The sequence below is a fragment of the Mustelus asterias genome, chromosome 7 (genome assembly GCF_964213995.1).
Source record: "Mustelus asterias chromosome 7, sMusAst1.hap1.1, whole genome shotgun sequence".
In the NCBI taxonomy this organism is placed as follows: Eukaryota; Metazoa; Chordata; class Chondrichthyes; order Carcharhiniformes; family Triakidae; genus Mustelus; species Mustelus asterias.
This window is the reverse complement of record NC_135807.1, coordinates 3,023,135-3,599,850: the sequence shown is the minus strand read 5'-3', so window position 1 is coordinate 3,599,850 and position 576,716 is coordinate 3,023,135. Positions and strand designations below refer to the sequence as shown.

At 44.3% G+C, this 576,716-nt stretch overlaps 2 protein-coding genes and 1 non-coding gene across 3 annotated transcripts in view; 1 reads left to right on the top strand and 2 right to left on the bottom strand.

The window, feature by feature from the left end:
- ttc39c (tetratricopeptide repeat domain 39C) overlaps positions 1–90,044 on the bottom strand; it is a 94,727-nt gene extending 4,683 nt beyond the window's left edge. The window contains exons 1-12 of the mRNA XM_078215619.1: positions 89,773–90,044; positions 52,096–52,144; positions 45,674–45,802; positions 22,301–22,415; positions 21,297–21,648; positions 18,353–18,521; positions 11,477–11,570; positions 9,852–9,959; positions 6,976–7,085; positions 4,606–4,729; positions 1,418–1,515; positions 782–886 (exon numbers count right to left, since the gene is read on the bottom strand). Of these exons, the coding sequence (XP_078071745.1) occupies positions 782–886; positions 1,418–1,515; positions 4,606–4,729; positions 6,976–7,085; positions 9,852–9,959; positions 11,477–11,570; positions 18,353–18,521; positions 21,297–21,648; positions 22,301–22,415; positions 45,674–45,802; positions 52,096–52,144; positions 89,773–89,942 (1,623 nt within the window). The 5' untranslated portion in view covers positions 89,943–90,044. The remainder of the gene's footprint in view (positions 1–781; positions 887–1,417; positions 1,516–4,605; positions 4,730–6,975; positions 7,086–9,851; positions 9,960–11,476; positions 11,571–18,352; positions 18,522–21,296; positions 21,649–22,300; positions 22,416–45,673; positions 45,803–52,095; positions 52,145–89,772) is intronic.
- A 15,358-nt stretch (positions 90,045–105,402) lies between these two features.
- lama3 (laminin, alpha 3) lies at positions 105,403–563,513 on the bottom strand. The gene is made up of 77 exons (XM_078215598.1): positions 562,761–563,513; positions 536,211–536,363; positions 449,348–449,465; positions 434,558–434,676; positions 422,757–422,927; positions 420,648–420,745; positions 415,401–415,516; positions 406,983–407,101; positions 404,700–404,790; positions 398,012–398,143; positions 389,565–389,627; positions 385,927–386,067; positions 378,341–378,478; positions 376,833–376,967; positions 369,101–369,238; positions 366,368–366,420; positions 350,291–350,390; positions 345,856–345,908; positions 345,643–345,748; positions 343,648–343,747; positions 336,184–336,340; positions 331,995–332,133; positions 327,266–327,408; positions 326,999–327,105; positions 318,380–318,524; positions 297,414–297,577; positions 295,169–295,277; positions 292,449–292,546; positions 286,710–286,887; positions 275,623–275,749; positions 272,941–273,080; positions 271,140–271,255; positions 264,267–264,478; positions 261,952–262,156; positions 260,572–260,716; positions 250,694–250,834; positions 247,449–247,610; positions 243,283–243,384; positions 241,446–241,529; positions 239,294–239,524; positions 199,576–199,686; positions 193,601–193,719; positions 193,406–193,486; positions 191,706–191,827; positions 189,730–189,780; positions 185,686–185,837; positions 183,593–183,703; positions 183,012–183,123; positions 179,536–179,685; positions 177,920–178,113; positions 173,995–174,111; positions 173,755–173,909; positions 170,962–171,103; positions 168,641–168,743; positions 167,207–167,323; positions 166,421–166,603; positions 162,334–162,473; positions 161,635–161,832; positions 161,400–161,536; positions 156,996–157,161; positions 154,529–154,662; positions 153,688–153,844; positions 150,318–150,437; positions 148,257–148,399; positions 146,309–146,435; positions 144,005–144,142; positions 141,089–141,216; positions 136,973–137,128; positions 135,532–135,685; positions 135,285–135,448; positions 134,848–135,037; positions 131,929–132,081; positions 126,521–126,677; positions 123,259–123,389; positions 115,844–115,934; positions 111,684–111,803; positions 105,403–109,106 (listed from the first exon to the last, which is right to left on the bottom strand). The coding sequence occupies exons 1-77, from the start codon at positions 563,013–563,015 to the stop codon at positions 108,961–108,963; spliced, it is 10,374 nt and encodes a 3,457-aa protein (XP_078071724.1). The 5' UTR covers positions 563,016–563,513; the 3' UTR covers positions 105,403–108,960.
- Positions 390,852–391,041, top strand: LOC144496251 (U2 spliceosomal RNA). The gene has a single exon (XR_013498410.1). It is a non-coding gene; the product is annotated as a U2 spliceosomal RNA (small nuclear RNA).
- Positions 563,514–576,716: the final 13,203 nt, after the last annotated feature.

Here is a 576,716-nt window from a genome sequence, read left to right as displayed (position 1 = left end):
ATACTGTTGGATATTTCTCTCAGTTCCAGAGTGCAACAAAATTACAGTTCATAGAATCCCTACAGTGCAGGAGGCCATTCGCCCCATCTAATCTGCACCAATTCTCTATACAGAGTATTGACAGAGTATCTTACCCAGGCCCATCCCCCACTCTATCCCCATAGCCCCACATTTACCATGGCTAATCCCCTTAACCAACACATCTTTGGACATTAAGGGGCAATTCAGCATGGCCAATCCACCTAACCTGTGCATCTTTGGACTGTGGGAGGAAACTGGAGCATCCAGAGGAAACCTGCGCAGGCACGGGGAGAACGTGCAAACCCCACACAATCACCCGAGGTCGGAATTGAACCTGGGAAGAGGCCATTCAGCCCTTCAAGTGTGTTGCTCATTCAATCAGATCATGTTTGATTTGTATCCTAATTCTGCCTCTCGAGCACAATTTTCAGTTTTCAAAACGTATTATTTAGTTTGCATCACAGAGTTTTCTCAAAATTTTGACCATGAATAGGAACTACTAAATCAGTGGGATGGATAAATAAAAATAAATCTGGAATAAAATTCAGAAAATTAACGTGGCTTTCAAACATTGCATAACAGAATAAGCAGTTCTTTCAGATCCAGAAACATACAACCGATTGCGAAAAAATGGTTCTTACTTTGTGGTACAATTCTTTAAAGTAATAATTCAACAAAATGTAAAAGATGTTACATTTAGCTCGGTTAGTAACTTGCAGTTTTGAATAATGTTGGATATATCAAAAGCAGCTCTTCATACCTCTGGATTTTCTAACAACAGACATCCAAGCTCGTAACAAGCATATGGCTGTATGTATGCATTGTTCTGACGACTCAATTCATCTTTTATAGCTAGCTGGAAGAACTGCAGAAAGAAAAAACAAGTTACAATGTGAAAACCGTGTCACACATACTGGTGTGTATTATATATAAACACGCACACACACATTTACGTATGTAAGACCGTGTACCCATAAGGGAAGGGATTAGCCTTTAAATACGGAGCCATCCAATACTATGATGAGCAATAACAGCATTATTATTGTAAATTGAAGTTCCTGATTTTCAAATGCATTTTCCTGACAAGTGAATTACAAAACATACTGAAGACAGGCAAAATGAATGAAAGTAAACTGTACAGCAGTAATTGGGCTAATCATAGATTCGTCTGTGCAATTGCAGGTTTCTGCAAAAATATTTTTGCACTTTAATTCTGGTTTCACAATACATTATTACAAACAGAATTGTAGACATATTTTAGCCTAAAGCCTCATATTGCACTTAATTTTGTTTGCTTTGATGCTCATTGTAGAGTCAATTCTTATATACAGAAAGTGTTACAGTTTCTCTAAACAACACAAGTAGAATTATTAAAATCAAACCATTCTGTACACACCTGAATAGCACCATCTGAATTTCCCAGACATTTGTGTATTGCACCAAGGAGTAGATGTTTTAACCCAATTGTTAATGGCTCATGCATTTCCTGACAAGCTGGATAAAAGAGCACAAGTTAGTTTGTCTACTGCTAGCACCATCTATGCTGCATTCAGACTTACAATCACCAATCGTTCAGAAAATTAAATAGGGAGAGGCAAATATTGTGAAAAAGTACCATAAAATACTACAACAGCTTTATTCTGAAAGTATTCGCTGCACTAAAATTTCAGATTATGTTAGTGTAAAATTACAAACACAATATACAGCATCAGGCTAATATTGTTAACAATTAAATAATCTCTCCCTGATCGTCTAATTGCTTCATTAATTCTGCAAGGGTGAACATCGGGAACTTAGAATTGTCAATGTGCTAATTTTCCCACAAGAAAGGATTAGGTAGACAAATGCACTTAAATGCAAAAGGTATTCTATCTACATAAAGCAATATAAATCAGAGAAGTGGTTAAATGTTAATGTTCTAGTCACTGAAGCTGTCTCCACAAGGAAATACAGTGGCCAATCAATAAGCAGTCACTCAATAATTAACCACACCTTATACCCAGTGTGTTGGAGCATTGTTAGTGCTGAACTCTCAACAGGTGGGTGAATAGAGAGAAAAGGAGGTTGCATGTCCTGGTCAGAATAGAGTGTATAATTCCCCTGACAATCAAGGCCACAGACCACAGCGCTGTTAAGTGGCTGGGGATTCTGCTACTCGCCTCCACTCAGTACATTTTGCTGCAGAAATAATCCAGGAAACTGCTGCAATTTCAATCATGAGTGGAGTTTGCTGTAACTGGTCGAGACGGTTTTTAAATAGAGACTGTTGAGACGTTTGCTGTGAGCCTTGCCTCACCGCCAACCGGCATAGTGGTGCCAATACCCATTTAAGATAAGGATATGAATAGAAATATTTGCTGGTTTCTAAAGAAGAGGTGCAGGAATGGAGGAAATTAGAGGCATAGAGGTTTACAGCATGGAAACAGGCCCTTCAGCCCAACTTGTCCATGCCACCCTTAAATTATGTTCATTATTGCGCCTCATTACACAGAGGAAGCTGCTAATTGAACAAAGTGGATCCAATAATGACTGATGCATTGAGTGGTCACACTGCAGTTCACAATTTGTATCCATCTCATCTTATCAAACGTCTCAGTTCACTCTCAAAAACATTGGAGTGGCACATGTGGGAGTTAATTGTAAGGAAGTACCAGTTTAGATGTTAGGGATTATCTACTGTTTAGTTACGTATCGGGTAGATCAAAGAACAAAGAACAGTACAGCACAGGAAACAGGCCCTTCGGCCCTCCAAGCCTGTGCCGCTCATTGGTCCAACTAGACCATTCGTTTATATCCCTCCATTCCCAGACTGCTCATGTGACTATCCAGGTAAGTCTTAAACGATGCCAGCGTGTCTGCCTCCACCACCCTACTTGGCAGCGCATTCCAGGCCCCCACCACCCTCTGTGTAAAAAACATCCCTCTAATATCTGACTTATACCTCGCCCCTCTCACCTTGAGCCCGTGATCGTCAGCTCCGACCTGGCAAAAAACTCCCCACTGTTCAACCTATCTATACCCTTCATAATCTTGTACACCTCTATTAGGTCTCCCCTCATTCTCCGTCTTTCCAGGGAGAACAAGCCCAGTTTACCCAATCTCTCCCCATAGCTAAGACCCTCCATACCAGGCAACATCCTGGTAAACCTTCTCTGCACTCTCTCCAAAGCCTCCACGTCCTTCTGGTAGTGCAGCGACCAGAACTGGACGTAGTACTCCAAATGTGGCCTAACCAGCGTTCTATACAGCTGCAACATCAGACTCCAGCTTTTATACTCTTATACCTCGTCCTATAAAGGCAAGCATACCATATGCCTTCTTCACCACCTTCTCCACCTGTGCTGCCACCTTCAAGGATTTGTGGACTTGCACACCTAGGTCCCTCTGTGTTTCTATACTCTTGATGGCTCTGCCATTTATTGTATAACTCCCCTCTACATTAGTTCTTCCAAAATGCATCACTTTGCATTTATCTGGATTAAATTCCATCTGCCATTTCTCCTCCCAATTTTCCAGCCTATCTATATCCTGCTGTATTGTCCAACAATGTTCATCGCTATCCGCAAGTTCAGCCATCTTCGTGTCATCCGCAAACTTGCTGATAACACCAGTTACACCTTCTTCCAAATCATTTATATATATCACAAATAGCAGAGGTCCCAGTACAGAGCCCTGTGGAACATCACTGGTCACAGACCTCCAGCCGGAAAAAGACCCTTCGACTGTTACCCTCTGTCTCCTGTGGCCAAGCCAGTTCTGTGCTGTACTGTCCTATGTTCTATTATTCTGTGAAAATTACATTCGTAATTACTGCTGAACTAGTAACTTTGAACAACTGAGCTAATTATAGCATGAAACAAATCTCAATTCCTTTGCAAAAATGGGAGGAACAAGCCACAAGTCATGTCAGCCCAAGATACTCTTGTATGAAAGATTTTGGATAATGGAAAAACCTGGTTTTTATTCAGGAAAATTGGTATGTAGGAGACTAACTAGAATAGTGCCAGGAATAAGGGTTAATTATGTACGGAGCAGAGAGAATGTGGAACTTGCTAACACATGGAATGTTTGCAGTGAAGAACAAAGATGCTTTTAAGGGGAAGCAAGATAACTCAAAAGGGAAAAAGATCAGAAAGTAATGGGGGTCAATCGCGAGGGGGCATAGTTTTAGCGTGAGGGGTAAGAGATTCAGAGGGGATTTGAGGAAAAACACTTTCACTCAGAGGGGAGTGAGAATCTGGAACGCACTGCCTGGAAAGGTAGTGGAGGCCAAAAACCTTGCAACCTTTAAAAAAAATATTTGGATATGCACTTGAAACATCATAACATTCAAGGATATGGGACAAGTGTAGGAAAATGGGATTAGTGTGACTTTAATGGTAGTTGTTAGTGCCGACTCGATGGACCAAAGGGCCTTTTCTGCACTGTATGACTTGATGACTCTTATTGGGTGCGATGAGGTAGGGTGTGAAAAGGTCCGTGTGGACTATAACTGCTGGAATAGACCATGAGACCCAAATGAACTGTTTTTGTGCTGCAACTCTCAACGTAAAATGAATAAAACTATGGCAAGTATTGAGTTACCTTGATTCATTCGTTGTAGGTTTGAAGGGGAACAATTGGCGAGTGCTTTCCACAAATACAACACTTCAATGGCAGCGAGTATACATAATTCTTTGGTGGGCTTCTCCTTCTGGAATCTTTCAGCCTGCACACAAATGAATAAACGTGACACCAAAAATGTTCATCTAATTTCACCAAATTTACAACAGACCATTCCAGCAAGAATGGAAAATGCTGGAAATCCTTAGCAGGGTCGAGCAGCTTCTGTGAAGAGAGAAAAACAGTGTTAACATTGCAGGTTGATGTTCTTTCATCATCATCCTGAACGTTAACTCTGTCTCTCTCCGTAGATGCTGCCTGATGCTGAGTATTTTAATCATTTTCTGTTTTCAGCATTTCCCATGCATGGGACATGGAAGGAGTGGGAAAAAGGGTGGATGACGATGCAGTGCGATGTTGAGGGGGAGTGGAGGGTTTGCTCAATTCAAACTGTGCTTCTATTGTGCTTAGAAAGGGTTACGGCATGAAACATAAATAAACTGGCAGAAGCATGTGACTATTGCTTGGCAACTAGGAACCTTTTAAGGTAGGAAGGCTCAAAAGTTTAATTTTTCACTGCATTTGTTGGCAGTTGGAAACAAGGCACAGAGGAGTGAACATCTCTCAACTCTGCCAGGAGAAACTGCCCAGGAAAAGGGAGCTGCAAAGAGGCAGACTTTCCAAAGAACTAGATACAGTCCAGGTAACCAGGAAAGTGGGACATAATGAATGTCTTAAGACTGAAGTTAAGAGACCAGAGACCCAGGAGTTGAACAAGGTACTGTTCAGGAGAATTCAAAGGAAAAGCAAACAAAGTGCGGTGTGTGAAAAAGACAACTGCAGTAACCAAAGCTTTCTATCCAAGTGGGAAAGCAGGTTTCACAGATAAATGAAAAGTTTGATGCCATTTCAATAGTCTGGGAATCACAGGTTAAAATAATTGTGAACAGTTTGTACAACAGTCAAGACAAAGAAATCCAGGAGGGGGAGGTGTAAAACCTGGATGTTGGATTCTTTGTTAAAAGACAAGCGGAAACTTTGTTTTATAGAAATCTTACAGTGCAGAAAGACGCCATTCAGCCCATCGAGTCTGCACCTATCCCCATAACCCCACCCATTTACCCTAGGTAGTCCCCCTGACAACTTAGTTCCCCCCCACCAAACTTAGCATCGCCAATCAACCCACACATCTTTGGACCGTGGGAAGAAACAGGAGCACCCAGAGGAAACCCATGCAGACACGGGGAGAATGTGCAAACACCACACAAACAGTGACCCGAGGCCGGAATTGAATCCGGGTCCCTGGTGCTGTGAGGCAACAGTGCTAACCACTGTTAAACAGGCAGCACAGTGGCAAAGAGTAACTTGGAAAAGCTGGACTGAATTTCAGAATGCAAACTGATGTAAAGCATTATTGTGAAAGGAGATTTTAAAGCGTGTTTTTTGGGAGTGGAATTTGGAAACTCTCGTATGACAATCATCTGGGGGGATTTTGAGGAGAAATCCACAGAACCTAAATTGGGTTCAGAGTGGATAGTGTATTTGACCACAGCCAATTTGTGTGTTTAAAGGACTTTGTGATACTGAGACCATTATAGCTTAAGATATTGTTTATAACTCGTGTTAACCTTAAAATCTGTGAATAACTGTCAAGCTATGGAGGAGTAAAGGAGTATCATATCCAAGTTTTCATATTTAATTTAAAAAAATTCTTATTGTTAAAATTAATTAGCGCTCCCGTGACACTGTTCCTCCATCTTTTCTAAAAAAAAGTTATGGTCATTTGAGCTAGGGTTCCATTCTGGAATGTGCCCATCCACCAACTGGGATTGTAACACGTTACAAACAGTCCCTTTTCTTGTCAACTTTGATCAGCTAGAAGCACTCTCAGCTAAGTCAGAAGATTGTAGATTAAAGCCACCATGGCAGATCTCAGCTCATCATTTATGTTCAGAGTAGTACCAAGGAAGCACTGTGTTGTTAGAGATGCTGTTTTTTTTTAAACAAGGCTTAATCCGTGGCTTCAGTTTACCTTCTAAACCAATTTTTTTTAATGCTTAAATTACATTAGTGCTACTCAATTCCTTCGCCAATTTTGATTTCAATTTTCTGAGGCATTTTAGCAGAACAATTGGCTGGTTTTGTCCAAGCATTTCATTGACATTTTTTCCTTCGTTGCATTGTCAAGATTGAAATACGGGAACAGAATCTGTGCAGTATCTGTCCATGTGGCAGAATTACGTCTGCTGAAAAGATTCCTTGATAGCATCGCTGGTGTCACACTCTCGAATGCCCCATCTATTGTCCAACATGCAATTTGTCAAATTTAAAAACTGAACTCTGTCAGCTTACCTTCCGGAAGGAAAATTGCTCAATTTGATTATTCTTTCTTCTGAACAGCTTCTGGACTTCTATGAATACGTCTTGTGCCTTGTCAGTCTCACCTGTTGCGCCCTGGCATGCTTGATTAAAAATAAAACAGGATTTTTGTAATTCCCTCAGCTCAAAATATCAATATACAACAATACTGCAAGTAAAACAAAGTAAACAGAAGTGAAAAAGCACTCATAAATCATGTACCATATCCTAACTAACCACTTCTAAAAAAAATCATTCATGGGATGTGGGCATCGCTGATTCCCAGCATTTATTATCCATCCTTATTGCCCTTACAAAGGTGCTGATGAGCTGCCTTCTTGAATCTCGGTAAGAAGTCTCAAACCACAGACTTCTTACTGTGTTTACCCCAGTCCAACGTCAGTGTCTGCACTTCTTGAATCTCTACAGTCATGTGGTATAGGTACACCCAGACAGGCAGCCAGGATTTTGACCCTGTGACAGTGGAGAAATGGCAATATATTCCCAAAACAAGATTGCAGGGAAGCCTATGCTTGGCTGAAGCCAAAGTGTGCACCAGTGAGCAGGTGATTGCTAAGCAGGTGCTGCTTGCCAGCATTGTGATAACCCCTTCCGTCACTTCGCTGATGATTGAGAGTAGACTGATAATGGGATGGTAATTGACTGGGTTGGATTTGTCCTGTTGTTTTCACGTACAGACAGATGGCAGTGTTGTAGCTGGAATGGAACAGCTTGGCCAGGGACGCAGCAAGTTCTAGAGCAGAAGTCAAAAGAGAAAATGCTAGAAAATCTCAGCAGGTCTGGCAGCATCTGTAAGGAGAGAGACGAGCTGACGTTTTGAGTCCAGGTGACCCTTTGTCAAAGCTCTGCAAAGCAAAGCTCCAGCTTTGACAAAGAGTCATCAGGACTTGAAACGTCAGCTCTTTTCTCTCCTTACAGACGCTGCCAGACCTGCTGAGATTTTCCAGCATTTTCTCTTTTGCTTTCAGATTCCAGCATCCGCAGTAATTTGCTTTTATCTAGAGCAAAATTCTTCAATACTATACAGTACCCACAGGACGAAGGGTCATCCAGACTCAAAATGTTGGCTCTGTTCTCGCTCCACAGATGCTGTCAGACCTGCTGAGATTTTCCAGTATTTTCTATTTTCGTCTTCAGTACTATTGCTGGAACGTTGTCAATGCCCATAGCCTTTGCAGTATTCCAGTATCTTCAACTTTGTCTTGATATCACATGGAGTGAACCGAATTGGCTAAAGGTTGGCATCTGTGATGCTGAGGACCTCCGGAGGAGGCTGAGATGGTTTAATCACTTGGCACTTCTGGCTGAAGATTACTGCGAATGCTTCAGCCTTATCTTTTGCACTGATGTGCTGGGCTCCTCCACCATTGAGGATGGGGATATTTGTGGAGCCTCCTCCAGTGAGTTGTTTAATTGTCCACCATCATTCACGACTGGATGTGGCAGGACTGTAGAGCTTGGATCTGATTCACTTGCTGTGGAATGGCTTAGCTCTATATATTACTTGCTGTTTTTGCCAATTGGCTTACAAGTAGTCCTGTTTTGTAATTTGATATCAATTTTTATGTCTGGTGCTGCTCCTGCCATGCCCTCCTGCACTCTTCATTGAACCTGGATTAATCCCCTGGTTTGATAGTAATGGTTGAGTGGGGGATATGCCGGGTCATGGGGTTGCAGATTGTGCTGGAATACAGTTCTGCTGCTGTTGATGGCCCACAGCACCTCATAGATGCCAGTCTTGAGTTGCTGGATCGGTTCGAAGTCTGTCCCATTTAGCAAAGTGACAGTGCCACAGAACACGATAGAGGTTATTCTCAATGTGAAGGCGGGACTTTGTCTCCACAAAGACTGTGCGGTGGTCACTCTTACCGATACTGTCATGGACAGATGCAGTTGCGACAGGCAGGTTGGTGAGGATGAAATCAAGTATGGTCAGGGATAGATGGAAGCGAAGGAGAGATTGACAAAGATGTCATGGATACAAGACAAAGGGAGTGTTAATGGCAGCATGAAAGACTAAAGGTGCTGAGAGCGGCAGAAAGGTAAGGTATAGGAGAATAAAGGTCAGTGCTCAGTAAGAAAAAATAAAGAACAAGTGACAGATGGCCCTGTGGGGGAGGGGAGGGTTTGAATTAGAACAAAGAAAACAACAAAGGGGTCAAGATAGAGGAGGATGTTCACAGTTGTTGAACTCACTACAGTCCAGAAGGCTGTAATGTACCTAAATTGGAAAATGAGTTGTTCCTCCAGTTTATGTTGGTTCCTGGCAGCACTGAGAATTCATACAGACTTGAAATTTTATTTCTCTCTCCACAGATAGATGCTGCCAGTCTTGCTGAGTTTATCCAACATCTTCTGTTTTTATTTCACATTTCCAGCATCTGCAGTATTTTACTTTTCTTTTATGCGTATAATTATTTTGCTGCAATAGAAACAATGGTAGAATTCTGGATCTTGTACTTCCACCTGAAGACCTGACGGAATATTTCAGTAACCAGAAACAACACAAGAACAAGAAACAGGAGCCTGACAACAAATAGTTTCATTCTTTTTTTAAAAAAATCCAAGAATGGAATTTATTGTACATACAAGGATTGTTCTCCGATAACTGCACGGTTTCACTGATAATTTACAGGTATTTTTTCAATCATTTAAAGACTCTGGGGTTGTGGGGAGGGGGAGCACAAATTCACTTGTTTAAAAGCCATAACCCTCATGTTGCTTCACACCAAATAGACCTGACCTGATCTTCAAATCTGGACCAAGCAACACAGCCTATATTTAGCACTATATAACACAGGATATTATTACAGACAGTTACAACAAAAAAGTACAAAGTTGGAACAAACCTGCAGTCAAATACGCATAATAGCATTGTGACCACCTGGACTCATTTTTAAGCCGTGCAAAAGACTTGTGTGCATCCTTAAAATTCATTTCTATCATGCTGCACCAACCTGAAAACAGGAACAAAGCTCTAGTTAAATATAAACATAAACCAACTGGCTCAATAACACGTATCTTAATATAACCTGATGTTTTACCCTTTAAGCTATTTAATGTATTCCATAGATGCATCTATTGGATGTACTTCCATGCAACATAAAGAGTCATACCTCACTTGCCAAATTCCAATCCCCTTTCCACCACTCTGCACCATTCTCCCTAAAATGGTTATTTCATGCAATATTACAAAGCTGCAAGTCACCAGATTTCAATCAATGTATTCTTTTCAAGTCTTACTCTGTTCCTCCAGTGCTGATATTTGAAATGAACACTCTCCCTTTTCATGTCAGTCCACATCGCAACTATTTTAACTGCCCTTTCCATTCAGTAGGCTGACTTGTTTTTTTTCATACAAATCTGCATCAGAAGCCTGAACCCAAGAAGCACAGGGAACTTCTCTTTCCCAAAAACAAAAATCTCAGCAAGGCAGGAGTTCAGTGATGAGCTGATAAGAATTTACTGGTACATCTTTGGCCTGATGGCACACACTAGAAGACAAATCATAGAGAACGCACAAACCTTTGACAGGCTGACTTGTCCCATTCTTTCAGCACAACTGATTTTGTCCTCCAGCTCTTCCTGTGAGCCCAGCGCTGCTCGCACTCTCTCCAAATGCTACTGCAGAGATGATCCAGATCAGCGTAAACTTCCTCCAATCAAATCCCCCCCCTCCTTTAATGTCTACAAACATCTAGTTGCCTCTGGACTAGAATCCCACCAAACTCCATGGTGGCCACCCTCAGGCTAATCTCAGTTAGTCCAAAATGAAAATGTAGTCTCTTCCACTTTGCCAACAGTCACCTATGCACCCAGAGCTTGGATGAGTCTAGGTTTTGGCACCAGCAAAAGGATACTGAAACCACACAGAGCTTACCAATACCCGCTAGGGGGACTAGAATAGCAAACTAATGCATTCAAAACAAAAAGGGCCTAGACAAGGTCCAGTCAGCAAAAATTAAAGTGTTAATACAGTAAATGTCCAAGATAGGAAACAGGGTGGGAAAATTACTGCCCCTAGTGACAGATCTACTCTCTGGGTTCCATTAATGACCAGGCTGGCTGATAAAAAACAGACCACTAGAGACTGTAGACCTACCCGGTTTATGTACAAGATTACTGATTGAGCCATAGCTGGTTGACTTAATTCCAAACTTCCATCACCAGGCATGTCACTTTTGAGCCACCTAAAATCAAAAAAGACCTCACTCACTTACCTTTATTATTCCTCCTCTTTTCCTTCCCCTCCCACCAAACCCAAGGAGAATTGCCATTACTTGAATCTCTCTGGGCATAAGCAGAGAGAAATGCAAGTACATACCCTGAGTGAATTTTAAAATAGTCTTGCACACAATATGGCCTTACTTCATCTTATGCAGAGAACCATTATGCAGGCAATAATTCATCCAGATTAAAGTCACTACTTATAAACTTCATTATAAACCTCAACCCATGGAAATAAAGCACTTACCTATCTCATACAGGCATACATGTTGGATTTCACGCTGATCCATAGCTAGTTCCAATGCAGTTTGGAATGACGTCAAGGCACTGTTAATTTTACACTAGAGAAAAACAAAGTGATGTTAAATCCATGCTAAATCCATATAAAAGAGATACTTTGCTACTTTCCTTCCATACCGTAGCTGCATTTATATTGTTTTCAGCCATCAGCATCCAGGTGCGTGAATTAATCAACCAGTGCCACCAAGATGACATTTACATCTGTCCTAATGTGGCTTGGGGGGGGGTGTCCAATTTCATTTGATTATACGTTTGTGAAGCCTTGGGATAGCTGACTACATTAAAATGCTATATAGGTACATAGGAAATGAGTAGGAGTCAGCCATTTGGCCCGTGAGCCAGCTCAACTATTCAACTAGATCATGGCTCAATGTCTATGTCAACTCATTTTTCCACACTATCCCCATATCTCTGGATATCTTTACTATCTAGAATTCTAACAATTTCTGTCTTGAATATAGTCAATGACCGAGCCCCCACAGCTCTCTGGGTAGAGAATTTCAAAGATTCACCACCCTCGGAGTGAAGAAACCTCACCTCACCCCAGTCCTAAATGGCCAATCTCTTATTCTGAGACTGTCCCCTGGTTCTAGACACTAGTCTGGGGAAACATCCTTTCTACTTTGTTGAATCATGTAAGAATTTTGTATGTTTCAATGAAATTCTTCTAAACTCTAGAGAATGCAGGTCCAAGTCTCCTCATTCTCTTCTCATAGTCTTTTTTCAAAATTATTCTTTCAAGGGTTGTGGGGTCTCTGGTTATTCCAGCATTTATTGGCCATCACCAAACGCCACATAAAAAGGTGATGAGGAGCCGCCTTCTTGAACCACTGCAGTCCAATTGGTGCAGGTATACCTGCTGAGAGGGCATCCTAGCATAGTGACCCAGCGACAGTGAAGGAATGCAATATAATTCCATGTCAGGATTAAGTGTGGCTTGGAGAGGAACTTGCAAGTGAAAGAATTCCCATGTATTTGCTGCCCTTGTTCTTCTATGTGGTGGAGTCTGTGGGTTTGGAAGATGCTGTCGAAAGAGCCTTCGTGAGCTGCTGTGGTGCATCTGCAGATGGCACACACTGTTACCAAGTGTCAGTGGTGGAGGGAGTGAACACTGAAAATGGCTGGTCAGGTGCTAATCAAGCAGCCTGCTTTGTCCTGGATGGCATCAAGCTTCTGGAGTGTTGTTGGAGTTGCATCCACCCAGGCAAGTGGAGAGTATTCCATCACACTCCTGATTTGTTCCTTGTAGATGATTTGATTTATTGTCACAGGAATTAACATACAGTGAAAAGTATTGTTTCTTGTGCGCTATACAGACAAAGCATACTGTTCATAGAGAAGGAAACGAGAGTGCAGAATGTAGTGTTACAGTCATAGATGGTAGACAGGCTTTGGGGATTCATGAGGTGAGTTAGTCACTGCAAAATTCCCAGCCTTTACTTCTCTTATAGCCATAGTATTTATATGGATAGGTCCAGTTCAGTTTCTGGTCAATGGTAACCTCCAGATGTTGATGGTGGGGGATTTAGCAATGGTTATGCAATTGAACACCATGGCGAGACAATTGCATTCTCTCTTTTTGAAAATGGACATTATCTGGCACCTGTTGGCACGAATGCTACTTGCAATACGTCATCCCAAGCCTGAATGCTGTCCAGTCTTGCTGCATATGGACACAGACTGCTTCAGTACCTGAGGAGTTGCTGACCCCATGATGTAGGGGAGGTCATTGATGAAGCAGCTCAAGATGATTAGGTCGAGGACATTTACCCTGAGAAACTCCTGCAGTGATGTCCTGGAATTGAGATGATAGACCTCCAACCACCAAAACCAGCTTTCTTTTTCAAGACAAAAACAGGAAATGCTGGAAAACCTCAGTAGGTCTAACAACAAATGTGGAGAGAGAATAGAGCCAACATTCAGAGTCTGGATGACCCTTTCTCTCTCTCCACGGATGTGGTCAGACCTACTGAGATTTTCCAGCATTTTCTGTTTTTAATTCAGATTCCAGGATCCACAGTAATTTACTTTTTGTTTCCATCTTCCTATTTGTTAGGTATGACTTCAACCAGTGGAGAGTTTCCCCATGATTCCCAATGACTCCAGTGTGCAAGTGAATCCTGATGCCACACTCGGTCAAATGCTGCCTTGATGTAAAAGGCAATCACTCTCATCTTACCTCTGACGTTCAGCTCTTTTGCCCTTGTTTGGACCAAGGTTCTAATGAGGTGAAGCCTGGCAGAATCTAACTGAGCATCAATGAGCAGGTTATTTCCCACTGTCAATGACACCTTCCATCACTTTGCTGATGAGCCAGAGTAGATTGACGGGCAGTTATTGGTCGGGTTGAATTTGTTTTATGTTTTGTGGTAAGATATACCTGGGCAATTTTTCACATTGTTGGGGCGATGTCAGTTTAGTAGCTGGACTGGAACAATTTGGTTAGGGCGCGGTAAGTTCTGGAGTAGAAGTCCTCAGTACTATTGCCAGAATATTGTCAAGTCCCATTGCCTTTGCACTATCCAGTGCTTTCAGCCATTTCTTGATATCTCGTGAAGAGAACTGGATTGGCTAAAGACTGGCATCTGTGATGCTGAGGACTTCAGGAGGAGACCAAGATCGATCATCCACTCAGCACTTCTGGTTGAAGATGATTGCAAGTGCCTTCTGTTTTCCACAGTTGTGCTGGGCTCCCCCATTATTGAGGGTGGCAATATTTGTGGAGTTTCCTTCTTCAGTTAATTATTTAATTGTTCACCACCATTCAAGAGTGGATTTGAGAGGACTGCAAAGCTTAAATCTGATCTGCTGGTTTGGCACACAAGTAGTACTGTATTGTAGCTTCATCAGGTTGACACCTCAGTTTTTAAGTATGCTTGTTGTTGCTCCTGGAGTGCCCTCCTGTACTCTTTGTTAAACCAGGGTGGATCATAGAATCCCAACAATGCAGGAGGCCACCACTCAGCCCATCCAAACTGCACCGACTCTCCGAGAGACTCTCCTAATTTATACATCTTCGAACACTAGGGGGCAATTAGCATGGCCAATCCACCTAACCTGCACACCTTTTGGACTGTGGGAGCAAACCTACGCAGACACGGGGAAAACATGCAAATCCCCCAGCTTGATGGTAACAACTGAGTGGAGGATATTCTGGGCAATTCTGCTGTTGCTGATGGCTCACAGTGCCTCACGAGGGCAAATTTTTTGAGTTGCTACATCTGTACAAAATCTATCCCATTTAGCATGGGTTGTAGTGCCACACAGCACTATGGATGGTATCGCCAATGTGAAGACAGCACTTCGTCTCAACAAGGACTCTGAAGTGGTCACTCCTAACGATACCATCAGTAACAGATGCATCCATGATGTGGAGTTGCCGGCGTGCTACCAAATAAACCTGTTGGACTTTAACCTGGTGTTGTGAGACTACTAGATGCATCCATGACAAATAGATTGGTACGGATGAGATCATGATGGTTTTTTCTCTTGTTGCTTCCCTTATCACCTGCTACAGATCCTGTCGAGCAACTATGCAGGGAAGAACTCAGTCCGTCGTGGTGCTACTGAACCACTCTTAGTGAGGGACATTGAAGTCCCCCACCCAAAGTACATTCTGCACTCTTGCCACCCTCAGTGCCTCGTCTAAGTGGTGTTCAGCATGGAAGAGTCATCAGCTGTGAGGGGACATTCGGTGGGAAACAGCAGGAGCTTTAACCTGATGCCATGAGATTTCATGGGGTGCAGAGCAGATGTTGAGGACTCCCAGGGTAACTCCCTCCTGACTGAATACCAATGTGCTGGTGGTGGTGTCTGGGACATATCTGTCCACTATGATTCTGAGAGTATGCCACTGCTTGACTAGTCTGTGAGACAGCTCTCCCAATTTTGGCACACGCTCCCAGATGTTAGTAAGGAGGACTTTCCAGGGTAGATAGGGCTGAGGTCAATACCGGGTGGTTTGTCTAGTTACATTCTTTTTTTTAAAGACTTCATAATGATTTCATACAATTGAGTGGCTTGCTTGGCCATTTCAGAGGGCAGTTAGGAATTAAGCACATTGCTGTGGATCTGGAGTCACATGTCGGCCAGATTAGGTAAGGACGGCAGATTTCCTTCCCTGAAGGACATTGGTGAACCAGATGGGGTTATGTGACAACCATTTCATGATCACCTTTACCGAGACTAGCTTTTGTTTTTTAATTTCAGATTTATTAATTTAAAAATTTAAATCTCACCACGCAGCTAGTGGGATTTGAACCAACAAACCCACAGCATATGCCTGGGCCTCTGGATTACTTGTCCAGTGATACAACCACTATGCCACCACCTCTCCCTAATGGTGAACCTTGAATGTCTGCATAACACAAAGCATTTGTGTTCACACGAAGACATCAGCATCAAAGTAGCAGCTGTCAAGGCCAGCTTGTACATACAAAGAACAATGAGCTCAACAGCAAAGGCGACAGGAGGGAAATCTTTTCACACAGTGAATGGAAAGGATTTGGAACGCACTGCCTGAAAGCATGGTGTAGCAAGATTAATTGAGGAAATGAAGAGGGGATTGGATTATTATCTGAAAAGGAAGAATGTGCAGATTCACCAAAGATCCTTAGACAGCATCTTCCAAATCCATGACCACTTCCATCTGGAAGGACAAGGGCAGCAGATACATTGGAACACCACCAGCTGCAAGTTACCTTCCAAGCCACTCACCATCCTGACTTGGAAATATATCGCCACTCCACAGACCAAATGGCTTTCTGAGTTGTTGAATTCTATGTACAGTAACCTTTAATTTTGCCAGTTTACAATTGTACCTTTCGCCACGTCCAATTGTTTAATAATCAAATAACTGGATCTTTTTTATACTTGGGTTGAAGTGAACAGTCGGGTTAAACCCACAAGTTGTCAAAGTGGGGCATCCCTGATGATTGATGAAAGAACAAGGTTGCATCACCAAGACAAGCTTGATGGGTGAAGGCATGTGCACAGAGGGAGGAGGATGAGAAGGGGAAGGTTTCAAATCATTACACACAAATCAAGCTTCCACATGAATCCAGAATATGCTACATGAGGTACTAGTTTCATACAATCCAACATGTTGCTAATAGACCTGGCAACCCAACCACTAAAAGTGCTAACCCTAACCATTGCCCTGGAAGACATTACGTAGTGGCACAGTCTTTTTTCATCTATCAGGAATTCAGAATCATGAGAAAGAAGTTAAACTTTTCTACTTTACGAGGCTTAAAAGGAACCGGAACTTCTAAAATCATATGAAGAGGAGAAACTACTTCTCTCAGAGGGTTGTAAATCTGTGCAACTCACTGTCCCAGAGTGCAGTGGAGAAAGAATTCAAGAAAGAGATAGATATGTTTCTGACGATTAGCATGAGGGCTATGGAGAGCAGGCAGGAAAGTGAAGTTGAGACCAGGATAAGATCGGCCATGATCCTGTTAAATGGTGGAGCGGGCTCAAAGGGCTGAATTGCCTACTCCCGCTCCTAATTCCTATGTTCCTAAGTAGCTCATGAATTCTTGGACAGAATGGCTTGCTGGGCCAATTCAGAGGAAAATCAAGAGTCAAGCATATTTCTGTGGATCTGGAGTCACATGTAGGCCAGACTGGATAAGGATGGCACAGTTCCTTCCGTATGCTTTGTCTGTATAGCGCGCAAGAAACAATACTTTTTACTGTATACTAATACATGTGACAATAATAAATCAAATCAAAAACATACAAACATATGAAATTGCAGCAGAAATAGACCATTCGACTCATCGCGCCCGCTCCACCATTCAATAAGATCATGGCCGATCTGCTTGTGTTTCAAGTCCCACATTTCCGCTCCCCCCCCCCCCCCCACCGCCCGCCACCCCCCCACTCCCATGCACACTGATTACCTTGCCTAACAAGAATCTATTTATGTCAAAAATATTCAGTGACCCCACTTGCCCTGCCTTCTGAGGCAGAGTGTTCCAAAGTCGCACCACACTGAGAAAAACATTCCCCTCATCTCTGTCCTAGAAGAGTCATCTCCAATTTTAAAGCAGTGCCCCCTGGCTCTGGACTCATCCACAAGTGGAAGCATCCTTTCCCCATCCACCTTGTCGAGACCTTTCAGGATCTTATATACATCAATCAAGTCACCCCTCACTCTTCTAAATGCCAGTGGAAGCAAGCTCAGCCTTTCCAACCATCCTCATAAGACAACCTGCTCATTCCAGGTACCAATCTGAACCATCTCCAATGCATTTACATCCTTCCTCAAATAAAGAGACCAAAACTGCACACAGTATTCAAGATGCATTCTCATCAAAGCCCCAAAGGATATTCGTGAACCAGATAGGTTTTTAGTTTCATGAGAAAAGCCTTCAATTCTAGATATTTTTTATTAATTGATTTGGGATTTGAATCCTTTTCCCCAGGGCATTAGCCTGAGCCTCTGGATTACTGATCCAGTGACATTATCACGATGCCACCAAATGGCCAATCCAAGCAAAATGCTCACAATGGTGAAGGGTTTCAATTCTAATTAAAATTAGGAAGTTAAGCAGAATTTTGTTTATTTTTATAAAAATCGTAAAATACTTGTGAAACCATTTACCATCCAGGCATTTGAAATAAGACAGGGATAAATAGATTCAAAAATGGTATTGGTTAAATTTCTGTGGACAGAAAAGAAAATGGCAAAAAGGCAGGTCAAGTAGGATAAAGTCTGTCAACAGGTGTAACAACTATCTTCCATCTCTTATCAAAGCTCTTTTCCATTTCTGCTCATCATAGACATTTTAAGTCTATTAATACAACAGATCTGTACCTCCAATCGTTGAATTCTCCCCTTGAAAAACAGAAACAACGAGGAGTCTGGATAAATGGCTTCCTTTGTCTGTAGGATGTCTTTTGCCTCCCTCAGCCCAGCTTGCGCATCCATGCCGTCCAAAGCGAAGAAAGGACGTACCACTGTGTGGTACCATAGCAAGGCTAATCTAAAAGAGAAAGCAGCAGAGGTTTATCATTTATGCACGACTTAAATACTACGACTCGTTTTGAGTGAGAGGACTGCTTTCTGCAGACACGTGCACAACCAGAGGGCCAAACAAAACTGGACAATAAACCACAAGCACAATCTAGCAAGCTGGAGTGACTAATCAAGTGTTTCACGCTATTGATATGCTGATTGTAAATTAGTATGGGGTGTTTCCTGGATGCTCCATGTGATGAGGCAGGTACCCTCCTGATAGATGGTATCATAGAAACATAGAAAGCTAGAAACAGGAATAGGCCATTCGGCCCTTCGAGCCTGCTCCGCTATTCATTTTGACCATGGCTGATCATCAAATTCAATATCCTGATTCCTCCCTTCCTCCCATATCCCTTGAGCCCCAAGAGCTATATCTAATTTCTTCCTGAAATCATCTTGGGTTTTCAGCTATGAATCATGTTTATGAAACTCTAGAAATCTGTGTACAATTCTCTGCCACATCACCCAGCAGTCTTTGTTCAACACTCCTAATAACTCATGTGTATCAATGTCAATTTTTGTCTCATAACGCTCCACTTTCCAAGATTTTACTCCAAGATATTGCAGTGGACCTTCAGAGATACTTCTGGTGCAACAGTCATAGGCAATGGAAAAAACTTTGGGTATGGCACAGAAAGCCAGTCACAGGGCCAAAGGAGAAGTCTACAGTTCAGCAAAGCCACGGAGAGATTTAGGATCAGAAATAGGAACCTGCTCTGCCATTCAATAAGATCATGGTTCATCTTGTTCCTCAATTCCATTTCTTACCTGCTCCCTATTACACTCGATTCCCAAAGATCAAAAATCTGACTCTCAGTTTTAAATATACTCAACTGTGGAGCAAGCAAAACCCTCGGCGAGATAATACTAAAAATTCATTCAAATTCAACTTTATCATCCTTCTTTCTCACTTCCATTTTTCCACTTCTCCATTCCCGCTCTTCTTTTTGCCCCGCCCCCTGGATTGTAAATAGCCGAGGCACCCCAGCACTAATTCTTGGAGCACTCATTATTACAGCGTGTCAAACAAGAACAATGGTTTCAAACTGATTTAGTTGAGAAACATAGAAAATCCAGATCTGTGAAAATAGAGGTGATGGAAAAACAGTGTTAGGTTTGGGAGTGGATACAAGTGTCAATATATTAGGCAAATTAGCACTTATGTCAGTAGCTAGGAAGTGAACCGGTGAAATAGAATCTAGGGTTGACAAGTGTGACAGTGGCCATATGGTAGGAACAGTGGCAACAAAAGACTGCAGAGGAAGAACTATTTGATCTTAAAAATTGATGGTCTATGGGGTTTGCAAATTAATTTTAAACATGCCGTCTGGTTCAACACCAATTATTCAATAAAGAGATGGAATTCAGGGAAAGCCACCAGAAGAGCAGCAAGCGGAGAGCAGTGCTCTTTGACAGAGAAAAGTATTCCAAGGCACTTGGGCAGAAACATATCATAAACCAGTGGACTCCGAGCCAAAGGTGGTGATACTAAGGGTGGGGGTGGTAACTAAAAGGAGTAACTGAGAGAAGGAGAAGGACGTGGATAAGCAGTGAGGTTTCTAGGTTACAAAGCTACAGGGAAAGACTGAGATACTCAACTACAGTAAATGTAACATTGGGCAAACGCCACATGATCAAAACCATGATCAAATCTCACCGACAACCAGAGCTGGAATAGCAACCCCACTACGGGGGTATTGGTTCCATTTTCCTTCACAAGGTGTAGTTTCTTTAACAAATTCTGAAATAAAACCAGTTTTGGCAGGATATTTAAGGAAAGTTAGTACAGATTTGTTAAAGGCAAATCATGTTTAGCTAATCTGATTTGAGCTTTTAGATGATTAACAGAGAGGAGGATAATAATGCAGCTGTTTTGGTATATTGAAATACAAAGCACAGTAGCAACATGGATATGACATTATAAAACATTTGTTCAGCCTTTACTGGAATAGTGTGTTCAATTCTGTACTCTATTATAGGAAGGATGTGAGGGCTTCAGAGAAGGTGAAGAAAATTTATAACAATAGTTCTGTGGATGAGGGATTTTAGTTATGTGCATAAACTGGAGAAGCTGGGGTCATTTTCCTTAGAGGAGGTTGATGGAGCTGTTTAAAATCGTGAAGGATCTGGACAGTGTAGATAGAGGGAACATGTTTCCATTGGCAGAACGGCTGAGAACTAGAAGACACTGATTTAAGGTGATTGGCAAAAGAACAAAAAGAAAGCTTGCTGTTTAAAGCAGCAAGTGGAAAGATCCAGAACGTACTGCCAGAGAATGTGGTGGAGGCAGATTCAGTCACAGATTTCAAAAGGGAACTGGAAAAGCACCTACAAAGAAAATAATTTGCAGCGCCACTGGGAAAGGACGGGGGAGTGGGACTAGCTCATGTGTTCTTGCAGAGAGCTGGCAAAGGTGTAGCAACTATACCGTTCTGTGACTCCATAAGAACAGGTTTTCAGATGTGATCTGTGAAATAATAAAAAAGCTCATTTTTCAAAACAAGATTGGCGTTCCCAAGCACTAATTACTTGTGCCAACACAAAGTCAGACCATATCAAAGACGATTAATAAGCTGAACTGCCTCAATTTAATTCAGCATGTTCCTCCCCTGAAACACTGCACTTTCATAAGGTGAACAGGAAAGATGATCCAAGTGATATGACACCGAGAGGTATATTTACTCAAATAGATTGCAGTTATAAAAAAATTTAAAATCAGATACTCAATACACCTACTCACGTAGCTAATGGAGCCTTCATGTCCTTACTTTCACTTGCATACATTAGGGAAGATAATCCTTGCAGGCGGTCTCCAGGAAACCCCAGCAGGTTGATGATTTTCAGCAAGTTAGGAGGTACCATTGATATACAAAGATGGAAAAGCCCGTAGCCAAAGCTGACAGCACCTTTCAGTCTACTTAGTGACTCTTCTTGTAGCGATAGAGCAGGAATATGGTTATCATTTGCCCGATCAGACCTCAGCGATTCCTGAGACCTCTTCCTATGCATCATCTGCAGAGCATCAATTTCAGCATAACACTTATTGTAAATTTTCCATGCTTTTCGGAGGATCCACCCACCTTTAATGTATGCTTTAATTTGGGAGGAGAGAAAGAAAACTTTTGTCAATCATTTAGAAGCAACACTTTATTTTAATACCCTTTTTACTGCGGCAAAGCTAAATTGACCAAATACACCAAAAAGCAAAAACAAAACCCAAAAGTCATGTTAAAGAGTAACTGGTGTGCTCTAAACTGTTTCTTTTTTACCAATGAGAAGTGGGCCAACCAAGCTATATGTGCATATAAATATAATCTATATGCAGATATACCTCAGACAGACTGGCAACCGTGCACTAAGGGGCTGAGTGCAAGGCAGCAATATAAAAAATATTAAAGGGAGTATTGAATATAGACAAAAATGACCACAAGACAGAGGCAGAAGTAGGCCATTCAGCCCACTGAGTCAGCTCGGCCACTCAATGAGATCATCACTAATCTGGTATGATAATCCTCAACTTCACTTCCCCTCCCCTTCTCCCCATAACCCTTAAATACCTTGCTGATTAAAAATCTGTCTGTGAACATATTTAATAACCCAGCCTCCACAGCCCTCTGTGGTAAAGAACTCCACAGATTCAATATTATTCCTTTTATTACAAATAGAAATTTTCCAAAGGATATCCAAGTAACTTTCAAAACAGAAACATTAAAATAAAAGCGTTCACCTGAACTGACAACATACCCGAGAGCTCCTGCTTCACAAAGGAAAGTACAGCAAGATAGACTTGACAGTCTGCAATGATGATTTGTCTTTGGAGTCGATCAACATCCATTGCACTGGGCCTCTGCATATCAACCTGTTAAATAGAAGGAAAAGAAAAACTTCAATACAGAACAAGCAGCTCAAAGATCAATTATTATTAACTTTACCTTTCTCCAATGTAAGAAGTCTCACAACACTAGGTTAAAGTCATTTGGAATCATGAGCTTTCGGAGCACTGCTCCTTCCTGTGGAGAGTTGGGTTCACAAGCACGGCATGCTATGAACCCAACTCTCCACTCACCTGAAGGGGCTGCACTCCGAAAGCTCGTGATTCCAAATAAACCTGTTAGGCCTTAACCTGGTGTTGTGAACTTCTTACTGTGCCCATCCCAGTCCAACACCAGCATCTACAACTTCTCCAATGGTCAGATAACTTTGGTATCAAGTGAAGCACAAACTGAACCCTGTGAAATGAAATAATAGAGAGAGCTCCAGGGTAAACCAAGCTTAGTGTCACTCAGCTCCAAATATTAGTTATTTTGCCATGCAATCATCGTGTGCCTGGGAACTCATGGCAGGCTTACTTTCTAATCAAATCCTGTCCTTAATAAGTAGGAGAATCAGGATTAATCTTACTGTCTGATACAGAAGAAACAAAATGAATTTGTTAAAAGGTCTTGGGTACTCAGGATACAGTACAATTTGGCAAACTCGAAAAACACAAAACATGCCAAGAAACAGCTCAGCTTGCCCTCTTCCTGCAATCAAACATAAAAGGCTTTGCAATCAAAGTGCCAAACTTTTAAATGCTCTGCTGGACTTGAAAGCATTGACTAGACCTTGTTCCAAGTTGCATAAAATACTGTACTCCTTGAATTGCTGATACATCAGAACCTGCACATTAAATGATTGTTCTCCTAAAGTTTTCTATAAATATGGACTTTAAAGTTTTGTATCAAAGTGGTCAGTAGTGATCCAAAGGGATTTTAAATTACTTCAAATGATACAAATATCTTTTCCCAAAGGTAGGGGAGTCGAAAACTAGAGGGCATAGGTTTAAGGTGAGAGGAGAGAGATACAAAAGGGTCCAGAGGGGCAATTTTTTCACACAAAGGGTGGTGAGTGTCTGGAACAAGCTGCCAGAGGTAGTAGTAGAGGCGGGTACAATTTTGTCTTTTAAAAAGCATTTAGATAGTTACATGGGTACGATGGGTATAGAGGGATATGGGCCAAATGCGGACAATTAGGATTAGCTTAGGGGTTTTTTAAAAAAAAAGGGCGGCATGGACAAGTTGGGCCGAAGAGCCTGTTTCCATGCTGTAAACCTCTGACTCTCTGACTCTAAATGAGTTATCTGAATTCCCCAGTAATTTGCATGTGTATAATGCCTAGTAAACCACCTCAAGACACTGAATGTTAACAAATGACAGCATCACAGCCAAGATTTAAGCTTCGTTCCTAAACACTTAGACAAAGAACGGAATTTCAAGGAGAATGTCATAAGTGAGTAGAGAGAAGTAGAGACAGAAGTTTAAGGAGGAAATTCCAGAGTTAAGAAGCTAAGTCACGATGTTGTGTGGCTTGGAGGGAGCCGACAGGAGGTTGTGTTCCCAAAGTGCTGTCGAAAGAGCCTTGATGAATCGCTGCAGAGCATCTTGTAGATGGTACACACGGCTGCCACTGTGTAATAGTTGTGAAGGGGTTGAATGTTGAAAGTGGTTGATAGGATGCTAATCAGTGGGCTGGTTTAACCTGCATTGTGTTGAACTTAAGAGTGTTGTTGGAGCTGCATCGTTCAGCTAAGTGAAGAGAATTCCATCACACTTTGGTCTTAAGCTTTGTAGATGATGGACAGGCTTTGAGGAGTCAGGTGAGATGCTCGCTACAGAATTCCAATCCTCTGATCTGCTCTTGCAGCCACAGTATTTGCATGGCTAGTCCAGTTCTATTTCTGGTCAATGGTAACCACCATAATGTTGGGGTGGTATGGTGGCACAGTGGTTAGCACTGCTGCCTCAATGCCAGGGACCCGGGTTCGATTCCCGGCTTGGGTCACTGTCTGTGTGGAGTTTGCACGTTCTCCCTGTGTCTGCGTGGGTTTCCTCCGGGTGCTCCGGTTTCCTCCCACAATCCAAAGATGTGCAGGATAAATGCGTGGAGTTATGGGGATAGGACCCGAGTGGGATTGTGGTCGGTGCAGTCTTGATGGGCCGAATGGCCTCCTTCTGCACTGTAGGATTCTATGATTGAGAGGGGGTTTCGAAGATGGTAATGCCATTGAACATCAAGGAGAGGATTAGATTCCCTCCTGCTAGTGATGATAATTGCCTGACACTTGTGTGATGCAAATGTTATTTCCCCTCGTCAGCCCAAGCCTGACCGTTGTCCAGGTCTTGCAGCATTTGGACAAAGACTGCAGATGACATTAGCATAGTGGAACATAGTGGAGAACATGCCCCTGCCTACATCAATGGGGACAAAGTAGAAATGGTCGAGGACTTCAAGTTTTTAGGTATCCAGATCACCAACAACCTGTCCTGGTCCCCCCCATGCCAACCCTAGTTAAGAAAACCCACCAACGTCTCTACTTTCTCAGAAGGCTAAGGAAATTTGGTATGTCCACTACAACTGTCACCAACATTTACAGATGCACCATAGAAAGCATTCTTTCTGGTTGTATCACAGCTTGGTATGGCTCCTGCTCTGCCCAAGACCACAAGAAACTACAAAGGGTCGTGAATGAAGCCCAGTCCATCACTCCATTGACTCTGTCTACACTTCCCGCTGCTTCGGAAATGCAGCCAGCATAATTACGGACCCCACGCACCCCGACATTAACTCTTCCACCTTCTTCCGTCGGGAAAAAAATACAGAAGTCTGAGGTCACGTACCGACTGACTCAAGAACAGCTTCTTCCCTGCTGCTGTCAGACTTTTGAATGGACTTACCTTGCATTAAGCTGATCTTTCTCTACACCCTAGCTATGACTGTAACACTACATTCTGCACTCTCTCCTTTCCTTCTCTATGAACGGTATGCTTTGTCTGTATAGCACGCAAGAAACAATACTTTTCACTGTATACTAATACAGGTGACAATAATAAATCAAATCAAATGAGTCAAAGCAAGAAGTGTTTAATTTTAAAAATCAGATCTAGCATTTTATAAATCTGTATGAAAGCGATGGTAATCATAGTTCACACATAGTCCGGTGTTCTCCCAAAACAAAACCAACTGCCCAACGGGTGGGAAAACCTTTCCCACCCGATTTCTGGCTCATGCTGCCCGAGAAGCCGGCAGCATAGTGCAGAGTGGGCCACTGCGCATGCACCGATCTGTCAGTGGGGAGATTAGCGCATGCACACTGTCCCCCCCACCCAATGATCAGGACCAATTGCCCCTTCACCCCTTCCATGTATCAGAGGGTACAGAAACCCCTGCTTTTTGAAACTATCAGAACAACGTAGATTAGTTTAAAATAGGGACCACAGAGTGCCTTACATCAAAGGTATCACAACGTGCCTCACATGTATATTGTACACTCAGCCCATCGAGTCTGCTCCGCCATTCAATCATGGCTGATATTTCTCTCATCCCCATTCTCCTGCCTTTTCCCCATAACCCCTGAACCCCTTATTACTCAAGGACCTATCTATCTCTGTCTTAAAGACACTCAATGACCTGGTCTCCACAGCCTTTTGTGGCAAAGAGTTCCACAGGTTCACCACTCTCTGGCTGAAGAAATTCTTCCTCATCTCTGTTTTAAAGGATCGTCCCTTCAGCCTGAGGTTGTGCCCTCTGGTTCTAGTTTTTCCTACTAATGGAAACATCCTCTCTACGTCCACTCTATCCAGGCCTCGCAGTATTCTGTAAATTTCAATAAGATCCGCCCTCATAGAAGGATTCAGCTCCTAGCTGTAATGAATAAGACGTATTCAGCCTCCAGTGATAAGGGGACAGAAAACAGACAAGAAAGATGACTCCCTTCCCGGGACAGCAGGTGTCAGGGGTGACCCCTGACCCTACCGGATTTGCATAGGAGAGGTCTCTAGGCGACGGGGGGATACCTCGCGATTCAGTTGGCCAATGAATTCCCAATTCTGCTAGAAGGTGCAATGCTATAGGCCAAAGTAAATGAGGTGTATGAATATAATTGGACCGTCCAGCTTGGATGACAAGTGGGGGCGGGTGGATCGAATCTTCAGAAATATATATCTGTTGTGCTCATGTGATGGTAACGTCAGAGACAAGTTGGAATCCTCTGACCATCTCGCTCCCAATAGATGTTGGTCAAATAAAGTACATCTTTAACTGCATACTGTCTTTCGCAACTCTTTCTGTTAGTTGAGATCAGCTGAATACAAGAATCCCAGTGGGATGCCCCGAAATAATCAACTTACACTCCCCCACAAATGCCACTTGCAGGGTGGCAGTGGGTCTCCCTCCATCAGCGATCGCACCCCCCTCCCTAATCTCCCAATCGGCTCCGGCTTCCCAGTATGGCCACCAGCTGCCCGCCACCCCCCCCTCCCCAATCCCCTTGGCACTGCTTGGTGCTCAGTGCCAGGATGCCAGGCTGGCACTGCCAAAGGGCACCCCCCCACCCTCCCGAGGGGGGGGGGGGCAATGGCCTCTGTCCCCACCAGCGGGATGAGGACGCCTGTTCCCCGTTAGTGAGAAGCAGTTGCAAACCCCGCTGGTGGGAACCACTTCTGGCTGGGGTGGGGGGGGGGGGGGGGGGGGGGGGGCGGGGGGGGGGGGGGGGGGCGACAATAGCAGCCCAAAAAACTACCTTCCTGGGATCGCTAATCATACGGAGATTCAAATTTCTATATGATACTCAGCTCCGATTTCCAGCACAGAGCTGATGGCGCTTGTAGCGCCTCAAAGGCTTGTGATTGGCTGGATGCTGGTCGCGAATCTCGCGAAAGGCCCCAGCGCAGTGGGCTGGGAGAATCCGAGCTCATAGTCCCTTAAATTCAAAGTTTGATCTGATAATGCAGTTCTTTAAAACCACTAAATTCCTGTTTAATTTGCATTGCTTAGTTCAAAGCACAGGAAATACAGAAAACTCAATCACTGTATAAATCATTAGATCGCAGCTTGAAAGGCATATTCGGTTGTAGGTGCCCTTCTTTAGGAAGGAAGCAGCAGTTCTGCAGTGTGTAAAGGGATTTGGTAAAATGAGACTAGGGATAAGAACGTACATTCATAAATACTTATAAGAGGTTTAGGACACACTTGAGATTATGAGCTCTTTTCGCCAGGCTATTGAAGGTTAAGGTTAAGGCTTTGATGAACTAATTAGGAAAAACGTGAGCATAGACTAGAGGCTTCAGAAATAATTAAAGCTACTGTAAAAAGTAATGCTATTGAGACAATGAATTCCCTATCACAAAGCAGAGTTTATCATAACTTTTCAATGGAGTAAGCAAATGAAAAGTTCAGAGATGGGCAATATTAAAAGTTCTGCGATTCTGTATTTATAGGTGTCTGATATATAGACAAGAAATCTAATGCTCCCCTGGAGTCGAGGCTTAGTGTTAGCATTTCCGTCTCAAGAGTCCAAACATGATCGGTTGGAACTGCACTGCAGACAGTACCAGCAAGCACGAGAAAACTTCACTCTCCAAGGATTTCGGTCAACAGTCAGTGAGATATTTGCATCTAATCAAAGAGGAGTCATACCTTCCCCAACAATCAGAATATGAAATACCATTGAATTAGTTGGTACAGGGATTCTGTCATTCTGTGACTTCAGTAGCACTGAAAGGAGTCATAAAATTTAATAAATTTCCATTTTACTTAAATGCAAGTTTGTTTTCTTCTACCAACAGATCATAGGATTAAGAGTCATGGAATCATGCACAATTTGATTTTTTGTCACATGTACTGGGATATAGTGAAGAGTACGGTTTCTTGCGTGCTATACAGACAAACCATACCATTCACAGAGTACTTTTTGGAGAAGGAAAGGAGAGGGTGCAGAATGTAGTGTTACAGTCATAGTTAGGGTGTAGAGAAAGATCAACTTGGTGCGAGGTAGGTCCATTCAAAAGTCTGACAGCAGCAGGGAAGAAGCTGTTCTTGAGTCAGTTGGTACGTGATCTCAGATTTTTGCATCTTTTTCCCGATGGAAGGTGGTGGAAGAGTATGTCCGAGGATGCGAGGGGTCCATGATTACGTTGGGTGCTTTTCCGAGCAGCAGTAAGTGTAGACGGAAGTCAACAGACGGAATGCTGGTTTGCATAATGTACTGGGCTACTTTCACAACCCTTTTGTAGTTTTTTTGCAGTCTTGGTCAGAGCAGGAGCCAGACCAGGCTGTGATATATCCAGGAAGGATGTTTTCTATGTAAAAATTGCTGAGATTCGTAGCTGACATGCCAAATTTCCTTAGCCTCCTGGGAAAGTAGAAGCATTGGTGAGCTTTCTTAACTATAGCTTCGGCATGGACAGATTGTTAGTGATCTGGACACCTAGAAACTTGAAGCTCTCGATCATTTCCACTTCATCCTCGTTGATGTAGACAGGGGCATACCCTCTACTATGCTTCCTGAAGTCAATGACAATCTCCTTCATTTTATTGACATCGAGGGAGAGATTATTGTCTTCGCACCAGTTCACCAGATTCTCGATCTCACTCCTGTACTCTGTTTCGTCATTGTTTGAGATCCGACCCACCACAGTAATGTCATCAGCAAACTTGAAAATCGAGTTGGAGGGGAATTTGGTCTCACAGTCATTGGTGTACCAGGAGTATAGTAGGGGGCCGAGGACACAGCCTCGTGGGGCACCGGTGTTGAGGATGGTCATGGCTTTGATAAAAGGTCATCTGGACTCAAAGCGTCAGCTCTTTTCTCTCCTTACAGATGCTGCCAGACCTGCTGAGATTTTCCAGCATTTTCTCTTCTGGTTTCAGATTCCAGCATCCGCAGTAATTTGCTTTTATCCATGGTCATGGAGGAGGTATTGTTGCCTATCTTTACTGATTTCAGTCTGTGGGTTTGTAATTCTAGGATCCAGTCGCAGAGGGAGGAGCCGAACCCGAGGCCACGGAGTTTGGAGAGGAGTTTGGTCAGTTGTGGAATATTTGTTTTAAGAACAAAGAACAATACAGCACAGGAACAGGCCCTTCGGCCCTCCAAGCCCACGCCGCTCCCTGGTCCAAACTAGACCATTATTTTGTATCCCTCCATTCCCACTCCGTTCATGTGGCTATCTAGATAAGTCTTAAACGTTCCCAGTGTGTCCGCCTCCACCACCTTGCCCAGCAGTGCATTCCAGGCCCCCACCACCCCCTGTATAAAATACGTCCTTCTAATATCCGTGTTAAACGTCCCCCCCCCCCCCCCCCCTTCACCGTGAACCTATGACCCCTCGTGAACGTCACCACCGACCTGGGAAAAAGCTTCCCTCCGTTCACCCTATCTATGCCTTTCATAATTTTATACACCTCTATTAGGTCACCCCTCATCCTCCGTCTTTCCAGTGAGAACAACCCCAGTTTACCCAATCTCTCCTCATAACTAAGCCCTTCCATACCAGGCAACATCCTGGTAAACCCCCTCTGGACTCTCTCTAAAGCCTCCACATCCTTCTGGTAGTGTGGTGACCAGAACTGGGCGCAGTATTCCAAATGCGGCCAAACCAACGTTCTATACAACTGCAACATCAGACCCCAACTTTTATACTCTATGCCCCGTCCTATAAAGGCAAGCATGCCATATGCCTTATTCACTACCTTCTCCACCTGTGACGTCACTTTCAAGGATCTGTGGATTCGCACACCCAGGTCCCTCTGCGTCTCTACACCCTTTATGGTTCTGCCATTTATCGTATAGCTCCCCCCTACGTTAGTTCTACCAAAATGCATCACTTCACATTTATCTGGATTGAACTCCATCTGCCATTTCTTTGCCCAAATTTCCAGCCTATCTATATCCTTCTGTAGCCTCTGACAATGTTCCGCACTATCTGCAAGTCCAGCCATTTTCGTGTCGTCCGCAAACTTACTGATCACCCCAGTTACACCTTCTTCCAGATCGTTTATATAAATCACAAACAGCAGTTTTGTTGGCTTGTCATAGAAACATAAAAAGTAGGAGCAGGAGGCGGCCATTCAGCTCTTCAAGCCTGCTCCACCATTCATCACAATCATGGCTGATCATCCAACTCAATAGCCTGATCCCGCCTTCCCCCCATGTAAGAACATAAGAACTAGGAGCAGGAGTAGGCCATCTGGCCCCTCAAGCCTGCTCCGCCATTCAATAAGATCATGGCTGATCTTTTTGTGGACTCAGCTCCACTTACCCGCCCGCTCACCATAACCCTTAATTCCTTTACTGTTCAAAAATTTATCTATCCTTGCCTTAAAAACATTCAATGAGGTAGCCTCAACTGCTTCACTGGGCAGGGAATTCCACAGATTCACAACCCTTTGTGTGAAGAAGTTCCTCCTCAACTCAGTCCTAAATCTGCTCCCCCGTATTTTGAGGCCATGTCCCCTAATTCACATTTCACCTACCAGTGGAAACAACTTCCCTGCTTCTATCTTATCTATTCCCTTCATAGTCTTATATGTTTCTATAAGATCTCCCCTCATTCCTTTGAATTCCAATGAGTAAAGCCCCATTCTACTCAGTCTCTCCTCATAAGCCAACCCTCTCAACTCCGGAATCAACCCAGTGAATCTCCTCTGTACCCCCTCCAGTGCCAGTATATCCTTTCTCAAGAAAGGAGACCAAAACTGTACAGAGTACTCCAGGTGTGGCCTCACCAACATCTTATACAGCTGCAACATAACCTCACTGTTTTTAAACTCCATCCCTCTAGCAATGAAGGACAAAATTCCATTTGCCTTTTTAATTGGGGGAGTCTATGGGAAGGTAAAGTGACGTCTGGTAAGTAGGAGGCTTTCAAAAGTGAGTTAACCAGGGTTCAGGGTAAGCACATTCCTCATGAAGGGCAAGGCTGGTAGAAATAGGGAACTTTGGATGACTCGGGATATTGAGGCCCTGGTCAAGAAGAAGGAGGCACATGACATGCATAGGCAGCTGGGATCAAGTGAATCCCTTGAAGAGTATAGAGGGTGTAGGAGTAGAGTTAAGAGAGAAATCAGGAGGACAAAAAAAGGGACACGAGATTGTTCTGGCAGATAAGGCAAAGAGAATCAAAAGAGCTTCTACAAATACATAAAGGGCAAAAGAGTAACAAGGGAGAGAGTCGGGCCTCTTAAAGATCAACAAGGTCGTCTATGTGCGGATCCACAAGAGATGGGTGAGATCATAAATGAATATTTCTCATCAGTATTTACTGTTGAGAAAAGCATGGATGTTAGGAAACTTGGGGAAATAAACAGTGAAGGCTTGAGGAGTGCACATGTAACAGAGGTGGTGGTGCTGGAAGTCTTAAAGCGCATCAAGGTAGATAAATCCCTGGGACCTGATGAAGTGTAGCCCAGGACATTGTGGGAGGCTAGGGAGGAAATTGCGGGTCCCCTAGCCGAGATATTTGAATCATCAATAGTCACGGGTGAGGTGCCTGAAGATTGGAGGGTGGCAAATGTTGCGCCTTTGTTTAAAAAGGGCAAGGAAAAGCCTCGGAACCACAGGCCAGTGAGCCTCACATCTGTGGTGGGTAAGTTGTTGGAAGGTATTTTGAGAGACAGGATCTACAGGCATTTAGAGACACAAGGACTGATCAGGGACAGTCAGCATGCCTTGGTGAGTGGAAAATCATGTCTCACAAATTTGATTGAGTTTTTTGAAGGGGTAACCAAGAAGGTAGATGAGGGCAGTGTAGTTGATGTTGTCTACATGGACTTTAGCAAGGCTTTTGACAAGGTACCGCACAGTAGGTTGTTGCATAAGGTTAAATCTCACAGGATCCAGGGTGAGGTACCTAAATGGATACAAAATTGACTTGATGACAGAATAAGACCCTTCGTCGTCCAGTACTTCCCCGGAGCGGAGAAGCTACGACATCTTCTCCGGCGCCTTCAACATGTCATTGATGAAGACGAACATCTCGCCAAGGCCATCCCCACACCCCGACTTCCTGCCTTCAAACAACCGCACAACCTCAAACAGACCATTGTCCGCAGCAAACTACCCAGCCTTCAGGAGAACAGTGACCACGGCACCACACAACCCTGCCACAGCAACCTCTGCAAGACGTGCCAGATCATCAACACGGATGCCATCATCTCACGTGAGAACACCATCCATCAGGTACACGGTACATACTCTTGCAACTCGACCAACGTTGTCTACCTGATACGCTGCAGGAAAGGATGTCCCGAGGCATGGTACAGTGGGGAGACCATGCAGACGCTACGACAACGGATGAATGAACATCGCTCGACAATCACCAGGCAAGAGTGTTCTCTTCCTGTTGCGGAACACTTCAGCGGTCACGGGCATTCGGCCTCTGATCTTTGGGTAAGCGCTCTCCAAGGCGGCCTGCACGACACACAACAACGCAGAGTCGCTGAGCAGAGACTGATAGCCAAGTTCCACACACGTGAGGACGGCCTCAACCGGAATCTTGTGTTCATGTCACACTATCTGTAACCCCCATGACTTGCCTGGGCTTGCAAATCTCACTAACTGTCCTGTCTGGAGACAATACACATCTCTTTAACCTGTGCTTAACGCTCTCTCCACTCACATTGTCTGTACCTTTAAAACTTGATTACCTGTAAAGACTCGCGTTCCAACCAATATTTTGTAAATTGAGTTTGTGTCTTTATATGCCCTGTTTGTGAATAGAACTCTCACTCCCTGATGAAGGAGCAGCACTCCGAAAGCTAGTGGCATTTGCTACCAAATAAACCTGTTGGACTTTAACCTGGTGTTGTGAGACTTCTTACTGTGTTTACCCCAGTCCAACGCCGGCATCTCCACATCTTGATGACAGAAGCCAGAGGATGGTTGTAGAGAGTTGTTTTTCAAACTGGAGGCCTGTGACCAGCAGTGTAGCTCAAGGATCGGTGCTGTGTCCACTGTTATTTGTCATTTATATTAATGATTTGGATGAGAATATAGGAGGCATGGTTAGTAAGTTTGCAGATGGCACTAGGATTGGTGGCATAGAGGACAGTGAAGAAAGTTATCTCCGATTGCAACGGGATCTTGATCAATTGGGCCAGTGGGCTGACGAATGGCAGATGGAGTTTAATTTAGATAAATGCGAGGTGATGCATTTTGGTAGATTGAACCAAGGCAGGACTTACTCAGTTAATGGTAGGGCATTGGGGAGAGTTACAGAACAAAGAGATCTAAGGGTACAGGTTCACAGCTCCTTGAAAGTGGAGTTATAGGTAGACAGAGTGGTGAAGAAATCATTCAGCATGCTTGGTTTCATTGGTCAGAACATTGAATACAGGAGTTGGGACATCTTGTACAAGACATTGGTAAGGCCACACTTGGAAGGATATTATTAAACTAGAAAGAATGCAGAAAAGATTTACTAGGATGCTACTGGGAACTTGATGGATTGAGTTATAAGGAGAGGCTGGATAGACTAGGACTTTTTTCTCTGGAGCGTAGGAGGCTGAGGGATGATCTTATAGAGGTCTATAAAATAATGAGGGGCACAGATCAGCTAGATAGTCAATATCTTTTCCCAAAGGTAGGAGAATCTAAAACTAGAGGGCATAGGTTTCAGGTGAGAGGGGAGAGATACAAAAGTGTCCAGAGGGACAATCTTTTCACACACAGGGTGGTGGGAGTCTGGAACAAGCTGCCAGAGGTAGTAGTAGAGGCGGGTACAATTTTGTCTTTTAAAAAGCATTTGGAGAATTACATGGGTAAGATGGGTATAGAGGGATATGAGCAAAATGCAAGCAATTGGGATTAGTTTAGGGGTTTAAAATAAAAAGGGCGGCATGGACAAGTTGGGCCAAAGGGCCTGTTTCCCTGCTGTAAATCTCTATGACTCTAATTACCTGCTGCACCTGCAAACCAACTTTTTGTGATTCATGCACAAGGACACCCAGGTCCCTCTGCACAGCAGCATGCTGTAATTTTTTACCATTTAAATAATAGTCCATTTTGTTGTTATTCCTACCAAAATGGATGACTTCACATTTACCAACATTGTTCTCCATCTGCCAGACCCTCGCCCACTCAGACTATCTATATCCCTTTGCAGACTTTCAGCGTCCTCTGCATACTTTGCTCTGCCACTCATCTTAGTGTCATTTGCAAATTTTGATACACTACACTTGGTCCCCAACTCCAAATCATGTGTAAATCATAAACAATTGCGGTCCCAACACTGATCCCTGAGGCACACCATTAGTCACTGATCGCCAACCTGAAAAACACCCATTTACCCCCACCCTTTGCTTACTGTTAGTTAACCAATCCTCTATCCATGCTAATACATTACCCCTAACACCGTGCACCTTTATCTTATGCAGCAGCCTTTGGTGCGGAACCTTGTCAAATGCCTTCTAGAAATCCAGTTACACCACATCCACAGGTTCCCCATTGTCCACTGCGCACATAATGTTCTCAAAGAATTCCACCAAATTAGTCAAATATGATCTGCCCTTCGTGAATCTTTGATTCCCTTCGCTCCAAGTGGTATATCTAACTCCTTCCTGTTGCTCTATTTATGTATTCACAATCTGAAGAGTATCAGTTGAGACTATTAACAGATAGACATTCCACTTGAACAGATTACCTGCATCCACTTTATTTTCAGTCAGATGCTTTGACCTCAACTGCTTACTGTGGTAGCAAATTCTACAGGCTGACCACTCTCTGGGTGAAGAAATTTCTCCTAATCTTGATCCCAAAAGGTTTATCCCCTTAGACTATGACGGTTCTGGACATCCCTACCATCAGGCACATCCTTCCTGCATCTACCTTGTCCAGTCCTGTTAGAATTCCCACACCCCCACCCCCATTCTTCTGAACTCCAGCGAATATAATCCGAAGCGTCTCAATCTCTCTTCATACGTCATCGCCGAATCCCAGGAAACAGTCTGGTAAACCTTTGCTGCACTCTCTCTATAGAAAGTCACCTTCTGCCTGAAAATAAAGTGGATGCAGGTAATCTGTTCAGGTGGAATGTCTATCTGTTAATAGTCTCAACTGATACTTTTCAGATTATTAATACATAAATAGAGCAACAAAGCTTCTCACTAACGGGGTGGAGGGTGATGTAAATGAAGAGGAAGGAAGAGAAAGTCAGAATGAAACATTCACCTGCACTTAAAAATTCACGGCAATACAATTAAAGAAAGGAGAGGGAATGAAAATTTGTTTTCATTCCCTCCCCTTCATTGATCAGTAATCATCTCAAACTAGCCATTATACACATCATGGTGAAGAGTGTCATTATACCATAAAATCCTCCAAGTTGCTGATAAGTAGCAAATAACATTCACACCACAAAAGTTTCTGTGCAACACAGATGTAACACCTGCCTCTTAACCTCCTTGCTTCCCATTGCTCAAGTCCCAAACAGTTTTTTCCAAATGGAACAGCAATTTGAATACATCTTTCAATTTAGGATACTTTATTTGCTTCACATAACATCTTCTTCTACACTGGGGCGACCAAGTGCAAATCGGGTGATTGTTTTAACGAAAACTCAGTCTGCAAATGGGATGGGTCTCCCAGTCACTTGTCATTTTAATTCCCTGCCCATTCCCACTCTGTCTACTCTGCCCTTGGCCTCCTACACTGCCCAAATGAAGCTTGAAGCAGTTAACAGCCTTCCAGACTTAATTTCAGATCATAACCACTGCTCCCACAGCTTGGTATGCCTCCTGCTCTGACCAAGACTGCAAAAAACTACAAAGGGTTGTGAATGTAGCCCAGTCCATCATGCAAACCAGCCTCCCATTCGTTGACTCTGTCTACACTTTCTGCTGCCTTGGAAAAGCAGCCAGCATAATAAAGGATCCCACGCACCCCTGGACATATTCTCTTCCACCTTCTTCCATCGGGAAAGAGATACAAAAGTCTGAGATCACATACCAACCGACTCAAGAACAGTTTCTTCCCTGCTGCTGTCAGACTTTTGAATGGACCTACCTCGCACTAAGTTGATCTTTCTCTACACCCTTGCTATGGCTGTAACACTACATTTTGCACTCTCTCCTTTCCTTCTCTGTGAATGGTATGCTTTATCTGTGTAGCGCGCAAGAAACAATACTTTTCATTGTATACCAAGACATGTGGCAATGATAAATCAAATCAATCTCTCCCATTTTCCACCCAATTACAAGCTTTACCTTTGCTTCTTTTCTCTCCTTCCCTTGCTCTGTAACTTGCTTAAAACCTGTTACATCTCTAACACTTTCCAGTTCTGATAAAGGGCCATCGACTGTTTACTATATTAACTATTTCACTCTTCACAAATGCTGCCTAGCCTAACCAGCATTTTCTGCCCCAACATTCAGTATCATCCTGGCTTATCCTCTATCCTAACACCTTACTCCCACTCTCCCCATACCCCTTGCTGCCACAAACCTGGTTTTGACTGCACTCCCATGGAGTGCCATCGCCATCAGCTTCCAAATTGGAAAACAGGTTTCCGAGCGTGAGCCAGGGAACTCCTGCACCACCTGCCCAGTTCCCTTGGACTGCCTGGTGATCACCCATTCCTTCTCTGCCTCCAGGCCCTTTCAGCTCCACCCCACGTACATATTAACCATCCTGGTGGATGTACCAGTGACCCCCACCACTGCTTGAGCTCTGAAACCCTGAGCTGAAGTTTCTGCAGCTGAGAGCACTTCCTGCACGTATGATCGACTAGGACACCGGTAGCGGCCATGACTTTGCACACATTACAGGACACAGCAAGAATTTCCCCACCCTTCAAGTATTGCCCTGCCATCAATTATGGCCTTAATTTAGCATTTCACCCAAAATATAGCACCTCCACATGAAAGCAAGTCCTCAGCACTGTAGATTAGATCAATTGCCAACTTAGGTCATGTGCTCAAATCCTTGTATTGGTGCTTGAGCCAGCAGCCTTTCTACATAAGAACACGAGAACTAGGAGCAGGAGTGGGCCATCTGGCCCTCGAGCCTTCTCCACCATTCAATAAGATCATGGCTGAAGTTTGTGTAGCTGACAGCAATTCCTGCACACATGATCGTCTAGATTCAGAGGTATTGGAAACAGAGCATGTGTGCTGCAATAGAGGGCTTTGCTCAAATTCATCCTGAAATGTTGCAACAACAGCTCAATACAAAGCAAATTAAATGGTACTTTCATCCTAGAATCACAAATTGATACAAGATCAAAGGAAGGAATGAACATGATGAGACTCATTGTTGCCTACAACAACCTGTATTTATGTTGTGCCTTTAAGTAGTAAAACAGTCCAAGGTAGAATCCATAGAATCCCTACAGTGCAGGAGGAAGCCATTTGGCCCATCAAACCTGCACTGACAACAATCCCACCCACGCCCTATTCCTGTAACTCCACATATTTACCCTGTTAGTCCCCCTGACACCAAGGGGCAATTTAGCACGGCCAGCCCACCTAACCTGCACATTTTAGGATTGTGGGAGGAAACTGGAGCACCTGGGGGAAACCCATACAGATACGGGGAGAACACAGACAAACTCCACACAGACAAACATCCAAGGCCGCAAATGAAACCAGGTCCCTGGCGCTGTGAGGCAGCAGTGCTAACCACTGTGCCATCCTAGAGTGGTTATAGTTTAGGGATTGAATTCCAGAACTTAATTCAAGACAACTGAAAGTACGACTGCCAATGACAGTAATTAAAAATCGAGATGTTCATGAGGCTGGAACTGGAGGAGCAGAGATTTCTGAAGGTTATAGGGCTGGAAGAGGTTCCAACTATGTGGAGGAGTGAGAACTGACTGCACTCGTTAGCCACACTGCAAACAATCTTTCTCCACAGATTCCTATTCTCTATTGCTCTCACTGTCTGCCCCATTGAGAGGCCAGTCCACATTCTGATATTACCCACCCATGCCATCTTGGGTCTTGTATACATTTTCTAGGTGTTTTGTCTTGCATCACCTCTTTTCCCAAACACTTTCCTCTTAATTGTATCACATGTGCAAAATATGAGAGTTGCCTTGATGTCACTGCCTCAAACATGTTCCGCTCCATGCCAGCTTTCTCGAGTACCCATGTGCTTGTCCAGTTGACTGTCCATGATACCTGTAATATATATCTAATCCCTTTCATCTCTCGTGTTCGCATTCCAGTCATGTTACTATTCTTGAGGCCAGATTTCTCAGCCATACATTGTCACCGGCTACACAGGGGTTTTGAGAAGACAAAATTTGTTGCAGTCGGGATGTTGTGGCTACCCCATACTCAACAATGTCACGACCCTTGTTAAGTCTAGCCCAAAGTTCTTTGGTAGACTCTGCATCTGCTGTGATACCTGACCCAAATATAGTGGACGAGATCAACCTGTTCAAGCTAAACTCTGTTAATCAGAATCTTGCAGGTATTTCCAACCCTCCCAGTCACCTTTATCTTGTTAAGATGCATTTCTGATTAACTTGATCATGACAATCCACCAACTCATTGTGAGCAGAAAACTGCAATTAGCATATTGAAGATTTGAAATTCATTGCCCGCCAATCGGTATTCCACCTTTCTGTTCACCAAATGTCTCGTACTTTGTACCTCTACTAATAAAGCCAAGTATCCCATATTTCTTAACAGCCTTCTCAACTTGTCCTGCAATCTTCAAAGATTTGGACATGTACATCCATGGGTCCCTGTTCCTGCGCTCTCTTTTAACATTGTACCATTTAGTTTTTGTTGCCTCTGCTGATACTTCCTGGCATAATGGGCCACTTCACACTTTTCTGTACTAAATGTCATCTCAGGAATCTGACCATTTCACCCGTTTTGCCGATGTCCTCCTGAAGTGTTGTTACTACCTACCCTATTATTTACTACATTGCTGATTTTAGGGTTATCAGCAAATTTTGGAATTATGCTAATGTATACCTAATTCCAGATCTTCAATACAGCAGAATAAAAGTATTGGCCCTGGAAGACATGCTGTGCACTTCCCTCCAGCCTAAAAAAACTGTTCACACTACTCTCTACTGTGTTTCATTGCCAATTTTGTATGCACACAACCCCTTTAATTCCTGGGCTTCAGTTTTGCTAACAAGTCTATTATATGTTGCTTTTGTTTATTCATTCACGAGATGTGAGCATTGCTGACAAGGTCAGCCTTTACTGCCAACCTCTAGCTGCCCTCGAGAACGTCCTCTCCACCACCCTATCCCCGTAACCCCACACATTTACCATCGCTAATCCATCTAACCAACACATCTTGGGACACGAAGGGGCAATTATTTTTTATTTGATTTATTGTTGTCACATGTATTGATATGCAATGAAAAGTATTGTTTCTTGTGCACTATACAGACAAGGCACACTGTTCATAGAGAAGGAAAGGAGAAGGTGCAGAATGTAGTGTTACAGTTATAGCTAGAGTGTAAAGAAAGATCAACTTAAAATGAAGTAAATCCATTCAAAAGTCTGATGGCAGCAAGGAAGAAACTGCGTTGAGTCAGACCTCGGACTTCTGTATCTTTTTGCCGATGGAAGAAGATGGAAGACAGGATGTCTGAGGTGCTGGGGTCCTGGATTATGCTGGCTGCTTTTCTGTGGCAGTGCAAAGTGTAGATAGAGTCAGTGGATGGGAGGCTGGTTTGTGTGATGGATTGGGCTTCATTCACAATCTTTTGTAGTTCTTTCGGTCTTGGGCAGAGCAGGAACCATACCAAGCTGTGATACAACCAGAAAGAATGCTTTCTATGGTGCATCTGTAAAAGTTGGTGAGCGTCGTAACTGACATGGCAAATTTCCTTCGTCTTCTGAGAAAGTAGAGGCGTTGGTGGGCTTTCTTAACTATAGTGTTGGCATGGGGGAGGTGGGAAGAGACAAAAATCAGGACAGGTTGTTGTTGACCTAGACACCTAAAAACTTGAAGCTCGCAACCATTTCTACTTCGTCCCCATTGATGCTGAAATGTTCTCCACAACGCTTCCTGAAGTCGATGACAATCTCCTTCGTTTTGTTGACATTGAGGGAGAGATTACCGTTGTCGCACCGGTTCACCAGATTCTCTATCTCATTCCTGTACTCCATCTCATCATTGTTTGAGATCCAACCCACTACAGCAGTGTCATCAGCAAACTTGAAAATCGAGTTAGGGGGGAATTTGGCTACACAGTCATAGGTATATAAGGAGTATAGTCAGGGGCTGAGGACACAGCCTTGTGGGGCACCGGTGTTGAGAATGATCATGGAGGTGGCGTTGTTGCCTATCCTTACTGATTGCAGCGTGTGTGTTGGAAGTGCCCAATCCACCAGTATAGGTCCACAGATCCTTAAAAGTGGCAGCACAGGTGGAAAAGGTGGTGAAGAAAGCATGTGGCAGGCTTGCCTTCATCAGACAGGACATCGAGTATAAAAGTTGGCAAATTATGTTAGAGTTGTATAAAATGTTGGTTCGGCCACATTTGGAATACTGTGTCCAATTCTGGTCACCACACTACCAGAAGGATGTGGAGGCTTTGGAGAGAGTGCAGAAAAGAACTTCTACAATTTTCACCCTTACCTTCCTCAGTAACCCAAGTTGCACCCCATCTGGACTGGGTGCCTCTTCTACCTTAACCATTGCCAACTTTTTAAAATCATGTCCCCCCTTAGGTGTTTTTATTGCATTCCAGTTCTCTACCACCTCTTCTTTAGAAACATTGTCACAGTAAAGCAGGAGGATGTCATTTAGCACCTCAGCCTTTTAGTACCAGGGCCCCATTTTTAGTCCCAAATTGGCCCTCTCCCCTTTTTGACCACCTACCACAAAGAACAGTGCAGCACAGGAACAGGCCCTTTGGCCCTCCAAGCCTGCGCCGATCACATTTACCTGTCTAAAACAACCACTTATATCCCTCTATTCCCTGTTTGTTCATATGCCTACCAAGATAAGTCTTAAATCTGGCTAACGTAACTGCCTCAACCACCTCACTTGCAGTGCATTCGAGGCCCCCATCACCCTGTGTAAAAGAAAACTTCCCCCGCACATCTCCACTGAACCTTTCCCCCCTTACCTTGAACTTGTGCCCCCTTGTAATTGTCATTTCTTCCCTGGGAAAAAGCTTCCAACTGTTCACCCTATCCATACCTCTCATAATTTTATAAACTTCTATCAGGTCGTCCCCTCAGCCTCTGTCTTTCCAGGGAGAATAATCCCAGTTTATTCACTCTCTCCTCATAGCTAATACCCTCCATACCAGGCAATATCCTGGCAAACCTTTTCTGCACTCTCTCCAAAGCCTCCACATCCTTCTGGTAGTGTGGTGACCAGAATTGGACACAGTATTCCAAATGTGGCCGAACCAACATTTTATACAACTCTAACATAATTTGCCAACTTTTATACTCGATGTCCTGTCTGATGAAGGCAAGCCTGCCACATGCTTTCTTCACCACCTTTTCCACCTGTGCTGCCACTTTTAAGGATTTGTGGACCTGTACTCCCAAATCGCTCTGTGTGTCTGTGCTTCTGATGGTTCTGCCATTTATTTTATAGCTCCCATCTGAATTGGATCTACCAAAGTGCTTCACGTCGCATTTGTGCAGATTAAATTCCATCTGCCATTTCTCCGCCCAATTTTCCAGTCTATATCCTGCTGTATTCTCTGACAATCTTCATCACTCTGCAACTCTGCCGATCTTCGTATCATCCACAAACTTGCTAATCAGACCAGCTACGTTTTCTTCCAAGTCATTTACATACATTACAAACAGCAGAGGTCCCAGGACTGATCCCTGCAGAACACCACTAGTTACAGACCTCCATTCAGAAAAACACCCTTCCATCACTACCCTCTGTCTTCTATGGCCAAGCCAGTTCTGAATCCATCTAGCTAGTTTACCCCTGATCCCGTGAGATTTAATCTTTTGTATCAGCCTGCCAATGGGATCTTGTCAAATGCCTTACTAAAGTTCATGTAGACAACATCCACAGCCCTTCCCTCGTCAATCATTTTTGTCACCTCCTCAAAAAACTCAACTAAATTAGTGAGACATGACCTCCTTTGTACAAAACCATGCTGTCTGTCACTAACAAGACCATTCAGTTCCAAATTTGTATAGATCCTATTCCTAAGAATCTTCTCCAACATTTCACTATCACTGACTGGTCTATAATTATGATGTGGAGATGCTGGCGTTGGACTGGGGTAAACACAGTAAGAAGTTTAACAACACCAGGTTAAAGTCCAACAGGTTTATTTGGTAGCAAATGCCACTAGCTTTTGGAGCAGGCTGTCCCTTCATCAGGTGGAGTGGAGAAATGGTCTATAATTATCCAAGTTATCCTTGCTACCCTTCTTAAATAACGGGACAACATTGTCTATCCTCCAATTCTCTGGGAGCTCACCTGTGACCAATGAGGAAACAAAGATTAGAGGCCCAGCAATCTCATCTCTCGTCTCCCTCAGGAATCTGGGACAGATGCCATCTGGCCCTGGGGATTTGTCTACCTTAATGCATTTTAATTCACCTCACACTTCCTCCCTCAATGATGACTTGTTCTAAAGAGTTTATACACCTTTTCAACATACCCTGTTGAAATTGAGGCCCAAAAGTAGACACGAGGTACTTTCACAATTATAATACATTTCAATGGTGCAATGATAGCAGATGGTTAATTTCAATATGCATGAATAAGGAGGAACATTGACAATGTGTCACTTGTTCTTTCACACAAAATAAACTCAATTTTTATCGCACAGGGTGGTCACCAGGCTGTGAAATACACAGTGACTGAAGCAGACAACAACTTTAAAAATTCAGAAAAGGTTAAAGATGTGGTTAAAGGAGATAAAAAGGGATTGAGGGACAGAGCAGATAAACTGAACTAGATACTACTTGTGTTGAGGATAAACACCAGCAAAGGCTGACTGGGACAAACCAGAAGACATAGGAGCAGAATTAGGCCACTCGACCCATCGCGTCTGCTCCGCCTTTCAATCATGGCTAATATTTTTCCCATCCCCATTCTCCTGCCTTTTCCCCATAACCCCTGATCCCCTTATTAATCAAGAACCTATCTATCTCTGTCTTAAAGACACTCAATGACCCGGCCTCCACAGCCTTCTGCAGCAAAGAGTTCCACAGATTCATCACTCTCTGGCTGATGAAATTCTTCACCTCTGTTTTAAAGGTTCGTCCCTTCAGCCTGAGGTTGTGCCCTCTGGTTCTAGTTTTTCCTACAGGTGGAAACATCCTCTCCACGTCCACTCTAGCCAAGCCTCGCAGTATCCTGTAAGTTTCAATAAGATTCCCCCTCATCCTTCTAAACTCCAATGAGTACAGACCCAGAGTCCTCAACCGTTCCTCATACAACAAGCTCTTCATTCCAGGGATCATTCTTGTGTACCTCCTCTGGACCCTTTCTAAGGCCAGCACATTCTTCCTTAGATATGGGGCCCAAAACTGCTCACAATACTCCAAATGGGGTCTGACCAAAGCCTTATAAAGCCTCAGAAGTACATCCCTGCTCTTGTATTCTAGCCCTCTCAACATGAATGCTAACACTGCATTTGCCTTCCTAACTGCCGACTGAACCTGCACGTTAACCTTAAGAGAATCTTGAACAATGACTCCCAAGTCCCCTTGTGTTTCTGATTTCCTAAGCATTTTCCCATTTAGAAAACAGTCTATGCCTCCATTCCTCCTTCCAAAGTGTATAACCTCACACTTTTCCACATTGTATTCCATCTGCCACTTCTTTGCCCACTCTCCTAACCTGTCCACATCCTTCTGCAGCCCCCCTGTTTCTTTGTATCATCTGCAAACAACCTGTTTCGAAGTTGTGAAGTCTACGTAATTCGATGCATATGGTTGGAATGAAGGCCCATCTGCCTGATCTGGTAATAAGAATCAGAAATGTCAAGTTTGTTTTGTATGAAAAGGCAGGTGACACATTGTCAGCATTAGTCCTTCCAGTAACAATGATGTCTCTACTCAAACATAGAAAAAATCCATCTGCTGCCATTGTGTCTGAAAATCCGTTTTATTTGTATAAATATCCTTACATTTATAATTAGGGTAGGATTCATATAACACAAGCTAGTAAGGCCTATTTAACATAAATTGGTGTATTTTCTTCATATTTTGCCGGTGCATACCACTGTATAATTGGGAACAGTTATCAGAGATTCTTGACACACAAGACACGGCCTTGTTCAGAGAAAGCATATGCTCATTTACAAAACAGAACTCTGCAGATTCTAGAAACCAGCAGCTCAAAAAGCATCTGTAGGAAGAGAGCGTTTTGGTTGATGATAGATTATAAATGAAAGGGATGAGGATGGCTTAAAGAAAGGGGAATGGCTGTGATGGGGTAGAAGGCAGGAGAGGTTGAATGACTAAAGAGTCAGCGATGCAAGGCCAATAGGCGTGGTAATGGGACAACAGGATAGGGCTTTGGCTAGTGGAGTGCCGCAAGAACCGATACTAAGGCGTCAGCTATTTACAAATCTATATTAATGACTTGGATGAAGAGACGAGTAATTTATCTATTTGCTGACAACACAAAGTTAGGTGGGAATGCCAGCTTCGTGGAGGACACAAAAAGGCAAATGGACCAGGGCAAAGATGGGAAATTATTATGGAAGTACAAGTAGGCGGTTTTGTTAATGGAGAGGATGTGGGATTGAAACTTCAGCTCAGGGTCAAACGGGTCTTCTCAATAATTAACTGGAAGAAATTTCTGCTTGTCTGGGCCCTGATATTGGAGAATTTGTCTTGTTATAAGGCAGAGAGGTGATCAAGAAAGGTTATCAGCATATATGTCAAACCTGCTGTTGTGTTTTGGATGATGTCGCCACAAAGTGAATCAATGCAACATAGGAGGGGGACAAGTAATAAATGCTTGGAGACATCAGAGGCAAGTGGTGAGCTGAGAAGCCAATGCAGGAGATTCTCTTGTTATGACTGGACAAGAGTGAAACAAAGGTTAGTTTAATGGGAATAGTGTTGAGAAAGCAGAGTCGTGTGGACAAGATGAGCTCAAAGAGGGCATAAAAAAAGGAATATTATGGAATGTGTTGAAGAGTGAACTCAGGAAATTAGTATCTCTACTTGCAGCCTAGGTAAAGAGCTAAGTTGCACAGTATGCTCTGTGGTACTTTTTCAGAAGTTTATTCTGAATAGAGTCAAATGTTTTCTTTCTAACTGTATAATTTAAGTATACATGCTTGCACATTGTAAGAAGATATTCACCCTATTATTTATTGTTAATCGGTATATATTGAATACTACATTGAATATTACTCCCAATGTGGACAGTGTACTCACATTCTTTTTAATTTTATTTCTGATTGTTTCAATAACACCTGCTTCACTACTTTCACACAGCTTCTCGGTGTTTTTTAAATCGTCACAAGCCAACTGCATTTTTTCATCTTCAAAGGTCATCATGGCATTCTGGAAAATGAAGTCTGAATTAACAATATCCATTTTGTCATGGTTAGTGATAAGTACAGCGGAAATAATCACGATCAACCATCAAATAAACTCACATTTGTAACTAGCATGTTCAATAAAAATACTTTTAATTAACATTACATTACCCACCATCTGGAAGTATCACTTAAGTAATTCAATGCTGTAAAAATCTAAACTAATGACTTACACAAGTTGCAAAAGATATCCAAACCCCATTCATCCTCATTCTGTACTAGTACAACAATACTTTCAGAGAAAGTGCCTTTACTTTCTATATATTGAAATCTCAAACCAAAAGGATCAGACCAATAAATGTGCAAAGGCATGGCAGAATTACTCTCCCCTTCAATTTGGAGAACTTTGGCGGTGAAGTGAGTGACTGTCCCTGACGTCAAGGCCACATCGTGTGGCATCAAAGAGCCTGAACAAAACCGGAATCAAGGGAATTGGGAGGAAATATCTCACTGGTTGGAGTCATACCTGGTACAAAGGAAGATGGTTGTGATTGTTGGAAGTCAATCATCTCAGCTCCAGGACATCATTGCAGGAGTTCCTCAGAGTAGTGTCCTAGGCCCAACCATCTTCAGCTCCTTCATCAATCACCTTCCTTCCATCACAAGGTTAGAAGTGGAGATGTTTACTGATGGTTGCACAATATTCAACACCATTTGTGAAGACTCAGATGAAAGCAGTCCATGTCATAGAGGTCTACAGCACAGAAAAGGGCCCTTTGGCCCATCGCATCTGCACTGGTCAAAGACAAATCACCCAGCTATTCGAATCCCATTTTCCATGTCCAAATGCAATAAGACCTGGACAATATCCAGACTTGGATTGACAAGCAGCAAGTAACATTCACATCACAAAAGTGCCAGGCAATGACCATCTTCAACAGAAGAGTCTAACCATCTCCCTATGACATTCAGTGGCATTACTATCAATATCCTGGGGGCTACCATTAGCCAGAATCTCAACTGGACCAATCACATAAATACTGTGGCTATAAGTGCAGGTCAGAGGTTAGGAATCCTGTGACGAGTAACTTACCTCCCAACTCCTCAAAGCCTGTCCACCATCTACAAAGCACAAGTCAGGAGTGTGATGAAATATGCTCCTCTTTCCTGGATAAGTGCATCTCCAACAACACTCAAGAAGCTTGACACCATCCAAGATAAAGCAGCCCCGTTTGAGTGACACTCCATCCACAAACATTCCCATCCCCCAACGCCAACGTACAATGGCAGCAGTGTGTACCACCTACAAGATGCACTGCAACAACTCACCAAGACTCCTTAGACAGCACTTTCCAAACCCACAACCATTACCAGCCAGAGGACAAGGGCAGCAGATGCATGGGAACACTACCACCTGGACACACCCATCCAAGCCATTCGCTCTCCTGACTTGGAAATATATCACCATTCCTTCAGTGTCTGCGGTAAAAGTCATGAAACTCCCTTTCTAACAGCACAATGGGTGTACCTACATCACATAGATGGCAGTGGTTCAAACATGATGAGGCAGAGTACAGGAATGAGATAGCGAATCTGGTGAACTGATGCGATAACAATAATCCTTCCCTCAATACTAGTAAAATGAAGGCGATACTCATCGACTTCAGGAAGCATAATGGAGAACATGCCCCTGTCTACATCAATGAGGATGAAGTGGAAATGGTCGAGAGCTTCAGCTTTCTAGGTATCTAGATCATCAACAACAACCTGTCCTGGTCCCTCCATGCCGATGCTGTAGTTAAGAAAGACATCAACGCCTCTACTTTCTTGGGAGACTAAGGAAATTTGGCACGTCAGCTACGACTCTCACCAACTTTTACAGATGCACCATAGAAAGCATTCTTTCTGGTCGCATCACAGCTTGGTATGGCTCCTGCTCTGCCCAAGACCACAAGAAACTACAAAGGGTCATGAACGAAGCCCAGTCCCATCATGCAAACCAACCTCCCATCCATTGACTCTGTCTACACTTTCCGCTGCCTCCGAAAAGCAGCCAGCATAATTAAGGTCCCCATGCACCCCGGATATTCTCTCTTCCACCTTCTTCCGTCAGGAAAAAGATACAAAAGTCTGAGGACACATACCAACCGACTCAAGAACAGCTTCTTCCCTGCTGCTGTCAGACTTTTGAATGGACCTACTTTGCATTAAGTTGATCTTTCTCTACACCCCAGCTATGACTGTAACACTACATTCTGCACTCTCTCGTTTCCTTCTCTATGAACGGTATGCTTTGTCTATATAGTGCGCAAGAAACAATACTTTTCACTGTATGTTAATACATGTGACAATAATAAATCAAATCAAAGAAAGCAGTGTATCAACAGCTTCAAGGGCAATAAATGTTGATCTCGCCAGTGAAGCCCACATCCTTTGAATGAATAGAAAAGCAGGTTTACTTATTTAAAAGGATGCCTTATTTTCAAGGTATAAAATGAAGAAAGTCCCAAGACAATATAAATATTCAAATCTGGTGACTCGGCAAGGAATAGACTGATGAGAATTAATGGGATGGCTTGCATGGTAATCTTTTTAGAAAACTTTTACAATTAGGCAATCTGGCCGATTTCAGAGTTGAACCTGGAGAGTTTCCTTGTCATTGTCACATTTATGCCAGAATCCTTTTATGGAAAGCAGCCAACTTCCAATCCAAAACTAAAAATTCTGAGCTTTTAGTTGGAACAGCAACAGAATGCCAGATTGACAGTTTTGCAGGGAGTCAGAGAGAATAAGTCTTGAAGGTGAGAGCCAATTATTACTGGCCTCCCAAATGCCAAAATCAAATGTAGCAATCCAGCTGACCCAAGCAAGGAAGACAAAATGTAACCTTCCAATCTGCAGGTTTTACAGAGTCACAGAATGGTTACAGCACAGAAGGTAGCCATTCGGCCCATTGTCGTTGTGCTGCCTATCCAAAGGAGCCACTTGTTAAGAAACCCAAGGATAGATTTAAGGGATTTATGGTTGAATGGGTAAAACGTTAGAAGGTATAGTTTTAGGTAGGTTTAATTTTATACTTCTTTGCCTGGAGGGGAGCTGTGGATAAAATACATGTTGAAAAAATGTTTGCGTATTTAGGGGTTAACTTCAGTTCCTGGTGAAATCAAAAACGATTTGCCACAGCAGCAAGTTTCGAAATCAGACAGAAAGCGTGCGGCCGGAGCACTTTGTGTTCATAAGTGCAGCAGGTGTGTTTTGAGGGCTGAGGGAGAGCTGGGGGAAAGGTTTCTCTCTCTCCCTTATTTCTGCTCTAGGTTGTAAAAGGCTGTAGCAATAGAATAAACACAAGTCAACTCAACAAACCCAGATAAAGATGAGAGAAAATAGACTTCAGAATGCTGAAGCTAAATGACTCGAAACATTGGCTCTGTTCTCTCTCCACAGATGCTGTCAGACCTGCTGAGATATTCCAGCATTTTCTGTTTGTCATCAAATCTCAATCCATTTATACCATTTTTCTTTTAGATCATTTTTTATGCCATTAATCCCACAGAGTTTGATTCCCGGCTCGAGTCACTGTCTGTGTGGAATTTGTACATTCTCCCCATGTCTGTGTGGGTTTCCTCCGGGTGCTCCGGTTTCCTCCCACATTCCAAGGATGTGTGGGTTAGGTGCATTGGCTAAATTGCCCCCGGATGCGTATATTAGATGGCTTAGCAGGGTAAATATGTGGGGTTAGGGGGATAGGGTCTAGATGGGATTGTTGTCGGTGCAGACTCGATGGGCTGAATGGCCTCCTTCTGCACTGTAGGTTTAAAGTTCATAAAGTGTATTTGTCACAAGTAGGCTTATATTAACACTGCAATGAAGTTACTGTGAAAATCCCCTAGTCACCACACTCTGGCGCTCATTCGGGTACACAGAGGGAGAATTTAGCATGGCCAATGCACCTAACCAGCACGTCTTTCGGACTGTGGGAGGAAACCGGAGCACCCAGAGGAAACCCACGCAGACTCCGCACAGTGACCCAAGCTGGGAATCAAACCCGGGTCCCTGGCGCTGTGAGGCAGCAGTACTAACCACCGTGCCACCCTATGGCAGGTGTTCTATGACGTATTTCTACAAAAAGTGACTATTTAAATTGGGTGGGCAATGGGGAAAGAGCAGAGGAATGGGATTAATTTGATAGCTCTTTCAAAGAGCTAGCACAGGTCGGATTGTCTGAATGAAAATTAAGCTGGCCAAGTCTACAACACAAGACAGTGCTTTCCCACTATTCCTTCACCTCAGGGGCGAGTATTATTCCAAGCAAGATGATTTTAAATTTTAGTGGCTGGTGATAGGTAGCTAGGCTCCCATCTCACAGGTTCTGCAATACGGAAATGTTTCTATATTCATTACATTTAAAGTAAATCTCAATGGCTGTTGAAGCAATTGCACAAGATAAAATATAACCTTTCTCCCCATCATAAAATGGGTGGGGTTTAAAAAAAAATCACTCAAATTTCTTGTCTTAGTTCAATAGCCTTTCCTTTACTCACCCCACCTCCCTCCCTCCCACACCAGATCATCGGTCTCTTGTCCCAAAGGTTGCTACATCTTGTTGTAATCTCTCACAGCTACACTTTAATATCTAACACACTTCTCCCTCTCTTTAGATCTGGTGACGAGCCAAACAAACTTGAAACGTTAACTCGGTTTCACTCTCCCTGCAGATGCTGCCAGACCTGTTGAGTTTTTCCGATGTTCTCCGCTCGTTTCAGATTCCAGCATCCGCAGTATTTTGCTTATTTTATGAAATATTGAGGCCTTGCTGTCTCAATTTCCTTTAATGTACGATCAAGTGTTTTGGCCAAATAATACCATAAAATAATCACTCCCTACAGACATAAGAACAATGTGCAATGACAGCTAAATCTGGGCATTCCTTCAAAGAGAAAATGCATCATTAAAAAATACACAGTCCTTGTGGGAAATGATGGTTTCATTGAGTCAGCAAGGTTATAAGATCAATGCGTTTAATCTTTTTACATAAACTAAACTTACAAATGGGATTGCAAAGCCCAGTGTACAAAGATGATCAACTTATCAAAGTTTATTGGATGAAACAGCTACATGGTGGCATTTTGACAAGTGTCTCTCTCTCTCTCTACCCAACTTCTGGTCAAACTCATTTGCATATCATCAAATGTAAAATCTGCCATGGACCCGCACAACCCAGCAGAGTTTAAAAACACCTTTTTTTAGTTTAAAAAATTGTTTAAAAAATCCCCAATATATTTAAGTTGCTATAGCTAAAAATACAGCTAAATAGATTTATCACAGCAATAGTCCTTTAAAATCAGTTGTAATCCACCACCGTGAGTGACTCAATTTTCAAGTTCTGGAAAGTACTTCAATTCAGGTTGGAGACGGGGCTTGTGTTTAAAGTTCCACAATCTTTTTCTTATTTGTTTGTGGGACATGGGCGTCGCTGGCTGGCCAGCATTTATTGCCCATCCCTAGTTTTCCAAGGGTAATTGAGAGTCGACCACATTGCTGTGGTTCTGGAGTCACATGGAGACCAGACCGGGTAAGGACGGCAGATTTCCTTCCCTAAAGGATATTAGTGAACCAGATGGGTTTTTCCGACAATTGACAATGGTTTCATCGTCATCAGTAGATTCTTAATTCCAGATATTTTTTATTGAATTCAAATTCCACCATCTGCCGTGGTGTGATTCCAACCCGGGTCCCCAGAACATGAGCTGGGTTTCCGGATTAATAGTCTAGTGATAATACCACTAGGCCATCACCTCCCCATGTTACACTGAGATCAGGGGAAGTTGTGGCCTCATTACTGGGAGCTTTGTCCAGAACGACTTTTATCACACCATAATGAATCAAAGGCAGTACGTGACTTGAGAATCATAGAGTCCCTAGTTGGGCCTGCACCGACAACAATCCCACCCTGACCCTATCCAGTTTATAAAATCCTCATCTTTCCCTAACAAAATCTAAAGGATTACGGTACGACTCTACCCCAGTGAAAAAGCAGGGTAATATTGTTCACTTTTCTGTGTAACTCCTGCTTAGACCGAGTTGGTCAAGATTTAGTCAAACACAAATCAACGTGTTGGCTACAACCATATCTGGTGTCATATTCAAATTCTCAGTGATCCCTATGCTATGCAATACTTGATGCAGAAAAATGTGCATTTGCAACTATGTAATTAATGAGTTCTCAGCAAAAGATGGTCTATTAATTAACTATCAATTCTTATTTGTGATCATAATTGACAAAATACATACATACACATTACTTGTATAGTTACTCACCAAGAAACTAACAAAACTTGCTCCGAAGCTCATCAGAGGACTGTTGTTCCTACAAAGGATACATGAAAATTATATACAATTAAAAACTACCATCACACTTCTATATTCCACCCATACTTTATACTACATCAAATGGAACACAAAACATATCTAGTTGTCCTTTTACCAAATTTGAATGATTAGTATTAGAACAATGCCACTTATTAACACTACTATGAAAGCCTAAAATCATTGCTATATATTTAACCAACTAATTTCCACAATCAAAGGTTGAACAATGTATGGACCGCCATGGAATTACTCATTTAATTCTAAGTGTCAGTTTTGCATAACACATGTAATAACCTCAGTTTCCAATTAACAATTGCATCCTAATGAGGTCATTTAGTTCACATTTCTGCCATTACTGGGGGAGGGGGTGGTAACAGTCACTTGACTAGCAATCCAGAGGCAAAACCCAAGACACTAGGGGCACAGATTCAAATCTCACCATGGCAGCTGGTGGAATTTAAAATCAATTAATAAATCTGGTCTCATTAATGGTGACCATGATGCCATGGTTGATTGTCATTAACACCCATCTGGTTCAATAACGTCCTTTGAGGACGAAATCTGCTGTCCTGATTTTGTCTGGCCTACATGTGACTCTAAACCCACAGCAATGTGGTTGATTCTTAACTGCCTTCTGAAATGGGCCTAGCAAGCCCCTCAACTGTATCAAACCGCTACAAGTTCTCAACTTAATGAAACTGACTACTCAGCATCAAATTAGACGCCGGAAACAATGGCAAACCCAGTCCTGTCAACTTAGTAAAGTCCTCCTTACTAACAGCTGAGGGCTTATGCCAAAATTGGGAGAACTGTCCCACAGACTGATCAAGGAACATAAGAACATAAGAACATAAGAAATAGGAGCAGGAGTAGGCCATCTAGCCCCTCGAGCCTGCCCCGCCATTCAATAAGATCATGGCTGATCTGACGTGGATCAGTACCACTTACCCGCCTGATCCCCATAACCCTTAATTCCCTTACCGATCAGGAATCTATCCATCCGCGCTTTAAACATATTCAGTGAGGTAGCCTCCACCACCTCAGTGGGCAGGGAATTCCAGAGATTCACCACCCTCTGGGAGAAGAAGTTCCTCCTCAACTCTGTCTTAAACCGACCCCCCTTTATTTTGAGGCTGTGTCCTCTAGTTTTAACTTCCTTACTAAGTGGAAAGAATCTCTCCGCCTCCACCCTATCCAGCCCCCGCATTATCTTATAATCTGACATGGTCATGCTCTCATCATATCTTGCAGACAATGTCTCAGACACTACTATCACTAACCCTGAGGTGGTGGCAAAGTGGTACACAATACAGTGGAAGTTGCCCAGATAGTCCTCAGCATCAGCTCCAGACCCCACAAAGTCGCATGGCATCAGGTCAAACATGGGCAAGGAAACATCTTGATGGATACCACCTACTACCCACCCCGCAGCAAATGAATCAGAACTCTTCCATGTTGAGCACCACTTGGAAGAAGCAAGGTAGAAAGGGCACAGAATGTAATCTGAGTGGGGGACTTCAACGTCCATCACTAAGGGATGCACAGTGGTTAGCACTGCTGCCTCACAGCACCATGGACTTGAGTTCAATTCCTGCCTTGGGTGGCTGTGTGAAGTTTTCACGTTCCCCCGTGTCTGCGTGTGTTTCCTTTGGGTGCTCCGGTTTCCTCCCACAGTCCAAAGATGTGCAGGTTAGGTTGATTGGCCATACTAAATTGACCCTTAGTGTCAGGGGAATTGGCAGGGTAAATACGTGGGATTATGGGCGGCATGGCAGCACAGTGGTTAGCACTGCTGCTTCACAGCTCCAGGGACCTGGGTTCGATTCCCAGCTCGGGTCACTGGCTGTGTGGAGTTTGCACATTCTCCTCATGTCTGCGTGGGTTTCCTCCGGGTGCTCCGGTTTCCTCCCACAGTCCGAAGATGTGCAGGTTAGGTTGATTGGCCATGATAAAATTGCCCCTTAGTTTGCTGAGATGCGTAGGTTAGAGGGATTAGTGGATAAAATGGGGTAGGGCCTGGGTGGGATTGTGGTTGGTGCAGACTCGATGGGCCAAATGGCCTCTTTCTGTACTGTAGGGTTCTATGATTTCTATGATTACAGGAATAGGTGGGATTATTGTCGGTGCAGACTCAATGGGCCAAATGGTCTCTTTCTGCACTGTAGGGATTCTATGATTCTACGAAGAATGACTCGTTAGCACTACTATCGAATGTGCTGGCTGAGTCTCCAAGGACATAGCTGCCAGACTGGGTCTGTGACAAGTGGTGAGCTAGAAGACCATCACCTGCAAGTTCCCCTCTAAGTCATTTTATAGATACGTTAGGAACAAGAGGGTTGTTAGGGAAAGAATCGGACCTCTCAGGGACAGAGGAGGGGAATTATGCTTAGAACCAAAGGAAGTAGGTGAGATCCTAAACGAATACTTTGCATCAGTATTCACAAAGGAGAGGGATATGTTGACTGGTAGTGTCTCAGACAGATGTGTTGACCCGTTAGAAAAAATCTCAATTACAAGGGAGGAAGCGTGAGGTTTTTTAGGAAACATTAAGACAGACAAATCCCCAGGGCCTGATGGCATCTATCCTAGACTCCTCAGGGAGGCGAGAGATGCAATTGCTGGGCCTCAAACAGAAATCTTTGTCTCTTCACTGGACACAGGTGAGGTCCCAGAGGATTGGAAGATAGCAAATGTGGTCCTGTTATTTAAGAAGGGTAGCAAGGATAACCCGGGTAATTATAGGCCGGTGAGCTTGACGTCCGTGGTAGGGAAGTTGTTGGAGAAGGTTCTTAGAGATAGGATATGTGCGCATTTAGAACTGAATAATCTCATTAGCGATAGACAACATGGTTTTGTACGAGGGAGGTCATGCCTCACAAATTTGGTTGAGTTTTTTGAGGAGGTGACAAAAACGATTGACGAGGGAAGGGCCATGGATGTCGTCTATATGGATTTTAGTAAAGCGTTTGACAAGGTCCCTCATGGCAGGCTGGTGCAAAAGGTTAAATATCACGGGATAAAAGGTGAGCTAGCTAGATGGGTGGAGAACTGGCTTAGCCATAGAAGACAGAGGGTAACAGTGGAGGGGTCTTTTTCCGGTTGGAGGTCTGTGACTAGTGGTGTTCCGCAGGGCTCTGTATTGGGACCTCTGCTGTTTGTGATATATATAAATGATTTGGAGGAAGATGTAACTGGTGTGATCAGTAAGTTTGCGGACAACACTAAGATTGCAGGAGTTGCGGAGAGTGATGAATGAATACTTTTCTTCAGTGTTCACCAAGGAGAGGGGCCATGTTTTTGAGGAAGAGAAGGTGTTACAGGCTAATAGGCTGGAGGAAATAGATGTTTGGAGGGAGGATGTCCTGGCAGTTTTGAATAAACTGAAGGTCGATAAGTCCCCTGGGCCTGATGAAATATATCCTAGGATTCTTTGGGAGGCAAGGGATGAGATTGCAGAGCCTTTGGCTTTGATCTTTGGGTCCTCGCTGTCCACGGGGATGGTGCCAGAGGACTGGAGAGTGGCGAATGTTGTTCCTCTGTTTAAGAAAGGGAATAGAAATGACCCTGGTAATTATAGACTGGTTAGTCTTACTTCGGTGGTTGGTAAATTGATGGAAAAGGTCCTTAGGGATGGGATTTACGACCATTTAGAAAGATGCGGATTAATCCGGGATAGTCAGCACGGATTCGTGAAGGGCAAGTCGTGCCTCACAAATTTGATAGAATTTTTTGAGGAGGTAACTAAGTGTGTTGATGAAGGTAGGGCAGTTGATGTCATATACATGGATTTTAGTAAGTCGTTTGATAAGTTCCCCCATGGTCGGCTTATGATGAAAGTGAGGAGGTGAGGGATAGAGGGAAAGTTGGCCGATTGGATAGGTAACTGGCTGTCTGATCGAAGACAGAGGGTGGTGGTGGATGGAAAATGTTCGGATTGGAGGCAGGTTGCTAGCGGAGTGCCACAGGGATCAGTGCTTGGTCCTCTGCTCTTTGTGATTTTTATCAATGACTTAGAGGAGGGGGCTGAAGGGTGGATCAGTAAATTTGCTGATGACACCAAGATTGGTGGAGTAGTGGATGAGGTGGAGGGCTGTTGTAGGCTGCAAAGAGACATAGATAGGATGCAAAGCTGGGCTGAAAAATGGCAAATGGAGTTTAACCCTGATAAATGTGAGGTGATTCATTTTGGTAGGACTAATTTAAATGTGGATTACAGGGTCAAAGGTAGGGTTCTGAAGACTGTGGAGGAACAGAGAGATCTTGGGGTCCATATCCACAGATCTCTAAAGGTTGCCACTCAAGTGGATAGAGCTGTGAAAAAGGCCTATAGTGTGTTAGCTTTTATTAACAGGGGGTTGGAGTTTAAGAGCCGTGGGGTTATGCTGCAACTGTACAGGACCTTGGTGAGACCACATTTGGAATATTGTGTGCAGTCCTGGTCACCTCACTATAAGAAGGATGTGGAAGCACTGGAAAGAGTGCAGAGGAGATTTACCAGGATGCTGCCTGGTTTGGAGGGTAGGTCTTATGAGGAAAGGTTGAGGGAGCTAGGGCTGTTCTCTCTGGAGCGGAGGAGGCTGAGGGGAGACTTAATAGAGGTGTATAAAATGATGAAGGGGATAGATAGAGTGAACGTTCAAAGACTATTTCCTCGGGTGGATGGAGCTATTACAAGGGGGCATAACTATAGGGTTCATGGTGGGAGATACAGGAAGGATATCAGAGGTAGGTTCTTTACGCAGAGAGTGGTTGGGGTGTGGAATGGACTGCCTGCAGTGATAGTGGAGTCAGACACTTTAGAAACATTTAAGCGGTTATTGGATAGGCACATGGAGCACACCAGGATGATAGGGAGTGGGATAGCTTGATCTTGGTTTCAGATAAAGCTCGGCACAACATCGTGGGCCGAAGGGCCTGTTCTGTGCTGTACTGTTCTATGTTCTATGACACATGGAATTTAATCTAGATAAATGCGAAGTGATGCATTTCAGTAGATATAATGGAAGGGGGAGCTATACAATAAATGGCAGAACCATCAGGAGTATAGACACACAGAGGGACCTGGGTGTACAAGTCCACAGATCCTTAAAGGTGGCAGCACAGGTGGAGAGGGTGGTGAAGAAGGCATATGGCATGCTTGCCTTTATTGGATGGGGCACAGAATATAAAAGTTGGCATATGATGTTGCAGCTGTATAGAACGTTGGTTAGGCCACATTTGGAAGACTGCGTCCAGTTCTGGTCGCCACACTACCAGAAGGACGTGGAGGCTTTGGAGAGAGTACAGAGAAGGTTTACCAGGATGTTGCCTGGTATGGAGGGTCTTAGCTGTGAGGAGAGATTGGGTAAACTGAGGTTGTTCTCCCTGGAAAGATGGAGGATGAGGGGCGACCTAATAGAGGTGTATAAAATTATGAAGGGCATAGATAGGGTGAACAGTGGGAAGCTTTTTCCCAGGTTGGAGGTGACGAACACAAGGGGTCACAGGTTCAAGGTGAGGGGGGCAAGGTTCAACACAGATGTCAGGGGGAGGTATTTTACACAGAAGGTGGTGGGGGCCTGGAATGCACTGCCAAGCAAGGTAGTTGGGGCGGACACGCTGGGATCGTTTAAGACTTATCTAGATAGCCACATGAACAGACTGGGAATAGAAGGATACAAAAGAATGGTCTTGTGGGCACATGAACGGCGCAGGCTTGGAGGGCCGAAGGGCCTGTTCCTGTGCTGTATTGTTCTTTGTTCTAAGCCACAAACCATCCTCACACGGAACTATATCGCCATTCCTTCACTGTTGCTGGGTCAAAATCCTGGAACTCCCTCCCTAACAACACCATGGTACTTACAGCACTGTAGCACTGCAGGGCCAGCAGCGGTTCAAAGCAGCAGCTCAACACCACCTTCTCAAGGACAATTAAGGATGGGCTATGAATGCTGGCCTAGACAGCAACACCAAACATCCCGTGAAAATATTTATTAAAATCACTGCCTGATATCGTGTTGGATAGAAATTCAACAGTGTACATCAGTGAACGAAAGTGAACTGGATGAATATTTGAAGGAGAATATGCTGGGGAAAAAGCAGAGCAGTGAGACTAACTAAGCTTCTCTTTAAAAAACTATTCTAAGGTTTGATCTGTGATCCAACTCCAGATACAATGAGATATAAGACATCAAGTTGAATTACCATTTTCTGCACTATTATCATTGTCCACCTAGCAAATTACCCAACAATATATTCCTACAGCAAAATTTTGGCAAGGCATCACTTCAACCTGATAATTTGCATTAAGTTTCATTTTCTGGGTAAAATCGAGCTATATCCGTGTTGTACCTTGGTATCCAGAGAATTATCTCTGGAAGCAAAGTGACTTGTCTCATGCGAGAGGTACTGAGATCAATGTTTGCAGTGTACACTACAGTTTTATTCAGACTATATCTGGAACCCTGTCTTATATTGTGGGCACCAAAATAAATAAGAGTCAAAGATATCCTGTGAGATAATTGCCACCCTGATCAATCATTATTTGTTGTATATCTCACAGAATGAGGAGTAGTCCAAAGGCTGCCATTTCAATCCTGAAAATTACTCAGTCTACCTCAGATTGCTCTTGAAGGATAACACATCTCAAAACTTTGAGCAACTGGTGAAGGTAGCCGTTCCACACTGCTGTGCAGTAGCAACACGAACAAGTGTTGGCATTAAGCCAAACAAATGTTCTGCCTATCACACAAATAAGCAACGCAATATATGAAGTTCAGTGCCGGTGTGATGCTGGTTATATAAGCCTTGTATCCCAATGACTGGCAGATCGCATGAAACAGCAAGCTATTTACAACATAAGAACATAAGAAATAGGAGCAGGAGTAGGCCATCTAGCCCCTCGAGCCTGCCCCGCCATTCAATAAGGTCATGGCTGATCTGAAGTGGATCAGTTCCACTTACCCCGCCTGATCCCTATAACCCCTAATTCCCTTACCGATCAGGAATCCATCTATCCGTGATTTAAACATATTCAACGAGGTAGCCTCCACCACTTCAGTGGGCAGAGAATTCCAGAGATTCACCGCCCTCTGAGAGAAGAAGTTCCTCCTCAACTCTGTTCTAAACTGACCCCCCTTTATTTTGAGGCTGTGCCCTCTAGTTCTAGTTTCCTTTCTAAGTGGAAAGAATCTCTCCATCTCTACCCTATCCAGCCCCTTCATTATCTTATAGGTCTCTATAAGATATATAACAGATATATAAAGATATATAACAGACGAAGTCCAGACTGTGCCCAACTAGCCGTGCTTACAAAACAGTGTCCAATATTAGATTTGCTTTCACGATTGGACAACATTTGCTGAACAATCCTGATTGTGCTAAGAATGACACAGACAAGCAAATTATCAGACGGACTCTCAAGGTGACTCATTAATGCATGCTAGAAGCCACATATACTCAAACACAGGACCCTGCCCTTTGCAGACATGGGGAACATGTCCATCCATTGCACCTTTCTCAACTAAACAAAAGCTTGGGTGACAGCAATTCCCTGGTTCATTCGCCATGGCAATGCCTTGACCAGAGTCCACTCAGCAACCAATCAGCACTCTCTTCTCATGCAGTACAAATTGTTGTTCGCTTTACTATTGGTATTGTGAACTTTTTTAAAGTTTTATTTTATTAGTCACAAGTAAGGCTTACATTAACACTGTAATGAAGTTACTGTGAAATTCCCCTAGTCGCCAGCGCCTGTTTGGGTCAATGCACCTAACCAGCACGTCTTTCATACTGTGGGAGGAAACTGGAGCACCCGGAGGAAACCCACGCAGACACGGGGAGAATGTACAGACTCCACACAGACAGTGACCCGAGGCTGGAATTGAACTCAGGTCCCTGGCGCTGTGAGGCAGCAGTGCTAACCACTGTGCCACCGTGCCGCCCCTGATAAGTGCAAGACAACAAAGCTTTGACAACAGGTCTCTTTTTTCAGCATTACTCAAATAAGAGTTACTTGGAATTTAGTGGCCCGATACCCTGGCATGAATCAGTGAACAAGAGGAGGGAAAAGGAAACTAGACAAGCAACTACAATAATAAAAGCAGCATGTACTACCCTCCTTCCTGCTTATCTACTTTTGAAAATCAATGTAATATCACCCATTTCCCTTCCAAGTCTCTCACCATCCTGAATTGGAACTAAATCGCCATTCCTTCACTGTCACTGTGCTGTTAGGGAGTTTCATCATTTTGACCTAATGAGTGCACACACACCACATGGACTGCAGTGGTTCAAGAAGGCGACTTACCAGAATCTTCTCAAAGGAAATTAGGAATGGGCAATTTTAAAGAATGCTAGCCTCGGAAGCAATACTCATCCCATAAAAGAAATCTGCCTCCAAGATTCAACGTGCTGCAACTTATCTAACATGTAATATGCTACAAGAAGAGGTTGATGACAAACTTGGTATTTTTAGTCCTGGATGGGAAAATAAAGCAGAAAGATTTACAAACCACTTGGCTCCTCTTTTTGTACTGTGCTACCTAAACTTTTAAAAAGGGTTCAAGATAGAAGTTTCTCTCAATGCAGCATTTGGAACTGAACTGGGGAAAATCCAGTCAGGAATTCAGAAGAAACTTCTTTACCCAGAGTGTGATGAGAATGTGGAACTCACTACCACAGTGTGTAGTTGAGGGAACCTGCAGAGATGAATTTAAGGGAAGTTACGTAAGTTTACAGGACAGAAGCAAATGGAATAAAATGTTGATTGTCCAGATCAACAGAAAATACAGATGAGAGGACACGTGTGTGTGACATGGGTCTGTTGGTCTCTCCTGGAGGGGAAAGGATGGTCTGAAGGTAATGTCACTGACCCTGTACCCTGGAAGTACAGGCTATGCTCTAGGGACACAGGTTCAAATCCCACCACGGCAGCTGGAATTTAAATCCAATTAATAAATAAGAAATACAAAGCTAGTCTCAAGAATGGTGACCATAAAACCATTGTCAACTGTCATAAAAACCCATCTGGTTCACCAATGCCAGTTAGGGAAGGAAATCTGCCATCCTTACTGGTCTGGCCTACATGTGATTCCATAGTAATGTGGTTTATTCTCAACTGCTTTGTGAAATGGCTGAGCACAACACTCAGTTGATGAACAACAGATTCTGGACTGGCCAGCAACATTCCAATAATAAAAGTCTGTTTCCATGCTACAGACTTGTAATTTTATCTAAGTTAGCTCCTGTACATTTGACAATACTTGAAGCCCATCAGAAAGCAGCTAAAACCAAAACTCTTGCTTATTAATCAACAATATGTTGGAAATTAAATAAAAATGGAAAATACAACACAGATCAGTCAGGGTCTGTTAAAGGAAAAGCTGGTTTTAACTCAGGATGTAACCTTTCATTAGAACAGAAACAAATAAGCATTAGGAAAAATAACAGAGCAAAAAAGCGAGCATCACCAACGGGGGGGGGGGGGGGGGGGGTCTGTTTCTTTGAATGAATGAGAGCAGACCAAATATTGGATTTGATTTATTATTGTCACATGTATTGAGATACAGTGAAAAGTATTGTTTCTTATGCTATACAAAGCATGAAAGGAGAGAGTGCAGAATGTAATGTTACAGTCATAGCTAGGGTGTAGAGAAAGATCAATTTAATGTGTGGCAGGTCCATTCAAAAATCTGATGGCAGCAAGGAAGAAGCTGTTCTTGAGTCAGTTGGTACATGACCTCAGATTTTATATCTTTTTCCCGACAGGAGGAGGTGGAAGAGAACATCTCTGGGGAGTGTGGAGTCCTTAATAATGCTGGCTGCTTTTCTGAGGCAGCGGGAAGCCTAGATAGAGTCAGTGGATGCGAGACGGGTTTGCGTGATGGGCTGGGCTACGTTCACAACCCTTTGTAGTTTCTTGCAGGTTCTTGGGCAGGGCAGGAGCCATACCAAGCTGTGGTACAAATCAGAAAGGATGCTTTCTATGGTGTATCTGTAAAAATTGCTGAGAGTTGTAGCTGATATGCCAAATTTCCTCAGCCTCCTGAGAAAGTAGAGGTATTGGTGGGCTTTCTTTACTGTAGCGTCAGCGTGGAGGGACCAGGACAGGTTGTTAGTGATCTGGACAACTAGAAACTTGAATATCGAGATCCACTTATTTTATTTGTTCTTTGGTGAGATGTCACTTCCAAGGCCAGCGTTTGTTACCCATTCCTAATTGCCTTTGAACTGAATGTTTTGCTAAGCTATTTCTGAGTGTGGTTAAGAGTTAACCACATTGCTGTGGGTCTGGAGTCACATGTAGGCCAGACCAGGTAAGGACAGCAGATTTCCTTCCCTAAAAGACATTAGTGAACCAGATGGCCATTATTGAGACTAGCTTTATTAATTACATGAATTCCTCAACAATATCTTACAAATAACGTGCAAATTTGATTACACATATCAAAAAAGCAGCAAACTGAAGTGATTACACAGAAATGACACTTGAAAAAAATTGTAGTAAGCCCCAAAAAGAATTAGAGGCTCTAAGAAGAAGAGAGAGATTTGAGGCGACTTATTTCTAAAGTTCAATGCATTTACTGTAAGTGTTTATGCTTGCATTGTGTTTCCACTGTACTTCACACATTATCTTAAGATGTACTGGGACAGCACTGTGGACATCCAGCAACTTGTTGGGTATTGCTCCAAGTTGAAAACAGCTAGCGGGCATAACCACTGAAGTACTTTTGATGTGTAGTCAATGTAATCTAGGAAACCAATCAACCCATTTAAAGTTTATTTATTAGTGTCACAAGTAGTCTTACATTAACACTGCAATGAAGTTACTGTGAAAATCCCTTAGTCGCCACACTCCGACACCTGTTCGGGTACACTGAGGGAGGATTTAATATGGCCAGTGCACCTAACTAGCACGTCTTTCAGATTGTGAGGGGAAACCAGAGCACCTGGAGGAAACCCACAGAGACATGGGGAAATTGTGCAGACTCCGCACAGCCAGTCAGGAATTGAACCCAGGTCCCTGACGCTGTGAGGCAGCAATGCTGACCATTGTGCCACCATGCTGTGCCACACAGTGAGAGCTCCCAGAAACAGCAGTGAAATAAATCACAACCATCTTGTAGGCTCTTTTAAATCCACCCGAGAGGGCAGGCATAAACTTAGAAAGCTTTTTAGTTCTGCAGCTGAAGTGCCAGCCTAAATTAAGTGCTCAAGTCTCCAGAGTGGGAATTGCAAACCACAGCCTACTGACTCAGAGGCAAGAGTACTACCATGAAGCAAGGACTTCAGGACTTAAGTGGAGGAAACTGCAAGTCTGCAAAACACAATGACCCGTTCCCTTTTCCTGCCATCCCCAGGACTATGGAAAACTTCTCTTCTTGCCCTATTACAAGATACCTAAAGAAATGATCTACCTACAGTATCCAAAAGTTGAGGATGAACCATTCAAAAGCTAATTGTTTGGAAACAAGATCTTATTTTTTAAGGTAGCAATGGCAGACGAGCTATCGAGTTATAACTGGAATATACAATTATGCTTGAATTATTGGCAGAGATCACATGGCCAGCCAAATCTTTTGTGTGGTTTTAAGCAGATGGGTTCCTCAACAGAATGGAACTAGCAGTTGAGGCAAGTGGAACTCCTACCTCTTCTCTCTAACATGTTTGGGGTCCTGTCTATTAATTTGGCTGCGTCTCATTCTGCAGTTGACAGAGATTTTTAAAAAAGGACACAACTCAATAGCAAGAACAATCAATTGATATCTACATCTTAATCTGAAGTCAGCAGACTCCAAGGTAAACTTATTTCTTATTCTAATTTGAGAGTGTGTAAACAGTTAGATACTCACGGAACTGGCAAGTATATCCATTATTTTAAACAAAAATTCTGATGCATTTAAACAAGGAGGAGGAAGAGAGGGGAGCCATTTGATCCCTTCTCACATGGTTGTGACACTATATATTAAAATGTTATCACCGCAGTTCCATTATATACTGGAACAGACTGAAGGAGAAGTTAACCTTGAGGAAAGAACACTGCTTCTACAGCAGACTAATATTTGAAAAAGATTAAGGCATCATGGAAAAGCGTGGCAATGTCCTCTGGGTGGATAGCACACCATTCCAAACTGATATCTAGAATCTTTTTCCACTCTAATTAGAGATCTGGGACAGGATATTCATGATCTGATGGAGGCAGGTGGCCAGGGAATTTCACACTGCCTGCTGCTGATTTATCAGAACCATCCCATCCAAGAGCCATTGGGGGGGGGGGGGGGGGGCAGAAGAGGCCATGTGGAGAGTTGAGTGGCTACCTGCCATTTGCTGATTAAGGTCATTAACAGGCCAATCAAGGCCTTGGATCAGAGTCCAATTGGAATTCAGATTGGCATCACAGCAACAGCCTTGAGACAACCTCCCAGCGGCAGTTTGGAAATAGAAGGGGTCAGGCCTCAGGAAGATTCCTAGACACCCCTGCCATCAACTTGGCTAGAGAGAGCTGCAGCCAAAAGCTATGTGGAGGGGGAATCTGAGGAAGAACCTTTTATACAGCGGGTGGTAATGACCGGAACTCGCTGCCCATGAGGGTGGTTTATGAGGAAACAATCAATGAGTTCAAAAGGAAATTGGATGGACCCTTGTGCCATTAAAGACTCTATGACCTGAGGAAGCAAATGGGGCTTTACTTAACATTTCCAACAATGCAGCACTCTTTAGGCACTAGACTGGAGTACTGTGTTTTTTTGTGCTCATGTCTCTGGACTGGGATTTGGAACCACAACTTTCTGATTCGTATGTGGACGAAGTGAGCCAGTGAGAAAAGAAATGTGTAGTCATATCCCATGAATGTATCCATAACAAACCAAAATTGCTTATTAATCTATGAAAGCAAAACAAGAAAGATTGAGTGGAGTGGTTACATACTGGAGTTTCATCTCCTGAATTTAAATTCAGACAAAACGGTTGGGAAAATCTTCTCTATGCTATCTATAAAGTCCTCAGTGAAATCAGCTCCTACAATCTTAATTTGATTTCTGCCATAAGTACTGAACAGTGACAGAACATCTGGTATGACGAAATGTGACTGCCTGGCCTCAACAGCATACAACCAGGTAGGTCACCAAGCAGGTGTAATAAAACTGACATTAATAGGAAATTAAAGGACTTAAATTAAAGAAATTAAATTAAGTTTAAATTTAAATTAAAGAAATTAAAGACTAAAGGAAAACTGCTCCAGTGGCTGGAGTCCAAAAGATGCAGTAGTTATCATTAGCCCATCACTAAAATTCTAGGTGGCGACTTGGTTAATTTATTGTATGTCATCAACACAGAACTCAGAATATGATTTGATTTCATTTATTGTCACATTAATATACAGTGAAAAGCATCGTTTCTTGCTTGCTATACAGATAAAGCATACCATTCATAACGTACGTAGGGGAGAAAGGAGGAGTGCAGAATGCAGTGTTACAGTCATAGCTAGGGTGTAGAGAAAGATCAGGTTAATATATGGTAGGTCTGTTCAAAAGTCTGATGGCAGCAGAGAAGAAGCTGTTCTTTAGTCAACTGAGACGTGGTCTCAGACTTTTGTATTTTTTCCCGACAGAAGGTGGAAGAGAGAATGTCCGGGGTGCGTGGAGTCCTTGATTATGCTGGCTGCTTTTCTGAGGCAGCGGGAAGTCAATGGATGGGAGGCTGGTTAGTCCATAAAAACATAAGAACTAGGAGCAGGAGTAGGCCATCTGATCCCTCGAGCCTGCTCCGCCATTCAATAAGATCATGGCTGATCTTTTCGTGGACTCAGCTCCACTTACCCGCCCACTCACCATAACCATTCATTCCTTTACTGTTCAAAAATCCATCTATCCTTGCTTTAAAAACATTCAACGAGGTAGCCTCAACTGCTTCACTGGGCAGGAAATTCCACAGACTCACAACCCTTTGTGTGAAGAAGTTCCTCCTCAACTCAGTCCTAAATCTACTCCCCCATGTGTAATGGACTGAGCTTTGTTCACAACCCTTTGTCTTTTCTTGCGGTCTTGGTCACAGCAGGAGCCATACCAAGCTGCGATACATCCAGAAAGGATACTTTCTATAGTGCATCTATAAAAATTGGTGAGGGTCATAGCAGACATGCTGAATTTCCTTAGCCCGTCAAGAAAGTAGAGGTGTTGGTGGGCTTTCTTAACTATAGCATCAGCGTGGAGGGACCAGGACAGATTGTTGGTGATCTGGACACCTAGAAACTTGAACCATTTCCACTTCATCATCGTTGATGTAGACAGGGGCATGTCCTCCACTGTGCTTCCTGAAGTCGATAGCTATCCCCTTCGTTTTCTGACATTGAGAAATTATTGTTGTCATACCATTTTACCAGATTCTCTCTTTCCTGTACTCTGCCTCGTCATTGTTTGAAATCTGACCCACTACGGTGGTGTCATCAGCAAACTTGAAAATGGAGTTGGAGGGGAGTTTGGCCACATAGTCATAAGTGTAAGGAGTATAGTAAGGGGCTGAGGACACAGCATTACAGGGCACTGATGTTGAGGATAATTGTGGAGGTGGTGTTGTTGCCTCTCCTTACTGATTGGGGACTGTGGGTCAGGAAGTCTAGGATCCAAATGCAGAGGCCACAGAGTTGGAGATGAGTTTTTTTGGGATAACGTGCTGAAAGCTGAGCTGTCGTCAGTAAATAAGAGTCTGACATAAGTGTCCTTGTTATCCAGTTGTTCCAGGGTTGAGTGTAGAGCCAGGGAGATGGCGTCTGCTGTAGACCTGTTGCAGTGATAGGCAAACTGTGGTAGATCCAGGCAGTCTGGGAGACCAGAGTTGATGTGTGCCATGGTTAACCTTCCAAATGATGGATGGCAGAGCCACCGGGCAGCGGTCATTAAGGCACGCTGCCTGGCTTTTCTTTGGCACAGAGATGAATGGTATGGGTGGAGTAAGAATATTTCAATAAACAGTACATCTCTCTGTGCAGACCACACATTTCAAAATTTCCTTTTCCAATGATGCTAGCTAGTGAAACATTAACAAGCAGTTGACCACAGGAAATAACGCAATGGCACCACATACAGTAAAGCAGTTAATATTGTATTGTCACTGAATTCAGGCCATAGCTAATTGAAAACGTAATTAAAATGTATTTTGGAGATAGCCTCAACTTGAAAATTCCTTCACATACCATTCAAATGCAGAACAGAAAAGGTGAGGCTGCCTATGAATATAGCATGTAGAGGGACGGGGACAGACAATGGAAGAAGTGGCCTCTTCTGTGCCTTAAACTTTGTATGATCCTAATGGTTCACTCTCCTCATAAGCCTTCGCTCATGAAGAAATACTTTTCTGTATGAATTTTAATAGAAACATGTCCACAAATCTGTGTTATGCATCAAAGCACTTATCACTTGACTGCCTCAGCTTTTAACAAGATAGACTCGGTCACCCTACATAACCCTGTGTTTTGCAACCAAACTTCTGCTACTTCCAATATGAAGTAGAAATCAATTTAATCTGCAAAATTAAAGAAAGGAAGCAAATCCAAATATTTTAATTTCATACTTTAGGAAAAAACTTAGAATATAATCTTAATTTTGTTGCAGAATTGCTTATGCAATCTTAAGACTGCACTTCTGTGGTACATAAAGTAATGAAATAAATTCCAGGCACACTTCTTTCGATCACTGCAGGATAACAGAGCAGAGAATTGCTTTTCAATCTTGTGCCTCACAGTGCCAGGGACCCCGGTTCAATTCCCGGCTTGGGTGACCGACAGTGTGGAGTCTGCACGTTCTACACGTGTCTGCGTGGGTTTCCTCCGGGTGCTCCGGTTTCCACCCACAGTCCAAAGGCGTGCTGGTTAGGTGCATTGGCCGTGCTAAATTCTCCCTCAGTGTACCCGAACAAGCGCCGGAGTGTAGCGACTAGGTGATTTTCACAGTAACTTCACTGCAGTGTTAATGTAAGCCGACTTGTGACAATAATAAATAAATTCAAACCAGAAATAGAAACAGGATTATATTGACTTACAAAAGAATGAAGGCCTTAATCTTTGTTTTCTCTCACTAGCTATACTTAAACAAGAAATACATATCTCTGCTCTTTGTGATCTGATATACAGTTTCTTTTCCTTTTATTTCACACTAATTTCATTACAGTGTTAATGTAAGCCTTACTTGTGACTAATAAATAAACTTTACTTTATTTTCATGGGATGTGGAGGTTGCTGGCTGGGCCAGCATTTATTGCCCATTTCTAATTGCCCTTGAATTGAATGGTTAGCTAAGCCATGAATGAAATAATCGAAGTGAAGATTAATAGGCTTTGCACATAACTGAATTCAAGTCACATTAAAGCCCAGTCACTTTTACAATAAATAGGGAGAAAGGCAAATTGTTTTTAATACGTCTAAGTAGGGAGGATACATTTCTGGAAGATAAAGTGTTGCTAACAGTTCCATGCACTTCTGTAAATTTTGCCATAGTACCATTTGTGAAATGAAAAGAGCTACAAAGACTTGGGGGCAGGGCCTTTTTATTCTGGAAAAACAACATTTGTGGAGATTTGACTATTTAATTCAATGGTAGGACTATACTGTGTACATGGGGACAGATTAATTGAATTAAATACATTAGAGAGAAGTCATAAATTACATAAGCATGTAACAAGGTTAGAAGTCAGGAGGTTCTGCTTTGTACAAACATTTAGAATAAGTTATTTGTGCAGTGGTTGCAAATCAGCTGCGAGCATTCAAAAAGGGAACAGGATGAGCTTGAGGAGGAAGTTAATGCTGCTGGGTGGGATGTTGATTGATGTACCTCATGGATACTTATTTTCTAGAAAACATCTTTGATGACCTTTGGGGCACTAGTGACAAAATCAATAGCAATTAACAGCAGAGTCAAATATACATAAAATGTCTGCCCCAACAATGGGATTTTAGACTATCCTCTATACCCGTTGTGTGAATTGTTCCCCACATGCTACACCAGTCATTGCAGTGAGGTTGCAAAATTGTGAATTGTCCTGCAGAGATTGTACCCACAAGGAACTAGGTTAAAGGTGTTTGCACTTTGTAAAAGTACATCAGAATGGTTCTCCCATTTTGACTAAACCCAAGTCTAAATACTGAGAACTGCAGAGGATCCATGTGCCTCTCCCTTACCACAAACATTAAAAACTTCTGCTGTTGGCTTCAGTATCACTCAAGTTAGCTCTCATATCTTTTTACATCCGATTGCTTTCCTTTCCCAGCCCTCTGCTACTCTCAACCGCTGGATTTCGACTTCTCTTTCACGTGACAAGACATTTTTGTTTGGAGTGGAGTCTTGGTTTTGTATTATAACAATTACTTATTAAAACACACCCCATTATTGCTTGGTAGGTTTACTCATGAACAGTTAAACCCAGATTGTGGTCAATTCATTTCTCATACCATTAAATTTTTCTTTATTAAAATATAAAAACTCGGTTTGTCACTGTCATAATACAGGAATCGTGGCAACCAAAATACTCACAGCAAACTCCTACAAACTGGAATGTGTTATGACCCAGGCCAGAAACTTCAAGGTGTTTTATGGAGATAGCTTAGACCCCAAGTTTTACATTTGATTTTGGCATTGGTGAGCATAAGGCGTTTCACTCCAGGTATGATTCAAGTGACCCACTAGGAAGCTTTTATCAAACAAAGTTTATTTAAAAACAGTTAGAATATAACAAAAATAATTGGCATAACTTTTATTGATTACAAGACTTAGCGAGCTATCTCAATTGTTCCAATTCAAAGTGATACCCCATAGATATACAATATTCTTTAGAATTAGTACAAAATCAAGAATGCTCACATGATGCTGGACTTTCAGTTTTTTTAAACACTTCTGGACAAAAGTCAGACAGCAATTTTCAGAAATCCTCAAAATAGCAAAATCTCAGAAGCAAACCCAGCCCCTGGCAGTTCCCAGTCTCCAGACCCCAGACACAGAAAAGGATACCTCTCTCTCTGCAACTTCCAAAACAGCAACTCTCATACAGCAGAATCTTCAAAAAAGAGACTTGCCTCCTGGCAGAATTCAGTCTCCAACTTCAGAGAGGGGTAAAGAGAGAGACCTTCCTCTCAACTCAAAGCAGCATCTGAGCTTGAATACTCTGTGAAAAAGCCCAGCTTCCCTGTCACATGACCATACCTGCCAATCATCCCAATGAAACCCCACTCTGCAAAATCCCAGGGGAAAACAGCAGAACAGCATTAGTTCAGACTAATACCAACATCCTAGCCATTAGAAACAATTAGGTTGCTGCAGCAACAATACAGGATACTGGTAGACACTATGGCTCTGAGTACATAAAAAAACTGCTACAACAATCCTGCACGAGAACACGGCTCAAATACATTTCTTAAAGGCACAGTATCATCATGAATGTGATGACAATCAGATAATCTGCTTTAAGTGATGTCGCTTGAGGAATAAATATTGACCAGCACTGGGGATAATGGTCCTGACATTCTTTGATTGGCACCGGAGGGTTGAATTTTGGGGGTGCCTTGTAAACATCAGGTGCACCATCTCAAAAATTTGACTGCCCTTAGTTTCCTCCCGCCTGGTCTCCAAAACCAGCCCCCCACCCCCTGGCTGTACCTCCTCTCCCGTCACAACCTCGCAAGTTGCCCAACTCCACCTCACACAAAAAGGCCCTACTCACTTGGCTCTGACACTTGTTTTCACTTCTTCACAGGCCTGCTTACAGTCCCAGCAGTTTCCACTACTGAACTCTGATACTAGTGGCTACAAGTCTTTGCCTGGTTTGCATTTAACTTTGACCCAGTATTTCTGCAGATGGATTAGATTCTTGGTGGTGCACAGTTTTAAATATAGCTTCCAAAAGTTTATGAACAGACTTTCCCTTCATGACTTTATCATGGACAAACTGGTGGAAGTATTCTCAGCTAAACACAACTGCTAGCATTTGGGCAAAGCGCGGCTGCATTTCAGTCATTGTCTTTGAAGTGTACACCACCGGTGCTTCAATTTGCAAGAAGACAGCACCCAGGCCAGTTTTTGAAGCATCCACTGATATCTTGACTGGCTAACATCATAACAGATAAATTTCAGATAAAGCTCGGCACAACATCGTGGGCTGAAGGGCCTGTTCTGTGCTGTACTGTTCTATGTTCTAACACTTTAACACTGCTGTCTCCGGAGGCTGGTCAAAGCTTCTTGATGAAAATAAAAGTTAATTACTGCGGATGCTGGAATCTGAAACCAAAAGAGAAAATGCTGGGAAATCTAAGCAGGTCTGGCAGCATCTGTAAGGGGAAAACAAAGAGCTGACATTTTGAGTCCAGATGACCCTAAAGGCTGCTGAGATTTTCCAGCGTTTTCTCTTTTGGTTAAAGCTTCTTGGTGACTTTGTTCCCAGTACCATTCCACATCATTTTGTAGAAGTAGTTCACTAAATGTGCACTGGCATCCTACAGCAATTTCTTTTCACCCAAGTAGTCAGCTTCACTTTTGTTTTAGTTAGCTGTTTTCCTTTACTTATCTTACATTGCAGGTTTATGGGAATGACATTTGCTTGCGCACCCGTGTCAAGCTTGAAATTCACCCATGTTGACAATTTTTAAACCTTCCATTCTCCTTCCTTCGAATTGCTGTTATTGCAGCAATGAAAACATCAGATCCTGTGACTGTGTCATCATCTGCAATGTGCACTTTATTTGATTTACACATCTTAGCAAAGTGATTTATGCGTTTCCATAAGCAGGACAATGGTAAATGTTCTGCAGTGACTGTATTTGAATGTTTCTGTCACAGTTTTGCTCTTCTTACCTTCAGGCTGTTGATTTGTTTTTTCCCCATTCCCCTGCATCTAGCAGCTTGACTGTATGAGGCATCTCCATCATCGGTTTAATCTGCCATTCTGCAGATATTTACTGCTTTCTCCAATCTGAGATCCACTTCTCTCCAAAGCCATTCTCTCAGAATCATTTGTAGTCCCACAAATTATTCTATCCAGACGAGTGATTCTTCAAGTTCTCCAAATTCACATGGTTTAGCTTATTTCCTTACAGTTATGCACTGACACATCACTGCCTTGTCTGCACATAGAAATTTTATATCATTCATACATGATGTTTTTCTTAAGGCTGCAATAAGCATTTTCCTTTTTTTTCAAATCATTTCATTTCTAATCATTTTCAAATGTGAATGTATTATAAAATTCCAGGGCTCCTTCCTCTGCTACACAAAGAAAGATGTCAGACTGTATCTGTGGGTCTCTCGCATCACTGCCCGTTGCTATGAGGTCGAGGTCAAAGCGCTGCTGGAACCTCCTCTAGTTTTCTGAGAGATTACCGTCCCAACTGCCCTGTTGGTGTTTTCAGAATCTCCATTGTTGCATTTAGTTCACTCCTGACACCATGACTTGCAGGATGACCAATATAATTATTGTAAATGAACAGAGGTCTGGTGACCCTATGAACCAGAGTGTACCGTATTATCTCCAATACGACAATCTCTCTAATATCATGACAGGAATTGGGCTACGGGACATAATCTAGAAATGCTGAATTAAGGTACTTATAAAACTTTACAGCATCCAGCCACATGAAAACACCCCAATGTGCTTTACACTGAATTATTTTTGCAGTGACATGATACAAAGGTTTCATCCAATGTTCATCCTCCTTGTCAGTGAGAGAGAGGTGGCAGTTGAGGTAGGGGAAGTGTTCAGCGTCTTTCAGAATCTCTCCTTTAACATATATGAGATAGAATATTTAGTTGGCCAGGGGTGACTCCATCCCTGCCTCAGCTTACCTTTACCCTAGACTTGAACACACACCTGGGTGGTCATGGATAATCTACCCTCCGTAAACTTGAAGTCATCCAAAATTTGCACCTTAACCCACACCAAGTCCCGATCCCCTATCACCCCCATTTGCTTCTACTGTAACAATACCTTGATTTAAAAATTCTTGCTACTGTTTTCAAATCCCTCCACAGCCTCACCTTTCCCTGATCTTCAGCCCTCTCATACTCCAAGATGTTTATACTTCTCCAATACTGGCATCTTGAGCTTCTCCAATTTGAATTACTCAGCTATTGGTGGTCATACCTTCTGTTGCCAAGCCACCCTCCCCCCCACTCCCAAAAGCTCTAAAGTTCCCTCTTTAAATGTTACCACCTCTCCAATGCACTCTCTCTGCCTTTATGACACTCTTTAAAACCTATCTCCTTCACCAAGCTTTCCTCTAATACCTTCTTACATGGCTCAGTCTCAAACCTGGTCTGTTAACACTCCTTGGGCATTTTACAACGTCAAGGGTACTATATAAATGCAAGTGTTTGTTGCTGCATTCCGTTCAGTATTGATTAACTGATGAACAAGTAGAGTTCAGGATGTGGAGCCATAACCTTAAGGTCAAAGATAGGCTGTCAAGGGTGATGTCAAGAAGCGCGTGTTCACACAAAGGATAGTGTAAATTTGAGATAAGAGTTTTTTTAATCATGGTAAGGGTATTAGAGGGCCAAGGAAACAGCAGTGAGGATAAATGGATTGGAGATGCAGATGTTCTTAATGAATGACAGAACAGGAGCCTTTGACTCTCCTCCTTTCTGTGATTAATAGAATGCCTACAGTGCAGAAGGAGGCCATTCGGCCCACCAAGTCTGCACTAACTTTCCAACAGAGCATTTTACACAGCCCTATCCCTGTCACCCTACACATTTACCCGCTAATTCCCTCAACCTACACATCTTGGATGGCCAATCCACTTAATCTGTACATCCTTGGATGTTGGGGATTGAGTTTAAGCAATATAATAGTCTAATTCTTCACACAGAGAATATGAGTATGTGGAACATGGTACCACTTGTGTTCAAGACAAATAACAAATAATGGACATATTTAAGGGGATGCTAAATAACTGCATGAGGAAGAAAGCTATTGAAGGATATGTTGGGTGGCATGAAGTGGGAGGAGGGTTGTGTGGTGCATAAAGGAGTTAAGTTGACTGCAGCAGACACATGCCAGACACTGGAACCCAGGTGATGTTACTACTGGATGGGAAATCCCAGAATGGAACCCTGGCTCAAAAGACTTAGTATTTTTTAAATCAAATGTGGAGGAACAGAGTCACAAGAGTACCAATTACCTTTTCACAACAAGAAAACATTAAACATGAAAAGTTTGACAACAACACAATATTCCTTCACTCCCATGTATCTTCATGAAGGTATGCAGATTTAAATGATAACACTCCACGCCAGAACATAAGAACTAGGAGCAGGAGTAGGCCATCTGGCCCCTTGAGCCTGCTCCGCCATTCAATAAGATCACGGCTGATCTTTTCATGGACTCAGCTCCACTTACCCACCCGCTCACTTATTATTTAAAAATTTATCATTGCCTTAAAAACATTCAATGAGGTAGTCTGAACTGCTTCACTGGGCAGGGAGTTCCACAGATTCACAACCCTTTGGGTGAAGTTCCTCCTCAACTCAGTCCTAAATCTGCTCCCACTTATTTTGAGGCTATGCCCCCTAGTTCTAGTTTCACCCTGCTTCTATCTTATCTATTCCCATCATAATTTTATATGTTTCTATAAGATCTCCCCTCATTATTCTGAATTCCAATGAGTACAAGAACAAAGAACAAAGAACAAAGAAAATTACAGCCCAGGAACAGGCCCTTCGGCCCTCCAAGCCTGCACTGACCATGCTGTCCGACTCAACTAAAAACCTCCTACCCTTCTAGGCACCATATTCCTCTATTCCCATCCTACTCATGTATTTGTCCAGAAGCCTAAGTCACTACCGTATCTGCTTCCACTACCTCCCCTGGCAGTGAGTTCCAGGCACTCACCACCCTCTGTGTAAAAAAGCTTGCCTCATACATCTAAAAATGATAGGATGATACTAAAATGATAGTCCCAGTCTACTCAGTCTCTCTTCATAAGCCAACACCCTCAACTCTGGAATCAACCTAGCGAATCTCCTCTGCACTCCCTCCAGTGCCAGTACATCCTGTCTCAAATAAGGACACCAAAACTGTACACAGTACTCCAGGTGTGGCCTCATCAGCACCTTATACAGCTGCAACATAAATATGAAACCCAGTGGCAGATACCATTCAATCGATCTCCCGATTTCTACTCAAATGCCCCACAGACGATTGTCATCAGTGTTTCCAAACTTCACTCTCAAAAAGACACGATATCTACAGCAGAAATAACATGGGGCTAAGTCAAGGACAGAAGTTACCCAAATTGACGATGTAAATTGAGATTTCTCTGCATCTTCCAAAGCCCTTACGGGTAAAAGCCAATTTATAAACATTTCATTTGGATAGACTTGGGATAAAAGTAAGTGAAATAAGATATCTCGTAAAACATTCAACCCAAAAACAATAAATCTAATAACTGTGCCAGGCACAATTAGATGTCAAGACCTCTGACAAACAAGGAACTTAGATGGCAATCTGACTGTTCTCGGTTTGACGCAAGTGGAGAGATTTTAGAAGCATGTGACATTGTTTCCATCTTGTGACTGGCTGGTGATTGCATCATGGAAACTATTCTATAGGCCCCTCCTATATTGTAACTCCCTTCTAAACGTAAATGCAATCCTACTCAAGAGCATACTTCAGCATTTTCATATTGCTGCAGTGCATATTTCACCCGGTGTCAATGTCTGGCCATTCAGGAAGAAGAGAAACACAACCAGAAGGCCACCAGTCAATAAATGGATGCTTCCTTACTAATATTACAAACACCAAATGCAATGGTTATAACTAATGTACTCATTCATTTGCGGGGAATTTACACTTCTGAATGAGGTCGAAATTGGCTATTTCAAGGCATGCTCTGTATAATTTACTTACTTAATATTCTGCAACATTCAGTTAAATCAAGATCACCTTAAAAGTCAAAGGCTTGTCAAACAACTGCAGCAGAAGCAGTGCAGTGAACCGAATGATTTGAAGAGAGCAATTCACACAATTAAACATTCTGCAAGAACCTCTAACATGCGCCTCAAATACTGCCCCTGACTCAAACCCCCAAAACGCAATAAACAGATACAAATTTTGATATAAATTCACTTTGCTCTTTCAGGACAAATCACGTGACAGAATGACACTCAAGATGACTTTTCTCTACACCCTAGCTATGACTGTAACATTACATTCTGCGCTCTCTCGTTTCCTTCTCTACGAACGGTATGCTTTGTCTGTATAGCGCACAAGAAACAATACTTTTCACTGTATGTTAATACATGTGACAATAATAAATCAAATCAACATTACAGCAACTTTTTTTTTAAATCACTCGAAGAACTGAAAATGAAATGCCCACCTAGGAATAGGATGCAAAGCAACAGAATTCATCTAATCCCACAGTAAATGAATAAAGAACTGTAACACCAGATTCAATTTACTTTAATGCATGGGCATTCTCTAAACTTTTCAGTGAATCATGCAAGATGATTTGAAATCACAATAGCAAGGTACATCATCCTTGGGCACGCTTTAAAAAAAACTTTCCACATCACACAAGAAGCTCTCAATGGTTGTAACCTCAGGTATTTCATCGCAACTTTTTTTTTCAAATCTACTTGATACAAAATACAACTTTAAACATTTAGCCCAATTTTTAGAATAAGCACCTGTCCTTCCTTCATTATGTAGGGTGCCTATTTAATACCACAACTCAGACTCATAGGAACTAATTTTCTTCATATTAACTTCTATGAACTGAAATGGACAGTTATAATTCTACAAGTTGGAAAGCTTACATCATCAGGTTACATTTTAAAATACGAGACTAAACTAAATACGTTAACCAAAATTAACTTTCATAGAACATAGAAAAGCTACAGCACAAACAGGCCCTTCGGCCCACAAGTTGCACCGAACATGTCCCTACCTACTAGGCTTACCTCTAACCCTCTATCTTACTAACTTCCATGAACTTATCCAAAAGTCTCTGAAAAGAATCCGCCTCCACCACCACTACCGGCAGCCGATTCCACGCACCCACCACCCTCAGTGAAAAACTTACCCCTAACATCTCCTCTGTACCTACTCCCCAGCACCCTAAACCTGTGACCTCTTGTGGCAACCATTTCAGCCCTGGGTAAAAGCCTCTGAGAATCCACTCTATCAATACCTCTCAACATCTTATACACCTCCATCAGGTCACCTCTCATCCTTCGCCTCTCCAAGGAGAAAAGACCCAGCTCTCTCAACCTATCCTCATAAGGCATGCCACCTAATCCAGGCAACATCCTTCTAAATCGCCGCTGCACCCTTTCTATGGCTTCCACCTCCTTTCTGTAATGAGGCAACCAGAACTGGGCACAGTACTCCAGGTGGGGTCTGACTAAGGTCCTATACAGCTGCAGCATTATCTCCTGATTTCTAAACTCAATTCCTCTATTGATGAAGGCCAGTATTCCATACGCCTTCTTAACCACAGCCTCTACCTGCGACGCTGCTTTGAGCGTCCTATGAACCCAGACCCCAAGATCCTTCTGATCTTCCATTCTTTCATCCTATTCGACCTGCCAAAATGGACCACCACACACTTATCTGGGTTGAAGTCCATCTGCCACTTCTCCGCCCAGTCTTGCATCTTATCTATGTCTCGTTGCAACTGCTGACATCCCTCTACACTATCCACAACACCACCAACCTTTGTGTCATCAGCAAACTTGCCAACCCATCCTTCCACTTCCTCACCCAGGTCATTTATAAAAATCACAAAGAGCAAGGGTCCCAGAACAGATCCCTGGGGCACTCCACTGGTGACCGGCCTCCATGCTGAAAAAGACCCATCTACAACCACTCTTTGCCTTCTGTGGGCAAGCCAGTTCTGAATCCACAAAGCAATGTCCCCTTGTATCCCATGCCCCTTCACTTTCATTTAAACAAATAAGAGAGGTCACCCGTTAGGTTGAATTCTGGAGTCAAAATGATGCAAAAGCAAAAGATATTCACTTTTGGTATAAGGCATGAGGGACTTTTCATTAACAAGGGAGAGACTGGAGAAGCTGGGATTCTTCTCCTTAGAGCAGAGAAGGTTCAGAAAGATTTGGCAAGAGATGTTCAAAATCATGGATTTTGAAAAGTGGCAAAGACCAGAGGATACAGAATACTACTGAATTCCACACTGAAAATTACATATTCCAATCACAATTAAAAATTTTATCTCTAAATAAAGCCAATCACACAAGTATGAAACAAAAAATCATGGTTAGCACTGCCGCCTCACAGCGCCAGGGACCCGGGTTCTATTCCCGGCTTGGGTCACTGTCTGTGCAGAGTCTGCATGTTCTCCCCGTGTCTGCATGGGTTTCCTCCGGGTGCTCCGGTTTCCTCCCACAGTCCGAAAGACGTGCTGGTTAGGTGCATTGGCCATGCTAAATTCTCCCTCAGTGTACCCGAACAGGCACCGGAGTGTGGCGACTAGGGGATTTTCACAGTAACTTCATTGCGGTGTTAATGTAAGCCGATTGTGACACTAATAAATCAACTTAATAAACCCCCTCTGGCTTACAAAGGAAGTTAAGAATAGCATTAGAACAAAAGGAGAGGCTTATGATATTGCAAGAAATAGTAGAACGTCTGAGGATTCGGAGTGTTGTAGAAACTAACGGGTACCACAAAGTTGATATAAAGAGAAAAATGGAATGAAAAATAAAATGTAAACAAGATGAGAATATAAAAACAGATAGTCAGACCTTCTAGAAGTATATAAAAAGAGAGTTGCTAAAGTGTACATCAATCCCTTAGAAACAGAGACAGGAGAAATTATGCATCATGGGAAATGGAAAAGACAAATATTTTGTGTCTGTCTACTTAGTAGAAGACGCAAGTTACATACCAAAACTACAAGGCAAGCCAGGGACTAAAAAGAATTAGGAAATTAATATAACTACCAGAGATAGAGTATTGGAGAAACTCAAGGGTTAAAATCCAACATATCACCCAGTGGCCTACATCATAAGGTTCTAAAAGAGATAACTGCAGAATTATTGATGTTCTGTTATGATTGGAATACTGCGTCCAATTCTGGTCACCACACTACCAGAAAGATGTGGAGGCTTTGGAGAGAGTGCAGAAAAGGTTTACCCCTCCCCCCATACCAGGCAACATCCTGGTATAGAGGGTATTAGGTATGAGGAGAGATTGAATAAACTGGGATTGTTCTCCCTGGAAAGACGGAGGCTATGGGGCGACCTGATATAATTTTATAAAATTATGAGGGGCGTGGATAGGGTGAACAGTTGGAAGCTTTTTCCCAGGGTAGAAATGACAATTACAAGGGGACACAAGTTCAAGATAAGGGGGGAAAGGTTCAGTGGAAATGGAGATGTGCGGGGGAAGTTTTTTTACACAGAGGGTGATGGGGGCCTGGAATGCACTGACAAGTGAGGTGGTTGAGGCAGATACGATAGTCACATTTAAGACTTATCTTGATAGGCTTATGAACAAACGGAGAATAGAAGGATATAAGTGGTTGGTCTAGATAGGACAACGTGATCGGCGTAGGGTTGGAGGGTCGAAGGGCCTGTTCCTGTGCCGTTCTTAGTTCTTTGATTTTCCAAATTTCCCTGGTTTCTGGATTTCCCCATCAGATTGGAAGTTAGCAAATCTAACAATACCGTTCAAGAAAGGAGAAAGAGAGAAAACATTGAACTACAGATAAGTTAGACTCATTAGTCATTGGGAAAGTGCTAGAATCTATTATTAAGGAAGTCAGAACAATGTACTTTAAAAACAAATCAGTGTGATTAGAACAAGTCTACATAGTTTTACTACGGAAAAGGGTTCATGGAGTTGAGGTGATATATTAGCATGGACAGAAGATTCAGAGCTGACAGACAGCAAAGAGTAGGCAAAATGGGATATTCTCAGGCTGTGACCAGTGGGATGCCGCAAGGATCAATGCTGAGGTCTCAGCGATTTACAACCTATTTTACTGACTTAAAGAGAGAGAGTAATGCACACAAATTTGCTGATGATATAAAACTAGCTGCAAATGTAGGTTCTGAGAAGGACACAACAAGGTTACAAAAAGATAGACAGATTAATCGACTGGGCAACTGGGTGGCAGACGGAGAATAACGCAGGAAAGTGAGAATCTATTCCGTTTGGTTGTAAGAATAGAATAACACTCCATCCCAAAACATAAGATTATAAGAACTAGGATCAGGAGTAGGCAATCTGGCCCTCAGGCCTGCTCCGCCATTCAATAAAATCACGGCTGATCTTTTCATGGACTCAGTTCCACTTACCCGCCCTTTACCATAATCCTTAATTCCTTTACTGTTCAAAAATGTATCTCTCTTTGCCTTAAAAACATTCAACGAGGTAGCCTCAACTGCTTCACTGGGCAGGGAATTCCACAGATTCACAACCCTTTGTGTGAAGAAGTTCCTCCTCAACTCAGTCCTAAATCTGCTCCCACTTATTTTGACGCCATGCCCCCTAGTTCTGGTTTCACCTGGCAGTGGAAACAACCTCCCTGCTTCTATCTTATCTATTCCCTTCATAATTTTATATGTTTCTATAAGATCCCCCCTCATTCTTCTGAATTCCAATGAGTATTTGATTTGATTTATTATTGTCACATGTATTAACAGTGAAAAGTATTGTTTCTTGCGCGGTATACAGAGCATACCGTTCATAGAGAAGGAAACGAGAGAGTGCAGAATATAGTGTTACAGTCATAGCTAGAATGTAGAGAAAGATCAACTTAATGCAAGATAAGTCCATTCAAAAGTCTGACAGCAGTAGAGAAGAAGCTGTTCTTGAGTCGGTTGGTACATGACCTCAGACTTTTGTATCTTTTTCCCAAAGGAAGAAGGTGGAAGAGAGAATGTCCGGGGTGCGTGGGGTCCTTAATTATGCTGGCTGCTTTGCCAAGGCAGCGGGAAGCGTAGTCAGAGTCAATGGATGGGAGACGGGAGTCTCGGATGGTGGTCTGCCTCCCTGGGGCCGGGATCCAGGATGTCGCTGGGCGAGTCCCAGAAATCCTGAGGTGGGAGGGAGAAGAGCCAGAGGTAGTGGTACATTATGGTACCGCTGATGTAGGTAGGAAGGGGGAAGGGGTCATGAAAAGAGAGTATAGGGAATTAGGAAGACAGCTGAGAAGAAGGAAAGCAAGGGTAGTAATCTCAGGATTGCTGCCTGTACCACGGGAAGGTGAGGACAGAAATGGAGTGAGGTGGAGGATGAATGTGTGGCTGAGGGACTAGTGCAGGGGGCAGGGATTCAGGTTCCTGGACCATTGGGACCTCTTCAGGGGCAAGTGTGACCTGTACACAAAAAACGGGTGGCACTTGAATCCCAGGGGGACCAATGTCCTGGCGGGAAGGTTGGCTAAGGCTACTGGGGAGAATTTAAACTAGATAGGTTGGGAGGAGGGGATCGAGACGAGGTGACTGGGAGCGAGGAAGTTAGCTCGCAAACAGAGAAGGGTTATAGACAGTGCAAGAGGGAGGAGGTTAATAACATTTCAACAATTCAGGTCCAGATAAAAGCTGGAATAAGGACACTTTGCCTGAATGCACGAAGCATTCGGAACAAAGTAAATGAGTTGATGGCACAAATCAGCACAAATGGGTATGATCTCGTGGCCATTACAGAAACGTGATTACAGGGTGACCAGGACTGGGAGATGAATATCCAGGGGTATCAGGCATTTAGGAAGGATAGACAGGATGGAAAAGGTGGTGGGGTAGCTCTGTTAATAAAGGATATCAGGGTAGTAGTGAGGGATGACATAGGCTCTAAGGAGCAAAACGTGGAATCATTATGGGTGGAGGTAAGGAATAGTAGGGGGAGAAAGACACTAGTAGGCATGGTCTATAGGCCCCCAAATAATAATGTTGAGGTGGGGAGGGCTATAAACAAACAAATAATGGATGCGTGCAAAAACGGAATGGCAATAATCATGGGGGATTTTAACCTGCATATTGATTGGCTGACTCAAGTTGGATGTGGTGGGATGGAGGAAGAGTTCTTAGAATGCTGTCGGGATAGTTACCTTGAACAGTATGTTACAGAACCGACGAGGGAACGAGTTATCTTAGATCTGGTAATGTGTAACGAAACAGGTAGAATTAAGGATCTTCTTGTGAAGGACCCTCTTGGGTCGAGTGATCACAATATGGTCGAATTTCTGGTGCAGATGGAGGGGGAGAAAATAGGGTCCCAAACCAATGTTCTCTGCTTGAACAGAGGGGAGTACGATAGGATGAGGGCTGAATTGGCTAGGGTGGACTGGGAGAGCAGACTGGTAGGTAAGACAGCTGAGGAACAATGGAGGATTTTTAAGGAGATCTTTTTCAGTACTCAGCAAAAATATATTCCGGTGATAAAGAAGGACTGTAAGAAAAGGGATAGCCAGCCATGGATAACGAAGGAAATAAAGGAGAGTATTAAATTAAAAACCGATGCGTACAGAGTGGCCAAAAATAGTGGAGACTTAGAAGATTGGGAAAGCTTTAAAAAACAACAAAGAATGACTAAGAAAGCGATAAAGAAAGGAAAGTTAGATTATGAAACTAAACTAGCTCTAAACATAAAAAATAATAGTAAAAGTTTTTACAAATATATAAAAAGGAATAGAGTGGCTAGAGTGAATGTCGGACCCTTGGAGGACGAGAGGGGGGATTTAATAGTGGAAAACGAGGAAATGGCTGAGACTTTAAATAGGTTTTTTGTGTCGGTCTTCACAGTGGAAGACACAAATAGTTTACCGAATGTTAACGATCGAGTATTGGTAGGAGGAGAGGTACTCAATACAATTATTGTTACTAGAGAGGCAGTGCTTGGTAGACTAACGGGACTGAAGGTGGACAAGTCCCCGGGCCCGGATGGAATGCATCCCAGGGTACTGAAAGAAATGTCAGAGGTAATAGCGGATGTGTTAGTGGTTATTTATCAAAATTCACTGGACTCTGGGGTAGTGCCAGCTGATTGGAAAACGGCTACTGTTACGCCGCTGTTTAAAAAAGGAAGTAGACAAAAGGTGGGTAACTACAGGCCGGTTAGCTTAACGTCTGTAGTTGGGAAAATGCTGGAATCCATCATTAAAGAAGAAATAGCAGGCCATCCGGATAAGAATGGTTCGATTAAGCAGACGCAGCATGGATTCATGAGAGGAAAGTCGTGTTTGACGAACTTACTGGATTTTTATGAAGATGTGACTAGTGCGGTTGACGGAGGGGAACCGGTAGATGTGGTGCTTTTGGATTTCCAAAAGGCATTCGATAAGGTGCCTCACAAAAGGTTGCTGCAGAAGATTGGGGGTAGGGTGTTAGCGTGGATTGGGGATTGGCTATCCAACAGGAAGCAGAGAGTTGGAATAAATGGGTGCTTTTCTGGTTGGCAGATGGTGACTAGTAGCGTGCCGCAGGGATCGGTACTGGGGCCTCAACTGTTTACTATTTACATAGATGATCTGGAGGAGGGGACTGAGTGTAGGGTAACAAAGTTTGCTGACGACACGAAGATAAGTGGGAAAGTGAATTGCGTGAAGGAAGCGGAAGGTCTGCAGAGAGATTTGGACAGGCTGAGTGAGTGGGCGAGGATCTGGCAGATGGAGTATAACGTTGGCAAATGCGAGGTTATTCACTTTGGAAGAAATAATAGCAAATTGGATTATTATTTAAATGGAAAAAAATTACAACATGCTACTGTGCAAAGGGACCTGGGGGTCCTTGTGCATGAGTCGCAAAAACTCAGTCTGCAGGTACAACAGGTGATCAAGAAGGCAAATGTAATGTTGGTATTTATCGCGAGGGGGATAGAATATAAAAGCAGAGAAGTCTTGCTGCATCTGTACAAGGCATTGGTGAGGCCGCAGCTGGAATACTGTGTGCAGTTTTGGTCCCCTTACTTGCAAAAGGATATATTGGCCTTGGAGGGAGTGCAGAGAAGGTTCACCAGGTTGATACCAGAGATGAGGGGTGTAGATTATGAGGAGAGATTGACCAGATTAGGTTTGTACTCGTTGGAGTTTAGAAGGCTGAGGGGTGATCTTATAGAGACATATAAGATAATGAAGGGGCTGGATAGGGTAGAAGTGGAGAGATTCTTTCCACTTAGAAAGGAAACTAGAACTAGAGGGCACAGCCTCAAAATAAAGGGGGGTCAGTTTAGGACAGAGTTGAGGAGGAACTTCTTCTCTCAGAGGGTGGTGAATCTCTGGAATTCTCTGCCCACTGAAGTGGTGGAGGCTACCTCGCTGAATATGTTTAAATCACGGATAGATGGATTTCTGATCCGTAGGGGAATTAAGAGTTATGGGGAGCAGGCGGGTAAGTGGAACTGATTCACTTCAGATCAGCCATGATCTTAGTGAACGGCGGGACAGGCTTGAGGGGCTAGATGGCCTATTCCTGCTCCTATTTCTTATGTTCTTATAGGCTGGCTTACATGATGGATTGGGCTACATTCACAACCTTTTGTAGTTCTTTGCGGACTTGGGCAGAGTAGGAGCCATACCAAGCTGTGACACAACCAGAAAGAATGTATAGAACATAAGAACATAAGAAATAGGAGCAGGAGTAGGCCATCTAGCCCCTCGAGCCTGCCCCGCCATTCAATAAGATCATGGCTGATCTGACGTGGATCAGTACCACTTACCCGCCTGATCCCCATAACCCTTAATTCCCTTACCGCTCAGGAATCCATCCATCCGCGCTTTAAACATATTCAGCGAGGTAGCCTCCACCACCTCAGTGGGCAGAGAATTCCAGAGATTCACCACCCTCTGGGAGAAGAAGTTCCTCCTCAACTCTGTCTTAAACCGACCCCCCTTTATTTTGAGGCTGTGTCCTCGAGTTTTAACTTCCTTACTAAGTGGAAAGAATCTCTCCGCCTCCACCCTATCCAGCCCCCGCATTATCTTATAAGTCTCCATAAGATCCCCCCTCATCCTTCTAAACTCCAACGAGTACAAACCCAATCTCCTCAGCCTCTCCTCATAATCCAAACCCCTCATCTCCGGTATCAACCTGGTGAACCTTCTCTGCACTCCCTCCAATGCCAATATATCCTTCCTCATATAAGGAGACCAATACTGCACACAGTATTCCAGCTGCGGCCTCACCAATGCCCTGTACAGGTGCATCAAGACATCCCTGCTTTTATATTCTATCCCCCTCGCAATATAGGCCAACATCCCATTTGCCTTCTTGATCACCTGTTGTACCTGCAGACTGGGCTTTTGCGTCTCATGCACAAGGACCCCCAGGTCCCTTTGCACGGTAGCATGTTTTAATTTGTTTCCATTGAGATAGTAATCCCATTTGTTATTATTTCCTCCAAAGTGTATAACCTCGCATTTATCAACGTTATACTCCATTTGCCATATCCTCGCCCACTCACTCAGCCTGTCCAAATCTCTCTGCAGATCTTCTCCGTCCTCCACACGATTCACTTTCCCACTTATCTTTGTGTCGTCTGCAAACTTCGTTACCCTACACTCCGTCCCCTCCTCCAGATCATCTATATAAATGGTAAATAGTTGCGGCCCGAGTACCGATCCCTGCGGCACGCCACTAGTTACCTTCCTCCAACCGGAAAAACACCCATTTATTCCGACTCTTTGCTTCCTGTCGGATAGCCAGTCCCCAATCCACTTTAACACACTACCCCCAACTCCGTGTGCCCTAATCTTCTTCAGCAGCCTTTTATGGGGCACCTTATCAAACGCCTTTTGGAAATCCAAAAACACCGCATCCACCGGTTCTCCTCCATCAACCGCCCTCGTCACATCTTCATAAAAATCCAACATGTTCGTCAAGCACGACTTTCCCCTCATGAATCCATGCTGCGTCTGATTGATCGAACCATTTCTATCCAGATGCCCTGCTATCTCCTCTTTAATAATGGATTCCAGCATTTTCCCTACTACAGACGTTAAGCTGACCGGCCTATAGTTACCCGCCTTTTGTCTCCTTCCTTTTTTAAACAGCGGCGTAACATTAGCCGTTTTCCAATCAACCGGCACTACCCCAGAATGCAACGAGTTTTGATAAATAATCACTAACGCATCCACTATTACCTCTGACATTTCTTTCAATACCCTGGGATGCATTCCATCCGGACCCGGGGACTTGTCCACCTTCAGTCCCATTAGTCTACCCAGCACTGCCTCTCTGGTAACATTAATCGTATTAAGTATTTCTCCTGCTGCCAACCCTCTATCGTTAATATTTGGCAAACTATTTGTGTCCTCCACCGTGAAGACCGACACAAAAAACGTATTTAAACACTCAGCCATATCCTCATTTCCCACTATTAACTCCCCCCTCTCGTCCTCCAAGGGTCCAACATTCACTCTAGCCACTCTATTCCTTTTTATATATTTATAAAAACTTTTACTATCATTTTTTATATTAATTGCTAGCCTAGCTTCATAGTCTATCCTTCCTTTCTTTATCGCTTTCTTAGTCTCTCTTTGTTGTTTCTTAAATTTTTCCCAATCACTTGTTTCTCCACTATTTTTGGCCACTCTGTACGCAGCTGTTTTTATTTTAATACTCTCCTTTATTTCCTTCGTTATCCACGGCTGGTTCTCCCTTTTCTTACAATCCTTGTTTTTTGCTGGAATATATTTTTGCTGAGAACTGAAAAGGATCTCCTTAAAAATCCTCCACTGTTCTTCAGCTATCCTACCTGCCAGCCTGCTCTCCCAGTCTACCTTAGCCAATTCATCCCTCATCCTATCATATTTCCCTCTGTTCAAACAGAGGACACTGGTTTGAGACCAAACTTTCTCCTCTTCCATCTGAATCAGAAATTCGACCATATTGTGGTCACTAGACCCAAGAGGGTCCTTCACAATAAGATCCTTAATTCTACCTACCTCGTTACACAATACCAGATCCAAAATAGCTCGTTCCCTCGTCGGTTCCGTAACATGCTGTTCAAGGAAACTATCCCGACAGCATTCTAAGAACTCTTCCTCCATTCCACCCTTACCGACTTGAGTCTGCCAGTCAATGTGCATGTTGAAGTCCCCCATGATTATTGCCGTATAGTCTCAGTCTACTCAGTCTCTCCTCATAAGCCAACCCTCTCAACTCCGGAATCAACCTGATGAATCTCCTCTGCACCCCTTCCAGTGCCAGTATATCCTTTCTGAAGGAGACCAAAACTGTACATAGTACTCCAAGTGTGGCCTCACCAGCACCTTATACAGCTGCAACATAACCTTCCTGTTGTTAAACTCCATCCCTCTAACAATGAAGGATAAAATTGCATTTGCCTTCTTAATTACCTGCTGCCCCTGCAAACCAATGTTTTGTGATTAATGCACAAAAGATACCCAGGTCCCTCTGCACAGCAGCATGTTGCATTTTTTTTACCTTTTAAATAATAGTCCACTTTGATGTCATTCCTACCAAAATGGGTGACCTCACATTTATCAACATGATACTCCATCTGCCAGACCCTTGCCCACTCACTTAGACTATCTAAATCCCTTTGCAGACTGTGTCCTCTGCATACTTTGCTCTACCACTCATCTTAGTGTCATCTGCGAATTTTGACACACTACACTTGGTCCCCAACTCCAAATCATCTATATAAATTGTAAACAATTGCGGTCCCAACACTCATCCCTGAAGCACACCATTCGGCACTGATCGCCAACCAGAAAAACACCCATTTACCCTCACTCTTTGCTTTCATTTAGTTAACCAATCCTCTATCCATGCTAATACATTACCCATAACACCATGCACCTTTATCTTGTGCAGCAGCCTTTGGTGCGGCACCTTGTCAAATGCCTTCTGAAAATCCAAATACACCCACAGGTTCTCCATTGTCCACCTCGCTCATAATGCCCTCAAAAGAATTCCAGTAAATTAGTTAAACGCGATCTGCCTTTCATGAACCCATGCTGCATCTTCCCAATGGAACAATTTCTATCCCGTTGAGATAGAGATATTCAAAACCATGTGGAGGCTTGAGAGTAGATAGGAAGGAACTGTTCTTGCTCATAAAAAGATCAAATATTAGAGGGGACAGATTTAAAGTGGTTTGCACAGAACATAGAACAGTGCAGCACAGAACAGGCCCTTCGGCCCACGACGTTGTGCTGAGCTTTATCTGAAACCAAGATCAAGCTATCCCACTCCCTATCATCCTGGTGTGCTCCATGTGCCTATCCAATAACCGCTTAAATGTTCCTAAAGTGTCTGACTCCACTATCACTGCAGGCAGTCCATTCCACACCCCAACCACTCTGAGTAAAGAACCTACCTCGGACATCCGAGGTAGATACTTGCATAAGAAACAAATGTGACGTGAGAAAGAAAGCGTAGCGGAGGCAGGTTCAATCGAGCACGAGAGGATTATTTGAATGCGCAAGGTTACAAGGAACAGTAATCAGTCATGACACTCATTTGTACAGCTCGCACTATGATGGGCCGAATGGCCTCCTTCTGCGTCATAACAATTCTTTGACTGCGGTAATGGATCACTAAAAATAGATGGGCATTTACTTTAACTATGAGTGGTGTTCTGGAATGCACTGCCTGAAAGGATGGTGTTAATGGTAACTTTCAGGACAAAGGGGACAGCAGGGGAGGTGGGACTAACTGGATGGATCCTTCAAAGAGTTGGCACTCATACAATAAGCCAAATGGCCTCTTTCTGTAATAAAAAAGAAAATGCTGGAAAAGCCCAGCAGGTCTGACAGCATCTGTGAGGAGAGAAACAGAATTAATGTTTCGAGTTTGTAAGACTTCTTCAGAGCTAAAGAGGGAGAAATGTGATGGATTCTTTACTAGGTTAAGAGGGGGTGCAGCAAAGTAGCAGGTCGGGGATAGGTTTGATTTGATTTATTGTCACACATATTGGGATACAGTGAAAAGCATTATTTCTTGCGCACTATACAGACAAAGCATGCCGTTCATAGAGAAGGAAAGGAGAGAGTACAGAATGTAGTGTTAGTCATAACTAGGGTGTAGAGAAAGATCAATTTAACGCAAGGTAAGTCCATTCAAAAGTCTGACAGCAGCAGGGAAGAAGCTGTTCTTCAGGCGGTGGATACGTGACCTCAGATTTTTGTATCTTTTTCCCCAACGGAAGAAGGTGGAAGAGAGAATGTCCGGGGTGCGTGGGGTCCTTAATTATGCTGGCTGCTTTGCCAAGGCAGCGGGAAGGGTAGACAGAGTCAATGGATGGGAGCTCTGACAAAAGGGTCATCTAGACTCAAAACGTTGGCTCTGTTCTCACTCCACAAATGCTGTCAGACCTGCTGAGATTTTCCAGCACTTTTCTGTTTTTGTGTCAATAGACGGGAAGCTGGTTTGCGTGATGGGAGCTCAAGGGAGATTCAATCTCTTTGTGTGTCTGATGAAGGGTGGGATGGTGGAGAATCAGATTAATAAGGAGCAGAGAGAGAGAGAGAGCAGTGAAGGGGCAGCAAGCTGGGGTGATGAAGTTGGTGCAGGAGGAGCCGAGCCCCGGAGCCGAGTCTCCCCGAGTGATTCCGAATCCAGCCGAGTGATCCCGAATGGAGCCCGATTGGCTCCGAGCGCCGACTCCGAACCCCGAGTGATCCCGAATGGAGCCCGATTGGCTCCGAGCGCCGGCCGGCGGATCCCCAGCCTGACTCACCTGTATTTTTTGAAGAGCTGGTCCGATTCCCTGAAGCCGTTGTTGAGCAGCATGTTAATCCCGGCCAGCGCCAGCTCCGCATCGTCCGCCGGCTGCTGGGGGCTGCTGGCCGCCGAGCCCGACTCCGAGCCGGTGGCTGAGCCCGAAGCCTCCCCGCGCCGGCGATCCATCACCAGCCCGCCCGCTGGGCTCGGCTCCGGCTGAGTGTGCAGAAGGCGGCCCCCTTTCCCGCCGCCGGGCTCCGCGCTGCGCTGCCTGGATCTCCGGCCCCGCCGCCTCACTCCATCCCCTCCCCCCCCCGGCGCTGCTCCCGCTCGCTCGCTGTTGCCCCTTTCGCGTCCGCCTGCTCGGCCGGTCCGTCTACTGCGCACCTCGCAACGCGCAGGCGGTGACATGGCAACGGTGACCTTTCACCCCGCCCGCCCCAGGCAAACAGCCCCGCCCCTCCAACATGCCTCCCGGGTTCCCAACTCTCCCGGATTCCCCGGGATGTATCTCCCACTGGTTACCAATTCTCCTGGAATCTCACATAAGGGACCCTTTCAGCACCCACCTTGTCAGCTCCTCTCAGGATCTTGCTGTTTCAATAAGATCACCTCTTATTCTTCTCCAATACACACCCAACCTTTCCTCATAAGATCCCCCATTACAGGAGCCAATGGAGTGATTCTCTGAACTGTTTCTGAGTAATTATATCCTTTATTAAACAAGGAGATGAGCTGCACACAGGGGATGTGGATCTGGTCTCACCAATGTCCCGTCCAGCTGCAGTAAAACCTCCCTCAATTCCATTCTCCTTGCAGCAAATAACAATATCCCATTGACCGTGCGAAGCACTTTAGACTAAACTCGGTCTGAGTGACCGCTTTGTGGAACATAGAAAGCAGTTCAGGCCAAAGCATTATGTTTTCAAGAAGACATTGGCTATTGCTCTTGGGACTAAAGGGGTCAAAGGATAGGGGGGGAAAGTGGGAACCTGTTCCTGAGGTGGATGATCAGCCATGATCATAATGAATGGTGGAGTAGGCTCGAAGAGCTGAATGGCTTCCTCCTGCTTCTAGCTTCTATGTTTCTATAATCCATCACGTTTCTCCCTCTCTTTAGTTCTGAAGAAGAGTCATACAGACTGTAAATGTTAACTCTGTTTGTCTCTGCACACATGCTGCCAGACCTGCTGAGTTTTTCCAGCATTTTCTGTTTTACATCTCTTTGTAAACTCCTGATGTCCTTTTCACAGCTTCCTGTCCTGCCCATAGTTGTGCCTTTTGGAAGTACAGCCCATCTATAGGTTCCTCTTTATCCACCTCGTGCTTTACTTCCTCAAGTAACTTTAATGCACTAGTCAAGCACAATTTCTCTTTCACAAAACCTTGTTGCTAATGTCTTCAACACACACTCTTTCCCCCACCAGACAATTCCGCAGAACACACCCTCTCTATTTCACACCTTCTTCCTTCTGTGTTACCAACTCTCCCGGACTTTCCAGGACACCCTCTGCTTTCACGTCCTCTCCTCGAGATTACTAACTCTGCAGGGTACCCTCTGAAGCACTTAAGGTGCTTAAAGATGTGATGAAGGCAATTTCTAAATGCATACTGAGCCCTGCCAGTCACATATAAGCAAACAGGGAGTAAGTGGATTACTTTGGCAACCATTTTACACAGCCAATAGCAATTAAGTTTTATGAGTTACGATTTTCAGACTGTACCAGTTATTTCCTTCTTCATATCAGAAGGTTACGGCTAGAAATCAGCCCTTCACTGAAGCCATTTATGGAAACAATGCTGTTTTTGTTGCTTTTCCTGATTTTACTGAATATTAATCCCCATCTACACCCAAAGTAGAATCATAGAATCCCTACAGTGCCGAAGGAGGCCATTCAGCCCATCGAGGCTTTATCCCCACAACCCCATACATTTACCCTAGCAAGTCCCCCTGGCACTACGGGGCAACTTAGCATGGGCAATCCACCTAACCCGCACATCTATGGACTGTGGGAGGAAACCGGAGCACCCGGAGGAAACCCACGCAGACACGAGGAGAACGTGCAGACTCTGCACAGACAGTGACCCAAGCCAGGAATCGAACCCGGGTCCCTGAAGCTGTGAGGCAGCAGTGCTAACCATTGGGCCACCGTGCCACCCCTAATATTTGACAACTTTGGCAGGCTTCAAAAAACTGAGATTTTCTTTCTAAAACTTCGATCACAACATCAAAACATCCGGAGTCAAATTCTGATAAACTTAACTTTGCTCTTTACAGTTCGAGCTTCTTGGGAAGCCGCAACATGGATTTGTTTGGTACGATTTACCTGTAGAATATTGAGCGCTTTACAATAACGTTAGTCACTGCCTCATCATATTTATTTAATCATGTAACATTATATTTGTGCTGGCATGGCTATTGGAGAACATGCCCCTGTCTACATCAATGGGGACGAAGTAGAAAGAGTCACGAGATTCAAGTTTTTAGGCGTCAAGGGGAGTGACAAAGAGGACTAGAGCAATAGTTATAGGGGACTCTATAGTTAAGGGTGCACATAGGTGCTTCTGTGGATGTGAAAGAGACTCCCTGGTGGCAGGGTCCAGGATGTCTCTGAACGGACAGAAAGCATTCTGAAGGGAGAGGGTGAACAGCCAGAGGTCGTGGTACATATTGGTATTGACGACATAGGCAGGAAGAGTGATGAGGTCCTGCAGCAGCAGTTTAGGGAGTTAGGTAGAAAGTTAAAAAGCAGGACCTCTACGGTTGCAATCTCAGGATTACTCCCTGTGCCACGTGCTAGTGAGGTTAGGAATAGGAAGATAGTGCAGCTCAACACGTGGCTAAACAGCAGTAGGAGGGAGGGCTTCAGATATCTGGACCATTGTGGTCTCTTCCGGGGCAGGTGGGACCTGTACAAGAAGGACGGGTTGCATCTAAACTGGAAGGGCATAAATATTCTGGAGGGCCGAAGGGCCTGTTTCCTGTGCTGTACTGGAACGTTTGCTAGTGTCACACAGGAGGATTTAAACTAGTTTGGTAGGGAAGGAACCAAAGCAAAGGTGATTTAACTGAACAAAGAACAGTACAGCACAGGAAACAGGCCCTTCGGCCCTCCAAGCCTGTGCCGCTCATTGGTCCAACTAAACCATTCATTTGTATCCCTCCATTCCCAGACTGCTCATGTGACTATCCAGGTAAGTCTTAAATGATGCCAGCGTGTCTGCCTCCACCACCCTACTTGGCAGCGCATTCCAGGCCCCCACCCCTCGTGATCGTCACCTCCGACCTGGGAAAAAGCTTCCCACTGTTCACCCTATCTATACCCTTCATAATTTTGTACACCTCTATTAGGTCTCCCCTCATTCTCCGTCTTTCCAGGGAGAACAAGCCCAGTTTACCCAATCTCTCCTCATAGCTAAGACCCTCCATACCAGGCAACATCCTGGTAAACCTTCTCTGCACTCTCTCTAATGCCTCCACGTCCTTCTGGTAGTGCGGCGACCAGAACTGGACGCAGTATTCCAAATGTGGCCTAACTAGCGTTCTATACAGCTGCAACATCAGACTCCAGTTTTTATACTCTATACCCCGTCCTATAAAGGCAAGCATACCATATGCCTTCTTCACCACCTTCTCCACCTGTACTGCCACCTTCAAGGATTTGTGGACTTGCACATCTAGGTCCCTCTGTGTTTCTATACTCTTGATGGCTCTGCCATTTATTGTATAACTCCCCCCTACATTAGTTCTTCCAAAATGCATCATTTCGCATTTATCCGAATTAAATTCCATCTGCCATTTCTCCGCCCAATTTTCCAGCCTATCTATATCCTGCTGTATTGTCCGACAATGTTCATCGCTATCCGCAAGTCCAGCCATCTTCATGTCATCCACAAACTTGCTGATAACACCAGTTACACCTTCTTCCAAATTTTTTATATATATCACAAATAGCAGAGGTCCCAGTACAGAGCCCTGCGGAACACCTCCAGCCGGAAAAAGACCCTTCGACTGTTACCCCCTGTCTCCTGTGGCCAAGCCAATTTTCTACCCATCTAGCCACCTCTCCTTGTATCCCATGAGCCTTAACCTTCTTAACCAACCTGCCATGAGGGACTTTGTCAAATGCCTTACTGAAATCCATATAGACGACATCCACGGCCCTTCCTTCGTCAACCGTTTTTGTCACTTCCTCAAAAAACTCCACCAAATTTGTAAGGCATGACCTCCCTCTTTCAAAACCATGCTGTCTGTCACTAATGAGATTGTTCCGTTCTAAATACACATACATCCTGTCTCTAAGAATCCTCTCCAACAACTTCCCTACCACGGACGTCAACCTCACTGGCTTATAATTACCCGGGTTATCCCTGCTACCCTTCTTAAATAACGGTACCACATTCGCTATCCTCCAATCCTCAGGGACCTCACCTGTGTTCAACGAAGAGACAAAGATTTCCGTCAGAGGCCCAGCAATTACATCTCTTGTCTCCCTGAGCAGTCTAGGATAGATGCCATCTGGCCCTGGGGATTTGTCAGTTTTAATGTTACCTAAAAAACCTAACACTTCCTCCCTTGTAATGGAGATTCTCTCTAACGGGTCAATACCTCCCTCTGAGACACTCCCAGTCAACAAGTCCCTCTCCTTTGTGAATACCGATGCAAAGTATTCATTTAGGATCTCCCCTATTCCCTTGGGTTCTAAGCATAATTCCCCTCCTTTGTCCCTGAGAGGTCCGACTTTTTCCCTGACAACTCTTTTGTTCCGAACCTATGAATAAAATGCCTTAGGATTCTCCTTAATCCTGTCTGCCAAGAACATTTCGAGACCTCTTTTTGCCCTTCTAACTCCCCATTTGAGGGGATGTTTGAGGGGTTAAAGAGATGTTTATCTCTTTAACCTGTGCTTAATGCTCCCTCCACTCACATTGTCTGTACCGTTAAGACTTGATTAGCTGTAAAGACTCACATTCCAATCATTATTCATGTCAATTGAGTTTGTGTCTTTGTGCCCTGTTTGTGATCAGAACTCTCACCCACCTGACGAAGGAATAGCCTGTTCCAAAAGCTAGTGGGTTTTGCTACCAAATAAACCTGTTGGACTTTAACCTGGTGTTGTTAGACTTCTTACTGTGTTTACCCCAGTCCAACGCTGGCATCTCCACATCATGACAGGGGAGGTCCCAGAGGATTGGCGAATAGCCAATGTTTTTCCTTTGTTTAAGAAGAGTAGCAAGAATAATCCAGGTAATTACAGGCCGGTGAGCCTTACATCAGTGGTAGGGAAATTATTGGAGAGGATTCTTCGAGACAGGATTTATTCCCACTTGAAAATAAGTGGACGTATTCGTGAGAGGCAACATAGTTTTGTGAAGAGGAGATCGTGTCTCACTAACTTGATCGGGTTTTTCGAGGAAGTGACGAAGATGGTTGATGAGGGTAGGGCAGTGGATGTTGTCTACATGGACTTCAGTAAGGCCGTTGACAAGGTCCCTCATGACAGACTGGTGCAGAAGATGAAGTCGCATGGGATCAGAGGTAAGCTGGCAAGATGGATACAAAACTGGCTCGGTCAAAGAAGACAGAGGGTGAGCTTCTGAATGGAGGGCTGTGACAAGTGGCGTTCCTCAGGGATCAGTGCTGGGACCTTTGCTGCTTAGAAACATAGAAACAGAGAAAAACTACAGCACAAAACAGGCCCTTCGGCCCCACAAGTTGTGCCGAACATATCCCTACCTTTTAGACCTACCTATAACCCTCCATCCTATTACGTCCCATGAACTCATCCAGGAGTCTCTTAAAAGACCCTATTGAGTTTGCCTCCACCACCACTGACGGCAGCCGATTCCATTCGCCCACCACCCTCTGTGTGAAAAACTTCCCCCTAACATTTCCCCTGTACCTACACCCCAGCACCTTAAACCTGTGTCCTCTCGTAGCAGCCATTTCCACCCTGGGAAAAAGCCTCTGAGAGTCCACCCGATCTATGCCTCTCAACATCTTATATACCTCTATTAGGTATCCTCTCATCCTACGTCTCTCCAAGGAGAAAAGACCGAGCTCCCTCAGCCTATCCTCATAAGGCATGCCACTCAATCCAGGCAACATCCTTGTAAATCGCCTCTGCACCCTTTCAATCTTTTCCACATCCTTCCTGTAATGAGGCGACCAGAACTGAGCACAGTACTCCAAGTGGGGTCTGACGAGGGTCTTATATAGCTGCATCATTATCCCCGGACTCCTAAACTCAATCCCTCGATTGATAAAGGCCAGCACACCATATGCCTTCTTAACCACCTCCTCCACCTGCAGGGCCGATTTTAGAGTCCTATGGACCCAGACCCCAAGGTCCTTCTGATCCTCTACAGTACTAAGAGTCTTTCCCTTTATATTGTACTCCTTCATCCCATTTGACCAGCCAAAATGGACCACTACGCATTTATCTGGGTTGAAGTCCATCTGCCACTTGTCCGCCCAGTCTTGCATCCTATCTATGTCCCTCTGTAACTTCTGACATCCCTCCAGACTATCCACAACCCCACCAACCTTTGTGTCGTCGGCAAACCTACCAACCCATCCCTCCACTTCCTCATCCAGGTCATTTATGAAAATGACATACAGCAAGGGTCCCAGAACAGATCCCTGGGGCACACCACTGGTGACCGACCTCCATTTAGAAAAAGACCCATCTATACCCACTCTCTGCCTCCTTTGGGCAAGCCAGTTCTGGATCCACAGGGCAGCAGCCCCTTGGATCCCATGCCCTCTCACTTTTTCTAGAAGCCTTGCATGGGGGACCTTATCGAACGCCTTGCTAAAATCCATATAAACCACATCTATCGCTTTCCCTTCGTCAATGTGTTTAGTCACATTTTCGAAGAACTCCACCAGGCTCGTAAGGCAAGATCTGCCTTGTAATATATATAAGTGATTTGAAGGAAAATGTAACTGGATTGATTAGTAAGTTTGCGGACGACACAAAGCTTGGTGGATTTGCAGAGAGCGATGAAGACCATCAGAGAATACAGCAGGATATAGATCAGTTGGAGACTTGGGTGGAGAGGTGGCAGATGGGGGCGGCATGGTAGCACAGTGGTTAGCACTGCTGCTTCACAGCTCCAGGGACCTGGGTTCGATTCCCGGCTTGGGTCACTGTCTGTGTGGAGTTTGCACATTCTCCTCATGTCTGCGTGGGTTTCCTCCGGGTGCTCCGGTTTCCTCCCACAGTCCAAAGATGTGCGGGTTAGGTTGATTGGCCATGCTAAATTGCCCCTTAGTGTCCCGGGATGTGTAGGTTAGAGGGATTAGCGGGTAAATATGTGGGGATATGGGGAGAGGACCTGGGTGGGATTGTGGTCGGTGCAGACTCGATGGGCCGAATGGCCTCTTTCTGCACTGTAGGGTTTCTATAATTCTATAATGGAGTTTAATCCGGACAAATGTGAGGTAATGCATTTTGGAAGGTCTAATACAGATAGGAAATATACAGTAAATGGCAGAACCCTTAAGAGTATTGATAGGCAAAGGGATCTGGGTGTACAGGTGCACAGGTCACTGAAAGTGGCAACGCAGGTGGAGAAGGTAGTCAAGAAGGCATACGGCATGCTTGCCTTCATCGGCCGGGGCATTGAGTTTAAAAATTGGCAAGTCATGTTGCAGCTTTATAGAACCTTAGTTAGGCCGCACTTGGAATATAGTGTTCAATTCTGGTCGCCACACTACCGGAAGGATGTGGAGGCTTGGAGAGGGTACAGAAAAGATTTACCAGGATGTTGCCTGATATGGAGGGCATCAGTTCTGAGGAGAGGTTGGAGAAACTTGGTTTGTTCTCACTGGAATGATGGAGGTTAAGGGGTGACCTGATAGAAGTCTACAAGATTATGAGAGGCATGGATAGAGTGGATAGTCAGAAGCTTTTTCCCAGGGTGAAAGCATCAATTACTAGGGGGTACAGGTTTAAGGTGTGAGGGGCAAGGTTTAAAGGAGATGTAAGAGGCAGATTTTTTACACAGGGTGCCTGGAACTTGTTGCTGGGGGAGGTAGTGGAAGCAGATACGATAGTGACTTTTAAAGGGCGTCTTGACAAATAAATGAATAGGATGGGAATAGAGGGATATGATCCCCGGAAGGGTAGGGGGTTTTAGTTCAGTCGGGCAGCATGGTCGGTGCAGGCTTGGAGGGCCGAAGGGCCTGTTCCTGCATTGTAATTTTCTTTGTTCTTTATTCTTTGTCCAGATCACTAACAACCTGTCCTGGTCCCCCCATGCCGAAACTATAGTTAAGAAAGCCCACCAACCCCTCTACTTTCTCAGAAGATTAAGGAAATTTGGCATTGCAGCTACAACTCTCACCAACATTTACAGATGCACCATAGAAAGCATTCTTTCTGGTTGTATCACAGCTTGGTATGACTCCTGCTCTGCCAACTGACTCAGAAACAACTTCTTCCCTGCTGCCATCAGACTTCTGAATGGACGTACCTCGCATTAAGTTGCTCTTTCTCTGCACGCTAGCAATGACTGTAACACTGGCACAGTGGACAGCGAAGAAGATTATCTCCGACTGCAATGGGATCTTGATCAATTGGGCCAGTGGGCTGACGACTGGCAGATGCAGTTCAATTCAGATAAATGCGAGGTGATGCATTTTGGTAGATAGAACCAGGGCAGGACTTACTCAGTTAATGGTAGGGCGTTGGGGAGAGTTACAGAATAAAGAGATCTAGGGGTACATGTTCATAGCTCCTTGAAAGTGGAGTCACAGGTGGACAGAGTGGTGAAGAAGACATGCTTGGTTTCAGTGGTCAGAACATTGAATATGGGCGTTGGGACGTCTTGTTGAAGTTGTACAAGACATTGGTAAGGCCACACTTGGAATACTGTGTACAGTTCTGGTCAATCTATTATAGAAAGGATATTATTAAACTAGAAAGAGTGCAGAAAAGATTTACTCGGATGCTGCCGGGACTTGATAGTTTCAGTTTGAAAGAGAGGCTGGATAGACTGGGACTTTTTTCTCTGGAGCGTAGAAGGCTGAGGAGTGATCTTATAGAGGTCTATAAAATAATGAGGGGCATAGATCAGCTAGATAGTCAATATCTTTTCCCAAAGGTAGGGGAGTCTAAAACTAGAGGGCCATAGGTTAAGGTGAGAGGGGAGAGATACAAAAGGGTCCAGAGGGACAATTTTTTCACACAGAGGGTGGTGAGTGTCTGGAACGAGCTGCCAGAGGTAGTAGTAGAGGCGAATACAATGTTGTCTTTTAAAAAGCATTTAGACAGTTATGGGTATAGAGGGATATGGGCCAAATGCAGGCAATTGGGACCAGCTTCGGGGTTTTAAAAAAGAAAGGGCGGCATGGACAAGTTGGGCCGAAGGGCCTGTTTCCATGCTGTAAACCTCTATGACTCTATGACTACATTCAGCACTCTTTCGTTTCCTTCTCTATGAACGGTATGCTTTGTATAGCGCGCAAGAAACAATACTTTTCACTGTTTACTAATACATGTGACAATAATAAATCAAATCAAATCAAAGATTGTGTATCCTAGGATTCTTTGGGAGGCAAGGGATGAGATTGCAGAGCCTTTGGCTTTGATCTTTGGGTCCTCGCTGTCCACGGGGATGGTGCCAGAGGACTGGAGAATGGCAAATGTTGTTCCTCTGTTTAAGAAAGGGAATAGAAATGACCCTGGTAATTATAGACCGGTTAGTCTTACTTCGGTGGTTGGTAAATTGATGGAAAAGGTCCTTAGAGATGGGATTTACGACCATTTAGAAAGATGCGGATTAATCCGGGATAGTCAGCATGGATTCGTGAAGGGCAAGTCGTGCCTCACAAATTTGATAGAATTTTTTGAGGAGGTAACTAAGTGTGTTGATGAAGGTAGGGCAGTTGATGTCATATACATGGATTTTAGTAAGGCGTTTGATAAGGTCCCCCATGGTCGGCTTATGATGAAAGTGAGGAGGTGTGGGATAGAGGGAAAGTTGGCCGATTGGATAGGTAACTGGCTGTCTGATTGAAGACAGAGGGTGGTGGTGGATGGAAAATTTTCGGATTGGAGGCAGGTTGCTAGCGGAGTGCCACAGGGATCAGTGCTTGGTCCTCTGCTCTTTGTGATTTTTATTAATGACTTAGAGGAGGGGGCTGAAGGGTGGATCAGTAAATTTGCTGATGACACCAAGATTGGTGGAGTAGTGGATGAGGTGGAGGGCTGTTGTAGGCTGCAAAGAGACATAGATAGGATGCAAAGCTGGGCTGAAAAATGGCAAATGGAGTTTAACCCTGATAAATGTGAGGTGATTCATTTTGATAGGACAAATTTAAATGTGGATTACAGGGTCAAAGTTAGGGTTCTGAAGACTGCGAAGGAACAGAGAGATCTTGGGGTTCATATCCACAGATCTCTAAAGGTTGACACTCAAGTGGATAGAGCTGTGAAGAAGGCCTATAGTGTGTTAGCTTTTATTAACAGGGGGTTGGAGTTTAAGAGCCGTGGGGTTATGCTGCAACTGTACAGGACCTTGGTGAGACCACATTTGGAATATTGTGTGCAGTTCTGGTCACCTCACTATAAGAAGGGTGTGGAAGCGCTGGAAAGAGTGCAGAGGAGATTTACCAGGATGCTGCCTGGTTTGAAGGGTAGGTCTTATGAGGAAAGGTTGAGGGAGCTAGGGCTGTTCTCTCTGGAGCAGAGGAGGCTGAGGGGAGACTTAATAGAGGTTTATAAAATGATGAAGGGGATAGATAGAGTGAACGTTCAAAGACTATTTCCTCGGGTGGATGGAGCTATTACAAGGGGGCATAACTATAGGATTCGTGGTGGGAGATACAGGAAGGATATCAGAGGTAGGTTCTTTACGCAGAGAGTGGTTGGGGTGTGGAATGGACTGCCTGCAGTGATAGTGGAGTCAGACACTTTAGGAACATTTAAGCGGTTATTGGATAGGCACATGGAGCACACCAGGATGATAGGGAGTGGGATAGCTTGATCTTGGTTTCAGATAAAGCTCGGCACAACATCGTGGGCCGAAGGGCCTGTTCTGTGCTGTACTGTTCTATGTTCTATGTTCTAACCTCAAAATAGACGAGAAACACGAGGCTTCAAATCCCTCGTGAGTAAAAGGCTTGTATTTGTAAACCTGCCCAACTACCAGATGTTTCAACACACTCCCCGACTACCACCACTCTCCTCCACCTGGCTGAACCTGTTCTCTCACTAAATAATTTCTCCTTCAGCTTATCTCATTTCCGACAAATAAAAGGTGTGGCTATGGGTATCCTCATGGGCCCCAATTATGCCTGTCTCTTTGTGGGTTATGTGGAACACGTCTTGTTCCAGTTCTACTCAGGCCTGATCCCACAACTCTTTCTCCGTTACATCAATGACTGTATCAGTGCCACTTCTGGTTCTTGTCAGGAGCTATAAAAATTTATTGATTTTGTTTCCAATTTCCACCCCTTTCGCCTTCACATGGTCCATCTCCAACACTTCCCTTCCCTTCCTTGACCTGTCTGTCTCCATTTCCTGTGATTACAAGCCCGACTCCCACAGCTACCTCAACTCCAGCTCCTCACATCCCGCTCCCTGTTTGGACTCCATCCCATTCTTCCAGTTTCTCCACCTCCCTCGCATCTGTTCTGATGATGTCACGCTCGAAAATGGAGCTTCTGGCATGTCTGTTTTTACCTCTGATGCGCGATTAAATCACTCGGGAGGCTAGATCGTACCCGGGAAATAAAGGCTTTTATTACTAACAAGAATAGAGCACATTATATACAATACAATCCCAGACTAAAGGGTCACCAGGCAGTGCAGTGACCTTTATACTCCTCCAGGTAGGTGGAGCCAACTGGAGTGTACCACAGAACAATATCAACAGGTAGAACACCCCAACCCTAACCCCAAGAGTAACATATCTACAAGTACCCATAGTGCTGACCATCTATGGTTCAGTACTCATAGTGGTAACCAACTATGGTTCACCACAACCTCAACCCAGATTCCACCACCTGTGGTTGACAGGACACTCAGGCAGGTTCAACCCATTTCCCGCACCTCTGCCGTCAGGCCTTCCCCTCTCTCCCAGAACAAGGATAGGGTCCCCCTTGTCATCACTTTCCACTCCACCAGCCTCAGCATCGAAAGGATCGTCCTCTGCCATTTCCACCAACTCCAGCAGGATGCTCATCATCACCTCCCATCATCATTCCACAGACACAGCTCCCCCTGTGACATCCCGGTCCACTCACCCATCACATCCAACTTCCCATCCACTTTGCATGGCACCTTCCCTTGCAATCGCAGAAGGTGCAACTCCTGCCCCGTTACCTCCTCTATCCCCGCTGTTCATGGCCTTAAACACTCCTTTCAGGTTAAGCAGCATTTTCTTCCTTCAATTTGGCTTATTGTATTTGCTGTTCCCAGTACCGTCTCACCTCCATTAAGGGCAGACTAAGTGATTGTTTTGTGGAACTCCTTTTGATCAATCCGCAAGCATGACACCAACCTTCCTGTTGCGATCCATTTTAGTTCCACACCTTGCTCCCATGCCCACATGTCTGCCCTTGGCCTGCTGCAACGTTCCACTGGAGAAACAGCATCTCATCTTCCAATTGGGCACATTTCAGCACTCAGTACTCAACACTGAGTTAAACCACTTCAGAGAACATAAGAACTAGGAGCAGGAGTAGGCCATCTGGCCCCTCAAGCCTGCTCCACCATTCAATAAAATCATGGCTGATCTTTTCGTGAACTCAGTTCCACTTACCCGCCCACTCACCATAACCCTTAATTCCTTTACTGTTCAAAAATGTATCTATCCTTGCCTTAAAAATGTCCAATGAGGGTGACCTTTCTTCTCCATCTTGACCCTTGCTTTTTTTAATCTAAAATATTTTTGTCCCCCTCCTCCACTGGGCCATCTGTCACTTGTTCTTTAGCTTTTTCATTGAGCAGTGATCTTTGTTTTCTGATTAACACATTCTGCTATCTTATTATACCATTATTAGCACCTTCTTTAGCCCTTCACACTGCCATTAACTGTGGACTTTATGTGGAGTTTTCACATTCTCCCCGTGCTTGCGTGGGTTTCCTCCGGGTGCTCCGGTTTCCTCCTATACTCCAAAGATGTGCAGGTCAGGTTGATTGGCTGTGGTAAATTACCTGTTAGTGTTGGGGAATTAGCTAAGGTAAATACATGGGATTACAGGTTAGGTTGATTGGTCATGCTAATTTGACCCTAGTGTCAGGGGGATTAGCAGAGTAAATATGTGGGGTTACGGGAATAGGGCCAGGGTGGGATTGTGGTCAGTGGAGCCTCGATGGGCCGTAGGGATTCTATGGATTCAATAGCTTCCTCTGTCTCAGGCCCTACACATCTTTGTCAAATCTCTCCGAGCTCCCACTGACCTACTCTGCTCCAGCTGCTACACCCCCTCTTATATAGTTTATAATCCATCACATCCATCCCACACTGCTGTTTGAGCTGCATTCCATCACTGAGGCACCAGCTGACATACATCAGTGTCAATGTCAAAGTGGGGGAGGGGGGACAGAGCTTCTCAAACTGACTCCAGCTGCCCCTCCCTCTCAAAGTGGCACCTGTAGGGAGGAGGGGGAATTGGTGCACATCCTGGGGCCATCCAACCAGGTGACACCAGGAGGTGTGCAGCCCATCTGAATTCCCCCTTCCTGTGATCCCCTTCAGTTCCAGCTCCACAGGCCAAGGAGGGTGACGCTGCCACACAGCAGGACCCCAAAACCAGGGGATCCTTGGATCTCAGCCCTCCAGGGGATGTCCAACAAGGTCAACACAAACAACAGGATGTGGCAGTCAGCAGACTGCCTCCACGTCCAGTGTGATTGTTGGGGGAGCACCAAGATGTAGCTGCAGGTTAGAAAAGTCAAACGTGTTAATTACTTGTACATAATGTGTAAATAAACTCACACCAATGATTTTGTTATTTGTTCATGGGATCACTGGCAAGGCCAGCATTTATTGCCCATCCCTAATTGCCCTTGAACTGACTGTCTTGTTAGGCCATTTCAGAGAGGCTTGGTTGAGGGGTCAATCTTGAGGGGGCATAGTTTTAGGGTGAGGGGCAGGAGATTCAGAGGGGATTTGAGAAAATTATTTTGACTCAGAGAGTGGTGGAATGCGCTGCCTGGGATGGTAGTGGAGGCTGGAAACCTTACAACCTTTAAAAAATATTTGGATGAACGCTTGAAATATCTTAACATTCAAGGATATGGGACAAGTGCAGGAAAATGCGCCTTTAGTGATAGCTTTTGTCAGTGCAGACTCGATGGGCCAAAGGGTCTTTTCTGCGCTGTACGACTCTATCAGTCTATGATTCTATGAGAGGCAGTTAAGAGTCAACCACATTGCTGTTGGTCTGGAGTCACATTTAGGCCAGACCAGGTAAGGACAATAGATTTCCTTCCCTAAAGGGACATTAGTGAATCAGATGGGTTTTTATAATAATTGATAATGGTTTCATGGTCATCAGTAGACTTTTTAATTCCAGTTTCTTATTGAATTCAAATTTCACCATCAGCTGTGGTGGGATTTGAACCCCGGTCCCCAGAACATTACCCTGGATCTCTGGATTGCGAGGCCAGTGACAGTACCACTACGTCATTTAAAGTAAAGTTAAAGTTTATTTATTAGTCACATGTAGGCTTACATTAACACTGCAATGAAGTTACTGTGAAATTCCCCTCGGTCACTGCTTCCCAGGTCACTCTGTCAATGGCTCCTTGTTATCATAGGATTCCTACACTGCAGAAGTAGGTCATTCAGTCCATCGAGTCTGCACCGACTCTCCGACAGAACATTTTACCCAAGCCCCACCCCTGCCCTATCTCCATAACCCCACCCATTTACCATGGCTAACCACCTAACCTGCGCATGTTTGGACTGTGGGAGGAAACCGGAGAACCCAGAGGAAACCTGCGGGGACATCGGGAGAATGTGTAAACTCTCACAGTTACCCACGGCCGGAGTCGAACCCAGGTTCCTGATGCTGTGATGCAGCAGTGCTAACCACTGTGCCACCCTATGGTTCAATGGTCAAGCCAAGCAGCATTCATGTCAGTCTAATGGATGCACAGTTTCAAGGTGAGAGGGGGAAAGTTTAAGGGAAATGTGCGGGGGAAGTTTTTCACACAGAGAGTGATGGGTATCTGGAACATGCTGCCAGAGAAGGTGGTGGAAACAGGCACTTTAGCAACAGTTAAGAAATATCTGGATGGGTACATGAATAGGGAGGGAATAGAGGGATACGGACCGAGTAAGGGCAGAAGGTTTTTAAAGTTTAGTTAGGGCATCATGATCGGCACAGGCTTGGAGGGCCGAAGGGCCTGTTCCTGTGCTGTACTTTGCTCTGTGAAAGCTTGCTTCCTGCACAAGATAAAGGCAGCTGTCTCAGTCCAGGCCTCCTCTGTGTGCAGCCTTCCCAGCTTGCTGGTAGAATGGGTTAAAATTACCCCAATAGAACAGGTTCCAAAATCAGAATTCCACTAATCCCAGCCAGTGAGTTAGGTTAAGGTCCTAACTCAGTGCTGAGAGTGCCACCCACTTGTTATCTGTCTACCTTTAATTAAAAAAAAGGATGTAGACACATCACAAAAAAACAATAAGCTGAGATAAAGTACTTTTTATTACATTAATGAGAGAAATTATACAAGTTACCAGAATCACCAAAACATGAGTAAATGAAGATGCACACCTTACATTTCACATTCGTGTAATTTTGAGGTTCAAAACCAAAATCTAATCCAACCGTCCACCTAAAAGTTAGTTTGTAAATTTAATGAGTTAATAAAATATTATAAAATTAATAAAAGGGTCTCTGACACTCTTTGTCTGATATTTCAATGAAGGATATATCACACTGGAAACAAAAGGAGTAACAATTGCATTGCAACTGCAGCCAACAGGTTAAAGCTTCTATGTTTCCACAAATCACTAAGTGGTTTGAGATCAAAATTTGGGTTAATTTTAATCATCTGGAGATTAGTGAATAATGTGGGTCTTACATATCATCCCAGTTAAAAACATAATCTGAACCACTATTGATATATATTCCTTAAAAAAAATGAATTCTAAATAAAAAGCTAACTGGAATATTTTTTAAATTTACTGCCCTGCTAAAGTGTGATATTTTGTTGATAACATTTTTATGGCTGTCTAATTGAGCAATAATATTGGAGCAGTTTTATGTCTAGTAGACAGTAATTTGAGTTACGATGCACCTTGGGACATGAAGGGCTTGATATAAATGCAAATTCTATCTTCAAGCATTTGACTATAACAGAGATATAACTGGAAATGATTATAGTCCAGGTTCGGTTTGCTGTCAGTAGATTTCAGTTCTCTGCAGAAGCAGAAGGAAATAGGGTAGCCACAGTAATTTTAACCACTAAGCTTTGCCTAGTTGTTGTCAGCTGATTTCTCACCTGGCACATGCTTGGAAGCAAGTGCAGAGCTACTGTCAAAGACTAGGAGGCCAAACTGGGGTTGAGGAGACAAGGTGAGCCTTGCAAAAATAAACAGTGAGGGTTCAGAGAAGGCTGAGACTTTCACAGTGGAGTCTGGGGGTTTGCTATAGCTTTCATCTGAGGGGACTGAGAGGGTTGATGCTTTTATCTGAGGGGGGTTGGTACTGATAGAATGCTTTCCCTTGCAGGAGAGACTAGAACAAGGGAACACTGTTAAAGAAGGGATCTCCCATTTAAGAAGATGAGAAGTTTTTGTCAGAGGGTGGTGAATCGTTTGGAACTCACTTCCCGAGGGGGTGCTAGAGGAAGGGCCAATGAATATTTTTAAGGCAGAGGTAGATGGATTCTTGACTAGCAAGAGATTCAAAGGTTAAATGGGTTGTAGGCGGAACGCAAAGTTGAAGCCCCAATTAGATCAGCCGTGACCTTACAGAGCAGGCCCACGGGATTAATGACCTAAACCTTCCCCTAATTCTTATGTTGCTAAGTTCACACGCAGGCCCTGGATAAATTTGTGTAGAAGTCCCAGTTTGCACTGATTTAAGTGGCTTTAGTTCTGTGCCTTGTTAATATCTCAGTCAGGGTCTAACCTGGTGAAATATCCTGCTCATTTTAACTGTCGGATGGCTGGGATTACAATCGATTCAGTGTGTAAACCCTCTCCTTTCCAGTATGTTGGGTTCATTATTGCCATTAGAACATGGGTTTGTCAATGTTTTTGTTTATATTTTTTAATAGTTTATTTACCATCGCTGATCCTATTGGCACCAATGCAGCAACATGAGCAATGAACATTTTGGAACATTCACATTGGAGCATTTCATGGTTTTGAAACGAGTCTGATTTTAATTCTGCAAATGGATGGTTTATGAGTTAAAATTTCACCCAATGATTTTTACAAGTTGTCATGTAAGAAACACAGCAACCGATTTGTATCCAGCAAGATCCCACAAAAAGCTGTGTGAGAAAACAGTCAGATTATATGGTAATTGAAATGACTTTTCTGTGGCTATAGTTTGGTGTGATCATGTGAATCGATGACACTTTCTGTCAGAGATGTGATATTGCTTTGTGAGATCTGCTATTCTAAGGATGTCAATATCAGACAAGAACTCAGTGATGGATTGTGCAATAAAATAAAAATATAGCGACAGAAAAATATTAGAGGAGATGATGGAAATGAATTGAAACTAAACTGTTCTCCAATAGTAACAATTTACACATTTATGTTGTTCTATACCCTTAGTTGGAATCATGTTCACACAGCGGGGAGCCATTTTACTCTAACTTGGCAGGTAGAATGATGAGCCTACCTGCTCATCCCACCAAATATTGACAGCAATGGAGAGTGAAACCTGATGGATGGGTCAGGTTAAAATTTCCCCCAGTATCTCGACCTGAGCTGCTGTTCTGTCATTTTGTTTGAGATCCCTACAGCCCGCTATCCATTTCAGGCTTCTTGTTTTCTTTTTAAAAACAGCAAGTTCCATTTACATACAATTACAAAGTGTATACAGCATTTAAACAGGCCATTCAGCCCAACTAGTCTCTGCTGGTGTTCATCCTGCATCTCATTTCATCTCAACATTCTATTCCTTTCTCCCTCATATGCTTCTCTAGTTTTATTTCTAATCTACACTATTCACTTCAGCTCGCCAATGCGGTACCAAGTTCCACATTGCTCATTGCTCTCAGCAAAGCAGTTTCTCCTGAATTCCAAAATTTGTACAGGGCTTGACAGCGTTATGTTGAAAGGCTGTTTTCCTTGGCTGAAGAGGTAAGGGCCATAACCTCAGGATAAGGGAGCAGCCATTTAGAGGAGGAGAAATTATTCTTTTGCTCAGAGTATTGTGAATCTTTGGAATTCTCTACCACAGAGGGTTGTGGATGCTCCATCTTAAATATATTCAAGGCTAAAGCTGATAAATGTTTTGGCAGTCAAGGCAACAAGGAAAATGTGGATAGGGCAGGATAGTGGAGTTGAGGGTGAAGATCAGTTATGACCTTACTGACTGGTGGAGCAGGCTCGAGGAGCAATATGGCCTCCTCCTGCTCCTATTCTTTCTTATCTTATTTTGTTGGCCCCTCGTTTTGGCAGAGATTTCATTGGAGCACCCATGTATAGTGCCAGAGTTACAAGTGCCAGGCTCCACTCCAGTCTCTGGCTTGCTCCATGAACCATGTTGGTGTTCACAGGAAGAAGCATAATCCACACTGTTTCTGCATGTTCCCAATCAGGCAGCACAAGACGGGGAGTGGGGGGGCGGGGGGACAACATTCCCCTATTAGAATATCGTAAACTCTCACCAAAAAAATAATTTAAAAAGTTTTGAGTAATGATGATTGATCTTGTTTATTTTAGAAATATGATTAGCATATTAATTATTCAAGTATAAAAATATAAAATTAGCAGCAAGATTTAGTAATGTATTTGGCCCACAGAATATAGCACCAGTTGGGAAGTAAAGTATCTGCATCACATTTCAGAAAATTAGTTGGTCATTTTTTATTTAATATGATTGTCACAATATTCAACCAAACATAAATGTCAAACTCAACTGACTGAAATGAAAAGAATGCAAAGTTCAAGTTACAATAAATTAATAGTTTTGCGCTTTGACAGAGGTTCAGTTGTCCATTACAATCGTATGCAGGAAGGTTAAATTATTTTTGCAGTTACAGACAGTAGCTGGAGTTCACATGATGGGGCATCGAGTCACACTGACAGCACCATGGACAGCCACTGCTTTCTTTAACAATACTGGCTTCGCATTGATCAATACATTCCCCATGCAGCCAGTGAGTGGATTAAGAGTTGGGAAATGAGGTAACTGTACAGTATCTGCAAATTCAAAAAGATCGACAGGTTTTAGAATGAAATGTAACTATAACATGAAAAACACCCAATTCAAAACCCTGTGCTAAAGGTTTGAGCCAACAACAGTTCTCTTACTGTTATAATCCTTCTGTTATTAAGGTTGTGCTTTCTCCTTTTCTCCATTTTATGTTTTGTAGAATAAAGCATAATTCAAAGAAGAAAAGAGCAATTTCCCTGGTAGGCTGAACAATATTTCTCCCCTATCATCGTCGGATTATCTAGTCATTATCACTTTGCTGTTTATGACAATGTGCAAATTAGCTGTCAAGTTCCCCATTTTACAACAAAGACTACACTTCAAAAGTACTTCAATGGCTATTAAGCTCTTTGAGATGTCCTTTGGTCAAGAAAGGAACAAAGAACAATACAGCACAGGAACAGGCCCTTCGGCCCTCCAAGCCTGCGCTGCTCATGTGCCCACTAGACCATTCATTTGTATCCCTCTATTCCCAGTCTGTTCATGTAGCTATCTAGATAAGTCTTAAACGATCCCAGCATGTCCGCCTCAATCACCTTGCTTGGCAATGCATTCCAGGCCCCCACCACCCTCTGTGTAAAATACGTCCCCCTGACATCTGTGTTGAACCTTGCCCCCCTCACCTTGAACCCGTGACCCCTGTGTTCGTCACCTCCGACCTGGGAAAAAGCTTCCCACTGTTCACCCTATCTATGCCCTTCATAATTTTATACACCTCTATTAGGTCGCCCCTCATCCTCCGTCTTTCCAGGGAGAACAACCCCAGTTTACCCAATCTCTCCTCATAGCTAAGACCCTCCATGCCAGGCAACATCCTGGTAAACCTTCTCTGTACTCTCTCCAAAGCCTCTACGTCCTTCTGGTAGTGTGGCAACCAGAACTGGACGCAGTATTCCAAATGTGGCCTAACCAACGTTCTGTACAGCTGAAACATCATATGCCAACTTTTATATTCTATGCCCGTCCAATAAAGGCAACCATGCCATATGCCTTCTTGACCACCCTCTCCACCTGTGCTGCCACCTTTACGGATCTGTGGACTTGTACACCCAGGTCCCTCTGTGTGTCTATACTCCTGATGGTTCTGCCATTTATTGTATAGCTCCCCCTTACATTAGATCTACCGAAATGCATCACTTCGCATTTATCTGGATTAAATTCCATCTGCCATTTCTCCGCCCAATGTTCCAGCCTATCTATATCCTGCTGTATTCTCTGACAATGTTCATCACTATCTGCAACTCCAGCAATCTTTGTGTCGTCCGCAAACTTACTGATCACACCAGCTACATCTTCCTCCAAATCATTTACATATATCACAAACAGCAGAGGTCCCAGTACAGAGCCCTGCGGAACACCACTAGTCACAGACCTCCAACCGGAAAAAGACCCCTCCACTGTTACTCTCTGTCTTCTATGGCTAAGCCAGTTCTCCACCCATCTAGCTAGCTCACCTTTATATATATTATATATATATAATATATATATATGCAGCCATTTCTTTGAGATCAGTGAGATGCCTTACAACACTTCTGTCCTCGTTTTGTCCTTCAAACCACATCCCATTTCCAGCCTGAGAAAGGTCAGTCATAGAATCCTTCCAGTGCAGAAGGAGGCCATTCGGCCCATTGAGTCTGCACTGACACTCTGACAGTGTATTTTACCCAGGCCCTCTCCTCTGCCGTATCCCTGCACATTTACCATGGCCAATCCACCTAACCCTGCACACCTTTGGACTGTGGGAGGAAACCGGAGCACCCGGAGGAAACCCACGCAGAATCAGGGAGTTACCCGAGGTTGGAATTGAACCCGGGTCCCTGGAGCTGTGAAGCAGCAGTGCTAACCACTGTGCCACTCTAAGGTCAGTTGCTCATTGAGGCACTAATTTCCATGTCTCAACCTGGTTACTTCACATGTGACTCCATGAATTTGATGATCGAGCAGTATTGACAGTGGGTTGTGGGAAAGTTGCCTCAGAAATCAGAGGATGTTATAGTGAGGTGGGGGAATCTAATAAATGGGGGCTTTGTAAATATCCTACACTCTTGGTTAACCATAAGACATCATGGGCGTCGATAAGTAAGTTGTTGCATTGGGCACCAGCTCAAAGCTTTGCTGTGTTTATTATCGCTGAGAATCGTTAGTTTTCTTCAACAGCTCATGCCACATCCAGTAGGCCCCATGATCTAAAGCACTCTGGAGCCCTGTGAAACTCTGACTACATTAACATAAATGACTACAGACGTGCTCATAAATAACACACAAATGTTAATCACAGATAAGATTCTTTACATTTATTTGTAATTTAAACAGCTTAGGTATTTGATGGAACTAAAAGTGACATAAAATTTGATGGAACTAAAAGTGACATAAAATTTTGTTTCAATGACACTTCAGTGAAGGGCCTTTAGATGGTTTACTACACCAAAGGTGTCATACAAATGCACAATGTTGTTGTAATAGAAATATTTGCCCTTATTTGAGAGAAACTGGTGAAAATTAAAATGACCAGGGGGCAAATCGCAAAAGGATCTTTTTTTTTCCCCTTAAAGCAAGCTTCATACCTGGGATGCCACCAATATAGAGAGGGTCGGCAGTGTTGGTGGAGAGCGAGGCAGCAGGTCCTACAACATGGTCGCGTTCTGCATCCACATCAAGCTGCACCACGTTATTTCTTTTAATTACTGTTTTAGGTAAAATAAAACACACAACGATGATTACACTTCAATCATGTACTTCATTGGCTGTAAAACCTTTGTCAATTGAATCTGAGGCTGGGATTTTCCATATCCGTTGGTGGCAAGAATTGGCATGGCCAGGACTGGAAAATTTGCAGCCAAAAATCTGTTGACTTTGGGCGAGATTTTTCTGGGGGGAGTGGAAAATCCCACCCTGAGTTTGAAAGCTTTTTGTTTGGTAAGGGTATTAAGAGTTATGGAAACGAGGTGGCTAAGTGAATTTTGGATACAGATAAGCCGTGGTCTAATTGGCAGGAGAAGGTATGTGGCCTCCTTCTGTACTGATTTTTCTAAAGTGCTTTGACTCATCCAGAAGTTGCGAAACATGCTGTATAAACGCATGTTTTTCTTTTATATATTTGGTAAAGCTATTACTGTTTTGATATATGTTTATTTGTTTCAGAATTATAAATAACGACTTAACATTTCATTTGTCCAGTGTCCCCAGCCGATTTTTATCATTGAACCAACATTACAAAAACAGAAAACGAGTCATTGCGGAAATCTGGATATTTATGGCACCTTGCTGTGCACAGATTGGCTTCTTGGTTTCACCAGAACACAAGTGGGAGGAGCAGGAATAAGCCACATGTCCCCTTCTAACCTGCTGCACATTCAATAAGATCATGGCTGATCTGATTGCGGCCTTAACACCGGTCTTCTCCCTGCCCCTCATAACTCCTGAGTCCTTTGTTGATCAAAAATCTAACTCAGTCTTGAGTGTATTCAATAATCCAGCCTCCACTGATATCTGGGAAAGAGAATTCTCTCAGGAAAATTTCTTTATCTCAGCCTTAAATGGCAAACCCCTCATTTTCTAAACTGTATCCATTAGTTCTAAATTCCCCAACAAAGGGAAACATCAGTTTCCTCCATTACAACAGTGAGTATGCTGCTGTAAAGTGCTTTGGAATGTCCTGTGGCTGTGTAGGATGTAAAATAAATGCAAGCGTGTCTTTCTTTCTGTTCCTTCTGATTTTTGAGACAAAAACAGCCAATAATTTCTACAACAACCAAAAAAATCCCAACAGTGATCTTGGAGCTTTTGTTCTCTGGGTAATGATGAAAATTGATTTTGAACACTAGGGTCAGGATTCCACCCCCCCCCCCCCTTCCACCACTGCAATTGTAGCGGACGGGTTGCCGACAATGTGAAGGTCCATTGACAGTTGGGCGGGAATTTCTGGCTTTTAGACAAGGGCAGCCAGAGAATTCTGCCCGAGATCTTTGTGTGGGGTAAGTGCAGAAATTTTACTCACACTAGAATGTTACTGGATATTTACTTTTGTAAGTTAGAACTTGGTACGGGCATCAATCCAGTCTTTCTATAAATCTGATTCTTTACATTTATTTGCAATTTAAACAGCTTAGGTATTTGATGGAACTAAAAGATTTTTTTAAAAAGAAAAGGTGGTTCAGAGAATGATATGTCACGTAAGGAAACCATTTGACCCATCATGCTGGCTTCATGAAGGAGCAATCCAATTTGTCCCATTGCTCCTCATATCAGAGCTCCCTGTGATTTCAGAGGGATTTAATTCTGGAAAAATCTTAGTGATTCTAGGTTGGGAACTCAGAATCATAGAGGTTTACAGCATGGAAACAGGCCCTTCGGCCCAACTTGTCCATGCCGCCCTTTTTTTTAAACCCCAAAGCTAATCCCAATTGCCTGCATTTGGCCCATATCCCTCTATACCCATCGTACCCATATAACTGCTTTTTAGAACATAGAACATAGAAAAAAATACAGCACAAACAGGCCCTTCGGCCCACAAGTTGCGCCGGTCATGTCCCTACCTACCTCGGCTTATATATAGGCTTACCTATAACCCTCAATCCTATTAAGTCCCATGTACTCATCCAGAAGTCTCTTAAAAGACCCTATCGAGTTTGCCTCCACCACCAATGATGGCAGCCGATTCCACTCACCCACCACCCTCTGAGTGAAAAACTTACCCCTGACATCTCCTCTGTAACTACTCCCCAGCACCTTAAACCTGTGTCCTCTCATAGCAGCCATTTCAGCCCTGGGAAAAAGCCTCAGAGAATCCACCTGATCTATACCTCTCAACATCTTGTACAGCTCTATCAGGTCACCTCTCATCCTTCGTCTCTCCAACGAGAAAAGACTGAGCTCCCTCAGCCTATCCTCATAAGGCATGCCACCCAATCCAGGCAACATCCTTGTAAATCTTCTCTGCACCCTTTCAATCATTTCCACATCCCTCCTGTAATGAGGCGACCAGAACTGAGCACAGTACTCCAAGTGGGGTCTGACGAGGGTCTTATAAACCTGTATCATTATCTCCCGACTCCTAAACTCAATCCCTCGATTGATGAAGGCCAGCACACCACATGCCTTCTTAACCACCTCCTCTACCTGCGAGGCCGATTTAAGAGTCCTATAGACCCGGACCCCAAAGTCCTTCTGATCCTCTACACTGCTAAGAGTCTTACCCTTGATATTATACTCCTTCATCCCATTTGACCAACCAAAATGGACCACTACACATTTATCCGGGTTGAAGTCCATCTGCCACTTCTCCGCCCAGTCTTGCATCCTATCTACGTCACGCTGCAGCTTCTGACATCCCTACAACCAATCCACAACACCACCAACCTTCGTGTCGTCGGCAAATGTACCAACCCATCCCTCCACTTCCTCATCCAGGTCATTTATGAAAATGACAAACAGCAAGGGTCCCAGAACAGATCCCTGGGGCACTCCACTGGTGACCGACCTCCATTCAGAAAAAAACCCATCTACAACTACTCTCTGCCTTCTGCAGGCAAGCCAGTTCTGAATCCACAAGGCAACAGCCCCTTGGATCCCATGCCCTCTCACTTTCTCGAGAAGTTTTGTATGGGGGACCTTATCAAACGCCTTGCTGAAGTCCATGTAAACCACATCTACCGCTTTTCCTTCGTCAATGTGCTTAGTCACATTTTCAAAGAACTCCACCAGGCTCGTAAGGCATGATTTGCCTTTTAAAAGATAAAATTGTACCCGCCTCTACTACTACCTCTGGCAGCTTGTTCCAGACATTCACCACCCTCTGTGTGAAAAAATTGCCCCTCTGGACACTTTATCTCTCACCTCTCACCTTAAACCTATGCCCTCTAGTTTTAGACTCCCCTACCTTTGGGAAAAGATATTGACTATCTACCTTGTCTCTGCCCCTCATTATTTTATAGACCTCTATAAGGTCACCCCTCAGCCTCCTATGCTCCAGAGAAAAAAGTCCCAGTCTATTCAGCCTCTCCTTATAACTCGATCCATCAAGTCCCGGTGGTATCCTAGTAAATCTTTTCTGCACTCTTTCAAGTTTAATAATATCCTTTCTATAATAGGGTATTCCAAGTGTTGCCTTACCAATGTCTTGTACAACTTCAACAAGACGTCCAATTCCTGTATTCAATGTTCTGATCAATGAAACCAAGCATGCCGAATGCCTTCTTCACCACTCTATCCACCTGTGACTCCACTTTCAAGGAGCTATGAACATGTAACCCTAGATCTCTTTGTTCTGTAACTCTCCCCAACGCCCTACCATTAACTGAGTAAGTCCTGCCCTGGTTCAATCTACCAAAATGCATCACCTCGCATTTGTCTAAATTAAACTCCATCTAAGGGTGTGGGGAACTCTATTCCCCACACCCTTAGCTGACTACAGCTTCAGGGCACAGGCCTCATCTCACTTCTTCCCAAACTTTGGGTATTCTATCTCCCAATATACAACACTTATTTGAGTTCTGCCTGAACTAATCCTCCAAAATCAGCCATTGTCAAACCCATCAGGCTTCGACAGCTTGATAAAGGATCTATTTTCATTCTTGTATAAATAGTGATTTTAAAATATGCTTTCTAATAAACGTTGTGGTAGATCTCGGCTTAATCCCTAAAATGCCTACATTAAAGATATTCCTTGGTTGTCTATGACTATAGTTAAGGAAAACTTAGAACTAAAGTAAAAGATATATCTCACCTGATATTTTGTGCAGCTGTCCATCGCACAGTGACTGAGGTGTGACTGATGTGTTGAAATCACCAGCTCCATTGTTTACATGAACAGTGACCTGAGAATAACAATGAGAACACATTTAAAGAAAACTGGCATTTGTTTTTCTCATATTGAAATAAATGCAATTCTAAAAAGTAACTCTGCTCAACACTATATTGCTAAATCCTACTGGAGCTAAACCTGGGGCAGTTGTGAGACTGGAGTCAGATATCGGCTCAGACTGGATAAGAATGGCTGGTTTCCTTCCCTAATCCTTCACATTAGACATTAAACCAAGATCCCGTTTACTCTCTCAAATGGATGTAGACGATCCCATGGCACAATTTCAAAGTAAGAGTTTTAACAACACCAGGTTAAAGTCCAACAGGTTTATTTGGTAGCAAATACCATTAGCTTTTGGAGCACTGCTCCTTCGTCAGATGGAGTGGAAATGTGTTGTTAAAACTCTTACTGTATTCACCCCAGTCCAACGCCGGCATCTCCACATCACAATTTCAAAGAACAGCAGAGGAGTTCTCTCCCGCGTCCTGGCCAATATTTATCCCCCAAATCAACGTTGCAAAAACGGATCATCTGGTCATTACTTCAGTGCAGTTTGTGGGAGTTTGCTATACACTAATAGGCTGTCGTGCTTGCTATATGACAAGTGACTGCACTTCAAAAAGTACTTCATTGGCTGTACAATGACTTGGGAAGGCCATGGCTTGGGAAAGCACTGTATAAATACAAGCCTTTGTTTCTTTCAGGTAACAGTTGTTATTTACAACAGTTTCATGATCACTAATTGGTTCCAATTTTTTTTATTCTGAATTTCAAATTATCAACTTAATATGGTGCAATTTGAATTCAGTTCTATCTGGGCTACCAGTTCTATCTAGTCTGGAAGCAAAGCAAGACAATTGCTCAAGGAGAGAAATGAGAGGATTGTGCCTGTGTACTGCATGGAACTAAATAATAATAATAATAAAGTGGCATTGCAAATTGTCCACTCGTCATGAACCTGGTTCATATTCATTGCCACTGTCATACTGCATGGTGAGTGCTGTGTGACTGAGAGGAGTGCTTTTGGAGTTGGGTGAACACAGGGAGTTCGGTGAAACAGGCAGCAGAGGCTACAAGCGAGAGTGCTGCTTGGTCAGTAAGTGTTATTTTTTCTTTTTGCTCTTGGCATTGTAGTTGTTGTACACTACTATAGTCTTTCTGTGTAATTTCTGTGGTTTGAAGTTTGAAAAGGTTATACTCGGTAGTAACAATGAGCAGGAAAGAAAGGCCCTAGAACATGGGGGCGGCACGGTAGCACAGTGGTTAGCACTGCTGCTTCACAGCTTCAGGGTCCCGGGTTCGATTCCCGGCTCGGGTCACTGTCTGTGTGGAGTTTGCACATTCTCCTCGTGTCTGCGTGGGTTTCCTCCAGGTGCTCCGGTTTCCTCCCACAGTCCAAAGATGTGCGGGTTAGGTTGATTGGCCAGGTTAAAAATTGCCCCTTAGAGTCCTGGGATGTGTAGGTTAGAGAGATTAGCGAGTAAAATATGTGGGGGTAGGGCCTGGGTGGGATTGTGGTCGGTGCAGACTCGATGGGCCGAATGGCCTCCTTCTGCACTGTAGGGTTTCTATGATTTCTATTGGGTATAATCTGAAAGAAAACATCTTTCAAAAGTTTAAGACATGACAGGAGAGCTCCAAGCCGTGGTTTGCTCCTCTTGCTCCATGTGGCAGGCTGGGGACAGTTCCAGTCCCCTGGGTCAGCATGTGTGCAGGAAGTGTCTCCAGCTACAGCTCCTGGAAGCTCAAGTTTCAGAGCTGGAGCGGCGGCTGGAGACACCGCAGAGCATCCGTGAGTCAGAGAGTATCGTGGATAGCACGGATAGAGAGGTGGTCACACCGCAGGCTCAGACTCCGCAGGCAGGAAGAGAATGGGTGACCAGCAGACAGAGCAAGAGAGATAGGCAGGCAGTGCAGGAATCTCCTGTGACCATTCCCCTGCAGAACAGATATACCGCTTTGGATACTGTTGAGGGGAATGACCTCTCTGGGGAAAGCAGCAGCAGCCAAACCCGTTGCACCACGGTTAGTTCTGCTGCAAAGGGGAGGGGTAAAAAGTGTGCCAGTGCAGTAGATATAGGGGATTCAATTGTAAGGGGAATAGATAGGCATTTCTGTGGCCGCAAATGAGACTCCAGGATGGTATGTTGCCTCCCTGGTGCTAGGGTCAAGGATGTCTCGAAGCGGCTGTAGGACATTCTGAAGGAGGAGGGTGAACAGCCAGGGGTCGTAGTACACATTGGTACAAACGACATAGGTTAAAAAAGGGATGAGGTCCTAAAAGCAGAATACAGGGAGCGAGGAAGAAAGTTAAGAAATTGGACCTCAAAGGTAGTGATCTCAGGATTACTACCGGTGCCACGTGCTAGTCAAAGTAGAAATGAGAGGATATATCAGATAAATATGTAGCTGAAGAGATGGTGTCAGGGGGAGGATTTTAGATTCCTGGGGCATTGGGACCAGTTCTGGGGGAGGTGGGACCTGTACAAATTGGATGGGTTACACCTGGACAGGACTGGGACTGATGTCCGAGGGGGAGAGTTTGCTCGAGTGGTTAGGGAGGGTTTAAACTAATATGCCAGGGGGATGGGAACCTATGGCAGGTGAGAACCTAGAAACTATTATTATCACAAAAGAGGTAGTTGGGCAAGTTAATGGGGCTAAAGGTAGACAAGTCTCCTGGTCCTGATGGAATGCATCCCAGGGTACTAAAAGAGATGGCGGGAGAAATAGCAAATGCACTAGTTGTAATTTACCAAAATTCGCTGGACTCTGGGCTGGTTCCCGCAGATTGGAAAACAGCAAGTGTGACGCCACTTTTAAAAAAGGAGGTAGACAAAAGGCGGGTAACTATAGGCCGGTTAGCTTAACTTCTGTAGCAGGGAAAATGCTTGAATCTATCATCAAGGAAGAAATAGCGAGACATCTGGATATAAATTGTTCCATTGGTAAGACGCAGCATGGGTTCATAAAGGGCAGGTCATGTTTGAGTAATATGGTGGAATTCTTTGAGAACATTACATGTGCAGTGGACAATGGGGAACCTGTGGATGTGTGTATCTGGATTTCCAGAAGGCATTTGACAAGGTGCCGCACCAAAGACTGCGACATAAGATAAAAGTGTATGGTGTTACGGGTAATGTAGTAGCATGGATAGAGGATTGGTTAACTAACAGAAAGCAAAGAGTGGGGGTGAATGGGTGTTTTTCTGTTTGGCGATCAGTGACTAGTGGTGTGCCTCAGGGATCAGTGTTGGGACCGCAATTGTTTACGATTTACATAGATGATTTGGAGTTGGGGACCAAGTGAAGTGTGTTAAAATTCGCAGATGACGCTAAGATGGGTGGCAGTGCAAAGTGTGCAGAAGACGCTGAAAGTCTGCAAAAGGATATAGATAGTCTAAGTGAGTGGGCAAGGGTCTGGCAGATGGAGTACAATGTTGGTAAATGTGAGGTCATCCATTTGGTAGGAATAACAGCAAAATGGACTATTATTTAAATGGTAAAAAATTGCAGCATGCTCTTGTGCAGAGGGACCTGGGTGCCCTTGTGCAGGAATCTCAAGGAGTTGGTTTGCAGCTGCAGCAGGTAATTAAGGCGGCAAATGGAATTTTGTCCTTTATTGCGAGAGAGATGGAGTTTAAAAACAGCGAGGTTATGTTGCAGCTGTATAAGGTGCTGGTGAGACCACACCTGGAGTACTGTGTATAGCTTTGGTCTCCTTACTTGAGAAAGGATGTACTGGCACTGGAGGGGGTGCAGAGGAGATTCACTAGGTTGATTCCGGAGTTGAGAGGGTTGGCTTATGAGGAGAGACTGAGTAGACTGGGGCTATACTCAGAAGAATTCAGAAGAATGAGGGGAGATCTTATAGAGACATATAAGATTATGAAGGGAATAGATAAGATAGAAGCAGGGAAGTTGTTTCCACTGGCAGGTGAAACTAGAACTGGGGGCATAGCCTCAAAATAAGGGGAAGCAGGTTTAAGACTGAGTTGAGGAGGAACTTCTTCACACAAAGGGTTGTGAATCTATGGAATTCCCTGCCCAGTGAAGCAGTTGAGGATACATCACTGAATGTTTTTAAGGCAAGGATAGATAAATTTTTGAACAGTAAAGGAATTAAGGGTTATGGTGAGCGGGCAGGTAAGTGGAGCTGAGTCCACAAAAAGATCAGCCATTACTTTATTGAATGGCGGGGCAGGCTCGAGGGGCCAGATGGCCAACTCATGATCCTAGTTCTTATATTCTTATGTTCTTATACCTATTAATGTGTTTGCCCAATTCACCACAGCCAACTTACCCCTCATACCTTTACTTTTCCCATTGTTTGGATTTATGACCCTCGTTTTGGATTGAGCTCCATCATTTTCAAATTTAAAGGAGAATTCTATCATATTGTGGTCACTCTTCCCTAAGGGTTCTTTTACAACAAGATTATTAGTTAGCTCTCTCTCATTGCATAATACTAGATCTAAAATAGTCTGTTCCCTGGTTGGTGCCTCAAATATTGCTATAGAAACAGAGTACTGGCTGTTGAATTCTGAGCCTATGATTTTGCTCAAGTCTCTGGTGTAGGACTTAAAACCGTGGTATGGCCCTTTGAGCCACGGCTGACACCATGGCAGAGATTATAATCTCACATATATAGAGAGACTATAAAAATGATTATGTACCTGCTCGCACTTTCAATCACATTGGATTTAATCAGCAACAAACAAGTGCTTCACACTGCCGATAGTTTGAAAGGCAGAGCACGCTCAGCTCTTTGTTGACTTTTATTTTTAGACAATACTGCTTGAGGTCCAGTTTTCTCGCTGTAGATGTAAGGTTTCTGGCCTGACTGCTCTTGGCAAAATTGGTGATAAATAATTGATGCAGCTATTGGAAAGATTCTTAAATGACGCTAAATTTGGAGCAATAAATGGGGCTGCTGCCCTTCACCAAAGGCCCGGCAGGTCACAAACATTTAGTTTGAGTGCCAGCTGTGATAAAAATGGCTTTAGTTTGGAAATTGGTGATTGGTGTTGATCTTAATGGGGGTGGGGTAAGTGAAGAGTTGGTTGCTGTAGTGATACCATCACTCCCAGCTGCAATGGAGATGATTGGGCAATTCACCTGTCAATCACACTTGGAAACCACACAGATGTAAGCGAATAGGATTGATTTCACTCAGATTTTGTATTCTGCATACTCACTGCGTTTTGCAAGGGAAATAATCTTGCTACATTAGGGAAACTTAGCTGTAGTTTATATGTAAATAGTTTTAATTTATACATAATCTGGAGCAAACTATGACCTGGATTTTCAGCGGGTCAGGAGCCCTTCAAGAATAGCAGGTGGGTGCAGATGCTGGATTCCTCACACCCCAGGCCGTCTGCTTTTTCAGAATGCCTTTAAAGGTGAGGGATACTTCCTGTCATCCAGCACTCTCGACCTGGTTGGCTTCACTGTAGAGATAGGTATTCACATTGCTCGGCAAGTTTTATGGAGTCAGGCAAGGTTTTTAAAGAGTCAAGGTTCCCTCGGAGGGAACAGCACTCAGAGGTGTTGTGAGCCCGAGCCTGCATAAGGAAACCTTTTAAAGGTTTCAAAAGGTCCTCCTCATGCCCCTTATGGTCAGGCTGTGCCTTTACACCCACCCTCAATGGGCCCTCGTGCTCCCAATACCAAGCTATGGAACCTCCATGCCCACTGGCCCCCTGTACGGTGTATAGAACCAAGGAACCGTATAGTGATATAGCATGTGTATTACAAAAAAGCTCATTCATAACAAAAACCACAAACACTGGAAACAACTTAACTAGGTTAATCCCAGGTATGGAGGGATTTTCTTATGAGGAGAGGCTGAGTAGATTGAGCCTCTGCTGACTGGAGTTTAGAAGAATGAGAGGTGACCTTCTCGGAAAATTGGAAGAAAAACCAATACATTTTTCCAGTTCCAGGTAAGGGCATGAAGAGTCACCGATAGTCATCAATGTAACAGAGAAAGAGATGTGGGAGCAGGCCTGAGTAGGACTGCAACAAGGAGTGTTCCACATAACCCACAAAAAAACAGGCATCCCATGTGGATACCCATAGTCGCACCTTTTATTTGGGGATGTGAAACAAGTTAAAGGTGAAATTATTGAGTGAAAGAACAAGTGCCCCATCTCTCCCCTGCCTGGTGCGAAGGCTGGAGGACTATTCTGTTTTTATTATAATGGAGATAAAGTCCCAATGCACCAAGGTATTTTTTTTAACAGCTGCCTCTGCACCTGGCAGCCCCGACTCTATAACTCTCACCATTTGGGACAGCCTATTGACCCAACAGCGCAAAATTCCCAGGAAACTAGTGTGGTACAAACCATCTAGTTCTATCTAAAAAGCTCTTCCAATGTAGATGAGTTGGCAATAGTGCAAGTACCCGTAGACCAAAGAATGTTTACAACACAGAAGGAGGCCATGCGGCTCTTCTTATAGAATCCACAGAATTCCTACAATGCAGGAGGTCATTTGGCCCATTAAGTCTGCACTGACTCTCTGGAAGAGCACCTTACCCCACCTGCCCTATCCCTGTAACTCTGCGCATTTAGCATGGCCAATCCATCTAATCTGCACATCTTTGGACTGTGGGAGGAAACCGGAGCACCCGGAGGAAACCCACACAGACACGGGGAGAATTTGCAAACCACTTACAGACAGTCACCCAAGGAATTGAACCCAGGTCTCTGGTGTTATGAGGCAGCAGTGCTAATCACTGTGCCATCATGTTGCCCAGTTGAGACTCAACCAGTGTTTTATACAGGTTTATCACAACTTCCTTCCTTTTGTGCTGTGTGCCCCTATTTATAAAGCCCAGGATCCTCTGTGGTTTCTAAAGCTGCCCTACCATCGTCAAAAGATTTATACACATGTACCCCGAGGTCCCTCTGCTCCTGCACCTGCTTCAGAATTGCATCATTATTTATTTTATATTGTCTCTCCTCTTTCTTCCTACCAAATGAATCACTTTACACTTCTCTGCATTAAACCTGCTCACCTGCTCACACCAACAGCCTGGTCTATCATTATTCTACTAACACTTACAATACATCCAAATGTTGTGTCATCTGGAAACTGTGCTTTAAGGTCAGTAATATAGATCAAGAAAAGCTGGTTCCTGGGGAAGGCCACACCTGCAGTTTGGAAACCGTTCAGCATTATTCTCTGTGCCCATTTGTATCCATGCTGCTATTCTCATTTTGCTCAAAAGCCTGTTCTATGACAGCAGGAATGATGAGCACTGCTCAGCCCGAGATGATACTTGCAAAAAGACTATAAAGACATGTGTCAATGGTGTTTAACTGGCGTTCCTACCTTTCCCTTGTACATATACAGACTGAGATAATTTCCCTGTGGGCTGTTGACGTGGAAAAGGACACCACTCTGGCTTCGAGGACGCAGTTCAAACAGGAGCTCAAAATCCTTGCCCACCACAAACGAGTTATCTGAAAATAAGCATTCAGGTATCAGTAATGAGGTATATTGGGTTACGACATTGATTATGATATTTATGGCAATGTGCTGAGCTAGTGGATAACGGGGTGCTTGCAACTTGTGATTCGTTACCAGATTAATCTGCACTTTCAACCAGTCTTACAAAGAAAGGTGCTGAACAGAGTAACATGGAAAACAAGAAAGAACGGAAAAAGTACATTTTTGAATCTGACTCAGTGCTGCAATAAACATAGAAATACAGAAAGTAAGAGCAGGAGGAGGCCATTCAGCCCTTCAAGCCTGCTCCACCATTCATTATGATCATGGCTGATCATTCAAAGCAATAGCCTGAACCCACCTTCCCCCCATATCCTCTGATCTCTTTCACCCCAAGGGCTATTTCTAACTCTAATGTAAGAAATGTAACAATTAATTTGCGTACAGCAAACTCCCACAAACAGCAATCTGATAATGCTCTGTTTTAATAAAGTTAGTTGAAGGATAAATACTACCAACATCCCTCAGTACTATCTCTCAAACAGTGCAGAGCTTCCTTCGACATGGCCTGCAGACAGTGCGGCATTATCTAACTTTTAAAAAATTCATTCACGGGATGCAGGTGCTAGGCCAACATTTATTGTCCCTATTATCCCTAATTTCCCCTTGAGAAGGTGGCAATAGCGATATATTTCCAAGTCAGGATGGTGAGTAGCTTGGAGGGGAACTTGCACGTGGTGATGTTCCCATGTGCCTCCTGCCCTTGTCCTTCTAGATGGTGACATTTGTAGGTTTGGAAGGTGCTGTCTAAGAGCTTTGGTGAGTTCCTGCAGTGTAGATGGTACAAACAACTGCCACTGTGTATTGGTGGTGGAGGGAGTGATTGTTTGTGGATGGGGTGCAAATAAAGCAGGCTGCTTTGTCCTGGATGGTGTCAAGCTGCTTGAGTGTTGTTGGACCTGCACCCATCCAGGTAAGTGGAGAGTATTCCATCACTTGTGCCTTGTAGATGGTGGACAGGCTTTGGGGAAACAGGAGGTGACTTCCTTGCTGCAGGATTCCCAGCCTCTCATCTGCTCTGTCGACAGTGTTTATATGGTTAATCCAGTTGAGTTTCTGGTCAATGGTAGAGGGAGATTGAGTGATGGCAATGCCATTGAATGTCGAGGGGTGATGGCTAGAATCTCTCGTTGCTTGGCACTAACGTTACTTGCTACTTGTCAGCCCAAACCAGGTCTTGATGCATATAGACATGGGCAGCTTCAGTATCTCAGCTGTCACAAATGGTGCAATCATCAGCAAACTTCTCTACTTGAGGCCTTATGATGGAAAGTCATTAATGAAGCAGCTGAAGGTGGTTGGGCTGAGGACACTACCCTGAGGAACCCCTGCAGTGATACCCTGGAGCTGAGATGATTGACCTCCAAAAACAGCAAGAACAATCACAAAGGCTCCTTGATGCCACATTCGGTCAAATGCAACTTTGAAGCCAAGGCCAGTCACTCTCACCTCACCTCTGGAGTTCAGCTTTCTTGTCCATTCTTAAATTAAGGCTGCAATGAGGTCAGGTTCTGAGTGACCCTGGCGGAATCCAAACTGAATGCCAATGAGCAAGTTACTGTTAAGCAAGTGACACTTGATAGCACTGTTTATGACCTCTTCCATCATATTAATGATGATCAAGAGTAAGCTGATAGGGCAGTAATTGGCCGCATTGAATTTGTCTGCTTCTTGTGGAGGAGACATATTGGGTAATTGACCACATTGCTGGGTAGATGCCAGTGTTGTAACTGTATTGGAACAGCTTGGCTAGGGGCATAGCAAGTTCTGGAGCACAAATCTTTGGTACTATTATTGGGATGTTGTCAGGGCCCATTGCCTTTGCAGCATCCAGTGCCTTCAGCCGTTTCTTGATATCATGTGTGGTGAATTGAATCGGCTGAAGACTGACATCTGTGATGCCAGGACCTCTGGAGAAGGCTGGGGGGACGGGAGAATCCTGCTGGCGTGAACGGTCGGAGAATCCTGCCCCGCATTTTTAGGTATGCATGGTGCTGCTCCTGGCACACCTTCCTGCACTCTTCATTGCATCAGGGTTGATCTCCTGCTTGGTGGTAATTGTAAAGGGGCGATATGCCAGGCCTGGAGTTTGTGGACTGTGCTTAAATACAATTCTGCTGCTGCTGATGGTCTGCAGCATCTTATTCTTGCCCAGAATTGCCAGATTTGATCAAAATCTATCCATCTAGGATATTGTGAGTGCTAAACCACACGATGAAGGGTTCCTCAATGTGAAGATAGGAATTAGACTGCCTGCGTGAAGCTTGCTCAACATTGACCTTCTGAAGTGCGGCACTCCCTCAGTACTGACCCTCTGACAGTGAAGCACTCCCTCAGTACTGACCCTCTGACAGTGCAGCACTCCCTCAGTACTGACCCTCTGACAGTGCGGCACTCCCTTAGTACTGACCCTCTGACTGTGCAGCACTCCCTCAGTACTGACCCTCTGACAGTGCAGCACTCCCTCAGTACTGACCCTCTGACAGTGCGGCACTCCCTTAGTACTGACCCTCTGACTGTGCAGCACTCCCTCAGTACTGACCCTCTGACAGTGCAGCACTCCCTCAGCACTGACCCTCTGACAGTGCGGCACCCACTCAATACTGACCCTCTGACAGTGCGGCACTCCCTCAGTACTGACCCTCTGACAGTGCAGCACTCCCTCAGCACTGACCCTCTGACAGTACAGCACCCACTCAGTACTGACCCTCTGACAGTGCAGCACTCCCTCAGCACTGACCCTCTGACAGTGCGGCACTCCCTCAGTACTGACCCTCTGACAGTGCAGCAATCCCTCAGTACTGACCCTCTGACAGTGCAGCAATCCCTCAGTACTGACCCTCTGACAGTGCGGCACTCCCTCAGTACTGACCCTCTGACAGTGCGGCACTCCCTCAGCACTGCATTGGGAGTGTTAGTCCAAATTTGTGCTCAAGTTCCTGGATGGGGTCTTGAATCCATAAATTTTGACTCACAGGTGAGATGGAATCTATTAATTGGTTCACTTTCTTAATGTGTATGCATTTCAGAAGGTTTGAAGAGATTTTTTGAAGAGAAGGTACAATAAGTTAAGGATTTAACTAACCTAAAACAATGTATCCTCCTTCGGCTGAGAAATACGTTCCTTGCTCAAAGTTGCTCTCGAAGCACGGTGTGACTCCAAATGTGCGCAAAGGGGAATCCAGTAGATTACCATCCAGTTTAAAGTTTCTGAAACAACCCTGGAAACTGTGTCGTGGCAGCTGCTTGGCAAATAAAAGATAATCAATGGAATAAAATTATAACAACAACAGTAGTTTTTGAGTTATTTGTCAACTAATCCTACATTATGTCCCTATTTCAGTGACAAGGCCCTCACTATTTGCAGCAGTTTATACTTATTTTCCTTTGGACCAGAAGCTGCAGTCAATTAAAGTCAGGCTTCATTCAATGGGACCAATATGCTTTACATTACTACATAATTGAGAACTGAAGATTCTGACAATGAATTATTGACCTGAACTATATAGGACAGAGGTGACCGGCCTATTATGCTTGTGATGACTCTATCTAATTAAGAGTTATGTAATTAGACCCATTCCACTGCTGTTTTCCTCTTGTTTTTTAATAAGAACAGAGAAACATAAGAAATAGCAGCAAGAATAGGCCAACAGCCACGAGAACCTGCTCCCCAATTCAATAAGATCATAGCTTGGCCTTCACTCTTTGTGCGGGATTTAACGCCCAACATGTTTCCCGGTGGCAGGAGGTAGCCCACCATTGGCCGGCAGTGGGATCTTCTGGTCCTGCTGTTGTCAATGGGGTTTCCCGTTGAACACACTCCTTACCGCTGTGGAAGCCACAGTGGGGGAGCACTGTCGGCGAGACTGGAAGATCCTGCTGGCGTGAACAGCCAAAAATCTCTGGGCCATGTTCCCCTTGTCTTCCCCACGGTTGACAATTTGTTACTTAGCCTTGAATATAAAGTCATAGAGATTACAGCACAGAAAAGGCCATTTGGCCCATCGTGTCTGTGCTGGTCAAAAACAAACACCTAACTATTCTAATCCCATTTTCCAGCACTTGTTCCAAAGTCTTGTCTGCCTTAGCATTGCAAGTGCACATCTAAATACTTCTTAAATGTTATGAGGGTTTCTGCCTCCACCACCCTTTCAGGCAGTGAGTTCCAGACTCCCCCCACCCTCTGGGAGAAAAAAGATTTTCCTCACATCCTCTGTAAACCTCCTGCCCCTAACCTTAAATCTATACTCCTTGGTCATTGATCCCTCCACCAAGGGGAAAAGTTTCTTCCTGTCTATCTATGCCTCTCCATTTTATACATCTCAATCATGTCCCCTCCTCAGTCTCCTCAGCTCCGAGGAAAACAACCCCAGTCTATCCAATCTCTCTTCATTCTCCAGGCCAGGCAACGTCCTGGTGAATCTCCTCTGCATCCTCTCCAGTGCAATCACATCCCTCCTATAATGCGGGTTCCAGAACTGCACACTATACTCTAGCTCTGACCTAATCAATGTTTTTGTACAGTTCCAGTATAACTTCCCTGCTCTTAAACTCTATGCCTCGGCTAATAAAGGAAAGTATACCGTGTGCCTTCTTAACCACTTTGTATAGTTAATAAGTTTCTCCCTTTCAAGTTTATCCAATTCCTTCTGCCAGTTACTGCTGAATCAGCTTCCATCACTGTTTAGGCAGCACATTCCAGATCATACCTCACTGGATCGTTTACTGTGGCGTTATTTATTAACCCTGCTTCATTGCACAATACTAGATCTAAAATAGCTATCTCCCTAGTTGATTCCATAAGGCATTGCTCCAATAAACTGTCACAAAAGTATTCTAAAAACACATCTTCTGGATCACCTTTTCCTCTTTGATTGGTCCAGTCTATATGAAGATTAAAGCCCCTCACAACTATTACATTGTCTTTCTTACAAGTTCCAATAACTTCTTGTTTAATGCCCTGTGCAGCAGTATAATTACAATTATAAACGATTCCCACAAGTGTTTTTTGACCCGTGCTCTTCCTAATCTTCATTCATACAGATTCTACTCTCTGAGCTTGACTTTGTGTTTTCCTTTATTACCAGGGATACCCCCTCCTCCTTCACCCTTCTGCCTGTCTTTTCAAAATGTTGTGGACCCTGAAACTTTTAATTCCCAGCCTTGGTCACCTTGTAACCATGTCCCTCTCATGGCAATTAGATCAAAACCACTTATCGCTATTGTGCTGCCAGTTTGTCCATCTTATTGTGGATGCACTCTGCATTCAGATAAAGTGACTTTGTTTTTTTAAACTATTATTGGCTGCATGCACCTTATTCTGAAGCACTATTACCATTAAACTCTCTGTCCCTCCCTGTACCACTCAGCTTGCCTTATTTTAAAACATTGATGTACTTTCCTATTCGTCAACTTGCATCTGTGAATTTCTAAATCTTCCTTCACCTGGCTCTTCCTTCTTTGCTACTTTTAAAGCCATTTTTCTCCAATCCTGAACAACATGAGCTGGTGTAAACTTAAGTTTGCACGCTCAGGCCCTTCTTCTTAATTTCCCCTTAGTATCCCGTGATGGTGGGATTAGCAGGGTAAATATATGGGGTTACGGGGATAGGACCGAGGTGGAATTGTTGTTGGTGCAGATTTGATGGGCCGAATAGCTTCCTTCTGCACTGTAGGGATTCTATGATTCTCACACACTGGCTATTACCCTGATCGCTATCCTGCCGTGTTGCCTTGTCCTCTCTCTTTAACATTCCAAATCTTTCCTCACATGAAGACTCTTCCTTCCATCCCACTCTCATCCACATGATTTAGTTTCAAGCTTTATTTACACCCTAGTCGTACAGGTATACAGCAAGTAGAAACTGGCTCTTAATACCCGATTTATGTCTATTGGGGATACTTTTATTTGATGGTTGCGGGTGTCCCATTGTGGTGGGTAGATGGAACTCCTTAGATAATCATGAGGAATGACAGAACCCTGAAGAATATTGTTAGGCAAAGGGATCTGGGTGGACAGGTACACAGGTCACTGAAAGTGGCAATGCAGGTGGAGAAGATAGTTAAGAAGGCATATGGCATGCTTGCCTTCATCGGCTGGGGATTGAGTTTAAAAATTGGCAAGTCATGTTGCAGCTTTATAGAACCTTAGTTAGGCCGCACTTGGAATATAGTGTTCAATTCTGGTCGCCACACTACCAGAAGGATGTGGAGGCTTTGGAGAGGGTACAGAAAAGACTTACCAGGATGTTGCCTGGTATGGAGGGCATTAGCTATGAGGAGAGGTTGGAGAAACGTGGTTTGTTCTCACTGGAACGACGGCAGTTGAGAGATAACCTGATAGAAGTCTACAAGATTATGAGGGGCATGGACAGAGTGGATAGTCAGAAGCTTTTTCCCATGGTGGAAGAGTCCATTACTAGGGGGCATAGGTTTAAGGTGTGAGGGACAAGATTTAAAGGAGATGTACGAGGCAAGTTTTTTACACAGAGGGTGGTGGGTGCCTGGAACTCGCTGCCGGGGGCGGTAATGGAAGCAGATACAATAGTGAGTTTTAAGGGGCGTCTGGACAAATACATGAATAGGATGGGAATGGAGGATATGGTCCCCGGAAGGGTAGGGGGTTTTAGTTCAGTCGGGCAGCATGGTCGGTGCAGGCTTGGAGGGCCGAAAGGCCTCTTCCTGTGGTGTAATTTTCTTTGTTCTTTGTTAATGTACTGCTAGGTTCAGCTCGTCCTCCCTAGCAATTGACTCAAGAATCGCAAGTGAAACCAACCCTACCACAATTTACACTTATATAGCTCTTTTAATGTAAGGCATTTCACAGGAGCATAATCAGACAAAACCTGACACAGGGCCACATGAGGAGGTACTAGAATAAGTGACCAAAATGCATGTTGATCAAAATATCATAATCAAGTACAGAAAATAATCAAAGAGGCAAATGAATGCTGACCTCTATAAAAATATGCTTCAGTTATACAAAGCCCTGGTTAGCCCATACCTGCGAACAGCTATGTGTACTATTGTAGGAAGGATATATTGACTTTGGAGAGTAAATTTATCAGAATGATAACTGGACCCCAAGAGTTGAATTACAAGGGGTGATAGTTAAGAGGTAACTTCATAGAATCCCTACAGTGCAGAAGGAGTCTGCACCGACCACAATCCCACCCAAACCCAATTCCTGCAACCCCACATATTTACCCTGCTAATCCTCCCTGACACTAGGGTCAATTTAGTATGGCCAATCTTTGGACTATAGGAGGAAACCGGAGCACCCGGAGAAAACCCATGCAGACATGGGGAGAATGTGCAAACTCCACACAGACAGTGACCTGAGGCCAGAATTGAACCCGGGTCCCTGGTATTGTGAGGCAGCAGTGCTAACCACTGTGCCATCATGGCATCATGATCAACCCGTAACTTGATCAAAGTTTCAAGGTACTGAGGAGAACAGATAAACAGAGTAGAAAAACTCTGTGCTCATCATTGAATCATCATAGAATCTCTACAGTGCAGAAGGAGGCCATTCGGCCCATCGGGTCTGCACCGATCACAATCCCACCCATGCCCTATTCCCATAACCCCACATATTTGCCTGCTAATCCCTCTGACACTAGGGTCAATTTAGCATGGCCAATCAACCTAACCTGCATATCTTTGGACTGTGGGAGGAAATCGGAGCACCCGGAGGAAACCCACGCAGACATGAGGAGAATGTGCAAACTCCACACAGACAGTGACCTGAGGCCAGAATTGAACCCAGGTCTCTGGCGCTGTGAGGCAGCAGTGCTAACCACTGTGCCACCGTGCCGCCCGATTTTTGCTGATTGGTGAGTCTAGCATTAAGGGGCACAGTCTAAAGATTAGAGCCCGATCTTTCAGGAGTGAAATTAGGAAACACTTCTACACACAAGGGCCAGGATTTCCCAGTCATGCCTGCCACCGAGATCTTCCGTTCTTGCTAAATATCACAACAAGGCAAGAAAATCCCATCCAAAGGATCATAGAAATTTGGAACTCTTTTCCACAAATAGCAATTAATGCTGGATCATTTGCTAATTTTAACTCTTAAACTGATAGATTGTTGATCGAATTTGATATCAAGGCACATGGGGCAAAGGCCGGTATATGGAGTTAGGTCACAGATCAGCCGTGGTCCCATTGAATAGCAGAACAGTCTGGAGGGGCTGAATGGTCTCTTCCTGTTCTTATTTTTACATGGTCAAAGAAGTAGGATTTGGAGAGCATCTTAAAAGAAGAAAGAGGGACAGAGAGGTATAGGGAGAATATTTCAGAGCGATGGGCCTTGACAGTTGAAAGCAAGCACAGTTACAAATGGCGGTGCAGTCACACTCTGGGGATGCGCTAAAGGCCAGAAGTGGAGAAATGCAGAGATCCTGGTGAGTATGACTGGGCGAGGTTGCAGGAATAGGAAGGGGGCAAGGCCATGGAGGGATCTGTGAACAAAAATGCAAATTGCCAATTTACCTTCTTATTGCGTCGCCTTTTGCCTGGAGGTAATCCACCCAGATAAAATGGAGATTCAACTTTCAGGAGGGGACTACTGGCCATACTGTCCTGTCGTGTCCGGAGTCCATCGATAATCAGCTTTCCTCTGTTATTTTCTCTGCTAAACACCACCTTTTAAAAAATTGTCATAAAAATGGTAAATTATGCAGCTAGTCATACAGGAATTGAGAGCAAACAATACTTAGCTACTCAATGCTTTTTAAAATTAGATTAAAGTATGAATTTTCTTGAACCCAAGTCAAATTTTCCATAAGTTATTTTTAACTTCTTACATTCAGGATTGTGAAATTTTAACAAAAGCTGGATGGATTAGATCATTTCCATGCAAGGTATATGGAATGCTTTACCACAAAGAGCTGTTGTAGCTGAAACAGTCATGATGTTAGAGTGGAATTAAACACACAGAGAAACATTAAAGAGTGTTGGTATAGGAAAATGGAATTAGTTTAAGATTCTACAGTTGGGTGGATTATTGGATGTGTCGAATGGCCTTCTTCAGCCCTGTGTTTTGATAATTCAAATTTCAATGTAAAGGTCCTATTTGTTTATTGTAGAATCCAATGTATGAGTACAGATTAGTTCCATTCACCTTTTGGGTTTGGCAGCTTGGTGTAAACATTGCAGCAGCCAAAGTATCAACAAAAACCTCACTATGTAACATCTTTAATGTGGTCTCAAGGCCCTTCACAGGAACATTCGCTTTTGACAGCGAACCACATAAGGAGATAAGGTGACCAAAATGTCGCAATAGATAGCGTGTTTAAACAGGCTATCTGAAAAAGTGGACAGAGATGGTGACACAAAAAGTTTCGGGAGGGTATTCTAAGGTTCAGGGGCAAAGCAGCTGAAAGCATGGCCATTGGTGGAGAGAAGGAACTGCAGATTTGCAAGAGGCCACAACTGGAGGAGTGTAGGGATGTTGGAGGGGGTTGTAGGGCTGGGAAAGATTACAAAGGTAGTGAGAGATGAGGCAATGATTTTCGACAAGTGTTAAATTTGCAGCACAACTTGGTAAAGGTACCTCTTTCATGTGCAATAATATATTTGCTGCTCTTCATTTGTGAGAATGGATGTTTTTGAAATATATTTTTTGGGAATATTGGGTGGGATTTTCCGCCCGCACTCGCCCCAAAACCAGAAAATCCCACCTGGAGTCAATGGACAACCCCTGCCTGCTACGATTCTTGTGGCGGGCGGGATGGGAAAATCTGCCCTTTGTGTTATTTTATAAAGAAGGTTGTATTTGTGTATGTGTGCATGTAAATTATTTAATTACATTGAGAGAAAAAGAGTTAAAGATTCTAGATGCATGCATTTGTAATGAGACTTTCCTGGTCAAGTGGTTTATAAATAAATTTGAGGATTTGATTTTGAACCTTATGTTTCAGGTGTGAGGGGCAAGGTTTAAAGGAGATGTACGAGGCAAGTTTTTTACACAGGGGTTGTCTGGAACTCGCTGCCGGGGAAGGTAGTGGAAGCAGATACGATAGTGAGTTTTTAAGGGGCGTCTTGACAAATACAGGAATAGGATGGGAATAGAGGGATATGGTTCCCGGAAGGATAGGGGGTTTTAGTTCAGTCGGGCAGCACGGTTGGTGCAGGCTTGGAGGGCCGAAGGGCCAGTTCCTGTGTTGTAATTTTCTTTGTTCTTTGTTCTAAATAGGCTAGCTATAGGAATTTGCATTCAAAGATACTTAGGGACCTGTTTCTTTTTGGCTGTTAAATTCCAAAGAGAAGTAATTGGCTTTTACAGCTTGCAAAGGTTTCATAAGTTATCAAGGGAAGGTTAAAGAATTTTATTTGACCCAAAAGTGGAGGTTTGGAAAAGTTGAATTCCAAGAAGAGCTGAGGACAATGAAATCGTAGATGAAATGGAGAAATGATATTGAAGAAGAGGTGTCGAAGGGATGGGGTTGAGTGGTTGGCTGTGTGAGGAAGACCTGTTGGAAGCAGCTCTGGGCTGGGAGAAGATGTGCAGTTTGAATCAGTCATCCAGTCAAGCCAGAAAAGTCTTGGGCTGCAAAAAGCAGTCTTGGATAGTCACATGAGCAGCCTGGGAATGGAGGGATACAAACGATTGGTCTGGTTGGATCAAGGAGCGGCACAGGCTTGGAGGGCCGAAGGGCCTGTTTCCTGTGCTGTACTGTTCTTTGTTCTTTGTTTCTGAAGTTTTCTTGGATTTCCACAGCAAAGTGGAAGTGAGTTTGAGGGGTCCTTGTTAAAGGCACAGTAGCTTAGCCTTGGGTAATGTTACTGGATTTTTGTAGTTAAACATCTTTATTTATTCATTTGTGGACATGGGCTGGTTGGCCAACATTTATTGCTCATCCATAGGTGCCCAATGGCAGTTGAGAGTCAACCATATTACTGTGGCTTTAGAGTCATATGTGGCCAAGGACATTAATGAACCAGATAGGTTTTTCCGACAATCGACAATGGTTTCATGGTCTTCACTAGATTCTTAATTCCAGATATTTTTTATTGAATTCAGGTCCCCAGAACATTTGCTGAGTTTCTGGCTTAATAGTCTAGAGATAATACCACTAGGCCATCACTTCCCCCTCTATGAGGTAGTCTTGCCTAGGAAATGCTTACTTGTGAGTCTGACCAAGGAGGGTCTTTCTGGGCAAATGTTTTGGAAGACTACATTCAACCGTGTGACTGTAATCTTGTGTGCTTAAGTTTCCTTTTCTTCCAGTTAATAAACCTTTTACTTTTGATTACTTTTTAAATTTTCCAGAAGTATTTCTGGATTTCTGCATTTCCTTCTCGTTTTCAGAATACAAAGAAAAGGGTATGGCCTGTAAACCAATGTTCCCTCTGGGATTTAGTTCATTCAGCGATTAAGATCTGTTGTGGTCAGATCACTTTACTTACTGTATGCCACTGTCCATCATTATGCTTAGCTTTGCTCTTAATTTTCAGTTGCTTTCCGTCAACAGCAAAGGAAAAGAAGAAACGGCCTCTTGAAACATAAAGGGTCATGTAAGATTTCCCCGACTTATCTGCTACATAAAAGATGGTTCCTTCTGATGCAACTGTTCGTATGTCAATGGAGAACTTTGACCTGAAAAATGAAAATGTCTCATTTAAAGTATATTGGTGTGCCTTTTGTTGTATTGCTCAGTGAGAGTCAGCTGGGGCTCTGTTTTCTAACACAACTACCAAGCCACACAATACATGACGTACTTCCTTTTAAATACTTGAGGCACTCAGGTAGTATGTAACATTGGAAATGTGACAACTGTTATTTAAACATTAATATCAATAGATTTCTAATTAAATACAAGTGCTAAAATAATAATTCATTTTACCTCTCTTTAAATGATTCAGGAATAAAGTCATACTCCAATCTGCTATCCGGTGAATCTCCAAATTGATAGGCACCAGTGATTGCTTTTGGTTGCCATGGTAACTGACACCCTTTTGATTCTTGACCTGCATTTTGCTTTATTGAATGATCAGGATTCTTTCCATTCTGCAACAAAGACAACATTTCGTCAACATACATTTATTATTATTTTACTCAGGCTGCTGTAAATACCAAGTAAGTTTTCATACCTTATTCATCTTTATTGTCTCTTGGCCGTTCCATTTTCTGCCTTCTTTTAGCATGAGCATTTCTGGGGCTCTCTGTTGGGGACAAATGTCCAGAAATACTCCAGCATCCTGAGTAGAAATTGCCAAATTTTCAACTGCGGGAAAGTGGTGATCCCTAAAGGGAGAGAGTGGTGATCAGTTCTTTCCAGCCCTAAATCATTTGTTTAGCGCAGCAATCTTATCAGTGTATTCTAGAAAATCACCATTACTAATGTCCCATCTTTCAATGGATTCTTTGGGTAAACCAGTACGATACATTAGTATGTAAGTAAGCTGAAATATACATACTTCCTAATACAAACAAACCTTATTCATCCCTGTGTCAGGGTCATTTTTATCACTACTCCCCAAGATTGTCTTATCTGAGCATAAACATAATAGAAGTATAATATGGTCCTGTTCTGTGGTAAGAGTAATCTCCATTGATAGCACTGTTGCCTTTGAGTTAAGAGGTTATAGGCTGATCTACCCAGTCTGGTCTACATATAACTCCAGACCCACAGCAATGTGGTTGCTCTGAAATGACTTAGCTGACTGGAGTTGTATTAGGGGCAACAAATGTTGGCCCTGAAAGCATGCCCACTTCCAGGAATAAATAACAGGTCATGAAAACACTATGCTACAATAAATGTGAGCTTGCCAGTGTCACACAGACCCCAAGAACACATTAAAAGAAAGATCAGCTGGGACTACTCCTCCAGTCACTTTTCCAAACAAAAGACAGCCAGCGAATTTGGTGGGCAGTTCAGTAAGCGTACAAAATACCGGGTTCTCCGATGGCTATTATGCATTTTAATGTTTAATTTTAAAATGGTTTTCAAGCTTAACGGGTTGAGAGCTTGTGCTGGAACAAAGCCCTGCAAAGGAAACAAGGTGCAAACCAGAGTTAAGACAAACATTTATGTTCAGATGCTTGGGAAGAGGAATCACAAAATGGTTACAGAGCAAAAAGGTCATTTGACCCATCATATTCATGCTAGTTCGTGACAATAGGTGGGAGAGTGAGACTAGATGAAGTGACAATAATTTTGTTAAGAACATTTGATTATTAATGCAGTACTCTGTCCAAATATTCCAGCATTGCTATCCTCAATGTCAACCAGATTTGAAGAGTATTATCATAGACTCTTTGTACCGATCAACACTCAATTACATAGAATTAACTGCACAGAAACTGGTCTATGTTTATGGTCTACAAAAATCACCCTACTCTAGTTCATCTAACTATTTCAACATATCCTTTCCCTGTCATGTATTTATCTAGTTACCCATTAATGCTATTCACCTCAACAACTTCCTAGTGAACTAACATTTCTCAGTGTTAGTTGAAATGAGTTACATTTGTCCTTTGTCAAATAGTTGATTGAGAGAGAGGGAGAGATGGAGAGAGAGAATAATTTACCTTTGTAATAAGACATTACTGATGCAGCCATCAAAGTTTCTTCTATCTTTGTCTCCACCCAGGTATACCGAGGTTTTTGGGGCAGGCTGGGCCGATCGTAATTCTGTTATTTGTTTATCTGAATCATCTATATTCAGATAGACTCTGGAATTTGATCTAAAATAAAACAAAGTTGTGAATACAGAACAGCAGAAGTAAATAACATAAAAGTGATGATCAATATTTATTTCTACAAGGACATTACATAGAATGTACAGGTCAGGCCTACAGCCAAACATGTTTGAGTTTCTTCCTTCCCCCTACATGTCATTATCAGCATATCCTTTATCCCTTTCTCCCTCTCGTAGCTTCCACTCACATGCATCTATGATATTCACCTCAACTATTAAACACGGTAACAATAACTCAAATTAGAGAACATCAGAAAAATAATTATACATCGTTACAATTAGGAATGTACCTACAAATCATGAATTTATAAATAACAATTTATATTTTAAAATCTATTTTAACCGATTTTAACTGCTCCACCATTGGTGCATTCAGTTGCCTAAACCTTAAGCTCTGGAATTCTCCTGCTACATCTCTTCACCTCTAACTTATTTTTCTCCTCCAAGCACTCCTTCAAATCTACTTCTGTGACCAAGGTTTGGTCATCTGACCCAATATCTTATCCGATAATTCTGCATAACCCTGCAAATATTTTATCTGACCCGCTCCCCTTTTGAAAGTTACCACTCAATCTGCTTCTATCATCCTTTCAGACAGCCCATTCCAGATCATTACAATTCATTGTGTAAAAACTTTCCTCTTATCTCTCTTCAGGCTCCATTGGAATTATCTTCAATCTGTATCCTCTGGTTACTCACCCTTCTGCCATTGGAAACAGTGGGCCCGATTTTAACTCTATGCAATTGGATGGGTTTTGAGTTAAAATCTTGCTCAGTTTCTCAATATTCACCCTGGGCCCGATTTTACCAAAGCTTCGCGCCCGTTTTCGGGCGCAAAATCGCGGTAAAGTTGGGCGTTGGGCCTTTAACGTGGTGCGCACGCAATTCCTAGCAGAGCACGGCTTTACCAACCTGATTTGGGCGCAGGCCCGGCCCGCCAATTTAAATGCATTTGCATGCATTTAAATCGACTTAATGAAGTGCGCGCCCAACTCTACCGCCAAATCCCACTTTACCACCGTGCGGCCCAATCCGTGTCCGCGTTTTTAACGACCTGGTAAATAAAAGTCGGAAGCTGGCACTTCCTCAGTGAGGGTTGGCGAGGAGGTAGGCGCATTGCGTTCGGAGGCTCCCTGGTACTTACGTGTGTCTTGAGTCGCGGCCATTCCACTGTCCCGGGTCCATGGTGTCTCTGCGAGTGTGTGGAGGGGAGGGGGGGGCTGTTGCTGTGCACGAACTCCGATGTCCGTGTGGCAGCACGGACCTCGGGTCCTGCTGTGCAGCTGGATCCTAGCACTGCAGTTCACTTCAGGCTGAAGGTGTGCACACAGTGCAGATAGCACTGCTGCAGCCTTCCAATGTTACCAGGGGCTGTGACGGTGTGCAGCATGTGGCTGGGGGGGCTGGGGGGCATGGGGGGGGGGGCTGTGACTGTGTGCTGCATGTGGCTGGGGAGGCTGGGGGGCATGGGGGGGCTGTGACTGTCGATGGATCTCTGGTTGGGGGGGTGAGGATGGGGGGGACGGATGGACTTGGGAGAATCTTGCAAACTGCAAATAGTCATAGAAATCATAGAAACCCTACAGTGCAGAAGGAGGCCATTCGGCCCATCGAGTCTTCACCGACCACAATCCCACCCAGGCCCTATCCCCACATATTTACCCACTAATCCCTCTAACCTACGCATCCCAGGACTCTATGGGGCAATTTTTAACCTGGCCAATCAACCTCACCCGCACATCTTTGGACTGTGGGAGGAAACCAGAGCACCCGGAGGAAACCCACGCAGACACGAGGAGAATGTGCAAACTCCACACAGACAGTGACCCGAGCCGGGAATCGAACCCGGGACCCTGGAGCTGTGAAGCAGCAATGCTAACCACTGTGCTACCGTGTTCTCCCACGTGTAGCATCCTCTTTGTGCTGCCTAATTATATATGGGAAAGGTAATTAAACTACAGTGTCCTAGTGAGCAAGTAGTGCCCTGTATAATACATTTGTGATCTGTAACTGGATTGTTGATGCTCAAATGTTCAGAGTCCTGCGGTGAACTTGGGAGAATTGTCCCCGTGGTGGAACTTGGTTGGAAATAAGATTCAAGGAGATTACTACATCTGGGAAACCAACCATAGTGAAAAGAAGTTTGTATTGGCAACTCTTCTCTCACATTCCATGGCAGATGTGCCCCTACTTATGACTGTGACTTGCATGGGCAACGTTGGGTGCAGCTACTCTGCCTCTGGAGCAGCCTTGGATCCTTTGTTTTCATCTGAACATTGCACAGAATTAGAGGAATTCCCTTTGGAAGATAATGTCAAAGTTATAATCACAGGGACTAAAAACCTGACAGTCAAAAATCTGGGATAATATTTCAAAATGTATATCCCCCCACCCATGTTCTGGAATATTATCCCAGATTTTTGACTGTCAGGTTTTTAGTCCCTGCGATTATAATTTTGACATTATCTTCCAAAGGGGATTCCTCTAATTCTGTGCAATGTTCAGATGAAAACAAGATGACAAAGGATCCAAGGCTGCTCCAGAGGCAGAGTAGCTGCACCCAACGTTGCCCATGCAAGTCACAGTCATAAGTAGGGGCACATCTGCCATGGAATGTGAGAGAAGAGTTGCCAATACAAACTTCTTTTCACTATGGTTGGTTTCCCAGATGTAGTAATCTCCTTGAATCTTATTTCCAACCAAGTTCCACCACGGGGACAATTCTCCCAAGTTCACCGCAGGACTCTGAACATTTGAACATCAACAATCCAGTTACAGATCACAAATGTATTATACAGGTCTCTACTTGCTCACTAGGACACTGTAGTTTAATTACCTTTCTCATAGATAATTAGGCAGCACAATTATTTGCAGTTTGCAAGATTCTCCCAAGTCCATCCGTCTCCCCCTCTCTGCTCTCTCTGCTGTTTTGTATTTCGCGCCCGGGCGCGCTGCTTCGGATTTTTTTCGAACTGCGCATGCGCAGTTCACAACTCAGATCGGTCCGCCAGTGCTAAGCACCGCCGACAGCGCGCATCGGGCCGGAGCCGGCAAAACGCGTATGGGCGCGCTGCAAAGAGGATTCCGGCTCGGATCCGTATTACGCCCGGATCCCGCCCTTAGGCTCCAATTGGTAAAATCGGGCCCCCTATCAAAATCCTTCATGACTTTGAAAACCTCCTTCAAACTTCCCCTTCAGCTTCTCTGCTCTAAGGAGAACAATTCTGGCTTCTTCAATCTCTCCACATAAGCGAATTCCTTCATACCTGGTATCATTCCAGTTAATCTCCTCTCCACATCTCCAGGGCCTTAACATCTATGACGATGACTATTCTTCCTACAGTATGGTGCCCAGAATAGGGTCCAATACGCCAACTCAATCCTAACCAGATGATTCCTAATTCTCAGCTGTTATGCAATCTAAAATTGAATAATATGTTTTGAAAACAACCTATGGGGAGTATTTCTCCTGCAGGAAATGTATCTTCGGTGTGCTGTGTGGGTGTAGTTTATGGTCTAAGAGTCTACTCTTACTTATTCTTTTGTTTCTTGCCCATTCCTAATTGCCTAAGATCTGAATGGCCTGTGAGATCATTTCAGAGGTGGGTCCAGAGTCTGGATGTGATCTGGAGTCACATGTAGGCCAGATCAGGTAAGGATGACAAATTGCCTTTCCCTAAAAGACATTAGTGAACCAGATGCGTTTTTCTAATAACTGATGATAGCTTCATGGTCACCATTACTGAGACGAGCTTTCAATTCCAGATTTTATTAATTGAATTTAAATTCCACCAGCTGCCACATCCCATGAGCAATAGCCTGAGCCTCTGAATTACTGTTCCAGTGTCATTATGACTGAGCCACCATCTCCCGCTATCCTGTGCTCTACAAAAGGAGACAGACTCGCAATTGATAAAACATGAAAAAGCAATTGTAAGAAACATACCCATCTCCTCTCCTCTGGATTGATACATAGTGGCTGGCACCATCATTGAAAGAGCTTTTAGACGTTAGGACTTGTCCCAGAATATTAACCTTCACTTTGCCATTTTCCAGTAAAACTTCAAAGTTATCCTACAAAATGGAATCAAATATTTTAGTTTGGTTGATAACCTATGGTACACATAAACTTTAAAATCTCATCAAAGAGCTTCTTAAAATCTCTTATACAAAGCCTGAAACCTTGACTTCCACAATCACCCCATCGGACAGGAAAATGTTGGGTGGGAATTAAAATCCTGAAATTAAAGCAGCCCTCCACAACCCACTGTTCCTCAGACCAGCATAATATTAATGATGGATGAGGCTCCCATTTGTAGCAGACAGAGACCTACTTAAGATGCAGAGATCACAAGGCAATGACACCATTAGGCTGAAAATTAATAGCAATGAGTTAAAACCTCTGAGTACAATTTACTATGTGTGTTGAGAAGATTCTGCACTCTTTTTCACTAATTAGGTGTAAGCTGTGGTTCAGTGAGTAACATTCTCATCCCAGACTAGGAAGGTGTTGTGTTCAAAGTCTTACTTTAGTGGCTTGAACAGGAAAGCCAGGTCCATGCTCCAGTGCAGTACTGAGGGAGTGCTGTGTTACTAGAGGTGCCAACTTTCAGATACAATGTTAAACTGAGGCTCCGTCTGCCCTCTCAGATGGTTAGAAAATACCTCAATGGTGTGTCTAAATAATTTGGCCCATTGTGTCAGAGCCAACTCTTTGGAAGAGTTATCCTATTAGTTGAATTCCCTTTCACTTTCCCCATGGTCCCATAATTATTTCCTTTTCAAGTATTTATCCAATACCCTATTGAAAATTACTACTGAATCTGCTCCCACATGGGTCAAAATTTATCCCTCAATCAATCTCACTAAAAAAGATTAATCTGGTCATTACCTGGTTTGTGGGAGCTTGCTATGGATCAATTGGCAGCTGCATTTCTGACATTCCCACAGTGTTATATATTTAAGTGGCTGCATGATAGCTTTAAGAGTCAATCACATGATTTGATGGTGATGTCACAAGCTCCTGCTTAGTTTCACTGTCTACTCTATACAGGCAATAGCTCCCCACCCACCAGCCTATCCCCGATGCCGCATTCACCCCCCACCCCTTCAGATCTCCCAGGGCACCCAAGACCCTCAAGACCTATATTGAGCACAGTCCCGGGACTTAGTTCCAGGCAGATCACTTCAGTACTTCTTCTGGCCACTGCAGTGCTGTGCCTGGATGAGTTAGAGAGCTGTCAGACAATCAGATTGGTTGACAGCTCTCATGGATGGCACTTCCTTCCAAGGGCAGAGGTCCTGCACACTGCCAATCCATGCTCAAGTGAGCATTAAATTGCAGTCAGCTTCTGAGAGTTGGAGGTACCTCATCATCCTTAAAATTCTATTCTCGGAGTATTTCTAGGTTGGAATCACTAAGTCAGAGTGCAGTAAAGTCCATGGTGTCCACAAACAATAGGCGCTTAAGGAGAGTTAGAGGATTGCTTGATCAGATGCCAATGGAAGGAAATGCCAGGCTGTTAGTAGTACTTGCTCTGTTTAACTGCTTTAAGGTTTAACTGGGCGGCACGGTAGCACAGTGGTTAGCACTGCTGCTTCACAGCTCCAGGGTCCTGGGTTCGATTCCCGGCTCGGGTCACTGTCTGTGTGGAGTTTGCACATTCTCCTCGTGTCTGCGTGGGTTTCCTCCGGGTGCTCCGGTTTCCTCCCACAGTCCAAAGATGTGCAGGTTAGGTTGATTGGCCAGGTTAAAAATTGCCCCTTAGAGTCCTGAGATGCGTAGGTTAGAGGGATTAGCGGGTAAAATATGTGAGGGTAGGGCCTGGGTGGGATTGTGGTCGGTGCAGACTCGATGGGCCGAATGGCCTCCTTCTGCACTGTAGGGTTTCTATGATTTCTATGATTTAACTTTAGTACAGTGAAAGTTTTTAGTTAAAATATGGAACCTTGTGGTATAACTCGCAGTTAATAACTAGGAGTTCAACTTTATTTTTCAAAGTTAACAGTCTCCTTTGAGATCATAATGTCTCTATTATTCATGTGTATAAACTACTCAATTTTGAGAAAAAAATATTTTTAAAGAAAATCTGAGCTACTTTGCTGCAGGATAACAATAGGCTGACGTGTTTGTCCATAGATCTCTGAAGGCGGAAGGGCATGCTAGTTGGGTGGTGAAAAAGGCATGTGGGACACTTGCTTTTATCAATCAAGGCATAATTACAAAAACAGGGAAGTCATGATGGAGTTGTATGCAACTTTGGTGAGGCCACAGCTGGAGCACTGTGTACAGTTCTGGTCGCAACATTATAGAAAGGACGCGAATGCATTGGAGGTTGTGCAGAGTAGATTCACCAGGATGCTGCCTGGGATGGAACATTTAAGTTTATGAAGAAAGGTTGGATAGGCTTGGGTTGTTTTCATTGGAGCAGAGAAGACTGAAGGGCGACCTGAGCGAGGTGTACAAGATTATGAGGAACCTGGACATAGTGGATAAGGACCAGCTGTTCCCCTTAGTTGAAGGATCAGTCATGAGGGGACATAGGTTCAAGGTGAGGGGCAGGAGGTTTAATGAGGGATGTGAGAAAACCTTTTTACCCAGAGGGTGGTGATGGTCTGGAATTTGCTATCTGGGAGGGTAGTGGAGGCAGGTTGCCTCACATTCTTTAAAAAGTATCTGGATGAGCTCTTGGCACATCATAACATTTAGGGCTATGGACCAAGTGCTGGTAAATGGGATTAGGTCAGGTGTTTCTCCAGTATTGGTGCAAACTCAATGGGCCGAAGGGCCTCTTCTGCACTGTGTGATTTTGTGACTTGTTAAATAAGTTGGGCAGAGCAAACCACTCACTAGATTTCTTACCTTTTCATAAGAAAACAGTAGACTGTTCAACTGATTTGTCGCAAAACCAAATCCAACATGGAACTTTTCAGGGAAGGAGAAGTTAGTTGCAGAAAGGCCCAATAATCCACTTCCATTAAAGTAGGCAGTACGGACCAGCTGACAAAAAGAACATTAGGAAACATTATGTTAGATAGCATACAACATCGGAGGCTATTTGGCCTATCGTGCCTGATCTAGCTCTTCAAAGAGCTATTCAAATTAGTTCCACTCACCTTCTCTTTCCCCACAGTCCTGTAATTTTTCCTTTCCAAGTATTTATCCAATAGCCTTTTGAAAGTTACTAATGAATCTGCTTCCACCACATATTAAGACAGTGCACTCTAGACAGTGATGTTCTTGAATTCCTTAACAAATTGTATTTGATGTAACTTTGTACAATTATTTATAGTAAAAACACAAGAGATAGGAGCAGGAGTAGATGATATTGTCCCTCAAACATGGTCTTTCATTCAATATGATCTTGGTTGATTTTGGGGTTTCAACTCCACTTTCCTACCAACTCCTCACAACTCTTGGTAAACCATAAATTTGTCTATCCAGCCTTAAATGGAGTATCCACAACCCTCTGTGATTCACATCTCTTTGAAGAAGAAATTTCTCCTCATTTCAGTCCAAAATGATTGTGTTCTTATTTGAAACTGTGCCCTTGTGGGTTAGATTTCTCAGCCAGTGGAAACAACCTCTGTGTCTACCATACGCCAAGACCCTTTAGAATTTTGTATGTTTCAATGAGATCCTCTCTCGTTCTTCTGAACTTCAAAGAATATCAGCTCAATTTACTCAGCTGCTCATCATTGGGCAACCTCATCCCAGGGACCAATCTATTAAACCTTAACCAAGTCTGAACTAAGTGATGGATAGGCTAGAGGCTGACATATTGCAATCTATGTGTTTCCTCTAATTTTTTCAAGATTTCAGAAACATTTTAGTCTCATGTGACTACCAAGCTTTTACCCATATTAATTGCTCAGAGTAGAACAATGTGAATGTACCAATGAATCATTAAGACTATTTCTGAAAAGACTTGGATAAAACATGCAGTGATTAATTAATCAAATAAATAGGAAACTTAAGAAATTAATATTCATACGTATTTATAAGATCACAAGGATTTGGAGCAAGGTTAGGCCATTCAGCCCAAGCCTGCTCGGTCATTCAGTAAAATCACAGCTGATCTGGCTGTGTTTCAACTTCACTATCCTATCTGTGCCCCTATAACCCTCAGTTCCCTTGTCTATCAAAAATCTATCTATAGCCTTGAATAAATTCAATGACCCAGTGAGGGAAGAGAATTTCACAGACTAACAGCCCTCAAAGAAAAAAAAATCCTCACCTCTATCTTAAAAAGGAGATCTCTTCTTATTAAACTGTGTCCCCTAGTTCTAGTCTCCCCTACAAAGGGAAACATTCTTCCTTCATCCATCCTATCAAGTCCCTTCAGGGTCTTATGTTTCTATAAGATCATCTGTCATTATTTTAAACTCCAATGACTATAGACCCAACCTCATCAACCTTTTTTCAGGAGATATACAATTAATCTAAACCTTTTCCCATTAATAAGATGAGCAGAGTTTGTGGCTTCATATCTATTCCTCAATCAACATCACTAAAACAGATTAAGGGTGGCATGGTAGCACAATGTTTAGCACTACTGCCTCACAGCGCCAGGGGGCCAAGTTCAATTCCCGGCTTGGGTCACTGTCTGTGTGGAGTCTGCACGTTCTCCTCGTGTCTGCATGAGTTTCCTCCAGGTGCTCCGGTTTCCTCCCACAGTCTGAAAGACGTGCTGGTTAGGTGAATTGGCCATGCTAAAGTCTCCTTCAGTGTACCCAAACAGGCACCAGAGTGTGGTGACTAGGGGATTTTCACAGTAACTTCATTGCAGTGTTAATGTAAGCCTACTGGTGACATCAATAAATAAACTTTTAAGATTATGTAGTTACAATCCAATTGTTGTCTGCTGGAGCTTGCTCTGCACAGTTTGGCTTCCATATTTTCCAGTGTTACAATAGTGACTACACTTCGAGAGAACTAAATTGGTTGAGATATCATGATGCTGCAAAATATTTCTGATGAAATGAGGTCACTGGGTGGGATTTTCCAATGCCAATGGTGGGCATTGTCCTGGGCAGGATCAGAAAATCCTGGTCAGTCTTCCAGACGACAGATTTTTAGATAATTTGTTAGCCAGAGGTACTTGGTATTTTATTTTGAGATATTCATTATTATTGATCATCAGCAGGAAATTAATATGAAACTCACCAAGAGTGAAGGCGAGCAGCTTTTACTAACACCAAAAGTGACTTCGCTGGATAGATCTAAGTTTCTACCATTAGCTTTAGGACTTTTCACACAGGCTCGCATTGATGTTTTTATAGGCATGTTTAATCTAGAATGAAAAATTCAAATAGAATTAGACATAATTTACATAACAGCAAAAGAGCACTTGGCCCAACTAGTCCATGCTATGATTATGCTCCATATGAGTCTCCTCTTACTCAATCTCACTCATCAGCTTCTGCTTTTAACTCACATTAACATGTTAGCGAATGCTGATGATTTTCAAATGCAACAGGCTTTTGTAATTTTGGAAAGTGAGATGCTTCAGCTTTTAAATATCTCAATGAAGTGTAATAAACTATTGCTTCCCGGCTAATCAGTATGACTGGGTGAAATAAGGAGAGCTCATTACACCTCAGCTAACATGGTCATTTCACCTTTGAATCTTCTCTTCCTAACTCCATTTCTTGTTCTTCCATTCATGAAGGTAATCACACACTAGGGTATGATTATACAGCCAGTGCCATTCGCTGCCGATGGCACTTCTGAGTATATGAATCTAGACAATGAATGTCAATAAGCTCAAAAACAGATAAACCTCATAAAAAACTGGGAGGGAAAACGTTTCCTGTCAGCATTATTGGGGGGGGGGGGGGCGTTGTGGGAGTTGGGAGAGATTGCAACAAAGACGTAGCAAAACTTAAGAACATGTGACAGATGGCCCAGTGGAGGAGGGGGTTTGCATAGAAGCAAGAAATGTATGGGATATAAAAGATGGATGAAAAAGGTCACCATCCAGCTTAACACTGAACTCAATGTTAAGTTCAGAGGGCTTTAACATGTCTAATTGGTCTTTTTTTTGGTTTCAGATTCCAGCATCTGCAGTAATTTGCATTTGGGCTTCACTGGAACACTGCAGCAGGCCAAGGAGGGACATGCGAGATGAGAGCAAGATGTTGAGCTGAAATAGCAAGCGACAGGAAGGTCGGAGTCATGCTTGTGAACTGAGTGAAGGTGTTATGCAAAGTGGTCACCCAGTCTGCGTTTAGTGTCCTCAGTGTTAGAGGAAATTCAGTTTAAAGTTGTGCTGAACTTTAGCTTTCCAAAATTTGCTCATCAGCCCCCGTGGGGGAAAGTAATGGAAATATGGCCCTAGTGAAAAAGTTGGACAAGCTGGTTTTGAATAATGTTCTCATTATCCACATTGAGCAGCCAGAGCTTAGGACCTGACAGACCGGCTTGAAAATAAAAATTCTGATTTTTCTGAAGCCACCGTGTTAAGTCAATTTGATTAATTGCTGTACTGCTGCTGGAGAGGTTTGAGAGTTTTCAGGAATGAGCGGTGGGGGAGGTGGAGGATGGGGGTGGTTGGAGAGTGCAGTGGGAGTGTTGGGGAGGGATGTGGGGCTGGGGTGTTGGGCAGGAGATTAGAGGAGGAGGTTGGGGCGGGAGGTGTGCAGTCAGAGTGGAGGATATTGTTGCAGTAAGGGGTCAAAAAGAGGTTAGTGGCAGTGGGAGCACTAACATTTTTCACTTAAAAAGCATAATTTTACTAACTTTTGGGGACCAAAAATTAAGATATAAGAAAACAACCTAACAGTAGATTTAGAAATGATATGACCAACACATTTTCCAGGAGTTCCGGCACCTCTAAATCTGGTACTACACCCTGGTGAATGGTAAGAAACAGTGGGTGGAGAATTTGTTCGCGTCAGTTCCCTTGGGGTAATTTGTTTCCACTGCCCTCCTGCCAAAGTTACAGCTACAGAGACTGATTTCCTCATTGAAATTGAGGGGCCTGATTTTTATTTTCATACTGCACAGTTATCTCATTATAAGCTGAAACTATTCCTACTGTCAAAAAACTTGTACAGGCTAAAATATTTTTACCTTTCATTCAGCTTCCTTTAAAAAAAGCACATCAACATACCCTTCCTTACGGTCTGGTGGTATTCCTCCAAGGTGATAATGAGTGAAATTCAACTCATTAAAAGCATCAGGCAGATCTAGATAATGTTTATAGTTGAAACCAACGACAATACGCTTCTTTAGTTTGTGCATTTTCATTCGAATCTTAAATTAAATGGAAATTGAAAAAATTGTAAGTTTGAATACAAATACCATAGAACTTATTAACTAATAGATAATGGTTGAAAACTAAAATAATGCTAGTTTCCCTTCAGCTAAAAGTATACTTGGAAAATTTTGACTACTCAGAAAATCCTTTTGCCTCTGAAAAGTATTTTTAGACTCAGGTATTTCATAAGAAGTTTTGGAATATTGTCAGGAAGAAGAGTATCATGAACATGCCTTTTAGCATCTCAAAAACTGTGGACATGGTACGAAAGCAAACTTCATTTTCAGGGAACATAATGCATTAAATACTACACAAAAGCAGAGAAGTTATATTAAAATGATATAGAAACCTGATGAGACCAGAAAGGATACTGTGCACATTTCTGGGTCTTCATACTACAAAAAAGGTCAGAGACGCACTGAAGAAAGAGCAAACATTAACAGGGTTCATACCAGAGCTGAGAGGTACAGCTATCATAAAATATTCAGCAGGATGAGGTTCTTCAGTAAAGAGAAGTGATTTGACAGAGATTTTTAAAACTATGAAGGAGTTTTATATGGTAGCTGTGGAAAACATGGCTGAGTGAGACCAGAACGAGGGGCCATAAATATAACATAGTCATAAAGAATTCAGGTGGAACCTCTTTACTGGGAGAGTTGTTGGAATGTGGAAACCATTACCGATGGGGTGGAATGAGGTGAATCGCATAGATGCATTAACTGGAAGTTAGATAAGTACATGAAGGAGAAAGGAATAGGAAGTTATGTTGTAATTGACTCAGCTGGTAACAATCTTTCTTCCCAAGTTACACAATTCTGGATTCAGGTTCTACACCGGATTTAGCATAAAGGTTCTGAGGGAGTGCTGCACTGTTGGAGGTACAGTCTTTAGGATGCAATGGCCTAAGATTTTGTGCTCCCATTTTCTTTGGATAGGTTCAGTGACAGAAGAAGAAAATTTTGCAAGATGTTCAAATCATGTTTCACACTGACATAAAAGTGTGATGCAATTGTCCTCTCCCCATGTCAGCGACGTAAAGTGTTTCCCGATTTTGATTTCCATTTATTAGCATATAATTATCAGGCCTCTGAGTCTCAATCATGCTCCCCTGTACGAAAATCCATTCTCGTCTGCATGAGGGCAGACTGGCATGAAACCCAACTGATCTCCCAAGGCGTGCACCTGGTGAACAGATCTCCCAGAGGAGCTCAGATGAGTGCCTTGCTTCGGGAGAAGAGTGTCATGTTCAGGTTATACCAGTGGGCTGTGCCAGGGAACAAGGGCCTTGTGCTTGCAGGAAACTGAAGGCAACTGGAAAATCTCTGTCAACCTCCTTTAAGTGACCATTAACTATCTGGATCAGCTATCTGTTTAGGCAGATACTCTGCTGACTTCCCATCTAGCATCTAAAAACTGAATTGGATTCCAGATGGATCAGGGAAGCCAGCACATTAGCTGTTTTTAGCATCCATTTGCCATTCTGCCTTCACCCCTGGACCCAAAGAGCTTAAAAGTTAAGATCCAAAGTATATTAGTAGATATATTTTACAAGGAATATCATGGATATTTTGACATTGTGAGGAGAATTTTACCAAAAATTGGCAAGGTCAGTTTTCTCTCCAGATCTTACGACACTGCCTAAAATGATCAAGGGGGTGTGTTTCACACCATCATGCAAGTGGGCGTGGTCTCAACATGGCGGCAAAACCCAGCTGCACTGAATTCAGGGCACCATCTTTAAAGGGTGCCTATATTTATTTGCAGCCATCAATTATTCACTTTTACTTAATTACATCGAAAGGTGCTAAATAACTCAGTAATACAATCACAAAATAGACAGATTTTATTTAATCTGTTATTTATAAGGTAGCAGAAATTTGTTCTTCATGTAAACAACAATAAAAGCATAATTACCACAATCTCTTCGCTGATATCTAGTGGTGAGTCTGATTCATTCTTCTTGGGTGCATTGGATCTGAGGTCACATCTAAGTACCAATTTTCCATCCTCAATGGTTAAAGCACAGCTATCATTCTAAAACAAACAGCAAGTCTGGTTATAAACAACATTTAAATTTGACTCTGAACCATGTAAGGTGACATTAGGACAAGTGACCAAAATCTTGGTCAAAGAGGTAGGTTTTGAGGAGGGCCAAAAAGGAGGAGAGCAAGGCCAAGAGATTTAGGGAGGTCATTCCAGAGCTTAGTGTTCCAGCAGCTGAGGCATGGCCACCAAAATAGATTCCCAACGTGCAGGAAGAGGCCATCTGGTCCATCGAGTCTGCACCAACTCTCTGAAAGAGCATCCACCCAGGCCCTCTCTTCTGCCCTATCCCGATAACCCCACACATTTACCATGGCTAATCCACTTAACCCACACCTCTTTGGAGACTTCCTCAGATAAGGGTCAATAGTGGATGCATAAAGGCATTTGAGCAGAGGGATCCTGAAGGATTGAAGGAGGTTCCAGAAATTGGGAGTGGCGAGGCCATGAAGGATTTTGGAAGGATGAGAATTTTAAAATTGAGGCTTTGCTAGACCGGGAGCCAAAGTAATTGGAGAATAGGCTACAAATTTGGGATGGGTTCACCTTTCTTTTAATTCTCCCACAGGATGAGGGCAATGTTGGCAGGTTCAGCATTTATTGCCCCTCAGAGACACCAGAACAAAACCCATTAGGAGGAATCTGAAACAAAAACAGAAAATGCTGGAATATCTCAGCAGGTTCGACAGCATCTGTGGGAGAGAGAATAGAGCCAACGTTTCGAGTCCTGACGAAGGGTCATCTGGACTTGAAACATTGGCTCTATTCTCTCTCCACAGATGCTGCCAGACCTGCTGAGATTTTCCAGCATTTTCTGTTTTTGTTTCAGATTCCAGCATCCGCAGTATTTTGCTTTTTTTATAGATTGGAATCTGATCTGTTCCCTTTCCACGGGTAGTATATCTAAGTCTAAGTTGTGAGTTTGGATAGTTTGTGAAGTTCTGATACCTTTTGGATACTTTATGTATAACAAAGTAGTTCAGAGGTTTGTTACTTTGTGTGTAATGGAGTTGATGCTTAGCGCGCTTATGTTTTGTAGTACAGTTTGATACTTTGTGGTAACGCAGAGTACAATAAAGGAGATCTGTTGTACAATAATTTGAGAGTATGAGTGTCTTTGTCCACGGCGCCAATTGACCTGTGTTCAAATGCAACAAAGAGAGTAAACTAACCAAAAATATAAAAACAGATTTTAAGAGTTTTTGTAAGTATATAAAAAGGATGAGAGTAGGTCCCTTAGAAACAGAGACAGATGAAATTCTAGTGGGGAACAATGAAATGACAGAGATGCTAAAAGGATTGAGGAAATTAATATCAGAGATAAAGTATTGGAAAACATTGAGGGATTAAAACCGAACAAACCTCATGGACTTGGTGGCCTATACCCTAGGGGCTAAAAAGAGATAGCTACAGAGTTAATGGATGCACTTGCTATAATTTTCCAAAATTCCTTAGTTTTGGGAATGGTTCCATCAGATTGGAAGTTAGCTAATGTTATTCTGCTTTTTTAAGAAAGGAAGGAGAAAACAGAGAACCACAGGCCACTTAGCCTAACATCAGTTGTTGGGAAAATGCTGGAATCTATTATTAAAGAAGCCTTAACAATACATTTAGAAAAGCATAGCATGGTTAGAACAAGTCGAGATGGGTTTAATAAAAGGAGATCTTGTTCGACAAAGTTATTAGAATTTTTGAGGATGCAACAAGTAGGGTAGATAAAGGGGACCCTTAGATATAGTTTGCTTGGATTTCCAAAAGGGAAAAGGTAAATAGGCAAGAAAATGGCTCTTGGATTTGGGGGTAATATATCAGTGGACAGAGGATTGATTAACAAGTAGAAAACAGAGACCGGGACTAAACGGGGCTTTTTCATGCTGGCAGGCAGTGAATAGTGGAATGCCATTAGGATCAGTACTTGTGCTTCAGCTATTTACAATCTATATTAATGACTGGGATGAAGAAACAGAGAATAATGTATCTCCCTTTGCTGATGATACTGAGATGGGTGGAAAGGTAAGCTGTGGAGAGGACCCAGAGAGGCTATAGAGGGATATAGACAGGTTAAGTGAGTGGGCAACAAGATGGCAAATGGAATGCATTGTAGAGAAATATGATGTTATTTACTTTGGTCGCAAGAATAGAAAAGCAGAACGTTTTTTAAAGGTGTGAAACTTTTACGCGCTGGTTTTCAAAGAGAACTGGGTGTGTTCATACAAGGAACACAGAAAGACAGCATGCAGGTGCAGCGAGGAATTGGGAATGAATCATAGAATCATAGAATCCCTAAAGTTATGAAGGAGGTCATTCGGCCCATCGAGTTTGTACTGACCGCAATCCCACCCAGGCCCTATCCCCGTAACCCCCGAAAATGAAAATGACATGTTGGCCTTTATTGCAAGGGGGTTGAAGCATAAGAATGAGGAAGTCTTTCTGCAGTTGTACAGAGTTTTGGCGAGACCACTTTTGGAATACTGCGTGCAGTTTTGGTCTCCACATTTAAGACAGGATATACTTCCATTACAGGTGGTGCAGCAAAGCTTCACTAGATTGGTACCTGGGATGAGGGGGCGTCCAATGATAAGAAGCTGAGTTAATTGGGCTGATAGTCTCGGGAGTGAGAGGTCATATAATTGAAACCTACAGAATTCTGAGGGAGCTTGATAGGGTAGACACTGAGAGTCTGTTCCCATTGGTTGGGGAATCTAAAACACAGGGACACAGATAGGACAAGAGGTCGATCATTTAAGACCGAGATGAGGAGAAATTAGTTCGTTAAAAGGGATCTGAATCTTTGGAATTCTCTGCTCTAGAAGGTTGTGGATGCTCCATTAGTGAATGTATGCAAGGCTGGAATAGGTAGATTTTTGGACTCTCAGAGAATTAAGGGATATGGTGATATGATTGGGTGGGAAAATGGAATTGAAGCCTAAAATCAGCCAAGATGGTATTGAATGGCAGAGCAGAGAAGGCTCAGTGGGCCAATTTAGGTTCTTCTGTGACAGATTATCTCGCAGCCTTTATCCAGACACTGGGATGTAGTTGCGCAATGTTCTAAATGTGAACAAGGGAGTTGGCACATATTCACAATGCTACATGGGGTGACATGGGGAGAAATGGGGCATGAGAGATCTATGCGCTTCTCAGTTTGAGTACACAAATGGCCAAATAATAGTTGGCAATGGGGGACTTTAGTACAACACTGACGTTGTAGGAAAGACAAAATAAAAGCAGAATATTTTACCTTTCCCTCCATATATAAAATTACAGCATTTTTGCTTGAAATTTTAATGGTTTGACTAATTGTTGCTTCACGTGGAGAACCATCCAACTTAATTAATGCATATCCAGTTCCATCAAAATAAAAACTATCCTTTCCTGGTTCCTTATTTGGCTTATATCTGTAAAAGAAAGAAATATAGGTGGTTCAAGATCAGGTTAGACTGTAATCATTACAGATTCAAAATGACCACTGTTGTATCAAAACCCTGAAGACCAGTTCTGAATTCCCTACATCAATGGGGCCCGCAGAGAATAGAACTGAAGCTATAACCTGCCCCTCTGGATTGGAGTCACATTCATATCCACTGCTAATTTAATGTGTGAGAAAGCCTCTCCAAATGCCGGCAAGAATCTTGTGTAGTTCAGTACTCTTTCCTCTGAATCAGAAAGCTATGGACGCAGGTCCCAGTACAGAGACCTGAGCACATAATCTAGACCAACACCTCGCCACCAGGATTGATGCAGTGCTTTTGGATGAGCTATTAAACAAAGTCTGAGTTCTCAATGGAATGGAAGAAAACCTGTGGAACTGTACTGAAGAAGAGCATGGTATGCTGGTGCAAGATTTACACCTGAACCGACATGGTTAAAAGCAGGTGATCTGGCCATTTATCTCATTGCTGATTGTGGGGACCTGTGCGCAAATTGGCAGCTGTGCTTTTGACATTTCAAAGTGCTCTGGGATGTCCTGAGGCTGTGAAAGGTGCTATATAAATGTAATATTGTTTAAAAGTTGAACATTTCATATGAAATAATTTTTAAAAATATTTTCTTTAAACCATACAGTGTTAAATGCTCCATACCTTTCACACGGTCTGTCTTTTGTAGTATTGATGTTGAATATTCTTTCAAAGTTGTATAAACTAATCAGTTTCTCATTCAAGACACCAAGCTCAATGCAACCCTTGTATTTTGGGTAGTTTAAGGTACCTGGAGGCTGGATATAAAAGGCTTACAATTAAAACCATCTTGTAAGTCAAGTTAAATGTTCATATAAAATTCTCAGAAGTTCAAGGATCATACGAGTCCAGCTACTTTATATGATTTTGCACCAGTGATTGCCTGTTAATGGTGCTGCTGCTGCTGTTGGCTTCATTACATTGAATTTGCAGGCCAGACAGCCAAATCGGCCAATGTTTATGCTCCACATGAACCTCCACCCATCCTACAACACCAACATTGGGTCCAAGCTCACTGTGCAAGCTTGATGCTGAAATAAGGCACATAAAAGCCAGCCTGCAGAATAATGGCTATGCTGTTCAGATCATTGCTCACTGGATATCACACAAACTCATGACTGGGTCTAAGGCCACCACTTTTGGTCCTGAAAAGTGCCCGATCTACTTCACATTATGCTGGGAGGGCAAGGAATCTCAAACCTTTGAACAAGTGATGTTAGCTATTTCACGTTGTTACTATACAACACCAGTGGTAAAGTTTAAAGTTTATTTATTATTGTCACAAGTAGGCTGACATTAACATTGCAATGAAGTTACTGTGAAAATCCCCCTAGTCGCCACAGTCCGGCGCCTGTTCAGGTACACTGAAGGAGAATTTAGCATGGCCAATGCACCCAACCAGCACATCTTTCAGACTGTGGGAGGAAACCGGAGCACCCAGAGGAAACCCACACAGACACGGGGAGAAAGTGCAAACTCCACACAGATGGTGACCCAAGCCGGGAATCAAATCCGGGTCCCTGGCGCTGTGAGGCAGCAGTGCTAACCACTGTGCCGCCCATATTCTCCACTAACAGAATTAATGTGGTATATGAAAGTGCTGGTGTGATGTCAGGTACATAGGCTGTACATCCCAATGGCTGGTGCATTGTATCAAATAGCACATCCCTTCAGCTCTTCAGAACAAGCATTCAATCCCTCCACCAGTGACGCACAATGGCAGCACTGTGGACCACCTACAAGATGCACTGCAGTAATTCACCAGCGGCACTTTCCAAACCCATGGCCGCTACTATCTAGAAAAACTAGGGCAGCAGATACCTGGGAACACCGCCATCTGGGAGTTCCCCTCCAAGTCACTCGCCATCCTGATTTGAAAATATTTTGTTATTTCATTAATGTTGCAGGGACAAAATCCTGGAGCTCCCTCCCTGACAGCACTGTGGATGTACCTACACCCCAGGGACTGCAGCGGTTCAAGAAGGCAGTTCACCACTGCCTTCTCAAGAACAACATGGATTGGGCAATAAATGTTGACCTAGCCAGCAACGACCACATCCCATAAATGAATAAAAAAGAGTACTGACTGTATTTAACCAGCCCATGCTTGTGAAACACAGGAAATTGTGCCCAACATTAGATGTGATTCCACAATTGGACAGGACTTACTGAACAATCCCAAGCGTGCTAAGAATTACAATAGCAACCAATTTAAGATTATCAGATGGGCTCACAATGTGGCTCAATTATGCTTGATAAAAGCGAGATATATTCATATGCAAGGCCCTGTCTTCTGCAAGCAGAAGGAACAGGCAATGTGCATTTTTCAATTAAATAAAAAATTGAGGGATAACTGTTCCCAGCTGCATTCTGCGTTGTAACACCTTGACCAATCAAAGTCTATTGCTAATCAATTAGTACCCTTTTCACATGCAGTATAAATTGTTGTTTCTTTTGAAGTTTGGCATTTTTGCAAATGTCCTGATGAGTGCAATGAAGAAAAGCTTCAAAAGCATGTCTCTTTTTTCAGCAATCCTCATGTTCTGTTCTACCAAGTGACTAACTGCAAATTTCAAAACCAAAATTGATGGGTAAGACATTGAGAGGAATGGAATTAAGACCTGCAGGTGAAATTATGATACAGATTAGCCACGATCTAAATGAATGGTGACACAGGCTCAAGGGGTTGGCATAGCGATGTTTCTACTTGTGGGTCAGTCTACAATTAGCAGAATTAAACATAAGATAGCTACAAATAAATCCAATAAAGAATTCAGGAAAACTTTCTTTCCTCAGAGGTGAGAACCTTCCATGACTTGGAGAAGTTGAGGTGAATAATCTAGTGGCATTTAAGGGGTGGCTAGGTATGTACCTGAGAGAGAGGGAACAAACAATATGTTGATGGCATCTGATGAAGTAGCATGAACAAAGCTTCTCTGGAGCATCAACAGTGGCAAAGGGTAAGTTGACTGAATGGCCTATTTCTATATTGTGAATTCCATGCAGTTTTATGTAATTCTATGCAATGTTCTGGAGTTGTTCCGATATTCCTAATCCTTAAATAGAAATAGCATAAATTGTTGATATTTACCACAAATGCGGAGGGAAATCCTCCAACATAGAAGACTGTATTCTTTGGATCAAGGTTAAGTAGCAGGTCATCCCCAGTTCCAATTTCTCTTTTCGAGGTGCTGTCGACATATTTTCCATTTGCTATATCAACTTGACTGCAGTTTAAGGTGCTGTACTGCAGGATCCTGGAACACAGAAGTTTCCATAAAAAACGGGACCTCAATGAGGAGTTTATGAATTATCTGTAGACTCGACTGCACAAGTGATCTACATAGAAACTAGAAGCAGGAGTAGGCCATTCAGCCCTTCGAGCCTACTCCGCCATTCATTTTGATCATGGCTGATCATCAAATTCAATATCCTCATCCCACCTTAACGCCATAGCCCTTGATCCCTTTAGCCCCAAGAGCTATATCTTGTTTCTTCCTGAAATCACACAATGTTTTAGCCTCAACTACATTCTGTGGTAGTGAATTCCACACATTCACCACCCTCTGGGTGAAGAAATTCCTCCTCACCTCAGTTCTAAAAGGTTTATCCCTTATCCTCAAACTATGACCCCCCCTAGTTCTGGACTCCCCCACCATCGGGAACATTCTTTCTGAATCTACCTTGTCTAACCCTGTAGGAATTTTATAAGTTTCTATGAGATTCCCTCTCACTCTTCTAAACTCCAGTGAATATAATCCTAACCGACTTAGTCTCTCCTCATATGACAGACCTGCTATCCCAGGAATCAGCCTGGTAAAGCTTCGCTGGACTCCCTCTATAGTAAGGACATCCTTCCTCAGATAAGGACACCAAAACTGCACACAACACTCCAGGTGTGGCCTCACTAATGCCCTGTACAATTGCAGTAAAACATCCCTATCCCAATAATCAAATCTTCTCACTATGAAGGCCAACATACCATTTTCCTTCTTTACTGCCTGCTGTACCTGCGCGCTTACTTTCTGTGACTGATGCAGGTGGACACCAAGGTCTCGCTGAGTATCCATCTCTCTCAATTTACACTCATTCAAATAATAATCTTCCTTTCTATTTTTGCTACTGAAGTGGATATACTGCATCTGCCATGCAGACATTCAGCTTGAGCAAATCACGCTGAAGCATCTCTGCATCCTCCTCACAGCTCACACTCCCACCCAACTTTGTATCATCTGCAAATCTGGAGATAATACATTCAGTTCCCTCTTCCAAATCATTAATATATAATGTGAACAGTTGGGGTCCTAGCACAGATTCCTGCAGTACCCCACTTGTCACTGCCTGCCAATTGGAGAACACCCATTTATGCCAACTCTTTGCGCCCTGTCTGCTAACCAGCTTTCTATCCACCTCAAGACCTACAATCCCATGCAGTTTAACTTTCCATAATAATCTGTTATGTGGGACCTTGTTGAAAGCCTTCTGAAAGTCTAAATAAACTGCATCCACTGATTCTCCCTGGTCAACTTTACTAGTTACATCTTCAAAGAATTCCAGTAGATTTGTCAAGTAGGATTTCCCTTTCATAAATCCATGCTGACTCTGTCTGATTATACCACTGCCTTCCAAATGCTAAGCTATGAAACCCTTGATAATGGTCTGGATCTTTGCACTGGACATTAGGAGGGGTGTGTAACTGGACATTAGGAGGGGTGTGTAACTGGACATTAGGAGGGGTGTGTAACTGGACATTAGGAGGGGTGTGTAACTGGACATTAGGAGGGGTGTGTAACTGGACATTAGGAGGGGTGTGTAACTGGACATTAGGAGGGGTGTGTAACTGGACATTAGGAGGGGTGTGTAACTGGACATTAGGAGGGGTGTGTAACTGGATGTTGTGAGGGGTGTGACTGGATGTTGTGAGGGGTGTGTAACTGGACATTAGGAGGGGTGTGTAGCTGGACGTTAGACCATAAGACCATAAGACATAGGAGCAGAATTAGGCCACTCGGCCCATCGAGTCTTCTCCGCCATTCAATCATGGCTGATATTTTTCTCATCCCCATTCTCCTGCCTTTTCCCCATAACCCCTGATCCCCTTATTAATGAAGAACCTATCTATCTCTTCTTAAAGACACTCAATGACCTGGCCTCCACAGCCTTCTGCGGCAAAGAGTCCCACACATTCACCACTATGTGACTAAAGAAATTCCTCCTCATCTTTGTTTTAAAGGATCGTCTCTTTAGCCTGAAGTTGTGCCCTCTGGTTCTATTAGAAAATAGTCTATGCCTCCATTCCTCCTTCCAAAGTGTATAACCTCACACTTTTCCACATTGTATTCCATCTGCCACTTCTTTGCCCACTCTCCTAACCTGTCCAAGTCCTTCTGCAGCCCCTCTGCTTCCTCAATACTACCTGTCCCTCTACATATCTTTGTATCATCTGCAAACTTAGCAACAGTGCCTTCAGTTCCTTCCTCCAAATTATTCATGTATATTGTGAAAAGTTGTGGTTCCAGCACCGACCCCTGAGGCACACCACTAGTCACCGGCTGTCATCCTGAAAAAGACCCCTTTATCAGCCAATCCTCTATCCATGCCATGATCTTACCACCATGGGCACTTAACTTATTTAACAGTCTCCTATGCGGCACCTTGTCAAAGGCCTTCTGGAAATCTAAATAAATCACGTCCATTCGTTCTCCTTTATCTAACTTCCTTGTTACCTCCTCAAAGAACTCTAACAGATTTCTCAGACATGACCTTCCCTTGACAAAGCCGTGCTGACTCAGTCCTACTTTATCATGCACTTCCAAGTACTCTGCGATCTCATCTTTAATAATGGACTCTAAATCTTGCCAATGATCGAAGTCAGGCTAATTGGTTTATAATTTCCCATCTGTTGCCTCCTTCCCTTCTTAAACAGCGGTGTTACATTAGCTACTTTCCAGTCCTCTGGGACCCTCCTTGCCTCCAGTGATTCCTGGCTCCCACTACATTCACCACATCCAATGCCTCCACAATTTCCTCAGCTATCTCTTTTAGAACCCTGGGGTGTAGTCCACCTGATCCAGGTGATTTATCCACCTTCAGACCTTTCAGTTTCCCCAGAACCTTCTCCTTAGTGATGGCCACTAGGAGGAGTTGGGAGGGGTGTGCAATTGGACGTTAGGAGGGGTGTGTAACTGGACGTTAGGAGGGGTGTGTAAACCAGAACTATTCCACCATTTGTCAGTGTGACCCATAACATATGTATCACAGAGCTTTAAGAACCAAATATAAAGTTTAAATCTATGGGGTGCATTTACATTTCACCCCCACACATTTGAAGGCAGGAGAGGACATATAAAACAAAGCAGGTGGCTAGCCTGCTGACTTCCTGCCCACTGTACCCTGGCCCCGATATCCTGGGGATGTGTAAAGCATCTGGAAGCCTGCCTGTCCTTAGGCCTATTTGAGGCCACTAAGTGGACAATTAACTGCCTGTTAAAGGCCTTAATCTACCTCCGCCTCAATTTTACATCCACTGGGGATGACTAGCAGCTTTGACAGCACAGGTGAGCAAGGCTGGGAATTAAATATTCAAGAGAATTTTACATTTTGAAAGATAGGAATAAAGGAAATGGAGGAGGTGTAGGGGGTGATTGTCAATTTTTTTTATTCTTTCACAGGATGTGGGCATCACTAACAAAGCCAACATTTGTTGCCATCCCTAATTGTCCTTCAAACAAGGCATTCAAGAGGGAATTAGATGATTATTTGAAAACAATAATTTGCAGGGTTATGGGGAGAAGGCAGGAGAATTGCACTAGAGGAAATGCTTATTTTAAAGTTTTGGTCTCTGCACTTAAGGAGAGATACTTGCATTGAAGGCAGTTCAGAGCATGTTCACTAGGTTGATACCCGGGAAGAAGGAATTGACATATGAGGAACGTTTAAGCAGCTTGGGCCTATGCTCACTGATGTTCAGATTGATTTTATTGAAACATGTAAGATTCCGAGGGTAGAGGCTAATAGTAAATGCTACCCCTCTTGGGGAAGTCTAGAAACGAGAGGCACAGTTTCAAAATAAAGGAGTCTCTCATTTAATTCAGAGCTGAGGGTAAATTTCTTCTCTCAGGATGTTGTTAACCTTTGGAATTCTCTACCACAGAGAACACTGGAGGTTGAGTCATTGAATATATTCAAGGTTGTGTTAGGAAATCTTTCATCTGCAAGAAAATCAAAAATTCTGGAATCGGGCAAGCAGGAAAATGGAGTTAAAGTCACAATTGGATCAGCCATGATTTTTTTGAATGACAGAACAGGTTAAAGGGGCCAAATGGCCTAATCCTGCTCCTATTTATTATGATCTTACATCATTTGGACAAGGGGAATGGGATATAACTAAATGCCTCTTTACTGGTATCTTCACTAAGTGTGTATAATAAAAGAACAGATTTACAACAAATGGCAACTTTACAAAAAATTGAAATAAGTTAATTCCATGAATTACCTCTCGAATTTGAATCGGTCAAAGTTTTTGTCAAGGACTACTTTCTCAGAGTCTATTTTCACTTCTTTATTTCCTAGTTTATAGACAGTAACCAGTTTCTCATCCTCCAACGCCATGCCGAGGTAATCCTTGGAAGCCTGGTACAAAGGAAAAGTAATTTGTACAAAATGTTATATGATGTACTTAATATTTATCTCTTTGTAACCTTGTCAATGTCCAAGAGAAGAACACTTACATCCTTGCTGCCCAAGTACAAAACAAACATGTTTTTGGAATCTTGTCTCTTACGCCTCCCAGTATCTCCTCGGGGTGGGTCATCTTTTGGCCGTTTGAGGTGTAACAGGAGGGATGTATAAGCTTTCAAATGATCCAGATTGTCAGGAAGACGTACTTCAACACCAGAATTACCGTTGAATTTCATTGCCACATTTATCTACAACCACAGAGTGGAAAGGGCAAAGTCTTAGAGTATAAAAGTAAGAACATTACATTTCTATCACGCCTGGATGTCCAAAGTGCTTCATTGCCAAAGGAGTATTGTCAGAAATGTGGCTGCCAATTTTCACACAGCAAAATAGCCACTTGAGAATGACAAGATCATGTTTTCTTTGTGATTTTGATTGAAAGAGAAATATTGACCGAGGACTCAGGGGAGGTTTCTCCAGCTCTTCTTCAATATGGTCTTGGGTTTTTTCTTAATGCCATCTGAGAGGGCAGGGTTATAGAACCAATGAGTGCAAATGCAATTAAGATGCAAATCAGCATTGATCCAACTGAATGGTAGGATAGACTTGTAGCCTGAATGGCCTCCTCCTTTTCCAATGTAGCTTTAATGCTGTTAACTTCACATATTATAATACAGAAACCACCAGTTTATAGATAATGCAAATAAATATCCAAAAACCCAGACTTTAATCCATTTAATATCACAAACCTTATTAGCAGCTTCCCTGGCCAGATTGATGAGCTCCCTGATGCGGCCTATATTTTTGGAGATGTTATTTACCGGTTGTATTTGGCTCAAATCATTTAGCTTTTGCACAAGGCCTGGTAGGGTTTTAGACAAATTTTGTACTGTAAAAGAAATAAGTACCAAATTTCAATGGTTACTTCAAACGTTTGTTAGCTTAGCAACCAAAAATATCATATCAGTGTTCAGGATCATACAGCATAAATTATCATACTGCACTTTCCCCATAGCCATGCAAATCTTCAAGGATTTATTCAATTCCCTTTTGAAAGTTAGAATCCGCTTCCATTGCCCTTTCAGGCAGTGCAAGCCAGATCAAAATAACTCACTGCCCTAAGAACTTTCCCACCACCTCTGGTTCTTTCACTAAATGTCTGAAATCTACTGGATTTCTGTTAGATTGATTCCTGGGATCAGAGGATTGTCCTATGATGAGAGACTGAGTAAAGTGGGCCTATACTTTCTGAAGTTTAGAAGAATAAGAGATGATCTGATTGAAACAAAAGATTCTAAAAGAACCCGATAGGTTATTTCTCTTGTCTGGGGAAACAACAAGACGGGAGTTAATCTCAGTACAGGGGGCTGATCCTTCAGGATTGAGATGAGGAGAAATGTAAATCTTTGGAATTCTCTACCCAGGAGGGCTATGGATGCTGAATCCTTGAATATATTTAGTCTTAAGACTGAGATCACTAGATTTTGGTCTCTCGGAATCAAGGGTTAAGTTGAGAGGGCAGGAACATTGAGTTGAGACAGATGATCAACCATGATCATGTTAAATGTTGGAAAAGTTCTTATCTATGTCATTTGTTAATTGATCTTTCTGTAAATGTAAGTGCTTTCTTTCTTTGATGTAGTCTACTTGGACTTCAGCAAGGCTTTTGTTAAAGTCCCTCATGGGAGACTGGCAACGAGGGTTAAGAGCCCATGGGATCCAAGGAAATTTGTCAAATTGGATCCAGAATTGGCTGAGTGGTGGGAAACAGAGGGTGGTAGTCGGGGGGGTGTTTTTCTGACTGGAAGGCTGTGTCCAGTGGGGTCCCACAGGGATCAGTGTTGGGGCCCTTACTGTTTGTGATTTATAGAAATGATATAGATTTGAATGTAGGAGGGTTGATCAGTAAGATCGCAGATGATACAAAAATTGGTGGGGTGGTAAATAGTGAAGAGGATAGTCTTAGATTATAGGAGGATATAGATGGGCTGATCAGTGGCAAATGGAATTCAATCCGGATAAGTGTGAGGTGATGCACTTGGGCAGGACAAACAAAGCAAGGGAATACATGATGAACATGGGCGGCACGGTAGCACAGTGGTTAGCACTGCTGCTTCACAGCTCCAGGGTCCCGGGTTCGATTCCCGGCTCGGGTCACTGTCTGTGTGGAGTTTGCACATTCTCCTCGTGTCTGCGTGGGTTTCCTCCGGGTGCTCCGGTTTCCTCCCACAGTCCAAAGATGTGCAGGTTAGGTTGATTGGCCAGGTTAAAAATTGCCCCTGAGAGTCCTGAGATGCGTAGGTTAGAGGGATTAGCAGGTAAAATATGTGGGGGTAGGGCCTGGGTGGGATTGTGGTCGGTGCAGACTCGATGGGCCGAATGGCCTCCTTCTGCACTGTAGGGATTCTATGATTCTATGAACATGGTGAGTGTACACTGATCCCTTAAGGTACAAGGACAGGGGGATAAGGTGGTTAGGCATATGGTATTTTTAGCTGAGGCATAGACTTTAAGAGCAGGGAGGTTATGCGGAACTATATATAAAATGTTGGTTAGGCCATGGCTAGAGTATAGTGTGTGTTCTGGAATCCACATTATAGGATGGATGTGAAGGCACTGGAAAGGGTGCAGAGGAGATTCACCAGGGTGTTGCCTGGACCGGAGAGTTTTAGTTATGAAGAGAGATTGGATAGACTGGGGTTGTTATCCTTGGAGCAGAGGGACTGAAGGGGGACATGATTGAGATGTATAGAATTATGAGGGGCATAGATAGAGTAGACAGGAAGAAACTTTTCCCCTTGGTGGAGGGATCAATGACCAGAGGGCACGGATTTAATGTAAGGATCAGAAGATTTAGAGGGGATGTGAGGAAAAACATTTTCACCCAGAGGGTGGTGGGAGTCTGGAAATCTCTGCCTGAAAGGGTAGTGAACGCAGAGACCCTCATAATATTTTAAGAAGTATTTAGATGAAAGTTTTGTGAAGGGGAGGTCGTGTCTCACGAACTTGATCGAGTTTTTCGAGGAAGTGACGAAGATGATTGATGAGGGTAGGGCAGTGGATGTTGTCTACATGGACTTCAGTAAGGCCTTTGACAAGGTCCCTCATGGCAGACTAGTGCAGAAGATGAAGTCGCATGGGATCAGAGGTGAGCTGGCAAGGTGGATACAAAACTGGCTCGGTCAAAGAAGACAGAGGGTAGCAGTGGAAGGGTGCGTTTCTGAATGGAGGGCTGTGACAAGTGGCGTTCCTCAGGGATCAGTGCTGGGACCTTTGCTGTTTGTAATATATATAAATGATTTGGAGGAAAATGTAACTGGTTTGATTAGTAAGTTTGCGGATGACACAAAGGTTGGTGGATTTGCGGATAGCAATGAGGACCACCAGAGGATACAGCAGGATATAGATCGGTTGGAGACTTGGGCGGAAAGATGGCAGATGGAGTTTAATCCGGACAAATGTGAGGTAATGCATTTTGGAAGGTCTAATACAGATAGGAAATATACAGTAAATGGCAGAACCCTCAAGAGTATTGATAGGCATAGGTGTACAGGTACACAGGTCACTGAAAGTGGCAATGCAGGTGGAGAAGGTAGTCAAGAAGGCATACAGCATGCTTGCCTTCATCGGCCGGGGTATTGAGTTTAAAAATTGGCAAGTTATGTTGCAGCTTTATAGACCCTTAGTTAGGCCGCACTTGGAATATAGTGTTCAATTCTGGTCGCCACACTACCAAAAGGATGTGGAGGCTTTGGAGAGGGTACAGAAAAGATTTACCAGGATGTTACCTGGTATGGAGGGCATCAGCTATGAGGAGAGGTTGGAGAAACTTGGTTTGTTCTCACTGGAACAACGGAGGTTCAGGGGCGACCTGATAGAAGTCTACAAGATTATGAGAGGCATGGACAGAGTGGATAGTCAGAAGCTTTTTCCCAGGGTGGAAGAGTCAATTACTAGGGGGCACAGGTTTAAGGTGCGAGGGGCAAGGTTTAAAGGAGATGTACGAGGCAGATTTTTTACACAGAGAGTAGTGGGTGCCTGGAACTTGTTGCCGGGGGAGGTAGTGGAAGCGGATACAGTAATGACTTTTAAGGGGTGTCTTGACAAATACATGAATAGGATGGGAATAGAGGGATATGGTCCCCGGAAAGGTAGGGGGTTTTAGTTCAGTCGGGCAGCATGGTCGGTGCAGGCTTGGAGGGCTGAAGGGCCTGTTCCTGTGCTGTAATTTTCTCTGTTCTTTGTTCTTAGATGTGCACTGGCAATGCCAAGGCATACAAGGCTATGGACCAAGTGCTAAAAAATGGGATTAGAATAATTAGATGGCTTGTCTTTGACCGGCACAGAGGCAATGAGCTGAAGGGCCTTTTCCTGTGCTGTGTACCTCTATGAATATGATTCTATTTACTCTTACCAGAATTTTTATTAATTTTGAATGGCTCTATAAAATATCTGTTCAGTTGTTCTAAGAAGAACAATCCCAGCTTCTCTAGTACCTCCACATTATCCTTCGTACCATACTAGAAACTTCCTCTGCACTCCAAGAAAGACATAATATATTAATGCAGTCTATGTTTGAATGAATAGATATTTGCTGGCTTGGCTGACATTCATTGGCCATCTCTAACCCTTTTCTTGAACAGTTGCAGTCCATGTAGTAGTTTTTAAAAATTGTTTAATACAACTGAGGGCCTTTTTGGGTCACTTTAGAGAGTTTACTGCATTGGTTTGGGATTGGAGTCACGTACAGGCCTGGATTGGATAAAACATCAAGTCATTTCAATTTTATCACTGTCAGGAGGAGCGGGGTAGGGGCTTTACATAACTCATACTTACCCGAATTCTCTGCTTCCCTCAGCGCTATGTTAATAGCAGTAGTGTTTGCAACATTTTCTGATGTCTTACTGATGCTTCCGACGTCATTTTTGATTGGTTGCAATTTACTCATCACTCTTGCAGCAATCTCAGTTGCTTCACGAGCTGCATCTTTTGCTCGTTTTAAAGTCTCACCAACATCACCTGAAAGAAAGAGGATATTGAAAATATTAATTTAAGTAACGACAACATATAATGTCGAGATTTCTTTAGAATGTTGAAGATTAAGCATAATCTAATACCAACATAGGAACATACAAATTAAGAGTATATGTAGGCCTTTTGGCTCCTCAAGCCTGCTCCACCATTTAATAAAATCATGGCTGACCTGTTTGTGTTTCAAATTCCACACTGAAGTGTTTAAAATGATTGTAGGATTTGACAGGGAAATATCGAGAAACTATTTCCTCTGCAGGTTAAGAGTGCAGAACAAGGGGGAATAACATTAAAATTAGAGATGGCCTTTTTAGGGATGCCGTCAGAAAGCAGTTTTTCGCACGGAGGGTGACAGAAATCTGCAACTCGTTCCTCCAAAAGCCTGTTGAGGCTGCAGATCAAATTAAACTGAAAAATCCTGCAACTGGTGAATTTTTATTGCATAAGGTCACAGAACCAAGGCAGGTAAATGGAGCTAAGATACAGATCTGCCTTGCTCCAATTGAATGGCAGAACTGGCTTGAGGGGTTGAATGACCTCCTCCTGTTCCTATGAGATGAACCAGCTAACATATGACATGTGAATCCATACCTTGATTTATTCGGTTCACTTTGCTCTGAAGTGACGGAAGATCCTGCAGCAATTGATTTTTCTTCAGTGTTGCATCACTGAGGCGATTTTCTGTATCTCTGAGTTTTGGCAAAACATCTGAAAAATTGCAGAGTTCAATTTTTGGACACATATAAGTATGGCTGTAGGCTGAATAAGTTTCAAAAATTACTCGTCATAGGGACATTGTTAACATGCAGGTGGCAGAAATATTGTCTGGTGGGTTTTTTTCATCTAGGTCTTGCCTGCTGACTGGAGAACCAGCAAGAACGCCACCTTGCTTCCTTTAGGGGTGGCACGGTGGCACAGTGGTTAGCACTGCTTCCTCACAACTCCAGGGACCCGGGTTCAATTCTAGCCTCGGGTGACTGTGTGGAGTCTGCACGTAGTCCCCATGTCTGCATGGGTTTCCTCTGGTTGCTCCAGTTTCCTCCCACAGTCCGAAAGACGTGCTGGTTAGGTGGATTGGCCATGCTAAATTCTCCCTCAGTGTACCCGAACAGGTGCCGGAGTGTGGCGACTAGGGGATTTTCACAGTAACTTCATTGCAGTGTTAATGTAAGCCTTACTTGTGACACTAATAAATAAACTTTAAACTTTAGGGTCTAATTGTTAGTCAGGCACTTCAATGGCAGCCCTTCCCTGGGATCAAGAATCCAAGGGATGGAAATCCCCACCAACTTCCTGCCAAGAGCTGTCAGCCAATCACAACCCAGTTGTCCGTTCCAGGCAGCACCATCAGAAGCAGTGGCAGCTGCTGACAATGTACCCATCAGAACCCCAGGATCAGGGAGGGATCCCAGGCCACAGGTGAGTGAGAGCAGGATGAGGACATGAAGTGACGGTCATGGGAGATGGAGCTCAGCAGCAAGGCCAGGGGAAGTAGCTTTCAGTGGGGTCTCCTCTTCCTGATGCTCATTCCTGAATCAAGAACAAAGTGCATTTCATTGAGGGACACCTCCTCCCTCCCTACCACACCCACCCCCAACCACCACCACAATCAACACCACTCTCCGTCCTCCACACCGCAGGAACCTGGAAGAAAACACAGCAGAGTCTGCCTTTCGGACTCCGCAAGTGGCAACCCCACCACCACCAAACTCTCCCTGCGGAGGGCAGTAAATTGTACCCTGTGTGTGTAATGGGTCAATCTCCGACAGGTTAACTCGTGCTGCAACTGGTGTAGTGTTTACGATGCCAGAAAAAACATTCCTTTCAGTTATTTTATATATTATACATTCTATATATTATTTTATGTATATTATATATTCAGTTACTTTATTTCAGATTTCCAACAGTCTTTTGTACATTGTTCATTACATTGTTTTAATTGTTTGATATTTTGTGATTGCTAGTTTGTCAGATCATCACTGGGATGCCCAGGGACTTGTATTAAATTCAAGTGAAATACTCTACCTGTATTTAATTGCCTGTCAGCTTCCTTTGTCATGAGAAGAACTTGACCACTTTTGCTGTTTAAATCGGACGCTTTTCCTGGCAAATCGTCCTTCACCACTGCCTAAAAAAACAAAATAAAAAGCAGCTAGTAAATCTGCATCTGCCGATGAAACCCCCATCCATGATGTCTTTTGTCACCTCCAGATTCAACTTTTCTAAGCTTTCCTGGCTGCTCTTCCATCTTCCAGAATCCTGAACTCATTCATAATTCTGTTGCTCTTATCCTAAACTTCACCAAGACTTGTTCACCCTTGACCCTCGTGGGCCGGCATGGTGGTTAGCACTGCTGCCTCACAGTGCCAGGGACCCGAGTTCGATTCCCGGCTTGGGTCACTGTCTGTATGGAGTCCGCGCATTCTCCCCATGTCTGCGTGGGTTTCCTCCGGGTGCTCCGGTTTCCTCCCACAATCTGAAAGACGTGCTGGCTAGGTGCATTGGCCATGCTAAATTCTCCTTCAGTGTACCCGAACAGGCACCAGAGTGTGGCAACTAGGGGATTTTCACAGTAACTTCATTGCAGTGTTAATGTAAGCCTTATTTGTGACACTAATAAATAAACTTAAACTTGTCCTCATTGACCACCACTGGTTCCCACTCCAGCGATGCCCTGCTTTAAAAATCTCAGCCTTGTTTTCCAATCCCACCATGATCTTAACCCTCCCTATCTGTGTAATCTTCTCCAGCCATACAGCCCTCTGGATGTGGTTTCTTACTCATCCCCAGTTTCCATCATTCCACTGCTAATGACTCAGCTGCCTACCTTAAGCTTTGAAATTTCTCCCAGTATGACCTCAATCTCTCCAGCTCCCTCTTCTCCCTTAAGAATTCCTTCAAACTTTGACTAATCATTTATTCATCAATCCTAATGAGCTGAACTTTGCTACTTTAGTGCTTTTCTGGATGTCATGGCCATCCAAACCCAATTGCCACAGTAGGACGTCTGCCAGCCAATCTTCTGGAAGGATTCCTATTGCAGAAAATTCCGATTGCAGAAAATACGGAGGCATGGGATTGAGGGTGATTTAGTGGTTTGGATCAGGAATTGGCTAGCTGTAAGAAGACAGAGGGTGGTGGTTGATGGGAAATGTTCATCCTGGAGTTCAGTTACTGGTGGTGTACCGCAAGGATCTGTTTTGGGGCCACTGCTGTTTGTCATTTTTATAAATGACCTGGATGAGGGCGTAGAAGGATGGGTTAGCAAATTTGCGGATGACACTAAAGTCGGTGGAGTTGTGGACAGTGCAGAAGGATGTTGCAGATTACAGAGGGACATAGATAAGCTGCAGAGCTGGGCTGAGAGGTGGCAAATGGAGTTCAATGCGGAAAAGTGTGAGGTGATTCACTTTGGAAGGAGTAACAGGATTACAGAGTACTGGGCTAATGGTAAGATACTTGGTCGTGTGGATGAACAGAGAGATCTCGGTGTCCATGTGCGTAGATCCCTGAAAGTTGGCACCCAGGTTGATAGGGTTGTTAAGAAGGCGTACGGTGTGTTAGCTTTTATGGTAGAGGGATTGAGTTTCAGAGCCAGGAGGTCATGTTGCAGCTGTACAAAACTCTGGTGAGGCCGCACTTGGAGTATTGCGTACAGTTCTGGTCGCCGCATTATAGGAAGGATGTGGAAGCATTGGAAAGGGTGCAGAGGAGATTTACCAGGATGTTGCCTGGTATGGTGGGAAGGTCTTATGAGGAAAGGCTGAGGGACTTGAGGTTGTTTTCGTTAGAGAGAAGAAGGTTAAGAGGTGACTTAATAGAGGCATACAAGATGATCAGAGGATTAGATAGGGTGGATAGTGAGAGCCTTTTTCCTCGGATGGTGTTGGCTAGCACGAGGGGACATAGCTTTAAATTGAGGAGTGATAGATATAGGACAGATGTCAGAGGTAGGTTCTTCACTCAGAGGGTAGTAAGGGCGTGGAATGCCCTGCCTGCAGCAGTAGTGGACTCGCCAACATCAAGGGCATTTAAACGGTCATTGGATAAACATATGGATGATATTGGAATAGTGTAGATTAGAGGGGCTTTAGATTGGTACCACTGGTCGGCGCAACATCGAGGGCCGAAGGGCCTGTACTGCACTGTAATGTTCTCCGCACCCGCTCCAGTGCTACAACTTTGTGTATGTGTTCCTCCAGCTCTCCAATTTCTCCAAAGGCTTGACAGTGCAGCAGTTCTGCAGCTGAGGCCAGGCTATATCTTTATACAATTTATTACATATTTCGATTCACCCACAACTAGCATTTAGCCAGCTGCACTTTCTCCATTGGTCTGATAGTTACCTGCAAAGCATCAGCTGCTGCATCTGCTGCCTTATTGGCTGCTGCCTCTGCTGCATTCACTGCATTGATGATGTTTTCATAGGCATCGGAAGCGTTGAGAACACGCTGGATCAAGGCATCTTGGTTTATTTGTCCAATTGTTCTGTAACAATGTAGACAGTTTAAAATCAAAGCCAAAATAAATGTAAAAATTGTACCATAAGACTATAAGACATAGGAGCAGGATTAGGCCACTCGGCCCATCGAGCCTGCTCCGCCATTCAATCATGGCTGATATTTTTCTCATCCCATTCTCCTACCTTTTCCCCATAACCTCTGATCCCCTTATTAATCAAGAACCTATCTATCTCTGTCTTAAAGACACTCGATGACCTGGCCTCCACAGCCTCCTGCGGCAAAGAGTTCCACAGATTCATCACTTTCTGGCTGAAGAAATTCCTCCTCATCTCTGTTTTAAAGGATCATCCCTTTAGCCTGAGGTTGTACATCAATGTATTTACAACAATATTGCCTCAAGACTCTTGAAAAGCAACTAGTACACTTAAAAATTAATAAGTTACACAATGTTTTTATTTGTAGCTCTCTTTGGGCAGAATTTTACACTCCCGTGCCACACCGTAGGCGGGTTCTGAGGCGATGGGGTGGGGTCATGAAATTGCATAGGCAGGATTCCCTCTGTGTTCTCCCCACCCTGACCTCGTAGTGTCAGGGACCCCCTGACACTCATTTTTTTCTCCAGTTTCTAGGACATAGTCCATGCTGTACCTCGTCTGGCCACTCAAATCTCCTGGCCACAATTGTTGAAATAAGGGGAGTGCTACTGACCAATCTGTTGGCTTTCCTCCTGAGTGAGGGGCAAAAGTCCCACCGTATGCCAATCAATGCTCATTAGAGTGTAAAATAGCAGTGGGCTGTCAGAGTCAGTGGGGATGAGTTCCCATTCAACTCTTCAAATGGCATGGGCCCCCCTGAAACCCCCTCTATCCTAAAAGTTGAGAGCTATTTTACAGATTATCTAGTTTTCAAAAAAGTTTCTTTTTGATGAAATCATGCATTAAAAACTCCTAGTTAAACTAAGCACCACGAGAATTGGTTAAAATTCAAGATAATGTCAAAATGAGGGGAGATGTTGGCAGGGGAGGGAGGAGTCTTAAAGTTGTCAACCCTCCAGGGTTGCTCTGGAGTCCCCAACAATTATAAATTAATCTCCTGGACACTGTTTCTAGGAATCTGCTGCCAGAGGCAGTAGTAGAAGCGGGTACAATTTTGTCTCTTAAAAAGCATTTAGACAGTTACATGGGTAAGATGGGTATAGAGGGATATGGGCCAAATGCAGGCAATTGGGAATAGCTTAGTGGTAAAAACTGGGCAGCGTGGACAAGTTGGGCCAAAGGGCCTGTTTCCATGCTGTAAACCTCAATGACTATGAATCCTGGAGATGGAATATTGCGGCATTGAAATGATGTTTTCATTAATTTTGAACAATATCATTATTTGGTTATAATATTAAAGGAAATGGAGTGAAAAAGGCTGTTTGACTGACAGTCGAGATGCATCTACTCAGATATAGGGCAATCTGTTGGCTTTCTGATTGGCTGAGGGAAGATGATGTGTTGCGAGGACTGGCCAACAGCAGGAAGGGAATGGGAAAAGGTCACGTGATGCTATCTCCAGGAGTATGTCCAATCAGATTCAGCAATTCCACTGGGCCTGTCCACTGGTCATGAGGCTGCTGTTGTAAAAAGCCTCAAAGTCATTTTGGTGACATTGAAGAAGTGAGGTGCCCTTTGGTTTTGTTGTCAGGGCTCTGCCAAGACCTTCTAATCTTCCTGCATCTCAATGTCTGGGCACAAGAAAATAAGCTAAGAGAGCCCACTCCTTCTTCATTTAATGAGCATTAGTATACTGTGCATATGCGTTCTGCATCAAATAACAGAACAAGAATATAAAAAGAGATACATTTACATTGTACCTTTCATGACCTCAGGATATTCCAAAGCACTTTGCAGCTAACAAAGCAGTTTTTGTGGTGTAGTCAGTGTATTGTCAGAAACATAGCAGATGATTTATACACAGCAAGCTCCCACAGACAACAGTGAGATACTGGCCAGAATATCTGTTTTTGTGATGCTGATTGAGAGATAAATGTTGACCAGGACATCAAGGAAAACTCCCCTGTACTCAAATAGTGTCATGGGATCTTTCATATCCACTCGAGAGGAAAGACATGGCTTTAGATTAATACCTCACCCAAAGGATAGCACCTCCAGCAGTGCATATTCCTTCAGAGCTGCACCAGAGTGTCAGCTTAGATTTTGTGCTCAAGTCTCCAGGGTGGGGCTTGAACCATAACCTAAGGTGAGAATGTGAAGCACTGAGCCATGGCTGGCAACCAGATCAGAGGACTAGCATCATACATTGCTAGTCTCCCTTTTCCGAAGCTTTGCCCCTGGGAAGCAGCTAGAAAAATATTGGCTCTGTGTTATTTTCTCCTTATTATCATCCTATGCCATGCATCTTCTCATGTTGGGAGGAGAAGCATGATTGAGAATGGTAACATGTGAGGTTGCCTAGTCCCTCACCTCCAACATGCAGCAGGAAGCAAAGCCAACTCACTAACATGTTGTGCCAAAAACATGTTTTTGTTACAGGTTTTTTCTTAAGTAGGAACATAAGAAATACCAGCAGAAGAAGGCTGTTCGGCCTCTAAAACTTATTTTCCTATTCAATAAGATTATGGCTGATCCTCTATCTCAACTGCAGTTTCCTGTACTATCCACACATTCCTCTCACCTCTGGAGTTGTTTTGACAATTGATCCAGGTTTTCAGCGTGTTTCTCAGCACGAACCACGATAGGCTCCTTGCTGTTTACATTTGCGAGCTTTTTAACTTTGTCTTCAAGTGATGACACAGCTCCATCCAACTGAGCTCCGTGTTTTTCATATTCCTGGTTGATACAAAAAGGATACATATGAGAACGAATGTGAAGTTTTATTTGGTATCATGTCAACTGTTGGTGATAAAGGCCTTACCTCCTGACTCGCATCCAACTCTTGAAGCATGTTTTTCAGATCAGTAAAGATGTCATCAACCATTTGAAGCAAACTTGAGATTTCTGCCTGCTTATCAATTAATTCATCGTGTTTTTTCTGTGAGAAGAAATTGGATCTTGACTTTGTGTATCATGTTACATATCTTCGTATTAAAGACTCCTAATTCACATGATAAAACAACATACTTTGTAATGTTTCCAGGAATGTTCTTTGGCCACTATTAAGTGTTCCATGTGGAGTTACGGTTGATTTATTCCCTTTCCTTTCTTTGCTGTGGACAATATTCTTGGAACCTCATCCAGCTCTATAGCCCTCAGAGATGTCTGCATTGTGCCTCACAGCATTGGCGTTTGTGCCAACAGCTTTTTGGACCCTTAGTTCTGGAGTTCCATCTTTAAACTCCTACCTCTCTCGCCTTCTTTAAGACACTCCTCAAAACCTACTTCTTTGACCAAGCCTTTGGTCATCTATCCCAATATCTCATGTGCTTTGGTGTTGAATTTTGTTTTCTAATGTTCCTCCGATGTACCTTGATTATTATGTTAAAGGCACTTTATAAATGCAATTGTTGTGGTATGAACCACGGCAGTTCAAGAACTCAGCAGCGCCTTCTCCTGGGCAATTAAGCTTCAGTTTATCTATTAGTGTCACAAGTAGGCTTACATTAACACTGCAATGAGGTTACTAGAAATGCTGGCTTAGCCAGTAACACCCACATCCCTTAAATGAATAAAAACTAACAATTTTACTTTACAAAGATGCATATTTACTAGAACACTTTCAGCCAAATCAGTGTTACTGCATTTGTAAATAAGAAATAGGTTAATTAAGACTATTTTCAATTTAAACCATACCGTCAGCATCAAATGCTGACCTTGCCAGTGACATCCACATTCCATGAAAGAAAATCCATTAAAAAATTCTAACCAATTAATTCATCATCACAAAGGCTTCAAAATAGTTAGAAATATTTGCTTTACAGGCCAATGACTTTGGACATATAAAACCATTATCAAACAACACATGTCTACATGTGGTGCCTTTAATGTAAGATATTTCACAGAGGCAATGTAAAAAAAATAATTGAAGGAATAATAATAGCCCATGGGGTGCGTGTGAGATGGGTTTTAAAGAAGGTCTTAAAGAAAGAACAGGTGGGAAGGGGGAGGGGCTTTGGGATGAAATTCCAGAGCAGAGGGTCAAGGCAGCTGAAACAAAAGTACAATTGCCAATCTCCATCATCTCTTCCAGCCCTACAACCCGTAAAGATATCTGTGCTCCCTCTACTCCCAAATTTTAATCATTCCACCACTGATGGCCAACCCACAGTTGCCCAAGGCCTAAGCTCTGGAATTCCTTCCTAAAACATCTCCGTCTCACTTTCCTCCTTTAAGATGCTCCTTAAAACCTACCTCTTTGATTAAGCTTTTAGTTATCTAACCTAATACCTCCTTATGTGGCCCAGTGTCACACTTTGTTTTACAATATACTTGTAAACAGTCTTGGGATGTTTACTATATTGAAGGCATTATTTAAATATAAGTTGTTGTTGAGATGTGAAGGTAAGAAACGGAAGTTAGTGGGATTTAGAAAGGGTTAAGATATCGATTCACTGAGTTTTACATGAGCTGAAGTCTTGAAAGAGCAGAGAATGGAGGATTAAGAAATAACATCTTGCATTTATATAACATCTCTAATATGGTAAAACCGCCCAGAGTGCATTCATAGAGTCACATAGTGCACAAAAGGCCCTTCGGCCCATCAGGTTTGCACCAACAATAACAAAAGAACAAAGAGCAAAGAGCAAAGAACAATACAGCACAGGAACAGGCCCTTCAGCCCTCCAAGCCTGCACCGATCATGTGTTCCTAACTAGACCATCCGTTTGTATCCCTCTATTCCCAGTCTGTTCATGTGGCTATCTAGATAAGTCTTAAATGATCCTAGCGTGTCTGCCTCAACCACCTTGCTTGGGAGTGCATTCCAGGCTCCCACCACCCTCTGTGTAAAACATATCCCCCGTATATCTGTATTGAACCTTGCCCCCCTTACCTTGAACTTGTGACCCCTTGTGTTTGTCATTTCTGACCTGGGAAAAAGCTTCCAACTGTTCACCCTACCCATGCCCTTCATAATTTTATAAACTTCTATTAGGTCGCCCCTCAACCTCCGTCTTTCCAGGGAGAACAACCCTAGTTTACTCAATCTCTCCTCATAGCTAATACCGTCCAATACCAGGCAACATCCTGGTAAACCTCCTCTGCACTCTCTCCAAAGCCTCCATGTCCCTCTGGTAGTGTGGCGACCAGAACTGGACGCAGTATTCCAAATGTGGCCGAACCAACGTTCTATATGTGGTCATAACTACCACTAAAGGCACGCTAATCCCATTTTCCTGCACTTGTCCCATATCCTTGAATGTTATGATATTTAAAGTGCTCATCCAAATATTTTTTAACGGTTGTAAGGTTTCAGGCCTCCACTACCTTCCCAGGCAGCGCATTCCAGATTCCCATCACCCTCAGAGTGAAAAAATGTTTTCTCAAATCCCATCTAAATCTCCTTCCCCTCACTGTAAAACTATGCCCCCTTAAATTGACCCCTCAACCAAGGGGAACAGCTGCTTCCTATTTACCCTGTTCAAACCCCATATAATCTTATACGCCTCAATCATGTCCCCCCAAGCCTTCTCTGCTCTAAAGAAAACAATCCAAGCCTATCCAGTCTATCATAGAAATCAGCTAATTTTGGTATTTAACAATGGTACTTATACAAGCGACTTCAAATATTCGACTGTATAAAAAGAAATAAGGATATAGTTGATGCTCAGTACCATTTCTCTGCCAAGAGATGTCACTGGTGTGTATTGAATAAAGCTGCTTTAAATTATTTGCCTCAGATGAAACAAAATCTTTTCACTAACAATTTACACTTCCAATTTGAACAATAAACAGAAAAACAGGAGGGGGTCACTTAACCCTTCAAATCCCTTAAAGAGACCATGGCTGATCTGTGACCTAACTCCATATGCCCATCTCAGCCACATTTCACTTAATACATTAGGTTAACAAAAATCTATCAATTTCAGCTTTCAAATCATTCTGCCAGATCTTCTGTGCTAATACATAGTTACATGACAATCAAACAGCTCTCAGTGAGGCCATTCAGCCTATCGTGCTTTCTTGGAAGACCTACCCAATTTGTTGTTCTCCCTTTTCCCTTTCCCTATAGTCCTGCAACATTTTTTCTTTCCCATTTCTCTTTGAGAGTTAATAGTGAACCTGCTTCCACCACCCTTTCAGGCAGCACCTTCCAGATCACAACTCACTGTAAAAAAATTGCCTTTTGGCTTCTTCCTTCTGGTTCTTTTGCCAATTATCTAAAGTTTGTGTCTTTTGGCTACTGCCTCCTACTATTGAAAACAGTGTCTTCTTATTTTCTGAATCAAAATCCATCACAATTCCTTCAAACCTTGGGTGGCACAGTGGTTAACACTGCTGCCTCACAATGCCAGGGTCCTGGGGTCGATTCCCGGCTTGGGTCACTGTCCGTGCGGAGTTTGCACGTTCTCCCCGTGTCTGTGTGGGTTTCCTCCAGGTGCTCCGGTTTCCTCCCACAGTCTGAAAGACGCGCAGGTTAGGTGTATTGGCCGTGCTAAATTCTCCCTCAGTGTACCCGAATAGGCACCGGAGTGTGGCGACTAGGAGATTTTCACAGTAACTTCATTGCAGTGTTAATGTAAGTCTACTTGTAACACTAATAAATAAACTTTAAAAAAACTTTTAAAACCTTCATAATTGAACAATGTTCACCAAATCTAACCCATGGAGTGATAAGAACATTGGCCTTATAAGAAAGAAAACTCAACAGTTATATTATGGAATTGATATTCAACAACAATCACCTTAATAGCTTCCAGTGAAATGGAGTTGATTCTGTTGAGGTCCTCAGCCTTTCCAGTTAGATTAGCTGCTTCAGTCATTGCTTCTTGAAGATCCACTAACTTAGCCTGATACAAATTTAGTGCATCCTTTATATTACTTGCGAGTTCCTTGTTTTCGTCAATATTTTTCACTAGCCTATTAACACGGTCAAACACTGAAATATAATGAATAAGAAACAAGAGAATTACAGTATAGCATATAATCTGTTTGTTAAAAAAACACACAGATTGTACCTATGAATATAGAACAAGAGTTCAATGTCAGCAAAACGAAGGAGATAGTCATCAACTTCAAGAAGCATGATGGAGGACATAGAATCATAGAAATCATAGAAACCCTACAGTACAGAAAGAGGCCATTCGGCCCATCGAGTCTGCACCAACCACAATCCCACCCAGGCCCTATCCCCATATATTTTACCCGCTAATCCCTCTAAAGCCAGAAATGAACTGGACTGGACATAACTGTAGCTAAAAGAGCAGGTCAGAGGCTAGGAATTCTGCAGAGGGAAATTTACCCCCTGGCTCCTCAAAGCCTGATGTGGAAGCCTGTCCACAGTCTACGAGGCACAATCAGGAGTATAATGGGATACTCTCCACTTGCCTGGATGATTGCAGCCCCAACAACACTTAAGGAGCGCAACAGGAAGATGGAGAAACCCACTTGATTTTCACATCATCCACCAGCTTCAACATCCACTCCCTCCACCACTGAAGCACAACGGCAGCATGTGTACCATCAGGATGCACTGCAGCAACTCATCAAGGCTCCTCTGACCTTTCAACCTGCAACCATTACCCCCCACCTCACCACCCCCCCCGAAGGACAAGGGCAGCAGATGAATGGGAACACCACCTCCTGAAAGTTCACCTCCAAGCCACACATCATCCTGACTTGGAAATATATCGCTGTTCCTTCATTGTCACTAAGTCAAAATCCTGGGACTCCTTTCCAGACAGTGAGTTTACCTACACCACATGGACTGCAACTGTTCTATATTTATGCTCCTCATGAGCTTCCTCCTATCCTGTAAACATTTCCTTCTGTTCCTTTCTCCCTCATGTGTTTGTCTAGTTTCCCTTTAGATGCATCAATGCTATTAACCTCAGCCACTCCCTATTCCTGCACATTCTCACCACTCTCTGGATAAAGAAATTTGACCTCAATTCTTTATTGCATTTATTAGTGACTTATTACTTTTGTAAGTTACATTCTAAGCCAGGAACTCAAACTGAATTTCAATTGCATTTATCATCCTGTCGCACTAACTATAATGTGCACAAAAATAGAAAGAAAAGTACTGATGATAAGACTATGATTAGTTGCTGTTCTGAAAATTGAAGTGAAGATCTGACCAATGCCTGCACAGATTGAAAGTCCTGTCACGCAGTTTCCCCATAAAGACATGTATGTTATTCACCTTTACCATTCCCTGTGGCAGCAAGTTTCACATTCCATCTTTATTGAGCTTCAGCAATTCTGAATCAAACTGCTGGATTTGCAGCTCTGAACAAATGTACCAAAAACATTTTTAAAAAAATTTCTGTAAAGGAAAAGAGAAAGCTGCAACACTTACAGATCTTTGACTCTTGCTTCTCCCTGTCAGCCACTCTTCTCTCCTCATCAAAGTTGCGTTTTCTCATTTCATTGAGCATCCGTTCCACCTCATCTAACTTGGGTGCAGTGCCAGATGATGAATCAAGTGTATTCAGTGTTTTTAATATATCTGGAAGGTAAGATGCAATTGGAGGAACAAAGCCTTTTCTAGTTGGATATTTTGTTATTCTAACGTAGGACACAGTAACCTCGGAGGGCGAGAATACAAGAGCAGGGATGTACTGCTGAGGCTGTATAAGGCTCTGGTCAAACACATTTGGAGTACTGAGAGCAGTTTTGGGCCCCATACCTAAGGAAGGATGGCCTTGGAAGGGGTCCAGAGGAGGTTCACAAGAATGATCCCAGGAATGAAGGATTTGTCATATCATAGAAAATCATAGAAACCCTACAGTACTGAAAGAGGCCATTCTGCCCATCGAGTCTGCACCGACCACAATCCCACCCAGGCCCTACTCCCATATCCCTACATATTTACCCAACTAATCCCTCTAACCTATGCATCTCAGGACACTAAGTGCAATTTTTAGCATGGCCAATCAACCTAACCCGCACATCTTTGGATTGTGTGAGGAAACCGGAGCACCCAGAGGAAACCCACGCAGACATGAGGAGAATGTGCAAACTCAACACAGACAGTGACCCAAGCCGGGAATCGAACTCAGGTCCCTGGAGCTGTGAAGCAGCAGTGCTAACCACTGTGCTACCGTACCGTGAAGAGTCTGGATCTAAACTCAGCAATTCTGAATCCCCTGGTTGAGGAGTCTGGGTCTGTACTCGATGAAGTTTAAAAGGATGCGGGGGAATCTTATTGAAACTTACAGAATACTGAGCGGCCTGGATAGAGTGGACGTGGAGAGGATGTTTCCACTGGTGGGAGAGACTAGAACTCAAGGGCACAACCTCAGATTGAAGGGACGCGCCTTTAAAACTAAGATGAGGAGGAATTTCTTCAGCCAGAGGGTGGTGAATCTGTGGAACTCATCGCTACAGAGGTCTGTGGAGGCCGGGTCATTGAGTGTCTTTAAGACAGAGATAGATAGGTTCTTGATCTATAAGGGAATCAAGGATTACGGGGAGAAGGCATAAGAATGGGGATGAGAATCATATCAGCCATGCTTGAGTGGCGGAGCAGGCTTGATGAGCCGAATGGCCTAATTCTGCTCCTACCCCTTCTGGTCTTCTGGTCTAGCTGTAATGCTGAAAATGATCGGTTCCTCAAAATCTGTCCTCTTCTCCATCCCTGATTTCAGTCTTTGGTGGCCACACTTTCAGCTGCCTCAGCTCTAATCTCTGGACTTCTTTCACTAATCTGCTCTGCCTCTCAAACCCCTTTTCCTCTTTAAAATGTCTCCTTCTTTGAGCAAGTCTTTGGACATCTGTTCTAATATTTCCTTAAGAAGCTCAGTGTCAAGTTGCTGTGTATTAGCACTCGTGTGAAGGACCTCTGGATATTTTACTATTTGAAGTAGTGTATAAATATAAAGATTGCTATTGGTGCATTCTGCAATAATAGGGTGGATTTCCAACTGAAATTTTTGATCTATAAAAGTGACTTGGATATTGAAATATAGACTGTCTAGGTTGCTCCACAGACAGCCAGCACAAACTCGATGGGTGAATGGCCTCCTTCTGTGCCATAAATAATTCTAAAATACCTGAATATTTGTATTTATTAATTTTGTCAATTAGCATATTTGAAACATATTTCTTAGTTCTTGTGCACTTACAGGGCAGGATTTTCATTTCAAACTTGCTGCAACACCAGACTATTTTCCCATTAACCAGGCAATTCCTGGGGGAATTCTGCTGCCAAGGACGAGTCTACTAGAGTCACAGGGAGATCTGGAAGCACTGCAAGGGACTTTAAAAGATAGAAGAATCCAGAAGCTTGGTAGTTTGGTAGGTTTTGGCAGAAACAGAAGACATGCTAACAGAGTGGGAATGAGAGGAAGCCTTCGTTTGTGGATGTTGGGGTTGTTAGCCCTGTTGCTGAGAACGACCTTCCATCAGGAAGTTTCTGGAAGTGGAAGCCATTGTCCAGCAGGATGGGTGAATGGAAATTAAAGTTAATGTGGATTATGATGCAAGGCATGACTCAGCAGTTCATTTTTTCACCATTTCCACTCTTATCCAGCTCAATTTTATACAGGATACCAGGAGGAAAACTAGTCAATGATATTTTAACATGAAATCTGATATTTCCTATTTGAAATGCCTTGTGTTATCTGTGACACAGTGGGCAGAATCAACCCTCTGCTCTATGTGCAAAGGTTCAAGCCCACCTGCAGAAACCCGAACACAAGATTTGGGCTCACACTCCCAGGCAGTACTGAGGGCTGAGGGATAGTCCTGCAGTGTCAAAGGTATAATCTTTCTTAAGCTGAGCCCACATTTGCACATGGACCCACATCTGCACATGGACCCACATCTGCACATGGACCCACATCTGCACATGGACCCACATCTGCACATGGACCCACATCTGCACATGGACCCACATCTGCACATGGACCCACATCTGCACATGGACCCACATCTGCACATGGACCCACATCTGCACAAGGCTATTTTGAGAAAAAGCTGGCAGCTCTCTCTAGTATCCTAAGGCATCAGTTATCTACATCACAAAAACAAAATCAGAAAATGCTGGAAAATCTCAGCAGGTCTGACAGCAACTGTGGAGAGAGAATAGAGCCAATGTTTCGAATCTAGTCCGAAGGGTCACCTAGACTCAAAACGTTGGCTCTATCCACTCCCCATAGGTGCTGTCAGATTTGCTGAGATTTTTCAGCATTTTCTGCTTTTTGTTTCAGATTCCAGCAGTATTTTGCTTTTATTTTACATCACAAAAAAATGTTTATATCACACTGCTGGATTTTTACGTGTGTAAATTGGTTTGCTGCATGCAGTGGTTAGCACTGCTGCCTCACAGTGCCAGGGACACAACTTCAATTCTGGTCATGGCTGTCTCTCTGTGTGGACTCTGCACGTTCTCCCCGTGTCAGTGTGGGTTTCCTCCGGTTGCTCCGGTTTTCTCCCATAGTCCAAAGATGTGCGGCTTAGATGGATTGGCCATGCTAAATTGCCCCTTAGTGCCCTAAAATTTGTAGATTAGATGGATTACCCATGGTAAATATGTGAGATTACGAGGATAGTGTGGGGGAATGGGCCTGGGTAAGACACTCTGTCAGAGAGTCAGTGTAAACTCGATGGGCCAAATGGCCTCCTTCTGCACTGTGAGGAATCTATGAAATTGGCTGCTGTGCTTCCAACATTACAACAGTGACTATACTTTAATTGGCTGTAAAGTGCTTATGGCTGTCCTTAGATTGTGAAAGGTGCTTTAGTATTTCTCTCTAAAGGCCATTTTCATTCAGCATTACAAAAACACATATCCGCACTGAGCTATCCATTTGTTGTAAAACATCACCTCACCTAAGATCTTCAGCATCATATCTTCTACATTTGTCAGCATGTTTTGTGCACGTTGATGCGTGTCATTGATTGAAGTGAGCAATAGCTGAGTACTCCGGGAATTCTTTTCCGCCTTAAAATAAACATTTTCAGATTTTAGTACATCTTAAATTTACACAGACAGTTAAAGGGATAATTTCTAATAGAATGGTACAAAACATCAAGCCTGGGCCTGCTTTGTGAAAGTGCATATTGCGGTTTATGCCTTTTCCCCACATATTATCCTTTTCAAGTATTAATCCAATTCCCTTTTGACAGTTACTGTTGAATTTGATTCCCTTTCGGATAGTGCTTTCCAGCTCATGACAACATTCTGTATAAAAAGATTCTCCTCATCTCCCTCTGGTTTTTACTTCCTCCATCAAACTTCTTAATTTCCAACACCTCCATTTAATCTCTCCTTAAGCCTCTTTGCTTGAAGAAGAACAACCCTAGCTTCTGAATTTTTCCAGGTAACTCCCTCATCCGCAACATCCTTTCTGTAGCCACTCAGAGGTTTTGATCTATGCTAAATGTTTCAAACTGGTACAAATAATACTTGCCTTTTCCTCGAGTGCATTAATATCTTGAATGAGGTTCATGTTATCATCTTCCAAATTATCAGTCGTTCTGACCTGATGGTCCACTGTGGCTCGATACTTCTTCAACTGATTCTAAAATCGAGAGCCATTTATACCATTTAATATTTAACTGAAATGTACTTTCTTTACTTTGTTTGCATAAGCAAAGCGCAAATTATTTTAAAACTACCAAGCAATCCTACGCTAAAAAGAAATTGATTCATTTATAATAAATGATCCGTATTTTCTAACTTAAATCTTGACATTTGAGTGTAACCGATTTCCAATTTACTTTCATACCTTGTACTTACATGCACACACACATCTCCAAGCATGCAGACATATTCACATTATGGGCCCGATTTTACCATTTTCATTCTAAGTGCTGAATCTGGGCCCAATTCAGATCCGACTTGGAAATCTGCTTTCAGGCGCCCCCATTGGCACTTAGCCTGAAAACAAAATCACGAGTCTGAATCACGCTGTGGGCGGGGCTTATTGCGCCCAAAATGATCGGAGCTCTGAACTGCGCATGCGCAGTTAGAAAAAAAATTGAAAAACGTGCTGCTGTCACATCACTCCCGGGCCGCAAAAAGCGGATAAAGTGGCCCAGGAGCGAAAAGCAGGAGCGATGGCCCACACAGACATCACCCCAACCCCACAACATAACTGTCCCCCTTATCCATCCACCTCCCCCGCTACCCAGACCGATCGCGACCCTCTGCCCCCTTCGCCCCCACCGATTGCCCGCAGAGTGAAAGCTGTCCCCACTGCCTCCCCCCCATCCCCACCTGAGAGCGATCTGGCCTCCCTCCCCATACCCGCCCCCCCCCCTTCCACCAGAGATACATCTGACCCGCCTCTCCCACCCCACCCGCCCAGAGAATGATCAGATCTCCCTCCTCCCCCTCCCCCCACCAGACAACGATCAGGCCTCCCTCCTCCCCCACCCCCCACCTACCAGACAACAATCTGGTCTCCCCCTCCCCCACCCACCAGAGAGTGACCTGGCGTCCCGCCTCCCTCCCCACCCCCCACCAAAAGAGTGACCTGGCCTCCCTCCTCCGCCCCCCCCCTCCCCTCCCCACCAGAGATACATCTGACCCGCCTCCTCCTCCCTCCCCCCCACCAGAGAATGATCTGCCCCGCCTCCCTCCACCCCCACTGCCCTCCACCCCCCACCACCGATCTGCATCAGAGAGCTGTTGGAAGCTCTGAACTTACCTCTTCAGAAGCTGGAGCGTGTCTGTTTCGCGCCAAATCTGGACGGGCGAACGCGATGGTAAAGGGGGAAATGCTGGTAAAGTTGGGCGGGCAGCCCATTAATTCAATCTAAATGCATGCAAATGCACCTAAATCACCGTTGCGCCTGTTTTGGGCACGAATCGGATCGCGGCCATTTTCAGGCCTTGGTAAAGTGGGCATCTGCGCGGACGCAGGCACGGATTGCGTTAATTGCCTCACGCCCAACTTTACCACGTTTCCGCGCCCGAAAACGGGCGCGACGCAATGGTAAAATTAGGCCCTATATGTCCAAACACACATACATGTCCAAACACACATATACCCACACCCATACAAACATTACATGCCCAAACATACACCATACATACACACATTTCATGTCCAAACACACACACAAACCTACACCCACATACATATTCACACCGGAATTTTACCGGCAGAGGCTCGGAGAACGGCATTCTCCGTCGGCCTCGGATGGAATCTTACGAGCATCGGGCAGTTGAAGCAGTAAAATTCCAGCATACATGTCCATACACACACCCACACATATATACACACTACATCCATAAACACACATAGCCACATATATATACAAACACACTACATGCCAAAACACACACACACAGCCACATACATATGCCAAAATCACACCCACCTTCAGTGTCTTATTTCATTCATTAAAAATTTCAATCTTATATTAACATCTTGTTTAAATTTTTAGAACATTGGTTCCAGCAAGAAAACTGTATCAAGCTTTGCTTGGGGGCCAATCTAGATTTTGAGATGGTCATCGAACTGATGAGACTTTGTCAAGGTTTGAATGGATTTACCTCAGTGTGTTTGATGGCCTTGTCCAGGTTGTCCATTCGATGTTGTGCAGCTACGCTCGTGTTCGCGTTCTGAAGCTGGAGTTTGATCTTTTGAAGATCGGAATCCATTTTGTTCAGGTCAAGTAACAGAGTTTCAACACAACTGTCGCATGCTGGAAAATTAAAGAATGATTGGATTTGACATCGCTGGTCACAGATTTAACAATAAGGAAGCTGTTCACATAGACCTGGAATTTTGCAATGACACAGAGCCTCTCTGTTGTTCTGAAAATGGCAAAAGAGGCTCGGATCCAGATGTGCCACCCCTGAACACGTCACCTACGATTTTTACAGAAACGTATTGGGGTTCACGCGTGCACATTTTGCAGAGGCAGCTGCCCATAGAAACCAACAGCTGTCTCATGTGTGATTTTGGTGTGAGAGGTGCCTCATGGACCTGGGTGTCCTTGTGCAAGAATCACAAGGAGTTGGTTTGCAGGTGCAGCAGGTAATTAAGGCGGCAAATGGAATTTTGTCCTTCATTGCTAGAGGGATGAAGTTTAAAAACAGTAAGGTTATGTTGCAGCTGTAAAAGGTGCTGGTGAGGCCACACCTGGAGTACTGTGTACAGTTTTGATCTCCTTACTTGAGAAAGAATATACTGGCACTGGAGGGGGTGCAGAGGAGATTCACTAGGTTGATTCCGGAGTTGAGAGGGTTGGCTTATGAGGAGAGACTGAGTAGACTGGGGCTATACTCATTGGAATTCAGAAAACTGAGGGGAGATCTTATAGAAGCATATAAGATTATGAAGGGAATAGATAAGATAGAAGCAGGGAAGTTGTTTCCACTGGCAGGTGAAACTAGAAATAGGGGGCATGGCCTCAAAATAAGGGGGAGCAGATTTAGGACTGAGTTGAGGAGGAACTTCTTCACACAAAGGGTTGTGAATCTGTGGAATTCCCTGCCCAGTGAAGCAGTTGCGGCTACCTCATTGACTGTTTTTAAGGCAAGGATAGATAAATTTTTGAACAGTAAAGGAATTAAGGGCGATGGTGAGCGGGCGGGTAAGTGGAGCTGAGTCCACAAAAAGATCAGCCATGATCTTATTGAATGGCAGAGCAGACTCGAGGGGCCAGATGGCCTACTCCTGCTCCTAGTTCTTATGTTCTTTATTTATGGACAGAGCAGAGAGTCAGTGGGATTGGGAGGCTGTTTTATGTTTTTTTTCAAAGCTCTACCACAGTGCCAGCACACTGAAGCAGGCCTACCACAGCGCCTCTAACCCAGTGCCAGCACACTGAAGCAGGCCTACCACAGCGCCTCTAACCCAGTGCCAGCACACTGAAGCAGGCCTACTACAGCACCCACCTCCATCATCCTGTGCACTTGTTCCAGGTTGCACAGCCTGACTTCCTAGAAACCCTGGCATGCTGGAATGAAAATCCAAACTTTTTCCCAGGTGGGGCTTGCGGAACTGGGAAATGTCTCAACTTTGCGCTCCTGAAGAGTGAGTGAAAATCAGGGCATAATGAGAAACTTTAAAATATCAGAGAAGATGAAAGTGTGCTTGCGATACAAATACTCCCACATTTAGGTATGGCCACCTATTGAAGCTATCATAACCTAGAAATTAATGCTGGCAATATTGGCAGACCTGTGTTTAAGTAATGCATGTGAATGGTACATTCTGCCTTTTATTTAAAGCTGATAATGACTTGTTTATTTTAAAAGGTGTTGATCACTAATGGATATATGTATGGCAGGGGTAGGAAATAGATTTTAATTGCATATGATCCTTGACAAATCATGTAGCCTTTTGCAGAAGAGGATTCAAACATTTTGCAGGAGACGGGGAGGCCATTTTTTCTATTGTGCCAATGCTGGCCTTTAGAAAGAATTATATAATTCACTCCATTCCTTTTCTATGCAAGGTTAAACTTAGGTTTTCAAATAGCAAAAAGTCTACGCAAACACTCCCAGCGTGGTACTGAGAGCGTACTGCATTCTTAAAGGGGCACTACGCTGAGAAGGCACGACTTGGGCAGTGCTGCACTGTCAGAGGGGCAGTATTTGGAGAGTGCTGCACTATCAGAGGGGCAGTATTTGGAGAGTGCTGCACTGTCAGAGGGGCAGTATTTGGAGAGTGCTGCACTATCAGAGGGGCAGTATTTGGAGAGTGCTGCACTATCAGAGGGGCAGTATTTGGAGAGTGCTGCACTATCAGAGGGGCAGTATTTGGAGAGTGCTGCACTGTCAGAGGGTTAGTACTTGGGCAGCTGCACTGTCGGAGGGGTAATATTTGGGGAATGCTGCACTATCAGAGGGGCAGTATTTGGAGAGTGCTGCACTATCGGAGGGGCAGTATTTGGAGAGTGCTGCACTGTCAGAGGGTTAGTACTTGGGCAGCTGCACTGTCGGAGGGGTAATATTTGGGGAATGCTGCACTATCAGAGGGGCAGTATTTGGAGAGTGTTGCACTATCGGAGGGCAGTACTTGGGCAGTGCTGCCCTGTCAGAGAGGTAGTATTTGGGGAGTGCTGGATTATGAGAGAGATAGTACTTGGGCAGTGCTGCACTGTCAGAGGGGAAGTATTTGGAGAGTGCTGCACTATCAGAGGAACAGTACTTGGGCAGTGCTGCACTGTTGGAGAGGCAGTATTTGGAGAGTTCATGCATTATCAGAGGGGTAGTATTTGGGGAGTGCTGCATTATGAGAGGGATAGCACTTGGAGAGTGCTGCACACTTGGAGGGGTTAATCATAGAAACCCTACAGTGCAGAAGGAGGCCATTCGGCCCATCGAGTCTGCACCGACCACAATCCCACCCAGGCCCTACCCCCACATATTTACCCGCTAATCCCTCTAACCTACACATCCCAGGACTCTAAGGGGCAATTTTTAACCTGGCCAATCAACCTAACCCGCACATCTTTGGACTGTGGGAGGAAACCGGAGCACCCGGAGGAAACCCACGCAGACACGAGGAGAATGTGCAAACTCCACACAGACAGTGACCCGAGCCGGGAATCGAACCCGGGACCCTGGAGCTGTGAAGCAGCAGTGCTAACCACTGTGCTACCGTGCCGCCATATTTGTGCTTGGGGAGTGCAGCACAATCAGATAGGCAGTACTTGGGAGGTGCTGCACTATCAGAGGGGCAGTACTTGGGCAGTGCTGTGCTATCAGAGGGTCAGTACTTGGGGAGTGCTGCATCATTGGAAGTGCTGTCTTTCAGATGAGACATTAAATTACAGCCCCCACTCTCCTGACCTATATTTCTCCCACAACCAATATCATTAAAAGAGATTACTGGACGTTATTATGTTGTATCTGTATCTTGCTGGCAAATTGATTGTCACATTGCCTATTTTATAATACAGGCTACAATTCACATATTCCTTTTTTGCCTGTAGAGGAGCGCTGGGAGAGAGAGCATGCAACGTGGACAGAAATATGAGTCTTCCTTTGTCTTTTGTTTATCCAATTCACTCTGCTCCAACTAGTTTCTGAGCATTCCATATATAAAATGTAACAGGTTTATTTGGTAGCACAAGCTTTCGGAGCGCTGCCCCTTCATCAGCTGAATGGATATATATAAAATATAACCTTCTCCCTTTGTTGATGATTGGACTCACTACCTCTTAACCTCAACGAATCCCTGTGTAATTTTGAATAACTAAATGAGATTTTCTCTTAACCTCCTTTGATTTAATGAGGTAAGTGTTCATGTCTCTCCTCGTAACGATAGCCCCTCATCCCTTTTGCACCCTGTGATATAATGTACACAGAATCATGGAATCATACAGCACAGGGAGAGATCATTCAGCCCATCATGTCTGTGTCAGCTCTTTGAAAGAACAATTGAATCAATCCCACTCCCCTGGGTTTAAATTCCCCTTTGAGTTACTATTGAATCTGCATCCCCCGCCTTTTCAGGCACAGTAAACTCCAGATTTGCTGTTATTCGTGCAGTTGGCAACTCCAACCTCAATTGAGGAAGTCTCTTTTTCTTTCTCAAAGACAAAAGTACCACAGAACAGGTGTGTGGAATTTTTCACTTACTGTCGCACTTTTCATCAGAACTGGTGTCCTTGGGCTCTTCATTTGTACAGTCTGATTGAAAAAAAACAAACAAATTCCTTAACCGACAAATAAAGTTCAAAACTTAAAAAGATGTTGTTTTTTGAATTGAAACATTGCGAGGACCAGATGTTTGATGGAGTGGGCATTACACCATGCACACCGTTAGTTAGACCTTTTCCCACAGCCTTCACTTTGTGATGTAATTTATTTGAAGTGCAAGTTGTTATTGCATAATGAAGATCCAGGGCCTCTGGAACCTTTAGTGAATGACCGTCTCCTCAAGAAGTGAGATTTATAGATTGAGAAAGAAACGGAGATAAAATGGAGAAGGAAATCGGGTGAATTAAGAGTCAAATGAAATAATGGGAAGGCAAAGTGGGAGATGCTGTTTGTGCAAAACAACAGCAGTCATATAAATTGCTAGAGTTTCATAACTCACATTGTGTTCCATGAATTTGCTGGTGATTTACATGTTAATAATACTGTGAATTGTTAACAAGCCATTAATTTCCCAGCAAAATCCAGCACCAGCTAAATATATTTTTAAATCATAAATGATTTTTGAATCCGTTTCTATAACAAGCTGTATTGCAAATAAAAACAAAACCAATTTAACCAGCATCCTCACATAATCACTGCCAAAAAAAATCATCACCAAATGTATCCTTGTGGTTTGTTTCAGCACTAAGAAAGTATAATAAAACCCAGCAAAAGAGAAAACTCCCAATAGTCATTCTGCCAACAACCATGCAGTGTTTAGTGCACATAAATGAGAAGTTCACAAGCACTGTTAGGCTCAATATTTTCTGTGCTCTTTGACCTACACTGACCGCTAATGCCTCAAGTTTCAAATAGTCATAGAATCATAGAATCCTACAGTGCAGGAGGAGGCCATATGGCCCATCTAGCCTGCACCGACCACAATCTCACCCAAGCCCTATCCCTGTAAGCCCACATGTTTACCCTGCTAGTCCCCTGACATTAAGTGGCAATTTAGCATGGCCAATCCATCTAACCTGCACATCTTTCGACTGTGGGAGGAAAGCAGAGCACCCGAAGGAAACCCACGCAGACAGGGAGAGAATGTGCAAACTCCGCACAGACAGTGACCTGAGGCTGGAATTGAACCCGGGTCCCTGGCGCTGTGGGGCAGCAGTGCTAACCACTGTGCCACCGTGTTCACCCATGTCATTCTCGTGTTCAAACTCCTTTTTTTAAAACTACAACTCTTTATCATCTCTGTTCTCCTCCAATTCTGGCCTCTTGCATATACACAATTTTAATTGCTCCACTGTTGGTGGACATGCCTTAGTTGCCTCAGCCTTATGCTCTAGAATTCCATTCCTAAACCTCTCTGTTCCACTATTCTCTGTCTTCCTATAAGCTGCCCTTTGAAACCATCTCCTTAGCCAAGCTTCTGATCACCTGGTCCTATTAACTCATGTGGCTAGGTGTCACATTTGGACTGATAATCGCACCTGTGAAGTGCCTTAGAACATTTCATTATCTTAAAGTTGCTATACAAATACATGTTGTTTTTGTACACTGATGAATTCTTTGTACTGAGAAAGAAACATAGTTCTCAGGATACAAGTGGCGTGGTTTGTCAGTGAAAATATCTTTGTGGAGCATTCTGCTGAATATACAACACATCTAATGAGTAAAAAAGCAAAATACTGCGGATGCTGGAATCTGAAACAAAAACAGAAAATGCTAAAAAATCTCATCTCTTATGAAGGGTCATCCAGGCTCGAAACGTTGGCTCTATTCTCTCTCCACAGATGTTGTTGGATCTGCTGAGACTTTCCAGCATTTTCCGTTTTTGTGTTTTTACATCTAATGAGTACTTGTTTATCAGGATTGAGTTTTGTTTTTAAAATATTCTGTTCAGCGATTGCAACATCACAGAATAATGGGATTGAGATTTTCGCTGCCACGTGGTCTGACACTGTTACCTTGGCAGTTGTTGCATCGACCAGTCAGTGGGTCACAACTTGTAGAATCTGAATGACCACACTGACAAGGCCGACATTCGCTTCCTATCTTCAGAGGGTTTCCGAAATAACCTGGCGCACACCTGCAGAATTAATTAATAAAAACTTTAATAATAACTCCCGTAATCAGAAGAAGCCAAAAAGAAAACCACTCAGCAGATCAGGCAGCATCTGTGGAGGAAGATGCTCCACATTCCCTCCACAACGGCTGGAATTTCAGGCCCCTGACATGATGGGGGCGAGGCTGGAAAATGCCTGACTGTTCTTGGCTTTTCCAAAGCCCGTTAACTTTGGTGGGACTGCCAGCAGGAGAGATTGTAAAATTCTGCCTAGCATTTTAATTTGATAACTTTGATGAATGCTTATTAATCTGAGACATTGCAGTTAATTTAATCAAATTCACCTTGCAGGAGACCTTGGGATTGGGTGGTGTATTGATTTTACTCTCTACCCAATACTGATTTCCGTTTGGAGTGACATTGAACTGGATGTAAAACCAGTGTTGTACCAGAATGCATCAATCTCCAGTGGGTAAGTTATGTTAAATTTGCCTCACTCTGAGAGGGTGGCCTTACCTTCCCATACTTGGGAGTCCTAGTCCAGGATTCTCTAAAGGTAAACTTGCAGGTTGAGTCCGTAATTAAGAAAGCAAATGTAATGTTGTCATTTATCTCAAGAGGCTTGGAATACAAAAGCAGGGATGTACTTCTGAGGCTTTATAAAGCACTGGTTAGGCCCCATTTGGAGTACTGTGAGCAATTTTGGGCCCCACACCTCAGGAAGGACATACTGGCACTGGAGCGGGTCCAGCGGAGATTCACACGGATGATCCCAGGAATGGTAGGCCTGACATACGATGAACGTCTGAGGATCGTGGGATTATATTCATTGGAGTTTAGGAGGTTGAGGGGAGATCTGATAGAAACTTACAAGATAATGAACGGCTTAGATAGGATGGACGTAGGGAAGTTGTTTCCATTAACAGGGGAGACTAGGACGCGGGGGCACAGCCTTAGAATAAAAGGGAGTCACTTTAGAACAGAGATGAGGAGAAATTTCTTCAGCCAGAGAGTGGTGGGTCTGTGGAATTCATTGCCACAGAGGGCTGTGGAGGCCGAGACGTTGAGCGTCTTCAAGACAGAAATTGATAAATTCTTGATTTCTCGAGGAATTAAGGGCTATGGGGAGAGAGCGGGTAAATGGAGTTGAAATCAACCATGATTGAATGGTGGAGTGGACTCGATGGGCCGAATGGCCTTACTTCCGCTCCTATGTCTTATGGTCTTATACCACCGGTCGATGGGCAGGGCGAGCTGGTAAGATAGCGAGAGAGACGCAAAATTGGGCTTGTGCCTGGTTTACCGGCCCCGGGTATCCGGTGAGATCAGCCTTGCAGTCGGGAAAGGTGCAAGGCTGATTATAACATTCAAATCCATTTAAATGTGGATTTAAATACTACAAGTGAGTGCAGGATGCAATCGCCCGGGCTCACTTGCCTCAGCAGCCGTGCCTGTGAAAGTCCTCACTGGTGAGGATCACGTATGATCCCCATCAATGGAGACCTGTCGTGATGCCCTTTCCGGTAGGACCAGAGGCCCACCCAGGAGGTCAATTCCATCACTAACATAACTTGTCATTGTGTTCAAAATATAAACACTAACCTCTCACATCTTGATCCAGTATAGCCCTGTTTACACAAACACTGAAAAGCACCATTAATCTCACCACATCGCGTGGCAAAGCTGTAAAGAAAAACAACTACAGGTTATCAATAAATCAAGCTTGGGTAGGCAAAATTGAACTGATCAGTTAATGACATCTGTTCTATTTCAATGTTTTAATCATGTGAATCTTACTTGTTGGAGGGTTGTGAATATGGACAAGGACAGGGGCTGCAGGTACCTCGGGCAGCATTTCCAAAGAAACCTGACTTGCATCGTTCACAGTGATCCCCTTCTGTGTTATGTTTACAATCCTTTTGGAGGAAAGAGCAGCAGATTATTTAAAATAGTATCCATTCACTCACTTAAAAAAAGCTATGTAATTTTGAGACTAAAAACTTGGAAGTGAGGAGGAAAGTGAGGAGATATTAAGAAGCCTTAGACATATTGGTGAAATGGACATACACATGATAGATGCATCTTAATGTAGAGAAGGGTGAAGTGACACATTTTAGGAGGAAAAATGAGGAGAGGCAAAATAAACGAAATGATACAATTTGAACGGGAGTGCAGGGACCAAGAGACCCGGAGATTTGTGTCCACAAACCTTTGAATATAACTGGACAAATCAAAGAGGCATTTAAAAGCATATGGATCCTTGGATTTATAAGTAGAATTACAGAATGATTGCAGCACAGAAGGAGGCCATTTAACTCGCCATATCCTTGCTTGCAGTCTGTAAGAGCCACTCAGCTGGTCCCATGCTCCTGCCTTCTCCCCCTAGTCCTACAATTTATTTGTCTTCAGACAACTATCCAATTCTCTTTTCAAAGCCACGAGTGAATCTGCCTCCACTATACCCTTAGGTAGTACATTCCAATTGCTGAGTAAAATTGTTTTTCTTCATGTCCCACCTGGTTCTATTACCAATCATCTCAAATCGATGTCTGCTGTTTCTCAACTCTTTCACCAACAGGAAGTTACTCTCTCTTTGCTCTGTTTAGACTTCTCATGATTTTGAAACAGAGGCACAGATTCAAAAGCAATGAAATTATACCAAACCTTTATAAATTACAGGCCAGGAATCAGTTGACAGGGGAAATGGGACTAATTAGGTAACTCTTTGAAAGAGCCAGGATTGGCACATTGGGCTGAATGGCCATCTCTGTGCTGTAAGATTCTATGGAATTACAATTTGTCAAATAAAATAACATATAAAAACAAACAGAAAAAGTGTGTTTCTTTAATTGCATTTCTATGAACATACTGCCAAAAAAAACCACATAATTGGAACAAAATCTCAGTACTCCAGCTACAACACAAAGACTCCACCTTGTACGATTACAGTTGCTACACGTTCCCACCCATCTCTGACCTGGTTGCTATCCTCGGGCAGAACAGACATGCTTCAGTTGACGGGTAGAAGTGTGGCAGTGACAGCAGGATTAAAAATTCAAATAAATTTTTATGATTGCGCCTTATGAAAACACTAGTTATTTTTACTTAAAGTCTTGACTTCGTTGGAGTTGAGAAGAATGAGAGGTGATCTTATTCGAACAGACAGGATCTTGGGGGACTTGATAGGGTGGATACCTAGGGGATGTTTTCTCTTGTGGAGGTGACTAAAACTAGGGAACATGGTTTAAGAATGAGGTCTTCCTTTTAGATAGCAATGAGAAGTTTTTTTCTCTCTCACAGTTTCTTCCCCAGAAAGTATTGGAGGCTGAATCTTTAAATTTATTCAAGGTTGAGTTAGATAAATTCATTCAAAGCTGAGTTAGATAGATATTTGATGGGTAAGTGAATCAAAGGATATGGGGGTGTGGGGGGGCGGGGGGGTGGGGGGGTGGGGAGGTGGAGGAGAAGACAGGAAAATAGAGTTAAAACTACATCCATGACTTTATTGAATGGCAGAGCAGGCTTGAAGGACCAAATGGCCTCCTGCTCCTAAGTCCTATGTTCCTATTTATTTTGTTCCGGAGTGTTGTCACTCTCAAGCGTGTGACTTTTAGACAAAACATCTCATCATATTCGCCATCTCTAATTATTTATAGCTCTTGTCTAAATTCACAGTTCAGTCAAAGAGCCTTGAGACATTACACTGCAAGGAGTTAAGACTGGAAATTCACAATAAAGTCTTCTTTAGTTTTCATTTTCTTCTCATTGAAATGCAACTTAATAGTGATCCTACACAAACTGAGCAATATTCTGAGGAAACCTCCGTCTAACATTTAGTTGAACGTGTTAAGTGCCACAGTCTCACTTAATAGCCTTCAGGGCATTGCAAGAGACTCTGGTGTTTGTTGTATTTTCTATGCATTTCTTGCTTTAACCTCAACCAGTCCTAACCCAACCTTGTATAATAAATCTTAATCCACCAGTGAATCATACTGTGAGTCACTGTTCCAGATGAGTTTACTCTCCTATTGCCACAAACCAGTTTAAACTGGTCTGCAAAAATCATAGAATGATACAGCACAAAAAGAATCCATTCAGCCCATCATGGCTCTTCCAGCTGGTTAGGCTGTCCAATTATTCTCAATCCTTCACCATAGAAGAGTTGTCAGGCTCTATAAACAGAGTTTGTTGTTTGTTCTTACTCTGTGTGTTAGGTGGTGCATTTAGTCATAATTCCTCTTCCTCCTGCTCTCCTATTTCTGAACTCCCAATTCTCACTTGCCTGAGGACACTACATTCATGAGCAGATGCCCAATCCTGGTTTATTCCAGCTGTCTGTTCATGGAAGGCAAGCTTCTTCAAAGTCTTTTTTTTCATTCTTTCATGGGATGTGGGTGTTCACTGGCAAGATCAGCATTCGTTGCCCATATCTAATGGAGTCAACCACATTGCTGTGGTACATGTAGGCCAGACCAGATAGTGATAGCCCTACTGTTGGGACTCATGCTGTCTCTGTGATTTCCTGTTGACAGTAAAAAGTCTCACAACACCCGGTTAAAGTCCAAAGGGTTTATTTGGTAGCACGAGCTTTCGGAGCACTGCCCCTTCATCAGGAGCAATGCTTTGAAAGCTCATGCTACCAAATAAACCCATTGGACTTTAACCTGGTGTTGTGAGACTTCTTACTGTGCCCACCCCAGTCCAATGCCGGCATCTCCACATCATGACTTCCTGTTGAGAGCGTGTGGTTGTGGAATTCTCCCAATAAAACTCAGTTTCCAGCCTAATGCTAGAGCTTAGTAGTTGGACTCGAGGGTCATAAATGATAAGGATAATTCACAACAATTTATCATTCAACAAGGGATCTCTATGGATAGGTTCAACCTATATTTTGGTTTGACTATTTCATGGTATCAATTAATTAAATTTGATTTGATTTATTATTGTCACATGTATTGGGATAGTGAAAAGTATTGCTGCAAATACAAATACAAATACAATAGGTATTTTTCTACGAAAAGTGTCAGTTTTAGATTGAATTTCTATTGCAAAAATCCTACAATTTCTAAGCAGAGTATTTTTTGCTATCTGTTATTGAAAGTGATTTATTAATCCGAGGTCTTTAAAATTATAAGAGTTTTAATCAGGTGAATGTATTTTCAAGTTGGCAAACTGTAACTAGTGGAACACCGTAGGTATCAGTACTGGGACCTCAACTACTTACAATGAAGGGACTGACTGCATTGTAATCAAATTTACTGATGATACAAAGGTAGTTAGAAAAGCAACTTGGGAAGAGAACACAGAGGCTGGAATTTTCCAGCCCCCAACCCCGTGGTGGGTTCTCCCACGGCGTGGCCGATGAGCCATTGAAATCACCACTCCTGCCGGCAGGACCAGAAGATGGAAAATTCCAGCCAAACAGCCTGCAAAAGGATATATTCACAAAATTGGCTGATGGGAGTATAATGTGGGAAAATGCACTTCATTGAAGAGAACAGAAAAACTGAATATTATGTGGTTGGAAACTGCAGAATGCTGCGGTACAGAATTGGGCCGCCTCATACATGAATCACAAAGGATAGCATGCAGGTAATTAGGAAGCAAATGGAATGTTAGCCTTTATTGTAAGGGAAATGGAGTATAAAAGTCGGGAAGTCTACAGCTGTAAACGGAAACTCACCTACAATTCTACAGTTTTGGTATCCTTATTTAAGGAGGAGAAGGTTGACAAGGTTGATATTTTTATTCATTCACGGGATGAGAGTTCGCTGGCTGGACCATTTATTGTCCTGAAGGCATTTAAGAGTCAACCACATTGCTGTGGATCTGGAATAGTCACATTGGCTAGACCCCTAGAGGACATCAGTGGGTTTTTCTGACAATTGACAATGGTTTCCTGATCATTATTAGACTTTCAAATTTCATCATTCGCCGTGGTGGGATTTGAACCTGGGTCCCCAGAGGATTACTCTGGGTCTCTAGATTACCAGTCCAGCAACAATACCATGATGCCACTGTCTCCCCCTCCTAGAATAAAGAGGTTGTCCAATGAAAAAGGTTGAGCAGGTTGGAATTATACTCTTTGACGTTTAAGACCATAAGACCATAAGACATAGGAGCGGAAGTAAGGCCATTCGGCCCATCGAGTCCACTCCACCATTCAATCATGGTTGATTTCAACTCCATTTACCCGCTCTCTCCCCATAGCCCTTAATTCCTCGAGAAATCAAGAATTTATCAATTTCTGTCTTGAAGACGCTCAACGTCTCGGCCTCCACAGCCCTCTGTGGCAATGAATTCCACAGACCCACCACTCTCTGGCTGAAGAAATTTCTCCTCATCTCTGTTCTAAAGTGACTCCCTTTTATTCTAAGGCTGTGCCCCCGCGTCCTAGTCTCCCCTGTTAATGGAAACAACTTCCCTACGTCCATCCTATCTAAGCCGTTCATTATCTTGTAAGTTTCTATCAGATCTCCCCTCAACCTCCTAAACTCCAATGAATATAATCCCACGATCCTCAGACGTTCATCGTATGTCAGGCCTACCATTCCTGGGATCATCCGTGTGAATCTCCGCTGGACCCGCTCCAGTGCCAGTATGTCCTTCCTGAGGTGTGGGGCCCAAAATTGCTCACAGTACTCCAAATGGGGCCTAACCAGTGCTTTATAAAGCCTCAGAAGTACATCCCTGCTTTTGTATTCCAAGCCTCTTGAGATAAATGACAACATTACATTTGCTTTCTTAATTACGGACTCAACCTGCAAGTTTACCTTTAGAGAATCCTGGACTAGGACTCCCAAGTCCCTTTGCACTTTAGCATTATGAATTTTGTCACCGTTTAGAAAATAGTCCATGCCTCTATTCTTTTTTCCAAAGTGTACGACCTCGCACTTGCCCACGTTGAATTTCATCAGCCACTTCTTGGACCACTCTCCTAAACTGTCTAAATCTTTCTGCAGCCTCCCCACCTCCTCAATACTACCTGCCCCTCCACCTATCTTTGTATCATTGTTTAGATGAACGAAAGGTGATCTGATTTAAATATAAGATTCTAAGGGGGATTAGCAGGGTATGTGGCAAGATGATGTTTTTTCTCATAGGGGATTTGACACTAGGGGGCACAGTTTCAAAATAAGTGGCCTCCTAATTAAGACAAAGATGAGAAGGAATATCTGCTCTCAAAAAGTTGTTAATCTCTGGAATTCACTTCCCAGTGAGAAGTGGAGCCTGGGCCATTGAATATATTCAGATATTCAGGGTTCAGTTAGACAGATTTTTGATGTTTGGGGGATCCCGGGTTATGGGGGGGGCGCAGGAGGTAAACGGAATTAAGGCCATAATCAGATCAACCATGATCTTACTGACTAGCAGAGCAGGCTTGAAGAGCCAAATGAACTCCTTGTGTTTCTACATCTTATGTTGTTTTGTTTCTATTTGTGAGTGAGGCCAGAATTAATGATCATCAATATAAGATAATCACTAATAACTTCAATAAGGAATTCAGGAGAAACCTCTTGACTCAGAGTAGAATTTGGAGCTGCCTACCACAAGGTGTTTGTGGTGAACAGCATAAATGTATTTCAGGGGAGGTGATGAACAGATGAGGAAGAAAAGAATAGAACAGTATGGTATTGTGTTGGATGGCAAAGGATGAGTGGAGGTTTATGTGGAACAAAAATGGTTTTGTTGGGTGAATATCCTGTTTATGGGCTGTGAATACTTGGTAATATTTTCTACAGTGCAATCAAAATCTATATCTGGATACTTACAATACATCTTCCAGATAGATCTTCACATTTGCTTGAGTGTCCATGGCAACGACAAGGAACACAGCGCCCCAGGGAGAAGTTCCGTTCTCTGTAGTATCCAATGCCACATTTCTAATAAAGATCAACATTGAAGAAAATGTAAGCTAACATTTACTCTGGGGTAGAGGGACTGAGGGATGTAGGGGCACAGATACCCAAATCACCAAAAGTAGTCCTGGTGGTTAATAAGGCAATAAAACAGAGCACAAGTTTCCATTTCCAGAGAGATAGAATTGAAATGCACAATCAATTATGTTTAACTTGTATAGAACTTTGGTTAAACCACACTTGGATTACTATGCACAGTTTTGGTCTCCATATTATAAAAAAGATATAGAGGCAGTGGAAAAGATTTACAAGTATTAAAGTAAAGTTTATTTATTAGTCACAAGTAGGCTTACATTAAAACTGCAATGAAGTTACTCTAAAAATCCCCTAGTCGCCACTCTCCGGCACCTGTTCGGGTACACGGAGGGAGAATTTAACATGGCCAATGCACCTAACCAGCACATCTTTTGGACTGTGGGAGGAAACTGAAGCACCCGGAGGAAACTCATGCACACACAGGATCTCATAGAAACCTATAAAATTCCAACAGGACTAGACAGGGTTATGCAAGAAGGATGCTCCCGATGGTGGGGGTGTCCAGAACCAGGGATCACAGTCTGAGGGTAAGCCATTTAGGACTGAGATTAGGAGAAACTTCTTCACCCAGAGAGTGGTGAGCCTGTGGAATTCTCTACTACAGAAAGATGTTGACGTCAAAACATTTCAAGTTTTCAAGAATTAAATATAGCTCTTGGGGCTAAAGGGATCAAAGGATATGGGAAGAAACAGGAACTGAGTTTGATGATCAGCCATGATCATAATGAATGGCAGAACTGACTGGAAGGGTCGAATGGCCTACCCTTGCTCCTATTTTCTATGTTTCTATGGAATGCAAGGCCACAGATGCCAGCTGTAGCTCATTGGGTAGCACTTTCACTTATAAGTCAGAAGGTGTGGGTTCAAACCCCACTTCTGAGACTCAACCATGTTATTTGGGTGTAATACTCCAGTGCATTACTGAGGGAGTGCTCCTCTGTCAGAGGTGCTATTTTTCAGCTGCAGTATTAAACTGAGGTCCCTCTCAGGTTGATGTAAAATATCCTACAATTTCAAAGAAGAGTAGGAGTGCTCTTCAGTGACCTGGTCAATATGTTTTCCTCATAAAGATAACTAAAACAGATAACGAGACCTTTCAACTCATTGCTGATTGTGGCATTTTGCTTATAGTGTCATAGAAGTCTAAGCATAGAAAAGGCCTTTTGGCCCATTGCACCTGCAATAGTCAAAAACAGACCACCCAATTTTTTTTGGGAATGTGTGAATTGCTGGCTGGGCCAACATTTATTGCCCTTGGAGGGCATTTACGAGTCAACCACATTGCTGTAGCCCTGTCACATGTAGGCCAGAGTGGGCAAGGGTGGCAGATATTCTTCCCTAAAGAACATTAATGAACCAGATGGGTTTTTACGACAATCAACAATGGTTTCATGATCATCATTAGACTTTAAAGTCGATATTTATATTGAATTCAAATTTCACCATCTGTTGTGGTGGGATTCATGCTGGGTCCCCAGAGCAAGACCCTGGATCTCTGGATGACTGGTCTAGTGACAATACCACTATGCCACAGCCTCCTCTCTGATACTCTAATCCTATTTTCCAACCCTTAGTCTATAGTCTTCCTTGTATGCCTTGGCATCACAAGTGGACATCTTAAATGCTGTGAGGGTCTCTGTCTCCACCACCCTTTCAGGCAGTGAGTTCCAGACTCGCACCACCCTATGTAAACCTCCTGCCCCTTACCTTAAATCTATGCCCCCTGGTTATTGATCCCTCCACCAAGGGGAAAAGTTTCTTTCTGTCTGCTCTATCTATGCCCCGTGTGCATATTGGCAGCCATCTTTCTCTATTTCGCAACTGTGACTACAATTCTTCAGCAATGGAAAGTTTTGGGACATTCTGAGGTTGTGAAAGGTCCTTCATAAGCAAATGTTCTTTTTTCACTGCTTCAAAATACAAGAGATTTATCAGAGAGACTGTTTTGTAGAGAATCATGAGGCTGTGGAATTCACCTTCAGGGTTATAGTGGTTGAGGCAGGAACTAAATCAACATTCAAGATTAGATTGTACAGAAAGATGAAGGAAAAGGGGATTAATGGATATGGGAACAGGGTGGGTAAACATAATTAAAAATATGTGCTCATATGGAGAAAAACATCACTGTGTGCTATTTTTGTGTTTATGTTTTAAATGTGAATCTAAATAATACAGGTTGTACAGCATTTCATGTGGTTATTTGATTCAACATGCCTGTCAAAGAATTATCCAATTAGTCCCTCTCCCCCTTTCTGTCCCTCTATAGCCCAGATTGTTTTCCCTTTAAGTATTTATGCAATTCCCTCTTGAAAGTTACTACTGAATCTGCTCCCAAGGCTTTTTCAGGTAGCACCTTCCACAACCCAACGATTTGCTGTGTAAATATAATTCTCCTCAGTTAAAATAGCGTTTTTATATTTTACTCCCATTTTATTCCTGACATTTATGGAGCCACAACACTATTTACAAAGTACCAGCATTTTTCACATTCACGGCTTTTAAAAAAATATATCAAACAACGATTAAAGGGAACATGTACCTATATCTGAGAAGACAACTATAAAAGTCCCATTATACTAAACAATCCTAGAGCACCTTTTCATATTGTAAACATATCTTATATAATTGGAAATAGAACGGAGCTCATGACAAAACTGAATGGTTCTTAAATCATAAAACTATCTTTCTTCACATTTGAGTTTAGTCACGTTGCTTCACAGTATCTCATCGCAGAATATTACCTGTCTGCAGTTGATTCTTTTACTGCTGCCATTCAAGGAAACACTTTGCGGAGTCTGTGGTATGTCCTTTGGTTTATCCAATGGTCTGAACCCTGCTAAACATGGTCCAATAATCGATAACAGGACAGCCAGGACATGGAGGCCCTTCATTCGTACCGTATACTTGTGCATCCTTTCGTCTCCAAGTCTCGCAGGGCAACACCTCAAGTTGTGAACTTTGCCACTGAATGCCTCTCTTATATCCACACTGCCTATACTTGGGTTGAATCAGAGCTGCATGGGTGTCTGATACTCCACCTTTAAACCCTGCCTCTCTCTGACTCAGGATTTATAACAGCTATAATCACTAATACAACACTGACAAATCAGACAACGCATTCACAGGTCTAGTTGGTACTAGTTGGAAGGTGTGGCAGCCACACACACCTTTTTTTACGTCTGGACTGAGACAGGTCTAGACAATCACTCAGTCATTTCATATTAATGCAATTTATTTGTAAAACTGAAATGATGATACATTGCTTTCCATTTGGAGCATTTATTTTCTGTACTAAGATCATTATCAGGGAGACACAAACAATGAAAGTATGTTTACCTCCCCGGTTTATATATTTATAAGAACTCAGGTAACTTCATTTGTGCTTTTGTTAAATACGTGGAAACAAATTAGAAAAATAATCAAAATTCTTCTTTTCGACCTCCTACTTTTAACTCGAGGCTTATTGTGCAAAAAATGTTTGTAATTTATCATTGATGTTTTTATTCTCCTGTCAATTCCTAGCTTGGCTTAGATAGGAACATCGGGACAGGAGGAGGATATTTAGTCCTTCAAGCCTGTCCCACTATTCTATTAGATTATGGCTGATCTGTACCTACGTCTTATGAGAGGCATAAACAGGGTAGATCATAAAAATCTTTTCCTCATGGCAGAGGTGTCTAAGGTCAGAGGGCATAGGTTTAAAGTGAGGAGGAAATGGTTTTGAGGGGATGTGAGGAAAAAAAACTTTTACCCAGAGGGTGGTGGAAATATGGAACATGCTGCCTGAGAGGGTGGTGGTTGTAAGTACTCTTACAACATTAAAGAAACATCTGAATAGGCATTTAAATCACCAAGGCAGAGAAGGCTATAGACCAAGTACTGGTAAATGGGAGTAATATAGATTGGTATTTGATGGTTGGCATAGACATGGTGGGCTGAAGGGTCTGTTTCTGTGCTGAATGACTCTATTAAGAAGGATTTCAATAAGGAATGAGATATAGCTCTTGGGGCTAAAGGGATCAAGGGATATGGGAGGGAAGGTGGGATCAGGATATTGAATTTAATGATCAGCCATGATCATAATGAATGGTGGAGCAGGCCCAAAGGGCTGAATGGCCAACTCTTGCTCCTATTTTCTATGTATGTTTCTATGTATGACTGTAGTAACTCCATTTACCTGCCCTTGCTTCATATCCCTTGACTCTTAACTATTAATTATATTGCTGAAAGATTGTAAAATCGGGCTCTTTTCTGTAGAATAAAGAATATTGAGGTGTTACCTGATAGAAGTCTTAAAAATTAGGATCTGATAGGGTAGACGAAGACAAGACATTTCTACTCAAGGAAAATCCACTTGGGAATTCAGCAGAAACTTCTTTACGCAGAGAGTGGTGAGAATGTGGAACTCTCCACCATAGGAGCGTTTGAGGTGACCAGCAGAGATGGATTTGAGAGGAAGCTGGATAAACACATTAGGGATATACTAATTGAGTGGGATGATGAAAGATGTGAGGAGATTCATTTGAAGCATATACTAGAATGCACTGCCTGAGAGGTGGTGGAGGTAGATTCAATCACGGTTTTCAAAAGGGTTAAACACCAGAAGCACTGGTAAATGGTACTAGCTGAATTGTTCTTGCAGAGAGCCAGCATGAACATATTGGATCAAATAACATCCTTCTGTGCCATAATCATTCTATGATCTTATATTATTAGTCACTTGGTAATAAAGAACTTGAATATTTGTTGAAAAGAGAGACGTGTTGCTGAAGCTTTTTGTCTTGCATTCATCAGGACAAACACAAGAATGTCAAATTTCAAACCATCAAAACAATTAATACTACAAGAAAAAGAGTGCTGATTCATTGGCAAATTGACTTTGATTGGCTGCGGTGCATCCTTGTGTTTGTTCTGATGAATGCAAGGTGAAAAAGTTTGGCAATGTGTCTCTCGAGGGGATTTTCACAGGAAATCACTTCACATTTCATTGCAGTGTTAACGTAAGCCTACTTGTGGCACTAATAAATAAACTTTAAACTTGAACTGTTTATAGCAATATTCTATATAGTCCTTTTTCCTGTCTAGAATATTTCCAATAGTTTTAAAAAATGCAAAAGTTAGAACATTAAAATAGCATAGAAAGAAAGAAATTGCAAAGATTGTTGCAGCTCAATACCAGTGTGTATTCTGACTGTTAACCAGGTGATTAATCCAAACATTCCTGATGTCAAACACACCTATGATGACGATTGTGGATTTGGACATTTCTAATCCCAGCCAACAGCAAAGAGCTTGTAACCAGATAATATTTGAGAGCTATCCCAGAAGAACTTGTGGTTCATGTACAAATTTCTATTTGTTTTGCAAGGCCAAACGTCAAACTAAAGAACAGTGCAACAGTATGTTATTGTATGTCTTGGAACCACATCAAACCAGTTAGGAACATAACTAGATAGTTCTATGCCAACAACACAAGACTATTGAGCCTTGGATCATAGAACATAGAACAGTACAGCACAGTACAGGCCCTTCGGCCCACGATGTTGTGCCGAACCTTTTCCGAAATCAAGATCAAGCTATCCCACTCCCTATCATTCCAGTGTGCTCCATGTGCCTATCCAATAACCGCTTGAAAGTTCCTGAAGTGTCCAACTCCACTATCACAGCAGGCAGTCCATTCCACACCCCAACCACTCTCTGAGTAAAGAACCTACCTCGTACATCCCTCCTATATCTTCCACCACGAACCTTATAGTTATGCCCCCTAGTAACAGTTACATCCACCTGAGGAAATAGTCTCTGAACGTCCACTCTATCTATCCCCCTCAGCATCTTATAAACCTCTATTAATTCACTTCTCAACCTCCTCCGCTCTGAAGAGAAAAGCCCTAGCTCCCTCAACCTTTCCTCATAAGACCTACCCTCCAAACCAGGCAGCATCCTGGTAAATCTCCTCTGCACTCTTTCCAGCGCTTCCACATCCTTCTTATAGTGAGGTGACCAGAACTGCACACAATATTCCAGATGTGGTCTCACCAAGGTCCTGTACAGTTGCAGCATAACCCCACAGCTCTTAAACTCAAATCCCCTGTTAATAAACGCTAACACACTATAGGTCTTCTTCATGGCTCTATCCACTTGAGTGGCAACCTTCAGAGATCTGTGGATATGAACCCCAAGATCTCTCTGTTCCTCCACATTCCTCAGAACCCTACCTTTGACCCTGTAATCCGCATTCAAATTTGTCCTACCAAAATGAATCACCTCGCACTTATCAGAGTTAAACTCCATCTGCCATTTTTCGGCCCAGCTCTGCCTTCTATCAATGTCTCTTTGCAGCCTACAACAGCCCTCCACCTCATCCACTACTCCACCAATCTTGGTGTCATCCGCAAATTTACTGATCCACCCTTCAGCCCCCTCCTCCAAGTCATTGATAAAAATCACAAATAGCAGAGGACCCAGCACTGACCCTTGTGGTACACCGCTTGGACTGGGGTAAACACAAGTTTACACTACTGTCCTTGACCGGCCCTAACCTTACTCTGGTCATTCTTTTATTCTTCACATAAGAGTAAAAAGCCTTGGGGTTTTCCTTAATCCGACCCGCCAAGGACTTCTCATGCCCCCTCCTAGCTCTCCTAAGCCCTTTTTTCAGCTCATTCCTTGCTAACTTGTAACCCTCAATGGACCCAACTGAACCTTGTTTTCTCATCCTTACATACGCTTCCTTTTTCCTCTTGACTAGACATTCAACCTCTTTTGTGAACCATGGTTCCCTCACTCGGCCATTTCCTCCCTGCCTGACAGGGACATACCTATCAAGGACACCCAGTATTTGTTCCTTGAACAAGCTCCACGTTTCATTTGTGCCTTTCCTTGACAGTTTCTGTTCCCATCTTATGCTCTCTAATTCTTGCCTAATCGCATCATAATTACCCCTCCCCCAATTATAAAACTTGCCCTGCCGTACGGCCCATTGCAATAACGAAAGACACCGAATTGTGGTCACTATCTCCAAAGTGCTCTCCCACAACCAAATCTAACACTTGGCCCGGTTCATTTCCCAGTACCAAATCCAATGTGGCCCCACCTCTTGTCAGCCTATCCACATATTGTGTCAGGAAACCCTCCTGCACACACTATACAAAAACTGCCCCATCCGAACTATTCGACCTATAAAGGTTCCAATCAATATTTGGAACGTTAAAGTCACCCATGACAACTACCCTGTGACCTCCACAACTACCCTCCACAACTATCCATAATCTGCTTTGCAATTTCTTCCTCCACATCTCTATTACTATTTGGGGGCCTGTAGAAAACTCCTAACAACGTGACTGCTCCTTTCCTATTTCTAACTTCAGCCCATATTACCTCAATAGGCAGATCCCCCTCGAACTGTCTTTCTGCAGCCGTTAAACTATCCTTGATTAACAATGCTACTCCTCCACCTCTTTTACCACCTTCCCTACTCTTACTGAAACATCTATACCCCGGAACTTCCAACGACCATTCCTGTCCCTGTTCTAACCATATCTCCGTAATGGCCACAACATCGTAGTCCCAAGTACCAATCCACGCTCCAATAACTTTCAGGGGAGTGCAACGGTCCAAGGGATGAGACATCCAATGCGAGCAGTTATTAAGCTGGTTCGGAGCATTCTTAAAGCAATACTGGCTTCATATTCCAAAAACAGTCCAAGGGCGGAAGGGCCCAACTTTAACAAGCTCTCATTAGCTCCTTCCAAAACAGCTGAACAGGAACAGCTGTAAGCATGGCAGTGACTAAAAAAAAATCTCTTTACAAACAGCAACAACTTGCATCAATGTTGCACCTTTGACACAGGAGAGCATCTAAAGGTGCTTCACAGGAGTGTTATTATAATAACTTCAACAGGCCTGAGGATGGCCTCTTGGAGTATGAACTCCCTGGTTAGGGATCTAATTGATGGGCCAATCAGGAAGTCTTTTCCTTGTGTTTAACCGGGAGTGTCAGTTCCTCTGACACCCGCAGAGATAGGCTGCTGACTGATCGCACTCTGTGTACAGCTGTTAAGAGTTGTAAATAAAGGGATTTTGGTGAAGGGACTTCTGCCTCTGAAGACTTAGTACAGTTATCAGACAAAATCAAATACAGAGCCAAATATACAGATATTCAGATAGTTGACCAAAAACTTGGTCAAAAAATTGGGCTTTTAGAAGCAACTTAAAAAGAGAGAGAGCTGGAGAGGTGGACAGAGCAGGGAGGAAATTCCAGAGCTCAGAGCCTAGGCAACTCAGCTCACAGATGCAAATGAAAGGATGAAGGAAATGAACTGGTCAGAACGGGAGAAATGCAGAGTTCTCTAAGGGTAATAGAGCTGGAAGAGGGAACAGGGATGGGGGGGGTGGGGGGGTGGGAGGAGGAGAGGAGCCATGGAAGGATTTTAACCCAAGGGTGAGGATTAAAGCATAAGAACTTCAGAAATAGGAGCAGAAGTAGATCATATAACACTTCCAATTTGCTCCACCAGTCAATATGACCAGGGCTGAGTTTCTGCCTCAACTCCACTTTACCACCCACTCCTCATATCCCACAATTCCTTGAAACTAAAATGTGCCTACCTCAGCCATAAATATACTCAAATGATGGAGAATCCAAATGTAGACAATTCCAAACATTCACAACCCTCTGAATGAATAAAATTCTCATCTGAGTGATAAATGGCCAACCCCATTTCCTGAGATTCTACCCCTATGTTCAAGATTCCCCTGCCAGCTGCTTCCGCTGAAATTACCTCTCATTCTTCTATACTACAGAAGTAGAGCTGCAATTTATTTAGCCATTCATTATAGGACAATAACCCTCCCATCTCAGGCACCAATCTAATGCATCTTCACTGTACCACCTCCAAGGTACGTACATCTTTCCTTTAAAATGGAGACTGTTATGAAAACTATAGCTACCTTAACATTGAGTATGGAAGTTTGGAACTTCAAATCCTGATGGACCTTAGAGCTTTTGGACATACACATATGCAATTGTGCAATTTCATGCTCTTTGGGCCCAGAGTGCATGTACAAGAAGTAAAACGGCACAAAACCCCAGGTTATGTGACCAGTTTCGGACCACCATGGTAGACTAGTGTCCCAGGCAGGAACAAGGAGAGAGGACAGGTCCCAAAGGGAGAGGTGACATGGAGAGGCCTAAAAAACAAAGGTCCTAAATAGGTGACAGACACAGGTCTCCATTAATTCAAGATAAAAAAGATGAAACGGGAAAAGAGCTGCAAGTAACAGACAAGTGAAGAAGACAACCAAAGGTTGGTGACTGTGCTGTGGGCTGTTGGGGCAAAAGCACCCATTTGAAGCAGTAGTTCAATGGTTCAATGATGAGTGCAGGAGGGCATGTCAGGAGGTGTCAACCTGGTGAAGCTACAAAACAGGACGACTTGCATAAACAGCAAGTGATAGACAGAGCTAAGCGATCCCACAACCAACGGATCAGATCTAAGCTCTGCAGTCCATCCACATCCAGTCGAAAATGGTGGTGGACAATTAAACAACTCACTGGAGGAGGAGGCTCTACAAATATCCCCATCCTCAATGATGGAGGAGCCAAGCATATCACTGCAAAAGATAAGGCTGAAGAATTTGCAGCAATCTTCAGCCAGAAATGCCAAGTGGATGATCCATCTTGGCCTCCTCCAGAGGTCCCCAGCATCTCAGATGCCAGTCTCCAGCCAATTCGATTCACTCCCCATGATATCAAGAAAGGATTGGAGGCACTGGATACTGCAAAGACAATGGGCCCTAATAACATTCCGGTAATAGTACTGAAGACTTGTGCTCCAGAACTTGCCGCTCCCCTAACCAAACTCTTCCAGTACAGTTACAACACTGGCATCTACCCAACAATGTGGAAAATTGCCCAGGTATGTCCTGTACACAAAAAGCAGGACAAATCCAACTCAGCCAATTACCGCCCAGTCTACTCTCGAGCATCAGTAAAATGATGGAAGGGGTCATCAACAGCGCTGTCAAGCAGCACCTGCTCAGCAATAACCTGCTCAGTGACGCCCAATTTGGGTTTCGCCAGGGTCACTCAGCTCCTGACCTCACTACAGCCTTGGTTCAAACATGGACAAAAGAGCTGAATTCCAGAGGTGAGGTGAGAGTGACAGCCCTTGATATCAAGGCTGCACTCGATCGAATGTGGCATCAAGGAGCCCCAGTGAAACTGGAATCAATGGGTATCAGGGGGCCAACTCTCCATTGGTTGGAGTCATACCTGGCACATAGGAAGATGGTTGTGGTTGTGGAGGGTCAGTCATCTCAGCTCCAGGACATCTCTGCAAGAGTCCCTCAGGATAGTGTCCAAGGCCCAACAATCTTCAGCTGCTTCATCAATGACCTTTCCTCCATCATAAGGTCAGAAGTGATTTGATTTTGATTTGATTTATTGTCACATGTATTAACATACAGTGAAAAGTATTGTTTCTTGCACGCTATACAGACAAAACATACCATTCATAGAGAAGGAAATGAGAGAGTGCAGAATGTAGTGTTACAGTCATAGCAAGGGTGCAGAGAAAGATCAACTTAATGCAAGGTAAGTCCATTCAAAAGTCTGACAGCAGCAGGGAAGAAGCTGTTCTTGAGGCGGTTGGTACGTGACCTCAGACTTTTGTATCTTTTTCCTGAAGGAACAAGGTGGAAGAGAGAATGTCCGGGGTGCGAGGGATCCTTAATTATGCCGGCTGCTTTGTCGAGGCAGCTGGAAGTGTAGACAGAGTCAATGGATGGTTTGTGTGATGGATTGGGCTACATTCATGACCTTTTGTAGTTCCTTGCGGTCTTGGGCAGAGCAGGAGCCATACCAAGCTGTGATACAACCAGAAAGAATGCTTTCTTTGGCGCATCTGTAAAAGTTGGTGAGAGTCGTAGCTGAGATGCCAAATTTCCTTAGTCTTCTGAGAAAGTAGAGGCGTTGGTGGGGCTTTCTTAACTTTAGTGTTGGCATGGGGGACCAGGACAGGTTGTTGGTGATCTGGACACCTAAAGACCTGAAGCTCTCGACCCTTTCTACTTCATCCCCATTGATGTAGACAGGAGCATGTTCTCCTTTACGCTTCCTGAAGTCGATGATAATCTCCTTTGTTTTGTTGACATTGAGGGAGAGATTATTGTTGCTGCACTAGTTCACCATTCCAGTACTCTGTCTCATCATTGTTTGACATCCGACCCACTATGATGGTGTCTTCAGCAAACTTGAAAATCGAATTGGAGGGGAATTTGGCCACACAGTCATAGGTGTACAAGGAGTATAGTAGGAGGCTGAGAACACAGCCTTGTGGGGCACTGGTGTTGTGGATGATCATGGAGGAGGTGTTGTTGCCTATCCTTACTGATTGTGGTCTGTGAGTTAGGAAGTTCAGGGTCCAGTCGCAGAGTGGGGATGTTCGCTGATGACTGCACAATATTCAGCACCATTCGTGACTCTTCAGATACTGAAACAGTCCATGTTCAAATGCAACAATACAACAATATCCAGGCTTGGGTTGACAAGTGGCAAGTAACATTCGCGCCACGCAAATGCCAGGCAATGACCATCACCAATAAGATACACTCTAACCACCACCCCTTGACATTCAGTGGTGTTACCATCAACATCCTTGGGGTTACCATTGACCTGAAACTCAACTGGACTCACCACATAAACACAGTGGCTACAAGAGCAGGTCAGAGGCTAGGAATACTGCGGCGAGTAACTCACCTCCTGACTCCCCAAAGCCTGTCCACCATCTACAAGGCACAAGTCAGGAGTGTGATGGAATACTCCCCCCTTAACTGGGTGCAGCTCCAACAACACTCAAGCAGCTTGATAACATCCAGGACAAAGCAGCCCGCTTGATTGACACCACATCTACAAATAGTCAATCCCTCTACCACCGACGCTCAGTAGCAGCAGTGTGTACTATCTACAAGATGCACTGCAGCAATTTACCAAAGGTCCTTAGACAGCACCTTCCAAACCCACGACCACTTCCATCTAGAAGGACAACGGCAGCAGATAAATGGGAACACCACCACCTGCAAGTTCCCCTCCAAGCCACTCACCATCCTGACTTGGAAATATATCGCCGTTCCTTCGCAGTCACTGGGTCAAAATCCTGGAATTCCCTCCCTAACAGCATTGTGGGTCAACCCACAGCACATGGGCTGCAGCGATTCAAGAAGACAGCTCACCACCACCTTCTCAAGGGCAACTGGGGATGGGCAATAAATGCTGGCCAGCCAGCGACGCCCATGTCCCATGAATGAATAAATAAAATGTAGTATTCTGCTTGGTATGGCCAAAGATCTAAATTTGTGCTTGTGAATTGCTGCTCGAGTGCATACTTGGGAATCCAGGGGAAAAGGATCGAGGAGATGAGCCTGAAACCCTGTGAGGTAGGTCATCATGGATGCCATCGGAGTGACATTGGAGAGAATTCCAACATTAGATCTTTGAAGCTGAAACCTCTAATCTCCCATGAGAGAGATAGAGTTTCAGTGAGATTGTTGTTACGGACATCCAGGTGAGCTATTGAGAAATCAATGAACTCTGCAATTGTTGCACATTATTACTAAGAGTGGTGTATTTGACCACAGTTTGCCTGCTAATTCACATATACCCCATACTAACCTTGAATGTTAGAGTATAAGGTAGATATTGTAAATTGCTTTAGCTTTTTGACCATGTATAGTAAATTAATTTTTGTTTATTCAAAACCCCTGGAATCGTGTGGCTCTATTCACTGAGCTTGAATCTCTAACTTTGTCTTCTTTAATCCCTCACCAGATATTACAGAAAACTTGGGGGTCTAGCCAAGGATCAAAATGAGATGAAAACTGTGCATAATAATAGGAGCGTCTGAGGTTCTGTGTCTACTTGATGAAGTTTAGAAGGATGAGGGCGAATCTCATTGAAACTTACAGAATACTGAAAAGCCTGGATAGAGTGGACGTGGGGAAGATGTTTCCATTAGTGGGAGAGACTGGGTTCCGAGGGCACAGCCTCAGAGTAAAGGGATGGACCCTTTAGAACCGAGATGAGGAGGAATTTCTCCAGGCAGAGGGCGGTGAATCTATAGAATTCATTGCCACAAAAGACTGTGGAGGACAGGTCATTGAATGTACTTAAGACAGAGATAGATAGGTTCTTGATTGGTAATGGGATCAAAGATTACAGGGAAAAGGTGGGAGAATGGGATTGAGAAACTTATCAGCCATGATTGCGTGGTGGAGTAGACTTGATAGGCCGAATGGCCTAATTCTGCTCCTGTACTTTATGGTCTTATGTCGTTTCACCAAAGCCATATTGTTTCTGCAAGACTTCTTTGTTCTTGTTCTCCGATTACCTTTCAATAAAGGCCAACATTCAATTTGCCTTCCTAATTGTTTGCTGTATTTGCTTGTTATTTTCCTGTGCTCTTTGTACGAGCACACCCAAGTCTCTCTGATCGTCAATATTTATAAGTTTCATGCATTTAATTTTTTTTTCTCACTGCGTGAATGACCTCACCCTTCCCCACATTACACTCCATCTGCTCATTCACTTTAAACAAACTATATCTCTGTGGCCTCACAGCTTATATTCCCTCCTAACTTTGTATTGTAAGCCAAGTTATTTATTACTCCTTGTCCGAATCGTCAATACAGATAGTAAGCACATTCGCCATAATCTTCCAAAATCACTGAGAATCTGGAAGGATCCCAGCAGATTAGAAAAAAAGTAAATGTAACATCTATGTTTAAGGAAGGTGGGAGGCAGGAATCAGTGAACTGGCCGATGGTTTCCCAACATTTGTCATCAGGAAATTGCTAGAATCGTCAGCAACATAATTAGAAAATCACAATGGGATTAGGCAGAGTCAAGATGATTTTATGAAAAGGGCATTGTGTGTAAGTATAATAAATTACAGAAAATGCTGGAAAAATTAATGTTTCTGGCAGCATCTGTGTAAACAGAGGCTGCCTTTGGCAAGAATCATAGAATCAAACAGTGCAGACAAGGCCCTTCGGACCATCAGGACTGCACTGACACATTAGAAACACCTGAACTCTCACCTAATTCCATCAGCAAACACTTAAAGTTTCTAAAGATTTTTTTATTAGTGTCATAAGTAGGCTTACATTAACACTGCAATGAAGTTACTGTGAAAATCCCTTAGTTACCTCACTCCAGTGCCTGTTTGGGTACACTGAGGGAGAATTTAGCATGGCCGATGCATCTAACCAGCGCGTCTTTCAGACTGTGGGAGGAAACCGGAGCACCAGGAGGAAACCCACGCAGACACGGATAGAACGTGCGGACTCCACAGACAGTGACCCCAGCCAGGATGCACTTGGCCCATAGCCCTGAATGTTATGATGTGCCAAGTGCTCATCCAGATACTTTTTAAAGGATGTGAGGCAACCCGCCTCTATCACCTGCCCAGGCAGCGCATTCCAGACCATCACCACCTTCTAGGTAAAAAGGTTTTTCCTCACATTCCCCCCTAAACCTCCTGCCCCTCACCTTGAACACATGTCTCCTCGTGACTAACCCTTCAAGTAAGGGGAACAGCTGCTCCTTATCCACTCTGTCCATGTCTCTCATAATCTTGTACATCTCAATCAGGTCTCCCCTCAGTCTTCTCTGTTCCAATGAAAACAACCCAAGCCTCTCCAACTTCTCTTCATAACTTAAATGCTCGATCCCAGGCAGCATCCTGGTGAATCTCCTCTGCACCCCCTCCAGTACAATTATACCCTTCCTATAATATGGCGACCAGAACTGAACACAGTGCTCCAGCTGTGGCCTCACCAAAGTTCTATACAACTCCAACATGACTTCCCTGCTTTTGTAATTTATACCTTGATCAGTCCACCATTCACTGAGTATTTCCTCGTCAAATGACTCCTTTAAAAGTGTATCACCTCACACTTTTCAGGTTTAAATTCCATCTGCCAGTTTTACGTTCATTTGACCATTCCGTTGATATCTTCTTGTAGCCCAAGACACTCCGCCTCACTGTTAACCACTTACTTACTAATTCTACTCCCACATCGTCATAGTGCAGAAAAGATTTACTAGGATGCTACCGGGACTTGATGGTTTGAGTTACATGGAGAAGCTGGATAGACTGGGACTTTTTTCCCTGGAGCATAGGAAGCTGAGGGGTGATCTTATAAAGGTCTATAAAATAATGAGGGGCATAGATAAGGTAGATAGTCAACATCTTTTCCCAAAGGTAGGGGAGTCTAAAACTAGAGAGCATACATTTAAGATGAGAGGGGAGAGATACAAAAGTGTCCAGAGGGGCAATGTTTTCACTCAGAGGGTGGTGAGTGTCTGGAACGGGCTGCTGGAAGCAATAGTAGAGATGGGTACAATTTTGCCTTTTAAAAAGTATTTAGACAGTTACATGGGTAAGATGATGTGGAGATGCCGGCGTTGGACTGGGGTAGGCACAGTAAGAAGTCTCACAACACCAGGTTAAAGTCCAATAGGTTTATTTGGTATCACAAGCTTTTGGAGCACTGCTCCTTCATCAGGTGAGTGAAGAGTTGGGTTCACAAACAGGGCACATACAGATACAGACTCATTTGCAAGATAATGGTTGGAATGCAAGTCCTTGCATGTAATCAAGTCTTTACAGGTACAGACAATGCGAGTGGAGTGTGCTTATCCCTCTTTCTGCTAATCTCTCTGAAACTAAGGGGCATGGCCAATCAACCTAACCCACATATCTTTGGATTGTGGGAGGAAACCCATGCAGACACGGGGAGAATGTGTAAACTCCACATAAAGAAATAGTCACTCACAGCCAGAATTGAACCTGGGTCCCTAGCACTTTGAGGCAGCATGCTAACCATGGTGTCACCGTGCAGCCCTTTTTCCAGCATCTGATGTAAGCAATACAAGTTACACGCAAGGTCTATTTTGGTCCTCATACCCTGTATTTCATTTGAAGATGAGGGAGAAGGGCCGCTCAGTTACAACAGCCTATCAAAGAGACTTCGGACTAATTAGCAGACAGCAATCACATTAGCTAAAAATCAAAGGTCACACCTGAAGATTCAATTTTTCACTATAAATTATACTTTCATTGCAAATATTTAAACAGCTGTCCTAATATTTTAAGATTGCAGCTGTGAATGTGGGAATTCCTGTTGCAATCTTTACACAATTAACATATTGTCAGAAGTCTAAAGCACGGTAACTTTAACTGAAGTTGAACTGAATGGAATGCAGTAAAATATCTAAAGCTTGATTAGATTGTTTGTCTCTCTGGAGAAAGGTGACTACATTTCCTTACACAAAAAAAATTAACACCTTGAATGCTGCTCCAATTCATATATCATCAGTGGCTACATTTCACATCATCAATCCTTGTATATTACAAAACCACTGAAATATTAAAAGGCAAGATCATACATTATACTAAGAGGCATTTTCTGGCTGCACTGGTACTTCACATAGTCTTTGACTCAGAATGTTCTGCGTTCAAATTCCATTTCAGGACTTAAGCATTGAATTGAAGGCTCACACTTTAGTACAGCACAGTGGAACGTTTACAACCTTTGAGGAATATCCCTAATGATTGGATGTTAAACTCAGGTAAAGTTAGTGGATATAACAGATCCAACAAACCTGCCACGCTGATCAAAATTCCTCCCCAAACCAGCAACAAAACAAGTTAATTACTTATTGATTTCATAGAATTTTACAGCAGAGAAAGAGACCATTCAGCCCACCATGATTCTCCTGGCTCCTCAAAAGAAGTATCCAATTAGTCCCACTCACAAATCCTTTCCCTGTACTCCTTTAAATAATCAATTTTAAGCAAGCCTCCAATACTCTTTAATTGTTGCCCTAAAGGATTAGAGAAAGTGAAGGGGTGCTTGAAAAAGGAATTAGCAGAGTGAAGAGGGGGCATGAAAAAGCAGTGGTGGGCAAAATAAAGGAAAATCCAAAGGTGTTTTGTAAGTATATTAAGGGTAACCAGGAAAAGCATAGGAACCATTAGGAACCGAAGTGGCAGTCTGTGTGTGGAGCCGGAAGACATTGGTGAGGTATTGAATCAGTATTTTGCATCTGCGTTCACTATGGACAAGGACGACGTAGGTTCAGAAAGCAGCAAGAGGGACGGTATATAACTGAACAGATTAGCATTGAGACAGAGGAGGTGTTAGTGGTTTCAGCAGGCTTGAAAGTGGATAAATCAGCAAGCCCAGGTGAAATGTTTCCTAGGCTATGGAAGGCAAGGGGAGGAGATTGCACGGGCTCTGACATTAATTTTCAAATCTGGCCACTGGAGAGGCATCAGAGAACTCGAGGACAGCTAATGTGGTACTATTATTCAAGAAGGGAAGTCGGGGTAAACCACAAAATTACAGAACAGTGAGTTCAGTATCATTGGTAGGGAAATTATTGGAAAAAATTCTGAGAGACAGAATTAAACTCCACATGGAAAGGCAAGGATTAATCGAGGAAGTCAGTATGGTTTTGTCACAGGGAGATCATGTCAGACAGGTTGGTCAGATGGGCAGAATAGTGAGAAATGAGACCTAATCTTGAAAAGTGTGAAGTGATGTATTTTGGAAGGACTAACAAAACAAGGGAATAAACAATGAATGGTAGATGTTAAGAAATACAGAGGACCAGAGGGACCAAGAGGTACATGTCTAAAGATGCCCGAGGGCAGCAGGACAGGTAGATATAAGGTGGTTGAGAAGGCACATGGGATAATTGCCTTAATCAGCTGAAGCATAGAATATAAGAGTAGATTATGATGTAGGTGTGTAAAACACTTGTTAGACCACAGCTAGAGTACTGTGTGCGGTTAGAGTACTGTGTGCAGTGACTACTGTTAGAATGTAACCGGTGACAACTTTGTATTGGATGTAATGTGACCAATGGGAACAAGATGTAAGGGTCAGCTGACCCAGCAAACCATGGAACCAATTACAGAGTGATGTAACTCACTATAAATCAGAACCTGTTTAGAATTGTGGGGAGCTTGGAGTGGCCCAGGGTGAGGCCCCAAGTTTGGAGTAATGATAGGCCCTATTTTACCATTGCGTGTGGTAAAGTCGGGTGTGAGGCCATTAACGCGATCTGCGCCCGCGTCCGCGCAGATGACCACATTACTGAGACCCGGGAATGGCTGCGAACTGATTCGCGCCCGAAACGGGCGCAACAGCGATTTAAATGTATTTGCATGCATTTAAATTGAATTAATGAACTGCCCGCCCAACTTTATCAGTATTTCCCCCTTTATCACCGTGTTTGCCGATCCGGAATCGTGCTGAAATGGACCTGCTGAATAAAAGTCTGAATCGGGCGCTCCAGCTTCTGAAGAGGCGAGTTCAGCGCTTCCAATGGCTCTCTGACTCAGATCAGTGGTGGTGGGGGAGGAGGGAGGCGGGTCAGATCATTCTCTGGCGCGGTGCGGGGGGGGGGGTTAGTGAGGCCAGATCATTCTCTGGGGGATGGGGGGGAGTGAGGCCAGATCATTGTCTGGTTGGGGTGGGGGGGGGGAGGAGAGGGCCGATCATTGTCTGGTTGGGGGAGGGAGGCAGGCCAGATCATTCTCTGGTGAGAGGGTGGGGAGGGAGTGAGGAGGAGGCAGGTCAGATGTTCCTCTGCGGGTCGGGGAGGGGTGGGGAGTGAGGCCAGATCGTTCTGGGGGGAGGGAGAGGAGGAGGGAGGTGGGTAAGATGTATCTCGGGGAGGCGGGGGGATGGGGGGAGGCCCAATCGCTCACTGGTGGGGAGGGGGGGGGGGAACAGGACAGATGGATCTCTGGTGGGGGAGGGTTCCGCTGCCACACTGCGGGCGATCGGTAGTGGGGGAAGGGGGCAGGGGGTCGTGATGTCTGCGGGGACCATCGCTCCCGCCTTTCAGTCCTGGGCTGCTTTATCTGCTTTCTGCGGCCCGGGAGCGATCTGACATGGGCGCGCTTTTTCAAATTTTTTTCTAACTGCACATGCGCAGTTCAGAGCTCCGATCGTTTCAGGCACGATAAGTCCCACCCACAGCGCGATTCAGACTCGCGATTCTTTTAAAAAATGCTAATGGGGGCGCCTGAGAGCAGATCTCCAAGTCGGATCCGAATTGCACCCAGATTCAGCACTTAGAATGAAAATGGTAAAATCAGGCCCGATGTTTCTTTATTAAACCCTTTCTTTGACTTAGAAGTTGGAGTAAGTTTTGTTGTATTTTCATTATCTGCATTTTGAAGGGTTCCTTCTGAGGAAACACTGGTAGCAGAGGAAAACCCATCGTGACTTGGTGTTTGTTTTTGAAGAAGTGCTGCAACCATGGCAGAAGGTGGGATTGGACTGTCCCCCTGTCTTTTCAGATGCCGAACCATATCGACAATGGAAGGCAGAGGTGGAAATGTGGACCCTGGTCACCACAATACCGAAAAAGAAGCAAGTTATGGCATTAGTTTTGTTGCTTCCAATTAGGAGCATGATAAAAAGCAAAGTATTTTCTGATTGGACAGCAGATGCCCTGGAAAGAGAAGAAGGGCTCCAGCTCCTGATACAATACTTAGATAGGTTTTACCAGAAAGATGAGTTCTTGGAGAATTATGAAAGATGGATAATGTTTGACAGGATTAGGAGCCAAGATACCCAATACATGGAAGAGTATATCATGGATTTTGATAGGGCTGTAAAGGCTAATGAAATTTAATTTGGAGATTCCAGATGCAGTATTAGCCTTTAGGTTGTTGGACTCTGCATGTCTGTCGCAAATGGATACTCTTTAGTAATGACTGGAATACAATTAAGGGGAACAGAGCGCCTCTTTGATCAAATGGCAGGATCATTAAAAACGTTTTTCGGGAAACAATCCTTCCCTGCCACCTTGTTCAATACAGATGGAATGCCATTGCCCAGAACGGAGGAGTCAATGGTGACTCAACTGTGTGTCAGACCAAATGGTAGACGAAGGCCTTTAAACAGAGACAGTTACGTTAATAACAGACCGAGTGTCGAAAACGGTTATAACTGATTTGAAAATGGGGAAAGAAGACACACATGGGATACTGATAAAAGACGTTTAAATCAAAGGAATGCCAGAGGGATTGTGGATCAGTTTCCAATGCGATTCCCCATACCACTACATAGTAAACTGTCCGAAAAGAAGAAATCATGTCTTTGAAACCACATGTGACACAGAATACGTGGAAACCGACAGTGATGAGGATAAGGACCAAGAAGGCATTGTTTTGGTGACAGAAAAGTTGAGTCCCATAACGAACGTTCTAATGATAGACTCTTCCAACTGTGCTGTTTTAGACAGTGAATGTACGTCCACTGTCTGCGGCCAAGATTGGCTAGATTGTTATTTAGGGTTTCTTGATCATAAAGACCAAAAGAAAGTAAAAGAACAAGATAGTTCCACCTGTTTTGGATTTGGAGATGACAACACTTTAACGTCCTCCATAAGGGTGATACTTTCCTGTAAGATTGCAGGAATCAGTTTATTTATAAGTACAAATGTAGTTTCGAGTGATATTAAGCAGGTCTGCGATGAAGAAAACTCAGATGACCATCGATTTGAAACAGGATAAAGCTGTGGTATTTGGGAAAACTGTGGACCTACATTTTACAAGATCTGGCCATTATTGTCTTCATTTAAGCGAACCTAAATGATCAGATCAAAGGATTCATGAGGCATTAGTGTCGCTAATAGACAACAGCATGATGGACAAAAAGAAGATTATTCTGAAACTCCATAAGCAGTTTGGTCATCCAGCACCACAGAAACTGAGAGCACTGCTGCAGGATGTAGGTGTGCTGGACAAAGGATATAATGATCTCATAGAACAAATATCAGCCCAGTGTGAAATTTGCATAAAATATAAAAGGACACCCCCGTGTCCAGTCGTGAGTCTACCGCTAGCACGAGATCTCAGTGATGTAGTGGCGCTGGATCTAAAGATATGGGTTAAGGACAAAGGCGTCTATCTATTGCTCTTTGTGGACATGGCCATCCGGGTTAGCACATCCACAGTCATTTACAGCAAAGATAAAAAGATCATTATAGATAAAATTATGACCCACTGGCATCGGGGGCATCATCAAAATCTTTGACAATGGGGGCGAATTTGCAAATGATGAGTTTCAAGATATGTGCGAAAATTTAAATATTGTAATAATGCACACTGCAGCAGAGAGCCCATTCAGCAATGGCCTCTGTGAAAGGAATCACGCAGTTATAGGTGACATGTTGCATAAAATTTTGGTGGATCAACCAGGCTGTAAATTGCAGGTTGCATTAGCATGGACAGTGCACGCGAAAAATTCATTACAAATGGCGGGGGGCTGTAGTCCACACCAATTCGTGTACAGGAGGAATCCAAAGTTGCCGTCCATCGGGGTTATACTTTGAGAAAGGGGATAGGGCCTACTATAAAAGAGTGGAAAGGGCCGGGAAAGTGATAGGAACAGACGGCAAGATAGTTATAGTACAACACGGTAACCAGACATTGCGAGCCCACTCTTCGAGGTGGGACTTGGGTATGAATTTGGAGCATCTGAGCAAGATGCAGAAGTGCAGGAGGCACCTTGTACCTTACATGCACATACCCTGAGTTATTATGAGGATCAGTCAACAATAGATGAGAGAGAATCTGATGATCAGCTAAGTACCAGTGAAGCAGGGGATAAAGCTGCTACTTCAAAAATTCAGCTCCCCAAAGTGGGATCATACATACCCGAAGGGTTAAGCGAGTGGAGGGAGGCCACTATAATTGGGAAAGCAGGAAAGGCCTCAGGAAAGTACAAACACTGGCTCAACATCCAAGAGTGACAGCAAGAAGCCAAAGCTATAGATTGGAAAAATGGGGTGGACAGATGGAAACAAAAAAGCGAGACCTAAGTCCTGAGGATGAGACAGTAAGCATTCGTAAACCCAGGAAAAAGTCACGAATCTGTGACCAAAGGTGTGTCAACAGAGAACAGCGGTCTGGGAGTAGCAGCCCTGACAGAAACAGACAGTAGAGGCTGGAGTTTAACGAGGAAGGCTAGGAATCAAACCAATAATAGGAATAGGAGTAGAAGCCCCCATGATAAGGAAGTATTGATAGCTGCAAACAAAATGGAACTCGCGGAAGTAAGAAAGGTCAAACAAAGGGAGCTGGACAGTTGGAAGGAGTTTGGGGTGTACACCAAGGTACCAGATGAAGGGCAGCCTGCTTTGTCCCATAGGTAGGTTTGCACAGAGAAAGTTTTGCAAGATGGAACGTATAAAGCTAAAGCCAGATTAGTAGCCTGTGGGAATGAGGAACATTTGGATGGGAGAGACATTAGGGTTGATTCACCCATAGCAGGGAAAGTGACACTGAAATTTTTTTTTGCTGTTCTAGCATCAAATCATTGGATGTGTAAATCAATAGATATCAAAGCAGCATTTCTGCAGGGTGAAACATTTCAGAAAAGTTTATTTGAGGCCACCCAAAGAAGCAGGCAATACACAGCGACATTGGTGGAAATTAAACAAATGTGCATATGGGTTAAGTGATGGATCAAGACTTTGGTATTTCTCTGTACGATCTGTATTGCTGAAGACTGGCTGTGTCCAGTTACAAGCAGACCCAGCGATGTTTTACTGGAAGGCTGAAGGAAAATTACCTGGAATTTTTATAATGCCTGTGGATGATTCCCTATGGGGTGGCTCAGAAGAATTTGAAAAAAGGATAATTGAGAAGCTGAAAACAGAATTTAAAGTGGGGAGTCAAACAGCTGGTGTTTTTCGATATCTTGGTCTTGATATCCGACAAAGTCCATCTGGTTTTACGGTGAGTCAACAGGGAGATCGAAACAGTATTAATCCCATCACCAGAGAGAGGTCAATGGAAAAAGAGGAACGGGCCAACGAAAAAGAAACAGAGTTGTTGAGGGGTATGACAGGACAGCTAAACTGGCACACAGACAAGACCAGATGGGAGCTATAATGTCCGAGAACTCAGTAATATGTTGAACTGCGTCACAGTCAGAGAGATCCTGCAGGCTAATAAAACATTTAAAAAGTTAAAATTAGAGGAATGTGTGATTAAATTCCCAGCACTAGGAGAACAGGAACATATGAAATTGGTTGTGTTTAGTGATGCTTCACGTGCCAATCTACCAGATGGACATTCAAGCGGTTCGGGATTCATAAAATTCCTGGTAGGGAAGGAAGGAAAATGTTGTCCCTTGCCCTGAGAAGCAAAGAAAATTAAAAGGGTAGTCAAAAATACATTGGCGGCTGAAACCCTAGCGTTAGTGGAGGCGTTAGATATGGGGATATATTTGTCTGACACATTAACATTATTTTTTATGGGCACATCAGGTAATAATGTCCACATAATACTCAATTGGTACTATGTTCACCCAACAAAAAGTTTAACAGAAAAACAACTAAGAATTGATTTGGCCAGCATTAAACAAATGCTGGAAAACAAGGAAGTTTCCAAACTTAACTGGGTCGGTGCTAATCTACAGGTATCCAACTGTTTTACAAAGAGGGGTGCAGGTGCTGGAAAGTTATTGAGAATGTTGGAGGATGGTTGTCTTAAATTATTTTGGAAAAAAATAAAGGGAATCTGTTAAAATGTAACCGGTGACAACTTTGTATTGGATGGAATGTGACCAATGGGAACAAGATGTAAGGTCAGCTGACCCAGTAAACCATGGAACCAATTACAGAGTGATGTAATAGTCATCTGACTCTATAAATAAACGCCTGCTTAGAATTGTGGGAAGCTTGGAGTGGCCCAGTGTGAGGCCCAAGTTTGGAGTAATGATGTTTCTTTATTAAACCCTTTCTTTGATTTAGAAGTTGGAGTAAGTTCTGTTGTATTTTCATAATCTGCATTTTGAAGAGTTCCTTCTGAGGAGACAGCTACAAGAGCAGGTCAGAGGCTAGGAAAAGAGGCGAGTAACTCACCTCCTAACTCCCCAGAACCTATCCACCATCTACAAGGCACAAGTCAGGAGTGTGATGGAATATTCCCCACTTGCCTGGATGGCTGCAGCTCCAACAACACTCAAGAAGCTCGACACCATCCAGGACAAAGCAGCCCCGCTTGATTGGCACCACATCTACAAACATTCACTCCCTCCACCACTGACGCTCAGTAGCAGCAGTGTGCACTGTCTACAAGATGCACTGCAGCAATTCACCAAAGATCCTTAGATAGCACCTTCCAAGTCCACGACCACTTCCATCTAGAGGGACAAGGGCAGCAGATACATGGGAACACCACCACCTGCAAGTTCCCCTCCAAGCCACTCACCATCCTGACTTGGAAATATATCACCGTTCCTTCACAGTCGCTGGGTCAAAATCCTGGAATTCCCTCCCTAACAGCATTGTGGGTCAACCCACAGAACATGGACTGCAGCGATTCAAAAAGGCAGCTCACCACCACCTTCTCAAGGGCAACTAGGGATGGGCAATAAAGCTGGCCAGCCAGTGACACCCACATCCCATGAATGAATAAAAAGTTCTGGTCACCAACACTATCGAAAGAATGTGATTGCACTGGAGACGGTGCAGAGGAGATTCACCAGCATGTTGTCTGGGTTGAAGCATTTCAGCTATGAAGAGAGGTTACCACCTCTCCTGTCACTATTTTGGTGATGTTCTTTGAGGGATAACTTGTAATATCATGGAAAGAGTGGTGGCCACCAAGTGGAGTAACTAAAGAATTGTTTATTAATGAGATATAATTATTTACAGAGAGTGAGAAAGGTTACCGATTGCTTCGAATCCATTCTTCAGACTGCCTGGGAGAGGCCACACTCAGCCCCAGGATTTGCATGCTTTGGCCCGATTGGCCAAATGGGTCACATGACCATCCGAAAACTCACCCTTAAAGGGTTCGCTACTACATAAATATTGGCCAAGACAGCAACAGGAACTCCTCTGCTCCTGACATCTGTGGCCATGAGATCTTTTATATTCACCTAAGAAAATAAATGGGGCCTTTTTAAAAAGAACAAATGAAATATTACCTCTCTCTGTTAGTGCTGCATTGAAGTGTCAGCCTAGATTTTGTGCTTAATTCTCTCAAAGGACTTAAATTCACAAGTTTCTGATGTATAAGGTGGAGTGCTATCCATTGAGCCACAGCTAATGGCTGAATCCCAAATAAGAACACAAAGGGCAGAATTTTATGTTCCCCCGAAGATGGGCAATAGGGAGTGTAAAATTGAATGGATGGGATTCGCCATAGGAACATGCCAGCCCTGACCCAGACACAATTGGGCAGGCAGGGCCTTGGGTAGAAAACCCACCCATTCACCTCTTAAGACACTTAAGTGGTCACTTAAGGGTCTTTCCTCACCTCGCTCTGAAGGCCCTGAGAGTTGGGCACCTTCCTTCGTAGGATGTTGGAGCTCTGGGACTCCCTCTCTCCTTGGCCTAGCCCCCCCCCCCCCCCCCCCCCCCGCCATGCCACAATCATTCTCCCCCACCAGGTGTTCCCTATCTTCCTGCCCCCAGGACCCCTGGGAATTACCTTAGTTCCAGGCAGAGCATTTCAGTGTCACTGCACCACTGCAGCGCTGTGCCTGGCCGGGTTGTAGAGCTGTTAGCCAAGCTGATTGACCGACATCTCTCATGGGCTGGACTTCCTTCCAAAGGCAGACGGAAGTTCCGCTCACTGCCAATCAACACTCAAATGAACGTTAAATAGCAGTGGGAGTTTGGAGGTTGGCAATTGCACATTTGGCATCGACTTACAGGATTGTGAGCGCCGATCGCTCTGCATCCTTAAAATCTTGTCCCAAAATCTGTTTGTGTCAATGGTTTAAGCTATGAGAAAATTGTGATTTGATTTATTATTGTCACATGTGTTAGTATACAGTGAAAAAGTATTGTATACTAATACTTTTCTCTTCTATACAAAGCATACCATTCATAGAGAAGGAAAGGAGAGAGAAAAGAGAGAATGTAGTGTGACAATGTAGTCATAACTAGGGTGCAAAGAAAGATCAACTTAATACGAGGTAGATCCATGCAAAAGTCTGATGGCAGGAGGGAAGAAGCTGTTCTTGAGTTGGTTGGTATGTACCCTCAGACTTGTATCTTTTTCCCGACGGAAGAAGGTAGAAGAGAATACACCGGGGGTCCTTGATTATGCTGGCCGCTTTTCCAAGGCTGCAGGAAGTTAGACAGAGTCAATGGATGGGAGGCTGGTTTGCGTGATGGACTGGGCTCCATTCACGACCCTTTGTAGTTTTTGTGATCTTGGGCAGAGCAGGAGCTGTACCAAGCTGTGATACAATCAGAAAGAATGCTTCCTATGGTGCATCTGTAAAAGCTGGTGAGAGTTGTAGTGGACATGCCAAATTTCCTTAATCTCCTGAGAAAGTAGAGGCATTGGGGGGGTTTTCTTAACTATAATATTGGCATGGGGGGACCAGGACAAGTTGTTGGTGATCTGGATACCTAAACCTGAAGCTCTTGGCCATTTCCCCTTTGTCCCTGTTGATGTAGACAGGGGCACATCCTCCACTATGCTTCCTGATGTCGATGACTATCTCGTTTGTTTTGTTGACATTGACGGAGAGATTATTGTCATTTCACCAGATTCTCTACCTCATTCCTGTACTCTGTCTCATCATTGTTTGAGATCCGACCCACTCGGTGGTGTCGTCAGCAAACTTGAAAATCGAATTGGAGGGGAATTTGGTCACAACAGTCATAGGTGTATAAGGAGTATAGTAGGGGGCTGAGAACACAGCTTTGAGGGGCACCGGTGTTGAGGATGATTGTGGAGGAAGTGTTGTTGCCTATTCTAAGTGATTGTGGTCTGTGAGTTAAGAAGTTCAGGATCCAGTCGCAGAGGGAAGTGCCAAGGCCCAGGCCACGGAGTTTGGAGATGTGTTTTGTAGGAATAATGATGTTGAAGGCTGAGCTGTAATCGATAATTAATGGTAACATGACTTTAAACATTATATTTCATCCTGGAGATTCTGACATATGCGCTCAATCAAGAAGGGAAAAGCTGAAAAACCTCTCAAAACAACAACTTCCACTAAATAGTGCCTTTAGCATAGTCAAACATCTCAAGGTGCTTCACAGGAACGATACTGAACAAAATTTGACAATGGCCCACATGGTTCAAGTCACCAAAAGCTCCCCAAGAGGGGCAGGTTTGAAGAACATTTTAAATGAAAGGAGAAAGAGAGAAAGGAAAGAGTGGAGAGGTTTAGAGCAGGAATAATAGCTTAGGACTCAGGCCGCTGAAGGCCCAGCTGTTAAAAGCGGAGCGACTAAAATTGACAATGCAAGTAGCCAGAGTTGAAGGAGCACCGAGTTCTTGGAGGGTTGTAGGGCTAGAGGAGATTACAGGGACGTGCAAGGCCATGTAAGGATTTTATTAGAACATTAAGAACTTTAAAACTGAGGTAATCAAGAGCCAGTGTCGGTCAGTGAGCACAAGGGTGGTGAACTGGACTTGGTGTAAATGTGGGCAGCAGTTTTGTATGATCCTTCATTTACAGAGAACAGAAAATTGGAGGCTGGCCAGGACAGCATTGGAATAGTTAATCCTGAGAGGACAAAAGCATGATTGTGGGTTTCAGTGGCACTTGGGCTGAATCAGAACAAAGTCGCACAATGTTACAGAAGTGAAAGCAAAAGTCAATATCATTAAATCAGAATATGAGCTATGTATTAATGTAAACGAATACAATTCACACAAGTCTCCTTGAATGGACCGACAACATTTACAGCTCTGAATCTACTGCTGTAGGTAGGGCTTTAAACTAATAGTGGCAGGGAGGGGGTTCAGTTGCATGGCAAATTAGAAAATCAAAGTTAAAAGAGAAAGTGGGAATGTAGGTTAGTGATGAGGCTGATTGTTACCAGAAAATAAATGGAAGAGACAGAAAGTATGAACGTCATATTGCACCAAAGAATCTCACAAAAGAGGGACATTTGATAATAGAACAAACTTAATGGCTTTGTATCTGAATGCACAAAGCATTTGGAATAAAATTAGTGAGCTAACAGTGCAAACTGCGACAAATGGGTATGATTTGGTGGCAATTACTGAGACATGGTTACAAAGAGACCAGGTTTGGGAGTTAAATATCCAAGGGTACTCAGTGTTTCCGAAGGATAGACAGAAAGAGAAAAAAAGGTGGTGTAGGTTTGTTAGTCAATGAATAGATCAGTGCTGCAATAAGAAATGATATAAGCACTGGAGATCAAGACATGGAATCAGTCTGGGTAGAAATAAAAAATAGCAAAGGAAAGTGCCTGGTGGGAGTAATCTCTTGGTCCTCAAACACTAGTTCCACATTGGGGCACAGTATAAAACAGGAAATACTGGAGGCTTATAAGAAAGGTACAGCAATAATTATGGGTGACTTTGATATGCATATCGACTGGATTACTCAAATTAGCAACGGTAGCCTCGAGGGAGAGTTCATTGAATGTATTAGCGATTATTTCTTGGAGCAATATGTTGTGGAACCAATCAGGGAACAGGCTCTTCTGGATTTGGCATTGTGCAATGAGGAGTAACTGACTTCATTAGTAAGTGTGTAGAAGACTCTGTGCCAAAGAAGCAAATCCGTGTGTTCCCCAACCGGAAACCATGGATGAACAGGGATATCCGCTGCTTGCTGAAGTCCAGGTTTGAGGCGTTCACGTCAGGCGACACTGACCTATACAAGAAAGCCAGATACGATCTAAGGAGATCCATCAAAGATGCGAAAAGACAGTACCGGACCAAGCTAGCCAAACCACCCTCACCGACTATGGCAAGGTCTGCAAGACATAACAGGCTACAAGATTAAGGCATGTAAAATCGCCAGCTCCAACGCACCCCACCCTGATGAGCTCAATGCATTCTACACCCGCTTTGAGCAAGAGGTCAGCAAGAGCATGCCCTCCACCCTAGAAGCCCTGGGTGAACCTGTACCTGGGGGTCACCATTGCAGATGCCAGAGCAGCTTTCTCGAAGGTCAACCCACGGAAAGCGACTGGCCCGGATGAGGTACCCAGACAAGCACTCAGATCCTGTGCGGATCAGCTGGTGGGGGTATTCACAGACATCTCCAACCTCTCTTTACAACAATCTGAGGTCCCTATCTGCTTCAAGAAGACGACCCAGTACCTAAGAAAAACCAAGCAGCGTGCCTTATTGACTATCGGCCGGTGGTTCTGACATCCATCATTATGAAGTGCTTCGAAAGGTCAGTCATGGCACAAATCAATTCCAGCCTCCCAGACTACCTGGATCCACTACAGTTTGTCTATCGCCGCAACAGGTCCACAACAGACGCCATCTCCCTGGCCCTGCACTCAACCCTGGAACACCTAGATAACAAGGACACCTATGTCAGACTCCTATTTATTGACTACAGCTCAGCTTTCAACACTATTATTCCCACGAAACTCATCTCCAAACTCCGTGGCCTGGGCCTTGGCACCTCCCTCTGCGATTGGATCCTGAACTTCTTAACTCAGAGACCACAATTAGTAAGGATAGGCAACAACACCTCCTCCACGATCATCCTCAACACCGGTGCCCCACAAGGCTGTGTTCTCAGCTCCCTACTATACTCCTTTATACACCTAAATCTGTGTGGCCAAATTCCCCTCTAATTCAATTTTCAAGTTTGCTGACGACGCCACTGTAATGGGTCGGATCTCAAACAACGATGAGAGTACAGGAATGAGAGAATCTGGTGAACTGGTGCGGCAACAATAATCTCTCCCTCGATGTCAACAAAATGAAGGAGATTGTCATTGACTTCAGGAAGTGTAAAGGAGAACATGCCCCTGTCTACATCAATGGGGACAAAGTAGAAAGGGTCGAGAACTTCAAGCTTTTAGGTGTCCAGATACAACCTGTCCTGGTCCCCCTATGCCGACACTATAGTTAAGAAAGCCCACCAATGTCTCTACTTTCTCAGGAGACTAAGGAAATTTGGTATGTCAGTTACGGCTCTCTCCAACTTTTACAGATGCACCATAGGAAGCATTCTTTCTGGTTGTATCACAGTTTGGTATGGCTGCTGCTCTGCCCAAGACCGCAAGGAACTACAAAAGGTCATGAATGTAGCCCAATCCATCACGCAAACCAGCTTCCCATCCATTGACTCTGTCTAAACTTCCCGCTGCCTCGGCAAAGCAGCCAGTATAATTAAGGAACCCACGCACCCCGGACATTCTCTCTTCCACCTTCTTCCATAGGGAAAAAGATATAAAAGTCTGAGATCATCTACCAACCAACTCAAGAACAGCTTCTTCCCTGCTGCTGTCAGACTTTTGAATGGACTTACCTCGCATTAAGTTGATCTTTCTCTACACCTTAGCTATGACTGTAACACTACATTCTGCACTCTCTCCTTTCCTTCTCTATGAACACTATGCTTTGTTTGCATAGCGCGCAAGAAACAGTACTTTTCACTGTATGTTAATACATGTAACAATAATAAATCAAAGAACAAAGAACAAAGAACAAAGAACAGTACAGCACAGGAAACAGGCCCTTCGGCCCTCCAAGCCTGTGCCGCTCCTTGGTCCAACTAGACCAATCGTTTGTAACCCTCCATTCCCAGGCTGCTCATGTGACTATCCAGGTAAGTCTTAAACGATGTCAGCGTGCCTGCCTCCACCACCCTACTTGGCAGCGCATTCCAGGCCCCCACCACCCTCTGTGTAAAAAACGTCCCTCTGATGTCTGAGTTATACCTCGCCCCTCTCAGCTTGAGCCCGTGACCCCTCGTGATCGTCACCTCTGACCTGGGAAAAAGCTTCCCACTGTTCACCCTATCTATACCCTTCATAATCTTGTATACTTCTATTAGATCTCCCCTCATTCTCCGTCTTTCCAAGGAGAACAACCCCAGTCTACCCAATCTCTCCTCATAGCTAAGACCCTCCATACCAGGCAACATCCTGGTAAACCTTCTCTACACTCATAAGAACATAAGAACATAAGAAATAGGAGCAGGAGTAGGCCATCTAGCCCCTCGAGCCTGCCCCGCCATTCAATAAGATCATGGCTGATCTGACGTGGATCAGTACCACTTACCCGCCTGATCCCCATAACCCTTAATTCCCTTACCGCTCAGGAATCCATCCATCCGCGCTTTAAACATATTCAGCGAGGTAGCCTCCACCACCTCAGTGGGCAGAGAATTCCAGAGATTCACCACCCTCTGGGAGAAGAAGTTCCTCCTCAACTCTGTCTTAAACCGACCCCCCTTTATTTTGAGGCTGTGTCCTCTAGTTTTAACTTCCTTACTAAGTGGAAAGAATCTCTCCGCCTCCACCCTATCCAGCCCCCGCATTATCTTATAAGTCTCCATAAGATCCCCCCTCATCCTTCTAAACTCCAACGAGTACAAACCCAGTCTCCTCAGCCTCTCCTCATAATCCAAACCCCTCATCTCCGGTATCAACCTGGTGAACCTTCTCTGCACTCCCTCCAATGCCAATATATCCTTCCTCATATAAGGGGACCAATACTGCACACAGTATTCCAGCTGCGGCCTCACCAATGCCCTGTACAGGTGCATCAAGACATCCCTGCTTTTATATTCTATCCCCCTCGCAATATAGGCCAACATCCCATTTGCCTTCTTGATCACCTGTTGTACCTGCAGACTGGGCTTTTGCGTCTCATGCACAAGGACCCCCAGGTCCCTTTGCACGGTAGCATGTTTTAATTTGTTTCCATTGAGATAGTAATCCCATTTGTTATTATTTCCTCCAAAGTGTATAACCTCGCATTTATCAACGTTATACTCCATTTGCCATATCCTCGCCCACTCACTCAGCCTGTCCAAATCTCTCTGCAGATCTTCTCCGTCCTCCACACGATTCACTTTCCCACTTATCTTTGTGTCGTCTGCAAACTTCGTTACCCTACACTCCGTCCCCTCCTCCAGATCATCTATATAAATGGTAAATAGTTGCGGCCCGAGTACCGATCCCTGCGGCACGCCACTAGTTACCTTCCTCCAACCAGAAAAACACCCATTTATTCCGACTCTTTGCTTCCTGTCGGATAGCCAGTCCCCAATCCACTTTAACACACTACCCCCAACTCCGTGTGCCCTAATCTTCTTCAGCAGCCTTTTATGGGGCACCTTATCAAACGCCTTTTGGAAATCCAAAAACACCGCATCCACCGGTTCTCCTCCATCAACCGCCCTCGTCACATCTTCATAAAAATCCAACATGTTCGTCAAGCACGACTTTCCCCTCATGAATCCATGCTGCGTCTGATTGATCGAACCATTTCTATCCAGATGCCCTGCTATCTCCTCTTTAATAATGGATTCCAGCATTTTCCCTACTACAGACGTTAAGCTGACCGGCCTATAGTTACCCGCCTTTTGTCTCCTTCCTTTTTTAAACAGCGGCGTAACATTAGCCGTTTTCCAATCAACCGGCACTACCCCAGAATGCAACGAGTTTTGATAAATAATCACTAACGCATCCACTATTACCTCTGACATTTCTTTCAATACCCTGGGATGCATTCCATCCGGACCCAGGGACTTGTCCACCTTCAGTCCCATTAGTCTACCCAGCACTGCCTCTCTGGTAACATTAATTGTATTAAGTATTTCTCCTGCTGCCAACCCTCTATTGTTAATATTTGGCAAACTATTTGTGTCCTCCACCGTGAAGACCGACACAAAAAACTTATTTAAAGACTCAGCCATATCCTCATTTCCCACTATTATCTCCCCCCTCTCGTCCTCCAAGGGTCCAACATTCACTCTAGCCACTCTATTCCTTTTTATATATTTATAAAAACTTTTACTATCATTTTTTATATTAATTGCTAGCCTAGCTTCATAGTCTATCCTTCCTTTCTTTATCGCTTTCTTAGTCTCTCTTTGTTGTTTCTTAAATTTTTCCCAATCACTTGTTTCTCCACTATTTTTGGCCACTCTGTACGCAGCTGTTTTTATTTTAATACTCTCCTTTATTTCCTTCGTTATCCACGGCTGGTTCTCCCTTTTCTTACAATCCTTGTTTTTTGCTGGAATATATTTTTGCTGAGAACTGAAAAGGATCTCCTTAAAAATCCTCCACTGTTCCTCAGCTATCCTACCTGCCAGCCTGCTCTCCCAGTCTACCTTAGCCAATTCATCCCTCATCCTATCATATTTCCCTCTGTTCAAACAGAGGACACTGGTTTGAGACCAAACTTTCTCCTCTTCCATCTGAATCAGAAATTCGACCATATTGTGGTCACTAGACCCAAGAGGGTCCTTCACAATAAGATCCTTAATTCTACCTACCTCGTTACACAATACCAGATCCAAAATAGCTCGTTCCCTCGTCGGTTCCGTAACATGCTGTTCAAGGAAACTATCCCGACAGCATTCTAAGAACTCTTCCTCCATTCCACCCTTACCGACTTGAGTCTGCCAGTCAATGTGCATGTTGAAGTCCCCCATGATTATTGCCGTTCCGTTTTTACACGCATCCCTTATCTGCTTGTTTATAGCCCTCCCTACCTCAACATTATTATTTGGGGGCCTATATACCACACCTACTAGTGTCTTTCTCCCTCTACTATTCCTCATCTCTACCCATAATGATTCCACGTTTTGTTCCTCAGAGCCTATGTCATCCCTCAGTACTACCCTGATATTATCTCTTATTAATAGCGCAACCCCACCACCTTTTCCTTCCTGTCTATTCTTCCTAAACGCCTGATACCCCTGGATATTCATCTCCCAGTCCTGGTCACCTTTCAGCCACGTTTCTGTAATGGCCACTAGATCGTACCCACTTGTGCTGATTTGCACCATCAACTCATTCACCTTGTTCCGAATGCTTCGTGCATTCAGGCAAAGTGTCCTTATTCCAGCTTTTATCTGAACCCGCTTTGATGAGTCGCGAACACCCTCTCCCTCTACTCCCTTATCTAAATTACCGCCTTCATTCACTTGCACCCTCTCCTCTACCATTAATTTTGTAATTCCCCTTACCCCTGCATCCTCCCCCCCATCAATTAGTTCCTTGATCCTAGTCAACTCTTCTAGCTCCCCTCCCCCCAACCTATCTAGTTTAAATTCTCCCCAGTAGCCTTAGCCAACCTACCGGCCAGGATATTGGTCCCCGTGTGATTCAAGTTCCACCCGTTTTTTGTATACAGATCACCCCTGCCCCTAAAGAGGTCCCAATGGTCCAGGAACCTGAATCCCTGCCCCATGCACCAGTCCCTCAGCCACACATTCATCCTCCACCTCACTCCATTCCTGCCCTCACCTTCCCGTGGCACAGGCAGTAATCCTGAGATTACTACCTTTGCTTTCCTCTTTCTCAGCTGTCTCCCTAATTCCCTGTACTCCCTTTTCATGACCCCTTCTCCCTTCCTACCCACATCAGCGGTACCAATATGTACCGCTACCTCAGGCTCCTCTCCCTCCCACCTCAGGATTTCCGGGACGCGACTAGCGACATCCTGGATCCCGGCCCCAGGGAGGCAGACCACCATGCGAGAATCCCGCCTACCTCCGCAGAAACGCCTGTCTGTCCCCTTCACCATCGAGTCCCCGATTAATACCGCCTTCCTCCTCTTTTCCTTAGCCCTCTGAGTTACAGGGCTGGACTCCACTGCGGAGACACGGCCACTGCTGCTTCCCCCAGGCGGGCTGTCCCCCCCAGCAGTACTCAAGCAGGAGTACTTGTTGTGCAGGGGCAAATCCAACGGGGTGCTCTCAACCACCCTAGCCTTACCCTTCCTGGCCGTCACCCACTTGGCCTCTTCCCGTGGCCCTGGTGTGACCACCTGATGATAGCTCTTGTCTATCACCTCCTCATTCTCCCTCATCAGCCTAAGATCCTCGAGCTGTAGTTCCAGCTCCCTAACACGGTCTCTCAGGAACCGCAGCTCGACACACCCCTCACAGATGTGGATGTCCGGGAGGCCAGATGCCTCCAGGACCTCCCACATCCTACACTGGGAACAACACATTGGTTTCACACTCATACTGGACACTTTATGTCAAGTAAGACAGTGAAAAGTTAATAAGAGTGTAAGGAAACAAAAACTCACCCCTGCTCGTCCAAGCCCTGTGAGCCAAAGCCCTGACAGCTCACTCAACTTCTCACTCACTCTGCTGCCCGCTACGATGCTGCCCGCTGTATACTTTGGTGTGCTTTTAAACCCTCCAAAATCTTCCCCTGGCCACTCCTGGCCTGACTTCCGGTTTTGAAAAAAACCTCCGATTTTAAACCCAAAATTAACTGAAAAAATAAATAATTAATTACAGTCAGAAGACCCACTCTCTTACCCTCAGCCTGCTCCTGGGAACAACACTCTCTCCAATGCCTCCACGTCCTTCTGGTAGTGCGGCGACCAGAACTGGATGCAGTACTCCAAATGTGGCCTAACCAGCGTTCTATACAGCTGCATCATCAGACTCCAGCTTTTATACTCTATACCCCGTCCTATAAAGGCAAGCATACCATATGCCTTCTTCACCACCTTCTCCACCTGTGTTGCCACCTTCAAGGATTTGTGGACTTGCACACCTAGGTCCCTCTGTGTTTCTATACTCCTGATGACTCTGCCATTTATTGTATAACTCCTCCCTACATTATTTCTTCCAAAATGCATCACTTCGCATTTATCCGGATTAAACTCCATCTGCCACCTCTCCGCCCAATTTTCCAGCCTATCTATATCCTGCTGTATTGCCCGACAATGCTCTTCGCTATCCGCAATTCCAGCCATCTTCGTGTCATCCGCAAACTTGCTGATTACACCAGTTACACCTTCTTCCAAATCATTTATATATATCACAAATAGCAGAGGTCCCAGTACAGCCCTGCGGAACACCACTGGTCACAGACCTCCAGCCGGAAAAAGACCCTTCGACCACTACCCTCTGTCTCCTATGGCCAAGCCAGTTCTCCACCCATCTAGCCACTTCTCCTTGTATCCCATGAGCCTTAACCTTCTTAACCAACCTGCCATGTGGGACTTTGTCAAATGCCTTACTGAACTCCATATAGACGACATCCATGGCCCTTCCTTCATCAACCGTTTTTGTCAGATTGTAAGAGGGGGAAAACAATGGGTAAGCAAGGAAGTTAAAGATAACATAAAGACAAAAACTAAGGCAAACTATTGCAAAGACCAGTGGTAGGCTGGAAGATTGGAAAACATTTGAAGATCAACAAAGAGTTAGTAAAAAAAGTAATAAAAAGTCCAAAGGTAAATTATGAATGAAAGCTAATGCAAAAAATAAAAAAGATAGCAAATGTTTCAATAAATATATAAAAAGGAAGAGAGTAGCTAAAATGAATGTTTGTCCCTTGAAGGATGAGACTGGGGGGGCTAATAGTGCGAACCATAAAAGTGGTGGAGACACTAAATCAGTATTTTGCCTCAGTTTTCACGGTGGAGAACACTAGTACCGTCCCAGTAGTAACAGGGAATGCAGAGGTAATAGAAAGGGAAGAACTTAGAACTATCATCGTCACTAGGGAGAAAGTACTGAGCAAACTATTGGGATTGAAGGCAGACAAGTCTCAGGGCCTGATGATCTATATCCTAGGGTCTTAAAGGAAGTGGCAATGGAGATAGTGGATCCATTGGTTATAATATTCCAAAATTCCCTGGATGTGGGAAAGGTCGTAAGGAGTCTAACAACACCAGGTTAAAGTCCAACAGGTTTATTTGGTAGCAAACGCCATTGCTACCAAATAAACCTGTTGGACTTTAACCTGGTGTTGTTAGACTCCTTACTGTGTTTACCCCAGTCCAACACTGGCATTTCCACATCATGTGGGAAAGGTTCCAATGGATTGGAAAAATGCTAATATAGAAAGGGAGGCTGAAAATAGGAAATTGTAGTTCAGCTAGTATAAGATCTGTCATTGGGAAATTATTATCAAGGAAGTAATAACAAGACATTTGAAATATCAAAACCCACCCATCAGGGTCAGCATGATTTATGAAGGGAAAATCATGTTTGACTAATTTGCTAGAGTTCTTTGAAGATGTAACAAGCAATGTTGATAATGGGGATCCCATAAATGTAGCATATCTTGGCTTCCAGAAGGCAATTGGCAAGGTGCCACACAAAAGGTTAATAATAAGGTAAGATCACACGAGGTTAAGGGTAATTTATTAGCTTGGATACAGCACTGACTGACTAACTAACAGAAAGCAGAGAATCGGGATAAATAGGTATTTTTCTGGCAAAATGTAACCAGTGGGATGCCACAGGGTTCAGTCCTTGAGCCTCAATTATTTACAATCTATATTAATGACTTGGATAGAAGGTACTATAACCACTTTTAAAGATGATACTAAAATAAGTGAGGTAGTAAATTGCAATAAGAAAATAGTTCACAAATGGATATAGATAGGTTAGGTAAATGGATCAAAATTTGGCAGATGGAGTTTCACATGGATAAATGTGAGCTTATCATTTTGGTCAGGAAGATAAAAATAAACTTACTATCGAAATGGAAGGAAACGTCAGAGTGCTTCGGTGTGATAAAGGAGATGAGGGATTTGTCTTATGAAGACAGCTTGAGCAGTTTAGGCCGAAATTCTCTAGAGTTTAGAGGACTGAGAAGAGAACAAGATGATAAGGGAGATTAACAAAGTAGACGTGGAGAGCATGTTTCCTCTTGTGGGGCAATCAAGAGGTCATAGTATTTGGATATGGGGTGGCAGATTTAAAACAAGAGATGAGGAGAAATTACTTCTCTCAAAGGGTTGTAGGTCTGTGAAATTCATTACCCCAGAGTGTGCTGGATGCCGGGGCTTGGAATAAATTTAAGAAAGAGGGGGGCAGATTTTTAATGTGTTTGAAGGGCGATGGTGAACTGGCAAAGTGGAGTTGAGGCAGAGATGAGATCAGCTATGATCATATTGATCATAGAACAGGCTCGAGGGGCTGAATTGCCTATACCTGCTCATAGTTCTTGGGCACGATTCTGCCGGCCCGCTGCGCTGCTTGAGTAGCGCAGCAGGCCGGGGAAATATCAGTGGGGAGGATGTAGCAGGATTTGTGACCAGCGTCCTGCCAGTCGCAACTTTCCCGATCCATTTTTATGGAGTAATCAGCCTCATGCTGGAAAACAGCGCAAGGCTGATTACAATATTTCAATTTCAATTTCCATGTCATTAGCGAGCTTGGGACAGTATCGTACGGACTCACTAATGTTTCTGCCCCGACCGGGAGAGGGTCCCTCCAGCGGGGATTAAAGCTGGTCCCCATCAAAGGGGACCAGGCGAGGTGGCCTTGCTGGGGGGTTGGGGGGGGAGGGGGGTGCAGAGGCCATTGAGGACCCCCTCGGGAGGTCAGGAGCAAGGGGGCGCCTTGGACACTGCCAGCCTGGCACCACCCACTGGGCAGTGCCAAGGAGGCGGGGGACTGCTGCGCATTCTGCATTAGGGATTGGTAGGGGTGGGAGGTGGGGCTAGTCGGGGAAGCCATCAGGTGGCTGGCGATGGGGGGGGCCAGTGTGCCAAACTCCCTATTTGGAGATCAGTGCATGTGCAGTGGTCTGTTCAATGTGCTGATGCCTGCCTTGTGGGTGACCTACTTACCGGCATGAATCCCCTGGTGGAATCTGTGAAGTACACAGTGCCAGAAATTCAACAAACTACATGCGCCCAAAAAACGAATGGGAAATATTTTGTTTTCCTGCCCGTTCAAGACTTAACACCCCCCCCCCCCCCGTTATGTTCTAATGAATATAAATAAACCTGTATTTCTCTGATAATGATATGGAAATATTAACTTACTGAAGAAATAAAGCTTCAACACAAATTGTTACCTTGTTCAAACCTGAATTTTCTAACCAATCGGCAAGTCAATACTCTGAATATTTTGTTACTTGGAGAGAATGGATACTAAATAAAAATGATCCCACAATAAAAACTGTAAACATTAGCTGCAGAAATAAATTAGCAAGAAATTTAAAAGCTACTTTACATAATTAGGTGCAAAGATTAAAACCACCACAAAGGGGAAAACAAATGATGCTACAAATGTCAGACATATCAATGTAGTATTTATTAAACCCATACATTGCTACATTTCAGAGTAGAATGGACCACCAGATATACAATCAACTTAAAAAAATAACAAACCAATAATCTATAAAAAGTAATAAGTGATTTACATATTTTAAGAATTGTCAACAACAGATTATTTTACAAATGCACAACTTGTGATGTAAAATCATACAGAAATAAGGACTGATGCACATTAGTAGACAGCTCCAAGACTAACTAATGGAGAAACTTCTATCCCAGCAGAATCAACCCTTGTGATATAGTTATTAGGTGAACAGGTCCCTTTCAGAAAAATGCCTGTTCCAAATATTAAAATTCAAGGAAAGTGCGATTTTAAACAACAGTTTATGCCACAGACATAACAGTAAAATATCCAATTTTAAACATCAATTTTTTTAAAAAAGCACCAGAATGAAAACATTAAAAAATAACTGACATGTTGTGAATCACAGAAAATATGTATTTCAGTGAATGACAGGTCCTACCTGGCAGGAATCTCCCAAGTAGTTTGGGGGACACGAACACACTTCCACGTTAGTAGCAGGACTTCCAGTTCCAGAAACTGAGGCCTCCTCAAGTTGAACTTGGCCGAGGGAAAGGCGTTGTGTTTGCGAGTAATAAAGGGCTCTAATTTGTAGTTCTTCCAATTTACTCAATAATAACATGAAGTCTTCCCTAGTTACTGGAGTATTGATGACAGCATGCCGAAAATTATCCTGTTAACAGAACAGATAATGAGCACCTCATTTTAATGGACTTTTAAGAATTTTTATATTACCCCACTTAATATCATATTGAGGGGATCTCTATTTTAAAATTGGGCTCCAGCACAAGTGCAGTGTAGCAGGGAAATAAATGAGAGCATACTCGGATTCTGGTTTTCTTTTGAAAGCTGCAGAGATTAGGTAGTGTGCTTGCCAGGACCTGTGTGTGGTGAGAAAGTCAACCCACAGGGCAAATTTAGTTTGTCCCAACACCAGGACATCCACTCTTCTGAAAATTTCACCCATCTGCTCTTCATCTACCCGATTAAATCCCTTTCATAATTTTAAGGAACTTTTTCAATGTTCAACCTTTTTTTTAACATAAAGGAGCCCTTAGTCTGTTCAGTCTCTCTTCTGATATTTATAAACTCTCAGTTCTGGTATCATCCTTGTAAAATATTCCTCCTATTGTAATGACCCAGTTAGGAATCAGTGACTTGTTGTAATGTAGAAGAAATTTGAATTCCCTGCTATTTACTAAAGGAATAAAGGCACAGGATTCTGCCGTTTTGAACAAAAATAACTTTTGTTTTTACTGTACAAGAATCAGAAAAGCAAACAATAAACACAACCTACCTTCTACTCTAATGTCCAGAATTAACATGAAGTAAACATTAACAGGTCAATTATGGTTAAATACACCCCAAACTGCACATTAAATGGCAAACACAACCAAGTCAGATCTCATTAATTTCTCAGTAACCCACCCAGACATCAGTAATCACTCAGTCCCAAAACTTCTTTAACACTCTCTTCTTCATGAGGAAACTCAGCTCCTCTCTTTCAAGAGCTAGTCCTGTTCCCAGCATTTATCACCATTCGTCCTCAGAAAGTGGTGGTGAGTTGTCTTCCTGAACTGCTGCAGTCCGTATGGTGTGAGTACACCCACAATGCTGTTACAGAGACAGTTCCAGGAATTTTACTCAGTAATAGTGAAGGAATTGTGATATAGTTCCATGCCAGAATGGTGTGTGATTTGGAGAGGAACTTGCAGCTGGTTGGTTTTCCATGAATCTGCTGCCCTTATCCTTCTAAATGGTAGATATTACTGGTTTCCAAGATGCTGTTGAAGGAGCCTTGGTAAATTACTGCTGTGCGCCTGTGCTGGAGGGAATAAATGTTTAAGATGGTGGGTGGAGTACCAATCATATGGCTGCTTTGAGCTTCTTGAATATTGTTGTGGCTGCAAACATCCAGGCAAGTGTAGAGTATTCCATCACACTCCTCACTTGCGCCTTGTTGGTGTTAGACAGGTTTTGTGGAGTTAGGAAGTAAGTTACCACAGAATTCTCAATCTCTGAGTTGCTCTTGTAGCCACATTATTTATATGGCTGGTCCAGTTCAGATTCTGGTTAATGGTAACCCAAATGATGTTGATGGTGGAGGATTCAGCCATGGCAACACAATGACTGTCAAGGGGAGATGGTTAAATTCTCTCTTATTGGAGACGGTCATTGCCTGGAACTTGAGTGACATGAATGTTACTTGTCACTTATCAGCTCAAGCCCGAATGCTGTCTAGGTCTTCATGAAAGTGGGAATGGACTGTTTCAGTATCTGAGGGTCACACAAATGGTGCTGACCAGTGCATCAGCGAACATTCCCACTTTTGACCTTATGAAAGAAGGATAGCCATTGATCAAACAGCTGAAGCTGGTTAGGCCTAGGATTGTGTGAGGAATTCCTGCAGCAATCGTCAGCACAAAGAATATGATGATTGGGTGAGATGAAGTAGGGTTGGAGGCGGCATGTGGAACATGATCAATGGAATAGAGCTGTTGGGCCAAACAGCTTCTCTCTGAGCTGTGAAATTCCATCCAGTTTTGATCAAGTATAATAATAAATTGTCAAACTATCAATAATGTTATGTTTACCTCTAGAAGCTGGACTCGTCCGTGATAAACTCGATCAGGAAGCGGATTCCGTGGATCAAAATATACAACAGTCATTTGTTCACCCTTCAAATAAAAAAGTCTATTTTATCTGATGAAATGTCTCCATTTAGAATTTCTTGTACAATTTGTATGTTCATTACTGTGTAATATTTTAAATGAAAAGTATTAACTACTCTAACTTCAATGTGACACTTTACTTGAATGGCAATTGTGGAAGTTGACAGGATATTGGAGAATGGGTTAGATCTTGCTCTGTTCAATAACAGGTTCCCTGATTCCCTGATCAGGCTTCATATGGGGCCCTTCTGAAACCAGGTCTCACTGGACATTCCAAGCTTCATGGGTGCACAAGGATAAGAAATGAACAATTGCTCGCTTTTGTAGTTACTGTTAACATTCAGCAAATAATGAGTAACTTTTAACTATTTATAAGTGGCTCATCAATCTGGAGTTTGCAAGATATGCCAAGGAAGTTTGGCAATCATTGTGTGGCACAATGCACTTTGCTTCCAATTTAAAAGTAACTTTGCAAGGTTATTTTTGAGCAAAATATGTTGGCTGGAATGGAGCACGTGCATATTACAATTATCTTATTGACTTCATTTACATGGGTGCATTTTGGAATGCAGGAAGAGGCCATTCAGCCCCTGCAGCCTATTCCACCATTCAATTCGATCACAGCTGGTCCTTAACTCCATCTACCTGTCTTGGTTCCATGACTCTTAATATCCTTATCCAATAAAAATATAGCAATCTCGGTTTTCAGAATTTCACCCAACCTGAACAGCTTTTTGAGAGAGTGTGTTCTAGATTTTCACTCCTCATTACATGAAGAAGTGCTTCCTGAACAGCCTGGCTCTATATTTAAGGCTCTACACCTTTAGAGTCAGAGAGTCATTGAGGTTTACAGCAAGGAAACAGGCCCTTCGGCCCAACTTGTCCATGCCGCCCTTTTTTTTAAAAACCCCTAAACTAATCTCAATTGCCTGCATTTGGCCCATATCCCTCTGTACCCATCGTACCCATGTAACGATCTAAATGCTTTTTAAAAGATAAAATTGTACCTGCCTCTACTACTACCTCTGGCAGCTTGTTCCAGACACTCACCACCCTCTGTGTGAAAAAATTGCCCCTCTGGACACTTTTGTATCTCTCCCCTCTCACCTTAAACCTATGTCCTCTAGTTTTAGACTCCCCTATCTTTGGGAAAAGATATTGACTATCTACCTTGTCTATGCTCCTCATTATTTTTTGGACCTCTATAAGGTCACCCCTCATCCTCCTACTCTCCAGAGAAAAAAGTCCCAGTCTATCCAGCCTCTCCTTATAACTCAATCCATCAAGTCCCGGTAGCATCCTAGTAAATCTTTTCTGCACTCTTTCTAGTTTAATAATATCCTTTCTATAATAGGGTGACCAGAATTGCACACAGTATTCCAAGTGTGGCCTTACCAATGTCTTGTACAACTTTACCAATGTCTTGTACATCTTCCATAAGAGGAAATAATTCCTCTCCATCTATCCTATCAAACCATGTAATTGTTTAATTACCTAAATTAAATCACTCTTCATTTCTCCATACGAAGGAAATACAAGCTTGGTCAATACAACTCGTCTTCACAGTTTAACTCTTTCTTTTAGCCTGGATTTCATTCTGGTGAATTCTGCATCCTTTCCGAGGTTAATATATTTTTCCTGATGTGCCACTGAACTGGGAAAACTACATATAAATGTGGTTGTGATCAGCTCATATATCAGTGCTATCTACGAGCTATCAATACCCTCTGTTTTGTCATATAGGAAGAGTGGTACTCACTCTCAATTCGACATCAGATCTTTTCTCAAGTAAAGCCATCCCTTCACTTGGTAAACCAAAGGATTTGACTTGATATGTCAGGAAGCCACCATAAGATGAAACCTGTTGGAAAATAGATGTAAATTTACTGTTAAAGCCTTGCTTAAGCAATTAGAATTGAGGGCTTTTAACCTTAGAGGTTCCAAAGATGTGCCGATTAGGTTGGTTGGCTATGGTATATTGCCCTTACTGTCCCAAGGTATATAGGTTAGGGGGATTAACTGAGTAAGTATGTGGGGTTATGGGGTAAGCCTGGGTAAGAGTTTATGCAGACCCGATGGGCTGAATGACCTCTTTCTGCATTGTAGGGATTCTATGATTCTAAGGTAAAAGAATGATTTGGGAGAAATCAAGATTTTGAAGGGTTCTGGGTAATTCTAGTGATATTGCTTGCAATGGTCACCCTGATGCTAAGGAAGGAGCACAAATTAAAGATGATCACAGATGACCCTCATCAATTGCCCTTCTCAAAGGTAAGTCAGGGTGGTCCACAAAGGTTGCTCCTGTCACCTGCACTCAGAATCTATGTAAGAATTAAAAAAGCATTTCAGGGGAAACATTTTAAAAACCTTGATAATGATTGTAGGCAGATGTAATTGTGTCATAATTAAAACGAAATGAAATAGTTGCTTAAAGCAGATGTTAAAGGTGTCACGATCCTGTGAAAGGTATTTCTTTAAAGTGGTCCGTGAACGAAGAATTTGTGGTGTGTGTGTACATAGCTCCCTTTAATTTGCAAATGATCCAATTTAAAATTAATCAGCAGCAAAGCTTCAGTCTTAAACAGTCTTAAAAGTTATTTTTTTACAAAAACTGCTGAAAATAAAAGTGAAAACGTACAATGCACATACAAAGATTAAAATATAGATAAAGAAAGAAAAGTACTTAAAGGTGAGATTTCAAGTCAGTTTCTGTGAGATATTGCAGGCCAATTGCTTGAATCCTTGTTTCTGAAGTGAAGGGGTTGAAACTTGAGGTTTTGTTTAGCAGTTGCGATGGCTTCTGCAGTTGAATATTCAGATGTTTGCCTTTTCAGATGCAGCAGGTTTTTGCGAGTGAGAAATAAGGTTTCTTATTCCTCACTAATTAATTCTGGAGTCCCTGCACTTGCAAATTCATAGAATCATACACCACAGAAGAGGCCCTTTAGCCCATCGAGTCTGCATCGACTCATTGGAAACACCTGAACTCCCACCAAATTCCATCTGCCAGCACTGGGCCCATAGCCCTGAATGTTATGATGTGCCATGTGCTCATCCAGATACTTTTTAAAGGATGTGAGGCAACCCGCCTCTACCACCCTCCCAGGCAGCGTATTCCAGACCATCACCACCTTTGGGTAAAGAAGTTTTTCCTCACATTCCCCATAAACCTCCTGCCCCTCACCTTGAACCTATGTCCCCTCGTGACTGACCCTTCAACGTAGGGGAACAGCTGCTCCTTATCCACTCTGTCCATGTCCCTCATAATCTTGTACACCTCCATCAGGTCGCCCCTCAGTCTTCTCTGCTCCAACGAAAACAACCCAAGCCTATCCAACCTCTCTTTATAACTTAAATGTTCCATCCCAGGCAGCATCCTGGTGAATCTCCTCTGCACCCACTCCAGCGCAATCACATCCTTCCTATAATGTGGCGAACGGCACACAGTACTCCAGCTGTGGCCTCACCAAAGTTCTGTACAATTCCAACATGACTCCCCTGCTTTTGTAATCTATGTCTCGTTTGATAAAGGTAAGTGGCCTTGATTGCCTGAACTCTTTCAGCAGAACGGTATTTGATTTCTTAATGTCATCCTTGTTATTCTCCCTTGGCCAAGAACGCTCTCTGATGTTGTCTCTCAAGGAGTTATTCCTGGGTTTTCTGCACCCTGCCAGATGAGATTTTGATTTATTTGATTTATTATTGTCACATGTATTAACATACAGTGAAAAGTATTGTTGTGTGCGCGCTCTACAGACAAAACATACTGTTCATAGAGAAGGAAATGAGAGAGTGTAGAATGTAGTGTTGTAGTCATAGCTAGGGTGTAGAGAAAGATCAACTTAATGCAAGGTAAGTCCATTCAAAAGTCTGACAGCAGCAGGGAAGAAGCTGTTCTTGAGTCGGTTGGTACGTAACCTCAGACTTTCGTATCTTTTCCCCAAAGGAACAAGGTCGAAGAGAGAATGTCCGGGGTGCGTGGGGTCCTTAATTATGCTGGCTGCTTTGCCGAGGCAACGGGAAGTGTAGACAGAGTCAATAGATGGGAGGCTGCTTTGCGTGATGGATTGGGCTTCATTCACGACCTCTTGTAGTTCCTTGCGGTCTTGGGCAGAGCAGGAGCCCATACCAAGCTGTGATACAACCAGAAAGAATGCTTTCTTTGGTGCATCTGTAAATGTTGGTGAGAGTCATAGCTGACATGCCAAATTTCCCTAGTCTTCTGAGAAATAGAGGTGTTGGTGGGCTTTCTTAACTATAGTGTTGGCATGGGGCGACCAGGATAGGTTGTTGGTGATCTGGACACCTAAAAACTTGAAGCTCTCGACCCTTTTATATATAATATAAAAAATATACAGTGTATATTTTTAAAATAGGGCGGCACGGTAGCACAGTGGTTAGCACTGCTGCTTCACAGCTCCAGGGTCCCGGGTTCGATTCCCGGCTCAGATCACTGTCTGTGTGGAGTTTGCACATTCTCCTCGTGTCTGCGTGGGTTTCCTCCGGGTGCTCCGGTTTCCTCCCACAGTCCAAAGATGTGCGGGTTAGGTTGATTGGCCAGGTTAAAAAAAAATTGCCCCTTAGAGTCCTGGGATGTGTAGGTTAGAGGGATTAGCGGGTAAATATGTGGGGGTAGGGCCTGGGTGGGATTGTGGTCGGTGCAGACTCGATGGGCCGAATGGCCTCCTTCTGCACTGTAGGGTTTCTATGATTTCTATGATTTCTTTCTACTTCGTCCCCATTGATGTAGACAGGGGCATGTTCTTCTTTACGCTTCCTGAAGTCGATGACAATCCCCTTTGTTTTGTTGACATTGAGGGAGAGATTATTGTTGCTGCACCAGTTCACCAGGTTCTCTATCTCATTCCCGTACTCTGTGTCGTCATTGTTTGAGATCCAACCCACTACGGTGGGGTCATCAGCAAACTTGAAAATCGAATTGGAGGGGAATTTGGCCGCACAGTTATAGGTGTATAAGGAGTATAGTAGGGGGCTGAGAACACAGCTTTGTGGGGCACCGGTGTTGAGGATGATCGTGGAGGAGGTGTTGTTGCCTATCCTTACTGATTGTGGTCTGTGAGTTAAGAAGTTCAGGATCCAGTCGCAGAGGGAGGTGCCGAGGCCCAGACCACGGAGTTTGGAGATGAGTTTCGTGGGAATAATAGTGTTGAAGGCTGAGCTGTCATCAATAAATAGGAGTCTGACATAGGTGTCCTTGTTATCTACGTGTTCCCGGGTTGAGTGTAGGGCCAGGGAAATGGCGTCTGCTGTGGACCTGTTGGGCGGTAGGCAAACTGTAGTGGATCCAGGTAGTCTGGGAGGCTGGAATTGATTCGTGCCATGATTAACCTTTCGAAGCACTTCATAATAATGGATGTCAGAGCCACCGGCCGATAGTCATTAACTGCTTGGTTTTTCTTAGGTACCGGGATGATGGTCGTCTTCTTGAAGCAATAGCTTTTTACATCCTTCTTTATACAGTTCAAAAACATAGAAGTGGCTGCTTTGTTAATTTTCAGTAAATAATTGTTCTAAATAAGCAAGGAAGTTAATTATGCTGATGTCCTTTGAAGTCCTTTCCTGTCTCCTGTTCCTTTAGAAGCCAAAGGGTTCTCACACCTTTTAGAAGATTCAGACTTAATAACATTTCAAAGTCAACTCTTGAGATAAGAGTCTGACAAAGTTCGAACAAACAGGTTGTCTGTCCATGCTTCCATTTTGAAAATAAAGGCTTTTAAACCTAGGTTTAAAAATGGAAATGTTTCTTTAAACAGTCATTAAAATCCATACTATCATTATACACATTTGTGACAAAGGATATGATGAATGAGTCGGAGAGTGAGATTAATGAGACAGCAGAGACTGGATTAGCCAAATGGCCTGTAACAGCTTTGATGAAATTCCACAATCTTAGGCTTCACTTACCTTGTCTCCCAGGTAGGACTCTGGAGCTAGCCAATATAAATCACGAATAACATCAGGTAGTTCTTGTACATCAGCTACGACAGTATTACTCCGCTGGTTATAAACAACTGGAATGCTTTGCTTATTCCCAGTGAATAAATTCCATTTCTTCATTTGCATATGCTAAAAGGAAGTACAAAACCAAACTGAAACATCAAACTAAATCAATTAAAAATTGTTCTAGTGTGAAATTGGTGCTTTTTTATATATTAGCTGATTATCCAATAAATTTGTTGTGAACTGGCCAAATACTGGTCCACACTTTTATATTAACAAATGATAGAAGCATTGGTGGTGGAAAGAAGATTTACTAGGATGATACACAGACTGACAGGAAAGATTGAACAGGCTGGGGCTCTTTCCTTGAGAAAGGAAGAGACAAAATAGCTTAAGATTATGACAGTGTTTGACAGTTTCGGTGTAGAGAAGTTTCCATTTGTGGGAGGCGAGATCTAGGGGTCAGGAATATAAAATAGTTATAAGAACAAACAAAGAAAATTACAGCACCGGAACAGGCCCTTCGGCCCTCCAAGCCTGCACCGACATGCGGTCCGACTGAACTAAAACCCCTACCCTTCCCAGGACCATATCCCTTTATTCCCATGCTCTTGCTCTTTATATATGTATAAAAAGCCTTGGGATTTTCCTTAATCCTGCTGGCCAATGACTTTTCGTGACATCTCTTAGCCCTCCTTCCTCCGTGCTTAAGTTTCTGTTCATGAATCAATCCAAAATGGATTTCTGGGCCTGAATTTTCAGGATGGCAATCGTTCGGCACCAGTCGTCCTGGGAGTCAGGGGGGAATGCATCCCCACTGACACTAATAGTCCTACTGACATTTTACACTCAATTGAGTGTTGATTGGCAGTAGATGGGACTTTAGTCTGCACTTGAATGAAAGTCATGATGTGGAGATGCCGGCGTTGGACTGGGGTAAGCACAGTAAGAAGTCTCACAACACCAGGTTAAAGTCCAACAGGTTTATTTGGTAGCAAATTTGCTACCAAATAAACCTGTTGGACTTTAACCTGGTGTTGTAGAACATAGAACATAGAACATAGAACATTACAGCGCAGAACAGGCCCTTCGGCCCACGATGTTGCACCGACCAGTTAAAAAAAAACTGTGACCCTCCAACCTAAACCAATTTCTTTTCGTCCATGAACCTATCTACGGATCTCTTAAACGCCCCCAAACTAGGCGCATTTACTACTGATGCTGGCAGGGCATTCCAATCCCTCACCACCCTCTGGGTAAAGAACCTACCCCTGACATCGGTTCTATAACTACCCCCCCTCAATTTAAAGCCATGCCCCCTCGTGCTGGATTTCTCCATCAGAGGAAAAAGGCTATCACTATCCACCCTATCTAAACCTCTAATCATCTTATATGTTTCAATAAGATCCCCTCTTAGCCGCCGCCTTTCCAGCGAAAACAATCCCAAATCCCTCAGCCTCTCCTCATAGGATCTCCCCTCCATACCAGGCAACATCCTGGTAAACCTCCTCTGCACCCTCTCCAAAGCCTCCACATCCTTCCTGTAATGTGGGGACCAGAACTGCACACAGTACTCCAAGTGCGGCCGCACCAGAGTTGTGTACAGTTGCAACATAACGCTACGACTCCTAAATTCAATCCCCCTACCAATAAACGCCAAGACACCATATGCCTTCTTAACAACCTTATCTACTTGATTCCCAACTTTCAGGGATCTATGCACACATACACCTAGATCCCTCTGCTCCTCCACACTATTCAAAGTCCTCCCGTTAGCCCTATACTCAACACATCTGTTATTCCTACCAAAGTGAATTACCTCACACTTCTCCGCATTAAACTCCATCCGCCACCTCTCGGCCCAACTTTGCAACCTGTCTAAGTCTTCCTGCAAACTACGACACCCTTCCTCACTGTCTACCACACCACCGACTTTGGTGTCATCAGCAAATTTGCTAATCCACCCAACTATACCCTCATCCAGATCATTAATAAATATTACAAACAGCAGTGGCAGTGAGACTTCTTGAATGAAAGTCCAGCCTTGGACAGTTTGGCCGACAGTGCTGCAGTGGCTGGAAGAGTTACTGCAGTGCTGTGCTTGAGACTAAGTCCTGGGATCGCAATTCTGGTAAGTACCCATTGAGAGGAGAATAAGGGATGCTCTCGACAGTTGGATGGGAGTGGAGGGAGGGCCAGAGCTCTCCGCTCCTGGAGGGGAGGGTGGCCCCAGGCTGAAGAGGCCTTCGATTGAGGTGCACTACCCCACCGCCCCCTCCACCCCCCACTAGATCGAGGGTGAAAATATTTTCCAGTTTCCCACCCTCAGTTATTAGGTAGCCGCTAGCCTAAAAATTGAGGCTAGGCCCTTAAGTAGCCAGTGAGCGGGTGAGTGTACACTTCTGACCTGAGAAACTTTTCACCCCGAGAGTGGTTAAAATGTGGAACTCAATACCACATGGAATAGTTAAATTGAATGGTATAGATGCATTTAAGGGGGAGCGAGATAAACAACAAGGGGAAAAAAGAAATAGAAAGATATATTGGAAGGGTGTGATGAAGAGGGGTTGGAGGACATGTCTGTATTGCATCAACATCAACACAAGCCAGGTCATGGAAATATGTGGGAAATCCAAAAATTTGGAATATATTCTGTGCATTATGTTCTGGTCATATATTTTAAACTAAGAAAGCAAGAAACAACTGGCCAGTAGGCCTAACTTCTGTCAGAAGGAAATTGCTAGAAAGAAGGAGGTGATAGCAGGATACTTAGAAAATCATAATGTGATGAGGCAGAGTCAGCGTGGTTTTGTGAAAAGGAAATAATGTTTAATTTTTTTTGAGGAAGGAAGGTGGAAAAGGGAGATCTGTAGATGCTGTGTTCCTGGATTTCCAGAGGATATTTTATCAGGTGCCACATAAAAGGTTGCTATATGAGATAAGAATACATAGTACAGGAGGTAACATATTGGTATGAATAGAGGAGTCGTTATCTAATGGTAAGCAGCCAGTAGGGATAATTGGGTCATTTTTGGGTCAAGAATATGTTCAACCAGAATTGGCAACCTAAATACATTTATAAACCTGAAAACTTTCCAATGCAAATTCTTAAATAAAAACGTGCATGCTTCCCTAATTACATCGCTTACTGCAGAGATAAACTACATTTGGAGAAAATTCAAAATTGTGGATATGGTTTTGTCACTCACTTTAGTTCTGGATTTATTGGAACTTTGACATTCATTTGTTACTCCGAAGCAAAAACAGCTTGTACAGCCTTTGGGATTGGCTGGATCCAGGTGAAATGAGCCAGGTCGACAGGTATCACATCGGGCACCTACAACGTTCTCCTAAAATTATAAGAGCAGAAAAATTTTAAGTTTATGTAAATATTATTTTATATGTTGGAAGTAGTGTTTGGATCATTCTGAGATTAAAGGTGGGATTTTCCACCTCCCCAGTGGTGGGCTTCGTCATGGCTGAGGTAGGAAAATTTGGACAGCGGTTTGGCCAGGTCACTGTGTTTCAATGCTTAGCAGGTGTGGCAGCATCTGTGCAGAGAAAGCTTCATATGGAGACAGTGGCGCAGTGGTAATATCACTGGACTAATACTCCAGAGGGCAGGCTAATATACTGGAGATGTATGTTCAAATCCCACCCCACCAACTGGTTGAATTTAAATTTAATTAATAAAATCTGAAATTGAAAACTTGTCCCAGTTATGGTGGCCATGAAATTATCATTAATTCACTAATGTCCTTTAAGGATGGAAATCTGCAGTCCTTATCTGGGCTGGCCTCCAGATGCATAGTAATGTCACTGCACTCTGAAATGGTCTAGCAAGCCACTTAATCTAAACCTTTTAGAACTGAAGTGAGGAGAAATGTCTTCACCCAGTGGGTGGTGAATGTGCGGAATTCATTACCACAGAATGTAGTTGAGGCCAAAACGTTGTCTGACTTCAAGAAGAAATTAAATATAGCCCTTGGGGCTGAAGGGATCAAGGGATATGGGGGGGTAGGGGGGATATTGAATCTAATGATCAGCCATGATCAAAATGAATGGTGGAGCGGGCTTGAAGGGCCGAATGGCCTACTCCTGCTTCAAGTTTCTATGTTTCTATGTCCAAGGGCAATTAAGAATGGGCAACAAATTCTGGCCTTGCCACTGACACACACATCCCATGAAAGAAGTGTGAGAATGGATGTTATTTTTTAAAAATATTTTTGGCGCATATTGTGTTATTCTATAAAGAAGGTTGTGTGTCTGTATGTAAATAATATAATTAAGCTGGTAAAAGGTTAATGTAGACAGCAAGTCTGGGAGAATCGAGAGATGAGTGTTAGCGACTTTATAAGTAAATAAGTAGAGTTTAGAATATACATTAGGAAATGGATAGAGAATTGAGTTTCAGTCTTTAAATCTCAAAAGCAGTAAGGTTTTTACAGCTTGCTAAGGTTTCATAAGTAAACAAGGGAAGATTATGGAACTTCATTTGACCCAAAAGTGGGGTTGTAAAGTTTTTCATGTTTTGGAAAAGCCAAGTTCTAAAAGGTGCTGAGAACAAAGGAATTACAGAGGAAAGGGTTTTTATGTAACTTAAAATTAAAGTTAGGCTGTTTTGGGGTGATAATGGGAAACACTTCTTCATACAAAAGGTAGTGGAAATCTGGAAACCTCAATGAACTCTTGAGGCTGGAGGTCAATTGAAAATTTCAAAATTGAGAATTTTACAAAAGCAAAATGCTGCAGATGCTGACGGGTGGCACGGTAGCACAGTGGTTAGCACTGCTGCCTCACAGCGCCAGGGACCCAGGTTCAATTCCCAGCTTGGGTCACTGTCTGTGGGGAGTTTGCACATTCTCCCTTTGTCTGTGTGGGTTTTCTCTGGGTGCTCCGGTTTCCTCCCACAGTCCAAAGATGTGCAGGTTAGGTGGATTGGCCAACCTAAATTGCCCCTTAGTGTGTGGGGGACTAACAGGGGTTATGTGGGATTGCGGGGATAGGACCTGGGTGGGATTGTTGTCAGTGCAGGCTCGAAGGGCCACTGGCCTCCTTCTGCACAGTAGGGATTTTATGATTCTATGAAGTCTCAAATAAATTGGATATATTCAGTGGACCAGGCAGTATCTGTGGGGGGAAAGAAAGAGCTAATACGTCAGGTCAACAATCCTTCATCAAAACTGAAAAAAGATAAAACTGTAATAGGATTTGAGCAAGTGGAAAATGTTGGGTAGGGGGAGGAGAGGAAAGGAAGAACAAAAGGGAAGGTGTGTGATGGGCTGAAGGATAGATTTGATAGTTTTTTGTTGGTTAGGAGCATTAAGGGTTACAGAAACAAGGTGGATGTACAAAAAGATATGATGCTGATCAGCTGTGATCTAATGAAATGATGCAACAAATTCAAGGAGCTAAATAGCTTTCTCCTGTTCCTAGGTGCTTTGACACATGTTTGTATGTTAAAGCAACTGTGTACATGAAAGTTATTCTGAAATCATAATAAGCTTTCAAAGACCACTCCAACATCATAATTCAATTTGCCATAATTTCAAGATAATCATTAAAATTTTCTTCTGCGTATGAATGTAATGCTTTGCAATTAGAATATGTGAATCATAGGGGACGATCTTACCAGAACGAGTGTGAAAACGGGAGAGATTCAGATCTGTTTTTCAACAAGGCCACTAGTCGAATCACATGGCACTCTGTGCAATAAAAAAACCCTCGATCTGTTTTCCACCAGTAGGAGGAGTGGGCATGGCCTAAATTGCCCGAAAGTCGGCTGATAGCAGCAGAGTGCGCCATTGCGCATGTGAAGGTTTCTGTGCTCTGAGAGCACAAAGAACTGTCAGTGCCCCTGCTGCTATAGCCAACCTTCATGGTCAAGCACTCCCACCAACCCCCGCTACTGCAGGTCCCTTCGGCAGATCGTGACTCCCCTGCCCGGAACAATCACGATCCCCCCCATCCCTGCCCCCACCAATCACTACTGCAGAGCAGCAGCGGTCCCATAGAACCATAGAACCATAGAAAATTACAGCTCAGAAACAGGCCTTTTGGCCCTTCCTGTCTGTGCCGAACCATTTTATGCCTAGTCCCACTGACCTGCACTTGGACCAATTTTCTATGGCTTTGTCAAGGGCAGGTCGTGCCTTACGAGCCTGGTTGAGTTCTTTGAAAATGTGACCAAACACATTGACGAAGGAAGAGCGGTGGATGTGGTCTATATGGACTTCAGCAAGCCGTTCGATAAGGTCCCCCATGCAAGACTTCTTGAGAAAGTGAGAGGGCATGGGATCCAAGGGGCTGTTGCCTTGTGGATCCAGAACTGGCTTGCCTGCAGAAGGCAGAGAGTGGCTGTGGAGGGGTCTTTCTCTGCATGGAGGTCAGTGACCAGTGGAGTGCCCCAGGGATCTGTTCTGGGACCCTTGCTGTTTGTCATTTTCATAAATGACCTGGATGAGGAAGTGGAGGGATGGGTTGGTAAGTTTGCTGATGACACCAAGGTAGGTGGTGTTGTGGATAGTTTGGAGGGATGTCAGAAGTTGCAGCGAGACATAGATAGAATGCAAGACTGGGCGGAGAAGTGGCAGATGGACTTCAACCCGGATAAGTGTGTGGTGATCCATTTTGGCAGATCCAATGGGATGAAGCAGCAGTATAATATGAAGGGTACCATTCTTAGCAGTGTAGAGGATCAGAAGGACCTTGGGGTCCGGGTCCATAGGACTCTTAAATCGGCCTCGCAGGTGGAGGGTGCGGTCAAGAAGGCGTACGGCGTACTGGCCTTCATTAATCGAGGGATTGAGTTTAGGAGTCGGGAGATAATGCTGCAGCTTTATAGGACCCTGGTTAGACCCCACTTGGAGTACTGCGCGCAGTTCTGGTCACCTCATTACAGGAAAGATGTTGAAGCCATTGAAAGGGTGCAGAGGAGATTTACAAGGATGTTGCCTGGATTGGGGGGCATGCCTTATGAGGATAGGTTGAGGGAGCTTGGTCTCTTCTCCCTGGAGAGACGAAGGATGAGAGGTGACCTGATAGAGGTTTACAAGATGTTGAGAGGTCTGGATAGGGTAGACTCTCAGAGGCTATTTCCAAGGGCTGAAATGGTTGCTACGAGAGGACACAGGTTTAAGGTGCTGGGGGGTAGGTGCAGAGGAGATGTCAGGGGTAAGTTTTTCACTCAGAGGGTGGTGGGTGAGTGGAATCGGCTGACGTCGGTGGTGGTGGAGGCAAACTCGTTGGGGTCTTTTAAGAGACTTCTGGATGAGTACATGGGATTTAATGGGATTGAGGGCTATAGATAGGCCTAGAGGTGGGGATGTGATCGGCGCAACTTGTGGGCCGAAGGGCCTGTTTGTGCTGTGGCTTAAAAAAAAAAAAAAAAAAATCCCTCCACACCCCTCTCATCCATGAACGCGTCCAAGTTTTTCTTAAATGTTAAAAGTGATCCCGCATTTACCACTTTATCCGGCAGCTCATTCCACACTCCCACCACTCTCTGCGTGAAGAAGCCCCCCCTAATATTCCCTTTAAACTTCTCTCCTTTCACCCTTAACCCATGCCCTCTGGTTTTTTTCTCCCCTAGCCTCAGCGGAAAAAGCCTGCTTGCATTCACTCTATCTATACCCATCAAAATCTTATACACCTCTATCAAATCTCCCCTCAATCTTCTACGCTCCAGGGAATAAAGTCCCAACCTATTCAATCTCTCTCTGTAACTCAGCTTCTCAAGTCCCGGCAACATCCTTGTGAACCTCCTCTGCACTCTTTCAATCTTATTTACATCCTTCCTGTAACTAGGTGACCAAAACTGTACACAATACTCCAAATTCGGCCTCACCAATGCCTTATATAACCTTACCATAACACTCCAATTTTTATACTCGATACTCCGATTTATAAAGGCCAACGTACCAAAGGCACTCTTTATGACCCTATCCACCTGTCACTTTTAGGGAATTCTGTACCTGTATTCCCAGATCCCTCTGTTCAACTGCACTCTTCAGAGTCCTACCATTTACCCTGTACGTTCTACTTTGATTTGTCCTTCCAAAGTGCAATATCTCACACTTGTCTGCGTTAAATTCGATTTGCCATTTTTCAGCCCATTTTTCTAGTTGGTCCAAATCCCTCTGCAAGCTTTGAAAACCTTCCTCACTGTCCACTACACCTCCAATCTTTGTATCATCAGCAAACTTGCTGATCCAATTTACCACATTATCATCCAGATCATTGATATAGATGACAAACAACAATGGACCCAACACCGATCCCTACGGCACACCACTAGTCACAGGCCTCCACTCAGAGAAGCAATCCTCCACAACCACTTTCTGGCTTCTCCCATTGAGCCAGTGTCTTATCCAATTTACTACCTCCCCATGTATACCTAGCGACTGAACCTTCCTAACTAACCTCCCATGAGGGACCTTGTCAAAGGCCTTGCTGAAATCCAGGTAGACAACATCCACCGCCTTCCCTTCATCCACTTTCCTGGTAACCTCCTCGAAAAACTCTAATAGATTGGTCAAACATGACCTACCACGCACAAAGCCATGTTGACTCTCCCTAATAAGTCCCTGTCTATCCAAATATTTGTAGATCCTATCCCGTATCACACCTTCCAATAACTTGCCCACCATCGACGTCAAACGTACTGGCCGATAATTTCCCGGATTTCTTTTGGAACTTTTTTTAAACAACGGAACAACATGAGCCACCCTCCAATCATCCGGCACCTCCCCCATGAATACTAACATTTTAAATATGTCTGCCAGGGCCCCTGCAAGTTCAACACTAGCTTCCCTCAAGGTCCGTGGGAATACCCTGTCCGGTCCGGTCCCCTCTCCCTCCCCCCACTGATCACTGCCACAGAGTACACAGCAGTGCCCCACCCCCCCCACTGAACGGCCTGCCCCCAGTATGGCCCCCCGGCCCCATCCCTTGGCACTGCCAAGGCACAGAAGGAGGGCATTCAGCCCATCGAATCCATAACACTTCCCCCAGAGAAATCCAGTCAGACACACTACCCAACTTAGTTTATTTCCTTCATGTGCCCACCCCAATTTCCTCTCGAAATCACTGATTGATTCCGCTTCTACCACCCTAGTTTCATGGCCACCATTACTGGGATTAAATTTATAATTAAGACTGTTGGGAGGAGTCCCAAAGCTCTCAGGTGGACCAACTATTGCCTACTTTGCCTGGTTCCCAGGCCAACACTGCAGGGGGGCTTCCGCAATGAAAAGCCTGGGGCAGGAGACCCTCACTGAGTCACAGCAGGCCACAGCTGAGGGCCTCAACAGGCTTCTCGAGATTCTGCGGCCCATTGCTGAGAGACTGCAGAACTTGCAGGAGACCGAGCGGGACAGCGCTGAGACACAGCAGGTTATGGCTGCAGCCTTTGAGAACATGGCTGTATAAAATGATGAAGGGGATAGATAGAGTGAACGTTCAAAGACTATTTCCTCGGGTGGATGGAGCTATTACAAGGGGGCATAACTATAGGGTTCGTGGTGGGAGATACAGGACGGATATCAGAGGTAGGTTCTTTACGCAGAGAGTGGTTGGGGTGTGGAATGGACTGCCTGCAGTGATAGTGGAGTCAGACACTTTAGAAACATTTAAGCGGTTATTGGATAGGCACATGGAGCACACCAGGATGATAGGGAGTGGGATAGCTTGATCTTGGTTTCAGATAAAGCTCGGCACAACATCGTGGGCCGAAGGGCCTGTTCTGTGCTGTACTGTTCTATGTTCTATGGCTGAGGGGCTGCAGAGCGTGGCCCAGTCTCAGGGGGCACTTGCTGCTGCCATTGACAAGTGGCCCCCGACTCAGGGGACCATCACAGAGGGCTTGACCACCATGGCAAGAACACAGGTGCTCCTCCAGGACTGGCGGGGCCAGGCGATGCCGGAGCTTCTGGAGCTCACTGCAGAAACACGGCATCCCATGGAGTGACCCAGGGGGCCACAGGAATCCCAAGGGAGGAGCGAGGGCTCGAGCTTGTGCCGGGGCCTTTCTCCCAGGAGACTGTGGCTGTGGCTACACCTTCTATCTCCCCCTTTCCTGATGCCAGGGCATCTCGGGAGCACTGGGATGAAGGGTGTTATGGATATGTCCCTTACACCTGTGCTGGCCAGGGCCCTCAAGGTCCAGGCCCTCCAGAGGATGCTTGCCAAGGGCATGGCAGGCCACGGGGCGCCGTAGGCAACTGGCCACCTCCACTCTCCGATGGGGAGACATTGTGACGTAGTGGTAGGCCACGTAAGGTTAAGAAGTTGTAGCGGCACTGAGATGGCACGGGTGAAGGGCAACAGTAGGTAGATGGAATAGTTATTCACTTAAAAGTCTCATGTTCACATGTTTTTATATTCTCACTTATTTTGAAAGCACTGTTATTGGCAACAATAAATGTTATTTCACCCCAAACCTGTGACTAACTTGTCTCTCTAATTAGCCTCTAACAGGAATGCACTTACCCTGACAGTCGCCGGAGAGACCCTGCATGGTGATGTCAGTGGGGGAGGCCCCTCAACGCACTGCTACTGAGAAAATCAAGGTTCTCAGTAATTCACTGGCTACAGCGGGTGGCATGTATTAGCAGCTATAGCATCCCCAGAGCTCAGGAGAGATTCCTTCCCACATCCCACCTGCCCCAGGGCCCTGCATGGAGGTTTAGTGCTCCCTCACCCACCACCCAGACGTGGGCCCAAGTGCCAGCGTGCATGCGGAGCTCAGGCAGGAGTCAGAATAGTTTGCACCAGGACATCATCACAATGGCGCATAGTGAGTCATCATCGCCCTCCTGCTTGCCACAGAAACTCGCTAACACAGCGTACCCAGCCCACCACTTTGATGTTACAGTGTTGCAGGAGATTGTAGTGGGGGTGGGGGGTGGGGGGTGGGGGGGTGGGAGAGAATGGAACCCATGCGCAGCAACACAGGCCCCTGGTTACCAAAGTGCGTGGTTATCAGGGTCTCCCTCACATGCCTGATCCTTGCTGCCGCCAGCCCTCCAATCCCTGGGTGGTGTTGCTCATCATTGTCCTCCTCTTCTTCTTCCCCTCCTGCTGGCCGGCCTCCTCCCCAGCAATTGCCCGGCTAGTCGGTCTCCTCGCTGCTGCGCCAGGTTGTGTAGGGCACAGCACACTACCACAATGCGGGATGATATCGGGGACTGTACTGGAGGGTCCCATCAGAGCAGTCCAGGCACCCGAACCACATTTTGAGCAGCCCTATGCACCTCTCCACTATTGAACGGATGGCAATGTGGGCCTCATTATACCAGGTTTCCGCATCAGTCACAGGCGTCATCAGTCCCCCTGGGCTCCTCCTCAAAGACCTCTGGGATATTCTCGATATAAAGCAGCCATGCATGATTCCAGGGTGTCTGGTGCAGACGTGCATGATATTTAGCTGATGGTTACACACCAATTGCACATTTATTGAATGGAAGCCCTTTCTGTTCATGAATCTTCCTGGATTCTTCACCGGGGCCTTGAGGGCAATGTGGGTGCTGCCTGTAGCCCCCTGCACATTTGGCATCCCCGTGATGACCACGAATCCTGCAGCCCGGGCTTCCTGCTGGGCTTGGTTCAGGTCAAATTTAATATACTGGCCAGCCCGGGCACACAAGGCATCCGTGACCTTCTTGATACAGTTGTGGGGGGATGGTTGGGAAATGCCACAAAGGTTTTCACTGGTGGTCTGGAAGGACCCGGCTGCGTAAAGGTTTAAGGTGACCGTCACTTTCACAGCCACCGAGAGTGGATGGCCTGCCATGCCCCGAGGTGCCAGGTCCTGCAACAAATGGCACAGGGACGCACTCTCTCCTTTCGGAGCCGGAACATTTGGTGGTATGCAATGTCCAACAGCTTCTCAAAGGACACCTGCGTGCGGAACTGCCGGGGTCTCCGCTCCCTCCTTCTCCTGCCACACCGCCACCCCCCCCCCCCCCCCCCCCACCAATTCCGCCCCCCGCCCCCCGAGACGAACGGCAGCCACATCCTGCCTCCTGCGGGCATCTCCCTCTACTCCTGCAAGTGGTGTGGCCTGGGCCTCCTGTGCCCGCAAATCATCCTCCTGCTCTTCCTCCTCAGCTCCAGCAGCAACCAACAGAACAGCAAAATCAATGGGTTGCATTGCAAAAGCCATCTCATCACTCTGAAGGGGGTGGAATATGGGGAAGGGGAGAGACAGATGGAGGGGTTATAAAACTCTGCTCGCCCCCAGGCTGGCAACGCAGCCCCCCAAATGGATGGCATTCCCACTATTTGCATCACGCCTGATTTTACGACATTTTCTTGCTGCAAACGGGCATGTTGAGGTCGTAAAATTCCACCCACTCTCTCCATCAAAATGGCAGAGATAGGAAAGAAATAAAAAGGAATTCATTCGGCCTTGATATACTAACATCTGTATAAACTCAAAGCTGCAGAATCATCTGATTTGCTTCCTCTAACTAATTACATCTTTGCTGTTTTAATTTGTTTTTCAAACTGACCTTGGAATGTTGCCTTTTTCTCTTTCCTCAGCCTGGCATCTCTCCCAATACTCAGCCAAGCTAAGATCAGAATCTCTGCTGTTATGAATAGCAGACACAATCTGTGACTACAAATACATTTATAATGCTGAAAAGTTCCAATCCTTGTGAAGAGTGGCTATTATAAAGTAAAAGTTATTTACTGTATGGCTCTTTATCGATTTACAGACAATTTTTGCGAGGATGCAGAGGAGATTGACTGGGATGCTACTGGGATGAAGGACTTTAGTTATGTGCAGAGACTGTAGAGACTAATATTATTCTCCTGAGGGTAGAGAAGTTTAAAAGGAGAATTAACAGTAACATTCTAAAGGGAATTGGAGAAATACTTAGAAAGAACAAATTGGGCTACAGGCAAAGTAAGATTAAGCAGTTGGTACTTTCAAAGAGTCGGCACAGACACAATGATCAAATATCCTCCTTCAAAGTCGGATGTTCCTCTTAACATGAGAATATTATGATGTAGAATAATATTTCTTTATTAGCAATTTACTGCCATGTTCCCTGGGAAAATGGTTAAACATCCGAAGGCTGACCTTGCAAAGACATTGTCCGATTATGGGATCACACACACCCGGCTGTGTTGCTTCACGGTTACAGTTACAGGAAACGCAGTCTGGGTAACGAGAGTAACCAACGGAACAGCGATCACACTGACGACCTGTTACTTTTGATTTGCAGCTAAATGGAAAAAGTACATGAAATTAAATTGCTCAAAGCAGGTCTGTGGAATACATTTCTTTCTAAAATAATCTGACGCTCAGTATTTTCAAATATATTTGTTTTTGGATGAATATTATAATTTTTAAAGAAGCAAATTTTAAGATCCCGAATCTTTTATTGAATGGCAGTTCCATTGCCCGTTTCCAGCCCCTCGACAGATCATCAATTCCTGAAGCTGAAGTCATCCATATCTCCACTGTTTCAACACTCTCCTGACTGCCCTTCCATCTGCACCCTGCATTAAATTGCGCTCACCCAAAATGATGCTGCCCTAACCCACACCCGTTCCATTCACATGTCCTTCATGCTCATTGACATACATTGGCTCCGGGTCCAGCAACACTTCCATTTTAACAATCTGATCCTTGTTTTTAAAGCCCTCCATGGACTCACCCCTCTCAATCTCTGTTACCTCCTACAACCCTCCAAAGTACCTATGCTCTTTCATTGCTGGCCTGCTCCACAATTGGCAGCCGCATCTTCAGCTGCTTAAACCCTAAATTCTGGAATATTTCCCCCTAGGCCTTACCTTCCTTTAAAATGTTCCTTAAAACCTACCTTTTTGACAAAGCGGTCATAATATTTCTTTCCACAGCTTGATGTGAAACTTTGTTTGATAACACTCCTGAGAAATGCCTTGGGACATTGTATTAATATTAAAGATGCTATGTCGTTAGTTTGTCGCCAGCTACTTCAGTGAAGGGAGTGAGGAATTAGAACATTGTCCATAAGACCATAAGACATAGGAGCAGAATTAGGCCACTCGGCCCATTGAGTCTGCTCCGCCATTCAATCATGGCTGATTTTTTTCTCATCCCCATTCTCCTGCCTTTTCCCCATAACCCTTGATCACCTTATTATTCAAGAATCTATCTATCTCTGTCTTAAAGACACTCAATGACCTGATCTCCATTGCCTTCTGCGGCAAAGAGTTCCACAGATTCACCACTCTCTGACTGAAGAAATTCCTCCTCATCTCTGTTTTAAAGGATCGTCCCTTTAGCCTGAGGTTGTGCCCTCTGGTTCTAGTTTTTCCTACAAGTGGAAACATCCTCTCCACGTCCACTCTATCCAGGCCTCGCAGTATTCTGTAAGTTTCAATAAGATCCCCCCTCATCCTTCTAAACTCCAACGAGTACAGACCCAGAGTCCTCAACCCTTCCTCATACGACAAGCAGTATTGTCCTACCTACCGACACTGCCCAGTCTGTCGGTTGCAGTCTGGGTTTGCAGGTTTGATGATTCCTTCCCGTGAACAGTTACATTTTTCACAGCCAACCAAAGGATGGAAACTGAAGGTCTGTTTCTCACATGTCTCACACGAAGGTTTAACCGTGTGCAGAGGGCAGATGCATTGGCCTGTGACCTCATCACACAAGCGACTTCCACAGTTGCAAGCTGAAGACGAAACAAAAAATGCAAGAGGTTTGCTTAATTTTCCCAAATGCAATATTTTTATAGCAAATAAAATTTTGAATTGATAGAGAGAAGTAGATACATTGATACATAATTTTCCCAAATAGGTGGAAGTGATTTGGCAACTTATTCTTTCAACAAAATCTAGAAATTCATTATATAGACCTACATAGAAGTTATTACATGAAAACAGCCTATTCTGCACAACAGTCCATGTTTGTCCTTCATTACTATCTGTATGGTATAGAGGTCGTGCTCAATTCTATTACTGTTGGTCTTGGGTAGATTGGTTCTGACAGGAAAAGGGTCTGTCTTCTCTGCTTGTTCTCAACAAGAACTGGCCAGATCCCTCAAAATACTGGCAATTGGCAGACGGGACTTTGGAGGTGGTGGATGTTTGGAAGTTGCAATGGAATCATGCCGGGCTGGCTCTGCGACACATTCTGTGCTTTTCGTGGATGCAGGCTCCTAGAGGTCTGCCTGAAAGCAGTGTACACCTTATTAGGATACTTAATAAGGCAATCAACCACTATTCCAGTGGCAGAGTGAAATTTTTCTGACCATGCATGAGCCCCCTGCTGTATCAGAAGCCAGGCAATGTAATAGAGACAGCTTCACACTGGGAAGTCTGAGGTGTGAAATATTTGAGTCCATTTATTAACTTGCCTGCAGTAATTTATAATACTCAGGTCTCCCCAACAGAAGGCATGGCATTATAGCCACTTCATGAAGACTGACTTTCCCATTAATGCACTTGTTGCAATGGCAGCCATTCCCCTCTGACAGAAGGTGCTGCCGTGGCACTATCACTGCTCCTGGGTTCTGTAAAAGAGGCTGAAGGCCCTTTCCACAAGCCATGCCGAATCGACTTCCCAATGCTGGAGCATGGTCTCCATTCCCACTTGGCAGGACACAAGAGGCAGCTTCTTAACTGGCTTCCTCTGGGAAGTTCACAAACAAAATTCCACCACAGCTACTTCCAGATTCCTGATCAGGAACTGAGCCCAATGTTGGGATTGCCATCCACCCGGGAACATTTGGTCCATAATGTAATATGATCAGTTGAAAATTGGTATTGGACAATTATTTGAAAAGGGAAAAAGAAAAGGAACTTCAGTTATCAAGTAAGTCTGGAGAAGTTGGGACACTTTTCCCTGGAGAAAAGAAGGTTGAGAAGAGATTTGTTGGAGGTATTCAAAATCTTGAGAGGTCCGGACAGAGTAGATAGGGAGAAATTGTTCCCATTCATGAAAGGATTAAGGGCACAGCTTTAAAGTAATTGGTAAAACAAACAAAAGCAATACAAGAAAAAACTTTTCACACAGTGAGTGATTAGAGTGTGGAATGCACTGCCTGAGATTGTGGTGGAGGCAGTGCATTCCACACCCTAATCATTAAAACTTCAAAGAGAAGAGACAGCTACAATGGGCTGAAAAGCCTCCTTCTTTAGTGTATCAATCTACAATTCTATAATCATGTCATCAGAGGAGGGGAGGCAGGGCTGACAGCAATAGACAATAGATTCCACTTGTCTGATGATGATGCTATGCCTCTTTTGATACAATGGCCACATTAAAAGGGAAGCTCAATTCAGGATATCATAGAATCCCTACATTGCAGAAGAAGGCCATTTGGCCCATCGAGTCTGCACTGACAAAAATTGCACCCAGGCCCTTTCCCCATAACCCCACATATTTATCCCGCTAATCCCTCTAACCTAGGCATCTTGGGGCACTAAGGGGCAATTTAGCACGGCCAACCAACCTAACCCACACATCTTTGGAGTGTGGGAGGAAACCGGAGCACCCGGAGGAAACCCCACGTAGACACGGGGAGAATGTGTAAACTCCTCACAGACAGTGACCCAAGCCGGAAATCAAACCCAGGTCCCTGGAGTTGTGAGGCAGCAGTGCTAACCATTGTGCCACGTACCACTATGATTTGTGTTTTATAACAGTTTTGTCCAAAACAAAACATACATTTATAACTAGATAGAATTCATTGAGCCTTGTTATGTTGTCAAAATGTATCAAAGTGTCTAACATAATCCTTCAGCCTGATTACTTTTCGATTGTACAGAGGCTTTACTTACGTCGACAATTGGGAAACATAAAATAGCCAGTGGCGCATCTGTCACATCGACGTCCAATGATATTTGGCCAGCAGCTACACTGGCCTCCAAATGGATTACATGCAGGGCTAATGGCGCCTTCTCCATTACACTGACAGGATAGAGCTCCATTATTGTAGAATGCCACCAGTGACTTAGCAGAGTCCACACAAAATCTGGATGATGTAGCTGGACTAAAACACAGAATTAGCACAGATCTAAACTGGTATTTATGCTTCACATGAACATCCTACCATTTTGAGGTGAGTTTCATTCCATCGAAGACAAGTTTATCATGAAACCCAACAGAAATGTTTGTGAGAGCTGGGTCTAGAGGCGATCCCATGGCAACATTGTCTATTTGGGCACACATGGTGCCATTAAAACTGAAGACAACCGAACAAGTTGCCGAGTTGATAAGCTCAATGAGTACTGAGTCACACAATGGCAGTGGGGCTACATTGTCATGATATAGTGCTACAATGGAAAAATCTATGGCTTCCTTAATTGGAACATTGATGAATAGGCAATTAGGGATGGGCAATAAATGCTGGCCTTGCCAACAATGCCCACATCCTGTGAATTAATTAAAAATATATAGACCAGCAATATAGAGTGAGCACATGGATACAGCATTGTCATCTATATGCAAGTCCTGTATTGTCTTCGCAAATGTGAAGGAATCCTTTTAATGTGCATGTGGAAACATGTTCAAAACTGGTTGTGACAATCCACCCAATCATGTGGCCAATTCATGCTGTGCAGAACTGGTCCTAGAAATGATACCTAGTAAAGGTACATTAATGTCCTGATCAGTGCCAGTCGGAAAGCACAAAATGTCTCTTTTTTCAGCACTGCATCTGTAGTATTCACTTTAACCACTTCCTGTGGTAGCAAAGTAAATATCCAATTCTCTCTGGATAGTTCTACATTCTTCCACCTAGAAAGACAAGGGCCGAAATTTTCCGGCTGTTCACTGCAATGGGGTGGCACAGTGGCACAGTGGTTAGCACTGCTGCCTCACGGTGCCAGGGACCCAAGTTCAATTCTCAGCTTGGGTCACTCTGTGTGGAGTTTGCACATTCTCCCTGTGTCTACCTGGGTTTCCTCCGGGTGCTCCGGTTTCCTCCCACGGTCCAAATCTGTGCAGGTTACGTGAATTGGCCATGCTAGATTCTCTCTCAGTGTACCCGAACAGGCGCCGGAGTGTGGTGACTGGGGGATTTTCACAGTAACTTCATTGCAGTGTTAATGTAAGCCTACTTATGACTAATAAATAAAATAAATAAAAGGGAGGATGGAGAATTTGGCGTTCAGTCTCTGTTTACTGCAGTGGGACCTGAGGATCTCACTGTGTGAACAGCCAGTAATTTCCATCCCAGGGGAATCAAGAAACAATACTTTTCACTGTATGTTAACACATGTGACAATAATAAATCAAATCAAATCAAATCAAACCACCTGTGACCTCCCCTCCAAGCCACTCACCATCTTGACTTGGAAATATATATTTTTTATTCTTTCATGGGATGTGGATGTTGCTGGCTGGGTCAACATTTGTTGCCCATCCTATTTGTCCTTGAACTGAGTGGTTTGCTCGGCCATTTCAGAGGATGTTAAGAATCAACTACATTGCTGTGGATCTGGAGTCACATATAGGCCAGACCAAGTAAAAATGGCAGATTTCCTTCCCTAAAGAACATGAATGAACCAAATGGGTTTTTAATGACCATTGATGACAATCCCATGGTCACCATTACTCAGACTAGCTTTATATTCCAGATTTACTAATCAAGTTTGAATTCTATCAGCTGCCATAGTGCGGTGTGAACCCATCTCCCCAGGATATTAGCCTGTGCTCTGCATTACTAGTTCAGTGACATTATCACTATACACCACCATCTCCCCCTAAATCACTGCTCCATAACTGTCGCTGGATCAACATTCTTGAACTCTCTCCCTAACAGCACTGTGAGTGTGCCTACACCACTGCAGCGGTTCAAGAAATTGGCTTCCTGACACCTTTTCAAGGGCAATTACAGATGGGCAATAAATTCTGGCCCAGCCTAAATTAAAAAATTGTCACCACAATCTGGGTAAAAAGGTTTTTCCTCAATTGCTTATTAGATTTATTTGCCACTATCTTATATTTATGATTCCCCCCATAAGTAGAAATATTTTCTTAAGTTTCTTTATTAGTGTCACAAGTGGGCTTACATTAACACTGCAATGAAGTTACTGTGAAAATCCCCTAGTCGCCACACTCCAGCACCTGTTCGGGTACACTGAGGGAGAATTTAGCACGGCCAATGCACCTGACCCGCAAATATTTGGACTGTGGGAGGAAACCGGAGCACTCGGAGGAAACCCATGCAGACACAGGAAGAACATGCAGACTTCGCATAGTGACCCAAGCTGGGAATTGAACCTGGGTCCCTCCTGGCACTGTGAGGCAGCAGTGCTAACCACTGAGACACCTTGCCACCCAGTATGACAAAGTCCAATTTTTGGATGCGATAAAATCAAGTCCTTCAAGAGATCTTAAAATACTTGAAATAGAGCAGGGGATTTCTTCCCAGCTGGGAAGAAATTACCCTGGGAAGGGGTAAATAGGGCTAACATTTACCCCTCAATCAATGTTTGTGGGAATTTTCTGTGTGCAACTTGGCTGCTTTGCTCTCTACAACATTGACTATACTTCAGAATTACATCTGTAAAGCATTTCCTAAATTGTGAAAGATGCAATATAGATATGAGTATTTCATTATTTCAGTATACTACCAAAATAATAGTGCTGGTGGATGTTGAGTATTTGTTTTCGTATTAGATTCTCCTATTTTATTCTGGAAATTATGGCAATCCCATCTTAATCTATGCCCAAGAAGGCAAAAAGCTCCTGGTTTTCGAGATACTATTTCCAATTCAATCATGAACAGGTGAATTAGAGAGGCACATGTACCTCACTACACAACTGCTTTCCTCACTCTGGAAGGGTCTGTAACTTGAGCATGAGACCTGCTGTAACTAATATGCAGTGTATTACCTGGTCAACAGACATTAGCTGTCTTTTCATGAGTAAAAAAATCTGTAAATGGATTATTGATGGCACGGTGGCACAGTGATTAACACTGCTGCCTCACAGTACCAGGGACCCGGGTTTGATTCCAGCCTTGGGTGTCTGTGTGGAGTTTGCATGTTTTCTCCGTGTCTGTGTGGGTTTGTTCCGGGTGCTCCAGTTTGTCCCACACTCCAAAGATGTGTCATGGATTGGTCATGGTAAATTGCCCCTTAGTGTCCCAAGATATGTAGATTAGGAGGATTAGTGGGATAAATGCATGGGATTCTTAAGAGGGCGTCTTAAGGATCAACAAGGTCATCTATGTGCGGATCCACAAGAGATGGGTGAGATCCTAAATGAATATTTCTCATCAGTGTTTACTGTTGAGAAAAGCATGGATGTTAGGGAACTTGGGGACATAAATAGTGATGTCTTGAGGAGTCTACATATTACAAAGAAGGAGGTGCTGGAAGTCTTAAAGCGCATCAAGGTAGATAAATCCCCGGGACCTGATGAAGTATAGCCCAGGACATTGTGGGAGGCTAGGGAGGAAATTGTGGGTCCCCTAGCCGAGATATTTGAATCATCGATAGTCACGGGTGAGGTGCATGAAGATTGGCGAGTGGCAAATGTTGTGCCTTTGTTTGAAAAAGGCTGCAAGGAAAAGCCTGGGAACCACAGGCCAGTGAGCCTCACATCTGTGGTGGGTAAATTGTTGGAAGGTATTTTGAGAGACAGGATCTACAGGCATTTAGAGAGGCAAGGACTGATTAGGGACAGTCAGCATGGCTTTGTGAGTGGAAAATCATGTCTCACAAATTTGACTGAGTTTTTTGAAGGGGTAACCAAGAAGGTAGATGAGGGCAGTGCAGTTGATGTTGTCTACATGGACTTTAGCAAGGCCTTTGACAAGGTACCGTCTGGTAGGTTGTTGCATAAGGTTAAATCTTACGGGATCTAGGGTGAGGTATCTGAATGGATACAAAATTGCCTTCTTGACAGAAGCCAGAGGGTGGTTGTAGAGAATTGTTTTTCAAACTGGAGGCCTGTGACCAGCGGTGTGCCTCAGGGATCAGTGCTGGGTCCACTGTTATTTGTCATTTATATTAATGATTTGGATGAGAATATAGGAGGCATAGTTAGTAAGTTTGCAGATGACACTAAGATTGGTGGCATAGTGGACAGTGAAGAAAATTATCTCCAATTGCAACGGGAGCTTGATCAATTGGGCCAGTGGGCTGACGAATGGCAGATGGAGTTTAATTTAGACAAATGAGAGGTGATGCATTTTGGTAGATTGAATCAGGGCAGGACTTACTCAGTTAATGGTAGGGCATTGGGGAGAGTTACAGAACAAAGAGATCTAGGGGTACATGTTTATAGCTCCTTGAAAGTGGAGTCACAGGTGGACAGAGTGGTGAAGAAGGCATTCGGCATGCTTGGTTTCATCGGTCAGAACATTGAATACAGGAGTTGGAATGTCTTGTTGAAGTTGTACAAGACATTGGTAAGGCCACACTTGGAATACTGTGTGCAATTCTGGTCATCCTATTATAGAAAGGATATTATTAAACTAGAAAGAGTGCAGAAATGATTTACTAGGATGCTACCGGGCCTTGATGGTTTGAGTTATGAGGAGAGGCTGAATAGACTGGGACTTTTTTCTCTGGAGAGTAGGAGGCGGAAGGGTGACCTTATAGAGGTCTATAAAATAATGAGGGGCATAGACAAGGTAGATAGTCAATATCTTTTCCCAATGGTAGGGGAGTCTAAAACTAGAGGACATAGGTTTAAGGTGAGAGGGGAGAGATACAAAAGTGTCCAGAGGGGCAATTTTTTCACACAGAGGATGGTGAGTATCTGGAACGAGCTGCCAGAGGTATAGTAGAGGTGGGTACAATTTTGTCTTTTAAAAAGCATTTAGATAGTTACATGAGTAAGATGGGTGTAGAGGGATATGGGCCAAATGCAGACAATTGGGATTAGCTTAGGGGTTTTAAAAAAGAAAGGGCGGCATGGACAAGCTTACATGCTGTAAACCTCTATGACTCTATGATTAAGGAATTGGGATGGGGATGGGCCTGGGTAAAATGCTTTATCAGAAAGAGAGTCGCTGCAGCCTCGATGGGCCAAATGGCCTCCTTCTACACTGTAGGGATTCTATGATTGAATCATATCACAGGGAACAAGGCCATTTAGCTCATCATGCCTGTGCTGGCTCTTTCAAAGAGCTATTGAATTAGTCCCATTTCCTTCTGTTCCTTACCTACTGCCCTGTAAATTTCAAAGCCATGCTACTTACTTCAAACATTTTCTGTTTTTATTTCAGATTTCCAGTATCTGTAGAGTTTTGATTTTTACATTAAAATATTTACTGGCAGGTTTACGAAAGCTCGTTCCAAATGATTGCTTTCTAACAATCCTGTGCTTCATAAAATACTTCAGTGCGATTGAACACCCCGATTCCAACAAGATTGCACAAGCCTCTGCAGTTTAACATTCCTGTATTGCTAAGCCAGTTTAGTTATGTCCTGGCCTATATTCCAGTTTTCATATTGGAGACCAACTGTTTTTAGGTGGGAGTCTGAACAGCCAAAAATGTTTGGCCCCTAATTAGCAGGACTTTATCCAGTTCTCTTTTGAAAGCTACTTCCATTTATCAATCTGCTTCCACCATTACTGAGGCCAGCTTTCAATTCCAGATTTAAATTTCACTGATTGCCATGGTAGAATTTGAATCCATGTCCCCATGGCATTAGCCTGGGCCTCTGGATTACTAATCCAGTGACATCAAGACTATGCCATCACCATCACTTCCCTCCTCCTTCCCTAACCTCTGCCGCTCACCACCTGACTTTCTGACAAAAGAACCTGAAGCAGGATGGAAAAAGTTTTTGTTGAAGCAAAGGAAAGGGTGGTGGAAGCAGATTGAGCAATCAACAGTCTGACATGGTCATGCTCACGGAATCATACCTTATAGACAATGTCGCAGATACCACAATCACCATCCCTGGATATGTCCTGTCCCACTGACAGGACAGACCCACTAGAGGTGGTGACACAGTGGTGTACAGTCAGGAGAGAGTTGCTCTGGGTGTCCTCAACTTTAACTTCTGACCCATGAAGTACCATGGCAAACATGGACAAGGAAACTTCCTACCTTAACACCCCCCCATCCTGACTTGGAATATTATCATTCCTTCATTATCGCTGGGCCAAAATTCTGGAATTCCCTTCCCAACAGCACTGTGGATGTACCTATACCAGGCGGACTGCAGCAGTTCAAGTAGGCAGCTCACTAGCACTAAGGCAATTAAGGATCAACAATAAATGCTACCCAGCCAGCGACACCCACATCCTGTGAAGGAACAAAATAAATTCTCTTAAATCTGTGTCCTGCCAGTGGAAACTATTTCCCCTTATAAACTTCATCAAAACCATTCATGATTTGCAACATTTCATTTCAAATCTCCTCTGAGGAGTTCACTCCCAGCTTCTCATGTTTCTCTGTGTGACTCTATGTACCATTCTGATAAATCCCTTCCACATCCTCCCTATGGCCTTGACATTCTTCCTACAGAGTGGTGCCTGGAAGTGGACACAATACTCTAGAGGAAATCTAACCAGAGTATAAAAAATTCTATTCTATACTCATATTGACAGCTTCAGAATTATTGCCAAGACAAACCTCACCGAAAAAACATCAGTTTAGTTGCAGGTGATTCCAGCCAATTATTTTCTACTCAGCTTTTCGGGAATATAAATGCAAAGGTCTCCAAAGAGTTAATTATACTCACTCAATGTAAAAGCTATTTCCACCACAGGCAGTAATGAAATCAAATGACTTATCCAGAGGTTTTTCATTTCCTAAGTCAGGATCATAACTCTCGGAAGGAACAATTAAGATGTAGTCCTAAAAAAAGAAAATAGTTTCAGACAGTTATGCTTTTGGAAATACATTAGCACCACAAAGAGATTTCTACAGAGAAATTTCAATTCAGAAGGAGGCCAATTGGCCCATAGTGCACGTGCCAGTGTTAAATCGATATACTAAAGTCAATACGGTGGACAGGAAGCATATACACAATTCCAGTCTGCAGTGTACTGCCTGCCATATTGAATAAGGTTGATATGTTGGCAGCAGGAGCACACAATGAAACATTTACAGAGTAATATATTCAAATTAGAGTTCATTGCCCTTTGAAGATGAAGGGGATAGATAGAGTGAATGTTCAAAGACTATTTCCTCGGGTGGATGGAGCTATTACAAGGGGGCATAACTATAGGGTTCGTGGTGGGAGATACAGGAAGGATATCAGAGGTAGGTTCTTTACGCAGAGAGTGGTTGGGGTGTGGAATGGACTGCCTGCAGTGATAGTGGAGTCAGACACTTTAGGAACATTTAAGCGGTTATTGGATAGGCACATGGAGCACACCAGGATGATAGGGAGTGGGATAGCTTGATCTTGGTTTCAGATAAAGCTCGGCACAACATCGTGGGCCGAAGGCCCTGTTCTGTGCTGTACTGTTCTATGTTCTATGTTCTATGAAAGGCCACTTTCAATTAGCACTCGCCCCAAGATTTCAATCTCTGTGGCCTGAACTTGCACAGTACAATGTGGCATGAACCAGCAAAAGGTCCCTTTCATATTTTCCTGGATACAACAATGCAAAGCACTTCCTTTATCCCATCCTTAAGAACACCTTGGATATCATCATTCTGATTCAGGGATTGTACCTGGCATTCCCAATGCTGGAAAATTTGTTTCCAGGTCATCTGCTTTTATTCTCTAATTCTGCTTTACTCTTAAACACTTTATTGGTTTCTTCTTTGCCTGTTTATTGAAGTTGCCCTTGTATGTTAAGATTGACTGTACAGGACATTCTCTTCCTGAATAACTCTTTGATGTAATAACAATCTTTGAACAAAGCCCTTCATGTTTTCCAACATACTTTGCTGCTTAAGGCAGAATGAAAGTGGTAATTTTAAGAAACATGTTTTCTGCTGTAGCACAGAAGAAAAGGAAAGAAAGACTTGCATTTATTTTATACCTTTCACAACCACAGAACATCCCAAATAACTTCCACAACCAATTAGGTATCTTTTTCAATTCCCTCCCTACACTTCTTCCTTTCTTTCCTCTTTTAAACTGGGTTAAAATCCTAGAACTCCCTCCCTAACAGTGTGGGTGTACCTACACCACATGGACTGCAGCGGTTCCAGAAGGCAGCTCACCACGATCTTCTCAAGGGCAATTAGGAATGGCCTGGCTCCTGCAAATGCTGGCCTAGATAATAATGCTGACATCCTGAGAAAGCAGAAGTAAAATGCTCCTTAAAAAAGCCTTTGCTCACCTGTCCATTATGTGGTTCAATGTCAAAAATCTGAGTGTGACGACTTGGGGAGTTTCACAGTAACTTCATTGCAGTGTTAATGTAAGCCTTACTTATGACTAATAAATAAACTTTAAAAATCATTTTATAATTGTTCCTGTGAAATGCCTTGGAACATTTTACTACATTGAAGGCACTATATGGATGTAAGTTATGCAAGAAATACAGCAGCAATAATTCCGTGAGTATTTATTCAAAACTTACCACCCAAAGTGCATTCTCTTTCGGAACAGTAAGAATGACAGACAACTCTGGATTGGTTACATCCAGTTCTATTCTATTTCCTGAAATGATCTGGTTGCGACATCCAAACCCATGTGGACAGAAGAATGCACTGAAGAATCCTAAAAAACAGATGAAAGTATAATTTTAGTTCATAACCAAAATTAGACCTTGCCCATAGGAACAGGAGTAGACCATTCAGCCTCTCAAGCTTGTTCTGCTATCCAACTTAATCATAGATGATCTGTACCTTAACTTAACTGTACCTCCTTGCTTCTATCAACCTCAGTTGTGAAGCTTTCAACTGATTCCCAGGGCTGAATCTTCCATTGAGTTTGGGAAAACATTTTCGGGCCTCACAAATTGCACACTCGACCCACATGTGACTTCATAAAATCATATAATCCCTACACTGCAAAAGAGCACATTCAGCCCATTGACTTTGGCCACGACTTTATGTGGCATTTTTGTCTTTTGACACCAGGGTTGGGTTTGCTGCAGTTTGCACACTGGAGTGTGTCAGGAGTCTGAATATGGAGACAGGCCAGTTAGAAGACCTCTCCTCTGATTTAGCACCCAACTCTCAATAAGTCCCCAAAACTTCACTCTTCAACCCCATCACCCCCTCATCTATGCCACCTCTTATGCCCCCATGTACTCTTCAATGCCAAACACTCAGCACGGACTATGCTAAATTCTCAGATTCCATGCAATATGCAAAATATTTTAAATTCCTTGGGAAATAATCTTTTAGCATCCAATAAAAATCTCCATAATCATTGATTCTGTGAAAAATCTTTTACAAGTTCTGATCCTATTAGCTTGTATGAACAAACCAGAAACCAAAGGAACAACCTTGTTACCATAACTTCAAAACTGTCATTCATTTTCAATGAACTAAAAATCTATTGTGCTGAAACCCAGCAGCGCTTGAAACTCAGCCAAACATTGATAATAGCCACAGCAACAAAAGACTATTCACTGGGAAAGAAAGAACAAGTGCTCATTTCAAATTCAAAGTCTGTCAATCAATGTAAGGTGGTTGGTGGTTAGATTTATTTTAAACATAGATTTTTTAACAAGTGTCAAAAGCATTTTTTAAAACGGTCAGTCAGACCGGTATAAATCACAGTAGAAAAGATGACAGCACATGCTAACCGGATGTTTTCCAATATTTTTCATTGCATCATGATGCTTTCTCCATTGGAAAAACACTAATTCAACTGAACAAATACACAAGGTTGGTCAAGATAAGGGTCACCTTACCTTTAAAGGACCAACCCCCATGATGAATCGGCGGCACGGTAGCACAGTGGTTAGAACTGCTGCTTCACAGCTCCAGGGACCTGGGTTCAATTCCCGGCTTGGGTCACTGTCTGTGTGGAGTTTGCACATTCTCCTCGTGTCTGCGTGGGTTTCCTCCGGATGCTCCGTGGTTTCCTCCCACAGTCCAAAGATGTGCGGGTTAGGTTGATTGGCCATGCTAAAATTGCCCCTTAGTGTCCTGGGATGCGTAGATTAGAGGGATTAGTGGGTAAAATATGTAGGGATATGGGGGTAGGGCCTGGGTGGGACTGTGGTCGGTGCAGACTCGATAGGCCGAATGGCCTCTTTCTGCACTGTAGGGTTTCTATGATTTCTATGAATCACTGCATTAGGAACACCTACATATAATACTGCACCGAACAGTGACATTTGAAGGTATGGAACACTTTCAACCTAACTTTCAGAAAGTTTCAGATTCCTCAGCCGATTCCTTGCTGCTTCTTTGTGAATAAAATGCTTCCTGACTTCACCGTTACATGCCCAGCTCAAACTATTACGGTTATAACCCGCTTCTTCGGATTCTCTCACCAAATGAAATAGTTTTTCTCCATCTAGCCTATCAAATCCTTTAATTATCTTAAACACCTCAATTAGATCACACCTTCATTTTGTATACTGGAGGGAATACAAACCTGGTCTATGCAGTCTGTTGTCATAATTGAAGCAATTTATTCTGGTTCTTCTTCTTTGGGATGGCTGAGCAACAACTGAAATTTTACATCAAGGTGGCCAAGCCAGAATATTACGTCAGGAATGACAGTGTGACAGTGTGCATCACTGTATTCATCGTTCAGGTATTGAGCTGTTACATGTTCCATGGACTTTCCTAGATGATGAAAGTTGCATGCAGGAGACATTTAAATTTTCCATTTGTGCATCAGGTATCCACAACTACCATGGTTTAGGGATGCCCATGAGCTTCGTGGGACGTCAAGACCAGGACTCTTCTGTGTCAGGTCTTTCACAAGGTATTTGTGACATGTTGTGAGGACCATTCATTTAGCCAAGCTTCCTCAGTTCCTCAGGGTTGAGATTGCATTGCCTCAGATTCTGTGCATGGTTCCAAAAGGGCTCACCTGACTTAAGGTGGAGGGGAGGGGAGATGGTGGGGTCCTGGTGAATGGGGAGTTGTTTGCTTTTCTCAATTTGCTGAGCTTCACGGAGGGCCACTGTGTCACAGGGGATCAGGGGGAGGATTGATTTGTGCCAGCATGGGTATAATTATTATCCTAGTAAATCGGTCCTACACCAGTCTAAGGCCTATATTACCACTCTGAAGTGCAGTGGCTGAAGAATGTTCAAGAACAGCACAGTCCATTCAATGACTAATATACTCACCATTATAGGGATGACCTCCATCCACCATCACTTCTACTGGGAATGAGGGATACAATGGTTGATAAAAATGCACCAAAACCACATGTTTGCCCATATCTGGCACTCTTGTTTTGAAGATGATCTGATTCTATAAAAGAAATCAGCCTCATGTTGGTTAAAAAAAAAATCCTCATTTATAAACTTATTTTCAAAACTTTCAACAGGCACCCACAACATACACTTTTTATTTATAAATTGCTATAATTTTCCGATTTGAGCACTGATATTACAATGACCATTTCTCCAATTCACATTCAACTGAATTATTTTCTGTATTAAAACTGTTTTAACTCACAAGGATGGAAAATTTCCACTGCACGTAAAGTCATAACCTGTCATCTATAAACAGGTTTATAAATGTGTCAACACAGGTTCTGACAAAGAAATTAGGATGAATATATACGGAGAGACTGATTAAGCTAGGATTCTTCTCCTTAGAGCAAAGAAGGTTAAGGAGAGATTTAATAGATGTGTTCAAATAATCAACAGTTTTGCTATAGTAAATAAGGAGAAACGGAGTGAGATTTTCCCGGAAATCGGCAAAGGCCAATGGTGGGTGGGAAAAGCAGCATTGAGGCTGCTGATGGCAACAGCAACTTTTCTCTTCGTGTAGTGCCTTTCCTGTGCATGATCCATTTCGTGCCGGGTGTGGAACTGAATTTTAGGCCCGCATGCAATTTTCTGGGATTGGCACGATCTGCGCCAGGCGTGATGAGGTCAGAAAATCGACTCCATGAGCTGGCTATGGGCCCGATATGGACTCAGAATAGTGTGTTTTGAAGCAGAGAAGTGATGGTGTCAATAACCCAGGGTGATAGGACCTTAGAAAGCTTGACCAATAAGCCTTTGTGCCATAACAGTGTCATCGGCTCCAGTGAGATCGAGGTATAAGAGCCCAGTTTTCAGGTGCTTCTGAAAACCACTTTCAATATGGGTGGTGAGGGCAAGTACCTAGTCTTCTGTGCTGCGTTCCTTTCAGAATGCAGCTTGGTGTATGGATAGTGTATCCTCCATGGTTGAAGAAAGAACAAAGAACAAAGAACAGTACAGCACAGGAAACAGACCCTTCGGCCCTCCAAGCCTGTGCCGCTCCTTGGTCCAACTAGACCAATCGTTTGTATCCCTCCATTCCCAGGCTGCTCATGTGACTATCCAGGTAAGTCTTAAACGATGTCAGCGTGCCTGCCTCCACCACCCTACTTGGCAGCGCATTCCAGGCCCCCACCACCCTCTGTGTAAAAAACGTCCCTCTGATATCTGAGTTATACTTCGCCCCTCTCAGCTTGAGCCCGTGACCCCTCGTGATCGTCACCTCCGACCTGGGAAAAAGCTTCCCACTGTTCACCCTATCTATACCCTTCATAATCTTGTACACCTCTATTAGATCTCCCCTCATTCTCCGTCTTTCCAAGGAGAACAACCCCAGTCTACCCAATCTCTCCTCATAGCTAAGACCCTCCATACCAGGCAACATCCTGGTAAACCTTCTCTGCACTCTCTCTAACGCCTCCACGTCCTTCTGGTAGTGCGGCGACCAGAACTGGACGCAGTACTCCAAATGTGGCCTAACCAGCGTTCTATACAGCTGCATCATAAGAACATAAGAAATAGGAGCAGGAGTAGGCCATCTAGCCCCTCGAGCCTGCCCCACCATTCAATAAGATCATGGCTGATCTGACGTGGATCAGTACCACTTACCCGCCTGATCCCCATAACCCTTAATTTCCTTTCCGATCAGGAATCCATCCATCCGCGCTTTAAACATATTCAGCGAGGTAGCCTCCACCACCTCAGTGGGCAGAGAATTCCAGAGATTCACCACCCTCTGGGAGAAGAAGTTCCTCCTCAACTCTGTCTTAAACCGACCCCCCTTTATTTTGAGGCTGTGTCCTCTAGTTTTAACTTCCTTACTAAGTGGAAAGAATCTCTCCGCCTCCACCCTATCCAGCCCCCGCATTATCTTATAAGTCTCCATAAGATCCCCCCTCATCCTTCTAAACTCCAACGAGTACAAACCCAATCTCCTCAGCCTCTCCTCATAATCCAAACCCCTCATCTCCGGTATCAACCTGGTGAACCTTCTCTGCACTCCCTCCAATGCCAATATATCCTTCCTCATATAAGGGGACCAATACTGCACACAGTATTCCAGCTGCGGCCTCACCAATGCCCTGTACAGGTGCATCAAGACATCCCTGCTTTTATATTCTATCCCCCTCGCAATATAGGCCAACATCCCATTTGCCTTCTTGATCACCTGTTGTACCTGCAGACTGGGCTTTTGCGTCTCATGCACAAGGACCCCCAGGTCCCTTTGCACGGTAGCATGTTTTAATTTGTTTCCATTGAGATAGTAATCCCATTTGTTATTATTTCCTCCAAAGTGTATAACCTCGCATTTATCAACGTTATACTCCATTTGCCATATCCTCGCCCACTCACTCAGCCTGTCCAAATCTCTCTGCAGATCTTCTCCGTCCTCCACACGATTCACTTTTCCACTTACCTTTGTGTCGTCTGCAAACTTCGTTACCCTACACTCCGTCCCCTCCTCCAGATCATCTATATAAATGGTAAATAGTTGCGGCCCGAGTACCGATCCCTGCGGCACGCCACTAGTTACCTTCCTCCAACTGGAAAAACACCCATTTATTCCGACTCTTTGCTTCCTGTCGGATAGCCAGTCCCCAATCCACTTTAACACACTACCCCCAACTCCGTGTGCCCTAATCTTCTTCAGCAGCCTTTTATGGGGCACCTTATCAAACGCCTTTTGGAAATCCAAAAACACCGCATCCACCGGTTCTCCTCCATCAACCGCCCTAGTCACATCTTCATAAAAATCCAACATGTTCGTCAAGCACGACTTTCCCCTCATGAATCCATGCTGCGTCTGATTGATCGAACCATTTCTATCCAGATGCCCTGCTATCTCCTCTTTAATAATGGATTCCAGCATTTTCCCTACTACAGACGTTAAGCTGACCGGCCTATAGTTACCCGCCTTTTGTCTCCTTCCTTTTTTAAACAGCGGCGTAACATTAGCCGTTTTCCAATCAACCGGCACTACCCCAGAATGCAACGAGTTTTGATAAATAATCACTAACGCATCCACTATTACCTCTGACATTTCTTTCAATACCCTGGGATGCATTCCATCCGGACCCGGGGACTTGTCCACCTTCAGTCCCATTAGTCTACCCAGCACTGCCTCTCTGGTAACATTAATTGTATTAAGTATTTCTCCTGCTGCCAACCCTCTATTGTTAATATTTGGCAAACTATTTGTGTCCTCCACCGTGAAGACCGACACAAAAAACTTATTTAAAGACTCAGCCATATCCTCATTTCCCACTATTAACTCCCCCCTCTCGTCCTCCAAGGGTCCAACATTCACTCTAGCCACTCTATTCCTTTTTATATATTTATAAAATCATCAGACTCCAGCTTTTATACTCTATACCCCGTCCTATAAAGGCAAGCATACCATATGCCTTCTTCACCACCTTCTCCACCTGTGTTGCCACCTTCAAGGATTTGTGGACTTGCACACCTAGCTCCCTCTGTGTTTCTATACTCCTGATGACTCTGCCATTTATTGTATAACTCCTCCCTACATTATTTCTTCCAAAATGCATCACTTCGCATTTATCCGGATTAAACTCCATCTGCCACCTCTCTGCCCAATTTTCCAGCCTATCTATATCCTGCTGTATTGCCCGACAATGCTCTTCGCTATCCGCAAGTCCAGCCATCTTCGTGTCATCCGCAAACTTGCTGATTACACCAGTTACACCTTCTTCCAAATCATTTATATATATCACAAATAGCAGAGGTCCCAGTACAGAGCCCTGCAGAACACCACTGGTCACAGACCTCCAGCCGGAAAAAGACCCTTCGACCACTACCCTCTGTCTCCTATGGCCAAGCCAGTTCTCCACCTATCTAGCCACTTCTCCTTGTATCCCATGAGCCTTAACCTTCTTAACCAACCTGCCATGTGGGACTTTGTCAAATGCCTTACTGAAATCCACATAGACGACATCCACGGCCCTTCCTTCATCAACCGTTTTTGTCACTTCCTCAAAAAACTCCACCAAATTTGTAAGGCACGACCTCCCTCTTACAAAACCATGCTGTCTGTCACTAATGAGATTGTTCCGTTCTAAATGCACATACATCCTGTCTCTAAGAATCCTCTCCAACAACTTCCCTACCACGGACGTCAAGCTCACCAACCTATCATTTCCTGGGTTATCCCTGCTACCCTTCTTAAACAACGGGACCACATTCGCTATCCTCCAATCCTCAGGGACCTCACCCGTGTCCAAAGAAGCGACAAAGATTTCCGTCAGAGGCCCAGCAATTTCATCTCTCGTCTCCCTGAGCAGTCGAGGATAGATGCCATCAGGCCCTGGGGCTTTGTCAGTTTTAATGTTCCCTAAAAAACCTAACACTTCCTCTCTTGTAATGGAGATTTTCTCTAACGGGTCAACACCTCCCTCCGAGACACTCCCGGTTAACATGCCCCTCTCCTTCGTGAATACCAATGCAAAGTATTCATTTAGGATCTCCCCTATTCCCTTGGGTTCTAAGCATAATTCCCCTCCTTTGTCCCTGAGAGGCCCGATTTTCTCCCTGACAACTCTTTTGTCCCTAACGTATGAATGGTGGAAGATGATTCTCTCAAGCAACTTGTAACATATGGATAGAAGAGAAATGGGTTTATATCTAGAAGCTTCTTTAGGATCCTTGCCAGGCTTGGGATCGCAATGATCTCAGCTTTCCGCCAGATTTTTGGCAGTTGCTTGTCATGGGTGATTTTGGTCAGGAATACAGAGGACCATTTTGGTGACATGCTGCCAAGGTGCTTAAGAAATGCAGTGTATATTTGGTCATAACCCACAGCTTTGACAGGTTTCAGTCTGTCAATTGCGAATTGGACCTCATTTGTGTTTATGGCTTCAACTGTTTGGCCTGTTCTTAAGTTCTTTTCTCTTTTGAAAGAACTTCATTTCAGAGTCATACTGCATCTATGACTCACTCGAGCTGTTTGACAAGGTGGCTGGCCACTGCACTCGCTGGGACACAGCTCCAGTTAGAAATTGCAGATTGCTGCCCGGCAGCTGGATCAGTCTTCAACCGTTCCAGCTGGAATGCAGTCCAGGTTACGAGTGAGATCTTCCCAGCGAGTGTGGCAGGCATTGTCTAGTGTTTCAATCAGTTGATCGCAATATCTGGATCACCAGATTCTTCAAATTCTTTGAGGAGTTCTTGGCATTCACAGTCGAGGCAAGGAATGTATGTTGGATGAAACCCATGTGGAATGCTTGCTTTGGCAACTTTAGAGATGGCCTTGTTGAAGTCTGTATATGCCTTATTAATTGGGATCTGTTTGATCGGGATACAGGTAACAGACTTCTCCAGCTGATCAGTGAACTTTTGCCAGCGAGCTCTGAGCAAATTCCATCTTAAGAACCTGGAACACAGAACAGTACAGCACAGTACAGGCCCTTTGGCCCACGATGTTGTGCCGAACCTTTTCCGAAACCAAGATCAAGCTATCCCACTTCCTATCATTCGAGTGTGCCTATCCAATAACCGCTTGAAAGTTCCTATAGTGTCCGACTCCACTATCACAGCAGGCAGTCCATTCCACACCCCCACCAGTTTCTGAGTAAAGAACCTACCTCGGACATCCCTCCTATATCTTCCACCACGAACCTTATAGTTATGCCCCCTAGTAACAGCTACATCCACCCGAGGAAATAGTCTCTGAACGTCCACTCTATCAATCCCCCTCATCATCTTATAAGTTGCCTCTCAACCTCCTCCGCTCTAAAGAGAAAAGCCCTAGCTCCCTCAACCTTTCCTCATAAGACCTACCCTCCAAACCAGGCAGCATCCTGGTAAATCTCCTTTGCACTCTTTCCAGTGCTTCCACATCCTTCTTATAGTGAGGTGACCAGAACTGCACACAATATTCCAGATGTGGTCTCACCAAGGTCCTGTACAGTTGCAGCATAACTCCACAGCTCTTAAACTCAAACCCCCTGTTAATAAACGCGAACACACTATAGGCCTTCTTCACAGCTCTATCCACTTGAGTGGCAACCTCCAGAGATCTGTGGATATGAACCCCAAGATCTCTCTGTTCCTCCACATTCCTCAGAACCCTACCTTTGACCCTGTAATCCGCATTCAAATTTGTCTTACCAAAATGAATCACCTCGCACTTATCAGAGTTAAACTCCATCTGCCATTTTTCGGCCCAGCTCTGCATCCTATCAATGTCTCTTTGCAGCCTACAACAGCCCTCCACCTCATCCACTACTCCACCAATCTTGGTGTCATCCGCAAATTTCCTGATCCACCCTTCAGCCCCCTCATCCAAGTCATTTATAAAAATCACAAATAGCAGAGGACCCAGCACTGATCCTTGTGGTACACCACTTGGACTGGGGTAAACACAGTAAGAGTTTTAACAACACCAGGTTAAAGTCCAACAGGTTTCCAACATGTTTGCTTATTCTATGAGATAGCCAGTTACTTATCCAATTGGCCAAATTTCCCTCTATCCCACACCTCCTTACTTTCTTCATGAGCCGACCATGGGGAACCTTATCAAACACCTTACTAAAATCCATGTATATGACATCAACTGCTCTACCTTCATCAACACACTTAGTTACCTCCTCAAAAAATTCAACCAAATTTGTGAGGCATGACTTACCCTTCACAAATCCGTGTTGACTATCCCGGATTAAGCTGCATCTTTCTAAATGGTCATAAATCCTATCCGTCAGGACCTTTTCCATTAACTTACCGACCACCGAAGTAAGGCTAACCAGCCTATAATTACCAGGGTCATTCCTATTTCCTTTCTTCAACAGAGGAACAACATTCGCCACTCTCCAGTCCTCTGGCACCATCCCCGTGGACAGTGAGGACCCAAAGGTCAAAGCCAAAGGCTCTGCAATCTCATCCCTTGCCTCCCAAAGAATCCTAGGTTATATCTCATCTGGCCCAGGGGACTTATCGACCTTCAAGTTTTTCAAAATTGCTAATACATCTTCCCTCAGAACATCTGCCTCCTCCAGCCTATCAGCCTGTATCACACTCTCATCCTCAAAAACATGGCCCCTCTCCTTGGTGAACACTGAAGAAAAGTATTCATTCATCACCTCTCCTATCTCTTCTGACTCCATGCATAAGTCCCCATTACTATCCTTGATCGGCCCTAACCTCACCCTGGTCATTCTTTTATTCTTCACATAAGAGTAAAAAGCCTTGGGGTTTTCCTTGATCCGACCCGCCAAGGACTTCTCATGCCCCCTCCTAGCTCTCCTAAGCCCTTTTTCAGCTCATTCCTTGCTAACTTGTAACCCTCAATGGACCCAACTAAACCTTGTTTTCTCATCCTTACATACGCTTCCTTCTTCCTCTTGACAAGACATTCAACCTCTTTTGTGAACCATGGTTCCCTCGCTCGGCCATTTCCTCCCTGCCTGACAGGGACATACCTATCAAGGACATGCAGTATTTGTTCCTTGAACAAGCTCCACTTTTCATTTGCGCCTTTCCCTGACAGTTTCTGTTCTCATCGTATGCTCCCTAATTCTTGCCTAATCGCATCATAATTACCCCTCCCCCAATTATAAACCTTGCCCTGCCATACGGCCCTATCCCTCTCCATTGCAATAACGAAAGACACCGAATTGTGGTCGCTATCTCCAAAGTGCTCTCCCACAACCAAATCTAACACTTGGCCCGGTTCATTTCCCAGTACCAAATCCAATGTGGCCCCACCTCTTGTCGGCCCATCCACATATTGTGTCAGGAAACCCTCCTGCACACACTGCACAAAAACTGCCCCATCCGAACTATTCGACCTATAAAGGTTCCAATCAATATTTGGAAAGTTAAAGTCACCCATGACAACTACCCTTTGACCTCCACACCTATCCATAATCTGCTTAGCAATTTCTTCCTCCACATCTCTATTACTATCTTGGCTTTGACGAGATGAAAGTTACGTGGAGCTCAGCGTGGATGATTATAGGCTGATGCTGACTTTTTGGAAAATTATTAAAGACTTGGTATGTGGTTTGAGGGGATGTCCATTGATGGATGTGACCCAACAGAGATCTGGTGAATACTCATGCCCCATCTAGAGTGGCATGGTGGCACAGTGATTAGCACTGCTGCCTCACAGCGTCAGGGAGCCTTGGCTTGGGTCACTGTCTGTGTGCAGCCTGCACGTTCTTCCTGTGTCTGGGTGGGTTTCCTCCGGGTGCTCCAGTTTCCTCCCACAGTCTGAAAGACGTGCTGGTTCGGTGCATTGGCCATGCGAAATTCTCTCTCAGTGTACCCGAACAGGCGCCAAAGTGTGGCGACTAGGGGATTTTCATAGTAGCTTCTTTGCAGTGTTAATGTAAACCTACTTGTGATGAATGAATAAACTGTAACATTAGCAAATGGAAGGAGCGCTGTAGATGGTGGTGATTGTGAGTTTGGAAGATGCTCCCTAAGGAACCTTGATGAATTCCTGCAGTGCAGGAATGGTGATACAGTGGTTAGCACTGCTGCCTCACAGCGCCAGGGACCTGGGTTCAATTCCCACTTGGGTCACTGTCTGTGCGGTGTCTGCACGTTCTCCCCGTGTCTGCGTGGGTTTTCTCTGGATGCTCTGGTTTCCTCTCACATTCTGAAAGACGTTCTGGTTAGGGTGCATTGACCCGAACAGGCGCCAGAGTGTGGCGACTAGGGCAATTTCACAGTAACTTCATTGTAGTGTTAATGCAAGCCTTACTTGCGACTAATAAATAAACTATTTTTTCATCTTGTAGATGATACAGACTGCTGCCAATGTTCGTTGTTGTTAAGAACATAAGAAATAGGAGCAGGAGTAGGCCATCTAGCCCCTCGAGCCTGCCCCGCCATTCAATAAGATCATGGCTGATCTGACGTGGATCAGTACCACTTACCCGCCTGATCCCCATAACCCTTAATTCCCTTACCGCTCAGGAATCCATCCATCCGCGCTTTAAACATATTCAGCGAGGTAGCCTCCACCACCTCAGTGGGCAGAGAATTCCAGAGATTCACCACCCTCTGGGAGAAGAAGTTCCTCCTCAACTCTGTCTTAAACCGACCCCCCTTTATTGTGGAGGGATCGAATGTTTGTGGATGGGATAGCAATCATGCGGGCTGCATTGTCCTGGATGGTGTCCAGCTTCTTGAGTGTTGTTGGAGATGCACTCATCCAGGCAAATAGGGGTATTCCAATATACTCCTGACTTGTGCCTTTTAGATTGTGGACAGGCTTTGAGGAATCAGGAGGTGAGTTACTCGCCAGAGGATTCCTAATCTTTCACTTGCTCTGGTAGCCACAGTATTTATATGGCTTGTTCAGTTCAGTTTCTGGTCAATGGTAACTCCCCCAGGATACTGATAGTGGGAGATTCAGCAATGGTAATGCTACTGAATGTCAAGGGGTGATGGTTAGATCCTCTCTTGATGGAGATGGTCATTGCTTGGCACTTGTATGGCATGAATATTATTTGGCACTTGTCAGCTCAAGTCTGGATATTGTCCAGGTCTTGCTGCACTTGGACAGGGACTGATTCAGTATCTGAGGAATCGTGAATGATACTAAACATTGTACAGTCATCTGTGGACGGCCGCTCTTCCGACCTTATGATGGAGGGAAGGTCATTGATGAAGCAGCTGAAGATGGTTGGGCCTAGGACACAACCCTGAGAAACTCCTGCAGAGATGTCCTAGGACTGAGATGATTGACCTCCAATCGCCAAAACCATCTTCCTTTGTGCCAGGTATGACTCCAACCAGAATCCCATTGACTCCAGCTGTGCTCCTTGATGCTAAACTCGGTCAAATGTTGTCTTCATGTCAAGGGCAGTCACTCTCATGTCACCTGTAATGTCCTAATTTTGTTAGGGATTATGGGTTTTAAATGGCATATAAGCCTGACAATGAGGTGCAAATGTATTTTAATTATGCTCTTTAATAATCCAGCCTGCCACTAACGTGGGAAGGGGATGATCATGGCAAGCTGTCGTGCCAACATAAAACAAGACTATACTCGTTGCCGGGGGAGGTAGTGGAAGTGGATACGGTAGTGAATTTTAAGAGGCATCTTGACAAATACATGAATAGGATGGGAATAGAGGGATATGGTCCCCGGAAGGGTAGGGGGTTTTAGTTCAGTCGGGTAGCACGGTCGGTGCAGGCTTGGAGGGCCGAAGGGCCTGTTCCTGTGCTGTAATTTTCTTTGTTCTTTGTTCTATAGACTTGAGAGATATTTTCTGCTCCCATCATTGAATCTGTCCAATGCAAATGGGAACGGAAAACCCCAGCTACTGTTTCCATTCACAGGAAGGTCAATAATCAGGGGACACAGGTTTAAGATAATTGGCAAATTAACAGAAGGGAGAGTAGGTGATATTTTTAACACAGCCAGTATTGTGACTGTAAAAAATGATGGAAGCAAATTCAATAATAACTTTGAAATGGACATTGGATATAAACTTGAAAAGGGAAAATTTACAGTGCTATGGGGAAAGAACTGGCAGAGGGAGAGGGAATAATTGAAGAGCTGTCTCCAATCACTGGCATTGGTACAATGGACCAGTGTCCTCCTGTGCAGGAAGACTGTATGATTCTGTGTGACTGGTGTGGCTTTTGCTACCAAATAAACCTGTTGGACTTTAACCTGGTGTTGTTAAACTTCTTACTGAAGTAAGGGTGAACAGAGAGAGTATGGAAGAGATTTAGGAGGCATAGCAATCATTATGAGAGAGTCAGTGCATACTAATTGGATACTCAAAGGTTGGAAACAGGATAGTGTGATGCCATATTCAAAACATATGACTAAACAGATTGATACATGGGGAGCCATCCCGATGTGGCTCCCTATTATCTTCCTGGCCCCGCCTCCACTCCCACTATCCTGGAGCCAGTAAAATTCTACTCTGAGTCTGCCTTTCTATTCTTTTGCATTATCACATTTGAAAGCAGTTGGTTACCTGTGGTGATTTTAGTAGAATAATGTCTCCTGGTTCCACCATGGTTGGAGGGCGATGGGATAGGAGTTGTGGATCATTAGACAAGCTAGGTTGTGAAGGAATGCTTGCAGTTGAAAGCTGTCCATCCTTTACCTTCACTGAAGACACAGGTATTTCATACTTGGATGCAACACAGGAACTGTTCAAACATTCAAAATAAAGACAGTGCCATTTAGATGGTTAATATTCTGGACAATCAAAATGATGTGTAAATGTGTGTTCAAAATTGAGTTACCTTGATGCAGTGAGTAGTGAGATAGAGGGTCAGTTACCAGAGGACACAGATTTAAGATAATTGACAAGAGAACCAGGAGTTGGATGAAGAGATTTTCTTCTTACACAGCAAGTTGTTATGATATGAAATGCTGTCTAAAATTGGTGGTGGACACAGATTCAACAGTAATTCCCAAAGGAAATTGGATATATGTTTGAAAAGGGGAATATTGTAGATTGTTGGGAAAAGAACAGGAGGGAGTAGGACTAATTGGATTAAATCACCAGGCACAAAATTGATGTATTTTTCAAGCAAGAACAAAATAAAGAGGGTGAATTTCTCTTGCCAATAACATAGGTATAGAAATGGATTTTTTATTTTCTTTTTTATTAGGAGTCAGCTAGAGTATTGTGTCCAATTCTGGGCACCAACTTTAGGAAGAAGGGAGTGAAAAGGAAGTTTACTAGAATGGTAACAGGGTGAGGGACTTCAGTTCCATGGAGAGACTGGAGAAATTGTCCTTCGAGAAGAGAAGGTTAAATATAATAGAAGTGTTTATAATCCTGAAGGGGGTTGATAGAGTAAAGAAGGATAAATTGCTTCCACTGGTAACCCAACAGAGGGATACAGGTTTAAAACAATTGGAAAAAGAGCCAGAGGCAAGGCAAGAGATATTTTCCACAGCAAATGATCTGGAATGTGCTGTCTGAAAGGATGGTGGAAGCAGATTCAGGAGTAAGTTTCAAAAGAAATAGGATAAATGGTTTAGGGGGAGAAGATTAGCAAGGCTATGGGGAAAGAACAAGCAGAGAGGATTAATTAAAGTCATAGAGTCATAGACATTTACAGCATAGAAACAGGCCCTTCAGCCCAACTTGTCCATGCTGCCCTTTTTTTTAAAAACCCGTAAACTAATCCCAATTGCCCGCATTTGGCCCATATCCCTCTATACCCATCATACCCATGTAACTATCTAAATGCTTTTTAAAAGACAAAATTGTACCCGCCTCCACTACTGCCTCTGGCAACTTGTTCCAGACACTCTCTGTGTGAAAGAATTGCCCGTCTGGACACTTTTGCATCTCTCCCCTCTCACCTTAAACCTATGCCCTCTAGTTTTAGACTCCCCTACCTTTGGGAAAAGATATTGACTATCTAGCTGATCTGTGCCCCTCATTATTTTATAGACCTCTATAAGATCACCCCTCAGCCTCCTACGCTCCAGAGAAAAAAGCCCCAGTCTACCCAGCCTCTCCTTATAACTCAATCCATCAAGTCCCAGTAGCATCCTAGTAAATCTTTTCTGCACTCTCTCTAGTTTAGTAATATCCTTTCTATAATAGGGTGACCAGAATTGCACACAGTATTCCAAGTATGGCCTTACCAATGTCTTGTACAACTTCAACAAGACGTCCCAACTCCTGTATTCAATGTTCTGACCGATGAAACCAAGCATGCCGAATGCTTTCTTCACCACTCTGTCCACCTGTGACTCCACTTTCAAGTAGCTATGAACATGTACCCCTAGATCTCTTTTTTCTGTAACTCTCCCCAACGCCCTACCATTAACTGAGTAAGTCCTGCCCTGATTCAATCTACCAAAATGTATCACCTTGCATTTGTTCAAATTAAACTCCATCTGCCATTCGTCAGCCCACTGGCCCAATTGATCAAAATCCCGTTGCAATTGGAGATAACTTTCTTCAGTGTCCACTATGCCACCAATCTTAGTATCATGTGCAAACTTACTAACCATGCCTCCTTTAGTCTCATCCAAATCATTAATATAAATGACAAATAACAGTGGACCCAGCACTGATCCCTGAGGCACACCGCTGGTCACAGGCCTCCAGTTGGATTCATGAAACTGCCGCAATATTTTCAATTGGATAATTTTTTCAAAGAGTTGGTACAGGAATGAAGGTTGAATGGCCTTCTTCAGTGCTGTCTCATTCAATGTTAAATTCATGGTATAAGGCATTCCTTCCTAACTACTGGAGAAAAGCACTGCTATTGTAGACATAAATATTGCAGCAGTTTCATGAATCTAAATGAAGTGAGTATTTTCATGCAGTTCAGGAGCTGAGCCTGTGCTCTGGAATTTTGCCAATGTTTAGTATTATGCGTTTGATCTCCGGTGGCCCAATCGCTCTTGATCTAATCAAACTTGCTGTGTTTATTACTTTCAATAGCTGTCCTTAAAAGCTGAAATAATTTATGTTTGAGTAACTTGTATAAACAAATGTTATTCAACCAAGCCTGCCTGAAATTGATGAACAATGCTGTTTTCAATTGTCCTTTTATCTCCAAAATCACTGTGTGAAATCCTGCAGCACAATTCTCTTTGCAGATATATAAACTGAAACCATTTTACCTGCTCTTTACCAGAGCCTTCCTTTAAAACTGTGACCAAGAGAAACCTTGCAGATTACTTGATGACTTCACATGATTCATTGTAGAATGATACACCACAGGGAGCAGGCCATTCAGCCCATCATGTCTGTATCAGCTCACTGAAAGAACTATCCAATTTGCCGCAGTTCCCTGCTCTTTCCCCTTTGCTCTGTAAATTCCCTTTTGAAAGTTACAACTGAACCTGTACCAAACATTCCAGATCAAAACAATCCATTACTTGGGGGACACGGTAGCACAATGGTTAACACTGCTGCTTCACAGCGCCAGAGACCCGGGTTCGATTCCCAGCTTGGAGCACTGTCTCTGTGGAGTTTGCATGTTTTCCCCGTGTCTGCGGGTGCTCTGCGGGTACTCCCACATTCTGAAAGACGTGCTGGTTAGGTGGATTGACCTGAACAGGCGCCGGAGTACGGCAACTAGGGGATTTTTACAGTAACTTCATTGAAGTGTTAATGTCAGCCTTACTTGTGACTAATAAATAAACTTTACTTTTTTAAAACAATTTCTCCTCATCTCCCCACTGATTCTTTTTGGCAATCGCCTTCAATCTTTGCCTCCTGATTACTGACCTGCATAATTTACTTCATCAAAACCTTTCTTAATTTTGAACACCTATACATTTATTTCTGCTCTGAAGAGAACAATCCCAGCTTATCCAGTGTCTCCACATAACTAAAATCACTCAGCCTCAGATAACTCTTGTAAATCTCCTCAACACTCTCTCTAAGGCCTTCACATCCTTCCCAAAGTGTGGCTCTCAGTTTGAAGCCTAACCAGTGATTCAGAACTCAGTGAAATATTGGCTGTATTTTAACTTTTGGACTCATTCACAGCATTGGTCAGCAGCAGGTAGGAATCTGCAAGTTTATCAAGTGGGCTTTTCCAAGCCTCTTTAACTGAGGCACGGCATTTGCATCCTGCTTCCGGGTTTTCGGAATAGATGGGCATGATCACAACCCATGACTTACTGTTGAAGCCTCAATATTTAAAAGGAACTAACAGCAGCTTCTGACAGTTGGGAGTCCCAAGTTAAGGAATTATTTTACTAGTAGCAAAAGTAAAAATGACAACTGAGAAAGGAGAAAAAGAGCTGACAAGGCAAATGTGAAATAGGAGGATACTCCCCCTCCTATGCTGCATGATTCTATGAACTGGAAAGTTCTTTCCAAGAGCTGGTACATGCATGATATGCTAGGAGAACTATAGTGGAGGGACAGGATGATCTCAACTGAGAACTGAGAACAAAGAGCAAAGAAAATTACAGCACAGGAACAGGCCCTTCGGCCCGCCAGGCCTGCACCAACCATGCTGCCCGGCTTAATAAAACCCCTTACCCTTCCAGGGACCATTTCCCTCTATTCCCATCCTATTCATGATCTCCTGAATTTGCTATATCACACAAATAGGAACAGGAGCAGACTACATGACCCATCGGGCCTGCTCCGCCATTTAATACAATCATGGCTGATCTTGGGCTTCAACTCCATTTTCCCACTCGCTCCCCATATCCTTTAATTCCCCGAGAGAACAAAGATCTATCTATCACAGATTTCCTATAAGAAACACTATTTGGTCCAACAACTTCACACTGGTATTTATGTTTCACATGAGCCTCATTCCACATTACTGCAGATCACTATTACTACAGCATATCCTTCTACTCCATACGCCCTCATGTGTTTATCTGGCTTGCCCTTAATCACATCCATATTGTTCACTTCAACCATTCCATGTGGTGGCAAGTTCCACATTTTTACCATTCTCTTGGGAACAAAGCTTCTCATGAATTCCCCATTGGATTTATTAGTGATTCTCTTATACTGATGGTCTCCTAGTTTTGAATCCCCAGAAATGGAAACATCTTCTCTACGTCTATCCTTTAAAAGCGCTTGACAGAATAGGAAAGAGATGGAGAACTATATTGGAGGGACAGGATGATCTCAACTGAGAACTGAGAACAAAGAGCAAAGAAAATTACAGCACAGGAACAGGCCCTTCGGCCCGCCAGGTCTGCACCAACCATGCTGCCCGACTTAATAAAACCCCTTACCCTTCCAGGGACCATTTCCCTCTATTCCCATCCTATTCATGTATTTGCCAAGACGCCCCTTAAAAGTCACCATTGTATCTGCTTCCACTACCACCCCCGGCAGCGAGTTCCAGGCACCCACCACTCTCTGTGTAAAAATCTTGCCTCTTATATCTCCTTTAAATCTTGCCCCTCGCACCTTAAACCTATGCCCCTGGTAATTGACTCTTCCACCCTGGGAAAAGCTTCTAACTATCCACTCTATCCACCCCTCATAATCTTGTAGACTTCTATCAGAGAAATGCCAACAAAACAAGCAGCAGGAAAGATTTGAGCCTCGAAATGGGATGGCAAGAGATTTTGTGTTGCTGGGACAGAAAGAAAATGATGGCCGAATTTATTATAAATTATAAAAACTGCTATTTCTTGTGCTTGTACATGACTTACATGTCTGTGCAAGTTATAAGCTGTGCCCATAAGTGGAATTTACTCTAGGTTGTAAATGACATGTTAAATTTGTCCAAGGTTGGGAATTTAATTGGAAAATTGACAGCTAAAGACCAATTTACTTTTTAATAGTGCAATACATTAATTATCTAAAATCTCCAAAGCTCTATCCATTCCTCTTCTTACGCAATTCCTCAGGATCAAGAATCACTTTCTGCCACTTCAGTTCGATGGGTTCTGAGATGTTTATCAGTCCAGTGCACAAAATGCAGACTGTGCACCATTGGGACAGGTGGTGCTTGGAAGATTGGCTAGATGCATTAATATAGGATTTGCACACTCTGTCCAAATTCTCTGCATGTTCCCAACATAGTTGATCATTGTGTTTGGTGCCTTCCCAACTGAATGATGTACTTGCCTGGTTCATTTACATGAATCAATGAAGTTACCTTGTCCTAACCTCACAACCTTTGGCAAAGTCACAGTGGGTTCATCCTAGGATGGTGAGGAGACAAAGTCCCTGGATTTTCACAGCCATTAGATAATAATTTTCCCCTTTTGAAATATGGAACAGGAAAATTCATATAAGTTTTACCTCCTGTTTGTGATAGGTCCATGAGTAGCGATGCAGTGAACTTTGGGTTCCACGTGTTCAATGCAGAATTCTTTAAATGGTATTAAATAAACTTTGTGCTGTCCATGGAAAGGAATAAAAAATGCACAATATTAACAAATATCATGTCATCTTAATAACCTGTTCAGCAAATCCAAATCATCTCAGAAGTATAAATATGCTGTCTTGTCAGGATATTTAAGGCATTCGATAACAGTGACTCATATCACTTATTCTGTCACTCATGACAGGGACATGTAAATTAGAAGGTAGAAGGATCAATTTCTGATATTTGTACAGTTGGCAGATCGGAATTACAGCAGCAGTAGGAGTATTAATATTAACTTTTTATTAACTGTTCATCAAATATCAAAAAGACTGGTGAAACATTAACCAATATTTCAAATGGACTTGTATACAAAAGGGGTGGAAGTTAAGTGAAGTTTAAAGTTTATTTATTATTGTCACAAGTAGGCTTACATTAACACTGCAATGAAGTTACTGTGAAAATCCCCTAGTCACCACACTCTGGCGCCTGTTCAAGTACACTGAGGGAGAATTTAGGATGGTCAATCCACCTAGCCCACGCATCTTTTGGACTGTGGGAGGAAACTGGAGCACCCAGAGGAAACCCACGCAGACACGGGAAGAACATGCTTTCTCTGCATAGACAGTGACCCAAGCTGGGAATTGAACCCAGGTCCTTGGCACTGTGAGGCAGGAGTGCTAACCACTGTGCCACCATGACCCCATCTGGAGTAAGTGCATTCAGTTCTGTGCATCACACATCTGGAAGGATATACAGACCTTGAATGAATGCAGTGTAATTTTACTAGAACGACACTATGGCTAAACTGATTAAATTATGAGGATGGATTTTACAGATTAGGATTGTATTCCCTGCGTACAAAAGATCTATCAAAATACATTCTGCTAATGCACAAAATCCTTCCATCTGTGGCAAACAAAATATTAGAGCAAAGGAACAGGCATGTGAAGTTGCCAAAAAAAAGGTAAGCCTGGCAACTGGGAGCATTTTAGAATTCTGCAAAGGAGGACCAAGAAAATGATTGAGAGTAGAATTCTTCCAAGCAGCCTGGGGGAGGTTTGGTGGTGGTTTGGTGGTGAGTGGATGTGGTAAGTGTAGTGGGAGCCAAAAATCATCGGAAACCTGCTGGTGTAAAATCCCATTGCAGTTCTCCCAATGGCGGGGTCATGGCGGGTCGCTCTTCCCACTGGCAGGTGGCGCAAAAGCCATTTGCATTTATTTGCATCTCGTGAATGCTTATTAAAACAGCCGGCTGCCCCATTAGGCCTATCAATCTTACGTCACGTCAAACTCGATCGCTAATGAATGGAGTGCACAAGGTGGTCCTCAGCTCGTCAGAGACTTTGGGGTGAGTGTAAAAACTCTGCCATAGAACTGCGCTGCTCCTGGTGCACTGTACATCACTCTACCAGGACAGACAGATTCTTGCCTCCATCTCCACACCAAGCTGGTCTTCATGGACAGCATCAAGCTGCTGGACTCATGAACCCTTTTGTGTCACTGAGTCAGATCAGTACTGCACCTGAGGTTGGAGAGTACAGATACTCCTTGTGTCTGGTGACACACACCAGTGTCTATCTGGACAGGACTGTGCTGTGAGACTCATGCAGCCACCACAGCAAGGCTCTGAAGTTCAACTAGGGATGGAGCACGAGGTGAGCGGCAGTGGGCGATGTGGCCTGACAAAGACAAGGGGGGGGCAACATGGAAGGAGGGCTGTGCAAGGAGTGGGGGGAGGGGGAGCGTGAGGGGGGCAGAGGGGCAAGGAGGTGGATGAGGGGATGATGAACAAGGGGAGACTGAGAGCAGGGAACCTGGACCTTGACAAGGTAGTATGAAAAGCTCACAAAGGGGTCAGAGGGATGCCATATTGTTTACTGGAAGGAAATGAAGGAAGAATCCAGATGTGGTGGGTAGAGGTCCAAGTGGGACATGGTCACCTCATAGGTGATGATTTCAGGGGGGGGGGGGAATGGTTGAATCAAGGAACAGTCTTCTAGAGGTTGCTAGCCTTTCCCCTCTGAGTTGCTGACATCCTGCACAGCCTGGTGAAGACAGGTGTGCTGGGGAGAGTGATATGTGTGTGTGCTGAACTGGTATGTAAATATGTCATCAGGACCTTTGAACCCGCCAGCTCATGGCTGGTGGATGAATCAGTTGCTGCCCACTAGTTAGAGAGGATGTTGAATGAGTCGACAAAATAAGATAAACCAAAGAGACAAACACCTTCACTAAAATAACGAACAAAGAGAAGTCTATGAATGCACTGAATGTTTATTACTATTGTTTCCTGTCATTTCAAACTATTATGATTTTAGTGCTGGTCTCTAATTAATCAGCAAATATTTTAATGATGTTATTTTACAAACATTGAGCTGAATAATTATTACCTAGGGTTTTTTTGTAAAATGATTAATTGTTTGTAAGAGTGAATTTTCTGTGAGTACCTCACCAATCACCAACATGTGACATGTGCTAATAGCTGATGTGTTCTAACCACAGTTGTAGCAACTTCTTATGACCATAGACTTGGAAAATATATCTTACCTCAAGAAAAACAATAAACTTGACAAATGCAACTTTCTTTAAATGTACTGAAGAAATACATGGTTTACATGTCTGGTACACACATCACAATGAATGATGCACTTACCAGTAAAACACTGACTGATGTTCCCTGTAGAAGTAGGTCAACATGAGAAGGCAGATCAAAAACTGCAATGCGATTCTGTGGATCAATCGCAACACTCCGACAAAGAAAACTGCAGCAAATGCACAAGAGCACAATTACATCCTTTATGCATGAAACAATTCAAGTTATTTGTCATCCTGCAGTCCATTTATTTTATATTAGTAAATTACAGTAAATTATTACAATATTCCACTGAAATTCGCAATCTTATTTTGCATTGCTGGTGATGTACCAACTAGATTCATCACAAGTGCTTTTCTCTCCACAGATTCTGCCTGATCTGCTGAGTATTTCCAGAATTGTCTGTTATTTATTTCAGATTTCCAGCATTTATCACCATGGGCAGGATTTTCCATCTGCCATTTCTGTGCCCAAGTCTCCAATCTATCTCTATCCTGTTGTATCCTCTGACAATCCCCGGCATTTTCAGCAACTCCACCAATCTTCATGTCATCCGCAAACTTACTAATCAGACCTCCCACATTTTCCTCCAGATCATTTATATTTACTACAAACAACAGAGGTCCCAGCACTGATCCCTGCGGAACACCACTAGCTACAGATCTCCATTCTGAAAAACGCCATTCCACCACTCCTCTCTGTCTCCTATAACCAAGCCAGTTCTGTATCTATCTAGCCAGCCCACCTGAATCCCACGTGATTTTAATTTTTGTACCAGTCTGCCATGTGGGTCCTTGTTAAACGCCTTACTAAAGTCCATATAAACTACATCCACAGCCCTTCCCTCATCAATTTTCTTTGTTACCTCTTCAAAAAACTCGTCACTAACTGCTGCGCGTCACTAACTAGTCCATTTTCTTCCAAATGTGCATATATCCTGTCCCTCAGTATCTTCTCCAAAAGCTTCCCCACCACAGACGTCAGGCTCACTGGCCTATAATTTCCTGGATTATCCCTCTTCCTTTCTTAAACAAGAAAACCACATTGGTTATTCTCCAGTCCTCTGGAACCTCACCTGTGGTCAAAGAGGATGTGAAGATATCTGTTAAGGTCCCAGCTATTTCTTTCCTTGCCTCCCGCAGTAACCTGGGATAAATTCCATCCAGCCCTGCGGACTTGTCTACCTGAATGCAATTTAGGATACTCAACACTTCCTCCTTCGATACATTGACATTTTCTAGAGCGTGCACACACCTATCCCTGACCTCAACATCTGTCATGTCCTTCTCCTTGGTGAATACTGATACAAAGTACTCATTATGGATCTCACCCACTTCCTGTGCCTCCACACATAGGGCCCTATTTTATCATTTTGATTCTAGGTGCTGGACGGACTTGAAACTGGGAGTGTTTCAGATCCGACATTTAGACCCGTTCTGAGGCGCCCCCATACGCACTCTGCCTGAAAAAATATCAGCGATTCCGAATTGTGCTGCACAAGCCTGTGGGTGGGGCTTAACGCACCCGAAATTCTGCAGCTCCGATTGGCACTTCCAACTTCGCATGTGCAGAAAAAAAAGGTAGAATGCGGCTCCCCTGCCACATCCTTCCCAAGCCAGATAATCCCTCCCCCTGGCCCACACAGACATTGCTCCACCCCCACAACATTACTGATCCCCTTATTCCCCCCACCCTCTCCACCACCCAGACCAATTGTGGGCCCCTACCTCCCTTCCCACCCACCCTCACTGATGGAGCGGCTAAATCGGATTTATTTGGAGCATGTCTGTTTCGCGCCGATTCTGGATGGGTGAACACGGTGGTAAAGGGGGAAGTGCCGGTAAAGTTGGGCGGGCAGCCCATTAAGTCAATTTAAATGCATGGAAATGCATTTAAATGGCCGTCGTGCCCATTTTGGGCACGGTCCTGATCGCAGCCATTTTCAAGCCTTGGTAAAGGGGGAACTGGCACGGAGGCGGGCACGGATCGCATTACTCGCCTCATGTCCGACTTTGCCAAATTTTCACGCCCAAAAACAGGCGCAACGCGATGATAAAATCGGGCCCATAATTTTCCTCCATTATCCTTGAGTGGGCCTATTCTTTCCCTTGTTACCTTCTTGCCCCTAATATATGCATAAAAAGCTTTGGCATTCTCCTTGACCCTGTTTGCTAAAGACATTTCATGGCCCCTTTTAGCCCTTTTAATTCCACATTTAAGTTCCTTCCTACTTTCACCATACTCCTCAAGGGCTTTGTCAGTTTTTAGATGCTTTAGATGAGCATTCCGTTATGTTTAACCATACCTGTATTTGCAGCTGTACAGATTAAACTTCCCTTGCATAGCTGCTCCAAGAGGATTGTGTAGAGCCACATTGAGCGTGTGCAGTCTCTCAGCTTCATTGGCATATTCAACAACAAGGACATATTGGCCTGGTTCAGGAATCTTAATTCTAAACTGCAGCTGAACCTGAGAGGATGAGGAACTGGTGTTAGTGGAAAAGGGTCTAAACATTCTTTGTGTGCTTCTTTTGTACATTGATGCCCTACCTTTGAACACACAGTCTGCAATGGCTTTTCTGGAACATCACCGTAGATATTTAGCAGTATGGAGTTCCAAACAGGCTGATGGTACACCATAACAATTAAGTAATGTCTTCACTTTCTATTAGACCTTACAAGATTCTTAATAAGAATGAATGCCTCTGGCAAGAAAAACCGATGGATACTGAGGAATTCTTGGAGTGGGAATGGAAGGCATGATTGAAGAAAGAAATTAGAGCAGCATTTTAGATCTTCAGATCTAAAGAAGGTAAAAACAAGGTCCCTTAGTAGACTTGCCAGAGGATTACATTAGGGCAGTTAGTAAGCCAGTTCAGACTGTTTTTTTGAAACAGGGGAGGCAGAGACTATAAAAACAAATTTGCCTGTGCCTTAGCACGGAGTGTCATTTCGGTCTGACTGCCAGGGAGTTAACATAAATGTGGGAGATTAGGAAAATGGAGCAGGGGGTATTACAGTGTCCTGTTTTTCTTTATTGTGTCCACAGCTCAGTGGGAGCAGTTGCAGGCCAAGGCAGGAGGAGTGAACATGTCTGTGTGATATCAAAGGTAAGTGACTGGTAGATAAGTCCATTTCTCTTCTACCTTTCTGACTTTGGAAGTGAAGGCTCGGTAGGGAAACAAATTGTGGAAAGTAATGATTAGCGGTATAAATAAAATAATTGAAATTCTAAATTAAATAAATTCTAATGAAATAAAATAGGGATGAAGGGCCAGGCAATGTGGCACAATGGCACTGGGGTGGCACGGTGGCAGTGGTTAACACCGCTGCCTCACAGCGCCAGGGACCTGGCTTCGATTCCCAGCTTGGGCCACTGTCTGTGTGGAGCCTGCACGTTCTCCCCGTGTCTGCGTGGGTTTCCTCCGGGTGCTCCGGTTTCCTCCCACAGTCCGAAAGACGTGCTGGTTCGGTGCATTGACTTGAACAAGTGCCAGAATGTGGCAACTAGGGGAATTTCACAGTAACTTCATTGCAGTGTTAATGTAAGCCTTACTTGTGACTAATAAATAAACTTTAACTTTAACGTGTTGTAGCTGCAATATGTGGACCCCATTGTGGTTCAACCACATCTGCAGCAAGTGTTGGTTGCTCGGGGAACTTTGGCCCAGAGTTTGTGATCAGGAGTCTGAGCTTCAAACATTGCGACACATCGTGGAGGGGGTGAGTTACCTGGATGTTGAGTTTCAGGAGGCAGTCACACCTCTTAGCTTAATTGCCGGAGGTTCACAGTGGTCAGGGACAGGAGGGTGCAACTGTGAGTGAGGCATGTGGACGGATCCAAGAGATAGGACTGTAGGAACCTCAGCCCCTGCCCTTATCCAACAGGTTTTAGATTTTTGTTCTCTGTGTGGATGAGAGCAGGGACTGTAAGGAGGATGAGAAAACTGACCATGACAGTGCCATTCAAGTTGGGAGAGAAAAGACAAATGTAGTTGTAGTTAGAACATAGAACATAGAAACGCTACAGCACAAACAGGCCCTTCGGCCCACAAGTTGCGCCGGTCATGTCCCTACCCACCTAGGCTTATATATAGACTTACCTATAACCCTCAATCCTATTAAGTCCCATGTACTCATCCAGAAGTCTCTTAAAAGACCCTATCGAGTTTGCCTCCACCACCACTGACGGCAGCCGATTCCACTCACCCACCACCCTCTGAGTGAAAAACTTACCCCTGACATCTCCTCTGTACCTACTCCCCAGCACCTTAAACCTGTGTCCTCTCGTAGCAGCCATTTCAGCCCTGGGAAAAAGCCTCCGAGAATCCACCCGATCTATACCTCTCAACATCTTGTACACCTCTATCAGGTCACCTCTCATCCTTAGTCTCTCCAAGGAGAAAAGACCGAGCTCCCTCAGCCTATCCTCATAAGGCATGCCAACCAATCCAGGCAAACATCCTTGTAAATCTTCTCTGCACCCTTTCAATCATTTCCACATCCCTCCTGTAATGAGGCGACCAGAACTGAGCACAGTACTCCGAGTGGGGTCTGACGAGGGTCTTATAAAGCTGCATCATTCTCTCCCGACTCCTAAACTCAATCCCTCGATTGATGAAGGCCAGCACACCATATGCCTTCTTAACCACCTCCTCTACCTCCGAGGCCGATTTAAGAGTCCTGTGGACCCGGACCCCAAGGTCCTTCTGATCCTCTACACTGCTAAGAGTCTTACCCTTGATATTATACTCCTTCATCCCATTTGATCTGCCAAAATGGACCAGTACACATTTATCCGGGTTGAAGTCCATCTGCCACTTCTCCGCCCAGTCTTGCAACCTATCTATGTCACGCTACAGCTTCTGACATCCCTCCAACCTATCCACAACACCACCAACCTTCGTGTCGTCGGCAAACTTACCAACCCATCCCTCCGCTTCCTCATCCAGGTCATTTATGAAAATGACAAACAGCAAGGGTCCCAGAACAGATCCCTGTTGCACTCCACTGGTGACCGACCTCCATTTAGAAAAAGACCCATCTACAACCACTCTCTGCCTTCTGCAGGCAAGCCAGTTCTGAATCCACAAGGCAACAGCCCCTTGGATCCCATGCCCTCTCACTTTCTCGAGAAGTCTTGCATGGGGGACCTTATCAAATGCCTTGCTGAAGTCCATGTAAACCACATCTACCGCTTTTCCTTCGTCAATGTGTTTAGTCACATTTTCAAAGAATGGGGATAGTGAAGGGAATAGACAGTGTTCTCTGTAGCCAAGATCTAGAGTCTCGAAGGCTGTGTTGTCTGCCCAGTTCCAGGGTTCAGTACATCTGCTCTGGACTGGAGAGGAACCTGCAGTGGGAGGGGGAGGGTTGTGGCATGTAATTACCTATGACATAGGTAGAACAAGGAAGGAGATTCTGTGTAGGTTGTTTGAGGAATTAAGCACTAAATTAAAGAACAGAACCTCCAAGGTTATAATCTCTGGATTATTATCTGAGCACAGTAAGAGTTTTAACAACACCAGGTTAAAGTCCAACAGGTTTATTTGGTAGCAAACACCGTTAGCTTTCGGAGCGCTGCTCCTTCGTCAGATGGAGTGGAAATGAGCACATTTCCACTCCATCTGACGAAGGAGCAGCGCTCCGAAAGCTAACGGTGTTTGCTACCAAATAAACCTGTTGGACTTTAACCTGGTGTTGTTAAAACTCTTACTGTGTTCACCCCAGTCCAACGCCAGCATCTCCACATCATTATTATCTGAGCTGCATGCAAATTGGCAAAGGGTACATAAAATTCGAGAGATGAATACATGACTCACAGACTGGTATGGGAGAAGTGGGTTTTGGTTTGTGGGGCACAGGCATCAATATTGGGAAAAGTGGGGAGAGTACCATTGGGACAGCTTACATCTGAACCATGCTGGGACCAGTGTTCTTGCAAATCACATCACAAGGGTAGGAGAGAGGGCTTTGAACTAAATAGTGGAGATGACTGTTCAGTTGCATGGAAAATTAGGAATGCAAAGTTAAAATAGGTAGGAGTGCAGCTTAGTAATGAGTCTGAATGTCAACAGAAAGCAAAAGGTAATGGCAGATCATATGAAAGTCATATTGCACCAAGGACTGATTTAAGAGGAAGGTAATTGGATAATAAAATGAACGTAAAGACTTTATATCTGAATGCAAGAAGCATTTGGAATAAAATTAATGAGTTACCAGCACAAATTGAGACAAATGGGTATGACTTAGTGGCAGTTACTGAGACGTGGTTGCAGGGATACAAGGTTTAGGAATTGAATGTTCAAGGGTACTCAGTACTTCAGAAGGATAAGCAGGAAGGAGAAGGAGGTGGGTGTAGCTTTACGTTAAGGAAGAGATCACCCTGTAATGAGAAATGACATAGGCACGGGAATCCAAGATATAGAATCAGTGTGGGTAGAAATGAGAAGGGAAAAAAGCCCCTGGTGGGACTAATCTTTAGGTCTCCAGACAGTAGTTCCGCAGTGGGTCACAGTATAAAGCAAGAAATATCAAGGGCTTGTAAGAAAGATATGTCAATAATCATGGGTGATTTTAACATGCATATTGACTGGAAGAATCAAAATGGCAAGTGTCGCCTCAAGGGAGAGTTCATTGAATGAATTAGAGATTGTTTTTTTGGAGCAATATGTTGTGGAACTAACCAGGGAGCAGGCTTTTCCAGATTTGGTATTATATAATGAGGAAGGGCAAATAAATGATGTCATAGTTAAGGTTCCTCCAGGGAAGAGTGATCATAGTATGCTATTGGGCAGGAAGACTACATGGTTGGACACTGTACCTGTGACCATGGTAGACAATCCCTTCTTTTCGACTTGTTTGCAATCGCCGACAGAATAAATCAATACCTCTCCATTGTCATCCAGTTACAGGACTTATTTTTGTTCTTATGTCCAAACAATTACAGGTTTGATGCACTGGCCATGCTAAATTCTCCCTCAGTGTACCCAAACAGGCGCCGGAGTGTGGCAGCGGCAGATATTTAAGGAGATATTCAAGTCCTCCAACTAAAATATATTCCAGAGCGGAGGAAAGTTGGTAAGAGGCTGGAAAGACTTCCATGGCTGAGCAAGGAAGTTAAGGATAACCTAAAGACAAAAAATAAGACATACCATATTGCAAAGGACAGTGGCACACTTGAAGATTGGGAAGCTGAGATCACTTCTTGCCAGCTGTCCCCAGCATAACCTCTAATTCTAACTCTCATTCTATGCTTTTAAAGCCATACTCTTACTCTTTTAAACTGTCTAATAATATTACTATGTTCTGCACCCTCTTCTTTTCTTCTCCCCTGTGTACTCTATGAACGGAATGTTTTGTCTGTCTAGCGCGCAAGAAACAATACTTTTTGCTGTATACATGTGACAATAATAAATCAAATCAAAGCTTTTAAAGATCATCAAAGGGTCAGTAAAAAGTAACAAAAAAAAGCAAACGTAAATTATGAAAGAAAACTAGCGCAAAATATAAAAATGGACAGCAAAAAGTTCAATGAGTACATAAAGATGAAGGCAGTAGCTGAAGTGAATGTTGGTCCCTTGGAAGATGAGGCTAAGGAGTTAATAATAGAGAATGCAGAAATGGCTGAGACACTAAATCAATATTTTGCCTCAGTTTCCACAGTGGGGGAAGCAAGTACCATCCCAATAATAACAGAAATGCAGAGGTTATAGAAAGCGAGGAACTTAGAACTATGATCATTACTGGAGAAAAAGTACTCGAGGGAATTGAGTACGTAGCAGAGACTAAAAAGAGAGTATTAAAATAAAAACAGCTGCGTACAGAGTGGCCAAAAATAGTGGAGAAAGAAGTGATTGGGAAAAATTTAAGAAACAACAAAGAGAGACTAAGAAAGCGATAAAGAAAGGAAGGATAGACTATGAAGCTAGGCTAGCAATTAATATAAAAAATGATAGTAAAAGTTTTTATAAATATATAAAAAGGAATAGAGTGGCTAGAGTGAATGTTGGACCCTTGGAGGACGAGAGGGGGGAGTTAATAGTGGGAAATGAGGATATGGCTGAGTCTTTAAATAAGTTTTTTGTGTCGGTCTTCACGGTGGAGGACACAAATAGTTTGCCAAATATTAACAATAGAGGGTTGGCAGCAGGAGAAATACTTAATACAATTAATGTTACCAGAGAGGCAGTGCTGGGTAGACTAATGGGACTGAAGGTGGACAAGTCCCCGGGTCCGGATGGAATGCATCCCAGGGTATTGAAAGAAATGTCAGAGGTAATAGTGGATGCGTTAGTGATTATTTATCAAAACTCGTTGCATTCTGGGGTAGTGCCGGTTGATTGGAAAACGGCTAATGTTACGCCGCTGTTTAAAAAAGGAAGGAGACAAAAGGCGGGTAACTATAGGCCGGTCAGCTTAACGTCTGTAGTAGGGAAAATGCTGGAATCCATTATTAAAGAGGAGATAGCAGGGCATCTGGATAGAAATGGTTCGATCAATCAGACGCAGCATGGATTCATGAGGGGAAAGTCGTGCTTGACGAACATGTTGGATTTTTATGAAGATGTGACTAGGGCGGTTGATGGAGGAGAACCGGTGGATGCGGTGTTTTTGGATTTCCAAAAGGCGTTTGATAAGGTGCCCCATAAAAGGCTGCTGAAGAAGATTAGGGCACACGGAGTTGGGGGTAGTGTGTTAAAGTGGATTGGGGACTGGCTATCCGACAGGAAGCAAAGAGTCGGAATAAATGGGTGTTTTTCCAGTTGGAGGAAGGTAACTAGTGGCGTGCCGCAGGGATCGGTACTCGGGCCGCAACTATTTACCATTTATATAGATGATCTGGAGGAGGGGACGGAGTGTAGGGTAACGAAGTTTGCAGACGACACAAAGGTAAGTGGAAAAGTGAATCGTGTGGAGGACGGAGAAGATCTGCAGAGAGATTTGGACAGGCTGAGTGAGTGGGCGAGGATATGGCAAATGGAGTATAACGTTGATAAATGCGAGGTTATACACTTTGGAGGAAATAATAACAAATGGGATTACTATCTCAATGGAAACAAATTAAAACATGCTACCGTGCAAAGGGACCTGGGGGTCCTTGTGCATGAGACGCAAAAGCCCAGTCTGCAGGTACAACAGGTGATCAAGAAGGCAAATGGGATGTTGGCCTATATCGCGAGGGGGATAGAATATAAAAGCAGGGATGTCTTGATGCACCTGTACAGGGCATTGGTGAGGCCGCAGCTGGAATACTGTGTGCAGTATTGGTCCCCTTATATGAGGAAGGATATATTGGCATTGGAGGGAGTGCAGAGAAGGTTCACCAGGTTGATACCGGAGATGAGGGGTTTGGATTAGGAGGAGAGGCTGAGGAGATTGGGTTTGTACTCGTTGGAGTTTAGAAGGATGAGGGGGGATCTTATGGAGACTTATAAGATAATGAGGGGGCTGGATAGGGTGGAGGCGGAGAGATTCTTTCCACTTAGTAAGGAAGTTAAAACTAGAGGACACAGCCTCAAAATAAAGGGGGGTCGGTTTAGGACAGAGTTGAGGAGGAACTTCTTCTCCCAGAGGGTGGTGAATCTCTGGAATTCTCTGCCCACTGAGGTGGTGGAGGCTACCTCGCTGAATATGTTTAAAGCGCGGATGGATGGATTCCTGATCGGTAAGGGAATTAAGGGTTATGGGGATCAGGTGGGTAAGTGGTACTGATCCACGTCAGATCAGCCATGATCTTATTGAATGGCGGGGCAGGCTCGAGGGGCTAGATGGCCTACTCCTGCTCCTATTTCTTATGTTCTTATGTTCTTAAAAACAAATGTTTCAATCTTTGCAATATTTAACTGGAGAAAATTTCTGCTCATCCAAGACTGAATGTTGGACAGGCAATGTAATGATTCAGACACAAAATAAGAGTTGATGATATAGGGCCCGATTTTACAAACAGGTTGCGCCCGTTTTCAGGTGTGAAAACTTGGTAAAGTTGGGCGTGAGGTGAGTAGCATGATCCGCGCCTGCCTCCGCGCCGGTTCCCCCTTTACCAAGGCCCAAAAATGGTCATGATCGGGACCGTGCCTGAAACGGGCGTGACGGCCATTTAAATGCATTTGCATGCATTTAAATTGACTTAATGGGCTGCAGGCCCAACCTTACCGGCACTTGCCCCTTTACCACCGCGTTCGCCCATCCAGAATCGGCACGAAACAGACATGTTCCATAAAAGTCCGATTCGGGCACTCCAGTTAGTGAGGAGGTAAGTGCCGAGCGTCAGACGGCTCTCTGCTTGAGATCGGTGGGGGAGTAGTGGGGGGAGGGTGAGGGGATGTCTGACGACTCTCTGCTTGAGACTAGTGGGGGGGAAAGGGGTGTCCGCTGCCACTCTGCCTGAGATCAGTGAGGGGGAAGGGGGGGTCCACTGCCACTCTGCCTGAGCTCAATGGGGAAGAGGGGAGATCGGTCTGGGTGGCGGGGGTGTGGGGGGATAAGGGAGTCAGTAATGTTGTGGGGATGGGGCAATGTCTGTGGAGCCAGAGGGAGGCATTATCCGGCCCGGGAGGGATGTGGCAGGGGAGCCGCATTCTATCATTTTTTTCTGCGTGTGCGCAGTTGGAGGCGCCGATCGGAGCTGCAGGGTTTCGGGTGCATTAAGCCCCGCCCACAGGCTTGTGCAGCGTGATTAGGAATCGCTGATATTTTTTCAGGGAGAGTGTGTATGGGGGCGCCTCAGAACGGGTCTAAAAGCCGGATCTGAAATACTCCCAGTTTCAAGTCCGCCCAGCACTTAAAATCAAAATGGTAAAATAGGACCCATAGAGCTCAGTGTTGTCAGCGTACTTATGGAATCTAATCTGCTTTTGCCAAGGGGAAGCAAGTAGATAAGAGGCAGGAAGGAGGGATGGGGCGCAAGGATATATTCTTGAGGGAAATCTGAGGTTAAAGTTGATTTATTAGTGTCACAAGTAGGCTTACATTAACACTGCAATGAAGTTACTGTGAGAATCCCCTAGTTGCCACACTCCGGCGCCTGTTCAGGTACACTGAGGGAGAATTTAGCATGGCCGATGTACCTAACCTGTAATTGTTTGGACATGAGAACAGAAATAAGTCACTGTAACTGGATGAGAGTGGAGAGGTATTGGAGGAGGTTGGTGTGGTTTATTCTGTCAGTGATTGCAAACAAGTCAAAAGAAGGGATTGTCTACCATGGTCACAGCTACACAGTATGTGACTTTGATAAGGGCTACTTTTGTGCTGTGGCAGGGGCAGAAACCTTAGCAAGGTTCAAGTGAGAAGTTGCAGATGTTGCAAATATAAATTTTATAAGATCATTGTGTCTCTTTAATTTAGGGTAAAAAGGGGAATAATGGAATAATTTGGCCTTTTCTGAATTTTGCCCAGCAACAAGCTTGGGTGGCTTGGTTGTTAAAGGTTCAAGGCTGTCTGACTGAAGAATGCTCAGGGTAATTCACACCTATAGACAACAGCAAGAGTATCGATGCTGATTTTGGACAGGCTGTCAGTCTCAAAGTCTCACAAGGTGCTGTGAATGTCAGGTTTTATAAATAGTTAAACTAACTATTAAATTTTAAGACAGAATAGAGTTGCACATCTCAAGGCTAGCTAATTAGCATTTCCACCTGGATACAAAATCCATATGATTAATGTTGCCATGTGGATGGGCTTTAGCAAGGAATAGTCCATATGAAGCCATTGCAAGATTGACTTAGAGTTCACTAAGATAATACTGTATCTGACAGAAACAAGTCTGTCAGAAGAATCTGAGAGAGGAGAGAGGGTAGATAGATAGATAGATAGATAGATAGATAGATAGATAGATAGATAGATAGATAGATAGATAGATAGATAGATAGATAGACAGACATACAGACAGACAGAAGCAGTCAGTCTCCATTTTATGCAGAATGCAGGTGAGAGCCCATGCTCAGATTGAAGAGACCAAATTTGTGAAGATTTAAACAAGGCTGGAAGATTTGCCTAGCTTTGGCTGGAAAGAGGGATCACCAGGGTAATCCACACCCTGAAAGCCAGTTTCTGGATCAGAAGTCACCCAGTTGAAAAAGGAAGAAAGCTATTAGGAGCTGAGAATAGCTTTGGACTGATTCCTAGAGAATGAAGTGTCCATTAAAGGGATAGAGTAAAGTATAACCACGGAGAGGAATTTTTGATCATTTTAGAAGTTAAATGGGGTAACTGTTCTGAGGTTTAGAGTATAAGGTGCCCACTGAAGTAGTATTTTGTCAATGTTACTTTTAGTGTGTTATTACAGTCAGTCTTAAAACTTGAAATCTTGTCTTAGAAACATAGAAACATAGAAAAACTACAGCACAAACAGGCCCTTCGGCCCACAAGTTGTGCCGAACACATCCCTACCTTCCAGACCTACCTATAACCCTCCATCCTATTAAGCTCCTAAGCTCCATGTACTCATCCAGGAGTCTCTTAAAAGACCCTATTGAGTTCGCCTCCACCACCCCTGACGGCAGCCGATTCCACTCGCCCACCACCCTCTGTGTGAAAGACTTCCCCCTAACATCTCCCCTGTACCTACCCCCCCCAGCACCTTAAACCTGTGTCCTCTCGTAGCAGACATTTCCATCCTGGGAAAAAGCCTCTGAGAGTCCACCCGATCTATGCCTCTCAACATCTTATACACCTCTATTAGGTCTCCTCTCATCCTTCGTCTCTCCAAGGAGAAAAGACCGAGCTCCCTCAGCCTATCCTCATAAGGCATGTCACTCAATCCAGGCAACATCCTTGTAAATCTCCTCTGCACCCTTTCAATCTTTTCCACATCCTTCCTATAGTGAGGCAACCAGAACTGAGCACAGTACTCCAAGTGGAGTCTGACGAGGGTCTTATATAGCTGCATCATTATCCCCGGACTCCTAAACTCAATCCCTCGATTGATAAAGGCCAGCACACCATATGCCTTCTTAACCACCTCCTCCACCTGCGGGGCCGATTTCAGAGTCCTATGGACCCGGACCCCAAGGTCCTTCTGATCCTTTACCGTACCAAGAGTCTTTCCCTTTATATTGTACTCCTTCATCCCATTTGACCTACCAAAATGGACCACTACCGATTTATCTGGGTTGAAGTCCATCTGCCACTTCTCCGCCCAGTCTTGCATCCTATCTATGTCCCTCTGTAACTTCTGACATCCCTCCAGACTATCCACAACCCCACCAACCTTCGTGTCATCGGCAAACTTACCAACCCATCCCTCCGCTTCCTCATCCAGGTCATTTATGAAAATGACAAACAGCAAGGGTCCCAGAACAGATCCCTGGGGCACACCACTGGTGACCGACCTCCATTTAGAAAAAGACCCATCTATACCCACTGTCTGTCTCCTTTGGGCAAGCCAGTTCTGGATCCACCGGGCAGCAGCCCCTTGGATCCCATGCCCTCTCACTTTTTCTAGAAGCCTTGCATGGGGGACCTTATCGAACGCCTTGCTAAAATCCATATAAACCACATCTACCGCCTTCCCTTCGTCAATGTGTTTAGCCACATTTTCGAAGAACTCCACCAGGCTCGTAAGGCACGATCTGCCCTTGACAAAGCCATTCTGAGTATTCTTGAGCATACTAAACCTCTCTAAATGCTCATATATCCTGTCCCTCAGGATCTCCTCCATCAGTTTACCAACCACTGAGGTTAGACTCACCGGTCGGTAATTACCTGGGCTATCCCTATTCCCCTTCTTGAAAATAGGAACCACATCCGCAATCCTCCAATCCTCCGGCACCTTGCGGTCCTTCCAGTCAGTTACTAGATATTCAAATACCTTTTCAAAACTTATTGGTCTCTACAATGATCATAACACAAGAAAAATGGACATGGATTTAAGAAACGTCCAACTTTTCTAGTGGGTTTCCTGTCAAACACTGAACTACTTTGGTACTTGGAGGGATAATGAGAAAGCTATGATTTCACAATATGGTTGGAAAATAGATACAACAGGATAGTGGTTATGTTATTAGACCAACAATCAAGAGACTAGCACTAATTTTCTAGAAGATCCCAGCATGGGGAATTTAAATTCAGTTAATTGAATAAATCTGGAATAAAAGTCTAGGATCAGTGATAGAGACCATGAAACTGTTGAATTGTAATAAAAACCCATCTGTTCACTAATGTCCTTTAGGGAAGGAAATCTGCTGTCCTTACCCGGTCTGGCCTACATGTGACTTCAGACCCACAGCAGTGTGGTTGACTCTTACCTCAGGAATGTCCCAGCAAACCACTCAGTTGTCCACTTATGCTGTTTCACAAAGATGACACCATCACCTTTAAGAGCAGCTGAGGAAAGGCAATAAATGCTAACCTTGCAGCAATGCTCATATCCCAAGAGTGAATTTTAGGAAAAGCTAACCAGCCACCACATTCCTCATCAATTGTCCAAACCATGCAGCTGTGATAAAACCTCTCTGCACTTTGATAAAAGAAATACAGCAGTGAAAATAATAGGGCCAATGATTACAATAATGATAAGATCTTTGCATATGCACCAATATTAAAGAAGCAGAGGAATATCTGTCAATGTGCTTTTTTGTTGTTCTTTCAGCTGCGAACACATGAAAGAACAAACATATCTCTCAACAAAAATAATCTTTGCCTATTATCCATGACATTATTTTTAGCCTGAGTGCCTTAAACAGCAGCAGCTGTCAAAGCTACTTTTCTGGCGTGTTAGACAAATCTATGAGTATCGATGAGGGCTCCTCTCATGTCCCACACCTGCAAGATCCAACACTTCAAAAAATAAAGCCCAGAAAAAGGAGATCAGGAGGTGTCGGATGATGGAAGAAATATTTTGCTCAATGGGGTGTTAACTAACAGTCAGGCAATCATTCTACATATCGGAACAGTTTTTCTGCTGCTTAGCTGAGTCAGTCAGGCTACTGCATAAAGTTCCGATAATGATTCATGGTACTGACTTCGTCAGAAACACAAAAAGTATTTTGTTAACAAGGGAAAACTTGTACTCAGGCTCACAGCCTCACTGGACACCCTGGAACACTCCTCCAGCTGCTCCAATCTCTATATGTCTCCACCACCCACTGGTGATTTCCCACTTTCAGTCCCAATTAGTGCCTCAAGCCAGATGACCCTCTTTTGCTGATTTGATTTGATTTATTATTGTCACATGTATTAGTATACAGTGAAATGTATTGCTTCTTACGCACTATACAGACAAAGCATACCGTACATAGAGAAGGAAACAAGGGAGCGCAGAATGTAGTGTTAGTCATAGCTAGGGTGTAGAGAAAGATCAGCCTAATAAATGATAGGTCTATTCAAAAGTCCGATATGTTGTCCTTAGAGAGCGACAATCACCCACAGGTTCAGAATACATTGAAGAAAATTGAAAAAATATTTTCAATTCACATAAAACTAGCAGGACTTTGACAAAACAACAAAGCAACATTTGACATGCAAGCAAAGATTAGTGAAAAATTAAAGATAAAGTTTATTTATCAGTCACAAATAAGGCTTACATTAACACTGCAATGAAGTTACTGTGAAATTCCCCTAGTTGCCACATTCCAGCGCCTGTTTGGGTCAATGCGCCTAACCAGCACGTCTTTCAGACTGTGGGAGGAAACCAGAGCACCCGGAGGAAACCCACGCAGACATGGGGAGAACGTGCAGACTCCACACAGTGACCCAAACCGGGATCGAACCCGGGTCCCTGGCGCTGTGAAGCAGCAGTGCTAACCACTGTGCCACCATGCCGCCCGATTTGTCCATGCATGGAAAAAGATGGATGAATTTTAATTAATCCCAACACAAATAAAGAAGAAATGGCTAAAAATCCTGAAATATTTAGTATAACAAAGTAAATCAGTGACATTATTTTGAACATAATCATTTCATCCTGGTCTTTTATACTCTGACAACCATAAAGACAGGAAAAAGGTACAAAAGTCTGAGGTCACGTACCAACTGACTCAAGAACAGCTGCTGCTTTTGTCTGCATACATGCAAGAAACAATACTTTCCACTGTACCCCAATACATGTGACAATGATAAATCAGATCAAAATACACCTTTACTTATATTAAGTTTTGCAAAGTATAATCGTTACATTAATACTCAAGTTGACATATTAACTCCAAATATATCCCATTCAAAAATGGATTAATTTCCTCCAAATTAACGAGTAGTTACTCCTAGAAATGAAGATACTTGGGTGACTGTTAGAAGGGGTAAGAAGCAGTCAGTGCAGCGATCCCCTGTGTCCATTCCTCTGTATAACAAGTATACCGTTTTGAATACTGTTGGGGGGGATGACTTAACAGGGGTAAGCCATGGGGTACAGGTCTCTGGCACAGAGTCTGCCCCTGTTGCTCAGAAGGGAAGGGGGGAGAGGAGTAGAGCATTAGTTATTGGGGACTCCATAGTTAGGGGGACAGATAGGAGATTCTGTGGGAACGAGAGGGACTCACGGTCGGTGTGTTGCCTCCCAGGTGCCAGAGTCCGTGATGTCTCGGATCGTGTGTTCAGGATCCTTAAGGGGGAGGGGGACCAGCCCCAAGTCATGGTTCACATAGACACCCAAGACATAGGTAGGAAAAGGGATGGGGATGTAAGGCAGAAATTCAGGGAGTTAGGGTGGAAGCTTAGAGCCAGAACAAACAGAGTTGTTATCTCTGGTTTGTTACCCGTGCCACGTGCTAGCAAGGAGAGGAATAGGGAGAGAGAGCAATTGAACACGTGGTTACAGGGATGGTGCAGGAGGGAGGGATTCAGATACCTGGATAATTGGGGGTCATTCTGGGATAGGTGGGACCTCTACAAACGGGCTGGTCTGCACCTGAACCAGAGGGGTACCAATACCCTGGGGGGGAGATTTGCTAATGCTCTTCGGGAGGGTTTAAACTAATTCAGCAGGGGGATGGGAACCTGAATTGTAGCTCCAGTGTTCAGGAGGTTGAGAGTAGTGAGGTCATGAATAAGGTTTCAAGGTCGCAGGAGTGTACCGGCAGGCAGGAAGGTGGTTTGAAGTGTGTCTACTTCAACGCCAGGAGCATCCGGAATAAGGTGGGTGAACTTGCAGCATGGGTTGGTACCTGGGACTTTGATGTTGTGGCCATTTCGGAGACATGGATAGAGCAGGGACAGGAATGGTTGTTGCAGGTTCCGGGGTTTAGATGTTTCAGTAAGATCAGGGAAGGTGGTAAAAGAGGGGGAGGTGTGGCATTGTTAGTCAAGGACAGTATTACGGTGGCAGAAAGGATGTTTGAGGAGGACTCGTCTACTGAGGTAGTATGGGCTGAGGTTAGAAACAGAAAGGAGAGGTCACCCTGTTGGGAGTTTAACTTTACAAATATTGACTGGAAAAGCTATAGTTCGAGTACTTTAGATGGGTCAGTTCTTGTCCAATGTGTGCAGGAGGGTTTCCTGACACAGTATGTAGATAGGCCAACAAGAGGCGAGGCCACATTGGATTTGGTACTGGGTAATGAACCAGGCCAGGTGTTAGATTTGGAGGTAGGTGAACACTTGTGATAGTGACCAGAATTCGGTTACGTTTACTTTAGCGATGGAAAGGGATAGCTATATACCGCAGGGCAAGAGTTATAGCTGGGGGAAAGGAAATTATGATGCGATTTGGCGTGATTTAGGATGCATAGGATGTGGAAGGAAACTGCAGGGGATGGGCACAATTGAAATGTGGAGCTTGTTCAAGGAACAGCTACTGCGTGTCCTTGATAAGTATGTACCTGTCAGGCAGGGAGGAAGTGGTCGAGCGAGGGAACTGTGGTTTACTAAAGAAGTTGAATCTCTTGTGAAGAGGAAGAAGGAGACTTATGTAAAGATGAGACGTGAAGGTTCAGTTAGGGCGCTTGAGAGTTACAAGTTAACCAGGAAGGACCTAAAAAGAGAGCTAAGAAGAGCCAGGAGGGGACATGAGAAGTCTTTGGCAGGTAGGGTCAAGGAAAACCCTCAAGCTTTCTATAAGTATGTCAGCAATAAAAGAATGACTAGGGTAAGATTAGGGCCAGTCAAGGACAGTAGTGGGAAGTTGTGCGTGGAGTCCGAAGAGATAGGAGAGGCGCTAAATGAATATTTTTCGTCAGTATTCACGCAGGAAAAAGACAATGTTGTCGAGGAGAATACTGAGATACAGGCTATTAGACTAGATGGGATTGAGGTTCATAAGGAGGAGATGTTAGCAATTCTGGAAAGTGTGAAAATAGATAAGTCCCCTGGGCCGGATGGGATTTATCCTAGGATTCTCTGGGAGGCTAGGGAGGAGATTGCAGAGCCTTTGGCTTTGATCTTTATGTCGTCATTGTCTACAGGAATAGTGCCAGAAGACTGGAGGATAGCAAATGTTGTCTGTCCCCTTGTTCAAGAAGGGGAGTAGAGACAACCCTGGTAATTATAGACCAGTGAGCCTTACTTCTGTTGTGGGCAAAGTTTTGGAAAGGATTATAAGAGATAGGATTTATAATCATCTAGAAAAGAATAATTTGATCAGGGATAGTCAACACGGTTTTGTGAAAGGTAGGTCGTGCCTCACAAACCTTATTGAGTTCTTTGAGAAGGTGACCAAAGAGGTGGATGAGGGTAAAGCAGTTGATGTGGTGTATATGGATTTCAGTAAAGCATTTGATGAGGTTTCCCACGGTAAGCTATTGCAGAAAATACGGAGGCATGGGGTTGAGGGTGATTCAGTGGTTTGGATCAGGAATTGGCTAGCTGTAAGAAGACAGAGGGTGGTGGTTGATGGGAAATGTTCATCCTGGAGTTCAGTTACTAGTGGTGTACCGCAAGGATCTGTTTTGGGGCCACTGCTGTTTGTCATTTTTATAAATGACCTGGATGTGGGCGTAGAAAGATGGGTTAGTAAATTTGCGGATGACACTAAAGTCGGTGGAGTTGTGAACAGTGCGGAAGGATGTTGCAGATTACAGAGGGACATAGATAAGCTGCAGAGCTGGGCTGAGAGGTGGCAAATGGAGTTTAATGCGGAAACGTGTGAGGTGATTCACTTTGGAAGGAGTAACAGGAATACAGAGTACTGGGCTAATAGTAAGATACTTAGTAGTGTGGATGAGCAGAGAGATCTCGGTGTCCATGTGCATAGATCCCTGAAAATGGGCACTCAGGTTGATAGGGTTGTTCAGAAGGCGTTCGGTGTGTTAGCTTTTATTGGTAGAGGGATTGAGTTTCGGAGCCATGAGGTCATGTTGCAGCTGTACAAAACTCTGGTGCAGCTGCACTTGGAGTATTGCGTACAGTTCTGGTCGCCACATTATAGGAAGGATGTGGAAGCATTGGAAAGGGTGCAGAGGAGATTTACCAGGATGTTGCCTAGTATGGTGGGAAGGTCTTATGAGGAAAGGCTGAGGGACTTAAGGCTGTTTTTGTTGGAGAGAAGAAGGTTAAGAGGTGACTTAATAGAGGCATATAAGATGATCAGAGGATTAGATAGGGTGGACAGTGAGAGCCTTTTTCCTCGGATGGTGATGGCTAGCACGAGGGGACATAGCTTGAAATTGAGGGGTGATAGATATAGGGCAGATGTCAGAGGTAGGTTCCTTACTCAGAGAATAGTAAGGGTGTGGAATGCCCTGCCTGCAACAGTAGTGGACTCGCCAACATTAAGGGCATTTAAATGGTTATTGGATAAACATATGGATGATATTGGAATAGTGTAGGTTAGATGGGCTTTAGATTGGTTTCACAGGTTGGCGCAACATCGAGGGCCGAAGGGCCTGTCTTGCGCTGTACTGTAATGTTCTATGTTCTATGTTCTAAATTATTTTTCTTTTTTCAATGAGACCATGACTGATGCCTCTTGCCACAAGCAGACAAGGTGAATTGACACTTCTGATTTACTCTTTGGTTAATAACTGTTACCCACTTACTTGAAATGGTTTTAGATTGGAACTGAGAAGCACAGGTCACAAACTTACATTAAGTCCTGAGTACTAATGCTCTCGAACTTAGTTTAGCTTCTTTGCACCGCATGGTCCGTCGCTCAAACCTACAGCATATTCCAAAGAAACTCTTACTTCATTAATGCTGGCAATGAAATAAACATTCCCCCATTGTTCAGAAAATCATACAGCGCAACAGCAATCTATACTACCTATCCTGCCTGTGCCACCTCTCCGAGAGCTAAACAGTTAATCTCACTCCCCCTGCACTTTCCTCATAGCCCTGCAATATTCACCCATTCAAATATTCACCCAGTTCTCCTTTAAAAGTTACCACTGAATCTGCTTAAACTGCCCTTTCACGGGGAGCATTCCAGATTCGAACAACTCACTGGGCAAAACAATTCTCTACATCTCCCCCACAGTCCTTTCATAAATTATTGTAAATCTGTGACCTCTAGCTAACACCCCTGCTGCCACAGAAACAGTTTCCCCTTATTTACTCTGTCAATGCTCCTGAGCTGATAGCTATTACACAACTGTCTACTTAGTGACTGCATAACGCCTCTACTTTCTCAGCAGGCTAAGGAAATTCAGCATGTCCGCTAAAATTCTCACCAACATTTACTGATGCACCACAGAAAGCATTCTTTCTGGTTGTTACATAGCTTGGTATGGCTCCTGCTCTGCCCAAAAAACTACAAAGAACATAACATAAGAACATAAGAAATAGCAGCAGGAGTAGGCCATCTAGCCCCTCAAGCCTGCCCCGCCATTCAATAAGATCATTGCTGATCTGAAGTGAATCAGTTCCACTTACCCGCCTGTTCCCCATAACCCTTAATTCCCCTACCGATCAGAAATCCATCTATCCATGACTTAAACATATTCAACGAGGTAGCCTCCACCACTTCAGTGGGCAGAGAATTCCAGAGATTCACCACCCTCTGAGAGAAGAAGTTCCTCCTCAACTCTGTTCTAAACTGACCCCCCTTTATTTTGAGGCTGTGCCCTCTAGTTCTGGTTTCCTTTCTAAGTGGAAAGAATCTCTCCACTTCTACCCTATCCAGCCCCTTCATTATCTTATATGCCTCTATAAGATCACCCCTCAGCCTTCTAAACTCCAACGAGTACAAACCTAATCTGCTCAGTCTCTCCTCATAATCTACACCCCTCATCTCTGGTATCAACCTGGTGAACCTTCTCTGCACTCCCTCCAAGGCCAATATATCCTTTTGCAAGTAAGGGGACCAAAACTGCACACACTATTCCAGCTGCGGCCTCACCAATGCCCTGTACAGATGCAGCAAGACTTCTCTGCTTTTATATTCTATCCCCCTCGCGATAAATGCCAACATCCCATTTGCCTTCTTGATCACCTGTTGTACTTGCAGACTGAGTTTTTGCGACTTCATGCACAAGGACCCCCAGGTCCCTTTGCACAGTAGCATGTTGTAATTTTTTTCAATTTAAATAATAATCCAATTTGCTATAATTTCTTCCAAAGTGAATAACCTCACATTTGCCAACATTATGCTCCATCTGCCAGATCCTCGCCCACTCACTCAGCCTATTCAAATCTCTCTGCAGACCTTCCGCTTCCTCCACGCAATTCACTTTCCCACTTATCTTCGTGTCGTCAGCAAACTTTGTTACCCTACACTCAGTCCCCTCCTCCAGATCATCTATGTAAATAGTAAACAGTTGAGGCCCCAGTACCAATCCCTGCGGCACGCCACTAGTCACCATCTGCCAACCAGAAAAGCACCCATTTATTCCAACTCTCTGCTTCCTGTTGGATAGCCAATCCTCAATCCACGCTAACACCCTACCCCCAACTCTGTGTGCCCCAATCTTCTGCAGCAACCTTTTGTGAGGCACCTTATCAAATGCCTTTTGGAAATCCAAAAGCACCACATCTACCGGTTCCCCTCCATCAACCGCACTAGTCACATCTTCATAAAAATCCAGTAAGTTCGTCAAACACGACTTTCCTCTCATGAATCCATGCTGCGTCTGCTTGATCGAACCATTCTTATCCAGGGTTGTGAATGAAGTCCAGTCCATCACACAAACCAGCCTCCCATCCCTTGACTCTGTCTACACTTCCCGCGGCCTCAGCAAAGCAGCCAGCATAATCAAGGACCTTACGCACCCCAGACATTCCACCTTCTTCCGTCGGGAAAAGGATACAAAAGTCTGAGGTTCATACTGACCGACTCAAGAACAGCTTCTTCCCTGATGCCGTCAGACTTTTGAATGGACCTATCTTATATTAAGTTGATCTTTCTAGCTGTGACTGTAACACTATATGCTGCACCCTCTCCTTTCTTTCTCTATGAACGGTATACTTTGTCTGTATAGCACGCAAGAAACAATACTTTTCACCATATCTCAATGTGACAATAATAAATCAAATTAAATCAAAGGTGCGATGTTCCTTCTGTCCCTTTTCAGCTGTGAACTTTAGGCCCAACAACTCTGAAGCCACAGACAGCTCCTTTCAGGTAGATGCCATTATTTCGGAGAAAAGCAGGGGAATTGTCCCTGATGTCCTGGACCAACCTTCAACCAACATTACTAAAGCAGACCAACCAGTCATTATCACAATGCAGTTTGTGGGAGATTGCTGTGTGCACTGCTTCCACCATTACAACTATGATTATGCTTCAAAAGATAGTTCATTTCCTGTGAGGCACTTTGGGACTGCCTGAGGCTGCGGCAGAAATGCAGGCTCTTTCTTTCCCTGGGTATCTAATGGGAAATTGGATCATCCTCACGCACTGCTCTCCTACCCTAAGAATCATGTAATATTGCATCTTCAGCAACACACTATGGTTCTTGCAGTCCACTTGTCCTGCCATCACCTGTCTATACCAGCTGCTTGAATGGAAGTCATTATTCAGACGTGAGTCAAAAGGATACATGAGCCACCCAATAGAGGAACCGGACAGTTAATTCCCCGAGCTAGACTTACCAGATATTCCCCCCAGCCTGCTGTTGCTATAACGTGCAGCCTACTTTGAAGGCTACATTTTAATTTCCAACCACCTGCCAGCACAGAACTCTTGTTTAGCATGAGATTCCACTGGAGGTGTCACAAATCAATCCTCCATGAGAATTATTTATGAAATTCTAGCAGATTCAGCTGTGTGTGAAAGGAACACCACGGGTGAAACTCGACATGTGAAATTCCCAGCCTTTGTATCATTAATTTCACTTTTTAAACAGTATAAAGGAAATTTATTATTATGAAATTAGCAAAATACATTTACTAATTTCTAAGTGCCTGATTTTAAAAAAAAATCCCTATAAGCCAAATATAAAGTTTGATCGATATTCTTTGGTACCTGTCTGCCAGTGAGATCAGCCATCTTTGTGCGGTAGCTTGATATTTGAGTGAAAGGTTGTTGTTTTCCATCCACAGTGTACATGCTATCATCAGCTCCAGCAGATGGGAAGATATCCAAAGGCAGGTACTTGTACAACAAGCAGCTGTTGAGGGTAATTTAGAGTTAAGTCAACTGACTGGCAGAGATTGTGTTAAACAGAACCTTGGTAGACCAATCACACTTAGAGTTTTGTATATAGCTCTTGTCTCCATATTTCAAAAAGGACAGTGGAAAAAATTACAGTATGATAACAGAACAAAGACTTATAAGTGTCTGGAAAGACTGAACCATTTGGGCCTGTTTTCTCTAGAAAAAAAACGATTGAAAAGCGACCAGGTAATATTTATTTAAAATTATGAAAGAGTTTCACAGAATTTGGATCCAGAAGATACATTCACTTCTAAGAGACCGAAAAATTGGGGCCATGAGGATATGTATATAAGACCAAGTAGCGAGTTAAATATATGAGGGAAAAGTTCATAGGGTGAGATAAAATAGATGGGGAGGTGGTGGCAAAGTAGTATTGTTGCTGAGCTGCTAATCCAGAGACCGAGGAACCCTAGGCTCATAATCCCACGATGTGGCGAATAGTCATAGAGCCATAGAGGTTTACAGCCCAGAAACAGGCCCTTCAGCCCAACTTGTCCATGCCGCCCTTTTTTTTAAAAACCCCTAAGCTAGTCACAATTGCCCGCATTTGGCCCATATCCCTCTATACCCATCTTACCCATGTAACTATCTAAATGCTTTTTAAAAGACAAAATTGTACCCGCCTCTACTACTGCCTGTGGCAGCTTGTTCCAGACACTCACCACCCTCTGTGTGAAAAAACTGCCCCTCTGGACACTTTTGTATCTCTCCCCTCTTACTCCTTATCTCTCTGGGGTGTAGAATTCCAAACACTAACCACTCTCTAAGAAATAAACCCAACATATGTGGGAATTTACTCTGCTTTGATTTACTTTACACCTGACGTAGGTTTAAAATACGGCATCTAATTAATCCCTGGCACAATATTAAGAAATTCTAGACCCTCTCTTTCTTAATTTAGCAACCCTGTGCCTTGGAAATCTCTATTTAAATAAATATGGGATATGAATGTGGTGTGGATAGATTATGATCATATTATTAACGCGATTACAGATTTAATTTTTCTTTTAGACTTCGTCTTCAGGCACACAGGGCCAAGGTGAAGAATAAAAGAAAAGGCAACGCAACAATTAAATACAAATGTGATGTACTGCATTGGTTTGAGGGGATCTCCTAGTTCTGGTCCTATCGAGTTGGTTGGAACAGGCTGGTCTCCTGAAACAAATCAAAAAGATGTGCTTTACTAACCGTACAGTTAATTACACTCGATCGAATCCTGAATTACTAATGCAAGATGCCTTACAGCAATCAATCAACTTAACTTGGATGTAAACCTATCCCGTCTGCGCCTGCACTAGCCGGCAGCAGATTATCGAGTGACACACGTGTTGCTGACGCCTGACGGCAGCCACATTCTTCCCTCACCATGCTGAGATGGACAGTGGGGGCGGGCCTCCCTCTGAGGGCAGCCCGGTCCACGTAGTCACGTAGCGACCCCCCCCCCCGCCCCCCCCACGCTGCCACCGTGCCTGCCACCCGCTCGGAGCCGGTGCAGCTGTTGGCTGCCGGCAGACGCAATGCCACTGAGGCCTAGCCCAGGCACGGTGAGCAACCACCCTAAGGTGCCCCACAGACCAAGCCCACGCTAGGATCCCACCCGTGGGAGCCAGCAGGGTGCGGGCACTCCCGGCCAGGGAGCGGCGAACAAGCGATCGGAAAAGGTCCCCTCCCCGTCACACCCCGCCCCTTTTTCTCTCTTTAAACAACACTGACATAAAGGCCCAGCCAAGCCGACGCCTTCCTTCCCCCTTTTCTTCGTCCACCTGGCATGACGCTTGCACTGCGGGTCAAGGGGCGCAAGAAGCCGGCTCCCGGGCTTTTCTACCAAGGGTTAGGAAACATTCCAAGCGTGACCATCTACCCTCATCCCTCCCCCCGCAAGACAAAGATGGGGCGATGTCACCGCCTCCACGTGGCACTTTCCCATCTTCACCATCCCTCTACATTTTCATCACAGCGACACCAGGCACCTTTGGGAGAAACCTTGTGCCTGGTGTTCCTGCAATGAGAATAAGGCAGCCGGGGTATGACAGAGGGGGGCCCCACCCGACCGCCGGCCAGCCGTTCCCTGCTCAAAAATGCCCGAACCCAGCTGCCTCTGCAGCCCACAGGTACAACCCTACCGATAGGCTTGCTGGGTGGGCACCCCAAGGGCAGGAGCACTCAGTGCCAACCATGCCTGGTTCTCACCAGCGCACAAGAGCTCCAACAGCGCCAAATGCAAGTCAGGCAAACAGGCGCGATGACAGCGCTTGGGGGGGTCCCCACGTGACACGCGGCCGGGGTGCCAACAGAGGGAGGCCCACCACCACTGCCCCGCCCGCTCGATGTCGGAAGGATGGGGCTGCCCAATGTTGTGGAGCAGGCTGTTATTTGATGTGTAACAGTGGGATTGAAATTGGGTGCAGAGCCTTGTGTTGAAGGATACAAACCTGTACCAAATCCTCTTTTGTATCAGCCATAACATTGGAGATAAAGCAATTCGACAAAGGCATTTTTAACAAGTTAAACAAATAAAGATAATCTGTCTCTAAAGGGTCAAGGCAATTGGCATCGGAACAAAAGGTAACAAAGTGGTTGGATGTGAAATTTCCTGCCTGATGCGGGGTGGATCGAGATTAGTATGCAAAAGCCAATTTGAAATTACTTGAGAAAAATATGCCAAGAAAATGGTGATTTATTTTGAGCTGAATTGTTCGAACAATGTTCACACTGAAATATTTACACTCACAAAGTTCACACTCACAGCACGCACAATGTTCACTCTCACAATATGTTCACACTCATACAATGTTCACACTCACACAATGTTCACACTCACACAATGTTCACACTCACACAATGTTCACACTCACACTGTTCAGACACACTGTTCAGACACACTAATAGTGACCACAATTCTGTAAGCTTTTGGATACTGATGGAAAAGGACGAGTGTTGTTCGAGGGTTAAGGTGCTAAATTGGGGGAAGGCTAACTACAACCAAATTAGGCAGGATTTGGAGGTTGTTGTTTGGGAGAGACTGTTTGAGAGTAAATCCACATTTGGCATGTGGGAATCTTTTAAGGAGCAGTTGATCGGAGTGCAGGACAGGCATGTGCCTGTGAAAAGGAAGGACAGGAAAGGCAGGATTCAGGAACCATGGGTGACCAGAGAAATTGCAAGTCTAGTCAAAAAGAAAAAATACATGAGGTCTCGGCAACTAAAAATAGATGAAGCACTTGAAGAATACAGGGAAAGTACAAAAGAGCTCAAACAGGGAGTTAGGAGGGCAAAAAGGGGTCACAAAGTGTCCTTGGCAGACAGGATTAAGGAGAATACCAAGGGATTTTATACATATATATTAGAAACAAGAGAGTAGCGAGAGAAAGAGTTGGTCCACTTAAGGACAAAGGAGGGAAATTATGTGTAGCACCAAAGGAAGTGGGTAAGACCCTTAATGAGTACTTTGCATCGGTATTCACAAAGGAGAGGGACACGTTGATTGATGGGTTATGTAAACCCTTTAGAGCAAGTCATCATTACCGGGAGGAAGTGTCAGGTGTATTAAAAAGCATTAAAGTTGACAAATCCCCAGGGCCAGATGGCATCTATCCCAGATTACTGAGGGAGACAAGAGATAAAATTGCTGGGCCTCTAACAGAAATCTTTGTTTCCTCGTTGGCCATTGGTGAGGTCCCAGAGGATTGGAGGATAGCCAATGTTGTCCCATTATTTAAGAAGGGCAGCAAGGATAACCCGAGTAATTATAGACCAGTCAGTGATAGTGAAATTGTTGGAGAAGATTCTTAGGAATAGGATCTATACGCATTTGGAACTGAATGGTCTTATTAGTGACAGACAACATGGTTTTGTACATAGGAGGTCATGTCTCACTAATTTAATTGAGTTTTTTGAGGAGGTGATAAAAATGATTGACGCGAGAAGGGTGTTGTCTACATGAACTTAACAAAGCATTCAACAAGATCCCTCATGGCAGGCTGGTGCAAAAGATTAAATCTCATGGGATCAGGGGTGAACTAGTTAGGTGATTTCAGAAATGGCTTGGCCATAGAAGACAGGGTAGCGGTGGAAGGGTGTTTTTCTGAATGGAGGTCTGTAACTAGTGGTGTTTCACAGGGATCAGTGCTGGGATCTCTGCACATCTCTACTGAAACCTTCCCCCTTACCTTGAACTTGTGCCCCCTATGTAATTGTCATTTCTGCCCTGGGAAAAAGCTTCCAACTGTTCACCTTATCTATGCCCCTCATAAACTTTATAAACTTCTATCAGGTCGCCCCTCAGCCTCCGTCTTTCCAGGGAGAACAATCCCAGTTTATTCAATCTCACCTCATAGCTAATACCTTCCATACCAGGCAACATCCTAGTAAACCTTTTCTGTACTCCCTCCAAAGCCTCCACGTCCTTCTGGTAGTGTGGTGACCAGAATTGGACACAGTGTTCCAAACGTATAACTGTAACATCATTTGTCAACTTTTATACTCGATGCCCCCGTCTGATGAAGACAAGCATGCCATATGCTTTCTTCACCACTTTTTCCACCTGTGCTGCTACTTTTAAGGATCTGTGGACCTGTCCTCTCAGATTTCTCCGTGTGTCTATGCTCCTGATGGTTCTGCCATTTCTTTTATAGCTCCCACCTGAATTGGATCTACCGAAATGCATCTCCTTGTATTTGTCTGGATTAACTTCCATCTGCCAATTCTCTGCCCAATTTTCCAGCCTATCTATATCCTGCTGTATTCTTTGACAATCTTCATCACTATCCGCAACTCCAGCAATCTTAGTATCATCCGCAAACTTGCTAATCAGACCAGCTACGTTTTCTTCCAAGTCATTTATATATATTACAAACAGCAAAGGTCCCAGCACTGATCCCTGTGGAACACCACTAGTTACAGATCTCCATTCAGAAAAACACCCTTCTACCGCTACCCTTGTCTTCCACGGCCCAGCCAGTTCTGGATCCATCTAGCTACTTCACCCCTGATCCTGTGTGATTTAACCTTTTTCATCAGCTTGCCATGAGGGACCTTGTCAAATGCTTTACTAAAGTTCATGTAGACAACATCCACAGCCCTTCCCTCGTCAATCATTTTTGTCATCTCCTCAAAACACTCAATTAAATTAGTGAGATGTGACCTCCCTCGTACAAAACCCATGCTGTCTGTTGCTAATAAGACCATTCAGTTCCAAATGTGTATGAGATCCTATCCTAACAATTTCGCTATCACTGACATCAAGCTCACTGGCCTATAATTACCTGGGTTATCCTTGCGAACCTTCTTAAAAAATGGGACAATATTGGCTATCCTCCAATCCTCTGGGACCTCACCTCTGGCCAATGAGGAAACAAGGATTTCTGTTAGAGGCCCAGCAATTTTTTCTCTTGTCTCCCTTGGTAATCTGGGGTAGGTTCGTTCAGCACTCAGAACCTTTTTAGTGAGATCACTCCTGATATCTTGGAAGGATCTCAAAATAAGGCTATGTGGGTAGAACCTAGGAATATAAAGGGGCCAGCTACATTGCTGGGAATGTATTATAGGCCCCAAAGAGTCAGCAGGAAAAAGAGAAGCAGAAATGTAGACAGTTCACTGAGGTATGTAAGAGTAATAATCGGGTAATTATACTTGGGGATTTTAACTTCCCCAACATAAATTGGGATAGTCATAGTTTAAAGGGCTGAGAGGGGGTGGATTTCTTGAAATGTATTCAGGAGAGTATCAATATGTAGAAAGCCCAACAAGGTATGGAGAAGCGCTGCATCGGGTTCTGGGTAACAAAGGCAGATAAGTGTTCAAGTGGCAGTGGGGGGGCAAGTTTCATCATTGTATTCAGTTCTGGGGAGGTAGTGGAAGCAGATACGATAGTGACTTTTAAGGGGCGTCTTGACAAAAACGTGAATAGGATGGGAATAGAGGATATGGTCCCGGGAAGGGTAGGGAGTTTTAGTTCAGACAGGCAGCATGGTCGGTGCAGGTTTGGAGGGCCAAGGGGCCTGTTTCTCTGCTGTAATTTTCTTTGCTCTTTGTTCTTAACCTCTCAAAGCTAGCACCTGGTCTAGTCTAGGTGCACTGTTTCTAGCCTGTTTTATGGTTCTTGGTCTTGTCAAAAAATATGACCTCTACTCGTCATCCTATCTCTTTCTGGACTTGTTCATATTCAGTCAGTTCTTTATCTGCTCCTCATAATTGTCCAATATACGTGAATTTGAAGTGTAGTGGCGTAGTGTTAATCCAGACACCAGGTTCGAATGCCACCACAGCAGATGGTGAAATTTGAATTCAACAAAAATCTGGAATTAAAAATCTAATGATGATCATGAAACGGTCTTTTTCCGGCTGGAGGTCTGTGACCAGTGGTGTTCCGCAGGGCTCTGTACTGGGACCTCTGCTATTTGTGATATATATAAATGATTTGGAAGAAGGTGTAACTGGTGTAATCAGCAAGTTTGCGGATGACACGAAGATGGCTGGAATTGCGGATAGCGAAGAGCATTGTCGGGCAATACAGCAGGATATAGATAGGCTGGAAAATTGGGCGGAGAGGTGGCAGATGGAGTTTAATCCGGATAAATGCGAAGTGATGCATTTTGGAAGAAATAATGTAGGGAGGAGTTATACAATAAATGGCAGAGTCATCAGGAGTATAGAAACACAGAGGGACCTAGGTGTGCAAGTCCACAAATCCTTGAAGGTGGCAACACAGGTGGAGAAGGTGGTGAAGAAGGCATATGGTATGCTTGCCTTTATAGGACGGGGTATAGAGTATAAAAGCTGGAGTCTGGTGATGCAGCTGTATAGAACGCTGGTTAGGCCACATTTGGAGTACTGCGTCCAGTTCTGGTCACCACACTACCAGAAGGACGTGGAGGCATTGGAGAGAGTGCAGAGAAGGTTTACCAGGATGTTGCCTGGTATGGAGGGTCTTAGCTATGAGGAGAGATTGGGTAGACTGGGGTTGTTCTCCTTGGAAAGACGGAGAATGAGGGGAGATCTATTAGAGGTATACAAGATTATGAAGGGTATAGATAGGGTGAACAGTGGGAAGCTTTTTCCCAGGTCGGAGGTGACGATCACGAGGGGTCACGGGCTCAAGCTGAGAGGGGCGAAGTATAACTCAGACATCAGAGGGACGTTTCTTACACAGAGGGTGGTGGGGGCCTGGAATGCGCTGCCAAGTAGGGTGGTGGAGGCAGGCACGCTGACATCGTTTAAGACTTACCTGGATAGTCACATGAGCAGCCTGGGAATGGAGGGATACAAACGATTGGTCTAGTTGGACCAAGGTGCGGCACAGGCTTGGAGGGCCGAAGGGCCTGTTTCCTGTGCTGTACTGTTCTTTGTTCTTTGTTCTTTATTGTTGATTGTTGGAAAAACCCATCTGGTTCACTAATGTCCTTTAGGGGAGGAAATCTGCCATCATTACCTGGTCTGGCCTACATGTGATTCCAGACCCACAACAATGGGACCTCAGGTTCTTAAAGATGGAGAGGGAGGTAGAGAGGTTTATGGAGGAAATTTCAGAGTTTGGGACAGCTGAAGACAGGGCCACTAATTTTAAAATTGGGGATGCTCAAGAGCCCAGAATAGGGGGACCACATATCTCAAAGAGTTGTGGGGCTCAAAGAGATTACAGAGTTAGGCACGGTGCGAGGGCATGGAAAGATTTGAAAACAAGGATGAGAATTTAAAACTGAAGCCAAGGTAGGTCAGCAAACGCCGGGGAATTCTGGCTTTAATTTTCTTGGGCAGGGTGGCGGGCAGGGATGTGAAAGGGATCTGATTGGTCGCTCATCACTTCTGTGCTCCTGAACCAATGAAGGGTTTTCACTCACAAAACAGAGAGTTAGCATTTCACTCCCAAATGTGTCCTGTTCTTGACATCTCATTACAGAAAGGATGTGGAAGCCATAGAAAGGGTGCAGAGGAGATTTACAAGGATGTTGCCTGGATTAGGCGGCATGCCTTATGAGGATAGGTTGAGAGAGCTGGGTCTATCCTCCTTGGAGAGGCGAAGGATGAGAGGTGACCTGATAGAGGTGTATAAGATGTTGAGAGGTATTGATAGAGTGGATTCTCAGAGGTTTTTACCCAGGGCTGAAATGGTTGTCACGAGAGGTCACAGGTTTAGGGTGCTGGGGAGTAGGTCCAGAGGAGATGTTAGGGGTAAGTTTTTCACTCAGAGGGTGGTGGGTGCGTGGAATCAGCTGCCGGTAGTGGTGGTGGAGGCGGATTCGATAGGGTCTTTTAAGAGACTTTTGGGTAAGTTCATGGAAGTTAGTAAGATAGAGGGTTAGAGGTAAGCCTAGTAGGTAGGGACATGTTCGGCGCAACTTGTGGGCCGAAGGGCCTGTTTGTGCTGTAGCTTTTCTATGTTCTTCAACTCTAAAATCTACAGAAATTTTCTATCTGTGTTTTGCTTACTTTTTTCCCAGCTGTTCAGGGTTAGCAGCGGAAGTGCAGGGATCGGTCACCTGTAGCTGCAGAATCGGAGCTTCATAATAATCACTGGGCAGCAGGATCAGATAATCCTAATGTGCAGATTTAAACATACATTGATGGATTAGACAATCAACTCAAAGACTGAATCTGATGAGAAAGTTTACTTTCATCCCGACAGATGTTCAATCAATTTTAAGAGTTACAAATAAGAATTTTACCAAGCCATGATATAATATATATTGTTCTCACCAAGAGCACTCCATCTGCCTCAATATTGACAATCCAAGTCCCGGGTGTGAGCGGGAAAGGGTCACCATAGTTACTTCTCGCAACCGTAACAAAAGATGGCTTTTTACTACGAGGAAAGATAATTTCTTTTGCCTGGGACAACACTAGGAACAAAATGAAAAGACTGGATCATTCACAAATTTTGGACTATAGGTTGTTGCAGATAGAGATGCAGAATTTAAGCCAAGGTAGCTGAAGTGCAGTGCCCAGAATTGGACGCAGTACTTAGCTGAGACTTAACTTGTGATTTATAAAGATTCACTATAAATTTCTTGCACTAGTACTCAATGGACCGGATTTTGCCTACCCAATGTTGGTCAGGTCAGGCAGCCTAAAATGGAGGTAGGGGAACTTAAATTTAAAATTTTCCAAGCAATTCTCACTCGCTGTCCTTTTGATCAGCATGGGACAGGTGGTGGGTTGCAGCCTGACACACACTCAGTGACACGGGTACAGTATTCTAAATGTTTGCCCTAAATTGTGAATTTCCCAGAGATTGAAACCTTCAGCAAAGCCAGTAGGTTTATGAAAGTTACGTGAAATGTATCCAGTCAGTTAGTTCATGAACCTTGCGTGAAGCCTGTTGTGGAATCGGGAACCTTTTGACTGGTAAGTTTAAAAGCTCTTACCAATTTCCAACGTCAGAATGTAATGGCATATGATGATTTAAGCATGGCTTTAATTCAGTGATTGTTCATAGTATTCCCTCCTTAAAAGGCTAAGTGAGCTAGCAATGGGTAAGTGGGATAAAAGTGCTTTCAACAGTATTGGGAATCTGACTTAGTCTAGACACCATTCTTCAGCCAGAGAGTGGTGAACCTGTGGAACTCTTTGCCGCAGAAGGCTGTGGAGGCCAGGTCATTGAGTGTCTTCAAGACAGAGATAGATGGGTTCTTGATTAATAAGGGATCAGGGGTTTTGGGGAAAAGGCAGGAGAATGTTTGGGTTCGATTCCTGGCTCGGGTCACTGTCTGTGTGGAGTTTGCACAGGGCGGCACGGTAGCACAGTGGTTAGCACTGCTGCTTCACAGCTCCAGAGTCCCGGGTTCGATTCCCAGCTTGGGTCACTGTCTGTGTGGAGTTTGCACATTCTCCTCGTGTCTGCGTGGGTTTCCTCCGGGTGCTCCGGTTTCCTCCCACAGTCCAAAGATGTGCGGGTTGGGTTGATTGGCCAGGTTAAAAATTGCCCCTTAGAGTCCTGGGATGCGTAGGTTAGAGGGATTAGCGGGTAAATATGTGGGGATAGGGCCTGGGTGGGATTGTGGTCGGTGCAGACTCGATGGGCCGAATGGCCTCCTTCTGCACTATAGGGTTTCTATAATTTCTATGAATGGGGATGAGAAAAATATTAGCCATGATTGAATGGTGGAGCAGACTCGATGGGCCGAGTGGCCTAATTCTGCTCGTATGGTCTTATGCTTTGATTTTCACAAAGTCCAGACATCTGTTGAGCTTTTGGAACAAACTGAACAGATGCCAGACTTCTTTGATTTAAATTCCATCTTGGTGAACCTTTAAAAGAAAAAAGGAGTAGATGTTTAGCCATCTAGTTAGACAACTTCAAAGTATTGAGGTCTGTAGGGTTTGTTTAATTAGTTGTCAATGTAATCCTATTATGAATGCATGGCTGAGTTCTAAACCTTAAATCCACCTAGTGGAATTAGCTCAGCTGGGGCTTTCGATACAGCTGAGAAGGGGACTGTGTGCTTTGTTCAATTGCAGGAGAAAATATTTTGCAAGCTTTTTAAGTGGCTCTTTGTTTATTTGACAAATTAATGAACATTTGAGAGGCAAGTTTGATTTTAAGGCAAATGTCAGTGGCTGCGTGTGTGTTTAACAGTTTTATGAGTTTCTAAGGGGGCAATTTTTTCAACGGAGTATGAATAGATGATTTTTTTTAATGTCATAAGCGTTTCAGAGATTTCCCTGTGTTATTATAGGGCTCCTGGTTTCTGTGCATAGTGGATACTGGATGAGGGGAATGGAAAGGTATGGGGGATAAGTAAGTGAGGGGTGAGGGCCTAGGAGCCTAACAGTCATTCACAGAACTGAGCCGATGTCCAAATGAACAGAGGCAGTCTTCTAACCTTTTCAGTTTCAGCACCCACCTGTCTCTGTTCCCACATTGGGCCTACATCAGAAGATGGCAACTCTAAACTAGCCCTGACTCTCCCAGGTGTTAATAGCATTTACGATGGATGTTCAATCAGATCTCAGGATTACTGAGCCAACTCTCATTAATAAAGGGTCCCACATGTTTTGCTAACAGCTTTATCAACTTACCCTGCTACCTTTAAAGATGTATGTATGTGAACCCTGAGGTTTCTCTGTCCTTGAACCTCCTTGTCGCCATTTAGTTTATCGTGCTTCTCCTCATTTTTCATCCAAAATGCATAGCTTAATTTTAAGAATGACTAAAGCACAACTGTAGAGTTTGTAGGATCCCTGAATTCTTTATGTTTATGTGATATGCTGATTTGGGTAGGCATTTATTATGTGATTTGGGGAGGCAGATATCAAAATAGCAAGGGGAGTAATGTTACTGGACGAGCAATCCAGAGGCCTGACAATTCAGAGGTATGATTCAAATCTCACCACGGGTATGTGGGGAATTTAAATTCAATTACTAATTAAATAAAAATCAGATTAAAATAAAAGCTTCATGGTGTCCAAGAAGCCATCGGATTGTAAAAAGCTGTCTGGTTTTCTGGCATCCTTTAAGGAAGGAAATCTGCGATCCTTACCTCTTTTGGCCTACATGTGACTCCAGATCTACAGCAAAGTGGTTAACCTTTAAATGTCCTGAAATGGCCTAGTGAGCCACTCAGTTTACTCAAAGTAACTCATTACCACCTTCCAAAAGGCAATGAGGAATGGGTAATAAATGCTGGCCTTGCCAGTGGCATCCCATGATTTCTTTTAAAGAGTTAAATATGTTAGCATATAGTTTTTGATCCATTTTGTTGGGACATGACAACAACCAACTATTAATTTGAACTTATGACCCAGCCAATTAGAAAGCAGGAATTGGAATATTAGACAATTAAGTTTAAGTTTATTTATTAGTGTCACAAGTAGGCTTACATTAACACTGCAATGAAGTTACTGTGAAAATCCCCTTGTCGCCACACTCCAGCGCCTGTTCGGGTACACTGAGGGAGAATTTAGCATGGCCAATCCATCTAACCAGCACGTCTTTCGGACTGTGGGAGGAAACTAGAGGACCCGGAGGAAACCCATGCAGACACGGGGAGAACGTGCAGACTCCACACAGACAGTGACCCAAGCTGGGAATCGTACCCGAGTCCCTGGCGCTGTGAGGCAGCAGTGCTAACCACTGTGCCAACGTGCTGCCCTATACTGCAGAATTTACATTTGTTTTCCCGCAGGATCTTAGGCAGCAATTCCTGTTGGCAGACATTATTGTAGATTTTGTTGTAATGGTGTTCTCAAGGAAGTTCCAAGCCAGTAGGGTTTGCTAGCTAACAGTGGAACCTGTATGTACAGTTAACGGTTGAATGCAATTGCAGCTACTCCAAGACACAGGCTGAAGTTATCACAGTTTATTATGTTACTCAGGTTGCCAACCCTCTAGATAGTCTTGGAGCCTCTTGGTGAGGCCAAGTGAGGCTGAGAGCCAGCGAGACCAAGCTGAAGACCAAGCCAAAGAGGCTGAGTCCAAGAGAGAGCTTGAATTTCTTCAAAGAAATTTCTTTGGACACTTTTGGTTTTTAGTTACAAAATTACTGGAGATGGGAGAAAAGGTTGCTTGACTGACAGTCAAGAATCCGATCAAATAATGATCAGCCTATCCTCTTGCCGGTTGGCTGTGGGAAGGTGGTGAACCATATGGATGGATGTGTTGGGCAACCCCATGGTATTCATAGAATAGAAACCCTACAGTGCAGAAGGAGGCCATTCGGCCCATCGAGTCTGCACCGACCACAATCCCACCCAGGCCCTACCCCCACATATTTACCCGCTAATCCCTCTAACCTACGGATCCCAGGACTCTAAGGGGCAATTTTTAACCTGGCCAATCAACCTAACCCGCACATCTTTGGACTGTGGGAGGAAACCGGAGCACCCGGAGGAAACCCACGCAGACACGAGGAGAATGTGCATGGTAGGAGCATGGAGTCATAGTCAGAAGTGGGCTGTGATGTAACAAAACCTCCAGGAATACAGAATTGGCAACTCTATATATGTTACCCATGCAAATGCAGCATTCACTGTTAGGTAAAATCCAAAAGGATTTAAATAAATAATTTTATTACTTACCGTAAAATGGCAATCCTTCAGGCTGGTTAAGTTTTTGGACCATCTATACTGTTCAGCCTTACCTGTGCTTGGTTGTGCTCGATAAACTGTTACATGGCCGTACACAGTAGTAAATCCTGGGTTAATATATCTGAAGGCGATGCGGAACAAATTGTGGTTTCTATTCTCCACATGCACTGTTACCCTCACGTTATTCTGTAAAAGTGAAGTTAATGAACATGACTGGAAGGGAGATCTAAAAGCAGAGTTAGCAGCAGTGCTAGTTGAGGGAGCACATGCAGAATGAAGACCAGCCAGTTAGAGGGAGATCCTTCAAAGTCAAAGGGAATCACCTCACAGAGATAAATAAGGGTAGTAAGTTGGTATGTTAAGATTTTGGAAAGATGGTGCAGAAATGAAAGCCACTTACAGTTACAGCAAGAATCAACATTTACTTCCTCAGTGATTGAGATCCTTCCTCTAACAGGCTTTGGGGTACGGTTCTTGTACCGGAAGATTATGCGAAACAGATTAGGAGAAGTCACAGTGATAGACATGATCACCTCTGGCTGGGAAGAAAAAAGCAGTCAAAGGAGCATGAGGAAAACCCAAACTCCACCATAGCAGAAGAATCACACTAAGTAGCACTCGCACGCCATAAAGCAAGCAATGGTGTTTTCTGCACTGGTAACCCCGAACTGTAGTATGTTAGCAGCAGAGAAGTTGGGCAAAAAAAGACACACAGCAAGCTCAATTCAATCCCTAAATTATAATATTGCACAGGATTACTCCACTTTAATTAGAAGATTGCTTACAACTTAAAATTACTGAGCTCTTTATAGTGTGAAAAGGTTGAATTCTCATAATATACCTGCAAAGATCTTACTTATAATGGTTATAGCTATACTCTCATTGAGTCTGACTGGGAATTTGCTTTACAACATATAACAGAACTCATTCTGGTACTAAACACCATTCAGGGCTGATGTCAGGAAGCATTTCTGCACGCAAAAAGTATTGGAAATTTAGAAAACGCTTGTAGTAGTTGGCCCCTTTAAGGGGTGTACACTGGAAGGGTAAGATGACCCGATTGCCCAATGGGAAACAAGCGTGGGGATCCTTGGGGAAAAGCGTGGGCTTTTGCAGCCAGATTGATCATCGGGCTGAGAATGAACCTATTGATTGCAGCATTCTGTATATAATTGTAAATAGTAATAAACCTGTTGTTGTTTGTTAGCTAATTGGTGGTCGCCAATTAATGCATTTACTACAACTCTCTCCAAAAAGCAGTTGAGGTAGGGATTTATAGATATTTGTTATTTAAGGGTATTAAAAGTCATGGATCAATAATTTCCCCCGAATGACAATGGCAAACTGGGATACTAACTTGAATTGAAAAAGCACTCTTATGCAGGCAAAACAAGCATAAATGGAAGTTCTATAGGAAGAAAAGGAACAGGAGTAGACTGTATGGTCCCCTCAAGCTGCCATAAAGTCCTGGCTGATCTGATCTTGATCTCAACTATACTTTCCTGTTGTTCCCCATAACTCTTGACTTCCCATAGTTCAAAAATCTATCTCAGCTTTGAATATATTTAATGACTCGGTCTCCACATCTCTCTGGGATAGAGAATTTCAAAGATTCATGAACTTTGAGAAGAAATTTCTCTTCTTCTATGTCTTAAATGGGTAGTTCCATATTCTGAAACAAGGCCCCAGTTCTGCCATGTGCACATTCTCTGCCAAGTTTCCTCAGATTCATATTTCAATATCGTCACCTCTCATGCTTTTAAACTTCAGTGAATAAAGGCCTAACCTGCTTGACCTTTCTCTATAAGACAACCCGTTCATCCCAGGAATCAATCCCATGAACTTCTTTGAACTGCCTCCATGGTAACCAGTAGATTCTTAATTCCAGTTTTTTTTAAATTGAATTCAAATTTTACCATCTTCCATGGTGGGATTCGAACCCCGGTCCCCAGAACATTAGGTGAGTTTCTGGATTAATAGTCTAGCGATAATACCACGAGGTCATTGTCTCCCCGAAGTTGTAGCAAAACCCTTTCATCCCCTTTGCCATAAAGGCCAACAGAAAGAGAAAGAGCAATGGGCTATCAGAGGCATTGACAGAAAGGTTGCTTTTAAGAACAAGTACAGCACATTAGCCAAGTTAGGACCGACAATCATCATTTTTAACAAAGGCCTTCAGTAAAGATATCATAAAACATCATGGGCAGAACTTTACAGTTCACTGGGGGAGTTTGCAGATGGAGGGAGCCTGTAAGATTTCACAGGTGGCTTTCCCATTAACCTCCTTCCTGCCTCAACCTATCCGCAGATTTCTTAAGGACGGCAAAGCCCAGGAAGGTCTGCCAACCTTCACCCCAATTCAGGCTCTAACAGTGGCCAATCCCACTCAGCCTCAATTTTGGCTGGTGGGACTAAATCAAGGGCAGGGGAGAAACGAGCGGATCACCCTGCTCTTGTCTCTAACAGGAAAGGAGGGGTGTCTCCCTCAAGGACACACCCCATCCCATATCAGACATGATCCCCTCAAGATCTGCTCCCCACAAATGCTCACTCTTTTCTTTTCTGGCCCATCAAAACTCCTGGGGTTATATGGTGTCATAGTGGCTAGCACTGCTGTGTCACAGTGCCAGGGACCTGGGTTCAATTCCAGCCCTGGGTGACTGTCTGTTCAGTTTCTCCCCGTGTCTGTATGAGTTTCCTCCAGGTGTTTCAGTTTCCTCCCACAGTCGAAAGTTGTGCAGGTTAGGGGGATTGGCCATGATCGACGCACTTCCGGGTGTCACTCCCCTCCCTGAAACCACCTGCACTTACTTGGTCCTGGACTCTGAGCTTTCAAATCTGATAGTCCAATCCTAGCCATTGCTGCTGCAGGCGCTGCGGCGATACATATTTGCCATCCAATCAGATTGGCCAGCATTTCTCTGAGGCAGGGCTTCTTCTAGAGCAAGGGGTGAAATCCTGACTGGGGCCAATGAATGCTCCTCAGAGCATTGGCTGTGGGGTTGCTGTGATCAGCTGGAATGCATTTCCTGTTGACTCTCAAGTGATGGGGCAGGAAACAACTGTCTGAAAAATTCTTACCAATATAATTTAAAAACAAACTGCCTGGAGAAGAGTGGAATATAGCTACACTCAACCTGCCATAAAAGAACAACTAATCCACTTTATGACCCCAAACAGGGTAAATGTTTGGGAAGTCGCATTGTGATCAGATTTACAATTCTTGACTGTGGGATGTAATTATGCTCAATTTTGCATATTTGCAAGACTGTATGAAAACTGCACCAGTTACATTTCTAAAAAAACGGAATTTTGCTACTGTAATGGGAATAAGACCGACACACATTTATCCAACCAGTATATCATGCAAAACATACCTCTAAAGTCCCTCCCACTCAGAGCATGTCAGTACTTTATTTTTTTCAGTCTAATTGTCATCTAACACAAAAGAAGAGTGGAATTTTACAAGAAAAACTTCAGTGTCCAGCTAGCGTGAAAATGGAAGTGTTTCAGATCTGTTTTCTGGGCAAGTCTTCACTCCCAATCTTATGCATGAAAAAATGAGCCAGACCATTTCCAGCCACTAGAGGGCAGGGTTTAATTTGCCAGCTAGCTTGCTCCAGCAGCAGAGGGAGCTATTGCGCATGTGCAGATGTCTGTGACTGCACGTGTACTTGCAACAGCAGAGGCCTGACAGAGAGAGAGAAAGAGAGAGACATCTGTCAGGCCTCTGCTGCTGCAGCCAGCCTCAAAGGACTCCTCCCTCCAGCTATGGTAGGGGCCCGCAGCCAAGCCCTATACCACCTGCAAATATCGCCCCCGCTTCTCCCCCAGAATGATCACACCCCCACCCACCGATTGTCTGCAGAACGGCAGTGAGTCCCCCCTCCCTGCCCCACTGATCACAGCTGCAGAGCATCAGCAGCCCCCTTTGATCGGACCCTTTGGGCTTGGCACTGCTCCTTTCAGGCCCCACCCCCATAGGCCCCACTTCCTTCAGGCCCCATTGGGCATTGCTAACAGATCAGGCTGGCACTGCTAAGGTGCCAGGCTGGCACTGCCCAAGGGACACCCCACTCCTTGCCCTCAACCTCCTTGGGGGGGGGGGCTCAATTGCCTCTGGTTCTACCAGCGAGAGCAACACGACTGTTTCCCGTTTGTGGGACCAGGTGTTTTCCTCGCTGGACAGAACCTCTCCCAGCAAGGCCACAAAGGCAAGTGAGCCCGGACGATTGGATCCTGAGCTCGCTAATCACATGGAAATGAGGATTAAAATAAATTTACATAATATATTCAGCCTCACGCTGGAAATGGGCAAAAGGCTGATCACGCTGGAAATCCCGTGCCAGTAAAATTGTGAGAGCCGAGAAATCGGGCACGGTCCTGATTTCTTGGCTCTCGTGCGATTATCCCGGCTCGCCCCATCTATGTTCACAATTCTTGTTTCAAACTTAATGCTCTTTAATCTCTTTAAATGGGCAAACAGTTGCATTGTGAAACTACAGATTCTGTAAGATTGAGTATGAAGCTTTTTCCAGTAAATCTGAGAGGGTTAGGCACCCATTTCATCAGAAGCTTTGATCACATACTTGCACTGTTGACATCTGTGCATAGCCTCTCCAGCTGAAGTGCAGGAACTCCTGTGGATCATATCCAAACCGAACTGCTCTTCCATTGGGCGTTGTGCCATCTTCAATCTCATACTTCAAATGGTGAAGATCTGGGAAATAGTGGTTGTTCCTTGGCCTTCAAATACAGGTTAGATACTTTAGTCTCAGCAAATAATATCATCGTGCAAAAGATATGATTTATTTATTTATCAGATCAATGTGATAGTGACCTGACTATTTGTTTTAGCAATGCCAAGGGATAAATATTAGCCAGGAAACTGCAGAGAACTCTCCTGCTCTTTTTCAATAGTGCTGTGGGATCTCTAATGGCCACCTGAGAGGGGAGATTGCCCCACCACAAAATTAAAGCCCTGTTTTCTCTCCATTGCTTCTTGTTTAAAATACATATCAATCAGGAGCTGGAATGTTCCTGGGATTAATGAATACACATAAAAAGAGTGGATATCAAATGTCTTTCTTCTGGTGAAACTCTTAAAACATCACATTTCAATTTATGAAGGTGGTGGCACAGGGGTATTGTCATTGGACTGGTAATCCTGAGACCCAGGATAATGCTCTGGAGACTCAGGTTTGAATCCTACTATGGCAGATGGTGAAATTTGAATTCAATAAAAAAATCTGGAATTAAAAGTCTAATAATGACCATGAAACCACTGTTGATTGTCATAAAAACCCATCTGGTTCTCAAATGTTCAAGAGGGAAGGAAATCTGTTGTCTTTTTGTAGTCTGCCCTACATGTGACTCCAGACCCACAGCAATGTGGTTGACTCTTAAATGCCCTCAGGGATGGGCAATAAATGCTAGCTCAGCCAGCAACACCCATGTCTCATGAATAAGTAAAAAATAAACTGGCAGCAGGGTAGGAAGGCCATTCAGGGAAGACAGCAGGGAATCTCTGCCACCAAACACATCACGGGAGGGCATTAAATTCTGTGTAACTCTTCCCGACAATTTAAACCTTTTATAGGCCTGGCATCAAGTTAAAAAAAAGTTTATTATTAGTCACAAGTAAGGCTTACATTAACACTGCAATGAAGTTACTGTGAAATTCTCCTAGTCGCCACACTCTGGCGCCTATTCAGGCTAATGCACCTAACTAGCACGTCTTTCAGTCTGTGGGAGGAAACTGGAGCACCTGAAGGAAACCCATGCAGACACGGGGAAAATGTGCAAACTCCACACAGACAGTGACCCCAGCCGGAATTGGATCCGGGTCCCTGGCGCTGTGAGGCAGCAGTGCTAACCACTGTGCCATCGTGCCGCCCATCATTTTGGTGAATATGTGCTCTTATCTGTTCTAAAGTCAATATATCCTTTCTAAGGAGTGGTGCCCAGAACTGATGATAGGTACCACAGATAGGTTTAACCAGAGTCTGACACAAGTATAACTTTGACTCCTTTCTATTCCACATTGCCTCCAGGTCAAGGCCAACATTCCTTTTTATTTATTGCATGTGTTCGTTAACTTACTATTTGGTAGGAAGTGATGAATAAAATAGCCATCAAAATTTGACTCCATAATTGCACAAAAAAATCATCAACTTGGAGCAATTTAAATAGTACTGAAATAAGAACATAAGAACTTAAGAAATAGGAGCAGGAGTAGGCCATCTAGCCCCTCGAGCCTGCCCCGCCATTCAATAAGATCATGGCTGATCTGACGTGGATCAGTACCACTTACCCGCCTGATCCCCATAACCCTTAATTCCCTTACCGATCAGGAATCCATCCATCCGCGCTTTAAACATATTCAGCGAGGTAGCCTCCACCACCTCAGTGGGCAGAGAATTCCAGAGATTCACCACCCTCTGGGAGAAGAAGTTCCTCCTCAACTCTGTCTTAAACCGACCCCCCTTTATTTTGAGGCTGTGTCCTCTAGTTTTAACTTCCTTACTAAGTGGAAAGAATCTCTCCGCCTCCACCCTATCCAGACCCCGCATTATCTTATAAGTCTCCATAAGATCCCCCCTCATCCTTCTAAACTCCAACGAGTACAAACCCAATCTCCTCAGCCTCTCCTCATAATCCAAACCCCTCATCTCCGGTATCAACCTGGTGAACCTTCTCTGCACTCCCTCCAATGCCAATATATCCTTCCTCATATAAGGGGACCAATACTGCACACAGTATTCCAGCTGCGGCCTCACCAATGCCCTGTACAGGTGCATCAAGACATCCCTGCTTTTATATTCTATCCCCCTCGCAATGTAGGCCAACATCCCATTTGCCTTCTTGATCACCTGTTGTACCTGCAGACTGGGCTTTTGCGTCTCATGCACAAGGACCCCCAGGTCCCTTTGCACGGTAGCATGTTTTAATTTGTTTCCATTGAGATAGTATTCTGATTATAAAAATTGGAGTGGTCCCTATGATGAGAACACAACAGGGGTGAAATTATGATCATCTGGCAGGTGTGCGCTTCTCAACCTTTTGGCTAAGTCAAGCATCCAATCAAGCCCAAGATCAGGTGCAATGCCTTTTCTCGTCAACTTTGGATCTTGTATGTCTCTGCTGTGGGACCATGAATTAGATTAAATTTGAATTGGTTTTCGGAACAAGCAATGAGATGGATTAAGGGCTCACACATTCAACTCTGCGCATTGGCTTTGTAACCTTAAGAATGGAGTAAAAAAAGAACACAACTTTTCCATTATATGTGATGGCAGTTATGACATTTAAGAGGCTTTTGTCAAATCAGCACCAATTTTAATAGGATTTACAGAGTATGATGTCAATTCACACATTTCTCTCAATTTCTGCTCTCTGTCTCACTGATCTTATTTACTTCTAAAGAGTCAAACAGCCTATTTGCTGAGATTTATGTCATGAATATCTTCCCCTTTGTCTTGTCTTTTGCTTTTCTTGGCACATGTGATCAAAGAATCCTCCTTGATTTCTTTGCTAGCGTGTACTGAGTGGCCACGGGTGTTCTAAACAAAGGGGAGCGTTTTATTTACTGATGCAACTGTTTAATTAGTCTTTTCGCTACAATATTGAAATAGCAATTTTATTTTAGTATTCAGAGGTGTGAAGTTTTGAGTAAACACAGCTGTTTCTGCCTGAGATCAGCCAAGCAGTTAAAATGCATATGTGGACCTGACAAGCAGTGTACCATTGGTTAGGTAAGGTGCCGAACCATCTCCATGTATTCAGAAAATGCCGTGGAGAAGTTTTAGTTTTAAGATTCTGTTACATCCTTTTTAAAAACTTTTCCTTATTTCCGCCAGCAATGGAAGATGAGTCGCACAGAGCTGAACTAACAAAGTGAATGTGGACAACGTAAAAAATTAATTGAATTTTCAATGTTTTATCCTGTTAGGAAAGCTATACTTACCTTGCTGAAAGCAGAGGTCAGGAATATCAACTCCCAACAGATTTTGCAGCTTTTGTATGCTCAGACTGGGAACAGAGTGCCACGGAAGACTGCTGTCCCAGGCAGGGGACAGGAAAAGGGGACAAGGAGAGGTCCCAAAGGGAGAGGCCCCAAAAGGAAATCCCAGGTCAGCGTAAAAAAGAGAGGAGCAAAGAAACAGGCTTCAAACAGGAAAAGGGCCGCAGTCAACAGACTTTAAGAGAAAAGGATTCGGAGAAGGCCTAGTAATTGAACGGGGCTTAGAAGAAGCCGTGCAGATCCAAGAAGGCAGTTGGAGGTTGGTGATTCTGTGCTGCAGACCACTGGGGCAAAGGTACTCCTTTGGAGTGGTCATGTTCTACATGGCGTGGCCAAAGAGCTGACGTTGTGCTAGTGAATTGGTGCTTGAGTGCATACTTGGGAATCCAGGGGAATGGAATCTTTGGGAATGTGATTGAAATCCTGCAAAGTGGGCCATAGTTGATGCCATCTAAGTTGGAACGACCTTTTGAGGGAATTCTCAGTTTCGATTCTCGAAGGTGACAATAGAATCATAGAACATAGAACATTACAGCGCAGAACAGGCCCTTCGGCCCACGATGTTGCACCGACCAGTTAAAAAAAAAACTGTGACCCTCCAACCTAAACCAATTTCTTTTCGTCCATGAACCTATCTACGGATCTCTTAAACGCCCCCAAACTAGGCGCATTTACTACTGATGCTGGCAGGGCATTCCAATCCCTCACCACCCTCTGGGTAAAGAACCTACCCCTGACATCGGTTCTATAACTACCCCCCCTCAATTTAAAGCCATGCCCCCTCGTGCTGGATTTCTCCATCAGAGGAAAAAGGCTATCACTATCCACCCTATCTAAACCTCTAATCATCTTATATGTTTCAATAAGATCCCCTCTTAGCCGCCGCCTTTCCAGCGAAAACAATCCCAAATCCCTCAGCCTCTCCTCATAGGATCTCCCCTCCATACCAGGCAACATCCTGGTAAACCTCCTCTGCACCCTCTCCAAAGCCTCCACATCCTTCCTGTAATGTGGGGACCAGAAGTGCACACAGTACTCCAAGTGCGGCCGCACCAGAGTTGTGTACAGTTGCAACATAACGCTACGACTCCTAAATTCAATCCCCCTACCAATAAACGCCAAGACACCATATGCCTTCTTAACAACCTTATCTACTTGATTCCCAACTTTCAGGGATCTATGCACACATACACCTAGATCCCTCTGCTCCTCCACACTATTCAAAGTCCTCCCGTTAGCCCTATACTCAACACATCTGTTATTCCTACCAAAGTGAATTACCTCACACTTCTCCGCATTAAACTCCATCCGCCACCTCTCGGCCCAACTTTGCAACCTGTCTAAGTCTTCCTGCAAACTACGACACCCTTCCTCACTGTCTACCACACCACCGACTTTGGTGTCATCAGCAAATTTGCTAATCCACCCAACTATACCCTCATCCAGATCATTAATAAATATTACAAACAGCAGTGGCCCCAAAACAGATCCTTGAGGTACACCACTTGTAACCGCACTCCATGATGAATATTTACTATCAACCACCACCCTCTGTTTCCTATCCGCTAGCCAATTCCTGATCCAATTTCCTAGATCACCCCCAATCCCATACATCTGCATTTTCTGCAGAAGCCTACCATGGTGAACCTTATCAAACGCCTTACTAAAATCCATATATACCACGTCCACTGCCTTGCCCCCATCCACCTCCTTGGTCACTTTCTCAAAAAACTCAATAAGGTTAGTAAGGCACGACCTACCTGCCACAAAACCATGCTGACTATCACCTATCAATTCATTACTCTCCAAATAACTATAAATCCTATCCCTTATAATTTTTTCCAACATCTTGCCGACAACAGAAGTGAGACTCACCGGTCTATAATTCCCGGGGAAGTCTCTGTTCCCCTTCTTAAACAATGGGACAACATTCGCTAACCTCCAATCTTCTGGTACTATACCAGAGGCCAACGACGACCTGAAGATCAGAGCCAGAGGCTCTGCAATCACTTCTCTTGCCTCCCAGAGAATCCTTGGATAAATCCCATCCGGACCAGGGGATTTATCTATTTTCAGACCCTCCAGAATATCCTGCACATCCTCCTTATCAACTGTAATACTGTCTATTCTACTCCCTTGCAACCCAGTGTCCTCCTCAGCTATATTCATGTCCCCTTGCGTGAACACCGAAGAGAAATATTGGTTCAATGCTTCACCAATCTCCTCCGGTTCCACACATAACTTCCCTCTGCCATCTATAACTGGCCCTAAACTTGCCCTAACCAACCTTCTGTTCTTGACATACCTATAGAACGCCTTAGGATTCTCTTTAACCCTATCCGCCAAAGTCTTCTCATGTCCCCTTTTAGCCCTTCTAAGCTCGCTCTTCAACTCCCTCTTAGCCAATCTAAAGCTTTCTAGTGCACTACCCGAGTGCTCACGTCTCATCCGAACATAAGCCTCCTTTTTCTTTTTAACCAACAAAGAAACTTTTTTGGTGCACCACGGTTCCCTAGCCCTACCAATTCCTCCTTGCCTGACAGGGACATACCTATCACAGACTCGCAGTAGCTGCTCCTTGAAAAAACTCCACATGTCGGACGTTCCCAGTCCCTGTAATCTCCTAGTCCAACCTATGTTTCCTAATTCTCTCCTAATAGCCTCATAATTACCCTTCCCCCAGCTAAAACCACTGGCCCGAGGTTCATGCCTATCCCTTTCCATCACTAAGGTGAACGTAACCGAATTGTGGTCACTATCACCAAAATGCACACCAACTTCCAAGTCTAGCACCTGGTCTGGCTCATTTCCCAGCACCAGATCCAATATAGCCTCACCTCTAGTTGGCCTGTCTACATACTGAGTCAAAAAACCTTCCTGCACGCTTTGAACAAAAACTGACCCCTCTAACGAGCTAGAGCTATAACAATTCCAGTCAATATTAGTCAAGTTAAAATCCCCCATAACAATTGCCCTATTACTTTCACTCCTAAGCAGGATTGACTCCGCAATCCTTTCCTCAACCTCTCTAGAACTTTTAGGAGGTCTATAAAAGACTCCCAACAGGGTGACCTCTCCTCTCCTATTTCTAATCTCCGCCCATACTACCTCAACAGATAAGTCCTCATCAAACCTCCTCTCTGACACTGTGATACAATCTCTGACCAATAATGCTACCCCTCCCCCTCTTCTACCTCCTTCCCTACTTCGACTAAAACATTTGAATCCTCTGTGAGAGAGACAAATTTCAATGAGATTGGTTGGCTTACAGAGTTACTGACACCTGGTTGGGTTGTTGACAAGTATGAAGACTCTGCCTTGGTCCCATTTGTCATTTATTGTTTAGAATGACATGTTCATAGAAATCATAGAAACCCTACAGTGCAGAAGGAGGCCATTCGGCCCATCGAGTCTGCACCGACCACAATCCCACCCAGGCCCTACCCCCACATATTTTACCCGCTAATCCCTCTAACCTACACATCCCAGGACTCTAAGGGGCAATTTTTTTTTTAACCTGGCCAATCAACCTAACCCGCACATCTTTGGACTGTGGGAGGAAACCGGAGCACCCGGAGGAAACCCACGCAGACACGAGGAGAATGTGCAAACTCCACACAGACAGTGACCCGAGCCGGGAATCGAACCTGGGACCCTGGAGCTGTGAAGCAGCAGTGCTAACCACTGTGCTACCGTGCCGCCCACATGTTTGACCACAGTTTGTGTGCTAGTTCACATGTTCCTTATATTAACCCTGAACGTTAGAGCATAAGATAGATATTGTAAATTGTTTTATCTTTTTCACCCTGTATAGCAAACTTTATCTTTGTTTGTTCAAAACCCATGGAATTTTGTGGCTTTATTCACTGAGCAAATGTCTTGAATCCCAAACTTTGTCCACTTTAAACAAAATGTTATTGGTCCCTAACTGGTTCTTATCAAAACCTTGGGGGTTAGATCTAGCATCATAACAATTCTCACACAAATATAGTGCATACTGAGTACAGTAAATAGTACATTGGAATCTTACTGGTTGCAAGTGCGCCCCTCTACATTCGGTCTACACTGGCAGGTTCCTGACGACAGATTGCATGTTAGATTAGTTGAACCTCCAATGTCACACTGGCAGCCTGTCAGTAGAATGAGAGGAATGAGTAAGAATTTATCATTTCATGCAAGTACAAATAGCACAAATTGAAATAAACAAAAACAAAGCTAAAGACCTTGGAGACTGGAAATCTGAAATAAAAACAGAAAATGCTGGAAACATTCAGCAGGTGAGACAGCATCCATAGAGATGGAAACAAAGTTAATGTTTCAGGTTGATGACCTTTCATCAGAACTAGAAGAGGTTAGAGGTTTAACAGCACTTGCTTAAAAACCCGTTAATTTTCTAACTTCTTCCAATTCCCCACACAGCAAAATTCTACAAATAGCAATGAGATAATGATCAGATATTATGGATGGGATTTTCCAGCCACGCTCGCCCCAAGGCTGGAAATTCCTGCCCGAAGTCAATGGACCTTTGCAGGGTGATGATTCATAGCCCCAGGGCTATGATTCCCGTGGCGGGCGGAACAGGAAAATTTTGTCCTCTGTATTTTAGTGATGCTGCGTGAGGGCTAAACATTGGCTTGGTTAAGTTCCCTATTCTTTTTCAAAATAGTATGACTGGATCTTTTACATTCATCCAAGATGGTAGGTGGAGCTTCACTTTAATATCATCCAAAAGACAGCACCCCCAGCAATGCAGCACTCCCTAAGTATTGTGAATGTCAGCCTAGATCTTAAACTCAGGTCTCTCAATTGGGACCTGAACCTATGACCTTCTGACTCAGAGGAAAGAGTGCGACCAACAGAGCCATGGCTAACAATGGCAAGAGCTCTGACAATAAGTCATTGACCTGAAACATTAACTCTGTTTCTCTCCAGAGGTGCTGCCAGACCTGCTGAACAATTCCAGCATTTTCTGTCTTTACTTCAGGTTTCCAGCATCTGCAAGTTAGCTCTTGTACCAGCAAAGAAATGGTTAATATACATCTCACGTACCTTTTAGAAGTGATGGCTTGAACTGCCACTATCCTTGAGGTGTGGGTGTGCCCATGTGCTGTTAGGATGGGAATTCCAGGATATTGACTGCATGACAATGAAGGAACAGTGGTATGACCTAAATATGGATGGTGTGTGACTTGGAAGGAAATCTGGAAGGGATGGTGTTCCCATGACATGACTACTTTTAGTGGTTTAGGTTACAGGGAGGGTGGTGATATTGAATAAACTTGGTGAATTGCTACAATGGCTCCTGCAGGTAATGTACATTGCAGTGTCATTGCACACATTGATGGTACTGGTGTATATGGAGTCCAATGCCAAAGGCTCCAAACAAATGACATGTTCTGCCCTAGATAGAGTCAAGATTCATAAAAGTTATTGTATCTGCCCCCATCAGGGTGAATAGTCAATATTCTATTACATTCCTGACAAGCTTTGTAGATGAGGGATTGGTCTTGAGAGGGAAACAGGTCGAGTCCCCAGTTTCTGCCTGCTTTTGCAATTCCAATCTGTTGTGTTTAGCAAACATGGGATCGAGTACCACCCCGTCATTACAGTATGTAATGTTTGATTTAGGGTGGGAATCTTATACTTTTTCATTCATAGTATTGTGATCAATGTCATTCTGTACCCTAGAGAGCTGTGGATGCTCATTCATTGAGTATATTCAAGGCCAAAACAGATAGATATTTGGATACTAAGGGAATCGAGGGATATGGGGACCTGGTGGAAAGGTGGAATTGATGGAGAACATTAGCCATGATCTTGCTGAATAGTGGAGCAGGCTCAAGGGCCAATATGGACTACTCAGGCTCCTATTTTTTATATTCTTATGGTGAGTGTTCAGAAGCATTTCTTGGTTGACTTGGATTGCCTAGTAGTTTGAGAATGATTATGACCAGGCATCACGTATTTTATCACAATGCGAAATATTTAGACTCATCAAGTCTTTGCTGTTAATGTTGTGACTCACCTTGGCAACCAAAATAATTCCTCTCTTCTAAGGCATAGTGTCCTTCTTGACACCAATCACAGAGCTCACCACAGACATTAGATTTACAATAACATTGGCCATCATCCTAAAACATTAAGGTAACAAATTAAAAACCAAAACAAAATTCTCCCGGTGTGAAGACTGTTCCTGATTATGTTCTTGTTAATCCTGCAATTTCTTCGGAATGCTCACCTGATTGCATTCTCCAATCCCGCTAATTGTACCAATCACACGACAGCGACATTCTGTAATATGGAAAATAAAAGAAGGTGAGTTGAGTTTATTTCAGATCTATGCCATGCCCAGTTAGAAATGACAGCAGCATGTAAAAGAATCTCATCACGTGAGGCACATAAAAAGGTCATTTGGCCCATTGTGTCTGTGGCAGCTCTTTGAAAGGGTTATCCACTCCCTCATTCTTTCCCCATAGCTTTGCAATTTTTATTTCTTTTCAAGAATTAGTTCAATTCTCTTTTAAAAGTTACTATTAAATCTGCTTCCACCGGTCTTTCAAGCAACATGACAAAGGTCACTGCCTAAAAGGGTATTAGAGCCAGAAACAATCAACTCATTTAAAATGTGCCGCTGAAGCCCCAGAATCTCCAGGGCTATGAACCAAGTCCATTAGTCTTGAGCGGGAAACAGGTAAAGTCCCCAGTTTCTGCCTGCTTTTGCAAGTCCAATCTATTGTGTTTAGCATACATGGGATCCACCTTTCCACCAGGTCCCATATCTCCTCGATTCCCTTGGTATCCAAACATCTATCTGTTTTGGCCTTGAATATACTCAAATGAATGAGCATTCGCAGCTCTCTAGGGTACAGAATGACATTGATTCACAACTCTGTAAATGAAAAAGTATAAGGTTCCAGTCCTAAATCAAACATTACATAACGTAATGACGGGGTGGTATTCGATCCGATGTATGCTAAACACAAAAAAATGGGATTAGGCTGGGTGCCTCAATTTCCAGCCAGTGCAGACAGGATGGGCAGAGTATCTCCTCCAGTGCTGTAAGTTTTTCTACATTTTCTAAATTTTCTGAATATCTGAAAAGGAGAAATATGTAGGGAGAGGCTGGGTGAGTGGCAGTACATGAAGTGCGGCACAGTGGTCACAGCGCCAGGGACCCAGGTTCAATTCCGGCTCAGGCCACTGTCTGTGTGGAGTTTGCACATTCTCCCTGTGTCTGTGTGGGTTTCCTCCGGGTGCTCCAGTTTCCTCCCACAGTCCAAAGATGTGCGGGTTAGGTGGATTGGCCATGATAAATTGCTCCTTAGTGTTGAGGGATTAGCAGGGTAAATACGTAGGGTTACAGGGATAGGGCCTGGGTGTGATTGTTGCTGGTGCAAGCTTGATGGGCTGAATGGCCTCCTTCTGCACTGTAGGGTTTCAATGATAATTGCTCCTTAGGAGAGTCAGCATGGTCACAATGCGACAGATGACCTGTGTTGTAACAATTCTATGATTTAATAACAACAACTACTGTGCAAAAGAGCTTACTCCTTGTTTCCCTTCTAGGGCAGCACAGTAGCACAGTGGTTAGCACTGCTGCCTCACAGCACCAGGGACCCGGGTTCGATTCCTAGCTTGAGTCACTGTCTACGTGGAGTTTGCACGTTCTCCCTGTGTTTGCGTGGGTTTCCTCCAGGTGCTCCTGTTTTCTCTCACGGTCTGAAAGATGTGCAGGTTAGGTGGAATTGGCCATGCTAAATTGTCCCTTAGTGTCAGGGGGACTAGCTAGGGTAAATACATGGGATTTGGGGATAGGGCCTGAGAGGGATTGTGGTCGGTGCAGACTCGATGGGCCGAATGGCCTCCTTCTGCACTGTATGATTCTATGGTTATTTTGCCAATTGCCTTCAACCTATGCCTTCTGGTTACTGATATTCCTGCCAGTGGAAATAATTTCTCTTTATTAACACTATCAAAACCATTGATGATTTGTGAGTATCTCTATTAAATCACCCCTTAATCTTCACCATTCCAAGGATAACAACCTCAGTTTTGCCAGTCTCTGCACATAATTGAAGCCCCTAAGACCATTAGAATAAATCTCCTGGTTGCCTTGAATTTTTCTAAGTGCCCTGCTATAATGTGTTTAATAATAGCTTCTAACAGTTCTCCTGTGACAGAGGTTAAGCTAACTGGCCTGTAGCTTCCTGCTTTCTATCTCCCTCCTTTTTGAAAAAAAGAGTTACATTTACTATTTTCTAATCCGATGGAACCTTCTCCAAATTAGGGAATTTCGGAAAATTGAATGATCTCACTGGACCTGGGAATGAAGTCCATCAGGACCCAGACACTCAGCCTGTAGCTTCAACAATTTGTTCAGTACCATCTCCCTGGTGACTGTAATTTTCTTGAGTTCCTCCCTTCCATTTCCTGGTTTACAGCTATTTCTGGCATGTTACTATAGTGAAGGTGAATGAAAATACCTGATCAATTCATCTGCCATCTCTTCATTTTCCATTATTCATTCCCAGACTCACTTTTTATGAAACTTTAAAAAAATTAATTCATGGAATGTGGCATCACAGACTGGCACCAGCATTTATCGCCATTTCTAATTGACCTTGAGGGGACAGTTAAGAGGCAACCACATTGCTGTGGGTCTGGAGTCACATTAAGCCAGACCAGGTAAGGTTAGCAGATTGTCCATTAAGGACATTCGTGAACCAGATGGGTTTTTACATGGTTTTATGTTTTCAACATTAGACCTTTAATTCCAGATTGTGTAGTGAATTCAAATTTCACCATCTGTGTGGTGGGATTTGAACCTAAATCCCCAGGACATTATCCTGAGTCACTGGATTATTAGTCCAATGACAATACCACAACACCACAATACCACTAAGCCAGTGCCTTCCCTACTCTTACTAGCTATCTTCATATTTCTAACTATCTTTATTTTGTACTCTAATTTTCCTTTCTTATTAATTTTTTTGTCATTCTTTGCTGATTTTTATATTCCATACAATCTTCTGACCTACCACCTATCTTTGTGCAATTATATACTTTTTCTTTTAAGTTTGATATTTAACTTTATTAGTTAACTAATAAGTTAACTAGAGATGGTGGGTCATCCCCAATGGATTTTTTCTTTCTCTTTGAAATGTATCTATCCTGTGCATTCTGATATATTCTCTTCAATACCTGCCATTGCATCTCTATTAACCTATTTCAAAACCTAACTTGCCAGTTAACTTTAGCTCTACTTTCATGCCCTCATAATTGTCCTTACTTAACTTTAAAGTACTAGTCTGTGACCCATTCTACTCTCCCTCAAATCAAATGTAAAATTCAACCATATTATGATAGGTGGCACCAAAGGGAGCCTTCACTATCTCGTTGCACAATACCAGATCTAGTATGGCCTGCACCCAGGTTGGCTCCAGAATGTGCTGATCTGAGAAACCATCCCAAAAACATTCTATGAATTCCTCACCGAGGCTCCTTTGACCGCCTGATTTTTCAGTCTGTATGTAGATTAAAATCCTCCCTGATTATTGTCAAATTTTTCTGACAAGCTCCCATTATCTCTTCTTTTATATTCTTTCCTACTGTGTGTGATTACTGTCAGTAGGCCTATACACCACTCCTACAAGTGACTTCCTGCCTTTATCATTTCTAATCTCTATCCAGGCCACTTCTACATCCTGGTTTCCTGAACTTAGGTCATTCTTGTCTAGTATGCTAATAGCATTATACATTAACAGAGTAGTCCCTCCACATTTTCCAAGTTTCCTGTCCTTCCAAAATGTCATATACCCTTCAATATTCAGGTCCAAATCTACATCATCCTGCAACCATGTTTCTGTAATGGCTATTAGAATGTTAGTTTCTATTTGCGTTATCAGTTCATCTGTTTTGTTTCAAATGTTGTGTGCATTCAGAAACAGAGCTTTTAGTTTTGGCCTGTTAGTATTTTGTAACCTCTAGCTTTATCTTCTGATTTACTCTTAGATTCATCATCTCTGACCCACCCTGTCACGGTCTGTTTATCATTTCCCATGTTAATAACTTTCTCTCTTGCCTTGTTTCTACTCTTTGTTTACCACATCTTCCAAAATTTGACCCCTTGCCCTCAGTATTTAGTTTAAAGCACTCTTTACTTCCCTAGTCATGTGGCTTGCTAGAACACTGGTCCCAGCATGATGGCACAGATGAAAACCATCCCAATGGTATAGCACCCACTTTTCCCAATACAGATGCTAGTGTCCCACAAACTGCAACCCACTTCTCCCACACATTGAACCGCACATTCATCTCTCTAATGTTATTTACACCTTGCCAATTTGTACGTGGCTCAGATAATGATCCAGAGCTCATTACCTTTGAGGTTCTGCTTTTTAAATTAGTGCCTAGTCAATCTGTGACATTAACTATGTTTAGCAGTTATTAAGAGCTGAATTTGAAAATAATAGATTTTTTTAGGTTCATTGTGTCAATAAGGATTATTCCACATCAATCAAGTTAAAACTACTGATATCAATTCTTAAATATTGAAATTATACATCTTAGTTGCAAAATATCTCATACATGCAGAGCTTCTGACAGACAATGTGAATAAGTCCACATCATGGCCAGCCATTTTAACCTAGATAAGAAAGACACAAATAACTTACCAATGCAACCTTCGGGATTTTCCTCAGCTAGGTTCCAGTAGAGTGAGTTACATTGATCACATTTGGAGCCCTCAACATTTGCCAGGCACTGACAGGAACCCTGTTGAACAGGAATGTTAGAGGAAACATAAAAGTTAAAATGTATTTCATAAGCCAGCTTGTTGTCTGTTCAGTAGTACTTTAAAATAATGAGCACAGACCTTTTCACATTTTGTCCCCCTATTAGTTGCTTACACTTTACTAAACTGGATCTGTATCCCAATCTACATTTATTTTCATACACAGACTGCATAGTCACTTCTCTTAAATTTGAATTCACAAGTTTAAAATCTGTGTATAAAGTGGGGGGTTGTCAACTCTGGACATACTTCTTGAGGTTTCATCACATGCCACATGACCTGCTGCCACGATCCCACTGTGGGTCCCCTGACTCGTCTATAGTTGCAGTCATGGCTTTCCTATGGCCAAATTACATTTATTATTCAACTGGATGATTCTGCACAACCAGCCAAACAGCAATTCTTCTCATGCCAATATTTTTCTAAATTATAAATAAAACTTCTCAAAGAAACTGACAATTTTATACATTTTCTTTTCTTTAGACTGATTATTATTTTCCCAGGTTTAATCTCACAGCAATGAAGATTACTCATCAATTCCTGGAGACTCCAGGGTAATCCTAGAGAGTTGGCAACCCTAGGGCAAGAACATGAATAATGCACTTAATATTTCCCTGTGCAAGCCAACCTCAGAGTTGGCCTGTAAAAACCTTGCTGTTTCTGCAAGTTATTGCACAGCATTCATAAATGAATATGCGTCAAGTATTTGATTCTATATACTTGGGGCCAGATTTTAGCAGAGGAAGTGGGAGTAAGGAGGTGGATTCATATCCAGGTCAAGAACCCCTCCTCAATGTGAACCAGGAAGTCCTTGTTATTTTGATAGAGACGGTAGGTAATTGGACAGCTGGCCAATTAATGGCCGCAGGGGTGGAAATGGAGGAAGAACTCCTTCATAGGAACATAGTATTTAGGAGCACAAGTAGGCCATTTAGCCCTTTGAGCCTGCTCTTCCATTCAATCTAACCATGGCTGACCTAGTGGTGGTCACATCTCCACTTTCCTGTATGCATTCCCCCATAATCCTCAACTCCCTTGTCTTTCAAAAATCTATCTAACTCAGCCTTAAATAAATTCAATGACCCAGCCGTCATTATTTACTGGGGAAGAGAATTCCACAGATTAACGACCCTCTGAGAGAAATAAAATTCTCCTCATCTCTGCCTTAAAAGGAGGCCGCTTATTTTTAAACTATGTCCCTGAGTTTTAGTCTTTCCTAGAAGAGGAAACATTCTCCGGTGATCACCCTATCAAGTCCTCTCAAAACCATTTATGTTTTTATAAGATCACATCTCATTCTTCCAAACTCCAATGGGTGTAGGCCCAAACAGTTCAACCTTTCTTCACAGGTTAAGCACCTCATCCCAGGAATGAGTCCAGTAAACCTTCTCTGAACTACTTCAAAAGCATTTTTTTTCAAATAAGGAGACCAGAACTATGCACAGTATTCCAAATGTGGTCTCACCAAGGACCTGTACAGCTGCAGTAAAACGTCTCTACTTTTATATTCCATTCCTTTTGCATTAAATTCCAACATTCCATTTGTCTTCCTAATCACTTGTTGTACCTACATTCTAATTTATGTGATTCATGTGCATCATCTAGATCCCTCTGTACCATCAGGTTCTGCAATCTTTCTCCATTTAAACTACGCAGATGGAAATCAGTGGAATGTGACAACCCTGCACATGAGCAATGGTCAACAAATATCTCGTGGGCTACACTCAGAACCCAGATGGGCTGCATGTGGTCTCCAGGCTGCAGGCTGTCCCCCATTGCTCTACTTCCTCTTGACAACTTAATTTCCTACCAATCTTGGTGTTACTGGCAAATTTACCATATATTTTGTCCCCTCTTCCAAGCCATTGATACAGATTGTAAATAGTTGAAACCACAGCACCTCAACCCCAGATCCATATGGCACTCCAACAATTATAGCTTTCCAATCCAAAAAAGGCCCATTTATCCCTACTCTCTTTTTCTTGTTAACTAAAAAAACCTTTATCCATGCTTAATGGGGCTAAAGGTAGACAAGTCTCCTGGTCCTGATGGAATGCATCCCAGGGTTCTAAAAGAGATGGTGGGAGAAATAGCAAATGCACGAGTGGCAATTTACCAAAATTTGCTGGACTCTGGGGTGGTTCCCGCAGATTGGAAAACAGCAAATGTGACGCCACTGTTTAAAAAAGGAGTTCGACAAAAGGCAGGTAACTATAGGCCGGTTAGCTTAACTTCTGTAGTATGGAAAATGCTTGAATCTATCTTCAAGGAAGAAATAGCGAGACATCTGGATATAAATTGTTCCATTGGTAAGACGCAGCATGGGTTCATGAAGGGAAGGTCATGTTTGACTAATTTGGTGGAATTCTTTGAGAACATTACATGTGCAGTGGACAATGGGGAACCTGTGGATGTGGGGTATCTGGATTTCCAGAAGGCATTTGACAAGGTGCCGCACCAAAGACTGCTACATAAGATAAAGGTGCACGGTGTTACGGGTAATGTATTAGCATGGATAGAGGATTGGTTAACGAACAGAAAGCAAAGAGTGGGGGTAAATGGGTGTTTTTCTGGTTGGCGATCAGTGACTAGTGGTGTGCCTCAGGGATCAGTGTTGGGACCGGAACTGTTTATGATTTACATAGATGATTTGGAGTTGTAGTGTGTCAAAATCCAGATACACACATCCACAAAATTCGCAGATGACACTAAGATGAGTGGCAGAGCAAAGTGTGCAGAGGATGCTGAAAGTCTGCAAAGGGATATAGATAATCTAAGTGAGTGGGCGAGGGTCTGGTAGATGGAGTACAATGTTAGTAAATGTGAGGTCATCCATTTTGGTAGGAATAACAGCAAAATGAACTATTATTTAAATGGTAAAAAATTGCAGCATGCTGCCGTGCAGAGGGATCTAGGTGTCCATGTGCAAGAATCACAAGGAGTTGGTTTGCAGGTACAGCAGGTAATTAAGAAGGCAAATGGAATTTTGTTCTTCATTGCTAGAGGGATGGAGTTTAAAAATAGCTAGGTTATGTTGCAGCTGTATAAGGTGCTGGTGAGGCCACATCTAAAGTACTGTGTACAGTTTTGGTCTCCTTAACTTGAGAAAGGATATACTGGCACTGGAAGGGGTGCAGAGGAGATGCACCAGGTTGATTCCGGAGTTGAGAGGGTTGGCATATGAGGAGAGACTGAGTAGACTGGGGCTATACTCATTGGAATTCAGAAGAATGAGGGGAGATCTTATAGAAACATATAAGATTATGAAGGGAATAGATAAGATAGAAACAGGGAAGTTGTTTCCACTGGCAGGTGAAACTAGAACTAGGGGCATAGCCTCAAAATAAGGGGAAGCAGATTTAAGACTGATTTGAGGAGGAACTTCTTCACACAAAGGATTGTGAATCTGTGGAATTCCCTGCCCAGTGAAGCAGATGAGGCTACCTCATTGAATGTTTTTCAGGCAAGGATAGATAAATCTTTGAACAGTAAAGGAATTAAGGATCATGGTGAGCGCGCGGGTAAGAGGAGCTGAGTCTACGAAAAGATCAGCCATGATCTTATTGAATGGCGGCGCAGACTCGAGGGGCCAGATGGCCTACTCCTAGTTCTTATGTTCTTATGTAATCTGTTACTCTCCACACCATGTGCTCTGTAGTAATCTTTGACACGGCACGGTGACACAGTAGTTGGCACTGCTGCCTCACAGCTCCAGGGACCCGAGTTTGATTCCCAGCTTGGGTCACTGTCTGTGCGGAGTTTGCATGTTCTCCCCACAATTTTAACCAATGCATCTGCTATCTGTGCTGCCTCTTCTTTTAAGACCTTAGGATTCATGTCATCCAGTCCTGGCAACTTGTCAGCCTTTCAGTCTAATAGTTTTCCTCGCACCTTTTCCCTGGTGATTATGATTGTTTTTAAGTTTATCCCTATTCCTATCGCCTCTTGATTATCAAGCATCTTTGAGATGTTTTTGAAGTTTTCCACTGTGAAAACAACATACCTGTTCAATACCTTTGCTATGTCTTTGTTTTCCATTTTCAATACCCCAGACTCGTGTTCCAGGGAACCAACACCAGATTTAGTTAGTATTTTCCTAATTAACTTCTGTAGAAACTCTTACAATCTGTTTTTATATCACTAGCCAGCTTTCTCTCACACATCTCTCTGCTCTTCGTTGTCTTTTTAGTCATTCTTTACTGGTTCTTAAAATCTGTCCAATCCCTTGACCTACCACTAATCCTTGCAGATACGTATAGTGTTTCTTTCAATTTGATAAAATCCTTAATTTCCTTATTTAGCCAGAGATGATGATGCAACTTTCGAAAAGCCTTTTTTCGCACTGGGATAAATCTTTGCTGAGAATTATTAAATATATCTTTAAAAGTTTACCACTACAACTCTACTGTCCTGCCTTTCCTGATAACATAGGACGTAAGGGCAGCAGTAGACTACTCGGCTTCTCAAGCTTGCTCTGCCATTCAGTCGGCTCATAACTATGTTAATTTCATGCAGAACTGTTATCGACATGTGCTGACACAATAATAGCTGCTTAATGGTGAGGGTAGTGACTCCAGACAGTAGTCCAGTTCTCTCTGATAGTAAGATTCCAGAGACTTTACTGGTAATTGCTCATGGTGTCTGCTCAGGGTTGGACCATTCACATCCATACTTTAGACGCTCAGACCTTAGAGTATACGTGTCAGACCACTGTTGGATCAAACAATTCCTTACAGTTATGGCATCTCGGCAAGAGGCAAGTAGAGGAGGCAGTGGCGTAATGGTATTGTCACTGGACTAATAATCCAGAGACCAAGGATAATGCTCTGGGGATCTGGGTTTGAATCCAACCATGGCAGGTGGTGAAATCTGAACTGAATAAAAAAACCTGGAATTAAAAGTCTAATGATGACCATGAAACCATTGTTGATTGTCATGAAAACCCACCTGATTCACTAATGTCCTTTAGAAAAGGAAATTTGCCATCCTTACCTGGTCTGGCCTACATGTGAATCCAGAGCCACAGCAAAATCGTTGACTCTTAAATGCCCTCTCAAAGGCAATTAGCAATAGGCATTAATTGCTGGCCCAGCCAGCAATGCCCACATCCCTTATTGTGACATCTCCATATTCAACCAGACCACCTCTCGGAGGTCCCCCTTCCCAATCCTCTCCCACATCCTGCTCCTTTGCTTCCTCAGATGAGTTCAGTCCTTCCACTCTATCTGCATCTTTGAGGTGCATTTCCCATTGGAGGGCCATATTGTGAAGTACCCATCAGACCATTGACCATTGAGAGCCTCTTGCAGGTGGGCATTGCATAGCTATAGACCAGCTGGTCCATACAGCATCCATACATGATGGACTGCATAATCAGGGTTCTGATAAGCAAATGGCTTTCATTATAACACTATTGTGCCTCTGTGTTGTTCTTGGGGGAGGTGAGAATCCACCTCCACAAAGAATAGCCCTATCCCCGTTGGGGGGGTTGGACTGAATAGCTGAGGCATGTTAGGCTGGCAGAGAATGAACAGCTACCAGGAAAATGTGCACACATGTGAAAGAAGTTCTTTCTGAGGTTGCAGACCAGCTGGAGAGGGAGTGGTTGGTCTTTCATCATCTTATAGGTCTCTATAAGATCCCCCCTCAGCCTTCTAAATTCCAATGAGTACAAACCCAATCTGCTCAATCCCTCCTCATAATCAACACCCCTCATCTCTGGTATCAACCTGGTGAACCTTCTCTGCACTCCCTCCAAGACCAATATATCCTTCCGCAGATAAGGGGACCAGTACTGCACACAGTATTCCAGCTGCGGCCTCACCAATGCCCTGTACAGATGTAGCATGCAGCATAACAACAAACAGTAAGAGTTTCTATGGATATATAAATAGGAAGCGGGTGGCTAAGATACATATGGTGCTTCTACTGAATGAGGTGGGTGAATTGATAACAGCAAACAAAGAAATGGCGGATGTGCTAAATAAATATTTTGCATCAGTCTTCACCGTGGGAGACATTGCAAATATCCCCAAGTTATCAGATGAGCTGATTTCAGGTCCCTCTGCACAGTAGCATGTTGTAATTTTTTTCCATTTAGATAATAATCCAATTTGCTATTATTTCCTCCAAAGTGAATAACCTCGCATTTGTCAACATTATACTCCATCTGCCAGATCCTCGCCCCACTCACTCAGCCTGTCCAAATCTCTCTGCAGACCTTCCAAGCTCACAAAAGGAATATTGGAACATAGGAGCAGGAGTGGATCATTCAGCCACTCAAGCCTGCTCCAACGCTCAATTCTGATGTGAAGATGCTGGCGTTGGACTGGGGTGGGCACAGAAAGAAGTCTCACAACACCATAGAGTTACACAGGCATAGAGGTTTACAGCATGGAAACAGGCCCTTCGGCCCAACTTGTCCATGCCGCCCTATTTTTTTAAACCCCTAAGCTAATCCCAATTGCCCGCATTTGGCCCATACCCCTCTATACCCATCTTACCCATGTAACTGTCTAAATACTTTTTAAAAGACAAAATTGTACCTGCCTCTACTACTACCTCTGGCAGCTTGTACCAGACACTCCACCCTGTGTGTGAATAAATTGCCCCTCTGGACACTTTTGTATCTCTCCCCTCTTACCTTAAACCAATGCCCTCTAGTTTTAAACTACCCTACCTTTGGGAAAAGATATTGACTATGTAGCTGATCTGTGCCCCTCATTATTTTATAGACCTTATAAGATCACCCTTCAGCCTTCTACGTTCCAGAGAAAAAAGTCCCAGTCCACCCAGCCTCTCCTTATAACTCAAACCATCAAGTCCCGGTAGCATCCTAGTAAATCTTTTCTGCACTCTTTCTAGTTTAATAATATCCTTTCTATAATAGGGTGACCAGAACTGTACACAGTATTCCAAGTGTAGCCTTATCAATGTCTTGTACAACTTCAACAAGACGTCCCAACTCCTGTATTCATTGTTCTGACCGATGAAACCAAGCATGCTGAATGCCTTCTTCACCACTCTGTCGACCTGTAACTCCACTTTCAAGGAACTATGAACGTGTACCCCTAGAGTTCTTTGTTCTGTAACTCTCCCCAATGCCCTACCATTAACTGAGTAAGTCCTGCCCTGGTTCAATCTATCAAAATGCATCACCTCGCATTTATCTAAATTAAACTCCATCTACCATTCATCAGCCCACTGGCCCAATTGATCAAGATCTTGTTGCAATCGGAGATAACTTTCTTCACTATCCACTATGCCACCAATCTTGGTGTCATCTGCAAACTTACTAACCATGCCTCCTATATTCTCATCCAAATCATTAATATAAATGAAAATAACAGTGGACCCAGCACTGATCCCTGAGGCACACCACTAGTCACAGGCCTCCAGTTGGAAAAACAACTGTCTACAACCACCCTCTGGCTTCTGTCAAGAAGCCAATTTTGTATCCATTTAGATACCTCACCCTGGATCCCGTGAGATTTAACCTTATGCAACAACCTACCATGCGGTACCTTGTCAAAGGCCTTGCTAAAGTCCATGTAGACAACATCAACTGCACTGCCCTCTTCTACCTTCTTGGTTACCCCTTCACAAATCTCAATCAAATTTGTGAGACATGATTTTCCACTCACAAAGCCATGCTGACTGTCCCTAATCTGTCCTTGCATCTCTAAATGCCTGTAAATCCTGTCTCTGGTTGAAGTCCAACAGGTTTATTTGGAATCAGAGCTTTCGGAGCGCTGCTCCTTCCTCACCTGAGCAAATAAACCTGTTGGACTTTAACCTGGTGTTGTGAGACTTCTTACTGTGCCAATATTCAATTAGATCATGGCTGATCATATACCTCAATGCCATTTTCCTGCGTTGTCTCCACTTCCCTGATATCACTGAATGGATTCAGTGATGAAAAAATTCAAGGCCAAAATTCTCTTGACTGCTACTGGAGGGTGTGGTGACCTGGAGTGTAAAATTTGAGCGCCTCACTGATGAGGGCACAATGTCTTTGACTATCTGCCTGGAGCGTGTAGCCTCCTTCAGCACCAGCTCTCAGTCATGTCCAGGCAGCTTCATCTTCGTCTGTAGATCCTATGCTCAGATTGGTGTCTCTTTCTCCTTCATGCCATTTGCCCCTCTCCTCTGCCCTTCTTACGCCTGGTGTCCTGCCCTTCCAGTGCATTCTGCTGCTCCTCACCTACATTGGCCTTGATTTATGAGGGTATAGTACCCACTTCCTGCTGCACTCTTCCTAGTGCTCAGGTGAGGTCCAGGCAGCCTTGCTTTTCACTCCAATGCCCACCTGTTGCCAGGAAGATGATGACCCCCCTGAACTGACAAAGTTCTTAATGTCAACCTATAATGGGCTGCTGTAGCTGCTCCTTCAAAAGAGTAACCCGTTCATCTCTGATCTACCTTTATCATAGAATCAGAGAGTCCCTTCAGTCCAGAGGAAATTACTCAGTCTATTGAGTCTGCATTGACTCTCTGACAGAGTATCTTATCCAGACCCTCTCTTCCACCCCATCCCCGTAACCCCACACATTTTCTATGGCTAATCCATCTAATTTACAGATCTTGGGACCTTAAGGGGCAACTTAGCCTGGCCAATCCAGCTAACCTGCACATCTTTGGACTGTGGGAGGAAACCGGAGCAACCGGAGGATGTGATGTAATTGGGATCACAGAGACCTGGCTCCATGGTGACCAGGGATGAAAACTCAATATTCAGGTGTATTCAATATCCAGGAAAGATAGGTGGAAAGTAAAGGGGATTGGGGTAGGGTTGCTGGTTAAAAAGGAGATTAACGCAATAGTAAGGAAGGACATTAGTCTGGACGATGTGGAATCTGTATGTGTGGAGCTGCGGAACAACAAAGGACAAAAAACGTTAGTGGGAGTTGTGAACAGACCACCAAACAGTAGTAGTGAGGTTGGGGATGGCATCAAGCAGGAAATTAGGGATATGTGCAGTAAGGGTACAGCAGTTATTATGGGTGACTTCAATCTGCATATTGATTGGGCTCACCAAACTGGTAGCAATGCGATGGTGGAGGATTTCCTGGAATGTATAAGGGATGGTTTTCTTGACCAATATGTTGAGGAATCAACTAGAGAGCAGGCCATCTTCGACTGGGTATTGTGTAATGAGAGAGCATTATTTAGCAACCTTATGATGTGAGATCCTTTGGGGAGGAGTGATCATAATATGGTATAATTCTTCATTAAGAGGGACAGCGACACTGTTAAGTCTGAGACTAGGGTCCTGAACTTGAGGAAAGCTAATTTTGATGGTATGAGACATGCATTGGCTAGGATAAGCTGGCAAAGGATACTTGAGAGATTGACGGTGGATAGGCAATGGCAGACATTTAAAGAACACATGGATGAACTTCAATGTACATCCCTGTCTGGCGTAAGAGTAAAACGGGGAAGCTGGCTCATCCATGGCTAACAAGGGAAATTAGGGATCGTGTTAAAGCCAAAGAGGAGGCAGATAAAGTGACCAGAAAAAGCAGCAAAGCTGAGGACTGGGAGAAATTTAAAATCCAGCAGAGGAGGACAAAGGGTCTAATTCAGAAGGGGAAAATAGAATACGAGAATAAGCTTGCAGAAAACATAAAAGCTGACTGCAAAAGCTTCTATAGAGATGTGAAGAGAGAAAGACTGGTGAAGGCAAATGTTACAGTTACAGTTTGAATCAGGTGAATTCATAATGGGCAACAAAGAGATGGGACCAACTGAACAAAAACTTTGGATCTGTCGTTACTAAGAAGACACAAATAATCCTCCAGAAATACTAGGGACAGAGGGTCTAGCATGAAGGAGGAACTGAAGGAAATCTTTATTAGTCAGGAAACTGCATTGGGGAAATTGCTGGGATTAAAACCCAATAATTCCCCAGGGCCTGATGCTCTGCATCCCAGAGTACTCTAGAAATAGTGAATGATTTGGGAATCATTTTCCAGCATTCTATAGACTCTGGGAGAGTTCCAATGGATTGGAGGAAAGCTAATTTAACCACACTTTTTTAAAAAAGAGGCAAAGAGAAAACGGGGAATTAGACCGGTTAGCCTGACATTGGTGGTGGAGAAAATGCTGGAGTCAATTATTAAGGATTTAATAACTGAGCATTTGGTGACAGGATCGGTCCAAGTCAGCATGGATTCACTAAAGGGAAATCACGCTTGACAAATCATCTGGAATTTTTTGAGGATGTGACCGGTAGAGAGGACAAGGGTGAACCAGTGGGTGTTGGGTATCTGGACTTTCAAAAGGCTTTTAACAAAGTCCCACACAAGAGATTAGTGAGCAAAATTAAAGCTCATGGTATTGGGGGTAACGTATTGACGTGGATAGAGAACTGGTTGGCAGACAGGAAGCAGAGAGTGGGAATAAATGGGTGCTTTTCAGAGTGGCAGGCAGTGACTAGTGTGGTATCGCTGTGTTCAGTGCTGGGACCCCAGCTATTCACAATGTACATTAATGATTTGGATGAAGGAATTAAATGCAATATCTCCAAATTTGCAGACAACACTAAGCTGGGTGGCAGTGTGCACTGTGAGGAGGATGCTAAGAGGCTGAAGGGTGACTTGGACAAGTTGGCTGAGTGGGCAATACTTGGCAAATGTAACATAATGTTGATGAATGTGAGGTTATCCACGTTGGTGGCAAAAACAAGAAGCAGTTTAGGAAAAGAGGAAGTGTAACATGACCTGAGTGTCATGGTGGAACAGTCGCTAAAGATTGGCATGCAAGTACAGCAGGCAGTGAGGAAAGCTAATGACATGCTGGCCTTCATAGCAAGAGGAGTAAAGATGTCTTGCTGCAGTTATACAGGGCCTTGGTGGGGCCACACCTTGAATATTATGTGCAGTTGTGGTCCTAGCCTGAGGAAGGACATTCTTACTATTGAGGGAGTCCAACGAAGGTTCACCAGACTGATTCCTGGAATGGCACGACTGACATGTGAAGAGAAACTGGATCCACTGGGCTTGTACTCACTCGAATTTAGAAGAATGAGAGGGGATCTCATAGAAACATATAAAATCCTGATGGGGCTGTACAGGCTAGATGTGGGAAGAATGTTCCCGAAGTTGGGGAAGTCCAGAACTAGGGGTCACAATCTAAGAATAAGGGGTAAGCCATTCAGGACTGAGATGAGGAAGAACGTCTTCACTCAGAGAGTTGTGAACCTGTGGAATTCTCTACCACAGAAAGCTGTTGGGACCAGTTTGTTAGATATGTTCAAGAGGGAGCTGGATGTGGTCTTTGCAGTTAAAGGGATAAAGAGGTATGGAGAGAAAGTGGAAGCGCGATACTGAAAGTGCATGATCAGCCATGATCATATTGAATGGTAGTGCAGGCTCGAAGGGCCTAATGACCTACTCCTGCATCTATTTCCTATGTTTCTAAACCCATGCAGACACGGGGAGAATGTACAAACTCCACACAGACAATCACCCAAGGCCGGAATTGAACCTGGGTCCCTGACACTGTGAGGCAGCAGTGCTAACCACTGACTTTTAGACTTTTAACTTAATAAGCTTTTCATGCCTCACCAACTCATACTTGACTTGATCCATGTCCACAATCCAGTTTTTTAGACCTGAGTTTGTTGCTTGGTGTGGGGATGGGGGGTGGGAGGGTTTAAGACTCACAATCCAGTCTTTCTCAAACACATCCCTCCTCACTGCTCCAATACATTGCACGTCAGCGACAGTGAGATGAGGTTCCCGAACCACATGATGGGCTCTCCATTTCATGCCTGTCACTGGGGGCACTCTGGGTGGAATTTTGCCGGCACACCCGAGGCCAACGGAGAATGCCGTTCTCGGAGCCTCGCCCGCCCCTGGAATCGGGGCGAGCATGCTGGTAAACTATGTCTCTCTGTGTGGAATTCTCGGCCGCAGAGGGGTAGGGCAGGGGAGGAGAGCTGGAGGAATGAAGGATTTGGATTTCGCTACTCTTTCATTCAAATTGAACGTCCTGTCTTGCCAGTAGAGGCATTCCACTTGTCATAGGATTATCGCAGCATAGGATTGTAATAATATTCACTTGTTATCTGTCAAATGTGGAGCAGCACTGAATTGCAGCACCACCAGACTGTCTGTGAGTGTGTATGAGTATGTGTAGGTGTCAGGAACTCGGAACAGCAACGTAGGGAAAGGAGCGCTGGTGAACGGGAGGCCAAGCTTGGAGATGTCTGAACCACACCAACCATAACCAGCTTCCACTAACATTGTTATATAATCATTGCTTTAGATAGTTTTAGACTTAAAAAGAAAAGTTGATGAGAAGAGCAACTCTCTATTAGGCATCTTGCATGAGAGCTGGAATGAGTATCTGTTCTATATAGAATGTAGGGGGTGGCACAGTGGTTAGCACTACTGCCTCACAGCACCAGGGACGTGGGTTTGATTCCCGGCTTGGGTCACTGTCTGTGCGGAGTCTGCACATTCTCCCCGTGTCTGCATGGGTTTCCTCCGGGTGCTCCGGTTTCTTCCAACAGTCCAAAAGATGTGTGGGATAAGTTGATTGGCCATGCTAAATTGCTCCTTAGTGTCAGGGGGACTAGTTAGGGTAAATGCATGGGGTTATGGGAATAGGGCCTGGGTGGGATTGTTGTCGGTGCAAGCTCGATGGGCCGAATGGCCTCCTTCTGCATTGTAGGACTCTATGTCTTCCTTTAGCTAGTCTGAGACAGACAGCTACTGAAAGCTTGCTGCCTGTGCAAAAATTGTGGTAGTTAAAAAGATGGGCTTTTAATGACCTCAATTGGCCTTAACACAAATGCAGACAAGTTCTCAGGTTCACCCTCTCCTGCCCTCACAAATGGTGATGTCAGTGCCAGTTTTTTTAGTTGCTTGGCTCCATTCAGACCCGATCCCAGCAGCGTAAATCTGGTCCCTGGACAGTGCCAGTGAGTGTTGCAGCCACAAGAGGGTAAGAGGTGAGATTCTCCAGCCTCCAAACCGTGTGTTTCACGCCAATGGGAGGTGGCATATTGTTTGCGAGTGGTGGGACTCTCTGGTCCTGCCTGTCAATGGGAATTCCTATTGACGCCACCTGACACAGGTGGGAAACCCATGAGCGGGGGTGCACTGCCGGCAAGACCGGAGAATTCCGGCCGTTTTAACATAGAACATAGAACAGTACAGCACAGAACAGGCCCTTCGGCCCACCATGTTGTGCCGAGCTTTATCTGAAACCAAGATCAAGCTATCCCACTTCCTATCATCCTGGTGTGCTCCATGTGCCTATCCAATAACCGCTTAAATGTTCCTAAAGTGTCTGACTCCACTATCACTGCAGGCAGTCCATTCCACACCCCAACCACTCTCTGCGTAAAGAACCTACCTCTGATGTCCTTCCTATATCTCCCACCATGAACCCTATAGTTATGCCCCCTCGTAATAGCTCCATCCACCCGAGGAAATAGTCTTTGAACGTTCACTCTATCTATCCCCTTCATCATTTTATAAACCTCTATTAAGTCTCCCCTCAGCCTCCTCCGCTCCAGAGAGAACGGCCCTAGCTCCCACAACCTTTCCTCATAAGACCTACCCTCCAAACCAGGCAGCATCCTGGTAAATCTCCTCTGCACTCTTTCCAGCGCTTCCACATCCTTCTTATAGTGAGGTGACCAGAACTGCACACAATATTCCAAATGTGGTCTCACCAAGGTCCTGTACAGTTGCAGCATAACCCCACGGCTCTTAAACTCCAACCCCCTGTTAATAAAAGCTAACACACTATAGGCCTTCTTCACAGCTCTATCCACTTGAGTGGCAACCTTTAGAGATCTGTGGATATGGACCCCAAGATCTCTCTGTTCCTCCACAGTCTTCAGAACCCCACCTTTGACCCTGTAATCCACATTTAAATTAGTCCTACCAAAATGAATCACCTCACATTTATCAGGGTTAAACTCCATTTGCCATTTTTCAGCCCAGCTTTGCATCCTATCTATGTCTCTTTGCAGCCTACAACAGCCCTCCACCTCATCCACTACTCCACCAATCTTGGTGTCATCAGCAAATTTACTGATCCACCCTTCAGCCCCCTCCTCTAAGTCATTAATAAAAATCACAAAGAGCAGAGGACCAAGCACTGATCCCTGTAGCACTCTGAAAATTTTCCATCCACCACCACCCTCTGTCTTCGATCAGACAGCCAGTTACCTATCCAATCGGCCAACTTTCCCTCTATCCCACACCTCCTCACTTTCATCATAAGCCGACCATGGGGGACCTTATCAAACGCCTTACTAAAATCCATGTATATGACATCAACTGCCCTACCTTCATCAACACACTTAGTTACCTCCTCAAAAAATTCTATCAAATTTGTGAGGCACGACTTGCCCTTCACGAATCCGTGCTGACTATCCCGGATTAATCCGCATCTTTCTAAATTGTCGTAAATCCCATCCCTAAGGACCTTTTCCATCAATTTACCAACCACCAAAGTAAGACTAACCGGTCTATAATTACCAGGGTCATTTCTCTTCCCTTTCTTAAACAGAGGAACAACATTCGCCACTCTCCAGTCCTCTGGCACCATCCCCATGGACAGTGAGGACCCAAAGATCAAAGCCAAAGGCTCTGCAATCTCATCCCTTGCCTCCCAAAGAATCCTAGGATACATTTCATCAGGCCCAGGGGACTTATCGACCTTCAGTTTATTCAAAACTGCCAGTACATCCTCCCTCCGAACAACTATTTCCTCCAGCCTATTAGCCTGTAACACCTTCTCTTCCTCAAAAACATGGCCCCTCTCCTTGGTGAACACTGAAGAAAAGTATTCATTCATCATCTCGCCTATCTCTACTGACTCCGTACACATGTTCCCACTACTGTCCTTGACCGGCCCTAACCTCACCCTGGTCATTCTTTTATTCCTCACATAAGAGTAAAAAGCCTTGGGGTTTTCCTTGATCCAACCCGCCAAGGACTTCTCGTGTCCCCTCCTAGCTCTCCTAAACCCCTTTTTCAGCTCATTCCTTGCTAACTTGTAACCCTCAATCGAGCCATCTGAACCTTGTTTCCTCATCCCTACATAAGCTTCCCTCTTCCTTTTCACAAGACATTCCACCTCTTTCGTGAACCATGGTTCCCTCACTCGGCCATTTCCTCCCTGCCTGACAAGGACATACCTATCAAGGACACCCAGTATTTGTTCCTTGAAAAAGTTCCACTTTTCATTAGTTCCTTTCTCTGACAGTTTCTGTTCCCAACTCATGCCCCCTAATTCTTGCCTAATCGCATCATAATTACCTCTTCCCCAATTGTAAACCTTGCCCTGCCGTACGGCCCTATCCCTCTCCATTGCAACAACAAAAGACACCGAATTGTGGTCACTATCTCCAAAGTGCTCTCCCACAACCAAATCTAACACTTGGCCCGGTTCATTTCCCAGTACCAAATCCAATGTGGTCTCACCTCTTGTCGGCCTATCCACATATTGTGTCAGGAAACCCTCCTGCACACACTGCACAAAAACTGCCCCATCCGAACTATTTGACCTACAAAGGTTCCAATCAATATTTGGAAAGTTAAAGTCCCCCATGACAACTACCCTGTGACCCCCACACATATCCATAATCTGCTTAGCAATTTCCTCCTCCACATCTCTAACATAAGATGTAATAACTTGCAAATCACAAGTATTTGTAATAACACAAAGTTATATGCACAAGTTTGCTGGTGTTTTTATAAGCTTCACTTGAAAACACATTTGTGTTCATCATTACTAGTTTGGTCTTATGCAGTTGGATCAGGGCCAAGGCAGAAACCTGGGACATGGAAGATCCTTGAGAGCCATAACCATTGGCAATGGTCCATTAACTCCCAGCATGGGGCAGATCTCTGCAGCAATCTAACTTGTGTCTGTGCCAAAAGTACATTTCAGTCCCATGTACTTTAACTTCAAAAACACAGCAAATACTTACAGACTGAGGTGAAGGAGCATGATTTGCTGTCCCAGCTGAATGGCAGTCATTAACTGAAAAGAATACCACAAATTAGGATCAGAAATGTTCAATAATATTAAATACCTCAGAACACATGGTAACTAATGCATCGTACCTCTTACTCTGGAGCCAGACTGACATCTAGCTTGGTTGTGTGGTGATGATTACATTTTTGATGCAACAGGAGAATGATAGAATCATACGGGACAGAATAAGGACATTTAGCCCCTTAGGCCTACGCTATCATTGCTCCTGTTTGATCTGTATCTTAAATTCAATCACCCAACCTTGGTTGTTGTGACACTTAATCGCCTTAGCAACAAAAATCTATGAATCTCAGTTTTGACATTTTCAATTGATCCCCACCTCAACAGATTTTTGGGAAAGAGAGTTCCAGATTTCCACTATCCCTTGCGCAAAGAACTGTTTCCTGACATCATTCCCCAAACACCCTCGCTCAATCTTTAAGATTACTCCCCCTTGTTCCAGACTCTCCCCACCAGAGGAAATAGTTTCTCTCTATCTACCTTACCAATTCCATAAATCATCTTAAACTGTTCAATTAGATCACCGACTCATTTCCAATACACAGGGAACATAACAAGGAAAATGTTTCATGTTTTCATCAGTGAAAGCCCAATGACATCCACTGCTGCCTCACAGTGCCAGGTGCCCGGGTTCGATTCCTGGCTTGGGTCACTGTCTGTGTGGAGTTTGTACATTCTCCCCATGTCTGTGTGGGTTTCCTCCGAGTGCTCCGGTTTCCTCCCACAGTCCAAAAGACGTGCTGGTTAGATGCATTGACCATGCTAAATTCTCCCTCAGTGTACCCGAACAGGTGCCGGAGTGTGGCGACTGGAGGATTTTCACAGTAACTTCACTGCAGTGTTAATGTAAGCCTACTTGTGACAATAATAAATTAATTAAAAAACCTAATGGGTGGAATTTTCCCGTCTTGCCCGCCATGGGAATCGTATCGAGTGGGACACGGACCATGCAAAGGTCCATTGACCTTGGATGGGATTTTCCAGTCTTGGGGCGAGCGTAGCCGGAAAATCCCACCCAAGACTTTTGAACACTGGGAAAAAAAGTGACAAAACGAAACATATTTTTTTATATAGCAAGTACTTGTGATCTGGAATGCACTGTCAGACACGGTGTTGGAGATAGATTCAATGGGAACATTTAAAAGGGAATTAAGTAAATACTTGTGGGAATACACCATGGCCATTAGAACAAGTTGCATTTATATAGTGCCTTTAACATAATAAAATATCAGAACACACTTCATTAGAGTATTATAAAACAAAATTTGACACCAAGACATATTTGGAGGTATTAGGGCAGGTGACCAAAAGCTTGGTCAAAGAGGCAGGTTTTAAGAAGTTTGTCAAATGTGGAGAGAGAGAGGAAAGGCGGAGTGTTTGGGGAGGTAATTCTGGAGTTTATGGTTCCTGAAGGCTAAAGGCACAGCCGTCAATGGTAGACCAACTGAAATTGAAATTGAATAAAGTGAAAATTGAAAACAAATCCCAGCAGATGGTGTGATTGCAGCAAATATAAAGTGAATATTTTGTCACTTAATTCCTTTTATAAAGGTGAATATGTGGTAAAAATGAAATTAGGATTAGAAACACAAGTTCTGTGGGAATACAGAAATGGCATCTGTAGAATACAATTAGTCAGCATTGAATATTCTTACTGCCTGATGGATTAATAGCAGTCGCCATTGAAGGGTTTCACAGAAATTTAATTCTTAGATCTATTTCCTGTTATTATTCACCTCTCCAAGAGAACAAAAATATGACATTTGCATCAAAGGATAAATTGCAAGTTGATGAGAGTCATAGGCCACAGAAAGAGGCCATTCAGCCCATTGTGCCTTTGCCTGTTCTTTGGAAAATCCGTCAGACATTTTACATTTATTTCAAACAGAATGGAGTATAAAAATAGGGAAGATTTGCATAAACTATACAAGGCACTAGTTAGACCAAACCTGGAATTCTGTGAACAGTTTTGATCCCGTTTTCTTCGGAAAGACATACAGGCATTGGAAGTAGTCCAGAGAAGGTTCACTAGGTTGATCCTGGGTAGGGAGGGATTTTTTTACGAGGAGAGATTGAGTAGGTTGGGCCTGTACTCATTGGGGTTTAGCTGAATGAGAGATGACATTATTGAGACATATCGGATTCTCAGGGGTTTGACAGGGTCGATGCTGAGAGGTTGTTTCCCCTTGTGGGAGAGTCTAGGATCAGAGGACACAATTTCAGAGTAAGGGGTTGCCTGTTTAAGATAAAGGTGAGGAGGAATTTCTTCTCTCAGAGGATAGTGAATCTGTGGAATTCTTTACCGCAGAGGGCTGGAGAGGCTGAGTCATTACTTATGTTCAAGGTTGAGATAGACTGATTTTTAATCAGTAAGGGAATCAAGCGTTATGGGGATAAGGTAGGAAAGTGGAAATGAGGATTATCACATCAGATCAGTCATGATCCGATTGAATGGCAGAGCGGACTTGATGGGCCAAATGGCCTACTTCTGCTTCTATGTCTTATGGTCTTTAAGCCCCAATTATGCAGCAACCTGCAGCACCTATTGAACCTCCTAATTTAAAGTGTAATTACACCAAAATTAGATCTTTTATACAGGACTCTTTTAATTGTAACACAGAGCAATCACTCACAGGAGAAATACAACAATAATAACGTTTGCTACCTTGACAAGTAGGGAAGTTGTACGCTCCTGAAACACAAGTATCGCACCGCTGTCCAGTGACATGTGGTCGGCAGTTACACTTCCCAGTGATCTGGTCACATTCAGAATCATAAGAGCCATCAGCAGAACACTCACATGCTTTTACAAGAGAAAATGGAAAGAATGTTCACAACATTACTGAAAAAGAAACCAAACACTCTGACCTAGATTTTCAGTTGCAGGTCACAGCATCTTGAGCCTCCAATATGGCGAACTGGGAACACCCGCACAGAACAAAACTAGAATTGCATGAGCTACCAGACTGATAAAGAACAAAGAACAGTGCAGTAAAAGAACAGGCCCTTTGGCCCATCAAGCCTGTGCCAACGCATTAATTTTTAAACTAATTTTTAAACCTTTTGCCTCTACGTGGTCAGTATCCCTCTCGTCCCTGCCTATTCATGTATCTGTCAAGATACCTCTTAAACATTGCTATTGTATCTGCTTCTACCACCTACACTGGCAGCGCATTCCAGGCACTTACCACCCTCTGTCTAAAACACCTGCTTTTCACATCTCCTTTAAATTTTCCCCTTTTTACCTTGAACCTATGCCCCCTAGTAATTGTCATTTCCACCCTGGGAAAAAGAATCCAACTATCCAAGCCTCTCATAATTTTGTGAACTTCTATCAGGTCGCCCCTCAGCCTCTGACATTCAAGTGAAAACAAACCAATTTGACCAATCTCTCCTCACACTCTAACTCCCTCCAAAACCAGGCAACATCCTGGAAAACCTTTTTTGTATCTTCTCCAAGGCCTCCACATCCTTCTGGTAGGGGATTTTCACAGTAACTTAAATGCAGCGTTAATGTAAGCCTACTTGTGACTAATAAATAAACTTTTAGTGTGGCAACCAGAACTGTATGCAATTTTATTTATTCATTCCTAGGTCATGGGTGTCACTGGCTGGCCAGAATTTATTGCCCATCCCTAGTTGCCCTTGAGAAGGTGGTGGTGAGCTGCCTTCTTGAATCGCTGCAGTCCACGGGCTGTGGATTGACCCACAATGTCATTAGGAAGGAAATTTAAAATGTGGCCTGACTAAAAAGCTGCAACACGATTTGCCGATTACTCTGTGCTCCACCTGATGAAGGCAAGCATGCCATACCCCTCTTGACCATTTGTCCACTTGTGTTGCCACTTTCAGGGAACTGTGGACTTGTACGCCTAGATCCCTCTGTATGCTAATGCATCTAAGTGTTCTGGCATTTACCGTATACTTCCCTCCTGAATTGAACCTTCCAAAATACATCATCTCACTTTTGTCCAGATTAAATTCCAGCTGCCATTTCTCCGCCCAAGTCTCCAATCTAACTATATCCTGCTGTCTCCTCTGGCAATCCTCCTCACTATCTGCAGCTCCCCCATCTTTGTGTCGTCCGCAACCTTACTAATCAGATGACCTATATTCTCCTCCAAATCATAAAAATATATTACAAACAAGGGACCCAGCATCCATCCCTGCGGAACTCCACTTGCTACAGATCTCCAATCAGGAAAACACCTCGCCACCACCACTCTCTGTCTTCTATGACTAAGGAAGAGTTTTAACAACACAAGGTTAAAGTCCAACAGGTTTATTTGGTAGCAAATGCCATTAGCAGACAAGATACCGAAAAGTTTCTACAAATATGCAAGAAAGCAGACAAGATACCGAACGGCATCTCCACTTCTATGACTAAGCCAGTTCTATATCCATTTTACCAGCTCACCGCTAATCCCATGCGACTTCATCTTCTGTATCAGCCTGCCACGAGGGACCTTGTCAAAGGCCTTGCTAAAGTCCATGTAGACAACATCCACCGCCCTGCCCCCATTCAATCATCAATTTAAAAAAGTGTTAAGTTCCAGTTGTTTAAGGCCCCCACTCTAAAGGTGGGATTTTCTGATCCCACCCGCCCCGGGGCTATAAAATCCTGCCCAAGTTCAACGGACCTTTCAATGGTCTGTTAAATTATCAGTCCTGGGCTGGACTGGAGAATTTACCTCGAGCGCTACTCCCCTGTGGAACTCAATACATGATGTGGAGATGCCGGCGTTGGACTGGGGTAAACACAGTAAGAAGTTTAACAACACCAGGATACTGTGGCTTTTGCTACCAAATAAACCTGTTGGACTTTAACCTGGTGTTGTTAAACTTCTTACTGAACTCAATACAACCAAGGTTACACAGCCGAACAGATGCTCTCCCCTCACCCAAAGGTCCAGCTTCACTCTGATTGTCAATCAAGTTAAGTTGATGATCTGCCTTTAGCACTATGCACTTTGCTGGCTTAAGAAAAATCAGCCCAATTTTGAGTGCATCATTCTCTCAGGCCTAATTCCAGCTTTATACTCCTACGATCACCACTTAAAGAATGAAGCGATGGGAAATCTAACTCAAATTAATTTGTAGATGAAATCATTGAATCTCACAGCACAGTGGGAGACCATTCAGCCCATGATACCTGTGCAGGCTCTTTTTGTTATTCTTTTATTGGTTGTGAGTGTCACTAGCTAGGCCAGCATTTATTGCCCACCCATAATTGCCCTTGAGAAGGTGATAGTGAGCTGCCTTCTTGAATCTCTGCAGTCCATATAGTATAACAGCACCCACTGCGCTATTAAAGCATGAGATCCAGGTTTTTAATCCAATGACAGTGAAGAATAAAGAATATAGTTCCAAGTCAGGATGGTGTGTGGCTTGGCGGGGAACTTGTAGATGGTGATGTTCCCATGCACCTCTTGCCTTGTCCTTCTAGATAGTAGAGGTTCTGGATTTGAAAGATGTTGTCAAAGAGAACACCAGTAAAATGGAGAAATAAGAAAACAGGTCCAAATTATTTATTTCCTTCTGGGTCACATGATTGAAGACTGCCCCCTGACAAAATTCAGCAGAAGACTAAGGAAGACTAAGGAAATTTGGCATGTCAGCTACGACTCTCACCAACTTTTACAGATGCACCATAGAAAGCATTCTTTCTGGTTGTATCACAGCTTGGTATAGCTCCTGCTCTGCCTAAGACCGCAAGGAACTACAAAAGGTCGAGAATGTAGCCCAATCCATCACGCAAACCAGCCTCCCATCCATTGACTCTGTCTACACTTCCCGCTGCCTTGGCAAAGCAGCCAGCATAATTAAGGACCCCACGCACTCCGGACATTCTCTCTTCCACCTTCTTCCATCAGGAAACAGATACAAACCAACCGACCGACTCATGTACCAACTGACTCAAGAATAGCTTCTTCCCTGCTGCTGTCAGACTTTTGAATGGACCTACCTCGCATTAAGTTGATCCTTCTCTACACCCGAGCTATGACTATAACACTACGTTCGGCATTGTCTCATTTCCTTCTCTATGAAGGTATGTTTTGTCTGTATTGTGCGCAAGAAACAATATTTTTCACTGTATGTGACAATAATAAATCAAATCAAATAAAATCAGAGGGCTGGCTCCGAGAGCTCCATTTAGCTTCTGAGGAAGCTATTGCCTGGCTTTGTGATTACTGCACATGCTAGCTTTTTAACAACTTAAAGGAGGACGGAGAATGGTGTCAAAGTTTAGAAAAGCTATTCCAGAGCTCAGGGTGCAGATAGCTAAAGGTCACCAATGGTGTATAAAGGCATGATGTGGAGATGCCGGCATTGGACTGGGGTGAACACAGTAAGAAGTCTCACAACACCAGGTTAAAGTCCAACAGGTTTATTTGGTAGCAAATACCATAAGCTTTCGGAGCGCTGCTCCTTCGTCAGATGGAGTGGAAATGTGCTCTCAAACAGTGCGCAGAGACACAACATCAAGTTACAGAATACTGATTAGAATGCGAATCCCTAAAGCCAGCCAGATCTTAAAGGTACAGACAATGTGGGTGGAGGGAGCATTAAACACAAGTTAAAGAGATGTGTATTGTCTCCAGACAGAACAGCTAGTGAGATTCTGCAAGCCCAGGAGGCAAGCTGTGGGGGTTACTGATAATGTGACATAAATCCAACATCCCGGTTTAGGCTGTCCTCATGTGTGCGGAACTTGGCTATCAGTTTCTGCTCAGCGACTCTGCACTGTCGTGTGTCGTGAATATACTAAATGTTCATAGAATTCCTACATAGAATTCCTATAGTGCAGAAGGAGGCCATTTGGCCCATTGAGTCTGCACCGACTCTCTAGCAGAGCAAACCGCCCAGGCCCTATCCCCGTAATCCCACGTCTTTACCCACTAACCTTCCTAATCGACACATCTTGGGACACTAAAGGACAATTTAACATGACTAATCAACCTAACCTGCAAATATGTGAGATTCAAGCACATGGACAGCACAATGATTATAAAACAAGGATCTTTTATTCCACTGATATAAAATTCTTATAAACAATAATGGAAAAGTTTAACTCGGAGAAATGAACTATTTGTAATGCACATTTGTGGCCGACACTCCAGGTCTACCAGGAGAATTTAACTCCTGGTCTCTAATCAGCTGGCTCGCAGTGTCCAGATGACTTGGATATCATTAGAACATGGCAAGCAAAACCTATCCTGGAATTCACACCACCATTCCCACTGGCACAAATAAAATTGAAGTTAACCCACCCACATACAGCACTCCTGCCCTTGCTGCCTCCATTCCTGGGTTGGGAAGTTTTAACCCCACCCACAATTATATAAAGCGTGACATAATAGGATGCAAGGCTGGGCGGAGAAGTGACAGATGGACTTCAACCCAGATAAATGTGTAGTGGTGCATTTTGGCAGGTCAAATGGGATGAAGGAGTATAATATCAAGGGTAAGACTCTTAGTCGTGTAGAGGATCAGAAGGACCTTGGGGTCCGGGTCCAAAGGACTCTACAATCAGCCTCACAGGTAGAGGAGGTGGTTAAGAAGGCGTATGGTGTGCTGGCCTTCATCAATCGAGGGATTGAGTTTAGGAGTCAGGAGATAATGATGCAGCTTTATAAGACCCTCGTCAGACCCCACTTGGAGTACTGTGCTCAGTTCTGGTCGCCTCATTACAGGAAGGATGTAGAAATTATTGAAAGGGTGCAGAGAAGATTTACAAGGATGTTGCCTGGATTGGGTGGCATGCCTTATGAGGATAGGTTGAGGGAGCTCGGTCTTTTCTTCTTGGAGAGACGAAGGATGAGAGGTGACCTGATAGAGGTGTACAAGATGTTGAGAGGTATAGATCGGGTGGATTCTCGGAGGCTTTTTCCCAGGGCTGAAATGGCTGCTACGAGAGGACACAGGTTTAAGGTGCTGGGGAGTAGTTACAGAGGAGATGTCAGGGGTAAGTTTTTCACTCAGAGGGTGGTGGGTGAGTGGAATCGGCTGCCGTCAATGGTGGTGGAGGCAAACTCGATAGGGTCTTTTAAGAGACTTCTGGATGAGTACATGGGACTTAATAGGATTGAGGGTTATAGGTAAGCCTATATATGGGCCTAGGTAGGTAGGGACATGACCGGCGCAACTTGTGGGCCGAAGGGCCTGTTTGTGCTGTAGTTTTTTCTATGTTCTTTCTATGTTCTATAGTGGAGTCAGGGTCCTTCACAAAGTAGTTGTTGTTCATGGCCACTCAGAGGAGGCTAGTCGCAAGTGGAGAACCAAATGAAACAGTCACCTGCTGCTGGAATTCTTTCAATAACAGGCTTAAAATACAAAAAAAATGTTTGTTTGGTTTCAATAGTTAGATGTTGTTTTATTGCAGTGATCAAGACCTCTAGTGTAATAATCTGAAATTAACATAGAACATAGAACATAGAAAGCCACAGCACAAACAGGCCCTTCGGCCCACAAGTTGTGCCGATCACATCCCCACCTCTAGGCCTATCTATAGCCCTCAATCCCATTAAATCCCATGTACTCATCCAGAAGTCTCTTAAAAGACCCCAACGAGTTTGCCTCCACCACCACCGACGTCAGCCGATTCCACTCACCCACCACCCTCTGAGTGAAAAACTTACCCCTGACATCTCCTCTGTACCTACCCCCCAGCACCTTAAACCTGTGTCCTCTCGTAGCAACCATTTCAGCCCTTGGAAATAGCCTCTGAGAGTCTACCCTATCCAGACCTCTCAACATCTTGTAAACCTCTATCAGGTCACCTCTCATCCTTCGTCTCTCCAGGGAGAAGAGACCAAGCTCCCTCAACCTATCCTCATAAGGCATGCCCCCCAATCCAGGCAACATCCTTGTAAATCTCCTCTGCACCCTTTCAATGGCTTCAACATCTTTCCTGTAATGAGGTGACCAGAACTGCGCGCAGTACTCCAAGTGGGGTCTAACCAGGGTCCTATAAAGCTGCAGCATTATCTCCCGACTCCTAAACTCAATCCCTCGATTAATGAAGGCCAGTACGCCGTACGCCTTCTTGACCGCATCCTCCACCTGCGAGGCCGATTTAAGAGTCCTATGGACCCGGACCCCAAGGTCCTTCTGATCCTCTACACTGCTAAGAATGGTACCCTTCATATTATACTGCTGCTTCATCCCATTGGATCTGCCAAAATGGATCACCACACACTTATCCGGGTTGAAGTCCATCTGCCACTTCTCCGCCCAGTCTTGCATTCTATCTATGTCTCGCTGCAACTTCTGACATCCCTCCAAACTATCCACAACACCACCTACCTTGGTGTCGTCAGCAAACTTACCAACCCATCCCTCCACTTCCTCATCCAGGTCATTTATGAAAATGACAAACAGCAAGGGTCCCAGAACAGATCCCTGGGGCACTCCACTGGTCACTGACCTCCATGCAGAGAAAGACCCCTCCACAGCCACTCTCTGCCTTCTGCAGGCAAGCCAGTTCTGGATCCACAAGGCAACAGCCCCTTGGATCCCATGCCCTCTCACTTTCTCAAGAAGTCTTGCATGGGGGACCTTATCGAACGCCTTGCTGAAGTCCATATAGACCACATCCACCGCTCTTCCTTCGTCAATGTGTTTGGTCACATTTTCAAAGAACTCAACCAGGCTCGTAAGGCACGACCTGCCCTTGACAAAGCCGTGCTGACTACTTAAATCCCCAGAGACCATTTAAAATGGAAAAAAATCAGCAGCTGTCAATTAGAGAAAATAGAGCCCCCACCTGCTCCTGAACTGTTTTGATTGACAGGCCACCTGGTGTTGCCTAAAAAGACTTGGCCACGTGGTTTTGCAATTTTGTACAAATGCAAATTTGGGGAAAGTGGTGGTATTGTCACCAAATTAGTAATCCAGAGACCCACGGTTATTCTCTGGGTAAAAACAGAAAATGCTGGATAAACTCAGCAGGTTTGGCAGCATCTGTGGAGAGAGAAGCCGAGTTAAAGCTCTGAATCTATATGACTCTTCTACAGATCTGGGTACCCAGGTTCAAATCTCACAGATGGTGAAATTCGGATTCAACAAAAATCTGGAATTAAAAGTCGAAAGATGATCATGAAATCACTGTCAATTGTCGTAAAAACCCATCTGGTACACTAATGTCATTTCGGGGAGGAAATCTGCTGTTCTCACCTGGTCTGGCCTATATGTGACTCCAGGTCCACAGCAATGTGGTTGACTCTTTGAAAAAAAAAGCCTGATGGAGTGATATAGCAAGCCACTCAGTTCAATGGCAATTAGGGATGGGCAATAAATGCTGGCCCAGTCGGTGACGCCCACATCCCATGAATTGATAAAAAAACACAAAACTTATAGCCTAAAATGCTTCAGTTATTAAGAAACAAAACTCTTACCTTGACAGAGTGGGAATGAGTGATATCCAGGGCGACATTGTTCACATTGATTGCCAGCAAATTCTGCCTGACAGAGGCATCTCCCAGAGTCATCACAGAGCTCAGGTAGAGTTCCAGCATTGTTACATTGACATGCTGTAAAATGTTCAGCTCACAGTTAAGACAATAAAATAAGCAACAACAGGAAATGCACATTGTAGCAAACTAATCTCTTTAACACCCATTTACTGACATGCTGACTTTAATAATCCTTCCAAGTGGACACCTTAATCCAATTTAGGAACCAGCTGGCCCTTTCCCACCTGTCAGTTTAGTGTCTTTGTACGTTTGTAAATTATTCAAAGTCAAAGTTTAAAGTGTGTATTGGAGATAGGAAGCTTGTGGTACCAAGACACAAGTAGCATAAAGTTACACAGGTTCAAAGCTATAATTTAAGGTCATTGGTAATAAAACCAAAGGGAAGATGAATGAGTTGTAGGACCAAGGGGCATGGTTTTGGGGAAGCAACAGCAAGGTAGTGCTTCAGGAGCAAGGAGCTGGATCAGAGTGGACTTGACCAATGGCACTTCAGTTCAGACTTAGTGCTCTGAAATATTCATTTTTTTAATGAGAGAATTTTTTTGTACTTGGCTCAAATCCTCAGATTAGATTTGCACAGACCAGTTACAGAATAATACCCACCCTCTCAACTCTGTGCTGCAATCTCTTTTTGAATCTTTCTGTATCTAGCCCCAGTTGTTTGGGATGTCTCAGTGAAATTGCTAATTAAGGAATAGAAATTCCTCAGTGTGTGATTTTTAATTCATTTGGTTGACATTCATTTGATTCCCTTTTAAAATAGGATAACTAAACCCCTTTATCCAGGGACCCTCTCTCACAAATTTATAACTTGAAATTTTCCAGAGCGGAAGAGTTTTGATTTCAGCATTGGGTCAAACAATGCTTTCTTTTCTAGTGCTGGTGGAATGTGCCAACTTGTATTTATTTTAACGAGGAATACATCTGCAGCTGGGTTGAAACCACAAAGACAAAGGCCATCCAGTCAATCCTGACTGATGCACCCAACAGTGATTCTTATGTTCTCCCCAATCCCACCCATGTCTGATTAAGGGATAAATATTGGTCCAGATTCCAAGGAAAGTTCCCCGGCTCTTCTTCAAAATAGTGCCATGGGGTCCCTTACTTCCAATGGAGAAGGCTGACAGGGCCTTGGTTTAATTTCTCACTCAAAAGATAGGTGTCTACTTACTGTGTTGTTATCATGCTATGGCTCAATGATTATATCATTCACACTGAGAAGTGTATATTAATCACAATGCTGATTGCCACTTATGGTCTGTTCTTTATTAGTTTTGACATGTCTCTCTCAGTTTAAATCTTCAGGAATATTAAAATTAAATCTAATCTGACAAGAGTGTGTAGGTGAAGGGTGAAATGAGATGGGTGGAATGTTGTTGTAGCTGTAACTAAATGATGTTCTCTTAGCAATCGGTGTGAATGTTACTTACGCTCGCAGAAGGGAAACCGAAAATATCCTACTGAGCACCTCTCGCAAAAGTAACCTTGAAATCCACTTCGACATAAACATTGCCCGGTGTTTGGGTCACATACTTGAGGTGTCACGCCAGCATTGTAACATTGGCATTCTAAACAAATATTGTATAATATTAAAGTGCTGCACTCTAAATCACTGAAGGTATGGCACAGTAAGCACAGAGATCTGTTACATCGTTATCTGTCATAATACTACATTGGGTACAAGGGCAGTAGACAGACTTAGACAATATGGAGTAGAATTTCTGCTTTGGGTACAGAATTGTGCTGGTGATATACAGTTCAAGCTTCCACTAAAATTAATACAGCTGGAAATGGACTTCTCACCAAAAATATGCACTATTAATCATAGTCTCCAGACCTGCACATTCAAATAAACTGAATCACTGAAAATCATAGATCATCATAGAATCCCTACAGTGCAGAAAGAGGCTATTCAGTCTATCAGGCTTGCATCGAGAACAATCTCAGGCCCGTAACCCAAAGTATTTACCCTGCTGATCTCCCTGACACTAAGGGACAATTTAGCATGGCCAATCCACCTAACCCACACTTCTTTGGACTGTGGGAGGAACCGGAGCACCCGGAGGAAACCCATGCAGACACAAGGAGAACATGCAAACTCCACACAGACGGTCACCTGAGGCTGGAATCGAACCCGGGTCCCTGGCGTGGTGAGGCAACAATGCTAACCACAATGCCAGGACTTGAAATAATTATACTGGGCTATTTGCTACTTTCTTTGGTAGATTAATCAGCTTCTTAATAAATTAATTATTTGATCAAAAAAATATATTATACAATATTCTGATTAGCACCTATGCACCTAGCAAATCAACTCAATTTGAAGAGCTTTCCCCAATCAGTGCAATTGACTGAATTTTGCAATTTTGATCAGGGGTGGGGCCAATTCTGTGGCTGGGACCTGGGCCAGAATTTCCTGACCTTTGCCTCACAGCTGGGATTCTCTGGACCTGTCGCTGTGAACAGAGATTTGGCTGAGTGCCAAATTCTCTGCTCTCATTGGCAGCGGTACGGGGTGTGCGCAAATGGAGAATTCCGGCCCTGATCAGGGAAAATGGCAGGAAACACTTGAATTAAGTGGTTTTGGGTATAACTCGTTTACATTGAGAATTCCCCCAAGCATCTGCACTGGTTCAGCCAATTCTGCCTGGATTGTGTTAAGATACTGAACAGAAGCAAATGATAACTTTGCCCCTTCTGGCATAACTGCAAGAAACTACAACATTGATACATACTTCCGAATTTCTTTCTTACCCAATAAATTGTCAAACAATGCTTCAGGAGGCAGTGTAGGTGGAGGGCAGAAACTTACGTGGTCATTGTGGAGCTGGCAGTAAGGTCCCTGTACTTCACAAGCAATGCCATTCAGGCACATGAACGTCACCCATTAACAAAGATCAACTCATTTGAATATTTTTCTGGCATGCTTGATAGATCATTGTGTGTGACAGTGTTAGGACTGGCAATTTAAAAACCAGCAACTGGTAAAGAGTGCAACCAACCCCTCCTAAGCCTGAACATACATACGAATATAAGAACAAGGAGCTGGAGTAGGCCATTCAGCTCCTCGAGCCTTTCCTGCCATTTAATAAGATTATTACTGGTCCGATAGTAACCTCAAACCTGCAACCCGCTTACTCTTGATAACCTATCACCCCTTTGCCTTCTAAGATTCTATCCACCTCCGCCTTAAAAATATCCAGACTCTGCTTCCACTGCCTTTTCAGTAATAGAGTTCCAAAGACTCATGACTTACTGAGAGAAATAGCTTCTAACATTTTCCCTACAACAGATGTTAAACTAACTGGCCTGCAGTTTCCCACTTTCTGGCTCTCTCCCTTTTGGAATAAAGGAGTTATATTTGCTATTTTCCAACCTAATGGAACCTTCCCTGAATCGAGTGAACTTTGGGAAATTAAAGACAATGCATCAATTATCTCACGAGAGAGGAAGTGTTAGGTTTTTTAGGGAACATTAAAACTGACAAAGCCCCAGGGCCTGATGGCATCTATCCTCGACTGCTCAGGGAGACGAGAGGTGAAATTGCTGGGCCTCTGACGGAAATCTTTGTCGCTTCTTTGGACACGGGTGAGGTCCCTGAGGATTGGAGGATAGCGAATGTGGTCCCGTTGTTTAAGAAGGGTAGCAGGGATAACCCAGGAAATTATAGGCCGGTGAGCTTGACGTTCGTGGTAGGGAAGTTGTTGGAGAGGATTCTTAGAGACAGGATGTATGTGCATTTAGAACGGAACAATCTCATTAGTGACAGACAGCATGGTTTTGTAAGAGGGAGGTCGTGCCTTACAAATTTGGTGGAGTTTTTTGAGGAAGTGACAAAAACGGTTGATGAAGGAAGGGCCGTGGATGTCGTCTATATGGATTTCAGTAAGGCATTTGACAAAGTCCCACATGGCAGGTTGGTTAAGAAGGTTAAGGCTCATGGGATACAAGGAGAAGTGGCTCGATGGGTGGAGAACTGGCTTGGCCATAGGAGACAGAGGGTAGTGGTCGAAGGGTCTTTTTCCGGCTGGAGGTCTGTGACCAGTGGTGTTCCGCAGGGCTCTGTACTGGGACCTCTGCTATTTGTGATATATATAAATGATTTGGAAGAAGGTGTAACTGGTGTAATCAGCAAGTTTGCGGATGACACGAAGATGGCTGGAATTGCGGATAGCGAAGAGCATTGTCGGGCAATACAGCAGGATATAGATAGGCCGGAAAATTGGGCGGAAAGGTGGCAGATGGAATTTAATCCGGATAAATGCGAAGTGATGCATTTTGGAAGAAATAATGTAGGGAGGAGTTATACAATAAATGGCAGAGTCATCAGGAGTATAGAAACACAGAGGGACCTAGGTGTGCAAGTCCACAAATCCTTGAAGGTGGCAACACAGGTGGAGAAGGTGGTGAAGAAGGCATATGGTATGCTTGCCTTTATAGGACGGGGTATAGAGTATAAAAGCTGGAGTCTGATGATGCAGCTGTATAGAACGCTGGTTAGGCCACATTTGGAGTACTGCGTCCAGTTCTGGTCGCCGCACTACCAGAAGGACGTGGAGGCATTGGAGAGAGTGCAGAGAAGGTTTACCAGGATGTTGCCTGGTATGGAGGGTCTTAGCTATGAGGAGAGATTGGGTAGACTGGGGTTGTTCTCCTTGGAAAGACGGAGAATGAGGGGAGATCTAATAGAGGTATACAAGATTATGAAGGGTATAGATAGGGTGAACAGTGGGAAGCTTTTTCCCAGGTCGGAGGTGACGATCACGAGGGGTCACGGGCTCAAGCTGAGAGGGGCGAAGTATAACTCAGACATCAGAGGGATGTTTTTTACACAGAGGGTGGTGGGGGCCTGGAATGCGCTGCCAAGTAGGGTGGTGGAGGCAGGCACGCTGACATCGTTTAAGACTTACCTGGATAGTCACATGAGCAGCCTGGGAATGGAGGGATACAAACGATTGGTCTAGTTGGACCAAGGAGCGGCACAGGCTTGGAGGGCCGAAGGGCCTGTTTCCTGTGCTGTACTGTTCTTTGTTCTTTGTTCTTTGAGACACTTCTTTTAAGATCCCAGGATGAAATCCATCAGGACCCGGGCTCTTGTGAGCCCACAGCTCCAACAATTCCATCAGTACCAATTCTTTGGTAACTGTACTTTTCCTGAGTTCCTCCCTCCCTTCCAATTCCTGGTTTATAGCTGCTTCTGGGAGGTTACTGGTATCCTCTATAGTGAAGACTGATGCAAAATACCTATTCAATTAATCCCCAGTATTCTGTGACAATATCTATATTTCAATCAATATCACTAAAAAAGATTATTGCTGTTTTTGGAAGCTTGCTGTGTGGACTGCCAAGTTTTCTACATCACAACAATGACGACAATTCAAAAAATGCTTTGGGACTTTGGGAAGTTGTGGACCACTTCTATATAAATGCAAGATATTCTCTTTTCTTTACCATATGAAGTCCTCTAATTTCAATATTTTCAACACAATTTCACACACAATTTTCATGCAGCCTAGCCACACCTGGCATTACCAGGAGACACTGAGCATTACACATATGAAAGATCTTAGGCCTTCAGTGCATCTAAAAATGTAATGGGTGTGATAAAATCTGATGTCTTATAGAAACCCTACAGTGCAGAAGGAGGCCACTCGGCCCATCGAGTCTGCACCGACCACAATCCCACCCAGGCCCCATCCCCACATATTTACCCGCTAATCCCTCTAACCTACACATCTCAGGACTCTAAGGGGCAATTTTTAACCTGGCCAATCAACCTAACCCGCACATCTTTGGACTGTGGGAGGAAACCGGAGCACCCGGAGGAAACCCACGCAGACACGAGGAGAATGTGCAAACTCCACACAGACAGTGACCCGAGCCGGGAATTGAACCCGGGACCCTGGAGCTGTGAAGCAGCAGTGCTAACCACTGTGCTACCGTGCCGCCCCCTTAGAACAGTATAAACATAATGCAAACGCTTCTCCTCATCTATGTTCAAAATTATGAAAGGCTTTGATGTGGGCAAATAAGGAGAAATGATATCCACTGGCAAGAATCTGGTAACCAGAAGACACAAATTTAAAATAATTGGCAAAAGAACCATAATTTTTCTTTACACAGTGAATTTTTATGGTCTAGAATGTGCTGCCTGAAAGGGTGGTGGAAACAGATTCAATAATAACTTTCAAAAGAGAATTGGAGACATGTTTCAAGGGCAGAAAATTGCAGGGCTGACCAGACATTTGCAGTCAGTGTTATAGAAAAGGACGATGCTAATGATTTGGTTGTTGATGCTGCAATTGTAATCCATTACACAACTATGCAGAAGCTGCCTAAAGCTATTGGAGGGGATTTTCCAGCCCTTCTCGCCAGTGGGACCTTCTGGTCCCATTGAAGTTGACCACCCATGACAGGTTGCCCGGCAGTGGAGTAGATGCGCCATGCAAATACCCATAGACTTTGGCGGGACCTAAAGATCCTGAATATTTTATTTTATTTATTATTTACTATTTATTGGTCACAAGTAGGCTTACATTAACACTGCAATGAAGTCAGTGTGAAATTCCCCTATTCACCACGGTCCAGCACCTGTTCAGGTCAATGCACCTAACCAGCACGTCTTTCAGAATGTGGGAGGAAACTAGAGTACCCGGAGGAAACCCACACAGACACGGGGAGAACATGCAAACTCCACACAGACAGTGACCCGAGGCCGCAATTGAACCCAGGTCCCTGGCGCTGTGAAGCAGCAGTGCTAACCACTGTGCTACCATATGGGTGGCATGGTGGCACAGTGGTAGCACTGCTGCCTCACAGCGCCAGGGGCCCGGGTTCAATTCCGGCCTTGGGTCACTGTCTGTGTGGAGTCTGCACGTTCTTCTCGTGTCTGCGTGGGTTTCCTCCGGGTGCTCCGGTTTCCTCCCACAGTCCAAAGATGTACGGGTTAGGTGGACTGGCCATGCTAAATTGACCCTTAGTGTCAGAGGAATTAGTAGGATAAATATGTGGTTTTACGGGAATAGGGCCTGGGGTAGGATTGTGGTTGGTGCAGACTCGATGGGCCGAATGGCCTCCTTCTGCACTGTAGGATTCTATGGATTCTGCCGACTGACAATGAATCGTCACATGCTCGGTGGGAAAACTCACTGCAGGGGAGGGGTTGGAAAATTCGAGCCGTTATTTCAATTAATTATCTGTACAACTGAGATTTACTACATGTGTTCAAAATAATGAAGGCTTCAATAAGAGTGAATAAGGGGAAGGTGTTTCCACTGGCAAGAGCATCCGTAACCAGACACAGATTTAAAGTAATTGGCAAATAATCCAGAGAGGAAATTAGAAGATTTTTCTACGTGGTGAGTTGTGCTGGAATGCACTGGCTGAAAGGGCAGATTTAATACTAAGTTTCAAAGGAAATTGGATACATACCTGAAAAGGAAAAATGCAACAGCATGGAAAAAGCACACAGGGAGTGGGATTAACTGGATAGCTCTTTCACCAAAGTGGTTTGGGTATGATAAACCAAATCCACCCCTGCTGTACTGTATCATTGTATGAAATGTATCCAGTTCCTTTATTACATCAGTAATAATTAACCTCAAATCATGGACAGTCAGAAGGGCTGATTTAAACATTTTACATTTCGAAGAATATCATCAGCACTGTACTGACATTTCAAACAAAATCCTTCAGTAGAACGGCAATTTGTCAGTTCATTTCGTGGATGCTGCCTGATTTTGAGTGTTCCCAGCATTTTCTATTTTGATTTTGGATTTCCAATCATTGTCTTCAATTTTTGGTAAATCAATGAACCCACACCAACAATTAACTGATGCCTCAGTTACAGCCAATAGTCTTTCCCATTTTACCCCATTAAAACCTGTAATCATTTTTTAAAAAACTAGCCTAAAAATTTCAATCTTTGCATCAAGAAAATTGTTGCAAAATCTCAAGCCTTTCCTCAGAACTACAGCATTTCATTCTCAGTAACATCTAAAGTTTAAAGTTTATTTATTAGTGTCACATGTAGGCTTACATTAACACTGCAATGAAGTTATTGTGAAAATCCCTTAGTCGCCACACTCCGGCGCCTGTTCGGGTACACTGAGGGGGAATTTACCATGGCCAATGCACCTAACCAGCGCGTCTTTCAGACTGTGAGAGGAAACCGGAGCACCCGGAGGAAACCCACACAGACACGGGGAGAACGTGCAAACTCCACACAGACAGTGACCCAAGGCCGGAATCAAACCCGAGTCCCTGGCGCTGTGCCACCGTGCCACCCACTATATAACATATACAACATCTTGGTAAATCTGTGCTGAATATTTGTTATGATTTTAATGTTTCTTCTATAATGGGAACCCAGACTTGCACGCACTATGCCACTATGATTTGTACAAATAGATGAGGACCTCCCACCCTTGTATCAATGCCTCTATTTACAACTCCCAAATAAATCAACACACGATTGGAACACGGTGCCAATGAATTCAGTGTTTCGTATTGCTTAGCTTAATAAAATTTGACATGCCAGGAGGCTCAACATGAAATTAATAAAAATATATCAAAAACTTCAACGTTGAATTCTCTGACCCATTGGAGAAAGATTGGACTGTGATCATCTGAAATAGAAACAGGAGGAGGCCATTCAACCCATCGAATCTGTTCCACCATTCACTTTGATCTTGGCTATCTTTATCTGAACTCTATTTGGGTCTATAACCCTAAATACTTTTACATAATTAAAATCTACTAATCACAGTTTTAGCATTGTTAATTGATCCCCAGCTACAACCACTTTGTACGGGAGAGACTTCCACTTTTCCACTATTTAAGTAATGGAATGTTTCCTGCCATCACTCCTGAATAGCCCAGCTTGAATTTTAAGGATATATCCCCTTGTTCTGGACTCTCTCCCGAGAGGAAATAGTTTCTCTTGATCTGCTAAAAGCTATCTAAACAGCTGACATAACTACTTTGCAACTTAAATTTTGGTTCTGTAGATACTTACGTTGACAATAATTTCCAAAGTATCCTGTGGCACAGTGAGTACAGTAAGGACCTGCATAGTTTGGTTTGCAATCACAACGCAGAGTGTAAGGATCCAAGTAACAGGTGTTTGTTACTGTGCCCTGCACATTGCATTTACAATCTGTATAGAGCAAAAACAAGTGACTGAAAAATCAATACTTCAATTCTAAAGCAAACCTGCCTTTTAGAGTACATTGACATTTTTCACTCCAATGCTGTTTACACCATTCATTCTGCCTTATAGTCTTTAACAGCATTGTGCCACAATGTTTTGTTGATGCTGTTGATCACTGCAGGTTTTGGACTTTCAAGTTCAGTTATGCTAGTTTGATAACAAATGGTTTCATGGTTGGGTTTTCACACACAATAAGCTCCTAATCTCCATCAGTTATCTAAAGAAAAACATTTTTAGTTTTGGCTATCCTCGAAATGTTCTCTTTGTTTTTACCCCTTTTGTTTCCCTGCAGCTTAGTTGTTGAGCAGGTGACACGCTCTTGACCTTCAGCAATGTCATTGTTAGCTTTGCCACATGAGTGCAGTATAGTGATCATTTCCCCACTGGGAACCCATTTCCTGTCTCAGATGTGGGTAAGCTGACATGTTCACAATACAGCAGAGCTACAAACTAGCTACAGTAGAGGGGTGAAATTCTAACCTCATGGTATGGTGTTACTATAAATCATTTTACATAACTCATGAGTTTGGGGAGATGGTGGCATAGTGATACTGTCAATAGACTAATGCTCTAGGGGCATGGGTTCAAATCCCACCATGGCAACTGGTAGAATTTAAATTCAATTAATAAAAAATCTGGAACTGAAAGTTAGTCACAGTAATGGTGACCATGAAATTATCACTGATTGTTGTAAAATTCCACCTGGTTCACTCATGTCCTTGAGGGAAGGAAATTCACCATCTTTACCTGGTCAGAGCTGGATCCACAGCAATGTGATCTGAACTGCCCTCTGAAATAGCCTAGCAGACCACTCAGTTCAAGGCAATTAGAGTCATAGAGTCATACAGTATAGAAGAGGCCCTTCTGTCCATCAAGTCTGCACCAACAAACCTACACTAAATCTACACTCCTCCCACTTTCCAACACTTGGCCCATGGCCTTGAATGTTATGGCAAGTGCTCATCCATGTACGTTTTAAAGGTTGTGAGATTTCCTGCCTCTACTACCCTCCCAGGCAGTGCATTCCAGACTCCCACCACCCTCTGGGTGAAAAATGTTTTCCTCAAATCCCCTCTAAACCTCCTGCCCCTCACATTAAAATTATTCCCTCTTGTTATTGATCCTTCAAGTACCCGGATCTGGACCTTAAGTGCTGTAAACTGCAGGGCTGTCGGCCGTGTGCAGGAAGATGGGATTAGAAAGGACACCTGGGTATCTTTGAGTTAGCACGGACAAGATGGACCAAATGGCCCTTTCTGTGCTGTATCATTTCTATGGTTCAGCTAAGGGGAACAGCTGCTTCCTATCTACCCTATTCATACCCCTCATAATCAGCAACAAATGCTGACCTTTGGGCAGTGCGGTGGCACATTGGTGAGCACTGCTGCCAAGGACCTGGGTTCAATTCCCAGCCTTGGGTCACTGTCTGTGTGAAGTTTGCATGTTCTCCCCGTGTCTGCGTGGGTTTCCTCCGGGTGCTCCGGTTTCCTCCCACAGTCCAAAGATGTGCGGGTTAGGTGGATTGGCCGTGCAAAATTGTCCCTTAGTATCAGGGGGACTAGCTAGGATAAATGCATGGGGTTATGGAGATAGGGCCTGAGTGGGATTGTGGTCGGTGCAGACACGATAGGCTGAATGGCCTCATTCTACACTGGAGGGATTCTATGATTCTATGCCAGTGACATCCACATCGTATGAAATAATTTTTTTTTAAAATGTTCAATGTTGGTTAAAATTTCACGAGCAGAATTTGTTGCAAAATACTTTTTTCACCTACTAAATTACAGAATTGTTTCCATCCGGATGCTTTCAGATTGTTATTTGAAGAAATCTGGCACACAAAAAATCATAACTTTGTTTCCTTGATAAGAATTCTTTCTTAACAGCAGAATATTAGAGGTGTTTTTTGCAGCACTAGGTGTTAATTATTTTCCTTCAATTAAGAGCTGTCATCATTTTATTCATAAATAACATTTCATTTTGGATCTCTCGATTTCAAAGTAATCTTCAGCATCTTGAACATTCACATTAACTGTTACTGGGGATAATTTGGCACAGTAAAGAATGACCCGTTGATATAATCAGGTCCATAGGGATGAACTTCCAGCCCCCAAATGTCAGGGACAGCGGTGGATGTGACCGAAAAATTACAAGGCCGGCCATATATTGGTTTCCTAATCTTTTTGTCTGGTGCAGGTTCAGGCTCAGGAAGGTCTCCGCCCCCAAAAGGTAGACAGGCAATTAAGCTCATTAACAGCATTGTCAACCAGGGATGAAGAAGGCTGATTGGGGCAGATTAACTGTCAGGAGCCAGGCAGTGTTGCAAGTATAAGGATAGCGGTCTTATTAGTGTGTGTTTCTATGAGAAGATTTGGTGAACTAATCTGAAGATGTCTGCCTCCAGAGAGGGAGACTCCTGGCATGGTCACATGATTACAGAAAACCTGAGGTGTCAATTAGACACCTACATTTCAAAACCTAACAAGCACCTACCGAGGAGCAGGCTGGTGTGCCAGCATTCCAGGTTGCTCTGCAGGCTTTCCTGCCTACCTGGGTTGAGCTACAGTCAAACATTATCCTGCAGCAAGACTCTTTCCCGTTCCTTCTCTCCACCATTACCCCCCTCACCCCTCACCAACAACCGCTGCCACAATGGTGGCCTGGCTGCCTTTTTAAAAATTAAAGTGTTAACAATAAGTTGCTGAAAGAGCAACCTCGATGTTGAAGTGCCTTCTCAATTACTTACCTTTTACTTCAGCTGGATGTGGCTCTGAAGCTGGAAGGCTTCTGATTTATCCTCCAGCTTCAAGAGCCCATCTACCACTCATAATCGGACAAGGAACCTGCCTCCATGCCAACTAAGGGAACACCACAGTAACGCTTCCAATGAGTGACCTTTCCCCCCAGAGGCATATTTGGGAGCTGAAATTTAAAATAGGGAGATGGGGGCATACTGGTAATGTTACGGGAATAGTAACCCAGAAGTCAGGCTAATGCTCTGGGGTCATGAGTACACAGCAATGTGGTTGACTTTTAACTGCCCATCGAAATGGTAAAGTGAGCCATTCAGTTCAAGGGCAATTAGGGCTGAACAACAAATGCTGGCCTTGCCAGAGATGCCAACATCCCATGAAAGAATAAATTTACAATCCTGGTTCCTGCTTCCCACCCCAGAAGCAAAACTTCAGCCCACCATATCTTTGTTAGAATGTAATTTATATTTGAAAGGAGTTGGCAGAAATTGATGAAATATATATTTTATCATTTAGTTCTTTAATTATCGAGTCATATTGTGATGTCACTCTCAGCTGCACCATTGCACAATCATAGTAAAGATGCTCTCTGGCAGCCTCTAGATTAAAGAGCCAGCCTTGACACAATATCAACCAAATCCTCAGTAGCCCTTGGGGGCATCATGCCCAATGTAAATTCTAAATGCTTACTTTGGAAATCTCCAGCCGATGGGTTTACTGTTACCGGATGAGGGGTCGAGTAAACAGGAACAACTAGAAGAAAACATGCTCACAGTTAAAACCACCATTTCAACACGATATGAAATTAATTCTCTCTTTTATAAGTGTTAAGAGTTTTTATTCCAAGGAAGGAATTCATTCTTCTTTTCAAGTTTGATCACTTATTTCCCCCTCTCTCTGCACGTGTCAATATGTAGAAACATAGAAAAACTACAGCACAAACAGGCCCTTCGGCCCACATGTTGCGACGAACACATCCCTACCTTCTAGACCTACCTATAACCCACCATCCTATTAAGCTCCATGTACTCATCCAGGAGTCTCTTAAAAGACCCTATTGAGTTCGCCTCCACCACCACTGACGGCAGCCGATTCCACTCGCCCACCACCCTCTGTGTGAAAAACTTACCCCTAACATCTCCCCTGTACCTACCCCCCAGCACCCTAAACCTGTGTCCTCTCGTAGCAGACATTTCCACCCTGGGAAAAAGCCTCTGAGAGTCCATCCGATCAATGCCTCTCAACATCTTATACACCTCTATTAGGTCTCCTCTCATCCTTCGTCTCTCCAAGGAGAAAAGACCGAGCTCCCTCAGCCTATCCTCATAAGGCATGCCACTCAATCTAGGCAACATCCTTGTAAATCTCCTCTGCACCCTTTCAATCTTTTCCACATCCTTCCTATAGTGAGGCAACCAGAACTGAGCACAGTACTCCAAGTGGGGTCTGACAAGGGTCTTATATAGCTGCATCACTGTCCCCGGACTCCTAAACTCAATCCCTCGATTGATAAAGGCCAGCACACCATACGCCTTCTTAACCACCTCCTCCACCTGCGGGGCCGATTTTAGAGTCCTATGGACCCGGACCCCAAGGTCCTTCTGATCCTCTACAGTACTAAGAGTCTTTCCCTTTATATTGTACTCCTTCATCCCATTTGACCTACCAAAATGGACCACGACGCATTTATCTGGGTTGAAGTCCATCTGCCACTTGTCCGCCCAGTCTTGCATCCTATCTATGTCCCTCTGTAACTTCTGACATCCCTCCAGACTATCCACAACCCCACCAACCTTCGTGTCGTCGGCAAACTTACCAACCCATCCCTCCGCTTCCTCATCCAGGTCATGTACTAGAATACAGTTCTGAAAGGTGCCATGGTATTATATCCTTAAGGTGTGGTGTCCAGAACTGGTTGAGTACTGGAGGGATGATCTTACCAGGGCTTTGTATTGGTGAAACTTGACTTCTACCCACTTGTATTCTCGGCCTTTTGGCTAAGATCAAGTGTAGTATCGACATGCTGTACTTGGTTGAAGTCATTAGGTTACATTTTAGTTTCATTTGAAGCAATCTTTAAAAGTGGCATCTCGGCCTTTTGGCTCAGATGCAAATGAGATCAAGTCTTGGAGAAGGTGCAATGCCATCTCCATTCAGCTTGGATCATGTAGATCAAGCCCAAGACAGGAGGTGAGAGCCCTGTCTTGCCAGCTTGGATTGGGAATGTCTCACTTGTTGAGACTCTGAATTGGACTTGATTTGATTGAATTGGATAAAGATATTTTAAAAACTTGTATTATATTCTGCTTCTCGACCTCCTGGCTAAGATCAAGCCCAAGATGGGATCCAATGCCTTATCTTGTCAGCTTGGATCTTGTCTCTCTTGTGGGAACCATAAATTAGATTCAATTGGATTTTGAATTTGGTGTTTTGGAGCAAGCAAGGAATGGATCTGGGTTTGCCTGATCCACTCTGAACATTGGCTTTGTAACTTAAAGATGGAGAAAACTATTAAAAAAATGTTTTATTCTCTTCCTCTAAGTGCTTTTTCATGACTTATTGATCTATGCACCTGGACCCCAAAGTCTCTGCATGCCAGACTACAGTTCCATCTCTTCCAAAAGGCTGTCTGAATCGTACACCACAGGAGACCAGTTTTTTTATATTCGTTAACAGATGTGGGCATTGCTGGCTAGACTAGCATTTATCTCTAATTGTCCTATAGGAGGTGGTGGTAAGTTAAATTTTGAACCACTGCATTCCATGTGGTGTAGTTATCTGTTTATATCTGTATAATCTGCCATTTCATTGTGCCCCGTAACTATCTCCCCAGATCCATTTTCTAAGGGGCCTTTGTTCACTTCAACCTCTTTCTTAATTTCCATATATTTAAAGAAGCTCCTCTTGTCAGTTTTTATATTCCTCGTGAGTTTGCTCTCATAGTTTATTTTCTCTCTTTTTATTATCTTTTTAGTTTTCCTTTGAAGGATGAAGGAAAATTAAGGATAGAAATGGCAGGATTTGGGAACCATGGATGACAAGGGAAATTGTAAGCTTAGTCAAAAGGAAGCATACAATAGATCTAGGCATCTCAAAACTGATGAAGCCCTTGAGGAGTATAGTGAAAGTAAGAAGGAACTTAAACATGGAATTAGGAGGGCTAAAGGGGGCCATGAAATGTCTTTAGCAAACAGGGTCCAGAAGAATCCCAAGGCTTTTCATACATGTATTAGGAGCAAGAGGGTAGCAAGAGAAAGAATAGGCGCACTAAAGGAGAATGGAGGGAAGTTATGCGTGGACCCACAGAAAGTGGGTGAAATCCTTATTGAGTACTTTGTATCAGTATTCACCAAGGAGAAGGACATGATGGATGTTGAGGCCAGGGACAGGGGTGTGAATACTCAAGGGAATGTCAATATATCGAAGGGGAAGTGTTGAGTACCCTAAATTACATTAAGGTAGACAAGAGGGGAGGCGATGGCCAAGTGGTATTAATCCAGAAACTCAGCTAATATTCTGGGGACCCGAGTTCAAATCCTGCCATAGCAGGTGGTAGAATTTGAATTCAGTAAAGAAATCTGGAATTAAGAATCTACTGATGACTATGAAACCATTGTCGATTGTTGGATAAACCCATCTGGTTCACTAATGCCCTTTAGAGAAGGAAATCTGCTGTCCTTACCCGGTCTGGCCTACATGTGACTCCAGAGCCACAGCAATGTGGTTGACTCTTAACTGCCGTCAGGCAACTAGGGATGGGCAATAAATGCTGGCCCAGCCAGCGACTCCAATGTCCCACAAATGAATAAAACAAAAGTCCCTGGGCTGGATGGGATCTATCCCAGGTTACTGCGGGAGGCAAGGGAAGAAATAGCTGGAGCCTTAACAGATATCTTCACATCCTCTTTGACCACAGGTCACAGAGGACTGGATAATAGCCAATGTTGTTCCCTTGTTTAAGGAAGGAAGCAGGGTAATCCACAAAATTATAGGCTGGTAAGCCTGACATCTGTGGTGGGTAAGCTTTTGGAGAAGATACTGAGGGACAGGATATATGCACATTTGGAAGAAAATGGACTAGTTAGTGACAGGCAGAATGGTTTTGTACGGGGAAGGTCATGTCTCACCAACTTGATTGAGTTTTTTGAAGAGGTGACAAAGAAAATTGATGAGGGAAGGGCTGTGGATGTAGAACAAAGAACAAAGAAAAGTACAGCACAGGAACAGGCCCTTCAGCCCTCCAAGCCTGCACTGATCATGCTGCCCGACTGAACTAAAATCTCCTGCCCTTCCGGGGACCGTATCCCTCTATTCCCATCCTATTCATGTATTTGTCAAGACGCCCCTTAAAAGTCACTACCATATCCGCTTCCACTACCTCCCCTGGCAACGAGTTCCAGGCACCCACTACACACTGTGTAAAAAATCTGCCTCGTACATCTCCTTTAAACCTTGCCCCTCGCACCTTAAACCTGTGCCCCCTAGTAATTGATTTTTCCACCCTGGGAAAAAGCTTCTGACTATCCACTCTGTCCATGTCCCTCATAATCTTGTCTTCTATCAGGTCGCTCCTCAACCTCCATCGCTCCAGCGAGAACAAATCAAGTTTCTCCAACCTCTCCTCATAGCTAATGCCCTCCATACCAGGTAACATCCTGGTAAATCTTTTCTGTACCCTCTCCAAAGCCTCCACATCCTTCTGATAGTGTGGCGACCAGAATTGAACATTATATTCCAAGTGCGGCCTAACTAAGGTTCTATAAAGCTGCAATATGACTTGCCAATTTTTAAACTCAATACCTCGGCCGATGAAGGCAAGCATGCCGTATGCCTTCTTTACTACCTTCTCCACCTGCATTGCCACTTTCAGTGACCTGTGTACCTGTACAGCCAGATCCCTCTGCCTATCAATACTCTTAAGAGTTCTGCTATTTACTGTATATTTCCGATCTGTATTAGACCTTGCAAAATGCATTACCTCACATTAGTCCGGATTACACTCCATCTGCCACCTCTCCGCCCAAGTCTGTCTCCAACTGATCTATATCCTGCTGTATCCTCTGATGGTCCTCATCGCTATCCGCAAATCCACCATGTAGTTTATATGGACTTTAATAAGGTGTTTGACAAGGTCCCACATGGCAGACTGATACAAAAACTAAAATCACATGGGATTTGGGGTGGGCTGGCTGGATGGATACAGAACCGGCTCGGTTATAGAAGACAGAGAGTAGCGGTGGAAGGGTATTTTTCAGAATGGAGATCTGTAGCTAGTGGTGTTCCGCAGGGATCAGTGCTGGGACCTCTGTTGTTTGTAGTAAATATAAATGATCTGGAGGAAAATATGGGGGGTCTGATTAGTAAGTTTGCAGATGACATGAAGATTGGTGGAGTTGCTAATAGTGTGGAGATTGTCAGAGGATACAACAGGATAGAGATAGAAACACAGAAAAACTACAGCGCAAACAGGCCCTTCGGCCCACAAGTTGTGCCGAACACATCCCTACCTTCTAGACCTACCTATAACCCTCCATCCTATTAAGCTCCATGTACTCATCCAGGAGTCTCTTAAAAGACCCTATTGAGTTCGCCTCCACCACCACTGACGGCAGTCGATTCCACTTGCCCACCACCCTCTGTGTGAAAAACCCACCCCTAACATCTCCCCTGTACCTACCCCCCAGCACCCTAAACCTGTGTCCTCTCGTAGCAGACATTTCCACCCTGGGAAAAAGCCTCTGAGAGTCCACCTGATCTATACCTCTCAACATCTTATACACCTCTATTAGGTCTCCTCTCATCCTTCGTCTCTCCAAGGAGAAAAGACCGAGCTCCCTCAGCCTATCCTCATAAGGCATGTCACTCAATCCAGGCAACATCCTTGTAAATCTCCTCTGCACCCTTTCAATCTTTTCCACATCCTTCCTATAGTGAGGCAACCAGAACTGAGCACAGTACTCCAAGTGGGGTCTGACGAGGGTCTTATATAGCTGCATCATTATCCCCGGACTCCTAAACTCAATCCCTCGATTGATAAAGGCCAGCACACCATACGCCTTCTTAACCACCTCCTCCACCTGCGGGGCCGATTTTAGAGTCCTATGGACCCGGACCCCAAGGTCCTTCTGATCCTCTACAGTACTAAGAGTCTTTCCCTTTATATTGTACTCCTTCATCCCATTTGACCTACCAAAATGGACCACGATGCATTTATCTGGGTTGATGTCCATCTGCCACTTGTCCGCCCAGTCTTGCATCCTATCTATGTCCCTCTGTAACTTCTGACATCCCTCCAGACTATCCACAATCCCACCAACCTTCGTGTCATCGGCAAACTTACCAACCCATCCCTCCGCTTCCTCATCCAGGTCATTTATGAAAATGACAAACAGTAAGGGTCCCAGAACAGATCCCTGGGGCACACCACTGGTGACCGACCTCCATTTAGAAAAAGACCCATCTATACCCACTCTCTGCCTCCTTTGGGCAAGCCAGTTCTGGATCCACCGGGCAGCAGCCCCTTGGATCCCATGCCCTCTCACTTTTTCTAGAAGCCTTGCATGGGGGACCTTATCGAACGCCTTGCTAAAATCCATATAAACCACATCTACTGCCTTCCCTTCGTCAATGTGTTTAGCCACATTTTCGAAGAACTCCACCAGGCTCGTAAGGCACGATCTGCCCTTGACAAAGCCATGCTGAGTATTCTTGAGCATACTAAACCTCTCTAAATGCTCATATATCCTGTCCCTCAGGATCTCTCCATCAGTTTACCAACCACTGAGGTTAGACTCACTGGTCGGTAATTACCTGGGCTATCCCTATTCCCCTTCTTGAAAATAGGAACCACATCCGCAATCCTCCAATCCTCTGGCACCTCTCCCGTCTCCATCGACGACGCAAAGATCATCGCCAGAGGCTCTGCAATCTCTTCCCTCGCCTCCCACAGTAACCTGGGGTACATCCCATCCGGACCCGGCGACTTGTCTATCTTGATGCCATTCAAAGATTCCAGCACAACCTCTTTGTTAAAGTCCACATACTCAATCCTTTCAGTCCACCGCACGCCCGCAGTACATCCACCCAGTTCCTTCTCCTCTGTGAAAACCGAGGCAAAATACTCATTGAGCACCTCTGCCATTTCTACTGGTTCCGTACAGACTTTCCCGCCTTCACCTTTTATAGGCCCTATTCCGTCACGTCTCATCCTTTTACTCTTCACATATTTATAGAACGCCTTAGGGTTCTCCTTAATCCTACCTGCCAGGGCCTTCTCGTGACCCCTTCTGGCTCTCCTAATTTCCTTCTTTACTCCCTTCCCACAAGCCGTATACTCTTCTAAATCCCTATCTTCGCCAAGCTCTTTGAGCCTTTTGTATGCTTTCCTTTTCTTGTCGACTAGGTCCCGCACAGCTTTCGTGCACCACGGTTCCTTTAACCGACCAACACCTCCCTGTCTGCTCGGAACGTTGTCCTGTAGAACTCTAGACAGACATTCCTTGAAAAACTGCCACCTCTCTTCAGTACATTTCCCCGAGAATACCTCCTTCCAATTTACTCCTCTAATTTGCTGTCTAATGTCTTCATATTTCCCCATACTCCATATAAACACTTTCCTAGCTTGCCTGATCCACTCTTTTTCCAATGCAAGCCTAAAGGAGATAGAGTTATGATTGGAGATAGATTGGAGACTTGGGCACAGAAATGACAGATGGAGTTTAATCTGGACAAATGAGTGCTGATGCATTTTGGAGGATCAAATTTGGTGTGAATTATACTGTAAATGGCAGAACTCTTAGGAACATTAACATACAGAGGGATTAGTGCGTGCAGGTCCACAGTTCCCTAAAGTGGCAACAGAGGTGGCTCAGGTGATTAAAAAAGCGTATGGCATGCTTGCCTTCATCAGCCAGGGCACTGAGTACAAGAGTTGGGAAATCATGTTGCAGCTATTTAAAACCTTGGTTAGGCTGCATTTGGAGTATTGCGTGCAGTTCTGGTCACCACACTAGCAGAAGGACATGGAAGCTTTGGAGAGAGTGCAAAGAAGGTTCACCAGGATGTTGCCTGGTCTCAAGGGTGTTGGCTACGAGGAGAGGTTGAATAAACTAAGATTGTTTTCACTGGAAAGATGGAGGCTGAGGGGAAACCTAATAGAGGTCTACAAAATTATAAGAGGCATAGACTGGGTGGATAGTCAGAGGCTTTTTCCAAGGGTGGAAGTGATAATTACAAGGGGGCACAGGTTCAAGGTGAGAGAGGGAAAGTTTAAGGGAAGTGTGTGGGGGAAGTTTTTCACGCAGAGAGTGGTGGGTGCCTGGAACGCGCTGCCAGAGGAGGTGGCGGAAGCAGGCACATTAACAACATTTAAGAGGCATCTGGATGAATACATGAATAGGGAGGGAATAGAGGGATACAACCCGAGTAAGGGCAGAAGGTTTCTTTTAGTTTAGTTAGAGCATCATGTACAGCACAGGCTTGGAGGGCCGAAGGGCCTGTTCCTGTGCTGTACTTTTCTTTGTTCTTCAGGGCTATCACTGACTTTTGTCTCCTTATTTGAATTTTCTTTCAACTTAATACTCTCCTTAACTTCCTTGGTTAGCCATGGTTGGTTTATCCCTCTCTTAGAATCTTCCCTCTTTACTGGGATATATTTTTGCTGAGCATCATGAATGATCTCCTTAAATGTCTGTCACTGCTTACTTACTGTCTTTCCTGCTAAGCTATTCACCCAGCCCTCTTTAGCTAACTCTATCCTCATTTTCTTATAATTCCCTTTATTTAAGTTTAACACAGTTGTTTCCGACCCAGGTTTCTCACTCTATCAAACTGAATATTAAATTCTACCATGTTATGATCATTACTTCCCAGGAGATCTTTTACTGAGGTCGTCACATTACTATGAGGATCATGGCCAGTGTGAATTTCAGCTTCCAAAATGTAAGTGGGCACAACATACTTAAATCAGAGATCAGATCATCATCTCTGGATTACAGATGTCAAATTCTCCAACTGGAATCACAAAATATTAGATTGCTCATGTTGCAGCTTGCTGGGGACTGAGCAAAAGAGCATTTAGCCATGTCTATGAACAAGTTGAATTCTTAAAGACAGATGGATAAAGCTGTAATACATACAAAGACACTGAGGGAAGTTGTAGTATCCATGGGAACATCTATTGCAGTGTTCACCGCTGAACTGAGGTTTGCAGCGACACAAACCTGTTGTTCCGTCACATCCGTCTGTGAATTCAGGATTACACCTGCAGGCTGAAGGGAATAAGAAGCATTTATTCATAAATCAAATTTAGAACTCTCATCCATGTGTTCAGATCTCTCAGAAAATGCCGAAGTACTCAGCAGATCAGGCAGCATCTATGGAGCAAAAATTAACAGAATTAACCAGTCTGACAAAAGGCCACTGACCTGAACTGTTAACTCTGGGCCTTATGTTAACTCTAGAATCTTATGAGCCAGGACAGTTAGTATGATTTTGCAAACCCAGGCAGTATGGTGGGGGTTACACGTAGTGTGACATGAACCCAAGATCCCAGTTGAGGCCATCCTCATGCATGCGGAACTTGGCTATCAGTTTCTGCTCAGCGATTCTGCATTGTTGTGTGTCTTGAAGGCTGCCTTGGAGAACACTTACCCCAGGTAAGCATCCTACTAACTGTCCTGGCTTGAGACAATTCACCTCTGTAACTTGTGATTAAACCTTTCTCCACTCGCATTGTCTGTATCTATAAAGACTTGATTACCTGGCATTCCAACCATTATCTTGCAATTGAATCTCTGTCTATATATGCTCTGTTTGTGAACCCAATCCTCCACTCTCCTGATGAAGGAGCAGTGCTCCGAAAGCTCATAATACCAAATAAACCTGTTGGACTTTAACCTGATGTTGTGAAACTTCTTACTGTAACTTATTCAAGTTAAACATTTAATACATGTTTCACAATTTATTTAGAGGAAATGTGCAGCTTTTTTTATTCTCTCAATGGGATGTGGGAGTCACTGGCAAGGTCAACATTTGTTGCCCTTGAACTGAGTGTCTCGCTCGGGCATTTCAGAGGGCAGTTAAGAGCCAACCACATTGCTGTGGCTCTGGAGTCACATGTAGGCCAGACCAGGTAAGGACGGCAGATTTCCTTCCCTAAAGGACATTAGTGAACCAGATGGATGTTTACAACAATCGACATTGGTTTCATGGTCAACATTAGACTCTTAATTCCAGATTTCAATTGAATTCAAATCCCACATTAACCTGGGTCTCTGGATTACTCATCTTTTTGGAGCAGCTTGTGGTACAGCCACTAGGGAACAGGCAATTCTGGATTTGGTGATGTGTAATGAGGCAGACATGATAAGGGAGCTTAAAGGAGTTTGTGTCGGTGCAGACTCGATGGGCTGAAGGGCCTATTCTGCACTGTATGATTCTATGATTCTAAGGTGAATGAACCCTTAAGAGGCAATGACCATAATACAATAAAGTTCACCCTGCTGTTTGAGAGGGAGAAGCTGGAATCAGATATAACGGTATTACAGTTGAGTAAAGATAACTACAGAGGCATGAGGGAGGAGCTGGCCAGAGTTGATTGGGAGAGGGGCCTAGCAGGAAAGACAGTGGAACAGCAATGGCAGGAGTTTCTGGAAGTAATTCAGGAGTTTTCACTGGTGGGTGAAACTAGAACTAGGGGGCATGACCTCAAAATAAGCGGGAGCAGATTTAGGACTGAGTTGAGAAGGAACAATTCCTATGTGTGGAGTTTGCACATTCTTCCTGTGTCTGCGTGGGTTTTCTCCGGGTGCTCCGGTTTCCTCCCACAGTCCAAAGATGTTTGGGTTAGGTGGATTGGCTATGCTAATTTGCCCTTTCGTGTCAGGGGAACTAGCTAGGGTAAATGCCTGGGGTTATGGGGATAGGGCCTGGGTGGGATTGTGGTTGGTGCAGACTCGATGGGCCAAATGGTCTCCTTCTGCACTGTAGGATTTTATGATTTCTATAATTTCTCTGTCCATGAGGGAAGCGCCAGAAGACTGGAGGACTGCGAATGTGATTCCACTTTTCAAGAAAGATGGTGGAGTTGAACCAAGAAATTACAGACCGGTGAATCTCACGTCAATGGTAGGGAAACTATTGGAGAAAATTCTGAAGGAGAGGATTAACAGCCACTTCGAAAGGCATGAATTAATTAGGGATAGTCAGCGTGGCTTTGACAGAGGGAGGTCATGGCTAACAAATATATAGAATTTTTCAAAAATATGACCAAATGTGTGGATAAGGGAAGTTCAAGTGATGTAGGTTATATGGATTTTAGCAAAGCTTTTGACAAGGCCCCACATTGGAGACTGATTGGGGAGGATTCAGGGAATCTTGGCGAGATGGATCAGAAACTGGCTTCGCATTAGTACTCAAAAGGTAATGGCTGTTCAAGTGACTGGATGCTGGTGTCCAGCGGTGTACCACAAGGTGCAGTACTGGGATCCTTATTGTTTGTTATATACATAAACAATTTGGATGAAAATGTGAGGGGAATGATGAGCAAGTTTGCAAACGACACCAAGATTCATAGGGTGGTTAATAGTGAAGGAGGTGGTCGTAGGTTACAAGAAAATATAGATGGGTTGGTCAGATGGGTAGAGCAGTGGCAGGTGATTTTTAATCCTGATAAGTACGAGGTGATGCACCATGGAAGAAGAAACAAGACAAGGGCATATTTAATGAATGGCAGGGCACTAGAAAGCTCAGAGGAACAGAGGGATCTTGGGGTAATTATTCACAGATGCCTGAAGTCAGCAGAACAGGTGAATAGGATCGTTAAGAAGGCGAATGGGACACTTGTTTTTATCTGTTGTGGCATAGAGTATAAGAGCAAGGAGGTAATGTTGGGAGTTGTATGTTAGGCCACAGCTGGAATACTGTGTGCAGTTTTGGTCACCTCACTATAGGAAGGATTTGATAGCACTACAGGGGGTGCAGAGGAGGTTCACCAGGATGTTGCCTGGGATGGAGCATTTGAGCTATAAGGAGAGACTGGATAGGCTTGGATTATTTTGTTTCGCAGTAAGACGTTTAACAACACCAGGTTAAAGTCCAACAGGTTTATTTGGTAGCAAAAGCCACACAAGCTTTCGAGGCTCTAAGCCCCTTCTTCAGGTGAGTGGGAATTCTGTTCACAAACAGAACTTATAAAGACACAGACTCAATTTACATGAATAATGGTTGGAATGCGAATACTTACAACTAATCCAGTCTTTAAGAAACAAAACAATGGGATTTAAGGACTGGATTAGTTGTAAGTATTCGCATTCCAACCATTATTCATGTAAATTGAGTCTGTGTCTTTATAAGTTCTGTTTGTGAACAGAATTCCCACTCACCTGAAGAAGGGGCTTAGAGCCTCGAAAGCTTGTGTGGCTTTTGCTACCAAATAAACCTGTTGGACTTTAACCTGGTGTTGTTAAACTTCTTACTGTGTTTACCCCAGTCCAACGCCGGCATCTCCACATCATATTTTGTTTCGAGCAGAGAAGGCTGAGGGGGGACCTGATTAAGGTGTATAAGATTATGAGGAATACAGACAGGGTGAGTAGGGAGCAGCTGTTCCCTTTGATTGAGGGGTCAATCACAAGGGGGCATAGTTTTAGGATAAGGGGCAGAAGGGATTTGAGAAAACCCTTTTTCACTCAGAGGGTTGTGGGAATCTGGAAAGCACTGCCTGGGAAGCTAATCGAGGCTGGAAACCTTACAACTTTAAAAAATATTTGGATGAGCACTTGAAATATCATAATATTCAAGGGGATAAGGGACAAGTGCAGGAAAATGGGATTAGTGCACCTTTAGTGGTAGATATTGTTGATACAGACACTATGGGCCGAAGGGCCATTTCTGCATTGAATGACTCTATGAATCTATGGGCCCTATTTTATCATTTTGATTCTAAGTGCTGGGCAGACTTGAAACTGGGAGTGTTTCAGATCCGACATTTAGACCCATACGCACTCTGCCTGAAAAAATATCAGTGATTCCGAATCGCGCTGCACAAGCCTGTGGGCGGGGCTTAATGCACCCGAAATCCTGCAGCTCCGATCGGCGCCTCCAACTCCGCATGCGCAGAAAATAAATGATAAAATGCTGCTCCCCTGCCACATCTCTCCCAGGCCGGATAATGCCTCCCTCTGGCCCCCACAGATATTGCCCCATCCCCACAACATTACTGACTCCCTTATCCCCCCCACACCCCACCACCCAGACTGATCGCGGGCCCCTCCCCCCCTTCCCCTCACCAATCTCATGGAGAGTGATCCACCCCCCCCCCCACCGATATCAGGCAGAGTGGCAGTGGACCCCCCTTCCCCTCAACTGATCTCAGACAGAGTGGCAGTGGACCCACCCCCCCCCCCTCCCCCCAACCTCCCAACTCCCCACCGATCTCAAGCAGACGCTAGGCACCTACTTCCTCACTAACTGGAGCACCCGAATCGGACTTCTATGGAATATGTCTGTTTTGCGCCAATTCTGGATGGGCGAATGCAGTGGTCAAGGGGGAAGAGCCGTTAAAGTTGGGCCTGCAGCCCATTAAGTCAATTTAAATACATGCAAATGCATTTAAATGGCCAAGGCGCCCGTTTCAGGCGCGGTCCCGAACATGGCCATTTTCAGGCCTTGGTAAAGAGGGAACTGGAGTGGAGGCGGACGAGGATCACGCAATTCACCTCGCGCCCGACTTTACCAAGTTTTCGCGCCCGAAAACGGGTGCAACATGGTGATAAAATCAGGCCCTATGAGTTGGTGGAGTGAACAGATAAGTGGCAGATGAAGTTCAATCCAGAGAAGTGTGGTGCATTTTGGCAGGAAGAACATGGAGAGACAATATACAATAAGCAGTAAGATTCTAAAAGGGGGCAGGAGCAATGGCACCTGGGTGCATAAGTCATTGAAGTAGCAGGACAAGTGGAGAGAGCAGTTAATGAGCAGATAGTATTTTGGACTTTATTAATAGGGGCATAAAGAACAAGAGCAAGAAGTTTATACTGAATTTATACAAGGCAGTAGTTGGACTTTAGCTGGAATATTATGTACAGGTCTGGGCACCAAACTACAGGAAGAATGTGAACACATTGGAGACAGTGCAGAAGAGGTTTACGAGAATAGAATCCCAACACTGCAGTAGGAGGCCATTTGGCTCATCAAGCCTGCTCCGACAACAATTCCACCTAGGCCCCATAATCCAATGTATTTACCCTGTTAATCCCCCTGACACTTAGGGGCAATTTAGCATGGCCAATCAACCTAACCCGCACATCTTTGGAATGCGGGAGGAAGCTGGAGCACCCGGAGGAAACCCACACAGACACAGGGAGAACGTACAAACATCACACAGACAGTGATCTGAGGCTGGAATTGAACCCGGGTCCCTGGCGCTGTGTAGCAGCATGCTAACCACTGTGCCACCATTCCACCCTAATGTTTCCAGGGGTGAGAAACTTCAGTAATGAGGGTAGATTGGAGAGATTGGGACTGTTCTCTTTGGAGAGACGAAGGCTAAGAGGGGGCTGGACAGAATAGAAAGGGATAAACTGTGCGTGCCTGTAAAAGAATCAAGAACAAAAGGGTACAGATTTAAATTGATTTGCAAGTGAAGCAAATATGATTTGAGAAAAAATGTTTTCACACAAAGAATGGTTAATGTCTGGAATGCTCTGCCTAGAAATGTAGTGGAGGCAGGTTCAACCGAGGCATTCAAGAGAGCATTAGATGATTACTTGAATAGAAAAACTGTGCAGGGGTACGGGGAAAAGGCAGGGGAATGGCACTAAATCATGATGCTCATTTGGAGAGCAGATGCGATGGACCAAATGGCCTCCTTCAATGCCTTAACATTTCTGTGATTCTGTGATATTTGCACTTTATTCTTTGAGCAATCAAAAAAACACAACTGTTTCCAGCTTGTGTTCTGAAATGTTGTTCAGAAATAACAGTGGGGTAAATTTAACATAACCACCAATTCAACAGAAACTGACAGGATCATAGAATCATAGAATCCCTACAGTGCTGAAGGAGGCCATTCGGCCCATCGAGTCTGCACAGACCACAATTCCACCCGAGTCCTATTCCCATAACCAGACATATTTGCCCTGCTAATCCCCTGAAACCAGGATCAATTTATCATGGCCAATCAACCTAACCTGCACATCTTTGGACTGTGGGAGGAAATCGGAGCACCCGGAGGAAACCCATGCAAACACAAGGAGAACGTGCAAACTCCACACAGACAGTGACCCAAGGCTGGAATTGAACCAGGGCTAATGCTGGTTCAAACCATTTCCAAGATGGTGCCGGAGTGAGGCGACTTCTTGCAAGATGTGCCCAGCATACCCTCCAATTCTATCTTTTACACTTGTTCTATGCTTTTAAAATCTACTCTAACTCTTTTGACTTATCTTATATACAAAGTTGATCTTTCTCTACACCCTAGCTATGACTGTAACACTACACTCTGCACTCTCTCCTTTCCTTCTCTATGAACGGTATGCTTTGTCTGTATAGCGCGCAAGAAACAATACTTTTCACTGTATGTTAATACATGTGACAATAATAAATCAAATTAAATCAAATCAAATCATACTCTGACCAATTTTATTTGCAAAGGAAGTCAATGGTCAGCATTGTCTGATCGGAACAAAACTGGCATTGTGTTTAATCCTATGGAATTCCCGCGCCCGACATGATAAGTTAAAATTATTGCCAAAATATTTTGGTGAAGAGTTTCACAACAATTAACTTTACTGGTGGAAAAAGAAAATCACACGAAAAACGTACGTAAACAGCCATCCCTTGCTTCCTTTGGAACTCCAGATGGTCGATAATAAAATGGTGCACACCGCTCGCAGTTTATTCCTGCAGTGTTGTGCTATGGAGAAATTGAGAGACACATGACTCACCGAATCCTCTGCTACTGTGAGTGTTTGTCACTCTGAGATAAGAAATTAGCATATTAACAATCAAGCTATTATTCGACGAAATAAGACTCAATCTCTCATGCCGACTTTTCAACTGGACACAAGATTTACAGTATGGAAATTTAGCAAAAACAAACCTTTCCTTCATGTGCCAATTTCCACTGAATGAAACTGCACTGGTAATTTTCATTTAATAGCACTGTTGATGCTTGTTTAAATCAGCTAAACACAGTAAAAACATGCTATTTGTTTCATGCTTATGCACAGGCTGGACTATAGGCAGCTCAGTTCAAACACAGTATCACAATGAACGTTGTCACAGAAATCAGTCCTGTGTCTATTAACAAAACCATTAAAAAGATCTTGTACGTCTTCTCAAGTTGAAGGGACATTAAATCATAGAAACTCATAGAAAGCCTCCAGTGCAGAAAGAGGCCATTCGGCCTATCAAGTCTGCACCTGACCACAATCCCTCCCAGCTCCTATTCCCATGACCCTACATATTTGCTCTGCTAGTCCCCCTGACACTAAGGGCCCAATTTTACCAATCGGAGCCAAAGGGCAGGATCCGGGTGTAATACGGATCCGCGCCTGGAATCCTCTTTCCAGCGCGCCCATATGCGTTTTGCCGGCTCTGGTCTGACTCGCGCTGTGGGCGGGGCTTAGCGCTGCCGGAACGATAGGAGCTCTGAACTGCGCATGCGCAGTTCGAAAGAAATCCGAAGCGGCGCGCCCGGGCGTTGAGAAAAAAGCAGACAGAGCGGCTCGGGGGGGGGGGGGCAGTGGGGTTGTGACGGGTCCATCTGGCTCACCAAGTCAGTTACAATACTGCGTTCAGCATCTACTGAACCATCTTGGATACAAAGGATAATGGCATTAGGGTTCTGCATGTAAGCCTTGCTTATGCTAAAAATTATATCCTTGGTGTCGGCAGCCATTCCTGATGTTACAGTATTGATAACACCAGGAAGATCGACCAATACCATTCATTCTCCTTTGTATCCAAGATGGTTCAGTAGATGTTGAACGCAGTATTGTAACTGACTTGGTGAGCCAGATGGATCCACAAGGCAGAAGGACCATCTTTGTGTTGACCAAAGTGGATCTAGCTGAGGAACATACAGCTTATCTTGCTAACGGAAGGATGGTGGAGGGAGACCAGCGATCGAGGTAGGTTGGGGGTGTGCTCTGCCGAGGGGGGCCTGCCTCCCAGGGCGGTCCGATTCCGGGGAGGAGGGGGGGGGGGGCGGGCGGGGGGGGGGCCTGCCTCCCAGGGGGGTCTGATCCGGGGGGGGGGAGGTCTGCTGGGGTGGTTAGCGGGGGGGGGTCCGCGAAGGATGGTCGAGGTTGGATGGGCTTCGGAGGTTCCCCTGCAGGATAGAAATCCGCTTCGGACTTTTATTCTGCAGGTCGCTAAAAGCGCGGATTCGGAACGGGCCAGAAGACGGTAAAGTGGGATTTGGCGGTAGAGTTGGGCGCGCAGTTCATTAAGTCGATTTAAATGCATGCTAATGCATTTAAATCGTCAGGCCGCCCGATTCGGGCATGGGCCGGACCCGCGCCCGAATCGGGTGTCGGTAAAGCGTGATCTGCTCGGAATCGGGTGCAGATCGCGATATAGGCCCGACGCCCAACTTTACCGCGATTTCGCGCCTGTTCTTTTGCTAAAATCAGGCCCTAAGTGGCGATTTAGCATGGCCAATCAACTTAACCTGCACACCTTTGGACTATAAGAGGAAACCGCAGCACCCGGAGGAAACCCACACAGACCCACGGGGAGAATGTGCAAACTCCACACAGACAGTGAATCAAGCCGAGAATTGAACTCGGGTCCCTGGCGCTGTGAGGCAGCAGTGTTAATCACTGTGCCACTGTGCCGCCCATATTGCAAATGTTTAATATTTAGTCAGGCTTTATAAAATGTTTTGTGGATTGTTTTTAGCAAATTAAAGTAAGAATGAAGTTGGCAGAATTTGTAAGTTTACCATCCAACTTTAAGAAAAACTGAGACAGCCTGTTTCAACAAGTATTGGAAATATCTATGATGGAACAGAGCCACATAACTTAGCGCTTCTCAAAAATGAAATCTTTGTCTATCAATTAATGGAGGCATTCGTCCCAACTTGAACAAGTTGCCTCATACCTGACAATTCAAGCAAACACCTCCACCTTCATAGTGCCCACGGATGTTCACGCTTGCTCTGCGATGGCTGACTTCAGCATCATAATAACAATCCTTGGCATGTCCGTGGCAGTTACAGGCTGTAAAATGATGTGAAAAATTGTTATCTCAACATCCATCTTATTAATACTTCCACTATGCAAAAATAAACAATGACAACTTGGAGGATGTTGTCATTGCAATTGATATGTTTATATTTTAGCCAAATCATTTGTCGTTTAATTTGTTGGTTCAATATCAATGGAGTACTTAGTGAAACAAAATGCTGTTGGAAGTGTAAGAATGATTCAGAAAGCAATATTGAATTCACCTTTAATATTCTCATGCATTCAAACCTAGTTCTAAATCCAACAACATTTGTTTTCTAAAAATCAGGACATTTTGGCCAGAATTCTCTGGTCTTGTATGCCCCGCCACTGCTGTCAGCGGGAATGGAGAATTTGGTGCTCAGCCAAATTTCCATTCACTGCAGCTGGACCGGAGAATCCCAGCCATGACGAGGTCAGAGAATTCTGGTCTGGCGGGAATTCTCTGGTCTGCCAGCGAGAATGGAGAATTTGGAGCTCAGCCAAATTGCCATTCACAGAAGCGGGACCGGGGAATTCCAGCTGGAGGCGAGGTCACAGAATTCCAGCCAATATATAAATGTCGAATTGTAGAAAAATATTTCCAACTTTGAAGTGCAAAGTTCCTGCCACTAATAATTTTCACGAAATGAACTGGACTCCAAATCCCCAGGGAATAAATTTACAAAACGGGAAGCGGGTTACTGGAGAATGAGATAGGCCATTTATCTCTTCTCTGTTCTCATGCTTTCTTTGTGGGAAACATCAATGTTGTTGGAGATGTTACAAATAATGTCAGCATCAAATTGTTAGCCTGTGTTGTCTGGAGTTCATGAGTTCACCATCTATATTTCATTTGGTCAAGGCAAGTCTATCTTAAGAATTACAGGACTGGAATGTAACAAAAGAAACAATAGAAGAAGGAGGAAACTTTCTCTTTATGAGCTGTTGGCAGGCACCCAGATCTCTCCTTGTCATTAAGTAACTTCAATGTGAACTTCATTGTTTAATCTGCACTGCACAAACAGCAGATTCTCTGTGGGGACTGAGACTCAGGTTTAACAGTGATTTCACAATCATAGCCCAACAGCAAAGCCTCAATCGATTTAGAATTTTTAAAAACAGGCTAGGGGTTAGCTGTCATAACTTGTTGGGCGAAAAGGATTATTACAGACTAGTGCAAAAGTATAGAAGATTAAGGGGTGACTTAATTGAGCTATTTAAGAAGATTTAAAAATTCAGTAGGCTCGATAGAGAGATACGATTTTCTCTGGTTGGGGCGACACAAAGGGGTAGGACTTTAAATTTGAGTCAGACCATTTAGGGGGATGTCAGGAAGAACTTCTTCACATAGAGCATAGTGGAAATCTGGATCTCTCTTACCCCAAAAAGCTGTCAAGCCTGGGGGCCAATTGAAAATCTCAAGATTAAAATGATTGATTTTTGTTGGTAAAGGATATTAAGAGCTATAGAACCAAAGAGGGTGGATGGAATTAAGATACAGTTCAGCCATGATTTAATTGAATGGTGCAACAGGGTTGAGGGACTGAATGGCCGCCTCCTGTTCCTACTCTTTCTGTTTAGGTTTCCTTTGACCACACGACACTTACTGGCCTGACACTGTGCAGGCCCTAGATTTCTACCGCTGCCACTCTTAAAAGTGTATACACAAGGGGTAGAATTTTCCCATCCCGGCAGCCACGGGAATCGTAGCAGGCGTGGGGTGGACCATGCAAAGGTCCATTGACCTCAGGGGGGATTTTCAGGTTTTGGGGCGAGTGTAGCTGGAAAATCCTGCCCGAAGACCAGATTCTTGTGATGAACTGCCTTTGCTCTAATCAGCACTGCAAAGACTGGGAACAAAGCCCCAACGTCAGTGGCTGTTGTAAGGACCAAGATGGGGGTGGGGGAGGTGGGGCGGGGGCACCTACAGGTTTCTGTTACAGCTGGGTTAGGGTGCACAACACCTCTCTCTGCTCATCCACTATTCCTTCACTTATCTTTCCAGTGTTGCTTCTGCAGTCAGCATCCCAGATGGATCACTAGGGAAGGTCTAATTGGGGAACCACCTTCTTTTTGTGTTCTGGCCCAATATTTATCCATCAACCAACACCTAAAGGCAAATCATCTGATTATCATCCCATCGCTGTTTGTGGAAGTTTGCTAAACTTAGTGGTTAAAAAAAGGGGCCGAAGGACCTGTTTCCATGCTGTAAACCTCTATGACTCTATGGGCCCGATTTTACCATTGCGTCACGCCCATTTTCGGGGGTGAAAACTTGGTAAAGTCGGGTGTGAGGCCATTAACGCAATCCACGTCCGTGTCGATGCTCACTTTACCAAGGCCCGAAAATGGCCGCGATCTGAATCGCGCCCGAAATGGGCACAATGGCGATTTAAATACATCTGCATGCATTTAGATTGAATTAATGAACTGCCTGCCCAACGTTACCAGCATCTCCCCCTTTACCATCGCGTTCGCCCGTCCAGATTTGGCGCGAAACAGACACGCTCGGCAAAGGTCTGTTTCGGGCGCTCCAGCTTCTGAAGAGGTACGTTCAGAGCTTCCAACGGCTCTCTGACTCAGGTTGGTGGTGGGGGGGAAGAGAGGTGTGCCAGATCACTCTCTGGTGAGGGGGGGAGGGAGGAGGAGGCGGGTCAGATGTATCTCTGGTAGGGGGGGAGGGAGGAGGGAGGCCAGATGTTGTCTGGTGGGGGAGGGGGAGGGCAGAGAGAGGCCAGATCATTGTCTGGTCGGCAGGGGGAGGGGGGGGGGGAGGGAGGCCAGATCATTGTCTGGTGGGGGAGGGGGAGGGCAGAGAGAGGCTAGATCATTGTCTGGTGGGGGAGGGGGAGGGCAGAGAGAGGCTAGATCATTGTCTGGTCAGGAGGGGGAGAGGGGGGGGAGGGAGGCCAGATCGTTGTCTCGTTGGTGGAGGGGGGAGGGAGGAGGGAGGCACGATCATTCCCTGGGGAGGGCAAGGGAGGCCCGATCATTCTCGGGAGGGGAAGGCCAGATGGATCTCTGGTGGGGTGGGGGGACGGGGGGACAGGGGGGTCTGCTGCCACTCTGCGGGTGATCGGTGGGGGAGAAAGGGGGGGCCAGGTGGTCGAGATCGGTCTGGATAAGGGGGACAGTTATGTTGTGGGGGTGGGGTGAAGTCTGTGGGGTCCGTCGCTCCCACTTTTCGCTCCCAGGCCGTTTTATCCACGTTTTGCGGCCCGGGGGCGATGTGACAGAGTGTTTTTCCATTTTTTTTTCTCACTGCGCATGCGCAGTTCAAAGCTCCGATCGGACCTGCAGCGTTTCGGGCCCACAGCGCGAGTCAGACTCGCGATTCTTTTTTTTCCAGCAAGAGGCCATTCAGCCCATCGTTTCTACACCGGCTCTCGAAAGAGCTACCCAACTAGTCCCATTCTCCAGCCCTATCTCCATAGCCCTCTAAATCCATCACTTTCAAATATGGATCCAGCTCTCTTTTGAAGCCTCCTATGGAATCCGCCTCCACCACTCGCCCAGGCCACGCATTCCGAATCCCAACAACTCTCTGATATATGATCACTATTTCCTAATTGTTCATTTACAGCAAGGTTATTAATTAGCCCTTTTTTGTTACATAACATTAAATCTAAGATAGCCCGAACCCTAATTGGTTCCTCAGCATACTGCTGCAGGAACCCATCTCATACACAAGTCGTGCTTGACGAACATGTTGGATTTTTATGAAGATGTGACGAGGGCGGTTGATGGAGGAGAACCGGTGGATGCGGTGTTTTTGGATTTCCAAAAGGCGTTTGATAAGGTGCCCCATAAAAGGCTGCTGAAGAAGATTAGGGCACACGGAGTTGGGGGTAGTGTGTTAAAGTGGATTGGGGACTGGCTATCCGACAGGAAGCAAAGAGTCGGAATAAATGGGTGTTTTTCCGGTTGGAGGAAGGTAACTAGTGGCGTGCCGCAGGGATCGGTACTCGGGCCGCAACTATTTACCATTTATATAGATGATCTGGAGGAGGGGACGGAGTGTAGGGTAACGAAGTTTGCAGACGACACAAAGATAAGTGGGAAAGTGAATCGTGTGGAGGACGGAGAAGATCTGCAGAGAGATTTGGACAGGCTGAGTGAGTGGGCGAGGATATGGCAAATGGAGTATAACGTTGATAAATGCGAGGTTATACACTTTGGAGGAAATAATAACAAATGGGATTACTATCTCAATGGAAACAAATTAAAACATGCTACCGTGCAAAGGGACCTGGGGGTCCTTGTGCATGAGACGCAAAAGCCCAGTCTGCAGGTACAACAGGTGATCAAGAAGGCAAATGGGATGTTGGCCTATATCGCGAGGGGGATAGAATATAAAAGCAGGGATGTCTTGATGCACCTGTACAGGGCATTGGTGAGGCCGCAGCTGGAATACTGTGTGCAGTATTGGTCCCCTTACATGAGGAAGGATATATTGGCATTGGAGGGAGTGCAGAGAAGGTTCACCAGGTTGATACCGGAGATGAGGGGTTTGGATTATGAGGAGAGGCTGAGGAGATTGGGTTTGTACTCGTTGGAGTTTAGAAGGATGAGGGGGGATCTTATGGAGACTTATAAGATAATGCGGGGGCTGGATAGGGTGGAGGCGGAGAGATTCTTTCCACTTAGTAAGGAAGTTAAAACTAGAGGACACAGCCTCAAAATAAAGGGGGGTCGGTTTAAGACAGAGTTGAGGAGGAACTTCTTCTCCCAGAGGGTGGTGAATCTCTGGAATTCTCTGCCCACTGAGGTGGTGGAGGCTACCTCGCTGAATATGTTTAAAGCGCGGATGGATGGATTCCTGATCAGTAAGGGAATTAAGGGTTATGGGGATCAGGCGGGTAAGTGGTACTGATCCACGTCAGATCAGCCATGATCTTATTGAATGGCGGGGCAGGCTCGAGGGGCTAGATGGCCTACTCCTGCTCCTATTTCTTATGTTCTTATGTTCTTATGTCCCTCTGCTCCTATACGTCACCTCAAAATTGTACCATTAAACCTGTATTGTCTCCCCATGTTTGTTCTAGCAAAATGCATTACCTCACATTTTGCTGCATTGAAATTCATCTGCCAGGTGTCCATTTGGCCAAGTTGTCAATGTTCCTCAGAAGTCACTCAGCGTCATCCTCACAATTCACTATTCTCCCTAGCCCCTGCAAATTTAGAGATTTTGCCCTCAACACCCATCTCTCAATTGTTTATATAAATCAGAAAAAGCAAGGCTCCCAGCACTGATCCCTGGGGAACACCACTTTCAACTCGTCTCCAGTCTAAAAAATGCCCATCTCTACCTATCTTGTTTCCTATCTCTTAGCCAACTTCTAATCCATTCTGCCAAGGACCCATGAATCACAAACATTTTAATTTGCTAACCACCCTGCCATGTGGCACCGTATCAAATGCTTTCTGAAAGTCCAAACATACAACATCCATGGCACCATTCTCATCCACTGCCTATGACATCTCTTCAAATAACTCAACTAAATTTGTCAGACCTGCCCTTGGCAAAGCCATGTTGACTGTTTAGTATTAACTTATTTTTCTCTAACTGTTTATTTATCTTATCCCATATTATGGCCGACATCTGTTTTCCCACTATTGATGACAAGCTGAAAGGTCTGTAGTTTCCTGGGTTATCTTTTGCCCCTTCTTAAACAATGGTGTCACATTTTCAATCCTCCAGTCCCCTGGGACTAAGCCTGTGTTCAGAGAGACGTGGAAAATTTATATTCATGGCTCTGCAATTTTCTCCCTTACCTCTCAGCAATCCAGGATGCATCCAGTCTGGGCCTGGTGACTTCTCTACCTGGAGTGTTGCCAGTCTTTTTTAGCCCCTCTTCTTTATCTATCACTATATTGCTCGGTTACTCTACACCCACATTTTCAACTGGGCCACTGTCACCATCTTCTAATTTGGTAAAGACAGAAGCAATGTTCTCATTTAGTATCTCTGCCATACCCTCTGCTTCAGTTAGCAGTTTACCCTGCTTGTCCCTTATGGGCCTCACTCTATCCTTCACTAATCTGTTACTATTAATATGTTTGAAGAAGATTTTACTATTTGTTTTAGCACAACTTTTCCTCATGCTTTCTCTTAGCTATTGGAGCTTCCTCTTAGTAATGGAGGGTCCATTACAGGTGGAAACTGGAGAATGTATTATGACAAATAGGAAATGGAGGAGAAATTAAACAGTTACTTTTGGCTGAGATTTCTTGGTCCCACTCTCCACAGGACCAGAAATTCTTGCTCAAAGGCAATGGATCTTCTGCTGGTCCATGACCAGTCCCGCCCACCTTTGTGTCTGTCTTCACGGAGAAAGAAAAGGAAAATCTCCCAGAGATACCAGGGAACAGGGAACTTGTGAAAATGAGGAACTGAAAGAAATTAGTATTAATGCAGGGGTAGTACTCAAATTGGATTGAAGGTTGATAAATCCTCTGGACCAGATGAACTACATCTGAGTGTGTTGAATGAGGTGGTGACAGAGATAGTGGATGTATTGATGATTATCTTTCATAATGCTACACTTTCTGAAAATGTTCCTACAAATTGGAAAGCAGCAAATGTAACCCCACTATTTAAGAAGGGAGAGAGAAAACAGAAAACCACAGACCTCTTCGTTTGACATCATGAGTAGCGAAATATTATAATCTACTATAAAAGATGTGATAACTGCATACTTAGAAAATAATGATATGATTGGGTTGAGACAAAATGGGTTGATGAAAGGGAAATCATGTTTGACAAGCATATTGGAGTTTTTGAGGATGTTACTTATTGCACAGATAAAGGAGAACCAGTGGATGTGGTCCATATGGATTTTCAGAAGGCTTTAGATAAGGAGATTAATTAATTAAAAAACTCATGGGACTGGGGGTAATATACTGTTATGGATTGAGATTTAGTCAACAAACAAAAAACAGAGTATACAGAAAACAGAATTAAAAGGGGTCATTCTCAGGATAGTAGTATGTTATTAGTACCGCAAGAATCAATTCTTGGCTACAGCTATTCAAAATCAATATAAATGAGATGGATCTGGGGTCCATATGTAATATGAGCATATGAATTAGGAGCAGGAGTAGGCCACCCAGCCGCTCAAGGCTGCTCCACCATTCAATAAGATCATGACTGAGTGTCACAGTGGCACAGTGGTTAGCACTGCTGCCTCACAGTGCCAGAGACCCGGGTTCAATTCCGGCCTTGGGTCACTGTTTGTGTGGAGTCTGCACATTCGCCCCGTGTCTGCGTGGGTTTCCTCCGGATGCTCCGGTTTCCTCCCACACTCCAAAGATGTGTGGGTGAGGTGGATTGGCCATGCTAAATTGCCCCTTAGTGTCAGGGGGACTAGCAGGGTAAATACATGGTGTTACAGAGATATGGCCTGGGTGGGATAGTTGTTGATGCAGGCTTGCTGGGCCAAATGGCCTCCTTCTACACTGTAGGGATTGTCTGATTCTATGATCTGAATGTAACTTCAACTCCACATTCCCACTTTCTCTTTAACTATTTCTTTTAGGACCCTGGAATGAAGCCCTGGGCCATGTCAGCCCACAGATGCAACAATTTGCTCAATGCCACTACTTGCCTGGTAATTGTAATTTTCCCGAGTCCCTCCCTCTCTTCCATTTCCTGATTTACAGCTATTTCTGGGATGTTACTTGTATCCTCTAAAGTGAAGACCAATGCAAATTACTTGTTCAATTTGTCTGCTATCTCTTTAATTTCCTACGTTCTCTTTCTATAGCTCAAACGCTCCTTTGTTAATTCTTTTCTTTTTTAAATATCTACAGAATCTATTACTATCTGTCTTTATATTTCTCGCCGTCTTTTTCTCGTACTCTAATTTTTCCCGCCTTTATTATTTATTTTCTATAAAATGTTCTACAGAAACTTGGCAAGGCTTCTTCAGCAGCACCTTCAAACCCACGACCTCCATTAACTAGAAGAAGAAGGGCAACAGTTGCATGAGAATACCACTACCAGCAAGTGCCCTCCAAATCACACACCGTCCTGACTTGGAACTATATCACCATTCCTTCACTTTCACTTGGTCAAAATTCTTGAACTCTTTACCGAATTCCCTGTGGTGTATCTGCACCACACTGACAACACGGTTCAAAAAGATAGCTCACCATCACCTTCCCAAGGGCAATGAGGAGCACTGTATGTGACAGCCACATCACAACAAGAAAAAAGGAAGGTTACTTTGAGTTTGTTGATCAAAACTGTTCCCTGAGGGCAATAATGTTCCTTAAGCTGTGATTAAATAAAGTAAGTATTAATACTCACGTTCACATTCATTGGCAGATGAAGTAATAGCTGGCTGCCATTGTTTCTGACTGTATCCAGGGCAACAGCGACCACATGATATTCCACAGGTGTTGTGTAGACACTCACACTGCAATCTGAACATCCCAACCCTTGTCAGTAACATGTAATCACAGGTAACTGGTCTCAATGTTTTGAATTGGAACGAACAAAGTTTGACAAATCATAGAAATCATAGAAATCATAGAAACCCTACAGTGCAGAAGGAGGCCATTCGGCCTATCGAGTCTGCACCGACCACAATCCCACCCAGGCCCTACCCCCACATATTTTACCTACTAATCCCTCTAACCTACGCATCCCAGGACTCTAAGGGGCAATTTTTTTTTTTAACCTGGCCAATCAACCTAAGAGATGAAAATTGAATCAATTCATTACCAAAAATGTCCAGAAATCACCAAATTTTAGTCAGTGGGAAATTAGTGAGTACCTCATGGCTGTTTGATTTGAAATATGTCTCTTTTTCCACTCCCTAGAGTTTGGAACCGTGAGAGGTAATCTCACTGAAAAGTAGAACATTCTTATCGGGCTTCACATGGTAGATGATGAAAGATCTCTCTGGCAGGAATTTCTTCAGTAAGAAGTTTAACAACACCAGGTTAAAGTCCAACAGGTTTATTTGGTAGCAAAAGCCACACAAGCTTTCGGAGCCTTAAATATCCTATGTTGTGTGGCTTTTGCTACCAAATAAACCTGTTGGACTTTAACCTGGTGTTGCTAAACTTCTTACTGTGTTTACTCCAGTCCAACGCCGGCATCTCCACATCAGGAATTTCTTCAGCCAGAGAGTGGTGAATCTGTGGAACTCTTTGCCGCAGAAGGCTGTGGAGGCTAGGTCATTCAGTGGCTTTAAGACAGAGATAGATAGGTTCTTGATTAATAAGAGGGTTAGGGGTTATGGAGAAAAGGCAGGAGAATGGGGATGAGAAAAATATTGCCATGATTGAATGGCAGAGCAGACTCGATGGGCTGAGTGGCCTAATTCTGCTCCTATGTCTTATGGTCGTATGGTCTTATGATTGGTTCCCTTGGCTGGGGAATTTGAGGAGAATTTTCTTTATTCTGAGGATTGGTGAATCTTCATTTTTTTTCTCCAGAGTTGTGTATGCTCAGTTGCCGAGTGTATTCAGGCCAGAGATAAAAGATTTTTAGATGTTAAGGAATCGGTGGAGATGGGGATGGTGCGGGAAGGTGTAACCCTGATCTTATTGAATGGTGGAGCAGACTCATGGGGCCAAATGGTCACTTCTTGCTCCTATTCCTTTTCTTCCGATATTCTTTAAAACTGTAACATTTGCAGCATTCTGTTTTCACACTACTGTTTCTGGATGGATTTTTCATCTGTCCAGGGTCCACACGTATCATTCAGAACATCGTTTAAATATTATCTGTTCATTTTCCCATTGTTGTTGTAGGAGTTATCCATCCAATATTTTAAATACACCAACAATTCTCTTACTGCACAGTAGGGAATGTCCAACCAGCCATCCTAAAATTCTCATCCATCTGCAATCACCTTCAGCCACACAATTATATGAGATATCTGCATTCAGCTAATTCTGGCCTCTTGATGTCTCAGGAATAGTATCTAGATTTTTAAAAATTCTTTCATGGGATGTGGGCATCACTGGCAAAGCTAGCATTTGTTGCCCATCCCTAATTGCCCTTGAACTGAACATTTCGGAGGGCAGTTAAGAGTCAACCACATTGTTGTGGATCTGGAGTCATGTGTAGGCCAAAACGAGGAAGAACAGCAGGCTTGCTTCCCTAAAGGACATTACTGAACCAGATGGGTTTTTACGATAGTGATCATTTCAGTAATGAGACTATTACTGAGACTAGCTTTCAATTCCAGAATATTTTAACTGAATTCAAATTCCACCAGCTGCTCTTCCATGATTCATCCAGTCACATTCCCAATGTGCCACCATCTCTACCTGACATTTCCTTTTGTGTCAAATTTTGTCTGAAAATGTGCCATAGCCATTATTTTCAATCAATATACTAGGCTCATGGTAATTTGAAATGTTGTGTGGTATGAAGGCATGCTTACAACTGTTGAGTTTGCAGTCAGGAGGGAGTTTCCCTCGGTATCCTCAACATCAATTCCTGACCCCACGAAATCTCATGGCACCAGGTCAAACATCAGAAAGGAAATTTGATGATTTCCCCATCCCCTCAACTCCCCTCAGCTGATGAATCAGTACTTCTCCATGTTGAACATCACTTGGAGGAAGCACTGAGGGTCGCAAGGGCACAGAATGTACTCTGAGTGGGGGACTTCAATATGCATCACTAAGAGTGGCTTGGGAGCACCACCACAGATCAAACTGACTGGGTCCTGAAGGGCATCGCTGTGGACTGGGTCTGTGGGAAGTGGTGGGGGAACCAACAAGAGGGAAAAACATACTTGTACTCAACGTTACCAACCTGCCTGCCGCAGATGGAAATGTCCTTGGCAGTACTAGCAGGAGTGACAACCATTAGTCCCTGTGGAATCAAAGTCATGTCTTCACATTGAAGATTCCCTGCATCATGTCATTGGCACAACCAACATGATAAATGGATAGATTTTGAACACATGTGGTGCATGGTAGGTTGTTGCATAAGGTTAAATCTCATGGGATCCAGGGTGAGGTATCTAAATGGATACAAAATTGGCTTCTTAACAGAAGCCAGAGGGTGGTTGTAGAGGACTGTTTTTCAAACTGGAGGCCTGTGACCAGCGGTGTGCCTCAGGGATCATTGCTGGGTCCACTGTTATTTGTCATTTATATTAATAATTTGGATGAGAATATAGGAGGCATGGTTAGTAAATTTGAAGATGACACCAAAATTATGGCATAGTGGACAATGAAGAACGTTATCTCTGATTGCAATGGGATCTTGATCAATTGGGCCAATGGGCTGACGAATGGCAGATGGAGTTTAATTTAGACAAATGCGAGGTGATGCATTTTGGTAGATTGAACCAGGGCAGGACTTACTCAGTTAATGGTAGGGCATTGGAGAGAGTTACAGAACAAAGAGATCTAGGAGTACATGTTCATAGCTCCTTGAAAGTGGAGTCACAGGTGGACAGAGTGGTGAAGAAGGCATTCAGCATGCTTGGTTTCATTGGTCAGAACATTGAATACAGGAGTTGGGACGTCGTGTTGAGGTTGTACAAGACATTGGTAAGGCCACACTTGGAATACTGTGTACAATTCTGGTCACCCTATTATAGAAAGGATATTATTAAGCTAGAAAGAATGCAGAAAAGATTTACTAGGATGCTACCGGGACTTGATGGTTTGAGTTATAAGGTGAGGCTGGATAGACTGGGACTTTTTTCTCTGGAGTGTAGGAGGCTGAGGGGTGAACTAATAGAGGTCTATAAAATAATGAGGGGCACAGATCAGTTAGATAGTCAATATCTTTTCCCAAAGGTAGGGGAGCCTAAAACTAGAGGGCATATATTTAAGGTGAGAGGGGAGAGATACAAAAGTGTCCAGAGGGGCAATTTTTTCACACAGAGGGTGGTGAGTGTCTGGAACAAGCTGCCAGAGGTAGTAGTAGAGGCGGGTACAATTTTGTCTTTTAAAAAGCATTGAGACAATTACATGAGTAAGATGGATATAGAGGGATATGGGCTAAATGTGGGCAATTGGGATGAGCTTAGGGGTTTAAAAAAAAGGCAGCATGAACAAGTTGGGCCCAAGGGCCTGTTTTCCATGCTGTAAACCTCTATGACTCTATAACTCAAGACTGGGCAACCATGGGGTGTTGTGGGCCATCAGTACCAGCAGAGTTGCGCTCAATCACATTCTGTAACCTCATAGTGCGTCATATGCCCAATTCTACATTACCACCCAGCCAGAGGTCAATTCTGTTCAATGAAGAATGTAGGAGGACATGCCAGGTCCATGAACTAGGCATACATAAAAAAATAAGCAGCAAGTGACTGACAGAGATAAGGGTTTCCACAAACAATGGATCAGATCTATGCCTTGCAGTCAGTCCTGTCACATCCAACCATAAATGGTGGTGGAAAATTAAACAATTGGCATTACCAGTGTAATCTGGGTGTGTTGAATGAAATAGCACTAAATATCTTCGAATCCTATGTTCCTTCTGCTTCTGTTTTGGTTGAGTCAGCATTCAATATGGTTGGCGCTGACTAAACCAAGCTGCAGTGCAATTACTTGTGTTGATCCAAAAGCCCGTTTTCCCAAAAAGTCCCTGTCCCTGTCCACAAAACCAGTCATGCCCAAAGGTTAGCATGTTAAGTTTCTATCAACTGCGCTCATTCGGAGATGTTTATCACTGCGCCAAGATTCATGGGAGCGCAGACACCTGTTGTCACATGACTCCAGCATTAATCACAGGTATTTGCAGTGATCAATTGAAGTTAGACCCAACTCTGTTTCTCCTGATGTCAACGCAATGATTGTAAATTTAATGCAGATCAGTCTAAATTCAGTTAATTGAAGAGGTGCAGATTATGGAGAAAAGGCACAAAGGCAGCCAATTCAAGCCAATTAAAAAGTAAAACCAAGGCATTTAATCAGTCAGATGGATACTGGCTCATTTCCCAGCAATCCCACTCCACTTTGTGATGCTGGAGAATATTCTGTTCCACTCACCAATCGATCATCATTGACTACACCGTTGAATTGCACTCATTATTATCGAATATATATCATAGAAACCCTTCAGTGCAGAAGGAGGCCATTTAGCCCATCAATTCTGCACTGATTTTCCAACAGAGCAACTTACCCAGGCTCACCCCTTGTCCTATCCCCGTAACTCCACACATTTACCTTATTGATCCCCCTGATCTTGGGACACTGCAGGGCAATTTATCATCGCCAATCCAGCTAACCTGCGCATCTTTGGGCTGTGGGAGGAAACTGGAGCATCCGGAGGAAGCCCACACAATCATAGGGAGAATCCGGATCCCTGGTGCTGTGAGGCAGCAATGCTAACTACTATATCGTTCATGAGAGATTTTGCATTGAGCTATATGTTAATAGGTTTGCTTGGAAAACAGAGGACAAAGTTATATCCAAAGTTGATGCAGTTTCAGTCACATTCTGGGCACATTTTTCTGATTGTGCACAGTGGAAACTCCCTGCCAGATGTTTAGCACTCTCACACTTCCATCACAGTTCAAAATGTTGAGAAACATTGCATTATATACAGTTGACAAATGAAATGACTACTTACTGGAATGGGTTTTCTGGGCTCTTTGCATGACAAGTGTCAGCATGTCCATTGCAAACACATCGGCCTCCAACACTGATATCCTTTATGCTGTAATAATACTAAAACAAACAGCTAGTGACTAAACATTATCTTCATTCCTTTTATTGCCAAGAAAGAGGATTAAACTGTTGGCTTACCACCATAAAAAGGATTCACTGCTATTGCATGGTACAGTTTAATAATGAGCTGACAGTTAAAAGTAGAACCAAAATAGATTTCCTTCCAAATCTAGCCCAAAGAATGGAAGAAAGTATCTCTCTGATGAAATGACAGCTGTTTGTAGTGACTCTAAATGCAAAGTTATCCCAGGAGGCAGCAGGGTGCACTGGGTGAGGATATGGGGGGTTGATGAGCTTCTCATGGGGTTGCTCATGTTGATGCCTTTGGAATCGTGAGCTCTTTCTTATGGAGTTAGTGGGATAGTCATGGGGCGGCATGGTGGCACAGTATTAGCACTGCTGTCTCACAGCGCCAGGGACCCAGGTTTCGATTCCCGGCTTGGGTCACTGTCTGTGTGGAGTTTGCACGTTCTCCCTGTGTCTGCGTGGGTTTCCTCCAGGTGCTCCGGGTTCCTCCCACAGTCTGAAAGACGTGCTGGTTAGGGTGCATTGACCCGAACAGGCGCCGGAGTGTGGCGACTCGGGGAATTTCACAGTAACTTCATCACAGTGTTAATCTAAGCCTTACTTGTGACTAATAAATAAACTTTAACTTTTTCATGCTATGTGAGAAGAAGCTTGCTATGAGGAGCTGGAGGTGAAAATTTGGCTTTGAACAAAGAACAAAGAAATTTACAGCACAGGAACAGGCCCTTCGGCCCTCCAAGTCTGCACCAACCATGCTGCCCGAATGAACTAAAAACCCCTACCCTTGTGGGGACCATATCTCTCTATTCCCATCCTATTCATGTATTTGTCAAGATGCCCCTTAAAAGTCACCATCGTATCTGCTTCCACTACCTCCCCCGGCAGCGAGTTCCAAATTGAGAAGTTTGGAAGCCAATTGCAAAAAGTAAAAAAAACAACACTTGCATTTATACATTTCACCAGCATGTCACAACTAATGATGTACTTTTTAAAGGTGTAATCACCGCTGTCGTTTAGGAAACATAGCAGCCAATTTGTACACACCAGGATGCCACAAACAACAATGTGATAATGACCAGATCAGGCTTTCAAATGGTGATGGTGGTGAGGGATAAATGTTGGGCAGCAAGAGCTCCTCTGCTCTTCTTCAAATTGGTGCCATGAGATCTTTTGATGCACCTAGGAGGGCAGACATCTGAAAGGTGGTGCCTCCAAAGGTCCAGCATTCTCCTCAGCAATGCTGCTGCAGTGTCAACATGAACGATTTGCTCAAGTCTCTGGGGCAGGGCTTGAGCCCATGACCTTTGGACTAAGGCAGAAGTTTGACCCATTGAGCCCAAAATGATCCATCGTTTGATTATTGTTTGCTCCTTTGCATCAAATTACAGACCAATATTTGCCGTTTCATGGGGCTTGATTTTTTAGGATTCAGCAGAGTTATAGAGGCTGGTGGGCCTGCATGCCAAATCCCTGAATCCAACTCACCCCATTTTTACAGAGGCAGGGTGGGGGAGAGGGTTGGTATCGTAGGTGCTACACCAAAATCGCTCATTACGGGCAATTAAGGCTTCCAGGATCCCACAGGTGGCAGGAGCCAGTTTTATCTGCCAGGAGTCAGGCTCCCAGCTGCAGGAAAGACAACACCTCAGTTAGGCCCTCCCTGCCTACTTGGCAGCTGTAGCGGCCACAGGCCAGCCTAGAGAAGGACATTGCTGCAAACCTGTACCTCCCAACTTGAGAAGTACTGGCTGCAAAGCCATTTTTCTGATTTAAATATTTTTGAAGAACCCTCTCTCTTCCTTATGTTCCATGACAGCGCACTGCTCCTTTCAGCTGGAGAAACTCTGGTTGCCCCTCCAGCTTTGCGAGCCCATCCTCCATCTTTAATTGAATGGCAAGTTCACCTTCTGGCCAACAATTGACCACTCCAGGGACTGTTTTCCATACCGTGTGGGTTTCTGTATTGAGTCAGCATTACACCTACCCTTCGAGTGACTGTGGGATCCTTTTGGGTCTTGGATATCAGGTGACCCAATAAGGTGTTGGTCCTCAGGAATCGAAGTCGGATATTTGTAGCCTTTGTGAATTCTCTTAAGACAGGAGAATCATTGAAGTTTGTAGATCCAGGACGACCATTCACTAACGATATAACAATCTAAGGAAAATATTATATTTAGAAGATAGCACAAGTTTTTAGCTGGGATTTTCCGGTCCACCACTGTAATCGTCCTGTGGTTGGTTCCAGCACAATGGGGCCAGATAATCCCAGTCCCTGTGTAGAATTAATGGTCAATAAAACAATAGTTATTTTAAATTCAAAAGAGTATAATCATAGAACACTATGAATACACCCATTCATCCGATGATAACTCTTGTCCAATTATCCAATTAGTCCCACTAACCCAAACTTTCCTGAGATCCTTGAAAATTTCTCCTCTTTTGAGTATTCATCTAATTCCTTTTTGAAGTTATTATTAAATCTACATTCACTGCCCTTTCAGACAGTGAATCCCGGCTACACAACTCGCATTAAAAAATTTCTCTGGCCGGGATTTTCCACTCCTGCCCAAGGTGGATGTTATGGCCAGCTGGAGTGGGCAAGGCTCTGCCTGACACATAGGCAGGGTTGCTTTGATTGGCTGCAGGGCAAGGCCCCTGACTCGGGAACAGGGTGAGTAGCCAGGAGGGTTGCAGGGCAAGGCCTATACTAAGGGGGCAGGTTGTGCTTTTACACTTCACTGGGATGGTATGTTGGGTGGGGCAAGGAATCAGTGGGGAGGGTGGGGAACATCTTATGCATCAAATGAGGTGAGTGTCTCTAACAGAATTCCTCTGTAACTTGGAGCCAGGATGGGAGGCTTGAAAACTGAGGAAACATTTCACTTTACATTGCTTATCTTGACAAGACCCTCCTTGTCTCAGTCTAGAAAGGACAAGGATTTGTCAGTCCAGTGTCAGTCATGCCCAGAAGGTTATCCACAGGACGTGGTCATAACATCACACATGTTGACCAAGGGGCGGGGTCTTGAACATGCTCATGGTATATTTAGTCCAGGAACTATCTGCAGTCCATGGATGGGGGACATTCAAGGGTCTCATGGCGGGAGAGGTGGATGTGAGAAGAATTCTAAATCACATTGTGCTAGAGGCCTCAAGATGGGAAGGGGCAAGATTCACATGGATCATAGGCACATCCGTGATCTCAGCGAGGTGGAGCATTACAGTGGAAGGATTGAGAGGTCAGGAATGAGGGAAAGGTCAATGTCTTGTTCCACCAAGAAGGGAGAGATTTTCACATTCACATGGGGAGGGACTAAGGACAAACAGCACCATCATCTTACAAGATGAACAGCAAACAATGTAGATGAGGACAAATCCAGCTGGTGACTTCTCACAGGGCCTCTTGGACAATTGCCGCACTGTAGGGGGGGTCTGAATAAATACCCAGCCAACAGATATGAGTATTCCCAGATGTAAGAGATGTACGGCTGAGACAGGTTATGAGCCCTTTATTCACAATGTAGGAAATATGGAAAGGTACCAATGAAGAGCACTCATGCAAGATTAATCCTGATAAATGGTGCCAATTGACCACCTTGTATTAACCCCTTGATCACAGCCTCGAAGTTCCGCAGAGCAAGGAGGGAACCAGAAGCAATTGGGTGACTTGACAGGCCTCTCATGCTGGTTGTACTCATTCCACTGGCAGGTTCACACATGAGAAGCCTCAGGCCCTTTTGCACCCACCTTCCCATCCCCTCCCCCCATCATTCCACCTAGGAATTGGTACTATGGTGACTGGGAGGACATCCACAACTAGTGGCTGTGAAAGTAACCACTGCCTTGAACCTCAATGCCAGTGGCTTTATCCAAGGCCCAACTGGGGACAACAGTGGGATCTCAGGCTTGCACATATTAGTGTATCTAGGAGGTTACAGGCTCCCTTTTTTTGTCCAGGCCTACAATTATGTGTGCTTTGCGAGAGATCAAACAAGCCAGGATGCCACAGCTCTGGACTTTGCAGTGATTTCAAGGTTCACTGGATGCCTGGGTGCCATTGACTTCATGCGTGTGGCTATAAGATCTCCCTGGAAGCAGAAACTGCAATACAACAACAGGAAAGGCTTTTATTTGCTGAATGTGCAGCTGATGTGTGACCACAACAAACAAACGCTGCAGGTTTGCCAGAGATATGCTGGAAGCGTCCATGATTCCTACATCTTGGGTAGATTGCAGAGCCCGGACATCTTCGAGAGATAACATAGTATCCACAATTGGCATGTCAGGGACAAAAGGTACATGCAAAGGACATGATGCCCGTTTGGAGGCCATAAACTATATTTGTGAGATGGAACTGTCAGGAAACAGATGTAGTTTTAAGCAATCTATATTTGTATTTGTGGGTATTCGAAACAAGGTGCAGCTTTAAGTAAATTTAATTTTGTGTTTCTGTATAAGAAAGAGTTAAAAAGATGCCTGCATTGATGCATTATCAATTACGACCCGGAGATTTCTGAGAGTGAGGGAAAACTAATAGGCTTTTATTCACTGAGAACAGGAGCACACCCTTGTAGCTGACCTGGTCTGAACTGAGGCAAGGAGGAGGGACCATCACCTTTATACCCCACTCTGGGTGGAAACTGAGGGGTCCCAGGTGGAAAGGGAGGAGTCTTGGGCCAGGTGCAGCATGGGTGTGTCCAGGTACATACTTGTAGTAACAGTGGTTCACCACATGCATGACTGTGGGTTTTGGTTTCATTTCAAATGTGCCTTCATTATAATTAAAGAGATTACAATGTGAAAACAGATAAAGTTTAAAGAAAGATGAGTCTGTCGCTGAGGAACCAGGAGCCAACACTGAAAAGACAAAACACTTATGGTTCAGTTGGAACCAGGTACCTCAGAAACTGCCAGCAGAGGGACAGGACAATGGGGAAAGGGGCAGAAAGCAAAACACAGGAGCTAACGAACAGGTAGTTCTAGGAACCAGGGGATGAAAGAGAAATCCCAGGAAGACTACAGTCAAAGGGACAAAAGGGAAGTAAAATCTGAACAAGGTACTCCTGTTCACCAAAGTTTTAACAAGGGCAGAGAGTAGTTCCCAGTTAAAGATAGCTGAACAGTGCAAACCTGGTGAAGTTGGCCAGTGAGAAGCTAGACACCTGAAGTTGAAATCCTGGAAGTGGATCCTTGGTGAAGGCATGCAAGAGAAAGTGTCGTTTGGGAGAAGATTCAAAGGTGTTTTTCCCGGAGTGGAATTTGGAAACGCTTGTTTGAAAGTCAGAGTTCCAGTGAGACCAGTTAGCTCACAGTGTGACAAGCATCTGGGGAAGAGATTTGATAAGAAATCCACACAATTTCTATTGGTTGGCATCTGCCACTTGGTTTCGGAAGTGTGGTGTGTCTGACCTCAGTTGGCCTGTTGGTTTACATGAACTCTGTACCTACTGAGAATATTATGGCAAAAAATATGTTTATAACCTGTGTTATCTTTAAAAGTCTGTGTACATCTGTGAAGATATAGGTGGGGTGAAGGAGTATTGCATGACTGTCAATCTTTTCATGTTTAATAAATGTTTTATTCTTTTGTTAAAAGTTAGTCGGCAGTGGCTCTGTTCCTCCACATCTTTAAACTATAAATAAAAGTTATGGTCTATCAAGCCAGGATTTCATTCTGGGACCTGACTGTCCAGCAGTAATATCAGGTGGGATCGTAACAGTATAATGATGCTGTTATGATCCAGGCCAGAAACTCCAAGGTGTTTTATGGAGTTAGCCTGGACCCTACCTTTTTACCTTTGATTTTGGCATTGGGGAGCATAAGGTGTTTCACTCCAGGTATGATTTAAGTGACCCACTAGGAAGCTTTTATCAAACAAAGTTTATTTAAGAACACAGTTAAAACATAATAAGAAAAATTAGCATAATTGTTTACCCATTACAAGTATCAAACATGACATAGTACAAACCTTAACAGCTAGCTATCTATGATGTTCCAAGTCAAACAACACCCACAAACATACACCCCTTTCTATACTTGGCTCAAAAAGCAAGTATGCTCACGTGATGCTGGATTTTGCAACTTTTTAACACCTGCTGTGAATTGGTCCTTTGAATGTTGGATTAAAACTCTGAGTTTTCCCAGTCCTGGAACTTTCAGCATGCCTCTGGAGAGAGAGAGAGTCAGAAATACACTGCCTTCTTCCACTAGCTTCGAACAGCAACTCACACACAGCAGAATATTCAACTCTAGAGAGAAGGGGATACAACAGCCACAGCTTTCTAACTCACATCCAAACAACATGAGGAAAAATGAAACTAAAACCTTGGACTTTTCTGTGGAAAAAAACTGTCCTCCAGGCATCACCTGACCTGTCAATCATGCTCCACCCAACAATTCCAAAAATCCAGGACACTGCGTTAGGCCAGATTAAAAATAAACACGATGTCCATTATATTGCTTCAGTAGCAACTGAAGGACACCAGCTACAGGCATTACACCAACAATAACACCATGGTCTGTTGGAAAAACCTGCAGAGAAACATGATTAAAATACATTTCTTAAAGGCACAGTGCTGTCACAATGCTCATGCCACTACCGAATATTGGAGTAGCACACCACAGATATTTTTAAAATGCAATTCTGATGCCTGGACAGATCTGCTGAGGCACTGCACTAACCTAGGGCAACTAGAGATGGCAATAAACGCTGGCCAGCCAGTGACACCCATGTCCCATGAATGAATTTTTTAAAAGGCCCACAGTATGTGACGTTACTATACCCTTAAGAAATGTATTTTAATCATGGTAATTTGTCGGCACCCTGCTGTCTGTAGCCGGTGTCCTTTATTATTACTGAGGCAGTATAATTGAAGCAATGTTGATTTTAATCTGGACTAATGCGTGTTCTGTGGTTTTAATGTGTCCCCTGGGATTGCTGAGTGGAGCCTGACTGAGTTTGATTGACAGGTCATGTCATGTGGATAGGGACAGCTAGACTTCACAGAAAAACTCCCGTTTTTTTAGTTTTGGTTCTCAGTTGCTCCTGGAGGCTGGTGGAATAAGGCTCTCTCTCTGTCTCTCTGTCTCTTTCTCTCTCCAGAGGCTTTCTGAAAGTTCCAGGACTGGAAAGCCCCTGAGAATTGATCCAACATTCAAAGGACCAAGACTCCTATTCCTTGACTACAGCCCAACCTTCAACAGAATTATTGCTATGAAACACATCTCAAACTCCGTGGCCTGGGCTTCAGCTCCTCCCTCTGCGACTGGATCCTAAACTTCCTAACCCATAGACCACAATCAGTAAGGATAGGCAACAACACCTCCTCCTCGATCATCTCAACTCCGGTGCCCCACAAGGCTGTGTTCTCAGCCCCCTACTATACTCCTGAGACACCTATAACTGTGTGGCCAAATTCCCCACCAACCCGATTTTCAAGTTTGCTGATGACACCACCGTAGTGGATCAGATCTCAAACAATGATGAGACAGAGTACAGGAATGAGATAGAGAATCTGGTGAACTGGTGCGGCAACAATAATCTCTCCCTCAATGTCAACAAAATGAAAGAGATTGTCATCGACTTCGGGAAGCGTAAAGGAGAACATGCCCCTGTCTACATCAATGGGGACAAAGTAGAAATAGTCGAGAGCTTCAAGTTTTTAGGTGTCCAGATCACCAACAACCTGTCCTGGTCCCCCCATGCCGACACTACTATAGTTAAGAAAACCCACCAACGCCTCTACTTTCTCAGAAGACGAAGGAAATTTGGCATGTCCGCTATGACTCTCACCAACTTTTACAGATGCGCCATAGAAAGCATTCTTTCTGATTGTATCACAGCTTGGTATGGCTCCTGATCTGTCCAAGACCGCAAGAAACTACAAAAGGTCGTGAATGTAGCCCAATCCATCACGCAAATCACCCTCTCATCCATTGACTCTGTCTACACTTCCAGCTGCCTCAGAAAAGCAGTCAGCATAACTAAGGACCCCACGCACCCCAGACATTCTAACTTCCACTTTCTTCAGGGTGGCACGGCGGCAAAGTGGGTTAGCACTGTTGCCTCACAGCACCAGGGACCTGGGTTCAATTCCTGGCCTAATTCACTGTCTATGCGGAGTCTGCACATTCTCCCCATGTCTGCGTGGGTTTCCTCCGGGTGCTCAGTGGTTTCCTCCCACAGTCTGAAAGACGTACTGGTTAGAACATAGAACATTACAGCGCAGTACAGGCCCTTCGGCCCTCAATGTTGCGCCGACCTGTGAAACCAATCTAAAGCCCATCTAACCTACACTATTCCAATATCATCCATATGTTTATCCAATGACCATTTAAATACCCTTAATGTTGACGAGTCCACAACTGTTGCAGGCAGGGCATTCCACGCCCTTACTACTCTCTGAGTAAAGAACCTACCTCTGACATCTGTCCTATATCTATCACTCCTCAATTTAAAGCTATGTCCCCTCGTGCTAGCCATCACCATCCGAGGAAAAAGGCTCTCACTGTCCACTCTATCTAATCCTCTGATCATCTTGTATGCCTCTATTAAGTCACCTCTTAACCTTCTTCTCTCTAACGAAAACAGCCTCAAGTCACTCAGCCTTTCCTCATAAGACCTTCCCACCATACCAGGCAACATCTTGGTAAATCTCCTCTGCACCCTTTCCAATGCTTCCACATCTTTCCTACAATGCAGCGACCAGAACTGTACGCAATACTCCAAGTGTGGCCGCACCAGAGTTCTGTACAGCTGCAACATGACCTCCTGGCTCCGAAACTCAATCCCTCTAAAAATAAATGCTAACACACTGTATGCCTTCTTAACAACCCTATCAACCTGGGTGCCAACTTTCAGGGATCTATGCACATGGACACCGAGATCTCTCTGCTCATCCACATTACCAAGTATCTTACCACTAGCCCAGTACTCTGTACTCTTGTTACTCCTTCCAAAGTGAATCACCTCACACTTTTCCGCATTAAACTCCATTTGCCACCTCTCAGCCCAGCTCTGCAGCTTATCTATGTCCATTTGTAACCTGCAACATCCTTCCGCACTGTCCACAACTCCACCAACTTCAGTGTCACCCGCAAATTTACTAACCCAGCCTTCTACGCCCTCATCCAGGTCATTTATAAAAATGACAAACAGCAGTGGCCCCAAAACAGATCCTTGCGGTACACCACTAGTAACTGAACTCCAGGATGAACATTTCCCATCAACCACCACCCTCTGCCTTCTTACAGCTAGCCAATTTCAGATCCAAACCGCAAAATCATCCTCAATCCCATGCCTCTGTATTTTCTGCAATAGCCTACCATGGGGAACCTTATCAAATACTTTACTGAAATCCATATACACCACATCAACTGCTTTACCCTCATCCATCTCTTTGGTCACCTTCTCAAAGAACTCAATAAGGTTTGTGAGGCATGACCTACCTTTCACAAAACCGTACTGACTATCCCGAATCAAATTGTTCCTTTCTAGATGATTATAAATCCTATCTCTTATAATCCTTTCCAAAACTTTGCCCTCAACAGAAATAAGGCTCACTGGTCTATAATTACCAGGGTTGGCTCTACTCCCCTTCTTGAACAAGGGGACAACATTTGCTATCCTCCAGTCTTCTGGCACTATTCCTGTAGACAATGACGACATAAAGATCAAAGCCAAAGGCTCTGCAATCTCCTCCCTAGCCTCCCAGAGAATCCTAGGATAAATCCCATCCGGCCCAGGGGACTTATCTATTTTCACACTTTCCAGAATTGCTAACATCTCCTCCTTATGAACCTCAATCCCATCTAGTCTAATAGCCTGTATCTCAGTATTCTCCTCGACAACATTGTCTTTTTCCTGCGTGAATACTGACGAAAAATATTCATTTAGCGCCTCTCCTATCTCTTCGGACTCCACGCACAACTTCCCACTACTGTCCTTGACTGGCCCTAATCTTACCCTAGTCATTCTTTTATTGCTGACATACCTATAGAAAGCTTGAGGGTGTTTCTTGACCCTACCTGCCAAAGACTTCTCATGTCCCCTCCTGGCTCTTCTTAGCTCTCTCTTTAGGTCCTTCCTGGTTAACTTGTAACTCTCAAGCGCCCTAACTGAACCTTCACGTCTCATCTTTACATAAGTCTCCTTCTTCCTCTTCACAAGAGATTCAACTTCTTTAGTAAACCACAGTTCCCTCGTTCAACCACTTCCTCCCTGCCTGACAGGTACATACTTATCAAGGACACGCAGTAGCTGTTCTTTGAACAAGCTCCACATTTCAATTGTGCCCATCCCCTGCAGTTTCCTTCCACATCCTATGCATCCTAAATCACGCCAAATCGCATCATAATTTCCTTTCCCCCAGCTATAACTCTTGCCCTGCGGTATATAGCTATCCCTTTCCATCGCTAAAGTAAACGTAACCGAATTCTGGTCACTATCACAAGTGTTCACCTACCTCCAAATCTAACACCTGGCCTGGTTCATTACCCAGTACCAAATCCAATGTGGCCTCGCCTCTTGTTGGCCTATCTACATACTGTGTCAGGAAACCCTCCTGCACACATTGGACAAGAACTGACCCATCTAAAGTACTCGAACTATAGCTTTTCCAGTCAATATTTGTAAAGTTAAACTCCCAACAGGGTGACCTCTCCTTTCTGTTTCTAACCTCAGCCCATACTACCTCAGTAGACGAGTCCTCCTCAAACGTCCTTTCTGCCACCGTAATACGGTCCTTGACTAACAATGCCACACCTCCCCCTCTTTTACCACCTTCCCTGATCTTACTGAAACATCTAAACCCCGGAACCTGCAACAACCATTCCTGTCCTTGCTCCATCCATGTCTCCGAAATGGCCACAACATCGAAGTCCCAGGTACCAACCCATGCTGCAAGTTCACCCACCTTATTCCGGATGCTCCTGGCGTTGAAGTAGACACACTTCAAACCACCTTCCTGCCTGCTGGTACATTCCTGCGACCTTGAAACCTTATTCATGACCTCACCACTCACATCCTCCTGTACACTGGAGCAACAATTCAGGTTCCCATTCCCCTGCTGAATTAGTTTAAACCCTCCCGAAGAGCATTTGCAAATTTCCCTCCCAGAATATTGGTACCCCTCTGGTCCAGGTGAAGACCATCCCGTTTGTAGAGGTCCTACCTACCCCAGAATGAGCCCCAAGGTTGGGTGCATTGGCTATGCTAAATTCTCCCTCAGTGTACCCGAAAAGGTGCCAGAGTGTGGCGACTAGGGGATTTTCACAGTAACTTCATTGCAATGTTAATGTAAGCCAATTTGTGACTCATAAATAAACTAACTTTTACTTTTCCGTCAGGAAAATGATGCAAAAGTCAGAGGTCACACACCAATCGATTCAAGAACAGCTTCTTCCCTGCTGCTGTAAGACTTTCGAATGGACCTACCTTGCATTAAATTGATCTTTCTCTACACCCTAACTATGACTGTAACACAACATTCTGCACTCTCTCCTTTCTTTCCCAATGAATGGTATGCTTTGTCTTATTAGCGCGCAAGAAATAATATTTTTCACTGTATAATACATGTGACAATAATAAATCAAATCAAAATCAAATTAGGTGTTAAAAAGCTGCAAATCCAGCATCACGTGAGCATACTTGTTTCTGTGACAAGTCTGAAGAAGGGTGTATGTCTGTGGTTGGTGTTTAACCCGTACCGCCCGTGGGAACGGCAAGGTAGCACAGTGGTTAGTACTGCTGCTTCACAGTGCCAGAGACCCAGGTTCAATTCCCGGCTTGGGTCACTGTCTGTGTGGAGTTTGCACGTTCTCCCTGTGTCTGCGTGGGTTTCCTCCGAGTGCTCCGGTTTCCTCCCACAGTTTGAAAAACGTGCTGGTTAGATGCATTGACCCGAACAGGCGCCAGACTGTGGCGACGAGGGGAATTTCACAGTAACTTCATTGCAGTGTTAATGTAAGCCTTACTTGTGACCAATAATAATCTACACCCTAGCTATGACTGTAACATTACATTCTGCACTCTCTCATTTCCTTCTCAATGAATGGTGTGCTTTGTCTGTATAGCATGCTGGAAATAATACTCTTCACTGTATACTCATACATGTGACACTAATAAATCAAATCAAATCACATGCTCACCCATTCAAAATCAAATGTGAAACTTCGGATCTCGGCTAACTTCACAAAATACCTTGGAGTTTCTGGCCTGGGTCTTAACAAGTGTCTCATGAATGATCATGGCTTGCTGTGCACTTCAGAACCTGGTGATACAAGGTGGGGGAGGGAGGGGGAAGAGCTGCAAGTCTTCTAAAAATAAGAAATACATCAAAAGGGATGAGGGAATAAGGTAGAGGAAGCCAAGGGTTCAGGGGAAGAGGCCATAGCATGGGCCATACAAAGCATATGTTCTCATAAAGATCTCATAGCCAACAGATTCCAGTAGTGATTATCCTCTTGGACAAGTGCCTTCCATCATGGGTCTACATGAACAACAGTGTGGCTCATTTCAACCATCCCCTTCACTATGAGTGTGAATACTTAGACATATGGCTCTTATTTTCCTGATCATTTGATCAATGGTGGGACCTCACTCAAAGGGTTGTGAATCTGTGGAATGTCCTGCCCAGTGAAGCAGTTGAGGCTAGATAGATAGATAGATTTTTGATCAGTTAAGGATTATGGTAAGCAGGTAGAGAAGTGGGGCTGAGTCCACAAAAAGATCAGTCATGATCTTATTGAATAGCAGAGCAGGCTCAAGTGACAAGATGGCCTGCTCTTGCTCCTAGTTCTTATGTTCCTCAGGAGAAGATGTCCTACTGAAATGGGGTGCTACCTGCAGTGGGTTGTTCTGCAATCACATGTCTGAAGGTGCTGCCTCTTCCAGGTTTCTCACACATCCGAGTTGTTATTGCAGCTTACGAAAGGTAGCAGCTGCTCCACTATCCTTGCTTGGTACACAACCTGCTAGCCAAGGAAGCTAAAGAAATTTGGCATGTCTGCTACGACTCTCACCATTTTTTACAGATGCATCATCCAGATGTTTCACAGCTTGGTATGGCTCCTGTTCTGACCAAGACAGCAAGAAACTACAAAGCGTTGTGAACGTAGCCCAGTCCATCATGCAAATGAGCCTTCCATCCATTGAGTCCACCCGCACTTCCCACTTCCTCAGAAAAACAGCCAGCATAATCAAGGACCCCATGCATCCCGGGCATTGTCTCTTCCACCTTTTCCGTTGGGAAAAAGATACAAAAGTCTGAGGTCACGTACCAACCGATTTAAGAACAGCTTCTTCCCCGCTGCCATCAGACTTTTGAATGGACCTACCTTATATTAAGCTGATCTTTCTCGACACCCTATCTCTAACGGCAACACTGCATTCTGCACTCTCTTCTTTCCTTCTCCCCTATGTACTCTATGAATGGTATGTTTTGTATGTATAGTGCGCAAGAAACAATACTTTTCACTGCATCCCAATACATGTGACAATAATAAATCAAATCTTTTTTTACTCCAATCAAAATCCTTAATAATTTTGAACGCTTCTCGTAAATATCTCCTTAAATAATTAATTGAAATACTAGCTTCAGGAAGTTTGCACAGTTATATGATGGATGACAACTGCAGTATTAACAGATTCATTTGTTTGTTCTGTATAATAACTCTGCAAAAATCTGGTTAGCTCTCTGGTGCCCTGTAAAAAAATACTTCCAATTTAGCATCCATTGTTAACCTAATCATGAACAGTGCTGCTAGGTACCAGCTCAGCTTCTTACCTCGCCATTCTCAAGGGGTAAAATCCGGGAATATTCTGTAGTGCAGATGACATCATCATCCCTTGTAATGCGTCCACGAGCTCTTGTTCTGAATAAATCCTCACAATCGCGCTTGGAATCTGGAGTATAAATTCAGCCAATCAGTCCCTTGTTCAAAATGATGGGAATTATTTGTAAATAAGGTTGTGACTGCCCCGGTGAGAATTTGCTTTCCACGGCCATTGGGCTTCATACTGAGCAACATCAGTTTGCTCTTTTCATCAGATACTCAAGTTGAAATTTGGCATGTCACCAACTTTTACAGATGCACCATAGAAAGCATTCTTTCTGGTTGTATCACAGCTTGGTATGGCTCCTGCTCTGCCCAAGACCACAAGAAACTATAAAAGGTCGTGAATGTAGCCCAATCCATCACGTAAACCAGCCTCCCATCCATTGACTGTCTACATTTCCCGCTGCCTTGGCAAAGCAGCCAACATAATTAAGGACCGCACGCACCTCGGACATTCTCTCTTCCACCTTCTTCCATCGGGAAAAAGATACAAAAGTCTGAGGTCACGTACCAACCGACTCAAGAACAGCTTCTTCCCTGCTGCTGTCAGACTTTTGAATGGACCTACCTCGCACTAAGTTGATCTTTCTCTACACCCTAGCTATACTGTAATACTACATTCTGAACTCACTCCTTTCTTTCTCTATGAACGGTATGCTTTGTCTGTATAGCACGCAAGAAACAATACTTTTCACTGTCTACTAACACATGTGACAATAATAAATCAAATCAAATCAAATACTCACAATGCTCCATTAGTTTTCTTAGTCAAGTCAGGAATTCCATCAGGAGTTTCCCTGCAAATCTACTTGTTATATTGAACCTGTACCATTGCAAGATTACGGGTGGTTTAAGATCTTAATGAACTTATCAAAGGTCCTGGATTCCAGTGTTGCTGGATATGTCAGACTTTTTATAATACTGAATGTTGCAGCCCACACGCATTCATTAGGATGACCTTTTGCTGGTTATCTCCTTTTACTTTGTTAGTCTGAAAGAAGTAGCTCATTCTCTCAGCATATTGTGTCCAGTCCTCAACTCTTGTGTTGTATGGCTCCAATTTCCTGAAAAATGGCATTGTACAAATTGCAAGATACAGGCTTACCAGGATCTGATGAGAAGGGTTACCAAAACGTTTCTTTCACCTCATCGGCAATATAATAACTCCAGGAGTCAGCTGTAAAGGAACAGTGCTTTATTGCACAAAATAAAATGAAGCAAAACCACAAGCCTGTGGCACTGTGAGGCAGCAGTGCCAACCACTGTATCACATCTGTTCCTGCACACCTGTTCCTTCTATCAAAGTGAATGACCTCACATTAAATTTCCACATTATAGAACATAGAACATAGAAAGCCACAGCACAAACAGGCCCTTCGGCCCACAGGTTGCGCCGATCACATCCCCACCTCTAGGCCTATCTATAGCCCTCAATCCCATTAAATCCCATGTACTCATCCAGAAGTCTCTTAAAAGACCCCAACGAGTTTGCCTCCACCACCACCGACGTCAGCCGATTCCACTCACCCACCACCCTCTGAGTGAAAAACTTACCCCTGACATCTCCTCTGTACCTACCCCCCAGCACCTTAAACCTGTGTCCTCTCGTAGCAACCATTTCAGCCCTTGGAAATAGCCTCTGAGAGTCTACCCTATCCAGACCTCTCAACATCTTGTAAACCTCTATCAGGTCACCTCTCATCCTTCGTCTCTCCAGGGAGAAGAGACCAAGCTCCCTCAACCTATCCTCATAAGGCATGCCCCCCAATCCAGGCAACATCCTTGTAAATCTCCTCTGCACCCTTTCAATGGCTTCAACATCTTTCCTGTAATGAGGTGACCAGAACTGCGCGCAGTACTCCAAGTGGGGTCTAACCAGGGTCCTATAAAGCTGCAGCATTATCTCCCGACTCCTAAACTCAATCCCTCGATTAATGAAGGCCAGTACGCCGTACGCCTTCTTGACCGCATCCTCCACCTGCGAGGCCGATTTAAGAGTCCTATGGACCCGGACCCCAAGGTCCTTCTGATCCTCTACACTGCTAAGAATGGTACCCTTCATATTATATTGCTGCTTCATCCCATTGGATCTGCCAAAATGGATCACCACACACTTATCCGGGTTGAAGTCCATCTGCCACTTCTCCGCCCAGTCTTGCATTCTATCTATGTCTCGCTGCAACTTCTGACATCCCTCCAAACTATCCACAACACCACCTACCTTGGTGTCGTCAGCAAACTTACCAACCCATCCCTCCACTTCCTCATCCAGGTCATTTATGAAAATGACAAACAGCAAGGGTCCCAGAACAGATCCCTGGGGCACTCCACTGGTCACTGACCGCCATGCAGAGAAAGACCCCTCCACAGCCACTCTCTGCCTTCTGCAGGCAAGCCAGTTCTGGATCCACAAGGCAACAGCCCCTTGGATCCCATGCCCTCTCACTTTCTCAAGAAGTCTTGCATGGGGGACCTTATCGAACGCCTTGCTGAAGTCCATATAGACCACATCCACCGCTCTTCCTTCGTCAATGTGTTTGGTCACATTTTCAAAGAACTCAACCAGGCTCGTAAGGCACGACCTGCCCTTGACAAAGCCATGCTGACTACTTTTGATCATACTAAACTTCTCTAGATGATCATAAATCCTGTCTCTCAGGATCCTCTCCATCAACTTACCAACCACTGAGGTTAGACTCACCGGTCGGTAATTTCCCGGGCTGTCCCTGTTCCCTTTCTTGAATATAGGGACCACATCTGCAATCCTCCAATCCTCCGGAACCTCTCCCGTCTCCATCGACGATGCAAAGATCATCGCCAAAGGCTCCGCAATCTCCTCCCTCGCCTCCCACAGTAACCTGGGGTACATCCCATCCGGTCCCGGCGACTTACCAACCTTGATGCCATTCAATAGTTCCAACACATCCTCTTTCTTTATGTCCACATGCTCGATCCTTTCTGTCCACCGCAAACCAGCAGTACAACCACCCAGATCCCTTTCCACCGTGAATACCGAGGTAAAGTATTCATTAAGCAGCTCCGCCATTTCTAACGGTTCCGCACAAACTTTTCCCCCTTCACCTTTTAAGGGTCCTATGCCTTCACATCTCATCCTTTTACTCTTGACATATTTGTAGAAAGCCTTGGGGTTCTCCTTAATCTTACCCGCCAAGGCCTTCTCATGACCCCTTCTCGCTCTCCTAATTTCCTTCTTAAGCTCCTTCCTACATCCCGTATACTCCTCTAAATCCTTAACACCTCCTAGCTCTCTGAACCTTCTGTACGCCTCTCTTTTCTTATTCACCAGGTTCATCACAACCTTCGTGCACCACGGTTCCCGTACCCTACCAACACCCCCCTGTCTCATCGGAACGTTGTCATGCAGAGCTCCAGACAAACATTCCTTGAAAATCCTCCACTTTCCTTCGGTACTTTTCCCCAAGAATGCCTCCTTCCAATTTACCCGTCTAATTTCCTCCCTGATGACACTGTATTTCCCTTTACTCCAGAGAAACACTTTCCTAGCCTGCCTGATCCTATCTCTTTCCAATGCTATCATGAAGGAGATAGAATTATGATCGCTATCCCCAAGATGCTCACCCACCGAGAGATCCTCCACCTGTCCAGGTTCATTAGCCAGCACCAGATCAAGTACAGCCTCTCCTCTAGTAGGCTTATCCACATACTGTGTCAGGAAACTCTCCTGGACACACCTAACAAACTCCTCTCCATCCAAACCCCTAGCCCTAGGGATATTCCAATCTATGTTTGGGAAATTAAAATCTCCCATCACGACAACTCTGTTATTCCTACATCTCTCCAGGATCTGTTTCCCCATCTGCTCCTCAACATCTCTGTTACTATTGGGCGGCCTATAGAAAACACCCAGCAACGTTACCGACCCCTTCCTGTTCCTAACCTCCACCCACAGAGACTCCGTCGTCAATCCCTCCACGGCGTCCACCTTCTCTACAGCCGTGACACTATCCCTGATCAACAGTGCCACTCCCCCCCCTCTCTTGCCTCCCTCCCTGTCCTTCCTGAAACATCTAAAACCCGGCACCTGAAGCACCCAGTCCTGTCCCTGAGACATCCAAGTCTCCGTAATGGCCACCACATCACAATTCGAAGCAGCAATCCACGCTCTAAGCTCATCCACTTTATTCACTACACTCCTGGCATTAAAATAGACACATCTCAGACCTTCAGCCTGAGCACTTCCCTTCTCCGTCACTCGTCTAACCTCCCTCTTACCCTGTTTACATTCCTTATCTATTTGCGAGCTAACCTCCTCGCTCTCAGTCCCCTCATTTCGATTCCCTCCCCCCAACCTTTCTAGTTTAAAGTCTCTCCAGTAGCCTTAGCCAACCTTCCCGCCAGGATATTGGTCCCCCTGGGATTCAAGTGCCACCCGTCTTTTTTAAACAGGTCACACCTGCCCCAAAAGACGTCCCAATGATCCAAGTACCCAAATCCTTGTCCCTTGCTCCAGTCCCTCAGCCACGCATTCATTCTCCACCGATTCCTGTTCTCACTCTCCCGCGGCACAGGCAGCAATCCCGAGATTACTACCTTTGCATTCCTCTTTCTCAGCTGTCTACCTAACTCCCTATATTCTCTTTTCATGACCCCTTCCCTCTTCCTACCTATGTCAGCAGTACCTATATGCATCACGACCTTCGGCTCCTCTCCCTCCCCCTTCAGGATTTCTGGGACTCGACCATCTGCAATCTTCTTGCCCACTCACTTAGTCTGTCCAAATCCTCATGTAGCTATTTTAGGTCTTTCTCGCAACACGCGTTCTTGCCAAGCTTTGTATCATTCACAAACTTGGAAATATTACATTTGGTCTTCATTCTTCTTCAGCAACTCTCTGATAGCCTGCGCAGTTCTTTCAGCTTCCTCATCAGCTTGAGGATAACGAGGTGAACTGGTTATGGGAATGGGTTCACTAATGTCCTTTAGGGAAGGAAATCTGCCATCTTTACCCGGTCTGGCCTACGTGTGGCTCCAGAGCCACAGCAATGTGGTTGAGTCTCAACTGCCCTCCAAGAGCAACTAGGCAACTAAATGTCGGCACAGTGGCACAGTGGTTCGCACTGTTGCCTCACAGCGCCAGGGACCTGGGTTCGATTCCCAGCTTGGGTCACTGTCTGTGCGGAGTCTGCACGTTCTCTCTGTGTCTGCATGGGTTTCCTCCGGGTGCTCCGGTTTCCTCCCACAGTCCGAAAGGTGTGCTGGTTCAGTGCAATGGCCATGCTAAATTCTCCCTCAATGTACCCAAACAGGCGCCGGAGTGTGGTGACCAAGGGATTTTCACAGTAACTTCATTGCAGTGTTAATGTAAGCCTACTTGTGACACTTGTAATAAATAAACGAAATGCTAGCCAGCCAGCGACGCCCATGTCTAATGAATGAATTTTTTAAAAAGAACCCATACTCCTTTGCAGAATTTTGGAATAACTCATTAGCAAATTGTAATGCACTGCAATGTCCAGAATGCAATGTGTTCAAAGCTGAGGTAGCAGATTTTGAATCAGCCAGGGAATCAAGTATTAGGGGGATAAGGCGAAAAGGTGGAGTTGAGGATTATCATGTCAGATCAGTCATGATCTCAATGTTACAGGGATGAGGGGCTTCTATTGTATAGAGAAACTGGGGTTGTTATGATCAGAAAAAGTTAAGTAGAAATTCAGTAGAGGCATCCAAAAAAATGCATCAATCATAAATCCTTGCTTTCTCTTGTTTAATTAACTTCTTATCCATTTATTGCATCAAATGCGTTAACAATGTCTACACGAAAGAATTAAAGGATGTCTAATTACTACACATTTATTGAAAAATAAAAGCTTTTTGTCCAACTGCATTAATATCTTGGGGAATTTCTCTAACTTGAGCATTAATAAAGGTTAAAACTAACCATCATTCAACAGACGTCCAATTCTAATAATAGAACAATACCCATACTGTACAAATCAGAGTTATAAATCAGCATGCCATGCTCTGCCGATGACGGAAAGTGTGCTAAAACCCATCTAGTTCCAAACAAACTGATAGAGATGAGATGGACCACAACAAAGGGCCAATTATTCTTCCTCTGAACTACTAAGGCTCCTAATATGTTAACTGCACTATTTGATCCTAACACTTCCCAGATCTAACCAGCTGCAAATCTACATAAATACTCATTTTTGTCCACTATTTAAATAACTAGAGATCACTGGCAATGAAAAGACTGGTAAAATATTCACATATAGGAAGCTATTGAATGAAGAAAAATAACTTCTACTTTTTCTGTCACTTAGCTATCGATTTTTAAAGTAGATTGGCATAGAGTACATTAACTAGTCAAATTACATTGCATTCCTTTGCCTTGAAGAAAGAAAGGAGAATATCTTGCTTTTATTTAATGCCTTTCATGACTCAGCATGTTCCCAAGCATTTCACAGTCAATGGGGACGATTTTCCCAGCAGAGCAGGCCAGGAGACCCAAGTGGAAGCTGCTTAGCGGGCTTCCCGCTGGGCGCCGTGGCCTCTGCACGTCTCCAGCCGCCGGATTTCCGGCAGAAATCGGCGCAGAGCTGTATAAATTATGCTAATATCTATTAGCATATCATTAACGGGCCCGGAACTGAAGTCTCTGGGCCCGCTGGCCTCACCCCCCACCCTCCTGTCAGGTGTGTTTCACTCCAGCGGAGTTTACAACAGCTCCCCACTAGTGGAGTGAAGAGGGGCCATGGAGCCCCACCCCCAGGAGGTCAGGGGTAAGGGGGGTTGCCCCTTGAGCATTACTAGCTTGGCAGTGCCAGCCTGGCCCCCTAGAACTGCTCAAGGGTCAAAGTGGCAATGGCCAGGGGGCACCTTGGCACTGCTCACCAGGCATCGGGGTCGAGGCTGGCCCGGACATGTCAGGGTGGCCAGCGATCGGGTGGTCCCACAGCCGGCAATGCGAGGTTCCTGTGTTGGCCAGCAACTGACCTGGCCAGCGATTGGGAGGCGGGCATTGCAGGGCTACTGCGCATGCGCCAATCTCCGCTATTACAGATCAGCGCATGCTCAGCGCTATGCTGCCAGCCTCTCCAGCGGGAATAGGCCCTGCCCACAGCTCTTTAATGAGATTCATGCTAGTGCACTCTGCAGTGCACAGAGTGTGGGAGATTCATTTTGAAATTCCTGCTGAACAAACCAGTGGGATTTACTCCAGTTTTTATGTGAATTTGGCACTTAGAATTCTTTTGGGAGAATCCCAGCCGATGAGTGCACCTAAAGTGCAAAAATGTAACAAAATGTACCAGAAAATTTAAACACAGCAAGATTCCAAGAACAGCAATCAGCTAATTTACTTTTAAGAAGGAATTTTAAAGAAACAAAGGAAACTGAAGATGTCTGTAATGTTTCCTCCTTATCATGAACTTATAAAGGGAAATGTGATTATTTTATACAACCAGAATAAGTTAAATAATGGGAAGGATTTGATAGTAATCATGCAAATTAATTTTCAACGGTTGCTCCTGTAAACATGATTTGCCTATTCCAGTTCTAATGGTGGAGAGATTAAAACATGCCTTTGTTCTGGAAAACCTTTGAAACACACAAAAATTTTATCTATTACAGGATTACATAGAATCATAAAGTAGAGAAGCGAACCATTTTAACTCAATATCTGATTTTCGCACTTTGAAAGAATTATCCAATTAACTCCATTCCCCTACTCCTTCCCCAGAGCCCTGCAATGATTTCCTCTTTCAAGTATTTATCCAAATTACTTTTGGAAGTTACTCATTAGTCTGCTTCCATTATTCATTCAGGCAGCACATTCCAGATCACAACAACTTGCTGCACAAACAAATTCCTCATCGAATTTCATGTTTTGGAACAGTATTATGGTTTGGTTTCAATATTCAAAAAGGAGTAAAACTGCTAACGGCATGGTGGCACGGTAGCACACTGCTGTCTCACAGTGCCAGGGACCCCGGTTCAATTCCGGCCATGGGTGAGTGTCTGTGTGGAGTCTGCACGTTCTCCCCGTGTCTGCGTGGGTTTCCTCCGGGTGCCCTCCTGATATCTCCTTCCACTTTCCAAACATGTGGAGGTTAGGTTGATTGGCCGTGCTAAATTTCCCCTAAGGGTCGGAGGGACTAGCAGGGTAGATAATGTGGAGTTACAGGGATAGGGTCTGGGTGGGATTGTGGTCGGTGCAGATTCAATGGGCTGAATGGCCTCCTTCTGCAATGTAGAGATTCTATGGTTCTACGATTCAATGATACTCATCAGGTAAATAATGCAGCACCTGTAGAGAAAGAATCAGAGTTAAAGGGATAGATTTTCACAATAGACTCAGGGTTCCTCAGTCAGGCCATTTCCTGGTCTCATGTTCTTGAGTTCTGAATGAGCCCATGCACACATCACTTTCACTGCTGGCAAATCGAGGGCTGGCTGGAATTAGGGCTGCTGCCTCCCAATGCAGGTGGGAAAGGAGGCTGTTGAATTCTGAGGCCAGCAGGTTGGAAGGCCCACATCTATTCAAGAGGACATTGGTCCACATCTGTGGATGACTGTTAGACTCCCACCTCACCTCTCACCCCATCTCATACCTCCCCACCAACCACTCCTTCTTCCTCCATAACTCCTCTGAAGTCTCCATAATCACTCACCCACCAGCTGCTATGGACAGGACTCATGAGCACTAAAAGAACACTAAGAAGTGTTTGATCTTCTGATTAAATAAATAAACGATCATCTATTCAAACTCCACTTGAAAAACATTGGTCCCCCAAGGACTGTCAATCAAACAAACAGCCAAAATGTCACAGAGGTTCACAGCATGGAAACAGGCCCTTCGGCCCAACTTGCCCATGCCACCTTTTTTTTTAAACCCAAAAGCTAATCCCAATTGCCTGCATTTGGCCCATATCCCTCTATACCCTTCGTACCCATGTAACTATCTAAATGCTTTTTAAAAGACAAAATTGTACCCACCTCTACAACTACCTCTGGCAGCTTGTTCCAGACACTCACCACCCTTTGTGTGAAAAAATTGCCCCTCTGGACACTTTTGTACCTCTCCCCTCTCACCTTAAACCTCTGCCCTCTAGTTTTAGACTCCCCTACCTTTGCGAAAAGATATTGACTATCTAGCTGATCTGAGCCCCTCATTATTTTATAGACCTCTTTAAGATCACCCCTCAGCCTTCTACGCTCCAGAGAAAAAAGTCCCAGTCTATCCAATCTCTCCTTATAACTCAATCCATCAAGTCCCAGCTGGTAGCATCCTCGTAAATCTTTTCTGCATTCTTTCTAGTTTAATAATATCCTTTCTATAATAGGGTACCAGAACTGTACACAGTATTCCAAGTGTGGCCTTACCAATGTCTTGTACAACTTCAACAAGACGTCCCAACTCCTGTATTCAATGTTCTGATCGATGAAACCAAGCATGCCGAATGCCTTCTTCACCACCTGTGACTCCACTTTCAAGGAGCTATGAACATGTACCCCTCGATCTCTTTGTTCTGTAACTCTCCCCAATGCCCTACCATTAACTGAGTAAGTCCTGCCCTGGTTCAATCTACCAAAATGCATCACCTCGCATTTATCTAAATTAAATCCATCTGCCATTCGTCAGCCCATTGGCCCAATTGATCAAGATCCCGTTGCAATTGGAGATAACTTTCTTCACTGTCCACTATGCCACCAATCTTGGTGTCTTCTGCAAACTTACTAACCATGCCTCCTATATTCTCATCCAAATCATTAATATAAATGACAAATAACAGTGGGCCCAGCACTGATCCCTGAGGCACACCACTGGTCACAGGCCTCCAGTTTGAAAAACAGTCCTCTATAACCACCTTCTGTCAAGAAGCCAATTTTGTATCCATTTAGATACCTCACCCTGGATCCCGTGAGATTTAACCTTATGCAACAACCTACCATGTGGTACCTTGTCAAAGGCCTTGCTAAAGTCCATGTAGACAACATCAACTGCACTGCCCTCATCTACCCTCTTGGTTACTCCTTTAAAAAACTCAATCAAATTTGTGAGACATGATTTTCCACTCACAAAGCCATGCTGACTGTCCCTGATCAGTCCTTGTGTCTCTAAATGTCTGTAGATCCCGTTTCTCAAAATACCTTCCAACAATTTACCCACCACAGATGTGAGGCTAACTGGCCTGTAGTTCCCAGGCTTTTCCCTGCAGCCCTTTTTAAACAAAGGCACAACATTTGCCACTCTCCAATCTTCAGGCACCTCACCCGTGACTATTGATGATTCAAATATCTCTTCCACGGGACCCGCAATTTCCTCCCTAGCCTCCCACAATGTCCTGGGATACACTTCATCAGGTCCCAGGGATTTATCTACCTTGATGCGCTTTAAGACTTCCAGCATCTCCTTCTCTGTAATATGTACACTCCTCAACACATTATTATTTATTTCCCCAAGTTGCCTAACATCCATGCTTTTCTCAACAGTAAATAGTGATGAGAAATATTCATTTAGGATCTCACCCATCTCTTGTGGATCCCGCACATTGATGATCTTGTTGATCCTTAAGAGGCCCTACTCTCTCCCTAGTTACTCTTTTGCCCTTTATGTATTTGTAGAAGCTCTTTGGATTCTCTTTTGCCTTATCTGCCAAAACAATCTTGTGTCCCATTTTTGCCCTCCTGATATCTCTCTTAACTCTACTCCTACACCCCCTATACTCTTCAAGGGATTCACTTGATCCCAGCTGCCTATGCACGTCATGTGCCTCTTTCTTCTTCTTGACCAGGGCCTCAATAACCCGAGTCAACCAGGGTTCCTTACTTCTGCCAGCCTTGCCCTTCACTCTCAGGAGAATGTGCCGACCCTGAACACTGGTTAACACACTTTTGAAAGCCTCCCACTTACCAGATGTCCCTTTGCTTTCCCACAGATTCTCCCAGTTAACTTTTGAAAGTTCCTGCCTGATACCATCAAAATTGGCCTTGCCCCAATTTAGAATTTTAACTTTTGGGGCCAGACCTATCATTCTCCATAGCTATCTTAAAACTAATAGAATTATGGTCACTAGTCCCAAAGTGATCCCTCACTAACACTTCTGTCACCTGCCCTTCCTTATTTCCCAAGATGAGGTCAAGTTTTGCCCCCTCTCTAGTTGGGCCATCCACATACTGAATGAGAAATTCCTCCTGAATACACTCAACAAATTTCTCTCCATCCAACCCTCTAATACTATGGCTGTCCCAGTCAATGCTGGGAAGTTAAAATCTCCGACTATTACCACCCTATTTTTCTTGGAGCTATCTGTAATCTCCTTACATATTTGCTCCTCAATTTCCCGCTGACTATTTGGGGGCCTATAGTACAACCCTATCAAAGTGATTTCCCCCTTCTTATTTCTCAGTTCTACCCATATAGACTCAGTGGGCGAGCCCTCGGATATATCCCTTCTCAGGACGGCTGTGATGCTTTCCCTAATCAAAAGTGCAACTCCTCCTCCTCTCTTACCTCCTGTTCTATCTTTCCTATAGCATCTGTACCCTGGAACATTGAGCCGCCAGTCCTGTCCCTCCCTTAGCAATGTTTCAGTAATTGCTATAAGATCCCAGTCCCACGTACCCATCCATGCCCTGAGATCATCTGCCTTGCCCATCAGGCCTCTTGCATTAAGACACGATTCAAACATGACTTGAAAAAAAAATTCCACTTAAGTGCTCATAAATCTGTTAAAATAAGCAAACAGCCTCTTCAAAACACAATCTTAGTTGCTCATTAAACTGTCAATCAAATAAAGCTTACCATCCCCTTCACAGCTGCGTAAATAATCCCTGCTGAGCTAAATCCATTAGTGAGGTTTGGAATTTAACTAAGCTTTCAAAATGAGATTCCAGTTCACAACTGTATAAACAAGCCATTCATACCTCAATGCAATGGTACCTTTGAAATTAACTGAACAGATGGGTAGCCATGTGTTCCATTTTTAAAAAATGAACTTTCAGTCAAAGGACTCAGACAGTTAGGGGAAGCAATGGCCTCACTAGACTACCAATCCAGAAACTTGGCTAATGTTCTGGGGATTCAGGTTTGAATCCTGCCACGGCAGATTGTGGAGTTCGAATTCCATAAAAATATCTGGAATTAAGAATTTACTGATGACCATGAAACCATTGTCGATTGTCGGAAAAACCCATCTGGTTCACTAATGTCCTTCAGAGAAGGAAATCTGCTTTCCTCACCCAGTCTGGCCTACATGTGACCCCAGAGACACAGCATTGTGGTTGACTTTCAACTGCCCTCTAAAATGGCCAATCAGGCCACTCGGTTCAGGGGCAACTAGGGATGGACAATAAATGCTGGCCAGCCAGCGATGCCCATGTCCCACACATGAAGAAAAAAATGAAGACATTTGTCCAGGTTTCTTTTCAAGAGTCAAATGATATCTGGATTTTGAATCAATATAAAATTTGAAACAGAGTCCAGGTGACATATTAATATTGGGTGATGGCTAACTACAACCGGTTTAGGGAGAATTTGGAGGCTGTTGTTTGGGAGAGGCTGTTTGAGGGTAAATCCACATCTGGCATGTGGGAGTCTTTTAAGGAGCAGTTGATCAGAGTGCAGGACAGACATGTGCCTGTGAAAAGGAAGGATAGGAAAGGCAGGATTTGGGAACCGTGGATGATCAAAGAAATTGCGAGTCTAGTCAAAAAGAAACAGGGCATACTCAATTTACAGAATAATGGTTGGAATGCAAATACTTACAGCTAATCAAGCTTTAAGATACAAACAATGTGAGTGGAGTAAACTGTAAATTGAGTTTGTGTCTTTATATGCCCTGTTTGTGAGCAGAATTCCCACTCACCTGAAGAAGGGGCTTAAGGCTCCGAAAGCTTGTGTGGCTTTTGCTACCAAATAAACCCGTTGGACTTTAACCTGGTGTTGTTAAACTTCTTACTTGTGGTGTTCCTTAGGGATCAATGCTGGGACCTCTGTTGTTTGTAATGTATATAAATGACTTGGAAGAAAACATAGCTGGTCTGATTAGCAAATTTGAGGAAAATACTAAGATTGCTGGAGTTGTGGATAGCGATGAAGATTGTCAGAGAATACAGCAGGATATAGATAGGCTGGAAATTTGGGCCAAGAAATGGCAGATGGAATTTAATCCGGACAAATGCGAGGTGATGCATTTTGGTAGATCCAATTCAGGTGGGAGCTGTAAAATAAATGGCAGAACCATCAGAAGCATCGACACACAGAGACCTGGGTGTGCAGGTCTATAGTTCCTTAAAAGTGGCAGCACAGGTGGAAAAAATGGTGAAGAAAGCATATGGCATACTTGCCTTCATCAGACGGGGCATCGAGTATAAAAGTTGGCAAACTATGTTACAGTTATATAAAACGTTGGTTTGGCCACATTTGGAATACTGTGTCCAATTCTGGTCACCACACTACCAGAAGGACGTGGCGGCTTTGGAGGGAGTACAGAAAAGGTTTACCAGGATGTTGCCTGGTATGGAAGGTATTAGCTATGAGGACAGACTGAATAAATTGGGATTGTTCTCCCTGGAAAGACTGAGGCTGAGGGGGCCACCTGATAGAAGTTTATAAAATTATGGGGGGCATAGATAGGGTGAACAGTTGGAAGCTTTTTCCCAGGGCAGAAATGACAATTACAAAGAGGCACAAGTTCAAGGTAAGGGGGAAGGTTTCAGTAGAGATGTGCAGAGATCCCAGCACTGATCCCTGTGGAACACCACTAGTTACAGACCTCCATTCAAAAAAACACCCTTCCACCGCTACCCTGTCTTCTATGGCCAAGCCAGTTCTGAATCCACCTAACTAGTTAAAAGTAAGACTCCTGCTACCTCCTAAAGAGATCAGCCTTCCCCTCCCCCAAGCATCAGGGCTCTCCCCTCTCCCTCCATCTCACAGCTAGTGGGGCTCTCCCTTCTTCCCCTTCTCGTTGGCTTCAGGGATCTCCCCACTTCCTACCCCGACCTTGCAGGTACCAGGGCTCTCCTCTCTCTCACTCACCCCCCACCACACATAAGGGGAACCACCCCCATGAAGGAAAGTAGCCCCATGTGCCAAAGCCCCCTTGGCACTGTCTAGGGGCACTGCCAGGGTACGGGGAGCAATGCCAGCGTTGTCCTTCAGCCCCTGGGGCCTACGGCACCTCCACGCCTCTGGCATGGTCATCATGACTGGTTTTTGCTTTTGAAAGACAGTAGTGATTCATGCTGGCGTGACATCGCACTGCTTGGCGAGGGTGTGGTGGGGCGTGCGGGGGCAGGGGGTGGTGGGGAGAGGATGCATCGCGGATGGACGTTATGGTGTCAAGCCCTGTAATCACATTTAAATTTACTAAATTTATGGCAATCGGGTTCACACTCCTTTTGGGCACGAACCTGATTACATCACCGGTAGGGAGCGGCTAAGATCTCAAACTGAGGTCTTGCAGGTGCAAACTTCATTTCTAGCCAAGATTAACAGCCATTATGAGATTTGCACCCACGGCTAACAGGGTTGCTAGGTCGTGGCCATTAACTCTGTTTCTCTCCACAGATGCTGCCTGACCTCCTGACTGTGCAGCAATTTTGTGTTTTTAGTTCAAATTTCCAGCATCCAAAATATTATGCTTTTGATTCAGAGCAGAAACTCAAATTGAACCTTGGAAGAACCACCAGTTTGCAAAAGCATCAAGAGAACAAAGTAAACTCCTGAATTTAAAACTTGTCAGACTTACGAGCAAAGTACTGCCATGGGTTGTAGGATCTTCCAAAGTCAACTGATCTTTCAAGTACCCAAAGGTCAGGACGTGGAGAATTGGCAAACTTGATAAGAATATAAGCCACATGAAAAAGCTGTTAAGAAGACAAATGTATTTATTAGTATTAGTACAACAGCACTTGCAAACAAAAATACTTACAATTTGCCAGTTTTTGTGATTGTATTTGTATCCATTATCAGTTATTATAAGAACATAAGAAATAGGAGCAGGAGTGGGCCATCTAGCCCCTCAAGCCTGCTCCGCCATTCAATAAGATCATGGCTGATCTGATAGTGGGTTCAGTTCCACTTACCCGCCCGCTCCCCACAACCCTTAATTCCCTTAATGGTTAAAAATCTATCTATCTGTGACTTAAACACATTTAACGAGGCAGCCTCTACTGCTTCATTGGGCAGAGAATTCCAAAGACTCACTCCCCTCTGGGAGAAGAAGTTCCTCGGCAACTCTGTTCTAAATTGACTCCCCCGTATTTTGAGGCTATGCCCTCAAATATTATATTTGAGTCTTTCTGAAGTATTTGAACTGAAACAATGATTAAGTTAAAATTATTCCGATAGACAAACCACCTGCTGATTTTACAAACTGATGATTAACAAAGGTTTATCCAGAATTGTGCTGATTCAGTTAGAAATTCTGAGCGTCAAGATGGCATTTGCCTGTTATAATTATAACATTTCTTCCAATTCTTACAGTATTTTTTTCCTTTATTGATTCATGAGATATGGGTATTGCTGGTTAGGCCAGTCACTAGTTGTCCATCTCTAACTGCCCTTTAACTAAGTGACCTTCTAGGCCGTTGCAGAGGGCAGTAAAGAGTCGATTACATACAGGTATGTGCTTTGGTCTCAGTTTAGAAATGTTCTATTTCAACAAATTTCCAAGGGAAACAATTTACATTAGAACATAGAACAGTACAGCACAGAAGTGGCACTTCGGCCCACGATGTTGTGCCGAGCTTTATCTGAAACCAAGATCAAGCTATCCCACTCCCTATCATCCTGGTGTGCTCCATGTGCCTATCCAATAACCGCTTAAATGTTTCTAAAGTGTCTGACTCCACTATCACTGCAGGCAGGCCATTCCACACCCCAACCACTCTCTGCGTAAAGAACCTACCTCTGATATCCGTCCTGTATCTCCCACCACGAACCCTATAGTTATGCCCCCTTGTAATAGCTCCATCCACCCGAGGAAATAGTCTTTGAACGTTCACTCTATCTATCCCCTTCATCATTTTATACACCTCTATTAAGTCTCCCCTCAGCCTCCTCCGCTCCAGAGAGAACAGCCCTAGCTCCCTCAACCTTTCCTCATATGACCTACCCTCCAAACCAGGCAGCATCCTGGTAAATCTCCTCTGCACTCTTTCCAGCGCTTCCACATCCTTCTTATAGTGAGGTGACCAGAACTGCACACAATATTCCAAATGTGGTCTCACCAAGGTCCTGTACAGTTGCAGCATAACCCCACGGCTCTTAAACTCCAACCCCCTGTTAATAAAAGCTAACACACTATAGGCCTTCTTCACAGCTCTATCCACTTGACTGGCAACCTTTAGAGATCTGTGGATATGGACCCCAAGATCCCTCTGTTCCTCCACAGTCTTCAGAACCCTACCTTTGACCCTGTAATCCACATTTAAATTTGTCCTACCAAAATGAATCACCTCACATTTATCAGGGTTAAACTCCATTTGCCATTTTTCAGCCCAGCTTTGCATCCTATCTATGTCTCTTTGCAGCCTACAACAGCCCTCCACCTCATCCACTACTCCACCAATCTTGGTGTCATCAGCAAAGTTACTGATCCACCCTTCAGCCCCCTCCTCTAAGTCATTAATAAAAATCACAAAGAGCAGAGGACCAAGCACTGATCCCTGCGGCACATCGCTAGCAACCTGCCTCCAATCCGAAAATTTTCCATCGACCACCACCCTCTGTCTTCGGTCAGACCGCCAGTTACCTATCCAATCGGCCAACTTTCCCTCTATCCCACACCTCCTCACTTTCATCATAAGCCGACCATGGGGGACCTTATCAAACGCCTTACTAAAATCCATGTATATGACATCAACTGCCCTACCTTCATCAACACACTTAGTTACCTCCTCAAAAAATTCTATCAAATTTGTGAGGCACGACTTGCCCTTCACGAATCCGTGCTGACTATCTCGGATTAATCCGCATCTTTCTAAATGGTCGTAAATCCCATCCCTAAGGACCTTTTCCATCAATTTACCAACCACCGAAGTAAGACTAACCGGTCTATAATTACCAGGGTCATTTCTATTCCCTTTCTTAAACAGAGGAACAACATTCGCCATTCTCCAGTCCTCTGGCACCATCCCCGTGGACAGCGAGGACCCAAAGATCAACGCCAAAGGCTCTGCAATCTCATCCCTTGCCTCCCACAGAATCCTAGGATACATTTCATCAGGCCCAGGGGACTTATCGACCTTCAGTTTATTCAAAACTGCCAAGACATCCTCCCTCCGAACATCTATTTCCTCCAGCCTATTAGCCTGTAACACCTTCTCTTCCTCAAAAACATGGCCCCTCTCCTTGATGAACACTGAAGAAAAGTATTCATTCATCACCTCGCCTATCTCTACTGACTCCATACACAAGTTCCCACTACTGTCCTTGACCGGCCCTAACCTCACCCTGGTCATTCTTTTATTCCTCACATAAGAGTAAAAAGCCTTGGGGTTTTCCTTGATCCGACCCGCCAAGGACTTCTCATGTCCCCTCCTAGCTCTCCTAAGCCCCTTTTTCAGCTCATTCCTTGCTAACTTGTAACCCTCAATCGAGCCATCTGAACCTTGTTTCCTCATCCCTCCATAAGCTTCCCTCTTCCTTTTCACAAGACATTCCACCTCTTTCGTGAACCATGGTTCCCTCACTCGGCCATTTCCTCCCTGCCTGACAGGAACATACCTATCAAGGACATCCAGTATTTGTTCCTTGAAAAAGTTCCACTTTTCATTAGTTCCTTTCTCTGACAGTTTCTGTTCCCAACTTATGCCCCCTAATTCTTGCCTAATCGCATCATAATTACCCCCCCCCCCAATTGTAAACCTTGCCCTGCCGTACGGCCCTATCCCTCTCCATTGCAATAACAAAAGACACCGAATTGTGGTCACTATCTCCAAAGTGCTCTCCCACAACCAAATCTAACACTTGGCCCGGTTCATTTCCCAGTACCAAATCCAATGTGGCCTCACCTCTAGTCGGCCCATCCACATATTGTGTCAGGAAACCCTCCCGCACACACTGCACAAAAACTGCCCCATCCAAACTATTTGACCTACAAAGGTTCCAATCAATATTTGGAAAGTTAAAGTCCCCCATGACAACTACCCTGTGACCCCCACAGATATCCATAATCTGCTTAGCAATTTCTTCCTCCACATCTCTATTACTATTTGGGGGCCTATAGTAAACTCCTAGCAACGTGACCGCTCCTTTCCTATTTCTAACTTCAGCCCATATTACCTCAGTGTGCAGATCCCCCACGAAGTGCCTTTCCGCAGCCGTTAAACTATCCTTGATTAACAATGCCACTCCTCCACCTCTTTTACCAGCTTCCCTACACTTAGTGAAACATCTATACCCCGGAACGTCCAACAACCATTCCTGTCCTTGTTCTACCCACGTCTCCGTAATGGCCACAACATCGTAGTCCCATTCTATGAGAACAAATTGCACATTAGTTGGCAAGTCAATTCTGATTGGCCAAAGTGTTGCCATGGGGAATGCACCAAGGAACTTTTGTTTCCCAGGCTTTTGTTTTATTCAAAACAGGGCAATATCCAGCCATTGCACATTTCAGAATTAAACAGAAGCCTGGGGAACATACAAACTCAAAATAGGAGCAGAAGTAGGCCATTCTGCCCATCAAGGCATCACTGCCCTTCAATATGGAAACATAGAAACATAGAAAAACTACAGCACAAACAGGCCCTTCGGCCCACAAGTTGTGCCAAACACATCCCTACCTTCTAGACCTACCTATAACCCTCCATCCTATTAAGCTCCATGTACTCATCCAGGAGTCTCTTAAAAGACCCTATTGAGTTTGCCTCCACCACCACTGACAGCAGCCGATTCCACTCGCCCACCACCCTCTGTGTAAAAAACTTACCCCTAACATCTCCCCTGTACCTACCCCCCAGCACCCTAAACCTGTGTCCTCTCGTAGCAGACATTTCCACCCTGGGAAAAAGCCTCTGAGAGTCCACCCGATCTATGCCTCTCAACATCTTATACACCTCTATTAGGTCTCCTCTCATCCTACGTCTCTCCAAGGAGAAAAGACCGAGCTCCCTCAGCCTATCCTCATAAGGCATGCCACTCAATCCAGGCAACATCCTTGTAAATCTCCTCTGCACCCTTTCAATCTTTTCCACATCCTTCCTATAGTGAGACGACCAGACTGAGCACAGTACTCCAAGTGGGGTCTGACGAGGGTCAGATGATCATGGCTGATCTGTTTGGGTTTCAAGTTCCACATTTCCCATCTACTCCCATAAACCTCTAATTCTCTTGCCTAACAAGCATCTATCTATCTCTACCTTAAAAATATTCAGTGACCTGCTTCCACCGCCTTCTGAAGCAGAGAGTTCTAAAGTCGCAAACCCTTTAAATGAAATAATTTGTCCTCATCTTTGACCTAAAGTTCAACTCCTAATTTTAGAACAATGACCCCTAGTTCTGGGCTCACCCACAAGGGAAATATCTTTTCCTCATCCAACTTGTTAAGATTATTCAGGATCTTGTGTACTTCGATCAAGTCACCCCTCATTCTTTTACAATCCAGTAGCCTCTACCGTTTGCCCAGTCTGTCCAACTTTTCCTTATAAGACAACCAGCTCATTCCAGATATCAATCTAGTCAACTGAGCCGCCTCCAATGCATTTACATTCTTCCTAAAATAAGACCAAAACTGCACATAGTAATCAAGATGTGTTCTTACCAATGTCTTGCATGCATGAAGCATAACATCCTTACTTATAGAGTCATAGAGGTTTACAGCATGGAAACAGGCCCTTCGGCCCAACTTGTCCATGCCGCCCTTTTTTTTTTAAAACCCCTAAGCTAATCCCAATTGCCCGCATTTGGCTCATCTCCCTCTATACCCATCGTACCCATGTAACTATCCAAATGCTTTTTAAAAGATAAAATTGTACCCATCTCTACTACTCCCTCTGGCAGCTTGTTCCAGACACTCACCACCCTTTGTGTGAAAACATTGCCCCTCTGGACACTTTTGTATCTCTCCCCTCTCACCTTAAACCTATGCCCTCTATTTTTAGACTCCCCTACCTTTGGGAAAAGATATTGACTATCTACCTTGTCTATGTCCCTCATTATTTTATAGACCTCTATAAGGTCACCCCTCAGCCTCTTATGCTCCAGAGAAAAAAGTCCCAGTCTATTCAGCCTCTCCTTATAACTCAATCCATCAAATCCCTGTAGCATCCTAGTAAATCTTTTCTGCACTCTTTCTAGTTTAATAATATCCTTTCTATAATAGGGTGACCAGAATTGCACACAGTATTCCAAGTGTGGCCTTACCAATGTCTTGTACAACTTTAACAAGATGTCCCAACTCCTGTATTCAATGTTCTTTACTGTTCGGTTCCTCTCAGCATTCCATTGGCCTTTTTAATTATTCCTCGACCTGCATGCTAACGCTTTGGGACTCTTACATGAGAATACTGGGATCACCCTACCCTCGGAATTTTGCAGGCATTCTCTGTTTACCAATAGTCTCCTTATACATTCCCCATGGTAGTGCCTTGACCAATCAGAGTCAACATGCCAAGCAATCTGCATCCTCTTCCAAAACAGTATAAATTGGAATTTGTTACTCGATTTGAAATTTGGCATTCTTGCATCTGCCCTGATGACTATAAGATGAAAAGTTTCAAAATCTGTTTTTTTCAGTATTCTGCACTACTGAGTGATTAAATGTGAAATAGTAAACTTTGGAAAGAGGAATAAAGAGATCACATATTGCATGGAAAAAGTGTCTAAAATGAGTAGAGGAACAGAGGGGTGCAGGTACCGAATCATTATTAGATTGTCAGTTGTGGCTCAGTTGGCAGCACTCTTGCGTCTGAATCACACGGTTCTGGATTCAAATCCCACTCCTGGCCTTGAATATAAAACACAAGGCTAACACTCCAGTCTAGTACTGGAGGGACAGCTCTCCTGTTCGGATGCTCCTTTTGGATGAAACATTAAACCGAGGTCTCATCTATCTGCTCAGTTTTGAAGAACAGAGGCGATATCCCCAGTCACCTAGCCATCATTTAAAATCTGATGATCTTGCTATTTTCACTTTGCTGCTTGTGTGAATGTGCTGTGCTTTTAGTTTAGCATTGAAGTTCTCTAGAGGAGATCATGCTTCTGGCAGGAGACTCATTGGAGAGGGTTTGGAGTTGTTGTGTGGGAGTTTGGGGGGGAGACTGGGAAGCATTGTATCACCAACTGGAAGGGTGTCCAGTCGAACTGGCAGTGTCCAGATTGCACACAGCCTCGCATTCCAGAGAACCTTCCTCCAATGAGAGAGGAGGGTGTACAGAAAGTATGGGGGTGAAGCAAAAAAGGAAATTAGGGAAACAGAGAGAGGATATGAAATAATATTGGCAGGTAAAATCAAAGAAAACCCAAAGATGTTTTACCAGTACATTAAGTGCAAGAAAATAACTAAGGAAAGAGTAGGGCATATCATTAATGTAGATGGTAACTTGTAGGTTGATGCTGAATATGTGGCCAGGGTTCTCAATTATTACTTTTGGAGAAATCTTACCAAAAATGGCAGATGGGCAAATTTTCCCGTTCCACCCACCACAGGAATCATAGTGGGCAAGAGGCAGACCATGGAATAGTCTGTTGACCTCATGTAGGATTTTCTAGTTTCAGGGCAAGCACAGCCAGAAAAGCCCGCCCAGAGTGTTGGTTCCGGCAAGAAAAACAGCGTGTTTCTCTCCAGAGACAGACGCCGGTTTTTACTCCAGTTCTTCACACACTCTGTGACAAAAAAACAGCTGGGCATATTTCACATCGTCAAATAGGGGGAGTGCGGCCTAAACCTGTTCGAAAGATGCTCCAATCAGAACAAAAAATGACCCCACCCCAACCCACAATGGAGGTCTTAAGGGTTCACCGCTATCCATCACCCCCTGATCAAAGCCGCCGACCCCCCCCCCCCCCCCCCCCGCCACCCTCTCCACCACCTGATCAGACATGGCATCCCCTCCCCTCCCAATTGGAGCTGGTACCTCCCCTTCCCCCCTGAATATCGGATCCCTTCCCCACAATTCCCCACAACAAAGTCAATGCAGGCACCCATCCACCCCCACACCCTAAATGGCCAACAGCAACATCCCAGCTCTCACGTCCATTCCCACCCACCATTAAAATTAATGGAATCTCCCTTCCCCATGAGGCTCCACTGTCAGAGTGCCAACCTGTGCCAAGGGGCAATGTCAGGGACATTACCATGCCACTACCTGGCCATGTCCCTCTCCCCTGGGGGCTATACTCACCTTTACTCCCCGGGGGATCCCCTCAACAGATTCATGTCTGGGCAAACCTATTGTAAACCGCACCAAATGTGATGTCACCCCACCGCCTCCCCCCATTGTGCAGCACGTCCTTCTGCATCAGGTGACCATGCAGCTGCTGCCTCAAGCCTGGCTTTGCCCACCGAGTGCTGAACAACCCATCCTACTGGCCATTAATTGGCTGGATGGTGCAAGATAGCATGAAGACCTTCACCGCATGCTTTCGGTTCTGTCTACATGTTCCTATTGGATCCTGAAAGAGCTTGGCAAAAAAATACAGATTCCCAATTGTAAAGGGTAATGGTCAGTAAGAAAATGATGCCATGGAACTCAAAATCATCACAACATTTTGAGCAATAATGAACTGTGTTTCATATATCGACTGAATTTCTTTTTAAAGTAGGAGGAGAATATTAAATTGTATCGGAAATATGGAACTAACTAATCTTTAATTATGAGTTGTTGATTCTGGCAACATAACGGGAAAAAAAATTCACCAAGATGTTAATTCAGCAGCATTTAATAACATTAATTAGCCATTATGCAGGCTGAAGGCTGCCACTAAATTTTACAATTACAGATGATTAAAGTATAATGACAAGTTTAAGATAAACACTTGGCAGATAGCAATAATAAAATAAGACAACACAAGTTTGTACTAAATGATTTAGAGGGCATTGAGAGAAATATCACTTTGTAACACTGACAATAGGAAGTATTAACTTTTATTTACACAGCAAAGTAGCTCACATTTACATAGAAGCTTTAATAAATCCAAACATTCCAAGGTATTCCACAGTAGTGTTATCCAATGTGATTTAACTGGATATATTTGAGTTGAAGAGAGTACACCAGGGAATGAACATCTTTCAACTCTGCCAGGCGTGCCGGCGCGGCACGGCGACACAGTGGTTAGCACTGCTGCCTCATAGCACCAGGGATCCAGGTTCAATTCCAGCCTCAGGTCACTATCTATGTGGAGTTTGCACATTCTCCCCGTGTCTGCGTGAGTTTCCTCAGGTGCTCCGGTTTCCTCTCACACTCAAAAGATGTGCAGGTTAGGTTGATTGGCTTAGTGTCAAGGGATTTGTGGGGTAAATACATGGGGTTATGGGGATAGGGCCTGGGTGGCACTGTGGTCGGTGCAGACTCCTTCTGCATTGTATGGATTCTATGATTCTAAGAAAGAATGGACAGAACAAGGGAGCTGCAAAGAGGCAGACTTCACAAAGGATCAAATGCAGTCCAGATAACCTGGAATTGGAACAGAGAGAGTGATTTAGGAGGATTGAAGTTAAGAGAACACAGTGGAGTTCCTCTTTCTCACCACTCTCTGTGTAAAGATGTTTGTCCTGAATTTCCTATTGAATTTATTAGTGACTATCATACTTCTGAACCCAAGTTTTGGACTTCACCCCAAAAATCTTCTGCAAGAAATTTTACCCTGTCAACCTCCCTATGGTTTTTGAGACTGCTATCACATCACTCTCTTTTCTACAGAAAATATCCCAGTCTATTCCTGATCATTATAACCTCCCAGTTCTAGAATCATCCTTGGTATCATTTTTTGTATCTTCCTCTGAACTCCATATCCTTTCAGTAACATGGCGACTAGAACTGTATACATTTCCTAAAAGCAATCTAACCAATGTTCTGAAGAAGTTTTTATGACCTCTCTGTATTTCAATTCTATCCCTCAAGAAATTAACCCCAGTGCTAGGCTTACTTGTTAATTACCTTGTTAATTTCTGACTTCTAATAATGTGTATGTATGTCCCAATATCTCTTTGTGCTTCTTTCCCAATTAATGAACAATTAATATTAAAATCTAGCAAGTACTTAATAATAATGGGGAGGGTAAGGATAAGATGTTGTTTGTGAGAATCTAAAGAAGGAACATCACATTTCATGGTGCATCTCTTCATTCCATGAACTGTTGCCCGATTTTAGTATTGGCATGCATCACTAACAGTCAGATAGATTTCTATTAGCATCTGGCCTAATGATCTTGTGTCATTATCACGTCTTAGACACATTACTAAAGGTTTGATAAATAATTCCCTTCCTTAATCCAAATGACTGGGCTGTCAGTCATTGCCTAAGTTACACAATATAACCATGGGAGTGTTTCCACAGTTCACCCACCATCAACCGGCAGTTACCCATTTTTCTATCGACTCATATCCTGCATAGTGCCACTCCCTTTTTCACTGAGAAAAACACAAAACATTATTTCAAAGGCATAGTGAATCTATAATATTGTTGTAAAAATGTAACAGAGAAATTACAACAACACTGGTTGAAGTGTTTACTTTGTTATTAAATAAGTAATAACAAATATTATATCAAAATTCAGAATGAAATATGCTCCTTGGAAAATCATGCACAATCTCAATTTTTGTTTTAAAGCAGTGATAAATGTGTATGCCAATATCACTGCAAAAGGTTCTTTTATATTTATTTTCATAATTAGAACTGAAGTATTGGAGAGATATTACATGTTGGCTCCTATATGAGTTACATTGAAATAAAATAATCTTTTTACATGTCTCAACTGCTAGAACTTCTCACTACTTGAAAGGAATGTTAAATATTTACTGGATTAGACTTGTGTTACTTTGAGAAATTGCAACTGCGCTTTAGCAATGAAAATTAAACAGCCCCTTACACAATGGACTCACAGGCTGCCAAATCACACAATGGCCATTGTTTACAGTTATTGTGCTCAAATATTAGTTACTGCAGTAACTATTTTGGCAATGGTGTAGTTTTCAAATGATCTCATCTCCCTCCTTGTGGGGAGATGTCTGATTCCATTTGGCACATCACTAGAATCGCAGCACTGACATTTGAATCTTACTGAATAAAGGAATACCAGACATTGGTTTCCAAGAAGGAGGAACTATATTTTCTCTCAATAATATAATGCAATAAACCTCATTGACATGAGTGCAATAGAGGAGGGGGGGGGGGGTCAATATTTTATTCAGTCTGCTTTAACTCAACCTCATCTATTACATTGCTCCTCTGGCTGGCCTCCCATCCATGTAAACTTTAACTGATTCAAAACTCTTTTGCCTATTTCCTAACTCATCCCAAGGGCAGAATTTGATGCCAGCAACCCGGGAGGCCAGTTCAGAGTTGGGGGTACGTGGGGTTGAGGGGCGGGAGAAGGGGCTAAGATTGGGCAGGAGGATGCAGTATGGAGTTCCTGCCACCTCCCTCCAATTGAGACAGATTGAGAAGGCTTGTAGGTGACCTTCCTGTCCAGAGACCAATTGAGGACCACTTGAGGGCTCACCGACTACAGCTAGTATGTAACCAACGGTAGGAGTCCTGCCATCCGAGGACGCCGGCCAGCAAACCTTTTCAGGTTTGCTTGCAGCCTTCTGGCTGTCTCTCAAAAGCACCCTGTAACTAATCAAGGGAGCTTGCATCGGGAAGTTGGGGCCCACAGGAAGCCCTTGCAGATGACCTTCCCTCTGTCCCTCCTTCGCAGCTGGCACCCTCTCCCTGGGACCTCATCCTGCCCATTTGCCTCACTCTAGAGGCTCCATCACTGATTCTCTGCCTAGGCTCTAATGCAATATCAGCAGTGGCCATCACTCCCAATGGTGATGCAGTACTACAGAACTGCCGGTCTCTGATTGGTCTGCAGGCTTTCCACACTGCCCAGGGTTCAATTCAGTGGGAGGCATCATACTGTCCTGGTAAATCCCTGATTACCTCAGACTGGTGCCATGCTTCCTATAGACACTGGGCTCCCATCTGCTCTCCAACTAGTGGGTGGGATTCGTGACATCATTACTGAATTCTGCTCCAAGTTCCATTCTTCCATCGCCCCTCTGTGAGCTCACCTATGAAGGCTATGCCTTAATTTACAAATTCTCAGCTTTGCTTTCAAATCCTTCTATAGCCTGGTCCCACCCTATCTCTGTAAAATCTTCCAGCCTCACTATCTTCAGAGAGCTCTGTGCCTCTTTATGTCTGGCCTCTTGAGCATGTCTCATCACTCATCAGTGGAAGCCGTGTCTTCAGCTGTTTAGATCTTTAGACCATTCCCCTGCTCTTGCCCCATAGCCCTGTAAATGATTCCTCTTCAAATATTTATCCAATTTACGTCAAAAAGCTGTTCTTCAATCCATATTAGGCAGTATATTCCAGAGTATGACAATTGGCTGCACGACCTCTTTTTTGCTTATGTTCCCTCTGTTCTTTTGTTAATCCCCTTATACCTGTGTCCTTTGTCCTTTGGCACTAACCCTCATATCAGTGATAATAGTCTGTCTTTATTTATTCTATCAAAACTCTTCACAATTCAGAAAATCTCGATAAAATCATCTTTCATATCATATAATAAATCATATTATTAGTATGTGGGTGACAGACTGCCTTGGATGGCCACTATCACAATTTGTTCCTCATGATTCACTTGTGGAGCAAGTGGCCACATCTTCCCTGGTGAAATGAACCGACCAACACACGGCAAATGTAAAAAAAAAGTGAAGTGAATGATTTTAGGAAGAATGAGGGGGGACAATATAAGAACATAAGAAATAGAAGCAGGAGTAGGCCATCTGGCCCCTCAAGCCTGCTCCGCCATTCAATAAGATCATGGCTGATCTGATAGTGGGTTCAGTTCCAGTTACCCGCCCGCTCCCCATAACCCTTAATTCCCTTATTGGCTAAAAATTTATCTATCTGTGACTTACACATTTAATGAGGTAGCCTCTACCGCTTCATTGGGCAGAGAATTCCAAAGATTCACTATCCTCCGGGAGAAGAAGTTTCTCCTCAACTCTGTTCTAAATTGACTCCCCCGTGTTTTGAGGCTATGCCCCCTAGTTCTTGTTTCCATTGTAAGTGGAAACAATCTCGATGTTTCTACCCTGTCTAGCCCCTTCATTATCTTATATGTCTCTATAAGATCTCCCCTCGACCTTCTAAACTCCAAGGAGTACAGGCCCAGTCTACTCAATCTCTCCTCATAAGCCAACGCCCTCATCTCCGGAATCAACCTAGTGAACCTTCTCTGCACCCCTTCCAAAGCCAATACATCCTTTCTTAAATAAGGGGATGAAAATTGTACACAGTACTCTAGGTGCGGCCTCACCCGTACCCTGTACAGTTGCAGCATGACCTCCCTGCTTCTATACTCCATCCCTCTCACGATAAAGGCCAACATTCCATTTGCCTTCTTGATTACCTGCTGCACCTGCAAACTGTGTTTTTGCGATTCATGCACAAGGACCCCCAGGTCCCTCTGCACAGTAGCATGTTGTAATTTTTCACCGTTTAAATAATAGTCCCTTTTCCTATTATTCCTTCCAAAGTGGATAACCTCACACTTACCAACATTATACTCCATCTGCCAGATCCTCGCCCACTCACTTAGCCTATCCAAATCTTTCTGCAGACTCTCTGTGTCTTCCACGCAATTTGCTTTCCCACCCATCTTAGTGTCATCCGCAAACTTTGTTACCCTACACTCGGTCCCCTCCTCCAGATCGTCTATGTATATGGTAAATAGTTGAGCCCCAGCATCGATCCCTGCGGCACGCCACTAGTCACGGATTGCCAACCAGAAAAGCACCCATTTATACCTACTCTCTGTTTTCTGTTAGATAGCCAATCTTCAATCCACGCTAACACTTTACCCCCAACTCCATGCACCTTTATCTTTTGCAGTAACCTTTTGTGAGGCACCTTATCGAAAGCCTTCTGGAAATCCAAATACAATACATCCACCGGTTCCCCCCGTCAATCGCACTTGTCACCTCCTCAAAAAACTCCAGTAAATTAGTCAAACATGACTTTCCCTTCCTGAATCCACGCTGCATCTGCTTGATTGAACCATTCTTTTCCAGGTCTCCTGCTATTTCTTCCTTTATGATAGATTCCAGCATTTTCCCAACTATGGATGTGAAGCTAACCGGCCTGTAATTACCTGTTTTTTGTCTGCCTCCTTTTTTAAACAGTGGTGTTACAGTAGCTGTTTTCCAATCAGCTGGCACCTCCCCAGAGTCCAGTGAATTTTGATAGATTACAACTAATGCATTTGCTATTGCCTCTGCCGTTTCTTTTAGTACCCTGGGATGCATTCCATCCGGACCAGGGGACTTGTCTACCTTTAGTCCCATTAGCCTACCCAGCACTACCTCTTTAGTAAGAGTGATCGTTTTAAGGTCCTCACCCCCTACAGTCCCATGACCGTCCATTTTTGGTATGCTATTTGTGTCCTCCACTGTGAAGACGAACACAATAAACTTGTTTAAGGCTTCAGCCATTTCCTCGTTTCCCATTATTAAATCCCCTTTCTCATCTTCTAACTTTACTTTAGCCAATCTTTTCCTTTTTATATATTTGTAAAAACTCTTACTATCAGTTTTTATATTTTGTGCTAGTTTACTTTCATACTCTATCTTTTCTTTCTTTATTGCTTTCTTAGTAGTTCTTTGTTGCTTTTTAAAGCCTTCCCAATCCTCTAATTCCCCACGAATCTTGGCTACTCTGTATGCATTGGTTTTTAATTTGATACTCTCCTTTATCTCCTTAGTTATCCACGGCTGGTTATCCCTTTTCTTACATCCCTTCTTTTTCACTGGAATATATTTTTCCTGAGTACTGAGAAAAATCTCCTTAAAATTCCTCCGTTCCTCAACTGTCCCACCAATTAGTCTGTGTTCCCAGTCTACATTAGCCAACTCTGCCTTCATCCTATTGTAATCCCCCTTGTTCAAGCAGAGGAACTGGTTTGGGACCCTACTTTCTCACCTTCCATCTGTATTAGAAATTCAACCATATTGTGATCACTCATTCCAAGAGGATCCCTCACAAGGAGATCATTTATTTTACCCTCATTACACAGGACCAGATCCAGGATAGCTTGCTCCCTCGTAGGTTCTATAACATACTGTTCGAGGAAACTATCGCAACAGCACTCTAAGAACTCCTCCTCAAGTACACCGCGTCCGACTTGAGTTGACCAATCAATATGGAGGTTAAGATCCCCCATGATTATTGCTGTTCCATTTTACATGCATCTATTATTTGCTTGTTTATGCCCGCCCCACCTTGAAGTTATTATTTGGGGGCCGATAGACTACGCCCACCAGTGACTTTTTCCCCTTACTATTCCTTATCTCCACCCACATTGATTCCACATTATGCTCCTTAGAGCCTATATCGTCTCTACCGCCCTGATGCTATCCCTAATTAACAGAGCTACCCCACCTCCTTTTCCTTCCTGTCTACCCTTCCGAATTGTCTGATACCCGTGGATATTTAGTTCCCAGTCCTGGTCACCCTGCAACCACGTTTCTGTAATGGCCACTAGATCATACCCATATGTACTAATTTGTGCCGTCAACTCATTCACTTTGTTTCGAATGCTACGTGCATTCAGGTAAAGTGTCTTTATGTTAGTCTTTCCTACCTGGACCCGATTTGGTTGTGCATTCCTTTGTTTGCCTGCTCTGTCCCTTCCTATCACAGTCTGGTTTTTCTTCCCCAGACCAACTCCCTGCACTGTGTTGACCACCTCCCTTCTCATACTTGTCACCTTTTTTACTCTGCCTGAGGTTAGATTCCTGCCATCCTCTATACTCCCTGTTCTATTACGTGGTCTGGAAACTTTACTAACCTCTCCTGAGCTCTTGACTCCTTTAACTAATTGAAAGTCCTCATTATTAACCTGCATTCCTACCCTCTCCTTTACCTTTGATTTTCTAATTCTCCATACCACTGAACCCTCCCCCCCCACTATTTAATTTAAAGCCCTATCTACAGCCCCAGTTATACGATTCGCCAGGACTCTGGTCCCAGCACGATTCAGATGAAGACCATCCCATTGGAACAGGTCCCATCTTCCCCAATACTGGTGCCAATGTCCCATGAATTCAAACTCCTTCCTCCCACACCAATCTTTGAGCCACGCATTTACCTCCTTAATCTTCTTAACCCTGTGCCAATTCGCTCGTGGCTCAGGTAGTAATCCAGAGATTATTGGGGCGGCACGGTAGCACAGTGGTTAGCACTGCTGCTTCACAGCTCCAGGGACCTGGGTTCGATTCCCGGCTTGGGTCACTGTCTGTGTGGAGTTTGCACATTTTCCTCGTGTCTACGTGGGTTTCCTCCGGGTGCTCCGGTTTCCTCCCACAGTCCAAAGATGTGCGGGTTAGGTTGATTGGCCATGCTAAAATTGTCCCTTAGTGTCCTGGGATGCGTGGATTAGCGGGTAAAATATGTGGGGATATAGGGGGTAGGGCCTGGGTGGGATTGTGGTTGGTGCAGACTCGATGGGCCGAATGGCCTCTTTCTGTACTGTAGGGTTTCTATGATCTTCTATGATCTATGATTATTACCTTTTTTGTTCTGCTTTTCAATTTAGATCCTAGCTTTTCATATTCCCTTAGCAGAACCTCAGTTCCTCTTCTTCCTATATCGTTGGCACCTATGTGGACCACGACAACTGGATCTTTACCCTCCCACTCCAAGTTCCTCTGCATGAAGGAGCAGCGCTCCAAAAGCTAGTGGCTTTTGCTACCAAATAAACCTGTTGGACTTTAACCTGGTGTTGTTAAACTTCTTACTGTGTTTATAGAACGTAGAACATAGAACAATACAGCACAGAACAGTCCCTTCAGCCCACGATGTTGTGCCGAGCTTTATCTGAAACCAAGATCAAGCTATCCCACTCCCTATCATCCTGGTGTGCTCCATGTGCCTATCCAATAACCGCTTAAATGTTCCTAAAGTGTCTGACTCCACTATCACTGCAGTCCAATGCCGGTATCTCTAATAATAGCTACAGAGCATGTGCATAAGGAGCTATGTTATGGTGATCATTCACTGAGAGAAAATGAGTGAGAAGAATCTTGGAAACGAGCTGTACCTATGTTGTAATGTTCCATCACCTTGTAAATAGCAAGTGATGTAAATAAAATTATTCTGAATGAAAGGCTATTGCCTCCAGCAAGATCTCTTCAAGAGTAAGAAACCAAAGAATCCCAAGTCAACCCTGCCCTGAGAGAACAATGGTGCAATTTTTTTTCATATTTCAGCCTCCTGGTACAACTTCCACATCTAAGGACTTTTGGAAGGCTATAGCCCGAGCCTCTACCATTTCCAGCCCCTAGGATCACGTAACTACATTGAACACTGTCAAACTTTCAGGTACCTTCGCACAGACAAGCTTTAAGTGGTGCTGAGAAGTTATTATTTTGGGCACCGTGCTAGTGAACAATGCAATTCCACTGGTTTCACACTGCAGTCATTATAATGGACAGGGAGCACAATGCAGTACAATCAATGGCAGGGAGAGGTGGGTTAATTGTGCATCACAACATCCATGCCCATTTTAGGGGACGAGTTAATTTAGCCCTCGTGTGTCTGTGATGAGCAATCCTGATATGGGAAAAAGCATCTTCGGATCTCAGATCTTATTGAGTGATCTATCAATAACCTATATAAGAGTCAAATAAACTTCAAAAAGATTAGTGATTTATGAAGTGATCCTCTAAAAAGTGAGAATGGGGAATTAATAATGGAAAATAAGGAAATGGCAGATGAATTGAACAGATATTTTGCATCTGTCTTCACCATAATGGATATAACTAACATCCCAGAAATAATTGTGAATCAGGAGGTGAAAATGAGGGAGGAACTAAAACAGTTTCAAACACCAGGAAGAGGATACTGAGAAAATTATTAGAACTTAAGCTGTAAAGCCCCCAGGTCCTGATGGACTTCATCTTAGGATCTTAAATGAAAGGATTGTTTTCCCTGGAGCCAAAAAGGCTGAGAGGATCTGATAGAGGTATACAAAATTATGAGAGGCATAGATAGGGAAGGTCATAAGAATCTTTTTCCCATTGCAGAGGTTTCTAAGATAGTAGATACACTAAGAAGTCTCACAACACCAGGTTAAAGTGCAACAGGTTTATTTGGTAGCACAAGCTTTGGGAGCCCTGCCCCTTCATCAGGTGAATCCAACGCCGGCATCTCCACGTCATAGTAGTTACACTAGTTTTAATTTTTCAAATTCCTTTATATTCTGGAAAGGTTCCATCAGATTGGAAAATAGTAAATGTCATTCCTCTATTCAAGAAAGGAGGGAGACATAAAGCAGGAAATTAGAGTGCAGCAAAAGCTGGACTTTAAGCAAGGTCAGAGGACAGAGAAGTGAAGAGGCATAGAGGTTTGGAAAGAAAATTCCAAAGCTTAGAACCTAGGCTGTTAATGGAAACCTACAATGGTAGGTTGAATGGAGATACACAAGTGGCTAGAGGTTAGACAAGTGGATACTATAGTGGGTAAGCAAGACTTACAGAGATAGACAGACTGAGGCAACAACGGGATCTAAACATGAGGAATGAGAATTTTAGATATGGCATTAAGACACTGAGAGCCAACAAGAATGGGACTGCTGGGGGTGTGGGACTTGGTGCAGGGTAGTATTTAGGCAGCATAGTTTTAGATGAGCTGGGGAATTAAGAATTGGAGAGCAGCAGGAGAGCACTGGAATAGTTAAGTTTAGAGATGATCAAAAGGCACAAATGAAGAGTTCAAATGCAGATAGGTTGATGTAGGGCCAAAGTCAAAGATGGAGGTAGAGGGTCTTTGCTTTGGAGAGAATATGAGGTTGAAAATTCAGCTTCAAAATAAATATTAAGGTACTTTATAAATGCAAGTCAATTTATTTTTATCTTTCTTTTGTCTCAATAATGCAGAAAAAATCTCTCCTCAGGCAATATTCTCACTCTCCAACATCCAGTCAAGACTTGCAAGCTTGCTAATTCAACAATGTTAATTGAGAGTGAAATATACACTGTCACCTAGTGGAGTGTTCCTAATATTGTAGCTTATTCACAACATCGATCAAATATCTTTGTACCATTGAGAATTTTTTAAGCAATCCTCTGACTCTTATTCTTTCGAGAAAATGAACAATTGACACTTTTTGCAACAGACATCAATCCTTGTTACTCCTGAATCATATGCAGTATAGATTAAATATAGAATAAAGCTCCCATTTCACCTCTGACTTGATACTATCCCTTAATCCCAGCATCAGTAAAGCAGCTACTGCTGTAAAGGCATGATGATCATTAAGAGGGAATCAATGAATGCAGAGAAGTACTCCTGGAATAAAAACAAACTAATGAGGCACTTCTTTTCAAGGTAGAATGCAAAACAAGTCATTCAGTTGGAACATGCCTGATCTTATCTTCACTCCATCCACCCGCATTGATTCTGTAAACCTTAATACCCTTACCCAGCAAAAATCTAGTTATCTCAGTTCTGAAGGCCTCAATAGCTTTTTGAAGATGTGTCCAGATTTCCACTCACATTGGTGTGAAATATTTCCTGACATCATCCCTGACCAACCTAACTATAATTCTAAGTTTGCATCTCCTTGTTCTTGACTTCCCACCAGAGGATATAGTTTTTAAAAATCTACCCTATTACATATTTTAACTGGCTAATACCTCAATTCAATTACCCATTAACCTTCTTTATGCAAGGGAATACAAGCCTGGTTGATCACATTCCACTTTAGAACAGCCAGTTCCACAGAACTGTCATTCAGTGAGGAACACAGGAACACAAAATGGCCATTCAGATTCTCCAATCTGTTCAATTAGATCATGCCTGATCTATATCTTAACTGCAGATAGAAGCCTTAGTCCGTAACTCCTAATTCCCCTACCCCAAAAATAAATCTATCAATCTCACTTTTGATATTTTTAATGGAAATCCCAGCTAAAGGGGTTTCACAGTGACACGGTGGCACAGTGGTTAGCACTGCTGCATCACAGCTCCAGGGACCCGAGTTTGATTCTGGCCTTGGGTGACTGTGTGAAGTTTGCAAGTTCTCCCCGTGTCTGCGTGGGTTTCTTCCCACAGTCCAAAGATATGCAGGTTAGGTGGATTGGCCCTGCTAAATTGCCTCTTAGTGTCCAGGTTAAGTGGATTAGCCATAGTAAATGCTACCAAGGTACTCTCTCGGATAGTTGGTGCAGACTCAATGGGCTGAATGGCCTCCTTCTGCACTGTAGGTATTCTATGGATTCTACCACTGAATTCCCCACTGTCAACATTCTAGGGGGTTAGCATTGACCAGAAACTGAATTGGATTAGCCATATAAATACTAGGGCTACAACATTAGATCAGAAGCTAGGAATCTAACAGTGAGTAACTCACCTGACTCCTCAAAGCCTGTCCACAATCTACAAGACACAAGTCAGGAGTGTGATGGAATACTTTCCATTTGCCGGGATGAGTGCAGCTCCAACAACACTAAAGAAACTTAACACCATCCAGGACAAAGCACCCTTCACCAGATGTTCACTCCCTCCACCACCGATGTACAGTGGCAGCAGTATATACCATGTACAAGATGCACTGCAACAACTCACCAAGGCTCTTTAGAACATAGAACATAGAACAGTACAGCACAGAACAGGCCCTTCGGCCCACGATGTTGTGCCGAGCTTTTTCCGAAACCAAGATCAAGCTATCCCACTCCCTATCATCCTGGTGTGCTCCATGTGCCTATCCAATAACCGCTTAAATGTTTCTAAAGTGTCTGACTCCACTATCACTGCAGGCAGGCCATTCCACACCCCAACCACTCTCTGCGTAAAGAACCTACCTCTGATATCCTTCCTATATCTCCCACCATGAACCCTATAGTTATGCCCCCTCGTAATAGCTCCATCCACCCGAGGAAATAGTCTTTGAACGTTCACTCTATCTATCCCCTTCATCATTTTATAAACCTCTATTAAGTCTCCCCTCAGCCTCCTCCGCTCCAGAGAGAACAGCCTTAGCTCCCTCAATCTTTCCTCATAAGACCTACCCTCCAAACCAGGCAGCATCCTGGTAAATCTCCTCTGCACTCTTTCCAGCGCTTCCACATCCTTCTTATAGTGAGGTGACCAGAACTGCACACAATATTCCAAATGTGGTCTCACCAAGGTCCTGTACAGTTGTAGCATAACCCCACGGCTCTTAAACTCCAACCCCCTGTTAATAAAAGCTAACACACGATAGGCCTTCTTCACAGCTCTATCCACTTGAGTGGCAACCTTTAGAGATCTGTGGATATGGACCCCAAGATCTCTCTGTTCCTCCACAGTCTTTAGAACCCTACCTTTGACCCTGTAATCCACATTTAAATTAGTCCTACCAAAATGAATCACCTCACATTTATCAGGGTTAAACTCCATTTGCCATTTTTCAGCCCAGCTTTGCATCCTATCTATGTCGCTTTGCAGCCTACAACAGCCCTCCACCTCATCCACTACTCCACCAATCTTGGTGTCATCAGCAAATTTACTGATCCACCCTTCAGCCCCCTCCTCTAAGTCATTAATAAAAATCACAAAGAGCAGAGGACCAAGCACTGATCCCTGTGGCACAGCGCTAGCAACCTGCCTCCAATCCAAAAATTTTCCATCCACCACCACCCTCTGTCTTGGACCAGATAGCCAGTTACTTATACAATCGGCCAACTTTCCCTCTATCCCACACCTCCTCACTTTCATCATAAGCCGACCATGGGGTCCTTATCAAACGCCTTACTAAAATCCATGTATATGACATCAACTGCCCTACCTTCATCAACACACTTAGTTACCTCCTCAAAAAATTCAATCAAATTTGTGAGGCACGACTTGCCCTTCACGAATCCGTGCTGACTATCCCGGATTAATCCGCATCTTTAGTCGGCAAATTCCAAACCATGACCACTACCATCTAGGAGGGCAAGGGCAAAAGATGCATGGGAACACCATTACCTGGAAGTTCCCCTCCAAGGCCCACACCATCCTTCACTGTTGCTGGGTCAAAATCCTAGGACTCTCTCCCGAACAGCACTGTGGATGTACCTACACCTCAGGGCCTGCAGTGGTTCAAGAAGGTAGCTCAATACCATCTTCTCAAAGGTAACTAGGAATGGACAATAAATCCTGGCCCACATCCCATAAGAACATAAGACCATAAGATATAGGAATAAGGCCATTCAGCCCATTGAGTTTAAGGTTTAAAGTTTATTTATTAGTCAGAAGTAAGGCTTACATTAACACTGCAATGAAGTTACTGTGAAATTCCCCTAGTCGCCACAGTCCGGCGCCTGTTCAGGTCAATGCACCCTAACCAGTCTGCTCTGCCATTCAATCATGGCTGATATGTGTCCCAACCCCATTCTCTCACCCTTTACCTGTAACCTTTGACCTCCTTACCAATCAAGAACCCATCTATCTCTGTCTTAAATACACTCAATGGCCTGGCCTCCACAGCCTTCTGTGGCAATGAATTCCACAGATTCCCTACCTTCTGGCTGAAGAAATTCCTCCTCATTTCAGTTCTAAAGGATCGTCCCTTTATTCTGATGCTGTGCCCTCGGATCCTAGTCTTTCCTACTCATGGAAACATCTCCCCACATCCACTCTATCCAGGCCTTTCAGTATTCTGTAAGTTTCAATGAGATCCTCCTCATCCTTCTAAACTCCATCGAGTACAGACCCAGACTCCTCAACCGTTTCTCATATGTCAACATTTTCATAGTAAGAAGTCTCACAACACCAGGTTAAAGTCCAACAGGTTTATTTGGTAGCAAATACCATAAGCTTTCGGAGCACTGCTCCTTCGTCAGATGGAGTGGAAATGTGCTCTCAAACAGGGCACAGAGACACAAAATCAAGTTACAGAATACTGATTAGAATGCAAATCCCTACAGCCAACCAGATCTTAAAGATACAGACGATGTGGGTGGAGGGAACATTAAACACAGGTTAAAGAAATGTGTATTGTCTCCAGACAGAACAGCTAGTGAGATTCTACAAGCCCAGGAGGCAAGCTGTGGGGGTTACTGATAATGTGACATAAATCCAACATCCCGGTTTAGGCTGTCCTCATGTGTGTGGAACTTGGCTATCAGTTTCTGCTCAGCGACTCTGCGCTGTCGTGTGTCGTGAAGGCCGCCTTGGAGAACACTTACCTGAAGATCCAAGGCTGAATGCCCGTGACTGCTGAAGTGCTCCCCACAGGAAGAGAACAGTCTTGCCTGGTGATTGTCGAGCGGTGTTCATTCATCTGTTGTCGTAGTGTCTGCATGGTTTCCCCAATGTACCATGCCTCGGGACATCCTTTCCTGCAGCGTATCAGGTAGACAATGTTGGCCGAGTTGCAAGAGTAGGTACCGTGTACCTGGTGGATGGTGTCCTCACGTGAGATGATGTCGAGGGCATCTTGAAACCCATTGTACAAAGAACACCCAGCTTTTGTCGCGCCACTACAGACTTCCTACAGAAACTCAGCACACATGGAGCAGTTGAACCAGGAGCACTCCTCGTCACAATGGATGTCTCGGCACTCTACACCAGCATCCCCCACGACGATGGCATTGCTGCAACGGCCTCAGTACTCAATGCCGTCAACTGCCAGTTTCCAGATGCAATTTTACAACTCATCCGCTTCATCCTGGACCACAATGTCTTCACCTTCAACAACCAGTTCTTCATCCAGACACACGGAACAGCCATGGGGACAAAATTCGCACCTCAATATGCCAACATCTTCATGCACAGGTTCGAACAAGACTTCTTCACCGCACAGGACCTTCAACCAATGCTATACACTAGATAGATCGATGATATTTTCTTCCTTTGGAGTCATGGTGAGCAATCACTGAAACAACTATATGATGACATCAACAAGTTCCATCCCACCATCAGACTCACCATGGACTACTCTCCAGAATCGGTTGCATTCTTGGACACACGCATCTCCATTAAGGACGGTCACCTCAGCACCTCACTGTACCGCAAGCTCACGGATAACCTCATGATGGTCCACTTCTCCAGCTTCCACCCTAAACACGTTAAAGAAGCCATCCTCTACGGACAAGCCCTCCGAATACACAGGATCTGCACAGATGAGGAGGATCGCAACAGACACCTCCAGACGCTGAAAGAAGCCCTCATAAGAACAGGATATGGCGCTTGACTCATCGATCAACAGTTCCGATGCGCCACAGCGAAAAACCGCACCGACCTCCTCAGAAGACAAACACGGGACACGGTGGACAGAGTACCCTTCGTCGTCCAGTACTTCCCCGGAGCGGAGAAGCTACGGCATCTCCTCCGGAGCCTTCAACATGTCATTGATGAAGACGAACATCTCGCCAAGGCCATCCCCACACCCCCACTTCTTGCCTTCAAACAACCACGCAACCTCAAACAGGCCATTGTCCGCAGCAAACTACCCAGCCTTCAGGAGAACAGTGACCACGACACCACACAACCCTGCCACAGCAACCTCTGCAAGACGTGCCGGATCATCGACACGGATGCCATCATCTCACATGAGAACACCATCTACCAGGTACACGGTACCTACTCTTGCAACTCGGCCAACATTGTCTACCTGATACGCTGCAGGAAAGGATGTCCCGAGGCATGGTACATTGGGGAAACCATGCAGACACTACGACAACGGATGAATGAACACCGCTCGACAATCACCAGGCAAGACTGTTAGAACATAGAACATAGAAAGCCACAGCACAAACAGGCCCTTCGGCCCACAAGTTGCGCTGATCACTAGAAGTGGGCAGCAAAGGAGTCTGGGAAGGGTTTTTATTTTAACTTTAAAAGTCAGTTACCTGGGTGGTTCCCCCTCAGTAGTAGTTTTTTTTTTCTCTCGGGCCCCTAGCCCTATAAATTGGTGCAGAGGAGATACCCGATCCTCTACACTGGTAGAGGATCCCACCCTTCCATCCTCCTCTAACCTAATTATAAGTGTGGGGAAGTTTTTTGTTTTCTTTTTTTCTTGCTGGTAATGGCTTCAGGGATGGCAGTTCAGGCAGTATGCTGCATCTCCTGTGGGATGTATGTGGTGAGGAAATCCAGTAGTGTTTCAGGAGATTTTGGTTGTAAGAAGTGCATTAGATTGCAGCTTCTGGAGGAGCGTGTAAAGGAGCTGGAGGGGGAGGTAGAGGAACTCCGCATAATTCGGGAGGCGGAGGTGGAAGTTGATAGGAGTTATAGAGAAATAGTAACTCCTAGAAATGAGGCTTGGGTCAATGCCAGGAGGAGGGGTAAGAAGCAATCGGGAAGACAATCCCCTGGGGCGGTTCCCCTCCATAATAGGTTTTCGGTGCTGGAGGCTACAGTTGAGGAGGAATCAACTGAGCATAGAGAGCAGATCTCTGGGGGTGAGCCGAGTGAGAAAGCTCAGGTGGTTAGGGGCTGTAAAAGACTGGGCCTTGTGATTGGGGACTCCACAATTAAGGGGACAGATAGGAGGGTCGGAACTAAAGGTAGGGACTCAGGGTTGGTGTGTTGCCTACCAGGGGCTGGGGTCCGGGATGTGTCTGACAGGGTATTCAGGACTCTTAGGGGGGAGGGAGATAAACCACAAGTTATTGTACATGTGGGGACACACGACATAGGGAGGATAGGGGAAGGGGATATTAGGCAGGGATTTATGGAGTTGGGGTGGAAACTAAAGGCCAAGACTGACAGAGTGGTTATCTCTGGACTCTTGCCTGTACCACGGGATAGTTTAGAGAGGAATAGGGAGAGGGAAGGTTTGAATTCATGGCTGAGGGGATGGTGCAGGAGGGAGGGGTTCAGGTACTTAAGCAATTGGGGCTCGTACTGGGGAAGGTGTGACCTCTATGAGAAGGATGGTCTACACCTTAATCAGAAGGGGACCAATATCCTGGGGGGTAAATTTGCTAAGGCCATGCAGGGAGGTTTAAACTGATTCGGGGGGGGGGAGGGATCCTGAGTAGTGGGGCTGAAAGTGAGGGATGCATGGATGGGGACTGCAATGCACGGCATTGCAGAGGTGGGGTGGAGCAGGGTTTGAAATGTGTATACTTCAATGCCAGGAGTATTCGCAATAAAGTGGGTGAACTTGCAGCGTGGATCAGTACCTGGGACTTCGATGTTGTGGCTATTTCAGAGACATGGATAGAGCAGGGGCAGGAATGGATGCTGCAGGTCCCGGGGTTCAAATGTTTTAGTCGAAGTAGGGAAGGAGGTAGAAGAGGGGGAGGGGTAGCATTATTGGTCAGAGATTGTATCACAGTGTCAGAGAGGAGGTTTGATGAGGACTTATCTGTTGAGGTAGTATGGGCGGAGATTAGAAATAGGAGAGGAGAGGTCACCCTGTTGGGAGTCTTTTATAGACCTCCTAAAAGTTCTAGAGAGGTTGAGGAAAGGATTGCGGAGTCAATCCTGCTTAGGAGTGAAAGTAATAGGGCAGTTGTTATGGGGGATTTTAACTTGACTAATATTGACTGGAATTGTTATAGCTCTAGCTCGTTAGAGGGGTCAGTTTTTGTTCAAAGCGTGCAGGAAGGTTTTTTGACTCAGTATGTAGACAGGCCAACTAGAGGTGAGGCTATATTGGATCTGGTGCTGGGAAATGAGCCAGACCAGGTGCTAGACTTGGAAGTTGGTGTGCATTTTGGTGATAGTGACCACAATTCGGTTACGTTCACCTTAGTGATGGAAAGGGATAGGCATGAACCTCGGGCCAGTGGTTTTAGCTGGGGGAAGGGTAATTATGAGGCTATTAGGAGAGAATTAGGAAACATAGGTTGGACTAGGAGATTACAGGGACTGGGAACGTCCGACATGTGGAGTTTTTTCAAGGAGCAGCTACTGCGAGTCTGTGATAGGTATGTCCCTGTCAGGCAAGGAGGAATTGGTAGGGCTAGGGAACCGTGGTGCACCAAAAAAGTTTCTTTGTTGGTTAAAAAGAAAAAGGAGGCTTATGTTCGGATGAGACGTGAGCACTCGGGTAGTGCACTAGAAAGCTTTAGATTGGCTAAGAGGGAGTTGAAGAGCGAGCTTAGAAGGGCTAAAAGGGGACATGAGAAGACTTTGGCGGATAGGGTTAAAGAGAATCCTAAGGCGTTCTATAGGTATGTCAAGAACAGAAGGTTGGTTAGGGCAAGTTTAGGGCCAGTTATAGATGGCAGAGGGAAGTTATGTGTGGAACCGGAGGAGATTGGTGAGGCATTGAACCAATATTTCTCTTCGGTGTTCACGCAAGGGGACATGAATATAGCTGAGGAGGACACTGGGTTGCAAGGGAGTAGAATAGACAGTATTACAGTTGATAAGGAGGATGTGCAGGATATTCTGGAGGGTCTGAAAATAGATAAATCCCCTGGTCCGGATGGGATTTATCCAAGGATTCTCTGGGAGGCAAGAGAAGTGATTGCAGAGCCTCTGGCTCTGATCTTCAGGTCGTCGTTGGCCTCTGGTATAGTACCAGAAGATTGGAGGTTAGCGAATGTTGTCCCATTGTTTAAGAAGGGGAACAGAGACTTCCCCGGGAATTATAGACCGGTGAGTCTCACTTCTGTTGTCGGCAAGATGTTGGAAAAAATTATAAGGGATAGGATTTATAGTTATTTGGAGAGTAATGAATTGATAGGTGATAGTCAGCATGGTTTTGTGGCAGGTAGGTCGTGCCTTACTAACCTTATTGAGTTTTTTGAGAAAGTGACCAAGGAGGTGGATGGGGGCAAGGCAGTGGACGTGGTATATATGGATTTTAGTAAGGCGTTTGATAAGGTTCACCATGGTAGGCTTCTGCAGAAAATGCAGATGTATGGGATTGGGGGTGATCTAGGAAATTGGATCAGGAATTGGCTAGCGGATAGGAAACAGAGGGTGGTGGTTGATAGTAAATATTCATCATGGAGTGCGGTTACAAGTGGTGTACCTCAGGGATCTGTTTTGGGGCCACTGCTGTTTGTAATATTTATTAATGATCTGGATGAGGGTATAGTTGGGTGGATTAGCAAATTTGCTGATGACACCAAAGTCGGTGGTGTGGTAGACAGTGAGGAAGGGTGTCGTAGTTTGCAGGAAGACTTAGACAGGTTGCAAAGTTGGGCCGAGAGGTGGCGGATGGAGTTTAATGCGGAGAAGTGTGAGGTAATTCACTTTGGTAGGAATAACAGATGTGTTGAGTATAGGGCTAACGGGAGGACTTTGAATAGTGTGGAGGAGCAGAGGGATCTAGGTGTATGTGTGCATAGATCCCTGAAAGTTGGGAATCAAGTAGATAAGGTTGTTAAGAAGGCATATGGTGTCTTGGCGTTTATTGGTAGGGGGATTGAATTTAGGAGTCGTAGCGTTATGTTGCAACTGTACACAACTCTGGTGCGGCCGCACTTGGAGTACTGTGTGCAGTTCTGGTCCCCACATTACAGGAAGGATGTGGAGGCTTTGGAGAGGGTGCAGAGGAGGTTTACCAGGATGTTGCCTGGTATGGAGGGGAGATCCTATGAGGAGAGGCTGAGGGATTTGGGATTGTTTTCGCTGGAAAGGCGGCGGCTAAGAGGGGATCTTATTGAAACATATAAGATGATTAGAGGTTTAGATAGGGTGGATAGTGATAGCCTTTTTCCTCTGATGGAGAAATCCAGCACGAGGGGGCATGGCTTTAAATTGAGGGGGGGTAGTTATAGAACCGATGTCAGGGGTAGGTTCTTTACCCAGAGGGTGGTGAGGGATTGGAATGCCCTGCCAGCATCAGTAGTAAATGCGCCTAGTTTGGGGGCGTTTAAGAGATCCGTAGATAGGTTCATGGACGAAAAGAAATTGGTTTAGGTTGGAGGGTCACAGTTTTTTTTTAACTGGTCGGTGCAACATCGTGGGCCGAAGGGCCTGTTCTGCGCTGTAATGTTCTATGTTCTATGTTCTATGTTCTATATCCCTACCTCTAGGCCTATCTATAGCCCTCAATCCCATTAAATCCCATGTACTCATCCAGAAGTCTCTTAAAAGACCCCAACGAGTTTGCCTCCACCACCACCGACGTCAGCCGATTCCACTCACCCACCACCCTCTGAGTGAAAAACTTATCCCTGACATCTCCTCTGTACCTACCCCCCAGCACCTTAAACCTGTGTCCTCTCGTAGCAACCATTTCAGCCCTTGGAAATAGCCTCTGAGAGTCTACCCTATCCAGACCTCTCAACATCTTGTAAACCTCTATCAGGTCACCTCTCATCCTTCGTCTCTCCCGGGAGAAGAGACCAAGCTCCCTCAACCTATCCTCATAAGGCATGCCCCCCAATCCAGGCAACATCCTTGTAAATCTCCTCTGCACCCTTTCAATGGCTTCAACATCTTTCCTGTAATGAGGTGACCAGAACTGCGCGCAGTACTCCAAGTGGGGTCTAACCAGGGTCCTATAAAGCTGCAGCATTATCTCCCGACTCCTAAACTCAATCCCTCGATTAATGAAGGCTAGTACGCCGTACGCCTTCTTGACCGCATCCTCCACCTGCGAGGCCGATTTAAGAGTCCTATGGACCCGGACCCCAAGGTCCTTCTGATCCTCTACACTGCTAAGAATGGTACCCTTCATATTATACTGCTGCTTCATCCCATTGGGGATTCCTGTGGGGGAGCACTTCAGCAGTCACGGGCATTCAGCCTTGGATCTTCAGGTAAGTGTTCTCCAAGGCGGCCTTCACGACACACGACAGCGCAGAGTCGCTGAGCAGAAACTGATAGCCAAGTTCCACACACATGAGGACAGCCTAAACCGGGATGTTGGATTTATGTCACATTATCAATAACCCCCACAGCTTGCCTCCTGGGCTTGTAGAATCTCACTAGCTGTTCTGTCTGGAGACAATACACATCTCTTTAACCTGTGTTTAATGTTCCCTCCACCCACATCGTCTGTATCTTTAAGATCTGGTTGGCTGTAGGGATTTGCATTCTAATCAGTATTCTGTAACTTGATTTTGTGTCTCTGTGCCCTGTTTGAGAGCACATTTCCACTCCATCTGACGAAGGAGCAGTGCTCCGAAAGCTTATGGTATTTGCTACCAAATAAACCTGTTGGACTTTAACCTGGTGTTGTGAGACTTCTTACCGTGTTCACCCCAGTCCAACGCCGGCATCTCCACATCATATCATTTTCATACCCAGGATCATTTTCATGAATCTCCTCTGGACCTTCTCCAAGGCCAGCACATCCTTCCTTAGATGCAGGGCCCAGAATTGGGACCTGACCAGTGATGAATAAACTCTATCTGACAAGATTGAATTTCACTAAAACTTGGCAGGTGTTCTACACTTAAGAGGATAACTCTTGGATGAGTCATCCTGAATTGAACCATTAGCTCTGTTCTCTCTCCCCAGATGCTGTCAGACCTGCTGAGATTTTCCAGCATTTTCTGTTTTTGCTTCTGATTCCAGCATCCACGGTATTTTGCTTTTACTATATTGAAACTGTGTTTGTTAGGTTAGGAGATGTGTGACTGTAATGAATGATAAGCCCGCAAATAAGTATAAAAGTGTGTAAAGATTGGCTTCATTTCTATCCTTCATGGATAATAACACCCTGTGCCCAAAAATGAACCATAACTAGCTTTAACCCTTTGCTTATGGCTTTAGGGTGCATATATGCAGAGCTTTAGATTCCTCTACGCACATATTAATAGCCTTTGCATTACTATTGCTCGCAATATGCTGCCTACACAAACTGCCCTGTATTGTGTTCGTTGTCTTATTCATACAATGGCTGGAATTTTATCAATGTGAAGAGTAAGCAGTATGAAGTGATTTACCCCACTTCCAATTTGGAATTAAAAGCCTTTACCTCTCGTGGTCTTGACTGTGAAGTAAGGAAATTACAATGAACCAGTATAATCAGGTGATTGAAATCTCTAGTTGTGGGAAAAGAAAACTCAGTAAAGGCAACGGGCTGGTAATTTAATACCGTCTGCACTTCAACTGAAACTGGGCAGCTGCCAATGTAAACCCTGGCGATCAAATTCACTGGAGTTCATCTCAACTGGAAATATATGTAATCTCTATATAGGAGTTTTAGTATAACTGGGATGCTGTAACTGACAGAAGAACACTCGTAACTAACAGAAAAACTCATTTGACAGCTCGTAATGTGCCTTTCGTATCCTATTGATATTTATGCATTTGATGATAAAACTATGAAACTATCACAGAACATGGAGTGTGCGTTTTCCATCTGACAAATGTTTTGCTCCAAGATCATCTTGGCAATGAAAGAACATCAGGGTTAGGCTTCATGCTGGAACAATCTCAGCTCGGCACAAATCAGCTGCATAATCACTTCAGGAATTGCTCTCTCTGTTACTGCAGCAGTCATGCAGACGTCAATGCACACACATTTTCGCTGTGCACTTGTCCAAAGAAATGGAAACTCTTTGCAAACACTTTTCAAAATCCTTTAGATTTTTACTTCCACAGGTTGAAGAAGCCCTCCGGCTCCATTATTTATCCAAGCGTAGACAGAGGTCCACCTCACAGTCTGGCACTTTACCAGCTGAAATCATCGCACAAGTGATCAGGAACAGGATTCCAAGCAGCTTAGTACTCTGTTTTGCTTCCTATTGAACAGAGGAAACCCTCATACAGGCAATGCTTGTCATGTAACTGCACAGGGTGATCAGAAGATATCTTATACAGTGATGCCATCACCAGCTGAGATGACTACCAAAGCATTTCAACTAACAGCAGCCTGTCAATTACAGTTGAAAGAGAGGAAGCCCAGAGTTCAGCAGAAACAAGTTGCAGACATAAGAACATAAGAACATAAGAAATAGGAGCAGGAGTAGGCCATCTAGCCCCTCGAGCCTGCCCCGCCATTCAATAAGATCATGGCTGATCTGATAGTGGATCAGTTCCACTTACCCGCCTGATCCCTATAACCCCTAATTCCCTTACCGATCAGGAATCCATCTATCCATGATTTAAACATATTCAACGAGGTAGCCTCCACCACTTCAGTGCACAGAGAATTCCAGAGATTCACCACCCTCTGAGAGAAGACGTTCCTCCTCAACTCTGTCCTAAACTGATCCCCCTTTATTTTGAGGCTGTGCCCTCTAGTTCTAGTTTCCTTTCTAAGTGGAAAGAATCTCTCCATCTCTACCCTATCCAGCCCCTTCATTATCTCATAGGTCTCTATAAGATCCCCCCTCAACCTTCTAAATTCCAACGAATACAAACCCAATCTGCTCAGTCTCTCCTCATAATCAACACCCCTCATCTCTGGTATAAACCTGGTGAACCTTCAGACATTGCCTGAATACAGGGTAGCTAGTTTGGGTAAAGCATAAAAGTGGTATCGGTGTCTCAGGTCACAGCAATCGACAGCAGCAAGATCAACAAAACAGCAGTGAATAGTACCAAAGTATTTTGTTAAAAAACAATGCTGAAGTTGCAGTCCTTGGCCCACTGTTACTCCATCTGTTTCCAATCAGGCTACCTAACCAAAGTTTTTCAGGAGTTTGGAAAATTTAGCTTCAGATACAAAACACATGGAGGGGATTTAAAATATTAACAGAATCTCTAAAGAGATAATGATGGAAGAAAGCAATTAGGATATTTTTTATTAAAAAAATAAAAGTTGGAGTTTAGTTATTTGCAGCACCTCCGAAGGGGGAAATTTGAACCAAAATCACCAGATGGGAGTCCTATGCAACCAGGTATAACTTGTTTCACATGATATTCAATATTAACCTGAATGGAGCGTAATGGTGGACTGGAATCAGTGAGTGAGGAGCCCCAGTCAGTCTCTGGACTGGAATCAGTGAGTGAGGAGCCCCAGTGAGTCTCTGGACTGGAATCAGTGAGTGAGGAGCCCCAGTGAGTCTCAGTACTGGAATCGTTGAGTGAGAAGCCCCAGTGAGTCTCAGTACTGGAATCAGTGAGTGAGGAGCCCCAGTGAGTCTCGGTACTGGAATCAGTGAGTGAGGAGCCCCAGTGAGTCTCAGTACTGGAATCAGTGAGTGAGGAGCCCCAGTGAGTCTCGGTACTGGGATCAGTGAGTGAGGAGCCCCAGTGTGTCTCAGTACTGGAATCAGTGAGTGAGGAGCCCCAGTGAGTCTCAGTACTGGAATCAGTGAGTGAGGAGCCCCAGTGAGTCTCTGGACTGGAATCAGTGAGTGAGGAGCCCCAGTGAGTCTCTGGACTGGAATCAGTGAGTGAGGAGCCCCAGTGAGTCTCTGGACTGGAATCAGTGAGTGAGGAGCCCCAGTGAGTCTCGGTACTGGAATCAGTGAGTGAGAAGCCCCAGTGAGTCTCTGCACTGGAATCAGTGAGTGAGGAGCCCCAGTGAGTCTCAGTACTGGAATCAGTGAGTGAGAAGCCCCAGTGAGTCTCAGTACTGGAATCAGTGAGTGAGGAGCCCCAGTGAGTCTCAGTACTGGAATCAGTGAGTGAGAAGCCCCAGTGTGTCTCGGTACTGGAATCAGTGAGTGAGGAGCCCCAGTGTGTCTCAGTACTGGAATCAGTGAGTGAGGAGCCCCAGTGAGTCTCTGGACTGGAATCGGTGAGTGAGAAGCCCCAGTGAGTCTCTGGACTGGAATCAGTGAGTGAGGAGCCCCAGTGAGTCTCAGTACTGGAATCAGTGAGTGAGGAGCCCCAGTGTGTCTCAGTACTGGAATCAGTGAGTGAGGAGCCCCAGTGTGTCTCGGTACTAGAATCAGTGAGTGAGGAGCCCCAGTGAGTCTCTGGACTGGAATCAGTGAGTGAGAAGCCCCAGTGAGTCTCAGCACTGGAATCAGTGAGTGAGGAGCCCCAGTGAGTCTCTGGACTGGAATCAATGAGTGAGGAGCCCCAGTGAGTCTCAGTACTGGAATCAGTGAGTGAGAAGCCCCAGTGAGTCTCAGCACTGGAATCAGTGAGTGAGGAGCCCCAGTGAGTCTCTGGACTGGAATCAGTGAGTGAGGAGCCCCAGTGAGTCTCTGGACTGGAATCAGTGAGTGAGGAGCCCCAGTGAGTCTCTGGACTGGAATCAGTGAGTGAGGAGCCCCAGTGAGTCTCAGTACTGGAATCAGTGAGTGAGAAGACCCAGTGTGTCTCAGTACTGGAATCAGTGAGTGAGGAGCCCCAGTGTGTCTCGGTACTAGAATCAGTGAGTGAGGAGCCCCAGTGAGTCTCTGGACTGGAATCAGTGAGTGAGAAGCCCCAGTGAGTCTCAGCACTGGAATCAGTGAGTGAGGAGCCCCAGTGAGTCTCAGTACTGGAATCAGTGAGTGAGGAGCCCCAGTGTGTCTCGGTACTGGAATCAGTGAGTGAGGAGCCCCAGTGAGTCTCAGCACTGGAATCAGTGAGTGAGGAGCCCCAGTGAGTCTCTGGACTGGAATCAGTGAGTGAGGAGCCCCAGTGAGTCTCAGTACTGGAATCAGTGAGTGAGGAGCCCCAGTGTGTCTCGGTACTGGAATCAGTGAGTGAGGAGCCCCAGTGAGTCTCAGTACTGGAATCAGTGAGTGAGGAGCCCCAGTGTGTCTCGGTACTGGAATCAGTGAGTGAGGAGCCCCAGTGAGTCTCAGCACTGGAATCAGTGAGTGAGGAGCCCCAGTGAGTCTCAGTACTGGAATCAGTGAGTGAGGAGCCCCAGTGAGTCTCAGTACTGGAATCGGTGAGTGAGAAGCCCCAGTGAGTCTCGGTACTGGAATCAGTGAGTGAGGAGCCCCAGTGAGTCTCTGTACTGGAATCAGTGAGTGAGAAGCCCCAGTGAGTCTCAGCACTGGAATCAGTGAGTGAGAAGCCCCAATGTGTCTCAGTACTGGAATCAGTGAGTGAGGAGCCCCAGTGTGTCTCTGTACTGGAATCAGTGAGTGAGAAGCCCCAGTGTGTCTCGGTACTGGAATCAGTGAGTGAGAAGCCCCAGTGTGTCTCTGCACTGGAATCAGTGAGTGAGAAGCCCCAGTGAGTCTCAGCACTGGAATCAGTGAGTGAGGAGCCCCAGTGAGTCTCCGTACTGTGATCACTGAGTGAGGAGCCTCAATGAAGTTAAAACACTCTGAGGTTTGTATTCTACCTTATCAGTTTGCTAACAGACAGATTAGGTTAGAATTACATGCAGTTTAATCTGCTTGAAAACATAGAGGAATAGAAAACAGAAGCAGTAATAGTCCATTTGGCCCCTCAAGCCTGCTCTGCCATGCAATTACATCGTAGAGTCATAATTGTACAACTCAAAAAGAGCCCCTTCAGCCAATCGTATCTACATCACCCATCAAATGCCTATCTATTCTCATCCCATTTTTCAGCTCATGGTCTGTAGCTTTGTATGCTATGACATTTTAAGTGCTCATCCAAATGCTTTTTAAATGTTATGATGGTTCCTACCTCTACCACACTTTCAGGCAGTGAGTTCCAGATCCCATCACCCTTTCGGTTAAAATGTTTCTTCTCAGATTCCTTCTCAATCTCCCGCCCCTCACCTTAAATCTATGTCCCCTAGTCATTGACGCTTCTATTAAGTGGAAAATTTTCTTCCTCTGTACCCTACCTATCTACATCCCTTGTAATTTTGTACATCTCGATCAGGTCCCCCTCAACCTGGGGGATTTTAACTTGACTAATATTGACTGGAATTGTTATAGCTCTAGCTCGTTAGAGGGGTCAGTTTTTGTTCAAAGCGTGCAGGAAGGTTTTTTGACTCAGTATGTAGACAGGCCAACTAGAGGTGAGGCTATATTGGATCTGGTGCTGGGAAATGAGCCAGACCAGGTGCTAGACTTGGAAGTTGGTGTGCATTTTGGTGATAGTGACCACAATTCGGTTACGTTCACCTTAGTGATGGAAAGGGATAGGCATGAACCTCGGGCCAGTGGTTTTAGCTGGGGGAAGGGTAATTATGAGGCTATTAGGAGAGAATTAGGAAACATAGGTTGGACTAGGAGATTACAGGGACTGGGAACGTCCGACATGTGGAGTTTTTTCAAGGAGCAGCTACTGCGAGTCTGTGATAGGTATGTCCCTGTCAGGCAAGGAGGAATTGGTAGGGCTAGGGAACCGTGGTGCACCAAAAAAGTTTCTTTGTTGGTTAAAAAGAAAAAGGAGGCTTATGTTCGGATGAGACGTGAGCACTCGGGTAGTGCACTAGAAAGCTTTAGATTGGCTAAGAGGGAGTTGAAGAGCGAGCTTAGAAGGGCTAAAAGGGGACATGAGAAGACTTTGGCGGATAGGGTTAAAGAGAATCCTAAGGCGTTCTATAGGTATGTCAAGAACAGAAGGTTGGTTAGGGCAAGTTTAGGGCCAGTTATAGATGGCAGAGGGAAGTTATGTGTGGAACCGGAGGAGATTGGTGAAGCATTGAACCAATATTTCTCTTCGGTGTTCACGCAAGGGGACATGAATATAGCTGAGGAGGACACTGGGTTGCAAGGGAGTAGAATAGACAGTATTACAGTTGATAAGGAGGATGTGCAGGATATTCTGGAGGGTCTGAAAATAGATAAATCCCCTGGTCCGGATGGGATTTATCCAAGGATTCTCTGGGAGGCAAGAGAAGTGATTGCAGAGCCTCTGGCTCTGATCTTCAGGTCGTCGTTGGCCTCTGGTATAGTACCAGAAGATTGGAGGTTAGCGAATGTTGTCCCATTGTTTAAGAAGGGGAACAGAGACTTCCCCGGGAATTATAGACCGGTGAGTCTCACTTCTGTTGTCGGCAAGATGTTGGAAAAAATTATAAGGGATAGGATTTATAGTTATTTGGAGAGTAATGAATTGATAGGTGATAGTCAGCATGGTTTTGTGGCAGGTAGGTCGTGCCTTACTAACCTTATTGAGTTTTTTGAGAAAGTGACCAAGGAGGTGGATGGGGGCAAGGCAGTGGACGTGGTATATATGGATTTTAGTAAGGCGTTTGATAAGGTTCACCATGGTAGGCTTCTGCAGAAAATGCAGATGTATGGGATTGGGGGTGATCTAGGAAATTGGATCAGGAATTGGCTAGCGGATAGGAAACAGAGGGTGGTGGTTGATAGTAAATATTCATCATGGAGTGCGGTTACAAGTGGTGTACCTCAGGGATCTGTTTTGGGGCCACTGCTGTTTGTAATATTTATTAATGATCTGGATGAGGGTATAGTTGGGTGGATTAGCAAATTTGCTGATGACACCAAAGTCGGTGGTGTGGTAGACAGTGAGGAAGGGTGTCGTAGTTTGCAGGAAGACTTAGACAGGTTGCAAAGTTGGGCCGAGAGGTGGCGGATGGAGTTTAATGCGGAGAAGTGTGAGGTAATTCACTTTGGTAGGAATAACAGATGTGTTGAGTATAGGGCTAACGGGAGGACTTTGAATAGTGTGGAGGAGCAGAGGGATCTAGGTGTATGTGTGCATAGATCCCTGAAAGTTGGGAATCAAGTAGATAAGGTTGTTAAGAAGGCATATGGTGTCTTGGCGTTTATTGGTAGGGGGATTGAATTTAGGAGTCGTAGCGTTATGTTGCAACTGTACACAACTCTGGTGCGGCCGCACTTGGAGTACTGTGTGCAGTTCTGGTCCCCACATTACAGGAAGGATGTGGAGGCTTTGGAGAGGGTGCAGAGGAGGTTTACCAGGATGTTGCCTGGTATGGAGGGGAGATCCTATGAGGAGAGGCTGAGGGATTTGGGATTGTTTTCGCTGGAAAGGCGGCGGCTAAGAGGGGATCTTATTGAAACATATAAGATGATTAGAGGTTTAGATAGGGTGGATAGTGATAGCCTTTTTCCTCTGATGGAGAAATCCAGCACGAGGGGGCATGGCTTTAAATTGAGGGGGGGTAGTTATAGAACCGATGTCAGGGGTAGGTTCTTTACCCAGAGGGTGGTGAGGGATTGGAATGCCCTGCCAGCATCAGTAGTAAATGCGCCTAGTTTGGGGGCGTTTAAGAGATCCGTAGATAGGTTCATGGACGAAAAGAAATTGGTTTAGGTTGGAGGGTCACAGTTTTTTTTTTAACTGGTCGGTGCAACATCGTGGGCCGAAGGGCCTGTTCTGCGCTGTAATGTTCTATGTTCTATGTTCTATGTTCTCTGATCTCAGAAAACAACCCCAGCTTAAACCAGCCTCTCTTCACTGCTGATGTTCTATTTAAACACCATTTTCTTGCACTATTCCCCATCTCTTAATATCTTAAATGATCCAGAAATCTCCCAATCTACATCCTAAACATACTCAATGAAGTAGTCTCCACTGGGGTAAAGAATTCTACTGTTTTCACTCATACATATCAACTCAATGGGGCAATTCTTCCAAAAAAGTTCTAAGTGCTGAATTCATGGGAAAACTGGTGTAAATCACGACTATTTATTTTGCCCCATGCCCAGTGGGCAGTGCCAAGGTTCCCCTGGGCAAGGGCACTTTGTCCCTTGGGCAGTGCTGGGGGCACAAGATGGTACTTCCAGGGTGCCCATACCCAGGGGGCACCACGCCCCCACCGCCTGACCCCCTCGGGGCCCCAATTGTCCGCCTTTCACTCCAGGGGGTCTCCCGCTACTTCCCCGAAAGTGGGGATCCAGTCTGAATCTTGTCGGAGTGGAATTGTACTGGCGGGGCGGGAGATGCTAGCGGGCACGGAGACTTCGTCCCGAGCCCGCTAATCACATTGAAGTAAGATTTTAAAAAGAATTAAATCACTTATCTGCTGTTCCCGCTGTTTCCAGCATGGTCCCGATCACGCCGATATCCAGCGCTTGGAGATGCGCTCACGGTGGGAACGCATGTGCAAATCCAGTGAATCGGCCCACACATGATTCTCCAATTCCACTGAGCTAAAAAATTAGCACAGCGGGATGGGAGAATCGCCCCCAATATTTCTGTGAGTTTGTAAATAAACGTTTGATTTCAAACTGAATTCTCCGTTATTAAGGTGATTTGCTACACAATCACTCCATTCTTGTTTCAGATTTGATGGTTTTTTTAGAAACATAGAAACATAGAAAACTACAGCACAAAACAGGCCCTTTGGCCCCACAAGTTGTGCCGAACATATCCCTACCTTTTAGGCCTACCTATAACCCTCCATCCTATTCAGTCCCATGTACTCATCCAGGAGTCTCTTAAAAGACCCTATTGAGTTTGCCTCCACCACCACTGACGGCAGCCGATTCCACTTGCCCACCACCCTCTGTGTGAAAAACTTCCCCCTAACATTTCCCCTGTACCTACACCCCAGCACCTTAAACCTGTGTCCTCTCATAGCAGCCATTTCCACCCTGGGAAGAAGCCTCTGAGAGTCCACCCGATCTATGCCTCTCAACATCTTATATACCTCTATTAGGTCTCCTCTCATCCTACGTCTTTCCAAGGAGAAAAGACCGAGCTCCCTCAGCCTATCCTCATAAGGCATGCCACTCAATCCAGGCAACATCCTTGTAAATCGTCTCTGCACCCTTTCGATCTTTTCCACAACCTTCCTGTAATAAGGTGACCAGAACTGCGCACAGTACTCCAAGTGGGGTCTGATGAGGGTCTTATATAGCTGCATCATTATCCCCAGACTCCGAACTCAATCCCTCGATGGATAAAGGCCAGCACACCATATGCCTTCTTAACCACCTCCTCCACCTGCGGGGCCGATTTTAGAGTCCTATGGACCCGGACCCCAAGGTCCTTCTGATCCTCTACAGTACTAAGAGTCTTTCCCTTTATATTGCACTCCTTCATCCCATTTGACCTGCCAAAATGGACCACTACGCATTTATCTGGGTTGAAGTCCATCTGCCACTTCTCCACCCAGTCTTGCATCCTATCTATGTCCCTCTGTAACTTCTGACATCCCTCCAGACTATCCACAACCCCACCAACCTTTGTGTCGTCGGCAAACTTACCAACCCATCCCTCCGCTTCCTCATCCAGGTCATTTATGAAAATGACAAACAGTAAGGGTCCCAGAACAGATCCCTGGGGCACACCACCGGTGACCGACTTCCATTTAGAAAAAGACCCATCGATACACACTCTCTGCCTCCTTTGGGCAAGCCAGTTCTGGATTCACAGGGCAGCAGCCCCTTGGATCCCATGCCCTCTCACTTTTTCTAGAAGTCTTGCATGGGGGACCTTATCAAACGCCTTGCTGAAATCCATATAAACCATATCTACCGCTTTCCCTTCGTCAATGTGTTAAGTCACATTTTCGAAGAACTCCACCAGGCTCCTAAGGCACGATCTGCCTTTGACAAAGCCATGCTGAGTATTCTTGAGCATACTAAACCTCTCTAAATGCTCATAAATCTTGTCCCTCAGGATCTTCTCCATCAGCATACCAACCACTGAGGTTAGACTCACCGGTCGGTAATTTCCTGGGCCATCACTATTCCCCTTCTTGAAAATAGGAACCACATCCGCAATCCTCCAATCCTCCGGCACCTCTCCCGTCTCCATTGACGACGCAAACATCATTGCCAGAGGCTCTGCAATCTCTTCCCTCGTCTCCCACAGTACAAAGAACAAAGAACAAAGAACAGTACAGCACAGGAAACAGGCCCTTCGGCCCTCCAAGCCTGTGCCGCTCCTTGGTCCAACGAGACCAATCGTTTGTATCCCTCCATTCCCAGGCTGCTCATGTGACTATCCAGGTAAGTCTTAAACGATGTCAGCGTGCCTGCCTCCACCACCCTACTTGGCAGCGCATTCCAGGCACCCACCACCCTCTGTGTAAAAAACGTCCCTCTGATATCTGAGTTATACATCGCCCCACTCACCTTGAGCGCGTGACCTCTCGTGATCGTCACCTCCGACCTGGGAAAAAGCTTCCCACTGTTCACCCTATCTATACCCTTCATAATCTTGTACATCTCTATTAGATCTCCCCTCATTCTCCGTCTTTCCAAGGAGAACAACCCCAGTCTACCCAATCTCTCCTCATAGCTAAGACCCTCCATACCAGGCAACATCCTGGTAAACCTTCACTGCACTCTCTCTAACGCCTCCACGTCCTTCTGGTAGTGCGGCGACCAGAACTGGATGCAGTACTCCAAATGTGGCCTAACCAGCGTTCTATACAGCTGCATCATCAGACTCCAGCTTTTATACTCTATACCCCGTCCTATAAAGGCAAGCATACCATATGCCTTCTTCACCACCTTCTCCACCTGTGTTGCCACCTTCAAGGATTTGTGGACTTGCACACCTAGGTCCCTCTGTGTTTCTATACTCCTGATGACTCTGCCATTTATTGTATAACTACTCCCTACATTATTTCTTCCAAAATGCATCACTTCGTATTTATCCGGATTAAACTCCATCTGCCACCTCTCCGCCCAATTTTCCAGCCTATCTATATCCTGCTGTATTGCCCGACAATGCTCTTCGCTATCCGCAAGTCCAGCCATCTTCGTGTCATCCGCAAACTTGCTGATTACACCAGTTACACCTTCTTCCAAATCATTTATATATATCACAAATAGCAGAGGTCCCAGTACAGAGCCCTGCGGAACACCACTGGTCACAGACCTCCAGCCGGAAAAAGACCCTTCGACCACTACCCTCTGTCTCCTATGTAACCTGGGGTACATCCCATCCGGACCCGGCGACTTATCTATCTTGATGCCATTCAAAGATTCCAGCACAACCTCTTTGTTAAAGTCCACATACTCAATCTTTTCAGTCCACCGCAAGCCCACAGTACATCCACCCATGTCCTTCTCCTGTATGAAAACCGAGGCAAAATACTCATTAAGCACCTCTGCCATTTCTACTGGTTCCATACTGATTTTCCCGCCTTCACCTTTGATAGGCCCTATTCCTTCACGTCTCATCCTTTTACTCTTCACATATATATAGAACGCCTTAGGGTTTTCCTTAATTCTACTTGCCAAGGCCTTCTCGTGACCCCTTCTGGCTCTCCTAATTTCCTTCTTTAGTCTCTTCCTACAAGCCGTATACTCATCTAGATCCCTATCTTCGCCAAGCTCTCTGAACCTTTTGTACGCTTTCCTTTTCTTCTCGACTAGGTCCCGCACAGCTTTCGTGCACCATGGTTCCTTTAACCTACCAACTCCTCCCTGTCTGCTCAGAACATTGTCCTGTAGAACCCTAGACAGACATTCCTTGAAAAACTGCCACCTCTCTTCAGTAGATTTCCCCAAGAATACCTCCTTCCAATTTACTCCTCTAATTTGCTGCCTTATGTCTTCATATTTCCCCTTACTCCATATAAACGCTTTCCTAGCTTGCCTGATCCTCTCTTTTTCCAATGCAAGCATAAAGGAGATAGAGTTATGATCGCTATCCCCAAGATGCTCTCCCACTGAGAGATCTGACACCTGTCCAGGCTCATTGGTCAGTATCAGATCAAGTACAGCCTCTCCTCTTGTAGGCTTGTCCACGTGCTGTGTCAGGAAACCCTCCTGAACACACCTAACGAACTCCTCCCCATCCAATCCCCTTACCCTCGGGATATTCCAATCTATGTTTGGGAAATTAAAGTCTCCCATCACAACTCTGCTATTATTGCAACTCTCCAGGATCTGTTTCCCTATCTGCTCCTCCACCTCCCTGTCACTATTGGGCGGCCTATAGAAAACTCCCAGCAAAGTGATCGACCTCTTCCCACTCTGAACTTCCACCCACAGAGACTCTGTAGACAATCCCTCCACAGCATACACCTTCTCTACAGCTGTGACACTATTCCTGATCAGCAGTGCCACTCCACCCCCTCTCTTGCCTCCCTCCCTGTCCTTCCTGAAACATCTGAATCCCGGCACCTGTAGTATCCAGTCCTGTCCCTGAGACATCCAAGTCTCCGTAATGGCCACCACATCACACTTCCAGGCATCGATCCACGCTCTGAGCTCATCCCTTTTATTCACTATACTCCTGGCATTAAAGTAAACACATCTCAATCCTTTGGTCTGAGCTCTCCCCTTCTCTATCCCCCGTCCATCCTCCCTCTTGCACCATCTATAACCCTTCTCTGTTTGCGAGCTAACTTCCTGGCTCCCAGTCACCTCGTCTTGATCCCGTCCCCCCAACCTATCTAGTTTAAACTCTCCCCAGTAGCCTTAGCCAACCTTCCTGCCAGGATATTGGTCCCCCTGGGATTCAAGTGCCACCCGTTTTTTGTGTACAGGTCACACCTGCCCCTAAAGAGGTCCCAATGGTCCAGGAACCCGAATCCCTGCCCCCTGCGCCAGTCCCTCAGCCACACATTCATCCTCCACCTCACTCCATTCCTGCCCTCACCCTCCCGTGGCACAGGCAGCAATCCTGAGATTACTACCTTTGCTTTCCTCCTTCTCAGCTGTCTCTCTAATTCCCTATACTCTCTTTTCATGACCCCTTCCCCCTTCCTTCCCACATCAGCGGTACCAATATGTACCGCTACCTCTGGCTCCTCTCCCTCCTCCCTCAGGATTTCTGGGAGTCGACCAGCGACCTCCTGGATCCTGGCCCCAGGGAGGCAGACCACCATCCGAGACTCCCGCCTGCCTCCGCAAAAACACCTGTCCGACCCCCTTACTGTCGAGTCCCCGATTAACACTGCCTTCCTCCTCTTTTCATTCGCCCTCTGAGTTACAGGGCCGGACTCCACTCCGGAGACACGGCCACTGCTGCTTCCCCCAGGCGGGCTGTCCCCCCCCAGCAGTACTCAGGCAGGAGTACTTGTTGTGTAGGGGCACATCCACCAGGGTGCTCTCAATCACCCGAGCTTTACCCTTCCTGGCCGTCACCCACTTGGCCTCCTCCCGTGGCCCTGGTGTGACCACCTGATGATAGCTCTTGTCTATCACCTCCTCATTCTCCCTTAACAGCCTAAGATCCTCGAGCTGCAGTTCCAGCTCCTTAACACGGCCCCTCAGGAACCGCAGCTCGACACACCCCTCACAGATGTGGATGTCCGGGAGGCCAGGTGCCTCCAGGACCTCCCACATCCTACACTGGGAACAACACACTGGCTTCACACTAATATTTGCCCCTTTATACCAAGGCACACAGAGAAAAGTAAATAAGAATGACAAAACTCACCCCTGCTCGCCCTGTCCCCCGAAGCTCTGTGAGCCAAAGCCCTTATAGCTCACACTCTGCTCCCTGCTCACTACGCTGCCCGCTCCCGACGCTGCCCGCTGTATACTGCAGCCTACCTTTTATACTTCGCGCGCTTAAAAAAAACCCTTCCCAGACTCCTTAGCAGCCCACTTCCGGTTTTCAGTTTAAAATTAAGAAAAGTACTACTACAAAAATAAAGGCAAAAAAACCCACACTAACTGACTAAATAAATAAATCTCTCACCAGCACTCCTGCCACAAATCACTCCCTCTCTGCTTGCTCCAGTGGGACAATGAGTTCTGACTTCTTTGTTCATTAAGGTATAGAATAGCAATATTAGGGGCATTTTCCCATTTCAAGCACTTTCGCTGGAATTCTACCACCCTGCAGCGCCGCTCCGAAAGCTCGTGATTCCAAATATACCTGTTGGACATTAACTTGACGTTTTGAGACCTCTTATTGTGCCCACCCCAGTCCAACACTGGCATCTCCACATCACAGCTATTACATGATTAAATGTGAGGAAAAGGTTCCTCTATTTCATCTCAAAAGTATACCTCATCACCATCCTCAGAGAAGTGCTCCCACTGCACCAGTGTGTGAATTTTCCACTGTCTCGAGCAGCCATTTCCAGGTGGGATTTTTTGGCCCCACCTGTCAGTGGGATCTTCTGGTTCTTCCAAGGTCAGTGGGGATTTAAATGGATTGTTGTATCCTCTGTGGAAAAACCTGCTACAGCGGGGCCAGAAAGTCTCGGCGTCAGTCAAATTACAGTTCTAAGGGTATATTTTATAGATTTGCACTCCTGCCATAGAATTTTATCTGCCGGGACTAAATTTTGGGAACTGAGGCATGTGGTTCAACAGATTGTACAGGATCTTGTGCCAAGAACATAAATTTGTAAACAGTACCTTTCTGTGCCAAAATAAGGATAATTTTCGGCTGCAAGTCTAATTAAGGCTGGATTGAGAATGCTCGAAACAAGAGTTTTCTAAAAAGCCTACATAACGTACTTTCCACAGCCCGTTAACCTTGGAAAATAAAATAAATGGCTCCGATCCTTTTCTAACCACTGGAGACCTCAAGAGGTACAGAAGGGAGTGAGTGATAATAGCATAACATCAGTTCTTACTCCACATTGCTATTGGGGACAGTAAAATGAAGAACAAATGCCTGGCGATTGCCTCCATTATTCAGGACTCTGATGTCAAACACACCCCCTACTGCCTTTATTCACAGCAGTCACACATGCACCTTACAAGGGGCTCAGTAAAAATCAACTGAGACTAGGATAAATTTGCAGGAGTAGGAATCACAGAATGGTTACAGGGCAGGAAGAAGCCTTTCAGCCTGTCATATCTGAGCTGGCACTCTGTGGGAGTAATTTACCTCATCCCATTCACTGGCCTTCTCCGCATAGCCCTGTACATTCTTTCCTTTCAGATAATAAACTAATTCCCTTTTCAATGCTTTGATCGAACCTGCCGTCGGGAGTACATTCCAGATCCAAATCACAGTGTGGAAAAGTTTTTCCTCATTTCTCCATTACTTCCTTTGCCAAATACTTTAAATCTGTGTTCTCTCGTTCTCAATCCTTCCACCAATGGAAAAAGTGGCCGCGATTCTCCCAAAACTGCTGAATTGGCGGGAAAACTGTTCTAAATCCCGACTGTTTTGTCAGTTCAACTGCTCACCTGAACTCTGCACTATGTGGGAGTGCAGAGGTCCCAATCGTGAATCTCATTAAAAACCGAGGGGGGCAGGGCCTATTTGCGCCAGAGTCTGAAAGTTCTGCAACTCTGCGCATGCACAGTGGCCCCAATCTGTCAGAGTCCTCATTTGCTGATCAACTCAATCACTGGCAGCCTGGGACCCCCCAAGTGTTGCCCTTCCAGCAGCCCCCCCCCCCCCCCCCCATGGCCTGATCGCTGCCAGCAGCAATTCCCGGGCCAGCCCTGACCCCCCCATCCCGTCCCAGAGCGCCCCGATGCACCGCCCCCCCCTCCCCAGCAGTGGCGATCCCCCCACCCCCCTCACCCTGGCAGACCCCCACCCACTGACCCCCACCCCCAGGAGGCAGGCCCCCGCCCCCCCCCGGCAGACCATCCCCTCCAGCCCATCCCAATCGCTGCCCTCCCTCCATCCCAGACCAATCCCAATGCAGAGTGGCAACGGGAGCCCCCCCCCCCACCGATCGCCGCAATGCCCCGCTCACAATAGACTCCACCTCCTTGGCACTGCCCGGTGCCTGGTGGGCAGTGCCAAGGTGTCCCCTGGGCATGGGCACTTTGCCCCTTGGGCAGTGCCAGGGGGCACGGGCTGGCACTGTCAGGGTGCTCATGCCCAGGGGGCACCACACCTCTGCCGCCCGACTCCCTGGGAGGGCCCCGATTGCCCCCCCTTCATTCCGGCGGAGTCTCCCACTAGTTCCCCAAACGTGGGGAGCTAGTGTAAACCCCACCGGATTGAAGTACTCCTGGTGGGGTGGGAAATTCAATCGGGACCTGAAAGTTCCTGATAATGAACTGCTAAACATATTTAAAATACATTTAAAACAGATTCAAATGACTTACCTGCCTCTCCGCTGGTTTCCAGCGTGGTCTGACTGGCGACTGTTTGCCAGTTCTGGGAGATGCGCTTGCATTCCTGGCGCATCTCAAATCCTGGTACAAGGTTGGCGATGCGCATCTCCCACCACGACCTGCCAGAAAAGTTGCGGGTCATGAGGGGAGAATTGCAGCCAATATCTCTCTACCTACTCTGTTGAGATCCCTCATGATTTTGTATATCTCTGTTAGATTTCCTCTCAGCCTTCTCTTCCCCAAGGAAAACAGTCCCAAATTCTCCAGTCTATCTACTGAACTGAAGTTCCACATCCCTCGACCCATCTTCATGAATCTTTCTGCACTCTCTCTAATGCTTTCACATCTTTCCCAGTCTGGCCCCTAGAACTGGATGCAAGACTGCAGTTGAAACTGAACCAGTGTTCGATACAAATTTAACATAACTTCCTTACTTTTGTAGTCTATGCCCCTATTGATAAAGACTTGGATAAGTACACTGTATTAACTACATGATCAATCTGTCATGCAGGCCTTGGTCCCTGTACCCCCTTTATTTTGTGTTGCAGTTTTTGAGGAATTAGATCTAACATAGATGTTCTGTGATGCCAGGTGTGCAGACTGTGCGTGCCAGCGATTGACTGATCAAACCAAGCAGAGGAGGGAGGCGATGGCATAATTGAAATTGAGTTTAAGGGCGGCACGGTAGCACAGTGGTTAGCACTGCTGCTTCACAGCTCCAGGGACCTGGGTTCGATTCCCGGCTTGGGTCACTGTCTGTGTGGAGTTTGCACATTCTCCTCGTGTCTGCGTGGGTTTCCTCCGGGTGCTCCGGTTTCCTCCCACAGTCCAAAGATGTGCGGGTTAGGTTGATTGGCCATGCTAAAATTGCCCTTAGTGTCCTGAGATGCGTAGGTTAGAGGGATTAGTGGGTAAAATATGTTGGGGTATGGGGGTAGGGCCTGGGTGGGATTGTGGTCGGTGCAGACTCAATGGGCCGAATGGCCTCTTTCTGTGCTGTAGGGTTTCTATGATTCTATGATTTAAAATTCTGGAATTAAAAGTTTAATGTGACTATGAAGCCATGACAATTATTGTAAAAACCCATCCAGTTCACTAATGAACTGCCGTCCTTACCTGGTCTGGCTCACATGTGACTCCAGACCCACAGCAATGTGGTTGACTTTAGGGGGAATTAGCGATGGGCAATAAATGGTGGCCAATCAGCCAAGCCCACATCCCATGAGTGAATGAAAAGAAATTTGTTCGTAATAAGAAGGGTACAGACTGTGATAACCCCCACAAGTTCCTAATTGATCTCCCTGTGGGGCTTGTTGAATATGAGTTCCCTTGGTCGCAGGCCTGGTGGAACTCATCACCTGAGCCGTTTATAAGGCAGACACCGGGAAGGGTCTGCAGAACTGTTGTCCTGGTTGAGAGTAATGTATGTACGCCACAAAGTAGTGGCTTTATTTTGTGTCTAACAATAAATACCATTCCTTTCCAGTCGGGCTTCCTGAGTTATTGCACAGACCGTACTCAACCTGCCCACACCCCTAAAACCCAAAACCAAATGTCTTCAGTTAGCTGTGATTCCGTGATTGGTTAACCACGAACAATCAGTTTAAGATAATAAGTTGCACTCGTAACATGGCTCATTCACACTTGCTGGAAGCGACATATATTTATACACAGGGACCCGTTCTCTGCAAACAAAAGAGTCTTTTCAAATCTTTGCCACTTTGAATTACCAGGGAGGTTAGGGAGCCTATAGTTCCCTGTTACCTTCTCCATGGCAATGCCTCAGCCAATCAGGCTTGACTTGCTGACCAATCAGCACCTTTTCTCCTGAAGTATAAAGTGTTGTAATGGTTTGAAATCTGGCATTCTTGCATTTGTCCTGATGCAAGATGAAAAACTTCAGCAAGATATTTCTCTTTTCAGCAATATTCATTTTCTATTATACACCATTCTGTAGTATAAACAGTTGGTAAAACAAGATTAGACAACTAGTTTATGCAGTTTCAGCCAGAAAGTCAGAGGAACATAAATCTTCATGTGTCCATTTATTCAAGTCCTTACAGGCTGAGGCAAATGCCTGAAGATTCAGTCACATAACACTTTAACTAGAATCTGATAAAGACTGGGCCTTTGGCCAGAATTACCTGCACAGTTTTAACCATATATTGTCAGAAGTGTTTTAGGTGACAGAATTTGAGACTGCTGCAACTGGCTTAAATTTATTACTAGTCATTTTGGAAAGAAACCATTAACAGAAATTGTCAGTCAGGAATGAGATCGAGAATCTGGTGAACTGGTGCGGTGACAATAATCTCTCCCTCAATGTCAACAAAACAAAGGAGATTGTCATCGATTTCAGGAAGCGTAAAGGAGAACATGCTCCTGTCTACATAAACGGGGACGAAGTAGAAAGGGTCGAGAGCTTCAAGTTTTTAGGTGTTCAAATAACCAACAACCTGTCCTGGTCCCCCCATGCCGACACTACAGTGAAGAAAGTCCACCAACGCCTCTACTTTCTCAGAAGACTAAGGAAATTTGGCATGTCAGTTATGACTCTCACCAACTTTTACAGATGCACCATAGAAAGCATCCTTTCTGGTTGTATCACAGCTTGGTATGGCTCCTGCTCTGCCCAAGACCGCAAGGAACTGCAAAAGGTCGTGATGTAGCCCAATCCATCATGCAAACCAGCCTCCCATCCACTGACTCTGTCTACACTTCCCGCTGCCTCGGCAAAACAGCCAGCATAATTAAGGACCCCACCCAACCCGAACATTCTCTCTTCCACCTTCTTCCTTCAGGTAAAAGATACAAAAGTCTGAGGTCACGTACCAATCAACTCAAAAACAGCTTCTTCCCTGCTGCCATCAGACTTTTGAATGGACTTACCTTGCATTAAGTTGGTCTTTCTCTACACCCCAGCTATGACTGTAACACTACATTCTGCACTCTCTCCTTTCCTTCTCTATGAACGGTATGCTTTGTCTGTATAGCATGCAAGAAACAATATTTTTCACTATATACTAATACATGTGACAATAATAAATCAAATCAAATCAAAATCAGTCAAAAATTCTTTAATTTATATAGCCCCTGTCACAACCTCAGGGAGTGCCAAGGAGCTTTACAGCCAATGAAATATTTTGGAGGTGCAATGACAATTTATTTTTATTCATGCAAGGGATGTGGGCATCTCTGGCTAAGCTAACATTTATTGCCCAACCTTAATCACCCTTGAGAAGGTGGTGCCAAGTGGCCTTCTTGAACCGCTGTGTGGTGTAGGTATACCCATGGTGCTGTTAGGGAGGGAGTTCCAGGATTTGCACGCAGTGGCAGTTATATATTTCCAAGGATGGTGAGTGGCTTGGAGGGTAACCTCCAGGTCGTGGTGTTCCCAGGCATCTGCCACCCTTATCCTTCTAAATAGTAGAGATTGTGGGTTTGGAAGGTGCTGCCTAAGGCGTCTTGGTGAGTTCCAGCAGTGCAGCTTGTAGATGGTACACATTGAAGCATTATGCAAACTGGAAGAATATTAGATTAGGCATGTCACAGCCCTCTGGACACAACAGTGAGTTCAACAACTTTAGCTGTGAACCTTCCCCTCCATCCTGGCTCACCACTTGTGTTTTCTCAATTCAGTTTCCTGAGCTTGTCCCAACACTACCCACCCCACCCTGCCATGGCCACTGGCCCTTGTGGTTCAGTTTTCCCCCACTGAGCACTGACTTCTGTTTTACTATTAACGCATTCTGCTATCATTTGCCACCATTAATATTCTTCAGTCTCTAGTGGCACGATTGACAGTGTCTTTGTTTCATATCCATGACATCTTTGCCAATCTCTCCTTAGCTCCAACCTATCACTTACTTTCAGTTCTGCCCCAGCCCCTCTTCCAGTACATAATTCATCACATTTCTATCCTTTTTCAGTTCTGTAAAAGGGTCAATAGATAAGAGTCATAGAGGTTTACAGCATGGAAACAGGCCCTTCGGCCCAACTTGTCCATGCCGCCCATTTTTTAAAAAACCCTTAAGCTAATCCCAATTGCCCACATTTGGCCCATATCCCTCTATACCGATCGTACCCATGTAACTATCTAAATGCTTTTTAAAAGATAAAATTGTACCCATCTCTACTACTACCTCTGGCAGTTTGTTCCAGACACTCACCACCCTCTGTGTGAAAAAATTGCCCCTCTGGACACTTTTGTATCTCTCCCCTCTCACCTTAAACCTATGCCCTCTAGTTTTAGACTCCCCTACCTTTGGGAAAAGATATTGACTATCTACCTTGTCTATGCCCCTCATTATTTTATAGACCTGCATAAGGTCACCCCTCAGCCTCCTACGCTCCAGAGAAAAAAGTCCCAGTCTATTCAGCTTCTCCTTATAACTCAATCCATCAAGTCCCGGTAGCATCCTCGTAAATCTTTTCTGCACTCTTTCTAGTTTAATAATATCCTTTCTATAATAAGGTGACCAGAATTGCACACAGTATTCCAAGTGTGGCCTGACCAATGTCTTGTACAACTTCAACAAGATGTCCCAACTCCTGTATTCAATGTTCTGACCGATGTAACCAAGCATGCCGAAAGCCTTCTTCACCACTCTGTCCACCTGTGACTCCACTTTCAAGGAGCTATGAACGTGTACCCCTAGATCTCTTTGTTCTGTAACTCTCCCCAGTGCCCCACCATTAACTGAGTAAGTCCTGCCCTGGTTCAATCTACCAAAATGCATCACCTCGCATTTGTCTAAATTGAACTCCATCTGCCATTCGTCAGCCCACTGGCCCAATTGATCAAGATCCCATTGCAATTGGAGATGTGAAACATTAACTGTGTTTCTCTCTCTGCAGAGAGAGTTAATTGAGCATTTTCTGTTTTCTTTCAGATTTCCAGCATCCACAGATTTTGCTTTTATTTGCACATTGCTGCCACCATGGTAGAGGGAATGTATGCTTGGTGATAGGATGCCAATCAAACCAGCTGCTTTGTCCTGGATGGGGTCAAGCTTCTTGAGTGTTGTTAGAGTTGCACTCATCCAGGCAAATGGAGATTATCCCATCACACTCCTGACTTGTGATTTGCAGATTGGGGACAGTCTTGGGCGGATCTCGAGCCCCCGCTGGTATTCGCACAGACGCTGAATGCGGGCTCAAGATCACTCGCAAAGAGTGAACAAAGAACAAAGAACAAAGAACAATACAGCACAGGAACAGGCCCTTCGGCCCTCCAAGCCCGCGCCGCTCCCTGGTCCAAACTAGACCATTCTTTTGTATCCCTCCATTCCCACTCCGTTCATGTGGCTATCTAGATAAGTCTTAAACGTTCCCAGTGTGTCCGCCTCCACCACCTTGCCCGGCAGCGCATTCCAGGCCCCCACCACCCTCTGTGTAAAATACATCCTTCTGATATCCGTGTTAAACCTCCCCCCCCTCACCTTGAACCTATGACCCCTCGTGAACGTCACCACCGACCTGGGAAAAAGCTTCCCACCGTTCACCCTATCTATGCCTTTCATAATTTTATACACCTCTATTAGGTCACCCCTCATCCTCCGTCTTTCCAGGGAGAACAACCCCAGTTTACCCAATCTCTCCTCATAACTAAGCCCTTCCATACCAGGCAACATCCTGGTAAACCTCCTCTGCACTCTCTCTAAAGCCGCCACGTCCTTCTGGTAGTGTGGCGACCAGGACTGGATGCAGTATTCCAAATGCGGCCAAACCAACATTCTATACAACTGCAACATCAGACCCCAACTTTTATACTCTATGCCCCGTCCTATAAAGGCAAGCATGCCATATGCTTTATTCACTACCTTCTCTACCTGTGACATCACCTTCAAGGATCTGTGGAATTGCACACCCAGGTCCCTCTGCGTATCTACACCCTTTATGGTTCTGCCATTTATCATATAGCTCCCCCCTACGTTAGTTCTACCAAAATGCATCACTTCGCATTTATCAGGATTGAACTCCATCTGCCATTTCTTTGCCCAAATTTCCAGCCTATCTATATCCTTCTGTAGCCTCTGACAATGTTCCTCACTATCTGCAAGTCCAGCCATTTTCGTGTCGTCCGCAAACTTACTGATCACCCCAGTTACACCTTCTTCCAGATCGTTTATATAAATCACAAACAGCAGAAGTCCCAATGCAGAGCCCTGCGGAACACCACTAGTCACAGGCATCCACATGTCGTCTGTGCCCAAGCCAGTTCTCCACCCATCTAGCCACCTCCCCATTTATCCCATGAGATCCAACCTTTTGCACCAACCTACCATGAGGGACTTTGTCAAACGCTTTACTAAAGTCCATATAGACGACATCCACGGCCCTTCCCTCGTCAACCATTCTAGTCACTTCTTCAAAAAACTCCACCAGGTTAGTGAGGCATGACCTCCCTCTCACAAAACCATGCTGACTATCGTTAATGAGTTTATTCCTTACTAAATGCGCATACATCCTATCTCTAAGAATCCTCTCCAACAACTTCCCAACCACGGACGTCAAGCTCACTGGCCTATAATTTCCCGGGTTATCCTTCCTACCCTTCTTAAATAACGGGACCACATTAGCTATCCTCCAATCCTCTGGGACCTCACCTGTGTCCAGTGACGAGACAAAGATTTGCATCAGAGGCCCAGCGATTTCATCTCTTGTCTCCCTGAGCAGCCTGGGATAGATTCCATCAGGCCCTGGGGATTTGTCAGTCTTTATATTCCCTAAAAAACCCAACATTCCTCCCTTGTAATGGAGATTTTCTCCAACGGGTCAACACTCCCCTCCGAGACACTCCCAGTCAACACATCCATCTCCTTTGTGAATACCGACGCAAAGTATTCATTTAGGATCTCCCCTACTTCTTTGGGCTCGAAGCATAATTCCCCACTTTTGTCCCTGAGAGTCTGATTTTTTCCCTGACAACCCTTTTGCTCCTAACGTATGAATAAAATGCCTTGGGATTCTCCTTAATCCTGTCTGCCACGGACATTTCGTGACCCCTTTTTGCCCTTCTAATTCCTCGTTTGAGTTCTTTCCTACTTTCTTTGTATTCCTCCAGAGCTCCCTCCGTTTTTAGCTGCTTGGACCTAACGTACGCCACTCTTTTCTTTATGACCAATCGCTCAATTTCCCTGGTTATCCACGGTTCACGAATCCTACCCTTCCTATCCTTCTTTTTTACAGGCACATGCCTATCCTGCAGCCCTAACAACTGTTCCTTAAAAGACTCCCACATGCCAGATGTGGATTTACCCTCAAACAGCCTCTCCCAATCAACAGCTGCCAAATTCTGCCTAATCCCACTAAAGTTAGCCTTCCCCCAATCCAACACCTTACCCTTGGGACACCACTCATCCTTTTCCATCACTATCCTAAAGCTAACAGAATTGGGGTCACTATTTGCCACATGTTCCCCAACCGAAACTTTGAAGTCCTGACCGGGCTCATTCCCCAGTACCAGGTCCAGTATAGCCCCCTCTCTAGTCGGGCTATCTACATATTGTTCCAAAGAACCTTCCTGTACGCATTTTACAAATGCCTCCCCATTCAGACTCCCAGCCCTATGCGATTTCCAGTCGATACCAGGGAAATTGAAGTCTCCCACTACAACAACCCTATTTTTCCTGCACCTATCCATTATCTCCTGACATATCCATTCTTCCACTTCCCTTGGGATGTTGGGGGGCCTGTAGTATACCCCCAACATAGTGACTGCGCCCTTCCTGTTTCTGAGCTCCACCCACAGTGACTCGTTACACGACCCCTCTGAATTGTCCTCCCTCTGCACCGCTGTAATATGCTCTCCAACTAATAGTGCTACTCCCCCACCTCTTTTGGCCCCTCCTCTGTCTCGCCTAAAACACTTGTACCCCGGAATATTCAGTTGCCAGTCCTGTCCCTCTTTCAACCAAGTCTCTGTCACCGCAATGACATCCAAATTCCTTGTAAGCATTAAGGCCCTAAGTTAGCCTGTCTTACCTGCTACGCTCCTTGCATTGAAGTAGATGCACTCCAGACCTCCAGGCCCAGTGAGGTCATCCTCCCCCAGAGTGCTCTTCTTCTTTGCCAGCCTTGTCCCAGCCCCAAGCTCGTCCCCAGCCTCTACACTTGTAGACATAATTTTTTGATCCCCACCCCCCTGCCATATTAGTTTAAACCCACCTGAACTGCACTAGCAAAACTCCCAGCCAGGATATTCGTGCCCTTCCAATTTAGTTGTGACCCATCCTTGTACAGGTGCCCTCCTCTCTTGAAAACTTCCCAGTGATCCAGGAATATGAAGCCCTCCCTCCTGGACCAGTCCTTTAGCCAAGCGTTCAATTGTACTAACTCCCTATTCCTAGCCTCACTGGCCCTAGGCATTGGGAGCAGCCCAGAGATTGTCACTCTGGAGGCCCTACTTTTTAGCCTATTTCCCAACTCCCTGAATTGCTCTCGTAGGATCCCCCTGCTCTTCCTATGTACGTCATTTGCACCAATGTGTACAATGACATCCGTTTCTTTATCCTCCCCTTTTAATATGCCTCCTATCCGCTCGGAGACATCCAGTACCCCAGCCCCAGGTAGGCAGACTACCATCCTGGAGTCCTGTTCGCACCCACAGAATCGCCTGTCCGTGCCTCTAACCGATGCGTCCCCCACCACTATTGCTCTCCTAATCCCTCTCTTTCCTTTCCGGACCACAGAGCCTGACTGTGTGCCAGTGACCTGGTCACTGTGGCTTACCCGTGGAGAGTCATCCTCCTCCACACTATCCAAAACAATATACCTGTTTTGGAGGGGGACAACCACAGGTGACCCCACCACTAATTGCTCACACCCCTCCCCTCTCAAGTGGGAAGTGTAGACAGAGTCAATGGGTGGGAAGCTGGCTTGAGTGGTGGATTGGGCCTTATTCACAACCCTTTGTAGATTCTTGCAGTCTTGGGCAGAGCAGGAGCCATACCAAGCTGTGATACATCCAGAAAGATTGCTTTCTATGGTTCATCTGTAAAAGTTGGTGAGAGTCGTAGCAGACATACCAAATTTCCTTAGCCTTCTGAGAAAGTAGAGGCATTGGTGGGCTTTCTTAACTGTAGAATTGGCATGGAGGGACCAGGACAGGTACTATGGTTGTACTGAAACAGTTTGGCTAGGGGTGTGGTAAGTTCTGGAGTACTATTGTTGGAATATTGTCAGGGCCCATAGCCTTTAGAATATCCAGTGCCTTCTGCTGTTTCTTGATGACATATGCAGTGAAATGAATTGGTTGAAGGCTGGCATGTGATGCTGGTGACAGGCGGAGAAGGTCAAGATGGAACATCTACTTGGAACCTCTGGTTGGAGATTGTAGCAAATGCTTATCTTTAGTGCTGATGTTCTGTGCTCCCCATCTTTGAGGGGGCATATCTGCAGAGCTGGCTCCTCCAGTGAGTTGTTTAATTGTCCACCGCCATTCCCGATTGGATGTGGCAGGACTGCAGAGCTTATTTCTGATCCGCTTGTTGTGAATTGTTTAGCTCTGTCTATTATTTGCTGCTTATGCTGTTTGGCACGCAATTAGTCCTGTGTTGTAGCTTCACCAGGTTGATATACCTTATTTTTAGGTATGTCTGATGTTGCTCCTGGCATGCCCTCCTGCATTCTTCATTAAACTGGAGTTCATCGCTGGCTTGATGGTAATGGTAGAGTGGGGGAAATGCTGGGCCATGGGGTTACAGATTGTGGCTGAGTATGGAGCCTCATAGTTGCCCATGAGTGCTAGACCTGTTCAAAATCTTGCTCATTTAGCATAATGGTAAAGCCACATTACACAAAGGGGAGTATCTTTAATGTGAAGAAAGGACTTCATCACTGCGACAACTGTAATGTGCTCACTCCGACTCATAATGTCATGGATAGATGCATCAGTGGCAGGCAGGTTGGTGAGGATATGGTAAAGTTTGTTTTACCTCTTGTCGGTTCCCTCACCACCTGCTGCAGTCCCAGTCTAGCAGCTATCGAATCCATTGGAATTTTTTGAGGATGTAACTAGTAGAGTTGATCGAGGAGAACCAGTGGATGTGGTTTATTTAGACTTTCAGAAGGCTTTCAACAAGGTCTCACATCATAGACTACGATGGAAGGTTAAAGCACATGGAATTGCAGGTAATGTCTTGAGATGGATCGAAAGTTGGTTAGCAGATAGGAAAAGAGTTGCCATAAATGAGTCATTTTCTGAATGGAAGTCAGTGACTAGTGGGGTTCTGCAGGGATCTTTGCTAGGACCCCAACTGTTCACATTATATATCAATGATTTGGAAGAGAGAACTGGATGTATTATCTCCAAATGTGCAAATGATGCAAAGTTGGGTGGGAGGGTGAGTTGTGAGGAGGATGCAGAGATGCTTCAACGTGATTTGGACAGGCTGAGTGCATGGGCATATGCAGTATAATGTGGATAAATGTGAGGTTATCCACTTTGGTAGCAATAATGGGAAGAGAGATTATTACCTGAAGGGGTCTAAATTGAGAGAGGTGGATACTCAGTGAGAACTTGGTGTCCTTATACATCAGTTGCTGAAAGTAAGCACGCAGGTACAGCAGGCAGTAAAGAACGCAAATGATACATTGGCCTTCATAGCGAGAGGATTCTATGATTCTATAAAATACTAGGGAAAGAAGGGACTTGTTAAAATGAAGAACTTTTAAAAATTGGTATTAATAAAGAGGTAGTACTCAAAAATTAACTGGTTTGAAGGTTGATAAATCCCCTGGACCATATGAACTACATCCTGGAACAATGAAGAAGGTGGATATAGAAATGACGGTTATCTTTTGAAATTCTATGGATTTTGGACAGATTCCTGCAGACTGGAATATACCAAGTACAACCCCAATAATTAAGAAGGAAGGGAGAGAGAAAATGGAGAACTGTTAGCTGATGTCAAGAGTCGGGAAAATGTTAGAATCTACTATAAAGGATGTGATAACTAGACACCTAGAAAATAATGATATGATTGGGCAAAGTCAACATGGATTCTTGAAAGGGAAATTATGTTTGACAAACCTTTTGGGAGTTTCTTGAGGATATTACTTGTTGCATAGATAAAGGAGAATTAGTAGATGTGGTGTACTGGGAATTTCAGAAGGCTTTTTTACTAACCCCACACACAGGGTTAGTAAACAAAATTAGAGCACATGGGATTTGGGGTAATATACTGGTATGGACTGACAATTGGTTAACAGACAGAAAACAAAGAGGAGGAATAAATGGTTCATTCTGAGGATGGCAGGTTGTTACCAGTAGAGTCTCACAAAGATCAGTGACAACAGCCATTCACAATCTGTTTAAATTATTTGTGGGGAAAAAATGTAATATTTCCAAGTTTCCTGATGACACAAAATCAAGTGGGAATGTTAGTTGTGAGGAGGCTGCAGGAGGCTTCAAGGGATTTGGACAGGCTAAGTGAGTGGGCAAGAACATGGCAGATGGAAAGTAGTGTGAATAAGTGTGAAGTTATCCATTTTGGTCGGAAAAACAGAAAGGAACAGTATTTCTTAAATGGGAGAGGTTGGGAAGTATTGATGTCCAAAGGGACCTGGGTGTCCTTGTTCATGAGACACTGAAAGCTAGAGCGCAGGTGCAGCAAGCAATTAGGAAGGAAAATGGTATGTTGGCCTTCATCACAAGGAGATTTGAGTACATGAGTAAAGATGACTTGCTACAACTGCATAGAGCTTTGTTGAGAACACACCTGAGAGTATTCTGTAGTTTTGGTCTCCTTATCTAAGGAAAAATATATTTGCACTGAGGGAGTGCAACAAAGGTTCACCAAACTAATCCCTGCGAAGGCCAAATTACCTTATGAGGAACAATTGAGGAATACAAATGTGAGGTAATGCATTTTGGAAGGTCGAATAAAGATAGGAAATATACAGTAAATGGCAGAACCCTTAAGATATTGATAGACAGAGGGATCTGGATGTACAGCTACACAGGTCACTGAAAGTGGCAACGCAGGTGGAGAAGGTAGTCAAAGAACAAAGAAAATTACAGCACAGGAACAGGACCTTCGGCCCTCCAAGCCTGCACCGACCATGCTGCCCGACTTAACTAAAACCCCCTATGCTTCCGGGGACCATATCTCTCCATTCCCATCCCATTCATGTACTTGTCAAGACACCCCTTAAAAGTCACAACCGTCACTGGCGATGATCTTTACGTCGTCGATGGAGACGAGAGAGGTGCCGGAGGATTGGAGGATTGCGGATGTGGTTCCTATTTTCAAGAAGGGGAATAGGGATAGCCCAGGAAATTACCGACCGGTGAGTCTAACCTCAGTGGTTGGTAAGCTGATGGAGAAGATCCTGAGGGACAAGATTTATGAGCACTTAGAGAGGTTTAGTATGCTCAAGAATACTCAGCATGGCTTTGTCAAAGGCAGATCGTGCCTTACGAGCCTGGTGGAGTTCTTCGAAAATGTGACTAAACACATTGACGAAGGGAAAGCGGTGGATGTGGTTTATATGGATTTTAGCAAGGCGTTCGATAAGGTCCCCCATGCAAGGCTTCTAGAAAAAGTGAGAGGGCATGGGATCCAAGGGGCTGCTGCCCTGTAGATCCAGAACTGGCTTGCCCAAAGGAGGCAGAGAGTGTGTAAGAACATAAGAACATAAGAAATAGGAGCAGGAGTAGGCCATCTAGCCCCTCGAGCCTGCCCCGCCATTCAATAAGATCATGGCTGATCTGACGTGGATCAGTACCACTTACCCGCCTGATCCCCATACCCTTAATTCCTTTACCGATCAGGAATCCATCCATCCGCGCTTTAAACATATTCAGCGAGGTAGCCTCCACCACCTCAGTGGGCAGAGAATTCCAGAGATTCACCACCCTCTGGGAGAAGAAGTTCCTCCTCAACTCTGTCTTAAACCGACCCCCCTTTATTTTGAGGCTGTGTCCTCTAGTTTTAACTTCCTTACTAAGTGGAAAGAATCTCTCCGCCTCCACCCTATCCAGCCCCCGCATTATCTTATAAGTCTATAGTGTATAGATGGGTCTTTTTCTAATTGGAGGTCGGTCACCAGTGGTGTGCCCCAGGGATCTGTTCTGGGACCCTTGCTGTTTGTCATTTTCATAATTGACCTGGATGAGGAAGTGGACGGATGGGTTGGTAAGTTTGCCGACGACATGAAGGTTGGTGGGGTTGTGGATTGTCTGGGGTTACAGAAGAACATAGATAGGATGCAAGACTGGGTGGAGAAGTGGCAGATGGACTTCAACCCAGATAAATGCGTAGTGGTCCATTTTGGCAGGTCGAATGGGATGAAGGAGTACAATATAAAGGGAAAGACTCTTAGTACGGTCGAGGATCAGAAGGACCTTGGGGTCCGGGTCCGTAGGACTCTAAAATCGGCCCCGCAGGTGGAGGAGGTGGTTAAGAAGGTGTATAATGTGCTGACCTTTATCAATCGAGGGATTGAGTTTAGGAGTCTGGGGATAATGATGCAGCTATATAAGACCCTTGTCAGACCCCACTTGGAGTACTGTGCTCAGTTCTGGTCGCCTCATTACAGGAAGGATGTGGAAAAGATTGAAAGGGTGCAGAGGAGATTTACAAGGATGTTGCCTGGATTGAGTGGCATGCCTTATGAGGATAGGCTGAGGGAGCTCGGTCTTTTCTCCTTGGAGAGACGTAGGATGAGAGGAGACCTAATAGAGGTATAAGATGTTGAGAGGCATAGATCAGGTGGAATCTCAGAGGCTTTTTCCCAGGGTGGAAATGGCTGCTACGAGAGGACACAGGTTTAAGGTGCTGGGGGGTAGGTACAGGGGAGATGTTAGGGGGAAGTTTTTCACACAGAGGGTGGTGGGCAAGTGGAATCGGCTGCCGTCAGTGGTGGTGGAGGCAAACTCAATAGGATCTTTTAAGAGACTCCTGGATGAGTACATGGAGCGTAATAGAATGGAGGGTTACAGGTAGGCCTAAAAGGTAGGGATATGTTTGGCACAACTTGTGGGGCCGAAGGGCCTGTTTTGTGCTGTAGTTTTCTATGTTTCTATGTATCCGCTTCCACTACCGCCCCCGGCAACGACTTCCAGGCATCCACTACTCTCTGTGCAAAAGATCTGCCTCGTACATCTCCTTTAAAACTTGCCCCTCACACCTTAAACCCATGCCCCCTAGTAATTGACTCTTCCACCCTGAGAAAAAGCTTCTGACTATCCACTCTGTCCATGCCTCTCATAATCTTGTAGACTTCTAGCAGGTCTCCCCTCAACCTCCGTCGCTCCAGTGAGAACAAACCAAGTTTCTCCAACCTCTCCTCATAACTAATGCCCTCCATACCAGGCAACATGTGGTGAATCTTTTCTGTACCCTCTCCAAAGCCTCCACATCCTTTTGGTAGTGTGGCCACCAGAATTGAACACTGTATTCCAAGTGCGGCCTAACTGAGGTTCTATAAAGCGTCAACATGACTTGCCAATTTTTAAACTCAATGCCCCGGCCGATGAAGGCAAGCATGCCGTATGCCTTCTTGACTACCTTCTCCATCTGCATTGCCACTTTTAGTGACCTGTGTACCTGCACGCCCAGATCCCTTTGCCTATCAATACTCTTAAGGGTTCTGCCATTTACTGTATATTTCCTATCTGTATTAGATCTTCCAAAATGCATTACCTCACATTTGTCTGGATTAAACTCCATCTGCCATCTCTCCGCCCAAGTCTCCAACTGATCTATATCCTGCTGTATCCTCTGATGGTCCTCATCGCTGTCCGCAAATCCACTAACCTTTGTGTCATCCGCAAACTTACTAATCAATCCAGTTACATTTTCCTCCAAATCATTTATATATATTACAAACAGCAAAGGTCCCAGCACTGATCCCTGAGGAACACCACTTGTCACAGCCCTCCATTCGGAAACGCACCCTTCCACTGCTACCCTCTGTCTTCTTTGATCGAGCCAGTTTTGTATCCACCTTGCCAGCTCACCTCTGTTCCCATGCGACTTCACCTTCTGCACCAGTCTGCCATGAGGGACCTTGTCAAAGGCCTTACTGAAGTCCATGTAGACAACCAGGGGCGGCACGGTTGCACAGTGGTTAGCACTGCTGCTTCACAGCTCCAGGGACCTGGGTTCGATTCCCGGCTTGGGTCACTGTCTGTGTGGAGTTTGCACATTCTCCTCATGTCTGCGTGGGTTTCCTCTGGGTGCTCTGGTTTCCTCCCACAGTCCAAAGATGTGCGGGTTTGGTTGATTGGCCATGCTAAAATTGCCCCTTAGTGTTCTGAGATGCATAGGTTAGAGGGATTAGTGGGTAAATACATAGGGTTAAGGGGGTAGGGCCTGGGTTGGATTGTGGTCAGTGCAGACTCGATGGGCCAAATGGCCTCTCTGCACTGTAGGGTTTCTATGATTCTAACATCCACTGCCCTACCCTCATCAACCATCATCGACACTTCCTCGAAAAACTCGATCAACTTCGTGAGACACGACCTCCCCTTCACAAAACCATGTTGCCTCTCACTAATACGTCCACTTATTTCCAAGTGGGAATAAATCCTGTCTCGAAGAATCCTCTCCAATAATTTCCCTACCATTGATGTAAGGCTCACCAGCCTGTAATTACCTGGATTATTCTTGCTACCCTTCTTAAACAAAGGAACAACATTGGCTATTCTCCAATCCTCTGGGACCTCCCCTGTAGTCATGATGTGGAGATGCCGGCGTTTGAATGGGGTAAACACAGTAAGAGTTTTAACAACATAAGGGTAAAGCCCAACAGGTTTATTTGGTAGCAAATGCCATTAGCTTTCGGAGCGCTGCTCCTTCATCAGACGGAGTGGATATCCACTCCATCTGTCAAAGGAGCAGCGCTCCGAAAGCTTAACTTGAGGACTGTACTGCCAGTTCTGCCTGGCTGTTGGATGGTGGGTACAGGGGGCTACTCCTGATGTGCTCAAAGTCCCATGAATGTGCAAAGTTCCTAAACTCACTGGAGATGAATTGGCGAACATTGTCCATCATTATCCTCTGAGGAATGCCATTTCTGGCAAAGTCTTTCTTGAGCTTGATATGACTGCGTTGCTCATCATATCTGGCAAGTGGTCGAGTGTGAACCACCCAAAGTTCGGGGTCAACTAGGACCAAGTGCAGTTTCGAAGATGTTAGCTGCCATGAGTGACCATGGGAGGTCTTGGACCTCATATAGGTGCAGTGGCTGTTTGGCTTGACGCGGTTTGAATATGCTGTATGGTGCACACCTGGATATTTCCCTCTCCATGTCAGCATACATGGAGGGCCAGTCTAGGGATTCCTTTGCCCTGTTTCTAGTTGCTTTGAGCTTTGAGTGCTCTTGGAGGGGTTGCTGGGCGTAGTACCTCTGCAGAGAGGGAGGGATAGTGAATCGCTGGCTATGCAGTATCAGTCCACCTTGTACAGTTAGTTTACCTCTGATGGAGAGGAAGATGCAGAGCACATGGGAAAACTCTCTTGAGAACTCAGGCCAGGCTTTCATGATGAGATCGTAAAGCTGTTTGCATGTGAGAGCCGCCTGTAGATCATCCTTTATTTCCTGGATTTGACAAGAGGAAGGCACTTCCAAAATCATAATGTTGATGTCCTCCTCATGATTTGCCTGGTCAGTGGTGGGCAGGAAGGTTCTGGAGAGGGTATCAACAAGTACAGCTTCTTAATGCATTTGTAGATGCTGTGACGCTAGTGTACCTTTGAGAAATGTATTTTTTTTAAATCATGTTACCTGCAGCTGTAAGCAGGCCTTTTGGTTTCACTGTTGCTGGACTGTCTGCTAGAAGTTCTTTTATTGCTGCTTCAATGGTTTAAATGGGGTTTTGCTTATTTTTACTCTAGGCCTCAGGTACTTTCTGGGATCTTTTATGACCCTGCATTGAGATAGAAGCAGGGAAGTTGTTCCCATTGGCGGCTGAAACCAGAGCTGGGGGACATAGCCTCAAAATAAGGGGGAGAAGATTTAGGACTGAGTTGAGGGGGAACTTCTTCACCCAAAGGATTGTGAATTTGGAATGTAATGTCTCATATACAATGGTTACAGATTTGACAGTTATCTTCAGAAGAGCATTGGACAAATAATTAAAGAGAAAATAATTATAAGGATATGAGGAGATAGCAAAGCAGTGGAATTAACTGGAATGTTCTTTGAAAGAGCCAGCACAAACTCAATGGGCTGAATGGACTCCTTTGGTGCGGTCCTATTCTATGATTCACATCAAGAGTTGTTTTAAAAATATGAAAACCTCTTACTCATTTTCCCGGTTTCCTCCGGGTGCTCCGGTTTCCTCCCACAGTCTGTAAGACATGCTGGTTAGGTGCTTTCACCCGAACAGGTGCCAGAGTGTGGCGACTAGGGGGTGTTCACAGTAACTTCATTGCAGTGTTAATGTATGCCTTACTTGTGACTAATAAATCAACTTTAGTCGGCAAGGCTAAGAAGAAAGCCCCTGCACAGTGCAGGCGACCCTCCCCCAATGGGCCAGAGATCTCAAAGTCTTGGACCTTCGAAGAGCAACACCACGATCATCAAAGGCAACAGGACAAGACACTGAGCTGGCTGCCTCACCTTTAACTGCAGATGTTGGTGTTGGCTCTTTGGCTGTGTTTTCCAATTAGTCCCACTACCCCTGTCCTTTCCCAATACCCCTGTAATTCTTCCTTCTCGAGTATTTATCCAATTTTGTTTTGAAAGTTATTTTTGAATTTGCTTTCACTGCTCTTTCAGGCAGAATCTTCTGGTCCTGCCTGCAACGGGAAGCTTGACGGACAAAGAACTTCATTTGACTTGAGGCCAAAAACCAGTTTCCTGACAGCGGGATGAATTTTTGCAATGAAGTTCTTGGGACTTGGCAGGTCGAACATGTCGCTGAACAAAGTCAGGAAATCCCTTTGTCTACATTAGCACATCATGCCTGTTCATTAAAAGGACACTTCGCCAGAAATAAGTTCCCCCGTCAAATTAAGTTACCCGCCAGTCAGAAATGAGAATGTTCACATTTCCGACTGTATATAAGTAGCATGCACCTGGCAAAGTTGACTTCTTTCATGACTTTGAAGTGAGTAGCTGCTGCTTTGACCTTCTTCGGGACTTGTCACAGATGTCAGCCTCTCGATTGAGATCAGGTGCTGGTAGGCCATCTGGACGGGGGAGGGAAGGCCATCAAAGGAGGGTGGAAAGGAAGGCTGACAGTCCAGGGCAGGTTGAGGAGGGTGTCCGGGTAGAAAGCCAGACAGGGAGGGAGGCAAGCTGTCTAGGGCGGGGAGGGAATACAAAGCTGCAGCAACACAACAATGTGCCAGTTTGTACTCTCAGGAATCTTTAGCTATAAATCTATCGATCTACTAGTTGAACATATTCAATAGCAGAGCCTCCACTGCCCTGCAGGGTCGAGGCTTCAAAACACAATCTGTGTTGAAATTCCTACATTCCCAATCTCACACAGCCTACCTCTTCTTCTTCCACTGTATCCACCTTGTTCTGGACTTCTGTAAAACACCTTTATGCTTCACATATATAGCCCCTTTGTTCTCTGTACTCTCGAGTGTACAGTTCAGAATCACAGAATACTACAGTGCAGAAGAAGCCCTTTGGCCCATCGAGTCTGCAGCCGACGCATGAAAGGTCCTGACCTGCCCACCTAATCCCAATTGCCAGCACTTGGCCCATAGCCTTGAATGTTATGATGTGCCAAATACTCATCCAGGTCCTTTTTAAAGAATGTGAGGGATCCCGCCTCCACCACCCTCCCAGGCAGTGCATTCCAAACCATCACCACCTTCTGGATAAAAAAGCTTTTCCTTACGTCCCCCCTAAACTTCCCACCCCTCACTTTTAATTTGTGCCCCCTCATAACTGACCCTTCGACTCAGGGGAACAGCTGTTCCCTATCCACCCTGTCCATACCTCTCATAATCTTGAACACCTCAATCAGGTCACCTCATCCCTAAGCCTTCTCTGCTCCAGAGAAAACAACCCAAGCCTATCCAACCTCTCTTTATAACTTAAATGTTCCATCCTGGTGAATCTCCTCTGCACCCCCTCCAGTGAGATCACTGTGGGAGGCGAGCGAGGAAATTGCAGGTCCCCGAGCAGAGATATTTGAATCATCGATAGTCACAGGTGAAGATTGAGGGTGGCAAATGTTGTACCTTTGTTTAAGAAAGGCTGCAGGGAAAAGCCTTGGAACGACAGGCCGGGGAGCCTCACTTCTGTAGTGGGTAAGTTGCAAGAAGGTATTTTGAGATACAGGATCTGCAGACACTTAGAGACGCAAGGCCTGATTAGGGACAGTCAGCATGGCTTTGTGAGTGGAAAATCATGTCTCACAAATTTGATTGAGTTTTTTGAAGGGGTAACCAAGAAGGTAGATGAGGGCAGTGCAGTTGATGTTGTCTACATGGACTTTAGCAAGGCCTTTGACAAGGTACCGCATCGTAGGTTGTTGCATAAGGTTAAATCTCACGGGATCCAGGGTGAGATAGCCAAATGGATACAAAATTGGCTTCTTGACAGAAGACAGAGGGTGGTTGTAGAGAGTTGTTTTTCAAACTGGAAGCCTGTGACCAGTGGTGTGATTGGATGAGAATTTAGTAGGCATGGTTAGTAAGTTTGCAGATGACACCAAGATTGGTGCCGTAGTGGAGAGTGAAGAAGGTTATCTTGGATTGCAACGGGATCTTGATCAATTGGGCCAGTGGGCTGACTAATGGCAGATGGAGTTTAATTTAGATAAATGCAAGGTAATGTGTTTTGGCAGATCAAACCAGGGCAGGACTTACTCAGTTAATGGTAGGGCGTTGGGGAGAGTTACAGAACAAAGAGATCTAAGGGTACAGGTTCATAGCTCCTTGAAAGTGGAGTCACAGGTGGACAGAGTGGTGAAGGCGGCATTCGGCATGCTTGGTTTCATTGGTCAGAACATTGAATACAGGAGTTGAGACGTCATGTTGAAGATCCTAAATGAATACTTTGCATCGGTTTCACAAAGGAGACGGATGTGTTGACTGGGAGTGTCTCGGAGGGGAGTGTTGACCCGTTAGAGAAAATCTCCATTACAAGGGAGGAAGTGTTAGGTTTTTTAGGGAATATAAAGACTGACAAATCCCCAGGGCCGAATGGAATCTATCCAAGGCTGCTCAGGGAGACGAGAGATGAAATCGCTGGGCCTCTGACGCAAAGCTTTGTCTCGTCATTGGACGCAGGTGAGGTCCCAAAGGATTGGAGGATAGCTAATGTGGTCCCGTTATTTAAGAAGGGTAGGAAGGATAATCCGGGAAATTATAGGCCAGTGAGCTTGACGTCCGTGGTAGGGAAGTTGTTGGAGAAGATTCTTAGAGATAGGATGTATGCGCATTTAGTAAGGAATAAACTCATTAACGATAGTCAGCATGGTTTTATGAGAGGGAGGTCCTGCCTCACTAATCTGGTGGAGTTTTTTGAAGAAGTGACTGGAATGGTTGACGAGGGAAGGGCCGTGGATGCCGTCTATATGGACTTTAGTAAAGCGTTTGACAAAGTCCCTCATGGTAGGTTGGTGCAAAAGGTTGGATCTCATGGGATAAAGGGGGAGGTGGCTAGATGGGTGGAGAACTGGCTTGGTCACAGAAGACAGAGGGTGGTAGTGGAAGGGTCTTTTTCCGGCTGGATGCCTGTGACTAGTGGTGTTCCGCAGGGCTCTGTATTGGGACCTCTGCTGTTTGTGATTTATATAAACGATCTGGAAGAAGGTGTAACTGGGGTGATCAGCAAGTTTGCGGACTACACGAAAATGGCTGGACTTGCAGATAGTGAGGAACATTGTCAGAGGCTACAGATGGATATAGATAGGCTGGAAATTTGGGCAAAGAAATGGCAGATGGAGTTCAATCCAGATAAATGCGAAGTGATGCATTTTGGTAGAACTAACGTAGGGGGGAGCTATACGATAAATGGCAGAACCATAAAGGGTGTAGATACGCAGAGGGACCTGGGTGTGCAAGTCCACAGATCCTTGAAGGTGATGTCACAGGTAGAGACGGTAGTGAATAAGGCATATGGCATGCTTGCCTTTATAGGACAGGGCATAGAGTATAAAAGTTGGGGTCTGATGTTGCAGTTGTATAGAACGTTGGTTCGGCCGCATTTGGAATACTGCGCCCAGTTCTGGTCGCCACACCACCAGAAGGGCGTGGAGGCTTTAGAGAGAGTGCAGAGGAGGTTTACCAGGATGTTGCCTGGTATGGAAGGGCTTAGTTATGAGGAGAGATTGGGTAAATTGGGGTTGTTCTCACTGGAAAGACGGAGGATGAGGAGTGACCTAATAGAGGTGTATAAAATTATGAAAGGCATAGATAGGGTGAACGGTGGGAAGCTTTTTCCCAGGTCGGTGGTGACGTTCACGAGGGGTCATAGGTTCAAGGTGAGGGGGGGGAGGTTTAACACGGATATCAGAAGGATGTATTTTACACAGAGGGTGGTGGGGGCCTGGAATGCGCTGCCGGGCAAGGTGGTGGAGGCGGACACACTGGGAACGTTTAAGACTTATCTAGATAGCCACATGAACGGAGTGGGAATGGAGGGATACAAAAGAATGGTCTAGTTTGGACCAGGGAGCAGCGCGGGCTTGGAGGGCCGAAGGGCCTGTTCCTGTGCTGTATTGTTCTTTGTTCTTTTTATAGTTATAATGGGATATGGGCCAAATGCGGACAATTGGGACTAGCTTAGGGGTTTAAAAGAAAAAAGGGCGGCATGGACAAGTTGGGCCGATGGGCCTGTTTCCATGCTGTAAACCTCTATGACGTTATGACTCTATGACACCCTTCCCATAATATGGAGACCAGAAGTGCACACTGTACTCCACTGTAGCCTCACCAAAGTTCTGTACATCTCCATCATGACCTCTCTGCTTTTGTAATCTATATCCCGATTGATGAAGACAAGTGTGCCATTTGCCTTTTTCACCACCCTATTAATCTGCCTTTCTGCCTTCAAAGATCTATGGACAAACACGCCAAGGTCCCTTTGTTCTTCGGAACTTCCCAGTGTCAGACCTTTCATTGAATACTTCCTTGTCAAATTACTCCTTTCAAAGTGCACCACCTCACACGTTTCAGGGTTAAATTCCATCTGACACTTATCTGCCCATTTGAACATCTCATCTATACCTTCCTGTAACCCAAGACACTCAACCTCACTGTTAACCACCCAGCCAATCTTTGTGCCATCGGCAAACTAACTGATCCTACCTCTCACATAGTCATCTATGTCATTTATATAAATGACGGACAGCACGGATCCCAGTGGTACGCCACTGGTCACTGGCCTTCAGTCACTAAAGCAGCCGTCTGTCATCACCCTCTGTCTCCTACTGCTAAGCCAATTATGAATCCACCTTATTAGAACACCCTGTATCCCATGTGCATTTGCCTTCTTCATAAGTATCCCATGTGGGACCGTGTCAAAGGCTTTGCTGAAATCTCTGCCCATTGAAGTGGTGGAGGCTTCCTCGTTGAATATGTTTAAATCACGGGTAGATAGTTTTCTGATCGATAAGGGAATTAGGGGATATGGGGAGCAGGCGGGTAAGTGGAACTGATTCGCTGCAGATCAGCCATGATCTTGTTGAATGGCGGGGCAGGCTCGAAGGGCCAGATGGCCTACTCCTGCTCCTATTTCTTATGTTCTTATGTTCTTAATCCATGTAAACTACATCAACCGCACTACCCTCATCTAGACATTTGGTTACATGCTCAAAAAATTCAATCAAATGTGTTAGGCATGACCTCCCTCTGATAAAACCATGTTGACTATCCCTGATTAAACCTTGCCTCTCCAAATGGACAGTAAGTAGTCTCACAACACCAGGTTAAAGTCCAGCAGGTTTATTTGGTGGCACGAGCTTTCAGAGCGTTGCCCCTTCATCAGGTTCATTCAAATGGAGATCGATTCTCTCCTTCAGAATTTTCTCCAGTAGTTTCCCAACCACAGATGTGAGACTCACTGGTCTGTAGTTCTCTGGCTTTTCTCTACAATGTTTCTTAAATAGTGGGACCACATTCGCTGTTCTCCAGTCCTCTGGCACCTTCCTGGTTTCTGCTCAGATAAGGAGGATCACAACAGACACCTTCAGACACTGAAAGACGCCCCTCATAAGAACAGAATATGACGCTCACTCATTGATCGACAGTTCCGACGTGCCACAGCGAAAAACCACACCGACCTCCTCAGAAGACAAACACGGGACACGGCGGACAAAGTACCCTTCGTCATCCAGTACTTCCCCGGAGCGGAGAGGCTATCTTCTCCGGAGCCTTCAACATGTCATCGATGAAGACGAACATCTCGCCAAGGCCATCCCCACACCCCCACTTCTTGCCTTCAAACAACCGCACAACCTCAAACAGACCATTGTCCGCAGCAAACTACCCAGCCTTCAGGAGAACAGTGACCATGACACCACACAACCCTGTCACAGCAACCTCTGCAAGACGTGCCGGATCATCGACATGGATGCCATCATCTCACGTGAGAACACCATCCACCAGGTACACGGTACATACTCTTGCGACTCGGCCAATGTTGTCTACCTGATATGCTGCAGGAAAGGATGTCCCGAGGCATGGTACATTGGAGAGACCATGCAGATGCTACGACAACGGATGAATGAACACCACTCGACAATCACCAGGCAGGAGTGTTCCCTTCCAGTCAGGGAAAGCAGTCACGGGCATTCAGCCTGATATTCGGGTAAGTGTTCTCCAAGGCGGCCTTCACAACGCACAACAACGCAGAATCGCTGAGCAGAAACTGATAGCCAAGTTCGCACACATGAGGACGGCCTCAACCGGGATTTTGGGTTCATGTCACACTATCTGTAACCCTCACGGCTTGCCTGGGCTTGCAAAATCTCACTAACTTTCCTGGCTGGAGACAATGCACGCCTCTTTAACTTGTGCTTGGCCCTCTCTCACATTGTCTGTACCTTTAAAACTTGATTACCTGTAAAGACTCGCATTCCAACCATTCTCTTGTAAATTGAGTTTGTGTCCATATATGCCCTGTTTGTGAACACAAGTCCTCACTCACCTGATGAAAGAGCGAGACTCCGAAAGCTTGTGCTGCCAAATAAACATGTTGGACTTTAACCAGATGTTGTGAGACTCCTTACTGTACCTCCCTGGTGGCCAGAGAGGAATTAAAATTTGGGTCAGAGCCCCTGTAATTTCCTCCCTTGCCTCCCACAACAGCCTGGGATACAATTCATCCGGACCTGGAGATTTGTCCACTTTTGAGCCTGCCAATATCTCCAATACCTTGTCACTCCCTATGATAATTTGTTCTCGAGCCTCACACTCTCTCTCCACGAGTTCCGTGACTACCTCCTCATTTTTCATGGGTGAAGACAGATGTGAAATATTTGTTTAACATCCTACCAATGTCCTCTGCCTCCACCCACAGATTTCCCCCTTGGTCCTTATTGGGCCCTACTCTTTCCCTGGGTATCCTCTTTTCATTGATATATTTATAGAATATCTTAGGATTTTCCCTACTTTTACCAGCCAGAGATTTCTCATATTCCCTCTTTGCTCTCCTAATTGATATCTTAAGCTCCATCCTGCACTTTCTGTACTCCACTAATGCCTCTGCAGACTTACTCCCCTTATACTTGTTGAAAGCCTCTCTTTTCCTTCTCATTGTCCCTTCTGAATGTCTCTGGTCATCCATGGTTCTTTGGGTTTGTTACATCTTCCTAGATGGAACATTGGGCCTGAACCCTCCCCATTGCACCTTTGAACTCCCCCCACTGCTCTTCTGTCGATTTCCCCACAAGTAACTCGTTCCAGTCTACCTTGGCCAGATCCTGCCTAATTTTGTTAACATCTACTCTCCCCCAATCCAAAACCTTTTTCTGCAACTTGTCTATTCTTTTGTCCATAACAAATTTGAATTGAACCATGTTGTGGTCGCTGTCACCGAAATGCTTCCCCACCAACACATCCACCACCTGTCCGGCTTCATTCCCCAGAATTAGATCCAGCCCTGCGCCATCCCTTGTTTGCTCCTCTACATGTTGACCTAAAAAGTTTTTGTGTATACATTTTAAGAACTCTACTTCATCTAAGCCCTTAACATGATGGCTATCCCAATTAATGTTGGGAAAGTTGAAATCACCGAATACAATTACCCTCTTATTATTTTTACACCCCTCCACGAATTGCGCACATATTTGCTCTTCAATTTCCCGCTGATTATCTGGAGGTCTATAATAAACACCTCGTAACATAGCTCTCCCTTTTTTATTCCTAAGATCTACCCAAAAGCTTTATTTGATAAACCCCTCCAAGATATCATCTCTCCTTACTGCAGTAACTGCTTCCTTAACTAATAATGCAATGCCTCCTCCTCTTTTACCCCCTCCTGTCTCGCCTGAAGATTCTATATCCCGGGATGTTGGGCTGCCAATCCTGCCCCTCACTCAACCACGTCTCTGTGATGGCTTTTATATCATAATTACATGTGTCAATCCTCGCCCTTAACCCATTTGCCTCACTTTCACTTAGGACAATCCCACGGTTCCTGGAATCAGTCTAGTGAACCTTGGTTGGGAGGGTTATCCTTCCCCAGGTAAGGAGATGAAAAGGACACATGATATCCCAGGTATCTCACCAAGGTTGAAGTCACCTGCAGCTAATCATCTTTAATCCTCTTTTGGGGGGAGGTGGTGGCAGTGGTGTTTTCACTTGTAATCCAGAGAGCCAGGGTAATGCTCAGAAGATGTGAGTTCAAATCCCACCAGAACTGATGGTAAAATTTGAATTCAATAAAAAGCTGGAATTAAAAGTCTAATGATGATCATGAAACCATTAACTTCCTTTAGGGAAAGAAATCTGCCGTCCTTACCCGGTCTGGTCTACTTGTGGTTCCAGCCCCACAGCAATGTTGTTTCACTCTTAAATGCCCTCTCAAATAGCTGAGCTAGCCACTCAGTTCAAGGACAATCAGGTATGGGCAATAAATGCTGGCCCAGCCAGTGACACCCACACCCCTTGAATGGATAAGAAAAAACCCTACACTCAATACCTCTTAGAGGTCATAGAGGTCATAGAAGTTTACAGCACAGAAACACGCCCTTCGGACCAACTTGCCTATGCCATCCCTTTTTTTTAAACTCCTAAGCTAGTCCCAATTGCCCGCATTTGGCCCATTTCCCTCTATACATATCTTACCCATGTAACTGTTAAAATGCTTTTTAAAAGACAAAATTGTACCCGCCTCCACTACTACCTCTGGCAGCTTGTTCTAGACACTCACCACCCTCTGTGTGAAAAAAATTGCCCCTCTGGACACTTCTGTATCTCTCCCCGCTCACCTTAAACCTATGCCCTCTAGTTTTAGACTCCCCTACCTTTGGGAAAAGATATTGACTATCCAGTTGATCTATGCCCCTCATTATTTTATAGACCTCTATAAGATCACCCCTCAGCCTTCTACGCTCCAGAGAAAAAAGTCCCAATCTATCCAGCCTCTCCTTATAACTCAATCCATCAAGTCCCAGCTGGTAGCATCCTCGTAAATCTTTTCTGCACTCTTTCTAGTTTAATAATATCCTTTCTATAATAGGGTGACCAGAACTGTACCCAACTGTGGCGTTACCAATGTCTTGTACAACTTCAACATGATGTCCCAACTCCTGTATTCAATGTTCTGACCAATGAAACCAAGAATGCTGAATGCCTTTTTCACCATTTTGTCCACCTGTGACTCCACTTTCAAGGAGCTATGAACCTGTACCCCTAGATCTCTTTGTTCTGTAACTCTCCCCAGCGCCCTACCATTAACTGAGTAAGTCCTGCCCTGATTTGATCTACCAAAATGCATCACCTTGCATTTATATAAATTGAACTCCATCTGCCATTCGTTAGCCCACTGGCTCAATTGATCAAGATCCTGTTGCAATTCTAGATAACCTTCTTCACTGTCCACTTTTGCAATTGAGTGCAACCTCCTTATTTGCTGCCTGCATCTGCATGTTACTGTTGAACAAGGACAGCCCCAAGGTCTGTTTGGCTGCCCACCTCACATGATCTCAACATCTCGGGAAAACTCTGATATTCTAAATCTCACCCCACACTGGACAGCCTCATGCTTCTGACCCTCATATTTGATCTGCTATGTTCCTGGCCACTCACTGTCTAACAGCCCTTAAGGCCTCTTTGCATCTTCCTCATAACTTACCGCAGGACACAAGCAGGACATGCAATGACCTGGTTACAAAAACTGTGCAGCAAACATTCTCAGAGGGCATAAAATCAGGTGAGCAACACCAACTGGGCTGCTGGATGCCAGGCTTAGGCTGCAAGTTCATTAATGACGGCCAAGACTTAAACGTACTCACATCAGGATAACTTGTCATGATATGACTGATGATGAGACAATAAATGGCATAAAGAAGGGGTGAGGCCATGTAGAGATTTGAAAGCAAGGATGTTACAAAAATCTTATGTTTTAAGTTCAGTGCAAAAAATACATATCTGATTTCCTTAGCTGCTCGAATGAGTTAGAGACTACACCATAGCTATTCCTCCTCCAGTTCATCAGGCACCATTAAAATATGTGCTGAAGCGTCTTTGGCCCTGATAATTACCCAGAAGATTAGCAAAGAGTCACATCATTTGTTTGCTGGTACTGAGGAGATACGGCAGAAGTCTGTTGTGTTGTCTATTGCTATTGCTTATCGGTTAGTTTTTAATAAATTTAGCCAAAATCAAGGTCTATGAAGAGTGTTTATTATACTGCTTTCTGAAATCTGGGAAATCACGACTGTTATGATACACCCATTGAATGAAATAAAGTACAAGGTCGATGTTTTGCTGTTGGAGTTTCTGCTGTATCAGATATTGTGTGCTTATGGTTGCATTTCGGTTTCCAAGAACGTAAGGTCAGATCAGAATAAAAGGAAGCCATTCAGCCCCTTGAAACTGCTTTGCCATTCAGTTAGAGGCCATGGAAGGATTTGAATCCAAGGATGAGAATTTCATTTTGGAAGAATTAAGAAAGAGGTAGAATGGAATGTCAGCAAGGACAATGGGTTTTGAATGCGCAAGACTGGGTGTAGGATACAATAGAATGAGATTTGCAATGAGCTGAAGTTTATGGATGGTGAATAATGAGACTACCGCCAGGAGAGCTTTAGAATATTCATGTCTCGAGATAATAAGATGCTATCAAGGGTTTTAGCAGTGGAAGGGCTGAGGCACGGTAAAGACAGAAAATGAAAAAATAAATACTTGCATTTATACAGTGCTTTTCAAATCCTCAAAGGCACCTCAAAGCACTGCGTTTGGAAAATTCTTTCTCCACATGTTGGCATCACTGGAAAGCACAGTAAGAGTTTTAACAACACCAGGTTAAAGTCCAACAGGTTTAATTGGTAGCAAATACCATTAGCTACCAAATAAACCTGTTGGACTTTAACCTGGTGTTGTTAAAACTCTTACTGTGTTCACCCCAGTCCAACGCCGGCATCTCCACATCATAACTGGTAAGGCCAGAATTTGTTGCCCATCCACAATTTCCCTTGCCCTGAGTAGTTTGCGAGGGCAATTAAGAGTCGACAACATTGCTGTGGGCCTGGAGTCACATGTAGACCAGACCAGGTAAGGAAAGCAGATTCCCTTTTGTCAGTTGCCATGATGCGATTTGTATCCATGTCCCCAGAGCATTAGCCTGGACATCTGGATTACTAGTTCAGTGACATTACCATTAGGTTATCATCTCTCCTCAGCCAATGAAGCCGTTTTGATGTGTAGCCAATGTTGTAAAGTAGGAAGTTCTTCAGGTGATGGTGGACAGGCTTTGGGGAGTCAGGAGGTGAGTTAATCACTGCAGAATTCCCACCTTCTGACCTGCTCTTGTTACTACACGGCAGCGGCACAGTGACACAGTGGTTAGCAGCGCTGCCTCACTGCGCCAGGACCTGGGTTTGATCCCAGCTTGGATCACTGTCAAAGAACAAAGAAAATTACAGCACAGGGGAACAGGACCTTCGGCCCTCCAAGCCGTCAGCGCAGAGTCTGCACGTTCTCCCCGTGTCTGCGTGGGTTTCCTCTGGGTGCTCTGGTTTCCTCCCTCAGTTTGAAAGACTTACTGGTTAGGTGCATTGGCCGTGCTAAATTCTCTCTCAGTGTACCCGAACAGGCATTGGAGTGTGGTGACCAGAGGATTTTCACAGTAACTTCATTGCAGTGTTAATATAAGCCTACTTATAACAGTAATAAATAAACTTTAAACTGTATTGATATGGCTAGTCCAGTTCAGTTTCCAGTAAATGGTAACTCCTCGGATGTTGGTTTTAGGGTATTCAATGATAGGAATGGCTGGTCTCCCACATTCTACTCTCCATTCACCTGAGGTAATCAAAACGCTACTGTCCATGTCTTAACTCATTCCAAGTCTCATTCACCTATCACCCCCGTGTACGCTGACTGATCAATATTGCTCAAGTGATATCTTGATTTTAAAATTCTCATCCTTGTTTTTGATCCATTCATGTCCTTACTGGAGATAGTGACCACAATTCGATGTCTTTCGTTATTGCAATGGAGAGGGATAGGGCCGTACGGCAGGGCAAGGTTTATAATTGGGGGAGGGGTAATTATGATGCGATTAGGCAAGAATTAGGGAGCATAAGATGGGAACAGAAACTGTCAGGGAAATGCACAAATGAAAAGTGGAGCTTGTTCGAGGAACAAATACTGCATGTCCTTGATAGGAATGTCCCTGTCAGGCAGGGAGGAAATGGCTGAGTGAGGGAACCATGGTTCACAAAAGAGGTTGAATGTCTTGTCAAGAGGAAGAAGGAAGCGTATGTAAGGATAAGAAAACAAGGTTCAGTTGGGTCCATTGAGGGTTACAAATTAGCAAGGAATGAGCTGAAAAAAAGGGCTCAGGAGAGCTAGGAGGGGGCATGAGAAGTCCTTGGCGGGTCAGATCAAGGAAAACCCCAAGGCGTTTTACTCTTATGTGAGGAATAAAAGAATGACCAGGGTGAGGTTAGGGCCGGTCAAGGACAAAAGTGGGAACTTGTGCATGGAGTCAGAAGAGATAGGAGAGGCGATGAATGAACACTTTTCTTCAGTGTTCGCCAAGGAGAGGGGCCATGTTTTTCAGGATGAGAGTGTGATACAGGCTGATAGGCTGGAGCAGGCAGATGTTCTGAGGGAAGATGTATTAGCAATTTTGAGAAACCTGAAGATCAATAAGTTCCCTGGGCCAGATGAGATATATCTTAGGCTTCTTTGGGAGGCAAGGGATGAGATTGCAGAGCCTTTGGCTTTGATCTTTGCGTCCTCACTGTCCACGGGGAAAGTGCCAGAGGACTGGAGAGTGGTGAATGTTGTTCCTCTGTTCAAGAAAGGAAATAGGAATGTCCCTGGTAATTATAGGCCGGTTAGTCTTACTTCGGTGGTCGGCAAGTTAATGGAAAAGGTCCTGAGGGATCGGATTTACGACCATTTAGAAAGATGCTGCTTAATCCGAGATAGTTAACATAGATTCGTGAAGGGTAAGGTTTGCCTCACAAATTTGATTGAATCTTTTGATGAGGTAATGAAATGTGTCGATGAAGGTAGAGCAGTTGATGTCATATACATGGATTTTAGTAAAGCGTTTGATAAGGTCCCCCATGGTCGGCTCATGAAGAAAATAAGGAAGTGTGGGATAGAGGGAAATTTGGCCGATTGGATAAGTAACTGGCTATCTCATAGAAGTCATGATGTGGAGATGCCGGCGTTGGACTGGGGTAAGCACAGTAAGAAGTCTCACAACACCAGGTTAAAGTCCAACAGGTTTATTTGTTGGCAAATACCATAAGCTTTCGGAGGACAGCTCCTTCGTCAGATGGAGTGTTGGAGAACAGATATCCACTCCATCTGACGAAGGAGCTGTGCTCCGAAAGCTTATGGTATTTGCTACCAAATAAACCTGTTGGACTTTAACCTGGTGTTGTGAGACTTCTTACTATCTCATAGAAGACAGAGGGTGGTGGTAGATGGAAAATTTTCAGACTGGAGACCAGTTACCAGTGGTGTACCACACAGATCAGTGCTGGGTCCTCTGCTATTTGTGATTTTTATAAGTGACTTGGAGGAGGGGGCTGAAGGGTGGATCAGGAAATTTGCAGATGACACCAAGATTGGTGGAGTAGTGGATGAGGTAGAGGGCTGTTGTAGGCTGCAAAGAGACATTGATAGGATGCAGAGTTGGGCCGAAAAATGGCAGATGGAGTTTAACCCTGATAAGTGCGAGGTGATTCATTTTGGGAGGACAAATTTGAATGCGAATTACAGGGTCAAAGGTTGGGTTCTGAGGAATGTGAGTTGAGGGGGAACTTCTTCTCTCAGAGGGTAGTGAATCTCTGGAATTCTCTGCCCATTGAAGTGGTGGAGGTTTCCTCGTTGAATATGTTTAAATCACGGGTAGATAGTTTTCTGATCGATAAGGGAATTAGGGGTTATGGGGAGCAGGCGGGTAAGTGGAACTGATTCGCTTCAGATCAGCCATGATCTTGTTGAATGGCGGGGCAGGCTCGAAGGGCCAGATGGCCTACTCCTGCTCCTATTTCTTATGTTCTTATGTGGAGGAACAGAGAGATCTTGGGGTTCATATCCACAGATCTCTGAAGGTTGCCACTCAAGTGGATAGAGCCGTGAAGAAGGCCTATGGTGTGTTAGCGTTTATTAACAGGGGGTTTGAGTTTAAGAGCCATGGGGTTATGCTGCAACTGTACAGGACCTTGGTGAGACCACATTTGGAATATTGTGTGCAGTTCTGGTCACCTCATTATGAGAAGGATGTGGAAGCACTGGAAAGAGTGCAAAGGAGATTTACCAGGATGCTGCCTGGTTTGGAGAGTAGGTCTTATGAGGAAAGGTTGAGGGAGCTAGGGCTTTTCCCTTTAGAGCGGAGGAGGTTGAGAGGCAACTTAATAGAGGTTTATAAGATGATGAGGGGGATAGATAGAGTGTACGTTCAGAGACTATTTCCTCGGGTGGATGTAGCTGTTACTAGGGGGCATAGCTATAAGTTTTGTGGTGGAAGATTTAGGAGGGATGTACGAGGTAGGTTCTTTACTCAGAAAGTGGTTGGGGTGTGGAATGGACTGCCTGCTGTGATAGTGGAGTTGGACACTTTAGGAACTTTCAAGCGGTTATTGGATAGGCACATGGAGCACACTAGAATGATAGGGAGTGGGATAGCTTGATCTTGGTTTCGGAAAAGGTTCGGCACGACATCGTGGGCCGAAGGGCCTGTACTGTGCTGTACTGTTCTATGTTCTATTACCTTTCTCTATCTCTGTAATCCCCTTCAGTCCCACAACACCCAGAGATATTGGTGTTCATCTCATTCTCGCCTCTTTAGCATCCACCATTTTAATTAATTTAGCACTGCTCGCTGTGCCTTCTCTAAGTAGCATGGAATCCACTTTCATGGAGTATTGTTGCTCCAGGTTACTTAATTCAGGAGTTTGGTTAGTGAGGGCATCAAGTGTAGGAAGAGAAGTGCTGTTTTGAGATTTAAGAGAAACAAGTGAGGTAGAAAGAATAGTGAGACCTGAGGTCTAGAGGCATTAGTTAAAAAGTGATTGGTTGGTGAGTTTTACAGTATTTAATTTCTCTAAGTTTAAGTATTAGTTTAAACTAGAACTGGGAGATTTAAGCACTGTATTGAATTTACAGCATAACTAGTTAAACTCATAGAATCATAGAAACCCTACAGTACAGAAAGAGGCCATTCGGCCCATCGAGTCTGCACCGTCCACAATCCCACCCAGGCCCTACCCCCATATCCCTACATATTTTACCCACTAATCCACGCATCCCAGGACACTAAGGGGCAATTTTTAGCATGGCCAATCAACCTAACCTGCACATCTTTGGACTGTGGGAGGAAACCGGAGCACCCGGAGGAAACCCACGCGGACACGAGGAGAATGTGCAAACTCCACACAGACAGTGACCCAAGCCGGGAATCGAACCCAGGTCCCTGGGGCTGTGAAGCAGCAGTGCTAACCACTGTGCTACCGTGCCGACCCTGTAATTCGCATTCAAACTTGTCCTCCCAAAATGAATCACCTCGCACTTATCAGGGTTAAACTCCATCTGCCATTTTTCGGCCCAACTCTGCATCCTATCAATGTCTCTTTGCAGCCTACAACAGCCCTCTACCTCATCCACTACTCCACCAATCTTGGTGTCATCTGCAAATTTCCTGATCCACCCTTCAGCCCCCTCCTCCAAGTCATTTATAAAAATATATAATACTGTTATGATCTGGCAGGTGGTAATTGCCATGTTGATCAAATCTCAAAGGGAAACTTGGCAAGCTATCTCAACGATTTTCAATTCGTATTTTTTTAAATTTTCAAAATAGCCTGTGTCCAAGGGCTCTTGAGACTTACTCAAGGGATACTTTTTGAGTTTCAGGAGCAATCATTTGTTTACAGTGGTTCCTTCTGAGGAGTTCTGGATACTATTCTTCAGTAGTTAAGACCATAAGACCATAAGACATAGGTGTAGAATTAGGCCACTCGGCCCATCGAATCTGCTCTGCCAATCAATCATGGCTGATATTTTTCTCATCCCCATTCTCCTGCCTTTTCCCTATAACCCCTGGTCCCCTTATTAATCAAGAACCTATCTATCTCTGTCTTAAAGACACTCAATGACCTGGCCTCTACAGCCGTCTGCGGCAATGAGTTCCACACATTCACCACTCTCTGACTGAAGAAATTCCTCCTCATCTCTGTTTTAAAGGATCGTCCCTTTAGTCTGAGGTTGTACCCTCTTGCTCTAGTTTTTTCCATGTCCACTCTATCCAGCCTCGCAGTATCCTGTAAGTTTCAGTAAGATCCCCCCTCTTCCTTCTAAACTCCAACGAGTGCAGAGCCAGAGTCCTCAACTGTTCCTCATACGAGCAGCTCTTCATTCCAGGGATCATTCTTGTAAACCTCCTCTGGACCCCTTCCAAGACCAACACACCCTTCCTTAGCTCCTTGGTATTTTCTCTCAAATTTTGATTCTAAATATAGTTCCCAATTTACAACTGTAAACTAATTTCAAACTCATATCAAATTCCAACTACTTGGCACAAATTCCAACAACTTGGCTAGTCATGGCACAAATCAATTCCAGCCTCCAGGACTGCCTGGATCCACCAAAGTTTGCCTACCGCTGCAGCACATCCACAGTAGATGCCATCTACCTGGCCCTGCACTCAACCCTGGAACATCTAGGTAACAAGGACACCTATGTCAGACTCCTATTTATTGACTACAGCTCAGCCTTCAACATCATTATTCCTACAAAACTCATCTCCAAACTCCGTGGCCTGGGGCTCGGCCCCTCCCTCTGCGACTGGATCCTGAACTTCCTAACCCACAGACCACAATCAGTAAGGATAGGCAAGAACACCTCCTCCACGATCATCCTCAACACCGGTGCCCAACAAGGCTGCGTTCTCAGTCTCCTACTATACTCCTTATACACCTATCACTGTGTGGCCAAATTCCCCTCCAACTCGATTTTCAAGTTTGCTGACAACACCACTGTAGTGGGTCGGATCTCAAACAAAGAAGAGACAGAGTACAGGAATGAGATAGAGAATCTGGTGAACTGGGGCAACGACAATAATCTTTCTCTCAATGTCAACAAAACGAAGGAGATTGTCATCGACTTCAAGAAGCGTAGTGGAGGACATGCCCCTGTCTACATCAATAGGGATGAAGTAGAAATGGTGGAGAGCTTCAAGTTGCCCTGGTCTCCCATGCCGACACTACAGTTAAGAAAGCCCACAAATGCCTCTACTTTCTCAGAAGACTAAGGAAATTTGGCATGTCAGCTACAACTCTCACCAACTTTCACAGATGCATCATAGAAAGCATTCTTTCTGGTTGTATCACAGCTTGGTATGACCTCTGCTCTGCCAAGACCGCAAGAAACTGCAAAAGGTTGTGAATGTAGCCCAATCCATCAGGCAAACCAGCCTCCCAACCATTGGCTCTGTCTGCACTTTCTGCTGCCTCGGCAAAGCAGTCAGCATAATTAAGGACCTCACACACCCCAAACATTCTCTCTTCCACCTTCTCTCAGCGGGAGAAAGGTGCAAAAGTCTGAGGTCACATACTAACCCGACTCAAGAACAGCTTCTTCCTCGCTGCCATCAGACTTTTGAATGGACCTACCTCACATTAAGTTGATCTTTCTCTACACCCTAGCTTTGATTGTAACACTACACTTTGCACTCTCTTGTTTCCTTCTCTATGTACAGTATGCTTCGTCTGAATCGCGAGCAAGAAACAATACTTTTAAAGGTATACTAAAACATGTGACAATAATAAATCAAATCGAATCAATGAAAAATAAATCACAGGCGACAAAAAGCATGGGTGTAAATCTACAGCAAATGTTTAACATTGAAGGTCTAATACAGATAGGAAATATACAGTAAATAGCAGAACCCTTAAGAGTATTGATAGGCAAAGGGATCTGGGTCTACAGGTACACAGGTCACTGAAAGTGGCAATGCAGGTGGAGAAGGTAGTCAAGAAGGCATACGACATGCTTGCCTTCATCGGCTGGGGCACTGAGTTTAAAAATTGGCAAATCATGGTGCAGCTTTATAGAACCTTAGTTCGGCCGCACTTGGAATAAAGTGTTCAATTCTGGTCACCACACTACCAGAAGGATGTGGAGGCTTTGGAGAGGGTACAGAAAAGATTTACCAGGATGTTGCCTGGTATGGAGGGCATTAGCTATGAGGAGAGGTTGGAGAAACTTGGTTGTTCTCACTGAGCGACGGAGGTTGAGGGGCGACCTGATAGAAGTCTACAAGATTATGAGAGGCATGGACAGAGTGGACAGTCAGAAGCTTTCTCCCAAGGGTGGAAGAGTCAATTACTAGGAGGCATAGGTTTAAGGTGCGAGAGGCAAGGTTTAAAGGAGATGTACGAAGCAGATGTTTTACACAGAGGATGGTGGGTGCCTGGAACTCGTTGTCGGGGGAGGTAGTAGAAGCGGATACAGTAGTGATTTTTAAGGGGCGTCTTGACAAGTACATGAGTAGGATGGGAATAGAGGGATATGGTCCCCGGAAGGGTAGGGGGTTTTAGTTCAGTCGGGCAGCATGGTTGGTGCAGGCTTGGAGGGCCGAAGGGCCTGTTCCTGTGCTGTAATTTTCTTTGTTCTTTATAAGTTTTAAGTTTAAAGTTTATTTATTGTTGTCACAAGTAGGCTTACATTAACACTGCAATGAAGTTACTGTGAAAATCCCCTTGTCACCACACTCTGGCGCCTGTTTGGGTACACGGAGGGAGAATTTAACATGGCCAATGCATCGAACCAGCTCATCTTCCAGACTGTGGGAGGAAACCTGAGCACCCAGAGGAAACCCACGCAGATTAGGGGAGAACGTGCAGACTCCACATAGTAAGAAATGAGTTCAATGTTGTAATTTAATCAAGAATTTTAAACGTAAGCTAATTGAGCTTCAATGATGACTTAGAGGAGCGTTTCCTCACTGTGCAAGATAAGTAAAACCCTTGCAACTCAATTCCAATTTATAACACTTTGCTGGATATTTCAGTTCAAAATATCAAGTTATTGAACAACATTTAATACCACGGAACCACATGATATTGCTCTATCACCTTTCTCCCCTGAACTGGGGTACATAACCAGACACATGCCCCCGTACACATGCACCCACATGCCCCCACACTCACCCAAGTTGAAACTTGGCCTAGCCACAGTTATAGGTGGATACGCCTAGCAAGCCTCCTCCAGGAGGGGAACAAGCTCAGGACAGAAGAATGCAGAACCCTCAGAGGCTCCTTCCTGACAAGCAATGTCCTCAGTGTCTGGTACCTGCTCAAGCCAAGACCTGTTCCTCCAGAGCCAGTCTCCTGTCAGATTCATCCACCAGCTACAGTGTAGAGCACAAGGACCACTATGCCAAGTGCTTTGAGAACAGAACCCTAGTCCACCTGACTGCCACTGAGATCTAGACCTCACAGGCAACACAGCACAGGACAAGAAAACATGGCATCAACCCTGCCATCTGCAGTTTGCTATCCACAATGACAAGGAACTCAACAAACTGCTCAGAGGACTCACCACAGGCCAGGGCAAGGTTCTGGCCAGCATCCAGGCCATGCTGCTGCCCAAGAAAACAGAACACCCCCAGCAAGACATCGGACAAAATTGGACTAGAAACAGCTGAAGAGAGGGGACCTGTGATTGGAGGAGCTGAAGTAGCTACATGGTAGAGACAGAATCAGTCATTGGAGAGCTTCACTTCACAGATTCTGTCTCCCACGCCCACTGCTCCACCAATCAAAATATATGGGGATGACTTTCCTTGAATCTTTTGCCCCCATCATTGAGTTTTCGAGGGCTATTTGTGAAAGTTACTGGCTGAATTTGTCTGCCGTCTGTTCACCCTTCATACTTTAACTTTTATATCTGCACAAACAAAATAAGCTGGAATTGTTCCCTTTATAACAGAAGATTAAGGGATATTTAATAGAAACGTTTGTACTTATGAGGAATTTGACAGGATGGGGAGAAAATGTTTATACAAGCAGGAGGGTCAATGATCAGAGGGCATAGATGTAAGATCATTGGTAAGACTTTTTTAAGATCCTGCATGTTCAGCCTGATTGAATGATGGAAGCAGACCCGGTTTTAACTTTCAACACAGAACTGGATAAATAATTAGAAATGAAAAATTTACAAGATACAGAGAAAGAGCAGGGTAATGGGTCTAACTGGATAGCTCTTTCATGGAGCGTTACTTGGCTGAAGAATTGCCTCTCACTTGGACAGAAGTCTCGCCTCAGAGAGCTGAGGAACAATCTGATTGGCAGGCAGCCTGCAGTCTTAGTAGCCAGTGGTAGCAGAGGCCAGAACTGTGACTACATGCAGATATTATACTCCTTCATCCCATTTCATAGAATCATAGAATCGTAGAAACCCTACAGTACAGAAAGAGGCCATTCGGCCCATCGAGTCTGCACCGACCACAATCCCACCTGGGCCCTACCCCCATATCCCTACATATTTTACCCGCTAATCCCTCTAATCTACGCATCCCAGGACACTAAGGGGCAATTTTAGCATGGCCAATCAACCTAACCCACACATCTTTGGACTGTGGAAGGAAACCGGAGCACCTGGAGGAAACCCACGCAGACACGAGGAGAATATGCAAACTCCACACAGACAGAGACCCAAGCCGGGAATCGAACCCAGGTCCCTGGAGCTGTGAAGCAGCAGTGCTAACCACTGTGCTACCGTGCCGCCCATTTGACCTGCCAAAATGAACCACTACACATTTATCCGGGTTGAAGTCCATCTGCCACTTCTCCGCCCAATCTTGCATCCTATCTATGTCACGCTGCAGCTTCTGACATCCCTCCAACCTATCCACAACACCACCAACCTTCGTGTCGTCGGCAAACTTACCAACCCATCCCTCCACTTCACAGATCGTCCCTCAGTCTTCGCTGCTCCAGAGAAAACAACCCAAGCCTATCCAACCTCTCTTTATAACTTAAATGTTCCATCCCAGGCAACATCTTGGTGAATCTCCTCTGCACCCTTTCCAGTGCGATCACATCCTTCTTACAATATGGCGACCAGAACTGCACACAGTACTCCAGCTGTGGCCTCACCAAAGTTCTCTACAACTCCATTATAACCTCTCTGCTTTTGTAATTTTATTCATTTTGGTAACAAAAACAAGAAGACAGATTACTACCCGAATGGCTGTAAATTGGGAGAGGGGAGTGTGCAGTGGGACCTGGGTATATTTGTGCACCAGTCACTGAAGGTAAGCATGCAGGTGCAGCAGGCGGTAAAGAAGGCAAATGGTATGTTGGCCTTCAGTGCGAGAGGTTTCGAGTACAGGAGCAGGGATGTGTTGTTGCAATTATACAGGGCCTTGGTGAGGCCACACCTAGAATATTGTGTGCAGTTTTGGTCTCCCTTTCTGAGGAAGAATGTTCTTGCTCTCGAGGGAGTTGCAGCGAAGGTTTACCAGGCTGATTCCGGGGATGGCGGGACTGATGTATGAGGAGAGATTGACTAGGTTAGGATTGTTTTCACTGGAATTCAGACGAATGAGGGAGGATCTTATAGAGACTTATAAAATTCTAAAAGGACTAGACAGGGTAGATGCAGGGAGGATGTTCCCGATGGTGGGGGAGTCCAGAACCAGGGGTCACAGTCTGAGGATTCAGGGTAGACCATTTAGGTGAGGAGACATTTCTTCATCCAAAGAGTGGTGCACCTGTGGAATTCATTACCACAGGAAGTAGTTGATGTCAAAACATTGAATGTATTCAAGAGGCGGCTGGATATAGCACTTGGGGCGAATGGGATCAAAGGTTATGGGGAGAAAACAGGATTAGGCTGTTGAGTTAGACAATCTTTGAGAACATTACATGTGCAGTAGACAATGGGAAACCTGTGGATGTGGTGTATCTGGATTTCCAGAAGGCATTTGACAAGGTTCCGCACCAAAGGCTGCTGCATAAGATAAAGGTGCACGGTGTTACGGGTAATGTATTAGCATAGATAGCGGATTGGTTAACTAACAGAAAGCAAAGAGTGGGGGTAAATAGGTGTTTTTCTGGTTGGCGATCAGTGACTAGTGGTGTGCCTCAGGAATCAGTGTTGGGACCGCAATTGTTTACGGTTTACATAGATGATTTGGAGTTGGGGACCAAGTGTAGTGTGTCAAAATTCACAGATGACACTAAGATAAGTGGCAGAACAAAGTGTGCAGAGGGTGCTGAAAGTCTGCAAAGGGATATAGATAGTCTAAGTGAGTGGACGAGGGTCTGGCAGATGGAGTACAATGTTGGCAAATGTGATGTCATCCATTTTGGTAGGAATAACAGCAAAATGGACTATTATTTAAATGGTAAAAAATTGCAGCATTCTGCTGTGCAGAGGGACCTGGGTGTCCTTGTGCATGAATCACAAAAAGTTGGTTTGTAGGTGCAGCAGGTAATTAAGAAGGCAAATGGAATTTTGTCCTTCATTGCTAGAGGGATGGAGTTTAAAAACAGTGAGGTTATGTTGCAGCTGTATAAGGTGCTGGTGAGGCCACACCTGGAGTACTGTGTACAGTTATGGTCTCCTTACTTGAGAAAGGATATACTGGCACTGGAGGGGGTGCAGAGGAGATTCACTAGGTTGATTCCGGCGTTGAGAGGGTTGGCTTATGAGGAGAGGCTGAGTAAACTGGGGCTATACTCATTGGAATTCAGAAAACTGAGGGGAGATCTTATAGAAACATAAGATTATGAAGGGAATAGATAAGATAGAAGCAGGGAAGTTGTTTCCACTGAAATAGAACTAGGGGGCATGGCCTCAAAATAAGGGGGAGCTGATTTAGGACTGAGTTGAGGAGGAACTTCTTCACACAAAGGGTTGTGTTTCTGTGGAATTCCCTGCTCAGTGGAAGCCGCAGAGGAATTAAAAATTCGGGTCAGAACCCCTGCAATTTCCTCCCTTGCCTTCCACTTTATTTACTCTATCAAAACCTCTCATAACTTGGAGCACCTCAATGAAGTCTCCACATAACCTTCCCTACTGTAATCAGGACAATCCCAGCTTCTCTAAAGCCGTCCACACAACCAAACTCTACATCCCTGCTGCCATTCTTATAAATCTTTTCTGCACGCTCTCCAAGCCTTGACATCCAGCCAGATGTCTGGTGCCCAGATACAATATTCAAAAAGCTGGTGTTGAAATAACAGATGTCTCAATCAAAGATGAATAAACATCACCAGATATCAATTACCAACCTGACCAAAATCCAGAGTGACATTGACTTGATTGTAGTGCAGCCCACGTGAAAGAGGAGGACTTTGCCACCAGCGTTCAGTGCCATCGATAGCATTGGTGATTGCATGAGCTTTATACGGATCATCAGACAAACAATGATCGCAGAATTGTCCCTGAAAGAACAAAATGAAGGATCAATATAAAGGTTAAAATTCAGACCAATGAACAAAGAACAAAGAAAATTACAGCACAGGAACAGGCCCTTCGGCCCTCCAAGCCTGCACCGAACATGCTGCCCGACTGAACTAAAACTCTCTACCCTTCCGGGGACCATATCCCTCTATTCCCACCCTCTTCATGTACTTGTCAAGACGCCCCTTAAAAGTCACTACTGTGTCCGCTTCCACTACCTCCCCCGGCAACGAGTTCCAGGCACCCACTACTCTCTGTGTAAAAAATCTGCCTCGTACATCTCCTTTAAACCTTGCCCTTCGCACCTTAAACCTATGCCCCCTAGTAATTGACTCTTCCACCCTGGGAAAAAGCTTCTGACGACCCACTCTGTCCATGCCTCTCACAATCTTGTATACAAATCATTTATATATATTACAAACAGCAAAGGTCCCAGCACTGATCCCTGAGGAACACCACTTGTCACAGCCCTCCATTCAGAAACACACCCTTCCACTGCTACCTTCTTTGACCGAGCCAGTTTTGTATCCACCTTGCTAACTCACCTTTGATCTCATGCGACTTCACCTTCTGCACCAGTCTGCCATAAGGGACCTTGTCAAAGGCCTTACTGAAGTCCATGTAGATAACATCCACTGCCCTACCCTCATCAATCATCTTCGAAACTTCCTCGAAAAACTCGATCAAGTTCGTGAGACACAACCTCCCCTTCACAAAACCATGTTGCTTCTCACTAATACGTCCACTTATTTCCAAGTGGGAATAAATCCTGTCTCGAAGAATCCTCTCCAATAATTTCCCTACCACTGATATAAGGCTCACCGGCCTGTAATTACCTGGATTATTCTTAGACAAAGGAACAACATTGGCTATTCTCCAATCCTCTGGGACCTCCCCTGCAGGCAGGGAGGATACAAAGATTTCTCTCAAGGCCCCAGCAATTTCCTCCCTTGCCTCTCTCAGTACTCTGGGGTATATCCCATCAGGCCCTGGGGACTTGTCTACCTTAATGTTTCTCAAGAACCCCAATATCTCCTCCTTTTTGATCTCAACATGACTCAAACTATCTATACATCCTTTCCCAGACTCATCATCCACCAAGTCCTTCTCTTTGGTGAATACTGACACAAAGTATTCATTTAATACCTCACCCATTTCCTCTGACTCCACGCATAGATTCCCTCCCTTGTCCTTGAGTGGGCCAACCCTCTCCCTGGCTACCCTCTTGCTCTTTACATATGTATAAAAAGCCTTGAGATTTTCCTTAATCCTGCTAGCCAATGCTTTTTCATGACCCCTTTTAGCCTTCCTTACTCCTTGCTTAAGTTTCTTTCTACTTTCCGTGTATTCCACACTTGCTTCATGTGTTCCCAGCCTCCTAGCTTTGACAAATGCTTCCTTTTTCTCTTTTATAGGCTCACAATATCTCTCGTTATCTAAGGTTCCTAAAACTTGCCATACTTATCCTTCATCCTTACAGGAATGTGCGGATCCTGAATCCCTATCAACTTACACTTGAAAGCCTCCCACATGCCAGATGTTGATTTGCCCTCAAACATCTGCCCCCAATCTACATTCTTCAGTTCCTGCCTAATATTGTCGTAATTAGCCTTCCCCCAGTTTAGCACCTTAACTTGAGGACTACACTTATCTTTATCCATCAGTACCTTAAAGCTTACTGAATTGAGGTCACTGTTCCCGAACTGCGCCCCTACTGAAACATCGACCACCTGGTCGGGCTCATTCACCAATACCAGATCCAGTATGGCCCCTTCCCTAGTTGGACTATTTCCATACTGTTTCAGGAAGCCCTCCTGGATGCTCCTTACAAACTCTGCCCCATCCATGCCCCTAGCACTAAGTGAGTCCCAGTCAATATAGGGGAAATTAAAATCTCCCACCACAACAACCCTGTTACTTTTACACATTGCCAAAATCTGCCTACATATCTGTTCCTCAATCTCCCGCTGGCACTTGGGTGGCCTATAGTCAACCCCAACATTGTGACTACACCTTTCCTATTCCTGAGCTCTACCCATATTGCCTCGCTGTATGAGCCCTCCGAGGTGTTCTCCTGGAGTACAGCTGTGATATTCTCCTTAACCAGTAGTGCAACTCCCCCACCCCTTTTCCATCCCCCTCTATCCCGCCTGAAACATCTGTATCCTGGAATGTTAAGCTGCCAATCCTGTCCTTCCCTTAACCAAGTCTCTGTAATGGCAACAACATCGTAGTTCCTAGTACTAATCCAAGCTCTAAGTTTAATTCCGAAAAGCTGTAAGATATCTGAACACTCTAAGAAACAACTCTGTTCTCATCACCACCAAATGGAATTAAGTTAGACCCAAGCATTTAAAATATTGTACTTAAGATAGAACCAAAGAATCCCTACAGTGCAAAGTCTGCACCGATTCTCCAAAAGAGCATCTCACCCAGGCCCTCCCCTCCACCCTATCCCCACACATTTACCATGGCTAATCTACCTAACCTGCATATTTTTGGACTGTGGGAGGAAGTCGGAGCACCCGGAGGAAACCTGCACAGACACAGGAAGAACATGCAAACTCCACACAGACAGACACCCAAGACTAGAATCAAACCCTGGTTCCTGGCACTATGAGACACCAATACTAACCACTGTGCCACCGCGCAGCCCCAATAATAATCGAGAGTGATACAAGAGCATTGTTTTTTCTTTTGCACAATTTTGAGATTTACTCATTCCTCCGCAAATCTTTTTTCCTCTTTGACATTGATATCAATTGCATTATTGCCACTAATAGAAGATGGCCATTTGCAAACCAGAGATAGAGATAACTATAATCTGTAATCATGACCTTTATCTGTATCCAATCTTTGTCTGTCTGAGTGGGCATGACACCGAGTACATGTGAAGTTGCCTTTAATTTGGGATGAGTGTGTGAGAAAAATAACCTTAGTTTTAAAATCACAAAAGCCTGCTACTGAACTACTTAATTGGAATAACATTCCAAGGTAAGAAAACATACACCACTTTCCATTTAAAAAATGCTGAGTATGAGCAGTTTCTGCGACAAAATTCCATCTGTGACAAAAAGTTTGCCTTTGAAGAATCAAAGCATTTACATGACAGCAGAAAGGAACAACACTGGGTCATAACCTCCTGGCTCACCAGCATCACATTTGGGAGGCACCCTATCGACATGTTGCGAAATCCCCAGGTGAGGGTTTACCTGGCAATTATCCAGAAGTACTAACTCCCCCTGGACAATTGCACTGGATTGGGAACCATCCAACAAAGTAATTTAATTTCCTAACTTTGCTACACTCACAGTTACTCTGAAAGAGTTATGAGGAAAAAAAGCACACCAATTCCTCCCCCCACACCCCCAAACCTCATGGTATTCCCCACCCCCAACCCCCCACCCACATGGAATTCACCTCCTCCCCCCCAACCCAACCACGCCCGACCCAAGTGACACGTCCGGACTTGACACCCCCAACCCGACCAGATTCCATCAACCTGAGCAACATCCCCTGATTCAAACAAGGCCCCATGACCTAACACCACCCCAATTCATTCCCTCCAACTACCCCTCCCCCCATGACCTGAACAACCCCCGGCCCAAGCAACCTCCTCCCCGACCCAAACAACACCCTCCGGACCAGAACCACCCCGCCCCCCAACCCGGACAGCACTTTCCCGACCTAACAGCCCCCAACGACCCAACCTCCTTGACCATCCCCCCCCAACTTGACCCTGCCCCAACCCAAACGACAGCCTCCCCATCCTGACCCAACCCGCCCCCACAACCTGTGCCCAATCCCCACATCATGTCCTGTTTCCTTCCCCCCACTGCCGATGTCCAAACCCCCACACCCACGTTCTATTCACTTACCTTAGAAACTTACCTTCTTTTCAATGGGACATTTAATCTCATCTGCTTTGCAGCAGCTAGTGCCATAAAAAGGGGGGGCGTGTCCTTCTTTTCTCTGCTCCTTTTGCACTTCGTCGTTGGAGCTAGGAATGGGTGCTTCACTTTTCCAGTCGCACCCGACCTGAGTCAGGAAAGTTGGGTGAGACAGGTGCTTTCCATTTCAAGCGCAGGCAAGTCATTACAGAATGGCAATCCGCTGCTGACTGCCAGTCCAGGGAAGTCATGGGCCATTATCTCCAAATGAACCATTATACCAAGCAAACAATTGAACACTCTTTGAAATGTAGTGGTTTGTTTCTCCATCTCGACTTGGTTATGGTGATCTTTGCTGAAGGCTGCTATAATTTTTCAGAATGCAGGTTAGGAGTGCCTTCTGCTGTGCTTTAGACTCTGTTCTGTTTGCAACACTCTGTGTTTCTAGTTGTGGTATTGTTCTGATTTGGCATCTGTTTTGTTTCACTGACATGCCATTTGATGATGGTATTTGATATGATCTTGGTTCAAGGCATATGCTGATGATTTCAGATGCCACCTGTTGATGTTGTACTCAGGTTGGGTGATTCATTATCCATCTACTGGTCATGGGCATCTTTCATCTTCCCTTGTTTATCAATCAATGCATCTTGTACTCCTGGGAGTATCAACAGGTTGACTGGGGAAGGTGCCCACACTTGTCTCCTGAATAGTAATTCTGCATTGTTTCTGCAATATGATGAAATTTGCATGTTTGGAGTGGGCATATACAGAAGCACATAGTGCAAATGACGCCCTTCAAATCTGCACTGACATATGAGAAATATCCAACCTACCTACTTAATCCCCAGGGGACTCCTGAACTACCTGCCTGTTTCTCTTGGATTGCCTGGTGGTCACTCATTCCCTTCCTTGCTAAAGTCTCTTCAGCTGTGGTGTGACTACCTCTCTAAACTATGATTCAACATTAAGCCTTGAATGTTATGATGTGCCAAGTGCTCATCCAGGTACTTTTTAAAGGATGTGAGGCAACCCGCCTCTATCACCCGCCCAGGCAGCACATTCCAGACTGTCACCACCCTCTGAATAAAAAAGCGTTTCCTCACATTTCCCTAAACCTCCTGTCCCTAGTGTCCTACCATTCATTGAATATTTGTCAAATTACTCCTTCCAAAGTGTATCACCTCACACTGTTCAGTGTTAAATTCTGTCTGCCACTTATCTGCCCATTTGACCATTCCGTCTATATCTTCTTGTAGCCCAAGACACTCAACCTCACTGTTAACCACCTGGCCAATCTTTGTGCCATCTGCAAACTTACTAATCCTACGCCCACATAGTCATCATTTATATGAATCACAAATAATAGGGAACACAGCACAGATCCTTGGGGTAAAAGCAAATTACTGCAGATGCTGGAATCTGAAATCAAAAGAGAAAACGCTTTAAATCTCAGCAGGTCTGGCAGCGTCTGTAAGGAGAAAAAAGAGCTGACGTTTCGAGTCCAGATGACCCTTTGTCAAAGCTAAAAGGCAAGAACGTGGGAGATATTTATACTGCAGCGTGAAGGAATGAAAGATGAGTCATAGCCACAGAGGAAAAGACTGCTAATGGCTGTCCACAGAAAGAATAAAGCGTGTGAATGGCCAAACGGCAGAGAAGCTGGGGTATGCCACTGGACACTGACTTCTAGTCACTAAAGCAGCCTTCTAGCTTCACTATCTCCTACAATTGAGCCAATTTTGAATCCAATTTATCCAATTACCCTGTGTCCCATGTGCATTTACCTTTTTAACAAGTCTCCCTTGTGGGACCTTGTCAAAGGCTTTGCTGAAATCTATACAGATTACATCAACTGCACTACCCTCATCTATACATCTGGTCACCTCCAAAAATTCAATCAAATTTGTTAGGCATGACCTCCCTCTGATAAAGCCATGTTGACTATTCCTGATCAAATCTTGCCTCTCCAAGTGGAGATAGATTTTCTCCTTCAGAACTCACTGGTCCGTATAACTGGTTTATCTTTACAACCCTTCATAAATAGTGGAGTCACATTAGCCGTTCTCCAGTCCTCTGGCACCTACCCCGTGGCAACCTCATCAGCCTCCAAATGGAATACCGATTTGCAAGTGGGACCCCAGGGGACTCCTGAACTACCTGCCTGTTTCTCTTGGATTGCCTGGTGGTCACTCATTCCCTTCCTTGCTAAAGTCCCTTCAGCTGTGGTGTGACTACCTCTCTAAACTATGATTTCTATGATTTCTAAACGTGCTATCTACAATGCTTTCGGACTCATGGATGCTCCACAGTGTCTCCAGCTGCCGTTTCAGCTCTGAAACCCGAGCTGCCAGGAACTGCAACTGGACACACTTCCAGCACACATGCTGATCCTGAGCACTGGGAATGTACCTGGCTTCCCACATAGAGAGGAGAAGCAAACCATGGCTTTGAGCTCTCCTGTCCTGACTAAACCCTTAACATTTAAAATTTTAGAAGACATTTTTAAAAAATCAAATAAGTCCCTATCCTTGCCTCAACAATGACTTACAATTTAATACAGTTTGAAAATACCTACCAGGACTTACTCACCAGTCAGTTGCTCCTGTTGGTCCCATGTCACTTTCTGAACTGTGATGTCACCTCGGAACGACACCGGCAATTTACCCTGCCTCTGCTGTCACTGCCACCGAATAGGTAAGTGGATTAGGCTTTATCTTACCACTCTTTTGTACTCTCCTAAGCCTCAGGTTCTCTTCCTCAGTCCAAGCTCTGCCGTCGCCTCCTCTCGCACTCTTAACTCCTGGCTCCTCTTGCTCTTTTGGCAAATTTGGTCAAATTGTGCTGATTGGCCTGTCAGCTGATGAGCTGCATTACAAAGTTAGGTGTGTAACATGTGATTTTCAATGATGCTCCTGTGGCCTTTGATCTATGCCATTGTCCCAACAATACTGTGGCTGGTGACCAAGGACAAGTCCCTGTATTCCAGTAGGCCTGCGATCATTGGACCAATGGAGCCCACAATAAATATCTGGGGTGATCAGGGTGAATTTTTGTGGTTACATTTGTGTGTAATGGATCCCAGGGATGGAATCTCCAAGCCATTGTACGCTTGAGTTTGGCATTGGTTGGTTAGCCATCACTTGACACTTCAGCAGCGCATGGTGGCACAGTGGTTAGTACTGCTTCCTCACAGCACCAAAGACCCAAGTTCAATTCCTGACTTGAGTCACTGTCTGTGTGGAGGTCAACAAAGAACAGTACAGCACAGGAACAGGCCCTTCGGCCCACCAAGTCTGTACCGACACAGATGCCTCTCTAACCTAATATTTTCTTGCCTCTACGTGGTCCATATCTCTCTATTCCCTGCCTGTTCATGTATCGATCCTAATGTCTCTTGAACGTTGTTATAGAATCTGCTTCCATCACCTCCTCCGGCAGCGCGTTCCAGGCATTCACCACTCTCTGTGTGAAAAACTTGCCCCTTACATCTTTTTTAAACCTTCCCTCTCTCACTTTCAACCTATGCCTCCGAGTAATTGATCCTTCGGCCCTGGGAAAAAGACTCTGACTATCCACTCTATCCAAGCCTGTCATAATCTTGTAAACCTCTATCAGGTCCCCCCTCATCCTCTGACGCTCCAATGAAAACAATCCAAGTTTGTTCAACCTTTCTTCATAGTCCATATCCTCCAAACCAGGCAACATCCCAGTAAATCTCTTCTGCACCCTTTCCAATGCATTAACATCCTTCCGGTAATGTGACAACCAGAATTGTACACAATACTCCAAATGTGGCCTTACCAAAGTCTTACACAGCAGCAACGTGATTTTCCAATCCCTAAATTCAACGCCCCGACCGATGAAGGCCAGCATGCCATATGTCTTCTTGACCACCTTGTCCACCTTTAGGGAACTGTGGATCTGCACATCTAGATCCCTCTGTATGCTAATATTTTTAAGGGCTCTATCATTAACCGATGAGGTCCTCATCGGCGAGGATCACCTATGGTCCCCAGCAACGGGAATTGCACATAATGGCCTCGCCGGTGGGTCCGGAGACCATTGAAGCCCCCCAGGTGGTCAGGGGCAGGTAGGGGGCAGTGCCTTTTCCTGGTCCAGTGATGAGGTGAGCTGTAAAACTGGCCTCTCCAGCTCTTAGATATCACATTGCCTTCTTGGCTGGCCTGGCTGCTTCTGCAGGTGCTGGCAATCATACCCTGGTTAGTCTGTGATTTACCCCTTTATGTATTTGGGCTTCCTCTCTCACATTCTGTAACTCTTGAAATTAGAATCTATTTGTGGCTTTGTCATAATGTCAAACAACTTGTTTTGGCCATTGTTTTCTGCTTTGTTGCTTTCAATGTCCTCATACATGCCTTACACACAGTGTGAAAAGCTGAGCATTTGCTGGGTATATGGATGAGACTGCACTCCTTCCATCACTTATTGAGCTTGCCTGTGTTGGTTGTATCGTGTCACTGATGTACAAATTATGCATAGACTGTAAACTGTCTACCCATGCATATTTGTGCTTCCACAGTGTAACCTTTGGATTAGTCCAGAGGTCCTTTTCGAATGCTTCTCTTAAGGCAGATGCCATCATGAGCCCGATTATTCTGCCGGCTACCTCTGCTTCAACTTTGCAGCAGGTATTATACTCTTACTTATACTTAGTAAACTCTCATAGATGTGAACAATCTTACCAGCACCTGGTGCCTGCTGCATGGAGTGAGGTGTAATCCCAGAATGAAGGCACTGTGTGTAGAATTTGTACAGAGCTGCAGAATCAGGTACACAGGGTGACTTACTGGTGGTTGTTGCATTTTCACACCTGTTCTTTTCTTCTGCTGAATGTGAGGCTTTTGTACAAACAGACAAATTAAAAGCAGGGGCCTGCTGCTCTTCTACTGGGTGGTAGAGCTTGTGGGTTGGAGGGCATGTGGAAGTCTGGAACTTTCTCCCTCAAAATGCTGTAGAGGCTGAGAATCAACTGAAACTTTCAAATTGGGATTGCTCGATTTTTTCTTCAAGTAAGCATTGTCAAACCAAGGTGGGTAAATCGAGTTAAGACACAGATCAGCCATGATCTAACTGAATAGTGGAACGGGTCCCAGAGGCTGAATGGCCCATTCCTGTTTCAATGCTCCTGAATGTTCTTTTCATTTACTATATTCCTAAACAAACCTCCAGATTTCAATAACAAAATTACATTAATATAATCAAAAATTACTTGTTCTCAACTGGACAGCTGCTCTCTAACAATGTAATCGACATGTATCAATGTGGTGAACCATCGTTGGTTCCCACTAGATAGTACTGAGCCAGGGTCTGGCCAGTACTACAAGTATGTATATATGTTGCTGTTGGGGTTAGGGTTGGGTTGTTACACCTTGTATTATAACTATTGTGGTACATCCCAGTCGGGCTCCGCCTCCTGGGAGAGGTATAAAGGCCTCTGCTCTGTCTGGGACCCCTCAGTCTGGGATCGTGTATATAATTAGTAGCTGCCTTGTTACAGCAAATAAAAGCCTTTATTTCCTGAGCATCAAGCCTCGTGTGTGATAACGCGCATCAATTTTATTTGCTGTAAATAAACTCTCGTCGAAGAAAAAAAAAGAGAGTATGGAGCAGATACTGAAGCCTGAACGCCTTACACTAGATCCACTGGTTGAAATGTTTTGAGGACTACCTGGCAGCCTCCGCAGCGGTCACCACAGATGATGACAGACTCCGGGTCCTCCATGCGAGGGTAAGCGACACCGTCTACCTCGCGATCCGTGCGGCCACCGACTACACAAAGGCCCTCGAGCTTCTTAAGAAGCGTTATATTAAATACACGCTCGTTACCTCTTAGCCACTCGACGACGGCAGTCCGGCGAAACGATGGAGGAATATGCGAACGAGCTCCTACAGCTAGCCAGGGGCTGTAACTGCAAAGCAGTGTTGGCAGAGCAGAATATGAACAACCTCGCTCGAGATGCGTTTGTGGCGGGAGTCGGATCATCGTACATCCGACTCAAACTACTGGAGAAAGGTAACCTTGACCTCACCCAGGCAATAGAACTAGTGGAGATGCTGGAGACGGCCTCCAAAAGCCTAGTATTGTATCCTGAAGACCACGTGGAGACAACGTGGCAGGAGCAGTCGCCAATCCCTCCTCGTCCCTCGGGTTCGAAATGCTGCGTAATGGCGTGCTCACACTCGGGCCAGACGACGGCAGCAGCTCCGGGCGGCCCGCGGTGTTACTTCTGTGGGGGAGCGAAGCATACTCGGCAACGGTGTCCCGCTGAAGCTGTGTTGTGCTCCGCCTGCGGTAAGAAGGGGCGCTATTCGAAAGTGTGCCGATCTAAATCTGCTTCTCGGAACAGCAGTGCGGCCTGCGATTCCTCAGAGCCCGGTTCTTCGTTGTCGACATCGTCGAGGGTTTCGTCCATGTGCGAGGCCAGGACGACGCCATTACGGTCGACGGAGTCGGAGATGTGTGACCACCAGGGGTCGCTGAGTTTGGCGCCATCACCCACGTGCGACCTATGGGAGCGGCCATGTTGGTCGGCACCGACCGCGAACAACCAGCAGGGGTCATCCTCGTCAATTTCAGCTGCCTGCAGTGGCACTCATGAACCAACGGTGGCGTCGATCATCCTGGACCAGGCCAAGCCTCATAGACTTGACAAGTCTATGATGGACATTCAGGTAAACGACCACTTGATTTATTGTCTGTTTGACAGCGGGAGCACTGAGAGTTTTATCCACCCAGACGCTGTGAAGCGGTGTGGACTCCGGATTCAACCTGTCAAACAGACAATTTCTATGGCATCAAGGTCCCGGTATGTCACCGTGCTAGGGAGTTGCGTGGTAACTTTAACGGTGCAAGGCACAGTTTACGAGCGTTTCAAGCTCCTGGTGTTGCCGCACCTTTGCGCGCCAATACTTCTCGGACTAAACTTCATAGAACATAGAACATTACAGCGCAGAACAGGCCCTTCGGCCCACGATGTTGCACCGACCAGTTAAAAAAAAAACTGTGACCCTCCAACCTAAACCAATTTCTTTTCGTCCATGAACCTATCTACGGATCTCTTAAACGCCCCCAAACTAGGCGCATTTACTACTGATGCTGGCAGGGCATTCCAATCCCTCACCACCCTCTGGGTAAAGAACCTACCCCTGACATCGGTTCTATAACTACCCCCCCTCAATTTAAAGCCATGCCCCCTCGTGCTGGATTTCTCCATCAGAGGAAAAAGGCTATCACTATCCACCCTATCTAAACCTCTAATCATCTTATATGTTTCAATAAGATCCCCTCTTAGCCGCCGCCTTTCCAGCGAAAACAATCCCAAATCCCTCAGCCTCTCCTCATAGGATCTCCCCTCCATACCAGGCAACATCCTGGTAAACCTCCTCTGCACCCTCTCCAAAGCCTCCACATCCTTCCTGTAATGTGGGGACCAGAACTGCACACAGTACTCCAAGTGCGGCCGCACCAGAGTTGTGTACAGTTGCAACATAACGCTACGACTCCTAAATTCAATCCCCCTACCAATAAACGCCAAGACACCATATGCCTTCTTAACAACCTTATCTACTTGATTCCCAACTTTCAGGGATCTATGCACACATACACCTAGATCCCTCTGCTCCTCCACACTATTCAAAGTCCTCCCGTTAGCCCTATACTCAACACATCTGTTATTCCTACCAAAGTGAATTACCTCACACTTCTCCGCATTAAACTCCATCCGCCACCTCTCGGCCCAACTTTGCAACCTGTCTAAGTCTTCCTGCAAACTACGACACCCTTCCTCACTGTCTACCACACCACCGACTTTGGTGTCATCAGCAAATTTGCTAATCCACCCAACTATACCCTCATCCAGATCATTAATAAATATTACAAACAGCAGTGGCCCCAAAACAGATCCCTGAGGTACACCACTTGTAACCGCACTCCATGATGAATATTTACTATCAACATGGTCCACTTGAGGAGTGTAACCCTACAGTACGGTGGGCCACTCCCTTCGCTTTCAGTGGGAGAACAGCAGCCTCCAAATTGCCCAACGTGCCCTGCCTGTAGCCTCTCGACGCTGAAGATTACCACACCCTCCCTGTTCCAGAATCTTGTGCCAGGCTGCAAGCCCATTGCGACTAAGAGTAGGCGTTACACCGCTGAGGATCGGATCTTCATTCGATCTGAAGTTCAGCGGCTCCTCAAGGAAAGGATCATACAACCTAGCGCTAGTCCGTGGAGAGCGCAGGTCGTGGTGGTCAAGAGTGGGAACAAACCCCAGATGGTCATTGACTATAGTCAGACCATTAATCGATATACGCAGCTGGATGCGTATCCCCTCCCGCGCATATCTGACATGGTCAATCAGATTGCGCAGTACCGGGTGTTCTCCACCATAGACCTCAAGTCTGCCTACCACCAACTCCCCATTCGCCCAGAGGACCGACAATACACGGCTTTTGAGGCGGATGGTCGCTTGTATCACTTTCTCAGGGTTCCCTTTGGTGTCACCAATGGGGTCTCGGTCTTCCAGCGTGCTATGGACCGAATGGTGGACCAGATCGGGCTGTGGGCTACCTTCCCGTACCTGGATAATGTCACCATCTGCGGCCATGACCAGCAGGACCACGACACAAATCTCCTGAATTTCCTACGCACTGCATCTCGCCTGAACCTGACCTACAACAGGGAGAAGTGTGTGTTTCGTACGTGCTGTTTAGCCATCCTCGGATACGTGGTGGAAAACGGGGTCATTGGCCCTGATCCAGACCGTATGCGCCCCCTCTCTGAACTTCCCCTGCCCACTAGTGCAAAAGCACTGAGAAGATGCTTAGGCTTCTTCTCTTATTACGCACAGTGGGTTCCCAATTACGCGGACAAAGCCCGTCCGCTCATTAAGTCCACTTCTTTTCCCCTAACACCAGAGGCCCGATTGGCCTTTGATAAATTAAAAGCCGACATCGTGAAAGCTACGATGCATGCTGTTGATGAGTCCATCCCCTTTCAGGTGGAGAGCGATGCATCTGATTTCGCCCTGGCCGCCACACTTAACCAGGCGGGCAGGCCCGTCGCCTTTTTTTCCCGCACCCTCCAAGGCCCCGAAATTCGGCATTCAGCGGTGGAAAAGGAGGCCCAGGCCATTGTGGAGGCCGTCAGGCACTGGCGCCATTACTTGGCGGGAAAACGGTTCACCCTGATCACGGACCAGCGGTCCGTGGCGTTCATGTTTAATAACACGCTGAGGGGCAAGATCAAGAACGACAAGATCTTGCGGTGGAGAATTGAACTCTCCACCTATATCTATGACATCATGTATCGTCCAGGGAAACTCAATGAGCCCTCGGATGCCCTCTCGCGTGGAACATGCGCTAGTATACAGGAGGACCGTTTGCAGGCTCTCCATAATGACCTATGCCATCCTGGGGTCACTCGGCTCTACCACTTTATAAAAGCCCGCAATCTGCCCTACTCGGTGGAGGATGTCAGGTCCATAACAAGAAGCTGTCGGGTATGCGCGGAATGCAAACCGCACTTTTACCGACCTGACCGGGCACAATTAGTCAAGGCCACTCGGCCCTTCGAAAGACTGAGTGTCGATTTTAAGGGCCCCCTTCCCTCAACAGATCGGAATGTGTACTTCCTCAACATCATTGACGAGTACTCGAGATTCCCTTTTGTTATTCCCTGCTCTGATACATCCGCTGCCACGGTTATCAAGGCATTACGTGATCTTTTTACCCTGTTCGGGTACCCCAGCTACATTCACAGCGACAGGGGCTCGTCGTTCATGAGCGATGACTTGAGGCAATACCTGCTCTCATACGGGATTGCCTCCAGTAGAACCACGAGCTACAACCCTCGGGGTAACGGACAGGTGGAACGTGAGAATACTACAGTCTGAAAAGTTGTCTTACTGGCGTTGAAGTCAAAAAGCCTTCCAGTCTCCCGTTGGCAAGAGGTGCTCCCTGATGCGCTCCATTCCATTCGCTCACTCCTGTGTACGGCAACCAACGCTACTCCCCATGAGAGGATGTTTTCATTCCCTCGGAAGTCTTCCTCTGGGACCTCATTACCGTCTTGGTTGACGTACTCAGGACCTGTCCTCCTGCGGCGACATGTAAGGGCCCGCAAGTCCGACCCGTTGGTCGAACAGGTCCATCTCCTCCACGCCAACCCTCAGTATGCCTATGTGGCATACCCTGACGGGCGAGAGGACACGGTCTCGATCCGAGACCTGGTGCCAGCAGGGGACGTAGAAACTCCTGTCGCTCCCATACCCCCTGTTACAAACCCCATAACTCTTGTTTCCCCTCCGGACACGGCGCGGGCAGCATCGGGACCATTACTTAACCCTTTTACTCCCGTGTACAGCTTGCCTGAGTCCAGAGGATGGTCGCCACTTCAGGGCGTGTCGGAACTCCATGGATTACCATCACCTCAGGGTCAACCGGCCCGTGTGTCTGTGGAGGAACAGTTGGACATCGCCTTGGGGAGAACACCACCGCGAGTGCCTACTCCGGTGTCATCGCCGGTATTGAGGAGGTCACAACGACGGTGCGGTCCCCCTGACCGTCTGAACTTATAGACTGATGACAAATTATTCTGGTTTTTTTGTACCCCGCCGGCCTTTGTCTTCAAAGGAGGGGTGAATGTGGTGAACCATCGTTGGTTCCCACTAGATAGTACTGAGCCAGGGTCTGGCCAGTACTACAAGTATGTATATATGTTGCTGTTGGGGTTAGGGTTGGGTTGTTACACCTTGTATTATAGTTATTGTGGTACATCCCAGTCAGGCTCCGCCTCCTGGGAGAGGTATAAAGGTCTCTGCTCTGTCTGGGACCCCTCAATCTGGGATCGTGTATATAATTAGTAGCTGCCTTGTTACAGCAAATAAAAGCCTTTATTTCCTGAGCATCAAGCCTCGTGTGTGATAACGCGCATCAATCATTGACTGACTAATGCCAATTATAAAGAATACACAAGCCAAAAGCCTCACTTCTAAAAAAAACAAAAATCTCAATACAACATGATCATGGATAAAGATAGATCTGGTCCTCGGGTTGAGGTTCTAAACTGGAAAACGGCCAAATTTGAAGAAATGAGAAAGGATCTAAAAAGCGTAGATTGGGACAGGCTGTTCTCTGACAAGGATGTGATTGGTAAGTGGGAGGCCTTCAAAGGAGAAATTTTGAGAGTGCAGAGTTTGTATGTTCCTGTCAGGATTAAAGGCAAAGTGAATAAGAATAAGGAACCTTGGTTCTCGAGGGATATTGGAGCTCTGATAAAGAAGAAGAGAGAGATGTATGACATGTATAGGCAACAGGGAGCAAATAAGATGCTTGAGGAGTATAAAAAGTGCAAGAAACTACTTAAGAAAGAAATCAGCAGGGCTAAAAGAAGACATGAGGTTGCTTTGGCAGACAAGGTGAAGGATAATCCTAAGAGCTTCTACAGGTATATTAAGAGCAAAAGGATAGTAACGGATAAAATTGGTCCTCTTGAAGATCAGAGTGGTCGGCTATGTATGGAACCAAAAGAAATGGGGGAGATATTAAATGGGTTTTTTGCATCCGTATTTACTAAGGAAACTGGCATGGAGTCTATGGAAATAAGGCAAACAAGTAGGGAGGTCATGGAACCTATACAGATTAAAGGGGAGGAGGTGCTTGTTGTCTTGAGGCAAATCAGAGTAGATAAATCCCCAGGACCGGACAGGGTATTCCCTCGGACCTTGAAGGAGACTCGTGTTGAAATTGCAGGGGCCCTGGCAGATATATTTAAAATGTCGGTATCCACGGGTGAGGTGCCGGATGATTGGAGGATAGCTCATGTTGTTCCGTTGTTTAAAAAAGGCTCAAAAAGTAATGCGGGAAATTATAGGCCGGTAAATTTGACGTCAGTAGTAGGTAAATTATTGGAAGGAGTACTAAGAGATAAAGGATCTACAAATATTTGGATAGACAGGGACTTATTAGGGAGAGTCAACATGGCTTTGTGCGTGGTAGGTCATGTTTAATCAATCTATTAGAGTTTTTTGAGGAGGTAACCAGGAAAGTGGATGAAGGGAAGGCAGTGGATGTTGTCTACATGGACTTTAGTAAGGCCTTTGACAAGGTCCCACATGGGAGGTTAGTTAGTAAGGTTCAGTCGCTAGGTATACATGGAGAGGTAGTAAATTGGATTAGACATTGGCTCAATGGAAGAAGCCAGAGAGTGGTAGTGGAGGATTGCTTCTCTGAGTGGAGGCCTGTGACTAGTGGTGTGCCACAGGGATCAGTGCTGGGTCCATTGTTGTTTGTCATCTATATCAATGATCTGGATGATAATGTGGTAAATTGGATCAGCAAATTTGCTGATGATACAAAGATTGGAGGTGTAGTGAGGAAGGTTTTCAAAGCTTGCAGAGGGATTTGGACCAGCTAGAAATATGGGCTGAAAAATGGCAGATGGAGTTTAATGCAGACAAGTGTGAGGTCTTGCAGTTTGGAAGGACAAACCAAGGTAGAACATACAAGGTAAATGGTAGGACACTGAAGAGTGCAGTAGAACAGAGGGATCTGGGAATACAGATACATAATTCCCTAAAAGTGGCATCACAGGTAGATAGGGTCGTAAAGAGTGCTTTTGGTACATTGGCCTTTATAAATAAAAGTATTGAGTATCAGAGTTGGAATGTTATGGTGAGGTTGTATAAGATATTGTGGCCTATAGTGTGTTAGCTTTTATTAACAGGGGGTTGGAGTTTAAGAGCCGTGGGGTTATGCTGCAACTGTACAGGACCTTGGTGAGACCACATTTGGAATATTGTGTGCAGTTCTGGTCACCTCACTCTAAGAAGGATGTGGAAGCGCTGGAAAGAGTGCAGAGGAGATTTACCAGGATGCTGCCTGGTTTGGAGGGTAGGTCATATGAGGAAAGGTTGAGGGAGCTAGGGCTGTTCTCTCTGGAGCGGAGGAGGCTGAGGGGAGACTTAATAGAGGTTTGTAAAATGATGAAGGGGATAGATAGAGTGAACGTTCAAAGACTATTTCCTCGGGTGGATGGAGCTATTACAAGGGGGCATAACTATAGGGTTCATGGTGGGAGATATAGGAAGGGTATCAGAGGTAGGTTCTTTATGCAGAGAGTGGTTGGGGTGTGGAATGGACTGCCTGCAGTGATAGTGGAGTCAGACACTTTAGGAACATTTAAGCGGTTATTGGATAGGCACATGGAGCACGCCAGGATGATAGGGAGTGGGATAGCTTGATCTTGGTTTCAGATAAAGCTCGGCACAACATCGTGGGCCGAAGGGCCTGTTCTGTGCTGTACTGTTCTATGTTCTATTGGTGAGGCCGAATTTAGAGAATTGTGTGCAGTTTTGGTCACCTAATTACAGGAAGGATATTAATAAGGTTGAAAGAGTGCAGAGAAGGTTTACAAGGATGTTGCCGGGACTTGAGAAACTGAGTTACAGAGAAAGGTTGAATAGGTTACGACTTTATTCCCTGGAGCGTAGAAGAATGAGGGGAGATTTGATAGAGGTGTATAAAATTATGATGGGTATAGAGAAAGCGAATGCAAGCAGGCTTTTTCCACTGAGGCTAGGGGAGAAAAAAAACTAGAGGACATGGGTTAAGGGTGAAGGAGGAAAAGTTTAAAGGGAATATTAGCGGGGGCTTCTTCACACAGAGAGTGGTGGGAGTGTGGAATGAGCTGCCAGATGAAGTGGTGAATGCGGGCTCACTTTTAACATTTAAGAAAAACTTGGACAGGTACATGGATGAGAGGGGTGTGGAGGGATATGGTCCAGGTGCAAGTCAGTGGGACTAGGCAGAAAAATGGTTCGGCACAGCCAAGAAGGGCCAAAAGGCCTGTTTCTGAGCTGTAATGTTCTATGGTTCTAACAGTAAAATTTGGTCCTCCACATTGAGGTAAACAGACACCAAATGTAAATATTCATTCTCACATATTTCCAAAAATAATAAAGCTCACAATAAAACACTTCCATGCTAATTATTAAAATACTAAGTTCCGTTCCTTGTGGTTGAGCTCTCTGCCTAGTTATTCACTGCATTACATAAAACCTCACAACATTTTAATCACATTCATTTTAACAATGTATCTAATTAGACTTCTCATTTCAAAACACATTGCCAGAATTTAATTTAAATGATTTTGCACAACATGCTCAGGGCAATTTCTGCAACAAATAGCACTCTACTGATTAAAAGGCCTTAAATAAAATAACAATTCTGTAGGCTGACACAGATTCAATAATTATATAAAATTACATACAGCATGAATGAAGCCATTTGATCCAACAGGTTTATACAGGCATTGCCGCTCCACATAAAGCTCTTCCCATTCTATTTACTCCATTACTTCCTATCAGTGTATTCTTCTATTCCTTTCTTCCTCGTGTATTTATGCAGTTTTTCCTTAAAAACAGCAATGCTGTTCACTTTAACCACTTCCTGTGATAGTGAGTTCCACATTCTCACCACTCTCTGGGTAAAGAAATTTCTCCTGAATTCCTGATTAGATTTATTAGTGACTATCTTATGGTCCACTCCTGGTGATAAAGCAGTTTGGGGTGTCCATGAACCATCCTGGCACCAACACAATTTCATGCCTAAAGATGTTTTAACTCTAGATCTTATCGGTGGGAAGCCTTAGTCATACATACACTGAAGTCAATGCTCAGACATGCAACAAAAGGAATATCTTTGTGCATCTGAACACTCACATTCACAAGTGCACACCTTAACAACATTCAGCTACACAGTTCAAACGCAAGAAATAAATATTTCTTTAGCATGTTGATATATCCTGAAGCTATCCTAAAGTAAAAGTCAATGGAATACTTTAAAGTTGTCACTTTTGTTCCGTAGGTAAGTGTTTCTGAAAAGATATTGAAAACAATTGATTGGAGTTAGTGGTTCCAATTTAATGTTACATTTTGACCATTGATGTAAAAATAATTCAACTGTGCAAAGATACCCAGGGAGGTATACACTTAGGGCAATGATAGGATACATAGATTGAGCTGCACTCAAACAAGCTAGATACAATATACTGAATTTTTCCAAGTCCTGCCAAGGGAGCAGAAAGTGGGAGCCAACTCTGGTGGGTGATAGCACCCTGGAGTGGCATTTTGGCCAATTAACAGCCTGATGCAACGCTCCCATTCAACTGAGGACAACAACTCATCCAATCAGAGGAACAGCAACTCAGCAGCGCCACCACAAACAGTGGCCACTGCTGAGGCTGCAGCATGTGAGGTTTAGACGTGGAATTTCAAAGCTTAGGGTCTAGACCGCTGATGGTGTGGATCCAATGAGGCAGGAGCATTTTGGATGAGCTGGAATTTATAGGAGATGAAAGATGGTGAGCCAAACCTGAGAGTATTGGAATTGTTGGGTTGAAGGTAATAAAAGTACAGATGAAAGTTTCAGCAGGGCATAGACAGGGGTGGAAATTGGAGGTACTACATGTGGAGAATGGGTTTGAAATTTAGCTGAGTATTGGATTGGAGGCTGAGGTTGTGAACAGTCCAGTTTATTCTCAGACAGTGACCAGATAAAGAAATGCAATCAGTTGTGAAATAACGGTGTTTGTGACTGGGTCCAAAGGCAATGACTACAGTATTGCCCATGTTTAATAAGAGGAAACTGTGGCTCCATCCAAGAAAAGTTGTTGGATAAGCAGTCTAACATTTAGAGTCAGTGGAGAGATTGAGAGAGGTGTCGTCAGTGTACATATAGAATCCAGAGTCATGTCTTTGGATGGTGTCATTAACGGGAAAAATGTCTATGAAAAATAGGATGTGACCAAAGATAATTCATTAGGGTAACATCAATGGTGGGGACTGAGAAAAAAGCCATTGGAGGACAATTTCTAGCTATGATTAAATCAATAAGAAGAGAGTCAGGCAAAGGAAAGCCCTATTCATTTGAACAGCAAATGGAAGAGGATGGTGTGACTGACTGCCATTCCAATCCTGAGCCCATTAGTTATTTTTTTCCTTCCCTTTTTCCCTCTTGAACTATTCTCTCCTGTTCCCTTCCTTCCTGCCATTCAGTCAGACCACCTTCATTTATCCCTGCTTAGAGTATTTTGTCACCCTAAATTCTTGCCCCAGCCCTTGAACAGTTCTCTGCCTTCCCACAGCCAGCCTCTGATCTCTCCATTCTGAAATCTAACGGTTCTGTGATGTTACTTCTGAATTGCACTTTCCAGTGATATGTTACCATAACATGATAGAAACATACAAGACTTTCAATTACAGAAATATGAGAAACTGAATTTTAAAGAAGTTCTGAAAAATGCTAACTTTTTTTGATACACTGATGAAATTATTGAATCTTTATCTGTTAACAGCCCAACATAGAAAAAATACAGCACAAACAGGCCCTTTGGCCCACAAGTTGCGTCGGTCATGTCCCTACCTACCTAGGCCTATATATAGGCTTACCTATAACCCTCAATCCTATTAAGTTCCATGTACTCATCCAGAAGTCTCTTAAAAGACCCTATCGAGTTTGCCTCCACCACCACTAACGGCAGCCGATTCCACTCACGCACCACCCTCTTAGTAAAAAACTTACCCCTGACATCTCCTCTGTACCTACTCCCCAGCACCTTAAACCTGTGTCCTCTCGTAGCAGCCATTTCAACCCTGGGAAAAAGCCTCCGAGAATCCACCCGATCTATACATCTCAACATCTTGTACACCTCTATCAGGTCACCTCTCATCCTTCGTCTCTCCAAGGAGAAAAGACCGAGCTCCCTCAACCTATCCTCATGAGGCATGCCAACCAATCCAGGCAACATCCTTGTAAATCTTCTCTGCACCCTTTCAATCATTTCCACATCCCTCCTGTAATGAGGCGACCAGAACTGAGCACAGTACTCTAAGTGGGGTCTGACGAGGGTCTTATAAAGCTGCATCATTATCTCACGACTCCTAAACTCAATCCCTCGATTGATGAAGGCCAGCACAACATACGCCTTCTTAACCACCTCCTCTACCTGCGAGGTCAATTTAAGAGTCCTATGGACCCGGACGCCAAGGTCCTTCTGATCCTCTACACGACCAAGAGTCTTACCCTTGATATTATACTCCTTCATCCCATTTGACCTGCCAAAATGGACCACTACACATTTATCCGGGTTGAAGTCCATCTGCCACTTCTCCGCCCAGTCTTGCATCCTATCTATGTCACGCTGCAGCTTCTGACATCCCTCCAAACGATCCACAACATCACCAACCTTCGTGTCGTCGGCAAACGTACCAACCCATCCCTCCACTTCCTCATCCAGGTCATTTATGAAAATGACAAACATCAAGGGTCCCAGAACAGATCCCTGGGGCACTCCACTGGTGACCGACCTCCATTCAGAAAAAGACCCATCTACAACCACTCTCTGCCTTCTGCAGGCAAGCCAGTTCCACAATCCACAAGGCAACAGCCCCTTGGATCCCATGCCCTCTCACTTTCTCGAGAAGTCTTGCACTGGGGGCCTTATCGAATGCCTTGCTGAAGTCCATGTAAACCACATCTACCGCTTTTCCTTCGTCAATGTGTTTAGTCACATTTTCAAAGAACTCCACCAGGCTCGTAAGGCATGATTTGCCTTTGACAAAGCCGTGCTGACTACGTTTGAGCATACTAAACTTCTCTAAATGTTCATAAATCCTGTCCCTCAGGATCTTCCCCATCAACTTACTAACCACTGAGGTTAGACTCACCGGTCGATAATTTCCTGGGCTATCCCTATTCCCTTTCTTGAATATAGGGACCACATCCGCAATCCTCCAATCCTCCGGAACCTCTCCCGTCTCCATCGACGACGCAAAGATCATCACCAGAGGCTCTGCAATCTCTTCCCTCGCCTCCCACAGTATGCTGGGGTACATCCCATCTGGTCCCGGCGATTTATCTATCTTGATGCTATTCAAAATTTCCAACACATCCTCTTTCTTAATGTCCACGTACTCAATCTTTTCAGTCTGCCGCAATCCTGTAGTACAACCATCCAGGTCTTTTTCCACCGTGAATACCGAGGTAAAATATTCATTAAGCACCTCTGCTATTTCTTCCGGTTCTGTACATACTTTCTCACCTTCACATTTTATAGGTTCTATTCCTTTACATCTCATCCTTTTACTCTTCACATATTTATAGAACGCCTTAGGGTTCTCCTTAATCTTATCTGCTAAGGCCTTCTCGTGACCCCTTCTGGCTCTCCTAATTTCTTTCTTAAGTCCCTTCCTACAAGCCGTATACTCATCTAGATCCCTATCATCGCCTAGCTCTCTGAACCTTTTGTACGCTTTCCTTTTCTTTCTCACTCGGTTCAGCGCAGCTTTCGTGCACCACGGTTCCCGTAACCTACCAAAACCTCCCTGTCTCATCGGAACGTTGTCATGCAGAACTCCAGGCAAACATTCCTTGAAAATCTGCCACCTTACTTCGGTACTTTTCCTCGAGAATACCTCCTTCCAATTTACGCCTCTAATCTCCTGCCTGATGGCTTCATATTTCCCCTTACTCCAGATAAACACTTTCCTAGCTTGCCTGATCCTATCTCTTTCCAATGCTAGTGTAAAGGAGATAGAGTTATGATCACTATCCCCAAGATGCTCCCCCACTGAGAGATCCGACACCTGTCCAGGCTCATTAGCCAGTACCAGATCGAGTACAGCCTCTCCTCTTGTAGGCTTATCCACATGCTGTGTCAGGAAACCCTCCTGAACACACCTAACAACTCCTCCCCATCCAAACCCCTTACCCTGGGGATATTCCAATAGATGTTTGAGAAATTAAAGTCTCCCATCACGACAACCCTGTTATTACTACATCTCTCCAGGATCTGTTTCCCTATCTGCTCCTCAACATCCCTGTTACTATTGGGTGGCCTGTAGAAAACACCCAGCAAAGTTATCGACCCCTTCCCGCTCCGGACTTCCACCCACAGAGACTCCATAGACAATCCCTCCATGGCTACATCAACCTACACCAAATGCCAGATCGAAATAATCCCTCACTCAACATAAGCATTACACAAGGGGCTTTGAATGTTTTCTATAGTCATTGCTTCAGTGCAAATCATCACCAGAGCCCTACTGTGTTTCCCATCATATGCCCATTTGTGTACCTCATCATGCAGCCATATATGACACACTATATGGCTCATTTATGTATCTCATCATTACTCAAAGTGTATACATTTGTGTAATCCAATCACATGATGCTTTTGTGTGACCAATCAGGTGACCCATTGTGTGACCCAACCATGTAACTCATGTTATTCATTCATGTGACTGGCCATGTGATCTTCAAGTGATCCATTATGAAATCCAATCATGTGCCTAAAGTGTACCCCATGAAATGCAATTGTATGATGCAATCATGTGACCCATGAGAGATCCACCATGTGATCTATTATGGGACATAATTGTGGTGATCTATTCTGTGACCCAATCATGTGATTGATCATGTAATCCAGAGATCCATCACGTAATCCACTGTGGCCCAATGGTGTGATGGAGCATTTGACCCAATCATGTAACTGACGGTGTAACTCAATCATGTGATTGATCGTGTATTGCACTGGTTTGACCCATTATGTGACATAATGCTAAACCCCAAATATTACAAGGTCAAAAAACAGTAGATTCTCTCCATTTCTTATTGTATTATAGATTCATAGAATCTATAAAAAAGAGCTCTTTGGTCCATCACATCTGCATTATACCTAATAATGTGAGAAAAACATTGGGCAGAATTATCCCAAGTCCTTGCCAGTGTGTCTGATGGCAGGGACAGTGGAAAATTATGGCAGGAGGGCCAGAAATCAGTTTCAGTCCAGCATGAATTTACAGCTGGATCATCCGCTGGTGCCTGCCATGGCAGGTCGAAAAATCCACAAGAGACAGGATGAACCTTACTTGCATCCTGTTAATAGGATGCAGATGAAGGCTTGAGCCCTCATGCCAGATTCTCTGTCATCCTGGCAGGAAAACACGCCACATTCGGAGCAACGTGACAGGCTGATGTCGGGACTTACCTGAGCAATGCTTGACACTGCCTCCAGAGTTCAGGATGGAGGCTGCCTGCAACCTTGTAACATCATCTTCAGGTGGACCTTCCAGCTCAGGTGTCCTGGAGGGGTCCATCTGCCAGTCCCAGAGATCCCCCGAGCCTCCAGAGATCCATCTTCATTTTCAGGAGGTCTACTTTCATTCTTCAATAGTGGGTCAGTGATGTTGGGCACCTTTTCAATATGGCATCCAGATACGATGGCAGAGTACGTGCCATCCAGGCCTGCCCCACCACTGATTCCGACGTAAAATGCCCAGGTGTATAATTAATGAGGTCGGGGTTGAAAGAATTGGCGAGCGTTCCCGTCGGCTGCAGCAAGAAACATTGACCGCGATTCTCCCATCGTGACCTGCAACTTTTCTGGCGGGTTGGGGTGGGAGATGCGCGTCGCCGGCCTTGTTCCGGGATTTGCGCAGGCGCTGGGAACGCATGCGCACCTCCCAGAGCCGGAGAACAGTCGCAGGCCAGACCACGCTGAAAACCGGAGGGAAGGCAGGTAAGTAATTTGAATCTTTTTTTAATACGTTTTAAATGTAGTTTACGTTTTATTATCAGGAACTTGCCGGTCCCGATTGAATCTCCCACCCTGCCAGCAGTACTTCATTCCGGCGGGGTTTAGAGTAGCTCCTCACGTTCGGGGAACTAGTGGGCGACCTCTCCAGAATGAAGGGGGGTCAATCAGGGTCCCCCAAGGGGTTGGGTGGCGGGGGTGGTGCCCCCTGGGCATGGGCACCCTGGCAGTGCCAACCTGTGCTCCCTGGCACTGCCCAAGGGGCAAAGTGCCCATGCCCAGGGGGCACCTTGGCACTGCCTACTGGACATCAGGCAGTGACAAGGGGGTGGGACCTACAGTGGGCGGGACCTAGGGGCAATCGGTGGGTGTGGGGGGGGTCCTGCTGTCACTCTGCAAAGAGGATCGGTCTGGGCTGGATTGAGGGCAGCGATTGGGGCAGGCTGGGGGGGCCTGCCTCCTGGGGGTGTCTGCCTCTTGGGGAGGGGTTCTGACCCCAGGCGGGGGTCAGCGGTTGTAGGTTCTGCCGGGGTCAGGCGGGTGGGTGGGATTGCCACTGCTGGGTGGGGGGGTGGCCTGGACATCGGGGCGCTCCAGCGGCAGGGGGGACAGGGAATTGTTGTGGGGACCACGATCGGGCCGTGGGAGGGGGGGGGGGCTGGAGGGGGAGCACTGCGGGGGTGCCAGGCTGGCCAGTAATCGAGCTGGCCAGCAAATGGGGAGACTGACAGATCGGGGCCACTGCGCATGCGCAGAGTTCCAGAACTGTCAAATTCTGGCGCGAATAGGCCCCACCCCTCCCGGGTTTTTAATGAGATTCACGATTGGGACCTCTGCAGTGCACAGAGTGCGGAGATTCGGGTGAGAGGCTGAACTGAGAAAACAGTCAGGATCTAGGACAGTTTTCCCGCCAATTCAGTACTGTTGGGAGAATCGTGGCCATTCTGCGATTTTGCCTCCACCATAGCACGTAGCCTCAAAATGGGAGGATCCCGCCCAACATATTTCAAAGTACACTTGCAATTAGGGGGAAATAAGTTAGAATCGGTCCCAGATTTAACTGAAAATTCAGTTATGGCCAAGTAATTAAAAATTGAAGGGAAATTGCTGGAACTGCACGCAGGTCAGTCAGCAGAAATGGAACTGGTTAACATTTCGGGGTGAGCAGAACAGGGGAGTGTTTTGAGGAACGGTACCAGCCTGAAACAGGATAACCTGGTTTTATTTCTTTCCAGATGTTGCTGTTATGTTTCGCACTTACAGCTTTGATAGTAGGTTTCCGGTATTTGCACATTAGTATTTTATAATTTAAGGCAGTTTAAAGTTGTGCTAAATTGAAATATTACTCCAGTCGATCGGATATGTTGTATATTTCTTTTCAAGCCTGGCTGTTATCCGGTTCAATGAATCAGTTTTCTATGCTGTTTCTGCCTGTAACAATACACGGGTGTTGGGATCGATTCGCTTGTGGAGTCTGCTGGGTGTAAACGGGAGTATAATCATTTACAGCAGCCTCCCGTCCACATAAACAGCAATTCTCGCACTAACCAGAGTCTACGATTTACACTGTGATTTTAACATTCAACAAATCGCTCTTCGCAAATCAAATCTAACCGTGAAGTATATCCACATTAAATAAACTTGTATAAATTTTTAATACTCGCAAACTTAATCGCAGAGTTACAGAAAGAGATTATTCGGCCCATCGTGTTCCTGTTGGCTCTTTGAAAGAGCTATCCGCATAACTGCAGAATCTGCCTTCATTGTAAAGATATTTAGTGTAATCTCCCAGACTGTCATTCCTTTGGAAAGAGGAATGTCCTGCCTGGAAGTGGGTTATAAGGCACTGGAGTTAGCAGCGTGCCATGTACCTGAATCGTCTGGCTGGATACTCCGGCAGCTGGTCCTCCCACCAGTTTACAGTACAGGTCCAACCTCGGCCTGTCCGACCCGTCCTCTCCGCAAGTGGCCGTAGCCGCGATCTTGGACCCTTGGGCTATGTTCAAGTAGGGCGGGTGCAGGCTGAAGCCGTTGACTTTGTCTGGCGCCTCCCGGCTGGCGAGCAGTTGTCCAAAGTGCAGCAGGACAGCAGCGAGCAGCAATCCTCCCCTCGCACCTCTCGCCATGTTTCACAGTCACTAGTCTCTCTCTCTCTCTGTCTCTGTCTGTCTCTCAACACTGGAGCTCTGCTCCTCGCCTATACCCAGTTACACACACCCTGTATCTACCCAGGAACTGGGACTGCAAGGAAATCCTGGCTGCACAATTCGCAAATTATTATTGTTTCAAACCTCTATATTTAGACGTTTCTTCAAATAAATGACTAATTAGACAGCGTCTTAAAATAAATATATGCCAAATGTATGCCAAATAATTGTCCTCGAAAAGATTTCTTTTAAAAATAGGATTAACCAGATTATTAAATGTGAACTTTTGTTCACTCACTTTTTTCTGAAAAAGTAAATTTGTTTTGATGTTAATTACTTTACAATATCTTGCACTAAATGGTATGTCATTGCTGCTGTGCCAAACATTAATCAAACTGGATATTCACGAAAGATTAATAAAATCCACCAGTAAAATTTTCTATCAAGTTTATTTGTGTAAATTCCACCCCTTTCGATGGTTTTCTCGGGGTAACCGGGTTTTTAAATAGAAAAAAGACAAATAAAAATGCGAAGTACTGCGTGCGCACATTTTATTTGCTGGAAAACAGCCAGGGAATGGAATCAAAAAATAAAAGTCCAAATACAAGCCTGAACATACCTTTCCTTTCAGCAAAGTGCCTGACATTCTTTCTTTTCAGGACAGACTGACACATTATCATGTCCTGTATTATTTCTTATTTAAATTAAGCCATGACTTTATGTATTAATTCAGGGAAGATGAGAGAGTACATTTGAGAGGAGATTGATTTGCCAGAATGGTTCCAGGGATGTGGGATTTTAGCTGCAAGGTTAGATTGGAGAAGTTAGGGTTGTTCCCCTGCGGGCAAAGAAGATGGAGGGGAGCTTTGACAGAGGTGTAGAAGATTATGACAGCTTTATATAAGGGAGATAAAGAAAAGCTGTTCCCAATGGCTGGGGGTACAAGGAGTCAGGGATCACAGATTTAAGATTTTGGCCAAGTGATGTGGGGAGGGGAGGGGGGGCGGGGATGTGAGGAAAAACATTTTTTTTACAATGAGTGGTGATAAGCTGGAATTAACTTCCCACAAGGGCAGTGGAAGCAGAAGCAATCAAAGGTAATTGGATAGAAATGTGAAGAAAAAGAACTTGCAGAGCTACAAGGATCGAGTGGCTTCACGGGAGGCAAACATGGATTCGATGGGCTGAAGGCCTCCTCCTGTGTTGTAAATTACTCAATGACTCTATGAAGCAGAGCTGCATTGTGTCCAGCTATGTTCAATAAAGCTGGAACGCTGAAATCTTTTATTCCGAATTTTGAAAGGCCAGACATTTTATGTCTTGGACATATACGTACTTGAAAAGGGAATATTTGCCAGAATATGAGTGTGGCATAAATGGATTGGCACATACAGGATGGGCTGAAAGGCTTCCTTTTGTGATACCATATTCTGTGAATGGTTATTGCACTGAAAATATGTGCAGACTATGCTTTCTAGCTCCACATCCAAAGTAACATTACCCTTTAAGTACCCTTTCAGGAAGGTCATTCCACATATTTTTACATATCACTTTACCACAGAGGACTCAAACAGCAGCACCTCCAACAGCTCTAGGTCTATAAAAACAGGCTGCTGTCAGCTGTCCTTTTATTACGCTCAATGACAAGGAGTCTTTATGTCCACTGATTGGAGAATATAAGTTGCCAAGGTTTTCGCATGAAACTGCTTACTTTTAAGTTCACACAGCTTCCAGGCAGCAAGCCAGTGCTGTAAACAGGAAGATTCACTAACATTGTGGTGACTTAAAGAATATCTAAAATGCTCAAAATTTCTTAATCGATAACAGAGTGAGGGGAACAATTCCAGGATTGTGGTCTGATCTGGAATTGTGTTGCAATAGTTAGAAAACATTTAAGTCCCACCCTTTCCTCCACCCCTCTGGCCAGTCTGAAAGCTCTTTGATGGTAAGCTTTTTGTTCCATTCTGAGTACATTATTTCCTATTTGGATCACACCTGTTGAAAATGTCGTGTTGTGATCTGCTGTATGTTGAGTTTTAAAGTTTATTTATTAGTGTCACAAGCAGGCTTACATTAACACTGCAATGAAGTTACTGTGAAAATTCCCCCAGTCGCCACACCCCGGCGCCTGTTCAGGTACACAGAGAGAATTTAGCATGGCCATTGCATCTGACCAGCATGTCTTTCCGACTGTGGGAGGAAACCAGAGCACCCGGAGGGAACCCATGCAGACACGGGGAGAACGTGCAGACTCCACACAGTCAGACAGTGCTAAAAGCTCGGCACAACATCGTGGGCCGAAGGGCCTGTTCTGTGCTGTACTGTTCTATGTTCTATGTTCTATGTAACCACTGTGCCACCATGCCGCCCCTCAACTGATCAAGTCTGAACAAAGTTAATTCAGCTGGGCATTTCCACAAAGCTGGACTTTAATAATTCAGAAGACCCATGAAGTAGGAATTATTTGAGAGTTTTTTTTAAATCTTGGAAATATTTAGGCATCTTTATATTTTCTGCTAACCTTTTTGGGATGAATAATTATTAGTATGCGCCACCCCATCCCTATCTTGATCCTATGTGTCAGCAGCGAATATGTGTGCATCAATCACAACATTATTGACCTGTGGGGTGAAACTAAAACATTGGGAATTGATACTTCTCCAGAGTATGTGAATGGATGATACAAATGTGGAACTCTCCCCTCCTGGGCTGGGAGACAATTGGAAATGTAAGAAAACTGATATTTTTGTTAGGTAACGGCATACAAGGTTATTGAAACCAGGTGGGTAAATGGAATACAGATAATCTAATTAAATGGTGTCAGAATAGGCTGGAGGGACTGAATGGCCTACTCCTGTCTCCATGATCAAAAGACTCCACTTAGAATCATAGAATGAGTCCATTTTGTCCATTGTGCTCCTGCAGGAGCTACTAACCTAGTCCTACTTCTTTGCCTTTTCCCCATTGCCCTGCAAAAGTGCTCTTCAGATACTTATCCAATTCCTTTTTTTATTATTGTCGCATGTATTGGGATACAGTGAAAAGTATTGTTTCTTGTGCACTATACAGACAAAGCATACCGTCCATAGAGTACATAGAGGAGAAGGAAAGGAGAGAGTGCAGAATATAGTGTTACTCTCACAGCTAGGGTTTGGAGAAAGATCAGCTTAATATATGGTAGGTCCATTCAAAAGTCTAATGGCAGCAGGGAAGAAACTGCTTTTGAGTCAGTTGGTATGTGAACTCAGATTTTTGTATCTTTTTCCCGACAGAAGAAGGTAGAAGAGAGAATGTCCAGGTGAACGGGGTCCTTGATTATGCTGGCTGCTTTTCCAAAGCAGTGGGAAGTGTAGACAGAGTCAATGGATGGGAGACGTGATGGACTGGGCTATGTTCACAACACTTTGTAGTTTCTTGCAGTCTTAGTCAGAGCAGGGTTCCCTTTTTGAAGGCCAGGATTGAATCTGCTTCCACCACATTTCAGATCCTAAGCACTTGCTGCGTAAATGGCATTTCTGATATTCTCTGGTTATTGTCCCAGTTTATACCCCTTCAGATTCCTGCTGGGAGGGTTAAGTTAAAATTGCACCACCATCCTTCCCATGGAAACTATCACGAAGGATTTACCTATTTCAAGCTTCCTGATCATTTATTCATTCAGGAGAAGCTTATTTAAGTGTACGGAATAGAATCATAAATTCTACATATACAAGAGAAACACAGAATTTTAAAACCCCATATTAATCCAAATAAAGTGAGAAATAAAAGCCAGAAGCTAGAAATGGAAATTAAAGAAAAGTACATTTAATGTTTGGAATACTCTTCCATCAAGGTACTTCAGTTAAAACCATTTGGGTTATTCAAAATATAATCAGATGTCATAACGAGAAGTCATGTGTAGCATAGAAATGGGATTTGTTTGATGGACTAAATGCCCTATTCTCATCTCTGACTTTTTTATAATACATTTTCTCATAAATATCTCACTTATAAAATATCAACAGGTGGGAATGTGTGATTCTATTTGTAACCAAAACACATCGATATCGTTTCTCCATGCAAGAATAGTTTACTGTGCAATTCTCCAATCAGCAGAAAATGAATTACCAAATGTACTTTACAATTATAATTGTATAAATGTACAGCTCAGAAGTACAGAGGCTATTCAGCCCATCTGGATTCTTGTTGGTTCTTTAAAAGAGCTGTCATGCTTATGACCACATTCTTGCTTTTTGATCGTAAACCAGTATGCTTCTTATCCTCAAGAATCTATCCAAATTCCCCTAATATTGTTTACCAACTCAGCTTCCACCACCTTTTCAGGTAAAGACAGGTTCCAGTTCCAGACTGCTCACTGAGTGAAAAAAATTATCAACTGCTCTCTAGAGCCTTTGCTAAGACTTTAAACCTATGACCTCATTCGTCCGTGGGAATGTTTCTTGATCTTCTCCATCAAAACCTCTCACCTTCCTGAAGAACTCTATAGGACCACCTTTACAGCTCTCATTGCAACTCTTCCAATCTCTTTTCATAACTGAAATCCCACATCCTTCTGATAAACCTCCTCTGCATCCTTTCAAAGACTTTTACATCTTTCCTGAATTGTGGTGTCCAGAATTGTCTAGAATATAATTTATACATTTCTAGGTTTTATATTTTATTCCTCTATTTATGGCCCAAGTAACTCATGTTTTAAACACCTTATCAACTAGCACTGTCACCTTTAAGGATTTGTTGTTTGTTTGACAAAGCCAATTGATGAGCAGATTTTTAAGCTTTTCCTGGTTCATGTTTAGCCAGTGAACAGAAACAGATTTCCAGGGTGAGCTGAAGCAGAGATAATAATTCTACAAATAAAAGATTGTTGTTTATTCTGTGATCTAGGAACAGACAGTGCAGTATGATGCGCGATTAAATCACTCGGAGTCTAGATTGTACCCGGGAAATAAAGGCTTTTATTACTAACAAGAATGGAGCACACTATATACAATACAATCCCAGACTAAAGGGTCACCAGGCAGTGCAGTGACCTTTATACTTCTCCAGGTAGGCGGAGCCAACTGGAGTGTACCACAGAACAATATCAACAGGTAGAACAGCCCAACCCTAGCCCCAACAGTGACAACAGTAACATATCTACAAATACCCATAGTGCTGACCATCTATGGTTCAGTACCCATAGTGGTAACCAACTATGGTTCACCACACAGTATACATGCACGATGCTCAAATGAAACAGACTTGCTGGACCAGTCTTTTCTTATCCGTCTACCTTTCACATGCATTCAGTAGTTAGTACAGTAAAGAAAAGTAAAGTTTATTTATTAGTCACAAGTAGGCTTACATTAAAACCACTATGAAGTTACTGTGAAAATCCCCTAGTCGCCACACTCCAGCACCTGTTCAGGTACACTGAGGGAGAATTTAGCATGGCCAATGCACCTAACCAGCATGTCTTTTGGACTGTAGGAGGAAACTGGAGCACCTGGAGGAAACCCATGCAGACATGGGGAGAATGTGCAAACTCTACTCAGACAGTAACCCAAGCTGGGAATCGAACCTGGGTCCCTGGCGCTGCGAGGCAGCAGTGCTAGCCAGTGTGCCACCATACCACCCATGTTAGTGTTTATCAAAGTCCAGAATATTGCCACAGACAGTCAAAATACCTTATATTAAATTTTCTGTTTGTTAGGTGGTGGAAAAAATTATGGGGATAAATTTCTTCAGGATTCTTCAGATTTGTCCACCATAACTTCCGTGGAAAGGCAGAAATTCTGAAAAAGTGGCTTTTCTATTTATTTCATTTGATTCCATTTAATATTGTCACATGTATTGGGATACAGTGAAAAGTATTGTTTCTTGCACGCCGTACAGACAAAATATTCCATACATAGAGTACATAGGGGAGAAGGAAAGGAGAGGGTGCAGAAAATAGTGTTGCAGTTACAGATTGGGTGAAGAGAAAAATCAGTTTAATAGAGGCATACAAGATGATCAGAGGATTAGATAGGGTGGATAGTGAGAGCCTTTTTCCTCGGATGGTGATGGCTAGCACGAGGGGAAATAGCTTTAAATTGAGGGGTGAGAGATATAGGACAGATGTTAGAGGTAGGTTCTTTACTCAGAGAGCAGTAAGGGCGTGGAATGCCCTGCCTGCAGCAGTAGTGGAATCGTCAACATTAAGAGCATTCAAATGGTTATTGGATAAACATATGGATGATATTGGAATAGTGTAGATTAGGGGGGCTTTAGATTGGTTCCACTGGTTGGTGCAACATCGAGGGCCGAAGGGCCTGTACTGTGCTGTAATGTTCTATGTTCTATGTTCTATATGATAAGTCCATTCAAAAGTCTGATGGTGGCTAGGAAGAAGCTGTTCTTGAGTCAGTTGGTACATGTTCTCAGACTTTTGAATGTTTTGTATGTTTTTCCCGATGCAAGAAGGTGGAAGACAGTGTATCCAGGGCACGTGGGGTCCTTGATTATGCTGGCTGCTTTTCCGAGGCAGCGGGAAGTGTAAACGGAGGCAATGGATGGGAGGCTGGTTTGCGTGATGGACCGGGCTATGTTAACAACACTTTGTAGTTTCTTGCGGTCTTGGTCAGAGCAGGAACCATACCAAGCTGTGATACAACCAGAAAGGATGCTTTCAATGGTGCATCTGTAAAAATTGGTGAGAGTCGTAGCAGACATGCCGAATTTCCTTAGCCTTCAAAGAAAGAGTTGGTGGACTTTCTTACCCATAGCTTCAGCATGGGTAGACCCGGACAGAGTGTTAGTGATCTGAACACCTAGAAACTTCAAACTCTCGACATTTCCACTTCACCACCGTTGATGTAGACAGGGGCATGTCCTCCACTATGCTTCCTGAAGTCGATAACTATCTCCTTCATTTTGTTGACATTGATTATTGTTGCCGTACCAGTTCACCAGATTCTCTATCTCATTCCTGTACTCTGTCTCGTCATTGTTTAAGATCCAACCCACTACGGTGGCGTTGTCAGCAAACTTGAAAATGGAAGAGGAAGGGAATTTGGCCACACAGTCATAAGTCTATAAGGAATATAGTAAGGGGCTGAGGACACAGCCTTGCGGGGCACTGGTGTTAAGGATAATCATGGAGGAGGTGTCATTACATATCCTTACCAATTGATAGGAGTTTGTTGAAAAAGTATATTCATAATTATTTAAACTGTGGGTATACTTTGGAAATAATATCCCAAAATACTCCTATTTCCTAAAATGGAATCATAGAGCTGGATGTTTGGCCCTGGCCAGGGCTGGGATTGAAGGCAGGTGGGCCGAAAATAAGCCCAACCAGCCATCAGACCAGTTCTGTGGTCCCAGCCCACCTCAGGGCCATTTTTTTTAACAAGAATCATGTTGGGCTTAGCATGACTACCCACACATACCCTGTTTAAGAGCCTAATTCTTTTGATTTGATTTGATTTATTATTGTCACATGTATTGGGATACAGTGAAAAGTATTGTTTCTTGCACGCTGTACAGACAAAGCATACTGTACATAGGGAGGTAAAGGAGAGAGTGCAGAATGTAGTGTTACAGTCATAGCTGGGGTGTAGAGAAAGATCAACTTAATGCAAGGTAGGTCCATTCAAATGTCTGACAGCAGCAGGGAAGAAGCTGCTCTTGAGTCGGTTGGTACGTGACCTCAAACTATTTTATCTTTTTCCCGGCGGGAGAAGGTGGATGAGATTATGTCCGGGGCGTGTGAGGTCCTTAATTATGCTGGCTGCTTTGCCAAGGCAGTGGGAAGTGTAGACAGAGTCAATGGATGGGAGGCTGGTTTGCGTGGTGGATTGGGCTACATTCATAACCTTTTGTAGTTTCTTGCGGTCTTGATCAGAGCAGGAGCCATACCAAGCTATGATACAACAGACAGAATGCTTTCTATGGTGCATCTGTAAAAGTTGATGAGAGTCGTAGCTGACATGCCAAATTTCCTTAGTCTTCTGAGAAAGTAGAGGCGTTGGTGGGCTTTCTTAACTATAGTGTCGGCATGGCCAATTAAAGAAGGCAGATTGAAATCTTACACTTGGCCTCCAGTTTTGTGCACTGATTGGGACCAGGTTAGGTGCCTCGAGGCAAACACACAGCTGCCAGCCAGGTAACAGCGGTGCAGGCAGGCCTAGAGGCTTTCCTTGCTGGCCTGGATACGGGACCAGCCAGACTCTCCAACGCCAACAACCCACCCCCACCCCTTCTCCCACAAAAATGGTGGCCAGAGTGCTGAGTCTATTTTTGAATTGAAGACTTGAAAGAATTGGGGAGAGAGTGCCTTCATGTTCAAGTCTTACTTACCCACCATTACAGTCGCCTAAGGCTGGAAATGACTCTGATTGACCCTTCACCTTTGAGAGCTAACCTACCACCCTTACTTGGTTAGGGGATCTGTCTCCATAACTATTAAGGGGGCACTGCTGAGAAATTCCCAGTGAGTGACTGTTTCCTTAGGGATGGGTTTAAGACGTGGAAACAATTCCAACCTCTGTTTCCCACCCCAGCGAAATCCAGCCTCTCGAATCTGACTGCACAAAGGGAGGTCCTTCAGGCCATCACCTCCTCACTAGCTCTTTAAAAGTGCTATTCAATTAATCCCAATGCCCTCTTTTTGTCCATAGCAACCCAATTTATCTCCCATGTATTTATCCAAATCCCATTTTTAATTTTACAATCAAATATTTTTTCATCATCCTGTCAGAATGTGCAATACTAAATATTGACTCTGATCTTTCTGCAGTCTGCTCTCTATTCCAATCTTTAACACTGAATAACACATTGTTAACCCTGAAAATATATAAAACAGCTTCACAGTAAGTCAGAAAAAATTTATTACGTTGGGTAACATGGATGCTAAGAGGGGAAAGTATGACAGAATAAATATTCAAACTGGCCTCTCCAGTCCTTAAAGAAGGCATTCAAGAGGACCACTGAGGTTATCAGATGTCTGCTCCCTTCCTCAGGATGTTTAGAATTCCAGCACAGAAACAGGCCATTCAGCCCAACTGCTCTGTGCCATTGTTTATGTTCCACACAAACCTCCCACCCTACTTTCAAGATATAATTTTATTCCTTCCTCCCTCATGGACTTAAATAACTTCTCATTAAAATGATGTATTTTACTTTTTCTGTAATTGAGCTACACGTTTACTTGAATGGTTAGTTGATGCAGCCTTTGGGAAGTTAGGACAGGAACTGCTTGTCAATATTTGCAGGGGAATTGTTTGAATGTATCAGAAGTGGGGAGTGTGATAAAAAAAATGGGCAGAATTTTCCCAAGTGTCATAACAGCAAGAAAACCAGAGCAATCAGCATCGGTGTCTCAGACAAGCTCCACATCACAATCGCCCCACACTCAGTCATTTCTTTGGAGAGTTGCGCACCGGTACTGAAGGGGGTAATGCAGAGGGAGATCCCTTCCCTCCCCCCACGGATATCAGGACACTCCCCGAGCAGCATGTTCCCCCACATCCTCCCCGACATAGATTGCCAGCATCAGGGTATCAGGGCCCTCCCGATGAGTCCTCCTGCATGACCCTTGACATTCCCGCCCTCATGATTCCCAACATGCCCCTCCATCATGCCCGTTTCATAATCCACCCATCCACCCCTGCACGGCTCCCCTTCACACACACCCCCACCCCGCACACAAACCCTCCCCCGCCCACTGCATAGCCCTTCTGTCATAGTCCCCACTCAGGCCCCGCCCCCTTGGCACTGCCCTGGCACAGTGCTAGGGTGTCCGGTGGGCACTGTCCGGCCATGCCCCCAACCACCCGGGGATATAAATGACCTCCAATCCCTCCGGCATTGCCATCGCGCTTGGTCCCCATAGTGGAGACTAGTAGTGAGTCATGTCATGCCAGAGATGTGGGGACATTCCAGGGTGGGGGGGACGATCGCGTGCCGAACTCGCTAATGATATTGAAATCAAGTCCATTTCATGCTAATCAAAGGGCGTGATCTTGTTCTTGCCAGTAGAAAGGCATCAGGATGATTACAAATCATTTGGTGCCAGGTATGGAACCAATCTTTAGGCCCACATGCTATTTTCCAGGGTCGGCGAGATCTGTGCCAGGCATGGCGAGGTTGGAAAGTTGCCCGCCGTATACTGTGGTAGGCAGTGTCACTGATCTAACCTCTGAAAACTTTATTTTTAAAACAAAATCATTCAGTAACATGAGCTCCTCTTCCATCCTCATGCAATGAATTCTAATTTTTGCACTTGCACCTGCTCTAGTCTGTCATTCTCTACAGTGTGTTATCTCCAATCTTATAACAATCATATCCTCCAACCCATATAAAGGTGGGTCTTGTATTACTTAAATTATCAATGAAATAGAACAACATCATACCTAAACCCCTGTGAACAACGCTCAATATATTTCAACTCCTTCATGCAAGCCAAGTAATAATTCAAAGCTCTTGACTTACATGGTAACAGAATAATCTTGTTCCATGCCTTTGAAGCAGGGCCTGGCCTTGACCAATGATCTAAAAAAAATTGGGAAACAGCTGATGCTAAGTGAACCAGAATGTAGGGGCAATTTTTGTCTCAGCAGGAACTGAAAGAAGCAACACTGCAGAGCATCAGCTTTCAAATTCTTTGTGGATAAAAAACAGAAAAACCCAAACGCAACTGCTGTAAGATTTCCCCAGAAGCTGTATCCAGCTTTACCTGACAAGCAGCCCCTTTCATGTTATTAGAAATTACCACTTTCTGACATAAAACAGCAAATGACATTTCTGTAGTAGCTTTAATGTAGAATAACATTCCAATAGAAAGATGTTAGGGACTTAGATACAGAGGAGATTTATTCATGTCACACTAGGGTTTTATGAGGAGAGACTGGAGAAACTGGAGTTGTTCTTCTTAGAGCAGCAAAGGTTCAGGGGAGATTTGATTCAAAGTCAATAAGGGTTTGATAGAATAAATAAAGAAAAACTGTTCCCAGTGGGATATGGGCCAGTAAGAAGGAAACACAAATTGAAAGTAATTGTCGAAAGAACCAGAGGTAGGTGGCACATGGGAATTTGTTTTTACTCAACCAGCTGCTGTGATCTGGATTGCAATGCCCAAAAGGGCCATGGAATCAGATTCAAAAACAGCTTTGAAAACGGAATTTGTGGGTGAGCCTACAACCAGAGGGCATAATCTCAAAGTGAGGAGTCACCCATTTAAGGCAGAGATGAGGAGGAATTTCTTCTCTCAGAGGGTACTGAATCTATGAAATTCTTTGCCGCAGAGGGCTGTAGCGGCGGGGAGTGGGTTTTATGGCCTTGCTCGTCCTAAAACCATAAAATCCCACCCAAGGGCAACGAACCTTTCCATGGTCCGCCGCTCGCCCGCTCCAATTGCCGTGGCAGGCAGCACAGTAAAATTCAGGCCTGCGTCATTAAGTATGTTCAACGCTGAGATAGACAGATTTTTAATCAGTAAGGGAATCAAGGGTTATGGGGATAAGGTGGGAAAGTGGAGAAGGTGTTAGAGGAGTTCAGGGGAAAAATCCAGAGCATGGGATTTCATAGAAATCATAGAACCCCTACAGTGCAGAAGGAGGCCATTTGGCCCATCGAGTCTGCACTGACCACAATCCCACCCAGGCCCTACCCCCACATATTTTACCCGCTAACCTACGCATCCCAGGACTCTAAGGGGCAATTTTTAACCTGGCCAATCAACCTAACCCGCACATCTTTGGACTGTGGGAGGAAACCGGAGCACCCGGAGGAAACCCACGCAGACACGAGGAGAATGTGCAAACTCCACACAGACAGTGACCCGAGCCGGGAATCGAACCCGGGACCCTGGAGCTGTGAAGCAGCAGTGCTAACCACTGCGCTACCGTGCCGCCGATTTGAAGGATTGTAACACAACTGCCAATGATGGGGTGAAGTAAGGGCTGGAATACTCAAGAAGCCAGATTGGAGGAACAGAGAGTTTTGAGAAATTGGTGGGCCCCGAGAAGTTTGCAGAGACAGGGGATAGAGCACAACAAAGGCTGCAGACAAGTCAAGAGGAGCGATAATGCACCATGGTCACATTAACAGAGAATATCATCAGTGATGTTGATTAGGGCAATTTCAGAGCTGATTAGAGGTGGTAATCAGTTTGGAGAAATTCATACGTGGAATTGTGGAAAAATGGACATGGGATTTAGAGGTGACCACATAATGAAGGAGTTTGGAGAGGAAAGGGAGTTTGGTGAGGGGGGCGGTTTTTAAGGACAGAGGAGCCAGTGGGTTGGGGGGAGTGGGGGTGTTATAAGGAGGGATGTGTTGATGCTGGCAGATCAAAGTAGGAAAATTATGCCAAAATCTGGAGTATTGTGTTTGGTCGTCTTGCTTAAGAAAGGATATAATTGCATCAGCAGCAGTTCAGAGAAGGTTTATGCTATGTATAAGTGTCTTCATGATTGCTTCAAGAGCTGATCACATGATTTGATGGTAATGTCATTGGTGTGTTTCATAGGCTCCTGCCTTATTTTCATTTTCTACTCTGTCCAGGCAACAGCTCCCTCAATATGTCTGTTGTTGCTATTTTGAATCTATATGTGCAAATCACATCTTTTATTTTTTGTTTAAAACCCACAACCTCCAACATAGTTAGGACATTACGAAAAGAAAATTGGTGACAAGTCAGGATTTTGTGTCATTGAGGACATCAAGAAACGATCCGAAGTAGAAAAAAACATTGTGGGTCCTCGCACTTCAAATATTAGGAGGCTGGGGAAAGTAAACAACAAGATACAATATTGGAGTGTCAGTGCTGGAAGACCAAGTAAGAAAAAAAAAGGGAAAATAATTGTGTTTCTTACTGGGAAAAGAAAATCGGGTAGACTCCTTTAATCTGCAGGGTCTGTATAAATGTTGCAGTGTGTAGCGGCGGAGCAGGAGATTCACTGTGCAGTTGAAAAAAGGGTGGAAACTCATCTGCTTATGATGCTTCAACTTAAGGAGTAGGGGTAGTAGTTTCACATATTATGCCTTTGGGAGAAGAACTACCAATAACTTTTGCTTTGCGTACTCTAACTAATGCTGAATTTAACTATGTTCTGCTAGCAAAAGGAAACATTAAGTATCATTTTTAGGGATGAGTGACCATTATAAGGTAGAATTCTTTGTCAAGGTGGACAGTGATTAGTTGATTCTGAGACCAGGGTCCTGAATCTCAGTAAAGGTAACTATGATGGTATGAGGCATGAATTGGCCATGATGGACTGGAAAACATTACTGAAAGGAAAGACAGTGGACAGGCAATGGCAGGCATTAAAGAATGAATAGGTGAACTCCAGAAGTTGTTTATTCCTGTTTGGCACAAGAGTGGTAAGGGAATTGTGGCCAAACAATGGCTTACAAAGGAAATTAGAGATAGTATCAGAGTCAAGGAAGAAGCATACAAATTGGCAGGAAAAGCAACAGGCCTGAGGATTGGGAGCAATTTAAAATCCATGTCCCACGAATGAATGAAAAAAAGGACACAAGAGTCAAGTAGCTTTCGAAATGTCCCCTGATAACATTTCACTCTCCAATCAGTATTCTGAATACTGATGGGAGTAATGGTTCTGGGGAGTAAGATTGCAAGACCATAAGAAATAAGAACAGGAGTAGGCCATTCAGCCCCTTGAGCCTGCTCTTCCATTCAATCATGGTTGCTCC

Excerpts from the sequence above, each read along its gene's own strand:
- lama3 (XM_078215598.1), bottom strand. The coding sequence starts at position 563,015 with ATGGCGAGAGGTGCGAGGGGAGGATTGCTGCTCGCTGCTGTCCTGCTG. Across the intron at positions 369,239-376,832 it reads CTCATTCCCACTCTGTCAAG|CATGTGAGTGTTCTGCTGAT; the intron begins GTAAGAGTTTTG and ends CTCTTGTAAAAG. Across the intron at positions 161,833-162,333 it reads CCAGGGAAGCTGCTAATAAG|ATAAATGTGGCAATGAAATT; the intron begins GTTTGTGATATT and ends CTGTGGTTGTAG.